Source organism: Euleptes europaea, chromosome 7, assembly GCF_029931775.1.
Source record: "Euleptes europaea isolate rEulEur1 chromosome 7, rEulEur1.hap1, whole genome shotgun sequence".
Lineage (NCBI taxonomy): Eukaryota > Metazoa > Chordata > Lepidosauria > Squamata > Sphaerodactylidae > Euleptes > Euleptes europaea.
The window spans coordinates 87,006,456-87,526,625 of NC_079318.1; the positions used below are offsets into that span (position 1 = coordinate 87,006,456).

Consider the following 520,170-nt stretch of genomic DNA (forward strand, 5'->3'; position numbering starts at 1 on the left):
GCGTACCTATTCTCTCCAGGATCAGAGGAGCATGCCTATTAGGTGCTTTGGAACACAGGCAGGATAATGCTGCTGCAATCGTCTTGTTTGTGGGCTTCCTAGAGGCACCTGGTTGGCCACTGTGAACAGACTGGCAGACTTGATGGACCTTGGTCTGATCCAGCATGGCCTTTCTTATGGGTGATGTCTGTCAGCTTTTGCAGGTGGTTACTAGGTATGGCTAGCTATTACCATGGTGGACCACTTTGGCACAGGTTCTCAAATTTGTTCAGTCAATGGGCCTTTTTGAAACTTTTGATCTTCGCCACAAAATGGCTGTAGGGGAGGGGTTACGAAGGTTACAACTTATTGGGCGGTTCTAAGCCAAGTAGTGGCCTATAATGGGAGGCAGCTGTTTCTGACGGGGCTCTCTGCAGACCTGAAGGTGGTGCTTTGTAGGCCTCTTCTAAAGCACTTCCTGCTCCAATAAGATGGAAGAAAGGAAGGATTTTTCCTTTACTTTAGCAGAGACATTTTGGGGGAGAAGCACCACAGTGCTCAGGGACATCATGTTGAAACAACTGATTTAGGGCTTTATTTGAGTTAAACTGTACCTTGCTTTTGGTCTCAATCGCCTCCTAGTATTCACACTTGTCACAAGGGGAAGATTAATTTTCCTTCACTAATAAGGAACTGTAATTTACCATTCCTCCCACAGTTCTATGTATGTTGAGGGTGCTAGAGAGCCAGTGTGTAGGGCTTAAGAGCAGTGGACTCTAATCTGGTCAACCGGGTTTGATTCCCCATTCCTACACATGAAACCAGCTGGGTGACCTTGGGCTAGTCAGTTTTCTTAGAGCTCTCTCAGCCTTACCTACCTCATAAGGTGTCTGTTATGGAGAGAGGAAGGGAAGGAGATTGTAAGACAGTGTGATTCTTAAAAGGTAGAGAAAATCGGTGTATAAAAACCAATTCTGCCAGTTAAAGCACTTATGCTTATTTTAGAAATTAAGTATCACTCTCTGTTTAAAACCTTGTTCTACCTGGGCTATTACTGAAAGTGGGTGTTTAAAAACATCCAAGGGACAGTCAAGGCCTAACTATCTTATAGTGGGCTCATGTTCCCCCTGCTGTCCATGTCTTCCACAACCTGTCAAGCAGCAGTATGCTCGAAGTTCCATGCTTGGAATGTAATTCCTGAGCGATGGGGATCCTAATTCAGACAGTAGAGAGACAGCGTTTAATCCTACTCTCACATACTGTTTTCTCAGTATGCTGAAATGGCTCCAGGAAGCTGCTGTGTTGCCCCTCTGGGGAAATTTACATGTAGTTTCTGGGGGAAAACAGCTTCTCCCTTTGATCCTCATCACGGACTCATGGGATTTCCCAGCATGCATCTGGTTGGCAGGAGCTGGGATACACACACAAGGACTGTAATGTGTAGTTAAAACGTATCCCTCCCCCTCCCCTGAAGGAAAAAAAAACTGAAAGAAGAGACCAAGGAGTGGGCCAAGTCAGAAATCCATTACCTTAGCAGTAAAACTACAGATCAGTATTAGGAAATCATGGGTTTTCTGTTGCCACCTGCAACAGCCTACCTTGCAGGATTGTGGTAAGGACTGCAGTGACCATGGATGTAACATTTTTGAATACCCAAAATGATTGTGTAACTTGTAACAAATCTGCTTTCTTTGGTTCAAAAGATGGCCCAAGCGGCTTCTAACAAAATTATGTCACGTGTTCCCACTCCACCATTTGGGTGCATTTTAAAAGCTCCCACCTTTCCCTCCTTCCTTCATGCAATTCACCTTCAAGTAGGTGCAAGGTGAAGGCGTATCCTTTCTGAATAGAGTTTTTCTGGTAAGCTACTCGGGTTTGATCTGGAAAAAGTTTGCATATGTGTAAAATAAACCAGAGGGGTCTTTATGGAGGGATACCATTATGGCGCAGTTTCTCTCCCCCACCCTCCATCAAGGAGCCTAGAGGCTCAGATCTTGCAAACTAAGGGCTGTGGCTTCCTTTATTGAGTCCATCCATCTCTTGTTGAGTCTTCCTCTTTCCCTGCTGCCCTCCACTTTCCTAGCATGACTGTCTTTTCCAGTGACTCTTGTCTTCTCATAATGTGGCAAAAGTACGACAGCCTCAGCTTAGTCATTTTAGCGAAACTATAAATATTTGTTATTGGAAAATGCATATATAGCATGTGTGTGTGTGTTAAGTGCTGTCAAGTCGCTTCCGACTCATGGCGACCCTATGAATCAATGTCCTCCAAAATGTCCTATCTTTGACAGCCTTGCTCAGATCTTGCAAATTGAAGGCTGTGGCTTCCTTTATTGAGTCAATCCATCTCTTGTTGGGTCTTCCTCTGTTCCTGCTGCCCTCCACTTTTCCTATCATGACACTGATTTTGTTGGAAGTGCTAATAAATATATCTTTAATTTTATCAACCGTTTACATTTTTACTCCTGTGAGTGGTTGCATAGGTGGGGGCCCCAGTGCACTGGCTTTGCCCGGGGCCCCTCTAACGCTGTTAAGACGGCCCTGCCTAGAGGGAGGGAGGGAGGCTGGCCTGCCTGAAGCATGACCTCACAAAGCCCCCTCGAGGCTATGAAGGTGCCAGGCGGCCCCTCGACCCCTTGGCTGCCCGGCTCCGCCAGGCGCCTCGGGCGATGGGCTGCGCATCCTCCACCGAGTCACTCTCCAGCGCGGCGGAAGACGAAGCGGAGGGCACTTCCGACTTCAACGCTCCTGAAAAGCGGAAAGGTGATGCGGTGTCCCGCAGAGGGGGTTCCTTCCGGGGAGGGGGAGGCGGAACTCCTGCAAACGGTGCCCCCCCCCCAGCCACAGGAAGCCCCTTGCACGTGGTCGCAGGGCGAACGAGAAGGGCTTCCTGGCCGAACTGATCTCACAGGGGGCGTGGTTACAGAGACAATGAAGGGGCGTGGCTTGTTCGTAAAGGGGAGGCTCCCTCTGGGAGTCGTTTAAAGGGCAGTTACTCCGGCAGCGTGGTTCCGCGGAGTTGTAGTCGGAAGACTTAATTTTTAATTAGGATTTAATTTTCCTGTATATTTGTTGTATATATTGTTTTTATCTGATGTAAACCGCTCTGACACCCTTTTGGATGCTCCACCATCAACCAAAAGGGAGACTGCAGCCAAGAAATCAGAAGGAGATTGAGACTGGGAAGGGCAGCCATGAAGGAGCTGGAAAAGATTCTGAAGTGTAAGGATGTGTCACTGGCCACCAAGATCAAGTTAATTCATGCCATCGCATTCCCTATTACTATGGATGGGTGTGAAAGCTGGACAGTGAAGAAAGCGGATAGGAAGAAAGTCGATTCCTTTGAAATGTGGTGTTGGAGGAGAGGGTTACGGATACTGCGGACGGCCAAAAAAAACAAATAAGTGGGTTATAGATCAAATCAAGCCTGAACTGACCCTAGACGCTAAAGTGACTAAGCTGAGGCTATCTTAGTTTGGTCACATTATGAGAAGATAAGAGTCACTGGAAAAGACAGTCATGCTAGCAAAGTTAAGGGCAGCAAGAAAAGAGGAAGATTCAACAAGAGATGGATTGACTCAATAAAGGAAGCCACGGACTTCAGTTTGCAAGATCTGAGCAAGGCTGTCAAAGATAGGACATTTTGGAGGACTTTCATTCATAGGGTCGCCATGAGTCGGAAGCGACTTGATGGCACTTAACACACACACACTCCAGCAGCATGGTTCCATGGAGTTGTAGTTGGCAGATTTAAATGATACACTTGCTCTGCAAAGGAGGGTTTGATCCGTATATGTGTGCGAATCATCCATAAAACAGGACTTTGTGAATTGGGGAAGAAGAGTTGGTTTTTATATGCTGACTTACTCTACCACTTAAGGAGACTCAAGCCAGCTTACAATCACTTCCCCTTCCCCACAACAGACATCCTGTGAGGTAGGTGGGGCTGAGAGAGCTCCAACAGAGCTGTGACTAGCCCAAGGTCACCCAGCTGGCTTTGTGTGTAGGAGTGGGGAAACAAATCTAGTTCACCTGATTAGCCTCCGCCGCTCATGTGGAGGAGTGGGGAATCAAACCCGGTTCTCCAGATCGGAGTCCACCTCTCCAAACCACCGCTCTTAACCACTACACCATGCTGGCTGGGAGGGACACACACACACATGTAGAAAGGTTTTTAGAACCGGGACTGTACCCATAGAATATGGAACTCAAAACACTGCCCCACACTGGCTCTGGTGTAGACTATGATCCCACTGCTGGATACTTCCCCAATATATACAGAAAATGTACATAAACACACACGTAGAGGGTATCCTAAATAATAATATTGATTTGAATTTATGTAGCAGTTCTAAACATTCTCATTACTTTACAGATTGCGTCTTCTTGGACTTCCTACATAGGGTTGCCAGGTCCCTCTTCTCCTCCAGCGGGAGGATTTTGCGTTTAAGCACGTGCCAATGCACACGCAGCATTTCCGGTTTAGAACCGGAAGTGCCTCGCAAAGGGCCTTTACCTCTTACTTTGAGTGGTAAAGCAGCACTTTACTACTCAGACTAAGAGGAATAAGGCCCCTCATGAGGCGGAACTTCCGGTTCTAAACCGGAAGTGCCACACGCAGTATGCACACGTGCGTGCACGTTTGCCCGCCGACCCTCAGGTGGTCGGCGGGCAGAGGGGGCAATTGCTGGGGGTTTGCCTGCCACCAGCGGGCACCTGGCAACCCTATTCCTACAATAACGCTTCAAGTGTGGTGTAGTGGTTAACATGTCAGACTAGGATCTGGGAGACTCCAGGGGAACTGTTCTCCGTCATCTGGAGATCAATTGAAATAGCAGAAGATCTCCAGGTGCCACCTGGAGGTTGGCAACCCTAGTGGCACAATAATAGTTTTCCTGGGAGAGACACATTCTTCAATGCTGAGGATGCTTTCCTGGGAGTAAGCCCCACTGAATAACATAGGACTTGCTTCTGAGTAGATGTGTTAGAATTTCTCCCTCAGTGAATGGATTCTGCACAAGCTTCTGGGTTTGACTGGCCCTTCTGTAAAAGCAAACAATTCAATCCACATTTTTATGCATGTCAAGCGAAGTGGTGGCCAATCCAATAAGTACCTCCCAGGAGTCTTTGAGTTTTGCAAAGGATTCTGGGACAAATCCTGGTATGGTGGAGTTGCAGTTGCTTGGAGCAGCAAAATGTCTTGGTTGGTCCAGTCCAGCCTGATTGTGGTTTAGTTTTGCTAAACTAGGAGTTTCCTAATCCAGAGCTGGCAACCCTAGCTACTTCCATATGAACCTAGCCAACCACTACAATCATCTTCAGGGGCTAGGGGTGCCAACCTCCAGGTACTAGCTGGAGATCTCCTGCTATTATAACTGATCTCCAGACGATAGAGATCATTTCACCTGCGGAAAATGGCTGCTTTGGCAATTTGACTCTATGGAATTGAAGTCCCCTCCCCAAACCCCTCCCCACCCTCAAAACCTCCTGCCAGTGGTGAAGAGGGACCTGGCAACCCAATCAGGGGCCCCGCTTTGGGTGCCACCACTATCTGAGGCTGGCAAAGGGCCTTCTTGGCTGAGGTGCCAAAATTATGGAATTCCCTCCCCAGGGAGATTTGTCTGTCCCCCTCTGTCTTCTGCCAGCAGGTAAAGACTTTTCTATGCTGTTTGGCATTCTCTCACTGATCCTCCTTTCTGTTTATGTGCCAATGTGTTTTGTTAATAGTTGTTTTAATAGTTTTATTCATGTGTGTGTGTTTAACTCTTTGGTTAATGCTTTGATTGCTTGTCAACTTGGGATCCCTAAACTGGGTGGAAAGGCAGCATAAAAATGTTTTAAACAAAATGATTAAAATGAAATAGGAGCATCCATGCGGAATCTGAAATGGTAAAGCCCAGAGACAGGTTCTCTGCCCGTGAGAATTCCCCACAGGTCAGCTTTGCTTTGCATTTCCCCCCCACCGCCATCTCCAGTAGTGGCTTGGCTCACTGGTTTGAGCCATATGGGACTTACTTGCTCAGCGAACATCTCAAGGTGGGATGTGTCTGCTCTGAGTATGATGAAGTGGAAAAAGACATAGTTTGGTGAGGACAAACCAAACTAAGGTTGCCTAGGGTTGCCAGGTCCTTCTTTGCCACCGGCGGGAGGTTTTTGGGGCAGAGCCTGAGGAGGGAGGGGTTTGGGGAGGAGAAAGACTTCAATGCCATAGAGTCCAATTGCCAAAGCGGCCATTTTCTCCAAGTGAATTGATCTCTATCGCCTGGAGATCAGTTGTAATAGCAGGAGATCTCCAGCTACTACCTGGAGGTTGGTAACCCTAGGGATAGCAGAATAGCTCATCCACAGTCTATGGTTGCCAGCTCTGGGTAGGGAAATTCCTGGGATTTGGGGTGGAGTCTAGAGAAGGCGGGGTTTGGGGAGGGGGGACCTCAGCTAAGTTGTTAAATGAGGATAGGGGAAGAAGTCCCTTCAAGATGGTGCTGTTTTCCTAAAGCCACCAGCTTGACCAAAACAATGCCAGTGGTGCTAGGTTGCCAGCCTCCAGATGGGGTCTGGAGACCTCCTAGAATTATAGCTGGTCTCCAGATGGCAGAGATCAATTCTCCTGGAGAAAATGGGTGCTTTGGAGGGGGAACTCTGTGGCATTATGAGGTTCCTCCCCTTCCAAATCTCCAGGAATTACTCAATTTGGAGTTGGCAACCCTAAACACAACTGCCCTAGGAAATCAGAGGACAATGTAGATGCATGACACCATTTATGAAGCATGATTGGGAGCGGCTGACAGTACTGGCAAAGCAGGGCTGAAATGGGGATAGGATTGCTAGGTGCCACTTGGCCACCGGTGGGGGTTGGGGAGTAGATTTGCCAGATCCAGGCTGGGAAACTCCTGGAGATTTTGGGATGAAGCCTGGGGAGGACAGGGACCTCAGTGGGGTACAATGTCATAGATTCCACCCTCCAAAGCATCCATTTTCTCCAGGGGAACTGATCTCTGTAGTCTGGGGGTGAGCTTTAATTCCGGGGGATCCCCAGGTCCCACCTGGAAGCTGGCATCCTTAAGTGGGGAGCAGAAAGGCTATCTGGAAAACACCTGTGTTTCCCCCCCCTTTCCTGTACTATGATTCTGTAATCCTTCTTTGCAGGAAAGACAAATATTAAACCCAACAGCAACAGTGGTAGTGGGCAGAAATCTACGGAGCAGAGGCCCCCGGCAGACCGGTCTGACAGCACGAAGATTCGTGTGATTTGGAGACGCGTTTCTATCTTTGGTGGTGGCCGGCGCGACTCTGGGAGAAGTGTCAGGAGTTTGGATGCAGAATTGCCTGGACCCAGCCAAAACGCCCTTACAATACCTCAAGAAAAGACCCCCAAGACTTAGGTCACGGGAGCATGAGCAGAGAGAAAATCTGGACAGAGAGAACGGAATCGGCTAGGGCAGCGCTGTTCCAAAATGCAGGCAGTCTTAGAGCTAAGCAGAATAAACTTTAACTATTACATGTGTGTTCTGTGAAACTCTCTGCTACCAGAGGACTTAAAGGGGAAAATCTTGACAAGTGAATGAAAGTAATGGGGAATTCCAACTGCTGTTAGGTACCACGCTCAGGTTTCTGTTATCAGTTGTACAGCCTGTTTGTGTCCCAGCCAAGTCAAATGCAGCCCACAGCTGGCCACAACAGTGGGATGGCTCAATTTGGCTTAGAAAATTACACATTTTACATGTTTAATATAGCACCATGATTAGCCGGGATAGCTAAATAGAACTTCCTTGTTCTGAGGCAGTGTACCTTTATATATTCTTGGAGACAAGAGCGGGGGAGAGCTATGAGGTTTGCTACAGGCTTCCTGGAGGCATCCAGTTAGCTGCTCTGAGAATCTGAACTAGATCAGTTTTCTTAAATGGGTGTAATCTATAGACCTTGGGGGGGATTCAGAAGTGTAGGGGCAAATGGACATTTAGGGACTGTAAGCAGTCCCTTCTCCCCACTTGCATCCCACCTTGAGAATAAAACCCCAGACCCTAGGTTTCTTCCCAAGACCCATAAAAAAGGAGATCATAGAAAACAGGAATCCAACTAAACATTAAACAGTGGGCTTGGCAGTAAGGTTGCCAACCTCCAGGTGAGGCCTGGAGCTCTGGAATTACAAATTGATTTCCAAACTGCAGAGATCAGATCCTGTGGAGAAAATGGCTGCTTTGGAAGGTGGACTATGGTACTGAGGTCCTGCCCCTCCCCAGGCTCCACCCCCAAATCTCCAGGAATTTTCCCACCAGGAGTTGGCAACCCTACTTGGCTGACGGCTGTCATGAACAAGGACCTCTTTGAATGCATGCCTGGGACCTCTGTATCATATGCATATATTATAAATATGCCTATATAAATAAAGGAGACTTTTCTGTTGCTTTTATGTCCTAATTTATTTACACGTGGCTTGCGGGAGGACTTCAATGATAAGGAAGTGGGCAGTAGTGGATTAAAGGTTAAACCACTGGACTTGGTAAGCCGTGGTGAGATCCAGCCTATGGCTGTTCATATGTTCTTTACACTCAGTAGCACACTGTCAACTGTAGGGTTGCCAACCTCCAGGTGGTGACTGGAGATCTCCCACTATTACAACTGATCTCCAGGTGACAGAGATCAGTTCACCTGGATAAAATGGCCACTTTGGAAGGTGGACTCTATGGCATTATACCCCTTCAAAGTCCCTCTCCTCCCCCCAAATCTCCAGGTATTTCCCAACCTGCAGCTGACAACCCTAGTCAACTGGCTGAATGAGGACTGTGTAAAACTCCATTTTGGGGTGGGGGGCATTTATGGGAAAATATCTTTTCCTTTTTTGTGTCTGGCCCCATTGTGCTGTTTTTGTAATTGAGACAGGGGCCAGACATTTACTGTTTTATGTATTTATTGAACTTATATCCCTCTCTCTATCCTGGCCGAAACCGGGCTCAGAGCGGCTAACATCCAATCAAAACACAAAGCAAACCACATAATAAATAAATTCCCATATAAAACACTAGCAGTAAAATCTAACAGTAAAATCCAGTTGGTGCCTATTATTCGGCACACAGGTCCTGCAAGGAATAATAAAAAATGGAACTCCCATTCTTCCTCCCTCTGGATTCTACAAACTCTCAAGATAGGGTTGCCAGGTCCCTCTTCGCAACCGGTGGGAGATTTTGGGGGCGGAGCCTGAAGAGGGCAGAGTTTGGGGAGGGGAGGGACCTCCCCATAGAGTTCAATTGCCAAAGCGGCCATTTTTCTCCTGGTGAACTGATCTCTATCGGCTGGAGATCAGTTGAATTAGCAGGAGATCTACTACTACTACCTGGCAGTTGGCAACCCTATCTCAGGAGCTCAAGAAAATTTCTGTTAGTCTTTAAGGTGCTACTGGACTCCTACTCTTTTCTACTGCTAGTGACAGACTAGCACGGCTACCCATCGTGATCTAACTCAGGAGCTTAAGAAGTTCATTTCTCTTTCCATCTATTTTTCGCCCCTATTTCTCAGCTGCAACCAACAATGCATGCTCCTGGAATATATTCAATTCTCATCACGCTGGGGTGGTTCTTTTGGATGGGGGGGATCGTTTGGTTAATTTACAAAAGTGATATTTTTCTGCATACTTGTGGAGTTCCCCTGCATATGTACTCCTCTGTGGATGGTCAGGTTTTGCTGCTTTTGTGATTGGAATGAGGAACAGACATTTTCTCTCTCTTCCATATAGTGATTATGATAAATACCAAAAATGTCCTTGCCCCAAGGAACTACAATCTAAATTTCATTAGAGAGATGGAAACACTACAAAATAAAAGAGGGATGAGAAATGCTAGAATGTGTGTGCTATGTGCCTTCAAGTTACTTCCAACTTATGGTGACCCTATGAATTAATGACCACCAAAACATCCTGTTGTTAATAGCCTTGCTCAGGTCTTGCAAACAGAAGGCTTCCTTGATTGACTCAATCTATCTCATGTTGGATCTCCCTGTTTTCCTACTACCTGCCACTTTTCCTAGCGTTATTGTCTTTTCCAGTGAGTCTTGTCTTCTCATGATGTGATGAAAATGTGATTGCAATTTAGTAATGATAGCTTCTAGAGAGGTCAGGCTTGATTTGATCTACAATCCACGAATTTGTATTTGTGGCAGTCCATGTTATCCGTAAAATTCTCCTCCAACACCACATTTCAAAAATCAGTTTTCTTCCTTTAAGCTTTCTTCACTGTCTAACTTTTACATCCATAGTAATGGGGAATATTATTATATGAATCAACTTGATCTTGGTCTCCAGCAACACTTACTTACACATAAGAATCTTTTCTAGTTCCTTCATGGCTGCTCTTCCTAGTCTCAGTCGCCTTCTGATTTCTTTGTTGCAGTCTCTCTCTTTGTTGGTGACTGAGCCAATGAATAAAAAATCTTTACCAATGTATATTTCTTAATTGGTAGCCTTAAAACTATAATTCTTCAGCAGTCATTTTGTCTTCTTGTTTAGCTGTAACCCTGCTTAGGCACTTTCACCTTTAACCTTAACCAGTAGCCATTTCAAAGCTAGAATAGCAAGGGTTATTCTTAGGGTTGACTATTACTTATTTATTATACATTGCTCAAGGCCAGAAACGGATGGCAGGGGATGAAGCATGAAGCTTGTACACGTGATTATTTGGTTTGAAATCATGTTCACTAGTACAGAATCTGTTTTTGGGCTCTTGTGAAATATGTGAATAATATAAAGAAATAGGAAAGTGCTTTTGATCATGTGTTTCCCCCTGACTATGCTTAGTGAGCACAAATAGGCCCTGAATTAAGGTTGCCAACTCTATGTTGAGAAATTCCTGGAGATTTGGGAGTGGAGCCTGGGGAGGGCAGGGTTTGGGGAGGGGAGGGACCTCAGCGGGGCATAATGCCATAGAATCCACTCTCAAAAGGATCTGTTTTCTCCGGGTGAACTGATCTCAGTAATCTGGAGATCAGCTATAATTCCAGATCTCCAGGCCTCACCTGGAGGTTGGCAACTCTACCCTGAATGTCAGGAACCAACCTGATGATCAGAAAACATGGTTTCAAATTCTAAGCAGTGCTGATCCCACATTTTCTCCTCCCAGAGCTCCTATGCTTTAAATGTTTTGCATGCAGGGCAAGTTTTTATTCAACAGGTGAAGCAGCAGCAGCTGCCCTTTGTCCATGCTTTTGTGGGCTAAGATGGGCTTCACCTGCTGAATTTGGTTGCCAACTCCAGGTAGAGTTGCAAGCTCCAGGTTGGGAAATACCTGGAGATGTTGGGGGTAGATCCTGAGGAGGGTGGGGTTTGGGGAGAGGAGGGACTTCAATGGGGTATAAATGCTGTAGACCAGATTCAGACACCTTTATTGGCATAGAAAGGACACGGATATAAAAATAACAATGGTACAAAGATATATAATAAACACTCCATCCTACAAACATAACAATACATATATCCAACAGGTGACTATGAGCTACAATCGACCCCGGCACTCTACCTGATGATGAAGCCCCGTGCTTTCAAATAACCTAGGTTAATTTTATACCATTTACTTAATTATTACTCTTTTGTTTTGATGACAGCCATCAGAAACTCTGCCACATGTTCAGTGACAGCAGGAATCTTGTCCTCAAGTAAAAAGTTAATGATATAATGCGTTGTATTTTCTGAAGGTGTAATATGGGGATTTATTAATTCTAGACGATAATTATGGTATAGGGGACAATACAGAAGAATATGTTCAACTGATTCTGGTTTTGCCATCTGGCAGGTCTTATTCCAGGGTATGCCCCTGTATCTGCCAGAAACTATAGCAGATGGGAATATATTTAATCTGGCTAGCATGAAGGCCCTACGCTGGAATGGGTGAGTTAGGCTGGAAAAATAATCAGCCATTGAGTTTGCTGTAGACTCCATTCTCCAAAGCAGCTATTTTCTCCAGGTGAACTTGAAGCCAGTCGTGCCTTTGAGTGATTATACTCTTAGAATGGACCACTTCCTGAGAAGTGATATGTTATCTTATTCAGATAGTCACCCACTAAGCAGGACTCAACGACTCTATCTACTTTTAAAAAGCAAGTCTTTTTATTGATGTACTTCTAGTAAATATGTGTAAATGCAAGTTACAAAGTCTTTACATTCAGTAACAATGTATGCAGTAACAATGTATTCAGTTACAATGTATTCAGTAAAGCAAGCAAGTCTTACATACTATTCAGTTTTAAAATCCAACTTCTAAAATATAACAGTCAAATAAGTCTGATTTAGTTCAAAGTATCTAATTCATAATATCTAGAATAAAATATTTTAGAGCCATACATACCAACACCATCTTCGAGACCCTCTGAGAGAGGTCTGAAAATCTTGCCTTTCTGTGCCTGTATTTATACGGTTTCAAACCCCTCAATAATGCTGATCTTGAGAAAATTTGCACTGCTTAGTAGTCCTCCTTTCCATTACCAAATATGGACTTCCTTTCCTTTAGTCTATTTTACTAAACTATAAACAATCAGTTTTGAGCTTTGTGATAACTCTAATACTCAATTTTAACATCATTCTCATCTCCAGCATAATATGCTTTCATTACACCCACTTATGAATCAATAGTATAATGTTTACATGTTTAAATCATAAAACATAATTATTGCTTATATTGCATTATGTCATTATTAGTCAGCATTGAATAGCCTTGTAGTGTGGAGGGTGGAGAGCATCTCTATTCTTGATGCCATTGGAAAGGCAGGAAGACAGAACATGTTGTTCTTTAGCTGAAAAAATATGAAAAGGGCTATCAGGGTTTCTGCTCTTCTCCATTGAAATGGCTGGGGAAGGTTAGGAAAAAATAGGAAAAGCTCAGCAAGTCAGTCAGCTCTGACCCTGAAATATTTGCCAGTATATTTCAGAAACATAAGCCTCTGGTTTAATATTTCCAGGCTTTCTTTCCTTCTTAAAAGTAACTAAAACTTCAGCTATATAGTTTGCAGTTTAGTTTGTAGTTTGTATGTGTAGTTGTAGTTTGTATGTGTAGTTTTAGTTTTATAGTGAATATTTCTGCATATGTTGTACAATATCATAGTTCATGTGCTGTAAGATGTCAGAGACTGACAAACTGATCTCTGTTGCCTGGAGATAGGGTTGCTAGCTCCAGGTTGGAAAATACCTGGAGATTTGGGGGGGGGGTGGAGACTGAGGAGGTCAAGGTTTGGAGAGGGGAAGGACTTCAGTGCCAGAGTTTGATTGCCAAAACAACCATTTTCTCCAGGTGAACTGATCTCTGTTGCCTGGAGATCAGTTGTAGTAGCGGGAGATCTCCAACCACCATGTGGAGCTGGTTAGCAGCCCTACCTGGAGACCAGTTGTAATCCCAGGAGATTCCCAGCTACCACCTGGAGACTGGCAACCATGAATCCAAGTCGGGAAATTTCTGGAGCCTTGAGGGTGCATCCTGGGGAGAGGAGGAACCAAAGCAGCCATTTCCTCCAGGGGAAGTGATCTCTGGAGTCATCAGTTGTGACTCCAGGAGACCTCGAGGCCCCACCAGGAGGCTGGATACCCTATGAATTTCTGCCAATCGTACTGTTGTTTATTGGCACGGGCCCCTACTTAAATAGCTTTACCACTCTTCCAACCCAATCCTATGCTCGTTTAATAAAAAGTTCAACCAGCATACTTCCAACCAAGCATGCATAGGATTGTAATGCAAGCCGCTTGGCATTCCTCAGTACTCGTTGCCTGGCAACAAGGGAGCGCTCCTCCGACCTCAGCATCCCTACAAGAGCCGGGCCCAGAGACGCTGGTCCTCGTCGGTTGCCTAGCAACGAAGGAGCGCCTCGAGACCCCGCCTTCTTCAAGGCCGTCGCCAGTTACACAGCGATCTCTTTAAGAGGCAGCGTCAGAGGACGTCGAAGGGGCGTGGCGGATGTTCCCCCTCCCCTTTGGGTCATACGCGTGACGTATCGCGCTGAAGAGGGTACGTGGCAGTGACGTTGACTGCCCGCCCTCTTTTCGGATCGTTTGTTCCTTCGTTCCTGGGGCCGGTGTTTTGGACCTGAGGAGCCAGACAGCGCCGGGCGTCGGAATCACGTCTCCGAGTCCGGTGAGTCCTTCAGACCCCCCCCCCTCCGTCCAGGGTGTGGTGCTGCTTCATAAATAGTCCCCCTTCCTCTTCAAAGAGTCCCCCCCCCCCAACACATAACTCTTCCTGCCCACACTCAGGGATTTGTTCCCTTTCCCACTGGTGTGCCCCTCACAAAAGGGTCCCCCCTTCACCATTTAACTGATGAGAGCGGTCCGACCCCTTCTGCCTCCCCCCTTATCTATTTCTCCCCCCCTTTCCTAGTAATAGTGTTCCATCCCCTTTCTTTTCCCCTCCCGCCGTGTATCCTAATAAAAAAGGTTCCCACCTTCTAACTATGTCCTCTTTTCCTACACAGTGGTCCAAGCCCTTTGCCCCCTCTCTCCTTCTGATCCGTTCCACTTTCGGTGGCCCAAGCCCCTTTCTCTTTTGCTTTCCTACCTTTATTTATCCTTCCAAAAAGGGCTCCTTCTTCCCATTCCCTCGCCTTTTCTGTTGGTAGTGGTCCAAGCCCTTCCTCCTGTATCCTGTGTACTTGCAGGAAAGGGCTTCCTGCTTTGCAGACTGTTCTAATTAAAAGGTTGGTCCACGTTATATGTCTGGGTAACCATTATGTTGGAGCGGGGGTGGGAGGGAAGCATGCCTCGTGAGCTTTTTTGATGGTGAGAGATGTTTGAGCAATTGGACTGGTGTACTGATGGCAGGCTGGGCGCGTGGGTTTTGTATCATGGGCTTGTGTGTAGATCCTGGTAAGATTATATAGCCTGATCAGTGTGTTTAGATTTTTTAAAATAAAGCAATGTAAACAAAAAGTGACAGCTTCCTGTTTCATGGAACTTGCAATTCTGCTTTGTTGTGAAAGGCCATTCCTCCCTACATGTGTGTGTGTGTGTGTTAAGTGCCGTCAAGTTGCTTCCGACTCATGGCAACCCTTTGAATGAAAGTCCTCCAAAATGTCCTATCTTTGACAGCCCTGCTCAGATCCTGCAAATTGAAGGCCGTGATTTCCTTTATTGAGTCAATCCATCTCTTGTTGAGTCTTCCTCTTTTCCTGCTGCCCTCCACTTTTCCTAGCATGACTGTCTTTTCCAGTGACTCTTGTCGTCTCATGATGTGACCAAAATACGACAGCCTCAGTTTAGTCATTTTATCTTCTAGGGTCAGTTCAGGCTTGATTTGATCTATAACCCACTGATGTGTTTTTTTGGCAGTCTACGGAATCCGTAACACTCTCCTCCAACACCACATTTCAAAGGAATCTATTTTCTTCCTATCAGCTTTCTTCACTGTCCAGCTTTCACACCCATACATAGTAATAGGGAATACGATGGCATGAATTAATCTAGTCTTGGTGGCCAGTGACACATCCTTACACTTCAAAATCTTTTCTAGCTCCTTCATGGCTGCCCTTCCCAGTCTTAATATCCTTCTGATTTCTTGGCTGCAGTCTCCCTTTTGGTTGATGGTGGAGCCAAGGAATAGAAAGTCTTGAACAATTTCAATTTCCTCATTGTCAACCTTAAAGTTGTGTAATTCTCCTGTAGTCATTACTTTTGTTTTCTTGATGTTCAGCTGTAGTCCTGCTTTGGCACTTTCTCTTTTAACTTTTAGCAGTAGTCGTTTCAAATCTTCACTATTTTCTGCCAATAATGTAGTGTCATCAGCATATCTCAAATTATTAATGTTCCTCCCTCCAATTTTCACCCACCTTCATCTAAATCTAATCCTGCTTTCCTAATTATATGTTCTGCCTATAGATTGAAGAGATAGGGAGATAAAATACATCCTTGTCTGACACCTTTGCCAATTGGAAACCATTCCGTTTCTCCATATTCTGTTTTAACTGTGGCCTCTTGTCCAGAGTACAGGTTGCGCATTTAAACAATCAGATGTAGTGGCACACCCATTTCCTTTAAAACCAGCCATAGTTTTTCATGATCCACACAGTCAAAAGCTTTGCTGTAATCTATGAAACACAAGCTGATTTTCTTCTGAAATTCTCTCGTATGCTCCAGTAACCAGCGTATATTTGCAATATGATCTCTAGTGCCTCTTCCTTTTCTGAAACCAGCTTGAACATCAGGCATTTCTCATTCCATGTATGGTAACAGCCTTTGCTGTAAGATTTTGAGCATCACTTTACTAGCATGAGAAATTAATGCGATGGTCCGATAGTTGCTGCAATCTTTGATGTCTCCTTTCTTGGGAATTGGAATGTAAATGGATCGTTTCCAGTCTGTGGGCCATTGTTTTGTTTTCCATTTCTGTTGGCATATTCTTGTCAGGATTTTGATGGACTCTGTTTCTGTGGCTTGGAATAGCTCTATTGATATCCCATCTGCTCCTGGTGATTTGTTTCTCCCGATTGCTCTCAATGCAGCTTTCACTTCACTTTCTAAAACTGTAGGTTCTTCTTCAAAAGATTCTTCTTGGAAAGAATCTTTTATCCTTTCATCTCTTTTGTATAGTTCTTCAGTGTATTGTTCCCACCTTTTCTTTATTTTGTCCTGTTCAGTTAATGTATTTTCATGCTGATCTTTCAGCATGCCTAACCTTGCTTTAAATTTCCCTTTGATTTCTTGGATCTTGTGGAACAGATCTCTTGTTCTTCCTTTTTTGTTGTTCTCGTCTATTTCTTTACACTGGTTATTATAATAGGTCTCTTTGTCTCTACGTGCGAGTCGCTGGAACGTTGCAGACTTTTGAATCTCCCTACATACTTCCGTTTTTCTTTATGTTGATGATGAAGAGCTGATCCTGGTCCCTGACCTTCTGTGTTCTAGCTCAGGCTGAGAAATTCACTACTAGAACAAGGGTTTAGATCCGGTTTGCTGGTTGGATCCAGCAGCCACCTTCACCAACTCATGGCTCTCATGTATGCACTTGAGAATGCTCTGCACTGGATCAGGCCCAAAAGTTCCACCCAGTAATAGCCAGGTAGATGAGCTTCCCATTGGGGAAAGCATTTAAGCAGGGCATAAAGTAGTGGATGTCCCCTATAGTTTCTTCCTAATGGGGAGGGGCCGTGCCTCAGTGGTAGAGCTTCTGCTTGACATGCAGAAGGTCCCAGGTTCAATCCCTGGCATCTCCAGTTAAAGGGACTAGGCAGGTAGGTGATGTGAACGACCCCTGCCTGAGACTCTGGAGAGCCACTGCCAGTCTGAGTAGATAATACTGACTTCAATGGACCAAGGGTCTGATTCAGTATCAGGCAGCTTCATGTGTATGAGTACCTGATATTCATACGAAGAGTCCTGCTGGATCAGAAAATCTGTGTAGTCCAGCCCTCCCAGTTGTTTATCCCCAGCATCTGTTATTCAGAGAAGCACTGCTTCTGTCCATGGAGGCTCCATTACTTATGTTGGTTAATCGTTATTGGTAGACTTGCCCTCTGGGAATTTGTCTCTTTAAAAACAGCCATCCAAGGTAGCAGCTATGCTACTGCATCTTGCAGAATTGAAGTCCATAAGTTAATTATGCATTGTGTGAAATAGGCATGTTCTGAACTTACCAGTGAGCAGTTTTGAACTGGAAGATTGAGATCTGACTTACTATGTTTATTTGACTTGGTGGTGGAAAGTGTGGTCAAGTCACAGCCTTATGGTGACCCTGTAGGGTTTTCAAGGCAAGAGACAAACAGAGGTAGTTTGACATTTCCTGCCTTATGGTCGCAACCTTAGTAAAAGAATTGCAAAAAGATTTGCAGTTAATTTTACACATTGTATGAATGTTTTTTATTGATTAGAATAAATTCTACTTAAAGGTAAATATGCAACGAAGTTACAATATGAAAATCCATACAGAACAATTGAAAAAAAGCCTTTCTGAAATGGAAAAAAAGGTTCTGGCTGATGCTGGAAGGTCTCCAAAGAAGGAACTGTCTGCATTGTGGGCGAGTGAGATAATAGGGATTGTCAAGAAACATAGTTGGTATCTCAATGAGGCCTGCATCAAGCAGGTTTATCAATATAAATACCTTGGTGTGGTATTTCAGGCGTTTGGGTCCAGAAACTCATATCACTCTGAATGCTCAAAAAAGTGCTGGAGCAATACAAAAGTTCTATTGGCATAAGGGAGGCAGGTATGTTCCTGCTGCAATAAAATTAGATAATGCTAAGCCCCTCGTACAATTGCAATATGGAGCACCGCTGATCATAACAACAAATGTAGTATGTATAGAGAGGGTACAAACTAAGTTCTTAAGAGCTATGCTGCAACTTCCAGCAAACATCTCTAATGCGGCAGTATGAGTTGAGACAGGAATGCCTTTGGTTTAGAATAGGGTTTTTTGCTGATTGAGCTCCCGTGGATTCCCTCTGATCAGATTTTTCCCACAGGGGCTTCTTTGGCTAGCCTCAGAGCATGAATAGATATATATGGACAGGTGAAGCCGGACCACCAGGTACCATGAACCTAATCTGGTTATGGTCTTTAAGGTTAGCACTAGCCCTTCAGTTGTTCTTCTGGCACTGTGCTTTGCAACAAGATTGGAGTTGCATGTTTGCTGTGGCCAGTCCCTGTAAGTACCTTGGCCACTGAGTTCTGTATCAACTGGAAGCTTCTGTGCCATCTCCAAAGGTAACCCTACGTATGGTATTACAGTGATCAAAGGTGGATCTGGCTGTTGAACCAGCCTAAGTTGGAAAAATACACTCCTGGCTACTTCTGTTGCCTGTTAGGGGAGGGGCTGTGGCTCAGTGGTAGAGCATCTGCTTGGCATGCAGAAGGTCCCAGGTTCAGTCCCCGGCATCTCCAGTTAAAGGGATTAGGCAAGTAGGTGATGTGAAGGACCTCTACCTGAGACCCTGGAGAGCCGCTGCTGGACTGAGTAGACAATACTGACTTTGGTGGACCAAAGGTCTGATTCAATATAAGGCAGCTTCATGTGTTCATGTGACCATTCAGTGCCAATGAGACAGCCATGCCCAGACTGCACACTTGCTCCTTTGGGGGAGTACACCCGTGTCCAGTGCAAGATGAACACCTGTTCCTGGATCAGCTTTATCCCTGACCCACAGAACCTCCATTTCACCTTCATTTAATTCCAGTTTGCTTTCTTTTATCCAGTCCCTCATACCTTCCAGATGCTGGTTAAGCTTGTCCATAGCTTTCTGGATCTTGATGGAAAGGGGAGGGAGAGTGAGCTGGATGATTTTGGCAATTCATCCCAATCCCTGGCTGATCTCTTGCAGCAGATCTCTTGCAGCAGTTTCAAGTGCCATCAAGTCGCTTCTGACTTATGGCAACCTATGAATTAATGTTCTCCAAAACGTCCTATCATGAACCGCCCTGCTCAGGTCTTGCAAGCCGAGGACTGTGACTTCCTTGATTGAGTCAATCTATCTCATGTTGAGTCTTCCTCTTTTCGTGCTGCCTCCAACTTTTCCTAGCATTACAATCTTTTCCAGAGACTTCTCATAAGGTGACCAAAGCACTCTAGCCTCAGTTTGGTCATTTTAGCTTCTAGGGAGAGGTCAGGCTTGAATTGATCTAGAACCCACTTATTTGTCTTTTTGGCAGTCCATGGTATCCATAGATACCAACTCCAACACCACATTTCAAATGAATCCACTTTATTCCTGTCAGCTTTCTTCACTGTCCGACTTCACACCCATACATAGTAATGTGGAATACTATGGTATGAATTATCTTGATCTTGGTTACCAGCGACACATCCTAACCCTTTAGAATCTTTTCTTGCTTCTTCATAGCTGCCCTTCCCTGTCTCAATCGTCTTCTGATTTCTTGGTTGCAGTTTCATGTGGACCAGTGATACTCACTCCCGTGGCTCAGGAGTCACATGTGGCTCTTCAGCCTACCACATGTGGCTCTTTTGAGCACTGTTCCTCAATATGGCACCTGCCCCATGTTTCAGGAAAATAGGCAAAGGCCCTTGATCAGTGGGGCTTGCGGTTGGTAGGTGGTTTCCACCATGAAACAGCCATCCCCAGAGCAATGGGTGAGCTGCGACCCTTAGAATCATAGAGTTGGAAGAGGTCATAGAGGCCATCTAGTCCAACCCCCTGCTTAATGCAGGATCAGCCTAGGGCATCCCTGACAAGTGCTTGTTGAGGTATAAAACTCATGCCAGGGATGGAAGTCAATGTGGCTGTTTTGATTGACGGTAATTGCAAATTGGGCCGTCTGCAGGCAACAAAGTGAATGCCATTGATGTTGATCTTTAAAAGTACAAGAGATCTGATGGCAACTTGTGGAGCTCCTTAGGTCACTGGAACCACATTCTGAAACCTACCTTCCAGGAAAGGCTGGAACCAGTCTAGCACAGCACCAGTCAGGCCCATCTCTGCCTGACATTTCAGAAGTTTACCAGTGGTTGATGGTATCAAAAGCTCATGAGAGGGCCTGGAGAACCAGCAGGAGCAGACTCCTCTGGGGAGGACCTGCGTAGATCATCCATCGGGGCGACCATAGGAGTTTCTTTGTGTCATGACCTGGGTGAAAGCCAGACTGAAAGCGATCAACATAATGTGTAGCTCTGGATATTTCTGGAGGATACCTGACTGCCAAGACCTTGCTTAAAAAGGGCAGACATGATAGTTATAGTTATTCAAGTCAGCTGCATGCAGGGTTAATCCCCCACCCATATAAAAGCCTGACAATTGCCTCTTTCAGTGATGGAGGAACTAACTTTCTGTCAAGGATGCACTGATGATATTCATCATCTGTGAGGGCATCCATCCTCTTGTAGGTTTAACTAACCATGAGGGACAGGGGTTCAAAATAAATATGTTCTGTCTGAAGTCTCAGATTGTTCCAGCTGAAAATAATCTGTAGAAACCTGACTTAATAAAAGCTTCAGGAACATTCAGAGCTTCTGTAGCTAAGGTGGTGTTCAGGTCAGATCGGCTGTAAACAATTTTGGTCCACAGTGAAATGATCCTTGCAAGTCTCCCAAATGTCTGCTGTTTGCTTCCACGGGCATTGCTGCTCCACGGTGCATAGAGGTGGTGGTAAAATTCGCTTTGTTCGCTGCCTCTTCCTTTTGTTCAGTCAAACGTGTTTCTGAGAACCAGAGTGCTTGATAATCCTGAGTGTGTTGGCAAGGGTGCTTAGGGAACGATTATTTCTTCTGTGGGCAAGGCCTGGCAATTGAGGCATGTTAAATCTGCAGGTTTTTTCCATTACACAAGGTAGGTGGAGGTGAAATGAAGAAAAAGTTGGTTTTTATATGCTGACTTTCTCTACCACTTAAGGAAGAATCAAACTGGCTTACAATCACCTTCCCTTCCCCTACTAGTAAAAATGGATACTAGTCATGAGGCATACCTATTCTCTCCTGGATCAGAGGAGCATTCCTATTAGGTGCTGTGGAACAAAGGCAGGATAATGCTGCTGCAGTTGTCTTGTTTGTTGGCTTCCTAGAGGCACCTGGTTGGCCACTGTGTAAACAGACTGCTGGACTTGATGGACCTTGGTCTGATGCAGCATGGCCTTTCTTATGTTCTAGCTAGCCAGCAGCTTTCCTGGTGTTTTGAGCAGGGAGAGGTTCTGAGCGCCTGGGCTCTGAGAACAGATTAGAAGATGGCGTTTCCATTGCTGGGTACTGACCGCCCGCTTTCCTTTCCCTCTAAGCACCAGGTTATGTGCCTCCATGACTACGAGGAAACGCCACGGCTCTAGAAACACCGATCAAGGCGTTTACCTGGGGCCTTCCCAGACGCAGGTTCTGCCCCCGCTCACCACTGCCACCGCTCCAGCAGCACCCCCTCCTCTCTCGCTGGACACCATGTCGTGTCAAGATCGCACCGAGGAGTTCCTCTCCGCCTGCAAGTCCTTGCAAAGCAGACAGGTGAGTGTTGCTCAGGACAACCTGTGTGATGCACTGTCACCCTGACCCGTGCAGACTTTGGGGATAGTGCCGTGCTTAAGCTGCTTCTGTACCTGGGTCTGTGATGCAGCAACAAAAAAAGCTAATGCGATCTTGGGGTGTATCAACAGAGGAATAACATCCAGATCGCAAGATGTCTTAGTTCTACTGTACACTGCGTTGGTCAGGCCGCACCTGGAGTGTTGTGTGCTGTTCTGGAGGCCTCACTTCAAAAAAGGATGTGGACAGCATCAAGTGGGTACAGAGGAGAGCAATGGGGAGGATCAGGGGCCTGGAGACCAAGCACCACAAGGAAAGGCTGAGGGAATTGGGAATGTTTAGTCTGGAGAAGAGGAGGTTGAAGGGGGACATGATTGACCCTTTAGATATGTCACTCAGAGGAGGGCAGGGAACTCTTCCTGTTTGGCAGCAGAGAATAAGACTCGCAATAATGGATTTAAATTGTGGGCAGAAAGGTACCAGCTGGACATTAAGATCAAAATTTGTACAGAAGAGTTGTTCGACAGTGGAATCAACTATCTAGGGAGGTTGTGAGATCTTCCGTCATGCCTAGATGTAGCTCTGACCGCCATTGCTGAGGCCATTGGAGGAAGGGGGCAGCCGCCAAGCCCCTGTCCTTCAGGCCTGGATCTAGTTCTAGGCAAGAACCCCTGTCTCTTTCACTACTAGCTGTCCTTGCTGCGGCCATCATGCCTGGGTTCAGCCTCTCTGTTCTGGGACCATCTTTCCCAGGGGCATTTTGTACTGAGTTGCAACCTACATTTGTCTTGGATTTCAGTCGCTATGAAAATAAGAGTATCCAAAACAGCTTGCAAAGATAGTTTGTAGATTGTAAATTATTTAAAGAGCTGTAACGACAGTTAAAGCCCACTCACAGGTGGGCATTCCTGCTAGCTGCATCGTCCATAACAGAAAGCCCTCGCGAATGAAATAGCCTCGATGCTTTCCTGAAGGTGGGGGCACCTGATCAATAGAAGGCAGCTTCATATGTGAGATGTGCAGCCTCTGTCGGGAGACTCCCCTGTAAGACTGGAGCGATGTCTGGAAGCGGAAAGCATTCTAAGATGATACTTTGAGGAGCAAGACAGGGACATGGGTTGTGGCTGAGAGGCAAGATGGCACAGATCCCATCCTTTCCCACCTTGTGGTTCTTCCATTGGCATGGAAGAGCCACTTAAGTTGGTGGAAGGTTTCCAGCTTAGCTCACTGGGGTAGTATGATAGATAAAGAAGGTAAAGGTAGTCCCCTGTGCAAGCAACGGGTCATTCTTGACTCATGGGGTCACATCCCAGCATTTACTAGGCAGACTATGTTTACAGGGTGGTTTGCCAGTGCCTTCCCAGTCATCTGCCCTTCACCCCCAGCAAGCTCGGTCCTCATTTTACCGACCTTGGAAGGATGGAAGGCTGAGTCAACCTTGAGCCGGCTACCTGAAACCGACTTCCATCGGGTTCGAACTCAGGTCGTGAGCAGAGCTTTTGACCGCAGTACTGCAGCTTACCACTCTGTGCCACGGGGCTCTATGATAGGGTAGGCCCAAATACATTCATATATAAAGTTGATTAGCATTTTGCCTGGTGAAGAAAGGTGTGCATTTTCTTTAAAAACTGGCATGTTCCTACGCACAGGAGAAGATGGGCCAACGTGAGCATCTGACTCTGCTTTTCACTGAGAGCTGTGATCATCTACCTCAGCATTGTCTTGGCAGTGCTGCAGTCTTTCATAGGAAGAACGGACTTTGCCAACGTCAGCTCTCTGAGCTCATTAACTGGCAACTTCGGGGGGGTTGCACTTGGATCTTCTGCTTATGTCCTCCCTCTAGGCTATGTCCCCTTTCCAGCAACGACAGACCACTTGGAGAGTTCCCTCCATCCTTTAATTCAGAGGTTCCCAAACAGTGCAAGGAGCATTTGGGGCTCTGCGAAACATCTCCTAGCGCTCCATGAAGAGATCGGAAAGAAAAATACTACTGTAACTCGGTTTAGTATATAGGTGCTAGGTGAAAAGTAGTGCTCCGTGATGAATTTCTCTCCTGAAAAGTGCTCCATGACTCCAAATGTTTGGGGAACTACATTTCCTTGCAACTAACGGTTATCTCTGTCCATCTTTTCAGAATGGGCTTCAGCTGAACAAACCGGCGTTGAACGCTGTACGGCAAAGGAGCGAATTCACTGTCATGGCCAAGTGAGTTTTGCTGTGCAGAGATGGTTCAACAGGGGTGACAGTAAGGGTTGGGGTAGGGCACCCTACAAGTGCTGTCTGGCTTCTCCCTGTGCAGGCAGCACTGGGTGCAGCCAGAGGTCTATGGCCCAGCAAAGTTTGGCTGTCACAGTTGGTGACGCAGAGTCACCCTGGGGGGCCTCTGAAACTGGACAGCTACTGCTCTCTGTTGTCGTACAGTGTCTGGCCTAGATCTGATTGGGGTGAGCCAAGGGACTCTTTGTCTGGGCCACTGTGGTGGCCATCATAAATCTTGCCAATGCCAAGGTCTTTTGTACCTGAGCAATCCCCCCCTCCAAACTTCTGTCATCATTATAGATGCTGCTGGAATTCTGCACTAACAAAATCCTGTATTCTGTAATCCAAAAACTTTTTAAAAGGTTTTATTTTTTATAGATATATTAAAAAAAGGTAAAGGCAGTCCCCTGTGCAAGCACCGCGTCATTACTGACTCATGGAGTGAAGTCACATCAGATAAATAAAGCAATAATATAACAGGCAATACTATTATAAACAATGCACGATTAAAAAAACAATAGCAGTTAAGAGCAGCGTATAATAGAATAATGATCAGTAGTCCAAAATCTGAGATTTGCATAACTCATCCCAACGGAGACAAAACTTGAAGTAAAATGCCTTTCCTTGCCACCCCAACCATCTGTCTGGTTGACTCGCGACTGCTTGTGCTTCTCAGGCGCATTGGGAAGGATCTCAGCAACACTTTCGCCAAGCTGGAGAAGTTAACGATCTGTGAGTATTTGGGGAGGGCTGGATGAGGCAGAAGAGAATGAGGAAGTCCTCTGAAACGGGCCATTCCTTGGCTGACCTTCAGTGTTGCTTTATGCAAAGGGGGAGTGGGTGGGATGAATGTTAGCCAGAGCTAGTGGTCGTTTGTGGGTTGAGGCTGTGGTTGGAGAGGGGCTAGGAGGTGCTCCACTCTACCTGAAATACTGGCTTGCCCCACTTACAAATCATTTGGAAAAAAGAAGGGTTTTAATTTGGTAACACAACAGCTTTCATTTAAAAAAATGTATTAATCTACCTGCTCTGACCTGGATGGCCCAGGCTAGCCTGATCTCGTCAGATCTCAGAAGCTAAGCAGGGTCAGCCCTGGTTAGTATTTGGATGGGGGACCACCAAGGAATACCAGGGTTGTTGTGCAGAGGAAGGCACTGGCAAACCACCTCTGTTAGTCTCTTGCCATGAAAACCCCAAAAGGGGTCGCCATAAGCCGGCTGCGACTTGACGGCACTTCACACACACACACACACACACACATATTAATCTACCTAGGGCAGTTCCACCTTCTCCGACGGGCAACGACTCTCTCGGAGCTTTGTCCGTCAAAGGCCCAGGGAGATTCACCCGGCCCCCCCACTTTTGATCTTCAGAAGGAAGTTGAAGACAGTTTTATTTAGGACTGCATTTGGCTCATTTAGTTTTTATTTATTGACAGTCTTAAATGAGATGTTAAATTGCAGTCTTTTATGTGTGTGGTTTTTTGTAATTGTTTTATTTACATTGTCAGCTGTTTTGAGTTTTGCAAGGTAGAGTCAGCATGGTGTAGTGGTTAAGAGTGGTGGACTCTAATCTGGTGAACCGGGTTGGTTTCCTGCACGTGAAACCAGCTGGGTGACCTTGGGCCAGTCACAGTTTTCTCCGAACTCTAAGCCCTATCTACCTCAGAAGGTGTCTGTTGTGGGGAGAGGAAGGGAAGGTGATTGTAAGTCACTTTTTCTCCTTAAAAAGGTAGAGAAAATTGGCATATAAAAAAAACAACTCTTCTAATAAACGTTTTAAAAAAATAAAATTGTGCCAGCCTGCTGTATCGACATCCCCTTTTGAGGTGGGGGGATGGCTGCTACTCCAATTAGAGGGCTTTAAAGCAGCAGTGTGCCAGATTCCAAAGAAAAGAAGCAGGTGGCAGCCCTGCCTTGCAGGGGGTTTCTAGTCTTAATATCAAAGTTGGAATTAGAGAGGGTTGGGCAGGGTTAAGTTTTCAAAGGCTTCATTGTCAAAGCTCTAACTATGTTTTCAGTGGCCAAGCGGAAATCCCTGTTCGATGACAAGGCGGTGGAGATCGAGGAGTTGACCTACATTATCAAACAGGTGAGAGAATCGCTCTGTGGCAGCTGGCCGAATGGCAGGGAAATGGTCCCACTCCTCCAGCGCTTCCTTCCTTTTTTGTCTTTTATCTGTAAGGAAAAACAAGCTGTGATTTGTAAGCCACAGGAAAGTTGTGAAGGGCATGTTAGAGCCAGCCATATGGAGTTGTTAAGGGTCTCTGTGTTGAGATATAGAATCATAGAGTTGGAAGGAGAATCATAGAGTTGGAAGGGGCCATCTAGTCCAAACCCCTGCTTAATGCAGGATCAACCTAGAGCATCCTGAACGAGTGTCCAGCCTCTGCTTAAAGACTACCAGTAAGGGGGAGCTCCCCACCTCCCTGGGTAGCTGATTCACTGTCAAACAACTGTTACTGTAAAAACCTTTTCCTAATATCCAGCCGGTACTTTTCCACCCGCAATTTAAACCCATTATTGTGAGTCCTATCCTCTGCTGCCAACAGGAACAGCGCCCTGCCCTCCTCTAAGTGACAGCCCTTCAGTTACTTAAAGGGAGCAAATGTCCCCCTTCTACCTCCTCTTCCCCAGACTAAACATTCCCAACTTCCTCAGCCTTTCCTTGTAGGGCTCAGTCTCTGGGCCCCTGATCATCCTTGTCGCTCTCCTCTGCGCCCGCTCCATTCTGTCCGCTTCCTTTTTGAAGTGGGGCCTCCAGAACTGCACCAATGCTCCAGGTTACTTCCTGGGCCCCCTCCTCAGGTGGTTTTTTTCTCTCCCCCACCCCACAGGACATCAACAGCCTGAACAAGCAGATTGCGCAGCTGCAGGAGTTCGTCCGGGCCAAAGGCAGCCAGAGCGGGCGGCACGTGCAAACCCATTCCAACACCGTGGTGGTGTCGCTGCAGGTCAGATGGGAGGAAATCCAGGGATTTGGGGGGCGGTCTTCGCAGGCAGTGCAGGGCCCGGCTTTGTTTTGCTGATGATTCAATCTTGAGGGTGGTCAAAACCAGGATGGGAAGCAGCCCGCCTAGGTAATGCCCAGCGTGGTGTAGTGGTTAAGAGTGGTGGAGACTAATCTGGTGAACTGGGTTTGTTCCCCCACTCCTCCACACAAAGCCAACTGGGTGACCTTGGGCTAGTCACAGCTCTCTTAGAGCTCTCTCAGCCCCACATGCCTCACAGGGTGTCTGTTGTGGGGAGGGGGAGGTAAGGTGATTGTAAGCCAGTTTGATTCTTCCTTAAGTGGTAGAGAAAGTCAGCATATAAAAACCAACTCTTCTTCTTCTTGGGCCCGCTTCACAAAACCAGCAGATCCAATGACAAGTTCCAGGTGGGACGGGTGTGTGTGTGGCCCTCTTAGAGTAAAACCAGAAAAGAAGCCTTGCATCTCAAGGCCTAGCCTACCTTGGAAGGGTTGTTGTGAGGATAAAATGAAGAAGGGGGCGATGTTGTAAGCCACCTTGGGTCCCCACTGGGGAGAATGGTGGGGTACAAATGAATTTTAAAAACAATAAAGAATGATCTGGCCTCAGTAGAGGGCACCTTCATGTGTCCATGTGAGAGGCAGCGACGGTTGGGTGAAGGTGCTGGGCTGTATTCCTTGGCAGAGACCAGCCTGAGAGTCTGACAGGGCTCCTTCGCTTACCTTTTCCTCCCCTCTCCCTCCTTTTCCAGTCCAAGCTGGCCTCCATGTCCAACGATTTCAAGTCTGTCCTGGAGGTGCGAACAGAGGTAAGGATTGCTCATGAATCCCCCCCCCCATCCCATCTTTGACCCAGGGAGTTTCCCCAAGACAAGGAACTGGCTGCGTTGGATGTCCATACTAATCATGATGCATACCTACTCTCTCCAGGATCAGAGGAGCGTGCCTATTATATTAGGTGCTGTAGAACGCAGGCAGGACAATGCTGCTGCAGTCGTCTTGTTTGTGGGCTTCCTAGAGGCACCTGGCTGGCCACTGTGTGAACAGACTGCTGGACTTGATGGACCTTGGTCTGATCCAGCATGGCCTTTCTTATGTTCTTATATATTCAAGTCACAGCTGACTTATGGTGACCCCTCATGGGGTTTTCAAGACAAGAGGCGAACAGAGGTGGTTTGCCATTGCCTGCCTCTTCATAGCCCTGGTCTCCCATCCACATACTAACCAAGGGAAAAATTGGGATAGCCCGGGCCAGCCAGGGTAGGGCAGGATTAGCCATCATGTAATCCATTGCATTGAAATGTTGGCTCTCTTTGTAATGACACAACAGTGTTCACTTGGGAGCACGGAGACGAAGTTTGGACCTCGTGGGCAGAGGTGCATTTGGACAGGGGAAGCATGGACAACAGCCTTCCTGAACTGGCCAACTCTAACCTCTCCCCCCTTGCTCCCCCAGAATCTCAAACAGCAGAAGACTCGCCGAGAACAGTTTTCCCGTACGCCGGTGTCCGCCATGCCCCTCTCCACAAACAATCTAGGTGAGTTGGAGTCTTGTACCCTGCCCCCTTGTGGCTGGAGCAGGCGGTGTCTCGTGGCTTGGGGAACGGGAGAAGCTGAGCGTCTGCCCATGGATCTGCGTGCACGTGTAAAGTGCCATCAAGTTACAGCCGACTTATGGCGACCCTGTAGGGTTTTCAAGGCAAGAGACAAAGAGGTGTTTTGCCATTGCCTTCCTCTGCACAACTCCGGTGTTCCTTGGCGGTCTCCCATCCAATTACTAACCAGGGCTGACCCTGCTTAGCTTACGTGATCTGATGAGATCAGGCTAGCCTGGGCCATCGGTCTGTAGAGGTGCTGATGCTGGCGGTTGGTTCTGCAGGTGGAGCTGCGGTGCTTCAGGATGAACCCCGGCGCTCGGGGGATGTGGCTATCGATATGGACAACCGGATGAGCCAGCAGTTGCAGCTCATTAATGAACAGGTGCTTTGGAGTGGGGGGGGGCTGCAAGCTTTGTTTTTTTGGGGGGGAGAGGTTTTTGTGTGTGTGTGTGTGTGTGTGTGTGTGTGGTTATGGGAGGAGAAATCTTGGAGTAGAGTAACTGATCACCCTCCCTCCTAGTCAAAATCTTCTGTCCTGAAGGCAAGGCTTGCCAAACGAGTCATAAACCAGCTTCCTCCCCCAGTGTACCCTGGTGTCTCCTGGGCAGAAGTGGTCTTGCTTTTCCCCACAGCAGTCTTTGAACCGGGTTGGGGAACCGGATTGGTTCCCCCACTCCTACACATGAAGCCGGCTGGGTGACCTTGGGCTAGTCACAGCTCTCTTAGAGCTCTCTCCGCCCCACCTACCTCACAGGGTGCTTGTTGTGGAGAAGGGAAGGGAAGGTGATTGTAAGCTGGTTTGATTCTTCCTTATGTGGTGGAGAAAGTCGGCATATACAAACCAGGTCTTCTTTTTCTTCTTTGCTGACGGAGGCCTGTTTCGCTTGACCTGTACAATCTTGCCGGGAGCCTTGCAGTACTCACAGCTATCTAAAGAGCCCTGCTCTGGGCTTTGTCTGTTGGTCATGCCAAAGTGTGACACTGAGGCCAAAACTTTCTGTATAAAATTACTCTGATATCTTTGTTGTCCAAGTTTCCTGGTTATTTGCTCCTTGGGTATAGATCCTTATCTAGCCAGTGAACTGAGAATGGGTGACAGCAGGTGGTTGTTTATTTTTATTTTAAATCTGTCTCCAAAGGTTTTTTTAAACAATTTAAGCATAAATGGTTCTGGAGACCAAGTGAATTCATCGTAAAATTGACATAAATGTAGCTGTTGTGTTTGTATTTGCACAATATGGCCACCCCACACACACACTTTTTCTGCATAAATATCCAGTGCATAGAATAGATCCACAGGGGAGGAGACGGCCATTGGGCTTGTCGATGATGTAAGGGGTTTTTGACCTTGGGAATGAGGAAGGGTCACAGGCTTGCCTTGACAAAAAGTAGAGTGGTCTCTGAGGTTCCCCAACTGGAAGCTTACCTGCCTCACGCTTCTCTTCTCCTCCCCCCCCCCCCGCCCGCCTTTGCAGGACTCATACATTCAGAGCCGGGCAGATACCATGCAGAACATCGAATCCACTATTGTTGAGCTGGGCTCCATATTCCAGCAGTTGGCACACATGGTCAAAGAGCAGGAGGAGACTATCCAGAGGTATGCATGAGAGAGAACGTTCTCCCTGCTGTGTTCTAGGTAGAAAGCCCAACGGACTATAGCGGAACTGCTGCTGCACTGCCCTACGAGGAGTCATGTCACTGGTCCGTGCAGTTCAGTGTTGCGCTGGCCTCTCTTCAGAGGCTCAGGCAGACCCACTGTTAATGCCATAGTGTTTAAATTGTTTACATTTGTTGTGTTTTAATTGTTGATTTTAATGTTTTATGGTCTTTGTTGTTTTAAAGGTTGTAGCCCGGTCTGACTGGGCAAGGGTGGGCTATAAATGTGTATAATAAATAAATCTTTCCTACTACCAAAGATCCTTTAGAAGGAAATGCCAGGGACTGAGTCCAGGGCCTTCTGCTCTCGTAGCGATTGATCCAGCATTATACTATGGCAAGCCACTGATGTTACAGGTTCCGTTATTTCTGTAGCCCACGGCAATGGCCCTTCTTTCCTGGTTGCCCAGTGGGGACTTGAGCTCTGGCTTTCAAGCTCCCTAAAGACCCACTAGTTCGCCAGCTACTCAGCCAAACTATGGTGGCGGAAAGTGCAATCAAGTCGCAGCCAACTTAGGGCGGCCCTGTAGGGTTTTCAAGGCAAGGGCCGTTTGGAGGTGGTTTGCCATTGCCTGCCTCTGCGTCGCGGCCCTGGTACTCCTCGGAGGTCTCCCATCCAAACACTAGCCAGGGCCGACCCTGCTTATCTTGTGAGATCTGAGGAGAATTAGGCTAGCCTGGACTTTGTGTGTGTAAAGTGCCGTCAAGTCGCAGCCGACTTAGGGCGACCCCTTTTGGGGTTTTCATGGCAAGAGACTAACAGAGGTGGTTTGCCAGTGCCTTCCTCTGCACAGCAACCCTGGTATTCCTTGGTGGTCTCCCATCTAAATACTAACCAGGGCTGACCCTGCTTAGCTTCTGAGATCTGACGAGATCAGGCTAGCCTGGGCCATCCAGGTCAGGGCAGCCTGGACTGTAGCAACTCGTAAAAGACAAAATAAAGGCAGATCTCTTAGCCCTACCGCACGCGATGTCGAACCTGAGGCCTGAACCTGGGATTTGTGGCGTGCAGCGTGTCTGTCACTGAGTTATCGTTTTTCCCTGCAAAGAGGATGTGGGTTGGGTGGAGGTTGGTTCTCATAGGCTGGCTTCTTGACTGTAGCAAGTAATCGGTTAGCACAGATCAACAGGGTGTTGTTTTTTTTAGCATGATCGAGTTATACTTTGTGTTTTGCACATGTTTCTCAGCAACAACCTAGTGGGTCTGCAGCCTCTTGCATAAAGGGAAAGCAATACCGTTAGCTAAATGGATCCACAGGATCCCAAACCCTTTGTTGCCTTTGGGGGTGGTTATACCTGTGTAACCTTTTTACTGCTGTCTAATAGTTGCAGTTATAATACAGTTTAACTTTCTCGTTGTGTGAGGCTGCTGAATTTTTTTTGCTGCTCCTTTTAGTTTTACCTTGCCGTTTGTCATGCCGGCTTTATGGATTATTGTTCGGTTTTAAACTTGTAAAACCACCTCAGGTTTTTATTTTTTTTAGTTGCTAGCTTGCACACAAGGAAAATGGAAGACAGGAAGTATAATGGCTTGGATCCAGAGGAGGGATTTCCTTGAAAAGAAGATAGACCTCCAATTCCTATTCCAAGGTGTAAGGGTTCTGAGGAGGGGTGTTCCTTTTCCTCCAGGAGCAGCATTTCAGGGGGCATTTGCAGTAGGAGCTAGGGAAGTACTGTTCTGTGGGTGGAAATCCCTTCTGTCCATGGAATCTCCAGTAGATCCAAGCCATTGCCCTTGAACTGATTTTGTTTTTTTGTGGTTCAGGATTCGAGTCCAGTAGAACCTTTGAGACCAACAAGGTTTCCAGGGTATATAGGCTTTCAAGAGTCAAAGGGAGCTTTGGGGAGGGGCTGTGGGTCAGTGGTAGAGCCTCTGCTTGGCATGCAGAAGGTCCCAGGTTCAATCCCCGGCATCTCTAGTTAAAGGGGCTAGGTAATTAGGTGAAGTGAAAGACCTCTGCCTGAGACCCTGGAGAGCCGCTGCCAGTCTGAGTAGACAATACTGACTTTGATGGACCAAGGGTCTGGTTCAGTATAAGGCAGCTTCATGTGTTCATGTGTGTTCAGATCTTATACCCTGGAATTCTTGTGGATCTTTAAGCTGCTAGTGGACTCGCTCTTCTCTACTGAAGACCAACACAGCTACCCACTTGAAACGACCTTTATGTAACTCATATTTATATACTTAGTTTCAGATTAGTTTCAGATTGGTTTAAATAAATAAGGTATATCTTACCTCTCCAAATTTGTTCAAAGCAGCTAACAATAAACAGCATGTTTAATTTTTGCAGTAAACCGGGGGTGGGTGGGGGAGGGATCACTAATAAACTTGCTGACCAAAAGCCAGCAACATCCTAGCAAAGGAACAGATTTCTCTCCAAACACACCCACTTGCAGTCGATTGCCACGCATGCGCAGCTTAATTTAGGGGGGGGGCAATAAAACTACTAACAAAAACATCATCTGCTGACCCAAACTCTCTTTTGATGAACTTGTATTGGTGTGTGTGGGGGGCTGAGCTTTAAGAATGAGGGGACTTCACCTGCCCCTTTCTTTGCCACTCCCCCAGAATCGATGCCAATGTGGAAGACGCCCAGCTGAACGTTGAGGGTGCGCACACGGAGATCCTGAAATACTTCCAGTCTGTCACTTCCAACCGCTGGCTCATGGTGAAGATCTTCCTCATCCTCATCGTTTTCTTCATCATCTTTGTGGTGTTCCTGGCCTGATGGCGAAGGCGACGTGGTCACCTGTCCCTCCCCCCCGAACCCCCCCCCCCAGAGCTGCGTTGGGACGCTGGACTCTGCTGCTCGTTCTTCTGATCGCCGGCACGGGGCGGAGGCGCTCACCATGCATCTGGCTCTGAAGGGGCGGACATGGCCATCCTCATTTGTTGTGACTCTTGGCCCGGAGCGGGGCCACTCTGATTTGGAGTGCAATAGCATTTGGACTATGCTGTGAAGGGCTTTGCCTCAACCTCCCAACCCCTCCTCCCCGCAGTGGGATGTGACCCAGCAGGGGTGTGTAGAGGGACCAGCATCTTGTTTCCCTTTCCTTTATACTATCCACTAGCCCCTAATACCTGGGACTCGAGCGCTAACAGATCCACAGACACTCACCCTTCTTCTCATTGGTATGGACCTTCCACCCCACACAACATCCAGCCCGTCTTCTCGCTATATGTGAAGGAAGGAAGGGAGCTGCCCCTGGGCTGTGCCTTTTGCACAGGGCCTGTGCATATTTTAGTCTTCCCTTCTTCAGGATATTTAAATATTTCTTGCTGCTGTAAGGTGGGGGGGGCGTTCCTCCCCGTAAGCCAAGTAGGCTAGTACAGGCCAAAAATACCTGCCTGGAATAGATTTGGCTCTTTGCAGAATGGAACAGAATGCAGGATTGTCCTCTTCCACCCACCCTTGCCTTTGGATAATTCTCCTAGAAGGAGAAGTTTTCTTTATCCTTGATCTGGATGTGTTCGCCAGAGTGTCACATCTGTGCCCAAATTCTCCTGCATGGGGAAAGGGGGGGGGGAGATCAGCAGGGGCATGGCTCCTTTGTCCCTTGCCGCCTTTCGCGACGATGCTTAGGGAAGGTACCCGGACCTCTTGTAGATCCTGGGCTCTTTTCGACACGCTCTGCTACTTTCTGGTAAATGAATTCACCTGCCAGTGCCTCCTCTTGCAATGAAGCAGTTCAGGCCGTTGCTATAAACCCCCATTCTCCCCCCCCCCAAAAAAAAAATTATAGAAAGTTTTCCTGGTGCCCCAGCCTAACCTTTCTAACCAGTTTAATGTATAAATATAACCGTTCAAATCTAATCTCCCCCCCCCCTTTTTTTAATAGCCTCTGCTGAGGCCATTTCACTCCTCCCCTCCCGGCCTGGTTCCCGAGGCTGAACCAACATCGGTTCAAAGCGAAGGGCCACCCCGCCGTTACCTCCACCACCTCCTTTTCTGGCCAGTAGGCTTCTGCTCCCCTTCTCCAGTTGCGATGGCCTTAACATTCCGTTGTCAGCATTCTTTTCTAGGCTGCCAGTGCCCACTCTGGTCTCGTGAGCTGGCATGGTGTGTATCTGTCTGCCTAGCAGAGAGGAGTAGGGGTGGTGATCGTGACACCGTATCCTCAATCCAGAGGAGAACAGTCCAGGCCCCCTGCCTGTGCTCAAAAGCTATTAAAAACTTATTTAAAAAACAAAACGCCCTCTGTGTGTTCTATCTTCTGTTTGCTTAGCTGTGGTCAATACGTTTATTTTATTAGAACAGTCATAACTTTCCACCCATGTTGAACACCGATCTGTATAGAAAAATCTGCTTTATACAAAATCAGCCCATTGGTCCATGTAGCACAGTATGGTGTAGTGGATAAGAGCGGTGGTTTGGAGCGGTGGAGTCTGATCTCGAGAACCGGGTTTGATTCCCCACCCCTCCACCTGAGCAGCAGAGGCTAATCTGGTGAACTGGATTTGTTTCCCCACTCCTACACATGAAGCCAGCTGGGTGACCTTGGGCTAGTCACAGTTCTCTTAGAGCTCTCTCAGCCTCAACTACCTCACATGGTGTCTGTTGTAGGGAGGGGAAGGTGATTGTAAGCCAGTTTGATTCTCCCTTAAGTGGCAGAGAAAGATGGCATATAAAAACCAATGCTGCTGCTGCTTCTATTACCTTTTCTGAATGGCAGCAGACCTCAGGGGATATAGTAAAATTACTCTCCCCATCCATTGTACAAGAAATCTTTTAACTGGGGACTGATTCGGAGTCTGCCTGCCTGCAGAGTGGGTGAGCTGCTATCTGTCCCCCCAGAGTTAAACAAAATGTGCTCTGTCATTTCAAGCCAGAGTCTGCCAAAGATCACCAGTGACCAAGGGGGCTCTGGAGTATAGAAAGGGTTCCCTGGCACCTGAGGGATAAAAGTTGTGGGTGCCAGTTGTATTTTTCTAGAGACAAGGAACATCCTGTTTCTGTTTGCTATTGGCCAGTGAATGTGAAGTAATGCATTGGCCAAAAAGGAAAAAGAGTAAGCAATTTCATAGGAAGGTACCTCATGAGTGAGACCACTGGTCCATCTAATATTGAATCATAGTGCTGGAAGGGACCTCAAGGATCATCTAGTTCAACCCCTTGTACAACGCAGCAAATTCACAACTACCACTCCCCCACTGACCCCTGCTCTTATGTCCAGAGGAAGGCTGGCCAATCTGGAGGAAAATTCCTTCCTGACCCCAAAGTAGTGATTGGCATTACCCTAGGCATATAAGAAAGGGCCGTGAGATCTGATTCATCCCTTCCTTGCGTGATCTGCCTCTCCAGTATCAGAGGAGCATGCCTATTATATTAGGTGCTGTAGAACACAGGCAAGAGAATACTGCTGTGGTCATCTTGTTTGTGGGCTTCCTAGAGACACGTGGTTGGCCACTGTTGTGTACAGACTGCTGGACTTGATGGGCCTTGGTCTGATCCGGCATGGCTTTTCTTATGCCTAAGTGTACAGAGTCAGCATTGCTGTCAGACGGTCATCTGGCCTCTGCTTAAAAACCTCCAAAGGAGAGCCTACCTCCTCCTGAGGAAGCCTGTTCCACTGAATAGAAATATATCTTCTGCTAATTAGTAGCCTCTGCCTGTAAGGAATTTGCACATAAGCTTGCCTTGTCCAGCTTAAGGGTTTCTTGCTGCCTGTTGTGGTTTTAGAGGATTACTACAGCTTCATTTTGGCTTGAAATTGATGGTTGAGATTGGTTTCCTCTCAAGGTGTGTATATGGTATTTGTTTCTTCTAACTTTGTTTGGCATCTAATAGGGGAAGGGAAAAGCAACTTGTGCAACCAACTCTCAGCACACAGAAAGCAGGATATAATGTTCATCCTCTTAAAATATGAAGAAGACGAGTTGGTTTTTATATGCCGACTTTCTCTACCGCTTTAGGAAGAATCAAACTGGCTTACAATCACCTTCCCTTCCACTACCCACAACAGATGCCCTGTGTGGTAGTGGGGCTGAGAGAGCTCTAAAAGAGCTGTGATTAGCCCAGGATCACCCAGCAGGCTTCTGAAGAAGGGAACTTGGACTCTTGAAAGCTGATACCCTGACAATCTTCAAAAAGGGCAAGAGTCCAGTAGCACCTTAAAGACTTAACAAAAATATTTTCTGGTAGGGTCTGAGCTTTCGTGAGCCACAGCTCCCTTCTTCAGATACCCTACCAGCTCATACCCTACCAAGAAAATATTTTTGTTAGTCTTTAAGGTGCTACTGGACTCTTGCCCTTTTTGACTACTGCAAACAGACTAACACGGCTACCCACTGTGAATTACCTGACAATCTTGTTAGTCTCTCAGAAGTTTTTTTTATATGCCAACTTTACCACTTAAGGAAGAATCAAACCGGCTTACAATCAGCTTCCTCTCCCCAACAGACACCTTGTGAGGTAGGTGGGGCTGAGAGAGTTCAGAAAGAACTATGACTAGCCCAAGGTCACCCAGCTGGCTTCGTGTGTAGGAGTGGGGAAACAAATCCACCTCACCAGATTAGCCTCTGGTGTAGTAGCCACACCTAAGCAGTCCCCATCTATATGGCGTTAGGGGATGGCTTTCATCCCAAAAGGAATTTTTTTCAGGGTGTTTGAACTCTGGCGCCGATCTTTTTTTCCCTACGCTGTTTAAATAGTTTAGCCTTGAAGCTCCAGCCTCACTGCCGACCAGCGGGTGGTGCTACACGTTGCTCGTAATCACTAATCATGCGGGCATGGTGCTCGTAGAGCAGGAATTTAAACGAGTGCGCTTAGCAACCTGGCTATGCTCGTCGTTTCGATGACTGTGGCTTTTACCATAGAGATGATACACTAGAGAGACGCCCACCCCCTCCAGCCCGCTCCTCTACAATGGAGTCTTTAAATTTTCATCGGAAGTTCACAGTGACCGAACACTTGATTTGCTATTTTTTCTCTTTTTTCTCCCCCAAAACCGGAAGTGTGTTACTCTGGCACCTTTCCGCTCTATGGTCTTTTCCCCTCTTTAAACCTGCGGCGGGGCGGGGCCGCCGGAGCGTCATGACGCACATGCGTGCGTCGCGAGGCTGGCGTCGGCGCTCCGCGAGGGAGCGGGAGCCGTTTGGACGGCTCCGCGCGTGCGCAGTGCGTGATTGGGGCCTCCCTCTCGGGAAGGAGGATCTGCGCGGGGAAGGAGAGCCGGGGGGTCGGCGTCGTTGCCCCCTCAGGTTCTCTTCGCGGCCGGACGGCGCTCGTCTTTGTCCCTCGATGGCGGACGGAGGGAAGAGCGGATACAGCGGTGAGGGGGGCGACGGGAGGAACCGCCGCGCGGCGTTGAAGGGGTGGGGGAGGGGGGGGCTTTGTGTGGGGGGGTTAGAGAGGGGGGATGGGCAGGAGGGGTGGTGCGGGGAGGGGTCAATGAGGGCAGCAGGCGGCCGAGGGGAGAGGGAAAAGCCCCAAGGGGAGAGCTGTGGTCTGTCGGGGTAGGAAGAACACCCCGAGGGATGGAGATGGGGGGTGGGGGCGGTCCAGAGAGGGAAAGCGCCATAATTTGCCCTGTTTCCGCTCTTTATAGTTCGACTTTCTTAGTGGGGCTCAGGGCGGGTTACACAGACTTGAGTCGATACCGTCGACGGTCGGGGCGTTAAGTCAACAAAGCAACAGATTAGGGTTGTGAAACCAGCCGGAAGAAAACCAGAACTGGAGCAAAAGCATAAGCTTTAACATGACGCTTTGCAGGAAACAGTGGGATCCAACCCGCAGGGAGCTGTGCACGCTAGCATGGACCACAGTCACTGATAATTTATCCTAGTAACTAAGTGTAATTTTTGTACAATGCGACCCTATTGCCTGTGTAGATGTACCCTCCTGAATAATTCAGTTTTGCATCGTTTGGGGGGGAGTGGGAGCCTTCCTGACTTTCTCACGCACGCTGTTCCGCAAGGTGGGGGCCACAACGGTAAAGGCACGTGTATGGGCGGTCGTCGATTTTGCCCGTTGGCATCTGCAGAGGACCCTAGAAGAAGAAAGAGGTGTTTTTTATATGCCTACTTTCTCCCCCACTTAAGGGAGATTCAAACCGGTTTACAATCACCTTCCCCTTCCCACAACAGACACCCTGTGAGGTAGGTGGGCTGAGAGAGCTCTGAAAGAACGGTGACTGGCCCAAGGACACCCAGCTGGCTTCATGTGTAGGAGTGGGGAAATCAACCATATTAGCCTCCACCGCTCATGTGGAGGAGTGAGGAATCAAACCCGGTTCTCCAGATTAGAGTCCCCCGCTCCAAATCACCACCCTTAACCACTACACCACGCTGGCTCTCTACTACTCAGATGAGCAACGCTGTCATGGTGGAGAATGGGGAGAGAAGCGATCTGACAGATGTGAGAGTCCAAGGCCATGAAGGGCTTTGCATATGAGGGATGACAAAGGGATTTTTATTGTGTAAGGGATTGTGGTTCACTGATTTGAGCATTTGTCTTGAATATGGAAGGTCCCAGGGTCAAGGCAAGTTAATTCCAGGTAAAATAGCTATCAGGTAGGAGGTGATGCGAATGATCTCCACCTGTGCCCCTGAAGAGAGCTGCTGCTAGTTGAGCAGACATAATGCCCTTGGTAGACCAATGCTTTGACTTAGTATAAGGCAGCTTCACTTGTTCAACAGAGATTTTTAGCAGAGCCTTTAATGGATGTTGTTAGAAAGATTATTTCTTGATGTTTATTGGCTTTAAAGATTTTAATTGAACCACTTCGAGTTTTTGTGAGAAAGGTGTGCTGCATATGCTGTAAAATAAATAAACCATATGAGGTGGGAGAGTAACAAAGCAGGAATGGGGAGCGATGGAGGCAGCTCCTATGGGGGTTGGCAAGGGAATAATGGGGCCATAGATTTAGGAGTAAAGGAGGTTCTTGGAGGGTGCAATAAAGATAGCAAGTAGTTCTGTCAGCCCTTGCGGGGGTGGAACAGCATAAACATTCTGATTTTTGGTGACCTTTTTATTCCTTCTGTTCTCCAAGGATCTCAGGGTGGTTTCTAACTAGAAAAGAGCAAGAGTCCAGTAGCACCTTGAAGACTAACAAAATTTCTTGCAGGGGGGGTTCTTTTCCTATATTTTATTCTCACTATAGTCCTGGAGGTAGGATATGTTTAGAGAGTGTAGCTTGCTCAGTCACCAAAGGAGCTCAGAGGTTGTGTATGGATTTGGGTCTGAGTTTCCTCAGTGTTCGTCTGACACTCAAAACTACCACACCACCGTTGCTGTCTCCATAGAGTTCCCTAGAATACTTCATTGGGGCGAATGAGGCATTACAGCTGGTCGTGTCAGGGATTCTCCTTCCTTGCCCATTTGTCAAGCAGAAGATAAAGGTGTTACTGTGGGGATGGCACTAATGGGGGAAGTGCAGAGTGGGGAGTAGTGGTAATATGAAGAGGGGTGACAGAAGGTCGGTGTGATGTGAGTACAGGGAGGGAACCTAAGAAAAGCCCTGCTGGATGAGACCAAGGCCCATCGAGTCCAGCAGTCTGTTCACAGAGTGGCCAACCAGGTGCCTCTAGGAAGCCCACAAGCAAGATGACCGCAGCAGCCCCCTGCCTGTGTTCCATAGCACCCAATATAGGAGTCCAAGTAGGGAAAGAGATCAGCATTGTGGGCAGCGGGAAACTTTGACAGGGCAGAGATTATGGAGGGTGTCAGGAGGGGGAGAGAACTAGTATAGGGATGGGCCCACGGGCAGATGAAGAAGACATTCTGGGGAGTTAGCTCTTTGTGGGGAAGGGGTTGTGGGGATTTAACCGGAGAGGGTGTTTTTATTTGGGATGCAGAAGAATGACTTTTGAAAGACAGGCAAAGGAGGGCATTCATTAGATAGCATTCTTTTGCAATATTTTGTGCACAGCGTTGTCAGGATGTTGTCCTTGTTTTGGAGAAGGTGACGTGAAGGGTTTTGGAAACAACTGAAAAATCTTGGGTGGAGAGGCCTTTGCTGTTGGAGAAATGGAAGGGAGCCATGGGAGGGCATTTGATGGTGGTAAATGTGTGGTAGAAGATCCCGGGTAAGGGAATCACAAGGGAGGAGAGTTAGGAGTTTGGTCAGAAGGAGATGGATGGTTGATGGGGATGAGCTCAGAGTTCTTTTTGTGAGAAGTGCGGGAGCACTTAGTCGAAAGTAGGGTCAGTTTAAAGTGTGAGGGAGATGGCCATCTTTAATCATTTGTGGAGGTGGTAAGCTCTCCTTCCCTGGAGGTTTTTAAGAAGAGGTTAGATGGCCATCTGTCAGCAATGCTGATTCTGTGACCTTAGGCAGATGACGAGAGGGAGGGCATCTTGGCCATCTTCTGGTCACTAGGGGTGTGGAGGGAGGAGGTAGTTGTGAATTTCCTGCATTATGCAGGGGGTTGGATTTGATGGCCCTGGTGGTCCCTTCCAACTCTATGATTCTATGAGTCTTGCTGAGTTTAATTGTGGTTCTCACTTAAATGTTTTCTCCGGTATCCTTTGCATAATTTAATTCGTTTAATTTTTTAAATTCGCACAGAGCATGATGACCGTGTGGGTGGAGGAGGAGGCGGTAACAGGGGCTTCCCTGGGCGGCGGAGAAAAGGCCGCGGCCCCTTCCGAGGGAAGATGTACAGTGAGATGAACCACCATCAGAAAAACTGGAGCAATGCAGGCTCTGGTCCTCGTAGCAGGGTTGAGGAAGAGGATGGAGATGTTCTCATGAGCGACCCTCACGATATGCTACGATCCCGCTAGTGAGTAATTTGCCCATTTGTTCCACCTCAGTTCTCCCAGCTGTCTAACCAGGACAGCAATCATTTGTTTCACCTGATCATAGTTTGTAAAACGGTAATTTTTAAAAATGTGGTCCAGGATCCCACTTTTCGTTATGGGCCTTAATTATTATGTAAAACCTGGTAGCAAATGGAAGTAATTTGTTGGTGTTTCTCAAAAAGAAGTGAAATTTCCCTCCTCTATACAAAAATAAAAATGAACTTTTGCGCTTGAACTATTAATGTATTTTTCAGAAAAACCTTCAACAAGCCCCCCCACCAAAAAAGTTCATGTTGGATTTGTAGGAAAAGTGATTGGGTCATTTCATTGGTCTTTACCTGTTCAAAGACAAAAGCAAATAAGGCCAAGGCGTTGGTTTTAATGAATAGGTGACAGGTGAGGATCTGTTTGCGAGCCGTGCTATTTAATGCTATGGTTTACAGGCCCTCCTCCCGTAGACAAATGAGTTAAATGCTTAGAAGGTGGGGCTTTAGGAGTGAAGTGAGCCTTTCCTGTCCAACCAGATACAGCTTGTTAGCTGTGGGTGCCTGTAATTTATTCCTGATGATGGAGAATTGAGGTCATGTGAATCGCTTCCCAGAACAGCACTGGGTGGATGAAGGATCTATGAAGTGTACATTATAATAGTAATTCTGGAATCTAATAATTGGATGTGATTTGAGAAAAGGGTGCAATGCCAAGTGACCTACATTAGTAAAGGAAAAACTTTATTTACCAGTATATGTATCATTTTTATGTCTGTGGTATTTTCTTTTGGAAACAAATGCTTTTTAAAAAAAAAATCAGAAAAAACACAACACAAATATATACTCCCACAAACCAAACATACAGTATAACCATCCTTCCAAGAAGTGCCATACATTAACTGTGTTCTTTATCAGCTAGGATAATAAAGGTGTCAAACTTGGTAGACCCCATTGTAGAAAGTTTCTAAATCTCTTAATTAATTCTCTAATCAAGACGTGATAAATAACCTAATGGTTGATAAAGTTAATTTACTTATTTTGCTAATCCTTAGCCTGTAACATCATCTTTAAGGACCGACTAGTATTTTAAGCAATGCTTTGTACATAATTACCTGCTAAATCATTTATTAATGCTTTATAACCATTTACATATTTTTAGGAACCAAATGCTTTCTATTACTTTGTCACCAGGATAATCTATGAACTAAAAAACGGTGTATCTAGGGGCACCTTAAAAACTAACAAAATTTATTCCAGCATAAGCTTTCATGAATTAGAGCTCGTGTTTTTATTTTGCTGCTACAGACTAATGCAGCTACCCATCTGGAATTATCATCCCATGAGTTAAGAGAATTAGCTGCAGGGCAAAGAGTCTTCCACATTCTGATTTAGCATTATTTGATGCGTCACATCAGACCTGCTTTGCTAAAAACTAGTTTTCTACTTCTCAGCACTCCTTATGGGCAGCGGCCAAACAGACCAGATCGGGAGCGGGGCGGCCTGAGCAATATAAACCTCACCGTGTGGAAGAATCTGGGTGCCCCAGAGCGAAATTTTGCCATCAGCACTGCCTCCAGAAGCAACTGGTTCAAAGTCACAGTGAGTCTCCTGGGATAAGTGGTTGTGAAGGCAAGAACCGGGCAGTCAAGAAGGGTCTCTGGCTGCAGTTGGTAAAAATGCTCTACTTCTTGCAGTAGGCTGAGGTTACAACTCTGTTGCTAAGAGCCACTGCCTGCTACTGGCTGCTCAGACCCTAGAGTAGTACAGAGCCCTAGACAAAGTAGAATAGACCAGGGACAGGCTTTAAAAGCTGTAAGCCATAGGAAGCAAAGTGTTCTAGAAAAAAAGGTGGAATATTTCTGTGAAATGAAGGGAGACAATGGGAAACCAGGAAAGAGAATAGGCAGAAATAAATGGTATGTGTAGCCAGGAACTATAGCAATGAACTTGGTTGAAATTCATACATCAGCTAAAATAGTCAGATCTTCGAAAACGTTTAGTATTTATCGCACTCTGCTATGCAGAGATAACAAGAGATTTGTAAATAAATAAATTTTATTTGCGGTTAATATACCAGAAAGAGAGTTGTATACTTAGAATGCTAACCCTCAATTATTTCCAAAATAATTTGAAACTCAAACGTGTGTAAAACAGAAGAGTCCCCCTTTTTTGTTTTTTGTTTCTGCATTTAAGTTTGGAAGTTTTGGGATATCGTTTATGGAAAAAGCTCCCATACTTTCTGCTAACAAGGTAACCTGGCAGTTGTTTCCCACAGGATAGCTCCTGCAGTCCCCTGTGGCCCAGCCTTAGAGGGGATAGCAACTGCAGAATCTCAGGAAACTGAGGATCTACTGCCCGCCTCTAAATAGAAGAGAGCAGCATTGTGTCCAGCTTCGTAGCACCCGTCCTGTACACCTGTGGCATTTTGACCATCGTTCCCGCTTGGAGTTGCCTCCTTTGCCATTTTCATTTAACCGTACAATTTTAAAAGCTGGAGGTGGGGGAAGTGAGAGAAACCTGTCTAGTTCCCCCTTCCCAAGTTGAGTCATAGCATTTCTGCCCTCAGAGCCACAGAATGGTTGCCTCCTTGGTTAGAGCCATTTCTTTTCTTACTCTTAGATTCATTAATAAACCTCAACCCTCCCCATCACCTTAACATGCTCTGGATTAGGAGGTACTACTCTTCAGAGGTTTGCTCTATCATAACTTTAGCCTTTATCTGCTTGTGTGTTCTCTCCTCAGATTCCCAACGGGTGGAAATATGAAAAGGCATGGCTGCTTACTGCCATTCAGAATCAGTGCAGTATTCCCTTCATTCCTTTGGAGGTAAGAGAGGCAAAGACTGTCACCCTGAAGCAGCAAGAAGATAACCAGTCTGGCACATTAATAACCAAACTGAGAGGAGCGCAAGTGTGCCTGGAAGCATGTTATATGAATCCACCACTCTGTGCTCAGTGAGTCAGGCTTCATAGAGTTGGAAGGGACTGCCAGGGCCATCTAGTCCAACCCCCTGCACAATGCAGGAAATTCACATCTACCTCCCCCCCCATACCCCCAGTGACCCCTACTCCATGCCCAGAAGATGGCCAAGATGCCCTCCCTCTCATCATCTGCTTAAGGTCATAGAATCATACATCAGCGTTCATATAACACTGATTCCACCCCCACCCCCATGTGCCAGTGCATTGGTGGCAGCATCATCCTGAGTAAAGGGGTAAAAATGTGCCACTGTTTGCTACAGCTGAAAGGTACAGCAAGAAAATCCCCGAAGCAGCATGATTACCTGGAAAATGCAATCTCATCCCTGCACTCTTGCTTGCTGGGTGGGGTGCTCTGAGGCACTGTAAACCAGGTTATCTCACAATTCAAAGGAACACAATTCTTAGTCTGTTAAAGGCACTCTCATGAGTAAAGCTTACAGCCTGTCTTTAACAGGACATCCAGATCACTCAGTCACAAAGTGATATGAAAGTTTGGAGTGATTATCCCAAGTGCTCTTGGGACCTTAACTCTGTTGATTGGGAGGGGTAGCAAATACGGTAGAAGACAGCCAAGATACAGGATGATCTTGACAGGCTGGAAAATTGGGCTAAAACTAATAAAATGCACTTCAACAAAGACAAATGTAAAGTTCTGCATTTAGGCAGGAAAAATCAAATGCATAATTATAGGATGGGGGAGACTTGTTCGCAAGGTACTACACCCATGCTTGTATGCACGTCTCAACAATCAGCTTCTTCATTAAATAGAATATTTCACATGCTCTGCTTTCTTTCTACAGGTTCACTATGTTAATAATCGAATTGTGTTTTACGTTGAGGATGCCGCTGTTGCTGGTGCCCTCAGGCACGTGTCCCGGAAAATCATTGACCCAGACGGCTACAAGGTTTGGACATTCCTGCCCTGGTTGAGGGTAACAGCGTGGTGAGGTGGTTTGGAGCTGTGGACTCTGATCTGGAGAACTGGGTTTGATTCCCCACTCCTTCTCCGCATGAGAGGCGGAGGCTAATCTGGTGAACTGGATTTGTTTCCCCACTCTTCCTCATGAAGGCAGCTGGGTGACCTTGGGCTAGTCACAGTTCTCTTAGAGGTCTCTAAGCCCCACCTATCCCACAGGGTGTCTGTTGTAGGGAGGGGAAGGTGATTGTAAGCTGGTTTGATTCTTCCTTAAGTGGTAGAGAAAGTCAGCATATAAAAACCAACTCTTTTTCTTCTTCCTGTTCTAACGGGGGGGAGAAGTCTGAGGGAGGGCTTGTCCCAGAACAAATGGGAGCATGTGATAATTTGTACCTCTGGTCCTTGTTTGCCTCTGGAGCAAGGTACCTGCCGCAGGCTAAGCTAAGCACTTCTTGCTGGCTTGGCCTGAGGCAAATGCCCATCCTTCCCCTCCCCCCACCGCCCTAAGTTTGCATTTTCCTCTTTCTCAGGTGACGTTGATCATACATTCGTGCAGCGCACCGCCAACTGTCCAGCACGAACTGAAGCAAGAAGAGGTTGAACAGCTGAAGGTGAGTAAACCGCACCAAAGCAGCCATGGAGATTTCTTTGCTGTCCAATTGCCAGCCTGCAAGTTACTCCTAGGGTGTGTGTGTGGGGCGGGGAGGACACTTTTCTGTTTGGGAGCGTGTCTCTAGAGGTCTGTTGGGATGGAATTGTATCTCCCATCTTTTGGAGGCCAGCCCTTCATTCTTTGGACTATGGGTATGGGGAGAACTCAGGAATGTAAACCACTTTGGGAGGGGCTGTGGCTCAGAGGTAGAGCATCTGCTTGGCATGCAGAAGGTCCGAGGTTCCATCCCTGGCATCTCCAGTTTAAGGAGTCAGGCAAGTAGGTGATGTGAAAGACCTCTGCCTGAGACCCTGGAGAGCCGCTGCCGGTCTGAGTAGACAATACTGTCTTTGATGGACCAAGGGTCTGATTCAGTATACAGCAGTGTCCTGTGTTCAACTTCCTGAACCAGTAGCTAATATCAACCCTTTAGGGCAAGTGAAATATGTACAGTGTAATAGCAGGTGTTGGGGAATGACCTTTCTCTGTCTGAGACTCTGGAGAGCTGCTGCCAGGCAAAAGAGTCAGTATTGGGCTAAATGGGCTAGTAGGCAGAAAGCAGCTTCATCTGTTCATCCGACTGCTGCAGGAAGTGAAATAAGGGGTGGGGAAGTCCGAGGCCCACAAGGCCATTTGGGAATGGGAGAATGATGAGAAGGCCCCCTTGGCATAGTAGGTCTCCAATTAGGGCCTTAGGAGATTATGTAGAAAGCTCTGGCAGTCTTTCATCTACTTAGTACTTAGAGATTCTGGTGTGCATTTAAAATAGCTTGGGCGAGGTTTTTAGTCACTCAGACCAGAGGAGAGGGAAGGGAAATCAGACTTCTTTCACTTCCTCCTGTTCGCGCAGGTGTGAGCCTCACTGAACTTTGCTTTGTTTCCAGCAATGTATGAGTAAGAGATACGATGGCTCACAACAAGCCCTGGACCTGAAGAGTCTTCGCACAGATCCAGGTAGATCGATCCCTCTATCCCTTCTATTCGCAGCTTTTCTTCTGCAAAAACAGAGTGAAGCTTGGGCTTCCCAGCCTTCTCTCAAGTAATTTCAAAATCAATGCCAGCAGGTTTGCAGTGCAGACAGTCCTCAGAATCTGGGTTGCTTATCCAGCAGAGGTTGCAATGGTCTAACTGCCGCTGCAAGCGAAGGAAAGACAAGTAGCCAAGGGTGGGGCTTCCAAGGAGTCCTGCCAGGAGTGGATGAGACTGATAATGCCTGAGTTGTTTTTTTAATTCCTCAGATCTGGTAGCGCACAACACTGATGTGGTGTTGAGCCGCCGAAGCTGCATGCTGACTGTGCTGAGCATCATTGAGGAGAACATCCCTGAGGTCAGCGGTCTTTGCCTCCTCTGCTCCAGATTTTGCTGGACTTTCTGTTTCCAATGCCCTTGCCTAGATTTCTAAGCATGCTCAGAAACACTTTTGGCCTCCTTGGCTCAAAAACACTGTTAGCCTTCTTGGCTCTTGGCTCAAAAACTGTTTGGAGATCTCAGGTAGGCATGAGCTCGTTGGCAGCAAAACTTGAACAACAGTTACAGGTAAGTGCAACAGGTAAGGCACCCATCCAGCATGGTGGGGTGGTTAAGAGCAGTGGTTTGGAGCGGTGGACTCCGATCTGGAGAACCGGGTTTGATTCCCCACTCTTCCACATGAAGCCAGCTGGGTGACCTTGGGCTAGTCACAGCTTTTAGAGCTCTCAGCCCCACCTACTTCACGGGGAGTCTGTTGTGGGGAGGAGAAGGTGATTGTAAGCTTGTTTGAGTCTTCCTTAAATGGTAGAGAAAGTCAGCATATAAAAACCAACTCTTCTCCTTCAGTCCCTCTGCAAAATGCTTAAAATGATGTTTGGTATTGACATAGGGATTTTATATGGTTAAATCTCAACTCAGCTTCCAAAACAAAATCTGAAGTGGCTGAGCTGAACACTAGTGGTGTTTGTGGAGCTTTCTGTCCTCATCCCATGTGTTCGCACTCACGGTCCTAGCAAATTCAGTCTTGATCTTTCTGCTCTTTCCACCTTCAGAGCAAAAGTGTTATCAGTAATGCTTTGTGAAGCCAAATTGAGAGGTTGTGATTTTAAAAACTTGTCCAGCGGTCACACAAAGTGTGGCAGGGAACGGAACACAAAGGAAATGTTAAAAGCAGGGACACATATGCAGCATTTATATAGCGTTGCTGCCTTTACACCACACCACCTCTCTAGGGTCAGCATATTTAACATGAGAGAGACTGGGAGCAGTTGTTTGCCTAAGGCTGTCTAGTTAGTTTGTGGCAGAAGTGACATTTGAACTAGGGACTTCTGGATGGCTGCTTATTCTCTTGACCGCTTGGTTGAAGCGCTGGGTCCTTTCTTGTTCAGTCACCTTTGGGCCTGAGCAAGCTTGCCATAACATTCTAAACTTTTGTGCCTAGTTTATATTATCTACTGCTCCATTGAGTTTTTGTGTGAAGTTAAATATGGGAAATTACAGCAGTACTTTGATATACTTGAGGAACCCCCTTCAACGGAGGGCATTTATGCTCGCCAGGCTGAATGCCCTCCCTTTGGCGGTACCTAACGGCAGGTTTAAAAATATTCCTTTTGAGAAAAGATTATGTGTATGTGGCTTGAGTCAACACAATACGCTACAGCATAGAATCATAAATTATCACTGAAGCGGGCCAGTGCGTTTCAGTGCCTATGCTCTTAGAATCGACCCCTTCCTGAGAAGGGGTATGTTATCTTATTCAGTTAGACACCTAATAAGCAGGACTCAACTGCTTTCTTACTGGAGTAAGCTTTTTATTGAATAGCCTCAAATATGTATATGTATGTACAATCTTAACATAATGTATTATATATGTATGTAGATGGTTACAAAGTCTTAAATGTTACATAAGTTCAGTCATTATGAGTCTTAAATATGTTAGTGTTGCAAGCAATCTTAAACAACTCTATACCTCTATATGAGAGTTTCAAACCTTAAAGCAGTAATAACATTTCATTCAGAAAATACAACAGTTACAGAAATCTGTAAAAATGGTTAGTTCAGTAAATAAGATCTGATTCAGTTAAAAGTATCTTAATTCAAAGTATCTAGAATATCATAAAAATAAGTAGGCATACTTACCCAATCATGTCATCTGTGAAACTCTCCAGTCTATCAGGACTAGAGAGATCTGAGAGTTCCCAGTCCATGCTAAAGATGGGTAGACTGCTAAGGTCCTCCATTTGTTGTTGTAGTCTCTGAGAATCTCTAGTATATGTAAAGGCTAGAGAAACTGAGAGTTCTCAGTGCATGCAAGGATTGAATTCATGAGCCTATAGAGCATATTTTCAGTCCATGCCAGGACCAGGTCCATGAGACTATAGAGAAATCTCGTGAGTCCCTCCATTTGTTTGAGAGGCCTCTGATTATGCAAAGGATCAGAGAGATCTGTGTGAGAACCCCTAGTTCATGCAAGAACTAGAAAGTTCCATGAACCTTTAATCCATGCTTAGATTAAAGAGTTGTGTGTGAGACCTTAGTCTAAGGTAGTCTAAGGAAGAACTTCCTTGTTTATAAGGACTGAAGTGTCCATGTAAGGGCTAGATAGATCTTAGTGAAAACTTCTTAATACAAGATCTCAGTGCCTCCATACAAAGGATGGAGAGATCTTTTAGAAGTGAGCTAGGGAGCTCTTAGAACCTCCGTGTCTATGCAAAGACTTGGAAAGATCTAAGCTCCTCCAATCCGTGAGGACTGGAAAGCTCTAAAAACCTCAATCCACGCAAGGATCAAGGTCTGAAAGCTTACATCCCATGCAAGGGATGGAGAGATCCATTTAGGCTAGAGGGTTCCTAACCTGTTAGGAACTCTAACTCTAGTCTAGAAGGCTCCTTTTATATAATTCAAGATCAGTTTTTTTCTGATCTATGAGATTTATTTTTACAGCTAGATTTATTTTCCTGCTGGATTTATTTTCCTGCACATGCTCTGTAGCTGCAAGCTTTCCCGGCAGACTACCATATAAGGAGTTCCTCTTCTAGGAGGCTATTTTGCTGATCATAGCCACATATATTAAACAGTCAATTTGTGTCTTTGTTATACCTCTATAATGGTTGATTTTACCAGCATTCTCATCTGAAGAACATGGTCAAAATGAATATATTCTTAACTTTCCAACATAATTCTTTCATATTTAAATCTTAAAACACAATATAATATTCAATACCATTAGGTAATGTTTCAGTCAGCTGTTGCTGACTAGTCATTGTTAGATGACAGGTAGGAAAAATATTCTGCTGGATAATCTACTGGATAAAAATACTACTGGGAAAGCAATTCTACTGGACTTAAAGGGAATAAAAATCCAAGAGTATAATTATTTTTCCCCTCAAAAAGGAGACATGCTATGCATGTCTAGGCTTGTCCAGTTTAAAGGGAATCAAACCTCTGAATGGCTTCACAGTGAACTTTAGGAAAATTCTACAAACTCATTGCTCCATATGTTCCCATAATCTTCTATATGTTTAGGGCTGCACGACGGTCCTCGTAAAAAAACAATTCTGCCCTTGATTGATAAAATGAAATCTAGCAAAGAATTCTCTGTATGCCGGTTTTTGTTGAAGATACTATTCCTGAAGTCACTTTGAAGGTGGTGGAATTTTTATGGAAGTAGTCAATATTAGGACTGAAGTATAAACCATATTTAGATCTAAAATGTGCGGACAGTGAATTTTGTGTACTGCCTACATCACGTTTCTGAGTATATGCCAATAATGGTCGATGGATTGAGTTTTTGTGTGATGCTGCGTTCTGTGCGAAGGCGTTTAAAATTTGCTGGCTTTCTGTGTGCTGCCGGCCCTTGCCTTGTTTAAAAGAAAGGGAGCCTCTTTTCCTTGCGCTCCCACTTCACCTTGTGCACCCACTCCCTTGCAGCTTCTCTCTTTGAATCTGAGCGACAACAAGCTGTACCGGCTGGATGATATGGCCAATCTTCCCCAGAAGGCTCCCAATCTGAAAATCCTCAATTTGTCCGGCAACCAGGTAGACCCAGACGCTCCCTGTCCTCAGCCTGCGTGGTGTAGTGGTTAAGAACGGTGGTTTGGAGTGGTGGATTCTGATCTGGAGAACCGGGTTCGATTCCCCACTCCTGCACATGAGCAGTGGATGCTAATCTGGTGAACCAGGTTGGTTTCCCCACTCCTGCACATGAAGCCAGCTGGGTGACCTTGGGCTAGTCACAGTTCTATTAAGAGCTCTCTCAGCCCTACCTACCTCACAGGGTGTCTGGTGTGAGGGGAAGGAAAGGTGATTGTAAGCCGGTTTGATTCTGCCTTAAGTGGTAGAGAAAGTCGGCATATAAAAAAACAATTCTTCTTCTGGTCCTCTGTTCTTAAAATTCTTCTTCTGATCCCATGGTGTGTTTTTCCCCCTCCTCCTCTAACTGCCTTCAGTTGAAGACGGAACGTGAGCTGGACAAGTTGAAAGCATTAAAGCTCGAGGAACTGTGGCTGGACAACAATCCACTGTGCGATAGCTTCCGGGACCAGTCCACCTACATCAGGTGAGGGGCGGCCCCGGGGCTGCCTCGGCTGGCTGTGGCAGGGCCACCCCTCCATCCCGCCCTCTCATCCTCACTTTAATTGATTTGGCCCCACGTTTGCCCACCGGGCAGATAGGGCCCCATAGAGATGAGCCAGCTCCTTGTCAAGGTTTGATCTCCCCAGTGCTGCCTGGTCGATTAACTTGACCTCTGTACGTAGTGCCATCTAACGTTGGCCATGGCCAAGTCTCCCTCAAGACTCCTAGTATTTCTGAATCCTGATTGTGATGCCTGTGACTGTGATTTTTATTTCAGCTAGATCGGAGCGCTGCCCAATCCTCTCACCACCCACTGCCCCCCATATGAACATTATGAAGTGAACAGCTAAAAGTTTGCTTTTCAAGTGATCCTCCTGTATCCCCTCCAGTCTTGCTTCCCTTCCTTGCACCATCTTACTACTTCTGCCCGATGAAGGGAGCTTTGAACTCTTGAAAGCTTATGCCCTGGAAATCTTGTTGCTCTGTAAGGTGCTACTGGACTCGAATCTAGCTGTACTTCCCCTTGAGTTCGTCATCTTCAAAGGACCCCTCGCCTCTTCCTTCCACTCTCCACACTTCACTTTGCTTTTAACTCCTTCTGGGCTCAAAGACCTCACGATGCACAGCCTTTTCCATTCTGTCCGGCCACTTCCTACGTCTCCCACCCCCTCCCCATGCCTCGTTTAAGCCTGCCACGCCACATTACCTCGTCGGGGGCTTTGCCTTTCGCATTGATAGCGATAGCTCCCCATGTCGTTCCAAATAGTACCATGTAGCGCCGGTGCACGCATCATCTTGATTCTGGAGTCGAACGTGAGCCGCCGAATGCTTGGGGCAGCCCTGGTGTGTTTGGCCCGCACAGATGGCTGGTTAGCCAAAGACGGGTAAGATTCCTCGCGGGAGGAACAACCTAAGACAGGCACAGTCACACAGTGGCCAAACAAGCCATCCCCCCACCTCTGGGGAAGCCGGCAGATGAGGGACAGCTGCCTGGTTTATACGCTTTATCTTTGGACAGCCCCGGCGCTAATTTCTGAGCTTCTCAACGACAGGGGCAGTGACGGTGCTGACTCTGAGATGGAGCAGCAGCTGGCTGAAGCTGTGCGCTCTTTGCAAGGAAGATCCTTCTCGTGTTCACTGCAAGTGGAAAAATGTCCTTTCTCTTGGAGCCTTGCAGGCGTAAGGCAGGCACCCGTGCTCTCTGAGAGGGTGGGAGCAGTAGGGGTGACCCCAAGACTGGGCAAGGCTGTGCATTGGTCGAGCGGGGGGGGGGACTTCCAGGCCTTTTCCTTTTGGTTTCAGTCTGTTGCCTCCCTTGCTTCTTACCCCCACCCCCCACACTCTCTTCCCCAGTCATTAATTAGATTTGGGCCTTGATGCAGGAACCCTCCCCAAGCTGTTTTTAAGTTGAGTACCAAGGATGTTGGCCCAGGCATCTCCGAGACCAGTGGGGATCCTTGGTCCACTCCCCCTACTTCCTATTCCCCACCCATGCCCTCTTGTCTCTTTGGATCACCTCTCCTATAAATGAGCTGTGCGGGTGAGTACAAGCTCAGGTAAGTGTAGTGCAGAGCAAAGAGGGCCCTTCAGCAGTGTGGCCTTCTGCAGCTCATACCCATGTGGATGTGTAAAACTACCATGGGAAAAAAACACAATAATGCAGGGCTTTATTTAAGACTTATTTTCTGCTCTGCCGATTCAAAGCAGAGGCCTGTAACCTGCTGAGTGCCTGGAAGCAGACTAACTATCAACACTGTCCTTGACCTCTTTATGGGGATGGAATTGTAATCCTCACACTGACAGACTTCCACAAAGTCCAGAGCTGCATGTTTCGTTAAAGGAACATTGGCCGTATTGTTTCCCCAGAAGTGACCATTTGAGTCAGATTGTAATATATGGGGAAATGGAAACCAAAGATATTGCACGGCTCTTTTAACACTGATTGTAGAAGTTATCTGATCTTAATGATCAGACTTTCTAAGTGACTCCGCACTCTAGTGCTGCTTGCATAAATGATGCCCAGAGAGGTTATTCCTAAAGTAGTTACATGTGCAGCTATACAATCACTGCTGGGTTTTGCGCACATGCTCTCCTGGTCTTGTTTAAAATGCTTGTGCATGTAAATTTCTTAGGCTTCCCAAGACCAATTCAAATTGGCAGCCTTTTCTTGGGGTTTCATTAGAGATTCTGGTGAGTAATGCCACCATTTCACAGCTTCATGTGGTGTTTCTCTACGCTTGCCAACAAGGGAAGTGGATTTAAATCATGTTCTGTTCCTCTCAGAACTGGGTGTCACATCGGGGGTGAGGATCTTAGGAGCTGATAGACGACATGGCCTCTGTGATAGTAATTGTGCCTTCAAGTCGCAGCCAACTCATGGCGAGCCCGAGACCGTGGGGTGTTCAAGGCAAGAGAGCAGCAGAGGTGGTCTACCATTGCCTTCCTCTGCATAGTCACCCCTGCCTTCCTTGGTGGTCTCCCAACCGAGTACTGATTGTGGTCAACCCTGCTTAGTTTCCAGGCTCTTGTGAAATCTGCCTCATCAGGGCCATTCAGGCTGCTTGGCCTCTTGTGCCTGGCCCAGGGTAATAATTTTTGAACCCCCCATCCTTTTGAGCATAGTTGAAGGTTTTTATCGTGAGCCTTCCCCTCCTGGTTTTAAAGGGGGAATGCCCCTGCTTTTGCAGGAGGCACAAGCAGGTAGAGAGGGCGGAGGCCATGCGGGGGACGTAGCTGAAAAGGGGCTGACTGGGTTCCAGAGAGGGTGACGACGGAAGAGAGGGGCCATCAGGCCAGGTGGTGGATGGAGGGGGTGGGGTGGGGTGGGGGCAGCCCCACTGTGCTGTAAAACTTGTTTCACTCACTCTCGTCCCTCTTCCGGCAGCACCGTCCGGGAACGGTTTCCGAAGCTGCTGCGGCTGGTGAGTTGTGTTGCCAACCCTTGTGGGAGGAATGCGGAGCCTTGAGCTCGTCTCCGTAACGTTTGACGGTGCTCTTGCCTTGTTCCTCTGCCTCTCCCCTCTGCAGGATGGTCATGAACTGCCCCCTCCCATCTCCTTCGATGTAGAAGCGCCAACAACCCTGCCTGCCTGCAAGGTACGAAACCACCTCAAAAGCTGTGGGGAAAGGGGTGACTTGTCGCTGGTTCATTGAGTCTTTTGAGCTCTTTTTAATCACGTTGATTAGAGTTGGAAGGCTGTTTGCCAAGAGCCCTGCCATAGCTCTGCATTATTAATGTGAGCATGGTTAACAGGTAATTTCTTTGTCTCGTCCAGGGCAGCTATTTTCCTTCGGATGACTTGAAGGTGCTGGTTCTCCGATTTCTGCAGCAGTATGTATTGAGTTGTTGCCTCGTTAATAGTATTCCTCAAGTAGCATGGCGCTATAGATTATTATGGGGGGGGAACCCCACAGGCCTTGCTCAAGCTCACAATCATTTTAAAAAAATGTAAAGATGCCTTATACCGTTGATCTTTCTGACCCAGCGTTGTCTGCTCTGACTGTCAGTGGCTCTCTAAGGTATCTCACAGAGAGAAGTCTCTTCCAACTCCAGCTACCAGAGGTCCCAATTAAACTGGAGATTCCCAAGATTAAACTCAGGACATTATGCATGCAGAGCGTCCACTGCACACACTAAGCCACAACCCTTCCCTCTGTGTACGCGAGAGTGACATATGAGGATTCCTCTCACTATGTTGGAGCGTCAGTCCGTGTAGCCCAGTGGTATCTGCTTGGGCTGACGGCAGCTATCCAGGGTCCCAGGCTAGAGGTCTTTCGCAGGCCTTCTACCAGCTAAAGCCCCTTTACCATGCAAATATGTGCTCTGCTGCTGGGCTGTGACCTTTCCTAGTGTAAGGGAAGGATGTTGAGGGAGAAAAGTAGGGAAGAGTTGGTTTTTTTATATGCCGACTTTAACTACCATTTAAGGGAGACTCAAACCGGCTTACAATCACCTTCCCTTCCCCTCCCCACAACAGACACCCTGTGAGGTAGGCGGTACAGAGAGCTCTAACAGAGCTGTGACTAGCCCAAGGTCACCCAACTGGCTTCATGTGTAGGAGTGGGGAAACAAACCCTGTTCACCAGATTAGCCTCCGCCGCTCATGTGGAGGAGTGGGGAATCAAACCCGGTTCTCCAAATCAGAGTCCACCGTTCCAAACCACTGCTCTTAACCACTGTACCACACTGGCTGGGGAATGACTTTGGACCCTTAAGCTCGAACATCATAGAGACAAAAAAAGATGGTCCTGAGTGGAACGGAGCGGCATCCCATTAAAATTTGTGTTGGGAAGACCTACCAGTCGGGTCTGACTAATAGTTTATTTGAGGCCCAGAAAGTAAAATTCTCCTCTGACTTCCATCACAGTCCCTTTGGCTACAGAGTTTTGGTCATTCCACCTTTTCCTGGGGGCGTCTCACTCAGCGGCCTCTTCTGAATTGCCTGGAGCTCTGGGCTCTGCAAGCATCCTTCTGTAGAGCGTGTATCTGACTTGTGAGGATGGACAATGACCTCGTGGTACCCATTCTTCAACATATGTGATTGATTTTTGCGAGACTTCGACCCACCAGGGTGCGGAGGGGGAAGGGGGTAGGAACGGCTAGATCCAGAGACCAATCTTTCCTGTACCATTCCACTGGGATTGGAGATGACGGTCTTGGTCGGTTTTATTTTTGCCAAGGTAGTAAACGTTTTGGGGCTGTATTGCTTCAGATTGCTGGTGAGGAGCTCATGTGAGTGAACACACCCATGGGGGGTGTTCTTGAACATAACATTTTAGAAAAGGGAGGATTCCAGCTCGACCTTCTCCCTGGTGTGCTAGATCTTAATACACAATTTCATCTTCCCTCCCCCCCAAATGTGGAAGCATTCTGCTGCATGAACCATTGTCTGCGGTCTGGGGTAATATGGCTCAGACCTGGGCTTTACTGCCTTATCTCCATAAGCCTAAAGCAACGGGTATCTTTTCTGTCCTATTTTTCTCAGTAACACTTGAGTTCCCTCACAGATACTACACGATCTATGACTCTGGGGACCGGCAAGGGTTATTGGATGCCTACCACGATGGAGCCTGTTGCTCCCTGAGCATTCCCTACTCGAAGGTGAATCCTTCCCGGTAAGCTGACATCCCTAGTTTTATTCTTTAGCACCGGGGTGGGAAAAGCATGTTTCGTAGTGTAGTAAACTGGGGGGGGTGGGGGTGGCATTGCACCGTGGGCTCCATGTACAGATGGTGAGGATAATCTGGGTTCTGCACCAAAAAGTTCAAAGTTCGTCAACGTGTGCGTGGCAGAAGCTACTTGCGCAATTCCCTCTTGTTTTTGCTGCTTGTGGAGAGGTCAGCCAGCTGTGCAGGGTACTGCATGTGCATGAATTGACTGTGTAAACCTACCTAAAACATTTCAGGGAAAGCTGTGCTGTTAATAGATGTAAATCTATTTTATTCAGTTTCATTTGCAGCCTCCTTTCTTACTGGGACTCAGGGTGGATTACAAATACGATGGAACTAAGTCAGTCAGTAAGCTGATTAGAAAATGTAACGCTTGAATCTAACAGCAAAGGTTCCCAGTAAAATCCGTTTTGCCAATCAGCAAGTGGATGACAGAACATAAAATGAAGATTCCTAATAAAACAACGTAATGCAGAGGGGCTGGGACCGAAGGACGGGAAGAAAGAACACATTCTCCCTAATAGAAGTCCTTCTCCTGAGCTGATCTATTACATCACATCATTGTTGGTTTTGGGGAGTTGGGTGGAAGGATCCGTATCTTCGTACTAGCCCTGTGATATGAGTTAGGTTGAGAAATAGAGCCATGTGGCCAAGGCCCACCTTTTTATTACTAATCTGTTTAAGAAGAAGAGTTGGTTTTTATATGCCGACTTTCTCTACCACATAAGGAAGAATCAAACCGGCTTACAGTCACCTTCCCCTCCCCACAACAGATACCTTGTAAGGTAGGTGGGGCTGAGAGAACTGTGACTAGCCCAAGGAAGGAGTGGGGAAACAAATCTAGTTCACCAAATTAGTCTTCGCCACTCATGTGGAGGAATGGGGAGTCCAGCCCAGTTCTCTTGATTAGAGTCCACTGCTCCAAACTACCGCTCTTAACCACTACACCACGCTGGCTAATGAACATTTAAAATGTCTACTTTACAGGAACTGGAGGCAGCTTACAATGTGTGTATGTGTGGTGTCAAGTCACAGCTGACTTACGGTGGCCCCATAGGGCATGGGTGTGGAAATTCTTTGTTACAAGGGCAGGATATGACATAATTGTCACTTGGTTGGGCTGGGCCATGTGTACATTTAACGTCAGGTGCCAGAGATACAAACTTTATAGAAGACATGGCCAAGGCCAATTAATGGTATTATTTTTTACTTTAAATGCAAACATGCTTAAAGCAATGACACTCTTACAGTCTTTTCTTTTATTCAAGTCTTTGATCATTGACACCTCGGGAGCAGGGGGAGAGGGCTAGATAAGAGCTCTCTAGGGGCTGAATTTGGCCCCTGGGCCTTATGTTTGACGCCCCCACTATAGGGGTTTCAAGGCGAGAGACGCTCGGAGGTGGTTTGCCATTGCCTGCCTCCGCGTGGGCTGAGAGAGTTCCGAGGGAACTGTGACCGGCCCACAGTCACCCAGCAGGCTTCATGTGGAAGAGTGGGGGAATCAAGTCCGGTTCTCCAGATTGGAGTCCATCGCTCTTAGCCACTACACCACACAGGCTTTCTGAAGCTGACGTTATAAACACAATAAGAAGAATAAAAATACGTAACCACAAATTAAAATCATTAATTTGAAACTGCCCGTAGGCAGAAAAAGTAAAACTAATCAGACACCATTGTGAATAAAGCCGTTTTCAGCTGCTTCTTAAAGGGTCGAAAGGGAAGGGGCCAGACACTGCAGAGCCAGGCAGGGATTTGAACCTCGGTGGTTGGAAGGACATGATGCACCCTTCCTGCATATTTTAAAACAAATGGGGAAAAACAGAGGGGGGAGCAGATGTTATGGCTTTTTGGAGTGACTGCAAACATTCTTCTCCCATACGCATTCCTGGAAAGCCTTGAGCTTCCTTAAGAGGATTTTCTCTTCTCCAACAGGGGCACTTTGTCAGAATACTTCAAGAACAGCAGGAACGTGAAGAAACTTAAAGATCCCAGTAAGCAGCCGTGAAATGACTATGGAGAGGGGTGTGTTGTTGGGTGGGAGTGGACTTAGGCAGTGCCGGCTGCAACCATACACCTCCTTCCCCCTCTGATGCAGCCCGAAGGGGGATTGCGTGCGGTGGCAGCACTGCGCGTGGCTTCCGTTTCCAGGCACCACCCTCAGCTGGGTGCCAGAGGGGGAAGCTGCCCCTACCCTAGACCCGCTTGCGAGGGGGGAGCTGCCACGGCGAAAGGGTTTGGCAAGGTTCCAGAAGCACAGGAAGCTTTTGTACTTCCACTTCCTCAAAAGAAGCATTAGCATCTGAAGGGCTTTGGCCATTCACGTGTTCCAGGCTGAAGTGCCCCGCATATTTATTTTTAGTTTTTCACGCTGAACCGTCATGAAGCTGGCACATGCATGCTTCGTGTTTCTTAAGAGTCCCTTTAATGCGACGTTTTGTATTTGCTCTGCCCCCTCACCGAAGCATTTACTGAAGGAACCATGAAAAATCACAAACACGGCTTAGCTATGCAAACAAAGCAGCAGGCGAGGGGAGGTGAAATTTCTCCGTTTGCACGGGACTGTGAATAGGCATTTTAAAGGTCGCATTTTAAAAAAGAGCTTTGAGTGAGCATCAGAACTGACCCTGCATAAATGGCCTTTGTATACAGGGGCTGGTTTCAGGTGGGGAAGTTGGACAAGGAGGATAGGCAGCCATTTACACAGGGGCCTGGGGTGGGGGAAAATAGCAGAATTGACCTTTATTGGTTGGAACAGTTTTGAAAGTGGAGGGGACAAGGCCAGTGATTAGTCCACATCCTGCCAACCATCCTTAGTTTTATCATTCCTTCCCCAAATGCTGCTTAGTCGGTAATACCTGTGGATTCACTGCCCATTCAAGCAAACCATTTCAATTCGCATTGGCCTTTGCAAAAAGAGACACCTTCATGGATCAGTCTGTTTTGAGCTGGTAGCTGGACTTGGAATTGCAGGGGTGCTGACTGAGTCATCCTCGGTTCCAGCTAGTAGATGCTGTCGTTCGTTGCTTCTTTTAGGATGGGGGCTTCTTCATCCACGCAGCGAGCTTGGCCTCCCAACAGATCTGTGTCTGTGGTCACTTGGATCCTCTAGGGGCTCTTCTCATTAGGGGGTTAAAAAAAGAGATAAAGGTCCCCTGTGCAAGCACCGGGTCATTCCTGATCCATGGGGTGACTTCACATCCCGACGTTTACTAGGCAGACTTCATTTACGGGGTGGTTTGCCAGTGCCTTCCCCAGTCATCTTCCCTTTACCCCCAGCAAGCTGGGTACTCGTTTTACCGACCTCGGAAGGAAAGAGGGCTGAGTCAACCTTGAGCCGGCTACCTGAAACCAACTTCCGTTGGGATCGAACTCAGGTTGTGAGCAGAGGTTAGACTGCAGTACTGCAGCTTACCACTCTGCACCATGGGGCTCTTCATTAGGGGGTACTGGATGCCCATGATGTGAAACAGTACCTGGGCCTCTTTGGGGTGTTGGTATAGGAGACAGAAGTGAGGAAACATGTGAGCACTCAACCAGCTGGTGAGCTCCAAGGTTTGGTTGTGCAATCTCCCCAAACTTTTAAAACCCGATGTATTTTCACTGGAGTGTGTTGCCTGGACTCAGCTGTGCGATGAAGGTGAACAAATGTCTTCCGGCAGGAATAAAAGTAGCTCCAGGTTTATTGAGGCCATTAAGTAAGCATTTGAACACAGACTGTTCAGGGAGCGAGTCTACAGATTGATCACGCTGTCCGGTCAACATGTCTGGACTCTTGAGGCACTAAGATCAGTTTGCCTAATTTACTGGCTTCATGGTATACACTTCATCTTCCTTCCCTGTGTGTGTGTTAAGTGCCGTCAAGTTGCAGCTGACTCATGGCAACCCCTTTTGGGGTTTTCGTGGCAAGAGACTAACAGAGGTGGTTTGCCAGTGCCTCCCTCTGCACAGCAACCCTGGTATTCCTTGGTGGTCTCCCATCCAAATATTAACCAGGGCTGACCCTGCTTAGCTTCTGAGATCTGACGAGATCAGGCTAGCCTGGGCCATCCAGGTCAGGGCCTTCCTTCCCTGACTTAGGGAAATTTTTTAAAAGGCACAGTTTTAAGAATGCTTTCTGCATTTTCCACTGTGAGCCTTTATCTACAAACAGTGCAAATAACAGATAAGAGTATTTCTTAAACAATGAGGGTTGCTGTTGTTTTTGCTAACCAGCATATGTACATATTAACCAAGTGGTAGAGTCCACAACTCTTTAATTAATGGGAAGACTAATTTAGGGGAATAATTCTTTTTCATGTTTCCTTTCTTGTATCTTTGATCGGTGCATGACCCGAAGGAAAGCTTTTGGTTTCTTCATAACAATGGCTTGTGCTAGACTAGGTTGAGAATAATTATCCCTTAGCAAACACTGTCTGCTGTTTATGTAAAACTTAAATAACAGAGATTGTGTGCTTGACACGCTTAATGTTCAGTGTCCTGGAACCCTTTTTTGACTGGCAAACCAGTAGTACCTTCTGGTTTCCATCTTTAGCAGAAGAAACTACGAATATAAAATGTCTGGTCTTCAAACAGTAAGGTCTAACACAGTATGAATACAGCAGAATAATATAAATAAACCCAGATAAACATGCACTGACTTTTTGTACTGTGTTACTCATCTGGCAGTAAGATATTCACCAGAATAACATTCATCCTTGGAAAGCTTGAGACTTGTGCCTTACAGGGATTTATCATACCTACCACAACGGCTTCCCTGCTGTAATCAATGCTGATTATAAGGATGGATGATATAGCAGTGTGTCCCTTGTTTCCTCGACCAGTAGGGATGTTCTTACATGTCATCTTTAAGAACATAAGAAAGGCCATGCTGGATCAGACCAAAGCCCATCAAGTCCAGCAGTCTGTTCACACAGAGGCCAACCAGGGGACTCTAGGAAGCCCACAAACAAGACGACTGCAGCAGCATTATCCTGCTTGTGTTCCACCCTGGTGGTCCCTTCCAACTGTGTGATTCTATGATCACCTAATATAATAAGCATGCTCCTCTGATACTGTAGATAATAGGTATTCATTTTGACTAGTAGCCATGGATCCTCCATGAACATGTCCACTCCCCTTTAACAGCCTTAAGAACATAAGAAAGGCCCTGCTGGATCAGGCCAAGGCCCATCAAGTCCAGCAGTCTGTTCACACAGTGGCCAACCAGGTGCATCTAGGAAGCCAACTTCCAAGTTGGCAGCTGTCACCTCATGCTCGGGTAGGGAGTTCCACAGTGTTTCTTTAATAAAGTTAACTGTTGCTCTGCCTCTTGCAGTTTACCTGACAGCATTCCCTATAAGCTTTGTCAGATTAGTGTACCTCATTTTATCAATCTTCCATGCTTAGGGTTGCCAAACTCCAGGTGGTGGCTGGAAATATCTTGTTATTCATCCGATCTCCAGGCAACAGAGATCAGTTCCCCTGGAGAAAATGGCCACTTAGGAAGGTGGAATCAATGCCTTGATACCCCATTAAGGTCTCTCCCCTCCTCAAACCCCCCCTCCTCAGCCCGCTGCCCGCCCCCCGCGAAATCTCCAGGTATTTCCCAACCCAGAGCTGGCAACCCTGTCCCTGCTGTTAAGGCCAAACACGGGCACTGTGTGTAGTATTTCTGGATCCACAGATTATTTTTTAATGCTGACTGAATGGAGAAGGGCATAAAACATATGAACAGCAGCTAAAACGTCCGGCAGAGCAGAGGCCAAGCCTTGACATAGAACTATGGTCATGTGATCTTACAGCGAAGTTCGGAATTGCCAATTCCGTAATACTTTCCTGTCTCAATCTTCCTCCCCCCCGTCCCCCTAGCCATGCGCTTCAGGCTCCTGAAGCATACGCGGCTGAATGTGGTGGCCTTTCTCAACGAGCTGCCCAAGACTCAACACGACATCAACTCCTTTGTGGTGGACGTCTGCGCACAAACGGTGAGCAGGGGGGTTGGCTGAGCAGGGACCGTCCAGCAAGGAATGGGCGAGGTCAGCAGTAAGTGCGGAGGTGGGGAAAGAAAAGACTGGTGTTGGGTGGAGGGTGAGGGGATTTTAGTATAACTGGCAGGTGATGAGGCCAGATAATCCCTTTGAATATTTTTTTAAAAAAAGGTAAAGGTCCCCTGTGCAATCACCGGGTCATTCCTGACTCATGGGGTGATGTCACATCCTGACATTTACTAGGCAGACTTTATTTACGGGGTGGTTTGCCAGTGCCTTCCCCAGTCGTCTTCCCTTTACCCCCAGCAAGCTGGGTACTCATTTTACCCGCCTCGGAAGGATGGAAGGCTGAGTCAACCTTGAGCCGGCTACCTGAAACCGACTTCCGTCGGGATCGAACTCAGGTCGTGAGCAGAGCTTGGACTGTAGTACTGCAGCTTACTACTCTTCTCCACGGGGCTCCTTTATCTTATGAATATCTTATGAATAGATATATTGTTATATTTTACCTTTTTAATCAATGCTAATTCCTTTGAATAGTTGCTTTGCTGGATAATGACAGTAATAAATTGAACTGTGAATGGGTCAAAAAAGTGCGATCCTCAGGATTCTGCAGCCAGAAAACTTTGCCAGAATAGTTAGATTCGAGTCCAGCAGCACCTTAGAGGCCAACAAGGTTTTCAGGGTGTGAGCTTTCGAGAGTGAAAACTCCCTTCCTGAGACACAAATACGAATGGAGATCTGAGCCTTTATATCCCAGTCAGAAGGTGGGAGGGAGATGGTGTAAAGAATGCCGAGGTACAGTACATATTTGTAATCGGTTTGATTGGAGCAGAGGGGAAATGCTTGGGGACAGAGAACTGGTATCTGCAGTGAGATAATCTGTAGTGAATTACTTTGCTACTGATGTTTAGTCTACTGCAGACGAATATGGCTACCCTCTGAAACTTACTAGAACACCGTGTGTCTTAATGTCTAATTTATTTTATAATAGCTCACTCAGTTTTCGACTTAAAGAAAAGCTGTCAAGGGCATATTTAAAAAAATGCACTTACTAGTATTTGCTTACAAGTATACTTGTGTATAACCTGGGCTTAATATTTGGCTCCTTTGGGCAGACAGCCATCCAGCCATTTGGCCCTTCCCTCCACCCTTACCCTCCAGTAGGGTTGCCAACCTCCGGATAGTAGCTGGAGATCTCCTGCTATTACAACTGATCTGCAGCTAATAGAGATCAGTTCACCAGGAGAAAATGGCCGCTCTGGCGATTGGACTCTATGGCATTCAAGTCCCTCCCTTCCACAAACCCCGCCCTCCTCAGGCTCCGCCCCAAAAACCTCCCGCCGGTGATGAAGAGGGACCTGGCATCCCTAACCTCCAGGCCTGTGGGGAAAATATGGAAAGCGGAAATTATGTCAGGCAATGCATCGATGTCATTTGCCCCGCCTCCAACCCCCCCCCCACCCGAGTTACCAGGTGACAGCCTGGCAGCCCTAGATAAACCCCTATGAGGTTGCTGTCACGAGCTGTCTTTGACACCATTCTTTTTCTTTGCAGAACACACTACTGTGTTTCACACTTAATGGGGTCTTTAAGGAAGGTGAGTGTGTTGTCGGAGTCCCCTTCTCACCCTCACCGTGCAGTGCAGCCAGCGCATGCGTGCTCTGCTAATTCCCCTTCCTCATCTCTGTTCTGTTTGTTGTTCTTTTCCCTACAGTGGACGGAAGGTGTCGGGATTCGTTGCGGGGGTTCACTCGTGTGTTCATCGCTGTGCCTGCCAGCAATAACGGGTAACGAAATGGGCCCTTCAGGGCACGGGCAGGTCGGGGTGTAGGTGGTACAAGGGCAGGCTCCATATCGCCACCAGTTCAGGTTGTAGAGCCTTTGGAGGAGGGTGGGATGTCGGTGAAGAGAAAGGACTTTTCTGCCTGTCATGAGCCAGACGAATCTGACTTCCTCAGGACTTGACAGTCATGTGAGAGAGTCCTCTTTACCTACCGTACACCAGCCTCTTCAGCCTGGCTTTTCATTCCTGCAGAAGGAACTCGTTTGACTCTCCTGATCTGTTCATTTTTTTTTAATTTGAATTTATATTGTGCTCTCTATCCCGGCCAAGGCCGGGCCCAGAGTGGCTCACATCAATTAAAAGCATAATACAATAAATAGAATATAGATAGTTCAAGTTTAAATTCAAAATCAAGTTTCTGTTGTCAAATGAGTTGGCACCCATATATCAAGCACAGGACCACGGCGAGCCCAGGGAAAGCAATCAGGATCCCAGTTGAGTTCAGATGAAGAAAAGAAGGGGTAGGGAGGCCAGCTATGATGGAAACAGTTGCTGCCCACAACCATAGGCCTGGCAGAACCTCTCAGTCTCACAGGCCCTGTGGAACTCGACTAGATCCCACAAGTGGCATGGGTCGAGGGTGGTGGAGAGATCTTGGTCCATTGGCCTGAGCCAGCTTTGGGGCCTGCCGGTTGCTGGGATTCAGGCAAATAATGTCGGGTTAGGTGAGCTCGGCTTGATTCCACAAGGCACGCCCAATGTTCTTAAGCAAGAGGGTAGGCTACATATCACTTACTGATAACACACATCTAAACTCTTAAGAGAGGCTGAGTGTGTACTTTTGTATTGTAAATTTACAGCACATAAGTAGGCCACAGAGATTTGGGGTTGAGAATAAGCAGATCATACAACAAGCCTGAAAATCAATCCGCTCCTGATATATCGAAAGCTTCCTGCTCAGTCCTAAAGCCGGGACTTGGGGCTGCCCCTTTAGTTTCTTGCACCATTCCAATTACCTTTTAGTGCAAAGAATAGGCAGACCGGGCAAGGAACACCATGAAGGTATTCACCTGGGGTTTGAGCCTTCTCTCTAGAGCTGGGTATGTTAAGCCTGAAGAGGAGAAGACTGAGAGGTGATATGATAAATATCTTCAAGTACTTGAAGGGCTGTCATGTAGAGGAGGGTGCTGAGTTTTCTGTAGCCCCAGAAGGTTGGACCAGAACGAACAGGTTGAAATTAAATCAAGAGTTTCCGTCTAGACATTAGGAAGAATTTTCTAACAGTTAGAGTGGTTCTTCAGTGGAACAGGCTTCCTCGAGAGGTGGTGAGCTCTCCTTCCCTGGAGGTTTTTAAGTGGAGGCTAGATAGCCATCTGTCAGCAATGCTGATTCTATGACCTTAGGCAGATCATGAGCGAGGGCATCTTGGTCATCTTCTGGGCATGGAGTAAGGGTCATTGGGGGTGTGAGGGGAGGTAGTTGTGAATTTCCTGCATTGTGCAGGGGGTTGGACTAGATGACCCTGGTGGTCCCTTCCAACGCTATGATTCAACAATAGCTGGCAAATCTTACCCTTGTTCGCCAGCCGCCTTCCCGTTACCGGTCAGCCAAAGCCACGCATCACCTTGCGCCCTTCTTGGTAGTAATCCCAAGTCTTCTCTCACGCACAGGCTGTGCATTGTGAACGACCAGCTGTTTATCCGCAACCCCACCAACGAGGAAATCCGCAGGGCTTTTGTCATGCCAGCCCCCACCCCCTCCTCCAGCCCTGTGCCCACGCTCTCCGCGGAGCAGCAGGAAATGTTGCAAGCTTTCTCCGTGCAGTCCGGCATGAACCTGGAGTGGTCTCAGAAGTAAGCCTTGCTGGAAAGGGGGGCTGGGAACACTGGAAAGCGGGGCTCGGGTGCCCTCCCTGCTGGACCCCTCCTCGATGCTGTGCTGATCTCTTCCCCCTCTCTGTCCACAGGTGCCTGTCAGACAATGACTGGGACTACACACACGCTGCCCACGTTTTCACCCAGCTCAAGGTGAGGGTCCTTGAGCAGATCTGCCACCACCCTCTCTGCAGCTGACTGTAGACCACAGTTATCCCATCTGTAGGCCAGTTTGCTCACTCGGTGTTTGACTTTGGTAGGACAGGACACGGAGTCTGAGGACACACTGCCGAGGGGGCACTAGGGGGTCCCACCGCTGCCACCAGCATTGAGCTCTAACTGCTGTATAAGCTTCAACCAAGGCACCTCACTTGACTGCAGCTCTCCAGGGTCTCGGGCAGAGGGTCTTTCAACTGTCTTGTCGACCTGTTAGCTGGAGATGCCAGGGATTGAACCTGGGACCTCCTGCATGAGTAAGCAGAGGTTCTTCCGTTGAGCCACAGCCCCTCCCTTTATGCTTCTTTTACACTGCAGTTGGTTAACCAGTAGAAGGCTGATATAGAGTAGACCTTGGGATGAGACCGAAGGTGGGACCCATAATCTTTGTCCTTCAATGGTGATGTTAGAACTTCCCCTCTAGCAGAGGGAGCTTGGTGTGGATTGTGAGCCTGCCCACGCTCAGAGTTCTGCCCACGCTCAGGGAAGGTTAGAAGATTGTGGGAGACTCCTGGGTTCTACTTGGAGCTTTGCATGCTATGGGGAGGGGCTGTGGCTCAGTGGTAGAGCCTCTGCTTTGCATGCAGAAAATCCCAGGTTCAATCCCAGGCATCTTCAGTTCAAGGGACTAGACAAGTAGGTGATGTGAAAGACCTCTGTCCGAGACCCTGGAGAGCCGCTGCCAGTCAGAGTAGACAGTACTGACTTTGATGGACCAAAGGTCTGACTCAGTATAAGGCAGCTTCATGTGTTCATGTGAGGACAAGAAAAGCCTTGATATTTGTTTTGTTCTCTTTAACAGGCTCAGGGGAAGATCCCAGAAGTGGCTTTCCTCAACTGAACGCTGGCTTCCCATCACTTCGACCAAATTTAAGGAAACCGTGTTTTATCCTTCGGAGACCTGTTTTTGTAAATAAATGAAAGTTTCACTGTGTAAATTAAGAGACTCCCTCCCTTTTGCAACTGTGAATGCCGAGGCCGTTCCCCAATAAGGTTGGAGACACAGGCTGTGATGGGCGCTCCAAGTGGCAGCATCTGGTACCTGTGGTGACAAGACGACGGGAAAAGTACCGTGTAGGCTGGCTTTGTAGAGGACTGAGCTGCCCCCCGGTGTGTGTCATTTGGACGGCGAAGAGTCCCCCATCCGTGTTTCTTTTCCCCTCTTGATTTCGATACACGGTATATTTTTAGCGTGCTCTTACTGGCTCCTTTTTCTGCCGCAGTTGTTTTCAAGAGTAACGTTTTGTATGCCCTAGGGTAAGAAGGGGTCAACAGTTGGTGGCTCTGAGGGTCTCAGAGCTCCCCCCTGCCCTCCGAGGCTAGCATCTTTTGTGTGTTGGGAAGAGGCAGGGCCCCGGTGCCCATATGCCAGCCTGCTGATGCTTCCATGGACTCTGGGGGGAGGCTTCCCATGGATTTTAGGAACCAGACTGAGCCCAGGCCTCAGAAAGCTGAGTCCGCCAAAGCATAACCCCTGAAGCGGTGTCCCCTCACTCTCCCCGGTTGCTGGGATTCTGCTGTTGCTCACCACTTAAAAGAGATAGGAAGCATGAGCTGGTACGCTCAGCAAGATGTAGCTTCTGTGTTCCTCCTCTGCCTGTAGTTCTTTCAATCAAACGTGTTTAGTAAAACTTATTATTAAAACCATGCGTGTCTTCTAGTGTTCTAAACCAGAAACAGAAACCTACCCACTTCCCCAGTGGGCTGTAGATTTCAGGTTCTACGGAGCAGTCACTTCCAACCCGGAACTCCGGTTCCTGCAAACTGTAGTATAAATTAAAATACTGTTCTGGATGACTCTGATGAGGTCCCATTTAGATTTAGGTGTGTACTTAGGAAGCCCGAGGCTTCCAGTTAGGTTTCCTAGATCGGATCGTTTACTCTCCTGCCAAAAGGCACACCTCAACATTTGCAGTTTGGTCTGGGTATCGTTCGCAAGTAAAAATATTACTGCAGAACCTTGCCTCTGTTTTCTTATTAAACCCTAGTCCATGTGAAAATGGTAAACAATTAACTTGCAATCATCAGATCACATTCTTGTATTTAGATAGTTAAAAGGAGAACAATTATTTGATCCCATTAAAATAGCTTACCAAAAGTACTCAGGTTACAGGTCAGGAGCATCCTAAAAAAAAAGCTGCTCAAAATCAGTTCCACTTCCCATATTTATATGTCTTCAAAATGAGACTCAATAAGATTGGGGGCTGCTGATTTAGCCCAGAATTTAATACTTTGGAAGATGGTTTTCTTTCAGCACTGGCTACACAAAGCTCTTTAAATGAGGATTGAACCTGGCCCTTTCCACATATGAAGCTGATGTTCTGCCATTGCTTCTACTAAACAAAGGCCAAAGGAACTGGACAAAGCGGGAGCTGAATGCTAGGAAAATTGTGTCCGCAGCTTTTGCAGGTGGATAAAGGATTCTACTTAATTCTTAATGCTGATTCTAGAGATGCTCAGTGGGGGAAGGAAACCTCTTCAAATTATTATTAATTTTACACTGACAGCCACAGCTCTGGTAGTGGAAGAGTGTGTTCATATCTGCAAATGTTTTCCAAGAAGCTGCGTCTAGTCAGAGGATTTGAGGGAGCAAGCTTATCCCACCTGCCACATTTTGTTGATGCCCTGCTTTTTCTTTCTGGTGGGGACCCAAATAACATTTCCCCTGCTCCTTTCATTATCAGTATCTTCAGAACTGCAAAATTCTAAACCTGAACACCTCCCAGCTTACCAAACAAGTTAATGCAGAGCTAGGTGAGCTGTCGTACTTTGGACATATTATGAGAAGAGAGATGGATTGACTCTACAAAGGAAGCCACGGCCCTCAGTCTGCAAGATCTGAGCAAGGCTGTTAAGGATAGGACACTTTGGAGGACGTTGATTCATAGGGTCGCCATGAGTCGGAAACGACTTGATGGCACTTAACACACACTGGTGAGCTGAAGTAGGCATGGCTACCAGAGAAAGGTTGGGGCATAAATGAAACAATATGCAGGTATATCTTTGATACAATAGAGTACCTTGCTAATTTTACTAATGTCTTGTTAGTCAATTAGCACCGCTGGTGGATAGTATAACTGGAAAAGTTCATCACCAAGTTTATATTGACTTCCATCTATATAGATTTTCTAGGGCAACCACAACTGTACACAAAGTTTCATATGTGGCTGTGCCATACATCTGTACTGGTTAAAAGAGCAACAGTTTTACATTTGAGCTCTTTACAAACCCTTGGGTGCATGCTATCCAGCTCCAGCATGGGTATCTGGCCCAGAATGAAGAGATGTAAATAATTTGTTCTGTTTCTCTGCCATCTCCCCATGTGTCTTAAGCAATCTCTTCACTCCTTTTTCATCCAGTGGCAGAACCAGTTTCCTGCTTCTGATTATTTAAAGAAATGCTTATTGCTTGTCTTAATGTTTGCTTTATATTTGGTTTGCTAGAACCTGTGTTCCTTTTTAATTCATCTTGGTCCGCTGACCCTCCCACTTAAAGCAGGAGTGTCAAACATATGGCCCCGGGTCAGATCTGGCCCCTTGAGAGAGCTTATCCAGCCCGCGAGGCATCCATCCCCCTAGTCCCGATCTGGGCTGGTGAGCCCGCTGTGGGTTCACCAGTCAAGGCAGCCACACACACCCACACACAGTCCTGATCTGGGCTGGTGAGGCAGGGCCCAGCCTGACCAAGTGACATTTATGTCATATCCAGCCCTCGTAACAAATGAGTTCATCACCCCTGACTTAAAGGAAACCTTGCTTTTTATGCTTGTCTCCCTCAGTTTTAATCTCTCCATTACACCATATTGGCTCTCAAAATGCCTTTCCCAACATATGCTGAGCTTCTTAAACTGGCAAATGCTAGAGACCAAATGTGGGACCTGCATGTGATGTATGTGCTTTTCTACCGAGCTGTGGCCTTTGTGGGGAGTAAAAAAAGAGAATCACAGAGGAAGGGTGCACAGGTCAGTTCTTACATGAGAAGAATCTGTTATGCCTGTGTAAATCTTGTGTATGTAAATTCTTTCTCCTCTGTGTGTAGAAATAGGATTTTATTACCAAATAAATGAAATTACATATGCAGAATAAATTACAGTGGACGGGACTGAGGTTCTCACAGTGGAGGAAAGGGCCATCAAGTCGCAGCTGACTTAGGACAACCCTGTATGGTTTTCAAGGCAAGAGATAACAGAGGTGGTTTGCCATTGCAGTCTGCTGCATAGCAACCCTGGTGTCACTTGATGGCCTCACAGCCAAATACCAGCTTCCAGTGACACTGGGTTGGCCTGTGCTGTCCAGGTGAGGTCTGGTCCTTACATACCAACCTTTAAAAGTTTATACAGGTAAGTCCAGGAGGACTTGTTTTCAAGTAAAGGTACACTGAACTGCAGCTTATACAGACACAATAACAAAATATTTAGCTAAAAAAAAAAGCTTAATTGTATATATGCATTTGTCACTCCTGTCTGTTAAAAAGAACTTCCTTGGTGGCTTAAAGCAAGACCGAGTACTATCAAATGAGTAAACAAACCTTCAGTTATTAAAAGTATGCTCAAACAGAAGGCACACTTCTTGGTGCTTTAATAATAGCGTTTGCACCGGGGAGTTCTACAACTGGAGCGCCATCATTGAAAAGGCCCTGTCTGTGCAGACTACCTGCCTAGTCCTTAGAGACACAGGCATAAGGCCTTCTGAATGTGATCTTACCTGATAGGAGGTCGTGTGTATACCTCTTTTCACAAATTGAGCACATGCAGCTGCCTTGTGTGTGTGTATGTGTGTTAAAAGTGCCGTCGCTTCCGACTCATGGTGACCCTATGAATGAAAGTCCTCCAAAATGTCCTATCTTTGACAGCCTTGTTCAGATCTTGCAAATTGAGGGCTGCGGCTTCCTTTATTGAGTCCATCCATCTCTTGTTGGGTCTTCCTCTTTTCCTGCTGCCTTCCACTTTTCCTAGCATGACTGTCTTTTCCAGTGACTCTTGTCGTCTCATGACGTGACCAAAATACGACAGCCTCAGTTTAGTCATTTTAGCTTCTAGGGTCAGTTCAGGTTTGATTTGATCTATAACCCACTGATTTGTTTTTGTTTTTTGGCAGTCCACGGTATCCATAACACTCTCCTCTAACACCACATTTCAAAGGAATATTTTCTTCGTATCAGCTTTCTTCTTCAATGTCCAGCTTTCACATCCATACATAGTAATAGGAAATACGATGGCATGAATTAATCTAATCTTGGTGGCCAGTGACACATCCTTACACTGCCTTACACTGAATCAGACCCTTGGCCCATCACAGTATTGTCTACTCAGACTGGCAGTGGCTCTCCAGGGTCTCAGGCAGAGGTCTTTCACATCACCTACCTGTCTAGTCCCTTTAACTGGAGATGCCGGGGATTGAACCTGGTGCCTTCTGAATGCCAAGCAGATGCTCTTCCACGGCCTCAGATTCAAAGTCATTCCGGGGAAGGGCAGTGGCTCAGCTCGGCATGCAGAAGGTCCCAGGTTCAATCCCCGGCAACTCCAGTTAAAGGGACCAGGCAAGTAGGTGATGGGAAAGACCTCTGCCTGAGACCCTGGAGAGCCATGGAGAGGGGCTGTGGCTCAGTGGTAGAGCATCTGCTTGGCTTGCAGAAGGTCCCAGGTTCAATCCCCGGCATCTCCAGTTAAAGGGACCAGGCAAGTAGGTGATGGGAAAGACCTCAGCCTGAGAGCCGCTGCCAGTCCGAGTAGGCAGTATTGACTTTGATGGACCACGGGCCTGATTCAGTATAAGGCAGCTTCATATGTACGCTATGCGAGTCAATACCATTCGCAGAAGGCGCAGAGGAGTGGATTGCTTCCCATACAGGCCAACAGCAAAAGGTCTGGAGCCACGTGTATAATAGAAGGCGCGGCAGTTTGTCTCTAAAGGTAGGTAAAGGTCCCCTGTGCAAGCACCGGGTCATTCCTGACCCATGGGGTGACCTCACATCCCAACGTTTTCTAGGCAGACTGGGTTTACGGGGTGGTTTGCCATTGCCTTCCCCAGTCATCTCCCCTTTACCCCCAGCAAGCTGGGTACCCATTTGACCGACCTCGGAAGGATGGAAGGCTGAGTCAACCTTGAGCCGGCTACCTGAAACCGACTTCCGTCGGGATCGAACTCCGGCAGCGAGAGGAGCTTTTGACTGCAGTACTACAGCCGACCACTCTGCGCCACGGGGCTCCACGGGTTTGCCTCTACCCAGACTACACCTCCCAAGAGCCTTTGCGCCGCAGCGGACCCCGGCAAGGGTGACTCCGGAATGCTGCGTTGCACGTGGGGCGGTGGGGTGCGGGCCTGGGGGGCCCGGGGCCCGGGGCTGTTTGGGGGCCGGCTGGGCGCGCCCTGCCCTGTCCGCTCCTGGAGCTGGGCCGCGAGGGGCAGGAGCAGCGCGGGGAAGACCCCGTGGCGGAGGGAGGCGGCCCGGGGGGCGCAGGACTCCTCCCCGCTGGACGCTCGCGTGCCCCGGGACGTCCTGCTCTTCCAGCACCACCGAGTCCGCTTCTTCCGCCTCCTCGGCCTTTTCTGCGCCGGCCAGTTCCTCTTCTGGACCTACTTGGCGCACTTCGCTTTCCACTCCCTGCGCGCCGCCGGCGCCAAGCGGCCCGATTCGGATCCCCGGCGGGAGGGGCGGCCTCTGCCCGCCCTGCCGGGCGGAGCCGTCCTCGACCCCGGCTCCAACAAGTGGCGCTTGGGCTTCACCGCCTCGTGCCTGACCGTGGGTAAGGGAAGGCGCTTCTCCTTTGTCCCTTCTTGTTCGTTGGCTGCACGCGAGTAGTAGGGTAGCAGCGGCCCCAAAGATCTCCCGGTCATAATTGGCATCCAGACTGCTAGGGAAGCTGGGGGAAGGAATGTCTACCTAGAATCAGTGGTTCCCAACCTTTTTTTGACCAGGGACCACTAGGACTTTTTTGTTCGGTGCAGGGACCCCAAGGTTCACAATAAAAAGTCCGAGAATTTGAAAATAAACTTTAATCATAACTGTTAGTTAAACATTAAACTTAGAATAATATTTGAATATATATTTTTATAATAGAGGACTTTTAATTGAAAATATTAATTTATTATGGGTTTATAACTTTGTTTCATGGACCTTAATTTAGTTCTCGCAGACCCCTGGGGGTCCACGAACCCCCGGTTGGGAACCAGTGACCTAGATAGAGGCTTGCTCTCTGTGTGCTTTAAGTAAGTCATGGAGTGTCAGAGTGAACGATAAACAATGATAGGAGAAACTAGATGCAACTGCAACTGTACTGAGTCGCCTTTCTGTCTGTAATACAATGAGATATGCATAACTTGTTGATGTATCAACATAACTTGAATTTGGATAAATATCTCTTCCCCAGTATAATCGGGACTCAGAGATTTCTGCCCATTAGGGCCTCTGGGTCGCAGCTGTCAGAATAAACTGCTTTCTTGAAATAACGGTTCGGGTCTCTATTTCCCCCCATGAGAGTAGCACACCACTCCTCAATACCCTGAGAACTGTAAGCAATAAACAAACAAGGTAGATCCGCCGCCCCCCCCGTCCTGCTCTGCCCCGAGGAGTCTGCAGTTTCAATTATGGCCTAACTCATAGTTCTGCCGCTTGCAATAAGCACCTTTGAGGGCGCTGCAAGAAAATAGCACTTCAATTGTTGTATCAAATACAAATGTGTTCGCGCCACCCGTAGGTTATGCTAAGGTTCGGGCCTTGGTGCTTTTGTCCCAAGTCAAATAGCCAGACACACAAACCGGTTAAGAAAAAAGATTTATTATGCATAATAGGCCACTGCCAGCAACTCAATGGGTTGCTAAGACAGTGCTCACAAGCATAATGTCACCTTATATACCTTTTCACTGGTGTGTAGTAATACAACATTATGACTTGCAGGTGACATATAGCAGTACGTGACAAAAACGTACTAGTGACACCTGAGTTAGTAAAATCAATATTGGAATGTGGACTGGCGATACATTGGTTATTGGGGTCTTCTTTGAAATACGTAGACAACCTTGAGAATGTGTGTTCTACTAATATGCATAGAAGTCAGATTGCCAACATTGCTTTAAGACATACATTCTTCTAGCATAGCCTCTGGATACTCACTGTCCTTGTGAGGTTCCATAAACAATATGCCTTATATCTCTGTTGGCGCTACAGGCCTTCTATCTATGCATATCATTCATGTTATTTACAAAAGCTCCCTGTGGCATTTTCTCAAGGAATCTTTCCTCACCATTCTTTCCCATAACATTCCTGCTCAGTAGGGCAGAGTGTAATCAAAGCATGGATTAATACAAAATCTAACACAGAAAAGGATTGATTCAAGATCTAATATGGCATGTCCCTGATCAAATGGATCATAGAATCATAGAGCTGGAAGGGACCATCCAGGGTCATCTAGTCGAACCCCCTGCACAATTAAGGAAATTTACAACTACCTCCCCCCCACACCCCCAGTGACACCCCACTACATGCCCAGAAGATGCCCAAGATGCCCTCCCTCTCATCATCTGCTTAAGGTTATAGAATCAGCATTGCTGACAGATGGCCATCTGTGTGTGTGTGTTAAGTGCCGTCAAGTCGCTTCCGACTCATGGCGACCCTATGAATGAAAGTCCTCCAAAATGTCCTATCTTTGACAGCCTTGCTCAGATCTTGCAAATTGAAGGCTGTGGCTTCCTTTATTGAGTCAATCCATCTCTTGTTGGGTCTTCCTCTTTTCCTGCTGCCCTCAACTTTTCCTATCATGACGGTCTTTTCCAGTGACTCTTGCCGTCTCATGACGTGACCAAAATACGACAGCCTCAGTTTAGTCATTTTAGCTTCTAGGGTCAGTTCAGGCTTGATTTGATCTATAACCCACTGATTTGATTTTTTGGCAGTCCACGGAATCCGTAACACTCTCCTCCAACACCACATTTCAAAGGAATCTTTTCTTCCTATCAGCTTTCTTCACTGTCCAGCTTTCACACCCATACATAGTAATAGGGAATATGATGGCATGAATTAATCTAGTCTTGGTGGCCAGAGTCACATCCTTACACTTCAAAATCTTTTCTAGCTCCTTCATGGCTGTCCTTCCCAGTCTCAATCTCCTTCTAATTACTTGGCTGCAGTCTCCCTTTTGGTTGATGGTGGAGCCAAGGAATAGAAAGTCTTGAACAATTTCAATTGGCCATCTAGCCTCTTCTTAAAAACCTCCAGGGAAGGAGAGCTTCCCACCTCCAGAGGAAGCCTGTTCCACTGAGGAACAACTCTAACTTAGAAAATTCTTCCTAATGTCTAGACCTCTAGGCCAGTATTCTGTTTCCAGCAGAGATCAGTTGAATGCTCCAAAGCTGAGTAAGAAGGTGACAGCTCTCCTCTGTTCTAAGAACATAACATAAGAACATAAGAAAGGCCATGCTGGATCAGACCAAGGTTCAGCAGTCTATTCATGTGGCCAACCAGGTGACTCTAGGAAGCCCACAAACAAGACGACTGCAGCAGCACCATACTGCCTGTGTTCCTCAGCACCTAATATAATAGGCATACTCCTCTGGTCCTGATGAGACTAGGTATGCAGCATGGCTAGTATCCATTTTGACTAGTAGCCATGGATAGCCCTCTCCTCCATGAACATGTCTACTCCCCTCTGAAAGCGTTCCAGATTGGCAGCCATCACCACATCTTGGGTCAGGGAGTTCCATAATTTCACTATGCTTTGTGTGAAGAAAGATTTCCTTTTGTCTGTTTTGAATCTCTCACCCTCCAGCTTCAGCAGATGACCCCACGTTCTAGTATCATGAGAGAAGGAGAAACCTGGCCACCTTGCTGTTCACCCCCAACTCCACGTCATTGCCCCTAGCGACTAGTATCCAGCGAGTAGGCTGAGGTTGTATATGGACATTCTGTAACTGGTGGCAAATACCTATTAATAGATCTGCCCTCTTCCTTGGAATTTGTCTCAGCCAAAAAAGCCGTGTAAACTCAGGGACCGTCTCCAGCCTTGTCTTAATGAATTCCATCATTATGTAAACATGACAAAAATAAAATGATAAAAGCCATAAATTAATGTCCCTGGCATTCGTTTACAGTCCCCCTCTTCCTTGGTTAACATCATGATAATTTGGGCTGCCACCAAATTAAAGAAATTTTAGTTAACTTTAATCCCACAAGTTTTAGGCACTGAATCAGTTCTGTATAAATAGGAATAACGGTACAAGTCCTGTTACGTTGCTTAATAGATGGCTTGTGCTATTTGATTGCCTTGTTTACATTGTGTCATCCGCCTTGAGATTCATTGAAAAAGGCAGAATATAAATAAATAAATATTGCATCACAACCAGCCATTCAAACTGAAAATGACTGCAGGGTTCGTTGAAAATCTTACTTTTTTAAGGTTATAAAGTACATATATTGAGATCTGCGGGGGTGGGGGAAAACCCTTTAAAATAAACCATATACATAAGAAAAGCCATGCTGGATCAGACCAAGGTCCAGCAGTCTGTTCACACAGTGGCCAACCAGGTGCCTCTAGAAAGCCCACAAACAAGACAGCCGCAGCAGCACCATCCTGCCTGTGTTCCTCAGCACCTAATATATTTGGCATGCTCCTCTGATCCTGGGGATAATAGGTATGCATCATGACTAGTATCCATTTTGACTAGTAGCCATGAATACCCCTCTCCTCCATGAACATGTCCACTCCCCTCTTAAAGCCTTCCAAGTTGGCAGCCATCACCACATCCTGAGGCAGGGAGTTCCACAATTTATGTGTTGCGTGAAGAAATACTTCCTTTTATCTGTTTTGAATCTCCACCCTCCGGCTTCAGCAGATGACCCTGCGTTCTAGTATTATGAGAGAGGGAGAAAAGCGTCTCCCTGTCCACTCTCTCCATACCATGCATAATTTTATAGACCTCTGTCTTGTCTCGCCTTAACCGCCAATTTGTTCCTTTCCCCCAGGTTGTCTGATAGTGGTGGCAGGCTTCGTCTTTTCACGTCGCTCTGTAAGCCGAGTCCTGCTGCACCGTGGTGGGCAGGAAGTGACCCTCACCACCTATTATCTCTTTGGGCCATCCTCGTCTTTCACCGTCCCCCTGCGCCATATCTCCTGCATGTCCCATCGTTCCGAGGTGCCGGCCATGATCCCCCTCAAGGTCAAGGGGAGGCCCTTCTATTTCCTCTTGGACAAGCAAGGGAGAATCACCAACGCCAAGCTTTTTGATGTCACTGTGGGCGCCTATCGTAAACTGTAAGGCCAAAACGTACAGTGACAGAGGAAGAGGATGCAGAAGAGCCCACCTTCTGTACTGGGCTGCTGAAGAGATGGATGAGTTACAGTCCGTTCCTGAATTATGTATTAAATCCACTCTGTGGGGGGACTGGGGGAATCTCCCACCACCATCATCAGAACAATTCTTCAATCACTCCTTTGTCCCCAAGAAACAAACACAGATTTACAGGGAGTCTGGGACCTGAGCTAGTCGGGAATACCTGAAATTGTACCCTGTTTGATCACTTTGCGAAGTAAAAATGCAGAAAACGCCCACAGATGTCTTCGCTCCTTTCCCACATAAGCACGTCTTTCACACTCGAAGACATCCTTCTTCCCTGTGGGATAAAGAGGGGAAATCGCATTTGTTTAGGCCTTGCTAGCAGAAATTCTGTGATGGCTGCACAATTAATTTTCAGGATATTGGGTATTTGGAAGAATAGACCCCTTTCCAGTCGATTCAAGACCCCGATTTCCCCCACATTGGGGTTACCATACTTGTTTCTTAAAGCGCCCCAAACCTTTTAACACCACGTGATAAAAACTCACTGTATTTCCATGCAGGTTTGCCTCTGGGTTTCTGCAGCTGTTTAAAGGCACAGGAGCCTGGGATATGTGTGTGTTAAGTGCCGTCAAGTTGCTTCTGACTCATGGCGACCCTATGAATCAAAGCCCTCCAAGATGTCCTATCTTTGACAGCCTTACTCAGATCTTGCAAACTGAGGGCTGGGGCTTCCTTTATTGAGTCCATCCATCTCTTGTTGGGTCTTCCTCTTTTCCTGGCATGATTGTCTTTTCTAGTGACTCTTGTCTTCTCATAATGTGACCAAAATACGATAGCTTCAGTTACATTTTAGCTTCTAGGGTCAGGTAGGGGTGTAGTGGCAACTCAATTTCCTCTTCTCTTTCTGCGCTGCCCCTTTGGCCCTCCGGTCTTCCTTTTGCGTCCGAGCAGAAGCTTCCAAGGATTCCCTTGTAACTGCTGTTGCCATGGAAACTTTCACTCGGGACAGGGGAGCTGGGAGAGAGGGAGACCTTTGCGACAGCGCCTGGGGGAAGGAAGCTCGAAGGAGAGCTGAAAGGCGCAGCGATGGTAAGTTGGTCCTGTGTTGCCTACCAATTTTAGGAGGGGATTGCTGGGGGAGACAGTGGCAAGCCACTCCTCGTGTTAAATGCTAGATGGTACTGATTCCACCCTTCTAGGAATCTCCACTCATTTTTAGGCCTCTTCTCCCCCATCCCCAAGTTGGCAGCCATCACCACATCCGGGAGTGATAACCTCCTCCTTCCCTGGAGTTTTTTGAGCAGAGACTAGATGGCCATCTGTCAGCAATGCTGATTCTATGACCTTAGGCAGTTCATGAGAGGCAGTTTATGAGAGGGAGGGCATCTTGGCCATCTTCTGGGCATGGAGTAGGGGTCACTGGGGGCGTGAGCGGGGAGGTAGTTGTGAATTTCCTGCATTGTGCAGGGGGTTGGACTAGATGACCCTGGTGGTCCCTTCCAACTCTGATTCTATGATCCTGGGGCAGGGAGTTCCACAATTTAACTATGCGTTGTGTGAAGAAATACTTTTTATCAGTTTTGTATCTCTCACCCTCCAGCTACAGCAGATGACCCCTGCGTTCTAGTGTTATGAGAGAGGGAGAAAAGCTTCTCCCTGTCCATTCTCTCCATACCATGCATAATTTTATAGATTATATATTTATAATTTTATAAAATATCTTTTTTTATAAAATACATAGTTTTAAATATAAAATGGCTGCCAAATCCATTTCTCTTTCTATATTTGTGTAGAATATTTTTTTAATTTCCCCAGGATTTCAGAGGAGCCTGACCCTGAGTAAAAGGCTAAAGAACATTGCTGATCCAGTCTAAGAGTAGGCCAAAGTCCCAAGTCTCCCTAGGCCGCACCCAGACCATTTTGCTGAACACGCTGGGGCCGGGCTGCTAACCTTAGGCTCCGTACTCCTGCCCACAGTATAAATTGAGACCCAAAACCTTTTAACAATTTGGATTGTGATATGCTCTTTACTGTAAACTGTTTTGAGTGTCTCTGAAGTAACGTGGAATGGAAATGTTCTGAATAAACGAGGCAGATTTAGAAGGGGGCGGCCTGGTAGGCCGGGTCAGGGCTGCTGCCAAAAAAGGATGCCAGCCTCCAGGTGGGACTTGGGATCCCCCAGAATTATGCCTCCTCTCCAGACTACAGAGATCAGTTCCCCTGGAGAAAATGGATGCTTTGGAGGGCGGACTCTATGACATTGTACACCACTGAAGTCCCTCTCCTCCCCAGGCTCCAGCCCCAAATCTCCAGGAGTTTCCCAACCAGGACCTGGCAACCCGACCTCCCATCCCCCGCCAGTGGCTGGGGTGGGGGGTTAGTAACTTTCCTGCCAAGGAGTAGTGCCCTGACACTCAAGAACCGCACTGTGTACTGCGTCTGCCACATGTCTGTCATCATCTCAGTTCCTCCATATAATCTGAGCCTAAAGTTCACGAGCACATACGCTGTGGAAAGGTACCCTGGTGCACCTTATAAGAACACAGGAGCCTTGCTGAATCTGACCAAAGGGCCCTCTGCTCCAGCGTTTCTGTCTCCCTTAGTGCTGTGCCAGCTGCTGATGAGAAGCTCGTGGGTAAAACATGAAGGCAATAGGTGCCTCCCGTTGTTTATCTCTGCCAGCAAACAGTAGTCTGGGGTATAGTGCTTGGGAACATGGAGGTTTCGTATAGCTATTATGGCTAACAAGCATCAATAGTGTCTCCTCCTCGATGAACGTGCCTTCCCATTCTGAGGCCATCGGTACATGTCAGAACTGCAAATTCTATAAAATTACGAGTTGTCTAATAGGAGGGTGCTTCCTTCCCACCCCAACCGAGGGCATGATATATAATTTCAATAAAATGAGAATCTGCTCCTCTGGTTAGTGCTGCAGGGAGAACGTTTAAGTTTGAGCTTGTTCAGTAATGAATGTGGTGTTCTGAGACTGTATCCCCAAACATGCGTGGAAGTGAAGTTACGAACAGACTGTTTGGCATAAGGGTGCTGTTTGCACCCGGTTTCAAACTGGCCTGTTGTGACCTGTCCTTCCTTTCATGGGTTCTTCAAGCTTCCTCAGCTACATAGAAATATGCCTCAAAATGCACATGTTCGTTTGGGGGACTGAGAGACCCAGATTTAAATTCCTTCTACGAGTGACCTTGTGTAGGTCACGATCTTATCAGCCACATAAGAACATAAGAGAGGCCCTGCTGGATCAGACCAAGGCCCATCAAGTCCAGCAGTCTGTTCACACAGTGGCCAACCAGGGGCCTCCAGGAAGACCACAAACAAGATGACTGCAGCAGCACCATCCTGCCTGTGTTCCACAGCACCTAATGTAATAGGCATGTGCCTCTGATACTAGAGAGAATAGGTATGCAGCATGACTAGTATCCATTTTAACTAATAGCCATGAATACCTCTTTCCTCCATGAATATGTCCACTCCCCTCTTAAAGCCTTCCAAGTTGGCAGCCATCACCACATCCTGGGGCAAGGAGTTCCACAATTTAACTATGTGTTGTGTGAAAACAATACTTCCTTTTATCTGTTTTGAATCTGTCACCTTCCAGCTTCAGGAGATGACCTCATGTTCTAGTATTATGGGAGAGGGAGACAAACTTCTCCCTGTCCACTGTCTCCAAACCATGCATAATTTTATAGACCTCCCTCTATCATGTCTCCCCTTAGCAGCCTTCTTTCCAAGCTAAACAGCCCTAAGAGTCTTAACCGCTCCCCATAGGACAGTTGCTCTAGTCCCCTAATCATTACTGTTTGCTGGCAGAGATAAACAATGGGAGACACCCATCACTGGCCCAGTAAGACACATCTACATGCATTTAGTAGAAGGCGGGGTGAAAGTGGCAACAACTGGATTAAGTACTGGTTTAATATGGCACTGGGACAAGCTGGTTTTGTAACAACAACCACAGAGGCGTAGTTCTCACCGAGGTAGTAAATGTTTGTGTGAGCTACGCTATTACAGACTGCAGGTCACATGAGTGTGTGTTTCTCAATAAACTAAAGAAAAGCAGTTCTGCTTGCAGAAGCCTAGCATGTCAGTTTTCTAGACTCACCTTGTTCCTGACATGCTAGCTTTTCATGCAAATTTGCTGCGGGGGTTCAGTGTATAGAGGAATGTTCTGCCACAGGACCCTGAAGCTGTACAGCTAGGGTTGCCAGGTCCCTCTTCGCCACCAAAGGCAGGTTTTTGGGGCGGACCCTGAGGAGGGCGGGGTTTGGGGAGGGGAGGGACTTCAGTGCCATAGAGTCCAATTGCCAAAGCAGCCATTTTCTTCAGGGGAACTGATCTCTATCGGCTGGAGATCAGTTGTAATAGCAGGAGATCGCCAGCTAGTCCCTGGAGGTTGCTAATGGAAAAAAACAGCACGATGGGCTCTATAAATGAACACAATATCCAATTATCTAAATTTATGCAATAACATTGTATTATTCAATTCACATTTTATTGCATAAATTTAGATAATTGGGTATTGTGTTCATTTATACAGCCCATCGTGCTGTTTTTCTCCTTTAGCTAGTTCTATTACAGCATAGGTAACGGTTTGCATATAGTCCCTGGAGGTTGGCAACCCTATAGTACCTGGAGGTTGGCAACCCTATGTACAGCCCAGACATGTTTAGTGCCACAGGGAGAACTAGATCTTAGTTGGGTTAAAATCCAAACCTAGACAAACACTGAAATGGGAGGGGGAGAGCCATGCTCTTTCTCTCCCCCCCCCCTTCATCCTGGTTCTGAGTCTCATGGAATGTAGAGCAACTAACCCATGTTCATTGAGCGCGAAAATGTGCCCTAGTTTTCCTCCACTCTGGGCAGTTCTGGAGTTTACCCTGTTGGTGCCCCCGGACTGTCAGTCACCGTTTTCAGTTCTTCACGCCTGTCTGTGCCCTATATATTATTACTCCTGGAGGGCCATCGGACTGCGGGGGGGGGGGTTCCCATCTGCTTTTTACTGTGATTCTAAGAACTCCTAGTGTGCTTTGGCAGGACAGGAGGTTCTCGGAAGGCCCCGTTAGCTGGCTCTGTTCCCGGGTCGGTACTGCAGGGGAAGGCATCTTGCTTGGGTTGGTAGTAAGAGGAGTCAGGCAGCCAGCATGTGGGGCTGGAATTCAAACCAGGCCTCCCAAGTTTCATTCTGTTCAGATTGTCTTGTCTGTTACTACTTTGTGTGTGTGTGGGAGGGGGAATAACTGGAGAGGGATATCATCAAGGTTTATGAAATGGAGACAGAGAACTTCTTTTCCTTCTCCTGTAACAGTAGAACTCAGGGTCAGTCCAATGAAAATGATAGGCAGTAGATCTAGGACAGATGAAAGGAAGTATTCTTCCTCCAACACATTTAATTTATGCAATCCATTGTCATATGTTGTGTTGTTCCTAGGGTTGCCAACCTCCAGGTACTGCAAAAACACTTAGCTTTATAATTGTAAAGCATAAAACAACGCAAAGATACACCCAGTATCTGCTGCAAACATGGACATTGTCCATGTTTGCAGCAGATACTGGGTGTATCTTTGCTTTGTTTTATGCTTTACAATTATAAAGCTAAGTGTTTTTGCAGTTTTGTGACTGTTTGTATGTTTGCTAATTCTCCTACAGCACGCTAACTTTAGTTTACCAAACCTCCAGGTACTAGCTGGAGATCTGCTATTATGATCTCTAGCTAGGGTTGCCAGGTCCCTCTTCTCCACCAGTGGGAGGTTTTTGGGGCAGAGCCTGAGGAGGGCGGGGCTTGGGGAGGGGAGGGACTTCAATGCCATAGAGTTCAATTGCCAAAGCAGCCATTTTTCTCCAGATGATCTGATATCTATCGGCTGGAGATCAGTTGCCTTAGCAGGAGATCTGCTACTACCTGGCAGTTAGCAACCCTGTCTCCAGCTGATAGAGATCAGTTTACCTGGAGAAAAATGGCAGCTGTGGCAATTGGACTCTATGGCAATGAAGACCCTCCCCAAACCCTGCCCTCCTCAGGCTCTGCCCCCAAAAACTCCTGCCAGTGGCGAAGAGGGACCTGGCAACCCTAGTTGTTCCCTAAATTGGTGGTGGTGGGAAGTGCCGTCAAGTCACAGCCAACTTATGGCGGCCCCTTAGAGAAGGTGTGTCGAACTAATTTGTTACAAGGGCTGGATATGACATAAATATCACTTGGTCGGGCCAGGGCATGCCTTGCCAGCCCAAATCGGGGGGGGGGGCAGTTTTAATGGCAGATCTCCAGCTGGTACCTGGAGGTTGGCAACCCTAGGTATATGCCCTGTGTTCCCTCCCGCCCAAATTCTGAAACAGTAGGGATTAGTAAAGTTCTGTGTAGACTGAATTACATTTTTTGGCCAAAGCAACTAATGTTCTATGCCTGTTTTTAACAATTCTGCCTCTACTACTCCAGAAGAGGGGCAAAAAAGCTATGCAGGACTTCCCCACGCCATTTTCTTTGGCCACCAGAAACCTCACTCAGCAATTCTTCTGCACTTTTTAGAGTACTACCATTCCACACATTTGCTATCTTAAGGACTAGTACGTATTTACTCAAATGCAAAACTAGGTTATTTTTCAGGTATTCCATTTGTACAGAATTATGTCCAGTAATAGAATAATAGAGTTGGAAGGGATCACCAGGGTCATCTAGTCCAGCCCCTGCACAATGCAGGAAATTCACAACTACCTCCCCCTATACCCCCAGTAACCCCTACTCCATGCCCAGAGGATGGCAACAAAAACCCTCCAATCTGGCCTGGAGGAAAATTGCTTCCTGATCCCAAAGTGGCGATCAGCATTACCTCGCCAGAGTGGTGTCGTGGTTAAAAGCGGTGGTTTGGAGCGGTGGACTCTAATCTGGTGAACCGGGTTTGTTTCCCCACTCCTACACATGAAGCCAGCTGGGTGACCTTGGGCTAGTCATAGTTCTCTTAGACCTCTCTCAGCCCCACCTACCTCACAGGGTGTCCATTGTGGGGAAGGGAAGGTGATTGTAAGCCGGTTTGAGTCTCCCTTAAGTGGTAGAGAAAGTCGGTATATAAAAACATTTGGAGGGACCATCTTATATTCAATGTCTCTTCCTTTAGAGTAAGCATGGTAACTTGCCTCTTTTTTGAAATTAAAACTCTTTTCAGTGTGCTGAATACTGCAGTGCTGACTGAAGCACTTGTGTTGTGGGGCTACAGAATCATGGTGTGCTCTCAGAACACTGTTTTAGGGCCCTGATTCTACAGCCCAGAACCCTGCGCAGGTGCTCCTGCTGGAATAACCAGTTGTTGCACAACAGGAAAGACAAATCTGTTTTGCTGGATGCCAGAATCTGTTGTTATTGCAAAACTGACCCAGCTGATTGGCTTCACTTCAAAGCCTTCCCCGGAGCAAAATGAAGGGAAGGGAAGAGTAAGCCTCTGACAAAGATAAAGTTCAAAGTGTGTTTGCAATGGCCAGGATTTTAAAAAACCCTTTTCAGATAGTGGCTAGTTAACAAAGCTTTTGGCTCTTATTTCATTGTGGGGGTGGGGGAGGAGATTCGGCTATTGTCTGTCCCTGGCTGGTTTGAGCAGACTCCTGCACGTCGCTCTCCTTGGGATTATTCTGCTCAGATCCATGTCCTCCACTGTTGGAAGCAGAGAAACATGCAGTGGGAACATGCGGCTTTGTTTTCCCAGCAGGATCCAGCCTGGCAAAGCCCCAAACTTGTCTGTACAGATAACATCAGGCAGCTCCAGTTAGCTGCACAACAACAACCAGGGAGGGAAGGGGTTCTGGGAACCGGGGAGGACAGCTCAGGCTGTAAACACGCTGCGATCGGATGGCAAACAAGAACAGAGGCCTGGGAGGGTGGCTGTCTCTGTTCACAGGCCCTGCTCCTGTGCCTTTCATAGGGTTGCCAATAGAGTTACCAACCACCAGGTACCAGGTAGAGATCTCCTGCTATTACAACTGATCTCCAGCCGACAGAGATCAGTTCACCTGGAGAAAATGTCTGCTTTGGCAATTGGACTTTATGGCGTTGAAGTCCCTTGCCTCCCCAAACCCCACCCTTCTCAGGCTCCACCCCAAAAACCTCCTGCCAATGGTGAAGTGGGACCTGGCGACCCTAACCTGGCAACCATGCACATTGTTATGTGAGCCGCTCTGAGCCCGGCTTCTGCTGGGGAGGGCAGGGTAGAAACGTAATAAAATTAATAAAGTTCAGACATATACAGGGTAAATACAGTGACCCTTCACGATTGATAATGCAATCTCTATTGCAACCCCCCCCCCAAAAAAAAGCCGTTCTGCGGCACTTAAGATCTGGCCTGTATTCTGTGTGCCATGTGCTGACCCTGGAGATGAGGCATTTGAGTGTTCTGGTGTTATTCTTTATCTACCAATCTGGCTGGCTCAACCTATAGGAGGTGTCTGCAAGACCCTGCTTGCAGACTTGGCCCACGTCCACCTGGTAGGCCATGTGGGGTGAGGGGCACGTGTAGCCGTTACCTGGCTCGAGGGCCACGTCACACCCAGTGAGGTTTCCTCCCAATTGTTCTCCCCTGGGCCTGGGCAGAACACAAGCCTGAACCTGCTGAGCGGACAGAAACCTGACCCAAAACTTGAGTTGGAAGCTGCGGGAAGAAAAGTGGGGTTGGTTATAGCTCTCAGGAGCTTTGGAAGAGGAATGGTCGGCTGGCAACGAGCTACCCTACAACATTTTGCAGTTTAAAACAGGGGTTTTATTTTGACACTGTCTCAGAACAAGGGTCACTGATCACTGATCGCACCCCTCCACATATTCCCCACACAATGCATAGTTAAATTGTGGAACCCCCTGCCCCAGGACATGGTGATGGCTGCCAACTTGGAAGGCTTTAAGAGGGAAGTGGACATGTCCATGGAGGATAGGGCTATCCATGGCTACTAGTAAAACTGGATACTAGTCATGATGCATACCTATTCTCTCCAGGATCAGAGGAGCATGCCTATTATATTAGGTGCCGTGAAACACAGGCAGGATAATGCTGCTGCAGTCATCTTGTTTGTGGGCTTCCTAGAGGCCCCTGGTTGGCCACCGTGTGAACAGACTGCTGGACTTCATGGGCCTTGGTCTGATCCAACATGGCCTTTCTTATGTTCTTATGTTCCCATCCAATTATTATTCATTGTTTAAGACCCCTTTCTGTTTGAATTTTTAATTTATTTTGCAATTGTCCTATGTGGATTTAGCCCTAACCTGGAGAGCCCCAGGCTAGCCTGATCTCATCAGATCTAAGACGCTAAGCAGGGTCAGGCCCTGGTTAGTATTTGGAAGGGAGACCCTCAAAGAAGTCCAGGGTCATGATGTGGAGGTAGGCAATGGCAAACTACCTCCCAACGTCTCTTGCCTTGAAAACCCTACGGCATTGCCATCAGTGAGCTGTGACTGGATGGCACAAAAAAGATGATTTAAGAGCCGAGAGAGTTTAGTTCTTTTGGTGGAAGGTGTATTACAAAAAACACAGCCTGTGATTGGTCCTACAAAATATACCTCAGCGGCTGCAGGATGCAACCTTTCCGGCCGAGCACTGCCTAGCGCCTTAGTGTTCATGCACTGACACAGACATAAACATACAAAGCTGCCTAATACCACGTCAGCCCATCGGTTGCTTTAGATCGGTGATCTGACAGGCAACGGCTCTGTTGGATTTCAGACTGAAAAAGCTCTTTCCCAGTACCTGCTACCCAAAATCCTTTAGCTGGAGATGCCACGGATTGAGACTGCGATTGAGCATCGAAGCATGTGCTCACCACTGAGCAACAGACCCTCTCCATAGGTGTTTCATGCAAACTCTTCCCTCGGTTGTCTTGCCAGGGCTGACTGAAAAACAGTACCCTCTGATCTGGAAGGCCTTTCCCCCTAGCCCTTGTGTGTGGGGATTCTCTAGTCATTCTGCAGTGAATTACATATTCTCTGTGCTGGCCACCCTACTACAAAATGAAAAGCTTTGGAATAGGGTTCTCGCCTTTGATCCTTTATGCTAGCCTTCACAGCTGGTTAGCTGGGGAAGCTTTTCCTGGCCTACAGAGAAAAGCCCCCCCCCCCATTTAATCCACTTAATTTCCGTGAGTTAGGCTGCTGCTAAGGGGCCGAGAATGGGGCCAGAAAAAGGTATCCTCTCTCTGTTGTATGGAGAGCAGTTGTATTGCCAGGAGAGACTGAGTTGTTGAATTGTTTTCTGTTGCTCTAGAAGGCCAGACCAGAACCAACGGGTTGAAATTAAATCAAAAGCGTTTCTGTCTAGACATTAGAAAGATTTTTCTAACAGTTAGAGCTATTCCTCAGTGGAACAGGCTTCCTCGGGAGGTGGTAAGCTCTCCTTCCCTGGAGGTTTTTAAGCAGAGTCTAGATGGCCATCTGTCAGCAATGCTGATTCTGTGACCTTAAGCAGATGATGAGAGGGAGGGCCCCTTGGCCATCTTCTGGGCATGGAGTAGGGGTCACTGGGGGTGTGGGGGGAAGTAGTTTGGAATTTCCTGCATTGTGCAGGGGGTTGGACTAGATGGCCCTGGTGGTCCCCTCCGACTCTGTGATTCTATGAGACCTTCAGTGCCCACCTGGAGGTTGGCAACCCTCCATGACCAGCAGACTTTTTGCTGATGTTTGTTTTAATCAGTAGCGGCCAGGTCACTATAGTGTCATTACTCTGTAGCGATATAGCAACAACCGATTTTTAAAAAATGGGCAAAAAGCCCTCCAGTGGCATGGGATGCTTTGTTGCCGCTGTGAATGTCCCTGCATTTGTAGAGTCAATGAGTGCACTCTGGGGAAATCGTCCCAGGAAGCAATCCTATATTTAGGACAGTCTGGGGTATATAACTGTACGCTTTGGCCTCCAAGCTAGAGCGTGGAAAACTACTGGGGATGGCTGTAATGCCAGCCTTCCCATTAAAACCAACCATTTACTCCATTGTAAATTTGTTTACCATGGAGGAGGGGCCGTGGCTCAGTGGCACAGCATCTGCTTAGCATGCAGAAGGTCCCAGGTTCAATCCCCAGCATCTCCAGTTCAAGGGACTAGGCAAGTAGGTGATGGGAAAGACCTCTGCCTGAGACCCTGGAGAGCCGCTGCCGGTCTCAGTAGACAATACTGACTTTGATGGACCAGGGGTCTGATTCAGTATAAGGCAGCTTCATGTGTTTATGTGAGGGGGTCTTAGTCTGAACGTGGGCTTTCTTATGAAAACTGCTCAATATCTGACACCTTCTGAATGGTTCAAAAATCATCCCAGCGAACATGGTTCTGTCTGGGAATTGTTTTCCAATGCAATAAAAAAGGATGGTCGGCTTTGTTTTTAAATGCAAACAGCTGGAGGCATGGGAAAACTCGCCTCTTCTTGTCTGTGGTCCCAACCCTTCACAAATGTCCAGACCTCACAGGCCTGGAGGAGATACAGAAGTGGGGAGGGGGATTGTTCCCCCCAGGCAAAACAGAGGCTTAGCTTCACTCAGGGATATTTTGGTAGGGAGGGCAAAATCCACTCAGGAGAGCGGCAGGGGAGGCGTGGAAGTCTAGGCTTAGCCTTTGCTTGTCTGGGAATTGTTTACAGGCTCAAAGTGAAAATTGGTGGGGGAGGGGGGGGGAGGGAGGGACGCCTTCCAGAGCTTGGAGCTTTTGCAGCTTTTGCTGAGTCAGGCAATGTCGCTTAAGGAGGCCGAGTCAGAACGGCTGACTTGTTTCCTTTTTGTCCACCGAGCAGAATCGACATCCGCTTGAGCCACACTGGTAAACGAAGCTTAGTGCACATCTGGTGAACTGCCAAGTCAGATGCAGCCCTAGGGTTGCCAACCTCCAGGTGGTGGCTGCAGATCTCTTGCTATTACAGCTGATCTCCAGCCGATAGCGATCAGTTCCCCTGAAGAAAATGGCTGTTTTGGCAATTGGACTCTATCGCATTGAAGTCCCTCCCCTCTCCAAACCATGCCCTCCTCAGACTCCGCCCCCAAAATTTCCAGGTATTTCCCAACCCGGAGCTGGCAACCCTATGCAGCCCCGCTAACTACATGGGGTGTATCTGGATGGTTCAGTTGGCTTTTGGGTTTTGCTTCCTGCCTGGGACTGTAAGCACAGGGGGCAGTTGAGCGTTGGGCAGGCTACGATACAAAGCTGTTGCCTTTGTGGATAACCGGATATGTGGGCCCAGCTTCCAGTAATCCACATCTACAGTGCCATCCTAAGCAGAGGTACGTAGTACATCCTTCTAAAACCGTTGCCTTCAGTGGACTTAGAAGGGTATACCTCTGCTTAGGATGGCACAATTAGTTTCCTTAACACTGACTGTGGGCCTCACACAGTTCCTCTATATGAAAAAAGTCCCTGCACATAGAAAACTAAAGTGTCAGGGAGAAAACTAAGCTAGCACCATTCTTGAGATGCTAGTTTTCTATGTAGAGGAGATTCTTACGGAAAAAAGGTTTAGCCTTCTGAGTAAGGTTGCCAGCTCTGGGCTAGGAAATACATGGAGATTTTGGGGGTGGAGCCTGAGGAGGGTGGGGTTTGGGGAGGGGACTTCAATGACCTCCTTCCAAAGTGGCCATTTTCTCCAGGTGAGCCGATCTGTGTCAGATGAGCTGATCGCTGTCACCTGGAGATCAGTTGTAATAGCAGGAGATCTCCAGCCACCACCTGGAGGTTGGTTACCCTACTTCTGAGCCCTACCTGCGGCCTGAAGGAATACATCTGTGTGCAGCTGTATTCCTTCAGTGTTTCAAGCCTAAGTTTAATAATCGAATCAAGCTGTTCGAATCAAGCTGAAATGAGAAATAGTCCGTAGGGTTGCCAACTGAGTGCTGAGTGTATTTTATCATGGCTGAGCAGGGATCTTTGTTTTTGATTTCCTCCTCCAAGGTTAGAGTTATACATAGTACAAAAATGGAAGCGGTAGAGTGAACTGCACCGTTCCAGATTTGTTTCTTAGACTACTGTACCACCTCAGGATTATACTTGCATGTGGCTCCCTCCCATTCTCTACCACACCGTCCAGGATTTCATGCCCCGACAAAGGCGGCATTGTTTGCACATGAAAGGGACCGGTTTAAGGCACGGAACAATCTGCCCCTTCTTGTAATTGTCCCAGACGGATGTCTGTTCTCTTTGATCCCCCCCCACAAAGGCCCCCAACAGTGGCCTTTCTGATGGCGGTTCTCTCACAGAGCTGAAATTAGAAAAGAAAAGGAGTGAGATACAAAGTCAAGGGGCTGAAACTCCTTATTTGTGAGGAAGGCCTAATGCATCTAAGTCGTTTTAACAGAGAACAAAATCCAGTTAAGGAGTTGAGATAGGTGAGGAAGTGGATGTGACGGAATCTGCCTAAAGTTGCCAACCTCCAGGTGGGGCCTGGAGATCTCCCAGACTTACAACTCCTGACTTTTTTTGGGGGGGGCGTCAAGTCACAGCTGACTTATGGCGGCCCCGTAGGGTTTTCAAGGCAAGAGATGTTCAGAGGTAGTTTGCCATTGCTTGCCTCTGCGTCACAACCCTGGTATTCCTTGGAGGTCTCTCATCCAAATACTAGCCAGGATCGGGGCAAGGGTTGAACACATGAAGCTGCCTTATACTGAATTGGACCCTTGGTCCATCAAAGTCAGTATTGTCTACTCTGACCCGCAGCCACTCTCCAGGGACTCAGGCAGGGGTCTTTCATATCACCTACCTGCTTAGTCCCTTTAACTGGAGATGCCAGGGATTGAACTTGGAACCTTCTGCATGCCAAGCAGATGCTCTACCACTGAGCCACAGCCCCTGGAGTTTGCCAACCTCCAGGTAGTAGCTGGAGATCTCCTGCTATTACAACTGATCTCCAGCTGATAGAGATCAGTTCATCTGGAGAAATTGGCCGCTTTGGCAGTTGGACTCTATGGCACTGAAGTCTCTCCCCTCCAGAAACCCTGCCCTCTTCAGGCTCCGCCCCCAAAACCTCCCTGCCAGTGGAAAAGAGTACCTGGCTGGCAACCCTAGTTGGGGCTGAGGTCACCCAGCAAGCTTCCATTGCGCAAGTAGGGATTTGAACCTGGGTTTCTCAGGTCCTAGTCCAACACTTTACCAATAAACTTCTCTTTGGGGGAAAAGGATAAATGGTGGGAAAAAAATGGGTATTGCTTTCTGTTCTCATTACTTTAGAACTTGGTGGCAGCAAACCAGGAAAGTTCATTGGTGGGAGTAGGGTTGGCCTAATTTTTTTGGGGGGGGGGTACTAGGAAATTAAACTCTTGCTGGCCAACCACTTGTATGCTGAGCAACATAACAAGAACACAATAATTAAAATAAGCATCCTCATTTCCCCTTAGGGTTGCCATCTCCAGATTGGGAAATTCTGGGAGATTTGGGGCCTGGGGAGGGTGGGGTTTGGGGAGGGGCCTCAGCAGGATATAATGCCATAGAATCCACCCTCCACTTTCTCCAGAAGAACTGATCTTTGTAGTCTGGAGATCAGTTTTGATTCCATGAGATCTCCAGGCCCCACCTGAAGGTTGGCAACCCTATTTCCCCTTGTAATATGTGTTAACCAGTGGAGATCAAAAAGCTCTGGATATTGCCATTTGAGTTTTCCACCTCTAGCATCAAAATGTCTCATTCCATCTCAGGAATTTTTTTGTGGGGGGACTTCATAATGTGTTAGCTTATGGAACTCACTGCCGCCAGAAGGGGTGTTTTAGCTACATGTTTATTTGGAAAAAGAATAGGCAGATCTGTGCCCATGACTGTCCACTGCTACGAAGCCTTCATATTTAGAGGCAGTCTACCTCTGACCACTAGACCGTGGGGAACGGAACAAATGAGGAAGACCTTTGTTGTGTGTTTTTAGTTTCCAGAGGTGCCAGTATATTTGCTGTTGGAAATAGATGACTGATCCAGTAAAACCAGTTGCCAACCTCCAGGTGGCGACTGGAGATCTCTGGCTATTACAACTGATCTCCAGGTGACAGAGATCAGTTCACCTGGAGAAAATGGGCATTTTGGAAGCTGGACTCTATAGCTTTATACATCACTAAAGTCCCTCCCCTCTCCCAAATCCACCCTCCACAGGCTCCACCCCAAAAATCTCCTGGTATTTCGCAAACCGGAGCTGGCAACCTTAAGTAAATCTATTCTTAGGGGTTTTCATTGGCTATGAAAGATAGAAATGTGGTGCTGGAGAAGAGGGTTACGGATACCGTGGACTGCCAAAAAAACAAATCAGTGGGTTCTAGATCAAGTCACGCCTGAACTGACCCTAGAAGCTAAAATGACTAAACTGAGGCTGTCGTACTTTGGTCACGTTATGAGAAGGCAAGAGTCACTGGAGAAGACAATCATGCTGGGAAAAGTTGAAGGCAGCAGGAAAAGAGGAAGACCCAACAAGAGATGGATTGACTCTAAAAAGGAAGCCACAGCCCTCAATTTGCAGGATCTGAGCAAGGCTGTCAAAGATAGGACATTTTGGAGGACTTTCATTCATAGGGTCGCCATGAGTCGGAAGCGACTTGACGGCACTTAACACACACACACGAAAGATAGAACCTTCATGTACAGAGGCAGTATACCTGGAATACCAAATCCGGGGGACAAGCAACGGGAGGACTGCCATCTCTGTCGCCTCCTTCTGAGCCGTCCCGGGGTGGGAAGGAACACGACGGCTGTTGCAGACAGGAAACTGGATTAGATGGATTTGGGGTCCGATAAAAAAAGGGGTTCCCCCCCCCCAAAAAATGCTCGGGGCAAACTCAGCACCCAGCAGGGTGAGGCGAGGTCATCTGCCCCGTTCCACCTTAAGCTGGGAGCCCGGGGGGCGGAGCGGAGCGGAGCGGGGCGGAGGAAGCTGCCCTACATGAACTGCCGGCCGGCGAGAGGTCTGCTCAAATCGGATCGAACCGGATTGCAAGTGCATCGTGGCGTGCGGAGCCGGATCGTACTGGGTACCGGCTGAAGGCAGCGAGAGGCTGTGGCTACACGTGGGGACCCCCCCTCCCCAACTCGTCTTTCACGCGCGCCGTTTACCTCCGGGGTGCAAACTAACCCCTCTACTCAATCCGCACCCAAGAGCGCAAAGGAAAAAGGGGTAAGGGGTCCAGACTTCCTTGCGATCGCTGGGAGAGGGCGGGGTATTACCTAGAAAAATCTAACATCTCCCCCCCCCCCCGCCGGTTCTGCCTAGTTTCCAGATTTAACTCTGGTTTTGGGTAACGTGTGAATTGAGGATGCGGGTTTTAATTCCTCCCGGAGTGGTGTTAAGAACTGGTGGTGTGGGTTTGGTGGCGAGTCAGGGTAGTTTTGTATCCAGGTTAAGATGCTCTTGGTTTCGAAGGAGGGGTGTTAAAAACAAGCGGCTGTGCCCCTGAGGACTAGAACCTTTGACTTGAAAGCTAGCAGTTTTGGAAGGGTTGCCAACCTCCAGGTGTGGCCTGGAGATCTCCCGGAATTACCCTTTGGTCTCCAGAGATCAGTTCCCTTGGAGAAAATGGTTGCTTTGGAGGGTGGACTCTACGGCGTTGTACCCCGCCTGAGTTTTGGGGTCTGAATCATGTCCTTCCAAGCCCCTTGACTTTGAGCATCCTCGTGGTTACTCAGTGGCCAGGGAAAGATGGTTTCACCAGGCTCTTAACAGTCAACCCTGGCTCTGGCCTCAAGAGAGTCTATTAAATTAAGAAGAAGAAGAGTTGGTTTTTATATGCTGACTCAAACCTGCTTACAATCACCTTCCCCTCCCCTCAACAGACACCCTGTGAGGTAGGTGGGGCCGAGAGAGCTGTGACTAGCCCAAGGTCACCCAGCTGGCTTAGTGTGGAGTGGGGAAATGAATCCAGACCACCAGATTAGACTCCGCCGCTCATGTGGAGGAGTGGGGGAATCAATCCCGGTTCTCCAGATCAGAGTCCACCGCTCCAAACCACGGCTCTTAACCACTACACTATGCTGGCTCTCAGCCCTGGCAGGGGGCACAGAGGAAAGGCATCCTTGTGCCAACTGGGTGCATAGGCTGCTCTCTTCTGCCTCCTTCCTTCTCCGACTCCGGGCAACATCCTTCACCCTTTTTTCTCCCAGGCGGCACCATGAGTTCCCAAGGGGTAACTCAGGACACCGAACTGGACCTGAAGGACGTGGAGCTGAGCGACCTCGATACTGAGAAGCAGCCCATAAACGCCTCTCCGCCCCTGGCTGGTTCCCCGGGCAGCCTAGGCGAGAAGAACGGAGTGGTGAAGGTGAAGGTAGCGGAGGAGGAGGAAGAGAGCGAGATGGTGTCCAAGTTCACCGGCCTGTCCAAGGAAGAGCTTCTGCAGGTGGCCGGCACCCCCGGCTGGGTGCGCACCCGCTGGGCACTCCTGATCCTCTTCTGGCTGGGCTGGCTGGGCATGCTGGCGGGGGCCATCGTCATCATCGTCCAGGCCCCCCGCTGCAAGGACCTGCCCCAGCAAAAGTGGTGGCAGAGAGGGGGCATCTACCGCATCCAGCCCACGGAAAGGTTCCAGGACTCCAACGCGGACGGCGAGGGGGACCTGGCAGGTGAGCCCCCCTGAGTGGGAGAGGAAGAGAGATCTGGGCCAGCCAGTGACGGAGCCCGGCGGCCTCTGCTCTCGGAGCGGGTAATCATAGAATCATAGAGTTGGACCACCAGGGCTGTCTAGTCCAACCCCCTGCCCAATGTAAGAAATTCCAAACTACCTCCCCCCACACCCCCAGTGACCCATACTCCATGCCCAGAAGATGGCCAAGGTGCCCTCCCTCTCATGATCTGCCTATTGTCATAAAATCAGCATTGCTGACAGATAAGCCATCTAGCCTCTGCTTAAAAACCTCCAGGTAAGGAAAACTTCTTCCATGGACTAAATCTGGGTAATCAGTCCCAGATTTTCTCTCTTGGAGTGAACCACTAGGCTTTATGGCCCTTCCCTAAACTGGCAATGGGATTTCTGACTTCTTCCTAACCCGGCTTCCCCCCACCCCATCATCATTCTCCAGAGCAGTCATAAATTCCAGATTGATATAATGCGAGACACCCTTTTCTGCTGGATTAATTGACCCAGAGTAACTGCTCCCTTCTGTCCTTTGCTCGCAACTCTGAATGTAACTCAAGAATCTCCCTGGCCGTTGCCGCCCTTTGCCTTGAACGGGGTGGGTGGAATCCCACCTTGATTTGCAGGTACGCAAGCTGGTCAAAGGCTGTGCCCGAGAAGTGACTGATCTGCTGTGAGCAAAACTTGAGTAGCAACCTTAGAATCTGACTTCATGCTTCCTCGAGCCACTCGAGCCCCCCCGCCATCAATTTTTAAAATAGACCCTAGAAGAGCTGGCCAAGTTCACTGTGGGCTGATAATGAGGCCGAAAGAGAAGAGATATGGGTACAACATGGCCTTTGAGCCAAGTCAGAAGCAACCCCCACCCCCGGCTGTTTTTCCCCTGTACTCAGCAGTGCTTTGGGTCCATGTGATTAGCAGCTGCCTGCCTCCTCTCTTCCCCCCCCCCCTCCCTGACTGGTGCAAAGGAAACGCTGCCAGCCAGACTTTCCCCACGCCAGGCAGCCAGCCGGTTCTATCCAGCTCCCTTTTTCTCCCTTCCGCCTCAGCGCAAGGGCCGGCCATTGTTTCATCAGTCCCTGACGTCAGCGAAAGGCTGACTCAGCTCGGAGGCTGCTGGGTAAAAGGTTCCATGCCTTCCTCTCTTGCGCGCAGATCTGCCTGCCCCCTTCCCTTCCCCCCCTTCCTTCCTCCTCCATTCCCCACGTGGTGAAGGGGCCGGGTTCGTGGGCCGCTGCGAAGCCGTGCCCTGACTAAGCATTTTTCACCGGCTGCCTTTAGACTGAACCTTGGAAGCTTGGGAGGATTTCTAATCGCAGGGCACGAAGTACAGGGGGCTTCCTGGTATTGTAAAGACCATGATGTGCCTTCTCTGGGCTGTTAAGGCCCTGGACTCCTGGAAGTTCAAATCGGAAGTTCAAATCCTCCCCAAACCTGGGCCAGGGGAGGGGAACGCTAAAACAAGAAGTGGGACTAAAATAAATGAAGCATTACTGTCCTTGCTCTTGCTTCTGAAACCTCATTATCCACATTTCAGACCTGTTCAAGCAATCTTAAAGGCTATAAACCTGATGCTGGATCCTAAGCGTGGCTTGCACTGCCGAGGCAACTGTCTGCTGTAGATTTGCCTTCCTTTGCACTAGGAGCTTTTGCTCCTGCCAGACCAGGGTCTTTCAGTGAGCCCCAAAGCAGCTAGCAGCAGGTGAAGGGGGCGCACAGCAGTGCCTCCACAGTGGGCAAAGAGGGGTGCAAACGGAAGCAAGAATAAGGAGCCAAGCTGTGGGGAGGGGTTGTGGCTCACTGGAAGAGCCTCTGCTTTGCATGCAGAAGGTCCCAGGTTTAATTCCTGGCATTTCTAGCTGAAAGGATCAGGCTGTAGTTGATGTGAAAACTGTCTACCTGAGACCCCGGAGAGCCGCTGCCAGTCTGCTTAGAGAGTATTGACCTTGATGAGCCAAGGGTCTGATTCAGTATAAGGCAGCTTCATGTGTGTTCATGTGAGCCTTGGGTTGCTTCTTAAAAACAACCTTTATATAGTACTTAATAGCATCCAGTATGTTTTGAATTCCTCCATTTGGGCACTCCTTACAACCCCATAAGGTAAGGGAGAATTATTATTTGCAGAAGGTGGGCACGTGTAGTTCTGATGCTGGAACACATGAACACATGAAGCTGCCTTAGACTGAATCAGACCCTCAGTCCACCAAAGTCAGTATTGTCTACTGAGACCGGCAGTGGCTCTCCAGGGTCTCAGGCAGAGATCTTTCACATCACCTACTTGCCTTGTCCCTTTAACTGGAGATGCCGGGGATTGAACCTGGGACCTTCTGCATGCCAAGCGGATGCTCTACCACTGAGCCACGGTGATGTTTTAAGCATGGCTATAGCGAGGTTTGCGCTCAAGGATTTTCAGGCTCTGGAGGTTCAGGATGTTAGGGTTGAATGCCCCCAAATAATTTGGTATTGTGAAGTGTAATCGCTAATTTCACACGACAGAAGAGGCATCCTCCACAATCATTAACCTCTTCCTTTAGTGTTGGAGACTGTTTCCTGCGTGGGATTTGTGTTTTAGAAATATTCAAAATTGATTTAAAGACTTCTGATAAAAGGCATCTCCAGTATAACAGGGAACAGGGTTTCTTTACATTAAAAAAAATAGAAGTCGTTATAAAAACTGCAGAGAGCAAGCAAGCATCATGTTAGAAGAGGCATCGTTCCTTTCTGCCTCCTACAAGTGGGGAATGCCTCTTTTAAGATGGCTTCTGTTATGGACATTATTTACTAAAGTGCTTATAGCTTTTCTCCCAGCTGAATGGGACCCTCGTCTCTAAAAAGAGGCATTCTCCCCTCTGTCGTAGACTGAATGCTTCTTTTTAGATAATGCCCACGCTGCATCACAGCAGGCATAACGCTGGAAGCAGCATTCGCTCCTGTGTGTGACATACAGCGGGGAGGGGCTGTGGCTCAGTGGTAGAGCATCTGCTTGGCAGGCAGAAGGTCCCAGGTTCAATCCCCGGCATCTCCAGTTAAAGGGACTAGGCAAGCTGGTGATATGAAAGTCCCCTGCCTGAGACCCTGGAGAGCCGCTGCTGGTCTGAGTAGACAACACTGATTCAGTTTAAGGCAGCTTCATGTGTTCAATGCCTCTCCTTAGATGGGGCTTTCTGTTATATACGTGGGTATGATCTTAGAAGAGGCATTCTGCCCTGTGTTTGAGAGAAAGAAATCCTTCTAGTGTGTCAAAGACGGGGGCTTCCGACCCACCGCGCCCTTGCAAGGATGATTTGGTTCCCATGTCCCCAAACCTGGGATGAATCTGCTTTTGATAGTTTGACCAAAACTGAGTTTGGCCTCTTACACAGGCAGTAGAGCACACCAATAAAGGCAACGGGCTTTACTGAAAAGATTTTTTTTTTTAAGTTCAGGTTTAGGCAAAAGGATAAGCAGGCACAATAAAATAACAAAATGTAGCTTCCGAACATACCCTTATGAATGTGAAGGCAACCAGGGTACAAAAAGAAGAGTTGTTTTTTATATGTTGATTTTCTCTACCACTTAAGGGAGACTCAAACCGGCTTACAATCATCTTCCCTTCCCCTCCCCACAACAGGCACCCTGTGAGGTAGGCGGGGCTGAGAGAGCTCTAACAGAGCTGTAACTTGCCCAAGGTCACCCAGCTGGCTTTGTGTGGAGGAGTGGGGAATCAAACCCGATTCTCCAAATCAGACTCCACCTTTCCAAACCACCGCTCTTAACCACTACACCATGCTGGCTCTCAACACCTTCAAAAAGGCATAAATACCAAAGCAGCAGATAGGAGATGCAGCAAGATGGTCTCAGGTCGATTAATGGTCCTGATAATGTAATTGGGCCATGCTTGGAAAAACCTCTGCCAGATAGTTATAGGTTAACTTGATAGGAAACTGGACCACTGACCCCCTGACCAGGATAAGCCAATCAAGAACGTGATCCAAAAGAGGATTCTCGAAGAGGAGCAAGATTCCCTCCCTCCCATCTGACATTGCTAAGGGCAGTTAAGTCGCATTGCTTTGAAATGGAAAGATGAGATCTCAAGCCCTTCATCTTATCTTGGGAACAGCAGAAGAATTGGGCTGGTTTCCAAGAGAAAGACACTGAACCGGTCACCTTATCATTCAAGCAGCCCTTTTAATTTACAATCTTTATTGTGCTCACTTGCACAATAATCTTGCAAGCTAAGCTGTTATGTGTTCCACTGTTGGAGATAGGGAGGAGGCTACGCCATCAGTTATTGATAGTGGATGTGGATTTCGGTCCCAGATCCTAGGCCTCCTTCCAAGCCTCTGGAACCAACAGATGAGCACAGCTGTCTGAGCAGCCTGGCCTGACCCCTTTTTCTTTTCTCCCTCTCGCCCCTGCAGGCCTGAAGCTGCGGATGGATTACTTAAACTCTCTCAAGGTGAAAGGGTTGGTGATCGGGCCCCTCCACGTCAACCTCAAAGATGACCTGGCTGGGACAAACCTCCAAGCCATCGACCCCAAATTTGGCACAGCGACGGAGTTCCAGGAGGTGCTTCAGGCTGCAAAGAAAAAGGGTAAGGATCTACGGGGGGGGGTGGGGCGAGTCTCCTCTTCGCGATGACCGCTGCCCAGACTCTGCAGCGCTTCCAGGAAATGGCATTCTGACGCTGGGCATGCTTCACCTCTTTTTCAGGCCTCAAAGTAGTCCTGGACTTGACGCCCAACTATAAAAGCCAGTCCCCTTGGTTCAGTCCTGAGATCCTTACCAGCAGTGACTTCCAGGACAAAATGAAGGTGAGTGTAGGCGGAGGGAAGCTTTGAGGAAGAGGGAAGACAATTTTAGGAAGGATGTTGGCAAGATTGCCTCTGTCTTTAGCAGCTGCCCAGTTCATGGAAATGAAGCAGGTGATATTTCTTCTCCCCCCACCCCATGCCAGGACATCATTCAATTTCTGTGCATCAGATAGCTGCTAAAATTGTAAGAGCAGGGGAAATAAATTCTTGTATACCAAAAGCGGCCGACTTTGTGTGCATCTTAGAAAGTGTAGTTTAGTGATTGAAGCGTTGGACTAGGATCTTTCACATCATCTACTTGCCTAGTCCCTTTAATTGGAGATGCCGGGGATTGAACCTGGGACCTTCTGCATGCCCAGCAGATGCTCTACCACTGAGCCAGGCAGATGGTGGCATAAAGAGGATCCCTGATCCCACCCCTAGCTTTATTTATCCTCCCAGAAACTCTGAGGGGTAGGTGAGGTTGGGTGAGATCCTCTTGCTGGAGCCCATGTGGTGAGATTCACAGGCTAAACAAGATCTGAATCAGGAGCTCTCTGGGTCTGAGCTGCCGCTGTTCCCTGTAACGCACCGCTATGCATTATTTCTAACATAAATAGCAATAATCCACCAAAGGGTCAGGTTGCAGCTGATAGGGAAAATCCCCCTGTACAACTGGAATGAGGATTTCTGGTGGCAAGTTGTGGACTAACATCTTGCACGGTCCTGTTTTTCTCTCTCTTATTTCTAGGCGGCAATAGACTTCTGGCTGCAGGAAGGTGTGTCCGGGATCCAGATCGGAAGCATCGAGCATGTACTCAATGTACGTGGTGAGCCTGCCCCAGGGACAGGCTGGCTTTGGGTCTCTGTTCCCTCGACAATCCTTTGTGGGCTTGGGGGTGGTGGTGGCGGTGAAGCTCTTAAGCGCCCAGAAGCAAAGTTATCTCATTAGATATGTTGGTGGTTGGCTTTTGGTGGGAGGTGAGTGTGTGTGGGGAGGGTGAGTTAGAGGTTGTGAGTGGGTATTGGGAGTGGTGGTGGTTGTGGATTGGGTATGTGTGTTTGCTGAGCTCTGGATTCTTCATATAACTTTCACAGGAGACCCAGCTCTTGATCGACTGGAAGAACCTGACTGAGAAACATGATGTTGATGAACATTCCAGGTAGGTACCCATCCCATAACAGTCTGCCTCCTGGGCAGTTTCAGAGGGTAGCCGTGTTGGTCTGCAGTAGAACAGCTTGATCCAAGTCCAGTAGCATCTTAGAGACCAACAAGATTTTCAGGGTATAAGCTTTCGAGAGTCAAAGGTCCCTTCGTCAGACAAGGTATCTTTGTTATCTGACGAAGGGAACCTTGACTTTTGAAAGCTGTTACCCCGACAATCTTGGTCTCTAAGGTGCTACTGGACTCAAATCCAACTCCTGGGCAGACTTTTTAGGTCGATTCAAAGGTTGCAAAGACCTTGTGGATGCTATGAGGATTTTGTATCAACTCCTGACCAGGGGTTCAGTATTTCACAAGTTGTGAAGGCCACATTCCAAGCGTGGCGTGTGTGGAGAAGAAGAGTTGTTTTTTATATGCCGATTTTCTCTACCTTTTAAAGAGAATCAAACCGCTTGCAACCACTTTCCCTTCCTCTCCCCACAACAGACACCTTGTGAGGTAAATGGGGCTGAGAGAAGAAGAATTGGTTTTTACACTCAGACTTTCTCTACCACTTAAGGGAGACTCACATGAATACATGAAGCTGCCTTATACTGAATCAGACCCTTGGTCCATCAAAGTCAGTACTGTCTACTCAGACCGGCAGTGGCTCTCCAGGGACCCAGGCAGGAATCTTTCACATCACCTACCTGCCTAGTCCCTTGAACTGGTTCCCCTCCCCACAACAGACACCCAGTGAGGTAGGTGGGGCTGAGAGAGCTCTAAGAGAGCTGTGACTAGCCCAAGGTCACCCAGCTGGCTTCATGTGTAGGAGCGGGGAAACCAACCCAGTTCACCAGATTGGCATCCGCCGCTCACATGGAGGAGTGGGGAATCAAACCCGGTTCTCCAGATTAGAGTCCACCACTCCAAACCACCACTCTTAACCATGACTACACCATGCTGGCTTACCCACTTACCGTGCAATGCTAGCCACCATGCAGACTAATACGTATCTGTCTTTTGAAATGAAAGCCATGCTTCTCAGACTGATTAGCCGGGTAGCGAAATTACACTGCCCTCCTGCGCCTGACATCCTGACAGCGAACGGCCTCCCGCCACGGACGAGGCCTGCGGCCGTTCAACAACCCGACCGTGTGCTCTTAATCCCACAGGGTGCTGATCGCAGCGACACGCAGAGGGGACCCCCCAGGCATTTTCTCCCTCCTCAATGAGACGGAGGGGGTGGACCTGCTGACCAGCCAGTACCTGCTGGGGCTGGGAGAGGACAGCCATGGCGACACCCCCGCCCGCCGGATCGACAGCTACATCCAAGCTTCTGGGGAGAAGTGGCCCAGCTGGAGCGTGAGTCGTGGGGCGGGGGATCCGAGGGTGGCGGCTGGGATTCAGCCTTCACCTCCTTTGCAAAAGGAAGTTATGGAAAAAAGGCACTAATGGCATATACAAATATCAAATAGTACAATTAGTACAAAATAGAATGTTACTAAATACTTTATAGGAACAGTGCAAGAACATAAGAATTATATAAATTACACGCAAAGCACAATCAATCCAATTAGGACAAGCAAAATAGAGGACACTAAGAGTGGAAAAATAGTCTTATCATAATGGTGGATAATTGTTCATAGTTCAAAAGCCAAGAGAAAGAAAAATGGGATTCCGGTATTATTCCCCATTTCGCATCATGCTTCTTCAATTACAAGTCAGCTTCTTCAGTTTCAGGTCAGTTCTGAAGAATACCTGAATAGTCTAGCAGCTCTTGTAGCAAATCTTTTGTAGTGAGATTAACATTCCTTAGAACATTTGTTCCAGGAAAAAGAGTATATCCTGTGTAACAAAATCTTTACCGATAGATGGCCAACTACGCCATCCTCGCTGCCGCCCGGGTGTGTGTGTGGAATGGCAAGTGGCAGTGGTTTTGGGATTGGCAGAGGGCCATCAGCTCTGCCTGAGGTTGCCAGCCCCAACAGAAATCTCTTATCTGCTTGCCTGTTTTTTGTTTTGTTTTTAACTCTGTGGCTGTCCTTTTGCAGGTGGGGAGACCCGCTGCCAGGCTAGTGGGGGAACACCTTCTCCGCCTGTACCACATGCTGGTCTACACACTGCCGGGGACTCCCTTCACCGACTTTGGCGATGAAATCGGGCTGCGGGACCTGCCAGGACGGGTAAGCAAGCATAAAAGAACAGTACCAGGCTCACAACGTTATATCAAAAACGCAGTGTATTAGTGAAACTACAAATAAGGGTATAAAAATGTAGTGCAATAAATGAATGTAACAAGCTATGTAATTGCAGACACATGCTTTCTCGCAGGCACTCTTCAGCAACACACATACAAGTATAGAAACAAGGGTAACTCTTATAGTGGGTTCTGAAAAGTCTATAGTTACAAACTCCAGGATTAGCAAGGACCGGGAGAGTTCACGGGTGAGCACTGCACTCTATAGCTGTGACTTTTCAGCATGAACGGGTACTTTTGCTGGGTAGACTTGGCAGGCAAAAATGCACATAGGAAAGGGAACGCTTTTCCAGATATTTTCCGTGCTTTCGCCAAAAGGCTTCGTCAGCCTGAGATATACAAATATTAAAAAAAAATCAGTCTAACAAACGAACAAATGGAGGCAACCTTACTGTGAGGTTACATAAGTACATTATCAATTTTCTCTAAGCTTGTACATCAATAAAAGAATCTTACCACACAGAAAAAAATTCTTAGTATGCGTTACAAAAGTCTTTCTACTGTGATAAGAAATCTTCAATCTCCCATCAAGGGCTGCGTACCTCACTGGGTTGTTTCATGAGAGTATGCTAGTACACGCTTGCTAGAAATAAGTTTCAGGTGTGAGTAGTCTTAAAGAGACAGTATGTTATTTTAGGTACGGGTAAGCAGGCTGATGAGAGAAGGGCTTGGGTGCTGAGGTGACTTTGGGCACCCTGCGAGAAGGCGGAGAGGGATAACTTTGCCTCTCTTGCACCCCCTGCCCATTTCTTCTTGCGGAAGCCACGAGGAGTGCAGACAAGCCGTTCTGAAATTAAAGCTGCGATTCTCAGTGCAACGAGTTCTGTGTGGAGAAAATACACAAAGGCTCTGTTTGGCCCTAGAGGACGTGTAGCAAGAGTGCCTCTGACCATGTGCAGGGCACATGCTCAAGTAGCCAGCATAGTGTAGGGGTTTGGAGCGGTGGACTCTAATTTGGAGAACCAGGTTTGATTCCCCACTCATACACCTGGGGCCTGCTGGGTTAGCTTGGGCTAGTCACCGCTCTCTTAGAGCTCTCTCAGTCCCATCTACCTCACAGGGTGCCTGTTGTGGAGAGGAGAAGGGAAGGTGATTGTAAGCCGGTTTGATTCTTCCTTAAGTAGTAGAGGAAGTTGCCATATAAAAACCAACTCTTCTTCTAGCCACAGCTGGCTACCATACTTGGTGTTTAGGGGATGTTTGCGTCTAGCCCAGAAGGCCCGGCTAGCTTCCAGAAGAGTTTGGGCTCCCACCGCTGGCCAATCCAGAGATGTGCAGAATTGGGAAGCCACTTAAGAGAGACTGTAAAAATTACGTTTTAAAAAAATGCATACCATCTTTTCTATACCATGAGATGGACTGCTTCAATAAAGGAAGCCCCGGCCCTTAGTTTGCAAGACCTAACTAAGGCTGTCAACAATAGGATGTTTAGGAGGTCACTAATTCATAGGGTCAGCCCATGCTGAAGCAGGCCATGGCAAACCGCCTCCGAATGTCTCTTGCGTTGAAAACCCAATGGGGTCGCCATAAGTCAGCTGTGACTTGATGGCACTTTCCACCACCACAATTCATAGGGTGCCCTGATCTGGATGGCCCAGGCTAGCCTGATCTCGTCAGATCTCCGAAGCTAAGCAGGGTTGGAACTGGTTAGTATTTAGATGGGAGACCACCAAGGAATGCCAGGGTCGCTATGCAGAGGCAGGTGATGGCAAACCACCTCTGTTAGTCCATTGCTTTGAAAACCCTTCTAGGTTGCTATAAGTTGGCTGAAACTTGACTGCACTTTGCACTCACATCTCTTGGTTGCATCGTTTTTTGGACATGTTCAAAGTGCCCTGGGTCCTCCCTTCTTCCCTCGTCCCCACATTCTTACAAAAATGTTAAATTTAAACCTTTTTCGCAAGGAATCATAGAATAGAATCATAGCATTGGAAGGGACCACCAGGGTCATCAGGATGGGGTGGAATTGCAATTGACAAAGAATCAAAGGGTGGGGTGGAATCTGACTAGCAAATGGATGAAACGCTACTTAAATCTGCATCTTAGATTTTGGCGGGGGGTGTTTTCTTGCTACGGTGTGCTATTTTGAGGTGCGGTTGTGTGTATGGGGGGGTTGTTCTCTTGTTTTTAAACTTTGTGCTCGCACCCCACGTGCCGTAACTGGCGGCTTCTCTCCAGCCTGCAGAGTCCACGCTTGTTCACATGCAGTGGGATGATACCATAAACTATGGGTTCTCCAAAGATGCACAGCTGAGTGGCGGAGAGCAGCTGCAGAGAGCTGCAGACAGCAATGTCACCGTGAAGGTAAGCTGGAGCCATGAGTTGTAGGGGGGTAGGAGAGATGATTAAGCTGCTGAGATTAGGGGAGAGGGAGTAAAATGGCTTAGGCTGGTGATCGCCTGTGTGAAGAAAGGTGTGTGTGTCTGTGTGCAAAGAGCAATCCTCTAAGCCCCCCAAAAACTCTTCCCTCAAAGGAGGCTGACCAGTATTTGGAAGGCCAGTTTAAAATTTCCACCCTGCCATGAAACTCACTAGGTCTAGATCAAGGGAAGTAATACTACCACTGTATTCTGCATTGGTCAGACCTCACTTGGAATACTGTGTCCAGTTTTGGGCTCCACAATTTAAGAGGATGTTGACAAGCTGGAGCATGTCCAAAGGAGAGCGACCAGAATGGTCAGAGGTCTGGAATCCATGTCCTATGAGGAGAGACTTAGGGAGCTGGGTTTGTTTAGTCTGGAGAAGAGAAGGTTGAGGGGAGACATGATAGCCATGTTTAAATATTTGAAGGGATGTCACGTTGATGAGGGAACTAGCTTGTTCTCTGTTGCTCCAGAGACTAGGACACGAAGTAATGGATTTAAACTAAGAGAAAAGCGATTCCACATAAACATTAGGAAGAACTTTCTGATGGTGAGGGCGGTTTGATGGTGGAATGCGCTGCCTCGGAGGGTGGTGGAGTCCCCGTCTTTGCAGGTCTTTAAGCAGAGGCTAGATGGCCATCTGTCAGGAGTGCTTTGATTGTGGGATCCTGCATGGCAGGGAGTTGGACTGGATGGCCCTTGTGGTCTCTTCCAACCTTGTGAACTTGTGAAGATAACCTTGGGCTAGTCCCTTTCTCTCGGCCTAATTCATTCTCTGAGGTTGTTATGAGGATACAATAGAGGAAGGAGAACCACTTACGCCACCTTGAGCTCCTACAGAAAAGGCTGGGGTAAAAACAAATCGAGTCGATTTGGAGGCTGCCCACTGCAACTCTGAATGAGTCATTGCTCTGGGTGTAGTCAAAAATTTTTAAACCTGGAGCAGTGGTTTTGTGCTGAAATGCAGGCAGCGGGCGCTTCTTTCACATGAAAGAGAGCGGCTGGGCTTCAGTGGCCTGCCGGGTTTGCTAGACTAAGAGACACCAGAGAAGAGGGTAGGTGGTAAGAGCTCTCTGCTTCTCAGAATTACCATGCTGAATCTGACCAGAGATCTGTTTTGTCTGGAAGTCTGCATACAAAAGAGAAGCCAGCCTGGGAATCTCACAAGCAGGGCACGATGTATTAACGAAGATCATTCCCAGGGACACTTGCGGGCCTGTTCTTGGAGTGCCATTGCCTGCTTGTGTCCAGTGTCTGGAGTTGATCTGTTTATCACATCAACACCCCACCTTCTGTTGGTGGCACTCAAGGTGGTATACTTGATGGGTCTTGGGCCTTCCTGCCAGTCTCCAGGATCTGCTCTGCTGGAACGTTCTAGAAACAGTTATTTACATTAATGGCATCTTTCCCCCCCTCCCTTTCCTTATTTCTCTGCCCACAGATGCAGAACGGGGATGAGTCTTCCATCTTGAAGCTCTTCCAGGGCTTGAGCGAGCTGCGTGGGAAAGAGCGCTCCCTTCTTCACGGCGAGTTTTGGCTGGCCGGCTCCTCCGACCCCAGTGTCTTTGCTTACTTGCGCATCTGGGATCAGAACAAGCGCTACCTCGTGGTGCTCAATTTCGATCCCAAGCCCACCACGGTCTCCCTCACGCACCATCTGCTGCCCTCGGAAGCCACAGTGGAGCTCAGCACCAACCCGCAACGGGAACCGAAGCAGCAGCTCAGTGTGGCGGATCTCAGTTTGGGTCCCTCGGAAGGGCTGTTGCTCAGTTTCCCCTACGTGGCCTAGTTTAACGTCAGACGCCTCCTGTTGTGGGGGAGGGGAGCATAAGGGGATTCAGGCTATTATCCCCAGCAGGGCAGTACTGAGACTTTAAAAGGATATAGCTTCAGCAGCGTTCTCTCTGTCTGAACTTGTCTTTTCTCTCCCCCCACCCCTTTTTTTTCTACATTCCTTGAATGGCTAGTATGTGGGGAAAGATGCTCTTTTAACATAATGTGTCAGTCTAAAATAATACTACTACTGATGTGTGCTTGTGTGTGTGATTGAGAGAGAATGGGAAAGGTCAGTGGAGATCATTTGGGGATCAATTCCTTGGTTATTTTAGTGTGTATCACATGTACCCGGCCCTGGAAGTGGTGATGATAGCCCCTTGGTGTTTATCCAGGTCACAAGCTCCTCTCCCCTTCCAGGTCTATGTACTTTATGGAATAGATAGTGTTCTGTGCGTGTACGAGTATACCCCTCTTTCCAGAAGTGTTGGCGAGCGACATGGAGTAAATTAATAAACTTTTATCTTTGCTTTTCTGACTTTTGGTTATTTTTCTTTTTTAAAAAAAACTGAAACAATTTAGGCCTTCTCCTGGCTTCGTCTTCCCCCTCTGTTTTGATCCTGTAGCTGAATTGGGCTGCCTACTGAGTATCTCCTAAATAGGAGGGAGAAGGATACTTCTAACTAGAACTGAGTGTGTTATTTGGGGAGTGATAGCAGAGAGCTATCTCTAAAGAAGGCTGAATCACTTTCTGACCCGGGCTGATGCCAGATCTGTGTGTATTCTATGATCCTGCTACACCACAATGTGGAATTTAGGATGGAGCAAAGAATTGACGCAGCCTGAGAATCGGTGTTCGTTTAACAAATGGAAGCACGCCAGTAGTGGCAGGCCAGAAAGTCTATGACTATTAATAGGAGAAACCTTAGAAAGCCCCACAGGCATTTGCAGAACTACCTGGAAGAGTATGGTGGGTTTTGGTACTCTGCCTAATCCCTTGCCTTTATCCTGTGTGTGTTGTTTTTCTTTTACAAAACAAACAAGAATGTATACATTATCCTACTTAACACCATTTAAACAGAGGCCAGAACTGAGTACTTTTTAAAGAGTAAAGTTTATGGTATCTTGCTTCTGACTTATGGCAACCCTATGAATTAATGTCCTCCAAAACGTCCTATTGTTAACAGCATTGCTCAGGTCTTGCAAACTGAAGGCTGTGAATTCCAGTATTGGGTCTTCCTCTTTTCCTGCTGCCTTCAACTTTCCCTAGCATGACTGTCTTTTCCAGTGACTCTTGTCTTCTCATAAAGTGACCAAAGTATGATAGCCTCAGTTTAGTCATCTTAGCTTCTATGTTCAGGCTTCATTTGATCTACAACCCACTTATTTGTCTTTTTGGTGGTCCATGGTATCCGTAAAACTCTCCTCCAACACCACATTTCAAATGAACCTGCTTTCTTCATTGTCCTGCTTCCACACCCATAGATAGTAATGGGGAATACTATGGCATGAATTATTTGGTTGCCAGTGACACATCCTTACACTTAAGAATATGTTCTAGCTCCTTCATGGCTGCCCTTCCCAGTCTCAATCTCCTTCCGACTTCTTGGTTGCAGTCTCCCATTTGGTTGATGATGGATCCAAGGAACGGAAAATCTTGAACGATTTCATTTTCTTCATTATTAAAGTTGTGTAATTCCCCAGTAGTCATTACTTTTGCCTTCTTGAGGTTGCACTGCAATCCTGCTTTGGCACGTTCTGCTTAACCTTCATCAGGAGTCGTTTCGAGTCTTCACTGTTTTCTGCCAGTAATGTGGTGTCATCTGCATATCTCAGATGGTTAACGTTCCTTCCACCAATTTTCACTCTAACTTCTAAATCTAATCCGGCTTTCCTTATATGTTCTGCATATAGACTGAACAGGGAGATAAAATACATCCTTTTCTGATACCTTTGCCAATTGGAAACTATTCTGATTCCCCATATTCTATCAACAGTAGCCTTTTGTCCAGAGTACAGGTTGCGCATCAAACAATCAGATGTTGTGGCACACCCATTTCTTTTAAAACCAAACATCGCTTTCCATGTTCCACACAGTCAAAAGCTTTGTTGTAATCTATTAAACACAAGCTGATTTTCTTCTGAAATTCTCTTGTATGCTCCAATAACGAACATAAATTAGCAGTATGATCTCTACTGCCTCTTTCTTTTCAGAATTCAGCTTGAACCACTAGCATTTCTCATTCCATATATGGTAACAATCCTTGTTGTAAGATTTTGAGCATCACTTTACTTGCATGAGAAATTAATATAATGGTCCGACAGTTGCTGCAGTCTTTGTTGTCTCCTTTTTTGGAATTGGAATGTAGATTGAGTGTTTCCAGTCTGTGGCTCACTGTTTTCCCATATTTGTTGGCATATTTTTTCCTAGTTTCTTCCATATTTGTTGGCATGTTATTGTTAAGATTTTGATGGTCTCTGTTTCTGTGGCTGTGAATAGCTCTATTGATATCCCATCTTCTCCTGGTGTTTTGTTCCTCCCAATTTTTTCCTAAATACATTGTCCATTTACACAGTAGCCGGAGGTGAGGACCTCTCAGGTTTGGATGGTTACCTTGCTACTGAATGGTGCTTGTTCACTTTTCTAAGGTCATGGTGAGCAAACCACTGGTACTTTAGCCTACAAACAGAGCCATTTCCCATGCAGTCATAAACAATTTTTTACTTAGCACTTACATCTAAGTTCATTATTCAGTAGGGCTTTCTTCTAGCTCAGGACATAGAATTGCAGCCTTAATACCACATTGATTCTGTTATAGCACTCTTATAATCAACTCCCAAGGGTCCTGTGGCCAGCTAGCTTTAGTTTCCTTTACCAATCTTAACGTCATTTGAGATCTTCCTGGGACTTGATCTGCCCTGTATTAAAATAATTATTTTCAAACGTATAATTCCTCCATTTATTAAATGCAAAGCGCTTGAGTATTTCAAGTTCCACCTTCAAATTTTCACACCTGATCATTCCCTTTAAGTGGTCATTTTTTTCTGCTCCTCCCTGCTGTTTCTCTTTTAATTCCAACCTCCCCTTTAAATGTGAAAAAAGCAGATAGAATTTTCTTCAGTTTAAGGACCTTCTCTCTTCTCCCCCCCCCCCGTTCTTAACCTACTTCCACTTTTTTGTCGGCCCATCTACCTCGTTCCCCGAGCCTTCCCCTTTAAGCACCCTCCCCTGACGCAATGCAGGTGAGGCTAGGCCAATGGGACGGCTGCTGGTGAGCCACGTGACGGAGGAAGGGGCGGGACCGGACGTTATTTAAAGGGCGCGGCGGCCACGACGTACTACTACGGCTGCTCCTAGAGATTGCCTCTCTCTCCCCCCCCCTTCCAGCTTTCATTTATTTTAATGCTGCGGCCGGGCGTCGGGACTCGTTTGCGGGGGCGGAGGGATACGCACGCGAGGGCGTGAGGTCGGCCAACGTTCGCCTCCTGCCGTTGGGCACGAGAAGAGAGGGGAGGGGGCGGCGGCGACTCAGCCCCGGGGCGGAAGGAGACGGACACCAGCCGAAAGCTGAAAGGTCGCAACGCCAGGTCCCCTCCCCCCCGTCACCATGGTGAGCGCTCGGGGGGGGGTCTTACCCCCCAAAAAAGGGTGGAGTCGGTTTTGGGGAGGGGTCTGGGCTTCCCCCCCCAGTGAGGGGTCTTCGGTGGGGCAGGCACCAGAACCCTCCACTTTCGGGGTGGGGGGATGTGGAGAAGGGGCTGGGATTCGTGGAAAGGGGTCTATGGGGAGGTGGTTCCCAAAACGAGGTCTCTGATATGATGGGGGGTTCAAAAATGGGAGCCCCTTTACCTGCCGAAGTGGAATTGTGTATGGAGTTTAGGGGGGGGGGTTTAAAGAGGTTAATCAGGTGATTAGGGAAAAACTCCTATGCTATGCATGAGCCTCTCCTAAAAGATGATTTGGGGGCAAAATGGAGTCTGTGGGCTTATTGCAGGGCTTATTGAAAGGTGGGGCTTCAGTGGGAAATGGGGCCTTTCCCCTAAAGGAATAGAGGTGGGGAGGGGAGAGGGAGGGAGTGGAAGAATTTCTGAAGTCTCCATACAAATGGGGGGGCTGGAGTTGGGAGGGGGCTACTGATAGGTGCTGGGGAACCCCAGAAAGGAGAGGAGCTGGTAAAGCGGGGGGGGGGTATTGGTGGGGGTGATGAAGAGGGGCTTGGTGAACTTGAAGCCTCCCTGAATATGGGGGGGATGTCTGGAGTTGGAAGGCTGTCAATAAAAGCTGGGGCGGTGGAACCAAGATCTTTTGGCATCCAGCCCCCAGCTAGATAACGTGGATGGGAAAGAGATCAAAGTGGGGGAGTGATGGAGTGGGAGGGAAGCCTCGAATTGGCAGGGAAGAGGAGAGAAGGACTTGGGCTAGGAAGCAGAGCTGATAAAAAGTGGGGCTAGTAGGAAAATGTATGAGCCCTAAAAAAAGAGCAGGGAGGTTGATCGATAGAAGAGGAAGGGGTGAGAAAGTGTGAGGAGGGGAGGTTGAAATGGAAGGAACGGTTCTCTGAAAAACTCTTGCTTTGGGGGATTGGGAAATGAAGGAAGAGAGAATACACATTGGGATGTGATGGTATTAGAGCAGGAAAGTGACAAGCACTTCAGTTATTCTCTGGTGGGATGTAAGAAAACAGTTGGACCATGAGAAAGGAAAGCTGTGGAGGGAGGAAAGTGCTATGTGTTGGGGGGTGTTACTTTTAGAGGCTGTGTATGTTGGGGGCGACATAAGGAAAACTGAATTAGATTTTGATTAAGGTTAGATGGCCATCTGTCAGCAATGCTGATTCTGTGACCTTAGGCAGATGATGAGATGGAGGGCATCTTGGCCATCTTCTGGTCGCTGGGTGTGTGTGGGGGGGAGGTAGTTGTGAATTTCCTGCATTGTGCAGGGGGTTGGACTAGATGACCCCGGCGGTCCCTTCCAACTCTATGATTCTAAGGTGGAGTGAAAATTGGTGGACGGAACGTTAACCATCTAAGATAGGCAGATGACACCACATTACTGGCAGAAAATGTTGAAGACTTGAAACCACTCCTGATGAAGGTTAAGCAGAAAGTGCTGAAGCAGGATTACAGTGCAACCTCAAGAAGACAACAGTAATGACTATTGGGGAATTACACAACTTTAATGTTGACAATGAAGACATTGAAATTGTTCAAGACTTTCTATTCCTTTATTCTGTCATTAACCAAAAGGGAGAGACTGCAACCAAGAAATCAGAAAGAGATGGAGACTGGGAAGGACAGCCATGACAGAACTAGAAAATATTCTTCAGTGCAAGGATTTGTCACTGGCAACCAAGATCAAGTTAATTCACGCCATAGGTTGAGACAGTTCGACAGTTAAGAAAGGTGACAGAAGAAAGTAGATTCCTTTGAAATGTGGTGTTGGAGGAGAGTTTAATGGATACCATGGACTGCCAAAAAGACAAATTAGTGGGTTGTATTCTGAACTCTCCCTAGAAGCTAAAATGACTAAACTGAGGCTGTTGTACTTTGGTCACATTATGAGAAGACGAGAGTCACTGGAAAAGACAGTAATGCTAGGAAAAGTGGAAGGCAGCAGGCAAAGAGGAAAACCCAGCAGGAGATGGATCGACTCAATATTGGAATCCACAGCCCTCAGTTTGCAAGACTTAAGCAATGCTGTTAAGGATAGGGCGTTTTGGAAGACATTGATTCATGGGTTCGCCATAAGTCAGAAGCAGCTTAACACACACACACACACACATTGGGGCCCTGGGAGAAAGTGATATGGCTGAGGATTCTGTTTAAAATTGTGTTATCTCCCCATGAGGTGCTAGCTCAGACACTGGTATGGATAATGGGGTATGGAATAAGCTGGCAGGGCAGTCTTGGAAACAAAGGGTGCATAGCTTCAAACTGAGAATCTAAAATGGGGAGGGCAGTGGAACACTACTGAGGCTTCTGTGTGCTGGAAGGCCATATCTTAAGGAGAAGCAGATTGTAAGATGTCGGGGGCAGGGGCTCAGGCCTGTTTTCTCTCTGCTCTTCTGTTACGCAGAGAAGTGATGGTGTGTGTGGGGTGGGATTAGGCAACTGGCAAGGGGAAGAATTAGGAAGTCCCTCCATGATTTTAAAGGAGAACATTCTAAGAGGGGTGTATAGTGTAGGTGGTGGGTACTGATGGTGACAACCACCCATGAATGAAGGAAATGGGAGAATGGGTTTCTGGGAGCCATCTTTGCTGTGTGGTCTCCTCCCAGTGCCACAGTTTAGTTTGTAAGAGTTCTTGGGGCTGAGACCTATCTCCCTGTTGAACATCCTGGATGTAAATACGGTAGCAGAACGCTAAGGTATCAGAAGTGGGTTATTGGTGTGGGATCGTGGGACGGGTGATGTCAGTGTTATTAGGGGAGGGTGTGGGGACTGCAGAAACAGTTGGGTATGCCAGAAAGCTGGAGGAGTGACTGCTATGAATTAATGTGGGTTGGTGGTTGCGGGTGGAGTAGTGGAGGAGGTTTCCTTTTGCACTTCCTGGGGCCACCAGATTTCCCAAAAAGTTGTTCCTTGCACTTGTGTGTGTAAATGGGAGCCTGGGGATGGGGTGCTGGGTACTGTTGCATCCAGCGTGGAGGGAGGGCTGTGTGGAGAGGGGAGAGACTGGAGCCGTAACCCTCCTTTTCTTCTTGATTTCCTCCTTCTCCCTGCAGGCTGACCAGCTGACAGAGGAGCAAATTGCAGGTGAGAATTGTCTCCTGGGGATAGAAATGGTGGCAGAACCAGTCAGAGTCTAAAGAATGGGTGCGACAAATGGGCTGGCATCAGAAGTGCAGGGTTTGCTTCACACCCCATTTTGACCCCTGGGTGGTGGGTGAGCCTGGGCAGAGCTGTGTGCATGAGCGCTCTCGCTCTCAGCATGAGCTCCCTTTCTCTGTAAAACGGAAACGTGTATCCCCACATACTTAGAATAGTTTTTAGAACACATAGAGTTGCCACCAGTTTCTTCCAGTTTGCTCTTTGGATTTATATCCTGCCATTCTTCAGTCTGGCACAAATGAATGGCGTTGCCACATTTTAGCCTCATGACAAGGCTGAGAAAATGTCTGAGTCACGGTTGCCCAGTGAGTTTCATAAGGGTTTGAGCCCACATCTTCCAAGCCCCCAACATTCTAACTGCTAGACCATATAATCTTCTGTTAAAGGAACATGGATACAGCACCCTTTCGTAGTGCATGAAAGTGGGGAGGGGCTGTGGCTCAGCTTTAGAGCATCTTTTTTGTATTACAGAATGTCCCAGGCTTTGGCATCTCCAGTTCAAAGGGTCAGGTAGGAGGTGATGTGAAACACCCTCTACCCTGAGGCACTGGAGAGTTGTTGCCAGTCACAGGAGACGATACTGTCCTTAATACTGACCTTGGGGAGGGGGTGTGGCTCAGTGGTAGAGCCTCTGCTTGACATGCAGAAGGTCCCAGGTTCAGTCCCCGGCATCTCCAGTTAAAGGGACTAGGCAAGTAGGAGATGTGAAAGACCTCCGCCTGAGACCCTGGAGAGGCGCTGCCGGTCTGAGTGGACAATACTGACTCTGATGGACCGAGAGTCTGATTCAGTATAAGGCAGCTTCATGTGTTAATAGACCAATGATCTGGTCCAGTATGAAGCAGTTTCATGTGTACCATACTGCCTAGCATCCCTTGTGGGAAGAAGGGTGTTATATTTGCACACCTCTCAACACAATGAGCCTGCCTTCACCGGTCAGTCCCCATCCAATCAGTATTGCCTACTCTGGTGCTGGTTTGGCAATGTCGGGCGAAGATGTTTCCAACACCTGCTACTGGAGATCCTTTCGCTGGAGCTGATTGGAGGCTGAATATTCTCCATTGAAACAGAGGTGCTTGCCTGCTAAGCTGCCACTAAGATAGTGGTTGTGTCCTTAAAATGCTATTAAAATTTGGGCCCAGGGACTTCCAGGGCTGATGTGGTAGGGCAGCCTCTTCCAACTGGACGAGCACGTGGGGGAATGCCTCAGGGATAACTGATTCTCCTGTGTTGTCTCCGCCTGTCTCTCAGAGTTCAAGGAGGCCTTCTCCCTCTTCGACAAGGATGGCGACGGCACTATCACTACCAAGGAACTTGGCACTGTCATGCGCTCCCTGGGGCAGAACCCCACAGAAGCTGAATTGCAAGACATGATCAATGAGGTGGATGCGGATGGTGAGCAGGGCAGTCCCTGGGGTGTCTGGACGAGAGGCTTTTTCAGGGCCAAAGGGAAAGGGGCTGGGACAATCGACTTGTTTCCCAAGTGAATTTGGGTGGCGGAGCATCCGATTCATTTTACACTTATTGCCCGCTCTACTAAATCTCGACGCTACTAAAAGTCTTGGGGAAGTAACACATTGCATGTGGGTGGATGGGTTTGGCTCCAGGACTTGCAGTCTTCAGCTTAAGCCACAGGTGAGCAAATATGGAAGAGGGGAAGGAATTTGGCAACCTTCAGTCTTTCCGAGATAGTGGATTTGCAGCTGGAAGCAAGGACAGAGTGTCTTCTCTGTAGTCTGTTGGGTTCCAGAATTGGCGCATCCGTCTTCAGTTAACAGGCAGGATCCAGCAAGAGAACCTTGCTTGGTTGCAGGGCTTACCAAAAGTTGTGCAGACTGATTCCTCCTGCCCCCATGCTCCAGTTTTATCTTTTTATCGGATAGCCAGTGTGGTTGTAATGGTTAAGAGTGGTGGTTTGGAGTGGTGGACTCTAATCTGGAGAACTGGGTTTGATTCCCCACTCCTCCACATGAGCAGCAGATGCTAATCTGGTGAACCGGGTTGGTTTCCCCACTCCTCCACATGAAGCCAGCCTAGTGACCTAGGGCAAGTCACAGCTCTCTTAGAGTTTTCTCAGCCCCACCTACCTCACAGGGTGTCCGTTGTGGGGAGGGGAAGGGGATTGTAAGCTGGTTTGATTGTCCCTTAAGTGATAGAGAAAGTTGGCATATAAAAACCAACTCTTCGTCATCTTCTAGCCTTGGTATCAACTGAGATTAAGCCAGTGTGGGGGCAGCAGGCTGTTGTAGGGTAACTTGTCTTACACTGCCTCTCAGAACTATTTGGATACCATAAAGGGAGCGGTGGATTCCAGTTCATGCCGCCCAGCCCCTTCTGTAGGCCTTGCCTCTTTCGTCCTCCCTCTACTCCACTGTCGGGCTCTCTCTTCTTTTCAGTGGCTCTTCCAGGATGCTCTTTTCCAGTGTGGTGGGGGAACAGAAGTTAATTTGAGTCATTTCTGTTGTCTTGAGAGGTGCTTCTTCTGCTGAATAGCAGGCAGACCGGCAAGATCGCCTGTTGTTTTGTGATTGGTCTCATTTGTACGCTTTGGGCACCACACTAAACAGCTGTCCCTTCCCCAGGAAACGGCACCATTGACTTCCCAGAATTCCTCACTATGATGGCCCGGAAGATGAAGGACACAGACAGCGAGGAAGAGATCCGCGAGGCCTTCCGGGTCTTTGATAAGGTATGGGGTGCTTCATTGTGAGAAAACACGCTCTGCAGCTTGGAAGAGCTTCTCAGGAACCTCTGAAGGCAGGAAGCTTGAAGGCTACTCATTGGTTTTTAGACAAACGAATTTGACTTTCCACTTAACAGGTTCTACAACTTGGCCTAGGCTGAAGTTAAACCTTGGTTTAACATCTCCATCTGCCACTTCCTTATTTTTTTGTTGAGGCTTCATGTAAATCCAGGTCCATCAACCTCATGGGTTTGATCCCTTTGATTGCTTGAGCAGAGGGCACTCGTGATGGGGGCCTTCCCTCTCCTTTGCTGCAAGAGTGAGAGGGGAAGGTGATTTTGCCTGATCCTCCCTCCTCAGTGCAGCCCCTACTCCCGTACATGTCTTTTTGTCCACCTAGGCCCTACAGGCCTCACGGTGCCTTTGTGGGTTAGAGAGGGCTGCTGTGGGAAGGGAAGGTCCACTCTCATGAGTACCCTTTGTTAACATAACTGTAGGATACAGCCTGCAGTGTGAGATCCATAAAGAATATAGTCCCAAGTGTTATGGCACCTGCATGTGTTCTCACTGGGTGGCTGGCTGTGACTTCTTGGTAGAGTATTGATCTTGCCTGTAGAAAGGTCCAGGCTCAATTTCTTTCATCTCCAGTTAAAGGGTCTTGAATAGCAGATGTTGAGAGGCTTGCCCTTCCCAGTACATCATACTAAGCTAGATGGACTCATGATGTGATGGAATAATGCTCATATATTTAATGTAATGCCTTATGGCATTTGAGCTAAAGGCTCGTTCTTCCTCTTACCCCACTGGTTCTTTCTTCTGCCCTAAAGGATGGCAATGGTTATATCAGTGCTGCAGAGCTGCGTCACGTCATGACCAACCTTGGCGAGAAGTTGACGGATGAGGAGGTCGATGAGATGATCCGAGAAGCTGACATAGACGGGGACGGACAGGTCAATTACGAAGGTGAGGGGGCCCTTTGGGAGCTAGGGATCTAGGTTTGTGGGCTGGGACGGCTTCTTGGAGCCCGTAGAGATGGCGCGCGCACACACACACACACACACACACACACACATATATATATATGTGTGTGTGTGTGTGTGTGTGTAAGTCTTGTTAGTAAGGAATTGCCCACATTATTTCAGAAATCACTCTCAAACAATGAGGACCAGGAACTTGCATGTATTTTAACAAAATAGAGACCAGGGTTAGTACAGGATTACATAGACAAGGCCAAACTCTGCTAGTGCCTTTCTGTCACACTCGCACAAGTCCCCACTTGCCTTCTCGGGACAACCACTTGCCTAAACAAGGGCCAATGCATGACTAGCATAGCAGAGGCAGGGCTTTAACAGGGGTTGCCCTGCCTTAGAAGGTCCTGATTTCCCTCCCCTTTGCTGTCTCTTTGGTCCTGCAGAGTTTGTACAGATGATGACTGCCAAATAGGAAGAGCGACTGCCGCCCCTCCCCTGTACAGAATGGAAGGACTGCTTACCATAGAGATCTCACCCAGCCCCTCCCGTCTGTGTGGCTCTCATGCTCCATCGATGCTTTAGCGGTTTGTGGCCATTCTTTACCATCTCCCCCAATGCCCCCCCCATGCAGGATGTGAACCCTTCTTGCCCCTCCTCCACCCTTCCCCACCATGTTTACATGCTAGTGCCCATGGCGAGTGCAGCTGGGACGGGGGAGAGCCAGGTGGGGAGGGGTAAAGTGGTGCTAAGCTCCTAGCAGCAGGAAGCCTGGAGGGTGGGAGCGGTGGGGGGCATCCTCTCTCCCCATTGGCTCCGTCCCCAGCTTTCACCCGCTCGTTTGTCCAGAGGCCACGTCCCATCCAGCGCGTCACCTTTGCATCCCACGGACCGTTCTGTGCGGCTGACTGCAGTTGTCTTCCTGGGAGTATCTGCATATCTTGGGTATATTGTAACTGTTAACTTCCTAATAATTGCCATGCCCACCCTTTTCCCTTCCTTCCCAATGGCTTCAGGGAATGCTTCTGTTCCATTCCAGGTGGTGTAAGGTTTCTTTTTCTCTCTCTCTTTTTTTCCAATAAAGTCTGTGTGTTTCAAAACTGTGGGGCCAGTGTGCTCATTTAGTGACGGCGTGGGTGGTTTCTCCCACCAGCTTGGAAACGGATCTCTTTCCGGGGAGGTGGGGAAGAAATCAGTTCTCAGCCAGTTTCCAGTCCCATTGCCCAGCAAGAGGAACAGGATTTTCACACAGCTGCTTGATGCCAGTTTCCCCAGGGGGAATCAAAGAAGCCAATAGGTGGATGCACAAGAGAAGCCACTGGCCAAAAGCCTCCAAGTGAAAATAGAGCCAACAAGCCCAGCAGAACCAATGTCAAACCACAGAATCCAATCCAAACCAATTTTGTGTGTTTTAAAATACCTAACCACATGAACCCATGAAGCTGCCTTCTACTGAATCAGACCCTCGGTCCATCAAAGTCAGTATCATCTACTCACACCAGCAGGCGGAGGTCTTTCGCATCACCTACTTGCCTCGCCCCTTTAACTGGAGATGCCGGGGATTGAACCTGGGACCTTCTGCATGCCAAGCAGGGGCTCTACCACTGAGCCACAGCCCCTCACCTACAGAGAACTGTTATTAAAACCTAACCAGAAATTTTCTTCAGAATCTGCTGCAACAATTACATTGTAAAGTCAACAGGGAACACCCTAAAACTCCACGCTGCCACTTCCCCCAAAAAACACAATGCAGAAAGATCTTCAAAACAGCTATAGAGAGAACTGCAAAAACCAGAAGAATGCAAAAAAGGTAAAACTCTTGAAAACAGTAAAAACTTGGAGAATCTCCCCCAGCACAAACCCTTTGGAACTTAAAAACCTTTTAGAAACTGAGGAAATGCAAAACAATAATAAAATAAGCCAAGAGAGAACAGCGCAAGAACAGTGCAAAACAGAACCACGGAAAACTATTTTTAGAAGGACCAGAAAGGGGAAAAAGCTCACCCCCGGGAAACAAAAAACACAGAAAAACATAAAATAATATTTTAAAACTAATTAAAAAACCAATCCTGAGGAGACTGCAGCAGCATCAGAAATGGCAGGAGCACTCCAAACGATCTCGCCATGGGGTCCCGCTTGTATAACTTCCATCCTCTTTGGCCATGCTCACAAAGCCATGGAGCAATGAGAGAATCATCATGATTGGATAGAAAGTTCGTGCTCCCCCTAAAGTCTGATTCCATTGCCTGGGAGAGCTAACTCCCTCCCCACTCTCGTTGCCTGCGAGTCCTGTAAATGTGGAGAAAAACAGCCCAGGGAGCCTTAATGTAGCAGCCCTGAATATTCCTGGATTTACTCGAATATTTCCAGATTTTCTGGGACCTTGTTAATCAGTATCCTGAATACAGACTGTTAACGTATTTTTCAGGTATATATTCAGACTGGATATATTGTGTGCACATCCTTAGTCATGAGTATCTTCCACAGTGGAGTTTCATGCCCTGCAGTCAGTGGTGCTGCCCGGCCCAGTAATTCCTTGGGGGACATTGAAAAGACCACAGACTTATTTGGAGTCCTACATTTACAGCTGTTTCTGCTGTTGTTTGGCTTGTTAACTATGTAAGCCTTCCTTCTTGGACATGGAGCATAAACATCTGGGTTGTGTTTATTGCAAACACCCAACCTTTGACTGTAGCTCAGTGGTAGAGCATCTGCTTGACATGCAGAAGGTCCCAGGTTCAATCCCCAGCTTCTCCAGTTAAAGGGACTAGGCAAGTAGATGTGAAAGACCTCTGCCTGAGACCCCGGAGAGCCGCTGCCAGTCAGAGTAGACAATACTGACTTTGATGGACCGAGGGTCTGATTTAGTATAAAGCAGTTTGATGCATTCATGTGCCATAGTTCGTTTTGTCCCTGCGTCCAGAAGGCCAGCAAAGAGCAGCAAAGGGCTAAGCCATGTGAGTTCAACCGAAGGTTGGCAAAGGTTTGGTGGATTCACGTGGTCTCTGCATTTGCTAGACTTATGTCATGCTTATGGTGCAAATCAAGTCAAAGGCAAAGAGTTCAAGCTGACAAGGAAGAAGCAAACACTTTGGCTTCAGAGGCGATTTTTATTTTGAAATAAAAAATACACATGGTTTGGTTTCATGGACGAGATGCCCCTGATGGCTGGTTCTTGGCCTTTTGTGCTGCTTAGAGAAAGACTTTAAGAATACACTCCACCCAATCTCCCAATCCTCTCTTCAACAGAGAGGGTGGACATGGCAGTTAAGACATACACACACACATTACATACACACGCATACATATACCCAGTTGCCCCAAGGAAGGGAGTCCCCCTCACTCCCAAAATAAAACAGCTGCCAAGTGCAAAAAAAAAGTGAATGAGGGGGAGCAGCTGGCAAGACTTAAGAGGCTAACATCTCTGCTACAGATTCAGACTGGATTAACTCTTGTGTACAGTCTCTAAAAGGGCAAAAATGTAGGGGTTTTTATTTTTGGTGATGGTGCTGAGACTGTTGTTGCCAGAGATCCCTGCAGTTCCCAGTGTTTCTTGGAGTGAGAGCTGCCTCTCTTGAAACTGGTTTGACACAGGTTTAAATGAGTAGCGTAGACTTGCCCAGTTTCTTGCATTACTATCAACCCATGCACCCTTTCCCCCCACCCCCCAGATCACAATCTGTAAGTGGTGTCAAGTCGCTTCCAATTTATGGCGACCAAAACTATTACTTCTTTGTCTCCTACCTGGCCATTCCTTAAGATGGCAGGGAATATTGGAAAACACCCTGGAGCATGATCTATATGTCTCCCACCCACCCCATCTAAGAACCCCATTCATTTAAACCTTCCTAATCTAACGTTTGGTGAAAGGGATTGTATCTACCCAGGGGTGGGGGGATTTACCCTGGATCCTTTTTCTGGAGAGAAAACTCCCCCCATCCCCCAAGCAAGCAAATGGCAATATTATTTAAAACAGGGAGAAGAAAGTGGCTAAATGAAGTCCTGAACATTTTAACGGGTAAGGAGGGTGAGAGCCATCTTCTGCTGTTATTCATAGTGGCAGATGGTTGTTACTGAAAGCAATTCAAGATGACGTCTCTACTACTCATTTATAGTGGACTCCGGCAGTCAAACCAATCTATTAAGCAGATCAACTATTTCTAACATTTCTATGGGGGGGGGAGGCAAGCACCGTCCCTTCTGCACCCCCCTTCAAAGTTTCCAGGTAGTTCAGGTGTCTAATTGCACTCCCCTTTAAAAGTGCCAGTCCTTCCCCTCTCCTTTCTCAGCCCCTCTTTCAGAGCCTTTTCATGTTCTTCATATGAGAACATTTTCCTGAAAATTCTGGGTTCAATAACCCCAACTATAAATGCACACTCCGTTCTGGTCTTGCATACAGATGAGAATCAGCCTTCTGTAAAGTAGGGAGGGCAGCGTCTCAGAATCACTCAGTAGCAATTCACCCCTTAATATAGGCTCGGCAACCTCCAGGTGAAGGCTGGAGATCTCCCGCTATCACATCTGATCTCCAAGCAACAGAGATTATTTCCCCTGGAGAAAATGGCTGCTTTGGAAGTGGACTTTCTGGCCTTATACCCCACTGAAGTCCTTCCCAAACCCCATCCTCCTCAGGCTCCACTCCCAAAATCTCCAGGCATTTTCCAACCTGGGCCTGGCAACCCTATCTTAATAACACTTTTTTTTACTTCAGACAACATCCTACAGGGTGGCTATCCTTTAATCCAGCACTTTCCCCCAGTGTTCTAGAATTGATACCACAGTGCTGAATTACTTTCCATTTTAATTAGCCAGAAATCACTAACAGAAGGAATACCCGGGCAATGGAAGGATAGAAAGCAGGGACGGGCAATGTTTTACGGCCAAAAAAGACCACCTACCCCAGTTTACATTCTTCCATATAAATCCAGGATTCTCCTCCTGGTTTGTAGGGAAGAGTACAATCCGCAGTTTGAAGTTTAGATTTAAGAAGTGATGGTTTGCAATGAATCCGGAAGCCTAGCTGGCTGTGAATAAAGGGTGAAGAGGACGTGAGTCCAAAAAGCCCCCAGGTCCCCCATCCCTGCAGTCACAAACTACAGTTGGTTGCTCTGTCCAAACGGTGCAACGGTAATTAGAATTTCCAGAGTAGGCTCCAAACACTTTCAAAGGCCAGTTGTGGAACAGACCATAATTTAAACATATTTTCTTCTTTCTTATGGTGGGGTCAGCAAAACGAGATTTGATATAACACTGGAATAAATGTCACAAAAATGCAAAAAAATAATAATCTCCAAAAGTGTAGCTCTCAAGGATTTTTTTAAAAAAATAGCTTAACTTTGGAAATGCAATTCCTACACACGTGTCGAAGTTTGATGACCAAAATCAGTTTTATTGTGAATTTTATGGGGTTTCAACGGTCAATTCCAAGTTAGTGGAACTGGAATCCGTTTGCTGCCATAAAAGAGCCAGCGTAGTAGAGTGATTAAGAGTGGCAGATTCTTAAACTGGAGAACCAAGTTCGATTTCCCACTCCTCTACATGAAGCCTGCTGGGTGACCTTGGGCCAGTCACGGTTCTCTCAGAACTCTCTCTGCCCACACGGAGGCCAACGTCTCTTGCCTTGAAAACCCCATGGGGCCGCCATAAGTCAGCTGTGACTTGACGGCACTTTTCACCACAGAAGCATTTTAAAAATCTAAAATGGTTTCCCCCTTGAATGTGTGAAATACCAGTTTTAGGGTGGGGGGAACCCTCCTTTTCTGGTCTGTAAAAGGGATTATTTAATCAATTTGTGTTTTAATGATTGGGTGCGTAGCCCCTTCCTTTAATTTTTTCCCTACATTTAGTCTCACTTTGTCTCTTTAAGGTGGTGAAAAGGGAATAGATTCCTGCTTAGAGTAATGAATGAGTAATTCCCCCTCCCCAATTCTAAATTCAAGTGTGCCATCTGAGGAACTTTATCCCGCGCTCACCTTCACTATTTCAAATAAAAAATACAGACATTTCTCTTTCTCTCTCTAAAAATATACTCTCCCTCCCCCTTGACATCCCCCCCAACCCTTTTTCCCCCTGAAGTGCCTGAGCTTAGAGTCTCCCAGTATGGTAAGTTGTACTGGGACTTATAAGGCAAAAAACTGAAGATCCTTTGCCCCACGTTGGCAGCGATTTAGGGGCATCCCTTGGCAGGCTCCCCTCGCCTTCCTGCAAAAATTCCTGTTTGGGTTCTTAGTCTTCCCCTCCCCAGAACAGAGGTGCAAGAAACCACATCCTAAATCAAATAAGATGGCGGAGCAACATGGGTTATTTTTCCTTCCTGTGATAGTCTTTATTCCTTCCCATCCTTTAAAAAAAAAATCTAGTCCTGTTCTGGGCCTTTAACAACAGTCTACGATGCAGAAATTAAGTTGGCGAAGATTTCCCAAACACTTGGCTCTTCATGCTAGGAAAACCTTTACCTGCTCAATTTGTGTCAGGTTAAAAAGGCACCAAAGCAGGGCATGGGGGAAGGGGGAAGGGTACAGCTCTACTGAGATTCCACAGGAAAAAAGATTCGCCCTCCCCACCCCCCAAAGGTCTGGCTTTGGGTTCAAGTTAAGTAGACTCCCTCCCCTATTCTTATAAAAATGACATTACAAATAAAGGAAACACCCACCCCCCAATCCAACATTTTTTTCTGGCTGGGCAATTGTTCCTAGCTAATCTGTAATCTTCGCCCTTTGCTCTCTGCATCCGGCCCCAGGGCTTGGGAAAAGGGTCCTGCCCTCTTGTGCTTTGGGAGGACAGACAGGCCCCACCTGACCTCAGGAATGCCTTCTCCTGGCCACATCCTTGAGTCGGGGCATCAGACTCTGAACCACCATCAGAAACGGATCTTGATCTGGCATTTTTAAAAAGCAGCGCCCCTCGCTCCCGGCTGCCCCACATCTTTCCCCGTTTTCCCCACAGCGAAAGGGTCTCCCCTGTGGATCCTCCAGGAGCGCTCTCTCCTTGCAGACACAGTGTTACCCCCGCAACAGACCTTTGCCGCTTCGAAACAACACAAACAGACCCCATCATGAATGAAGACACCACGTCACATGGGGGTGGGAAATGAGGGGTGGGGGAGGAGGTGCCCTCCCCCAACAGCAACACAGACAATAAATACCCACTCCCCCTCCTGCCCTTCGGAGAGCACCCCCTTCAAAAGGGGCTATGAGGGCGGGTCGTGGCGACTGGTGGGAACCTTGGCTTTGTGGGGGCGGGAAGAGGCTGCCGAGGAGGAGCCCGAGGAGGAAGAGGAAGAGCTGCTGCTGCGGCGGGCTTCGGCCCCCGTGCTTGACATCTTCAGCTTGCGGCGCTTGGCCAGGGGGGCGTTCTCCACGCTCTTCAGGAAAAAGCCTTCGCGCTTGCCCTTGTTAAAGGCCTAGTTGAGGAGAAGGGAAAGTCAAGAACAAATATTACCCCCCTACACACACAGAAGCAGTTCCAGAGTGGGGACAGTGGAATCAGCTCCCTAGGGAGGTGGTGAGCCCCCCTCACTGGCAGTCTTTAAGCAGAGGCTGGACGAACATTTGTCAGGGATGCTCTAGCCTGATCCTGCATTGAGCAAGGGGTTGGACTAGATGGCCTGTATGGCCCCTTCCAACTCTATGATTCTATGACATGATTACAATCTTTAAGTATTAGAGGAGGGCAGGGAGCTGTTCCTGTTGGCAGCAGAGGACAGTGCTTGGTAATTAGCAGCGCATTCCAGGCTGAAGTGCCCTGCATATTTTTTTGAGTTTTTCATGCTGAACTGTGATTCAGGAAGTGACTGAAAAGCCGGCGCATACCTGCTTTGCATTTCTTAAGAGCCCCTTTAACGCGACTTTTTGTATTTGCTCCACCCCCGCACTGAAGCATTTACTGAAAGAACCATGAAAAATCAAACGCTATGCAAACGACCATTGCCAATGGCTATGCAAACGTAGGAGCGAAGGAGCAGGCGAGGGTGTGTGTGGGGGTGGAATTTCTCCTTTTGCATAGGGACAGTGAATAGGCATTTTAAAGGTTGCATTTAAAAAAAGAACTTTGCGCGAGCATCAAAACTGACCCTGCATAAATGGCCTATGGCATGGAAGTCCCTCCCCTCCCTAAACCCCGCCCTCCTCAGGGTCTGCCCCAAAAACCTCCCGCCGGTGGCGGAGAGGGACCTGGCAACCCTAACACCATCCCCTCCGCCGCTTCTAATGAAGTTCCCTTTCCCAGTGCCGAAATCACATCTCTTACCATAAAGGCCGCGTTGACGCCAGTTCGCACGGCTGGCCCTGAGCTCTCCAGGATGTCTGGAGTCATAAGAGGCGTGGAAGAGAGGGCGCTGCCGTCTTGGAGCCACTCACTGTAACGCAAGCTCGACATCTTCAGCCGCTTGGCAGGGTTCACTGTGAGGAGACCTGGGCGGAAGCCGGGGAGGGGAGGGGAGTGAATAAACAAGTTGCTGCACCGAAACACATATCTCTTTTAATTTCTAACCCATACAGAAGCTCTCCTCTCTTCTAGATAGGTGTGACTTTAGGGTTGCCGTCTCTGAGTTGGTAAATTCCTGGAGATCTGGGGGGTGGGGGGGTGGAGCCTTGAGGAAAGCAGGGTTTGGGAAGGGGAGGGACCTCAGCAGGGTATAATGCCATAGAGTCCTCGCGCCAACGCATCCATTTTTCTCCGGGGGAACTGATTTTGGTCGTTTGGAGATCAATCGTAATAGTGGGAGATCTCCAGGTGCCACCTGGAGGTTGGCAACCCTAGCTGCAGCAGAATGCATCTGCCAACCTTTGTCTGGGGCTGGGTGCCAGGATCACACTTCACCCATTATATAGCAGCTGCGCCAATTACCGATTTGCTTCCGGATTAAACTCAAAGAGAGACGGCTTCGACCTTTTAAAGCTTGTCATGGCCTGGGCCATACATATCGGAAAGGTGGCTGCTTCCGCATATGTGCCCACACACCAACTGAAGTCCCAATAACAGGTTTGGTTGTCAGTACTTCAGCATCAACTCAGTCAGGGTCTGATTTAAATGGTGCAGCGAAGCACACATTTTGCTGGCATGAATATCTCGCCCTCACCTGCTCTTCTAAACTCAGAAAGGTCTGGTACGTGTATTCCCATCGATGTATTAAGAGTTTGAAAACGTTATAAAAAATACTGTTCGCACTTTGTTTGGCCCCTTTAGCTGTGAAGACGTCTTCCAACCATTTATAAGTCGTGGTATCCAAAAACCCTTTTAAAGCGATGGGGGTTACCGCACTTCGTATTCCCAGCGATGTATTAAGAGTTTGAAAATGTTGTAAAAAAACATCGCTTTAAAAGGTTTTTTGGATACCACGGCTTATAAATGGTTGGAAGACGTCTTCACAGCTAAAAGGGCCAAACAAAGTGCGAATAGTATTTTTTATAACATTTTCAAACTCTTAATATATTGCTGGGATTACCTAGTGCGGTAACCCCCAATGTTTTTTACAACATTTTCAAACTCTTAATACATCAAAATATTGTCGAAGGCTTTCACGGTCAGAGTTCATTGGTTCTTGTAGGTTATCCGGGCTGTGTACCCGTGGTCTGGGAATTTTCTTTCCTGACGTTTCGCCAGCAACTGTGGCAGGCATCTTCAGAGGATTAACACTGAAGGACAGTGTCTCTCAGTTCAAGTGTGTAGGAAGAGTAATATATAGTCAGAAAGGGGTTGGGTTTGAGCTGAGTACTGTCCTGCAAAAGTAATGTGCTAATCATTGTCCTGTAAGTATCAAGATAATGTGCTAATGAGGGTATGGTATGTTAATATGGAACCATTGTATCCTGAAGTGATCTGTTAATGTGTGTAGTCCAAGGCTAATCTGCATGGCTATTGTTGACTGTTGCCTTTGTTAGTCTGGAGGTTTTCAGAACAGGAAGACAAGCCTTATTCATTCTTAAACTCTCCTCTTTTCTGTTAAAGTTGTGCTGATGTTTATGAATTTCATTGGCTTCTCTGTGCAATCTGACAAAATAGTTGGTAGAATTGTCCAGTCTTTCAGTGTCTTGGAATAACACCCTGTGTCCTGTTTGTGTCCGTCCATGTTCAGCCACTGCTGATTTCTCAGGCTGGCCAAGTCTGCAGTATCTTTCATGTTCTTTTATCCTTGTTTGTATGCTCCATTTTGTGGTCCCGATGTAAACATCTCCACAGCTGCAAGGTATACGATATACTCCTGCAGAGGTGAGGGGGTCTCTTTTGTCTTTTGCAGATCGTAGCATTTGTTGTATTTTCTTGGTGGGTTTAAACACTGTACATCACTGGGAATACAAAGTGCGGTAACCTAAGAGTTGTTTGTCAAGAGCATTGTGGTCAGGGATACTTGCAGAACAAAGGGGGAGAGGCTGGCCAAAAGAATAGCCAGGAGCAGGTCCCTTCCTTCATCATAGCCAGGAGAAGACACCGAGTGGTATACTGAAGCCCAGAGGCAGAGTAACCCAATCAGGCCTGGCCACCATTATTCTTAGCATTTCAATCTAATCAAGGATCTCTTAGACACAAAGGTCTGTGGCTTTAAAGTGTCAGACAAAAGACTGCCCCCTGGTGTTCTTCCCCCTTTTGGATGCACACCTTAACGTGGTGTGTGTCAGGGAAGCTGAGAGCAATGTCGTAAGGGGTCTAGCTCTATCAAGAGACTAAACTCCTTGCAGAGTCACTCAAGACAGAATGGAGTGTTACGGATACCGTGGACAGCCAAAAAAAACAAATCAGTGGGTTATAGATCAAATCAAGCCTGAACTGACCCTGGAAGCTAAAATGACTAAACTGAGGATGTCATATTTTGGTCACATCATGAGAAGAAAACAGTCACTGGAAAAGACAATCATGCTAGGAAAAGTTGAAGGCAGCAAGAAAAGAGGAAGACCCAACAAGAGGTGGACTGACTGTAAAGGAAGCCACAAAATTTGCAAGATCTGAGCAAGGCCATCAAAGATAGGACATTTTGGAGGACTTTCATTCATAGGGTCGTTATGAGTCGGAAGCGACTTGACGGCACTTAACACACACACGGTGTTCTCAGCCTGTAACAATGAATTTTCAACACCTCTTCTGTCTCTATAACCCTCCTTCATGCTCTCCTTATTTAGAAAGGCCCCTGACATTAAAGTCCCTCCTCCCAGCCTCAAACTGCCCCATGCACCAACCGGAAAGCCTACACCTGACTTCTCCCTTGCATTTTCCCAAGCCCAGGACAACCAAACCTTTGTTCCTTTCCCTCTCCGGCTCCTAAACTCAGAGCTGCTATAATTATTCCAAACTGTGCTCAGCTTGACTGCACAGCCAGGGCTCCGAGTCACTTGCCAAACCCAACCCCTTCCCGGGTCATCCTTTGTATTACTGCCTGAATTGCCACCTAGGTCCCTGCTTTGGTCCCCGCACCAAGCGGTCCCTCCCAGAACTCCAAATCTCTGGGTTATCGGAGGACTGCTCGGATCATTGGACACTTGAATACTCATAAGCCACCCCAAGCAGAGGGGCTGTGGCTCAGTGGTAGAGCATCTGCTTGGCATGCAGAAGGTCCCAGGTTCAATCCCTGGGCTCTTCAGTTAAAGGGTCTAGGCAAGTAGGTGATGTGAAAGACCTCTGCCTGAGACCATGGAGAGCCGCTGCCGGTCTGAGTAGGCAATACTGACTTTGATGGACCGAGGGTCTGATTCAGTATAAGGCAGCTTCAATGTATTCATGTGTATGTGGAAAAGGTTGGGTAATATTTCCTGCCATTCGCCTTGCTGTCTATTCTCTTCCTTTCTCCCTCTTAAGTCTTCCACCCTTTGAAGGTGTGCTGGCTTCACTTCAAAAAGTGGACAGAATGGAGCAGGTGCAGAGGAGAGCAATGAGGATGATCGGGGCCTGGAGACCAAGCCCCACGAGGAAAGGCTGAGGGAGTTGGGAATGTTCAGTCTGGAGAAGAGGAGGTTGAGGGGGGACGTGATTGGCCTCTTGAAGTATCTGAAAGGCGGTCACTTAGAGGAGGGCAGGGAGCTGTTCCTGTTGGCAGCAGAGGATAGGACTCACAATAATGGGTTTAAATTACAGGCAGAAAGGTACCGGCTGGACATTAGGAAGAATTTTTTTACAGTAAGAGTAGTTCAGAAGTGGAATCGGCTGCCTGGGGATGAGGTGAGCTCTCCCTCTCTGGCAGTCTTCAAGCAGTGGCTAAACGAACACTTATCAGGGATGCTCTAGGACCGGTTGATCATGCATTGAGCAGAGGGGTTGGACTAGATAGTCTGTAGGGCCCCTTCCAACTCTACGATTCTATGTTGCACATGGGTTTTGCAAATCTGTACAGGCATTTTAGCATTCTATGCTGTAGATACTTGAATGTTACTTTTACTACAGGCTTGTACCCCTGTTCCTGCTCCATAAACTATCCCTGATTATTCTGCTAAATTCCTGCCTTTATTTTTCCTGAAGCCTCGGCGCTTCATCCTTTCATTTTGAAGATCCCTACAAATGTGCATGTTGTTCCCTTTAGATTACTGAGCCCAGAAGAAGAGTTGGTTTTTATATGCCGACTTTCTCTACCATTTAAGGGAAACTCAAACCGGCTTACAATCACCTTCTCTCCCCCTCCCCACAACAGACACACTGTGAGGTAGGTGGGACTGAGAGAGCTCTAAGAGAACTGTGACTAGCCCATGGTCACCCAGCTGGCTTCATGTGGAGGAGTGGGGAAACAAACCCAGTTCACCAGATTAGCCTCCGCCTCCCATGTGGAGGAGTGGGGAATCAAACCTGGTTCTCCAGATCAGATTCCACCACTCCAAACCACCACTCTTAACCACTACACCATGCTGGCTCCTTTAAAATAGGAGTGAGAGGTGGTGGAAGAGAAGTTTCTCTCTTTTGCTTGGTTTCCCCAGAGTGAATTTGGTTCCAAGTAACATGCAGGCCCTATTCACACAGACCCATTCCTAGCGTACATACATCTTCTTCAGCACTACATGCTGGCACGCTGGCATGGTAAGAAGAAGAGAGAGAAGAAGAGGGTTTTTTTATATGCCGACTTTCTCTACCACTTAAGGGAGACTCAAACCGGCTTACAATCACCTTCCCTTCCCCTCCCCACAACAGACACCCTGTGAGGTAGGTGAGGCTGAGACAGTGTGACTAGCCCAAGGTCACCCAGCTGCCTTTATGTGTAGGAGTGGGGAAACAAATCCAGTTCACCAGATTAGCCTCCGCAGCTCATGTGGAGGAGTGGGGAATCAAACCCAGTTCTCCAGATCAGACTCCACAGCTCCAAACCACCGCTCTTAACCACTACACCATGCTGGTAAAAGAACTTGCCCGTGGAACCTTTGTCAGGGTGTTGTGTCTCCTTTAAACTGGGCTGTATTTGCGCAAAGCAGCTCTGTGTCTTGCACATGCAAACCCCCACAGGGAAGTGCGCAGGCATTGCCAGCATCACAAACCTAAAATCAATCCTAACTCTGACTTGGCAAGGAAGCAAACCTTCTCCGTAGCAACTCCCGCTCCATGGCATGGTCTCCTCGAACAAGTGAGGAAGGCAACCTTGCCGAGTATATTTCTCAAGGATTTTAAAAACATTGCTTTTAAAACAGGCTTTTAATCTTTGGTGGGTGGGTGGAGGGTTGCTCTGATGATCGCTTTAATGTCAGGCTGTGTTATTTTTAATTTGAATGTTGGGGTTTTCCCCCCCCTCTCCCTCTCTTTTTTGCATGTTGTGATTTCAATTGCTATTTATTAAGGTTGCATTTACTGTGAGTTCGTCCCAAATGCGGGATCGAAATTTCTTAAATACGACAAGGAGGCATCAGTAGGGTGAAGGAGAACCAGAAGTCAACGAGCAACAGTAAAAACATGACTTTGGGGAGGGGCTGCAGCTCAGCGGAAAAGCCTCTGCTTTGAGTGCAGAAAGCCCTAAATTCAATCCCCAGCATCTCCAATTAAAAAGGCCAGGAAACAGGTGAAGTGAAAAACCTGTACCTCAGACCCTGGAGAGCTGCGGCCAGTCTGAGTAGGATACTGACCGCAAAGAACCAATGGTCTGATTCAGTATAAGGCAGCTTCATGTGCAAATATCAGTAATCTTAGTATATTTTCATTAAGGTCTTAATCTAGAGACCATCTCCCTTCCCTGGTCCTTTTTCCTGGCAAATCACTGCATCCTATTTTTGCTTCCTGGATGAAGCCTTGTTAACATTTTGTGATTCTCCAGCATGGGCATCTTTGGGCTTCCGCTCCCTCCCTGCAAGGTCCCTGGAAGTAAGATCTCTGAGTGGGTGGGTGCAGCTTTGGCACACATCCGTATCAAGACACGTGCATGAACACTAAGGCGCCACGCACTACAAAGCCTGCCAATTCACTCCCTGCGGCTGATTAAATATATTTTGAACCGCGAACACCCTGTAGGGCAATTACATTTTCCCCGGTAATATTTTTAACAACAAGCACAGTTGTGTTTGGCTTTCAAAACAGCCGAGAACAGGCAGCCACAGTGTAAATGAACACAGTGTGAAGCCACAGATTAGAGTCTTTGGCAACGGGGGGTGGGGGGGGCTGGAGCAGCGCTCTTTGGTTTAAGAACAAGGACAAGCACGTCCCTGTTTGCATCCGTGAGATGTTAGATGGGAGGTTAAGGTATTCGGTTCACGAAGTGTTTTTTTTAATTGACGTTTTATTTTATTAAGAAGAGTTGGTTTTTATATGCCGACTTTCTTTGCCACTTAAGGCAGAATCAAACCGGCTTACAATCACCTTCCCTTCCCCACAGCAGACACCCTGTGAGGTGGGTAGGGCTGAGAGTGTGGCTGGCCCAAGGTCACCCAGCTGGGTCCGTGTGGAGGAGTGGGGGAAACAATTCCAGCTCACCAGATTAGCATCCGCTGTTCATTTAGAGGAGTGGGGAATCAAACCCGGTTCTCCAGAGCAGAATCCACAGCTCTAAACCACCGCTCTTAACCACTATGCCATGCTGGCTCTCTCTTACGTGAGATGCAACTGCTTGTCAGAGGGAATCTGTGTTTGTCTGCAGTTCAACAGTTAGATTGGAGTCTACTAGCTCCTTAGATACCAACAAGATTTTCGGGGTATGAGCTTTCGAGAGCCAACGCTCGTTATCTGACCAAGGGGGCTTTGACTCTCGAAAGCGTCTACCCAAAAAATCTTATTGGTCTCCAAGGTGCTACTGGATTTGAATCTAGCCGTTCAGCTGCTTGTGAGTGATTCTCCTGGGGCAGAAAACCGTCTTATTTGTTTTTTCCCCTTGTGCATCCGGCAGCTAAAGAGCTGGAGACCAAGTTTTGATGTATCAAAAAGCAAATTCTAAAAGCAGGCTTGGAATTGTGTATGCACAAAGAAAAATGGTAGCGGGGGGGGGGGGGGCGCAGAATTTGCTGATCCATCCCAATCCTGAAACAGTCAGGCTAAATTATGCAACACAAGGAAACAAGTGCAGGATTTCTTTAGTAGATGCAGGTGGCAAAATTGTTACGAAGAGAAGCGGTTGCAGGGGTGGAGAACGTCAGGCCCGGGGGGGGGGCATTTAAGGCCCGCGAAATCATTTGGTCTGGCCCTTCGTGGGTCCTGGCAGATCTTTAGCTCAGAAGAATCTAAGACTGGTGATCCGCCCCCTCCCACGGACAGGAATAGCCTCTATTCAAGGCAGATGTGAATTTGTTTTGCCAAGAAAAGGAACCTTTTTTCCCCCTTGCAGAAGAGTCGTTAGCTATGGAGCTGCTAGGACCCCCCAAGAAACTGTGTTAACCTTTTCCCACCCGGGCCAAGGAGAAATGTATTCCCTCTGTACTACAAGAAGGCTACGGGTGGAAGTGGTGACAATAGAGGGGTTAAAGGAGGCAGGGCCAGAATGTGCGGAGGGGGGTGAGTTCTTAGCCAGTGTGTCCTCATTTCATCCCTGCAGGCGGAGGTAGCAGGAGCCGGCTGTAGCAACCCCGGCGTACAGCTGGACGGCTACGCCAGGCTGGTGAACAGACCATCCTGTGCCACCAGGTGGGCGAGTGCGCCCCTGGTTGGATGCCTGCCTGCTTGTCCGCGCACGAACCGGGGGGGTGTCATCTGGGGCAGCTGCCTGCTTGGGGCTTGGTCGGCTAATTTTTAAGTTGATAATTTTGTATGGCCCACAAATGGTGTTATAAATATCCAAATGGCCCTTGGCGGAAAAAAGGTTCTCCACCCCTGCCTTATACCAAACCAGGCCATCGGTCTCTCTTGCTCAGTAATGTCTACCCTAACTGCAGATGGCTCTCCAAAGCCTCAGGCAGCAAAAGGCTTCTCCGAACCCCCTGATCCCCCTCTCAGCTTAAGATTCTTGGGAGATGCCAAGTAGTGAACCGGAGACTTCTGCTCTCAGTGCAGAGATTCTCACCAGCTCTGTTTTCAAGTGCTCTGCTTACAGACAGCCTTCAAGCCACAAGACGGCCCTGCTCAGCATTTGAGGGTATGAGTGTGTGACCCCAGGGGCGTCTCCTCAGCCCACAACCGAGGTCTTCCAGCCTCCAAGAAATCCTGAGAACAAAACACTGAGCCCTTTCCATGAGGACAATTACCCTATCCTGGCAGAAACAGTAGAGTCAACCTGGTGTGGTGGTTAGAGCGTCAGACTAGAATCTTGGTGTCCCAGGTTCAAATGCCATTGTGGGTGACTCTCATTCAACATCAGCCGCTCTCATTCAACATCACCTGCCTCAGTGTTGTTGTGATGATAAAACGGAGGCGGGAAGAACAATGTATACCTGTCTTCCTTGCCCCTGAGCTCCTTGGTGGAAGGGCGGTATATAAAAAAGTACTAAATAAATAATAATAAATAAGCTCTCCACCGCCCCCGCCCCCATTCTGAGACTGGTGCTTCCCACCTTGTCCCCCCAGCCTTATCCCAGGCTTTGTTATACATTCTTCCCCCACCACCAAAACGTGCCCTCTTCACCTCTAACCAGCTCCTTTGCTTCCTCAGACACGTTCTTCCAGGCCTCGCCCTCCAGGGAGAACTGTCCCTCCTTGATCTTGTGCATGATCTCAGCCGCGTGGTTCGCTGCACTCCCTTCCTGGTTGCTATGGAAGGGGACCTGCCCGGAGAGCATGGTGTACTGGAGTAGAGGAGAAAAACAGAAGCAGAAATGAATCTGGACACGGACGCACCCACACGTCTTTCATCCAGCCAAGATGGTCCCCTGTGTTTCTGGAAACTGCTCTTCTAGCACTGCAAGACAGCATTCCCAGATCCCTCTTCACCACCAGTGGGAGGTTTTTGGGGTGGAGCCTGAGGAGGGCGGGGTTTGGGGGAGGGGAGGGACTTCAATGCCATAGAGTCCAATTGCCAAAGCGGCCGTTTTCTCCAGGTGAACTGATCTGTATTGGCTGGAGATCAGTTGTAATAGCAGGAGATCTCCTGCTACTACCTGGAGGTTAGCAATCCAATCAAACACCTCTGTACCCCTACCAAAGGTTAGAAAAAAAGTACAGAAAATTGCTACTGACTATACATCATAACAACAGTGTATTCAAAATAACATTTCGCTACAAAGCCAATTGAAATACACAAAAAATACAATTTACAAGTACAGTTACAATCACTCCGAGGTTGAAGTCTTCAGTTGCAGAAAGATAAACATAAAATGTAAAATGACCATCTGAGTTGGTCATTTCTCAATATAAGCTCTTATAGCTTCATAAAGAAATACTGAAGCTATAAGAGCTTATATTGAGAAATGACCAACTCAGATGGATAATTAAACGGGAATGAGGAAGAATTGAAAGAATTGAAACGATCGTATCCCTGTTTATCTTTCTGCAACTGAAGACTTCGACCTCGGAGTGATTGTAACTGTACTTGTAAATTGTATTTTTTGTGTATTTCAATTGGCTTTGTAGCGAAATGTTATTTTGAATACACTATTGTTATGATGTATAGTCAGTAGCAATTTTCTGTACTACCTGGAGGTTGGCAACTTTATCTCAAGCTGGCCCGACCTCACAAGACCGTTGTGAAGCTCTGACCTTCTTGGAGAGTGCAAGCAAAAATACTCTTATCAGGAGGGAGGACAATGACAGGGCGGCCCTAACCCGTCAGAACTGCCAGTCACGATTTGGCTTTGCTGCTACAGATTGTTTTGGGGTTCGTTATACGGGATTGTTAGGCAAGCTCTTTTCTTAGCTCTTTCTGTTCTAAAATGTAAAATGGCCGACGGTAATTGGAAACTGCCCCTGAAGGACATGGAAGAATTGAAATAATACATGACGGAGAGCGCTGTCAAGTCGCAGCTGACCTGTGGCGACCCCTCATGGGATTTTCAAGGTGAGAGGCGAACAGAGATGATTGACCATTGAATGCCTCTTCATAGTGGCTCTGGTCTTCTTTGGAAGTCTCCCATCCAAGTACTCTAACCAGGGCCGACCCTGCTTAGCTTTCGAGATCCGATAAGACTGGCCTAGCCTGGGCCATCCAGGTCAGGAAAACGATTAAGCAAGGCCCTAGCCCTCATATTTTGGTGATGGAAGAACAGGAAATGGACAGACGGGGGAGGGACTTGCCACAGCCCTGGAACGCAGGCGGGGGAGGAAGCAGTTGGCCCTGTTTAGTGAGAGGCAAGAACTGTGATGCAGAAAGCCCTGGAAGGAAGGAAGGAGAGGAAAGGGACAAGCATCTCCTGCGGACACCTACCAGGATCACGCCCAGGCTCCAGAGGTCGCAGGAGTCATCGTAACCCCCGTCCTGCAAGAGCTCAGGTGCGGCATACTGCAAGGTGAAGCAGGGCGTCTGCATGGGCTGCGAGTTCTGGGGCCGCAGGCGAGCAAAGCCGAAGTCGATCACTTTCACGGGGGCTCCCTCCGACTCGTCTGCATACAGAATGTTCTAGGAGTGGGACACAGTCAAAAGCAGTTGCAAGCCAAGTCACTGTGTTGTGGCTAGATACATTATCGTCACCCCTATCTCGCTCCTTACTCTATCCATCCCTGCTGCTTCTCCTGTGCCCTGACGGCCTGGAGGCTCCTGGTTTTGCATGATCAGTCCAAGCGCCTGCCTGTGCGACAACCAGGATGAATCTGGGCAGCTGGGTGTAGTGGTTAAGAGCAGTGGTTTGGAGAGGTGGACTCTCATCTAGAGAACCGGGTTTGATTCACCACTCCTCCACCTGAGAGGCGGATGCTAATCTGGTGAACTGGATTTGTTTCCCGCTCCTACACATGGAGCCAGCTGGGTGACCTTGGGCTAGCCACACTAGAAGAAGAGTTGGTTTTTAATATGCCAACTTTCTCTACCACTTAAGGAAGAATCAAACCGGCTTACAATCTCCTTTCCCTCCCCTCCCCACAACAGACACCCTGTGAGGTAGGTGGGGCTGAGAAAGCTCAGAGAGAACTATGACTTGCCCTAGGTCACCCAGCTGGCTTCATGTAGAGGAGTGGGGAAACCAACCTGGTTCACCAGATTAGCTTCCACCGCTCATGTGGAGGAGTAGGGAATCAAACCTGATTCTCCAGATTAGAGAATCGCTCCAAACCACCGCTCCAAACCACCACTCTTAACCACTACACCACGCTGGCTCTCAGAATAAGCAAGCATCCATTGGAGAGGCTGTGGCTTGATGGTAGCATATCCGCTTAGTGTACAGAAGGGCCCAGGTTCAATCCCCTGCATCTCCAGCTAAAAGGGCTAGGAAGCAGGGATGTAAAGGACCTCTGCCTGTGGCCCTGTTGCCAGTCGGAACCAAAAGTACCGACCTTGATAGACCAACGATCTGACTCAGTATAAGGCAGATTCATATGCTCACCCCAGAGGGTGAGACTGTGACAGTGCTTCTCCTTGTACCCCAAGGGCCCCGGGCCCCTTGAGGTCTGGCCTGGCTGGCGACCCTTCCTCCACTCCTTGAGGCCATGGCGCCTCTACCTTAATGCTACAAACTCACAGCATTTGAGGTTGTATCCCTCGTTGTGTATTACCTGCCCTTACCTGTCGGGCCTTGCAGTTTCTGCCATGGTAACCCACCCAAGAGATGTGAGGTTACGGCAGCATCGTCCCACATGGCCGGCGAAATTATACTCCCAAGTGGGGCGACTGCCAGGGCTTGAAGCAGGGCCTGTTGCTGCCACCCCCTGCCGGAACCTATTATCTTACATAAGAACCTAAGAAAGGTCATGCTGGATCAGACCAAGGCCCATCGAGTCCAGCAGTCTGTTCACACAGTGGCCAACCAGGTGCCTCTAGGAAGCCACAAACAAGACGACTGCAGCAGCACCATCCAGCACCTAATGTAAAGGGCATTCTCCTCTGATCCTGGAGAGAATAGGTGTGCATCATGACTAGAATCCATTTTGACTAGTAGCCATGAATACCCCTCTCCTCCATGAACATGTCCACTCCCCTCTTCAAGCCTTGCAAGTTGGCAGCCATCACCACACCCTGGGGCAGGGAGTTTTACAATTTAACTAAGCGTTGGGTGAATTTAACTAAGCGTTGGTTTATCTGTTTTGATCCTGTCACCCTCCAGCTTCAGGCACCTGGTTGGCCACTGTGTGAACAGATTGCTGGACTTGATGGACCTTGGTCTTATGTTCACATGTTCCAAGGTGAGGCCAGGCATTCAAAACTGGTTGAGCCCCAGTTGAACTATTTTTCCGTATAGTTAGATACGGAGAGAGTGGACAGGGAGAAGCTTTTCTCCCTCTCTCATAATACTAGAATGTAGGATCATCTGCTGAAGCTGGAGGGTGAGAGATTCAAAACAGATAAAAGGAGGTATTTCTTCACACAACGCATCGTTAAATTGTGGAACTCCCTGCCCCAGGATGTGGCAATGGCTGCCATTGGAAAGCTTTAAGAGGGGAGTTGACATGTTCCTGGAGGAGAGGGCTATCCATGGCTACTAGTCAAAATGAATACTAGTCATGATGCATACCTATTCTCTCCAAGATCAGAGGGGCATGCCTGTTATATGAGGTGCTTTGGAATACAGGCAGGACAATGTGGCTGCAGATGTCTTGTTTGTGGGCTTCCTGGAGGCACCTGGTTGGCCACTGTGTGAACAGACTGCTGGACTCGATGGGCCTTGGTGTGATCCAGTAGGGCCTTTCTTATGATCTTAACCTCCCCCACCACCCATGCACCCTTCCCCTTGCTCTCTGGCAAGATTCCACCACTCACGTTCTCCGCTGCACTTAGTGCCCCAGGACCGCCAGTGTAAGGGAACGTTATGTGGCACATGTGGCTAGAAGAGCTTGCAAGTGAATAAGCTAGTTGCGGGAGGAAGGTCCAAAAGGGTATTTGGGGGGCATACGGGCAGATAAGCAGGAAGAGGGGCACAGTGGTGGGCAGGGGAGGGGGCCGAAGCACTCTAGGAGCGGCGGACTCTAATCTGGACAACCAGGTTTGATTCCCCACAACTCCACATGAGCGGTGGACTCTAATCTGGTGAACCAGGTCGGTTTCCCCACTCCTACACAAGAAGCCAGCTGGGTGGCCTTAGGCAAGTCACACTCTCTCAGCCCTGCCTACCTCACAGGGTGTCTGTTGTGGGAAGGGGAAGGGAAGGTGATTCTTCCTTAAGTGGCAGAGAAAGTTGGCGTATAAAAACCAACTCTTCTTCTTCTCCTTCTCCTCCCCTCTGGCTGGGGCTCCCAGGCACTTTTTGCCCAGCGCCCTCCAAAACCCGGAACCATCCCTGATATTTCGCCACACTTTCCATAGGCAACCTGTACATTCACTCATCTGTTTGCCATCTCCCCTCAAGCCCTCCCTCCTTCCCTTTCCCCAGTACCTCGGGTTTGAGGTCACGGTGCACCACGCCAGCATCATGCATGAAGCTGACGGCAGAAACGAGGCTGCGCATGATCTGGCTGGCTTCTGATTCGCTGAAGTGCTGCTTCTTCTTGATGCGGTCGAGGAGCTCCCCGCCCTGGAGCAATTCCATTACCAGATACGTGTGGTACTGTTGCAAGGGGGGGAGAAGGGGCAAATAACTGAGAAGAGTGAAGCCAGAAAATTCATGGGCTGAGGCTCAGACGCAGCCTAAGGAACTACCCAGTACTGTATGTCCTCAGGTTGCAGCACCAGGCACAGAAGGGGACAGGCATATGCAACAGTGGCCCTTACAAACGGTAGGTGGGATGGAATCCTTGCCCAGGCAACCAAGTAATTTCTTCTGCCTGTTTCCACCTTAAGCCCAGAACTGGATGGTAGAGACCCTAGAATCACAGAATAATAGAATCATAGAGTTGGAAGGGACCACCAGGGTCATCTAGTCCAACCCCCTGCACAATGCAGGAAATTAACAACTACCTCCCCGCACATCCCCAGTGACCCCAACCCTCCCCCCGCCATGCAGGATCCCACAATCAAAGCACTCCTGACAGATGGCCATCTAGCCTCTGCTTAAAGACCTCCAAAGACGGGGACTCCACCACCCTCCGGCAGCACATTCCACCATCGAACAGCCCTCACCGTCAGAAAGTTCTTCCTAATGTTTAGGTGGAATCGCTTTTCTATTACTTTAAATCCATTACTCCGTGTCCTAGTCTCTGGAGCAACAGAGAACAAGCTAGTTCCCTCATCAACATGACATCCTTTCAGATATTTAAACATGGCTATCATGTCTCCCCTCAACCTTCTCCAAACTAAACAAACCCAACTCCCTAAGTCTCTCCTCACAGGGCATGGATTCCGGACCTTTGACCATTCTGGTCACCCTCCTCTGGACACGCTCCAGCTTGTCAACATCCTTCTTAAATTGTGAAGCCCAAAACTGGACACAGTATTCCAAGTGAGGTCTGACCAATGCAGAATACAGCGGTAGTATTACTTCCCTTGATCTAGACACAATACTCCTATTGATGCAGCCAAGAATTTGTGGTCCACTAAGACTCCCAGATCTCTTTCACATGTACTGTTGTCAAGCCAACTCTCTCCCACCCTGTACCTGTTCCTTATGTTGTTTCTGCCTAGGTGAAGTACTTTACACTTCTCCCTACTGAAATCCATTTTATTGCTTATGGCCCAGCTCTCCAGTCTATCGAGGTCATTCTGAACTCTGACCCTACCCTCCGGGGTATTAACTACCCCTCCTAACTTGGTGTCATCTGCAAATTTGATTAGCATGCTCTCTATTCCATCATCCAAGTCATTTATAAAAATATTAAATAGTACCGGTCCCAGGACAGACCCCTATGGTACCCCACTGGTCACTCCTCTCCAGGATGAAGTTGTGCCATTAATGAGCACCCTTTGGGTTCGGTTGGTCAACCAATTACCAATCCACCTAACAGTAGCAGTGTCCAGCCCACATTTTACTAGCTTTGTTTCAAGAAGATCACAGGGGGCTTTATCAAAGGCTTTACTGAAATCAAGGTACACTATATCTACAGCATTCCCTTCATCTACCCTACTTGTCACTGTTTCAAAAAAAGATATGAGATTAGTTTGCCATGACCTGTTTTGAGAAACCCATGTTGACTGTCAGTGAGCACGGCATTTCTTTCTAAGTGCTTACAGACAGTCTGTTTAATTATCTGCTCTAGTATTTTACCTGGTATTGATGTCAGGCTGACTGGGCGATAAATGTTTGGGATTTCTTTCCCCCCCTTTTTAAAGATGGGGACCACATTTGCCCTCCTCCAGTCTGCTGGAACTTCTCCTGTTCTCCATGAATTCTCAAAGATTATTGCCAGTGGTTCTGAAATCACTTCAGCCAGTTCTTTTAACACCCTTGGATGCAGTTCGTCCGGCCCTGGAGACTTGAATTCATTAAGAGTAGCCAAGTATTCCTGTACTATCTCAGTGTCTATACTATGCTGTAATTCCCCTATTGCATCCTCTGCTCCATTATTCCCAGGTTGAGCACTATTCCCCTATTTGGAGAAGACTGATACAAAAAAGGAGTTAAGTAATTCTGCCTTTTCTGCCTCCCCTGTTAATAACTCACCATTCTCTCCACGCAATGACCCGATCGTTACCTTGATCTTCCTTTTGTTATGGACATAACCAAAAAACCCTTTTTTGTTGTTTTTAACTTCCCTGGCTAGCCGGAGCTCATTCTGCGCTTTAGCCTTCCTGGCTTTCTCCCTACATGTGCTGGCTACTTGTTTGAATTCCTCTTTGTTGATTTCTCCCTTTTTCCATTTCTTGTACATGCCCTTCTTAAATCCTATCTCAACCAAAAGTTCTTTAGTCATCCATCCTGGTTTTTCAAACCTCTACCTTTTTTTCTCCTCGTGGGAATTGATTGAAATTGTGCCTTCATTATCTCCCTTTTTAGAATTTCCCATCCTTCATGTACTCCCTTCTCATTCAATATTCTCACCCATGGGATCACACCCAGTAGTTCCCCAAATTTACTGAAATCAGCTTTCTTAAAGTCTAGAGTACATTGGTTCTTGGCTTGGCTTCCTGTTCTGAAAACCTCCAGACTAACAAAGACAACATTCAACAATAGCCATGCAGATTAGTTTTGGATTACACACATTAACAGATCACTTCAAGATACAATGGTTCCATATTAACATACCATACCCTCATTAGCACATTATCTTGATACTTACAGTACAATGATTAGCACATTACTTTTGCAGGACAATACTCAGCTCAAACCCACCCCTTTCTGACTATATATTACTCTTCCTACACCCTTGACACTGAGAGACACTGTCCTTCAGTGTTACTACTCTGAAGATGCCTGCCACAGTTGCTGGCGAAACGTCAGGAAAGAAAATTCCAAGACCACGGTTACACAGCCCGGATAACCTACAAGAACCAATGAACCCTGACCGTGAAAGCCTTCGACAATATCTAGAGTACATGTTTGTACTGAGTCGGAAAAGACAGTCATAGAATCAGAGTTGGAAGGGACCGCCACGGTCATCTAGTCCAACCCCCTGCAAAATGCAGGAAATTCACAACTACCTCCACACCCCCGGTGACCCCTACTCCATGCCCAGAAGATGGCCAAGGGGCCCTCCCTCTCATGAACTGCCTAAGGTCATAGAATCAGCACTGCTGACAGATGGCCATCTGGATTCAAATACCCAGGTATCCAGCTTGACCCAAATAGCATGATCTGTCATGTACCTGCAAGATGCAATCTTCCTTGGTGGTGGTGGTGGAAAGGGCCATCAAGACGCAGCCAACTTATGGTGACCCCGTAAGGTTTTCAAGGCAAGAGATTGTTCAGAGGTGGTTTGCACTGCCTGTCTCTGCGTGTGACCCTGGACTTCCTTGGCGGTCTCCCATTCAAGTAGCAACCAGGGCCGAGCCGGTTTAGCTTCCAAGCTGTGATGAGATCGGGCTAACCTGGGCAATTTTGTTTAGGGAGGAAGAAAGCAAACGTGTTACCTGGTCATGGTGGACGTCGTGTAACTTGACGATGTTTGGGTGGGCTTCACAGATCTGCAGGGCAGCCACTTCCCGCTGTGTGTTCACTTCCATCCTGGATCAGGAGTTGAAGGGGGGAGGAGTTAACGCAATGCAAAGGAGCAGCCCGCAGTCCAGCGCATCAGCCAGATTCAGTCCAATTTCCATCAGTTCCCCCTCCCTGACCACTGAAGACTCCCCAATCTCATTCCTCGGGGTTCCCAGGGGTCAGTGGGCTTCAGTAAGAGGGTGGAAAGTTCCATGACACCGATGGAAAATTTAGTTTGGATCCGACCCACCATCTTTGCTGTGTTGGGGTGGGGTGGGGCAGTGAAGCTAGAGGCCAGCCCCATCAACCAAAAAACCCCTGCTCCTTTAGGTAGAAGGGGCGAGGCTTCACTCACTGGCTGCTATTCCCGGTGCAAAGCTCCAGAGAAATATCAAGCCGACATGTAAAATATATACGCACATCATTTCAGTCTGGTTCGAATGTGGCACTTTCTTTAAAGGCACGCGGGTGACAAGCTAGAATGGGCTGGAGCCTCATGTCTCTTCTGACTTGTCTGGACTTCTCATTGGCTCCCAACCCGGTTGGGGTGCTGTGATACATAAATAGCGGCCATTTTTTGCATGGTCAATTTTGATGCTTGCTCAAAGCTCTTTTTTAAAATGCGACTTTAAAAATGCCTTTTCACGGTCCCGAAGCAAAAGGAGAAGTTCCACTCCCCCCTCGCCTGCTTCTTTGTTCCAGTTTGCATAGAAAGCTAACGCACCTCTGTTGTTTTGCATTGTTCCTTGAGGGAGATTCTTTGTGGCAAATACCAAAGGTCGCATTAAATGGCCTCTTTAGTAATGTGAAGCAGGTAAGCGCCGGCTTCGCAGTCACTTCCGGAAGGACTGTTCAGGGTGCAAAATTTTTAAAAAGTATGCGGGGCAATTCAATCTGGAACGAGCTGCTAATTACCATGCAAAAATGGCCATTGTGTGTTCTATTTCTGTGTTTTAATGTGTAGTAAGAAAGGGGGGCTGGATGAGTGATGGAAGTGTGTTACGATTGGATGGTATCTAGAGGGCGGAGTTGATTGGTTTGTAGAGAGAGAGTTCAGAGTGTGTATGGGAGGAGACTTGAGAGGGTGAAGAGTGTGGTGTATGAGAGAAATATTTTAATTTTTTGTGGAAGTTATTAGCCTAAGTGGCAAGTTAGGGAATTAAGCTTTGTGGAAGCAATTGGCCTAAGTGGCAGGTGAGAAAATAAGCCTTTGTGGGTAGGCCTATTTAAAGAACTTTAGAGAAAGGAGAACTGTACCTATCTGAAACCATTACGCTCATGACCTTTACTGAAACCACTATTCTGTTATACTTCTAAATAAACTCTGTTTAAGAAAAAAAAAACTGTTTTATTTCAAATAAAAGATCCACTTTTACCTCAAAGCCACTCCTACGCACTGACCATTCTGACTTTCTACCAAATATAACTAAGCCATCCTGTTATTTGGATCCAGCTAAGAATTCCAAGGCCAGAGCCTCTGGTGGCAGCGAAAATAAGCAGGAAACGCTAAGGAAGGCACGGAGGCAACATAACACACGTCACCTTAGAACACTACAGAAAGGTAGATCACGATGGGTAGCCGTATTAGTCTGTCTGTAGCAGTAGAAAAGAGCACACCTTAAAGACTAATGAAATCTCTGGTAGGGATATGAGATTTCGCGAGTCACGGCTCACTTCTTCAGGTACAACTTAGAATGTGAGTCCATCTATCCTTAAGTAGAGAAGAATGAGTAAGGTCATTTATGCATGGGTACTTCCGCTCATGTTCGCCCCTGAGTCTGTCTCGGTTGTTCCTTGGCGATATGCACGAGTTTTCTGTCCATTAGTGATGACCTCACGGCAAGCCCTTGCAATGTCTGGGTCTTCCCATTCCTCTGTTAACTCGACTCTTCCATCTTCCCTGAGCAAAGCCCGGGTGAAATCCCCATGCAGAAGGCAAAGTGTGGGGCACGCAAGCTTGGTTTTGCTCACAGCCAATTACAAAGCAGCATGTCTAAAGGCGGGGATTCAAATACTTCCTGCTTCCTTGGAGCTCTTTCTGAGCACAAGAAAGGCTTTTTAAAACCAAGGGTTGGATTTCTCCCCACCCCTTTTAGATCGCTCCGTTTTTTGTTGTTGCTGTTGTTCTTAAAATGTTTTTTTATGTGGCAACTGGGTTGGGGGGGAATTACACAGTAAACACTACAAGTAAGCCAATTAAAAAGCAGCATTTAAAGGGGCGGGGACTTGATTTGAGCTTAGAGATTTCTGGTGCATAGATTCCCAACCGGAAAGTGTGGGTCCAGCGAGCAACAAACCTCAAGTAAAACTCCCATGCATAAATGACTTAAGTTGCTCCAGCGAGCAACGAACCTCAAGTAAAACTCCCATGAATAAATGACTTAAGTGAGCCAAGCCATGTGGCAAAAGAAAAGAAAAAAGAAAAGAAGGCAGCTCCATCCTCATCTTCAAGGACGTGAGAGGAGGCGGTGGGATTCTGCTGCTGGCTGGCCCGAAGTTGGCTTTTACAAAAGCAAGGTTGGGGTTTGGGATTCAGTAAGAACAACGATGGGTAGCCGTGCTGTTCTGTCTGTAGCAGTAGAAAAGAGCAAGAGTCCAGTAGCAACTAAAAGACTAACAACATTTCTGACAAGGTATGATGGACCAAGGATCTGATTCAGTATAAGGCAGCTTCTTGAGCTTTCATCAGTCACAGCTCACTTCTTCAGATACCTATACTTCAGATACCTATACCTGTACTGGAGATAGCCATCTGAAGAAGGGAGCTGTGACTCATGAAAGCTCATACCCTGCCAGAAATTTTGTTAGTCTTTAAGGTGCTACTGGACTCTTGCTCTTGTCTACGTTTACACGTGTTACATATCAGGGGTCTCAGAAAAGAGCAAAAACGTTACACCGGTCCTCTTGCGGTGGGGGAGCACCTTTTACTGATGATCTTGACAGCAAATTCAGCCCCATTTTGGCGCTGGCGGCACCGGCGGCACAAGGAGAAGCTGCCTTCACCCAGGGGCGACTCCTTCAAGTCCATCTCATACTGTTGGAAGAACGAAGAATCCTGGGCAAAGAAAGGAGGAATTAGAACAGAAGCCACGGGGTGGCTCCCCAGAAAGAAGATACCTTCTGAACACAAACACACACACCCAGACTGGAGAGAACCCACAGTTCTGTTTTCCTGGCATTATAATTAAGTAAGTTTTATTTAAAGTTGCCTCCCCCCACCCCCTTTTGCTGGTCCCACTTCTGTACTCTGACATGCAGAATCAGCACTGCTGACAGATGGCCATCTATCCTCTGCTTAGAAACCTCCAGGGAAGGAGAGTTTACCACCTCCCGAGGAAGCCTGTTCCACTGAGGAACCGCTCTGACTCTTAGAAAATTCCTCCTTCTTTTGATTTAATTTCCACCCGTTGGTTCTGGGCTGACCCTCTCGGGCAACAGAAAACAACTCGGCACCATCCTTTATATGACAACCCTTCAAGTACTTGAAGATGGTTATCATATCCCCTCTCAGTCTTCTCCTCTTCAGGCTAAACATACCCAGCTCCTTCAACCTTTCCTCACAAGACTTGGTCTCCAGACCCCTCACCATCTTTGTAGCCCTCCTACATGAAGCCTTTCTCCAGAGCATTATCTCCATGCAGGGAAAGCTTTGCTTCCTAAATGTCTCGGGTTGCTGTTAAAAGCCCATGGCTAGAGGGGAAAGCTGGCAACCCCTAGTTTTACTGGCTTCGATCCGAAGCCTTGTCTCTGCTTGAGCAGCACATTCTTCCAGAGTTAGGCACTTCCGCTTGTTCAAGATCAGCATCATTCAAAGAGCTGAAAAGTGCCTACTGCTAGAGAAATGTGCTCTACAGCAAAGGACCCTCTCTGAAACAGATGAAGGGCAAAGGCAGAAAGAAGGCCAGTGTGATATAGTGGTCAGAGTATCGGACTAGGCTCTGGGAGACCAGGTTGCAAACCGCTGCTCTGCCATGTGAGCTCACTGGTGGCCTTGGGTTTGGCGCTCAGTCGACCTAACCTACCTCACAGGGATGTTGTACGGCTAAAATGGAGGAGAACAATGTTGTCTCGGCTGCTTTGGATCTCCGCTGGAGACAAAAGTAGGGAAATAAATATCTAGGGCGTCTTGGCCATCTTTTGGGCATGCAGTAGGGGGCTGCTGGGTGTGTGTGTGTGGGTGGGGAGGTAGTTGTGAATTTCCTGCATAGTGCAGGGGGTTGGACTAGATGACCCTGGTGGATCCTTCCAACTCTACGATTCTATCAAAATTAAATAGTTAATTAATACTAGGATCCGAGCCATTTGGTGAATAAATTCACCTGACCACAAGTGGTCAAGGCAGGCTGTACAAAAAAGAGAAGGCCTATATATATAACCCCCCTCTCCCCCCCGTGGCATGTTCCTGGGGATAATTATGTGCCTGGGCCAACAGAAACAAGAAAGGCTCGATCTGATGGCAGATATTTATATGGAGTTAAAGCCTTTTAACAGAATCATAGAATTATGGAGTTAGAAGGGGCCATACAGGCCCTCTTGTCCAACCCCCTGCTCAATGCAGGATCAGCCTAGAGCAGGGGTATCAAACATAAGGACGAGGGCCGGATCCAGCCCCTTGGAGTTCTTATCCAGCCTGTGAGCCAGCTGAGGCACCCCTCCCACTCTCAATCTGGGCTGGCGAGGCATGACCTGGCCCAACCAAGTGACATTTATGTCATATCTGGCCCTCAGAACAATTGAGTTTGACACCCCTGGCCTAGAGCATCCCTGACAAGTGTTCGTCCAGCCACTGCTTGAAGACTGCCCGTGAGGGGGAGCTCACCACCTCCTCAAGCAGCCGATTCTATTGATGAACTACTCTCACTGTAAAAAAATTTTTTCCTAATGTTCTGCAATTTTGGGGTGATGCTAGGGTGGCCAGGATCCTCTTCAGCACTGGTGGGGTTTTTTCTGGGCAGAGCCTGAGGAGGGCGGGGTTTGCAGAGGGGAGGGACTTCAATGCCATAGACTGAGTCTAATTGCCAAAGCGGTCATTTTCTCCAGGTGAACTGACCTCTATCGGCTGGAGATCAGTTGTAATAGCGGGAGATCTCCAGCTAGTAACTGGAGGTTGGCAACCCTAGGTAATGCTCACCACCCCCTCTCAAGATTCTAAAGGCACTTGCAGGCTGAAAAAAACTTTGGGGACCCCTGGTTTATACGGAGGGCTTTTGCTTCTGAACTGGGTCTCAGAGCCCCGCTCCTTCACATTTTAAAGTGTGGCAGGAGCATTCTTCGAACTGATCATCCGAGATAAGTTTTGGATTGCACCATGGCTCTGTCAATGGAAACTCCCTAACGGGGGTTTCCCTTAGCAACTAAGCCAAAGAAGGACATTTGAAGAAGAAGAAGAAGAGGAAGAAGAAGAAAAAGAACAGTTGGTTTTTATATGCCGACTTTCTCTACCACTTAAGGAAGAATCAAACCAGCTTACAATCACCTTACCTTCCCCTCCCCACAACAGGAACTGTGACTAGCCCAAGGTCATCCAGCTGGCTTCATGTGTAGGAGCGGGGAAACAAATCCAGTTCACCAGATTAGCCTCCATCGCTCATGTGGAGGAGTGGGGAATCGAACCTGGTTCTCCAGATCAGAGTCCACCGCTCCAAATCACCGCTCTTAACTACTACACCACGCTGGCTCTCCATGTGTAACTGTCTCCGCCCACGTGCAAAAGTCCCCCATTTCCCCCCTCCTGCAAGGAGCACCGTTACCTTCATCATGGCACTGCGGGCCACAGCGGCACCTCCTGGTCGCTCCAAGTCCAGCATCGCCCCGAGCACGTCAGCTGTCACAGCGTTGCGGTTGAAAAGGATGGAGGGAGCAATGAAGGAATATCCCTGAAAAGAAACGGGCTTGGAGATCAGCAGAGTGCCTGCATTGTTGTTGCCATGCAGAGTGTTTCATGCGCCTTTGAGCACTCAGCAAAATCACATGATAGAATCCTTCCATTCCAGGTGTGGGTTCTTGCATCCAAATGCTCTCCCAAGTTAAAAAAAAAAAAGGTCACTTGATATCAGCATTAGCTCTGCATCGGACATCAAAAGCACAAGGCAAACTGCACCACGATTTTACATCAGGTGCCGAAGCTTCTTCCTTTTCATGTTTGTGTTACGTTTTTATAACAGCTGACCTGACAAAGAGTGCTGGAGAACCTGAAAGTTTGCACACTGTTATGTGTCATTTGGTTGGTCCTAATGAAAGAGAGCCCCGTGGTGCAGAGTGGTAAGCTGCAGTACCGCAGTCCAAGCTCTGCTCACAACCTGAGTTCGATCCCGACGGGAGTTGGTTTCAGGTAGCCGGCTCAAGGTTGACTCAGCCTTCCATTCTTCCGAGGTGGGTAAAATGAGTACCCAGCTCGCTGGGGGTAAAGGGAAGATGACTGGGGAAGGCACTGGCAAACCACCTCGTAAACAAAGTCTGCCTAGTAAATGTTGGGATGTGACGTCACCCCATGGGTCAGGAATGACTCAGTGCTTACACAGGAGACTACCTTTACCTTTAATGAAAGATATTGCCCTGACCTGGATAGCCAAGGCTAGCCCAATCTTATCAGAGCTTGGAAGCTAAGCAGGGTGGGCCATGGTTAGTACTCGGATGGAAGACCAACAAGGAAGTCCAGGGTTGCTATGCAGAGGCAGGCAATGGCAAACCACCTTTGGTTGTCTCTTGCCTTGAAAACCCCATGAGGGGTAGCCATGAATCGACTGCGACTTGACAGCACTTTACACTGGATTGTGTTCTGGGTTTTTGGATTGTTCTTTTGGCTCACAAGAACTTCTTACAGTTAACCAATGAAAACATTTTGCTTGCTTAATTGTGTGTGTGTAAAGTGCCGTCAATTCGCAGCTCACTTATGGCAACCCCTTATGGGGTTTTCAAGGCAAGACACTAACAGAAGGGGTGTGCCATTGCCTTCCTCTGCATAGAAAAAGAAGAGTTGGTTTTTATATGCTGACTTTCTCTACCACTTAAGGAAGAATCAAACCGGTTTGCAATCACCTTCCCTTCCCCTTCCCACAACAGACACCCTGTGAGGTAGGTGGGGCCGAGAGAGTTCAGAGAGAACTGTGACTAGCCCAAGGTCACCAAGCTGGCTTCATCTGGAGGAGTGGGGAAACCAACCTGGTTCACCAGATTAGCATCTGCCGCTCATGTGGAGGAGTGGGGAATCAAACCCAGTTCTCCAGATTAAAGTCCACCGCTCCAAACCACTGCTCTTAACCACTATACCATGCTGGCAAACCTGGTATTCCTTGGTGGTCTCCCATCCAAATACTAACCAGGGCTGACCCTGCTTAGCTTCCGAGATCTGACAAGATCGGGCTATACCATGCTGCCTTCCCTCCCTATACTTGATTAATTACCTCCCCTTTAAAGATTAGGTTAATAAATTACATAATGCATTTCAACACAGTTGTCTTTTTGACAGGTTGAAGGAAGTGGAAGGATACATACGTTGTACTAAACAAAAGCAAACAGTCCTTGTTCGAAGGAAAAGGTCATTTTCAATATTTTCTTTGCCATTTTTCATCAAAACCAACAAAGCTTTAAAAATATATTCTTGAAGCTCCGCTGATAAAACTGATGGACCCACCTATGTGATTTTCTGAACACCCAGGGTCAAAAGAGATGAGATTTTTTTACAAAGAGTAAATAGCCACAGAGTTTCTGGTTTGGACTGGAGTGACTGCAAAACAGGGAGAAGAAGTCAACCTTTTCTGCTTGTGCCGTTCTCCTAACCTTCCCGGGAATTGCTATTTGCCCTGTGGAAAGCTGTTTAGTTGTAGAGGTGGGATAATCACGTTTGGCCCTAAGAGATTGCAGAGTAAAGAAGGTAAATGAGGAAGCATCAAAACGGATGCTCCAAAGCCACAGCCAAGATAACGTGCAGCTGGGCAACAGCAGAGAAGAACCAAAAAGCGCTTTCATTCTGACTCCACAATCTAAATATAAGGAAGTGAGTCGAAGACACTTCCTAAAACATACTTCCTAAAAACATTTTTTTTGGGGGGTGGGAAATCAGTAAAACGTTTGCTGCTTGTCTGCTCGCCTGGGGTGAGCAGCAGTTTGTGCCAGGCAAGCAAACGATGCTGGCAAATAATACTGTGTTGTAGAAAGCACCCTGTGTTTGTTGCCAGCCACACACTGCACTGGTTTCATGTTTACCTTGAGAGGCAGGACTTGTTGCCTCCTTTTGCAGGCAGGAAGAAACGGGAGAGACACAGCAAGTATAGCACCCTCATCCTGGGGTCTTCCAGGTCTAGTATTATCAGGAAGAGATGGCGTGTCCCCACCATCTTCACATTATGCCTCCTCCCCCTAACCCATGCCTATGTCAAACCCCAAAAGCTTAGCCTTTCCTGGTCAGGAGATTCACCTTTTGGTTGCTCTTTTCCAACAAATACAACAAAATCATTGAAAGAAGAGTTGGTTTTTATATGCCGACTTTCTCTACCACTTAAGGGAGAAACAAACCGGCTTACAATCACCTTCCCTTCCCCTCCCCACAACAGAAACCTTGTGAGGTAGGTGAGGTTGAGAGAGCTCTAAGAGAGTTGTGACTAGCCCAAGGTCACCCAGCTGGCTTCATGTGGAAGAGTGGGGAATCAAACCCGGTTCTCCAGATTAGGGTCCGCCGCTCATGTGGAGGAGTGGGGAATCAAACCCGGTTCTCCAGATCAGAGTCCACCACTCCAAACCACTCCCCTTAAGAAAGAAGGAGTCCACCCCTGTGCTGAGCGTTTCACACGTGGAACCCGCGGATAGATTGCCACCTCTTTGGCACTCACCTGGAATACCCGGTCGAGGCTGGGAGGAGTTCCTGCGGGGGAGTAGATGGGCTCCAGGCTGGTGAATTCCTCGGCAAAGTTCCGCACATCCAGCTCGCTGCGGATGAGGGGCTTGAAGGGGGGCCTCACCGTGCGGGCTGCTAGTTCACTCCAGTCCAGACCCTGGGGAGAAGATGCCAGGATAAATAAAGCACATTGGGGAGGGGCTGTGGCTCAGCGGTAGAGCATCTGCTTGGCATGCAGAAGGTCCCAGGTTCAGTCCCCGGCATACTCCAGTTAAGGAACCAGGCAGGTAGGTGATGTGAAAGACCTCTCTGCCTGAGTCCCTGGAGAGCTGCTGCTGGTCTGAGTAGGCAAGGGTCTGATTCAGTATAAGGCAGCTTCATGTGCTCCTAGTGGCCTTAATGATCGATCTGCCCCTGGCACTGATGCTGTCCCTGTTTCTTTTGGGGAAGGGCCATGGCTCAGTGGTAGAGCATCTGCTTGGCATGCAGAAGGTCCCAGGTTCAATCCCCGGCATCTCCACTTAAAGGGACTAGGCAAGTAGGTGATGTGAAAGGCTTCTGCCTGAGACCCTGGAGAGCTGCTGCCAGTCTTAGTAGACATTACTGACTTTGATGGACCACGGCCCTGATTCAGTATAAGGCAGCTTCATGTGTTCACGTTGGCTTATGATACAGACACAAAGTGCCTTAACTGTCACGGCTTCCCTTCCACGGAGTGGGGCTGTGGGCCTCTAAGATGCATTAAAAACAGCCTCACAGTGCTAGGAATGAACGTTGGGCTCCCTTTTTAATGTACATGTGCCTGTGGCATTTGAGCACATCCAGTGCTAATACAAGCTACAGCCGCGGGGTGTTCTGTCACCGCCACCTCTTTCTCTGCTGGCAAGGAAGGTGTCAGCACTGCCCTCCCCTATGCCCGAGGCCACGGAATTTAGGGCTGGGATTCTGCGGCTGGCAGTGGAGGGGAGGGCCAAGGGCTCGGCCCTGCCCTCCCCTGGCCTGCGGAATCACCTCTGCCTGGAGAAAGGACTGATGTCCGTCCTGCCTGAGATATGGTGTCTCTGAAAGTTTTTTTTAATAATTGTTATTTCCATTATATTGTACCATTGAGTATAACTTATACGCTGACTTTCTCTACCACTTAAGGAAGAATCAAACCAGCTCACAATCATCTTCCCTTCCCCTCCCCACAACAGACACCCTGTGAGGTAGGTGGGGCTGAGAGAGCTGTGACTAGCCCAAGGTCACCCAATTGGCTTCTTGTGGAGGAGTGGGGAAACAAATCCAGTTCACCAGATTAGCCTCTGCCACTCATGTGGAGGACTGGGGAATCAAACCTGGTTTTCCAGATCAGAGTCCACCACCACACCACGCTGGCTCAGTGTCTCCTCCTCACGTGGGAATGACAGCATCCCCCATTCCCGGTGCCTGAGACGGAAGCCGCCTGTCTCAGGCAGCACCTGCAGGGGGCACCTTACTCCCCCCACCAGGAGGATGGGATGAAGTGGTAGTGATGGAACAGCCAGCAGCTGTGGCCGATATCAGCAGTGAATTTGCTTTTATGTTGCAATCACATATGGCCATAAAGTTACACAAAATGCAGACCTGGTGCTGTGAACCCCTCTTCAGAGCACTCTTGCATGCAACTAACCACACCGTTCATTGCCCTCTCAACCATTAGAAACATAGAAACCTAGAGCTGGAAGGGACCTCAAGGGTCATCTAGTCCAACCCCCTGCACAACACAGGAAATTTGCAACTACCTCCACCTCCCCAGTGACCCCTGCTCTATGCCCAGAGGAAGGCAAAAAAACCCAGGATCCATGGCCTGGAGGAATATTCCTTCCTGACCTCAAAGTGGCGACCTGCATTTCCTTGGGAATGTAAGAAAGGCCACTAGAGATGAGCACTGACTCACCCCTTCCTGCCCTCCCTCCCATGATCCCCAGAATCAGCAATTATGTCACATGGCCATCTAGCCTCTGCTTACAAACCTCCAAAACATTACAGAGGCTCCTTCCAGGAAGTCACGACATCTTGTGCAAAACTTTTATATGTGGTTTGTATTGGCAGTGTGGGAGTAGGGAGGTTGAAGAGTAATCTATTGGGTGAGGATGGGCAAGTTCTCCCTTGCCTGCACATTATCACAGCCTTTCAGAAAATGATGTTTCTAGGCTTCTATAAAAGGTAAAGGTCCCCTGTGCAAGCACTGGGTCATTCCTGACCCATGGGGTGACCTCACATCCCAACGTTTTCTAGGCAGACTGGGTTTACGGGGTGGTTTGCCAGTGCCTTCCCCAGTCATCTTCCCTTTACCCCCAGCAAGCTGGGTACTCATTTGACCGACCTCGGAAGGATGGAAGGCTGAGTCAACCTTGAGCAGGCTACCTGAAACCAACTTCTGTCGGGATCGAACTCAGGTCATGAGCAGAGCTTGGACTGTAGTACTGCAGCTTACCACTCTGTGCCACGGGGCTCCTAGGCTTCTATAAAGACACTTGCTTAATAGGCATAGATGGTCAGGCTGTTCCCACCCACCCCCAATCCTTGGATACAGGTTGCTCCTGGGTGGGAGCTAAAATCTAGCATGGCAAGGGGGGTTGAAAGAGCCAGACTGGTGTAGCGGTTAAGGTGTTAGACTAGGATCTGGGAGACCCAGGTTCGAATCCCCACTCTGCCATGGAAACTTGCTGGGTGACCTTGGGCCAGTCACACACTCTCAGCCTCGATCCTGGCTAGTACTTGGATGGGAGACCTCCAAGGAATACCGAGGGCGTGACGCAGAGGCAGGCAAAGGCAAACCACCTTTCATCGTCTCTTGCCTTGAAAACCCTACAGGGTCGCCATAAGTCAGCTGCGACTTGACGGCACTTTACACACACACAAGGGGGACTGCATATCAACAGCTATGAATTTTTTAATCTGGCCAGAAAAAAAGAGAAACGAAGTCAGGATTTAAAAAACGGCTGTAGAAGAGAGGTCTAAGGAACTGCAAGGGTGTACTGTTATTTCTAGGGGGACTGATGTTATACTGAAATTAACACTGCCTTCCCATGGGCCTGCCTGCTTGCTACCTGCTCAACCTGTACATTTAGGAGGGGAGGGGTTGTGGCTCACTGGTAGGGCCTCTGCTTGTCATGCAGAAGGTCCCAGGTTTAATCCCCGGCATCTCCAGTTAAAGGGACCAGGCAAGCAGGTGATGTGAAAGACCTCTGCCTGAGACCCTGGAGAGCCGCTGCCGGTCTGAGTAGACAATACTGACTTGGATGGACCGAGGGTCTGATTCAGTATAAAGCAGCTTCATGTGTTCATGTCAGACAAAGCAGAGATGACCCACCTCCTCAAAAAAGGACAGAAGTCTCCAGTAATGTTCTCCCAAACACAGAGACCCATAAAAGGTTCCTGCCTACAGTTCAGGGAAGAGATGACTGTGAGGTAACACCTCAGCCTCACCAGGGGCCACAGAAAAAAAAGAGGGCACTGTAGGGTAAGTAACGACCGTCATGCTTTGCCTCTGCCTATCACAGGGGCTCTCTGGGGGACAGAGGGAGCTGCTGGATGGTGGTAGGTTTCATTGGTGCATGCCTCACCCTGAAAAAGGGGTGCTCCTTGATCTCCTGTGCTCCTGTGGGACCTGAGCCCAGGCGCTTCTTGGGGTCCTTGCACAAAAGCTTCTGGAGCAGGTCACGGGCCACGGAGCCGATGAGCGACGGGAATGGAGGGTTGCATTTTAGGATCCGCCTGGAAATCAGAAACCACGTCACTGAATAGGCCTCACCCTCCATCTACCAAGCCCTGCCTTCACCTTTCTGTATCCGCCAACCACAGAATCTTCTGCCCATCAATTCTGGAACCTCTTGCTATTATCCTCTAGATACCCTTCAGCCTCTGCCCTTCTCGCCAAATCCCATCCTGTCTCTTTCGGCAGCCTACTAATAACAACTCTCTCATGTTACCCATCAACCTTTGCTTCTCCTTCCAATTTCTGTGACCTACTCATGCCAAACCTCTCATATTACACATCAGCCTTTGCTCCTTCAAATTTTTGTAGCCTACTCATGCCAAACCTCTCATATTACCCATCAGCCTTTGCTTCTTCCAGTTTCTTTGGTCTACTCATACCAGTCCTCCCGTATTACCCATCAGCCTTTACTTCTCCTTCCAAACCCGTTACCCATCGCCTCTGCTCACAATAGTCTTCTCACATTATCCATCAACCCTTATTTCTCCTGCCAAACTCCCTATTACCTATTAATAGGGTTGCCAACCTCCAGGTAGTAGCAGGAGATCTCCTGCTATTACAACTGATCTCCAGCCGATACAGATCAGTTTGCCTGGAGAAAATGGCCGCTTTGGCAATTGAACTCTATTGCATTGAAGTCCCTCCTTTCCCCAAACCCCGCCCTCTTCAGGCTTGACCCCAAAACCCTCCCGCTGGTTGTGAAGAGGGACCTGGCAACCCTACCTATTGACTGCAGACACCTGGTATTATCCTCTGCATTACCAAATAGCTTTTGCCTCTCCTGGAAACTTGGGCCCAGCCTTTCTCGATCAGTCCTGAATCCCTTCCTCATCTCTAATTCTGGGTCTCACCTGGTCGCCCTCTCACCTGGACACTTCAGCTTGTGAGTTCTTTTCCCCCTCCAGCGTGAAGGGCGAGGCTCCTGTCAGCAGCTCAAACATTAGGATTCCCAAACTCCACCAGTCCACAGACTGCAAGGAAGGACAGAGAGCAGCAGATGTGACAATCTTCTTCACTCCATCCCTTAGACATTCCCAGGTTGCCTAATCTTTTATCCTCTTTGAAACCGTCCCAGTTTCTCACCCTGTGCCATCCAGAGGTGCCGTCTAACCAGCATTTTACTTATCTATCCTGCCCCCCTGCAGTGAGCTCTGAAAAGCCAGTACGCTCCATCAAGCCTTGTTGCATCAAGCCAGCATGGTGTAGTGGTTAAGAGCGGTGGTTTGGAGCGGTGGACTCTGATCTGGAGAACCTGGTTTGATTCCCCACTCTTCCACATGAGCGGCAGAGGCTAATCTGGTGAACTGGATTGGTTTCCCTGCTCCTACACACGAAGCCAGCTGGGTGACCTTGGGCAAGTTACAGCTCTGTTATGAGCTCTCTCAGCCCCACCTACCTCACAGGGTGCCTGTTGTGGGGAGGGGAGGGGAAGGGAAGGGGATTGTAAGCCAGTTTGAGTTTCCCTTAAGTGGTAGAGAAGGTCGGCATATAAAAACTGTCAGGTCTTTGCTACCTTTGGAGCAGAAGTTTGGCAATTGCAGGCCAGAGGCTGGCTTCCTGTCAAGGCCAGGTCTGGCAGCTAGTCAAGGTTTTGTTCTCATGCTGCAAATCCTGTGTACTATTTATCACAGATGTTATGTCTGTGATTCTCTGGGATTCTCACGTCAAGTAGGTGACGTGAAAGACCCCTGCCTGAGACCCTGGAGAGCCGCTGCCAGTCTGAGTAGACAATACTGACTTTGATCGGCCAAGGGTCTGATTCAGTATAAGGCAGCTTCATGTGTTCATGTGTTTTTACATTTTTGTTATCCACTTTTAGCATTTCACAAAAACAGCAGAATAACTACTCTAAATTAATAAATACTATACTACGTCCAATGCATTTTGCACAGGAGGTCCTGGAAGCTGAATACAAAATATTACCTAAGGCTCTTTTTACTCATTTTGGCCCATGTTTTTTAATTTTGGCCCATGTTTTTTAATGTTCTGAGCTACCTCAGTAACTCACTATACCTGACACTATACCTGACATTAATTTTCAGTTTCTGTTTATTAAAGTCAACAGCATATTGGTCAATGGAGATTCTCCTGTGTTTCATTCATTACAAAACTATTATTAACTTATAAAATGTTTCAACAGAGTTTTATTAGCCTGCTTAATAACATCATTCTTCCTGTTAAATCTGGTAATTACCAGCACCCTGATTTAAACTAGTTTTTCCCTCAGACTCTTCTAAAATTAGTACACTTCATCTGAAGAAAGTTCTGTACTATATGTAACTTAACAGCTGCCTTGAAGATACGCTGGAAGTTATAGCCAAGTTACGCCTAAATGGTAATCTGCATAATGGTACTCTTTTTGCACTGGAACAGGAACTATATGTGACATTCTATCTGAAACTGTAAACCTCACTGTTTTACATAATGAGCTTATTAATTTTGCCTTTGGTCAACAAGAATCACATCTATTCTAATGCAAAGCCCGCTAACATTTATAGATACAAACCCTTTTCCCTCTCCGTCTGGAACCCGCTGAGTTTATCTTGGCTCCACCCCTGAATTGCCAGGATCTTCTCTGGCTCCACCTATAACCAAGCAGGTTTCATCTTGGCTCCACCCCTAACTAGGGTTGCCAACCCCCAGGTACTATGCTTATTCTGACCTTAATTGCTGGAGAATTCGTTGTGAAGCCTGCCATAGAAACCTAGGTGTAGGTCTGCAGAAAATAACATTGATGGTATGTATAACATTATGCAATTTACTGTGATATTGTATTTTGTGGGATAGCATTATAAAAACATTTTTCGTTTGGTAGAAAGCTGGGTTGATGGAAGCCGATTGGTGAAAGCGTTTCCGGATAGAACGTTCCCTGTGTTTGTTTCGGAGCGCGGCTTACATCCGCCGCGCCGGGACCTCCTGGTCTCCCGACTCCTCCTCCCGTGGGAGGTGAAGAGTACCAGTAGCCTTGGGCACTTGCAGGATGCTGCCGGATCTTAATTGACGCGACCGCACTTGTCTTCAGCGTCCTTGTTGAACACACAATTACCAACTTTCATTGGAACTGACACTCGCAGTCTCTTTTGTCTTACGGACATTGCCACAGTTGTGAGAAATATTTGTATGTGTGTATATTTATTTGATAGTAGAATATAGTGAGTATTTATACTGTGTTAAAATTTTTTTTGATAAATTGAACCTATAAAAGTAGGAGTACTGTGAAGAATATTGAGCTTGTGTGCTGTTTATTTCCTAACCTCCAGGTACTAGCTGGAGATCTCCTGCTATTACAACTGATCTCCAGAAGATACAGATCAGTTCACCTGGAGAAAATGGCTGCTTTGGCAATTGGATTCTATGGCACTGAAGTCCCTCCCTTCCCAAATTCCGCCCTCCTCAGGCCCCGCCCCAAAAATATCCAGGTATTTCCTAACCTACCCCTAACTGACCATGTTGCTTTGGTTCCATATGTTGTGGGTCCTCCCCACTAGCCCTGCCAGGATGGGGGGTGGTTGGTGGGAGGAGCAATATTTTTAACCTGAAAAGTTAGAACTTCCAATACTGCCATGTAAACACGTGCCATGTCAACCCTCTCTACCAAGTCCTTTCTCCCACCAGGTTTCTACTGCCAGCTTGCCCCAATACCAACACCTTCCCTTATCCACGCCACGCCTCCTACCTTGCCGTGCCCGCTTTTACTCCGTACAATTTCCGGGGCCATGTATTCGATGGTGCCACAAAAGGAGAAAGTCCGTTCTTTCTGTGTGGAGGGGACAGCAGAGATGTAATGAAAAGAAGAGAGAGAATAGGCTCCTTTCCCAGTCAGAGTCCAGCTGCTTTTCCTGTGCCTTTATTGGCAGAAGTGAGAAGGTGAGAACGCTGAGCTGCGCCCATGAAAACCTTCATCTGCTGGTATCTGCCATTAAAATAGCTGCTAATGGTTCAAGAGGGTTTTTTCCTGATCAGATGGCAACCTTCCAAAGTCAGGAGGTCTACACTAGGGTTGCCAACTGCCAGGTAGTAGCAGGAGATCTCCTGCTAATTCAACTGATCTCCAGCCGACAGAAATTGGTTCACCTGGAGAAAAATGGCCGCTTTGGCAATTGGACTCTATGGCATTGAAGCCCCTCCCCTCCCCAAACCCCGCCCTCCTCAGGCTCCGCCCCAAAAACCTCCCACCAGTGGTGAAGAGGGACCTGGCAACCCTGTTCCAACACCCTTATTCTCATATCAGGGATAACTCTGCCAGCCCCACCCTTTCCACTATTACATATTGTTCAAGACTTTTGGCTGTCGGGCTATGCGGTGCAACTGATATAGTCCGTTCTCAGCTGATGTACAAGCTAAGAGGGTAGGACATCCTACCTTATGACCACACAAAATCCAAAAATAATGGAATCAGTTGCAAGATTTTTACAGTCAGCAATCAGATATCGTGAATGGCATGTAGCATTCCTTAATAGATGATTTGGGAATGTTTTATTTAATTTTATTCATTGTACTTGGATTTATCCTAATGTATGTTCTTCTTTTATATGGGCATGCGTGCATGTGAAGCTAAGAGGGTGATGGTTCTTATGATAAAGATATACGGGGGTGGGAGAATGTAATTGTCCTCAAATATGTAACGACAGTACACAATATACTTCCGAAGCTTCAGGGTGTGAACTGGCAGCCTGCATACCTCATGTCATTTTAACCATTCATGCACATGTATTGGCAAAGAGGCCAATAGAGTGCAACAATTCCCCCTATAAGTAGGGTTGCCAACCTCCAGGTGGTAAACCAAAATGAAAAGAGGCTAAGTGCTGTAGAGTTGGGGCAATAGGAAAACACAGCACCAAATTCACAATATAATGTTGAATAAACACATAAATTGTAATTAATCAATTAGACAAATATACCAATGCAAGTTGAGGGCAGCAGGAAAAGAGGAAGACCCAACAGGAGATGGATTGACTCAATAAAGGAAGCTACAGCCTTCAATTTGCAAGATCTGAGCAAGGCTGTCAAGGATAGGACATTTTGGAGACTCATTCATAGGGTCGCCATGAGTCGGAGGCGACTTGACGGCACTTAACGCACACACACACACAAATGCAATGAACCAAAGACAAAACAAAAATGAACAAACCAACGCCTACAAGAAAGAAATATACATGCACAAAAAGCTAGGGGGGGGGGGGAAATCCCTTTGTTCTAAGCCTGATGAAATAAACAATATAACTACTCTATAGATAGTAGATTAATACCAAAAGTCCATAGTAGACGTCCATAAATAGATGGAAATACTGAATGTCGTTGTGCTATTCCATAACTGAGCGCTATTCCATTGTTGTGCTCTTGCACAAATCGCAGAGAAAGGAGGGGAAAGCTTTTTCTTCAGGTTCGGAAACAAACAGAAGAACGGTACAAGTTTGTCTAGATCATTTTAGACATGTTTCGCTGCGGGCTTCTTCAGCCGCAATGCATCAAGTCAAATAATCCATAATAGATAAATAGTAATACAGGACCACAGTGGTTCTCCAACAAGATCTCAAAGACGGATGAAAATGGCTGATTTGGCAATTGGACTCTATGGCATTAAAGTCCCTCCCCTCTCCAAACTCCACCCTCCTCAGGCTCTGCCCCCAAAATCACCTGGAGCTGGCAACCCTACCTACAAGAGATTAACATTCTAGAGCACTGAATCCTGAAGAATGTTTATGCAACCAAACCACACTGACAAAGCTTTAACAAGGTATTAGCACATAAGAGCAGCCGGGCTGGATCAGACCAGTGGGCCATCTAGTCCAGCAACCTGTTTTGCACAGTGGCCAACCAACCAGCTGCCCCCAGAAGGCCTGCAACTGGGGGAACAGAGGCCCAAGGTTTCTCCTGCTGTTGTCCCCCATCACAGTATTCAGAAGGTTATTACTGCCTCTGAACATGGAAGTTCCATTTAGCTAGAGTAGTTTATAGCTGTCGATAGGCCCCATGAATTTGTCTAATCCCACTTTCACCCACTAAACGAGCAGCCATCACTGTTAACTGTCACTAACCACTTCCTTTCTTCCTGAATCTTCTGCCCATCAACTTAAATATCTGGCCTGCAGTTCTAGTACTGTAGGAGAGGGGAGGGTAGAGGTCTTCATCTATCTAATGGCTCCACCCCATGCATAATTACAGAATCCTGTATCATATCCGTTTTTCAAAACTGTTCCTAAAAAGAAAAATTAGGGACAATCATAACGCACATTCTTAAAATGTAAGACTTCCACCCGCAGATGGAAGTGGGGAAAGGGGGGTGTATAAAATGCTGGAATACTCCCTCCATAATTTTAAAACTTTTCACAATGCTTAATGGTGACCCCCAACTATACCTCGAAGGTCACCCCAAGGAATGCCAAGGAAACATGGGGGGAGCGTGAGATTCAATTAAGTCCAAAATTGGGCTTTTGCATACATTCAGAGTTAAAAATGTGGACACGCAGATTTTTTTTGTAAATAATGAGAAGCCAGCTGGTTCCTTCAAATCAGTATGCAATGTTTAGCACATTCTCTCCACACACCCTGCTGCTTTTCTGGCTCTTGTTTTCTCTCTTAAGGTTGCCAGATCACCACGCCACAGATGCCATGTAAGATGCAGCTGGCCAATTTACCCCTACCAAGGCCTCGGCTCGAGGCCTACCAACTGTGTTCTCGGTCCACAGCTTTCCAGTCCTCCCTGCCTATTCTGTTCCACACGGTCCCATTCCGCCCTTCTCTTTATTTATATAAAATATTTACATCCCCACCTTTCTCCCAGGCATCCCTGGACCAAAGGTGGGGAACGGCCATGTCAAAACCGTACAACACAATTCAATAAAAACAAACATCAAAAATTACACGTTAAAAAAAGTAAAGCAAAAAACAACCAGAGGGGTATTCCCCCTTTGCCGGCGCTCAGACAGACCCTTCACTCAGCTCTGCCTCCACCATCCATTTTCCCCTTCAAGTTGCTGTTTTCAAGCCATCCTGAGCCCCATTTTCTGTAGCCACCCAGTTACTTGACTAGCCTCTTAGGACTCTTCTTTCCTTCCCTCGCCACAAAGCAAACAGCCCCTCCTGACATTAAATGCTGTGATGCATTTTCAGACCCCCCCCCAAATTAGGCCCTTCTCTCGATTCCGTGTCTCCCTCAGCTCTTTTTCTTAAGCCTCCTGTTCTACTTCCTTGTTCCTCTGTCCATTCCCTACTCTGCACACTTCCTTCACCCTCCTTGCCTCTGGGCACCCCATTTTTAGCTTCCTTGTGCCCCAGGACTTCTTCTTCCCATTCCTCAAGTTTTAATTCTAGTCAAACTGATAACTTCCACTTCCCTTAGAGATCAGTTCACCTGGAGAAAATGGTCGCTTTGGCAATTGGACTCTATGGCATTGAAGTCCCTTCCCTCCCCAAACCCCGCCCTCCTCAGGCTCTGCCCCAAAAATCTTCCGCTGGTGGCAAAGAGGGACCTGGCAACCCTACTGTGACCTGTTTGATTTTCTGAGCTGCTGAATGCTCCATGCCATCACAGTATCAGTACATCCTGTCTTTTTATATTTCATTATAACAATAGCAATGTTATTATTATTTTGTTGCCATCAGGTCACAGATGACTTATGGCGACCACCTAGGGGTTTCAAGTAAAAGACGTTCAGAGGTGGTTTGCCATTGCCTACCTCCACGTGGGCTGAGAGAGTTCTGAGAGAACTGTGACCTGCCCAAGGTCACCCAGCAGGCTTCATTTGGAGGAGTTGGGAATCCAACCCGGTTCCCCAGATTAGAGTCTGTGGCTCTTAACCACTACACCACGCTGGCTCTAGCAATGTTATTAGCACAAGACAAATGGAATTCTGTTTTTCCCCAAGCAAAAGGATTTGTGCCTTTGATATGTACAACTAGTCCACAGACCCAGTTAATTCACACAGCCATTTATTGTAGATAATCTAGCCACAAAGGTATGGATGCCTTCCCTAAGCGGCTCTCTTCCTTGAGTAATACACAAGTTTTAGAACTTTAGAAAACAGTATGGTGTAGTATAAGAATGTTGGACTAGTATCTGGAAGACCCAGGTTCAAATCTCCACTCGTGCCATGAAAGCTCACTAGGTGACCTTGGGCAAGTTACACACTCTCAGCCTAATCAGCCTCACAAGGTTGTTGTGAGGATAAAATGGAGGAGAGGAGAATGATGGAAGCCGCTTTGGGTCCCCATTGGGGAGAAAGGCGGGGGTATAAATGAATTAAATAAATGAATTTTATTATTTTAGTCTCTGATTTTCTGTTCTACCCTCCTTCACCAATTTTTGCTCCCTGTATTAAAAATCCTGTACCTTGTTCCTTATTTCAACCTCAAGCTCCCATGCCAGGGACAGAGGTATTATTTTTGTAAAAGAGTTGAAGTGACATAACCGGGCACTGTTGCCTGTGGTGAGTTATTCACCTCCCTGTTGCATCCGTTCACAGGTTTCTGTAGTGGCTCGAAAGCCCCCAAATCCTATTCGGTCAGAGGCAACAGACACCAACGGGCATGTTGTGAGAAACGCTGCCATTTATCACACCACCTTCAAAAAACTATTATCTATCGACAGACACAATCCCAGATTTCTGAATGCTACTTTTCTCCACTGACACCTGGCTTAACCTTCTGGGCTGTTAACGCACGATTCCTTGACTTCAACCAGTTCAAGATTTGCAAACTATGGCTCCAGATCCAAACGTAGCCCTGTATGGAGCCAAATGTGACTCTTTTAAAAAGAAAACTTAAACAATTTTACTTTTTTTTTAAAAAGAGCCATATTTAACTTAGCTTCAGAGTGTATCTGTGTTAGGGTTGCCAGGTCCCTCTTTGCTACCGGCGGAAGGTTTTGGGGACGGAGCCTGAGGAGGGTGGGGTTTGGGGAGGGGCAGGATTTCAATGCCATAGAGTACAATTGGCAAAGTGGCCATTTTCTCCAGGTGAACTGATCTCTATCGGCTGGAGATCCAATGTAATAGCAGGAGATCTCCTGCTACTACCTGGAGGTTGGCAACCCTAATCTGTGTTGATCTGCAGTAGAAAAGCTAGATTCAAGTCCCATAGCACCTGGTGTGATTGTAAAGTGCCATCAAGATTTTTAAGGGACTAAAAGCTTTCAGAGAAATGGTTCGCGGAAAGGGCAAGGTTATAGGTGAACGGTTGCCAGTAATAGGTGCGAATCATGCACAGATTCTTGCCAGTGCATTAACACAACACACGAGGCACTCCTGTGTATATTTAGTTACTGACTGTGAGACCTCATGTGCACCACTTCCTAATAAGGGACTCACAAATACCTGTGTCTGGGCTGCAGCAACTTTATACCAGCGTGGTATAGTGATTAACAGTAGTGGAGAACCAGGTTCGATTCCCTGCTCCTCCACATGAAGCCTGCTGGATGACCTTGGGCTAGTCACATTTCTCTCCTGTGTAAAACTCTCTCAGCTTCACCTACCTCACAAGGTACCTGCTGTGGGGAGAGGATTGTAAACCAGTCTGAGACAAGTAGAGAAAAGAAGGGTCTAAAAACCTGCTGCTTCTTCTATTTACCCATCAAGCCAGTTGTATATTTTCAGTCATGCAAATGGGTTTCCTTACAGTAGCCCTTTCTTGATCTCTTGATCTAGCTCTGAACGTTGAGGTAGTTGGGCTCTTTAATTATAAAAGGTTACTGACCTCTGCCCTAGGCCGTGGCCTGTCCTTAAATCCCAGTCCCTGACATTGCCTGCGTCTTGGTACTGACAAATCTCTTGGGGTAGAAAAAGAAACTCTCAGGGGAAGCGGGGGGGGGGGCAACACTCACATCCTCGGTCACAAACTCCTTGCTCAGCCCGAAGTCCGTGAGCACTACGTGCCCCTCGCTGTCCAGCAAGATGTTCTCCAGCTTCACGTCGCGATAGATGATGCCAAGCTAGGGGCAAGAAAGAATCAAGAGTTTATTGGGGGACAACCCAGGGGACCATTACTATGGATGGGTGTGAGAGCTGGACAATGAAGAAAGATGATAGGAAGAAAGTAGATTCCTTTGAAATGTGGTGTTGGAGGAGAGTGTTACGACCCTGGACCACCAAAAAAACAAATCAGTGGGTTCTAGATCAAATTAAGCCTGAACTGACCCTAGAAGCGAGAATGACTAAACTGAGGCTGTCATACTTTGGACATATTATGAGAAGACAAGAGTCACTGGAAAAGACAATCATGCTAGGAAAAGTTGATGGCAGCAAGAAAAGAGGAAGACCCAACAAGAGATGGATTGACTCATTAAAGGAAGCCACGGCCCTCAATTTGCAAGATCTGAGCAAGGCTGTTAAGGATAGGACACTTTGGAGGACATTGATTCATAGGGTCACCATGAGTCGGAAACGACTTGATGGCACTTAACACACACACACACACACACACACACACACACACACACACACAGGGGACCAAGAGGTCAGAGGCTCCGGCTTATCTCCTTCCAGCTTTCCGCCTCAACAGTTCGTTGCTAAGGAAGAAAAGTAAAGGTAAAGGTCCCCTGTGCAAGCACAGGGTCACATCCTGACATTTACTAGGCAGACTATGTTTACGGGGTGGTTTGCCAGTGCCTTCCCTAGTCATCATCCCTTTATCCCCAGCAAGCTGGGTACTAATTTTACTGACCTCAGAAGGATGGAAGGCTGAGTCAACCTTGAGCCGGCTATCTCAAACCGACTTCCGTCGGGATCAAACTCAGGTCATGAGCAGAGCTTGGACTGCAATACTGCAGCTTACCACTCTTAAAAACCAGAAAAAACCAGGGGGAATAAGAAGGTACTAAATATGTCAGTTGGACACACTGTAGTCAAATAGCACCTCCTAATACAGAATATTGCAACATTAATAGATTATAAGCATATAATCTTTTTACATTTCAACAGAAGTAGGTTATGACACACCGTAAGATATGCATCAACATTATTTCAACACAACAAATGTACAAACTTATAAACTGTGGATATTGTTATGTATGCGTGTGTGTGTGTGATTGAATCAAGGGAATGAAGCTCCTTGTAATTGCATCAGGGGAAACCCTGGGCAGCTTGGAGTTCCCCAAGGCTCCTGAACTGTATGCTCCCATTGGCTACTGGGGTTTCGCCCCGAATCACAGTCTTGGGGGGGTGAGTGGTCACAGGCGGCCAAGCAGGCATATAAGCAGGGGTCTGGTCACAGGTGTGATCCTGAATGCCTCCCTATCTATGGAGGCCCAGGTCGCAGCCGTGGTCAAGGCGGCCTTTTACCATCTCTGCCGGGCCAGGCAGCTGCTGCCTTACCTCTCCCACCCTGACCTAGCCATGGTGATCCATGCGACCGTCACCTCTAGGCTGGATTGCTGTAACTTGCTCTACGTAGGGCTGCCTTTGAGACTGACCCAACGGCTCCAGCTGGTTCAGAATGGTTTGAGAGCATATAAAGCCAGTGCTTTACCATCTGCACTGGCTCCAACTGGAGTTTCGGATCAGGTTCAAGGTGCTGGTTTTGACCTTTAAAGCCTTACACGGTCTGGGACCCTCGTATCTCCGGGACCGCCTCTCCTGGTATATCCCCCCAAAGGACATTAAGATCGTCCAACAAAAATTTACTGGTGGTCCCTGGCCCTAAGAGCGTGCGGCTGTCCTCGACAAGAGCCAGGGCTTTTTCGGCCCTGGCTCCAGCCTGGTGGATAGCTCCGCCTGGTAATATCAGGGCCCTGCGGGATCTGAAAGTCTTCCGCAGGGCCTGCAAGACAGAGCTTTTCCACCAAGCCTACAATTGAGGACAGCCGCCTATATTTTCTCATATTATTTACATCATCTACTGGCCTCCCCCCCCTTTCCCCTTAGTGGGAACAACAAAAACAAAGGGTTACCACCTGTACGGTCCCCTAGAGCTTTTAGATTTGTGCGCCATAATTTTAGGCTTCTTTTTTTTTCTTTTTTAAAGAATTTTATTGATGGTTTTATTATGGATTTTAATGTTTATTTATATTGTATGTTATTGTATTTTTTAAATGATGTTACCCACTCGGAGTTGGCTTGCTGAGGACGGCGGGTTATAAGTCTAATAAATAAATTAATTAATTAAGTGGTAGAGAAAGTTGGCATATAAAAATCAACTCTGCTTTTTCTTCCATATACCTCTGGGAAGCACATAAGCAGGGCACGAAGGCAAGGGGCCTCCACTGCCGTTCCCCCCACCACCCTCACTATTCAGAGATATAGGGCCTTTGAATATTGAAGTTCCTTTTAGCCATCATAGCTGTTGATGGGAACACAGGAAATGACCTGCTGGATCAGGCCAAAGGTCTGTTCTGTTTCCACCACATGCCTCTAGAAAACTGACAAGCAAGGCATATGGACAAAACCCCTCCCTTATAGTTTCTTCCCCAGTGTCTGGTACACAGAAGTATAATGCCTCTGAACATGGAGGTTCTATTTATCCACCACAGCTTGTAGTGTTGAGAGATCCATCCTTCATTAATTTGTCTAACAATAATTAAAAGTCCTTGAATTACAAACTCGTCTCTACCCCATTCTCAAGGGCATTGTCTTTCTTTCTTTCTTTCTTTCTTTCTTTCTTTCTTTCTTTCTTTCTTTCTTTCTTTCTTTCTTTCTTTCTTTCTTTCTTTCTTTCTTTCGTGATCCATGCCTTTCGTAATTAACCCTAACATTGCCACATCAACAATAACTACAATGGGAGGGGGTATGGCTTAGTGGTAGAGCATCTGCTTGGCATGCAGAAGGTCCCAGGTTCAATCCCCAGCATCTCCAGTTAAAGGGACTAGGTAAGTAGGTGATGTAAAAGACCTTTGCCTGAGACCCTGGAGAGCAGTTGCCGGTCTGAGTAAACAATACTGACTTTGATGGACCAAGGGTCTGATTCAGCATAAGGCAGCTTCATGTGTTCACAACTACCACTGCCAACATTAGTAGCAGGTATAGTCATGCTAGGGTCTGAAAACATATATCCCTGCTGCATTTTCCTTATTCATGCAACACACGTGGCCTGCAATCGTCTCACGTACACCAGCATGCAGGAACCATTGTGATGGATCCGTTCTCCTAACTGCAGCACTTTTCTCCAGCACAAAAAGCCTTCTGCCGATGCCACCGTTTGTGGAAGACATCTGCAAGATCCAACTCTTCGGTGCAACCTACAGGCATAAACACTTCCTGACCCGTACTTCTCATTTCATGTAACAGCCCTTTGCTATGGTAGACCCTTACCTAAATCTCAAATATTTTGGAAACAATGCTAAGTTATTTCTGCATGCTGATATTGCCACAAGCTGGCAGTTCCAACACTACTACTTCTTCTCTTTTTGGAGGAACGTGGTACCCTGGCAGCAGCTTGTCTGAGACAGACTGTGTACTAGGTTATCTTCTTCCCTTTATTTCAACTGCTTGCCTGCGGCTGTCTCGTTCTCCTCCAGCGGAGGTGAATGTAGCATACATAGGGTTGCCAAGTCCCTCTTCACCACCAGTGGGAGGTTTTTGGGGTGGAGCCTGGGGAGGGCGGGGTTTGGGGAGGGGAGGGACTTCAATGCCATAGAGTCCAATTGCCAAAGCAGCCATTTTCTCCAGGTGAACTGATCTCTATTGGCTGGAGATCAGTTGTAATAGCAGGAGATTTCCAACTAGTACCTGGAGGTTGGCAACTCTAAGCCTACACCTGCATTCAGTTCGCCGATACGCAACTCCAGCGTACACTAGCATGGTGTAGTGGTTAAGAGCGGTGGATTGGAGCAGTGGAGTCTAATCTGGAGAACCGGGTTTGATTCCCCACTCCTCCACATGAGTGGCGGAGGCTAATCTGGTGAACTGGATTTGTTTCCCCACTCGTCCACGTGAAGCCAGCTGGGTGACCTTGGGCTAGTCACAGCTCTCTTTGAGCTCTCTCAGCCCTGCCTACCTCACAGGGTGTCTGTTGTGGGGAGGGGAAGGGAAGGTGATTGTAAGCTGGTTTGATTCTGCCTTAAGTGGTAGAGAAAGTCAGCATATAAAAACCAACTCTTCTACTTCTTCACTAAAAAGAGTGTCCCGAGACTCTCTAGGAAGTGAATCTGTCTTATCCTTGCCCCCGGCATTTAGAAGGAGGCCAGGGGAAAAACAAGGATAGCACACCAGGATTAGCCAGGGATAATGAGTAAAGACGCTCATTCCCACCATTTGGTTCTTTCTAACACGGACCCAGCTCGCACGGTTTATTCCCTTTCCAATTCATTCCCTCTTCTCCATTCTTACCTTGTGCAAGTGTTCGAGTGCCAAAATGATCTCCCCGCTGTAGAAGCGAACCTCGTCCTCGGAGAAGTGGTCCCGCTGGTACAGATGGGTAAACAGCTCCCCACCACTCACGTAGTCTAGGAGAAGGAAGGTATGGAATCAGTTCAGGGGCTTCTAGATCAGACTCAGCTTCCCAGTTCCAAAACATCCTTTCACCGCTCTCAAATTTGCATCCTGATTTACACTCAGCACACTCCTCTATGCTACAATAATATGGATCTTGGGGTGGGGGAACTCCCGTATTCATTCTTGGTGTCCCCTTCCCTGTTAAAGCTGTGTGTGTTTTGTGCATCCACAGTTCTAGGCAGCAAGGCCTGGAATTCCAACAATGTCCACCAGAAAAAAAGTAAGTGCTACAAACATAAAGTTTCTAGTCCTCATGACTGAGCATTTTTTCCCCAAAACGTGGCAGTGGGGGGGATCAGGAGCAGTCAGGCCATTTAGCTTCCCAAGGAATTTCCCCACCTTGAATGGCTGCCAGTGGCCACTAAAAGGCCAATGTGGCCTTTGGCTAGTAGCAGCATGGAAGGAAATAATGAGCAAGCTTATAACTACAGGTTGAGTATCCCTTATCCGAAATGCTTGGGACCAGGAGTGTTTCGGATTTCGGATCATTTCGTATTTTGGAATATTTGCATATACGTAATGAGATACCTAGGGATGGGATCCATGTCTAAACTCGAAATTCATTTATGCTTTATATACACCTCATATACACACTTTTATACAACATTTTAAATAATTTTGTCCATGTGGGGCATCGTGGGGAACCTGCTGTTGGTGCAACCGGCCTGCACGCATGCTGTTTTATTACTCTTTTTGGGTGCTCCAAAAGTTTTGGATTTTGGATCATTTTGGACATCAGATTTTCGGATAAGGGATACTCTGCAACGTATCGACGTTACTCTCATCCAGAACCCAGAAGTGACATCGGCAACACTCCAGGAATCTCCCTGATCTCCCCTAGGCAAGATCCTAGAGTGTCAGTGACATCACTTCCAGGTTCTAGCTGGAGGTGACGTCAGCATCCTTTCCCCCATGCCCCATCCCCTGAAGTCACCTAGGGTTCCAGGCACACACCTAGCAAACCTACGACCCTGAGGTGGACTCTAAGGTCAGTTTTATTTCCCGATCCACCCTTGGGCCAGTTTCTGGAGAAAGATGAGAAACCAGAGCTGACTTAGGCACCAAATTCCAGGGGTTAGAGTCTGTGCACACTTCACTTCTCCTCTTCTATGGCTCCCCACACGATCCTACTCCCTCATAAACTTCAGCATCCATGCACGACCATCACCGTTGTAGCAAAACGCAATTTTGGAGCCCCGCTTTCCTCCCCCGCTCCCCGCACACACCTCTCCCATCCTGGTTCCCCCCCATATCCTCCTACCTAGGATAAGGTGGAGCTTGGAGTCAGTCTGGAAGGCGTAGTGGAGCGTCACCAGGAAGGGCGACTGGCGCACGTGTTCCAGCACCGTTCGTTCAGTGCGCGTGTGCTCCGTCGTCTTGGCCTTGGCCACGATGGCCGCTTTGCGCAGCACCTTCATGGCGTACAGCTTGCTGGCATCGTGGCCGCTGAGCTTGCGCACCAGGAACACCTTCCCGTAGGCTGGAGTGACATGGCAGGCGGGTTACCAGAATGATCCCTCAAGTCACTTTCCTCCACAGTTCCGCCTGTCTCAGTTTTCACTTTGTACTGCCGTGCTTCCCGTGCTCATAATGGTCCCCCCACCCACTTACGGCGGGCTCTAAAACACTGGATTAATTCTGTTTGAAATATTGACACGCAGCCTTTCTAACAAAAGTATCCAAGGCAGGTAATAAAAACAGTGTGCGACAGGCAGGAAAAAAAAACGTCTACTGTAATAATCAAATGACTAAGATACCAAATAAAGTGGTTAGACAGTACAGCAGTAACCTGTAATACTTTATATACCTTCCCACTAGGGTTGCCAGGTCCCTCTTCACCATCAGCAGGAGGTTTTCGGGGCAGAGCCTGAGGAGGGCGGGGTTTGGAGAGGGGAGGGACTTCACTGTCATAGAGTCCAATTGCCAAAGTGGCCATTTTCTCCAGGTGAACTGATCTCTGTCGGCTGGAGATCAGTTGTAATAGCAGGAGATCTCCAGCTAGTACGTGGAGGTTGGCAACCCTACTTCCCTTTCAAATGCTCAGCTTAATAAAATGAGGCCTGTTCACAAGTTACAATGAACACACGTACAATCTGTGTACTGTGTACACTTGATTTTCCTTGATACATGCACTGAGTAATTTTCATGTTACATTCCATGCGTGCACCATGCAACGTGTGATTTATACCTCACATGTACCCTGGGACTGGTCCATGGTTTCATTTGTAAAGTGAATGTGTGTCAGCTCTTTTTTACAAATAGATGTAAGCCTGTATATGTAAGATGTGCCTGTGCTCAGAGTAACATGTGAACAGGACTATTACGTTAATGTATCACCAAAATGATGGGCACCAGGTAAACATCTCTAGGGAAGGAATTTCATTGCTGCTAGGGTGCCACCACTGAGAAGACAGTGTTCCCTAGCCTCAACCCATCCAATCTCTAGTGCCAGACACATCAGGGGTTGGATCCATTCACATTTTTCACTCAGTCTCACCTAATTTTCCTTTTTACTACAGTCCCCACCCCATATGGCTTTTGTCCATGCAGGTCCCATAATCCCCACCATAGTCTTTTGGGAGATTGAAGGGGACCCTTCTCCTTTTTTCACCACCAGTAAGGAAGTTGGTTGGATCCAACCCCAAGACTAGGGCCTGTGTTGATGTTGAAGATCTCTGTAAGTGGGCAGACTCATAAAGGGTAAGTAGGCTTTAAAAAATGTTACTGCCTTAGAATATATCTAGCCTCCTCAAAATCTAATGCTTCAAAATTTCCGATCCAAATTCAGAAAAATTCAATCCAAAATTCCTTATCAGTGCAAAATTTCATTTCAAGTTCTCCATTGGAAATTGCTGAAGAGTTGTTGGATCCAGCAGGAAATTTCTGCTGATGGAAGGGTCCCCCCCAGACTGATTCCCCCCTCCCAACTGCAGACCTCTTCCCCCATCATGCTGTTGCGGGGGGGGGGGAGTTCTCCTGTCCCCCCAGGAACAGCATTTCAAAGGCATTTTGGGTTTTAGTAGGGGTAGGGACAGGCAACAGAGTGTTCCTGCCATCAGTGGAGATTTTCTGCAGGATCCAAACCATTAACAAATTTGTGGAGTGTCAAAAGCAATTTATACAAGCCACAGGTAGACATATTAACGAGAATCCATTTGTTCAGAGAGGGCTGATGTTCATTAGGTCTTGCAATGATACGTTTCAGGACTACGCTAGAAAACATTCATTATTCTCTAGTATTTAAATTGTTTTATGACCTCTTAAATTTGTGGGATTTATCTCTGTATCTTTGTCTTGGAAATACTTAACATGATACTGACAATACTGGCCACGATAATGTAATTTTAGAAACTGGTCGGGTTGTACATGCTGAAAGATTTTTTATATGCAATTTATCATTTTTGTGCTTTTACAAATACATAAATAATAATAAAAAACTGGCAGCTATTTTTGTTGCAGTGCTTTATGCCTTGCCTTTGCTTTCTGCCTTTTGTTTTCTCACCTATTCTGTTCCTGACATATTGTGAAAAACTAAATATAAAAGTTTTAATTAAAAAAGAAAAGAAATTGGAAGGTATGCATTTCCCTTTCCTTTGTGAAGGTGGTTTCTCCTCACCTCCAGTACCCAGGACCTTGAGCAGTTCAAAGTTTTCCATGCCAACTTTCTCCTCATGGCCCGTCAAGTTTGCTGCCAGGGGAACAAGATAAAAAAATATGCATGTTAGGATGTGGGTGGGAGTGCCATGGTCAGGGGAGGGAAGAAGATGGGGTTAGACCCTGGGTTGGATCCTGTGATAAATCTCTGCTGGCAGAAGGGATTTCCATTAACAGAGCGGGACTTTCCTTGCCCACGCTCCCCATAGCAGCCCGAAATATCACCTGAAACGCTGTTCCTGAGGGAATCAGGACTTCTCAGTGGGAGGGGTAAATCAGCAAAAATTGTCCCCCTTTCCATTAGTGGAAATTTTCCACAGGATCCAACCCACTTAGAGGTATTCTGGGCCTCTTCCTCGAATTACCAGCCTTCACTTTTTAAAAAGAAGCAAAATGGTAAGGCCCCGATCCAGGCAATGTTAGTCATGACGCCCCCTGAAACCAATTTGACACGCAAATTGCAACTCATCCAAGCTCCCACCGTTACATTTCATCAGCTCAAGACCTGATTTTCTCCACGGGAAGTGATCTCTGTAATCTGGAGATCAGTCATAATTCTGGGAGATCTCCGGGCAACACCTGAAGGCTGGCCACCCTAGGAGATGACAAGCATCGTTCCAGAGCAGCCGGTTAAAAGTCACCGAGATGACTGATGTTTAGCTGGCGCTTCTTGCTTCACGGTTTTACACTAACCGACCGAGTGAACGAACCTTAATTTGAACCCCTCTATTTGTTATTTCGGCATCTTTTACTCTTTTGCATTCACTCCAGAGGGCCACTCCTTCCCAGCCGCCAACTTTAGGCCCGTGGCCCTGAAGGGAAGGAGGAACGAAGGGAGGCGCCGGCAGTGACCCACTTATCGCCGCCGTTCCGGGTGCCACATGCCCTTTACTCACGGGCACCTCCTGCCCCCTCCCTCTTCCTAGGGGTTCCCGGGTGCAAAGAGGAGGAGCCCCATTTCCGGCATGTGAGTCACCACTTGGCCAATGCCGGGAGAAAGACGGGCCGGCACCTGTCTCCCGAAACAGCCGGCAATAAGGAACCCCCCACATTAACTCCGCCGCTTCAAACCCGGCCGGGGAACAAAACTGCAGTGACTTTTTCACTTACAACATTTTGTATCTCGTAGTTATTTGCATATTTATATAGCTCCGGCAGGGCAGCCGCATTTAAAAACATTCTCTGGGATCTTACGCGCCGCAGATTTATTTTTCTCTTTCAATGTTTCCACGAAGCGTTTTTAAAATATCATTTTAAAAACGTATTTGCTTACTCCGTTTATGGACCGCCTTTCTCACAGACTCAGGGCCGATTGCACCATTCAAAACGGCGCACTAAGGCCAGTGTGGTACAATTTAAAACAATGCAAATGAGGACAATAAAGTACATACAATGAACAATGCGATGGAACACAAGGTTAAGAACATTGCACTACAAACGTTGCAGGCTGTACAATGAACACCCCCTCACACCCATTAGAGAGCCAGTGTGGTGCAGCGGTTACTGTTGGGCTAAATTCTGGCAGAGCCAGGTTCGAATCCCCACGGGATCATGGAAACTTGCTGGCTGAACCTCAAGCCAGTCACACACTCTCAGCCTAACCTCTCTCACAATGATATTGTGAGAATAAAATGGAGGAGAGGAGACCGATGTTGTAAGCTGCTTTGGATCGGGCCAGGGTACCGATGAAGGAAATAGTCTATAACAAGGTGGCCCACAAAGGTGGCCCATAAGTGTCTTGATTTCAAACAGACATGAATAACCCATCTAGATTTAATGCCAAGAAGCTCAACCCTGGAATATGAGCCTATACTAATTCAAAGTTACTCTGAGCATGTGCAGAATGCACTGGCTGTCAGTCTAGGAAAACCAGTGTATGTGATTTGCAGGGGACGCAGGTTCCTAGTTTTCCTGTTACTCTCTGAACACTTTCCTGAAGAAGCAGCAGGTGTTATAACAACTTAAGAACTGGTTTTCTGGATCTGACCAAGGGTCCATCCAATGCAGCCTCTGGAACACGACAATCACAGTGCAACGGCAACAGTCAACCGCTATTGCCTGGTACACAAAGGTATATTACACCTGAACATGGAGGCTCCACCGTACTCAAAAAGAGGCATGTGCAATTCTTTGCGGGCACTGTCGCATTGGATGTCCAATAGCACTGGAAAGGGGAATCAGGGTGAGGGCATTTCGGGTTGTGCCCAGTATAAGGGCGTGGGGCAGCTCTGCAGAGGGCACGATTGGGCAATTCCTAACCTTTGCTCAAATGGAGAGTTCTGCTCCTGTCGTGCCCCGCATGCAAAGTAAGGGTGTGTCTGATCTTGTTTTTCCCTCCTACCAAGAAGGCGAGCGAACAGAAAGCGGCAAGTTTGTGTTGGTTGTCGGGGGGGGGGCGTACATAGCCTTACAGGTGTTTAAATTGCTTGTGGCCTCAGTTTCTCATCTGTAAAGCAAACAGTACTAAAAGACCTATCTTGAGAAGCTGTTTATATTAATTAGCCTGCTGAACTAACACTGGAGAAACCTAGGTTTATATCTCCACTCACAATTACATATTATATTTTTTTCCCCTGGACCCCATCCAGGTCCACACGATCAGACTTGCATTAGGAGGTCTGTGCTGGGAACTCAGGTGTGCATGGCCTGATTTGGACTAGGGCTGTAGTGCACAGCGACAGGATGCTAATGTCCCCCCCCCCCGCATAATTTCCTCCACCTAAAATACTCCCAGGGACTTCTATTTGCCCCATTGGGGGCTCAATGCGTACCAATGGGGTACACTTAGGTTTCTCCACAAAGGCAAACAGCGCCCCCCTGAGGCAGTTTCAAGCCAGGAAAATAATACAGGGGCAGAAGGCACAAGCTCCTCCCGCCCCCCCACAGAGGTCCTGATCCAAAAATCAGGCCTGCATGTGCGTGGGAATAAATTTCCCGTCACAGAATTTACAACGTCACTCTTGACTGCGTGGACGCAGGCGGTACCCAAGGAAAAGTAGTTAGGCCCTCAGCCACGAAGCTCACCTGGGCCCGGCCATTCTCTCTCTCTCTCGGCCTACCTCACAGGGTTGTGGTGGGCTTAAAACAGAGGAGAGGAGGAGCGTGGGTGCCACTCTGACCTCCTCAGAGGAAGATCAGGACAAAAATGAGAGCAACAGTTTGCAGCCAGGGTGCCGAAGACTGGATCCCGTGGATGCTGTGGCTCGGCCCCAGAAAGGAACGCGCTTTTCTCTGGAAAGTGCAAACCTTGGCCCCTGCACTGGGGCAGTGTTTTTAAGAGTGTCCGTCTGAGCACGTGCAAAGTACCCTCGCATGCCCTGGCACACACACATACTCTTGGAAGTAAAGTTTTGGGGGACGGATATGGTCACAGCCAAGTTCTGAACAGTCAAGCATAAATAAATAGCAATAATCTTTTGTCTTTAATGGAGGGGTCATTAAGCCAGGGTTTCCCGCCCAAAGGCACCCATCGACCCCACTGTCAGTGGGCGCCCAGGAGTTTCATACCCCAAACAGCCCCTCTCTAGTAAGCCGCGTTCACACGTATACACACACACACACACACACCCCTCTTCTCACCACCCACCTGCCAAACGCCTCCGAGCTCCCGGCCGCCCCCACCTGCCAATCTAGGCGGGGGTGGGCTAGTGATTCAGCAGCACCCACCCCCACTCCAGCTGGGGGAGGAGGAGGAGGGGCTTGCATACATTAGGACCCCCCTCCCAGGCTCGGCCCTCCCCATCCCATCCCGGGCAGGTCTACCCGACCTCCCACACACACACACACACACACACACACACACCGGCACTCCGCATCTGCCCAGTCCCAGGCGAGCCGAAAGGTTGCCCAATTCCACCCTTCTCCGCGGAACCAGCTGCCAGGTCGGGGCGCAACAAGTGGGGATATCCGCTCGTGGGAACCCGGTTGTTTGGCCGGGGGAGGGGGCCAGCAGCGCCTTTCGCCGCCGCCTCCTCCTGCAGCCGGGCGGGCAGCCCCCAAACCCTCCTGCGCCCCCCGCTCTCGTTTGCGCATCGCGATCCGCGCCCCCCTCCCCCCAAAAATCTCGTGCACCTCCAAACCCAGATCTAACCCCTCCCCACGAAACCTCGAGCACCTCCAAACCCAGATCTAACCCCCTCCCCACGAAACCTCGTGCACCTCCAAACCCAGATCTAACCACCTCCCCACGAAACCTCGTGCACCTCCAAACCCAGATCTAACCCCTCCCCACTAAACCTCGAGCACTTCCAAACCCAGATCTAACCCCTTCCCACAAAACCTCGTGCATTTCCAAACCCAGATCTAACCCCTCCCCACTAAACCTCGAGCACCTCCAAACCCAGATCTAACCCCTTCCCACAAAATCTCGTGCACCTCCAAACCCAGATCTAACCCCCTCCCCACAAAATCTCGTGCACCTCCAAACCCAGATCTAACCCCTCCTCACAAAATCTCGTGCACCTCCAAACCCAGATCTAACCCCCTCCCCACAAAACCTCGAGCACCTCCAAACCCAGATCTAACCCCTCCCACAAAATCTCGTGCACCTTCACACCCAGATTTAACCCCTCCCCACGAAATCTCGTGCACCTCCAAACCCAGATCTAACCCCCTCCCCACTAAACCTCGAGCACCTCCAAACCCAGATCTAACCCCTCCCCACAAAATCCCGTGCACCTCCAAACCCAGATCTAACCCCTCCCCACGAAATCCCGTGCACCTCCAAACCCAGATTTAACCCCTCCCCACGAAATCTCGTGCACCTCCAAACCCAGATCTAACCCCTCCCCACAAAATCTCGTGCACCTCCAAACCCAGATCTAACCCCTCCCCACGAAATCCCGTGCACCTCCAAACCCAGATCTAACCTCTCCCCACGAAATCCCGTGCACCTCCAAACCCAGATCTTACCCCCTCCCCACGAAATCTCGTGCACCTCCAAACCCAGATCTAACCCCCCTCCTAAAAAAACAACACCCAAAACCAGTTTGGCTTCAAGCCAGTTGAGGCACTCGAGGATCGACACCCCTCCTCCCAAATCCGGCGCACTCCCGATCTTGTTTACACACGGCGATTGTTAATACTCCCCACGCAAAAAGGGCAAACACCCCCCCCACTCGAGACCCGCGTCCCGGGGAGCCCCGCCGCGCCTGGCCCCCAGCCTGCCCTCTCTCTCCACGCGCCTCCAAAACCAGGTCATGCAGCGAAACGCGGCGGCTCTCGGCCAGCACCGCGGGGGTCATCCGGTCACTCCAGGAGGCGCCGCCCGGAGGGGTCGGGCTCCGGCCCCCGATCCCGGCCCGAAACCCCCTGCCCCCTCCCGGAGGCCGCCCCGCCGTCTGTCCCCGGAGACCCCCCGACCGCGCGCGCGCCCCGGGGGGACCCACCCGCCGGCCCCGGCCCCGCCGCGCCCTCCTCCCCCGGGCCCCGGGGTACCGTCGGTGAGGGGCAGCTCCACCGTCTCCTCCTCGGCGCCGCCGTCCCCCATGGCCGGGCCGGCTCGCCTGCCTGCCTGCCTGCCTTGCCCGCCTTGCCCGCCTCGGCTGCTCGCCTGGCCGCCGCTTGGGTTACATGGTGCGGGCCCTGCGCTTCCTGGTGCAGCCGTGCAGCCGTGCAGCCAGCCAGCCAGCCAGCCAGCCAGCCCGCAGCCCGCTCGCCGCCGCCTCCAGGCCTGACTCAAGTGGTAGGAATGTGACAGCAAGGAAGAGGAGGGGAAGGCAGAGGCAGGCAGGCAGGCAGGCGGGGGACCCGCCCCGAGGAGGGGCGGAGGACCCCCCCTCCTCCCCGATGACGACCCCTCGGCTCTCCCCCACCCCGCGCCGGGTGCTCCTGGCACCCTGCGTCTGGGGATCTGGGTTGCCCACCAGGCAGTACTGCGCCAGCCAGTAAAACCACATGCTGTCGGGCCACTGGGTTTGCTTCAACGCCTGGAAGTTCCCCCCCTGCACTCTCCCACCGAAAGACAGTAGGATTGGGGGTGGGGGGCTTCTACACAACATAGTCCTGCGGTTGTCCAGTGGCGGGTTGGAGCGGTGGACTCTGATCTGGAGAACCGGGCTTGATTCCCCGCTCCTCTGCATGAGCGGCGGAGGCCGATCGGGTGAACTGGATTGGTTTCCCCGCTCCTCCAAGCGAAGCCGGACGGGTGACCCTGGGCTAGTCACAGCTCTCTCAGCCCCACCTACCTCACAGGGTTGTGGGGAGGGGAAGGGAAGGTGATTGTAAGCCGGTTGGATTCTCCCTTAAGTGGGAGAGAAAGTCGGCATATAAAAACCAACTCTTCTTCGGGCACTTTCACACAGCCCAAATCATGCACTTTCAATCCACTTTCAATGCGCTTTGGAGGTGGGTTTTACTGTGTGAACTGCCAAAATCCTCTTGCCAACAATCATTAAGGTGTACTGCAAGTGGATTGAAAGCGCATGATTTGGGCTGTGTGAAAATGCCCAAAGTCATGCTCAGTGACAGGGCAGCGAGAAGGGCGCTTCCAGCCAAAGGGAGGCTGATGCAGAGCCAGTGCTACCATTAGGCGGTCGCCTAGGGCGCAGACCTCAGAGGGGGTTCAGTGTTAAACAGATTCGTTTCTTGAAAAAAATGGCAACTGTCAATTTGTATTATTTATTTTAAGATAAGTACCGCAACAGTGCTATGGAATATAATTAATTATGACGCCTTATCAAAGGTTTTGTGCTCCCCCCCAAAAGACATCTGTTTTTGAAAAGTGATTAGCAACGGGGCGCGCGCGCAAGTAGTTAGCCTTGCCTAGGCCGTGAGAGTGACTGGTACCGGCCCTGGGCTCATGACCCAGGCGGTGCAGATTTTTCCATCTAAAAAGTAGTGTTCTGTTGATTTAAGATATTTGAAAACTTGAAGCCAGTTGCCGATGCTTTATTTTATTGGTATGCTTTTAGTAGGGTTGCCAACCTCCAGGTAGTAGCAGAAGGTAGTAGCTATTTCAACTGATCTCCAGCCGATAAGAGATCAATTCACCTGGAGAAAATGACCGCTTTGGCAATTGGACTCTATGGCATTAGAGTCCAAACCTCTCCGAACCTTGCCCTCCTCAGGCTCCACCCCAAAAACCTCCTGCCGGTGGCAAAGAGGGACCTGGCAACTCTAACTTTTAGCCTTATTGCATTACCAAAAAAAAAAAGTCACCCTGGTTGTGTTGTGGTTATGCCAGGGGACAAGAAGAAGAAGAGTTGGTTTTTATATGCCAACTTTCTCTACCACTTAAGGAAGAATCAAACTGGCTTACAATCACCTTCCCTTCCCCTTCCCACAACAGACACCCTGTGAGGTAGGTGACGCTGAGAGAGCTGTGTCTAGCCCAAGGTCACCCAGCAGGCCTCACATGTAGGAGTGGGGAAACCAACCGGGTTCACCAGATTAGCACCACCGCTCATGTAGAGGAGTGGGGAATCAAACCCGGTTCTCCAGATTAGAGTCCACCGCTCCTAACCACTACACCCCCGCTGTCTCTCGGTGTTCACCAGATTCCGCCACCACAACCTCCATCATCCTGGATCTAACTGACGATATTTCAGTGTTACATCTGCATGATGGGTGGAAGTTTCAGAGGGTAGCCAAGTTGGTCTGCAGTGGAACAGTTAGATTCGTGTCCACTAGGACCTTAGGGACCAACAAGATTTGGTGGCTCAGGATGATTTTGCATGGTGGCTGATTTTGCAACTGACTTATGGCAACCACTCATGGGCTTTTCAAGGCAAGAGACACTCAAGGGTGGTTTGCCTCTGTGTAGCGACCCTGGACTTCCTTGACGGTCTTCCATCCAAATATCATACACATATAAGGGTAAAGGTCCCCAGTGCAAACACTGGGTCATTCCTGAACCATGGGGTGACGTCACATCCCAACGTTTCCCAGGCAGACTTTGTTTTACGGGGTGGTTTGCCATTGCCTTCCCCAGTCATCTTCCCTTTACCCCCAGCAAGCTGGGTCCTCATTTTACCGACCTCGGAAAGACAGAAGGCTGAGTCAGCCTTGAGCCGGCTACCTGAAACCGACTTCCGTCGGGATCGAATTCAGGTCGTGAGCAGAGCTTGGACTGCAGTACTGCAGCTTCTCTGTGCCACGGGGCTCCTATCATACACATAAAGCTGCCTTATACTGAATCAGACCCTTGGTCCATTGAAGTCAGTATTGTCTACTCAGACTGGTAGCGGCTCTCCACGGTCTCAGGCAGAGGTCTTTCACATCACCTACTTGCCTAGTCCCTTTAACTGGAGATGCCAGAGATTGAACATGGGACCTTCTGCATGCCAAGCAGATATGCTCTACCACTGAGCCACAGCCCCTCACCACCCCTCACTTTGAACTGTATCTGGGAGCATACCAGCAGGCAATGCCTGCTAATCTTTTTAGAATGGGTAGAAAACTGGGCATCAGAGAAGGTGAAGGCATGCGTGCTTTGGTTGGGTTGTCCAAGTACCTGGTTGTCAATGTCATGTAAAGAAATATAATTGGTAGAGAGCACATGCACTGAAAAGGAGACATTAAGTGGAAATAAGCAAAGCAGGAAGGCAGGAAAATACTCAAGAATATTTTGATTGTGAGAGGTTCTCAGAACAGGAAGGAAGCGCTTGTGCAAGAGATGGAGAAAGCACAAATCAGCCTCAGGGAAAGCCCTGCCTTTGGTGAATGCTCGAAGGAAGCAGTAGACAAAGAGGAGAACTCATGCAGTGGGAACAGCTCAAAGGGAGCTGGAAAACCCCACCCCACCCCAACTCAAGTCTCATCTCTGCAGCAAATCTGCTAGATCTCTGCTTCACCACTTGAAATGGTGATGGAAAGAGCCGTCGAGTCACAGCTGACTTATGGCGACCCCGTAGGGTTTTCAAGGTGGTTTGCCATTGCCTGCCTCAGCATGGGCTGAGAGAGTTTGGAGAGAACTGTGACTGGCCCAAGGTCACCCAGCAGGCTTTGTGTGGAGGAGAGGAGAATCGGACCCGGTTCTCCAGATTAGAGTCTGCCGCTCTTAACCACTACGCCACGCTGGCTCTCGCCACTTGAAATAAGGAAATAATAACCCTGGTCTAGTTTGCAGGGCTGTTATAAGAGAGAGAGAGATAATGTAGGCGAAGCAACTGGAACACTTGAAATGCAGGATAGTAATGGCATCATTATTAAGAACAACAATACCATTTATATTCTGTATTGTTATTTAATAATACTAAAAATGGAGAGATTGTGGCCTTGGAACAAGAAGAGGCAGGGTCAGAACAGAGCCAGGGGTGGGCCTCATATTTTCCCTGCCACGTTTGCATAAAGTTTGCAACTACTTCCAGGGCTCAGAAAAAAAAACACACTAGTTTTTTTTTGGGTGGGTGGAAGTTTGCAAGCTTGTACTGACAATGACAAAAGACAAGATTGATAAATTATCTTTGCTTTATTTTAAATACATTATTTAGTGCAGGGCTGTGTTTTCTCCCAGCCACCCCCACCCCAAGCACAAATGGAGTACCTTTATAAACTCTCGGCTTATGAAATCTGATGGGCAGGAGGGATCGGGCACCAGACTGTTATGTCGTTTTGTAAGATGCCGGCATAAGGAAGGGTCTTTAAAAGTCACGCCCAACATCCATAGCTGAATTAAGAAATTTACACCTGATGGTTACTGGCTTAGATGGTTGTCAGAAGGGACGAGACGGAGTGGGTGGGATATGGCTATCAGTGGTCATTAAATCTTAATGGAACCTCCATGTATAGGGGCATTTTACCTCCGAATACCGCCATGCACCAACAACACAGGAGGGCCATTGCATTCAGGCCTGCTTGCAGACTTCTTGAATTCATTCTTGGTTGAAAACCTGGGGTTGGATCCAACCAGCTTTTCAGAGAGCGAAGAAGAAAGTAGGAATCCCCTTTGTATGACCAAAAGGGCTATGCTGAAAATCACAGGACTTGCATGTACGAAAGCTGTGTAGGACACGGGCTGCAGTATGAAAATGAATTGGGAAACACTGATGGCTAGACTCACACACTTAATCAGAATGAATTCAATGGATGAATTTAAGATTAAATGGCAACCTTTGTGTGATTATTACGTGCTTGAAATATTTTTAGAGACTAATCACTAGGATTGTTAAATTAGAAATTAGAGAAATTTAGAGAATTGTTTAAATGTTTCAATTGTTTAGATTAACTGCTGAAGTGATGAGTTTGTAAATTATTATCCAAAAGCTCGGACATTGATACATCTTGGATATATCTTGTTTCTCTTTTTATTTCCCCCCCTCCCCCTTTCTTCTTTCTGTACCGTATCATATGAAAATTAAAAAGAAAATTAATTGGGAAAGATTGAGCTAAAAAGCTGGTTGGATACACGCATGAACACGTGAGGCACTGGATCATTGCCCGGTTTTCCTCCACCTGGCGAAGTATATAGCCCGCCCAGAGGGTCTGCTTTGTGTACCCTTGATGGACTTAAAGGCAGCTTTTGACTCTATAGCTAGAGAGCAGCTCTGGGACAAACTTTACGCATCCTCCCATCGATCGCAGACTTTTGAATTTAATCTAGCTATTATATAATAATTTTACGTCTCGTGTTTGTTATAGCCTTCAGTGGCAACTGACAAAGGACCCCACTCCGCCAGGGGCGTGAAGCAGGGTTGTTCGTTGGCTCCCCTCTTATTTAATCTCTATATTAACTATCTTGCAGGGGGTTTGGTGGTAGTGGAAAGTGCTGTCAAATCACAGCCGATATATGGCGACGCTGGAGGGTTTTTCAAGGCAAGAGACACACAGAAGCGGTTTGCTGTTGCCTACCTCTATGAACTTAGGCAGTTCATGAGAGGGAGGGCATCTTGGCCATCTTCTGGGAAGGTAGTTGTGAATTTCCTGCATTGTGCAGGGGGCTGGACTAGATGACCTTGGTGGTCCCTTCCAACTCTATGATTCTATGATTCCTCACAGTGACCCTGGACTTCCTCGGTGGTCTCCCATCCAAGAACTAACCAGGGTAGACCCTTCTTAGCTTCCCAGATCTGATGAGATCAGGCTAGCCTGGGCCATTCGGGTCAGGCCAGGGGGGTTAGCAGGGGTGAATTCCCACGCCCCTGTTCTAGCTACCAGTCAGATACCGCTGTTACTCCATGCAGACGATCCTGTCCTTTTATCTAGGTCACTGATGGGTCTGCGTAGATCGCTAGAGGCATTTCAGAACTACTGAGAGCTTGGTGATAAACTGTGAAAAATCTAAAGTTGTGGTCTTTTCAAAATCTTCTCGGCCCAAACAACTCTCCTGGAAGTTGAATAATCAGCCAATTGAGCAAGTGTCCCAATTTCATTATCTAGGTATTCTTTTCCGAGCTTCTCTCTTGGAAAACTCACAAAGAGCATGCTCTGCTTTCAGTGGCCAGTTCCTCAGAGGCTGTTCATCACTTGTTTTTATAAATCTGCGGGGGGGGGGGGGTGTCAGTATGTTCCTGCAGCAATTCAAGTCTTTCAGGCTAAAGGGCTGTCTCAGCTTTTATGCAGTATGGCCGTTTGGATTACTGGAGTTGATAGTTTATTGATTGACCTTTGGAGGTTTTTCTTTGGAAAATCAACGGAGTTCCTCAGTTGTGTTGCTTCTGTCATGCTCCGATTGGAACTGGTTTGGGGTCAGTGGGATGCCAAGCTTGGAAGCTGGCATTTCACTTTTATTTGAAGGTCTTGGGTTTCCCCCACTCTAGACGCTTTAATTCTTTAGTAGTTTTCCTTCCTTCTTACGGTCAGATCCTTATGATTCACACTGGCGGATCGATCTTGAATCCTGACTTTCCTTTTTAGGGATGGCCCCTTTGTCCCTCTGGTCTGTTGGACCACTGGCTGCAAGACTACCCTTAGACAGAGCACTGGAGGCATCAGGCTGTCAATAGACTCTTGGCAGGGCTCATAGAGTATGCTCAACACTGTTTTTTGGTATCTTGCTAGTGTGGTGTAGTGGTTAAGGGCGGTGGACTCTAATCTGGAGAGCTGGGTATGATTCCCTACTCCTCATGAACGGCGGACTCTCGTGAACCAGCTTGGTTTCTCCGCTCCTCCACATGCAGCCTGTTAGGTGACCTTGGGCCAGCCACAGTTCTCTCCGAACTCTCTGAGCCCCACCTGCATCACAAGGTGTCTGTCCTGGGGAGAGGAAGGGAAGGCGATTGTGAGCCGCTCTGAGACTCCTTAATGATAGAGAAAAGCAGGCTACAAAAACCAGCTCCTCCTCCTCTTTAACCTTCCAAATATCAGACGGATTTTCTTTTGGCCAGGCTAAATGCTTTCCCCTCTGCTGTTTTGGTGAGTGGATTCTGAGTACATGCCTGTCGGTCTGGGGTGAGTGAAATTTATCCCATGTTTTTTTTTATTGTGTGTTGACTCCCCCTTTGAGAGATTGGTGGATACAGCCAGTGATAGTGGCCAAGTTTTCCCTTTCAGTGTCTTCCCTGTTAGCTGATACTGACTCTGGTATTACTTTGGCTGTGGCTAAATTTCTGGCAGCAGTAGCGTGGTGTAGTGGTTAAGAGTGGTGGACTCTAACCTGGAGAACCGCGTTTGGTTCCCTACTCTTCCACATGAAGCCAGCTGGGTGACCTTGGGCTAGTCACAGTTCTCGCAGAACTCTCTTCAGCCCCACCCTACCTCACAAGGTGTCTGTTGTGAGGAGAGGAAGGGAAGGAGATTGTAAGCTGGTTTGATTGAGGAGAGGAAGGGAAGCCGGTTTGATTGAGGAGAGGAAGGGAAGGAGATTGTAAGCATATAAAAACCAACTCTTCTTCTTCAATACAAGGATGGAAATAGAAGATTGTATTTGTAAGACTGGTTCTATCCAAGACCGTTGGATCACCAGATTACTAAAGAAAGATTAAACACACACAAAGCTGCCTTATACTGAATCAGACCATGGGCCCATCAAGGTCAACACTGTCTATTCAGACTGCCAGCGGCTCTTCAGGGCTTCAAGCAGGTCTTTCACATCACTTGATCCTTTTACCTGAAGATTCTGGGGACTGCACATGGGACCTTCTGCATACCAAGCAGATGCTCTACCGCTGAGCCCCAGCCCTTCCTCCAACCCAGGATGCTAGACTGGGCGGTCCAATCTTTTAGGGCTCTTCTTTTGTTCTTTAACATGATAAGGCTTGAAGCCAGTGGCTTGCTTCCTTGAGACCTGACTATGTCCACTGTCTTAGATAGCTGATAAAAAGGGACCAGACAAATGCACAGATCTATCAATGGCTCATTGTCATGACTATGGAGATCCTCCATGTTTGCAGGTATTCTACCTCTGAATACCAGATACTGGGGTCAAACCACAGGGGCAGCAGTTGCTTATGTAGGGTTGCCAGCTCCGGGTTGGGAAATACCTGGAGATTTTTGGGGCGGAGCCTGAGGAGGGCGGGGTTTGGGGAGGGGAGGGACTTCAATGTCATAGAGTCCAATTGCCAAAGCGGGCATTTTCTCCAGGTGAACTCATCTCTATTGGCTGGAGATCAGTTGTAATAGCAGGAGATCTCCAGCTAGCACCTGGAGGTTGGCAACCCTATGCTTGTGAGCTTGCCAAAAACAATGCCATCTCTCTGGCCACTTAGAGAGGGCAGTTTAGCCCAAAGTCATGTGACTTGTGATGACATCAGAGTGTTGGGACAAATGAATCTTGAGCCCATCCATTCAGCACGTTCTTTCTTGTACTCCTTGAAAATCACATCTCATGCTTAGTGTTTGTTGCTGGGGGAGCAGAAGGGAAGCTCCCGTCTCTTTGCCATGTGATGTTTCCAACAGTGTAAGCTGGGAAGATTGGGCGACTCCCACCCTGAAATGTCAGGGATCACAGTTGGCTCTTGGGGGTCTGCTCTTCTTCACCCAAGGGTGGTCCTGGACAGAAGCGAGAGAAAAGCAATTATTAACCATCAGTATAATGTGCATATAAGAGCCAGTGTGGAGTAATGGTTAGAGAAGGGGTGTCAAACTCATTTGTTACGAGGGCTGGATATGACATAAATGTCATGTAGTCGGGCCGGGCCATGCCTCCCCAGCCCAGATGAGGACTGGGGATGGTGGTGGCTGGCTTGGCTGGCTTGCGGGCCAGATAAAAGCTCCCGAGGGGCCGGATTCGCCCCCCGGGCAGTATGTTTGACGCCCCTGTGTCGCGGTTTACTCACAACACCCTGGGTTAGAGGGTTGCACTAAAATCTGGGTGACCCAGGTTCTAATTTCAATTCAGCCCTGAAGCTCTCTGGATGGCTTTGGGCCAGTCATTCTCTCATAGCCTACCCTTCCTCACAGGGTTGTTGTTAGGATCTATTGAGTGAAGGGAGAATGTTGTTTGCCGACCTAAGCCCCTGGGAGGAACAGTGGGATAAAAATGTGATAGGTATACTCTTTTAGTTTTAGCACCTAACGCTACTATTTTTAAACCACTTTGACACCTCTTTGGACTGTTAGTTTCTTTCCTCCCCATAAAACCCCTCCAGGAACTGCCATTTTGTGAAGGAGTGAAGACTTTGTTAAGAGGTTCCTAACCCTCTTTACAAATCGACAATTCTTACCTTAGGGTTCTATGGCTGGGAGCTTCCATGGACCCCCCCCCCAACCTTTTTAAGCCCGTGGGCACCTTTGGAATCGTGACACAGGGTGGTGGGCCCAGCCAAAGAATGACCGATAGGGGAGGCAGAGCAAACCACTCACAGAAAACCCAAATGCAGGGGACATGAGGAGTCATTTTAAAAAATGCACTGGGAAAGAGGAGGATGAGAGAGAACAAAAGCAATATTGTAGTGGGAGCTGCTGCCAAAACAATTTTATTTTAATCTACGCAGCCAATCAGATCTCCATAGGCTTGCCAGGTCCCTCTTTGCCATTGGCGGGAGGTTTTTGGGGCAGAGCCTGATGAGGGCGGGGTTTGGAGAGGGGAGGGACTTCAAGGCCATAGAGTCCAATTGCTAAAGTGGCCATTTTCTCCAGGGGAACTGATTTTCTATCGCCTGGAGATCAGTTGTAATAGCGCGAGATCTCCAGCCACAGCCTGGAGAATGGCAACCCTAGATCTTCAGTGGCCAATCAGAAGCCCTGCTGGGCTGGAGCCCCACTTAGCCGGACGCATTTTCTAAAAACACTTGATGGGCACCAGGAAAAGTGTCGGCAGCCACCATGGTGCCCACAGGCACCACGTCGGGGACCCCTGCTCCACAGCTAAGCCTGTGTGAAATTTATCTAACATGCCCCGTCTAAATGTTCTGTCTAATAGCTTTACATTTGCGATAACCCCCTCAACTTCGCAGTCATCCTTTGAGGGAAGCCATTAACCCCTGCATTTTACAGGTGGCGATCAAAGGTTGCCGGGGGGGGGGGGCTGCGGCTGAAGAATGTGACCCAGGTCTGCATGACCCATGACCCCTCTAAACGGGACACAGCTCACGTGGTATGTAGCTTGCTAGGTGTGTAATAATAACCCTCGGGGGTCTTCAGCAGTCCAAGGCAGGCAGCTAAACCAGGAGGCTTACCAGGACTCTAACGCAGGGGCAGGGCCGGATTTAGGTTTGATGAAGCCCTAAGCTATTGAAGGTAATGGGGCCCTTTATATGTCCAGCTGTCCTTTGTCAACAACAAATTGTCGCTGTTTTTTGTGTTGAATATATGCTATATGGTAATTTATGGACCTAATAGGGAGCGCCCTGACCTGGATGGCCCAGGCTTGCCTGAACTCGTCAGACCTCAGAAGCTAAGCAGGGTCAGCCCTGGTTAGTATTTGGATGGGGTACCACCAAGGAATACCAGGGTTGCTGTGCAGAGGAAGGCACTGGCAAACCACCTCTGTTAGTCTCTTGCCATGAAAACCCCAAAAAGGGGTCGCCATAAGTCGGCTGCGACTTGACAGCACTTTACACACACAATAGGGAGCAGGCTAGCAGGCGGGGCCCATTACTTACATCATAGGAGCCTACACAACACAAAACACTGTTGCTGTATGTAGGTTTTATTTTATTTGTTTTTTATCTTATATTTTGGAAATGTACACCCAGAGAGTGGGGCCCGAAGCTACAGCTTGTTTAGCTTATACATAAATCCAGCACTGTGCAGGGGTGTCGAACTCAATTGTTACGAGGGCCAGACATGACATAAATGTCACTTGGTCAGGCCGGGCCATGCCAGCCCAGATCGAGGGGTGGGGGGCTGCCTCGGCTGGCTCGCAGACCACGTAAGAGCTCTCAAGGGGCCGGATCTGGCCCGCGGGCTTTAAGTTTGACACCCCTGGTCGATGGCATTGAAGTCCCTCCCCTCTCCAAACCCCACCCTCCTCAGGCTCCACCCCCAAAATTGCCAGGTATTTCCCAACCCGGAGCTGGCAACCCTAACTTTATGGCATCATACCCCACAAAGGTCCTTGCCCTCACCAGGCTCCATCCTCAAATTCCAGTTTTCCAACCAGGAGCTGGCAACCTTACCCCGTCCCCTGTCAGGGGGGACCTGGCAACCTTTGCATGCAGAACGTCCCAGGCTCAAGCTGCAGTTAAAGGGCTTCAGGTGCAAGTTTGGAGAATGGGGGGGGAGGGTGGCTGCCTGGGCTGGCTCGCGGGCCAGATAAGAGCTCTCAAGGGGCTGGACCCGGCCCTGGGGCCTTATGTTTGAGACCTGTGCTTTAATGGGCTGCTGTACATGGACAGTGACCTTTGTTCAATGTGATGCCCCCCAAATTGTGCAGGCGCGGTTCACACCCTAATTCTGCTGTGGGATCACTGGATGAAATTGGGCAGATTAAACCTCATCAGGCCACTGTTCTCCATCACAAATGGGGACCACTCTCGCAGGGTTGTTGTGAGGAGCAGGATGCACTGGGCCTGTCGGGCCTCAAACGGCGCAGTTCTGACTTTTGTCTTTTCATAATGGATGAGAGAACCTCCCAAAAGATGCAGTTTCTGTTCAGTGCATGAGGGAGGCAGCTTAGCCAAAAGTCATCTGACCAGATGTGGTTTCAGACAGATTATCTACCCTGGGACAGGAAGAGGCAGCCCAGAGAGAAAAACGTTCTGATAGAGCCACCGGAGACAGAAATTAAAGCACAGGCCTTCCTCCCAGAGTTAGGTGGGAGATCTTCCACTCACCTGCAGCTCTTCTGTCTCCCGAAAGCATTATTATATTTTAATACACATGACATTCTTAACACAATTTTTATGAATGTTACTGTTGAGTCATTTGTATTTATTGATGCTTCCATGAACAAAAGACTCAAAAAATAATCACATCCTCCCTCTCCCATGACTATTCACAGCCCTCCCTACCTCTCAACAATTTATTTATTTATTTAAAACCTTTTTATGTCGCCTAATCTGAGAAATGTTTATATCTTAAGTGGTACTTGTACTACTGTTAAATCTTATCCTGGTACCGTATATACCCGTGTATAAGCCGACCCGCGTATAAGCCGAGGTGCCTAATTTCTCCCCAAAAATGGGGAAAAATTAGGCACCCGCGTATAAGCCAAGGGTCGGCTTATAACCCCCCCCCCCCCGCAGACTTACCTGACCGGGCTCCCGGGAGCAAGCGGCGTGGCCCTGGTGGCGGCGGTGCGCGCGGCCGGGCGGGGGCCGGGGCAGCCTCCCTGCAGTTGCAGGAGGCCGCCCCAGGCCGCTCCCGGCCCCAGGAAGCAGCAGCGCAGCCGGGCGGGGGCCGGGGCAGCCTCTGCGCAGCCGCGGGAGGCCGCCCCAGGCCCCAGGAAGCGGCGGCGCGGCCGGGCGGGGGCTGGGGCAGCCTCTGCGCAGCCGCGGGAGGCCGCTCCCGGCCCCAGGAAGCGGCGGCGCGGCCGGGCGGGGGCCGGGGCAGCCTCCGTGCAGCCGCAGGAGGCCGCTCCTGGCGGCAGCAAATGACGCGGACCCGGCGGCGGCGGCGGTAAGTTCCCCCCTCCCTCCTCCCTCCCCCCTCTACCGTATTGACCCGCGTATAAGCCGAGGCCGGCTTTTTCAGCCCTTTTTTTGGGCTGAAAAACTCGGCTTATACGCGAGTATATACGGTATTTTTTAAAAATCCCTGCTTTCCAGTTTAGATCAGGAAAACAATGAGGGGGGTATTACATGCCCCAGCCCCTCCCATGTCATTTTCCTGATCAAATGAACAACCTCTGCAGCTACCTTTAGTAAAAATTTAAAAATCAGGAGATCAGTCACATATCTTCCAGTCTAATGTGCTATTTGGCCATGAGGTCTGAGCCTCTAAGGCTGCAAATTTGTACCTGGGCAGTTTTACTTCAATCAGCAAGCGTGTGTGTGTGTGTAGGGTGTCAAATGACTTTTTTTTTGCTGTCAAGTCACAGCTGACCCATGGCGACCCCGTGGGGTTTTCAAGGCAACAGTCATTCAGAGGTGGTTTACCATTGCCTGCCTCCAGGTCATGACCTTGGTGGTCTCCCTTCCAAATGCTAAGCAGGGTGACCCTGCTTAGCTTCTGAGATCTGGCAAGATTAGGCTAGCTTGGGCCATCCAGGTCAGCGCTATAGCCCTCCATTAAAAATAATTCCCTCCACAGAAAACTAGCATTTTAGCAAGAATAGTTTTAGTTGAGCTTTAGCCTTGGCATGCTAGTTCTCTGTGTGTGGGGAATGTTTTGTTTTAATGAGCAGTATTCAATCATGTTATACCCCCTCACACACGCACCTGAGTCACTAACACACAGGTTACTTGTTCCTCTTATGATGCTATTGAGAAGGGTTTTCCCCTAGTTCTCCATAGAATCCTGGGGCTTCCAGGCACCTCCTGGGTTTCCCCTGTCTTTCCTCTGATACAGGCATACCTTGGAGACATTTCGGGTTCAGTTCCAGACCACCGCAATAAAGCGAGTCACCCGACCTTTTTGGTTTCCCAGTGCCTATAAAAGTTATGTTTACACTATACTGTATTCTATAAAGTGTGCAACAGCATTATGTCTAAAAAAATTGTACATACCTTAATTAAAAAATACTTTATTGCTAAAAATGTGACACAGAGACATGAAGTGAGCACATACTGTTGGAAAAATGGCGCCGAAAGACTTTCTCAATTTAGGGTTGCCGCCAACCTTCAGTTTGTAAAAAGTGTAATATCTACAAGGTGCAATAAAACGAGGTATGCCTGTATTTCACAAACGCGCTTTGCAGAAATGTTTTGGGAAAGATCTCCGCAAAGCCAGGGTGGCACCCATATGGATGGGAAAGTCCGGATCTGCCTAATCCTGCCCACATCAGCACCATTTTCCTTGCCCAGTCACCTAGGATTGCCAGGTCGACTCGCCACCAGTGGGAGCTTCGTTGTGGTGAGCTGGGGGTGGGTGGGTAATCTGCACGTGCACAGTGCGAAGTGATGGGGACACTCTAGCACATTCCTCCAAAAACTCTATGTTTTCCATAGAGTGTTTGGAGAGACAAGCTAGAGCATCCCCATCAGAAGTGACATTATTGCGGCAGTCGCCTCCCCTTCAGCTGATCTGCTTCCACCCGCCGGCCAGATGAGGGGCGGGGGTAGGGTTGCCAGGTCCCTCTTCACCACCGGTGGGAGGTTTTTGGGGCGGAGCCTGAGGAGGGTGGGATTTGGGGAGGGGAGGGACTTCAATGCCATAGAGTCCAATTGCCAAAGCGGCCATTCTCTCCAGATGAACTGATCTCTATCGGCTGGAGATCAGTTGTAATAGCAGGAGATCTCCAGCCACTACCTGGAGGTTGGCAACTCTATGTCAAACTCATTTGTTACAAGGGCCGGATATGACATAAATGTCACTTGGTCAGACCAGGCCATGCCTTGCCTGCCCAGATCGAGAGTGTGGGGGAGTGGCTGGCTTGCGGGCCAGATAAGAGCTCTCAAGGGGCTGGATCCAGCCCTCGGGCCTTATGTTTGACACCCTTGGGCTAGACACAAATTCTGTTGTTAAATGAAAGCAGGGAATTCAGAGAACCTGAATAGACATATTGTTACGATGTTATAATGCTATAATAATAATTCATTTGCTGATATTTAAAAAATTGGACAAACTCCCAGAGGTGGGGACAAGGGCGGCCACTGCTGAGGGACCGGGCAGGGAAAATGCAGGCAACCCCTTTGTGTGGAAGTCCCGTTACCTCTGCACTGACAGCTTCTGTAGTAACAGGGAAACCACACAAGACCGTCCCTGCATGGGAAATGTTGCTGCCCAATTATTACACAGTAGGGCAAATCTTGAACTCCTGTCCTTGCCAACTTCTGCCCTCCTGTCCCTCCTCACCTCTCTCCTCCTGGCTGCTTGTGGAAATCTGGCTCGGGACTTGCCACTCAGCTGCGGCAACCACAACGGATTCTTCGTGGGAACTCCCCAGCATACCGAGTCGCCGCTGGCGGAAGCGCTGGCGGGGCGTGCTTTGGCCCTCTTCGTTCCGGGGCCCCGGCGACTCCAGGGCTGGCATGAGGGAGCTGAGCCTGCGTCGTCGGAGGTGCACCTGGTGGGCATCTGCGATGCTGAGGGTGCTGCTGGCTTTGTGCAGGGGGGCTGGTGAGCTAGGAGTGCTGGAAGCTGCATGTGGGGGAAGGGGCGGGAGAGGAAAACCAAGCGAAATCATGGCAAGGATGAGCGAGAGCAGAAGAAACCCTGAAGGTGTACAGCTTGCAAGGTTCGAGTGTTAAAAAAAAATCATGGGCATTTTAGCAAGTAAGCCTAGCCTGTAACATTCAGGGCAGCTAGGGATGCCAGCCTCCAGGTGGGATCTGGGGATCCTCATCTCCAAACTTCAGTTCCCCTGAAGAAAAATGGATACTTTGGAGGGTGGACTCTATGGCTAGGGTGTCAAAAGTAAGGCCCGCGGGCCGTAGCTGGCCCCTCGTGAGCTCTTATCTGGCCCGCAAGCCAGCCAAGGCAGGCCCCCCCACTCTCGATCTGAGCTGGCGAGACATGGCCCGGCCCGACCAAGTGGCATTTATGTCATATGCGGCCCTCGTAACAACTGAGTTCGACACTTCTGCTCTATGGCATTGTACCCCACTGAGGTCTCTATCCTCCCCAGACTCTACCCCCAAATCTCCAGGAGTTGCCCAACCTGGACCTGGCAACCCTACGCCCCCATACCAAGAGGGACCTGGCAAACCTAAGGGTAGTGCATCAGTCAGCACTAAAAATAAATACATTCTCCATCAAGAAGAACAGAGTTATGGGGGTATTCTTCAGAGATTTGCTGCTGTTTCGACGCTGATTTGCGTCGGAGTCAAATTTTGGTTATTCACTGGAGATCCGTATTTTCCCCCACTGAGCAAAATAAGCCGCATTAAAAGAGAAGCAATCCAAACCACTTTTGAGATGATCTTTCCTGTGGACGCATGTTTTGTTGCTCAGATGCCCATGAAAAAATGTTTGCTTCGCTCCCCGGGACGTCTCCTTTCTCCTCCCCCGAGAACGGTGATTGACTGGGGGAGTTTCGTGCTCGGACAAGAATACCGCCCCTTTTGCTGCCTGCCTGCCTGCCTAGAATCCTGGCACTTCTCTCCCTCCGTCCCCGCACGCCTTCCCTGCCCCTCGCCCGGGATGGGCCTTGGAGCTGGGCCCACACCTCCAAGCCCAGGGGGACGTCAGACGGACGGCTCCAGGGGGAGACGGCGGGGCCACGCCATGTGCTCCTCGCGTGCTGGGGGGGGGGGTGGCGGTGGCAGCTCAGTCTAGGGCAGCTGGACCCATGGGGGGGGATGTTCAAGGGAAGGGGCTGTTGGCCCCTCTACCCCAGCGGGGAGGGGGGATTTTTGAGAATTCGGATGGGGAAAATGTGCATCCTGAGAGCGGAAAACCCAAGGCAAAACTCCCTCCCATCACTCTTCTGAAGAGTGGCGGGCAGCCTGCTCTTATCTCCCTCCTCTCTCTCGATGCACTGTGGCCGGATCATGGCCGGTGCACAATCCAGGGGCCTTCTTTCCTCTCCCCCCCCCCCACAATGCACACTGGCTGGATCGGGGCTGGCACGCAAGCTAGGAGCCCTCCTGTCTCTCACGATGCAATGTGGCCGGATCATGGCTGGCGCGCAATCCAGGGGCCTTCTTTCCTCTCCCCCCCCCCACCATGCACACTGGGTGGATCGGGCTGGTGCACAAGCTAGAGCCCTCCTGTCTCTCACGATGCAATGTGGCCGGATCATAGCCGGCGCGCAATCCAGGGGCCTTCTTTCCTCCCCCCCCCCCCCCGCCATGCACACTGGCTGGATCGGAGCTGGCGCGCAAGCTAGGAGCCCTCCTGTCTCTCACGATGCAATGTGGCCGGATTATGGCCGGCGCGCAATCCAGGGGCCTTCTTTCCTCCCCCCCCCCCGCCATTCCCACTTTCAGCTAAACACTTATCTGGGCACATGGATTCCCTGCCCCCCCCAATCCTGTCTATCATTAAAGGGCAATGGGTTCCACACCTATAGAAAATAGAGGGAAGCTTTGAGGAAAGCGCTGCCTTCCCCCCGCCCCCCCCAATTTGGAATCTGACTGTTCCAAAAGCAGAACAGAGCGAGGGTGGAAGAAAAATGGAGGAGACCAGAGGGACTGGTGCTTGCTTTTTGCACTGGGGCTGGTGAACCGCACGAGGTAATCTGCTGGGCGGAGTTGGGGCGGAGCTGGGGGCAGGCATAAACAATGAACCTGTTGGAAGGGGAGGCCTCCTGCAAAAGGGACAGACCAAACCGTTGTCAAATACAGCGTACTTTGTTCCCATGAAAAACCAAAACCACAGATAATTGACGGGTATAAATCGCGGCCATGAAAAAAAACATTTAAATCGGGTGTTTTTTTAGTCCGTGGCAAAACAGAAGCAAAATCTACCGTGAAAAATGCCCCATGTAATCTCTATACATTATGCAAATTTATTCTCATAGTTCCTGGGACCTCATCATAGGGAGGTCCCAGGAACTATGAAGCCCTTCCTCAGTCATCTAATCTGGGTTCCCAAGTACAGTTGCCAATCTCCAAGCGGGGCCTAGAGATCTCCGGGAATAACAATTGGTCTCCAGACCAGAGGTCAGTTCCAGCTCCAGAAAATGGCTGCTTTGGAAGGTAAACTCTATGGCAGTGGTGTCAAACATAAGGCCCAGGGGCCGGATGCGGCCCCTTAAGGGCTATTATCCAGCCCCTTAAGAGCTCTTATCCAGTCATGGCAGCCACCCCCACCCCTACGCTTGATCTGGGCTTGGGAGTCCGCTATGGGGTCACCAGCCAAGGCAGGCCACCTCCCCCGTCCTGATCTGGACTGATTAGTCCCCTGGGGGTTTTCCAGCCGAGGCAAACCACCACCACCCCGCTTCCAATTTGGGCTGGCAAGCGTGCTGCTGGCTCGCCAGCCACCCCCAGCCCTGATCTGGGTTGGCGAGCCTGCTGCTAGCCTGCCAGCTGAGGCAACCACCACCCCGCTCCCGATCTGGGCTGGCAAGGCATGGCCCAGCCCGACCAAGCGGCAATTATGTCATATCCAGCCCTCGTAACGAATGAATTCGACACCCCTACTCTATGGCATTGTATCCCGTTGAGGTCCCTCCCTTCCCTGAACCCAACCCTCACTAGGCTCCACCCCCCCCCAAATCTCCAGGAATTTCCTCACCCAGATTTGGTAACCACGTTTCCAAGATTTCAAGGGGCGCTGCTCACACGCTGCCCACACTCTTTCAAGCCTCTGCTCTTCAGGTCTCGAAACTTAGCATCATTTCGGGGGTTTTTTAAACACAAGGTTAAGCTTCTGCAGTGTGCCCCCATTTACGAGTCTTTTCCAGCCTTTAATTCCGCAGCAGATCAGAGGTCAAGGGCTCCTTCTGATTTTTTATCTCTGCCCTTCACCTTCTTTAATGGCTTTTGTCCCCCCTGTCCCCCCCCCCATGCATGGGGCTACAATGACTCACCTGCCTCATCAGCTCCAGGCCCTTTCTGCCCGGTCAGACTCTCGCTGCTGCCGGCACCCTCGGCCATGGGCCGCAACAGTTCCCGGGGGGCCTCCCGCCGAGGTTTCATCAGCTTCTTTAATTTCTCGGCGATCCAATTACTTTTCCTGAGAAGAAGGAACAGATGAGGGAGCCAAGGGGAGGAGAGGGGGCTCCTTTTCATACAGCACAACACCCCTTGTCCAGGCGACCCCTTTCAATTAGGTTCCCCCTCAGGAGTAACGAGCAGCCATTAATTCACAAGGAAGAACATAACAGTGTCGATCCAAAGATGCTTTAGGAAGGGGGCGAGTAAGCCCACCCCCATGACCCTGGCAACCAGTTTCTGGGTGGGAGGAAGAAAACAGGATTTTCCTGTTGGATTGCTTTGTCCTGTCCCACCAGGGTTGCCAGCCTCCAGGTGGGGCCTGGAGATCTCCTGGGATTACAGCTGATCTCCAGGCGACAGAGATTAGTTCACCTGGAGAAAATGGCTGCTTTGGAGGGTGAACCCTGCTGATGTCCCTCCCCAAACCCCGCCCACCCTAGGCTCTACCTCCAAAATATCCAGGTATTTCCCCACCCACAACTGGCAACCCTACGTCCCACCCACTGCTATTCACATAACCCAGGACAGAAATCACCTGTACCCTGTAAAGCACAGGATGTTGACAGGCGATTGTAAAATCAACCATCCTATGTGCTCGGCAATTGGCTCAGAAAACTAAAGTAATCGAGCGACAGCCAGTGTAGTATAGCGCTTAGAATATCAGACCAGGATCTTGGCAGAGGTTAGGGTTGCCAACCTCCAGGTACTTGCTGGAGATCTCCTACTATTACAACTGATCTCCAGCCGATAGAGATCAATTCGCCTGGAGAAAATGGTCACTTTGGCAATTGGACTCTATGGCATTGAAGTCCCTCCCCTCCCCAAATCCTGCCCTCCTCAGGCTCCGCCCCAAAAATCTCCTGCCAGTGGCGAAGAGGGGCCTGGCAACCCTAGCAGAGGTTCAAATCCCCACTCACCCACGAAGCTCACTAGGTGTCTTTGGGCCAGTCACTCTCTCTTAACCAAACCTACCTTACAGGGTTGTTGTGAGACCAAAAGTACTATGTTTGCCTCTCATTAGAAATATTAAAGGTATTGTGAATGTGGCCACGGGCATAGATGGGATTTAAAGGGGAGTAGACAGACTCATGGAGGAGAGGTCTTTTAGTAGCTACTATCTCTGCTCATCTCCTGCCTGGAATGCATTGTGGATAGGGTCGCCATGAGTCAGTTGCAACTCAGCAGCACATTCTTCTTCTTAAGGGATCTTGTGAATGCCTGTGGCAGTGGGGCACGAGTGGAGCTGTGGTTCAGTGGTAGAGCATCTGCTTGGAATGCAGAAGGTCCCAGGTTCAATCCCCGGCGTCTCCAGTTAAATGAACCAGGTGAGTAGATGGTGTGAAAGACCTCTGCCTGAGACCTTGGAGAGCCGCTGCCGGTCTGAGTAGACAATATTGACTTTGATGGACAAGCAACCTCGTAGCATGGGTCTGGCTGGAAGGTCATCGGGTAGGCCGAAGCTGGCTGCTGGGTGCAAGGGGCTGCCTTATCCGGGGAAGGCGTTCACCTGGGATGGAGGACGTGAAGGGAAAGTCGCTAACCTGGGCCCCTCCCCGGTCTCCCAGGTGGTAGGCGGCTAGTGGGCATCCACTTAAGGACAACCATGGTGAGGAGTTGGGAGGAAGAGGTGGACTCAATGTGACGAGGAGGAAACAGGCTGTCTCGTGGGCATGCAAAGGGGTGAGGGAACCTAGGCGGGGGAAACGGAGTGAAGGAACTACCCTGCGTGGCACCAAAGTTGTATGTTCGATGGTCAAATAAACTTGTTCACGCATTACCTGGCCTCTACTGCTTCGGAAGAATAGAGGGCCACCCCCCTCCCCGGCCTTCTGAAACCCTCGGCACTGGTGGGCGCCACACCCCAGGCTGGCCCCGAAGGAGACCCGCCGGCTACAATGCCCCTTTGGGTTAGAAGTCCTAAAGCAGGGGTCCTCAAACTTTTTAAACAGGGGGCCAGTTCACTGTCCCTCAAACACTGTTGGGGGCCGGCCAGGCCCCCCCCCCGCCCAAACGGGAAGGCAGCCAGGCGCCCAGGCAAAGAAAAGTTAACTTGCGGCAGGAGGACGTGCCGCCCCTCCCCCAGGTGCCTCTCCATGGTCGACACTCCCCCCTTCGCTGGGCTAAGAGACCTTCCCCCCCGCCGCCACGCGCCCTCCTTTCCCGCCTTCTGGAGCGGGAGGTGGGCTGGCCCCCTGCTTGGCAAAGAGCACCTGAGGGGAAGGGGGAAGGGCGCGGGAGGAGGCCGGCGGGAGACGGGGGTCTCTCAGCCCTCCCCTCCCTGGAGGCGCCGCCACCCAAGCTCCTCATGCGGGGGCCCCGCCGCTTGCTCGCCCACTCGCCTCGCTCCTGCTCGCCTCGCAGGCAGACGGGGATGTTCTTCTTCCAGCCCGGCATGGCTCCTTCAGGGCTGTGGCGGCTGCTGCGGCAGGAGGAGCAGAGGCGGCGAGGGGCACATTGCAGTCCGAGGCGGTGCCTCCTGTCCCCCGAGCCACGCACGCGCCTGGGGAAAGGAAGGCAGCAGCAGCGGCGGCTCTTCAGGGCAGCCGCAGCAGGGAAGGTCCAGAGGCGGTGGCGGCGGCTCCCGGGTCAGCGTGGGTGTCGCTGCTCCGCTGCTGCCAACGACGCTTTATACGGCGAACGGCCACCTTAGTTTGGGGAAGGGACGGGTGCGGGGGCTCCGGAGGGAGCCGGGTTCAGGACCCTGATGGGCCGGATCCGGCCCGCGGGCCGTAGTTTGAGGACCCCTGTAGTAAAGTGTTTGGACTTACTTGCCACGAGGAAGTGCTGGCTCCAGCACCCGGTACTGATCCATTATCTTCTCCACCAGTTTCTGCTTCTCCCGACGCAGTTCGCCCAGTTTGTCCCTGTGGAGGAAATGGAGGGGGGGGGGAAGTGTTGCACTTAAATGTCTCCAAACCTTTAGCTGTGCTGAGATAGTCACAGCAGGGCTTGCATCGGATGTCCCAGCCTTCAGAAATCAGGAGGATGGTGACTACCAACGGGGCCCCTTGAATTGTGCCCAGAAATATATTGGGAGCCAGTGTAGATGGATCAAGACTGGAGTGATATGGTCCCTATGTAGGGTTGCCAACCTCCAGGTACTGTACTGCTATATTACCTTGCACAACTATATTACCTTTTCATAAATTTTGTTAATTGCTACTTGCAAACCGTTTACTTTGTCTTTGCACGTCTTACTGCACAATCTTTTGAAACTTCCTATACATCTCTTTCAGCCCTCGTGCTGTTCATTATCCTAGTCTCTACTTTTTTCAGCATAGGTTCCTTACTTACCCTAACCTCCAGGTACTAGCTGGAGATCTCCAGCTATTACAGAGATCAGTTCACCTGGAGACAATGGCTGCTTGGGCAATGGGACTCTATGACATTAAAGCCCCTCCCTCCACAACCCCTCCCTCCTCAGGCTCCGCCCCAAAAACTTCCCGTTGGTAGCAAAGAGGAACCTGGCAACCCTAGCCATGTGGCCCACTCCAGCATTCTGCACCAACCGATGTTTCCAAGCACTTTTCAAGGGCAGCCCTATGCAGAGCACACTGCAGTAATCTAACCTAGATGTAACCAGGGATTGCACCACAGTGGCCAGATCTTTTCAGCCCAGGAAAGGCCACAGCTGCCGCCTGCTTATCCATCAGTAGGCCTGGGCCCAAGATAAGGTTGCCAACCTCCAGGAACTAGCTGGAGATCTCTTGCTTTACAACTGATTTCCAGCCAATCAGCTCACCTGGAGAAAATGGCTGCTTTGGCAATTGGACTCTGTGGCATTGAAGTCCCTCCCCTCCCCAAACCCCTCCCTCCTTAGGCTCCACCCAAAAAACCTCCTGCCGGTGGCAAAGAGGGACCTGGCAACCCTAAGCCCAAGAGCCCTCCCAAAAATACAACTATGAAAACAAACAGCAGTAGTGTGGCGCTTCCGCCCAGCCACCAAGGGGCTCCATCACTCACAGGTACTGACGCTGCTCTTCCTGGAAATGCTCCCGGCTCTCCATGCTGTGCTCCAGCAGGCGTCTGTTCTCCCTACTTAGTGCCTGGATCTCCTGTAGAAGGTGATGGTTCTCCTCTTCCTGGTTCCCCTTCAACTGGGCCAGGAGCTAGGGGGGAGAAGGAGTTAAAAAAAGAAGACTGCCTGTCGGCAGGTGGCATGAGTTATGCCAGGGGTGTCAAACTCATTTGTTACGAGGAACGGATATGACATAAATGTCACTTAGTGGGGGGCCGAGCCATGCCTTGCCAGCCCAGATCGAGGGGGTGTGTGGCTGGCTCACGGGCCGGATAAGAGCTCTCAAGGGGCCGGATCCAGCCCATGGGCCTTATTTTTGACACCCCTATGCTGTTATACACATTCCCCTGAACCCTCTATTAGCAACTCCTAAGAGCAGATTTGTTTGTTTGTTTATTTAAAACATTTTTATGCCTCTTTTCCTCCCAGTCGTGTTCCAGAAGCCAGCTAACATTTAAAGCATTAAAACCTTTAAACCATTAAAATACAGTTTAAAATATAAAATTAAATTTAAAAACACATATACAAACAACGCTAGAAGGAGGTCCAAAAACGGTGGTACGCCAGACAAAACAAAAAGTCTTCACCTGCTGATGAAAGACACCAGCAGACAGATGAATCTCCCTGGAGAGGGAGTTCCAAAGTTTTGGTGCCATGATGGAGAAGGCCCTTTCTTGGGACGCCACACGTCTAGCCTTAGATGGCGAGGGCAACCAAAGCTGGGCCTCCGAGGTTGACCGGAGTGAGTCAGCCCTGGTTAGTACTTAGATGCGGGACCATCGAGGAAGCCCAGGGTTGCTACGCAGAGGCAGGCAATGGCAAACCACCTCTGAACGCCAGCGTGGTGTAATGGTTAAGAGCAGTGGTTTGGAGCGGTGGACTCTGATCTGGAGAACCAGGTTTGATCCCCCACTCCTCCACGTGAGCGGCGGAGGCTAATCTGGTGAACCGGGTTGGTTTCCCCACTCCTACACATGAAGCCAGCTGGGTGACCTTGGGCTGGTCACAGCTCTCTCAGTCCCACCTACCTCACAGGGTATCTGTTGTGGGGAGGGGAAGGCAAGGTGATTGTAAGCCGGTTTGATCCTTCCTTAAGTGGTAGAGAAAGTCGGCATATAAAAACCAACTCTTCTTCTTCTTCTTGCCTTGAAAACCCCACAAGATCGCCATAAAACAGCTGTGATTTGATGGCCCAAAAAAATAATTGTTGATTCTTCAAGCCTGACTGATGTGCACTACTGTTTGTGTTATTTCATAATTGTTACCCTTCTAAGCTTCAGGGGGGGGGAAATCAGCTGCCATTAATTGGCTTGTCCATCTATCGCTGGCCCTTGAATTCTTTTACACTTCCCTTTCGACAGGGTATTTTTACTGGTTCTTGTTTTTGCTATATATTCTTCACAAGCCACCTCTAAAGGCAGAAAGGTAACCCATATTTTTTTTAAAAGAAAGAAGTAAAATGAACAAACTTGATGGAATTGTTCCCACACAATAAACTGGCAGTAAACTTGGAAGGAAAACCAAGATCTGGTGCAGCTGTAGTAATTAGAATATGACTAGAATTTGGGAGAATGCTCTGCTATTTTGATGGGGGGGTTAAACTTTACAGGTGGAAAGCTTTTAAATGAGTTTGATAGGAGTTCTGTGTTTTTAACAGCACTAGATCTCTCATCTCTCTTTGTAGAACTTTGCTATTAGCCAGTTTACGCAGCCTTATCAGAAAAGCAGTCGTAGAATTTTCATATGAACCAATAAATGGGGCTCCGACTTACCCCGCAGAGCCCAAGGTTGCTGGGCTGGGCTGTGGCGGGCGCAAGCGAACCGGACCGCCCCCCCCCCGCCCCGAGGGCAGGCGGGCGGCCGCTGAACAGGGGGAGCCCGGGGCTTCTGGCCGGCGTGGGCTCCTCCACTCCTCAGGCAGCTGGATGGGGGAAAGCGGCGTCGGTCCAGGCGCTGCTTTTGCAGCCGCGTGCCTGCCCGCCCGTCATCAGAGGGAGCCAGTTTAAATGAGCCAATCAGGCTCGGGCTCCCAACGGGGTGGGGGCTGGCCTGCGTGCCTTTTTCCCCCAACAGGGAGGATCCCAATAAGGGATTTTGGGGGAGGCCGGATGGGGACAGGCCAAGGTGATAGGCTGCCATGAACAACCCGGCGGGGCTGTCAGGGGGCATGCCTTGCCATGTGCTGTCAAATGGCCTCATCCAAGTGGCGGGGGACCACACAGCTGGCTGCCGCCCTTGTGTGTCCCAGGAATTGCCATCTCAAAAGTGGCCCAGCATGGCTGGGTATTTTGCATCGGCCTGCAATGGTGGCAGGCCGATGGTAGGATAACGCTCCCATGCCATGCCAATGCCTTGCTGCTGCAAACAATAAAGTTGTGCCATTCCTCCAAGCTGGTTGTATGTCATCTTTGGGTCACTCTGCTGGGGTATGGCTGGGTTCTCACTCTTAATGGGCCGGGTCCCGCTAGAGTGCCCCACACAATTAGGCACTAGCCCGGCAAATGAAAACAGAAGGCAATGGACAGATCACGAAGGGCACCCGCACCTAGCTTAGAACTGCCGTGATTCGTTCACTCAAGATCAAGACAGTATTGCTGGCAATTTGTTGCGTGCCAGTGTTGTCCTCCTGTCTTTTATCAAGCCTGATTTGTGGTGGGTTTTGTGGTGGTTGTTTTTTTGTCCTGCTCATGGCCCAGGACAATCCTTACTTCACATTGGGTGCTGAGGCGGCCCAGGGTCGTGTCCAGCTGCTGGTTCTGCTCCTTCAGGGCTCCGTTCTCAGCCTCCAACCTGGCCTGCTCCAGCTGCAGACTCGTCATCCGGTTCCTCAAGCCACGAAGCTCCCCCTGAAGGTCATCCTGTGCCCGTTCCGACTGTGCCAGTGTCTGCTTCACCCTGTGGAAGTGCCCGGGAGGGTCAAAACGCGTTTGACATGTCAGGCTACAATCCCTATCACGCTGTGTCCCAGAGCATCGAAGTCAGCATCCTGGAAACCTCTAGGATTATGTATAAACTTTCTCTATATAATCCTGGAGATTATATCATTATATAGAGACAGACAGACAGACAGACTATATAATTATATAGAAACTTTCTTTATATAAGGCACCTTTGTATTATACTGGAAGTCCCAAGAGACAACCCTGACCTGGATGTATCCAGCTACCCTGATCTTGTCAAATATCGGGCACATGAACACATGAAGCTGCCTTATACTGAATCAGACCATCGGTCCATCAAAGTCAGTATTGTCTACTCAGACCAGCAGCGGCTCTCCAGGGTCTCAGGCAGGGGTCTTTCACATCACCTACTTGCCTAGCCCCTTTAACTGGAGATGCCAGGGATTGAACCTGGGGCCTTCTGCATGCCAAGCAGATGCTCTACCACTGAGCCGCAGCCCCTCCCCAATTGGAAGCTAAGCAGGGACAGCCCTGATTAGTACTTGGATGGGAGATCACCAAGGAAGTGCAGAGTTGTTACGTGGAGGCAGGCAATGGCAAACCACTTCTGTTCATCTCATGCCTGTAAAATGCTACAGCAGGGGTCTCCAACCTTTTTGAGCCTGTGGGCACATTTGGAATTTGAACACAGCATTGGTGGCCGCAGCAACAAAACGCTTGAAGTGGAGCCAGCCACAAAATGATTGCCACAGCTTAACTTCAGCAACACAGTGCAGATCCCTGTGCTGTGGTGGCAGCTGCTACCAAAGCCACATTTAGAAAAATCTGCACAGCCAATCAAGTTGCCAATAGTCAATCAGACGTCTTGCTGGACAAAAACCCTACCTGGCTCCACCCACTTTCTAAAAATACTTGGTGTGTGCCAGAAAAGGTGTTGGCGGGCACTATGGCACCCACTGGCACCACGTTAGGGACCCCTATCCTAGGGGGTTGCCATAAGTGCGCTGGGACATGGCTAGGGTTGCCAACCTCCAGGTAGTAGTTGGTGATCTCCTGCTATTAAAACTGATCTCCAGCCAATCTGGCAACTGGACTCTCTGGCAAAATGGCCGCTCGGGCAATTGGACTATGGCATTGAAGTCCCTCCCCCCCCCAAACCCCATCCTCCTCAGGCTCCGCCCCAAAAACCTCCCGCTGGTGGCGAAGAGGGACCTGGCAACCCTAGACACGACGGCATTTACCACCACTGAGAGACGTTCGATTCCCAGCTCCCCTTACCTCTCATGCTCCTCCACCAGGTGGCTGTGCTGCTTTTTCAGCTCCTGGTGATCTTGCTCACCTTCCTCCAGTCTCTTCTGTTGCCCCCGCACCGCCTCTTCCCGCTGTTCGAGACCGGCTTTCTGCCCCTCCAGCTGGTTATGCCTGCAAGTGGAAAAGATGAAGGGGCCAAGCTGAATTTGAGCTAGGCAGAAGTGGCCTTTCAGAAGGCACAGGATGTTCATCATGTATGCAATTATTCTGCTGGAGCACATGGGGTACAATGCCATACAGTCCACCCTCCAAAGCATCCATTTTCTCCAGGGGAACTGATCTCTGTAGTCTGGAGATGAAATGTAATTCCGGGGGATCCCCAGGTCCCACTTGGAGGCTGGCATCCCTAGCATTCACCTAGCATTTTCAACATTCAGTCCTTCACACACATTCTTTTGCTGTCATCCTTACAACAGACTTGTAAGGTAGGCCAGAATTGCTGAGAGAGAGAGAGTGAGAGAGAGAGCCAATAATGTGCGTAAGGATTCTTAGTGAGTTCATGGCAAAGACAATACCTGAACCAGGAGTCTCAAGATCACAGCTAATTTCCTGAGGTCGCTCTGCTAACCCCCCTGCCAGCCCCCTTCCTTTTCATTTCACCCCATGGCTTGCAGATTCCCTTCCCCAGGGTTACCTGCCCTGCAGATTGCGGTGCTCCTGTTCCAGGCTGCGCAGCGCCCCCTTGAGGCTGGCGTGCTTACCCAGCAGCCCCTCCAGGTCGGCTTCCTGCCTCTCGTGCAGAACCGTCAAGCGGTCATGGTCCCGCAGCAGAGCTTCGTAGCGGCCCCGCCATTCCTCCTGCTCCTGGCGGGCACGGCGACATTCCGCCTCCAGGGAAGCCAGCCTCTGTCGCAGCTCCAGGGCCTGAGAGTCCAGTGATGCCTTTTGGGAACGCAATGCGGCAGTCTCCACCTGCCAGAGAAGGGGGTGGGTTTAAGGACAAGGCACAGAAATGCAAGGATGGATTGTAAAGTCCTTGGGGCAGGGCACCTTCCCCCCACCCCAGTTATTTAAGCCACATTTATAACCCATCTTTCTATTCACAGGATCTTCCAAATGGCGTACAGAATTATAAAGCCCACTGACGATAAAGTAATATCAACAGATCATGAGAATCATTCATTCATTCATCTACAAAGCCTTTAATGGCCTTGGACCCACGTATCCGTTTTAATCTGGTTATGAATCCTTGTTTGGAGCATGGGGAACAAATCCCAGTTTGTGGCCTAAAACAGAGGACTTTCCCGCATTCTCATTTTCCTCGCTTTTAAGTTCCTGTTTTTTCAGAGGGGGGTGGGGAACGTTTCAGTCCTGTAGGTGTTTTGCTCCCTCTAGTGGTCAATTCGACATCAACCAGCATTAAACCCGGTGTATCTCCCTGCAGATTTAAACTGCAGGTGTTTATGCTAGACGTAAAGCTGTTTGATGTCGAATCGACCACTAGAGGGAGCAAAACACGTGCCGAACTGAACCGTTTCCCACCCCCCTTTTGAGAAGGTGTTTAAGACCTGAGGTCACAGATCCTTAAACAGGAAGACAAAGGCTTTGCTTCCAAAATGTAGGAGGGCATGGTGCATGACTCTGGGCTGGGAAAGTCCTGCAGATTTTGAGGTGGTGCCTGTCGATGAGGGAATTTGGGGAGGCATTTCACCTAGAATCTATGCTACACCATAGAATTTTCCCTCTGAAACTGCCATTTTCTCTAGGGGAACCAATCTCTGTAGTCTGGAGATGGGTTGTGATTCTGAGAGATCTCCAGACCCCACCTAGAGGTTGGCAACCCAACCTGGAACTTCTCTCTCTCTCTCTCTCTCTCTCCCTCTCCCTCTCCCTCTCCCCCCTCTCCCTCCCTCTCCCTCTCCCTCTCCCTCTCCCCCCTCTCCCCTCTCCCTCCCTCTCCCTCCCCCTCCCTCCCCCTCCCTCCCCCTCCCTCCAAGACATTAGCCCCAGCTAAATGACTAAACTGAGGCTATCATACTTTCGTCACATCATGAGGACACAAGAGTCACTGGAAAAGACAATAATGCTAGGAAAAGTTGAAGGCAGCAGGAAAAGAGGAAGACCCAACAAGAGATGGATGGACTCTATAAAGGAAGCCATGGCCCTCAGTTTGCAAGAGCTGAGGAAGGCTGTTAATGATAGGGCATCTTGGAGGGCATTAATCCATAGGGTCACCATGAATCAGGAGCGACTTGACAGCACTTAACACACACTGTAGGAGGACAGGTGTCTAAACGTCCAAAGGGATAGGCAGCTGATGCTTACCTGCAACTCACTGTTCTGCTTCTGCCATCTTCTGCTTTCCTCCTTCGCCTCGGAACTCTGACCCTGCAGGCTCAGCAGCGCCCCCTGCAGGCTACTGACTTGTGACTCCCGCTGGCCTAGGCGTGTTGTAAGCGCCACTTTCTCATCCTGGAGAGCCGCATTCTGTAAAGGGCAGGACTGGGTTGAAATGAGTAAGCCACACAGCAAACGTGGAGCATTCCCCACCGGCCACAGTTCAATGGCCTCCTGCGAGTATCTACATTGTACTAGTCAAGGATGGGGTTCCTGTTCAGGGAAACTAGACAACTCAATTAGGCCAACTCAATTTTAAAAGATCTTGCAATGATAGAAACAATGTGCAGGTCCCAGCCCTTCTAGAAAGGCCATCTTCCCAGGCAGGCATGAGTGCATGCCCCAGAACCATCCCCATTTGTGAAGAGACACTTTCATCCCACCACAATCAGGGAAGGGGGCAGGGAAATCCCAAATCAGCCTTTGCTCTGCCTGCCTTAGCAGACATTAAACCCTTTCAGCAGCCATTTACAATTCTTCCACTAATGTCATCTCACCGACACAATACCCAGTGAATGACAGCAGCTCCCTTTAAACTACTGCCTTAGAGTTCCTTGAACAGCATTAAAGTGAATTGAAATGATCACTACTTTCATTGTCAATAGGTGGAGCTATTGCTTTACTTTATTCTGCTGTGAAGGAATGCTGTGTTTCAAGTGAATTGTGAGAGCTGCTAAATTGACCTAGAAATGGGGGCCGGTGGGTTGGGGGGTTGAACCTGGGCAGTGGACAAAGGAGGAAGAAGAGGAAGAGGAACAGGAAGAAGAAGAGTTTGTTTTTATATGCTGAGAACCTGGGCAAAGTAAGAAGAAGAAGAGTTTGCTTTTATATGCTTTCTCTACCACTTAAGGAAGAAATAAACCAGCTTACAATCTCCTTCCCTTCCCCTCCTCACAACAGATACCCTGCGAGGTAGGTGAGCTGAAAGAGTGTGACTAGCCCAAGGTCACCCAGCTGGCTTCATGTGGAAGAGCGGGGAAACCAACCCTTTTCACCAGATTAGCCTCTGCCACTCATGTGGAGGAGTGGGGAATCAAACCCGGTTCTCCAGATCAGAGTCCACCACTCCAACCACCACTCTTAACCACTACACCCCACTGATTTCTTCTTCTAGAGGCTTCTTTCAATACTGGTCACTGTACACTCACTCTGTGTTCCACTTCAGTGAGTCTCGCACTCAGTGCTTCACTTTCTGTATTGGCCTGGAAGGGTGGCAGGCAGGAGGAAGACTGTTTGTGTCCCTCGGTGCTCTGAGTCTCAGGAGGCTCCACCAGTGATGGAGGAACAGCAGAGCTGCTCTTTGCCTGGAAAGAAAAAACCAGGTTGACTCTGGACCCAACTATTGCAAGAAACTGAAATTGTTCAAGATTTCCTATTCTTTGGCTCCATCATCAACCAAAAGGAAGACCGCGCAACCAGGAAATCAGAAGGAGATTGAGACTAGGAAGGGCAAGAGATGGATTGACTCTATCAAGGAAGCCACGGCCCTCAGTTTGCAAGACTTGAGCAAGGCTGTTAACTAGAGGATGTATTGGAGGACATTTATTCATAGGGTCACTGTCAGTCGAAAGCAATTTGGTGGCACTTAACATACACATGCCCTGACCTGGATGGCCCAGGCTAGCCTGATCTCGTCAGATCTCAGAAGCTAAGCAGGGTCAGCCCTGGTTAGTATTTGGATGGGAGATCACCAAGGAATACCAGGGTTGCTGTGCAGAGGAAGGCGCTGGCAAACCACCTCTGTTAGCCTCTTGCCATGAAAACCCCAAAAAGGGGTCGCCATAAGTCGGCTGTGACTTGAAGGCACTTGTCCCTAGAGGGAGCTGGTGCAATGCAATGGGTTCAACTAACAGTAAGAACCCGGAAAACCTGAGTTCAAATTTCACATTTATCATGAACTTTTAGACAAGCCAATATGGTTTACTTAATTCAGATGTCAGCCACAGCTGATTATCTGAATGCAGGACTCCGCTAACTATGGCTAGTTGAGGGTCTATCAAGCCAGGATCTGAAGCAGGTTTAATAACGATAGTAAGTCTTAACAATGGTTTTGCAAGACGTCTGTGTATAGACATCCTGGCTTAATCCTGGCTTGTTCTCTAGTGATGCCATTCCAGGCTATAGAGAGAAGAAAATCAAACCAGCGTTTGTCAAGGCAGATTAGGGTTTGAGCAATTGCTTGTAAACTGAATGGTGCAGCCTGATCTCATCAGATCTTGAAAACTAAGTAGGGTCAGTGCTTGGAAGAGACCTCCAAGCAAGACTCTGCAGAGGAAGGAGAAGAGTTGGTTTTTATACCCCGCTTTTGCTCTACCAAAGGAGTCTCAAAGCATATTACAATCGCCTTCATCTCCCCAACAGACACCTTGTGAGGTAGGTGGGGCTGAGAGAGTTCAGAGAGAACTGTGACTAGCGCAAGGTCACCCAGCAGGTTTCATTTGGAGTTGGGAATCAAACCCGGTTCTCCAGATCAGAGCCCACCACTCTTAGCCACTACATGGCTCTTGCAATGGCAAACCACCTCAGCTTCTCACTTTCCTTGAAAGCCCCTTGCTGGGGTCACCATAAGTTAGCTGTGACTTGACAGCACTTTACACACACACACATCTCTGCACACCAAAGTCAGCCATGGTTACATTTTAGGGCTGTGCAAACTTGGGAGGTTTATATGATTTAAGCAAAGGTTGATGAAGGAGTGTCAATGCAGCTTCTCACCTGGTGAAGGTCATGTGTAAGTTGCTGGTTGAGAGTATGCAGTTCCTGAGGTTGCCTCTTGAGGGTACTGTTGTCTTCCTCCAGCTTCTTTGCAGAAGGTCTGGCTGGGAGCTCCTGATTTTGGACAGGGCTGTAGCCAGGAGAGGGAAATACATATTAGACTTGAGGGGTTACCGCACTTTGAATTCCCAGCGATGTATTAAGAGTTTGAAAATGTTATTAAAACATCGCTTTAAAAGGGTTTTTGGCTACCACGGCTAATAAATGGTTGGAAGACGTCTTCACAGCTAAAGGGGCCAAACAAAGTGCGAACAGTATTTTTTATAACGTTTTCAAACTCTTAATACATCGCTGGGAATACATAGAAAGTGCGAACAGTATTTTTTATAACATTTTCAAACTCTTAATACATTGCTGGGAATACAAAGTGCGGTAACCCCCTTGCTAACTTTACCTGTTTAGATGGTAGATGTCCACAATATAGTCTGAACTACCTCCCTGTGGCATTTGGCTCCTATCTGTCAGCTTTTGTTTAATATATTTATTAGTAGTGTTTGATTTATTAAGCATTATGGTTGGCAGTTAAGATACAACATCCAAATAAATCACAACCATTTCCTTCAAAGTGCCTTACAAAATAGATAAAATAGATAAAATACCTAATTTTTTAAAATCACAATTAGAGACTGCTTGTGATGAAAGGTAGTCCTAAATAAAACTGTTTTCAACTGCCTCCTTGAGATCGAAAGTGAGGGGGGCCAGGCGCACCTCTCTGGGGAGGTAATTCCATAATTGTGGGACTGTCACTGAAAAGGCCCTCTCCCATGTACCCACCAAATGAGCTTCTTTCTACATCTAAGTAGATGAATTGCTTTGTTTCACCAGAACCAACGGGTTGAAATTAAATCAAAAGAGTTTCTGTCTAGACATTAGGAAGAATTTTCTAACAGAGCGGTTCCTCAGTGGAACAGGCTTGCTCGAGAGGTAGTAAGCTCTCCTTCCCTGGAGGTTTTTAAGAAGAGGCTGGATGGCCATCTGTCAGCAATGCTGATTCTATGACCTTAGGCAGATCATGAGAGGGAGGACATCTTGGCCATCTTCTGGGCATGGAGTAGGTGTCACTGAGGGTATGGGGGGAGGTAGTTGTGAATTTTCTGCATTGTGCTGGGGGTTGGGCTAGATGGCCCTGGTGATCCCTTCCAACTCTGATTCTATTATTCTATGCTCGATTCTGCTGTTAAGGAATGTTCCGCATAAAAAGGAGTGGAATAAACCAGGAACCCAGGGACATGTTAAAGACTAACACAATTCATTCCAGCCTAAACTTTCATGAGTCAGAGCTCACTTCATCAGATGGAATGGAGTATAAAATTCATCTGGCTGGTTTATATGCGCAACCAAGGAGTGGGGAATGTTATAAACAGAAGCCGGTTCAACACAAGGTCCTATCTGAAGAGTAATCAGTTTACTCCAAATGGGTGTGAGATTCTCCCAACAGTTGTTAGATAGGCAACATTTAAAACCTAAGATGAAATGAGATAAGCAGATATAACAGGAAGTTGCAAAGTTATGGCTGAATTAATTAACATCTGCAAGAGATGGAATACCCAAGATTTCATCCTCCTAACTGGTTGCCAAAACAAAAGGATATAAACAAATAGCATGATTGTTATTTTCATGATTTACCTATGGCCTGTAAGGGTGTATATGTGTGTTTTGTGTGTGTGTGTGTGTGGAATTGGTTAGCCTTCTAAATAAATGTATATGATTTTCAGCCAGTTTCAAGTCCAGTAGCGCCATGGGGACCATCAAGATTTTCGGGATATACGCTTTTGAGAGTTAAAGCTCTCTTCTTCAGATAACTTTGACTCTCGAAAGCTTATACCCCCAAAATCTTGTTGCTCTCTGAGTTGTTACTGACTCCCTAAGGTGCTACTGGGCTCGAATGTAGCTGTTCTACTGCAGACCAACACAGCTACCCTCTGAAACTATATAATCAGAGGGCATTCTGCACATACTCAGAATATCTATATCCAAAAAGAACAGTGAGACGGTATCACAAATATGAGAGCAATGCCTGCCAACATTAGCAAATTTAAAAGAGGCTGATTTCATCTCCTCTCCCTGGCCTTTCTTTCCTTTTGACCCACACTGAAAAGAAAATTGTTCTATCTATACCAGATATTCTAATACTTCAGTACACTAAGAACAGTTCCGACATGAAGCACTAAGTGGGAGGGGATAAAGTCACTGCACATTGTCACATTTTGAATCTAAAATATAAACTAAAATGTAGTTTTGAATTCAGTTTTCTCATTCTGTGTTTGTCTTATCTAAATTAACATGCAGATGATATCTTGCAAAGCTCCTCGTGCTACCTCAGTTCACTTGCCAAAGAACTGAGCTCTAGGAAGAAGCCATATTTTGTTGACAACAACTTCACTCTTGCGCAGTAGTTTTTTGCTCATCTGAGTACAACTGCCAGTGAACAAAAGAGCCTTTGGAAGTGTATGCTAACTATCTGGGTACTAATTGTGTTAGCTAACCCACAGAAGGTTCTGCTTTTGCATCTGCCTCTTGCAATACTTGTCTGGTTTAACTGCAACATACCCTGGATTTCAACAGAAACTCTACAAGGATTGGCATTCCTTCACTACTCCTTTTTTACCAGATGTGTAGTCATGTTAGTCTGTGGAGCCAGAATAAAACAGGGATCCTGTGGCATCTTGAAAGACTAGCTACATTTATTCCAGCATAAACCTTCGTGGGTCAAAGCTCACTTCATCAGATACACTGATAAAATCCACCAGGATGGTTTATAGATACAACAGAAAGGCAAGGGGCAGTTCAAAACAGTTCAAAACAAAATCTGATCCAAAGAATAACCTGTCACTCAGAATGGGTGTGAGATATTCCCAGAACTGTTGTTACATAGGCAAAACCTAATGCAGGAAATGACACAAGCAGATGTAACAGGAAGTTACTAGGAATCCTCCAAGACATTCTGTTGCTGGTCTACATCTCTCTTGTACAGGAACTTCAAAGGAAGAATCCAACGTGAAATTGCTGAATTAGAATTCATTAACAAATTCGAGACACTGTGACCTCCTCCCCCCAACCTTAACATGGACGTGGGATTCTTAACTCACTAGTGGTGCTAGATATTAAGAACATAAGAAAAGCCATGCTGGCTCAGACCAAAGCCCATAAAGTCTAGCATTCTGGTCACATAATGGCCAACGAGCTACCTCTAGGAAGCCCACAGACAGGAAGACGGCAACAGCATTATCCTGCTTGCACTCCCCAGCAACTGATTTAAAGAGGCATACTACTTCTGGTATTGCAGGGAGTAGATATCCATCATGATTAGTAGCCAATGATAGCCCAGTCCTCCATTAAATTGTCCACTCCCCTTTTAAAGCCTTCCAAGTTGGTGGCCATGACCACATCCTGTGGCAGCGAGTTCCACAAATTAACTATATGCTGTGTGATGAAATACTTGTCTGTCCTGAATCTCTTGCCCTTCAGCTTCAGTGGATGACCCCGGGTTCTAGTATTATGGGAGTGGGAGAAGAAATGTTCTGACTGGATCAATAAAATCCTGAATGGTTGAGAAGCCTCATTAAATGCCGCTCTTGGTTGAGAAGCCTCATTAAATGCTGCTCTTGTCCAGTACCCCGACCTGGATGGTCCAGGCTCTATCTATCCAGGCTAGCCCAATGGTGTCAGATCTCAGAAGCTAAGCATGGTTGGCCCTGGTTAGCACTTGGATGGGAGACCACCAAGGAAGTCCAGGGTCGCTATGCAGAGGCAGGCAATGGCAAACCACCTCTGTTTATCTCTTGCCTTGAAAAGCCTACACAGGGTCATTATAAGTCGGTTGCAATTTGCCAGCACTTTCCACCACCTTGCCCGGTTCTTACCTGCACTGCCTGCTCTGTAGCTCTTCCTTGGAACCTTTTTCTTTTTTTAACAACTGTTCTCTCAGCTGAGCCAAAGCAGTTTCCCTCTCTTCGACCTTTGCCTTTTCTCTCTGGAGGTCCTGCAAGAATTACACATTGCACGTAAGGCTGCATTCCCATGGGTAGATTCCCCATTGTGCTCAAAGTGCTGCTGCGGCATCAACATGGGTTGATTATCTGTGGTATATCTACTCATGCATGCCATCCCCACTCATGCATGTCAGCTTTATTGAAAACATTGGTAAGAGCTATATAATTCTATGGTTGTGACGCTATAGTGACATAACAACGCTCTCTCTCTGTGTATATCTAGCTAGCTAGCTAGCTAGCTATCATCTATCGAGCTAATAAAGAAGAGTAGGTTTTTATACCCCGCTTTTCTCTATAGATCTCTGTCTCTCCCTCTCCCTCCCTCCCTCCCTCCTTAAAGAGCTGGGAAAGAAGAAGAGTAGTTATTATATCCCGCTTTTCTCTACCCTAAGGAGTTTCAAACCAGTTTACAATCTCCTTCCCTTCCCCACAACAGACACCTGTTGTGGGGCTGAGAGAAGGTGGGGCTGAGAGAGTTCATAGAGAACAGTGACTAGCCCAAGGTCACCCAGCAGGTTCATGTGTAGGAGGGGGGAAACCAACCCAGTTCACCAGATTAGAGTCTGCCGCTCATGTGGAGGAGTGGGAGGGGAATCGAACCTTGTTCTCCAGATTAGAGTCCACTGCTCCAAACCTCCGCCCTTAACCACTACACCACGCTGGCTCTCTTAAGAAAGCTGGGCAGGCCTTGCTGGATCACACCAAGGTCTATTTCATCCAGCATCTTGGGCCAGAATCTCAGCCACCGGCAGGAACTTTAGAGCGGCCCACTGGAAATTGATGGGTGGACCAAGATCCGCCATCCCTACTCTATAATAATTCCAGACTGTCCCTCTGCCCTTGTTCTTGTCATGCAGCGCCCTCTGGTGGGAATAGTGAAATGATTGAAAACCAAAGTGATAGCAGAATAGTAAATCGAACTGATTAATTAGCAGCAATGTTAAGCGTTAACTTGCCAGAGGCAATGGTTGCCATCCACAGAAGCTGGTGCATGCGTGAGCAATGGGGGGGGCACCTTGCCGCAGCAATTCTTCATATCTCAAGGGGATCTGATTTGGAGAGTCTCTGGCCATTTATGCAGGATCGATTTTGATGCTCGCTCAAAGCTGCTTTTTAAAAATCTGCCCTTTAAAATGATTATTCACGGTCCTGATGCAAGAGGAGAAAGTCAAACAAATTCCACCCCACCCCCACTCGCCTGCTCCTTCGTTCCGTAGTTTGCATAGCCATTAGCAACGGTCGTTTGCATAGCTAAGCTATGGCTGTGGTTCTTCATGCTTCCTTCAGTGAATGCTTCGAGGTGGGGGCGGAGCAAATACAAAAGGCCACGCTAAAGGGGCTCTTAAGAAATGCGAAGCAGGTATGCGCCAGCTTCACCGTGAAGTCTGGAATGACGGTTCAGCATGAAGAAATAAAAAAAAATGTGGGGCACTTCAGCCTGGAACGTGCTGCTAATTACCAAGCATAAACCGCCTATATATTTGGAGGGCCTTGACCTGGATAGCCCAGGCAAAAATCACCATCACATTGATGGCATGATGTCATTTCTGGGGCGGACCCTGAAGTGATGTCATGTCACTCTAGGATTCAGCTGAAACTAACCATAGTGGTTCTGCTGAATCTTAGAGCAACATAATATCACTTCTGGGGTTGCCTGGAAATGACACAATGACGTCAATGCAACGGTGTCCCCCCAAGTTTTCATCCTCCCAGTGCTGGCAACCCTACACACCATGTCTAGCACAAACTATGACTGTCTTGGCAAATGCCAGGAGATTTTGAGGGCAGTGCCTGGGGAGAGTGGAATTTGCGGAGGATATTGCTTCATTTCTGGGTGATGCACTAAGAATTTCTCCCAGTCTCTATGATAGAGACATTGGGAAATTCCCAGAGCATTGCTATGGAGGCCATTTTCCCGCCATTTCTTCCTCCTGCTCCTCAATTGTTTTCTAGGGCAGGGATTGGGGCAGAGGGCAGGGGTTTGCCCCCCACAGTTGGGCAAACGGCAATCCTAGAACAAATCATGGTTTATGAACCTTCTTCAAACCATGATTTGAAGAAAGGTCACAAACAATGAACCATCTGATTGATTCACCTATGGGGGTACCAAAAATATTTGGGTATTTCCACATGAGACAGATGTCTGAAATTTGTATGTAAATACAACATAGGCACACCTGTGACTCACAAACCTAAAACTTGCAGCATAAACAGGCCTCTAATTTATAGGTTTGTCTCCAGAACAATGAGGACTACCAACTTGCTTAAAAAACAACAACACTTTACTTCCAGCAGTACCTAGATTTTGCATTAGAAGCCATATTGGGCTACTATGACCATGGAAGGGCAGCCATGAAGGAGCTAGAAAAGATTTTGAAGTGTAAGGATGCATCACTGGCCACCAAGATTAAGTTGATTCATGTCATCGTATTCCCTATTACTATGTATGGGTGTGACAGCTGGACAATGAAGAAAGCTGATAGGAAGAAAGTAGATTTCTTTGAAATGTGGTGTTGGAGGAGAATGTTATGGATACCGTGGATGGCCAAAAAAAACCCCCAAATCAGTGGGTTCTAGATCAAATCAAGCCTTAACTGACCTTAGAAGCTAAAATGACTAAACTGAGGCTGTCATGCTTTGGTCACATTATGAGAAGAATCACTGGAAAAGACAGTCATGCTAAGAAAAGTTGAGGGCAGCAGGGAAAGAGGAAGACCCAACAAGAGATGGATGGACTCAATAAAGGAAGCCATGGCCTTCAATTTGCAAGATCTGAGCAAGGCTGTCAAAGAGGACATTTTGGAGGACTTTGATTCATAGGGTTGCCATGAGTTGGAAGCGACTTGACAGCACTTAACACACACACACACACATGACCATGGAGATTTTTACTAGACCAGCGACCCAAATCCAATTACTCAATTACCTTCTCCAGGTTGGCTGACGCTTCACACATGGCATTCAGCTCTTCCTTCAGGCCACAGTTCTCCCGTTCCAGCTCACCGACTCGCTGGGAGACATCCTGCAGCTGGCTCAGCTCCATCACCTGCTGTCGACTCTGGGACTCGAGGTGGACCAGGCGGAGGCTCTGTGCCACCAGCGCCTCTTCCTGGGCCTGCGCTTGAGCCTTCATGCGCCGGTTGTCCTTGTCCAGCTGCCGCCGCTGGCTCTCGGCTTGGCCCAATGCCTCCTCCAAAGCCCCCTTCTCTGCCTCCAGCTGCCCCAGGGTCACCTTGTGCTGCTCCAAGCTGCGCTGCAGGGCCTCCCGTTCCCGCCAGGCCTCGCTCGCGTCCTCCTCTGCCAGGCAGGCTCTCTGGGCCAGCCGGGCCCCCTGCAGCCGTTCGTCTTGAAGGTCCCGCCGAGCTTCCCCCAGCTCCAGCTCCGCCTGGGTGGCTGCGGCCTGCAAAGCCTGGGCCCCGGCCCGCAAGGCTTCCCGCTCACGCTCCAAGGCTTGGACTTCTTCCACCAGATGCCCGGTCTCTAGGACCCTCTGCTCGCGCTCTCGCTCGAGTTTTTCTAGGGCTTCGGCATGGGCCTCCTGGAGGCTCCTCAGCCTTTCCTCAAGGCCCAATGCCCGACGGGCCTCCGCCTCCCGCTGTTGCTCGGCCTCCCTTAATGAAGTCCGAGTCTCTGACAGCGCCTTCTCCATTCCTTCCAGCAAGGCCTTGGCCTCTTGCTCTAGAGCCTGGCTTCTCCCCATTTCTGAGGCCAATCCCTCAGCCTCACTTCGCTTCTCCTCTACCTGCTGGTTCTGAGGCTGTGGCAAATGACCGTGAAAGTCTGATGGCTTCTCTTTAGCCTGTGGATCCACCTGGATTTTCAGTGATCCATGCAAAAGATTAAACTTGTGAGTTACACCAAAATTGTTCCCCACAAAATGCTGCTCAGTCCCCCTTCTTTCTCCTCAACTAATGCCATTATAAGGAATATTAATCCTCCCAAGGATTTCTCCTTCCTTAAGATCATCATGCAAGTCCCAGCTTTGTATGGCTTCCCTCATTATCAAAGGCAGAGATCCATAGCCATGAGATCCAGGGCCTTTTCCATCGCGGCACACCTTCTCTATGGTCATTTATGCATGGACCCACATTCGCCCGCGTCTGACTTAGTTGTTCCTTGGAGTTCTGCATGAGTTTTCCATCCATTAGAGATGACCTCACGGCCAGCCCTCGCAATGTCTGGGTCTTCCCATTCCTCTGTCAACCCGATTCTTCCCTCTCCCCTGAGTTCACCTAGCTGAAATCTCCATGCAGAAGGCAAAGTGCGGGGCACAGAATCTTGGTTTCCCTCACAGCCAATCACAAAGCAGCGTGTAAAGAGGCAGGGATTCAAATGCTTCCTGCTTCCTTGAGGCTCTTTCTGAGCAAAAGAAAGTCTTTTTAAAACAGAGGCTTGGATTTCTCCCCAACCCCTTTCAGATTGTTCCATTTTTTGTTCTTAAAATACTTTATTATGCGGCAATTGGGTTTTTTTTTGGGGGGGGGGAGGGATTTTTGCTCACAGTAAGCATTGCGAAATAAGCCAATTACAAAGCAGCATTTAAAGGGGCAGGACTTGATTTGAGTTTGGAGACTGCTGGTGCACAGATTCCCAACCGGAAAGTGTGGGTCCAGCCAGCAATGAACCTTAGGTAAAACTCCCGTGCATAAATGACCTATGAAACTCCCTGCTCCCTCACCCTTGACATTTAGAAGATTGGTGCATATGCATTTGTACAGGTGTTTGCATTGCTAGAATAGGGCTTTTTAATGGATCTCTGCTGGTTATCTCTGTTGTTTTCTACCTGTGAAACGGCTGACACAGATTGGTTGAGCTGGTGCAATAGCACGGAATCTTCACAAACATTCCAGTTTCTCAGCGAATAAAGCTATCAAGGCGAATAAAGCTATCAGGGCTTCTTCGAGGGAAGGAAAAACAGTCACTTTGGCTGGGATTAAACCTCACACCAACTCCAGGGACAGGAGTATTTTTATCTGAGGCACTCATAAAATATCATTAGCTGCTTCTACAGTTGTATGTGTGACCAATTGTAAGCTATACATTTTAGAAATCAGTAAGTTTTTAAAGAAATCTTGTATCATTTTTTTCCTGACAGAGAGGCTTTTTAGCAGCTACATCATGATTAGGGTTACCATGTCCCTCTTCACCACCAGTGGGAGGTTTTTGGGGCGGAGCCTGAAGAGGGCGGGGTTTGGGGAGGGGAGGGACTTCAATGCCATAGAGTCCAATTGCCAAAGCGGCCATTTTCTCCAGGTGAACTGATCTCTATCGGCTGGAGATCAGTTGTAATAGCAGAAGATCTCCAGCTAGTACCTGGAGGTTGGCGACCCTAATCATGATCAGGAAATTCAGCAGGTGCAGCCTTGTCCGCCCTCTAGGGTTACTGATCCCTTTTTCTCTAAGGTGTGTGTTTCATACCTCTCTGTGAAGAAGAACCATAGTTCTTTGCTCCTTTCTCAAGCTCCCAGAGTCGTTGGACTTTTCCAGCGCCTCTTCCAGTCTCCTTCTCAACTCCTGGTTCTCCCGCTCTAGGGCAGGCAACCGCCCTGCCTCCCTCACCTCAGAGCTCAACAACACAGGTACCTCGTCAGGCTCTGAAGAAAGGGGGGAAAGACATGGCAATTGCTTCTGGGCTGAGTCCCGGAAGGGGCAGAAGGTTTTTGAGAGGAGCAAAAAACAAGGGGAGGGGTTGTGCTCACCCTCTGGGCCCCAGTCAGACTCCAGCTCTTGGGCCCGGAGGAAGTCAAGGGGCTCTCCCAAACTTTTCCGCAGCTGTCTCTCCAAAGCCATGTTCTCTCTCAGCAGCTCCTCTGTCTGGTGGTACATCTGGTCCCGTTCCTGGGGGAGGAGGATATGCTTAATTTCTATAAGGATGGGGGCTGCCATAAGAACATAAGAAAGGCCCTGCTGGATCAGACCGAGGCCCATCAAGTCCAGCATTCTGTTCACACAGCAGCCAACCGGGCGCCTCTAGGAAGCCCCCAAACAAGACGACTGCAGCAGCACCATCCTGCCTATGTTCCTCACCACCTAATATGATAGGCATGCTCCTCTGATCCTGGAGAGAACATAAGATCATACGAAAGGCCATGCTGGGTCAGACCGAGGTCCATCAAGTCCAGCAGTCTGTTCACCCAGTGGCCAACCAGGGTGCCTCTAGGAAGCCCACAAACAAGACGACTGCAGCAGCACCATCCTGCCTGTGTTCCACAGCACCTGATGCAATAGGCACGCTCCTCTGATCCTGGAGAGAATAGGGATGCATCATGACTAGTATCCATTTTTACTGAGACCATAAGAAAGGCCCTGCTGGATCAGACCAAGGTCCATCAAGTCCAGCAGTCTGTTCACACAGTGGCCAACTTGGTGCCTCTAGGAAGCCCACAGACAAGACGACTGCAGCAGCATTATCCTGCCTGTGTTCCACGGCACCTAATATAATAGGCATGCTCCTCTGATACTGGAAAACATAAGAACATAAGAAAAGCCTTGCTGAATCAGGCCAAAGTCCATCAAGTCCAGCAGTCTGTTCACACAGTGGCCAACCAGGTGCTTCTAGGAAGCCCACAAACAAGACTGCAGCAGCAGCATCCTGCCTGTGTTCCACAGCACCAAATATAACAGGCACACTCCTCTGATCCTGGAGAGAATAGGGGTGCATCATGACTAGTATCCATTTTGACTAGTAGCCATGGATAGCCCTCTCCTCCATGAACTCGTCCACTCCCCACTTCCAAGATGGCAGCCATCACCACATCCTGGCGTGAGAAGTAGGTCACACAGTACCTTTTTCCCACCAATGTTATCCAATGGGTTATGGGGGAATGGGGGGTGACCCCTTCCAGACCCCATAACTCCAGACCCCCCTGACCCAATCTTTACCAAACTTGGGGGTTCTTGCAAGGAGAGTCCCTTTTAGCTACCCTGAAAATTTGGGACCTCTACCCACAAAAATGCCCCCCAGGAGCTGTGCAAAAAAATTTTCCCTATGCAGGGAGTTGCACAATTTAACTACCGTATGCGTTGTGTGAAGAAATACTTCCTCATTTTGGCTTTGTTAAAATGTTGTCTGTGTGATTGGCTAGTAGAATTCCTTAAGAGTGCTGCTCACTCTCTAAAGAAGCTGAAAATCTCTTTCGGTGGGCGCACCAGGTCATACGTTCTCGCACATGAACAATAAGGCCCCACCTCCCATTTACATGTGGCAGCTGCGGAGGTATATTTTGAACGGTTGATAATATCTCGTAAGACAATGGGGCAATAGTTAGCCATCCGTGTATGGAAGTTTTCCCACGTTCCTCTCCATTCCTGCAGTACCATCCAGTCCCCAGGAAGTAGCGTCGCCAGCTCTGGGTTGGGAAATACCTGGAGATTTTGGGGACGGAGGATGAGGAGGGCGGGGTTTAGGGAGGGGAGGGACTTCAATGCCATAGAGTCCAATTGCCAAAGCAGCCATTTTATGCAGGTGAACTGATCTCTATGGGCTGGAGATCAGTTGTAATAGCAGGAGGTTGCCAGCTAGTACCTGGAGGTTGGCAACCCTACCAGAAAGCCAATTTCTGGTGTCGTGGGATTCATACAGAGGAAAAGCCAGGTAGGTCGGTGAGCTGGATTCAGGAAGGACTAGGAAAAGCCAGGAAGGTCGGTGAGCTGGATTCAGGAAGGACTAGGGGATGAAAGGACCTCTTTCCTCAGAAGAACTGTGCTTGCAGAAGAAAAAAGAGGAGCAATTTCACTCTTTTGTCCTTCCTTATTCCAGGCGCCCCAACTAGAGTTGCCAACTTCCAAGTGGTAGCTGGAAATCTCCTGCTATTACAACTGATTGCCAGGTGACAGAGATCAGCTCTCCTGGAGAAAAAGGCCACTTTGGAAGGTGGACTCTATATGATATTATATCCCATTGAAGTCCTTCCCCTCTCCAAACCCCACCTTCCCCAGACTCCATCCCCAAAATCTCCAGGTATTTCCCAACCCGGATCTGGCAACCCTACCCCAACCTCCAGGTGGTCAAACAAAACAAATTAGCCTGCTGTCAAGTTAGTTCAACCAAAGAACAGCAGTAAAAGAATGTGCTAAAGCCAATGGTAAAAAAATGCCAAATGAGTGTATTATAGAAAATCACATGCAATATTCCTCAAACAACAGTAATTATAGTACAATGGAAAAGTTCAACGTGTGACGGATTCACAGTCATCACTATTTCAACTTTGAATGACACGTTGAAACCATGTTTCATCTTAAATTCAACGACCTTTCACTCTGGGGAGATCTACCTATTATGGGCTGTGATCTCAGGGAATAACTTTTGAATGGACTTTCGTTTAACTTTTCCTTTGTACTATCATTACTATTGTTTGAGGAATATTGCATGTGATTTTCTATAACACACTCATTTGGAATTTTTTACCATTGGCTTTAGCACATTCTCTTACTGCTGTTCCTCGGTTGAAGCTCCAGATGGTGGCGGCTGGAGATCTCCCGCTATTACAACTGATTTCCAGGCGACAGAGATCAGTTCACCTGGAGAAAATGGCCGCTTTGGTGGGTGGACTCTATAGCAATATACCACACTGAAGTCCCTCCCCTCCCCAAACTCCACCTTCCCCAGGCTCCACCCCAAAAAACTCTAGGTATTTCCCAACCCAAAGCTGGCAACTGTACTCCAGCCCATTCAGCTATTCCTACACATGGTGTCTACAGTCCTGGGAAATATCTTTCTGGGGGTCAGACAGGGCTGCAGGCAAAGAGAGGAATGTGAGGAAACTCTGTTTTCCACACATAAAACAACAAGTTTGTGCCCATTGTATTTTATAGTATATCTATAACAAAAGAACTGTGTTCTCTCGACTTTTAAACCAGCGGAGTCCAGATGCATTGCACGATAACTGAATGCAAGGCACAGCAAGTGGAGAAGAAGAAGAAGAGTTGGTTTTTATATGCCGACTTTCTCTACCACAAGGGAGACTCAAACCGGCTTACAAACACCTTCCCTTCCCCTCCTCACAACAGGCACCCTGTGAGGTAGGTGGGGCTCAGAGAGCTGTGACTAGCCCAAGGTCACCCAGCTGGCTTCGTGTGGAAGAGTGGAGAAACAAATCCAGTTCACCAGATTAGCCTCTGCCGCTCATGTGGAGGACTGGGGAATCAAACCCGGTTCTCCAGATCAGACTCCACCACTCCAAACCACTGCTCTTAACCACTGTACCACACTGGCTCACTTTGGCAATGCTTAATGATGGAAGGGGTGGGGCTCACAAATAGGGTTGCCAACCTGCAGGTACTAGCTGGAGATCTCCCACTATTACAACTGATCTCCAGCCGATAGAGATCAGTTCACCAGGAGAAAACGGCTGCTTTGGCAATTGCACTCTATGGCACTGAAGTCCATCCCCTCCTCAGGCTCTGCCCCAAAAACCTCCCGCCAGTGGCGAAGAAGGACCTGGCAACCCTACTCACACAGGCATCTCTGCCATGAGCATAGAAGTGTGTCCCTGTGAAACGCTGAAGAGTATTCTGGTTTTGTCTCACCTCTTCAGCCTGGTTGAGGCAGTTTTGCAACTTCTCTTTCTCCTTCTCCAACTGGTTCAGACGCTGCCCTCGGGCGTGAACTGCCTCCAGCTGCCCCTCCAACATAGCCTTGGTCTCCAGCAAAGCCTGAGAAAATTCGCGCTCCTCCTGCCGATTGAAAACAGCTCGCTCAGTTAATCTGGAAGCACTCCCGTCCTACACTTAAGGAAGAATCCAACCGTCTTACAATCACCTTCTCCTCCCCGCAATAGGCACCCTGTGAGGTAGGTGGGGCTGAGAGAGCTCTAAGAGAGCTGTGACTAGCCCAAGGTCACCCAGCTCGCCTTATGTGTAGGAGTGGGGAAACCAACCCGGTTCGCCAGATTAGAGCCCACCGCTCCAAACCACCGCTCTTAACCACTACACCCCGTTGGCTCTCAAGTACTGGTGTTTCTCACCCCCAAGATTGGTTACTTTACCTCACAGAACACAAGCCTACAGATCAGACCCAGGTATCAATCCTACCTTTAGCTGGGCCCGACATTGCTCTAACGCGGGCAGCCGTTCCCTCAGGGCCGTCAGCTCTGCCTGAAGTCGTTCTGTCCTCACGGCTTTCTCTCGGAAGGCATCCAATTCATCCCGGAACAGCCCAGCCAGCCGGGCTTCCCCCGCCAGCTTCCGATTCTGGAGAAAGGGAGCAGGTTAGAAATGATTGGCTTCAGAGGTACAGAAACAGATGCTGCAACCAGGTGAATGGTGGTGGTGGGGAGTTAGACTTGGGCGATGGGAACCCAGGATGAGTCAGCAAGGACAAATTTGACTTGGTAAGGTTGTCGCAAGCTAAGCAGGGTCATCCCTGGTTAGTAGTTGGATGGGAGACCACCAAGGAAGTCCAAGGTTGCTACACAGAGGCAGGCAACCGCAAACCACCATTGTTTGTCTCTTGCCTTGAAATCCTGCGGGGTCACCATAAGTTGGCTGCGATTTGACAGCACTTTCCACCACCAAGACTTGATGGATAAGGGTTTTGCTGAACCCAGGATGGCAAGAGATCTAATCTGTCCCTTCCAGGAATGTCACCTGGGATGCCTGTAAGAGTCCAGCCCCCTCAAGGATAGTCCAGGAGCCTTTATGGAATTCTAAACTATCATTTTTATGATGTCATTATTCCACTCAATCACTCACAATTCCACTCAATCACTCCCAGAGTGATTCCACTCAATCACAGAGTGATTCCGCTTAATCACTATTCCACTCAATCACTCACAGAGGAGCATGCATGTTATATTGGGTGCTGTGAAACACAGGCAGGATGGTGCTGCTGCAGTCGTCTTGTTTGGGGGCTTCCTAGAGGCACCTGGTTGGCCACTGTGTGAACAGACTGCTGGACTTGATGGGCCTTGGTCTGATCTAGCATGGCTTTTCTTATGTTCTTATGTTCACTAAGAAGAAAACCTGCTCCTATTGTCTGATACATTTTATGCTATTATTTTATTTATTTATAGTCCGCCTTTCTCACAGGGACTCAAGGCGGATTACACATAGTGAGTCACAACAATCAACAAAATGGGATCTTCAATAACGAACGCATTAGGATATTAAAAGTGCATAATCACCAGAAAGTTCCTCTGCACAGCAACCCTGGTATTTCTTGGTGGTCTCCCATCCAAATACTAACCAGGGCTGACCCTGCTTAGCTTCTGAGACCTGACAAGATCAGGCTAGCCTGGGCCATCCAGGTACAGGCCACATCCCAATCATTTATCCAATTAAGTTTGTGAACCATTTTGTACGGTGCATAACATTGAATACAAGGCAGCAGTCATCCACTCACTTAGTGGTGGAAAATGCTGTCAAGTCACAGCTGACTTATGGCGATCCTGTCGGGTTTTCAAGGCGAGAGACATTCAGAGGTGGTTTGCCATTGCCTGCCTCCGCGTGGGCTGAGAGAGTTCTGAGAGAATGGAGAGAACTCACTTACTAAGAAGTAAAGTCCCCTTTAAACTCAATAGGACTGACTATGTGAAAATAATTGCAATGGTTTAATCACAGGTTATATTGAACAAATATGCCGGATCTCTCGCAAGTTAAGAAAGTAAGTTAACATAACTTTTAGCAATGAAATGATATAAATACTATCAATTCTATGTATAGATGCATCTTAATTGCAGTAATCGAAACCACTAAGTATTGTTATGACTGAACTGTTACATAAAAAAGTTTAACTACATAGAGCGAAAACACTGTGTAATTTAGACCTTCCACTGGCAACAGGTGGCGGTGCTGCTTCGTTTAGCTCCACTATAAAGAGTTCTTCAGAAGGGCCTTACAGTGGTCTTTTATGCATAGCTGTTTCATTCATAAGGTTGCCAGGTCCCTCTTCACCACTGGCGGGAGGTTTTTGTGGTGGAGCATGAGGAGGGCGGGGTTTGGGGAGGGGAGGGACTTCAATGCCATAAAGTCCAATTGCCAAAGCAGCCATTTTCTCCAGGTGAACTGATCTCTATTGGCTGGAGAGCGGTTGTAATAGCAGGAGATCTTGAGCTAGTACCTGGAGGTTGGCAACCCTATTAACTCACCAAAACCCCTCCGATGACATCAGAGGTCGCCTTGCTCTCCCACTGCATTTCCCTGCATTTTGCCCACATTTTTAAATTTGAGATAAAACAGGTCCCTCAAAACGCGGGGGGAATGAGAGGCAACTTCTGATGATAGCAAACATAGGGTCGCCAGCTCCGGGTTGGGAAATACTTGCAGATTTGCCAAAGCAGCCATTTCCCCCAGGTGAACTGATCACTATTGGCTAGAGGTCAGTTGTAATAGCGGGAGATCTCCAGCTAGTACCTGGAGGTTGGGGACCCTACGCAAAGGGCATGCATAATCCTGGAATGCCTATAATGTGTCTCTTTTGTGTAAGGTTTTTTTTAGATTGACCACGGTAGATCTTTTTAAATATGTGGACCGTGGAACTGTTTAATGGTTGTTTAATCTATCAATGTCTCATTATATTTTTAAATGGTTTTACACTGGCATGTATCTCTCAGCAGTTGTTGCGGATGATTGTAAACTGCTCTTGAGCACAGGTATGCAATTGAAAATAGATAAAAACATGCTGCTCCAGGGCAAATCTCTTTCAACCATACCTCTTGCCGCACCTTGTGAAGTTGCCCCTCCAAATCCTTTAATTCGTCTTGTTGATCCAGAAGCTCCTCCATCTTCTCTTCCCTGTGAGCAGAAAGAGAATTAGGACCTCTTGAGGAACAAAGGCATAATGCCCAAATCCCCCAGTAATCCCGGGGTGGGGCATGTGAATCAAATCCCCTGTGATAATTAATTTCTAAAAATAGGGGTTGTTGGGACTCAAGCTTCTCTGGCAGCCGCACCCCAGTCATCCACCCTCAGTCTGTTAAAGCAGTTAAGTATACCATTAAATAAAAACCAAAACGACGTTGTCTGGAATCAACATCCCATGCCACATTCTGGGAAAACATTTGTAGCATACAGAACCCTTTTAAAAAGAGGGCCATAGAAGGATTCTCACTGCACCTAACTCCTTTACTTTATTTTACTTTATTTATTTACTTCATTTATACCCCACTTTTCTCCCCAATATGAACCCAAAGTGCCTTACAATGTTTTCCTCTCCATTTTATCCTCACAACAACCCTCTGAGGTACAGTGATGACCCAAAGTTCACCCAGCAAATTTCCATGTAGGGTTGCCAGCTCTGGGTTGAAGAAGAAGAAGAGTTGGGTTTTATACCCTGCTTTTCTCTACCGTAAGGAGTATCGAAGCGGCTTACAATCACCTTCCCTTCCACTCCCCACAAGAGGTAGGAGAGGCACCTTGTGAAGTAGGAGAGGCTAAGAGAGTTCTGAGTTCTGACTAGCCCAAGGTCACCCAGCAGGCTTCATGTGGAAGAGTAGGGAATCAAACCCGGTTCTCAAGATTAGAGTCCACGGCTCTTAGCTACTACACCATGCTGGGAAATACCTGAAGATCTTGGGGCTGGAACCTGAGAAGGGAAGGGTTTAGGGAGGGAAAGGACTTCAACAGGGTATAATGTCATAGAGTCCACCTTTCAAAGTGGCCATTTTCTCCAGGGGAACTGATCTCTATCGCCTGGACATCAATTGTAATCCCAAGAGATCTCCAGCCATCACCTGGAGGTTGGCAACCCTACTTCCATGGCACCTTTGCCTCTACCTGGTCGAGAGTTTGAAGAATAAATTAGGCTTCTATGGGCTCTCTCAAGAACTACTTTTATCTATGGAGTATTTGCAGGCCAGGGCCTTGATAAGGCAAAGAGTACTAGATGTAGAACGACAGCATGATCTGAATACTTAAAAATGTGTGTTACAATCGAAGCACCCTTACTAATGTGACCCCGATGCCATATCTTGTTCATCTGGAAAACCCTGATTACAGGAGGGCCTTTACCTTGTTATGTTGTAATGCTCTCCCTTCAGCTATAATGGAGGGGAGATATAAGAAGATCTCCTATGGTGAACGCGTATGCCCTTGTTCTGATGGGAGCAGAGAGACCCTTGAACATGTCATTTATGACTGCAAAATTTATAATAAAATAAGAGAAGGCATTCCCCTTGTAATAGCTGATCACCCAGGGAGAACTAGAGCGACTCGCCTTTTTAATATGCTCTCAGATAAAGACACTGAGATTACCTTTAAAATGGCCAAATTTGGATGGTGAATTATGAAGACTAGGCAAGCATGGGTCGAACCTAACGAATGAGTTTTTTTATTTATATGTGGATTCTAACTGTGTTTTAGTTAAGCTTAAGTTTTTAATAGTTCTCCTATGAATGTACGATTATGTATTTATTGATGTATATAGCTATTATTTTTATCATGTAAAAGTTTTTATTGTTGGTCTGGGACCGTATTAAACACAGTATTACCCTACTTCCATGGCAGAGTGAGGATTAAAATCTGGGACACCCAGATCTTAGTCTGATGCTCTGCCCACTACACCATGCTGGTTTTTCTCTAGGTCCTCAGTATTTCCATTTTTTAAAAGTGTCTTTACAATACATAAAATTACTACAAAATCAACAAAACACCACCACTCCAACCAAAATCCAAATACCATCAATCAGTTCATAATTCTAGGGCGCCTGCTGCATAGTTCATAGTTCAAATGATAGTTTTGGCGCAACTCACAGTTCATGCTGCAGACGCCGCATCTGGGCTCGGGTTTCGGCCAGTTGCACCCCAAGATGCTGACAGTTGTTCTCGGATGGGGGTACTCGGGGAGGTTCCTGCTGCAGTTCCCATAATTTCTGTGGCGAGAAAAAAAAGGGCGTATCTCAAGTTTGAAAACGTGGGCAAAACATGGGGAAACACAGAGGGAGACAATCGGAAATGGCATGCATTATCAAAACAAAGACTTGGTCGGAGGGGTGACCGTGAGGGAAACAGCCAGGCATAAAAGGCCATAACACTCCAAAACAGCCATTTTCTCCAGCTGAGCGGATAATCTGTAGTCTGGAGATCAGTTGTAATTCCAGGAGATCTCTAGGCCCCACCTGGAGGTGGGGCAACCCTATGACACGAGGCCATGCTTTGTGGAAAAGGTGGGAGTGACAAACATCCTATCCCAAACCTCCAAGCCTGCATCTCGCTCATGCACCAAGTCTTGAACACGGGACACCAAGCCCTGTAGGAGCCGTTCCATCTCCAAGGGTGCCAGTTCCTTCCACTGCAGTCTCAGCATGTTCTCGGGCTCTTGGGTCACCTGGAAAGGAGAGAAACTTGTGTCAACTTGAAGGTCAAAGAACGCTGCCACAGAGCCAATGTGTGCTACTGAGGATTCTAGGAATTATTTTAGGGTGCTAGTCTCAGTTCCCACAAAAGAATTTTTAGTGTTCCTGAATGGCAGTGAATGCTTTCTCAAAGGGAGCTAGTTGTCAGGAGATGGCAGTGGATGCTTTCTTAGTGGGAGCTAGTTGTCAGGAGATGGCAGTGCATGCTTTCTCAAGGGGAGCTAGTCAGGAAATTACAGTGGATGCTTTCTCAAAGGGAGCTAGTTGTCAGGAGATGGCCGTGGATGCTTTCTCAGTGAGAGCTAGTTGTCAGGAAATGGCAGTGGATGCTTTCTCAGTGAGATGGCAGTGGAAGCTTTCTCAGTGGGAGCTAGTTGTCAGGAGATGGTCTCCTGATAGTTTTCACAAATGTCTTCTTCAAGGAACCATCAGAGCTTGCAGAAGGTGTCACACAGACAGCTAAAGGGAGAGGGCAGAAGTGTGTGTGTGAGTGTGTGTGTGTGAGAGAAGAAAGGCCAGTCTTCAGAGCAGAGAGAGCTGGGGACTGGTTAAAAGTGAAGCCCCTCAGTGGGCAGGGTGTCTCTCTGAGGTGTCTGATCTACTGCATTCCAGGAGTACCTCTCTGCCTCCACCTGTGGTAATCCAAAAGGAACCATACTCAGGTCACACTGTCTCTGGAACATTTTGGTACACGATGGATGTGGGGAGGAAGCGTCAAGTGTGATGTTACACCAGATTCCCATATGTCCCAGAATTCCTCCTTCTCCCCAAAGAACAGGAAGTTTGAAATAAAACACATTAGTGGGGGAAATTATGGGTAGAAAAACAGGGTTATTATTACCTCTTGGATGGCAGAAGCCAGGGCAGCCTGAGTATCGATGTCCAGGGTCTGGATACGGCCAATGATCTCATCTCGCTGCTCACACTGTCAGAGGTCAAGGACGATCAGGTTCTCTAACTTGTCTACTGAAGCAGTGTAGACATATCCACACTACCGATTTAAACCAGTTTCGTGCCCATACAGCAGGGGTGGGGAACCTTTTTCCTGCCAAGGGCCATTTGCACATTTATAACATCATTTGGGGGCCATACCAGGTGTAGATCTCCCGGTGGGGGGGGGAGAGGCTAGGGTTGCCAGGTCTCCAGCCACCACCTGGAGTTTGGCAACCCCAGGGCAGGCCACGCAGAGAAGGCCTGGAGGGCGCCCCCGCTCCCCCGGTCATCCCCCCTCCCAGGCGGGAGGGCAGCCAGCGGTGGGCCCGAGCAAATGAGGCACAAGGGGGGCGCAGCCCACGGTCGATCAGAAAGGGAGGAAGGAAGGAAGGAAGGAAAACAGAGAAAGAGGAAAAGGGAGAGAGGGATAAAGAAATGGAAAGAGGGGGAGAAATAAAAGGACGGAGGGAGACAGACAAAGAAAGAGAGGGAGAGAAAAAAGCCTTCCCCTCCACACACACACACGCTGGCCCCACGCGACCTGGCCCCAGGCTCCATACCCTCCCCCCCCCCGAGTCCACAAAAGGCCCTCCGAAGCCCAATCGGCTCCTGCGCGCATGCTCTGCCGCCAGGAGTCACGGGCCTCTTCCCCCCCCTTGCTGCTCAGTAGCCGACAGGCAGCGAGAGGGGCTTACAGTGTGCCCCGGCGTTCCTGCACGCTGTGGCTATAGGGGGCAGCCTTGGGGGAAGCGTCCCTCCCCTTCCTCTCGCCGACCAACAGCCGTCAGTCGGCGAGAGGAGGCCCAAAGGGCACCGCAACGCCCCTGCAAGCCGTGGCCCCAGGAACACCCTCAGGGAGGGCTGCCCTGCACTGCGCCTCCGCAGCAGGGCCCCGGAGCTCCCAAGGGCCACAAAAAATGTCCTCGGGGGCCGCATATGGCCCCCGGGCCTGAGGTTCCCCATCCCTGCCATACAGTCTCTCCCAAGGAATCCTGGGAATTGTAGTTCTAAAGCCAGGGGGCATCAGGCCTCTAGCAGAAAGCCCCCCAGCACCCTTCACTAAAAATAAAACTCCCAGTATTCTTTGCAGGAGATCATGAACGGGTATAGTCTGCAGCACAGACAAACGCTAAAGGGTTTGCTTTCCACACTAAAGCTCTCTTGACTGTTGTTCTCCAGTTATTCTCACAGTAGTGTATTTATACATGTATTGGTATAAACACAGATTTACATTCAACACTATGGTTGCAAATCAATGTCTATATGTATAAAACACTACTATGAGTGTCTGATACAATTTTAGATCAGAGGTTGGGTGCCAGTTAGGGTTGCCAACTACCAGGTAGTAGCAGGAGATCTCCTGCTAATACAACTGATCTCCAGCAGATAGAGATCAGATCACCTGGAGAAAAATGGCCGCTTTGGCAATTGAACTCTATGGCATTGAAGTCCCTCCCCTCCCTAAACCCCGCCCTCATCAGGCTCCGCCCCCAAAATCTCCCGCCAATGGCGAAGAGGGACCTGGCAACCCTAGTACCAGTTGATATATTGTTAGTACAATTACCAAAACAACCATTTTCTCCAGGTGAACTGATCTCTATGGGCTGAAGATCAGTTGCAATATCAGGAGCTCTCCAACCACTACCTGGAAGTTGGCAACCCTATCAATTCACCTGGAGAAAATGACTGCTTTGGAAGGGGGACTCTATGGCACTGTACCCCATTGAAGTCCCTCCCCTCCTCAAACCCTGCCCTCCTCAGGCTCCATCCTCAAAATCTCCAGGTATTTCCCAACCCTGAGCTGGCAACCCTAGGCAGGGCAGATCCTTGGCTTCCTCAAAGGAAGCCATCAGCCTCAGAGAGTAGAGACAGGTCCAAATTTATCCCACCGCTACTAAGAGTCCTGGGTGCAGCCCAGAGGGTAAACTGCTGTGTCAAGCAACAGGATCACAAGTTAACTTCCCAAGAAGGTTTCTTTTCTCAAATGAAAACATGCAAAGCAACTGTTGCATCATCATCATCATTCACTCAAACTAGGCCCAACCCAAATCTACTTCCTGTCCTGTCAGACTATGTCTCCCAACAAGCAATGCTCCTGCCTGTGTGGTTTCTTGTCACTGTTATATGCTAATAACACCATGGAAATGGTTCCTTGTCCTCTCCAACATACCTGTACAGCACCTCCCAGCAAAAGTAAGAGCAGCTTCCTCATCTCCTTGACACCCTGTGCTGGGAAAACGGAATAAACGGTTATCACCATTTGGAGCCGAAAGCACCCTCCTAGGATTACAAACTGCAAAGTGGGGCTTGGAGTTTTTCCAGAATAACAACTGATCTCCACACGAGATATCAGTTCCCCTAGATTCTAGAAGAAATGGCAGCTTCAGAGGGCAAAGTCTATGGTATACCATGAAGTCTATGAGAAATTAAAGTCCTAGAGTGGCTACAGAGGGTGGCTGCTCTACGAATTGTTTTTCTATATGGAATACAGTCGAGACTAAGGCCACTTATGCACGGGAGGTTTTGCCTTGGATTTGCTCTAGATGCACATTTTCCTCATCTGAATTCTCAAAATTTTGCATGGGGGCTTATTGTTGAGTTTTGAGAAGTTGGATGGGGAAAGTGTGCATTCTAGACAATGGCAAATCCTAGGCAAAACCTCCCATGCATAAAAGGCCTAAGAGAAACTGATTACCACTTGTAAAGACAATAAAGTCCAGAGACTAGTTGGAGATTAAGAGAGAGATTAGGTTGCTGTTGGTCAGGTAGGCTGGTGTCCTAAACCTCATATGAGCTTTTAGGATGGATTTTTCTCTTTAACATTGAGAAAAACTTGAAGAGGATTTTGAGGATTTTAGGTTGACTGGAACGTAACTGGGTAACAGCAGCTTATATCAGCACAAATATTTAGGATCAAGGGCAAGAGTCCAGTAGCACCTTAAAGACTAACAAAAATATTTTCTGATAGGGTATGAGCTTTCGTGAGCCTCAGCTCACTTCTTCAGATCTGAAGACTAACAAAAATATTTTCTGATAGGGTATGAGCTTTCGTGAGCCTCAGCTCACTTCTTCAGATCTGAAGTGAGCTGTGGCTCACGAAAGCTCATACCCTATCAGAAAATATTTTTGTTAGTCTTTAAGGTGCTACTGGACTCTTACCCTTTTCTACTACTGCAGACAGACTAACACGGCTACCCACTGTCATTTAGGATCAAGGCATTAGAATGACATAAAGAACAGAAGCATATAGAAGCCTGCACTTTACACACACACACACACAAGTGTTGTTAGGTGGGAGAAAAGGCAAGGAAAAGTGATACGAGGTTGGGAATGAGGGAGGATATGAGAGAGTTTTCCCTAAGACTGGCTAATGATATTAAAATTGGAGAGATACAAGCACGGCCATCTTTCCTCTGAGAGTTAGCATGGTGTAGTGTAGTGGTTTTAATGTCTGACTAGGACAACCTGGGTTCCTAGGGTTGCTAACTCAAGGTTGGGAAATTCCTGGAAATTTGGGGGAGGAGCCTGGGGAGGGCAAGGTTTGGGGAAGGGTCTTAGTTGGGCATAATGCCTTAGGGTCCACCCTCCAAAGCTGCCATTTTCTCCAGGGGAATTGACCCCTGAAGTGTAATTCTGGGTGATCTCTGAGCTAAGTCAGTCATTTTCCTTTAGACAAAGCTATCTCTCAGGTAGGGTTGCCAGCTCTGGGCTGGGAAATACCTGGAGATTTGGGGGGTGGAGCCTAAGGTGGGCGGGGTCTGGAGAGGGGAGGGACTTCAATGCCATTGAGTCCAGTGGCCAAAGCGGCCATTTTCTCCAGGGGAAGTGATTTCTGTCACCTGGAGAGCAGTTATAATTGCGGGAGATCTCCAGCCACCACCTGGAGGTTTAGCACAACTAGGAACACCTTATGCTGAATAAGGAAACGACAGGAGAACAACCAGCAAAAAGCTCAAACTCAAATGACTATTTGAACTACACATTTAAAGAACTATCCACAAAAACACACCAAGTGTGTGTATCTATCCACAAAAACACTATCCACAACAACACACCAAGTGTGTGTATCTATCCACAAAAACACACCAAGTGTAACAATTGCAAGCATGAAATACAAAGTGAGTACACAAATAAACATGAAAAAGGTACAAGGTATTTTTTGACGTCTAGTTGCCTGTTTGTTTCATATTGTATATCCTTGTACCTTTTTCATATTTATTTGTGTTATATTGTATACTCACTTTGTATTTCGTGCTTGCAACACTTGGTGTTTTTTTGTGGATAGATACACAAGACTGTTGTTTAAAATTGTAGTTCAAATAGTCATTTGATTTTGAGCTTTTTGCTGGTTGTTCTCCTGTCACCACCTGGAGGTTGGCAATCCTACTCACAGGGTTGCTGTGAGGATAAAATGGTAACGGGAGAAGCAAGTATGCTACCTCTGAGTTCCTTGGAAGAAAGTCAGAATGAACAAAAATATAGAGAGGAGAGTAGGGCTTGTCTAGTGTGGCGAGAATTCATTTTATATTAAATATTATTCGATAACGCCAGTGAAAAGCGAAGGATTCTTATCTACTCACTTGGGCGTCTGGAGGTGAGGTTTTAATCTTGATGTAGTCCTTATGATGTTTATAAGGTGCTGGAGGGTAGAGTCCAATGCCGAAGTTGCGCGCTGGCGATTTCAATCCCTTCGTGCCCACGGGATCAAACGTCTGAAACTCTGGGGGACTTAATGTACTTTGGGTGACTAGCTCCTAGCAATGCAATCTCCTATGCCCTTTAGGGTCAAGATCCTAATTGGAGCTCCAATTAGGATCTTGACCCTAAAGGGCATAGGAGATTGCATTGCTAGGAGCTAGTCACCCAAAGTACATTAAGTACTCCAAATCATGTTGAGAGTACCGGTAACAAGGTTATTTAAACAGGCAGCAAGATTTTCTGCTTATTGTTTTTGTACACTGGTTGACGGGCGGAACAGGCAGTTTATCAGAGACCTGGACATGGAAAACTTATTTTGGAACAGGATATTCCAAACAAAATTAGTCATGATTTGTGAAACCGCATCTCCTGGAGAATTTGGAAGGAGGGGGCTGTTTGAGACCGTCTCTCACGGTTCAGGCTATAAAAGGCTGGTCCAGTTGCCCAGTCTTGGTCCTTCTAAGAGAGAGACCCATTTCTGTCTCTTCCTTGGAACGACCTCAGAGATCTCTGACTGTTTGTCTGTCAGTGTGTGTGCTGTCATATATATATTCAGTTAAGTATTGCTTTCTCTCTTTGCTTTATATTTCCTTGTAAGTATAATAAAGCTGCCTGATTTACTTTATACGTTTGGTGTACTGTTTTATGGGTGTTTAGTGTGCAAGATCTATCTTTTCCTATTGAACTCTCTAGCTCCTGCTCTGGTAAGTAGCAGGCAGAGGAGACCAAAAAAATAAAGAGCTCAGAGGTAAGAGAAAATGAAAACTTTCTCGCAACATCTAGGACCCCAGGCTTTCTACCAAAGGGCCTACCTGTAAGGGGATCTCTGGCCAAAAGATATATATTAGGTGGAGTTGTAAGGATCAGTTGTTGCAGATCATCCTGGACAAAGGGGGGAAAACACTGATCAGGTTATACAGAACTACTTCAGAGTAATAAACACTTTACTTATGCATTTGGCTCTATGGGTAGAATGTATAAATAAGGTTGCCAACCTCCAGGTACTAGCTGGAGATCTGCTATTACAACTGATCTCCAGCCGACAGAGATCAATTCCCCAGGAGAAAACGGCCGCTTTGGCAATTGGACTCTATGGCATTGAAGTCCCTCCCCTCCCTAAACCCCACCCTCCTCAGGCTCTGCCCCAAAAATCTCCAGGTATTTTTCAACCTGGAGCTGGCAGCCCTATGTATAAAGATGCCCCACATTCGCATGCCTTGCTTTGTGTGTAAGAGTAGGGAACATGTGTCTTCCACTGAGTGAAACATAGGGTTGCCAGGTCCCTCTTTGTCACCAGCAGGAGGTTTTTGGGGAGGACCCTGAGGAGGGCGGGGTTTGGGGCGGGGAGGGACTTCAATGCCTTAGAGGCCAATGGCCAAAGCAGCCATTTTTTCCAGGTGAACTGATCACTACCAGCTGGAGAACAGTTGTAATAGCAGGAGATCTCCAGCTAGTACCTGGAGGTTGGCAACCCTAGTGACATGTGAATCAGCTCTGAGCTCTAGAGCTGGAGCACAAAGAAAGAGTTCCTTAACAAAGCCCCAACAACAAAAACAACGCCATTTTGGTAATAGTAGTTGGTGATAAAGAGAGCCAATAATCATAATAGTATTTATCTGCTTCTAAGGTGCTTAAAATCTGCTCTGTTTTTCTCCTTCTGGCCTGTGAGTTGCCAGGACAACTGGGGAGCTCCGGGCAGAAATGGCAGATGAGGCATGAAAGTAGGCTGGATTCTTACCCACCTGGTAGAATCTGTTCAGCCGCTGCAGAAGCGTCTGCAACTTCTGGGCCTCGTCACTTAGCTTGCTCCAGGGAGGCTGCTCTCCCACAGGAATCAGGTCTCTGTGGAAGAAAATCATAGCCAGGCACACAGGAGAGCATCAAGGCTCGTGCTAGATGCGACAAAAGGAAATCTGGGAATGCATCCTTTTTATTTATGTCATAGCTGGCTGTGATTCAGATTAGGGCTAAGGCATAGGGAAGAGCGTTTACCCTCTTTTACCCTTTGCTATTTTTGCTATCTGAACTGTTCCCTTCTGCAGGGGAAAGGATACAGACAGCTTACAGCATTCCCAGTGGGGTAATTCTGATAGCATGAGGTGGAAGAACTAGAGTGAGTCCCTTCCTTCTCTCACTCTATGGGCCCAGTCAGAAGTGGGTCCTAGGATTGCCAACCTCCAGGTACTAGCTGGAGATCTCCTGCTATTACAACTGATCTCCAGCCGATAGAGATCAGTTCACCTGGAGAAAACGGCAACTTTGGCAATTGGACTCTCTATGGCATTGAAGTTTCTCCCCTCCTGAAACCCTGCCCTCCTCAGGCTCTGCCCCAAAAACCTTCCGCTGATGGGGAAGAGGGACCTGGCAACCCTACTGGGTTCCCATATAGTTTCACATCTAGTTTGTCTACAAAGTGGTGGAGGAAAGTGCCATCAAGTCGCAGCTGAGTTTTGGTCATTCTGTAAGGTTTTCAGGGGAAGAGACGAACAGAGGTTGTTTGCCATTGCCCACCTCTGTGTACCAATCCTGGACTTTCTTGGTGGTCTCTCATCCAAGTACTACCTTAAGACAACCTTGCTGAAGCTACCGAGATATGACGTGATTGGGCTAGTCTGGGCCATGTGAGTGCAAGCTTTTCAGGGCTCCCCTATAGGGCTCCACAAGAGGGGGCTGCCCCAAGGACTTTAGCAGTGAAGCCCACATGTGTTTTCCTTAGCTTGCAAGTAGAGCACTGATGGTTTAAACACAGTGACACAATAGTGCTTCTAGCGCCAATGGCCAGCGATGCACTACATCTATCAGTCTAGATTGGGAGGATGAGCCACTAGGGTTCCGCCTGGCTTCATATAACCATTCACTCTGGCATGAATCCTCAGACTGAGGAACTTATTTCAAACTCTCCCTGAACCTTGACTTCCTGATTCTGGGATGCCCTTGATATCCCCTGGCACACTGCTCCTTGGTCAAGATTTCACACCACCTCAACAGAATTAAAACACACACATACACACACACGCATATATATATATAAGTGTTGCATATAAGCTGATATGAGTAGTTGGTTAAAGGCATGTATAAATGCGTTAATATGTTTTGTAGGAATCCAGCCATATATTATGAGATAAAAGATGATATAAAAAATATTAAGTACAATATTGTAGGACTAGAAAAGTATATTGCTAAGGGAAAATGTATGCTTACCCCTTTAAAAGCACAATAATGCAGACTGATGTTTTTATTGTGAGATGTATGTTATGATGTGTGGTTTGATTTTTCTGCATTGTTATTTTAATAGTTAGTAAATAAAAAGATCTTTAAAAAAAGATTTCACACCACCCATGTTTCTTCACATATCTTTACTCAGTTCAATTAAGGTTATATCTACACCACACATTTAATTGCTTTAACAGCCATTCCCTTATCCTAGGGGTTGCCATCCTCCAGGTGGTGGCTGGAGATCTCCCGCTATTACAACTGACCTCCAGGTGACAGAGATCATTTCACCTGGAGAAAATGGCCGCTTTAGAAGGCGGACTCTAGGGCTCGGAATTTCTAACCAAGGATTCACAGCACCTTATCGCATGATAACGTCCACAATTCTTTGGGGGGAAAGGTACACCACAAAACAGTGACTCACATTATTTCCATGACATGGATGAGGAAGTCGCCACAGACTAGCTGAAGGAAATACTCTTTGGGGGCCTCTTGCCTCTTCTTCTCCCAGGGTGTAGGAGACTGGTCACTCGTTGAGTCTGTCAGACTCTCCAGGGTTTCCATCTGTTGAGTTAAGGAGGCAAAGGCAAGCTGGAATATCATTCCAACCCTATCTTAACAATACAGTTCCAGCCTTCCTGACCTCAATATAATGCAGAACACCCCAAATAATTCTGGTTTTCGACCCTAAAAAGGTATCTATCCTACAGCCTGACCCATCTGTACCCTGAGATCTGACTCTTCCTTAGGGCAGAGTCACCCTTCCAGGATTCTCGTTCCATCAGTTTTGAAACTAGGACACTCTCAACAAGGTCGATATCTTTCTCTACTTTAGCTGAGCACCGATTAAAGATTCTTTGGGTTAACCAGCCAGGGTACAAGCCACAGGTGATGATCGATCAACATTCCTGGCTCTAGTATGGAGCCCGTTCTCTCCCCAAAACGTGGCAGGGATCCCCCCCACCTCTCTTGTTGGTTCTTCCAGCAGCTCACTCTCCAATATGCACACAGACACACACAAGTGATTCTCACCCAAGTGACAAGAGGGCCAGATACGAAATCTTCCAGAATCTCAGAGATATCTCCATCCATTGTGCCATCAAAGCTGTGAGTGCTTCTGAGCTGAGGGCTTCCTGCTGGAGTTAGGTGTGCTTGCTATCCTCCGCTATGTGCTTCTGTATGACTTAATTTTAAACTTCCTTCCGCAATTGGGGGGGGGGGGGAGGAAGGAAGCTGAGCCGCAGCCATAACAGAAAATGAAGGGACTCTCTTCTGATTTCCCACCTCAAAGGAAGTCCCAAAGCTCGAATGCATTCCTGATAAGACACTTCTGATGCTCAGGGGACATTAAATGCGCCAATGCACACGAAGTACCAAAAGTCTGGTTTGCAGAAGTGCCCTGTCGGCTTTGTTTCCTGCTCCTATCTAACTGTCTGGTGCAGGAAAACCACACGTAGGGTGGCAGTGAAGAAATACAGGACAGATGAGAAGTTCTCCATCACCTCCTACAATGCTTTCTGAGCTGAACTGTTTTGACGCTAGAAGAATCCACGGGCCCTGTATCATTAATCTATTAGCCGTTTCCCCAGAGTTGTAACAGTCAGCCTGGCTTTGAAGGTGCCACGAGGCAGAGAGTTCCAATGGCTCCTAACAAATTATCTATAACATTTGCATGAGATTAACCATGATATCTGGCTGCCCTTCATTCACTGTTTTTTTCCCCCATCCCCTGTACAGTAGTAAACGAGTACCCGGTTCAAATTGCCTTTGCACAACCAACTCAGTTCCAGCTAAAGCCACACTAGCATTATGCAAGTGTGGATGGGAGACCACCAAGGAATACCCCGGTTGTTGTGCAGACGAAGGCAAAGGCAAACCACCTCTGTTAGTTTCTTGCCTTATAAAACCCTATGTGGTTGCCATAAGTCAGCTGTGACTTTTTATATGCCAATTTTCTCTACCTTTTAAGGAGAATCAAACAGGCTTACAATCTCCTTCCCTTCCTCTCCCCACAACAGACACCTTGTGAGGTAGGTGAGGCTGAGAGAGTTCGAAGAGAACTGTGACCAGCCCAAGGTCACCCACCTGGCTTAATGTGGAGGAGTGGGGAATCAAACCCGGTTCACCAGATTAGCGTCCGCTGCTCATGTGGAGGAGTGGGGAATCAAACCCGGCTGTCCAGCTCAGAGTCTACCGCTCCTAACCACTACACTACACTGGCTCTCTCTGCAGGTACACAGAGGCTCTGTCATATCCAAACTTTCCTGTGCTGAAAGAATGCGATACTACAAGCAGGTTCAAATTAAGAATAAGTGTAAATTTGGTGTGGAGGCCATAGATGGAAAGCTCCAGATTATTGGTGGATACTCAGTGGGGCTGGAATGACCTGTTGACTGACTGATCTGTGTGATTCTAAATCTACCCTGTGTGTGCCTTCTTCAGATCTCTGCCCAGGAAAGCAATTGTCGCAATCTCTCAACTTGTTTTCAGACACATTATGAAGTGAACAGAACAATTATAATGTCAGAGAGCTGAAAATAGAGCTGGCTGCAAGACAGAAGTAATCAGATATGTTGCCCCTCCAGATATAGAATTTGTAGAGACGCCTTTTCTTTTTATGGGCCATAAACTTATTTTTAAAGTATTGGTGTGAAATTTTAAATATTGTCTGATGCAATGCAAATAAGGGCATGATTCACTGGACTTCCTTCAATAAGCTAAAGTTAAGATAACTTGTAGGGAAGTCTTTTAATATCTGCTAAAGGCTGATTTAGTACGCCAGCATGGTGTAGTGGTTAAGAGCGGTGGTTTGGAGCAGTAGATTCTGATCTGGTGAATTGGATTTGTTTCCCCACTCCTTCACAAGAAGCCAGCTGGGTGACCTTGAGCAAGTCACATTCTCTCAGCTTCACCTACCTCACAGGGTGTCTGTTGTGGGGAGGGGAAGGTGATTGTAAGCCGGTTTGAGTCTCCCTTAAGTGGCAGAGAAAGTCGGCATATAAAAACCATCTCTTCTTCCTCTTCCTCCTCCTCCATTTGGATATTTACACCCTACTTTTCTCCCCAGAATGCGTCCAGAGCATCTTACAATGCTTCCCTCCTTCATTTTATTCTCACAACAATCCTGTGAAGTAGATTTGACTGGGAGTGATTATTCTAGGTTTGCCCAGCAAGTGTTTATGCCACAGTGGGGATTTGAATCTGGGTCTCCTGAATCTTAGTCTAACATCCAACCACTTTGCCACACTGGCTCTTTAAGCCTGAGGAAGCCTTTTGGTATCGTGAAAGTGGAAAGAACTTACTGCTTTCATTCCAGTGAGAAATGGAACAATGTGACTAATAGTCCCCATTCTTAAAGTAAGGGACTGGTTTCTATAGAATTGAAGTGAAACACCATTGACTATCATACTATCATATGGGGGGGGGGGCTAAGAAAGGAACAGCAGAAGAGGTTCCAGTGTGGGGTGGGCCAACACAACAGGAAATGAGACCGTCTCGGGTGTCAAAATTAAAGCAACTCTGGGACTGCATTGTTTCTAATTTTGTAATCCTAGTCAAATTGCATATCATTTGTTGGATGTCTTATGCTGTCTGCATAGGGTTGCCAGGTCCCTCTTCGCCACCAGCAGGAGGATTTTGGGGAGGAGCCTGAGGAGGGCGGGGTTTGGGGAGGGACTTCAATGCCATAGAATCCGATTGCCAAAGCGGCCATTTTCTCCAGGTGAACTGATGTCTGTTGGCTGGAGATCAGTTGTAATAGCAGGAGATCTCCAGCTAGTCCCTGGCGGTTGGCAAGCCTACTGCTGCAGGAGGCAGAGCCAGTCACAAAATGATTGCCACAGCTTAACTTCAGTAACACCTTGTGCTGGGGTATCAGCTGCTGCCAAAGCAACATTAAAAAAAAATCTGCACAGCCAATTAAATCTCCGATAGTCAATCAGAAGCCTTGCTGGGCAAAAGCCCTGCTTTTCCCTACCCACTTCCTAAGGACACTTGGCATGCACCAGAAAAAGTGTCAGCGGGCACCATGTAGGGTCGCCAACCTCCAGGGACTAGCTGGAGATCTCCTGCTATTACAACGGATCTCCAGCTGATAGAGATCAGTTCCACTGGAGAAAATGGCCGCTTGGGCAATTGGACTCTATGGCATTGAAGTCCCTCCCCTCCCCAAACCCCACTCTCCTCAGGCTCTGCCCCAAAAACCTCCCGCTGGTGGAGAAGAGGGACCTGGCAACCCTAGCACCATGGCACCCATGGGCACCACTTGGGGAATCCTGATCCGATCCTTTTCGTTTATACTCCTCACCCTTCTTCCCAATGGGAATGGCTGACGTTGTACTTCCATTTTATCTTCACAACAGCCCTGTGAGTAGGGTTGCCAGCTCTGGGTTGCGAAATCCATAGAGATTTTGAGGATGGAGCCTGGGGAGGGCTGGTTTTGGGGAGGGGAGTGACCTCAGCGGCGTATAATGCCATAGAGTCTACCCTCCAAAGCTGCTGTTTTCTCCAGGGGAGCTGATTTTGGTCATCTGGAGATCAATCGTAATAGTGAGAGCTCTCCAGGTGCTACCTGGAGGTTGGCAACCCTATCTGTGAGGGAAGTTAGGCTGAGAGTGTGTGACTGAACCAAGGTCATTTGGCAAGCTGCAGTGCCAGAGTGGGGATTCGAACGTGGCTCTTCCAGATCCTAGTCACCAGGCACTACAGCACACTGGTTCAGACCTTTGAACTGGAGAGGCTGAACTTTCCTCAGGCGAAGCAAATGGTCTCCTGCTGAGCCACAGCCCCTTCCCATTAAATGTTTATGCTGCCCTCAGAGCGATTTACTTGCCCCCCCCCTCAGGTTGCCCACTTCAGGTTGGGACATACCTGGAGATTTTGGGGTGGAGCCTGGGGAGGGTGGGGTTTGGGAAGGGTAAGGCACCTCAGCAGGGTATAATGTGTGTGTGTGTGTGTGTGTGTGTGAAGTGCCGTCAAATCACAGCCGACTTATGGCGACCCCTTTTTGGGGGGTTTTCATGGCAAGAGACTAACAGAGGTGGTTTGCCAGTGCCTTCCTCTGCACAGCAACCCTGGTATTCCTTGGCCGTCTCCCATCCAAATACTAACCAGGGCTGACCCTGCTTAGCTTCTGTGATCTGACGAGATCAGGCTAGCCTGAGCCATCCAGGTATAATACCACTCTCCAAAGCAGCCATATTCTGCAGTGGAAGTAATCTCCATAGCCTGGAAATGAGTTGCCGTTCCAGGAGATCTCCAGGCTGCACCTGGAGGCTGGCAACCATACTCCAAGGCTATTTCTTCCTTAGGCACTAACCTAAGAGAACTGTTTCGCTTTCACAATTTAGACAGAATTGCGTGCCTGGAACAGGTTGCACAATCCCGACCCACATAGAGTTTGCGACACTACCTGAGTGAAACACGGCCTACCCGCCAGGCCTATGATACATTTTTGCAGCAGTGTCCCATTTCTGCCTCGGGTTCAGCTTGCCGACCACAATCCAGAGATCCTTTTCACACGGACTACTCCCAAGCCAGGAATTCCCCAACTATCCATTTAATTATTTCAGCCTAAATGCAGAATTTGAACATTTTCCTCACCATTCTTTCAGATATTTGCCGGCATATTCCACTTGCTATGAACAAAGAAAGCGAGGCTGGTTCATTGTTGCAGGGTGAATGTGTGTGTGTAAAACTTTGGACCTCCCTACCCTAGGACTCTTGCCGCTGACTTTCTGACATCAGTTTAAAACTCTTTTGTATCAGGGTTTTTTCCCCCACCCCGCTTGAAATGTTTGCCGTTGGTTTTCTATTTAAATATAGGGTTTTTTTTATAGCACTGCTGACTGGGTTGTGTGTGGGTTTCTCATTTTGGCCTTCTTAGATGTTATCGTTTCAGACAGGCTGCAATGGGATGTCAAAACAAACAAACAGTCTTTGGTTCCTTCATGACAGGAACAAGCGGGCTTTATTCTTGGGCTCCCACACTCCCTCTATCCTCTGCTCCAGAGTTCCTTTAAAACTAGGAAGTTTTCAGTATGGACTCCACACACGAAGGAAGGAGGGAATAAGCGTGTCAGCCTGAAGATAAACCCAGCCTGTTCCCCTCATGAAGGAACCCAAGACTTCTCATTTGACATCAGAACACGGCCTTCTAGGAGAGCCAAACCAGACGTTATGGCAGCCACGTTGGGAGGTTTTGGCCATTTAAAAATGCGATGAGGGCCCAATCCCGATCAGTCGTGTGGTGCGGGGGGACCAGGAGACCTTGCCCCCGCCACCTTTTCAAGCACTGAAATGGGTTGTTTTGGCCACTGGTTGGACTCATGGCCGCCGCAGTGTCTAGTTTGGCCCTCACTGTAAGCTGTTTTGGGGAACAAAAAACAAAGAGTCATCTTGTAGCCTGTTAAAGTCTAATGGGGAGGGGCTGTGGCTCAGTGGCAGAGCATCTGCTTGGCGTGCAGAAGGTCCCAGGTTCAATCCCTGGCATCTCCAGTTAAAGGGACTAGGCAAGTAGGTGATTGTGAAAGACTTCTGCCTGAGACTTTGGAGAGCCACTGCCAGTCTGAGTAGACAATACTGACTTTGATGGACCTTGATGGATTAAGGCAGCTTCATGTGTTCATGTGTTCAATGGATGAAAGGCTGGTATAAATAATATTTTAATAAACAAGATTCAATGGATAATCCAACGTAGCTTTATTTCAGGCAATTATACCCAAGAATATAGAAATGCCAGAGCTGGGGTTAAAGCAGCTAAATGAAGCATCCTTGCCCCCTGAAAGTCGCTTAGACTGTGCCCTGGGTTTTGTGCGTGGCTTCTGGGCACACCGCCCCTTCCACCTGTAAGCCATGAGGAAGGATGGGTGGGTAGTGTTGCTCTTAGGAGATGGGGCAACGGCTGTAAGAGGCCCAGTTATCTGGGACTCAGAGCTGGGAGACAATGTTGGTGGCCAAACTGCAGGTAAGACCCGTCCCGTCCTCTTCCACGTTTAAGGCCTTCACCACGGCATCCTCCACCACCATGGAGAACCTGAAGGGGGACCGAAGTGGAGATGAGAGTTATGGCTTGGAGTGAGCGACAGCTTTCACAACACGAATTTCTAACAGAGATGAAATCTATTTAGCAGCCAGGCCAGCTGCTATGGCTACTGTTCTCCAAGCAAGCTTAACAATGGATTTATTTCTGCCTGATGAAGACCTCTGTGTAAGCCAAAGGCTTGCCATATTTTTGAACATACACTATCTTTTGAGGAAATGAGGCCTTAAGCACAAAGAATCCCAGAGACAGCAGGAAGGGAGTAAAGTAAAGGTAAAAGTAGTCCCCTTTGCAAGCACCTCTGCAAGCACCCCATGACCTATGGGGTGACGTCAAATCCCAACGTTTACTAGGCAGACTATGTTTACGGGGCGGTTTGCCACTGCCTTCCCCAGTCATCTACACTTTACCCCCAGCAAGCTAGGTACTCATTTTACAGACTTCGGAAGGATGGAAGGCTGAGTCAAACTTTGAGCCAGCTACCTGAAACTGACTCCCGTCGAGATCGAACTCCGGTCGTGAGCAGAGCTTTTGACTGCGAAATGCAGCTTACCACTCTGCGCCATGGGGCTCTAGGAAGGGGGTAATGGAAGTTTATTGGGTCTAGGACAGGGGTCCCCAAACCCTGTTGAGCACATGGGCACTTTTGGAATTTTGAGAGTAGGTGCAGCCACAAAATGGAAAACGTAACCTCAACAACAGCACAATAGGCTATCAATAAACAATAAAAGGATACTTTTCCAAAGCGGTCATTACTCGCTGATCCTATGTGAGGAAGGTTGTTTATGCTCACACCTCTTTATTGCATGATATGTAGACTGACGAAGTTATCCTTCGAAATGGCAGATATCCGGTTCTCCGTCTCTTCTATCAACCTTACTGTTTATTCATAATATTATTATATTGTTGGGACTGTGATATACCCATTTACCTGCTCCAAGCAGAATTTGGACAATTTTGTCTTACTTTGAGCTTTTCTGCAGTAGCTCCGGGATGTCAGTTTATGATGATATGCTTTCTACCATGCATTTACAATGAAATCATTATGTATTTGAATGTTTGGGATTATATTGTTTATTGATAGCCTATTGTGCTGTTGTTGGGATTACGTTTGGTATTTCAGCACTGGTTGTTCCAAATTTGTGCTTCCTGACACAAAATGGCAACCATGAGGGATGGGGTCGGTCACAAAATGCCGGGAGGTTCTGAGACATGTCTTGTCTGCTGATTGAGGTAGTTGTTTCCAGATGAGTGCTCATATTCAGTCTCCTAAACTATTAACAGTTATCTCCACGTGTTCAGCTCATAATTGAGAAATATGGAAATTCCTTCACGTTCCACAAGGCATCAGTCAGCTATAGGCTGCGCCTCCTAGACTCTTCTGAAAACGTTCCTACTCCAGTGAGGCAGAGGAAAGCTTAGAAATGGCTTCATACTTTGGGTAAGAAGAAAGGGGGCACCAGGAAACACAGTGGCAGGGACCACAGTGCCCATGGGGGCAATGACAGGGGTCACCCGTCTAGAAGGCAAATGATATCCACCCCCTGCCCTCCCAAGACAGGATATTCCACTTACCGCTTGGATCGGTTAGTCCCAAAGAGATCTCGAAGTGGCTCCTTATCTAGCAACAGGTTTGTGGCCTATGAAGAGAGATTTGAGAGGGATCTTAAGAATATGGAGGTGGGGGAAGAAGAAGAGTTGGTTTTTATATGCCGACCTTCTCTACCACTTAAGGGAGAATCAAAACGGCTTACAATCACCTTCGCTTCCTCTCCCCACAAGACACCCTGTGAGGTGGGTGGGGCTGAGAGAGTGTGACTAGCCCAAGGTCACCCAGCTTGCTTCGTGTGTAGGAGTGGGGAAACCAATCCAGTTCACCAGATTAGTCCCTGCCGCTCAGAGCCCAGGCCTTTTCTTTTAAATTTATTTTATAATATAATAATAACTGGTACAAAAAGATACAGAAAAAAGCAAAAAAACAAAACAAAAACCCACATAGATACGAAAAGCCACTCTGAGCCTGACCTTCGGGTTGGGGAGGGCGGTGTAAAAATGCAATAAAATAAATATAAAATAGAATACAGAAAATAGAAAAACAGCCAGATAAGATAAAGAACACTGAGATTACTACTACCCATAAAGTTGGTATCACATGCTTAAGCATGTGAGCTCGGGCCTTTTCTATCGTGGCTCTAGTTTTGAGGAACAGACTTCCTGAAAGGGGGGGGGGCTCCTTGGAGAACTTCAGGCAGCACTTTAAGGCCTGCCTGTTTGCCAGGAATTTTGAGGGGATTTGCATGGCAGGCATCTTTTGAGGAGAGCGGTGGAGAGATTTGGAGTTTGCGATTTTATGTTTGCTTTTAACTGAAAATGTTTTTAGTGATTGTAAGCTGCCTTGAACCATGAGGAAAGATGGGATATGTTTTAAGAAATAAAATTATCCTTGCAACAACCCTGTGAGGTAGGTTAGGCCAAGAGGGAGTGACAGGCCCAAGGTCATGAGAGGGAGGCATCTTGGGCATCTTCTGGGAATGGAGTAGGGGTCACTGGGGGTGTGGGGAGGAGGTAGCTGTGAATTTCCTGCATTGTGCAGGGGCTGGACTAGATGACCCTGGTGGTCCCTTCCAACTCTATGATTCTAGCCAGTGAGCTTCCATGATTCATGATGTAGAACACAGGCAAGATGCTGCTGCAGTGGTCTTGTTTGTGGGCTTCCTAGAGGCACCTGGTTGGCCTCTGTGTGAACAGACTGCTGAACTTGATGGGCCTTGGTCTGATCCAGCATGGCTTTTCTTATGTTCTTATGACAGAATGGAGATTGGAACCTGGGTCTCCGAGATCCTAGTTTGACACACTAACCACTACCGTGTTGTGGAATATATAAACCTTTCTTATAGTGTCAAGAAAACAAAATCGCAGCATACTATCTGCCCTAACTGGCAAGGGTTCTCCAGAGCCTCAGGCAGAGAAGGGTTAAAGAAAAAATGCCAAGTAATGAAACTGAGGTGCGTTGCAGGGTACGGAGAAGGATGCAGGGAGGAGAAGACAGAAAATCCATCAGGAGGTTCTGCTGCTAGACATTTCCCTACCTTTCCAAATTCCCCTGTTGGATCTGCCAACATCCGCACCTGAGAAGAGAAAGCCAATTAAAGGAACAGTGATTAATCATTAATATGCTCAGCATTTCTGCATCACTGTTCAAAGTAACCACACAAATGACCTTGTTGTAATACTTCCATCAGCTCTGTGAACTAGATGAGGGTTATAATCCCTACATAAACAGATAAACCAACCAGGCTTTGGTTAAAAAGTACTGGATCAGAGCAACAGGCCAGAAAGACCCAGTCTCTTGCCTCCAGCTGTGTTCTGATCCAAAAGCCAGCATTCTTCATGGAGTCAGGCCACCTAGTCTAACTCTCCTCCCCAGAGATTAATTCAAACTAGGCCGCAACCAGGCCTTGATGTTGGCGCCTAGGAAGTAGTAATAAAAAGAGGGCCTTTTGAACGTGAACACATGAAACTGCCTAATACTGAATCAAACCCTTGGCCCATCAAAGTCAGTATTGTCTACTCAGACCGGCAGCAGCTCTCCAGGGTCTCAGGCGCAAGTCTTTCACATCACCTACTTGCCTAGTCCCTTTAACTGGAGATGCCGGGGATTGAACCTGGGACCTTCTGCATGCCAAGCAGAAGCTTTACCACTAAACCACAGCCCCTCCTTGTGCAGAGGGACATAAACTGATGCTATAGCTTATGTTTTCGTTTCAGGGGGGTTGCTGTGTGGGTCTGCAGTGGAAGAGCAAGATTAGAGGCCAGAAGCACTTTATAGACCAACAAGATTTTCCAAGGTTAGGGTTGCCATCCTCCAGGTGGTGACTGGAGATCTCCCACTATTACAACTGATCTCCAGGCGATAGAGATCGGTTCACCTGGAGAAAATGGCCACTTTGGCAACTGGCCTCTATGGCATTGGAGTCCCGCCCCTCCCCAAACCCCACCCTCCTTGGACTCCACCCCCAAAATCTCCAGGTATTTCCCAACCAGGAGCTGGCAACCCTTTCCAGGGTATAAGCCTTTGAGAGTCAAAGCTCTCTCTGTCATATCTGATGAGGCTTTGACTCTCAAAAGCTTGTACCCTGGAAAACCTTGTTGGTCTCTAAGGTGCTCTTGGACTTATATTTTAGTACAGGTGTGGCTGTAAGATGCCTTGAGAGAAAGAACCATTATGTCTGAGAAATATCTTCCAGGAAATGTCCATGATGCAGCCTCTTTCCAAAACCGTCTTCAGCACCCGCCTTTTCTGCGAAAACCTTCAACAAATGTTATGGAGTTATGCCTCCAGCAGATTCTGAAGACAGCGCAGGATATAAAGCTCTTAAATAACTACTGATAAAGAAATACATTGGAAAGCAGAACAGAGTGCCTTTGCCTAAGGCCACTTGGTTTGTGGGGATATTTTAACCAGGGACTGCCTAGACTTCGGCTCATTCTCTCAGCCATTGCGCTGTGCTATATTCTATGCTAGAGGATTTTATGCACTGCTGATTTTATGACCTTAGGCAGATGATGAGAGGGAGGGCATCTTGGCCATCTTCTGGGCATGGAGTAGGGGGTCACTGGTGTGTGTGTGGGGGAGGCAGTTGTGAATTTCCTGCATTGTGCAGGGGGTTGGACTAGATGACCCTGGTGATCCCTTCCAACTCTATGATTCTAGGAGACACTGCGAAATGTGAGAATTGAGAACTTTATTTTAAAAAATGTAAGCATATGGCAAACGCAGCTGATTGATTTTGCCAGTAATTGGGATGGGAGGAAGCACGGATGTTCCAAGCTCACTGCAAAACTTCAGGTTTTAGTGTTGAACCACACATTATGCCCGTTGCTCTAATATACATCGCAAGGCACTTTATGTGTACATCTTAGAGAACATCAAGGGTGAATGGGATGAAAAAGTGCATTGCCCAGGCACACTGGTCCACAGAGTGGGGCTCACCAATGTAGGAGGGTAGGGGGCTACTTCAGTTGGTAACGGAGGACAGGTAATAATAGGTTTAAATTATGGGTGGGGAGACATCAGTGGGATATTAGGAAAAACCTTTTAACAATAAGGGCAGTTGAGTGGTGTAATCGGTTGCCCAGGAATGTTGTGGGTTCTCCCTCCTTGGAGGTTTTTAAACAGAGATCGGACAATTATTTCCCAGGGATGCTTTAGGTCATCCTACATGGTGTGGGGGTTTGGACTGGATGGACTTTAGGCTCCTTCCAACTTTTTAATTCTATTTTTTTATTCTAATTCAGTTGATCAGCAATATGTTCAGTGCAGACAAAATGAAATCACTTCTTCGCACAAATATATAATTTACTTATGGAACTTGCTGTCTGGATGGAAGAAGAAGAAGAAGAAGAAGAAAAAGAAGAGTTGGTTTTTATATGCCGACTGTCTCGACCACTTAAGGAAGAATCAAACCGGCTTACAATCACCTTCCCTCCCCCTCCCCACAACAGACACCTTGTGAGGTAGGTTGGGCCGAGAGAGCTCTAAAAGCTGTGACCAGCCCAGGGGCACCCAGCTGGCTTCATGTATAGGAGTGGGGAAACCAACCCGGTTCACCAGATTAGCATCTGCTGCTCATGTGTAGGAGTGGGGAATCAAACCCAGTTCTCCAGATTAAAGTCCATCTACTAGCTTATATTACTTCAAAAACTACAAACAGGATTATATGTCTTTGTTGAGATGTCCGAGTTGTGGTTTAGAATGTCAAACTAGGTTCTGGGAAACCTGGGTTCAAATCCCCACCCTGCCATGAAGCTTGCAGGGCTGGTCCTACTCTCCCAGCTTAACCTTCCTCACAGGGGTGTTGCGAGGATAAAATGGGGATGGGAGAATGACATACTCTGACTCCAAGTTCCTTGGAGGAACGGCAGGATAGATGGATAGACAGAGAAGTCTATCATAAGCTATTAGCAAGTACAGCTAAATAGAACCTCCATGCTCAAAGGTCTCTACCTCTATATACCAGACATGGGGGGAGACAAACAATCGGGGAGGGGCAGGGCTGCTTTGAGCATATCTTGCGGTGGGGCATCTGGCAGGCCCCAGGGATTCCAGCAGGGTCCACTGACCCCTACATACAGCCCCATCTCTGCTACCTGCCTTCACACATTTCCCTCACCCACTCACTCACCAACATTCCGCTTTCTGTGCCCCTGGCTACCTGGGCTGCCCAGCACCACCAAGGAAAAGCAAGGTGGTGCAAACAGTGCTCCTTACGGTCACAGCAGTGGCATTCCCAGTCACACCCACTGCCACTGAGGAAAGGGCATACAGGTGGCTGTCAGCATGGGAGATGGGGCCGTGAGCAGGCAGGGGTGGATGCCCAGGCAGATGGGGAGTACATGGGTGAGGGCAGAAAGGGAAGTGTAATTGAGGGTCCTGGTGGTAGGCAAAGAGGGGGCACTAAGCATTCTCTCTCCCCTAGCGTGTGTGTTAAGTGCCGTCAAGTTGCTTCCGACTCATGGTGACCCTATGACTCAATGTCCTCCAAAATGTCCTATCCTTAACAGCCTTGCTCAGGTCTTGCAAATCGAGTGCCGTGGCTTCCTTTATAGTCAATCCATCTCTTGTGGGGTCTTCCTCTTTTCCTGCTGCCTTCACCTTTTCCTAGCATGACTGTCTTTTCCAGTGACTCTTGCCCTAGAGCCCCTCACAATCTATAACCGGCCCTGGGGAGGGGCATCATTTTCATGTCTTTTTTGGTGAGCTTCTCAGCAACGTATAGCAGAACACTGTGGGAAACAGACTAGATAGACTTTGAGTCTGAACCAGGACGCTATTCTTCTAAACTCTCAGGGTCTGGGCATTGCACAATGAATGGAATGCAGTGGGGCCCTAAAAACAGTTGCTTCCAGGGTTACACAACCATACCTGGAGTCACTTGCCCGGAAGGCAGACCAGAAATTCCTTCCAAGAAGGGGGGAGGCTCTTTGGGGAGTAGTTAGGCAGGATGCAATCTCAGTCTTCTCATTCTCCTCCCTCCCCCACTTCCCATATTACCAGCATTTATTCTTGCCCCAGTTTCTTCCATCATTAAGCAAGAAGTCTTGAATGGAAAATTTTTAAACAGAAACGGGGGAAATCCCTTTGTATTTGTCTGGGCATGATTAAGCCTATGAGGCAGCATTTCAGGAAATTTCCAGTCATTGAGGCACCCTCCCCTCCCAATTGAAATCTGGGAGGCACACTCCCTTCTTCCATGCTTTTAGAGCCCTCCCCTAAAGAACCTGATGGTCAAGAGGTCAGGCTGGAGAAGGAAATCACAGAGTTGTAACAGGCAACCTCTTCTGCGAGTGTGCTCCTTACTCAATTTATTTTTTGCTCCCAGCAGCACATCATTTAGGAATAACTGCTGCAGGGATTGGTTCTTTCCATTCATTCTCAAAGCAGACAGAAATCCACCCCGCCCTGCCACTTGTGGGATCAAAAAACGTTCCCTCTGGCCCCGTTAACTTTATCCTCCTTCCCCCCCCCCCTCCAGTTGGTTAACAGACAAACCTTGAAAGAAGAACAGACCTTGCTTAATTAAGAGCCTCTGGCGATCTGGAGACATGGGGCCCAGGAGAGCCAAGGCCGCAGTTGGAGGAGGGATTTATGTTCTGGCGGGGATGGTCTTTGAGCTTCTCTGGGTGCAGACAGACTCATTGCTCTTGCTCGCTATCCAGCTTAGCTCTTCATGGCCAAATTCTGTGAGTGTTTTGTGGCTAGTATTTAACAGACTTCTGCCCTGTTCTGGGAAGAGGGACATTTTCTCGTATTGCAAATGACTAAGAGGCAGTTGTGCCCCCAAACAAACAAAAAATACTTTGCAGGGCCCTGACTCAGTCAAGGAAGCCACAGCCCTCAGTTTGCAAGGCCTAAGAAAGTAACAGAAGATCTGTTTTGGAGGTCATTAATTCATATGAGTGTGTGTTAAGTGTCGTCAAGTCACTTCCGACTCATGGCGACCCTATGAATCAATGTCCTCCAAAAAGTCCTATCTTTGACAGCCTTGTTCAGATCTTGCAAATTGAGGACTGTGGCTTCCTTTATAGTCAATCCATCGCTTGTTGGGTCTCTTTTCCTGCTGCCCTCAACTTTTCCTAGCATGATTGTCTTTTCCAGTGACTCTTGTCTTCTCATAATGTGACCAAAGTACGACAGCCTCAGTTTAGTCATTTTACCTTCTAGGGTCAGTTCAGGCTTGATTTGATCTATAACCCACTGATTTAACCTTTTGGCAGTCCAGGGTATTCGTAACACTCACCTCCAACACCACATTTCAAAGGAATTGACTTTCTTCCTAGCAGCTTTCTTCATTGTCCAGCTTTCACACTCATACATAGTAATAGGGAATACTATGGCATGAATTAACTTGATCTTGGTTGCCAGTGACACATCCTTACACTCAAGAATCTTTTCTAGCTCCTTCATGGCTGCCCTTCCCAGTCTCAATCTCCTTCTGATTTCTTGGCTGCAGTCTCCCTTTTGGTTGATGATGGAGCCAAGGAGTAGAAAGTCGTGAAGAATTTCCATTCATATGGTTGCCATAAGTTAGAAAAGACTTGATGGCACGTAACACCCAACACCCAGGGCCCTGACCCACATAAAGCTTATTTGTGGCTCCCCCCAGCTTCTGAGATTGCATCAAGTCATGCCTGCGTGCTTTCAAGAGAATCCCTGCCACCTGAAAGGCGAGAAACCTGCGTTTTTGGTTAACATGGCGATCCGTCTCCCCCTCACCTTGCCCTCAGCGTGGTGAGCTTTCCCCCACTCGTTCATGACAAAGACATCGTTGACCGAGAGGCAGGCGATGATCTCCACCCCTTTGCCTTTCAGCTGTCCTGCTTTCTCCACGTAACCTGGGAGGTGGGTCTGGGGGAGAGAAGGAGAGAGGAGTGATCATCATCACACATGAACACATGAAGCTGCCTTATACGGAATCAGACCCTGATGGTCCATCAGTCAGTACTGTCTACTCAGACCAGCAGCGGGTCTCAGGCAGTGGTCTTTCGCATCACCTACTTGCCTAGTCCCTTTAACTGGAGATGCCGGGGATTGAACCTGGGACCTTCTGCACGCCAAGCAGATGCTCTACCACTGAGCCACGGCCCCTCCCCTTGGAATGACCTTGGAGTCCCTTGATGGTCTCTCATCCAAGTACTAACCAGGGCCAACTCTAATTAGTCTCCAAGATCTGACGAGATTGGGCTAGCCTGGCCCATCCAGGCCAGGGCAAACCCTATATCTAGCCTATATATAACTATATTAGACTTTTGTGGCCGAGGAAGAATGGAAAACAAATTTTGTCATTTCCTTGCGCAGCCATCTGGAAGTAATGTTTACCCACTGTAGGCGAGCAGTACAAACTCAGAGATGGACACAGCAAGAACCCTCTCTGCAATTTCCCCCACTACCAGGTTCCCTTCTGGCACCCTTCACTTTTTTTGTACACTTTGTGGAAACATGAAACAGTAGCGAGGGTAGATGCACCAACTGGGGCTTTTACGGGGCGCTGTGGCATCGATGCCGTAATGCGCCAAACAGAGCACATTTCAAGCAGCTGTCTCTCTAAGTTTCCATTTGGCTCATGCATATTTTTTCCCTTCTGTCAGCAACCAGATCTCATTAATTTCCAAAAAAAAAAAAGAGAACAGTCACCAACTGTTCTTTAAAATCGTGAAGAAAGCATTCCGATTGATGTCCTCTCTTGGAAACTAAGCAAGGCCCATATGGTGTAGATCAAGTGGCTAGATTTGCAGAAAAAAGTTGGGCAGATTTTTTCGGAAAACACAGTGGCTCAAGCAGCATGTCTTTGACAGGGAAAGGGCCGAGGCACACAGTGGCTCTGCTTTCCCTGACAAGAAGGAAGAAGAGTTGGTTGTTACATGCTGACTTTCTCTACCTCTTTAAGGAGAATCAAACCGGCTTATAATCCCCTTCCTCTCCCCACAACAGACACCTTGGGAGGTAGGTGAGGCTGAGAGAGTTCAGAGAGAACTGTGACTAGCACAGGTCACCCAGCAGGCTTCATGTGGAGGGGTGGGGAAACCAACCCAATTCACCACATCAGAGTCCGCCGCTCATGTGGATGAGTGGGGAAACCAACCTGGTTCTCCAGATTAGAGTTTACCGCTCTTAATCACTACACCAAGCAGCTAAGTATGGACCTCATCTCAAATCCTAGCCAAGCCTGGCCTGCTATTCTCGAAGGATGAATTTGGTGACCGTCAGAGCCCTGGTCTGAGTGCAAAGATTTAATTTTTTTACTGTTGATCTGGTTTTCCCACAGCTCTTGCTGATACTCCATGAAGTCTGGATTTGAAGGATTGGGGCAGCATCAAGAAATGACACCCCATGCCCGGGCCTTACCTTTGAGCAACCAGGGGTGAATGCCCCTGGCACTCCAAAAAGGATCCCTTTCTTGCCCTTGAAGATGCTGGCCACGTTCACCTTGTTGCCAGGGTCTCCCTCGTAGACCTCCACGCTGGGAAGCTTATCTCCAACCTGTTGACAGAATCAAAGGTTTCATACCTGCGGGGCTTCTTTCCCCGGTGTGACAGCACTACTGCTTAGAGGGAAAGGCTTCCCTCTAAGCAGTTCAGGCTTCTCTCCCTTAAAGCATTCAGGCTTCTCTCCCTTAAAGAAAACCTCCCAGGGCTGGCTACAAGGCTTTTCTGGGCCCTTAGTCATGGGTGTCCACAAAGCCCTACATTGGTTTGGGACCAACATACCTGAAGGACCACCTATTCCTATATGAACCTGCCCGACCACTACTGTCATCTTAAGAGGCCCTGCTTTGAATGCCCCTGCCTTCTGAGATTAGGTGGATATCAACCTGGAAGAGGCCCTTCTCCACAGAGTACCCAAACTCTGGAACAGGGGTCTTCAAAGTGTTGCCTGTGGGCTCCATTGCATACATGTGCACCTTTTCTGGCACTTGTCAAGTGTTTTTAGGAAGTGGGTGGGCCCAGGTAAGGCTTTTGCCCAGCAAGCCTTCTAATTGAAGAGAAGTTGGTTTTTATATGCCGACTTTCTCTACCACTTAAGGAAGAATCAAACCAGCTTACAATCACCTTCCTCTCCCCACAACAGACACTCTGTGAGGTAGGTGAGGCTGAGAGAGCTGTGACTAGCCCAAGGTCAGCCAGCTGACTTCATGTGGAGGAGTGGGGAAACCAACCCGGTTCAGCAGATTAGAGTCCACCGCTCATGTTGAGGAGTGGAGAATCAAACCTGTTTCTCCAGATTAGAGTCCACCGCTCCAAACCACCGCTCTTAACCACTACACCATGCTGGCTACTGGATATCTGGCTGGCTGTGCAAATTTTTAAAAAATTATTGCTTTGGCAGCAGCTGCCACAACACAAGGATCTGTACTGTGTTACAGAAGTTAAGCTGTGGCAATCATTTTGTGGCTAGCTATGCCTCCTGCGGCAGCCATTCTGTTCATGAACCCACTGTACCGTGTCAGAATTCAAATGTGCCCACAGATCCAAACATGTTGGGGTCCCCTGCTCTGGAACTTTCTCCTCAGGGAGATTTGTCTGTGCCCTTCTGTTGCCATCTTCCACCAGCATATGAAGACTTTTTTGTTTCATTTGGCATTCCCTGAATGATCCCTCCTTCCTAACCAATGTTTTACTTGCTGTTTTTATGTTTTGTATGTATTTTAATTGCTTTTAATTATTTTTATGATGCAAGTTTGGGGAGGGGGTTCATTTTATTGGTTTTAAAATGTGATTTTATCATTGTATGTTTTAAATCGTTAGCTGCCTTTTTGGACCTTGTAAGGGCAGAAATGCAGGACACAAATTTTGTTAACAAAAATAAGTCTGTCTACTGCAGCTCTCTTCTTGTCCCAGTCGCAGGCATCATTCTTCCCATCGTATCCATTGCCCTCCAAAGAAGGGAGTGTGACTTTTTTAGTCATGTTGGTAGTGTCAGGTGTAAACAGAGCAAGAAAGAGTCTCTGCAACGCAGTGGGGGACCTATAGGCCCATCAGAAGGGAGATAAGAGAGCCGCACCCACTGGAATACAAGGAAATCAATCCAACATTGACCTTCTGTGGCACCAGAAGGTCGGACCAGAACCAACGGGTTAAAATTAAATCAGAAGAGTTTCCATCTAGACATTAGGAAGAATTTTCTAACAGTTAGAGCAGTTCCTTAGTGGAACAGGCTTCTTCGGGAGGTGGTGGGCTCTCCTTCCCTGGAGGTTTTTAAGCAGAGGCTAGATGGCCATCTGTCAACAAGGCTGATTCTATGACCTTAGGCAGATCATGGGTGGGAGGGCATCTTGGCCATCTTCTGGGCATGGAGTAGGGTATGAGGGGGAAGGAGTTGTGAATTTCCTGCATTGTGTAGGAGGTTGGACTAGATGACCCTGGTGGTCCTTTCCAACTCTATGATTCTATGGAAGTGGCCAAGAACTTTGCCCAGTGGGGCTTGTGGTTAGCAGTTGGGTCCCACCTTGAAACAGCCACTGCCAGAGGAACAGGAAAGCTGCAAGCCTCAAGCCAGGGACTCTTTTGGTTAATAGTAATCTCTGTGAGCCATAGAGGGAGCATCATGTTCTTGGCAGAGCATCATGTTCTTGGCCATCTTCTGGGCACTGGGGATGTATGGGGGAGGTAGTTGTGAGTTTCCTCTATTGTGCAGGGGGTTGGACTAGATGACCCTGGTGGTCCCTTCCAACTCTATGATTCTAACATCTCCAGCTGGGTGTGAGCTGTGAGCTTCAGCAGGTGCCCAGCCCTGCAGATGCCCAGTGCCAGGTCCAGACATGGCCTCGATTAGAAAAATTCCTCCGTTTCAAACCCAGCCTAAACACCCTTCCAAAAGTAGATCTCCATGGCAAACAAAGCCACCCTGCTTGGTTGTGCCAATCCCCCCCCCAACACCCCACACTTAACTGACCTGTGAAATTCCACAGGGATAAAAGGGGAATATCTGTTCCATGAGACAGAAACAAAAGGATGTCAACTCAGCAGGTTGGGTGGGCTATTTTTCGAGCGCTGTGAGGCTGTTAGCAGTTCTGCAGGACTCTGGCCAGGCTTATTAATTTATTTACAAAATTTATAGCCCAACTTTCTGCCCAATCAGGACCACCAAGGCAGCTAACAGTTAAAAACATATCATAAGAACAAATAAAACCAAAAGTAAATTACATATATAACACCACAGAGTCAGCAATTAATACACAGGGCACAGAGGAGGGGGTTGTTGGATGAAACCCAAAAAATCTTCACCCGTTGATGGAAGCCCATAATGGAAGATTTATATTTTGTGGGGTGTTGGGCTCTTCTAGCAAAGCTCTGTGGATTGTTTCGGGGCCTGCACAGCTGTTTTGTGCAGCTGGAAGAGGGCTCGTTTGATATGCCACTTTACAGGAGCCAAGGGCCTGCTCCTATATCATTCCACGGGAGGTGGCACGGTGTTGATCCTGCAGGACGTCTAGATTATCTAGAGCAATGTTTCTCGACCAGGGTTCCCTGGAACCCTAGGGTTCTGTGAGAAATCACTAGGGGTTCCACGAGAAATAGTGACGAATAGGCTACTCATCTGTTAATCATATGTAGGGGTTCCCTGAGGCATGAATATTATTTCAAGGGTTCCACAAGGGTAAAAAAAAGGTTGAGAAACGCTGATCTAGAGCATTAGGGGGAAGGGGGTAGCTTTTCCATGGGGGTCTATTGCATTGACCTTGGGGAGGTGTGTCCTATACCCCTAGGGTGCTTTCGTGTGGAGTTCTGGGTATCGGAAAAGTGACTCTTCCATGGCATTCACTCTTCTACGGACTGACGTTGTTCTGGACCCAAGCACTGGTATTCTATGGGACTGCCTGCTTTGCACTGGGGCCTCAGATGAACACTTCCTAAGAGATTTCGATTGCACAGGTATGCTATGTAGGGTTGCCAACCTCCAGGTGGTGGCCGGAGATCTCCCGCTATTACAACTGATCTCCAGGCGACAGAGATCAGTTCCCCTGGAGAAAATGGCCTCTTTGGCAACTGGACTGTAAGGCACTGAAGGCCCCTGCCTCCCCAAACCCCACCCTCCTCAGGCCCCACCCCCAAAATCTCCAGCTATTTCCCAACCTGGAGCTGGCAGCCCTAATTCTGTGTCTCCAGGCGTGCTCTTAAGGGTTCTAATTACACAAGCCTGAGGCTGGTATCCTCTCGGTCTAAAGAATACACTCTCTTCTATGGGACTGTTACCAAGACCCATAAATGGCATTCTGGGGAATTCGTGGTACTCTTTTCTCCATGACTGCTATTGCATAGACTTGGGCTATGGGTAGGGTTGCCAGGTCCCTCTTCACAACCGGCGGGAGGTTTTTGGGGCAGAGCCTGAGGAGGGCGGGGTTTGGGGAGGGGAGGGACTTCAATGTCATAGATTCCAGTTGCCAAAGCAGCCACTTTCTTCAGGTGAACTGATCTGTTTTGACTGGAGATCAGTTGTAATAGCAAGAGATCTGTTAGCCGGGCCGTCTTAATAGTATGATAGGCCCCCGGGCAAAGCAGTGCCCTGGGGCCCCTACCTACACAACCACTCACACGAACAAAAATAGAAAAGGGCAAGAGTCCAGTAGCACCTTAAAGACTAACAAAAATGTTTTCTGGTAGGGTATGAGCTTTCGTGAGCCACAGCTCACTTCTTCAGATACTGAAGAAGTGAGCTGTGGCTCACGAAAGCTCATACCCTACCAGAAAATATTTTTGTTAGTCTTTAAGGTGCTCCTGGACTCTTGCCCTTTTCTACTACTGCAGATAGACTAACACGGCTACCCACTGTGAATTATGAACAAAAATGTAAAGGGTCGATAAAATTACAGATATATTTATTGGAACTTCCAACAAAATCAGTGTTTAAACATTAAAAAAAATGCTGTGCAGCAAAGTCTAATCAACACAAACGTTTTAACAATATAACATGATATGTATAGTTTACAATATGTATAGTTTAGTATAGTATTTATTTATTCATTGACAGCAAGTCACAACATACATAGATTAGCATGGGGCCCCTATGCTCTTGGGGGCCCCGGGCAACTGCCCAGCGTGCCCATGCGCTAAGATGGCCCTGCCTGCTAGTACCTGGAGGTTGGCAACCCTAGCTATGGGTTTGGGAGGGGGGATATTCTTTGCTACGGGATTGCTCCAGCACAGTCTAGGGACCTCGAAGCGTGCTTCTCCTCTATGGGGCGGCAAGGGGGGGGGGATTCATTCCCATAGGGATCTGGATCGGACGTCCCTCCCCTCCGGCCTCACCTTGAGGGCCGCCATGGCCGCCGGTCGTGACCCAAAGCTGCGCCGGAGAACCACCGCCTGAGACGTAGCAGCCCAGCCTTTTGCAAAGAGGGGCCCCGGACTTGCTCCCCAGCGGTGCACCGAGCACAACACCCCCGCCCCTCTCCACCCCGTTGCCATGGAAATCGCCTGAGTGACAGCGGCCATGGCAACCCGCAGCCTTTGAGGTTTCCCCCCACCCGTCTCCTCCTGCTGGTTCTTAAGCGGCGCAAGCGCCTCGGGTTCGGATTCCACCAAAAGGGGAGGGGAGGGAGAAGGAAATCTGCATACTCATTTGCATAGTTTAGACTGTTCGCAAATATGCGTGTGAAAGTGCGGCCGCGTTTGCGCGGTGTGAACTTCCACCCAAATACATAAATAAAGATGGATCGGAATTACGATTCTGTCCACTGTCTGGTGAGCAAGGCCTGTTATGGGACTTGCTGACCATAATATCTCTGACCCATAATTGCTCTGCTCAATTGCTTTGTCATCTTTTATTTGTTTTTGGATTGTATGGTTTCCCCCTCCTATTATATTGTAATGATTAATTTGCATTGTAATATTTTATGGGAAATGTTTAATTTTTTAACCTATGTTAAATTATGTTGCCCTGACCTGGATGGCCCAGGCTAGCCTGATGTCGTCAGATCTCAGAAGCTAAGCAGGGTCAGTCCTGGTTAGTATTTGGATGGGAGACCACCAAGGAATACCAGGGTTGCTGTGCAGACGAAGGCACTGGCAAACCACCTCTGTTAATCTCTTGCCATGAAAACCCCAAAAGCGGTCGCCATAAATCGGCTGCGACTTGACGACACTTTACACATCCAAATTATGTTACTATTTTTTTTTAAGGCTATTGATTTTATTTTGGCGGAATTTCCACCTTGTTCTGTATTGTTGCTATGACTTTTTTTTTTGGGGGGGGGGGCTAACGCAATAAAGACTTGAACTGAACACTGAAGTCCTGTTGCGAATTTGTGAGCATTTGCTTCCGGAGAAAAATGCATAGGATCGGGCTTGTAAGGATTCCTTGCATATTATTTCAAGAAAACTTGTATTTAAACTACGTAAGAAAGCCGGCTTCGAAACTGCATACTTTTTCTGTACATCAATTGCACAGCTTGCAAATTACCAACGAACGATGTATCCATATAAAATTTGCAAACAAAACAAGTGGTGGGGAATCGAAATCGGCCGGAACCGTTACTGTTGAAGGATGCGTTTCCCGGAGGAGTCACAGCGCACGGACGCCGAAAGTTGCTCTATGGGACAGGAAGTCAACGGACGTCGCACCGGAAGTCGTGAGAGAGACGCGGTAACCGGGATCCCGAAAAGATGAAGCTCTTAACGCACAATATGCTCACTTCACACGTGCGGGGCGTCCGGCCCGGTGGGGGTTTCCCCCTTCGTATCGAGGTAAGGGGAGGGGTTTGCTCTGGCTGCTCCTATTTTCCCGTTACGGACACAGAGGGGTCGGGAAATTTTAGGTTTGCAGCTAATAAATCCCCCCTCCTCCCCGCGGTATAATCTGCCCGACGGGAGGAGAGTCCGATCATTATTAAACGTTATGACAATTAATAGTACCACCCAATGCTTTACTGAGTACAAATGGCAAGTTTATGACTGTGGTGGCATTTGAACTTTGGACTTTTCATACTCTTAGGGTTACATATTACACAAAGGAAATTCCCCTTCCCTCATTATCCGCTGCCTCTTTGATCTACCTGCTCTTGCTATAGTAAGAGCCTTTCATATTCCTGACACAGGGATGTAATGAGAGATTCCCTCCCACATCCCATTACAGGACCTACACTAAACAATTTTAAAGGCTTTGCCTATGGAAAACTGTCTCGCCGCAGAGTCCTCCAGGACGTATCAATTAAAGCTGATTCATAATACAAAAGAGTAAGGGGGAAGGCAGAGTTTGGTTCTCTGAACTATGAACCAGCAAACCAGACAGAACACCTGTAGAAACTTTTATCTTTTATTGGAAAAAAAATATTCTTTTTATTGAGCAAGACAGAAAAAATACAGGTGTGAAAAAATTAACCCTACAATCACTGTGAAGATGAATGCTAAAATTATCAAAGATGCTTAATCATTTTATAGCAAGTAATAATTTTAAAAGAAAATCAGGTTTCATATTTTGTCTCACTGCTTTCAGGGTGTATCAAAAAAGCCCAAGTTATCTCACCTAGTCTTCTTCTGAGATTTCCATCCAGAGAAATCTGATTTGCTTATCACAGCAATTACATATTTATAGAAAAATATCTATCTTGCCTTTCTATAAACCTGATTTGTTAGAATCAGGCAATTATTCTCTAGATAACGGATTGGTCCATAACTGAATTTGAGATCATCAACATGTGCAACTAAGCCAATCAGCTTAGCCATATAGCAAGATAAGAAGATCTCAACTCTTAACTATTAAAAAGTAGTTAATCTAACATTTCTGTAACTTTTAACTAATTGTCCAAGATGAAAGTAGCTCTAAGCAACAGAGTTCATTGACAGTTGACAATTGCTTGAAGTCTCGGTTAATTTACAGACTCTGCAAGAAAACCATGGTGATACCATTGCTATTGCTACAGGGAGATTCCCACAACGTTTTCTTCATTTTGAGATTCCTCCAGTATCTGCCTTTCTACAGTTGACTCTTCCACCACAGTTGTGGAAGTGTGTGGGGAGATGGGAATAATCTTTCTTTGTTACAAAGCTGCCTTCATTTTCCTCTAACAGGCCACGGAGGTGAAGGTGAACAACGTGGATTTCAACCAGCAGTTCACCGCGCGAATGGTGCCCAAAGTGGAGTGGGGGGCCTTGGTGGAGGCAGCCGAGAGTGTGAGTAACTGGAGCATGGAGAAAGAAAAGAGGTGTGGAACACAGGCAGGACAATACTGCTGTAGTTCTGTTTGTGGGCTTCCTAGAGGGACCTGGCTGGACACTGAAGAGACTGCTGGACTTGATGGGCCTTGGTCTGATCCAGCATGGCTTTTCTGATGTTCTTATAAGAGAAAGAGGTGTTGTTTGTGTCTCCTTGCTTGCCAACAACTTATCTTTTGATCATACTACTACACTGAGGAACAGGTAGTGATATGGGATGGGGAAAAGAGACAATAGGTTGGCTCTTACATAACAGAGGAAGGGCTATCAAGTCGCACCCAACTTATGGCAACCCCTTATGGGGTCTTCAAGGCAAGAGATGAACTAAGGTTGTTTGCCATTGCCTGACTTTGCTCAGCAACTCTGGATTTCCTTGATGGTCTCTCATGCTGAGATCTGAGGAGATCAGGTGTGAAAAAGGATCCTAATACCTTCTAGCTAGTAGTCTAGCATAATCTCGTCAGATCTCAGAAGCTAAGCAGGGTCGGCCCTGGTAAGTATTTGGATGGGAAACCACCAAGGCAGTCCAGGGTTGCTACACAGAGGCAGGCAATGGCAAACCACCTCTGAACGTCTCTTCCCTTGAAAACCCCATAAGGGGTCGCCATAAATCAGTTGTGACTCGACGGCACTTTACACACACACACACACAGAGTCAGGGAGAGGCATGGGACAGGTGTAATATTGTGGAGGAAGGAGTAACTGAGTCTAGAGGATTGTGTTGAGTCAGAACAGTGAGGTCTGGCCAAGCTCAGCATCCTCTCTTCTGTTTCGTGGGCAAGATTTTCCAGCATCTGATTCTAGGACCTTAGGCAGATCACGAGAGGGTGGGCATCTTGGCCATCTTATGGGCATGGAGTAGGGGTCACTGGGTGTATGTGGGGGAGGTAGTTGTGAATTTCCTGCATTGTGCAGGGGGTTGGACTAGATGACCTTGGTGGTCCCTTCCAACTCTAGGATTCTATGGAGATTAGAGAGAGGACAGCTCCAGAATTTGGTGGGTTGCACTGTGAAAATGACAATTTTTGACTTATTCTTCGCCCTCTTGCAGTTGGGTCACCGGTCTGATCTGCCCTCTGAGCCCATCCCTGACTATGAGAGTAACGAGGATTTTCTTCGAAAAGTACATCATGTGCTGATGGAGGTAAGGGCCCCCAGTTTTCTCCCCCCCCACACACATACACACAAGTCCAATCCTATGGAAAAGGTCCTTGTGCTACAAAAATTGTGGCAGTCCCTCAAATGAAAGACATTCTACTTAATAAACTATGAATTAAATTTGTGTAATGTTGCATGTGGTAAATTTCTGGAGGGAGAAAAGCAGTCTTTGTTTTTAGCTAATGAACTCATGTAAGAGTCCCGTGGCCCAGAGTGATAAGCTGCAGTACTGCAGTCCAAGCTCTGCTCACGACCTGAGTTCGATCCCAATGGAATTTGGTTTCAGGTAGCCGGCTCAAGGTTGACTCAGTTTTCCATTCTCCCGAGGCTGGTAAAATGAGTACCCAGCTTGCTGGGGGTAGATGACTGGGGAAGGCACTGGCAAACCACTTTAACTGCCGTATTGCAGCTTACCACTCTGCGCCATGGGGCTCTTTTGTACTACTTACCTTAGAAAAAAATCTGGTTCTTAAATCAAAGCATCTTTTAAATCAGTACCAAAAAAATCAGCTAGTGGACAACCTGTTCAGTAAACGCAGTTGCATTGTGTACAAGGGAATGAAGATACGAGCACTTGCTGCTGTTCCTTGGAATAGAACCGGCCACCTTCCGTTTACGGTGCTGGTGGATTGATCCCTTTTCCCCCTCCTTTCAGCGCACCAAGGTGAGGAGACCTTTCCTTCAAGCCTCTCTTTCCTTTGTATTTCTTCCTGCACAGGTGGAAGTGGTTGAGGGCGTGCTGAAATGTCCAGACACTGGCCGGGAGTTCCCCGTCACTAAAGGCATACCCAACATGTTGCTGAGCGAAGAGGAGACATGAGGGAGTTCTTTCTTGCAAAGAAAGTTCAAGGGGGGTGGGTCGGGCAGAGCCTGTTTTTGAGCAGAATTAAGCCTCTTATTTTTCTGTTCGGAATGGAGAACTTTTCGATGGTTTCAGGGTGGGGACGGGAGGCATTTCTCCAGTTGTTTCAATTTGCGTGTAAATAAATGTTTGTTCGCTTATGAAGCTACGGCTCATCACTTTTAACAGCCCAAAGGGCTGAGTTTCCGCCCCCCTCATGATTTTCTCAGGATTGGAGCCCCCCTCCCGGCACTCAGTCCAAGGCTGCACTAGAATGTGATGGCAGAGGCCTGAGGCACTGGCATGAACTGCTCCACTTCTGACTGCATATGGGGGCTGCCATTTTTTAAATTCTCGTTGACATTAAAAACACTTAAACACATGAAGCTGCCTTATACTGAATCAGACCCTTGGTCCATCAAAGTCAGTATTGTCTACTCAGACTGGCAGCGGCTCTCCAGGGTCTCAAGCAGGGGTCTTTCACATCACCTACTTGCCTGGTCCCTTTAGCTGGAGATGCCGGGGATTGAACCTGGGACCTTCTGCGTGCCAAGCAGATGCTCTACCACTGAGCCACGCCCCCTCCCCATCTTATCCTAGCAAGTAGAAAATTAGCACAGAAGGGTTCCTGGCTGGTCTGCTTGCTCGCAGAGGAGCTAGTTGTTTAGTTGCCTGGAAGAGTTCGTTTTTAAACTTAGGAGAGCATTTTTAAAAAGACATCCTACGCCTGCTGCCTTCCATGTTATGTTCTATTCTGCTACCTTGCCTGCTCTTTTAAGTGGCTGAAGGTCAGATCACTCCCTCATCTTGCCCATGCTACAGAGTTATTCTTTGTGTCTTGAGATTGAGTGTGAAAGTTTCAGACTTCCAGCATCAAACAGAAGCCGGTAGGTTGTATAGTACTGTTTGTGCCCCAAACTTCAGCTTTCTGGTTAGCGGGGGAGTTCTGGAAACTGTTTGGGAGATACACATCATTGGCCTCTATTTAGTAGCAGAGACCTACATGCTCCTGTTCACAAGTTGCAGTGAACACATGTAAAATCTGTGTACACTTGATTATTCTTTATAGGTGCACTGAGTAAATTCTTATGTTACATTCAGCACACATGCAGCTGAATGTGTGATATGAATCCCACATTTTTCCAGGTACCAGTCCCCCATTTTAGCTGTAAAGTGATCAGACGTTGGTTCTTTCTTACAAACACGTTCATACATCCTACATATATATGTGCATTCACTGGAGCATGTGAACAGTGGTTTAAGCATCCTATTCTTCAGACTTCCTTGGTCATAGGGGTACTTTGAGTTGGCATGCGGGCCAAGTTTCAGATTTTCTGGGTAATGTGGAAGTTTCCCAACACCTGCGAAATTACTATGAGCCAACTGTAACAAATGCACACTGGCTGAGTGGAAGGAGAGTTGTTTCTGGGGAAGAAACTTCTATTGAAGCTGGGAAATTACTCCAGGAAGGAACTCCTCTCCCTTCAACCTGTGTTTTTTGTTTAGTAATTTTTTATCATGCCCAAGATCTAAGGATGGTATTTGTGATTATCTGCCCCTCCCCTTTATTCTCACAAGAGCCCTGCTAGGTTGGTTCGGTCAAGAGTGTGTTAAGAGCAGCCCTCTTAGAAAAGATTTGGAAAAGACTAATGCTAGGACAAAACAAGGAAGGCCCAACATGAGACCGATTGACTCAAGGAAGCTGTGGCCCTCAGCGTAGTGTGGTGGTTAAGAGCAGTGGTTTGGAGCGGTGGACTCTGATCTGGAGAACCAGGTTTGATTCCCCACTTCTCCACATGAGTGGCAGATGCTAATCTGGTGAACCAGGTTGGATTCCCCACTCCTACATATGAAGCCAGCTGGCTGACCTTGGGCTAGTCACACTCTCAGCTCCACCTACCTCACAGGGTGTCTGTTGTGGGGAGGGGAAGGTGATTGTAAGCCAGTTTGATTCTTCCTTAAGTGGTAGAGAAAGTCGCCATATAAAAACCCACTCTTCTTGTTCAGTTTGCAAGACCTGAGCAACGATGTTTTGGAGGGCATTCATTTATAGGATCGCTGTAAGTCGGGAGTGACTTGACGGCACGTAACACAGGCAATGCCAACTAACTAAAAAGGAGGCTTAGGAGGATGTTTAGGATTGCACTTCGTGGCAGTGTGGGATTTGACCCGTGGTTACCCAGATCCTACATCACCACGAGCCCCCATTTTTCTCAAGCCCCATCATCTGTACTTAAAAAGACAACAGACAGCAAATGACTCTTTATTAGGCCATGGCAGCCTGTTTTATTTGTTCGGTAATAGAGCTCTCTATGTATGTGTATGTGCAGGCGCCTACACACGAATCAGAGGTATTTATAATATGTACACACACATAATTTAATTTTAAAAAATTTCCTCCAACTTCTCCTAACTTCACCCCCCTAGGCAGGGCCAGGGAGGCTGCAGCCCCACCCGCGGGGAGGAAAAAGTGAGCCGGAAATGGGGTAGATTTAGTTTCCTGCAACAAATATACAGTAAAATATATTGCTATGTACACGGCTCTCGGCTTCAGGCCATGCAGCCTCCCTTCTTAGTCCAGTGGGTCAGAAGGGTGGGGTGGGGTTTATTGCTTTGGGCAGAAGATGGAGTTGGCTTGATTGGTCTTGGGGGGGGGGGAGGAATAGCTGCTCAGCCTCTTATGGCAGTGTGGGGGAGCAGGAAGAAGAAATTGCCCCTAAAAGAAAAGCATCATTGCCTTTTCAACTATTGCTACAACGGAACTACGTGAAGGAACTCTGCTGCATGGAGCGCTAAAGCTGTAACGAAACCCCCCCAATCTTTAAACCTTAAGGCAGGCTCCTCGCAAAGCACGAGATAGGATACTGCCCCCCTCCCTCTACATCAGTGACCCCCCCCCCAAGTATTTGCTTCATTTATTGCTTAAAAGTGGTAATGCAACATTCTCAAGAATGGGACAGCACGGGGGAGGGTTGTCATGGGATGGTGAAGATTGGGAGGAGGGTGTTTCTCTGTCTTTTCCAGAGATGCTAGATAGCTACCGAACAGACAAGGCAAAAATGTTATTCCCCCCCACTCCCGTTCCAATCCCATTAGTCTCCCCCCATCATTCCTGGAGCTTTTGCTTTTTTAAACATCCCCCCCACCCCTTAAGGTGCATTAGGTTGGGCCCAGCCCAGGAGAAAAACAGAAGTGGAGTTAAGGAGGGGACGTCAGCCAATATGAATAGCGTGGAGGAGAGGGGGGTGACATCTATGCTGCTCCACGTCCCTTTCCTGACTCCTGGGAAAGAAGGACCCAATCGTTCCCCCCGCCCTCCCCACACACACAACAGGTGATGTGCCCTCTCCCTCCCACCCCCATCAAGCCACTCAAATCCAATATGGCTTCCAAGCTAAGTCTACAGTGGTGAATCCCCACCCCGCCTCCCTCCCCCGTATTAATAAATTAAATATGGCTTCCAGTGTGACTGTCCAAACTTTACCTCCGCGTCCCTCCCCCGCTCTCAGTCCCGCCGCTACGTGCAGGAAGGGTTTTCCCGGTTTTAGAACGGCTCTTCCTGGTGGCTAGGTCCGTTTCCATCAGCCTCAGTGCAAAGCAGTGGTGCAGTTGTTAACGTTTGCGTACATTCTGAAATGTATTAACATATGCAGATGAACGGCAGCAGGGTTTCGGCGGGGAGAGGAGCCCAATCCAGGCCTTCAGTCTTTCCCTCTCTGCCGGTCCCCGATCCCTGCCCGCCTGCGCTGCACTCCCAGCGGCCTTCGTCCCCCCGCCACCTGTCCCCAATCCTGCCCCCCACGGCCTATCCGTCAGTCCATCATGGCCTCCAGCATCTCCAGGAAAAGCTTATGCATGGGGACTTTGCCCTCCAACTTGAGGCTGTAGAAATGGTGGAGGACGCGGGTGGCCGTCTGGCGCAGCAGGGGCAGGGTAAGGAGGAGGCGTCCGGCGCGGCGGGGTTCCTCGGGGCGCCGCGACGCTTCGTATTCCAGCAGGGCCTCGTGGAGCACGTCCCGGAGCCGTTGGACGGCAGCCATGTCTTCGATATGCACGGAGTCTGGAGGAAAGGAGGGCAGGGAGGGATTTGGGTGGAGAGACAAGCCCACCACTGGTGTCAGCTGCTTTGGACCACGAACACGTGGCAGACGAGAGCAGGATCGCAAGCCAACCTCGGCAAGAGCGTCCACTATTCAACTAGCCAGGGTACTGTGCACGATTTATTTATTTTATTTAAATTTATAGCCCACCCTCATTTCCAGCCAGGCCAGGCTCAGAGCAGCTAACAACACTTTAAAACAATATAAAACCATAAAACTTTCAATTTAAAACAGCAATAATCGTAAAATAACTATAAATATATCAAGATGGCACTCTTTCAGATAGTAATGATGATCACAGCCACTGAAGACCCAGCCAAGCAGTTGAACCCCACAAATAAATGGAAAGTGGGGGGGGGAGGGTTGCCAACCTCCATGTACTAGCTGGAGATCTCCTGTTGTTATAAAAGGGAAATAAAAGCCCTGGTCCATGTTGAGGACAGCCGCATAGTCTTCAGGCCGGGGACCTACAGCAAGTTATTATTCATAGAGCGTAAAGCTCTCTAGGGGGTATACCAGGAGAGGCGGTCCCATAGGTACGATAGATAAGAACCCAAGAAAAGCCATGCTGGATCAGACCAAGGCCCATCATGTCCAGCAGTCTGTTCCCACAGTGGCCAACCAGGTGCCTCTAGGAAGCCCACAAACAAGATAACTGCAGCAGCATTATCCTGCCTGTGTTCCACAGCACCCAACATAATAAGCATGCTCCTCTGATCCTGGAGAGACTAGGCATGCATCATGACTAGTATCCATTTCGACTAGTAGCCATGGATAGCCCTGTCCTCCATGAACATATCCACTCCCCTCTTAAAGTCTTCCAAGCTGGCAGCCATCACCACATCCTGGGGCAGGTAGTTCCACAATTTAAGATACAGAGCCAAATGCACTGCAAGCAGAAAATGGGGTGCCTTGGGTAGCCCACTTAACATTGGATGATGCGCGCAAATGAGCCAAGACGTGCACAACAGATGAAGACAGGCCAACAGTCGAAGACTTGCAGCGGCAGCAGTCCTAAAGACTGCCTGGTCCAGGGGATCATAGGTCAGTGCAGCAAAGCAAAAAGCGACATCCAATAATCGAATATGCCTAAAATTCTTTCCCACCCACCATTGTCACTTCAATTAAATAACAACAGAGAACAATGCAAATAAAAAACCTAGATTTGGAGTCCAGTAACACCTCAGAGACCAAGATTTTGCGGGTATAAAATTTCGAGAGTCAAACTGCCTTTGTCCATTACAACTAAGGGAGCTTTGACTCTTGAAATCTTGCACCCCAAAAATCTTGTTGGTCTCTGGTGGCACTGGATTCCAGTCTAGCTCTTCTGCCACAGACAGACAGAGGTACCCTCTGAAATAAAAAAACACAACCACTACTACTACTTGCTTTGAAGTCAGACAAAAGGGATGCCCACCAATTTGTTTTCAAGCCAGGAAAATAATATGCCAACAAATGCTGAAGTTGGCATATTGCGATGTTGGAGGGAAATACAGAAATCCTGCCCCTGTCTCCTTCAATGATCAGTATACCCAATGGAGGAAATTCAAGCAGCATCTCAGCACTTGACTTCTATCCCAGAAACTTTTCACTAATTTATGGGAAAGCTGGAAACTGGGAACAAGTTTACACCGTACTAGACAACTGGCTAGAATCCAGTCGGCATATTTTGACAACTGTCCCGGGAAGGATTAGGAACTTTTTTGGTTTAAGCAAATGAAATCTCTCTGAGAGGACTGACCCCTGCAGCCCTGAGTGACATCTAAAATACTGAAAAACAAGACCCCAAAGTTCACGGTAAGTAATTTAGTGAAAAACTACAGAGCAGGGAAATAAAATTTTAAATGGACATTTACGATAGAATGTTACAGTCCTAGTTGGGAGGTTATGGATATTGTTTTGCATGTACCTTGTTGATATTATGAATTTTTGCTAGCTGTCTTAGGTTTCCCCTACTAAACTAATATCAAGGTAAACTTTTTTTTAAAAAAGAAATAAACATTTTGCCCTGACCTATATAATGCAGGCTGTCCCGATCTCATCAGATCTTGGAAGCTAAGCAGGGTCAGCCCCAGTTGGTACATGGATGGGAAACCACCAAGGAAATCCAGGGTTGCTATGCAGAGGCAGGCAATGGCAAACCACCAAAATGTGTCTTGCCTTAAAAATCTTTTTTTTTTTTTTTTTTTGGCTGTCAAGTCATAGCTGACTTATGGCAACCTTGTAGGATTTTCAAGGCACATGACATTCAGAGGTGGCTTGCTGTTGCCTGCCTCTACGTCACAACCCTTCCTTGGTGTTCTCCCATCCAAATACTGGTCAAGGCCGACCCTGCTGAGCTTCCGAGATTTGACAAGATCAAGCTAGCCTGGGCTATCCAGGTCAGGGCTGACAATCCTCCGCTGCTGCCATAAGATGGCTGCGACTTGGTCCCCCCCCCCCCAAGTTAGCTCTTCCATTTTTTTCTGCCAAGCAGTTTCCAAACAGATATGCAAAAATGCACGTGTGGAAGCTAGCGTGGTGTGAGAACCAGTGTGGTGTAGTGGTTGAGAAGTGGACTCTAATCTGGAGAACCGGGTTTGATTCCTCCCTCCTCCACATGAGCAGAGGACTCTAATCTGGTGAATCAGGTTCGATTCCCCACTCCTACACATGAAGCCTGCTGGGTGACCTTGAGCTAGTCACAGTTCTCTCAGAACTCTCTCAGCCTACCTCACAAGGTGTCTGTTGTGGGAAGAGGAAGGAGATGGTAAGCCAGTTTTATTCTCCTTAAAAGGTAAAGAAAGTCGGCATATAAAAACCAACTCTTCTTCTTTGCTCCTGCCTTAAACTCTTCGCAAACCACCTTCCCAACAGCTCCTCCCCACCCCACCCTGGGGCTTACCCGAGTTGGCGAGCGCCAATGCCTTGAGAAGCACATACTCTTCCCGCTCCAGGCGCAGGGCACGGTATTTGCGCACCAGCTGTAGGACCACGCCGCTGAGCTCCAGCAGCCCCGCCGCCCGAGCCGCATCCTCGTCTAATGCAAAGTCCTCCGCAAAGACGATCTCATCCTCGCAGGGCAAGGAGCGCCAGGCCACCCCCAGCAGCAAGACCTCCAGCCATACGCTTTGCAGCACGGACATCTGGTCTGCCAAGGACAGCGCTGGGAAACCTGCCTCGGGGAGAACAGATCAGGAAAGCGAGAGGAAAGGATTAACACAGACATCAGCAGCCATTTTCTTGGTCACCTGGGGCGAGTGTGAACTAGCTCTAGGTGACCAAGCACAGGTGTTTTTTAAGATACTGGCTCTTTTCTTCTTAGGCCACAAATTATTAAAAAGCTGAATTCCTAGAATAGCACAGGGAGAGAAAATAGCACAGCCGTGTGGTGCCTGTTTCACTGTGTGAGGGGGTGGGCGGTATGTAGTTAACAAAAGCCAGTGTGGTATAGCGGTTAGTTTCAGACTAGGATCGGGGAGGTTCAAATCCTCACTCTGTCGTGGTATGTGGTTAAAAGAACATTAGGAAACAGTGTGGCTCAGGAGAGGGTCATCTAGTCCAACCCCTTGCACAAAGCAGGAAATTCACAACTATCTCCCCTCCACACACACACCCCGTGACCCCTACTCCATGCCCAGAAGATGGCCAAGATGCTCTCCCTCTCATGATCTGCCTACGGTCATAGAATCAGCATTGCTGGCAGATGGTAAGCAGGAAGAGGTTCATGAGCCACCTCTGCTCGTCCCATTCTCACCGGGTATGTTTTTGGCCCAGCCTATGATGACCACGATCTCCCGGTCAGCCAGGTCGCACAACGTGCTCGCCGCCTTGGCGGGTCCATCAGGAAGCGCAGGGTCAGGCATGGCATACAGCTTTTCGGGTTCCGCCACCAGCAAGTGCGACACCATTGTGTTCATTGGAGCTAGAAGGGACAGAGAACATAAGAACAGGCCTGCTGGATAGGGTTGCCAACCTCCAGGTGGTGGCAGGAGATATTCTGCTATTACAACTGATCTCCAGCCAATAGAGATCAGCACCTGGAGAAAATGGCCGCTTTGGCAATTGGACTCTATGGCATTGAAGTCCCTCCTACCCCAAATCCCACCCTCCTTAGGCTCCACCCCAAAAACCTCCCACCGGTGGCAAAGAGGGACCTGGCAACCCTACTGCTGGATAAGGTCGATGCTGAGGCAGTCCAGCCTCTGTAATCTGGCTGCAACCAACATGTTTCCCCTGGAAGGCCTATAAGCAGGGAATGCAGGCCAATAGCCTCCCATATTGCTGTTCCCCAGCCACTGATGTTCACAGGTACGCTGACCCTGAGCATGGATGATTTATTTAGCCAACATGGCTAATAGCCATTGATAGGTCTCTCCTCCTCCATAAGTTTGTCTTTTAAAAGCCGTCTAAATTTAACGGCCATAACCATGTCTCGAAGCAGTGAGTTCCACAAGTTAGTTATGTTTTGTGTGAAGAAGCACTTTATTTATCCTGAAAAGTAGGACACATAGAAGAGTTGATTTTTATATGCCAACTTTCTCAACCTTTTAAGGAGTATCAGACCAGCTTACAATCTCCTTCCTTTCCTCTCCCCACAACAGACACCTTGTGAGGTAGGTAGGGCTGAGAGAGTTTGGAGACTGGCTCAAGGTCACCCAGCAGGATTCATGTGCAGGAGTGGGGAAACCAACTCAGTTCACCAAATTAAGAGTCTGCCGTGGTGTAGTGGTTAAGAGCTGTGGAGTCTGTTCTAGAGAACCGGGTTTGATTCCCCACTCCTCTGCATGAGCGGCGGAGGTTAATCTGGTAAACTGGATTGGTTTCCCCACTCCTACACATGAAGCCAGCTGGGTGACCTTGGGCTAGTCACAGCTCTCTTAGAGCTCTCTCAGCCCCACCTACCTCACAGGGTGTCTGTCGTGGGGAAGGGAAGGTGATCGTAAGCCGGTTTGATTCTTCCTTAAATCAGACCCTTGGTCCATCAAAGTCAGTACTGTCTACTCTTACTGGCAGCGGCTCTCAAGGGTCTCAGGCAGAGGTCTTTCCCATCACCTACTTGCCTAGTCTCTTTAACTGGAGATGCCGGGGATTGAACCTGGGACCTTCCGAATGCCAAGCAGATGCTCTACCACTGAGCCACGGCCCCACCCCAATGCACTTGTTTGGCTAGGTGCCACAGTGGCAACTAGACTGGCAAAAGGGCTAATGCAACATGAGGCAACATAAGTACAAAGGGCCCAAGGCCCTTCCACTTTCCTCCCTTGTCACTCATCACTGCCTAGGGCTGAAAGCAGAGTTGCCAACATCCAGGTGGGGCCTGGAGGTCCCCCCGGGATTACAGCCGATCTCCGGATTACAAAGATCAGTTCCCCTGGAGAAAAAATGGCTGCTTTGAAGCGCATACCCTGCTACGTTCCCTGTCCTCCCCAAGTTTCACCCCAAATCTCCAGGCAGTTCCCAGCCCGGAGCTGGCAACCCTAGCTGAAAGCCTCATCAATCTATACATTGGACTTTTATTATCCTGCATTAACCATAAAATTAAAACCATTTATTCAAGTTACAGTATATATGTGGCCTTAGAAATGCAAGCTTACTCTTAAAATCAATATTCTTCCAGAATCTGCACAGTGATTTTAAGGAATTAGACTGGAGAGTCAACTACACTGGCATTGATAATTGTATCATTCAGTTCTGTAATTCTGGCCCAGATTTTTTTCAGAGAGTTTTCTAATTTTGAAATCCAGTTCTTATTATATTTTACATATGTTGTATATGTCATATATGTATTGTTGTATATTGCTTCTATTCTATTGTGTAATAAATAGTAATAATAAAAAAGTTAGGGGGGGGGAAATCTATACATTGGGACAAACCACATGAGGGCAATCTCATGACTGAACGCACCTTGGGGTCAAAAATTCACCCTGCTTGAGGATTACTCTCATGCCAGAAAGGACTCCAGCACATAGCCTTCTCCCCAATGTGCTACTTTTCAAGGCAGTTTATTTTACAAGGGGGAGCCTCAACCGCGATCCCCTGCTTGCCTGCTGAAAGCCTTCCTTCCTGGCTGCCAGCCTTCTTCTGGTTGTGCCAGTCATGTTGCCATGGCAATGGGAATTGCCACTTATGAAACCAGTGCTCGGGCCAATCCCACCAGTAACTTTGTCAGGCTTGCAATGAATGGCCGGCTTGGTTGCCTGTGGCAAGTAAACGACACCGCCAGGTGGCTAGCCATGTGGCACGATCTCACCTGTGGCTCCCTTGCACAGTGGCACCACCAGTCCCACGGCCTCAAAGCCACAGGGGGATTCCTGCCCACATGCCTCTCGAGGGAACAGAAGCATTGGCGCATGAGTCCTTTTGGTCAGGTTTTGTCCCAGATCCCTCAGGTGTGTTGAAAAGGGGTGGGCCTTTTCCTCCTCTTTTTCTGCTCACCTGGTTTCTTTGCGGTTGCCATGGCAATCTGCGGGGAGACGAAGGCGCTGGGGTAGGTGGCACCCTCCACCTCAGGCCGGCGCTTGTACTTCTGCCGCCCTCCCCGCACCCGGTCCAGACGTACCCCTGCCAAATTAACCAGGATTGGAGAGAAGAGAAAAACAATGAGGCAAAAATGTTCTGGACAACCACTAAATATAATAATTTTGAAAGGTGGGGTGAAGTCCCATTCAGTCTACAAACTGTTAAATCTAGTCCAGAATCCCTGGCTTCCAAATCCCAGAGATATACCAGTTTAGCTGTGCTAATTTATTATTTAAGACACCTTGAACCAATAGGAAAGGTGGGATATAAATGTCTTAATAAACAAATAAACTTGGTGGCATGGCAGTTTTTACTCTGAGCATCTCTCATATGAAATTGGCCTCTTCTAAGGCAACCACATGGTTTATCCCCAGGTCTCCAGGCAGAATTCAAGGTGTTAAGTTTTGACCAACACATTCCTTTCAAAGCATGACTGTCTCTAGATGAGTTTTTCTATTTATTACAATCAGCTTCTCAACATCCCCCCCTTCTCTAAAATCAGGCATGAGATGCAGCAGAGCCTTCTCAGCTTTGGCTCTGTTGTTACAGATCATATCATGGAGCAAGGTCTGTCAGAAGAAGCCCACTCTGAAGGCCTTTCAAGATCTTCTAAAATCACTGTAATGGTCTGGTAGCACCCTGCTTAGAATTTTTTGCCTTGGGAACAATTTATACATTCAACAGAATTAAGCACTAAAGATGTATTGCTTCAGACTGCAGGTGGCATGTATGTTCGTATGTGAGTAAGCTCCCTGTAGGAGCCCCATGGAGCAGAGTGGTAAGCTGCAGTACTGCAGTCCAAGCTCTGCTCACGACCTGAGTTCGATCCCGACGGGAGTCGGTTTCAGGTAGCCGGCTCAAGGTTGACTAAGCCTTCCATCCTTCCAAGGTCGGTCAAATGAGTACCCAGTTTGCTGGGGGTAAAGGGAAGACGACTGGGGAAGGAACTGGCAAACCACCCCGTAAACAAAGTCTGCCTAGTAAACGTCAGGATGTGACATCACCCCATGGGTCAGGAATGGCCTGGTGCTTGCATAGGGGACATTTACCTTTTTTTTAAAAGCTCCCTGTAGGTGGGGAAAAACTCCCAAGAACTTATAATTAAAAAAAAAAAAATCAATGAAAGAAGAGTTAAAACATTAGAATTTCACTCGTGCTCCAAAAAACAAGGGGGTTGAAAGTTAAGGCAGCCATCTCAACTTCTGCCCCACAGTCTCACATTTCGAGCTCACGTATGACACCCTTAATTTTTCACATGCCCCCCACACCATTATCATTGCTGTTCCATTCTGTTCCTTCCTTCCGGCCCACATTACTAATGTTGACATGTAACTGAATTCTTTTTGAATGTTTATATAGCACTTTAGCCCAGTTAAGCTTTGAATTTCCAACCTGCTGAGGAAAAGAACCAAGGCTGAAACAGTGAGGGGGGGGGGGAATGTAGCTGGAAACATTAGTTGCAAATGAGTATTTTTAAAAAGTCATTCCGTACAACTTCTGTGTCGCTCAGTTGGACCAGAAGTTCAGATAGCAGCCGTAGCTTCAATTTCCTTGGTCGCCTCCCTCATGGATATCCCTCATGAAGTTTGGCCAGCTGCACTCCTCTTTACCTGTGTTCTGCATGCTAAAAGTGTCAGTTGAATGGCAAAAGTCACCTCAATTTTATGATTAATAGAGTGTTCAGAGAGTATAGTAGAACACTGAAAAACCAACATATTGTATCAAACAGAGCAAGTCTTATGACTCCATAATTTCATATATAGAAAAGTCCAAGCTTAGATTTCCTTTCTGACATTGCTAGTTTCTTTTTTAATTAGTTTTTTTATTGTTAGGACTGGTCTTTCTTGCATGCTTCGTTTTGTTTGATTGCTTTTTTATTAATTAAAAGGAAAAGAAATATATAAAACAGAAAATAAAAACATTGGTCCTTTCCATACAAGGAAAAAAGTAATTTACATAAGGTACACTATACAACACTTGATAAACACAGTAATACTGTTAAACAATTTTGTAGAGTAAATTGTGATCATGTAAGATAAAAAACTTGCAATGGTGATAATTATTATAAATCTAAACCTAAATTTCTAAAAGTGTTTCTTGGATATTGAAAATTAATTTCAGGTATTATCATCATCTATCCATACTATATTTAGACTCTTTTCCTTTAACACCTTTTCAGTACAATATAACAAAAAGATTGTTAATAATTCATTATCAAACCAACATATTGTCTCAAATAGAGCAAGTCTTATGACTCCATAATTGCATATATAGAGAAGTCCAGAGGGGATAGACTTCCTCCCTGACATTGCTAGTTTCTTATATGTTCAGAGGTTGGGGTTTTTTTTTTGTTTATCTCTTTGGGGAGAACACTCAGACAGGCTGTTAGTACTGGTCAGGAAATGCAATATCACCATTAAACTGATATCTAGCTCAGAGTTTGTGTATGTTTTTTTTTTTTTAACTGTTAGCAGCCATGAATTTTTGGAAAAATAAGGATATACATCTTTTGCTTAGGGCTGCCTAAAAATTCTCAGGCTGATCTGCCTTTTAAACAAATACCTTTAAATAAATGCACATTACAAATGCTTGACCGACGGGCAATTTTCAGACAATCTGGTAAACAAAAGCCACACCGCAGAATTAAAGGACACATTTAAATATTATCTGTTATGGGAAGTCACCAGAACCAAAACACCTTCAAAGATATATGAATGCCCCCTTAACATTTAGCCACACTGATTCAAATTTAAGCTCAATTTGTTTTAAGGGCCTCACTGATTATTCAACCAAAGTGGTGATTTTCCACCTTTCCCTCGTGGGAGAACCTTCTTCGCACTGACTTACTTCCCTGCCAAGGAATGCTGGCATGACTGCTACGGTACCTCTATTCTTTGCAAAGGATTTTGGGACATATTCTAGGACAAACACTTGCTTCATGTCCAGGCATGTCAGGCTTCATCTTCACCTTGCAGGTACTGGGAATACAGGACACACCAGGACTCTCCAGCACAGCACACCACATGGGAAGACTGATAGTTAGGGTTGCCAACCTCCAGGTACTGACTGGAGATCTCCTGCTATTACAACTGATCTCCAGCCGATTGGGATCAGTTCACCTGGAGAAAATGGCCACTTTGGCAATTGGACTCTATGGCATTGAAGTCCCTCCCCTCCCCAAACCCCACCCTCCTCAGGTTACACCCCAAAATCCTCCCACCGGTGGCAAAGAGGGACGGGACAACCCTACTGATACTGGACAGCTTCCGAAGGAAGTTTGTCTGCCAACTCTTTATGAAGAACCCAATAAGCTTTATAGAAACCTCTGAATTCCCCCAAATACCATTTGAAAGCCACAGAACCCAACCTTATTTGATTTTTTTCAGCATCGACCAAATCAATTAAAGCTCGCAGCCCTAATATCTAATTAGGGAAATGAGCAATTCAATTCTGCTGGTTAGTCCAGCAACTCCTTCCCTTTCTCCCAGGTTGCCTGCCCCATCCCTTACTAACCCTGTGTCTCTCATGCCCTCCTGCACATTCTTCATCCTGCCTTGCGCCACCCTCCCCGAATGACTCTTGATGTTCGGTACACCAATCCTGACTTCCTTCCTGGTTTAGCCTGTGGAGGTTCAGGCAACATCCGCCCAAAGCCATACCTTCTTTGAGCATGCCCACACGCAGGCACTTGGTGAAACGGCACGCCTGGCAAGCCTTCCGACGCCGCTTTGTTATCTCGCACTCGTTGGTGGCCGGACAGCTGTACTCAATGCTGCCTGGGAGAGAATGAGAGAGAAGGGGGCCATAGCTCAGTGGCAGAACACCTGCACCGCACGTAGAAAGTCCCAGGTTCAAGCCCTGGCCTCCCCAGTTTAGGGTTGTAGCCACACATCACTGGGGAGGGGCCGTGGCTCAGTGGCAGAGCATCTGCTTGGCATGCAGAAGGTGCCAGGTTCAATCCCCAGCATCTCCAGTTAAAGGGACTAGGCAGGTAGGTGATGTGAAAGACCACTGCCTGCAGTGGCGGACTGGCCAGGGTGTCAGCTTGCCCGATGGCAAGTGGGCCCTGTGGAGGAGTGGGCCACTTAAACATTAAGACAATATGTTCAAAATGTTAATGACCTTTTAGTAGCTTGAAAATATAATAGAACTTCCAATACTATTGCTGTATGCAGCTAAAATTTTAATTGTACCTTTTCCCACTTACAGGTATGTATTTTTTAAAAATTTTATTTATTTCTTTAAAAAATCAAATGATAGCCTTATAGTTGTGGGTGGGCCCCCTTTGTCTCCTGGCAACCAATATTTTTAGACCCAGTCCGCCACGGACTGCCTGTGACCCTGGAGAGCCGCTGCTGGTCTGAGTAGACCAATGCGGACTTTGATGGACTGAGGGTCTGATTCAGTAGAAGGCAGCTTCATGTGTGATACTGCACCACTGCAGTCGTTTGCAACTGGATTTTCCTGTGAGGACAAGACAATCCAGGAAGTGCACTATCTATCCCAAGAATCAGTCTAACAGCCAGGTAGCAGGTGGTGGAACACTTTCTTTCTGGAAACCCTGGATTGAAAGTCTTTTTCCTCCCTGAAATCTGTCACATTAGATAGTTTTGAGGCAGATGTGTCGCCTACACTGACTCAGTGGTTACATTCAGGACTCTGTTTGGTTGTGACAGGCAAGAACACAGCTTGTTTATCAGGCCTGCAGGCTTCTTCCATTCACATGCAGAGTGCAACAGAAAACTGCTTGACTAGGGAAACACTGAATTGAACTCCAATTTGCCATGGCATCTAAATGCCTAGAACCCTGCCTTCTGATGTCAAGGATTTCCAACTCAGGCAGCTTTCAATCGAGAGGGAGGCAAGAAGAAGAGCTGATTTTTATACCTCACTTTTCTCTACAGAGACTCTAAGGAGTCTCAGAGCGGCTTACAATTGCCTTCCCTTTCCTCCCACAATAAACACCTTGTGAGGTAGGTGGGGCTGAGAGAGAGCTGAGAGAACTGTGACTTTCCCAAGTTCACCCAGCAGGCTTCACGAGGAGGAGTGGGGAATCAACCCCAGTTCTCCAGATTAGAGTCTGCCGTTGTTAACCACTACACCACACTGGCTCTCTTGGAAGAAGGAAGCACAAAAGAATGACAAAAAAGCTGTGATTATGCTCGTCGCCAACACACAGGGGTTGGTCATGATGCTTGAATGCATCCAGCAGAAGGTAGCTTCTCATATGTGAGAAGGGTTAAGAGGCTGAAACAAGTATCTATAGGAAAGGTATGTGTAGATATGTAGGAGATTTATCAAGAACTAGATAAAAGTGCAGGGGTTTTTATTTGTGTTTCATTAATATCCCTCCTTTCCTCCTTTGTGTAACTCAAGGTGGCAACTATGAAGGGTTCCTAGATGGTCTCCTATACAGGCCTGCTTTGTTTCAGCGATACAGGTGAAATATCCCTTATCTGAAAATCCAATATCCAAAATGATCCAAAATCTGAAACTTCTGGTGAGATAGTGACACTTTTGCTTTCTGATGGTTCAATGTACACAAACTTTGTTTCATGCACCAAATTATTTAAAATATTATATAAAATAACCTTCAGGCTATAAGGTTTATATAAAACATACATGAATTTCATGTTTAAATTTGGGTCCCATCCCCAAGATATCTCATTATGTATATGCAAATATTCCAAAATCCGAAATATTCCGAAATATTCCGAAATCTGAAACACTTCTGGTCCCGAGCATTTCGGATAAGGGATACTAAACCTGTACTATTATTTTTTACTTAACCCTCCATGGTGCTCATGAGCCCCGTGGCGCAGAGTGGTAAGCTGCAGTACTGCAGTCCAAGTTCTGCTCACGACCTGAGTTTGATCCCAACGGAAGTCGGTTTCAGGTAGCAGGCTCAAGGTTGACTCAGCCTTCTGTCCTTCCGAGGTTGGTAAAATGAGTACCAGCTTGCTGGGGGTAAAGGGAAGATGACTGGGGAAGGCACTGGCAAACCACCCCGTAAACAAAAGTCTGCCTAGTAAACGTCGGGGTGTGACGTCACCCCAAGGGTCAGGAATGACCCGGGTGCTTGCACAGGGGACCTTTACCTTTCCCATGGTGCTCAGAGCAGCACACAAGAGGTTATCCTGTTTTATTTTCACAACAACCGAGTGAGGTATGTTTTCCTGGGATAGAGAGATTTGCTCAAGGCCACCCAGTAAACTTCATGGCCAAACAGGGACTTGAACAGATCCACAACAGCCTCTGAGAATCAAGCAAGCCCTTACAGACTCGGGCACACCCTGTCCTCTTTGTAAGGGACTCAAGAGCAATGACAGTGGTTCAGGAGCCCCACGTGGCTCTTTGATGTGCCACTCGTGGCTCTTCTTTGTCCCATCCCACAATGTGACACCTTTCCATGTTTCAGGAAAGAAGGATGAAGACAAACTGGAACGTGTCCAGAGGAGGGCAATAAAAATGGTGAGGGGTCTGGAGACCAAGTCCTGTGAGGAAAGGCTGAAGGAGCTGGGTATGTTTAGCCTGAAGAAGAGACGACTGAGGGGGGATACGATAACCATCTTCAAGTATTTGAAGGGCTGTCACATAGAGGAGGGTGCTGAGTTGTTTTCTGTTGCCCCAGAAGGTCGGACGAGAACCAACGGGTTGAAATTAAATCAAAAGAGTTTCCATCTAGACCAGGGGTCTGCAAACTGCAGCTCCCGAGCCTCATGCGGCTCTTTGGCCCGTTGAGTGCGGCTCTCCAAACTTGGTTTGGAGCCCCTGCTCTCGCGCCCCCTCGCGCCGGCAGCCGGGCTGCGGAGCCGGCACGCCTGAGAGAGAGAGAGAGAGAGCAGGCGAGCGGGCGCGCTGTCTCCCCCCCCCCCACCGTGGATGGCCAGGTCCCCCTTTCCCTTGCCCTCAATGGTTTGGAGGCTAAAGCCTCCCCTCCCCTCTAGCCACGCGATTGCTGGGCGGGCGGCTCAGCAGTTCCTGCCCCCCCCCGCCTATCAGCTGTTGGGCGGGCGGGCTTCCTTTGGTAGACCTGGCCTCCGGCTGAATCCCATTGGGAGGCCATGTCTAAACACTGGCTTTCTTGGCAGTAGACCTGGACTCCAAGGAGGGGAAAAAGTCCCCCTTCAGAGGCCAGGTCTACCAATTGGCTTCTATGGGCCTCCGGAGGCCAGGTCTACTGCCAAGAAAGCCAATGGGTAGACCTGGCCTCCCAATGGGACTCAGCCGGAGACCAGGTCTACCAATAGGCTTTTATGGCGGTAGACCAGGCCTCCAGACAAGGACTCCAGGCGGGGAGGGGGAAATGGCAAGGACTTACAATTTAATTTTTATCAATAAATAAGATCACTATTAAGTATGATATCAAGTTTTATTCAGTGTACCTATAGTTTAATTAAGACTTAAAACTTTAATTAAAGTTTATTAAGTTAATAAACAGTGTACCTACCTATATAGTTTAAGTTTAAGAAATTTGGCTCTCAAAAGAAATCTCAATCGTTGTACTGTTGATATCTGGCTCTTTTGACTAATGAGTTTGCCGACCCCTGGTCTACACATTAGGAAGAATTTTCTAAGAGTTAGAGCAGTTCCTCAGTGGAACAGGCTTCCTCTGGAGGTGGTAAGCTCTCCTTCGCAGGAGGATTTTAAGCCAAGGCTAGATGGCCATCCCCAGGCTAGCCTGATCCTCGTCAGATCTCAGAAGCTAAGCAGGGTCAGCCCTGGTTAGTATTTGGATGGGAGACCACCAAGGAATACCAGGGTTGCTGTGCAGAGGAAGGCACTGGCAAACCACCTGTTAGTCTCTTGCCATGAAAACCCCATAAGGGGTCGCCATAAGTCGGCTGCGACTTGACGGCACTTTACACACACACATAGATGGCCATCAGTCAGCAATGCTGATTCTATTACCTTAGGCAAATCATGAGAGGGAGGGCATCTTGGCCATCTTCTGGGCATGGAGTAGGGGTCACCGGGGGTGCGGGGGGGGGAAAGGAGTTGTGAATTTCCTGCATTGTGCAGGGGGTTGGACTAGATGACCCCGGTGACCCCTTCCAACTCTATGATTCTATGAAAGTGGCCAAGAACTTTGCCCAGTGGGGCTTGTGGTTAGCAGTTGGGTCCCACCTTGAAACAGCCACCACCAGAGGAACAGGTAAGCTGCAAGCCTCAAGCCAGGGACTCTTGGTTAATAGTAATCTCTATGAGCCACAGAGGGAGTACATGACAAAGCATGACAGAAGCTTTGGAATAGAGAAGGACAAAGTAATTATCTATCACTGTGTATTACTACTGGGTTACACAATGGGTCTCTGTATATGTTATTTGTATTATTCTTTCATGTATTTCAGGGCTGAACCCCAGAATAGGGGATTCAGCCATGACTCAAATTAAGCCCAGATAACAAAGTTGGGTGATGTAGTTCTTCACAAAATACATAATTTACTTCTGGAACTCACTGCCACAAGACATGACGGTGGCCATTAGCTTAGATTGCTTGAAAAATGTACTAGGAACAACAACAAAACATTTTTTCAAAAGGCGATTGCCAAGCATCTTTAGCAGGAAGTCTCCAATGCTGACATATTTTGAGCAAAGGCACTTTTCATCAAGGGATATCAACACAGTGGTTCATATAGTTATTTTAATTAGCACGGAGATGAAACCTTCCATTCACAACACTCTGATCCCTGGTAAAAAAATATATAACCCAACTGCAATCAGTATAGCCTGATGAAGAGCACCTTAATTCAAAATATGTCAGAACTTGATAGCTCTATTAAAGATCCTTGGTTCCCACTTTAAAAAAATCTAGGTTTTTTTTTTTATATTGCATGGGTTCACTCTTCGGGCATGTCTTTGGAGAATGATTATGAAGCCCACAGAAACAGAAAAGCTATCCAACAGTTGTCGGCAATGATAATGTGGAACCTCCATGTCCAGGAGCAGTATACCGCTCAATTCCAGGTGCCACAACAAACAACAGGGAAAGAAAGCTCCCTTCATGCTCTACTTGTGAGCTTCTCAGAGGCATCTCGCAGTCTAGAAAGACCCTCGGTGTGCGATCTACCAAGACTCTTCTAGCATTTTTAAGAACTTTGGAAAGTCGCTGGCACTGCTTGCGGCCCAGGATGGGTCAGGGTGGGTGGGGGGAGCTTACCTTGTATGGTTCGCTTGAAGAACGCCTTGCATGCTTCACACGACGCCACGCCATAGTGATACCCCGAGGCGACGTCCCCGCACACCAAGCAGAGCCGCTTGGGCATGGAACTCAGCATGTATTTGCCCCGTCCTGGGGGGTCGTCCGCATCATCGTCATGGCGGCGACGGGGTGCCCCTGTCCCGACAGGCAGCGGTCCCGCACTCTCGAGTTCCTGGGGAGGTCCGCTGGCGCTGGTATCAGACGAACCGCTTGGACTGTGTTGAGCAAGGCTGTCTGGGGAGGCCGGCTCTGTTTTGATGAAAAATTCTGTTCGGCGCTCCCGAGATGACATGGTTGGAAGAGGCTGTGGTAGGGGGAAACAGACAGGTGCTGTGATAACAGCGACGTTAGACAGCATCTTTGTCACAAGGGTCTGCGCTGAGGAGGAGGAGAAGAGTTTGTTTTTATATGCCGACTTTCTCTCCCCCTTAAGGGAGAATCAGACTGGCTTACAATCACCTTCCCTTCCCCACAACAGGCACCCTGTGAGGTAGGTGGGGCTGAGAGAGCTCTAAGAGAGCTGTGACTAGGCCAAGGTCACCCAGCTGGCTTCGTGTGTAGGAGTGGGGAAATCAACCCAGCTCACCAGATTAGCCTCCGCTGCTCATGTGGAGGAGTGGGGAATCAAAGCCTCCAGATCAGACTCCACCGCTCTTAACCACCACACCACCCTGGCTCAGTTGTGTTCTTCTCCTTCCCAGTGTAGGCAGTTCTCCAGATCAGACTCCACCGCTCCAAACTACCGCTCTTAACCACTACACCACGCTGGTAGCAGTATAAGAGCCATTGATCTATGTGTAACACTACAGGACATTTTTCCCTTACCTTAAACATGTTTTGTTATATATTTAGTTATACATAACGTTTTTTTTAAAAAAAACTGCCTTGCTGTTTCTTAAAATTAGAAAAATATACTGTTAAGTTGCCAACGGCTCATTTGTAAGAATCAACAAAACGCTATCAGGAACAGGATTTCAGGGGCCGCACAAAGTCACTCTGCGCCACTTCCAGTCCGACTCAGTCAACCTAGGTATGCATGCACCACAAAGTCCAGCCAGTCTGAGATCAGCGTGGAAACTCCCTGAAGCTGGGGGAACTCAGTCGATCTGGAAGGGCTCCCCCTGCTAATCAGACTAAAGAAATTTGTCAGGGGTAGAAGGCCTGAAACCCACCTACCCCCATCCACCAACGTTTGGGGAGCAGAGGGTATGTCTCTAAAATGCCCTGCTAGTTCGAGATTCCTCTCAGTGACATGTCCCAGAACTGCAGGAACGAGGTCTCGGCTCCATTACTGGAATTATGGGAAGTACTCCCCCAGCCCCATGCCTACACTGGGAAGCAGAAGAACACAACTGAGCCAGCGTGGTGTGGTGGATAAGAGCGATGCACTCTGATCTGGAGAACCGGGTTTGATTCCCCACTCCTCCACATGAGCAGCGGAGGGTAATCTGGTGGACTGGATTTGTTTCCCCACTCCTACACGTGAAGCCAGATAGGTGACCTTGGGCTAGTCACAGCTCTCTTAGAGCTCTCTCAGCCCCACCTGCCTCACATGGTGTCTACTGTGGGGAAAGGAAGGGAAGGTGATTATAAGCCGTGGTTTGGAGTGGTGGAGTCTGATCTGGAGGACCGGGTTTGATTCCTCACTCCTCCACATGAGTGGCGGAGGCTAATCTGGTGAACTGGATTTGTTTCCCCAATCCCAGACATGAAGCCAGCTAGGTGACCTTGGGCTAGTCACACTATCTCAGTCCCACCTACCTCACAGGGTGTCTGTTGTGGGGAGGGGAAGGTGATTGCAAGCTGGTTTGATTCTTCCTTAAGTGGTAGAGAAAGTAGGCAGATAAAAACCAACACTACTTCTTCTACTGTTCACCTCAATTAAACAAACACCAAAATGGTACCAGTTCCTAGTACCCAAGAAAGACCTTAACTCACACACTGCAAACTAAAATAGCACACCCAGAATCCTTCCAAACTGCTTGGATTCCTGCAACCCTCCTGGGCCCAGGAGTATGGAACCTCTTGGGATCAGTTCTGTCATGAAGGCCTCCGATCCCACCTTCCTCCAAACCTTTTCCTCGGCCCCTGCTCCCATCTCCGGCTGCTGGCACAGTTACCAGCTACCAGCATCCGGAACGGCCTCAAGGTCACTCCAGGGAGACACAAGCAGGCACCCCGGCAGGACCGGCGGCGGCACGAAAGAAGGCCCACCCTCGCCGCCACCTTACGGGTTGTCTCTCTGGACGCGGTAACGCTCGGGAAGTTCAGGAGTTAAACGTAAACAGCCCAAGGACAGGAATAGCCTCTTGCCATAGCTCTGCCCCACTTTGGTGCAACAAGGATTAACCCCCACACGCACACAAACCACCACGAATTCCTCCCCCACACACACACACACACTATTAACACTACAGAAAGAAGATAAGGATTATTTCAAGCAGACCAGCAAGCCCGGCCTGACCTCCTACTGCCCACTGGACACCCTACCTATCTTGAGGACGGCACCGCGTCATTCTCCCCACAGCCTGACTCAGAGTTTCTTGCTAGCATACCTTACCCCCCCTCCTCCACCCCACACAAGATATTTTACTTCTTTGATGATGTCCTCAGACACCAGATCGGGGGTTTGTGTGTTTCTCCATCCAGGAATTTATTACGAGCATTTTGCCTCTGGTTGGTCGAAGGTCTCAGTTCTCAGAGTTTGGAGAATCGGTAAACGCTACCGCTTTTGACCATTTTATCTGCTGCAGTTCCAAACCAACCGTCCCGCAGAGTGAAGGGTCTGCAGTACAAACTTTGCTTAACAAGTGCTGTCTCACGTGCCATGCCGAAGAGAAACGCCACCCACACATAAAGACCAAGTCACCCTACGGCAGCGTAAGTTCATCCACGAAAGACACGCTGCCACGTGCATAGCTTGAGGCCCTGAGGGACACCCCCCTTGTTTCTAGTCGTGGGCCTCTCTTTCCCCATTTTGCTAGAACTGTCCCTGGACCTTTGTCCCCTTAGCATGGTGTCTCGTCCCTTACCCAATCGGTACAGGGAGTGGAGTTTGTGCAAGAGGAGGAAGGAGGGGGTCCAGGAGAGAAGGGGGCTTCGGTTACAATTGCCCAACTTTTCCCCACCCTGCCACACACCCCTAAGTCCGCCAAAGCCGTCCACGGACTAGTGGGTGTGCACACCGCTCAGACTTTCAACTGTCCTCCCGTAGAGCTGCAGGTGCGCAAAGAGAGCTCCGAAACACGCACCCAATAAAGACAACGCGACTGGCTGTGGCCACTTGGGCCCTAGGACCGGTCCGCGCCGAAACACCTGCACACTTTTCCGTCCGGCACCCTGACAGCGGGTTTTGATGGTGTTTCCATCCGAACCCCTGCTGAGATTCTTGCGCCTGCAAAGGCCGTGCCTGTGACCTTTGACCCTCCTGCAGCTCGGGCCTGCCACGCCTTCCCCACGTCAGGCTGCACCCCCCTAGTGGTCACGACAGCAGGGTCCACCGGAGCCTCTCTGCTCACAAACCTGCAAGGGGGGAACTCGGCTGCGCATGTTACAAACTCACGTTTGCCGTCCCGCAGAGGTAGGAAATATTTGCCCGTCCCCACGGCAGCAGAGGTTACAACTATGTCTGTCTGAGCACCCGCGCAACCAGGAACAGCCTGTCCCACCTATTATTTTTTGTGTGTGCTGTCAAGTCACAGCTGATTTATGACGACCCCGAAGGGTTGTCAAGACAGGAGTCTTCCGGAGGTGGTTGGTCATAGTGGTGGAGATATGTCCCAAGCGTCCCATACCTCCTGGCCTCGACGTTGAGTTCCTCTGACACCGATGTGGGCCTGTGCGGGTGTGCCACTGCACAGCACCCATCTACACCAGCGAAAGTACACGGGTCCCCAAAGCCGCATGCTATGACCTTCTGGGACACCTCGGCGGTGCCAACCCCACCAGCAAACCCACCGAAGAAGACATTGGTGGCCCCCCACCCGACATCTACGCAGCCTGTCCAGAAGCGCCGTCCTCCCCTGCAACGGCAACCCCTACACGACAGAGTCCACACAACCCGTGTCTATTCGAGCCCCCCACGGTGTGCGTCCACACACGCATCTCCCACCTCTGGCAGTGTGTCTGTCTTTCCCCATACGCGACTCCTGGCGCACTCGGACGCCTGGGGGTGGGGGTGGTCTTGCCTTCTGGAGCCCCCCACGACCTGTCTTGTGCCCCCCTCCCCCAAGATCGAGGCTCACCCTGTGCCTGCCCCTGGTCCCCCCCACCCCCACCCCCCAGATCTCTCCTCCAGCCGGGCCACTCTTCTCTTGCACCGCCGTAGGTGACCCCCCTCTCCCTCCCTCCCATTCCTCCAGCGCCAGTCACATGGAGCCGGTTCGGGGTGGGGGCGGGGGGCGGCGATCCCCAGCGCCCCCCGCCCCCCGACGGCACTGACCTTGGCGGCGGACAAGGGCTGGGGTCCCGGGCCGGGGAGGGGGCCTGGCTGCGTGCGTGCGGGCGGGCGGGCTGGCGGCTCAGTGGCCCCGCGCGCCGGGCACCGGCCGGGCCATGGGCTGGGGCTGCGCGCTGGCTCCTCGCTCCGGCTGTAGGACACAAAAGGACATCGCAGCCCACTTCCTACTCGGTTTCCTCCAGCTGGTAGGGGCGGGGCCTGGCGGCGAATATGCAGAGCAGGGGGCGGGGCTGCCCCCCCGCCCCACCCACCCACCCCCTCCCTCCGCGCGCGGAGAGTCTCGCGCGCCCTCTCCAAGGCGCTGCGGGGCGGCCGGCCGCCTTCCCCGTGCGCGCAGCCTTCTTTTTGCTGGGGGAGGGCGTTTGCAAACGGGGGTGGGGTGCGGGGGGGGGAGAGGACGCAAATGGCGTTGCAAAAGGGCAACGTGATCTAGTAGATCGCCTCCCCTGTTTTCCAAGGGGCCCGACTTAACGGGAGCCAACGCGGAGGTGCCCTGCGCGCCCGCCCTCTCTTTCTCAAGGTCACCCAGGAACGGTGGGGGGGGGGGGGGAGAGGGAAAGAATGAGCAAAACGGAGCTGCCATATGGAGGCAGGGGACCAAACGCACGGGGGCGGGGGGAGGAACCACATGAAGCTGTCTTCTACTGAACCAGACTAGGGTTGCCAACCTCCAGGTACTGGCTGGAGATCTGCTATTACAATTGATTTCCAACCGATAGAGATCAGTTCCCCTGGAGAAAATGGCGGCTTGGGCAATTGGACTCTATGGCATTGAAGTCCCGCCCCAAACCCTGCCCTCCTCAGGCTCCGCCCCCCAAACCTACCACCAGTGGCGAAGGGGGACCTGGCAATCCTAAATCAGACCCTCGGACCATCAAAGTCAGTACTGTCTACCCAGAGCGGCAGAGGCTCTCCAGGGTCTCAGGCGGAAGTCTTTCACATCACCTGCTTGCCCGGTCCCTTTAACTGGAGATGCCGGGGATCGAACCTGGGACCTTTTGCAAGCCAAGCGGTTGCTCTACCACAGAGCCACAGCCCCTTCCCCAAGGAGGGAAAGTCTCAAGACTGGGCTTGGGAGCTTGCTTCCCCAGGAGGCTGTCCCCTGGATGGACACCGCATGCTGGGGTGAGAGGATGGTGCCTTGATATGTGATCCTGCCAAGCAGCTGTTATTTGTTTGAAATAATAAAAAATAAGAATTGCTTCTTTACATTTGGTTCCTTTAGTACTTCCAAGGCCATTTACACAAATTATGCTCAGAAGAAGAGGAGGACTTGGTTTTTATATGCCAACTTTCTCCACCACAAGGAAGAATCAAACCGGCTTACAATCTCCTTCCCCTCCCCACAACAGACACCCTGTGAGGTAGGTGGGGCTGAGAGAGCTGTGACTGGCCCAAGGTCACCCAGCTGTCTTCTTGTGTAGGAGTGGGGAAACCAATCCGGTTCTCCAGATCAGAGTCCGCCATTCTTAACCACTATACCACTCTGGATAGAGGCAGTTTACCTCGACATACTGGGTGACAAAACAAGGGTGGAAAGCCATAGCTTTCCTGAGCTTGCTTGGGAGCTTCCCAGATGGGAAGACGGTTTGGCAACTTCAGGTGAGTCTGATGCAGGACTGCTGACCAGGAAAGATGTCTGGGAACACATCTTGGCAGGTTGAAAGAACATCGCAAGCTACCAGTGTGTTTCTGAGCTCAATTGGAGGTGCTGGTTATTGCTTTTACAAGCCCCCAACTGCTTGAGTCTGGAAGCCTTTAAGAACCAGCTCTTCCCTTACGAACCAGCCTGATCATTGATGGCCTCTGAGCAGGCCCTGTTCTGTGTTTCACTGTCTTCTGAGGAGAGATGTGTAGCCACCAGAAACCGGGCTTTCTCTGTGGGGGAGCCTCACTTTGTGAAATGCCTTCCCTGTGCCCATTCACCTGGCACCTATTCTGTTGCTTTTCAGGTTGAAACCCAAGTTTGTTCTCCCAGGCCTTTGGTGATGATTGGTGGTGGAAAATCCTGCGTCAAGTTGCCGCTGACTTTCAGAGGAGCATGCCTATTATATTAGAAGAAGAAGAAGAGTTGATTTTTACATGTCAACTTTCTCTACCACTTAAGGGAGACTCAAACCGGCTTAAAATCACCTTCCCTTCCCTTCCCCTACCCACAACAGACACCCTGTGACGTAGGTGGGGCTGAGAAAGCTCTAACAGCTGTAACTTGCCCAAGGTCACCCAGGTGGCTTCATGTGTAGGAATGGGGAAACAAATCCAGTTCACCAGATTAGCCTCCGCTGCCTATGTGGAGGAGTGGGGAATCAAACTCGGTTCTCCAGATCAGACTCCACTGCTCCAAACCACCGGTCTTAACCACTAGGTGCTGTGGAGCACAGGCAGGATAATGCTGCTGCAGTCATCTAGTTTGGGGGCTTCCTAGAGGCACCTGGTTGGCCACTGTGTGAACAGACTGCTGGACTTGATGGGCCTTGGTCTGATCCAGCAGGGCTTTTTTATGTTCTTATGACTTACGGCAACCCCATAGGGTTTTCTAGGCAAGAGATGTTCAGAGGTGCTTTGCCATTGCCTGCCTCTGAGGAGTGACCTCGGACTTCCTTGGTGTTGGGACTTAGGAGCTGCTGTGTAGCTGTCTGGCTGTTATTAAGGAAATGTTAATATATTACTGATAACAGTATTATTTTGGAATATTTTTATGTGGTTTGCAACATCATTCTCTCATCCTCCATTTTATCTCCAGAGCAACCCTTTGAGTTAGTTTAGTCTGAGAGAATGGCTAGCCCACGATCACCCAGCAAGCTTCCATGGCAGAGTGGGATTTGAACCTGGGTCTCCCAAATCCTAGTCCAATTCTTCAACCGTTAGTCAACTGCCCCAAGAACCTTGTTTTGAATAAATAAATGCATAAATAAATGGGCATTGGGCTTTCCACCGTTTAAAACTGGATGCTGGACTGGATGAACCATTGGTATGATTAAACCATGAAGCTGCCTTATACTGAATCAGGCCTTTGGTCCATCAAAGTCAGTATTGTCTACTCAGACTGACAGCGGCACTCCAGGGTCTCAGGCAGAGGCCTTTCACATCACCTACTTGCCTAGTCCCTTTAACTGGAGATGCCTGGGATTGTACCTGGGACCTTCTGCATGCCAAGCAGATGGTCTTCCACTGAGCCACAGCTATCAATCATGGCTTTAGTAAATCCACTGAGAAAATTTAGCTACACCTCCCAGCATGGTGTGGTGGTTAAGAACGGTGGATTGGAGCGATGGACTCTGATTTGGGGAACCAGGTGTGATTCCCCACTCCTACACATGAGCAGTGGATGTTAATCTGGTGAACTGGATTTCTTTCCCCACTCCTACACATAAAGCCAGCTGGGTGAACTTGGGTTAGTCACAGACCTGTCCGTATTCTCTCAGCCCCACCTACCTCGCAAGGTGTCTGTTGTGGGGAGAGAAAGGGAAGGCGATAGTAAGCCGGTTTGAGACTCCTTAAAGGTAGAGAAAATCGGGGTATAAAAACCAACTCTTCTTGTGATTTAAAAAAAAAAACTCTCGTTAGTTGCTTTGAACAAATTAAATTTGAGAAAGCAGGAGGAGAAAATCATTTTCATAAACAAATGAGCCTGGCATTATCAGCTAAAGGCATCACAGAAAAGGGGGCTTTGAGGAAGGATTCGGTGAGGAGGCTCGAGGATGTGCTACACAGATATTCTGGACGGCGTTTCTCAGGCATAATGATTCATTCTCTCAAGGCAGCGTACAATCATGCCAAATTAAAACATAACCCGATGAGTCACTTTGCGCATGCTCAAAAGGCCCGCTGATGGTTATTACTTCATAGGCCTTAGCATCAAGGCCTGGTTGGGAGTCTGAGGCCTGGCTGGAGATGAGGCCATCCTGAGGCCTTTTTAAAAATTCTGTCGTGCTCAACATAGGTTGCTCTCCACATGGGACTCTTCTTCCATGTTCCCCACACCACAGCATTCACACACTTTCCAAGTGTGGTTGCCAACTCTGAAATTCATGGAGGTTTGGGGGCAGAGCCTGGGGATGGTAGCGTTTGAGAAGGGGAGAGGCCTAGCAGGTAGGGTTGCCAACCTTCAGGTAATAGCTGGAGGTCTCCGGCTATTACAACTCTCCAGCCGATAGAGATCAGTTCATCTGGAGGAAATGGCCACTTTGGCAATTGGACTCTATTGGGTTGAAGTCCCTCCCCAAACCCTGCTCTCCTCAGGCTCTGCCCCCCAAATCCTCCACAAGTGGCAAAGAGAGACCTGGCAACCCTACTAGCAGGGTATAATGCTCTGGAGTCCATCCTCCAGAGCAGCCATTTTCTCCAGGGTAATTGAGCTATGTAATCAGGAGGTCAATTGTAATACTGGGAGATCTCCAGCGGGCAACCCTACTAGGGGTGACCGGGGTGGGGGTACGGTTGCCAGGTTCCTCTTTGCCACCAGCGGGAGGTTTTGGGGGTGGAGCCTGAGGAGGGTGGGGTTTGGGGAGGGACTTCAATGCAATAGAGGCCAATTGCCGAAGCGGCCATTCTTTCCAGGTGAACTGATCTCAAAACATGCCACTACTGGAGGATGACAACCCTACCAGGGGGTGTTAACTAGGTGGTCTTCTGATTCCATGGAGAACGCTAGCTTTAGAAGCTGAATGCTGGATACTGGGGTCTGTCTGTCTGGTCTGTTGCTGTAATCTAGAATTTTGGAAGCAAAGGCATGTTTTTCTGTTAGAGATCTGCTGCTTCAAGTGTGGGTGGCTCTGGCTGGTACTGGTTCTATCATTCGGAAGGGTGGGACCTATATCTGAAACCTGCTGTCTAAGTGTCCTGCCCCGAGGCTCCGTTCCCATTCCCTTCTCTGCCTCACCGCCCCCTCCACTGTGCACACCCACTCTGGTAGGTGCGCAAGGGAAGGCTACAGGCGGTTGCGACCCACCTTTCCCTGGGAAGGGAAACCAGCTTCATCTAATTCACATTTTTCAAAAGCCTCTCTGAGTCACACCACTAAGAATCCTCCCGGAGGGCGTCCATGCTTTATTTTTCTCATCCACGCTCAGCTTCACTCTGCACACACTTCTGAACAAGTTTCCTACCCCTCCGTTGCAAAAGTTAAGATTTTTTTTCAGGGAAGGCTGCAGACTTTTTTGGATTTGGACAGCACCAACTTGAAAACCCTCTGGGCTGGAAAACCTGAAAAAAAACAAGGTGTTTTTGTGACCCTCTGAAGCTCAACATAACCCTCCGGTTGTGTGTGGCAGAACCCAGGAAATGCTTCCTGACTCTGCTGCCTGCCTGGGCCTGTAAAAGGAGAGGCGACCGCCAACCATCCGGCAGACTGCAGAATTTATTGGTTCCTTTATATGTTTATAGTCTGCTGCAGCATACATTTACAAAACTCAGGCGCAAAGTTGGGACAACTGTGAGTGAGTCTCCTGCTGTTTGTTTAACTGTAAATAGCAGCTTGGGCAGGCAGGCGGGCAGGGGGCTTGATGTGGATCAGAGGGGAGAGGGATTTAACTTGTTCTTTCCTGTGCTGTTTTCGTGATCTCAGCAAGCCCCACCCCCCACGGGAGTAGCTACGTGTCTCAAGGTGGGGAACATTCATGCATGGTAGGGTAGTCAACTCAGACTTGGGAAATTCCTGGAGAGTTGGGAGGGGGAACGTGGAAAGGTTCTTTACATTTCCTCTAGACTTTATGGTATACCATAGAGGGCACACTCTGAAGCTGCCATTTTCTCCAGGGGAACTGATCTCTGTACTTTGGAGATCCATTGTAATCCTGGGAGAACTCCAGGCTCAACTTGGAAGTCGGTAACCCCAATACACGAAGTTGCATGGTTTCCCACACACACAAATACTCATGGCATATGCCTTGTGTGTGTGTGGTGGGGCATTATGGAGAACACAGGCTGGGTTTGGGATCCGCACCTTTGTCCTGTGTAAAGGTCACGTGTGATTTGTGCATTCTCAGTTCCTGTGTATGCTATGCCCAATTTGGATTGCGACAGGCAAACGTGGAGAAGGGGCTTCAGTCTTTCCCCTGCATCATTTTTCTGAACTGAAACAGCATGTACCGGGGGGGGGGGGGCTATTTGGTCTGTTGGGAAAACCCACAGGTGTGCACATGTGTGGCCAAATAGCACCATCCAAGTATGGCACTGCATGCACAAGAACTGAGGAGAACCCAGAACTCACATGTAGCTGTTACATAGGACACAGGGTGGAGACCCAACCTCTATAAAGTGTGACTTGGCTATTAGTAAAATTGTAGCAGTGTTCTCACAGTGACACAAATGTGTCTTTAACACGGTTCTGTATCAAATACTGATATACTAACAATATCATTAGTGCTTTTACGGGAGGGGCTGTGGCTTAGTGGCAGAGCATTCTGCTTGGCAGGCAAGAAGGTCCCAGGTTCAATCCCCGGCATCTCCAGTTAAAGGGACTAGGCAAGTAGGTGATGTGAACAGACCTGTCTGCCTGAGACCCTGGAGAGCCGCTGCCAGTCCGAGTCGACAATACTGACTTGGATGGACCAAGAGTCTGATTCAGTATAAGGCAGCTTTATGTGTTCATGCTTTCATAGTGTCTTGTGATAGACTAACCTTGTGCTTTAATGACAGTCTTCAGCTTTTTCTTCTTTCTTACAGCTAATCTAATACTTGGCAAAACTCATCATTTGTGAGTTTTATGTAAAGATTGCTCCATTTTTTCTTGCTGTTTGTTCCTTTGTGGTTGTATTGAATAAAACTTTAAATACAAACCAATACAGCCTTAAAACAATATGGTAATACCGATGTGTGAAAAAATGTTTTAAATTATAAATGCAAATACAATGTGTGTGTGTTAAGTGCCATCAAGCTGCTTCCAATTTATGGTGACCCTATGAATTAATGACTTCCAGAATATCCTATTCTTGCAAACTGAGCGCCATGGCTTCCTTGATTGAGTCAATCCACCTCATGTTGAGTTTCCTCTTTTCCTGCTGCCTTCAACTTTTCCCAGCATTACTGTCTCTTCTAGTGACTCTGGTCTTCTCATTTTAGCTTTTTTCTTCTTTATTTATCTGTTTATTTTTTATATCCCGCCCTCCTCTGCCTAGCAGGGCTCAGAGGCGCTCACAACAACATATGATACAATAATTAAAACTGTGAAAACCACAATAAACTCAATATATTACCTTTAAACCATGAAAGATGGTGCATTAATATCATCATCCCAGATTAAAATCAATGATGACCCGTCAAAGAAACTGGTGAACAACGACTTGTGGCAGCCCAGGTGATAACTAGAAAGGCTGCTAGGGGGAGGGAGTGGGTGGCAAACAATGGGGCGGGGGAGATGTCCCACAATCTAGGCCAGTATACAATGTTAGCCATAAAAACCATTTAACCATCACTGTCCTCAAGTATAGGCCTGGTGGAACATCTCAGTCTTGCAGGCTCTATGGAACTGAGCCAGATCTTTAATGGCAGGCCAGGGCCACAGCTGAAAAGGCTCTGGCCCCAGTTGAGGACAGCCAGATGCCGTTCAGGTCAAGGACCACCAGTAAATTGCCCGCAGGTGAGCAAAGGACTCTCTGGGGAGTATATTGGAGAAGGCTGTCCCAAAGATATGAAAGTCCCAGATCGTTTAAGGAGTGTTCAGGCTTCATTTGATCTAGAACCCATTTATTTGTCTTTTTGGCAATCCACAGTATCCATAAAACTGTCCTCTAACACCACATTTCTATTTCTTTACACTGGTTATTACAATACCTCTTTGTCTCTATGTGCCAGTTGCTGGAACACTGCATTTAGACTTATAATTCTGTTTCTGTCACCTTTTTTATTTTGCTTCTCGTCTATCTTCAGCTATTTTAAGAGTTTCATCAGTCATCGAGGATTTCATTTCTTTTGGCTACAGGAATAGCCTTTGCGCATTCTTCCTTGATAATATATCTGTTTTCAACCCATAGTTCTACAGGTTCACCTTCACCTGAACTTAGTAATGCAAATCTGTTCTTTAAATGGTCTTTAAACTCTTCACAGCCTATTCCTGAAAGCTGCGGTGGCCGAGGATGGTGTAGCTGTGCTGCTGCACCTCCACATTCGTGGTCACTGTGGGGGGGGGGAGAAAGGGTTTTTATTTTAAAAATTCCCAAAAATGGGGCTAAAAGCCCCATTGCAAATAGTGATGCTGTGCCATGAAAGAGGTGACTTGGCAACGTTATTGCATTAGGGGGTTGAAAGGGGTTAGGCAGCTCCGCCCGCCGGAATGCCCTGGGAACACCTCCTGGGATGCCAGCTTCAGGACTTGACGGCGCAAGTGGCATGGATGCTGGTGTAGGGGTCACGCCACCTCCACAGGAGTTTCGGCCCCCAACCTCAGGAATGCATTGTTAGGAATGTTGTTTACATTGTATTTTGGCATTATGAATGTTCTGGTGTTTTTCTTCAGCTTCATTCTAATGTTTGATATTAACAATCAATAGTCCGTATCACAATCAGCTCCTAGACTCGTTTTAGCAGACAGAATAGAGCTTCTCCATCTTCTGATTCCGATTATGTAATGTTTTTGATTTCTATATTGGCCATCCCGCGATGTCCATGTATACAATCATCCATATGGTTGCCTGAAACATGAGTTCTCAGTGAACAAATTGTTGTCTTCACAAAATTCTATGAACTGCTCTCCTGCTTCATTTCATGGTCCTAGCCCAAATCTACCAACAATATTTGATTCTGCATTGTTTCTTACTTTTGCGTTCCAGTCACTTATGATTATCAGCACATCTTGCTTTGGTGTATGAACAACTTCTTTCACATGTGTAAAAGCTTTCGATTTCTTCCTCATCAGCATCTGTAGTTGGGGCGTACACTTGAATGAAGGTTATGTTGTTAGGCTTTCCATGAAGTCTGAATGATATTATTTAGTCAGATTTTGCATTATAGCCCCTGACTGCTTGTGCTCGCATCACTATTAGAGCAACACATGCAACAGAAGTTGGCCATCTTCTGGGCATGGAGTAGGGGTCACTGGGGGTTTGTGAGGGGGGAGGTAGTTGTGAAATTCCTGCATTGTACAGGGGGTTGGACTAGATGACCCTCGTGGTCCCTTCCAGTGTGGGTGGTACTACGATATGCAGTCTGGCCATTCCCAGCATTGACCACTAGATGTCACTCTTCTCCCAAAATGGGGCTTAGAACGTGGAAGTTCTGAGGCCCAGTTCTGAGACTCCTAGTGGGGGTAATATAGCCCCAAAGTCCTCTACTTCCTTTCCTAGTCTTACCAAAGAATAAGGAATCATTAACTAATTTATTTAAAAAAGAGAAAGAGGGACAGACATTCAAACGAGGTTCAAGAACTTAACCCAGCCTAAAAACCTCAAACCTTGAGTTGGTGACAATGGTTGACTTGGAGATGTCTTTTAAGTTCAGCTGTGAGATAGATGTTACTCCGTGGTAAAGGAAAAAACACTCCGCGTGTGCTCAGAAGCACTTCTCTTTAAAAACCTCAGAGGTGCCCTCCTGCATCAGACCATCCATCTATCTAGTGCATCATCCATTTTTACGCAGTGACCAGCCATCTGCCTTGGGGGGACAACAGCAAACAGAATGCTTAGAGACCAAGGCCTTCCCCCCTGATGTTGCCTCCTAGCACTGGTATTCACCAGTTTTCGGACTCTAACCATGGCTGATAGTAGACATTGATCACGGACCTCTCCTCCATGAATCTGCCTAATTCCATCTTATATAGGGTTGCCAGGTCCCTCTTCACCACCTGCAAGAGGTTTTTGGGGCAGAGCCTGAGGAGGGGAGGGACTTCAGTGCCATAGAGTCCAATTGCCAAAGTGGCCATTTTCTCCAGGTGAACTGATCTCTATCGGCTGGAGATCAGTAGCGGGAGATCTCCAGCTAGTACCTGGAGGCTGGCAACCCTAATCTTAAAGCCACCTACACTTGTGGTTATCATTATGTCCACTGGCTTTTAATTCCACACTTTAATCACTCGAGTATTTTCTTTTTTTCCATCATGAATTTCTTGTCCGTCAGCTTCGCTGGGTGCCCCTGAGTTCCAGTATTACTGGAGCGCGAGGAAGAGTTCTTTTCACTATCCATGTTCTCCACCCCATGCATAATTCTATGAACCTTGATCATGTCTACCCCACCCCCTTGGTCATCTTTTTTTCTAAACTGAAAAGCTCCAGACTCTTCTGCCTCTAGAGCCCCTTACTCATCTTTGTTGCCTTCATAGTTTCGTATATTCTGTGGCTGAGCCAGGCAAAAAAAAGCAGCAGGAGCCAGGCTGAAATCTTGGGCTTTTCCCGCATATGTCGGTTTTTCTCCGTTTAGCTCCTGCATTGCCTGGAGCAATTTAAGCCCTGCAGAGGGTCTCTTATCAACGATCCCCCTTATTGTTTCACTGCCTTTCCTCCAGCCTGCTAGGATCCAGTTGAGACCCCCCTGCCTCCTCGGTGGGCCATCAGAGGCCAGGAAGAACACAGGGTCTGGATCCGCATTCGGCCGAGAGCAAGTAAAACAACCAACCAACCAACCAACCAGAGCTTCGGGTGAGTGTTCAGATCCGGCGAAACTGCCATCGAGCTGATGTAAGTCTCGTACGTGATCAAAACTGGCCCTGTGACCCACCCCCACAATACCGATTCCGTAACAAATATCCTGTTTTTTTGTTGTCTGCCCGGTACTGCGAAAACAGAAGGTGTTATGATCATGTTGAAGTCCACGGTGCCGTGTGGCTCGGGGGCTACACCTGCCCCAGGGTCTGAGTTCCTGGACAGATATGTTGCTGCCCCAGAAGGTTGGGGGAGGCCATTTGGCTCAGGGGACTTTCACCTTCGACCTTAAGCATCCTTCATAACCAGCTCAACCAGTCCCGAGAAGTCTCATTCCAGACAAGGGGGTAAAGCAGTGTTGCTGTTTTAGAGGAAATCCAAAAATAGCACCATGGCAGTACTTGCCTAACACCGAAAAAGAGACTGTTAAGTCCGCGTGGGGAGGACACACGAGGACGAGACGGAGTTCCAACAACAACGCTTTATTGTAGTGAAGTACAGAACTGAGAACTGTACAACCGGGCCCTGCTTAAATGCTCCCCTGGCCCCTGGTGGCCGCTCCCCCCCTGATCCGTGATAGGGGGAAAACAACCCCCGGGTCACCAATGGCATGACCCGGCTTAGGGCCAAGGGGATGCGTTGGCTTGGCCAATAGCGCAACCAAGGTTTAGGAGCCTTCGCCCGGGACTCAAGCTCCTAGGTTTTCCCTTGCTACGATCCTAGCTACTCACATACATTACAGAGACTATCCGGGCAAGGGTTGTTGAAGGATTACTCATTCTGGGTCAGCTGGAAATTGAACTGAACCTGAGGGTGGGGTTTCCATATTTAATCTAATTTTATACCCCCCCTTCAAATCTGCCCCATGGGCAAGATTCTACTACGGTGGGGATGAAAAGTGCCATCAAGCTGTACCTTACTTAGGGTTGCCAGGTCCCTCTTTGCCACCGGTGGGGTTTTCTTGGGCAGAGCCTGAGGAAAGCGGGTTTGGGGAGGGGAGGGGCTTAAATGCCATAGAGTCCAATTGCCAAAGCAGCCATTTTCTCCAGGTGAACTGATCTCTATCGGCTAGAGATGAGTTGTAATAGTGGGAGATCTCCAGCTAGTACTTGGAGGTATGGCGACCCCATAGGGTTTTCAAGGCAAGAGACATTCAGAGGTGATTTGCCCTTGCCTGCCTCTGCATAGCGATCCTGGAGTTTGTTGGTTGTCTCCCATAAGGGATGTCAGCCTCAAGGTGGGACCTTGAGGATCCCCTGGAATTACAGCTCATCTGCAGACTACAGAGATCAGTTCCTCTGGAGCAAATGGATGTTTTGGAGGGTGGACTCTATGGCCTTGTACCCCACTGAGGTCCTTGTCCTCCCCAGGCTCCATCCCCAAATCTCCAGGAGTTTCCCAGCGTGGATCTGGCAACCCCATCTCCCCCCATTCCCCACCAGTGCCCAGTCGTGACCTGGCAACCCAAGGCCGACCCTGCTTAGTTTCCGAGATCTGACAAGATTGGGCTAGCCTGGGCCATCCAGGTCAGAGCAAGAGTCTACTAGACAACTATTCGAAAGTAAATCACATTCAACAGACCTTATCGGTCTATTGATTTAGCAAATGTTTATGCCACCTTTCCATGGAAACCGCCCCAGCCATCTTGCACAATAAAACACAATAAAACCATAAAGCATTAAAAGTTATTAATTTTAAAAGTCCAGAATTAAAAACAACAGCCACAGCAAAAATCATAGATAATTGAGCACTTTAAAACAACATTTCTCAGACTAAAAGCACACTATAAATTGGTGTTAAAAGGTCAACCTTAAATTTACTCTATGCCAAGGAATTCAAGAAAACTGGCTGAAAATGTTACACAGGTGGTACATAACGGCGAGCGACATCCAGAACATGAACAGCTCAACATCAGGCTTGTGTTGGAAGTGTGGGAAAGCTAGAGGCACTTTTTATCACTGTTGGTGGACATGTACATCAGTCCAAAAATTTTGGAAAAAAATCCATAAGAATATAGAAACTATAATTGGCCAACCTATTATATATGACCCTAAACTCTTTCTTCTAAGTAAAGTACCAGTCGAATGCAGTAAAGATCATCAGATTATATTAAAATATCTAATAACAGCGGCAAGAATAGTCCTAGCCTCACTGTGGAAAACAGAAAAAATACCAAAAATTGAACTCTGGATTGATAAAGCATATGAATTCATAACAATGGCGCATCTAACAGAACTTTTACAACCAGATACCCAAAATTCAAATAAAGACAAATGGCACAGTTTCTACAAATTTATTCAAACCATAAAACAACGATAAAAAAAATTTTCTGCTCTTTTCTTTTTTCTAATTTTACTTAGACGTTATGAAAATAAAGGAGACAAAGTATGACATGTTAAAAAACGTTGACTATTTGAATCCTGTTAAGGGGATAAAAACATGTATTTTCCTTTTGTTAATAATCTCCCTTACCCTTTTTCCTTTCCTGTATCCCCATTTAATATCAGAAATCAATAAAAATATTTATTAAAAAAAAAAAAAAGGTCAACCCCTTAATGAAAAGTTCTACTTCTCTCTGCTATTTCCTTTTTTATTTCTTTGTTTTCAGCCTGATTATTTCTTGGCAGCTGACTGAGTCAATGGCCACATGTCAGTTCTTATTTCAGGGGGAGTCCATGTCATGGTGTACCTAACTGCTATTTTTGACCTTGCATCCAGCCAAAATCAATGCTCATTATATTTTTGTTTTGTTTTACAGCTCTTTATTGTAGTAATGCAATTATGAAACAACTGTGAAATATATATAGATTACGAGCAGTAGTAGGGTTGCCAGGTCCTTCTTCACAACCAGCAGGAGGTTTTTGGGGCGGAGCCTGAGGAGGGAGGGGTTTAGGGAGGGGAGGGACTTCAATGCCATAGAGTCCAATTGCCAAGGTGGCCATTTTCTCCAGGGGACCTGATCTCTATTGGCTGGAGATCCGTTGTAGTAACAGGAGATCTCCAGCTAGGACCTGGAGGTTGGCAATGGATTTGCTGGCACCGAGCAAAAAACATAATTAAGTCCCCTTGCACTCATACCCACAATAAAAGCTAATGATTTTCATTTGAGACAAGCAGGAAGTAATTAAGCTGGAAGCAGAAGAGAAGGAAAGGAGGAAAATTTAAAGAGGCTGTAGCCCCAAGAAACATTAAGAGTACCCTGATTGTCTACATGAGGCAACTTTGCATTTTACATTTTTTTTTAAATCACCTCTAGTCAAGCCTGAAGAAAAGATGGAAAACCAACACAGAAAACACCAGAATGCAATGGGTTGCCAATGCTGTCTTCTGGATTTACTGTTAAAAATGGAAAGAACAAATAATGGCAACCAACAGTTTGATCCTAAACAGATTTAATTAAAGGGTAAATTAAAGTTAAAGTCAGTGGGTTTAGAAGCGTGTAACTTTGCAGTGTAAATGACTAGTATGGAACCACCCTTGAGGAAATCTACCCAAGGGGTTCTTGCTCTGCCATCGTAACCCTTGGTTCACTCCATTATTACAATCCAGATGCTGTTTGTCACAACTTATTGTATTCCCCACCAGCTTTCCTCATCCTGACCCTACTTTTCTTCCAGACTTCATTCGTTGCAATATCCGAGAGATACACTGGCATAGCAGTCAGTCGACTTCCTGAACACTTTTAGCCCCTCCCTTTACAACAGTGCTGAAAACTTATGTATGTATTTATTTACTTACTTATTTACTTCATTTACACCTCACCTTTCTCTCCACAGCGGCTTACATCTTTCTTCTCTCCTCCATTTTATCCTCACAACAACCCTGTGAGGTAGGTTAGGCTGAGAGTATTTGACTGGCCCAAGATCACCTGGCCAGATTATATGGCAGAGTGGGGATTTGAACCTGGGGCTCCCAGATCCTAGTCTAAACATGCCACTTATGCCCAGGAACAAGCCGTGTGGGGGGGGGGGGGTGTCCAATTAACCAAGAAAAATACAGAAGCCATTTACCTGTTATGCTAACCTAATTAATTCTGAACTGTGGGCTAAGCTAGTAACAAATCCTTAGTATTTGTTCAACCCATGGGGGAACGGTAGTGTGAGACCTCTTGATGAATCTCAATTCAGTAATTTCACACTGGAGTCTCTTTTTTAAAGTCTTTTGCTGACAGATTGTGACTTCCAGGTAAGACAAAGTGTCCAGGTAATCCTGGTATTAGCAAAGAAGTAAATCCTTTCACCAGAAGAAAATTTCTGGTGAATTGAAGAGTTTGCTTTTGTGGTCCTTTAATTTGTCTTGATAAATGGTGTTAGCAAGTCTTTTGCTACCGTACAGTGTGGATTTCCGCCCCACCTCCACCAGTATACCACCACAGCTACTTAGGATTTTAACCGGCTTTAGGGGAGCCACTGCTGGGGAAATCCAAAGCTCAGTAGGAGAGATGTGCTTTGAATGCCAGATGCAATTTCCCAAAGGATCTTAAGGAGGCAGGGCTGGTTAAGACCCCTGCTGGAGACCCTGGACAGCGCCGGGCAGCCAAAAGCCGATGCGCTAGGGAAAGGGTCCTCAACGTGGGCCATGATGCTCAAAAGACACCTTTTTGGCACCTGCCAAGTAGGGTTGCCAACTGCCAGGTAGTAGCAGGAGAGCTCCTGCTAATTCAATTGATCTCCAGCCAATAGAGATCAGTTCCCCTGAAGAAAAATGGCCGCTTTGGCAATTGGACTCTATGGCATCGAAGTCCCTCCCCTCCCCAAATCCCGCCCTCTTCAGGCTCCCCCCCAAAAAAATCTCCCCCCAGTGGCGAAGAGGGACCTGGCAACCCTAATGCCAAGTGTTTTTATAAAGTGGGTGGGGCCAGGTGGGGCTTTTGCCCACCAAGACGTCTGATGGGCCTTTGGGGATTTTGATTGGCTCCGCTGATTTTTAAAAATGTTACTTTGGCAGCAGCTGCCGCCAGTACCCAAGGATCTTCACGGTGTGACTAAAGGTTAGCTGTGGCAGCCATTTTGTGGCTGGCTCCACCTCCTGCAGCAGCCATTTTGGGGCTGTGCCCACCACCCTATGTCCGAATTCCAAAGGGGCTTGCAGGCTCAAAAAGTTTGGGGATCCCTGTGCTAGGCAAGGTGGGCCAAGGGCCTGGCTTGGTGCAGGCCATGTTATACATCTAGGGTTGCCAGGTCCCTCTTCGCCACCGGCGGGAGGTTTGGGGGCGGAGCCTGAGGAGGGCGGTGTTTGGGGAGGGGAGGGACTTCAATGCCATAGAGCCCAATTGCCAAGGCGGCCATTTGCTCCAGGAGAACTGATCTCTATCGGCTGGAGATCAGCTGTAATAGCAGGAGATCTCCAGCTAGTACCTGGAGGTTGGCAACTCTATATGCATCACGTACAAAGACACCAAACCAGTTTGCATTCCCCCTTGCCTGATTCCGAAGGGAGAAAGGGAGGACTTTTCAAAGAAGGAGCAGTGGGGTTTTTCGGCTGCCTGAGGGCAGCATCAAAAGAAAGAGCCAACCCAAAACAAACTCCAAGGCCTGCAGAGAAAGATCTCTTTAAGCTTCACAAAACACTTAGGCAAAGTCCCAGGGGACAAGTGCCTCAATAGAGCCATTTATTAAATGGAGCGTTCATGTTAGGAGGCAATCTGCCTCTGAATCCCAGGGGCTAGAAGAAGAGTTGGTTTTTATACCCTGCTTTTCTCTACCAAAAGGAGTCTCAAAGCAGCTTACAATCTCCTTCCTGTCCCCACAAGAGGCACCTTGTGAGGTAGGTGGGGTTGAGGGAGTTCTGAGAGAACTGTGACTGGCCCAAGGTCACCCAGCAGGTTTCATGTGGAGGAGTGGGGAATCAAATCTGGTTCTCCAGATTAGAGTCCATCACTCTTAACCACTAAACCAGACTGGGTTGTTGACTTCATGCCTTTTTTTCTGGTCTTCCTTGAGGCATCTGATGCTTGAGACTGGCTTAGGGTTGCCAACCTCCAGGTACTTACAACCAACAACAGCACGAGGGCTCATGAATAAACGCTTCTACAAGGAATAATTCCAGAAAATTTTTGTAATGATATAAATAATTAATATCATTACAAAAATTGTCTGGAATTATTCCTTGTAGAAGCGTTTATTCATGAGCCCTCGTGCTGTTGTTGGTTGTAACTACGTTATTTTCAGCATAGGTTACTTGGTCATTTAGAACCTCCAGGTACTAGCTGGAGATCTCCTGCTATTACAGCTGATCGCCAGCCGATAGAGATCAGTTCACCTGGAGAAAATGGCTGCTTTGGTAATTGGACTCTATGACATTGGAGTCCCTCCCCAACACCCCCCTCAAGCTCTGCCCCAAAAACCTCCTGCCAGTGGTAACGCTGGACTGGCTTGAAAGATTAAGTTCTGCTCCATTTGGCCATCACATTGACAGATCTATTGGCCATCATCACATTGACAGATCTATTGGCTATCATATTGACAGATCTACCCCCAAGAAGATACTGATTTATTTATTTATTTATTTACAGAATTTATACCCTTGTTATGTGCCATGATCAGGACCACCAAGGTGGCTAACAGATTAAAAACATACATAGTACAAGTACCTTTAAAACCATTAAAAACTAACAAAAAATACATCATTCATACTATAGCCAAGACTAGTCTGAGCTCGTCAAGCTTAGAAGCTAAGAAGGAGAAGAGTTGGTTTTTATATGTCAACTTTCTCTACCACTTAAGGGAGACTCAAACCGGCTTACAATCACCTTCCCTTCCCCTCCCCACAACAGGCACCCTGTGAGGTAGGTGGGGCTGAGAGAGAGTGACTAGCCCAAGGTCACCCAGCTGGCTTCGTGTGTAGGAGTGGGGAAACAAATCCAGTTCACCAGATTAGCCTCCGCCGCTCATGTGGAGTAGGGGAATCAAACCCAGTTCTCCAGGTCAGAGTCCGCCGCTCCAAACCACCGCTCTTAACCACTACACCACACTGGCTCTAAGCAGGGCATTGGTCATGTTTAATACTTGGATAGGAGACCACCAAGAAAGACCGGGGTGCTATGCAGAGGAAGGCAATGGCAAACCACCTCTTGTCTGGAAAACCCCCTGAAGGGTCACCATGAATTGGTTGCGACTTGTCAGCATGTAATAGTAATTATTATTTTTAAAGTACACTTACAAAAAAATAAAATACATGTACATAAAAGCAACAATTAAAAACAGGCTGGGAAGGGAGGGATCACTGAGGGAACACTAGACGAAGCAAAGAGGTCTTCTCCCTCTGGCGGAAGACAGCAACAGCTGGGGACAGGCAAGTCTCTCAGGGGAGAGAGTTCCAGAGTTTCAGTGCCACAACCGAGAAGGCCCTCTGCCAGGTTGCCACCCTCCTCCTTCTAAGAGATAGACCTGTCAGTGTGATAACCAAATGGAACCTCCATGTACTGAGGCAGTCTACCTTGAAATACCAGCTGCTGGCGACAAACACCAGGGGGAGGGCCTGTATGCCTTTTTCGGGAGCTTTCCAATGGCATCTAGCTAATGTACAGCCTGGAGTCAGAGAATGGTGTACCTGCCAACGTTTTGCCTTTGATGCGATTCTTAAAGGAGCAGGAGGCTTTTGCATTTGGCTGCCCTAGGAGCAGGGTGAGTTGGTCCAGGCACTTTGGCTCGGGCGGGTCTCTTGCCAGATATCTTTCCACCCTCGATCGCATCCCTGTGTCCACCCACCCTGGCATCCCGTCTCTGCCAACCGCCAGGGCGTGAACCCTTCGATTATTTCTCCCCGGAGTACGTTCATCCCACACTTTTAAAGAGAAAAGAAAGAGAGGAGAAGAAAGAGTGAGCTTCTATGATAATTAAGCTGCTGACAGGCAGAGGAAGCATGGCCAGGAACTCAAGGCCGGGATGTATCTCCAAAGGCCCAGTCGGCTGACACGGGGCATCTGCTCTGCCCGCTGCTAATGGCTTGGCTCGACCTCATTAGGGCAGCAGCCAGCTGTTTGATCAATCTCTCCAGGAGACGCAGAGAAACCCACAATCGATACTAGCCTAACAGTTGAGTGGAGGCTGGGGGCGTGTAGTGGTGTTCTCCCATAAATCTCCTTGGGAAATCTGGAGCCAGTGCAACTCTGCGGTTGCATGAGGGTTAAGAGCCCTACTGGATCGGACCATACATCTAATGACCCCAACATCCTATTTCCAACACTGGTCATCTAGATAACTGCTTGAAAATAAGGAATGGTTGTCCCCAGCAATTGATTACAGGTATACCGCCTCTGTGACTGGAGGTTCCATTTAGCTACCATTATTAAAAGCCACTGATCGACCTGTTCCCACGGATTTGTCTAATCTTGTACTGTGGTGCATGCCTTAGTATCATCTAGATTAGACTACTGCAATGTGCTCTACGTGGGGCTGCCCTTAAAGACTGTCTGGAAGCTATAGTTGGTACAGAATGCTGAAGCCAGAGTGTTGACTGGAATGGGTCATAGGGACCATATCACTCCACTCTTGTTCCATCTATACTGACTTCTAGTTTGCTTCCAGACTCAATGTAATGTGCTGGTGTTGATAGGTAACAGCTGGAGATCTCCTGCTATTACAACTGATCTCCAGCCGATAAGAGATCAGATCACCTGGAGAAAATGGTTGGTTTGGCAATTGGACTCTATGGCATTGAAGTCCCTCCCCAAACCCTGCCCTCCTCAGGCTCTGCCCCCAAACCTCCTGCCGGTGGCGAAGAGGGACCTGGCAACCCTAGGTATTGACCCTTAAAGCCCTGTACGGCCTGGGACCACACATGTTAAGGACAGCTTTCTCCCATGTGAACCTATTTGTACACTGCAGTCATCTTCGGAGGCCCTCCTTCAGTTGCCTCCGCTATCTGAGGCTAGATGGGTGGCAACCCAAGAAAGAGCTTTCTCGGTTGTGGCACCAGGGGAGATTTGTCATGGAATCTACCCAGGGAGATTCTTCTCTCCCTCTCTATCGGTATCTTCCACCAGTGGGTGAAGACTTTTTTGTTTCATTTGTCATACCTCCAATAAGGGTTGCTGGCCCTCCTCCCTAGGTCTGGTGTTGTTTGTTTATGTGTTTTTATTTAATTATTTTATCATTTTAAGTGTTGTTCGGATGTTTTAATTTTTTTTTGTTCACCATCTTGGGGACCCAGATTGGCTGGACAAGTGGCATTAAAATGTTTTAAATAAATAAAAAACAAATTTAAATAATCCCTATTTTAAAAAAGCAAGTAAGTGCATTAATGCCTCTTGCGGCAATGAGTTCCACAAGCTAATTATATATTGCATGAAGAAATACTTGAATTATGTCAAAGGCCTTTATTTCTGAGGAAGCATGTTTCGGCAAGTAGGTAAGTAGTTGTAATTGCTTTATAAACTGATACCTTTTAGCATTATTATTTAAAAAATAAAATTACGGTACATTGCTGCTCGATTTAGAGACAAAATATTTGGAAATATTTATCTATAGATTGATTGTCCATAGACTTATCCATAGACAGTGAGATAGATTACAGTGGGTAGCCATGTTAGTCTGTCAATAACATAGAAAAGAACAAGAGTCCATTAGCACCTTAAAGCGTAGGGCTTGGCAATAGATAGGGTTTCCAACCTCCAGGTACTAGCTGGAGATCTGCTATTACATCTGATCTCCAGCCAATAGAGATCAGTTCACCTGGAGAAAACGGCCGCTTTGGCAATTGGACTGTATGGCATTGAAATCCCTCCCCTACCCAACCCAGCCCTCCTGAAGCTTCGCCTCCAAAATCTCCCGCCAGTAGCGAAGAGGGACCTGGCAACCCTAGCTATAGATAATGGACTAGTTGATATGGTCAGGATGGTAGCAGAAGGCATGTAGCTATGTTTGTCGACGTGTCGGTTTCTGGTATAATGTGGTGCTTGTGTGTCCTCGTGTATCCGTACTGTGGTGTTCAGGAAGTTTATTTCTTGTTCAGAGTAATTCATCGTTAGATCGAATAGAGATCTGGGATTCCTGTCTCATTACCAATGCTAATTTCTCCACGCCTACTACCCCTCTGCATATCACACCTAATCCAATCAAAAGCATCCAAATGCTTTTGACATTTACATTGCCACTGTGTGTCTAATTCAGTCTTCTCTACTTAAGGAAAGATGTACTCACATTCTAGCTGTATTTGAAGAAGTGCGCTGTGGCTCACGAAAGCTCATACCCTGCCAGAAATTGTGTTAGTCTTTAAGCTGCTACAAGACTCTTGCTCTTTTCTATTGCCATAGACAGGGAATGCAGGTAACTGTGTTGGAAAAGCAAGCAAAATCCAAGAAACAAAACCATATAATACTTTTTTATTTGGCGTAACCAAAGTAACACAAAACAGCGTGCCAGCATTTGAGTTCTCCACCTACTACCACCCAGTCTATTCCAGAGTGCCAGGTATCCCACAGGGTTGCAGACAGGTGGCCTAAAGAGCAAAATTCAAACCCAGGAAGCTAGCTACTCAGCTTCTTAACCATCTTGCTAAGCCCCCATCCATCCCTGTGTGTAGTGGTTAAGAGTGGTGGTTTGGAGCAGTGGAGTCTGATCTGGAGAACTGGGTTTGAGTCCCCACTCCTCCATGTGAGTGGCGGAGGCTAATCTGGTGAACAGGATTTGTTTCCCCACTCCTACACATGGGGAAGGGAAGGTGATTGTAAGCCCGTTTGATTCTGCCTTAAGTGGTAGAGAAAGTTGGCATATAAAAACCAACTCTTCTTCTTCTTTTGTTACGTGCCATCTAGTTGCTTCCGAATTGTAACTACCTTATGAATTAACAATCTCCAGGAGGCCTCCAAGGAATACCAATCAATCAAACAAACAAAAACACCTCCTATCATTAACAATCTTGCTCACGTCTTGCAAATCGAGGTCCGTGGCTTCCTTTATTGAGGCAATCCATCTCATGTTGGATCTTCCTCTTTTCCTGTTGCCTTCAACTTGTCCTAGCATTATTGTCTTTTACAGTGACTCTTGGCTTTTCATGATGTGACCAAAGTAGGATAGCCTTGCTTCAGCCATTTTAGCTTCTAGGGAGAATTGAGGCTTGATTTGAACTAGAACCTACTTATTTGTAATTTTGGTGGCCCTTGAATCAATTTTCTTCCTGGGAGCTTGCTTCATTGTCCAGCTTTCGCATTCATACATGGCAATGGAGAATACCATAGTTTGTGGAAAAGGCTTCCTCTGGAGGTGGTGGGCTTTCCTTCACTGGAGGATTGAGAGTTGGGTGGGGGGAGCTCTTCACACAACACATAGTTTAACTGTGGAACTCCCTGCCCCAGGATGTGGCGATGGCTGCCAACTTGGAAGGCTTACATGTTCATGGAGGAGAGGGCTATTCATGACTACTGGTAAAAATGGATGCTGATCGTGATGTGTGCCTATTCTCTCCATGATCAGAGGAGCATGCCTATTGTATTAGATGCTTTGGAACACAGGTAGGATGGTGCTGCTGCAGTCATCTTGTTTGTGGGCTTCCTAGAGGCCCCTGGTTGGCCACTGTGTGAACAGACTGCTGGACTTGATGGGCCTTGGTCTCATCCAGCATGGCCTTTCTTATGTTCTTATGTGGCTTCCTCATGTGCTGGATAAACGTTCTCAAGGGGCCAGGTCCGGCCCTCAGACCTTATGCTTGACACCCCTGATCTAACCTATTTTCAATTGAGCTAGCCTGGCCAAGATGGTGGTGGTGTGTTGTTTGTTTGTTTTAAAACACCCTGTGGTTTCCCCCCCAGCTCTTTAGATAGCTCAGCCTCAGCTCCAAAGTCAGAGGGAGGAGCGCTGGATCATTTACATGTATTTCCATAAACTGGTTCGTAAAGGAGTGGGCCCCAAAGCAGGCCCAAAGAGAACAGCCAGTTTCTTAGCAGGGCTGGAGGGAGGGTGGAACAGGGCTCGAGTCAAGGCACGCTTTGCGAGAGCTCTCGGCCCTTCTCTGTGGCCGGCGGAATCAATGCTCGCTCTGTGGAGGGGGAAAGATGTGGCAGGAAGAGGGTGGAGGATGTGTGGGAAAGGCTGGGAGGGGGAGAGAGAGAGAGAGAGAGACGCTTCCTGAGGGGATGGAAGGAGAGAGCACTGAAGGAGTCCTTTCCAAACTTCCAGAACAGTGAAAAGGGTTTCAAGAGAGCTGGTTGCAACCAGATTTGGGGTCTCAGTAGTGCCGAAAAGGGGGTCTACTCATCACACCCCCCCCATGCTCCCGACTTGGGATTTTTGCAGACCTTCCAAGAATCAGTGGGCTTAACCAGGATAACCTCAGAGACTCCCAAGCTCATCCCGAAGGAGAACTTTACATTTCATCATACCCCCTTGCCAACTGCACCAAGAGCAGTCATCTGGATTTCCCCCTATTAGTGGCAGACTGGAGTCTAACCTCATCAGAGGGCACGGGGATCACCTTCGGCTAATCTGGCTTTCCAGGGAATCGGGTCCCCCTAACCATGCTCTGGTTTCCGATCCTATGGGCAACGGTTCTGGGCCCTGGGGGTACAGCTTCGGCGCTCTCTACCTGCCAGACTTTGGACCTGGAGGTGGCCCGGGCCCGGCGGGTACAGGCCGTGCGAGGGCAAATCCTCAGCAAGCTGCAGATGGTGGCGCCTCCCGAACAGGAGCAAGGGGTGCCCGACCAACCACCCCCCGAGGTGATGCTGCTGTACAACAGCACGCGCGAGTTGACGCGGGAGCGAGCGGCCTGCGACGGGCGGAGCAGCAGCGAGGAAGAGGAGTACTACGCCAAGGAAGTGCGGCGGGTGGACATGTTGCCCCCCGGGCACGCTGACAGTAAGGGGCGTGACGAGGGGGGTAGGAGATAGCTTGGAACGGCGCAGGAGGAATGGGGAAATAAAGGCATGTAGAGGATGGATTATGAGGAAGGGTGCAGAGAAGGATGTATAGACAGCAACTGGGAGAGCCAGTGTGGTGTAGTGGTTAAGAGCGGTGGTTTGGAGCGGTGGACTCTGATCTGGGGAACCAGGTTTGATTCCCCACTCCTCCACATGAGCGGTGGAGGCTAATCTGGTGAACTGGATTTGTTTCCCCATTCCTACACACGAAGCCAGCTGGGTGGCCTTGCGCTAGTCATTTTCTCTTAGCCCCACCTACCTCACAGGGTGTCTGTTGTGGGGAGGGGAAGGGAAGGTGATTGTAAGCCAGTTTGATTCTCCCTTAAGTGGCAGAGAAAGTTGGCATATAAAAACCAACTCTTCTTCTTCATCTGGGATCAGTCTATCAATAACCACTAGACGTGATACCTAAATGGAACCTCCATGTGCAGAGGCAGTATACCATTGAATACCAGGTACTGGGGGAGGTCTGTTGTGTCGATGCTCTACTGGTAAGATTCTCAGTGAGATCTGGTTGGTCACCGGTAGAAACAGGACGCTGTCCTTGATGGTCTGATCTGGCAGGTGGGCTTTTCTTGTGTTCTTGTGTTCGTTTAAAAAGGAAGTAAGACAACTTCACTAGAGAATGGTCTGTCCATAGTTGTGGCTGAATGGTAGAGCATCTGCTTGGCATGCAGAAGGTCCCAGGTTCAATCCCCAGCATCTCCAGCTAAAAGGATCAACTAGGAGGTGAAAGGCCTGAGACCCTGGAGAACTGCTCCCAGTCTGAGTAGACAAGCTGACCCTGATGGACTGATAGTCTGATTCAGTATAAGGCCGTTTCATGTGTTCAGGGTAACTAAATCGAGCCCCCCCTACTCGGAGGCAGCATAACCCTGAGTAGCAGATGCTAACTCTGCTCTGGTTAGACCTCACCTAGAGTACTATGTTCAGTTTTGGACACCGCAATATAAGAAAGATGTAGACAAGCTGGAACATGTCCAGAGGAGGGCAACAAGGATGGTGAGGGGTCTGGACAAGTCCTAGGAGGAAAGGTTGAAGGAGCTGGGTATGTTTAGCCTGAAGAGGAGAAGACTGAGGGGTGATATGATAACCATGTTCAGGTACTTGAAGGGCTTTCATATAGAGGATGATGCCGAGTTGTTTTCTGTTGCCCCAGAAGGTCGGACCAGAACCAACGGGTTGAAATTAAATCAAACGTTTCCGTCTAGACATTAGGAAGACTTTTCTAACCGTTAGAGCGGTTCCTCAGTGGAACAGGCTTCCTTGGGAGGTGGTGAGCTCTCCTTCTCTGGAGGTTGTTAAGAAGAGGTTAGATGGCCAGCAATGCTGATTCTATGACCTTAAGCAGATCATGAGAGGGAGGGCACCTTGGCCAACTTCTGGGCATGGGGCAGGGGTCACTGGGGGTGTGGGGAAGGGGAGGTAATTGTGATTTTCCTGCATTGGGCAGGGGAGTTGGACTAGATGACCCTGGGTGTCCCTTCCAACTCTACGATTCTGTGATTCTATGATTTACAGGGAAGGAGTGCTATAGGAGCGCTGTCGGTTCCATGCCCAGGTTGTAGGCTTCTCAGAGGCGTTTGTTTGGCCACTGTGGGAAACAGGAGGCTGGAGGCATAACCCCAACGAAAAACCGAGTTGGAGCAGTGAATCAAAGTGACCATGCATAACAGACCCTAGATGATCCAACTGGTCACATCTAGCAGGGCTTTATGTTCTTAGACGGCTAGGGTTGCCAACTGCCAGGTAATAGCTGGAGATCTCCTATTAATTCAACTGATCTCCAGCTGATAGAGATCAGTTCACCTGGAGAAAAATGGCCGCTTCGGCCATTGAACTCTATGACATTGAAGCCCCTCCCCTCCCCAAACCCTGCCCTCCTCAGGCTCCACCCCCAAAATCTCCCGCCGATAGCGAAGAGGCAACCCTATAGACGGCAAAAGGCAAGGGAGGAATAAGGGCCCTGTTCCCATTAACCCTGTGTGATGACTGCCCCATCATAAGATGTCTTGCGTGTCTGAACATCCCTATCAGAGCAACTTGGTACCTCCCCTACAGTCTTCTGTGAGTGGGATTTATTCCCCCGTTCCGCTCTGGGTCTTCTAGATCTCTCCAGGGATGCGACAGATTGCATTTTAGGCAGGTTAACATCAATTTGACATGGTAAACACAACATGCGGGGAGATAATGGTGGTAGACCTCAGTGCATGACGCTAGCACCGTTTCGCACTTTGCTCTAAGGCAGACTCAGATCTGCCTACAGGTGCGCCTGTCCTGTTTTGGGAGGGAGGGCTGTGGCTCAGTTTGTAGAACATCTGCTAGGCATGCAGAAGGTCCCAGGTTCAATCCATGGCATCTCTAGTTAAAGGGACTAGGCAAGTAGGTGGTGTGAAGGACCTCAGCCTGGGACCCTGGAGAGCCACTGCCGGTCTGAGTAGATAATACTGACTTGGATGGACTGAGGGTCTGATTCAGTATGAGGCAGCTTCATGTGTTCATGTGTGTTCGTGTGAAGACTCAGAATGGTGGGAGGGAATAGCTTGGAATTTAAATGGGTTACCTTTTGGCCCCTTCCCCTCCTTTTCCGGACATAATTCCTATCAACCACCGCCCCTTTCTCCTCTCCACAGACACCATTGCGAGCACCCAGCCCAGCCCCTTCTTCCGCCTTGTGCGCTTCGATGTCTCGGGAGCCGAGCCCAACCTCAGCAGCCTTGTTCAAGCCGAGCTACGAGTCTACCGGGTGCCGAACCCCCGGGCTCGAGCCACGGAGCAGAGGGTGGAGCTGTATCAGGTGAGGGCCCAGTACAGAGGGCGACTAGCCAAGGAGGGACCCCTTGCCAGCGTGGTGTAGTGGTTAAGAGCGGTGGTTTGGAGCGGTGGACTCTGATCTGGAGAACTGGATTTGATTCCCCACTTCTCCACATGAGCAGCGGAGGCTAATCTGGTGAACTGGATTCGTTTCCCCACTCCTATGCATGAAGCCAGCTGGGTGACCTAGGGCTTTTCACAGCTCTCTTAGAGCTCTCTCAGCCCCACCTACCTCACAGGGTGTCTGTTGTGGGAAGGGGAAGGGAAGGTGATTGCAAGCTGGATAGAATCTGCCTTAAGTGGTAGAGAAAGTCAGCATATAAAAACCAATTCTAATTCTTCTTCTTCTTCTTCTCCTCCTCCTCCTCCTTCACCACCACCACCACCACCACCACCTACCTATCAGCTTTTTATCCTGCCCTTCCAAGGAGCTCAGGGCAGTACTCATGGTTCTTCCCTCCTCCATTTTATCCTAACAACAGCCCTGCAAGGTAGGCTGACAGAGAGGGACTGGCCCAAGATCATCCTGTGGGGGAACTGGAACCTGGGTTTCCTCAGTCCTTGTCCAATATAACCACTTCTTCACACTGTCTGTCCTTATCACCGTCCCTCCCGTGTTCAGCTCCGAAGTGTCTCCTCCTGGTACGGTGCCAGGGTGGTTATTCCCAAAAGAGGTCCTGTGCCTTTAACAGCATCCCAAGAGTCTGAAATTCAGCAGGTACATTTTCCCCTAGTATTCAATCACAAGGGAAACTGCACAGAATATATTTCACACTTGTTATAAGCACAAAGCTTTTTGCAAGCAAAATGAAGGAGGTGATTCTCTTTGCTGAGTAGAGTGGTGTTCTGAGGGTTTTTGTTTATTTGTTTTTGGGCCCGGCTCTCCAATTTTGCCGAGCAATGCTGGGCACATTCACAACAGGCTGTATTTCCCACAGGTGGTCCGGGCATGGGAGCCCTCTGCGCCAACCCAGCGTTATGTGGAGAGCCGGACGCTGCGGCCAACAGATCGGGCAGAGTGGGTATCGTTCGACGTCACTGATACTGTCAGCCAGTGGCTGGATAAAAGAGGTGAGGGCTGCCTTTCTCCTCTCAGCCCTGTTTGTATTGAGTGAAGGCTCTTTGCCTAGGAAAGTTTCAGGTTCAGGAGTTGCCACACACCTGATTTGTTTTGTTTTTACAGTTCCTGGACAGAAACAGCCAATGTGGTGTAGCACTTAGAGTGTTGGAAAAGGATTTGGGACACCCAGGTTTCAAACCCCCACTCTGCTAGGGAAGCTGGCTGGGGGACCTGGGACCGGTCATAAACTCTTAGTCTAATTTACCTCACTGGGTTGTTGTGAGGATAAAATGGAGGAGAGGAGAACCATGCGTGGTGTAGTGGTTAAGAGTGGTGGTTTGGAGTGGTGGAGTCTGATCTGGAGAACCGGGTTTGATTCCCCGCTCCTCCACATGAGCGGTGGACACTAATCTGGTGAACTGGATTTGTTTCTCCCCTCTTCCACATGAAGCCAGCTGGGTGACCTTGGGCTAGTCACACTCTCTCAGCCCCACCTACCTCACAGGATGTCTGTTGGGGGGAGGGGAAGGGAAGGTGATTGTAAGCCAGTTTGAGTCTCCGTTAAGTGGTAGAGAAAGTCGGCATATAAAAACCAATTCTTCTTCTTCTTCTTCTTCTTCTTCTTCTTCTTCTTCTTCTTCTTCTTCTTCTTCTTCTTCTTCGCCACATTGGGAGAAAAGCTGTGTACCAAATAAAGTAAATGAATGAATAAATAGAAAATAAACCTTACTTAGCCTCATTTCAGAGGATAAGGGCCGTAGCTCAGTGGTAGAGTATCTGCTCGACATGCAGAAGGTCCCAGGTTCAATCCCTGGCATCTCCAGTTAAAGAGATCAGGCAAGTATGTGATGTGAAAGACCCCTGCCTGATACCCTGGAGAGCTGCTGCCAGTCTGAGTAGACAATACTGACTTTGATGGACCAAGGGTTTGATTTAGTATAAAGCAGCTTCATGTAGACCTGCTATTTTGGGGAGGGGCTGTGGCTCAGTGGTAGAGCATCTCCCCGGCATGCAGAAGGACCCAGGTTCAATCCCCGGCATCTCCAGTTGAAAGGACTAGGCAGGTAGGTGATGTGAAAGACCCCTGCTGGAGACCCTGGAGAGCTGCTGCCAGTTTGAGAAGAAAATACTGACTTTGATGGACCGAGGGTCTGATTAAGTATAAGGCAGCTTCGTGTGATAGCTGTGTTGGTATGCAGCATGCTGGGTACCCAAGGTTGGGTGAAAAGAAAATATATATAAATCTATGTATAAATACTGAAAGTATAATTTATTAGGAGCACTATGTAAAATTTAAAATTATTTAAAAGTATTAAAATAGCACAATGGCATATCTTGAGGTTGATAACTGTAACCCCATACCAAACGCATTTCGGCCTATGGGGCCTTCAGCAGTGGTTAATTAAAACCCTTTCTTAAGCCTGCACACATTTACAGAAATACATTAATTAATACAAATACAAACAGTTCAAACCCAACCAGGCATGTATATATGTTGTAAATTCTATTCACAATTACTCAAACATCTGTTATAATTTGTTCTTGTTGTAATACTGGTTAGTAGAATTCTCTCATATACTCTGTGTGCAGGTATCAACCTAGTAAAGTAGTTGCAGCATGACAGCTATTCGAGTCCCGTAGCACCTTACAGACCAACTAGGAGTAAGTAGAAGCTTTCAAGAATCCCTGACAAAGGGCGCTTTGACTCTCGAAAGCTCATACCTCGAAAATCTTGTTGGTCTCTAAGGTGTTACTGTTGAATCTGGCTGTTCTTATTTAGTCCAGGCACCATCTCCTTCCGCTCTACCTGCCATACAGCAAATTTGTTAAAGGAAAGTTTAGCCATTCTCTTTCATCCAGCTAGGGTACAATTACTTTAACATCTCTGCTGCTTCTCCTTCGGCCCCACGGTCTGCCAATCAGACCACATCTATGGCATTGCCACTATGTTTTTTCTCTGACTACCCCTGAGCTCTTTCATACTAGCCTGATACACACAGAAATAGGGTTGCCAGGTACCTCTTCGCCATCGGCGCCAGATTTTTGGGGTGGAGCTTGAGGAGGGTGGGGTTTGGGGAGGGGAGGGACTTCAATGCATAGATTCCAATTGCCAAAGCGGCCGTTTTCTCCAGGTGAACTGATCTCCATTGGCTGGAGATCAGGTGTAATAGCAGGAGATCTCCAGCTAGTCCCTGGAGGTTGCAATAAAAAAACAATGCAGGCTCAATGATATCAAACTCTATATTCATAAATCAAATTACAAAAAAACGTGCACCACAAGATATAACAAGTGAAACAAAAATTATTACGTACACAATATATACAACAATTGTTCACAATGTGACAAAATTCATAGCAAAAAGCTCAATGGCAGTCTCCAAGTAAACGAAGTAGAAAATCAATGATGAGGGTACGTGAACCCAAAGTCTCTAATGTAAGGTTTGCTGCTCCAAATTAGGAGAATAAGAAGGGAGGAAACGCTATTCCGGATACTTGTAGCGCTTTCACCATAAGCATAGCTTCGTCAGCTGAATTGGAGGCAACAGCCTTCCCCTGCCGGTCACAAGCGAACCTTACATTATAGACTTTGGGTTCACATACCCTCATCATTGATTTTCTACTTTGTTTACTTGGAGACTGCCATTGAGCTTGCTATGAATTTTGTCACACTGTGAACAATCGTTGTATATATTGTGTACGTAATAATTTTTGTTTCACTTGTTATGTCTTGTGTTGCACGGTTTTTTGTAATTTCATTTATGAATATAGAGTTTGATATCATTGAGCCTGCACTGTTTTTTATTGCAATTAATTGTTGATTTAACAGTGATTGTGAGTCTTTGTTACTAGTCCCTGGAGGTTGGCAACCCTACGCAGAAACCAGGCAGATGAAGCTCTTCCTGGCATGAGGGAGACACAGTGCAGGGAAGACCTTCCCCTGCTCCACTTCTAACTGAGATGAGGTTGCTGCTGTTACAAGGCTGAAGAAGAAGAAGAGTTGGTTTCTATATGCCGACCTTCTCTACCACTTAAGGAAGAATCAAAGCAGCTTACATTCACCTTCCCTTCCCCTCCCCACAACAGACACCTTGTGAAGTAGGTGGGGCTGAGAGAGCTCTAAGAGAGCTGTGACTGGCCCAAGGTCACCCAGCTGGCTTCGTGTGTAGGAGTGGGGAAACAAATCTGGTTCACCAGATTAGCTGTCAGCCAGTGGCTGGATAAAAGAGATGAGGGCTGCCTTTCTCCTCTCAGCCCTGTTTGTATTGAGTGAAGGCTCTTGTGGAGCCGCTCATGTGGAGGAGTGGGGAATCAAACCCGGTTCTCCAGATCAGAGTCCACCGCTCTTAACCACTACACCATGCTGGCAGGGCTAGTTAAAAAAAAAAAAGGTGGCACCCCTATTTGCTCTTCCACTCGTGAAACTGTTGATTTCCCCCACTTCCTCTCCAGAGAGAAACCTGGGCCTGAAATTTGGGGTACACTGTCCTTGCTGCACTTATGTCCCTGCTGGGAACACGATCAACCCCAACCACAGCGAAGAGCTGGAGGTGCGCTTTGCAGGTATGCAGGGAGCTGAGGGTGGGGGGAAGGGTGTGGGAAGATTGCAGCACCCTTCTCTCCAGATCATGAGAGGGAGGGCATGTTGGCCATCTTCTGGGCATGGAGTAGGGGTCACTGGGGGTGTGTGGGGGAGGTAGTTGTGAATGTCCTGCATTGTTCAGGGGGTTAAACTAGATGACCCTGGTGGGCCCTTCCAAATCTATGATTCTATGATCCACGAGAGCTGTCCATATGTGCAGGCCTGGACGATGACCTCATCAAGGAGGCTTGGAAAGGACGCGCCCGGCCCCCCGATCTCAGTGGCAAGGCCCCCCACTTGATCCTCACATTGTTGCCCCCACACCGCCTGGAGCCTCCCCCAAAGGGGCGCCGCCGTCGAGCAGCCAACGCCCCTGCCTGTACCAGGTGAGGCACCCTAGTAATTCAGAGAGATCTGTACAGTATTGGGCCCTGAAGGACCCAACAGGGGAAGATGTATGGGGAATATCTTGAGAGGGAGGGCATCTTGGCCATCTTCTGGGCATGGAGTAGGGGGTCACTGGGGGTGTGGGGGGGGAGGAAGTTGTGAATTTCCTGCATTGTGCAGGGGGTTGGACTAGATGACCCTGGTGGTCCCTTCCAACTTTGTGATTCTATGACTCACCAAGCCACTCATGCTTTTCTTTTGTGGGAGACCACAAAGGCTGTCGGGGTTAACTCTGGAAGACCCACCTGCCCCCCCATCCCTTTAAAATGGCCCCGTTTTAGGGATGCCAGCCTCCAGGTGGGACCAGGGCATCCCCTGGAATTATAGCTCATTACTACAGAGATCAGTTCCCCTGGACAAAATGGTGGCTTTGGAGGGTGGACTCCCTGGCATTGTACCCCACTGAGGTCCCGGTCTTCCCCAGGCTCCATCCTCAGATCTCCAGGAGTTTCCCAATGTGGATCTGGCATCCCTACACCCCCCATCCTCCGCTGGAGGCCAAGGGGGACCGGGCAACCCTACCCTGTTTCCACCTTGCTCCCAATCTCATCTGGATCTCTGCCTGACACCTTGTGTCAATGAGTTCCATAGGCCGCAGGGTGAAAGAGGAAGGTGTTAATTGGCTGGTAGGTGGTATAACCACCCTTACCTTTTTCATATTCCATCATGGGGACTTACATACTAGCCCTGCTCACAACTTCCAGTGAACGTATGTACAATTCATGTAGAGTACACTTGATTTTTCTTTATTTGTGCATTGAGTAATTCTTATGTTATGTTCAACACATGTACAGCTCAATGTGTGACTTAAACCACATATTTATCCAGGTAGTGGTTCCTGGTTTTATTTATAAAGTCAACACGTGTTGGCTCTTTCTTACAGACAGGTGTACGTACGCACGTACATGCAGGATGTATGTGTGTTCACTGTAACGTGTGAACAGGGCTGGTGTTACTCCACTCTTCAACAACAGCTGGATATAACTATCCATCTTGCAATTTCTAGGGGCTGTCCAGATTTCATAGCTAGGGGACATTGACAATCTGCTCACGCACACTGTTTGGTCCCCAGTTTGTAGTAAGACAGGGGCCTTTTATGCAGGAACATTTCCCCACGGTCAATCCTGCTGACTACTTTGGGGCTTCCTTGTGATTATGCATGCCTTTTCCACTCGTCCAAGATCGCCTCAGTCTCCCCACGCGTTTTGCCCGCGTTTTCTGGCTAAAACACAGGCAAAATGCATGGGGAGAGTGAGGCAACCTCTGACAGGCAAAAAAGGCATGCATAATCAAAAGGAAGCCCTGAAGCAGTCGGCGGGGGTGACTGCGGAGAAACGTCCCTGCATAAAAGGCCAGAATGAGACATTATCTGTGGCTGAATGGGGCAATCGGAAAAAAGTACAAGTGGTATTCCTCTGGTTTCTCTCCTCCTCCTTTAGCTACCTCCTTTAAACCCCCCCCCAAACTGTGGCCATCTCTTTAAAAGAAGAGCCAGTGTGATGTAGTGGTTAAGTATCCGACCAAAGAGTTCTGTGGCCATCTCTTCTTTAAAAGGAGAGCCAGTGTGATGTAGTGATTAAGTATCAGACCAGAGAGTTCTGAGTTCAAATCCATCTTCGGCCATTAAGCTCACTGGTTAACCTTTCGTCCACTGCCAGCCTAACCTGCCTCATAAAAGACAGATGAAATAACATGCAGTAGTAAACATGGTATGGAATCAGCTCCTTATGCTTCCCTTCCCAGGAGTACTGACCAGGGTTGTTGTCTCCACACCCTGTATATTGATTTCCGCAAAGATCTGAAGTGGAAATGGATCCACCAGCCAAAAGGCTACAAGGCGAATTTCTGCGCTGGGACCTGTCGCTACGTATGGAGCACGGACACGCAGTACAACATGGTGAGAATCTGGCTCATGAGGTATCCCAGGGGTGGATGGATCCTTGAGCCCAAAGGGGGAGGTGGTTGTGAGTTTCCTGCATTGTGCAAAGGGATGGACTAGATGACCCTGGGGGGTACCTTCCAACTCTATGGTTCTATTATTCTGATCCCCAACCTTTCCTTTCCCATTATCTTGTCTTTGGGCACAGATTGGCATGAATTTGTGCAAAGCAGTACAGAAGCAACAAAGCACACTGTGTTTTTAGACTGCATGTGCTGTAGCAGGCGTAACCCTAGAAGAGGCATTCCCATCTGGAGGAGAGAACAGGAAAGCCTCTTCCTAGATAATGCCTGCATACATCGTGGCAGGCACCATTTTAGAAGAGGCATTCCTTTCTGGGTGTGAGAAGGGGAAATGAATGTTACAGCAGGTAGAATCTTAGAAGAGGCATTCCCACTTAAAAGGGATAAACGATTATTTGATAACTCCAGCCCAGATGAAACAGGAACCGTTATAGAAGAGGCATTCCCTCCTGTGTCATAAAGAAAGGGGAACCTGGAAGTGTAAAGAGGGTGTTACAGCAGGTAGAATCTTAGAAGAGGCATTCCTAAAGCGGGTCAGTGCCTTTCGAGTGACTAAGCTCTTAGAATTGACCCCTTCCTGAGGTGGTATGTTATCTTATTCAGCCAGTCACCTACTAAGCAGGACTCAACTACTTTACTCACTTAAAAAAGCAAGTCTTTTTATTGATATACTTCCAGTAAATATGTGTAAATGCAAGTTACAAAGTCTTTATGTTCAGTAACAATGTATGGTTACAATGTATACTGTAAAGCAAGCAAGTTCTACATACTATTCAGTATTAAAATCCAACACTTCAAATATAACAGTCAAATAAGTCTGATTTAGTTCAAAGTATCTAATTCACACTCTAGAATAATATATTTGTAAAGCCATACATACCAACAGCCTCTTCTTGAGACCCTCTGAAAGAGGTCTGAAGTACTAGCCTTTCTGTGTCTGTATTTATACTATTTCAGTCACTTTGTGGCTGTTGGTTTATCAAGGTATGTGAAACCGTTTCTCAAGGTAGGTTTCACTATCCTTCTATCAAGAAGCTAAAGGTAGGTGAAGGAATGACTGTCCTTCAATCAAGCCTCCTATTCCATTACCTTATTTGGATTTCCCCTTACAGGAGACTCTTTTACTAACTATAAACAATCAGTTTTAAGCTTTATCCCTACTCTATATATTCAATTTTAGTATCATTCTTATCTACAGAAAAAGACATTTCATTTGAACCCATTCATTAAGTTCCTGGACCTAGCATTCATGTTTAAATCATAAAACACAATTATAGTTTACATTTCAACATTAGTATCACATGAGTAGATGGACAGCATATCTGTATGTGTAGTCATTGGAGTCTGACATTAGAGTCTGCGTTCAATAACTATAAAGGACTTGAGAAACTGATTCTCAGTCTACGTCAGGTAAAGGACAATGAGAAACCAATTCTCAGTCTAGAGGACAATGAGAAACCGTTTCTCATCTGGGAAGGTCTTTTACAATGATATGTCACTTGAATGTTACTGAAGCCTCTGTTAGAGTGATAGAGACAAAAGCCTCCTGCATATAACATTCTTCTTTCTTTTAAAAGGACATTAAACTTCTTTATGTATTTTCTGCAGTTAGTATATGTAGTTGTGTTATGTTCTGAATAATTCTGCATATGTACAACATTAATACCATGTTCATGTGCTCTAATATGTCAAAGCCTGTAACATTCCCACCTGGAAAGGGTAAATGATTCTTAGAGAACCACAGCACACATCAGACAGGAAGCATTATAGAAGAGGCATTCTTTCCTATGTCCTAAGGAAAAGGGGACCTGTCTTTTAAAAAGGTGTTTGCTATTTCTTGTCTGCATAAGCGCTTGCATTAAATATATATATATTTAAAAACACACTTACAACCTGTTGCCTGACTAATCATGGCCAGCTTTTTAGCAGAGGGACACTTTACAAATTAATCTAACCAACGGATTGATTAAAACGTCGCAGGGTTTAAAGCAAAGACTTTAAAGGAGCCAGGACAGTAGGGTTCAGTGGTGGGATTACAGGAATTGGGCAGTAAAGGGAAAACGGGTAGAGGCTTGTATTTTGAGCTGCGATCTTTGATCAAGCTCAGGAGCTGGAGGAGCAAGGCTCACAAGCAGGTATCCTTCCTAACAACCTCTCTGTTCCCCACCCGCCAGGTGCTGCCATTGTTCAACAAGCTCAACCCCGAAGCCTCAGCCGCCCCCTGCTGCGTCCCTCATGAACTGGAGCCCTTGACCATCCTCTACTACGTAGGCCGCTCTCCCAAAGTGCAGCAGCTGAGCAACATGGTTGTGAAGTCTTGCCGCTGCCGCTGAGGACACTGGGAAGTTGGGCTCGCTCTGGGACACGGACCTGAAAACTGGGAGCGGGGGCCCTGGCCCCTCCCGTGACCTTGCTCCAGCCACCGGTCAGAGGGTCCGCCCTTTTATTCTGGCCCAGCCGACCGGCAAGTGATTTCCCCTCCTGTCATGGTTCCCCACTACCACCACCAACACCACCACCAACAAAGGACTCCTCCATCTTTGTTTTTGCCTGGATAATCTGAAGAGCAAAGTCTTAAGGTTGCCCCTGAGCTCGTTCACCATCACATGGAAACAACGAGATACTCTGGGATTGAAGCCTGCCTGGATTAGGGTTGCCAGCCTCCAGGTACTAGCTGGAGATCTCCCACTATTACAACTGATCTCCAGCCGATAGGGATCAGTTCTCCTGGAGAAAATGGCCGCTTTGGCAATTGGACTCTATGGCATTGAAGTCCCTCCCCAAACCCCGCCCTTCTCAGGCTCAGCCCCAAAAACCTCCCGCCAGTGGCGAAGAGCGACCTGGCAACCCTAGCCAGTGTGGTGTAGTGGTTAAGAGCAGTGGCTTGGAGCGGTGGACTCTGATCTGGAGAACCAGGTTTGATTCCCCACTTCTCCACATGGGCGGCGGAGGCTAACCTGGTGAACTGGATTTGTTTCCCCTCTCCTACACATGAAGCCAACTGGGTGACCTTGGGCTAGTCACAGCTCTCTCAGCCCCACCTACCACCCAGGGTGTCTGTTGTGGGGAGGGGAAGGGAAGGTGATTATAAGCCGGTTTGATTCTTACTTAAGCGGTAGAGAAAGTCGGCATATAAAAACAAACTCTTCTTCTAGCCAGGATGCCCTGCCGCCTAACCTCATTTACGCAGGGCCTGAGTTCATTTGCTCTGTGGCAAGAGAATGGCACTTGGCACATGCTCAGAGACCGCTTTATCATCCCACCATTTGTTTCCAGTGTGCTGCCCTAGCACGAGGGCTCTGGGGAGCCGCAGTATAAGCTAGGCCCCGGGCGCACGGCAGAGATCCGTCCCAAAGGGAACTCCGCCAGGCAGTGTTCAGTTTCTTTCAGAGGAAGTCGCACGGCAGCCCTGGGGGGGGGGGGGGGCACAGCCGCGCACACAGACATATATCCCAAACCAAGTGCCTGTCGAGGGTTTGGCACCGGGGAGGCGAGTGCAAACAGAGGGCAGCCTGGCAGAGGGAGAAGCAGGTTGCTGGACAAAGGGCCCCTTGATAGGGAAAGGGGGGTACTGGGCACCAAGAGAAATGAGGCTGTGTTTTAGGAGTTGCGCGTGTGTGGGGAGGGGGAGATAGGAAGGGAGGCAGACAGAGGGGGCTGGGAGGGGGAGCCTCCGCAGGTAAATATTTGAGAGCGGAGCTTTGTGGTTTTTGGATCCGTGTGTCAACATGACACTCCGATGGAGACAGAGTCCTGGCAGCGCCGGGGGTGCGGGGAAGGCCTGGGACGTGGGACCCGGACGACACTGAACGGCTGAATCATGCTTTCTGAACTCAGCGCCCCATCCTTGTCCCCAACCCTACCCCCCCATGCTTCCACTTTGCAAAAACCCGTCCTAAGAGGACCTGGAACCCGGCAAGAACAACACATTTGGAGGAAGGTGTTTGTCCTCCAAGTTTCCAAGTGTTTATTTCTTTTTAAGAAGTGACTAATTTGGCCCGGAAAGCAATGACTTTTGTGGGCTAGTTAATTTAATTATTCTGTGCCACATTGTCCTCCCCCAGGTTCCTACCTAAACTCCAGCCTGAATAGGAGAGCCGGACGTTCAGCATCTGAAAGAATGGTGCCTTTTAATAACTGAGGACCCCCCATGCCATACCCCCCCTGCCTTTCAAAAGTGGCGGCTGGGGGAAGACTGCTGTTAAAGGCACAAAACTCCCTTAGACACGCAGAAGTAGCTGCATGAATCTTGGGGTCCTGGCTTATGTGGTGAGGGAGCCAGCGTGTAGTGGTTAAGAGCGGAGGTTTGGAGCCGCGGACTCTATCTGGAGAACAGGGTTTCATTCCCCACGCCTCCACATGAGCGGTGGAGGCTAATCTGGTGAACCAGGTTGGTCTCCCCACTCCTCCACATGGAGCCAGCTGGGTGACCTTGGGCTTAGGGTTGCCAGGTCCCTCTTTGCAACCGGCTGGAGATTTTGGGGGCGGAGCCTGAGGAGGGCGGGGTTTGGGGAGGGGAGGGACTTCAATTGCCCCGTAGGGTTTTCCAGGCAACAGATGAACAGAGCTGGTTAGTGGGTTCCGATGATCAGGGACACATAAATTCCCTGTTCCATAAATTTAATGACACCGTGTATTAATTATATAAAACTACAGGTCTTGTGATTCATTGCACCTCTGGGTATGATGTGAAAATGCCTACTCTGAAAAATCTGAGACTCTGAAAATGAAGGTCCTGAAGCAGAGATAGGAACTACCTGAAATTCACAAGTAGGCCATAATGGATGCAGAATTCCTCCTGCCCGTATCCTACATTGCTGGGTCAAGGTTACCCCCCAAGACACTTCATTTTTGCTAAGCAACCACTGCATACAAATTGGATTGAAAAATATCCCTTATCTGGATTCTTTGTAAAAATCTGAAAGAATTATGTATAGTCCAGATTAAGCGCAACGGTTGAGAGATCTCAGATCCTAATTCAGTGGTTCTCTGACAGATAGGGTTGCCAACCTCCAGGTACTAGCTGGAGATCTGCTATTACAACTGAACTCCGGCCGATAGAGATCAGTTCCCCTGCAGAAAGAGGCCACTTTGGCCGTTGGACTCCATGGCATCGAAGTCCCTCCCCTCCCCAAACCCCACCCTCCTCAGGCTCCACCCCAAAAACCTCCCACCGGTGGTGAAGAAGGACCTGGCAACCCTACAGAGAGATGATCTAAACCTTCCTTGTTATTGATCTTTGCATCTCATCTGATTTGTGTGTGTGTGTGTGTGTGTACTGGCAGTAGGGTTGCCAGGTCCCTCTTCGCTATCGGCGGGAGGTGTTGGGGGCAGAGCCTGAGGAGGGTGGGGTTTGGGGAGGGACTTCAGTGCCATAGAGTCCAATTGCCAAAGCGGCCATTTTCTCCAGGTGAACTGATCTCTATCGGCTGGAGATCAGTTGTAATAGCAGGAGATCTGCTGCTATTACCTAGAGATTGGCAACCCTAATTGGCGGGGTAGCGCTCAGTGTAACTTCTGCCCTATAATGTTCCTAGTCTGCAAAGGAGGTGTACTGTCTACTGAGCAAAGTGCTTGATCTCTACAGGTGCTATGTCATTCACCAGGGTGCCTAAACCCCATTATTTCCTCCCCTCCTGCTATCTCTGCAGCCCTGCCTGCTTCCCTCCCCCCAGGCCCTGCTGAGCAGCCAGCACAGCCCAAATAACAAAACAGCAGGCCCGTTTACTTATGCAAAATTAGAACGCGCTCCCCCAGTCACTTAGATGTCTGGTTGAAAGCTGAAACGCTGCATCGAAACACCAATCAGCACAATCCTGTTCAATGGGAAAACTGGCAAATTCTTCTGGGTTGGACAACGCCCCTGTCAGGGATGTATGTGCCGAGTCAATCTCTGCCTCCTGCCTTGTGGAAGAGAAACCAAGCGAGTGAGGCACCAGAGGATATGCCAAGATTAATTACTGTTGTTTGTTATTTGTGTGTGTGTTAAGTGCTGTAAAGTCGCAGCCGACTTATGGCGACCCCTTTTGGGTTTTTCATGGCAAGAGACTAACAGGTGGTTTGCTAGTGCATTCCTCTGCATAGCAACCCTGGTATTCCTTGGTGGTCTCCCATCCAAATATTAATCAGGGCTGACCCTGCTTAGCCTCTGAGATCTGACGAGATCGGGCTGTACCATGCTGCCTTCCCTCCTGTGCCATTAATTTTTCTGTTTAGATTACCTGAAATATATTACCAAATTAGACTGGATCAAGTCCAACAACAAAGGGCAACAAAGATGATGAGGGGTCTGGAGACCAAGTCCTATGAGGAAAGGTTGAAGGAGCTGGGTATGTTTAGCCTGCAGGAGAAGAAGACTGAGAGGGGATAGATAACCATCTTCAAGTACTTGAAGGGCTGCCATATAGAGGATGGTGCCCCAGAAGGTCGTACCAGAAACAACGGGTTGAAATTAAATCAAGACTTTCCATCTAGACATTAGAAAGAATTTTATAACAGAGCGGTTCCTCAGAGGAACAGGCTTCCTCAGGAAGTGGTAAGCTCTACTTCCCTGGAGGTTTTTAAGAAGAGGTTTAGATGGCCTTCTGTCAGCAGTGCTGATTCTATGACCTTAGGCAGATGATGAGAGGGAGGGCATCTTGGCCATCTTCTGGTCACTAGGGGTGTGTGTGGGGGAAGTAGTTGTGAATTTCCTGCATTGTGCAGGGGGTTGGACTAGATGACCCTGGTGGTCCCTTTCAACTCTATGATTCTATTCTGGTTATCCAAGTGTGCGCCACCAAGTTGGCTCACCACACCTGCAGAATCAAAGCAAGCACAGACAGCCCTGCCGATAGGCTGTTTCACAATTGCCCCAGTCCACAGCCCCTGTTCCTCAAGCAGGAAGCAACCGAACACCATTTGACAAATACCGTAGTTATCTTTTATTTATTTTTTCCACTTTCCATTTCTGAGGGCTCTGCTGATTCTCTAGGAGGAAGGGGGAGGAGAGAATCTTCTTCCGCACGTGCCCCCCTTTAGTCAATCACTCCTCTCCCCTTCAGTCGAAGGTGCAGTTTTTCTGCCTGCTCTTCTAACTGCAGTGTGAGATGATGGTTCACTCCAAGACACTTCTTGTAGTCTGGCGAGATGTGGCGGCCAAGACAGACAGAGACAGGAACACAGGGTGAATTTTTACATATTACCTTAATAGGTTCTCCACCAGGATCCAGGTTAGGATCAAATCTTCATTCAGCCATTTCAGTGTTTGGGGAGGGGAGGGGCTTCAATGCCATAGTGTCCAATTGCTAAAGTGGCCATTTTCTCCAGGTGAACTGATCTCTATCGGCTGGAGATCACTTGTAATGGCAGGAGATCTCCAGCTAGTACCTGGAGGTTAGCAAACCACAAAAATAAAGCACGCCTGTGCTAGTACCATGAGGTTAGGAAATCAGCACAGAGATATCGGTACAAAGTGGACACAGTGTAGTGGTATTTAAACATATATTGAAACTAAATGCAGTGATACATACAAGAACACATACAACTATATACAGATATACAATTCTTTTTCTAATGCAGTCTTTATGCAAAAAGGTATTCTTGAGTGATAGTAATTGTAGGAGAATTCTTAAAACAGTCCATAAGGTACTTCAAGAAAGCTTAGCTACTGCACTCGGGAGTATCCTACGGGAACCAGCTGAGTATAAGATATGTGATATACTTTGTAAGGTTGAATTTAATTGGGGGTGAAGAAATTTTCTTGAAATGGCCGTCCCCCCATCTACTATTTCCCTATGAAGATATTTCTTGAAGTACCTTATGGACTGTTTTAAGAATTCTCCTACAATTACTATCACGCAAGAATACCTTTTTGCATAAAGATTGCATTAGAAAAAGAATTGTATATCTGTATATAGTTGTATGTGTTCTTGTATGTATCACTGCATTTAGTTTCAATATATGTTTAAATACCACTACACTGTGTCCACTTTGTACCGATATCTCTGTGCTGAGTACCTGGAGGTTGGCAATCCTATCTTTGGGGCTGTTTCAGTTTGGGAAAACGGTGCAGACAGGAGGGCTTCCTTCCCCCCATGTACCGTGGTCCCATCTGATCCAAAACTCTTGTGGCAGCCCCCTCTCTACCACATAGACTGTGTAACTGTGAATTGGTCCCTAGTTTTCACTGAGAGGAACCCAACAAGGTGTGGGTTGTAATGCTTCTCTCTAGACACACACAGGTTCAGTTCAGACAGAATGGGGAAACCATGGTTTATTTTTAGCTACGGTTAGTTTATGAAACCAGGGGTTGGCTAGCGGACAGCTATTCAGATCCCAGTTTGCCTCGCCAAATGCTGGTTTCATCCCCTTTGCTCTGAGCAGGTGTCTCAGAAGTTTGGGTATGTACCAGGGAGTTACCGGGGAATGAGCAAGGATTGAGCCAGGATGTCCGTGCAGTAACTATTCTCCACATAAGGCATCCACAGTGGCCCATAGGGCAGTTTCCCCGCACATTCCTTGCCTCAACCTTCCAGTGTGTCAGGATTCCTCATCAGGGGATGAGCACACTGTGGTGGTAAATCCCATGGAGGCAAAAACCTGGTGGCTGGGCCTTCTGACCCCCCCCCACTCAGGGGCCATCAAGGGACTTGTGGCCAACTGTGGCAACCCAACCAGATGCTCAGGAGACTCAGGGGCAGAAGCCGGCATCAGAAGGAAGAGTGGCCCATTTCCAGGGATCCCACGGTCACCCCCGGGACCCCAAGAGCAGAGAAGATGGAAAGCCCAGACAGAAACACAACTTGGATGGTTAAGGTTGCCAGCCTCCAGGGGTGAATAAAAACTGAATAAAAAGAACAGCACCCAACCAATATTAAATATTATACAAAATCTATTAGAAAGAGTGTAAGTGTATGTCATACCAAACAAATCACAAAATACAGGTGATACAAAGCACAAGACAATGCAAAAACGAAACACAGCAATGTAACTGGGAAGCACACCGAAGTGTGACACCCGTACTTCCATCCTGGTGTAGAATACAATATATGAACTCAATAAAGTCAATGCACAGTCGTCAATAGTCATGTAAATACATTGACCAAAAAAACATTACACCATTGTACTGAAAAAGGAGGGAGGGGATTTGATCTCCAGGTTCGAAGACAAGCAGGGTGTCGTAACGTCAGAACGTCTAGATCGTTTTGGCACGTTTTGCTGTGGGCTTCTTCAGCCGCAGTGCATTCAAGGTTCAGAAAATGTCATTTCATAATAGGTGAATGAAACAGGACCTCGGAGGGTTCAGCTCTGGAATGACATTTTCTGAATGTCATATTGAGGACTGTGCATTGACTTTATTGAGTTCATATATTGTATTCTACACCAGGATGGAAGTACGGGTCTCACACTTCGGTGAGCTTCCCAGTTACATTGCAGTAGGTGTTTGGTTTTTGCATTGTCTTGTCCTTTGTGGTTTGTATCACCTGTATTTTGTGATTTGTTTGGTATGACACTCACACTCTTTCTAATAGATTTTGTATAATATTTAATATTGTTTGGGTGCTGTTCTTTTTATTCAGTTACATTATAGCACCGAGCCTGTTTTGTTTTGGTGAACCTCCAGATGGGGGCAGGAGATCTCCTGCTATTACAACTGATCTCCATCCGATAGAGATCAGTTCCCCTGGAGAAAATGGCCGCTTTAGCAATAGGGCTCTATGGTACCGAAGTCCCTCCCCTCTCCAAACCTGGCCCTCCTCAGGCTCCGCCCCAAAAATCTCCACCGGTAGCAAAGAGGGACCTGGCAACCCTATGGATTGTGAACAACTGACCATGAAGCATCCAGAGACCTAGACCCACTGTAACGCTTTGCAGGATGCCAGAGAAGGTCCAGCTGTGAGCTCCTGCAGACTCTAGGACCACTGGCGGGGGATGGGGGGTAGGGTTGCCAGATTCAGGTTGGGAAACTCCTGGAGATTTGGGGACAGAGCCTGGGGAGGACAGGGACTTCATTGGGGTACAATGCCAGAGAGTACACCCTCCAGAGCATCCATATTCTCCAGAGAAATTGGTCTCTGTAGTCTGGAGACAAGCTGTAATTCCCACCTGGAGGCTGGCATCCCTATCTAGGACACTTCCTCATTCCAATGAATAGTGTCAGTTCCGCTCTGGCTATTGTGGGATCAACAACTCTGATAGTGCCTGCTTTTTTTTAAACTTATTTTTAAGAAGCAGTAATAGAGCTTTCGCTATAGCATTATAACACCAGAATACGCTGTGTGCTAGGTCCTCTGAATCCCCAGGCTTTGTTTTTTAAAAATGTCTCCAGCCCCCTTCAGTGCTGAGATAAAAAGAAAAGGGCCTATCTCTGCAGTGAAAAGGGCTAGAGGCTTTTTATAAAAACAAAAGCTGGGAATTCAGAGGGACTTGTAGACCGTTATAATGTTATAGCAATGTGTTGATTGCAGATTTTGGGTTTCTTTTTAAGCCCAGAAAAGCCTTCTGGTGACGGGGCAAATGATGGTGTGGGGTGGGGCTGAGGCAAAGAAAACAGTGCCGTTGTGGGCAGCACCTGCCAAAATGCATCCCTTCCTGTCCACACAGTGTACAAACACACTTTGTTCTCTTTCTACAAAACTGTTTTCCACAAGGGACAGGCTTGTCTAGTTTCCTGCGGCTGCTGCGGCTGCTGATAGACCACAAAAGCAACGGGTCTTCTACTTGGCTGTTTTCCCTGTCGTTTGTTTTTTTCTTTGCCCCAGTCCCCCAGCAGTGGTCAGCCCTTCCCCCGTGCAACCAGGTCTTTTCCCCTCTTCCCCCCCACAATGGCAATTGAATATCGTTATGACATTATAACAGTCTGTGCATCAGGCTCTCTGAATTCTGAGGCCGTTTATTCAGGGTCGATTCTGCTCCTCGCTCAGTGCTGATTTTTTATATCCAACCTTTAAAATGACTATTCACGAATCCCAATGCAAAAGGAGAAAGTCAAACAAATTCCACCCCCACTCGCCAGCTCCTTCATTCCTTCGTTTGGATAGCCATTAGCAATAGTTGTTTGTATAGCTAAGCCGTGGCTGGGATTCTGCATGCTTCCTTCAGTGAATGCTTCGATGCGAGGGCGGAGCAATTACAAAAGGTCGCGTTAAAGGGGTTCTTAAGAAATGTGAAGCGGGTATGAGCCGTGGCTTCGCAGTGACATCTGGAATGACGGTTCAGCGTGAAGAAATCAAAAAGATATGCCGGACACTTCAGCCTGGAGCGTGCTGCTAATTACCAAGCATAAACGGCCCCAGTCATTGTTTAAAAACAAAGTAAGACGCCTAGCCCCTTTCGTTACAGAGTTATGCCTTTCCCTTCATATCGGTATAATGATACCAAACTGGAGTAAAACCTCCACAGGGAAGCAACCTGTGATTAAAAAAGTAACAACTTCATTGTTTCAGATTCTGGTTTGATGGATCCTAATCCACCACAATAAGTGGAGGGATTTGCACTAACTAAAGCTAGTTTAGTTAAACCAGGGTGTCAGACTATGTCTGAGCTGAGCCATAGGTCTAAAACGCATGGCCACTTAGCACAGTTCCAGCCCAGTTCCATCCCCGTTCCACCCAGGATCAAATGAACCCACATTACCTGGAATGAGCAGGGACTAAACTATGTGCAAATGGATCCATGTAAACAGAAAACGCGGGTTCCTGCTGAGTAAGCCCTCCCACCCCCCGCTGGTAATTTTAAAAGCATTTTAAGAACTAAAAAACAAAAAACGGAGCTACCTGAAAGAAAGGGGGGGGGGGAATCCAAGCCTCATTTTAAAAAAGACTTTCTTTTTCTCAGAAAAAGCTCCCAAGTAGCAGCAGGCAGGAAACAGTTGAATCCCTGCCCCTTCAAACACTGCCTTGTGTTTGGCTGTGAGTGATGCCAATCATCTGTGTTTCCCCTATTTCTGTTTCTGTTTCTCCCAGAAGAGAAATGGGAAAAGGCGGGTTCATTTCGCTTCGATACAGGGCTGAAAGAAGAGTAAATAAGGTTCCGTCGGTTTGCGAAGATTTGATCCTGGGTGAAACTGGGAGGGAACGGGGCTGGAACTGGGCTGACCATGTGTTTTAGACCATAGGTGCATTTCCCGCCCCATCACCCCATATAATAAGAACTCTCTCGCCTTCCCAGTTTTCACAGTCAGCAGATGAGACATGGGTGTGATGTAGGGTTGCCAACCTCCAGGTGGTAGCTGGAGATCTGCTAATTACAACTGATTTCCAGGCGACAGAGATCAGTTCACCTGGAGAAAATGGCTGCTTTGGAAGGTGAACTCTATGGCATCATACCCCATTGAAGTCCCTCCCCCCAAACCCTGCCCTCCTCAGGCCCCGCCCCCAAAATCTCCAGGTATTTCCCAACCCGGAGCTGGCAACCCTGGTGCAATGTCTCTCTCTATGAGCACAAGCACGTATTTTCTACCTCCCCCCGCACACACACATATAACAAGCTCTCGTTCAGAGCACCTGACCTTTCAGAGTCTCTTTCAAGATTTCCAATGCCTCTTCCTCTATCACTTCCTGAAAGGGCAAAGGCACCTGAGGGGAAAAGAGGTGGGGATTAGTGACAGCTAGGGTTGCCAACTGCCAGGTAGTGGCAGGAGATCTCCTGCTAATTCAACTGATCTCCAGCCGATAGAGATCAGATCACCTGGAGAAAAATGGCTGCTTTGGCAATTGGACTCTATGGCATTGAAGTCCCTCCCTTCCCCAAACCCTGCCCTCCTCATTGCCAACCTCCAGGTGGTGGCTGGAGATCTCCTGCTATTACAACTGATCTCCGACCGATAGAGATCAGCTCCCCTGGAGAAAATGGCTGCTTTGGCAATTGGACTCTATGGAATCGAAGTCCCCCAAACCCCGCCCTCCTCAGGCTCCACCCCCAAAAGCCTCCCGCCGGTGGCGAAGAGGGACCTGGCAACCCTAGCAGGCACAGAGCTGGGGGAAAGCGCTGGTGGTCCCAGGGGCAGAGAGAAACACGCTGGGAGGGGCGCGGGGCGGCTGCCCCCCTTCAGAAAGAAAGCGAGAGAGAGAGAGAGCAGCAGCCAATAGGAGTTGAGGGCGGGCGAATGGCGGGCGCACCAGCAGGGTGGCAGACGGGCAGCTGCACTAGTGCTGCAGTACAGCGGCGTTCCTTCTCCCCGTGCCCGCGCCCACCATGCTTGCGCTGGCGCCCTCCCTCTCCTTGCGCCCGGGGCAAGTGCCCCTGCCAGACCCCCCTAAGATCCAGCCCTGGGGGAGGGACCTCAGTAGGGTATAATGCCACACAGTCCTCCTTCCACAGCAGCCATTTTTTCCAGGAGAAGGCGAATAAAGGTTTTAAATAAATAAACAGTAAATAAATAAGCTATCTCTGTAGTTCAGAGATCAGTTGTAATTTCAGGTTGGCAACCCTATATTTAAATAGTATAGAGAAGACTTGGTTTTTATACCCTGCTTTTCTCTACCATTACAATCCCCTTCCCTTCCCCTCCCCACAACAGGCACCTTGTGAGGCAGGTGGGACTGAGAGAGTTCGGAGAGAACTGTAACTAGCCCAAGGTCTCCCAGCAGGCTTCATGTGGAGGAGCGGGGAATCGAAGCCACAGTCCACAGCTCTTAACCACTACACCACGCTGGCTTCCCTTCAGGAAGCTGAAGGCCCGAGAGGCCTCTGGGAAACCTGGTTGTCCATCATCTCAATCTGCTGGGAGGGAGGCGTTCAAAGGGCACAAACCCTCAGCCAAAGAAGGCTCTGGGGTCCAGTGCAAACAGTTGTGCAGACCGCCTGTGATGGGATGGAAACGGCTGGGAACAAAGACTGCATTGGCTTAATGGCTATTCGTGGGGTACCTATCCTGTCCATGCCGGGAGGATAGGGTTGCCAACTGCCAGGTAGTGCAAAAAAATACTCACAATACTAGAAACCACAAGTAGCAACAAACAAACTAGCACGACTCAATAGGAAATTCCAAAAGTTCATTCAAGTGCTAACAATGAAAAACCACCAAAAGTGTGTAATACAAAACTATATAAACACTATATACAAAAATACCAGGAACAAATGGAAAAAGTCCAAAGTCCAAAGGTCTTATCCTATTCCATCATCTTCAGATGTAAACGTAGAAATAAAGTCCACAAGGGTCCACAGGTGGTAACAAGACAGTGAAGAGAGGAAACGCTATTCCGGATATCTTTAGCGCTTTCACAAAAGCACAGCTTCATCAGCCTCTAAGTGTATTGAAAAAGCAAACTCACTGGGAGTAATTAATCCATATAGTTCAATTTTTTCTTATTATTTTATTATCCAAACGTATTAGTTTTATATAATACTATATTTTTGCAATTTTTTAATATTTTTTATGCTCCCAAAAAGAAGGGCTGCTGCTTTTTGGGAGCATAAAAAATATTAAAAAATTGCAAAAATATAGTATTATATAAAACTAATACGTTTGGATAATAAAATAATAAGAAAAAATTGAACTATATGGATTAATTACTCCCAGTGAGTTTGCTTTTTCAATACACTTAGAGGCTGATGAAGCTGTGCTTTTGTGAAAGCGCTAAAGATATCCGGAATAGCGTTTCCTCTCTTCACTGTCTTGTTACCACCTGTGGACCCTTGTGGACTTTATTTCTACGTTTACATCTGAAGATGATGGAATAGGATAAGACCTTTGGACTTTGGACTTTTTCCATTTGTTCCTGGTATTTTTGTATATAGTGTTTATATAGTTTTGTATTACACACTTTTGGTGGTTTTTCATTGTTAGCACTTGAATGAACTTTTGGAATTTCCTATTGAGTCGTGCTAGTTTGTTTGTTGCAACTGCCAGGTAGTAGCAGGAGATCTCCTGCTAATACAACTGATCTCCAGCCGATAGAGATCAGATCACCTGGAGAAAAATGGCTACTTTAGCAATTGAACTTGAAATGGCCGCTTTGGCAATTGAAAAATGGCCGCTTTGGCAAAAGTCCCTCCCCTCCCCAAACCCCGCCCTCCTCAGGCTCCGCCCCAAAAATCTCCCATTGGTGGTGAAGAGGGACCTGGCAACCCTACGGTAGGAGCACAAGAGACTCACAGCTGCTTTGGTTTCCCGCTCGTGTTTCATAATCGTATTCTTCTGGTTTTTGTCCTATTAGGAAAGAAAGTGCTTATGAATTAAAGGTGGGCCCTTCCCTTTCCAAAATCTAATCCTATTCCTGGGTTACGTCCTCCAGCACAGCATTTAGTGGAGTGTCCGCCCGAAAAAAACCAATGGTGAATAGCCAGTGACAGGTTCCCCTGTTATTCTTATACTCCCAGTCTTGCAGAGGCAAATTACATGAGGGTTTACCATTAGGTTTCTAAACGTGTTCCTTAACTTTGAAAAGCAGCCATCTGTTGGGATGAAGGGCAGCCATGAAGGAGCTAGAAAAGATTCTTATGTGTAAGGATGTGTCACTGGCCACCAAGATTAAAGTTATTTAATGCCATCGTATTCCCTATTACTATGTATGGGTGTGAAAGCTGGACAATGAAGAAAGCTGACAGGAAGAAAGTAGATTCCTTTGAAATGTAGTGTTGTTTAGTCTGGAGAAGAGAAGGTTAAGGGGTGACATGATAGCCATGTTTAAATATTTGAAGGCATGCCATGTTAATGAGGGAACTAGCTTGTTCTCGGCTGCTTCAGAGACTAGGACCCGAAGTAATGGATTTAAACTAAGAGAAAAGCGATTCCACCTAAACATTAGGAAGAACTTTCTGACGGTGAGTGAGGTTCGACGGTGGAATGCCCTGCCTCGGGAGGGTGTGTGTGGAGTCCCCGTCTTTGGAGGTCTTTAAGCAGAGGTTGGATGGCCATCTGTCGGGAGAGCTTTGATTGTGGGATCCTGCATGGCAGGGGGTTGGACTGGATGGCCCTTGTGGTCTCTTCCAGCCTTGTGTGATTTTGTTATTTTGTGTGATTTTGAGAGTGTGAAGGATACCGTGGACTGCCAAAAAAACAAATCAGTGGGTTATAGATCAAATCAAGCCTGAACTGACCCTAGAAGCTAAAATGACTAAACTGAGGCTGTCGTACTTTGGCCACATTATGAGAAGGCAAGAGTCACTAGAAAAGACAGTCATGCTAGGAAAAGCTGAAGGCAGCAGGAAAAGAGGAAGACCCAACAAGAGATGGATTGATTCCATAAAGGAAGCCACAGCCCTCAATTTGCAAGACCCAAGCAAGGCTGTCGAGGATAGGACATTTTGGAGGAGGTTGATTCATAGGGTCTCCATGAGTCAGAAGCGACTTGACAGCACTTAACTAACACACATTGGGATGAGGGAAAGGAGAGCTTTAACTCCTTCTCTGGTAGATGCTGGAGTTAATAGCAATTCAAATTCTACTGGGGGAAGCAATACAGGTGGGGGAGATCTGATCACTGATTCTCCCCCTAATTCATAAGAACATAAGAAAGGCCCTGCTGGATCAGACCAAGGCCCATCAAGTCCAGCAGTCTGTTCACACAGTGGCCAACCAGGTGCCTATAAGGAAGCCACTAACAAGACGAGTGAAGCAGCACCATCCTGCCTGTGTTCCACCGCACCCAAAATAATAGGCATGCTCCTTTGATACTAGAGAGAATAGGTATGCAGCATGACTAGTATCCATTCTAACTAACAGCCATGAATACCCCTCTCCTCCATGAATATGTCCACTCCCCTCTTAAAGCCCTCCAAGCTGGCAGCCATCACCACATCCTGGGGCAGGGAGTTCCAAAATTAACTGTGCATTGTGTGAAAAAATACTTATTTTTATCTGTTTTGAATCTCTCACCCTCCAACTTTAGCAGATGGATTCACATATTGTTTTGCCTTCAGCCACCCCAAACCCAGTGTCCCACACAACCCCCCTTATCTACCCCCACCGATGGCCTATGGTTTTGTTGCTCGAGGGAGAAAATCCTTGCCCTGCTACAGTCTTAAAAATAATAACTGATGAGTGTCCACTGATTGTCCTTTAACGGTACTCCAAAAACCTGTTGCCAAATAGCAGGACTTCTCCTCCCTTTGCACCCCATCATTCTTTCTTGGCCATAGTTTATACCCACTTGAGTTAGCTGATCCAAATGGTACCCGCGTTGGTGCGCCAACCTCCAGTGGCTGATTCGTTGTCCCATGCTCCAGACAGAAGGGAAGGTACCTGGTCAGGATTGGGGATAGGGAAGGAAATAGGTAAGAGGAAAAGGCTCGGGGAATGGGTTAAACAGTCATGGTTGGTGTACATTTGTTTTAAATTGTCATTTCTGCTGTTCTGCTATAGAATCATAGACTCATAGAGTTGGAAGGGGCCACAGAGGCCATCTAGTCCAACCCCCTGGTTAATACAGGATCAGCCTAGAGCATCCCTGACAAGTGCTTGTCCAGCCTCTGCTTAAAGACCGCTAGTGAGGGGGAGCTCACCACCTCCCTAGGTAGCTGATCCCCCCTCAACCTCCTCTTCTGCAGACTAAACATTCCCAACTCCCTCAGCCTTTCCTCCTAGGGCTTGGTCTCCAGTCCCTGATCATCCTCATCGTGCCGTTCTGCTAAAAGGAAGAGGACAACACCCAAGACAGTTAAAATGAAAACGTACGTAAACAACAAAACATTTGGAAACAATAAAACCGTGCAAACCCTGGATAGCTCAGGCTAACCCGATCTCATCAGATCTTGGAAGTTAGCCAGGGTAAGTCCTGGTCAGTACTTGGATGGGAGACCACCAAGGAGATCCTGAGTTGTTACACAGAGCCAGGCAATGGCAAACCACCTCTGAACATCTCTTGCCCTGAAAATCCAGACGTTGGCCGTGACTTGATGGTACTTTACACCAGTGGTTCTCAAACTGGGGCCCCAGGATATTCCAAGGGGGCCACAGGTGAAAATTGCGTAAATGGGGGGCCACAGCACGAGACTAGGGAGACACAGAGGGAAGTGAGAAGTGAAGAAAACCGAAACACACAAAAACATAACACATGACTTTCTTCATTGCACTTCTATGCATCGTTTGCAACTGTGGATTTTTGTATCGCTGTAATCTTGTGCAACGGTGGTAGAGGCTTTTTTCTCCCTTGTGTGGGAACACTGTTGTTTATTAGCGTGTTGTATTCCCTTTTTGTGGGGTATTTTTTGTAAATTTCAGTTTCCCAATAAGAACTGCATGTCCATTTATGCTTCTTTGTTCCTCGGCAATTTACAAACAAAACATTTAAATAGCTACCTTTCTACCGGTAGGACAGGGGGGCCACAGGAAGGAAACAAGGTCGGAAGGGGGCAACAGTCGAAAAAAGGCTGAGAACCACTGCTTTACACCACCAGTCAACAGAAGGGGTGTGCAGCAATCCCCCCCCCCCCAGTATTTTTCGGGTTCGGGTTTATTGAACCTGATTTTTTTCCAAAAATCCAGAGCCCTCGGATTTTTCAAAAAAATTCGGGTTAATAAACCCAAACCTGAAAAATACCAAAAAAAATTGGCACAGATGGGAAGGTGGGGGAGCGTTCCTTTCGCTGCTGCCAGTGATAAAAAGAACATTCCCCTACCTTCCTGTTGGAGAAACGTCATGCCTCGGACCTTCACGGAGGCCCGAGATGGCAAGTTTCTTGAATAGGAAGGCGGATGGGGCATTGCTTTTGCCGCTGGCAGCAGCGAAAGGAATGCTCCCTCGCCTTCCTATTTAACTCCCGGGAAGGCAGGCAGGGGGCTTCATTAAGATTCATGCTGCCAAGCCTGGCAGCATTGATCTAAGTGAAGCTCTCCCCGCCCGCCTTCCCTGAACTAGCCTGATCTCATCAGATCTTGGAAGCTAAGCTGGTTTGGCCCCAGATAATATTTGGATGGGAGGCACCCCTTCCCCAGGAAGTCCAGAGTCACTATGCAGAGGCAGGAAATAGCAAACCATCCCTGCTCGTCTTTTGCCTTGAGAATCCTATGGCGTTGCCATAAGGGCTGTGACTTCATAGCACTCCACCACTAAAAGCCCAGATAAAATGGACAGGCCTAATCTGCCAAACGGGATAGCCCAAAAGAAGCTAAGGCAGGTGCTGGGAGGATTATGGGAGGGAGCTCCATAACTGGGGCACCACTCCAGAAAGGGTCCTCTCGTAGGCAGATCCCAGATCTTTCAGGGTAGGCAGTACAGAAGAAGGGCCTTTGAAGCAGAGTTTAGTTGAAGGACAAGTTCATTCACAAGCAAGCAGTACTTAAGATATCCTGGTCCCCAGACTGTATATAATGACACAGAGGTAATGATATAGGGAGGCAGAGGGGAGACAATCTTCCAGTCCACCTGGCATCTAAAGCAGACCTCCCCAACCCCCGGTTGCCTGAGGCACCCACGGTTTCTCTAAACACATGAGAGTCACCTGTGACTCTTAGAACTGCAAAGATTTACTGGGTGAGAATCACTTATTATTAGAAAAGACCACCTCTGCTGTGTTTGTGCATGATTCTGAATCTAGGCATACTCTCTAACTAGGAAAAAGACAAGCTTAGATCAGTGCCTCAGACAGAGATCCGACAAACAGCCTGTTGTGAGGTCAGGTCATTTTCCCGTTGCTCTGCTTTAGGAACAATCATGTAATAACATACCAGAATTATCCAGAATTATCCTTCCCCACCAAAGGTCAGTTCCTCTGACCTTTTTGCACTGGACAGCCTCTTTTGAGACTACATTGGGAGAAACCGAATGATCCAGCCACATCCAATGCAGAGGCAGAAGAAATGGCCCTCCCTGAGCAATGGTTGGTTGGAAGGAGCAAAGAAAGGCAGAGCGATGAATCATGCAGAGATACTACAGGCAGCCTCCTCTATAGGTTGGGGATTTGGGGTTTCAGAAGAGAGATGAGATAGCCAGAACAGCTGGTAGAGAATGAGGGTAACAACGAACTGAACGTCACATACCTAAATCTGTGGTTGCACATCTCTGAAGACCCATGAGGTATTTCACCCGTAGAACTTCCCCCAAGTTTCAGTCTTGAGGTAAGTAAGGCTAGAAGTCAGGCAGTGTTCTGGCACCAGATCACTTCTCACTCTCACTCTCTCTCTGGTATGTACGTATGTGCCGTCAAGTCACAACCGACCTACGGCAACCCCAGCAAGGGGCTTTCAAGGCAAGTGAGAAGCTGAGGTGGTTTGCCGTTGCCTTCCCCTGCAGAGCCTTGTTTGGTGGTCCCCCATCCAAGTGGCGACCATGCTTAGCTTCCCGAGATCTGACGAGATCGGGCTATACAGTGCCGTATTCCCTTTCCTCTCTCCGGTAAGTCAATCCCTTAACAGTAAAACTTCCTCCTGACCCAACCATGCCCTCACCTGATGTCTCGGAAAGTCGCTCAGTTTGTTGTGGGAGCTTGGCATGGACAGTGGTGATTTTTTGACCCCGACGAAAAGAAGCAGGTGCTGCATCCTGAGGGAGGAAAAGGGATCCACGGACAGAGAAAGCACTTCACAAGTGACCCACAACAGCCTCCCCACCAGCACCCCTCGGCATTTGGAGGGGTGTCATCATCAGATTTCAAGGGCTCCTAAGTGGTTAAGAGCGGTGGTCTGGAGCGGGGGGACTCTAATCTGGAGAACCGGGTTTGATTCCCCGCTCCTCCACATGAGCGGTGGAGGCTAATCTGGTGAACTGGGCTGGTTTCCCCAGTCCTAAACACGAAGCCAGCTGGGTGACCTTGAGCTAGTCACTCTCTCTCAGCCCCACCTACCTCACAGGGTGTCTGTTTGTGGGGAGGGGAAGGGAAGGTGATTGTTAGCCAGTTTGATTCTTCCTTAAGTGGTAGAGAAAGCCGGCATATAAAAATCAACTCTTCTTCTTCTTAAAATCTCTTTAAAAGGGTTAAGTTGACACCGGGGTCCCCACCCTTTTTGAGCCTGTGAGCACCTTTGGAATTCTGACACAGTGTGGTGGATACAGCATTCAGTCAAACAGTAAAAAATCTTTGCTGTGGTGGCAGCTACTGCCAAAGCAATGGTTTTAAGTATCTGCATAATGTTTTTAAGGATCTGGCCAAAAGCCCCCCCACCCCCGCCATATTCACTTTCTGGACAAAAAGCCGCCCACCGGCCACACTCACTTTCTAAAAACACCTGTGGGCACAAGGAAAGGTGTCGGCGGGAGCCATGGCATCCACAGTAGGGTTGCCAGCTCCGGGTTGGGAAATACCTGGAGATTTGGGGGGGGGGAATATGAGGAGGGCGGAGTTTGGGAAGGGTAGGGACTTCAATGCCATAGAGTCCAATTGCCAAAGTGGCCGTTTTCTCCAGGTGAAGTGATCTCCATCGGTTGGAGATCAGTTGTAATAGCAGGATATCTCCAGCTACTCTCTGGAGGTTGGCAATCCTAACCCTCAGTCACAACGTTGGGGACCCCTGACTTGACACATTGAGCCTTTGCCAAGTGCTAGCACAACCCAGAAGAAGCTACAACTTAAGAGGGCTTTGGGGGGAAGGGAGGGTTGCCAACCTCTAGGTACCAATTGGCGTAAAAGGCATAAACAGATCAGGAACCCAAGCAATGAAAACGGGGGGAAACAGAAAGGGCTCAAGGTGACCGGGGATATTCGTTCATCCCTCCAGAAATGCTTTTTGGAGGCACTTCTCCCTGCAGCCGCCCTTCCCCTTACCACCGTTTTTGGCTCAGCAGAGGGAAGGATGGGTTGAGCTGTCGGGATCTCATCAACTCTGGAAGTGCTGGGAGAAGAAGGAAACAAAAAAATTCCCAATGAGGGAATTCACTGCTGATGGACCATGTAAAGAAAACAAAACTCTAGCCTCAAACCCTGTCTCCGTTCCACAAGCATCTACACAGCAGGGAAGAAAACCTCCAGAACCTAAAACAAGAGGGGTGGGGAAAGGATCCTTTTTAAAAACAATTTTTTAATTATTTTTTAATTAAGGGTACAGAAAAGAAGAAAAAAGGGGAAAACAAATAAGGAAAGTTTTACAATTCATACTTTGTCCGTGCCCAAGCTAGCTCAAGCTGTCTGACTTATACCCCAAGATAACCTCTCATATATTAAACTCAAACTTTAACAAATATCAAAAAGACCATTAATAACTAATAAATAATCCATTAACTTAAGTCTTAACTAACTTTTATAAACATAAACTTTAATTAATAGCTATACCTGTTTTTCCATTATGCAGTTATGTCAAAAATAAACAAGCTAAACTAAACACAAACATAAGTTTTTTCAAGTCTTAATTGGGAAAGGATCCTTTTCTGAAGCGTATTGCTGTGGCTGTACAGAGTAAGGAGAGGTGGGGGGATGCCATGGTTTCCCTGTCTGGGCCCATAATTTCAGAGTCCAAGAGAGCCCACTGCCATAGCGGGGGCCGTGCTAGTTGACAATTAAGTAGGGTTGCCAACTCTGGGTTGAGAAATACCTGGAGATTTTGGGGGCAGAGCCTGAGGAGGGCAGGGTTTGGAGAGGGGAAGGACCTCAATGCCATAGAGTCCAATTGCCAAAGCGGCCATTTTCTCCAGGGGAACTGATCTCTGTCAGCTGGAGATCAGTTGTAATAGCGGGAGATCTCCAGCCCCCACCTGGAGGTTGGCAACCCTACAATTAAGCATAAACAAAGAAAAGGTGCAGCCTCTAATCACACAATATTTGCACTTCCTGGGTGGGAGCAGAGTTGCCAGCTCCAGGGTGGGAAATTCCTGAAGATTTAGGGGTGGACTCTGGGGAGGGGTCTTTGAGCCATTACAGTCCACCCTCTAAAGCAGCCATTTTCTCCAGGGCAACTGATCTATGTAGTATGGAGATCAATTTTAATTCCAGGAGATCTCCACGCTCTACCTGGAGTAGGGTTGCTGAAGTGCCCACGATAAAGGTATTTTACCTGTGGCACTATTAACTGCCTGCGTACATAAGCAGGTGCAGGAATCCTTCTTTTAGACAGAACACTCGTCTAGATAAACGTGTGTCAAGAATCAACCCCCCCTTTCCATTCTGTCATTTCTGGTTCTTCTCTATTCAAACAGTTGCACAAAAGCACACACACATTCCTCTAATTGCAATAAATAGAATCTGCCGGCATTGTAGCTTGTTATCTAGTTTAAAAGATTCTAATGTGCCTTGCAAGGAACTCTCTGTGTTAGGACCTAATGCAGTGCTGACTTGTTGATTTCAGTAGCCAAGAAGTGATGCTTATGGGGTGATTCAAGAAAGTATCTTTACTGAGAAAATGAATAAAAGCTACTGCTTGCAGAACAGCAATGTGATTTATTTTTGATGATTTATTTTTGCAGTCTGAATTCTTGTGTTTGGGCTGGAGAGACTTGATCCCAGCTCTTGTACTGTTTAAACTTTGTATTATTAAATAGTGAGCTGTAGAACTAATTTCTGATCTCCAGTGCGCTATCTTTGATCTGACCTATCTGGATAGCGTTTTTCTAGGCACAACATTGCCAGGACCCTCTTTGCCCCCTCTTTGTGGTGGAGCCTGAGGAGGGCGGGGTTTGTGGAGGGGAGGGGCTTCAATGCCATGGAGTCCAATTGCCAAAGCGACCATTTTCTCCAGGTGAACTGATCTCTATCGGTTGGAGATCAGCTGTAATAGCAGGAGATCTCCCGCTAGTACCGGGAGGTTGGCAACCCTAACCTGGAGGTTGGCAACCGTAGGTGGGGGGTGACACCTCTTCCTGCTTCAGCTCCCCCACTTAACCGCAGATCCTGCAAGAAGGGTCCCGTCCTCCTTGCCTGTACTTTTTGGCAATGCTTGTTCATGTCTGGGGCAGAGTACCCCAAGGCTCACCTCGGAACGCGATATTCCAGGCGCATTGGGACAGGCTCCACCGTCTCCACGGATGGTATCTGCAACAACAGTTACAGAGGGCATCTCTGGCAAGGGAATTTCCGCCCCACCCCAGCAACCTGCTCCCCCACCCCAGCGGGAGTGACGGTGTTCGCTCGGAAAACTGCAGGGTAGAAAAGGGCTAAACAACACCCCACCCCCGCCTTCCCACTATCCATCTAGTCTTGGGGGAAAAGTAGTTTCAATGACTGTTATTTGGAAAAGGAAAGGGTTGAATCCCGTGCAAAAAAATTCAGGAGTGGATTTCCATCTGTGGAAGTATAACTCTCCCCCTCCCCTCTCCAACTAGGGTTCCCAACCTCCAGGTGGTGGCTGGAGATCTCCTGCAATTACAACTGATTCCCAGGCGGCAGAGATCAGTTCACCTGGAGAAAATGGCCGCTTTGGCAATTGGACTCTATGGTATTGAAGTCCCTCCCCTCCCCAGAACCCACCCTCATCACACTCCACCCCCAAAATCTCCAGGTATTTTGCAACCTGGAGCTCTTAACCTAGGGTTGTCAGCTCTGGGTTGGGACATACCTGGAGATTTTTGGGGCAGTGCCTGATAAGGGTGGGGTTTGGGAGGGGGAGGGACTTCAGTGCCATAGGGCCCAATTGCCAAAGCAGCCATTTTCTCCAGGTGAACTGATCTCTATCGGCTAGAGATCAGTTGTAATAGCAGATCTCCAGCTAGTACCTGGAGGCTGGCAACCCTTCTCTGTTACCTTTACTAAAAGGTACCCTCCTGCAGAGTTCCTCTCACCACATCCCTGTGCCCTTTATAAAAACGTGCTGTAAAAGCCCACCTGTTGGGTCTGATGGGATGAAGGAGTAGAGAAATTCACAGACACCCTCCTCTCCTTGGCAGTGACAGCTTTCTGGAGAGATGGCCTTGGAGAAGGGAAGAAACTCCAGTCAAATATATGTCTTCTTGTAGATAAAACAGGATCTATCCAGGTTGTGATGCCCTTTCCCATTACAGTTGCTGACTCCCTAAAGATGCGCCCTCTCCAATTCTCCCACTTCAGGGCAGATGCCTTGGCGAGAGTTCCGTCCTATCTCCTCGGGAGGTGGTGAGCTCTCCTTCCCTAGAGGTTTTTAAGCAGAGGCTAGATGGCCATCTGTCAGCAATGCTGATTCTAGGAACTTAGGCAGTTCATGAGAGGGAGGGCATCTTGGCCATCTTCTGGGCATGGAGTAGGGGTCACTGGGGGTGTGTGGAGGACGTAGTTGTTAATTTCCTGCATTGTGCAGGGGGTTGGACTAGATGACCCTTGTGGTCTCTTCCAACTCCATGGTTCTGATTCTATGATCCTATACTTTTGGCAAAGCTTGTGCACGTCGTTCTTAATTTCAGGCATGACGCAGCAGCAGGTCAGGGCAGCCTTGATTAAATACCTTGGAGTGAAATCCACCAGTTCCTCTTTTGGCGGCTCCATGGCCTGCACCAAATCTTTCTGCAGCGACAACATTGAGAGATTAGAAGCGGGAGGATGGCGTACAGGAATACACAGGCATACAGATTAAGCAACGCCATGTGTTTATTTCCCAATTTTTAAAAAAGGTAAAGGTCCCCTGTGCAAGCACCAGGTCATTCCTGACCCATGGGGTGACATCACATCCTGACGTTGACTAGGCAGACTTTTGTTTACGGGGTGGTTTGCCAGTGCCTTCCCCAGTCATTTTTCCTTTACCCCCAGCAAGCTGGGTACTCATTTCACCGACCTCGGAAGGATGGAAGGCTGAGTCAACCTTGAGCTGGCTACCTGAAACCAACTTCTGTTGGGATCGAACTCAGGTTGTGAGCAGAGCTTGGACCGCAGTACTGCAGCTTACTACTCTGCGCCATGGGGCTCTATTTCCCAATTTACCCCTTCCCAAATTTTCTTTTTTTAAAAAAGTTTTTTATTGTTTTTTTACATTATATTAATCCAACATTTTAACAACTAAAAAAATTCTTTTACATTTAGAAAAACGAACCATTAACGTTGTTAATAATATTTGGTAATCCAAATTAAACAAACTGTTGACCTCCCCTTCACCCTCTTCCATCTAATTATAAATTGTATACTCTTTTGCCTAAAATTACTACCGGTAATCCTGATATTATATTAAACACTATAATCTTATCAATTCAAATAATATCATAAAGTTACCTAAAGATTATAACAGAATAAAGGATTGTAACAAAAGGATTAGATTAGATTAAAGAATAACCTTTAAACATCCCCATTTGAAATTCATTTTCACAATAGATTCTCCATGCCTCCCATTCCCCCAAAAACTTCACACTGTCTTTCTGGTTTATCAATGCTGTAAGTTTCACCATCTCCATCAATTCCAGCATCTTTTGTATCCAGTCATTTTCATCTGGTATTTCCACCATTTCCATTTGGCTGCATATATCAACCATGCTGCAGTGGTGGCATATATCAAAAATGTTCTTTGAGTAATTATACTGTCCGGTATCATACTTAATAGCATCATCTCAGGTGTCTTAGTTACATTACACTGTAAAATCAATCGTATTTCATTATATATCATATCCCAAAAGGTCTTAGCTTTTTCACAAGTCCACCACATATGATGGAACAAACCTATTTCTTTGGGCAAAAACGCATGGTTGCTTTATCCTCCTTTAATCCCTGTTTCAGCCAGGATTCAGCCTGGATCGAATGCATGCGTTTCGCCTAATGGGCTTTCGATCCTGGTTAAAACAGGGATTAAAGGAGGATAAAGTGACCGTGTGCTTTTTCCCTTTGTTGCATTTCCAACATTTTGGTGACATTGAAACATAAGACATTGCAAGTTTTTTCGGTGTTAAATATCATCGATACATCATTTTGTAAATATTTTCTCTTAATGATTGTGAAAGGATTTTTGTAACATTATATCATGACCTAACATCTGTGCCCAACTAATCATAGTTGGTTTTATCCGTTCTTGTTCACAATAAAGTTATAACAATAACTTGTACATTTTGGATATTAAGTGGCCCTTCCCAAATTTTCAAGAGAACAGAAGAGACTCTGGATCGGCACCTCCTGGCACGCTACCGGCCGACCTCCCTGATGTGTAAAGCCCACAGTTCAGAGATGATGAAGTAAAATAAGCAGGCCTGACCTGGGAAGCAACCTCACTGAGACTGCTGAGCATCCTTGAAAACCTTTAAGAAAGACAGAAAGCTACAGTCAGTCACACATTCGTCTCTGAGAAATAGCAGGGTCAAGCCAGGATAGGATCTTCTTCCAATCTGCTTAGAGTCTAGGGTTGCCAGGTCCCTCTTCATCACTGGCGGGAAGTTTTGGGGCAGAGCCTGAGGAGGGCGGGGTTTGGGGAGAGGAGGGACTTCAGTGTCATAGAGTCCAATTGCCAAAGTAGCCATTTTCTCCAGGTGAACTGATCTCTATCGGTTGGAGATCAGTTGTAATAGCAGGAGATCTACAGCTACTACCTGGAGGTTGGCAACCCTATTAGTGTTGGTATTCCTGAGTCCTCAGGTGATCCCTCATGTTAGGGTTGCCAGGTCCCTCTTTGCCACCAGCGGGAGGTTTTCGAGGTGGGGACTGAGGAGGGCAGGTTTGGGGAGGGGAGGGAATTCAATGCCATAGAGTCCAATTGCCAAGGCGGCCATTTTCTCCAGGTGAACTGATCTCTATCGGCTAGAGATCAGTTGTAATAGCAGGAGATCTCCAGCTAGTACCCGGATGTTGGCAACCCTACCTCACATGTACCAGATCCAATCTGGGAAACTCCTAGAGATTTGGGGATTGAGCCAGGGGAGGACTGGAACCTCAGAGGGGTACAATATCACAGAGTCCACCCTCCATAGCATCCATTTTCTCCAGAGGAACTGATCTCTGTAGTCTGGAGATGAGCTGTAATTCTGGGGGAACCCCATACATACACAACAGCTGGCATTCCTAATTCCGCATGTTCCCAAAGTCTATTTTCCACAGGGGGACGTAACGGGGAAAAAATGTACATCCCAAAACTCAATTAGTCCGTCCTTCAAGGGCTCTTTCAGGCATCACTGGGGCAGAGCTCCTAACAGCATTATGGATCTGGGAGTGAGAGTTGAAAACAGGTCAGGGAATATGTGATCCCCTAAAATAAATCCCCCAAAATAAATGATCCCCTACAATAAAATAAGGAGCCCCGTGGCGAAGAGTGTTAAGCTGCAGTGTTGCGGTCCAAGCTCTGCTCACGACCTAAGTTCGATCCCGCCGGAAGTCAGTTTCAGGTAGCCGGCTCAAGGTTGACTAAGCCTTCCATCCTTCCGAGGTCGGTGAAATGAGTACCCAGCTTGCTGGGGCTAAAGGGAAGATGACTGGGAAAGGCACTGGCAAACCACCCCGCAAACAAAATCTGCCTTAGAAACGTCGGGATGTGACATCACCCCATGGGTCAGGAATGGCCCGGTGCTTGCACAGGGGACCTTTACCTTTTAAAATAAATCAGCTCCTAACCATGTAACAGTTGAACATTCGGGGGGGGGGGGGTAATACATGCACCCTCTCTGTAAGGTCCCTGCTTTTTCATGAGAATCCTGCCCTCCCTCCTATGCTTTGGCCGACATTTGTGCATCTTGCTGTAATTTCAAAGAGGGTGCCGTGACCCAAAGCCACTTTGGTTCCATACCTTGGAGGGCGGGATTTTCTGACTTCTCTCCACGGTGGTCTCTGCAGTAACATTTACAGAGGAAAGGGGTTAGGCTGGCTTACAGAAATACGCAGGGATATTTCAGTCGGCTTTCATTTTGCTACATGTCTTAACGGGGCAAGCAAAGTCTTCGTGGTGCTTAGAGGCGAATCCTAGAGCGCCGCCCTGACCCGATGACACCATTTCCAGTTTTGTGCTGAAAGTGATGCCACCCATTGGCATGATGCCAAGGAGATTATCCCATCCCTCATAAGAACATAAGACAGACCATGCTGGATCAGACCAAGGCCCATCAAGTCCAGCAGTCTGTTCACACAGTGGCCAACCAGGTGCCTCCAGGAAGCCCACAAACAAGACGACTGCAGAAGCATTGTCCTGCCTGTGCTCCACAGCACCTGATAAAATAGGCATGCTCCTCTGAACCTGGAGAGAATAGGTATGCACCATGACTAGTATCCATTTTTACTAGTAGCCATGGATAGCCCTCTCCTTCATGAACATGTCCACTCCCCTCTGAAAGCCTTCCAAGTTGGCAGCCATCCCCACATCCTGGGGCAGGGAGTTCCACAATGTAACTATGCGTTGTGTGAAGAAATACTTCCTTTTATCAGTTTTGAATCTCACCCTCCAGCTTCAGCAGATGACCCCGCGTTCTAGTATTATTGTTGGGAATTAGACAGCGAGTTTCGTTTCTGTCAGATAGCAAAGGGTTAAATTGTTTGTATTGACTGTTTATGCAGATGCATGGTGATGATGTAACAGCAATGTGTCTTTAGTTAATTGGTCAGCTAATCACCATTGGTAACATGGCTCAAGTCACCGTAGGACAATTGTGTTTCATTGCCCTCTTCCTGTGTTAAGAGAGGGAAAGGTTTAGTAGCAGTTTCTACTCGCAAGCTTTTTGGATTTTACAGAGGCAACATTCCAGCATCCTGCTCTTATTTGCAGAGATGTGAGCAGAAGGCCAAAGCCTTAGATGCCTGCTAGAGGATTCTAGCAAGTCAATAGGAAACTAGAAATGTAGAAAGGATTTATTGCTTTCATCCCAGTTACCCTTTCCTATAGATAAAGATTCTTGATTTGAAACAGGGAAGACCCTGTTGTTTTATTATGTGCTAATCTCTGACTTCTTGCATAACCATAATCAAACGATCCATGAGCCTCAATTTCTAACAATTATGAGAGAGGGAGAAAAGTTTCTCCCTGTCCACTCTCTCCATACCATACATACTTTTAAAGACCCCCCCCCTGGACTTTCAACTGGTGGCAGGGAATGGGAGGGGAACTATAGAGGGAGACCTGGCCCTCCTACTGGCAGTTCCGCTAACCTTGCTCCCTGATACTTCAACTTGCTTTAATCCCCACTGTTCAGAGATAGGGTTGCCAGGTACCCCCTGGCCCCCAGTGGGTTGCCAACTCCAGGTTTTGGAAACTCCTGGAGATTTGTGGGTGGACCCTGGGGAGGGGAAGGACCGCAGTGGGGTACAATGCCATAGATTCCACCCTCCAAAGCAGCCATTTTCTCCAGGAGAACTGATCTCTGTAATCTGTTGTAATTCCAGGAGATCTCCAGGCTCCACCTGGAGGCCGGCAACCCAGTTCAGAGGACAGACACATTCACTATCTTACCTGATCCAAGGCAGGGACAGAGTCCTGGCTGAGAATCCTAGAAGGAAAGAAAGGTCTGGTCAAAAACAAATAAAGTCTAGTCTCTGACGAAAGCGGAGCCTAGCCCAGGGGCTAGCAGAGCCCTGGTCTAGCCATCTGGGATGTCCTGTCCATCTGGCCTGAGTTCCAGGAATAAAACAATAAGTTGACTGTTAAACACTAAGGTCTTTTACTCACTGGCACTTTGACTTACTTTCTCAGCTGGTCCGACTCGGTTTTTCGTTGGGGTTATGCATGAGTTTCCCGTCCTTTAGAGATGACCTCACGCCCAGCCCGCGCAATGTCCAGGTCTTCCCGATCCTGTTGTAACGCAATTCTTCAATCTCCCCTGAGATCAGCCCAGGTCAAATCGTCCCCATTTCCATGCATAAGCCAAAGCGTGGGAGAGGGGAGCTGGTGTGTGTGCGTATATGACGTTTTTCTTACAGTAAGCACTACAGCCAATTACAAAACAGAGTTTTCAAGGGGCGGGGACTCAGACGCTTCCAGATTTCTGCTAATGATTCTGCAGTACTTTGGAAACCCCAGGACTTTCTCCAGGGGAAACAACAACATGCATAGTGTTTTTAGGATTTGGAACAGGAAAGTGTGGATCTAGAGAGCCTCGAATCCCAGGTAAAACTCCCATGCATAAAAGACAAATGCAAGCTTTATTGGGGTTCATTTTGTTGACTGTCAGTTCCTCCCCACTTCCAGGGTGTGCTTAGGTCTGCCGCATTTCTGGCTACAGGCCTGTAGGACAGGTACTGTCCAATGTTAAAATGCAAGCCGAATGGCTCTGCTTACAAGAAGCTGGCTGTGAGTTCCCATGAGCCGCAAGGACTTGATCCCCGGTGGGCCACACATTGACAAAGAGACCCATTGCCTCTCCCTCTCCGCCAAGATCTGGGCCAGGGTTAGGTCCTGGCCCCATTGAGGCGTTATTTCCCAAGCACAGAGCTGTATTGTTTGCCTATAATGACAATGGCAGAAGATTTGAAACGACTACTGCTGAAAGTTAAAAGAGAAAGTGCCAAAGCAGGACTACAGCTGAACATCAAGAAAACAAAAGTAATGACTACAGGAGAATTACACAACTTTAAGGTTGACAATGAGGAAATTGAAATTGTTCAAGACTTTCTATTCCTTGGCTCCACCATCAACCAAAAGGAAGACTGCAGCCAAGAAATCAGAAGGAGATTGAGATTGGGAAGGGCAGCCGTGAAGGAGCTAGAAAAGATTCTGAAGTGTAAGGATGTGTCACTGGCCACCAAGACTAGGAGGCTTATCGCACCAACAATTTACAGCATATTATCATCGTGCTCGGTGTGTGTGTTTTGGATGCATATTCTTCATTTCCGATCGCACATGCCTATTAAGACTACTCCCAAGACGGTTTATTGTCATATCGTCATATCGCAAGAAGGAGCGTGGGGGAGCACTTCGTCATGTCTATGTCGCTGATGCTTCCCCGCCTCCCCTCCCCTTTTTCCCCCATGCATGCGCAATATAATTGATCCAAAGGAGCGCTGTACGCCATTAAGAATTGCCTCATTTGCACGGCAGTGAAACCCTACTCACAACCTATGCAGGCATTCCCCCCCCCCACAAAAAAACAAACAAAATGAGCTGTTCCTTGCACAGAGCTAATCACAGAGCTGCCGTCTTTTCGGGCGTTGGTCCAATGAACTTGCATTTTTTCATTGGGACGAGCACAGTAAAAAAAACTTTTTGAGAGCAGGGAGGCACTCAACCCTGGCAGCAGGAGAAAGGGAGGAACAGGCGGGGAGAAACTTTGTGCTGGCAGGAGAGCCCTGACTTGTGTGTGTGTGTGTGTGTGTGTGTGTGTGTGTGTACAGGCGCTCTCTCTATCCCTCAGTCTCTCTCCCTTCCTCCTCCTGCTGCTTCCCCCTCCCCCATTTGCCGCTCGCAGCAATTTCACTAATTTTCCAGCCCTCGCCCTCCTCTGCCTTCCTTCCCCCTCAAGCTCACGAACCGTTTACAAAATCCACTTCAAGGAAACTCCATATGAGGGAAATGTTTGATTGGGACCCTGCACAAATAAAAATGGATGATCTAATGTTCCAATGTTCCGGTGTTCCTTTGTAAGACCACAAGCACTTGGGGGGGGGGGATTAAGTAACAATAATGATTGGTGGATGCAAACGGGAGGGGAGAGGGAAGGTGGGATGGGAGGAGAAAGGCTTTTCATTGGGTGTTGCAAAAAGAGGGGAGGAGAACTGAATAGCGAATGTAACTGAACGCACCCCTTGGATTTCCGGTTTTGAAACGACATAATGAAATACATTGTGGTATAGGCGTTTTGGGGAAAAAACAGATGTCCGGCGCTTCCAAAGCATTTCCAAGCCGAAATGGGAGGTCTGAGGTGTGATCTAACCTGGATAACACTTTTTTAAAACGTAGTATATACTGAGTGCATTAGGCCCCTAGATTAATTCATGCCATCGTATTTCCTATTACTATGTATGGGTGTGAAAGCTGGACAGTGAAGAAAGCTGATAAGAAGAAAATAGATTCCTTTGAAATGTGATGTTGGAGGAGAGCGTGACGGATACCGTGGACTGCCAAAAAAAACAAATCAGTGGGTTATAGATCAAATCAAACCTAAACTGACCCTAGAAGCTAAAATGACTAAACTGAGGCTATCGTATTTTGGTCACATCATGAGACGACAAGAGTCACTGGAAAAGACAGTCATGCTAGGAAAAGTTGAGGGCAGCAGGAAAAGAGGAAGACTTAATAAGAGATGGACTGACTCAATAAAGGAAGCCACAGCCCTCAGTTTGCAAGATCTGAGCAAGGCTGTCAAAGATAGGACATTTTGGAGGACTTTGATTCATAGGGTCGCCATGAGTCGGAAACGACTTGACGGCACTTAACACACTCTCACACACAATGACAATGTTGCTGGTGGCTATGGGAGGGCATGGAGTGGCTTGCTTCCACCGACAGCGAAGGAGTGATGCGTCTCAGTTTTCAGGGAGGAGTCCGAATTTTTCCCTGGCAGCCCGCTGGGTTGTCGCCCTGGGGAGCCACGCCCCACTTAAACGTTGAGAAACTCTAATCTACCTTGGAATTCAAAGGAAACTATACTAATGAACCTTGAGTGGGGAGGTTTGGGAGAACATGATCACTCAGGGGAATGAGCCCTGGAAATCATATTAGCACTGACCAGCTAAAAAGCCTTGAGTACTGTGGAAACTGATCCGCTTTCCCTGGTTATTGCTTATTTATTTAGCGATTCCAAGATGCCAGTCCCAGGGATCAGAAAACTGGCTCTGTATGGGGCAGGAGAAGCGGCTCTGACCACCCGGCCCAGTGAATCTGGGAAGACCATCATGCATAGGGAGAAGAGAAGCCATTTTAATCCAGAAACAGTGAATCGTTTGGGGTTTACCGTTAAGCTGGGTTGGGGATAGAGTTGTCAAAATCCAGCTGGGGCTTGGAGATCTCTCAGGTCGTTTATGCTTGGGAGTTTTACCTGAGGTTCATTGCTCACTGGACCCACACTTTCCTGTTGGGAATCTATGCACCAGCAAGCTCAAATTAAGAAGCATTTGAGTCCCTGAGCCTTGAAATGCTGTTTTGTAATTGGCTTTCTTTGTAGTGCTTACTGTGAGATAAAAGTCCCCCACCCTGAAACCCAATTGCCGCATAAAAAAGCATTTTAAGGACAAAAACAAAAAACGGAGCTACCTGAAAGGAAGGGAGGGGAGAAATTCAAGCCTCGTTTTTTAAAAGCCTTTCTTCTGCTCAGAAAGAACTTGGAGGAAGAGGGAAGCATTTGAATCCCCGCCCCTTGACACACTGCTTTGTAACTGGTTGTGAGAGAAACCAAGCTTCCATGTCCCGTGCTTTGCCTTATGCATGGGGATTTCAAGCGGGTTGAGCTCAGGGGAGATGGAAGAATTGGGTTAACAGAGGAATGGGAAGTCCCAGGATTTGTGAGGGCTGGCAGCAAGGTCATCTCTAATGGACGGAAAACTCATGCGTAACTCCAATGAACAACTGAGACAGACCGGGGGCGAACGTAAGTGAAAGTACCCATGCATAAACTATCTCAGTTATCGCACCTGGTCTCCAGACTACAGAGATCAGTTCCCCTGGAAGAAATGGATGCTTCGGAGGGTGGGCTGTATGGCATCACATCGCTGCTGATGTCCCTCCCCTCCCCAAACCATGCCATTCCCAGGCTCCACCCTCAAAATTCCAGGAATTTCCAAAGCAGGAGCAGGCAACCCTTCTAGGATTGCCACCCTCTAGGTGGCACCTGGAGATCTCCTGCTATTACATTTGATCTCCAGACAACTAAGATCAGTTCCCCTGGAGAAAATGGTCGCTTTGGACGGTGGACTCTATGGCATTATTCCCTGCAGAGTATCTCTCCCCTCCCCAAACCCCGCCCTCCCCAGGATCCACCCCCCCAAATCTCCAGTTAGCGCTGCCATGTCCCTCCTCAGTATTGGTGGGAGATTTTGGGGGGCAGGGCTGGAAGTGGTGATCCTGCGTGCATAGCTGTGACGACGCCACTTCCGGGTTTATCGCGGAAACGACGTCATCGCAGCCACGTGCATGCAGGATCGCCTCCGGTTAATTGGCGGGCAACTGCTTGCCAGAACCAGGTATATGGCAACCATAGGTATTTCCCAATCCAGAGCTGGCAACCCTAACCCCTATGCAGTAGGGGAAGGCTGCAACTAACCCACACCTCTCTCTTACCTGGGGACAGGGCCAAGATGCCCCTTCAAAGGCTGCTGCTGCTTCTTCTCCTGGTCTTCTTTTCTTTTCTGAAAATCAAATGAAGCCACATTTAAGAGGATCCCCTCGGCCACATTGAGCAACCAGACCTTTCTCCCGCCTGGGGCTCTGCTGCCACGAGGGAGGTAGTTGTGAATTTCTTGCAGTGCACAGGGGGTTAGACGTAGGGTTGCCAACCTCCAGGTTAGCTGGAGATCTCCTGCTATTACAACTGATCTCCAGCCAATAAGAGATCAGTTCACCTCGAGAAAATGGCCACTTTGGCAACTGGACTCTGTGGCACTGAAGTCCCTCCCCAAACCCCGCCCTGAACAAACATGAAGCTGCCTTCTACTGAATCAGACCCTTGGTCCATTAAAGTCAGTATTGTCTAATTAGACCAGCAGCAGCTCTCCAGGGTCTCAGGAAGAGGTCTTGCACATCACCTACTTGCCTAGTTCCTTTAACTGGAGATACCAGGGATTTAGGGTTGCCAGGTCCCTCTTTGCCACCAGCGGGAGGTTTTTGAGGCGGGAGGGGTTTAGTGAGGGGAGGGACTTCAATGCTATAGAGTTCAATGGCCAAAGCGGCCATTTTCTCCAGGTGAACTGATCTTGATCGGCTGGAGATCAGTTGTAACAGCAGGAGGTCTCCAGCTAGTACCTGGAGGTTGGCAACCCTACGAGGATTAAACCTGGGACCTTCTGCATATTAAGCAAATGCTTTACCACTGAGCCACAGCCCCTCCTCAGGCTCCGCCCCAAAAACCTCCTGCCGGTGGCGAAGAGGGACCTGGCAACTCTAGTTGGACTAGATGACCCTGGTGGTCCCTTCCAACTCTATGATTCTGTGATTCAAGGGAGCATTCTCTTCCCCACTTCTCGGTCAGTTTTCATACCTCTCTGCGTTGAGGAGCCACATGCTGGTTCACAGGAGCATGCAATGCGGGATAACTACTGGAAAAGGAACCGGGGTGGAGTGGGAGAAGTGTTAGAGTCTGGAACTAGAAAACACTGACAGTATATTGCAAAACAAAACATAAGAACATAAGAAAAGCCCTGCTGGATCAGACCAAGGCACCATCAAGTCCAGCAGTCTGTTCAACTAGTGGCCAATCAGGGGCCTCTAGGAAGCCCACAAACATGATGACTGCAGAAGCACCATCCTGCCTCTGTTTCACAGCACCTAATATGATAGGCATGCTCCTCTGATCTTGGAGAGAATAGGTATGCATCATGACTAGTATCCATATTAACTAGCAGCCATGAATACCCATTTCCTCCATGAACATGTCCACTCCCCTCTTAAAGCCTTCCAAGTTGGCAGCCATCCCCACATCCTGGGGCAGGGAGTTCCACAATTTACCTATGCGTTGTGTGAAGAAGGACTTCCTTTTCTCAGTTTTGAATTGGTCACCCTCCAGCTTCAGCAGATGACCCCCGCATTCTAGTATTATGGGAGAGGGAGAAAAACTTCTCCCTGTCCACTCTCTCCAAACCATGCATAATTTTATAGACCTCTATCATGTCTCCCCTCAGCCGCCTTCTTTCCAAGCTAAACAGCCCTAAGTGTCTTAACCGCTCCCCATAGGACAGTTGCTCTAGTCCCCTAATCATTTTGGTTGCTCTTTTCTGCACCTTCTCAAGCTCTGTAATATTCTTTTTTAGGTGCGGTGACCAGAACTGTACACAGTATTCCAAGTGTGGTCTCACCATAGATTTGTACAAGGGCAGTATAATATCAGCAGTTTTATTCTCAATTCCTCGTCTAATTATGACTTAGAAAAGGATTAGATCAATTACAGTGCAGTCCTAAGTCTACTGAATGGGTTTAGAAGCCTCTGTGAACCGTGAGGGAAAGTGTGATATAAATATTTAAATCCCCAGATTGATGCAGATGGCGTCTGATACAAATGGGTGCAGACTGTACAGGACTGCACAGAATGACCATTGACCCCTTCCCCAAAGAATCCCTCTGCCCCCTGAGTCAAAGTGAGAGGAACACAGCACACAAGATGCTTGATTAGAACGTAAGAACGACCATGCTGCTGGGTCAGACCAATGGTCCATCGTGTCCAGCTTCCAACAGTGGGCAGTAAGATGCCAAGAACATAAGATGTTCTTAAGAAGGATATAGACAAGCTGGAACGTGTCCAGAGGAGGACAACAAAGATGGTGAGGGGTCTGGAGACGAAGTCCTAGGAGGAAAGGTTGAAGGAGCTGGGTATGTTTAGCCTGGAGAGGAGAAGACTGAGGGGTGATATGATAACCATCTTCAAGTACTTGAAGGGCTGTCATATAGAGGAGGGTGCCCCAGAAGGTTGGACCAGAACCAATGGGTTGAAATTAAATCAAGAGTTTTTGTCTAAACATTAGGAAGAACTTTCTAACAGAGCGGTTCCTCAGTGGAACAGGCTTCCTCAGGAGGTGGTGAGCTCTCCTTCCCTGGAGGTTTTTAAGTAGAGGCTAGATGGCCATCTGTCAGCAATGCTGATTCTATGACCTTAGGCAGATCATGAGAGGGAGGGCATCTTGGCCATCTTCTGGGCATGGAGTATGGGTCACTGGGGGTGTGGGGGGAGTTAGTTGTGAATTTCCTGCATTGTGCAGGGGGTTGGTCTAGATGACCCTGGTGGTCCCTTTTAACTCTATGATTCTATGATTCTAAGATCCACTAGTAGGACCTTTTGGCTAAGAGCTCCCCAGCAACCTGAATCTGAACCCAGAGGCCCCATTTAACTATTATTATGCTTATTGGCCCATGACAGCACCATCCTCTGTGAATTTCACTAACCCTCTTTAAAATCCACCTGAGCCAAGGGCTGCAATCTCCACATTCTGCAGCAGTGAGTTCTACCAAGTCAGCTATCCGTTGCACAAAACAGGGGCTCCTTTTGTCCAGTGTGAATCTACTGCCTTTTACAGGGTCACCCTGAGATCTAGTATGATAGGAGAGGGAGAGAATGGTCTCTCTCTAGCCACCATGCATTATTTGGTAGCCCTAGCAATTTCCTAGAACATGGCAGGCAAGATTCTTTACCACCCAGCAGCACCTTGACCAGCTCAGCTGCCCTGTAATTTGGCACTCAAGTGTCTCCCCCACCCCAACAACCCCATTTCACCTGGACCTGTCCTCTCACCCTGTGGGAGTCCTCACATCAGACTCCGTCTCTTCCTCCTCCGTGGTACGCTTTGCTTCCTCCTGCAACATAACCGAATTTGATTATTTTCGATTCGGGCAATTCGATCCGGGCAATGTTCTTCCCAGCCTCCGCCAGATTTTTCCTGTTTCATTCCCTGCATTGCCTCTTTTCTGAACTGAAGAGCTCGAGCCTTACCCTTTAAGGGTGAACAAAAGGTACTCTGCACAAACTCAGAGAAGCTCCCTTTTATTATGAATGGACCATCTGCTGTAATGAGAGGCAGCGTGGTGTGGTGTAAGAGCAATGGACTCTAACCTGGAGAACTGGGTTCAGTTCCCCACTCCTCCCCAAGAAGCCTGCTGGGTGGCCTTGGGCCAGTCACAGTTCTCTCCAGACTCTCTCAGCCCATGTAGAGGCAGCCAATGGCAAACCACCTCCGAGCATCTCTTGTCCTGAAAACCCTACTGGGTTGCCATAAGTCAGCTGTGACTTGGCGGCACTTTCCACCACCATCTGCTGCTATTTACCAGGGACTGTTATTTTCTGGTCCCCAGTTCCTAGTAGAGAGGCAGTGTGGTGTAGTGGTTAAGGCGTGGGATTAGGATCTGGGAAACCCAGGTTCGAATTCTGCCATGGTAACTTGCTTGGTGACCTCAGGCCAGTCAAATACTCTCAACCTCAACCCTGGCTAGTATTTGGCTGGGAGACCTCCAAGGAACACCAGGGGTGTGACATGGAGGCAGGCAATGGCAAACCACCTCCGAACATCTCTTTGCTTGAAAACCCTATGGGATCGCCATAAGTCAGCTATGACTTGATGGCCAAAAAAAAAAAAAAAAGTTCCTGGTAAACTTTCTGTGAAGAAGAAGAGTTGGTTTTTATATGCCGACTTTCTCTACCACTTAAGGGAGACTCAAACCGGCTTACAATCACCTTCCCTTTCCCTCCCCACAACAGAGAGCTCTAACAGAGCTGTAACTTGCCCAAGGTCACCCAGCCGGCTTCGTGTGTAGGAGTGGGGAAACCGACCCGGTTCACCACATTAGCATCCGCCACTCATATGGAGGAGTGGGGAATCAAACCTGGTTCTCCAGATCAGAGTCCACCACTCCAAACCACCACTCTTAACCACTACACCATGCTGGTCCATGCTTTGTCCACAGACAAAGAGTTCCAGAATAAGTAACGGCTTAAAACAACTTTAATGTATGAAAAACAGTCTTGTTCTAGAACTAAGCTCATGTTATTTAGGGAAAGTTCTCAACAATTAGTTCCCTAACACGGTTAAATATAAGGGGATGTCTCTAAATTCTATCACTAAACTATCCCTGTTTACCCCCACTATCTTTGGCCTTTAGGGGATGCTTTATTTGCCAGCAATAAAAGGCATTATTTTTTAAAAAACGAGACTGCCTAGGAGGGGCTAGAAATGCATACATTTAAATTGGTGATTTCAAACATCTGAGGAATAACTTGGCTATTGAAATGAAACCTCTTTCAGGGATAATGTGCCACATAATTAGGGTTACTAACCTTCAGGTGGGCCGTGGGGATCTCCCGGAATGACAGCTGATCTCCAGACTACAGAGATCAGTTCCCCTGGCTGCAGAAAACGGCTTCCTTGGAGGGTGGACTCTGTGGCATTATACCCTGCTGAGGTCCCTCTCCAAACCCTGCCCTCCCCAGGCTCCACCCCCAAATCTCCAGGAATTTCCAAAACCAAAGCTGGAAACCCAGCAATTACCTCTGTGGTGGAATCTTCTTCTTCAGCACTGTTCATTGTTTGCTTAATTCAGAAACCTTTTGGGGGAACAGAAGGCATATGGGCATCTCCACGTATCATGAATACCCAAGACCACAGGAGAGGCTGTAGTAGGGTTGCCAACCTCCAGGTACTAGCTGGAGATCTCCTGCTACCGTATTACAACTGATCTCCAGCCGATAGAGATCAGTTCACCTGGAGAAAATGGCCTCTTTGGCAATTGGACTCTATGGCATTGAAGTCCCTCCCTTCCCCAAAACCTGCCCTTCTCAGGCTACTGCCCAAAAACCTCCTGCCGGTGGCGAAGAGGGATCTGGCATTGCAACCCTAGGCTGTAGCTTAGAGCACTTTGCATGCACCATGTCCCAAGTTGTTGTTGTTGTTCTTCTTCTTCATCATCATCATCATCTATTCGGTTTTTAGGCTCCTCTATCCTGACAAGTTGTAAGCCACTCTGAGCCTGACAACACTGTACAGTTCAAACCAATACAACATATAATCTAAAACTACAAGATCCGTTAGAGAATCAACAGCGTCCTTAACTCATAAACGGCAACATCAATCCCCCCAAACAGAGAAATAACAATTAATAAACGTCTTGAGAAGAAGCAGAAGAAAAGAAGGGGGAAGGCAGAGAAGGGAGACGAGCAGAATACAAAACCGTTGCTGTCCTCAAACCATATGCCCGGTGGAACATCTCCGTCTTACAGGCCCTGCGGAATTGATTTAAGTCCCGCAGGGCTTGGACCTCACTCGGCAGCGTGTCCCGCCAGGTCGGGGCCAGAATCATGTCAGATAACAGGTCTTTGGAAAGATCTCTTTCTGTCCGACCTTGAAGAGCAGGACTGATAAAATTAGACGACCCTGAGCTAGATGGGCCAATGGACTGACTCCGCATGTGGCAAACTCATCTTTCAAAAACACTGATTTTTTTACACGGGTCTTTGTTCTCCTATGAGACCCTAATGAGGCTGAACCCCTACCAACGCTTTATCGCTGTGCCCCGCTGACAATAACTGTAACTGTGTCCTTCAAACCCCAGTTCTTCCATCGTGTCTGTTATTTTTACAGCAACCCTGTATGGCCACAAGACTAAAAGTAGTATACTTAAAACCACCTTCTCTCAACTGCCTCTACTCTGTGAGGCAAAGCGGGGCTTGAAAACCTGCCTCTTTCCTCTCCTCCGGCCTAAGAAAAAGACCACGTCACTCTCAAAGCCACCAGCCTCACTGAAACAGTTGTTTGTTGCCATGGCAACAAGAAGAAGTGGAATCCATCTGATGGTTCTAGGAAGGGGGTGAGAGGGCCATTTGGCCATGCTTGTTGGGTTTGGTTCAGATGATTGGAATGCAATTCATTGCCTGTTTGGAGCATTCACCGACACAGATTCTTAATTTTCAATTAGTCCTCCTAACTGTTGCGATAGAAGAAGAAGAAGAGTTGGTTTTTATATGCCGACTTTCTCTACCACTTAAGGGAGAATCAAGCCGGCTTACAATCACCTTCCCGTCCCCTCCCCACAACAGACACCCTGTGAGGTAGGTGGGGCTGAGAGAGCGTGACTAGCCCAAGGTCACCCAGCTGGCTTCATGTGCAGGAGCGGGGAAACAAAGCCTGTTCCCCACATTAGCCTCCGCCGCTCATGTAGAGGAGTGGGGAATCGAACCCGGTTCTCCAGATCAGAGTCCACTGCTCCAAACAACCTCTCTTAGCCACTACACCACACCAGCTTACAATTACCTTCCCTTCCCCTCCCTCCACCTTGTGAGGTACGTGGGGCTGAGAGAGTTCAGAGAGAAAGGTGACTAGCCCAAGGTCACCCAGCTGGCTTCATGTGTAGGAGTGGGGAAACCAACCCGGTTCGCCAGATTAGAGTCTGCTGCTCATGTGTAGGAGTGGGGAATCGAGCCCGGTTCTCCAGATCAGAGTCCACCGCTCCCAACCACTACACCACGCTGGATCTCCAAGGGGGCATGTGCAGGCAGTATTCCTCCCAATCATTTCGCAAGCCTGCTCCGTCCTTCTTGCTATCGCGTGGATGTCCTTCTGTTTATATCCCCCATTTGTATGTTGATCAGAGAAGTAGATATAAACCCAGAGAACTCTGGGTCCAACATGGAGGTTAGCAACCCTAGCATCTTCATATAAAAATTCCTTGCAAATAAACACATTAGCACATCAGAGAGAAAGTTTCTAGCTTCTAGTTTCTAGTTTCTAGCTTCTAGCTTACACAAAAACTCCAACCACCACCCCCGACAGAAAAGAGGAATAATCAAAACATTAATGGACCGTGCAAGACGGATCTGTGAACCACAGTTTCTCAAGGAAGAAACTAATCATCTAAATCACGCACTGCTAGCAAACGGCTACTCCAAGAATGAAATCAGAAGGGCCATTAAACCAAACAAAAATCAGAAAACTCAGGAAAAACAGTCTCCCATAGGAAAGGTATTCCTGCCGTTTATTAAAGGAGTCACTGATAGGATGGAGAAACTTTTGAAAAAACATAACCTACAAACAGTGTTTAAACCCACCAAGAAAATACAACAAATGCTACGATCAGCAAAAGACAAAAGAGACCCCCTCACCTCTGCAAGAGTATATCGTATACCTTGCAGCTGTGGAGAAGTTTACATCGGGACCACAAAACGCAGCATACAAACAAGGATAAAAGAACATGAAAGATACTGCAGACTTGGCCAACCTGAGAAATCAGCAGTGGCTGAACATGGACTGACACAAACAGGACACAGGGTCTTATTCCAAGACACTGAAAGACTGGACAATTCTACCAACTATTTTGTCAGATTGCACAGAGAAGCCATTGAAATTCATAAACATCAGCACAACTTTAACAGAAAAGAGGAGAGTGTAAGAATGAATAAGGCTTGGCTTCCTGTTCTGAAAACCTCCAGACTAACAAAGGCAACAGTCAACAATAGCCATGCAGATTAGCCTTGGATTACACACATTAACAGATCACTTCAGGATACAATGGTTCCATATTAACATACCATACCCTCATTAGCACATTATCTTGATACTTACAGGACAATGATTAGCACATTACTTTTGCAGGACAATGATTCAGCTCAAACCCAACCCCTTTCTGACTATATATTACTCTTCCTACACACTTGGCACTGAGAGACACTGTCCTTCAGTGTTAATCCTCTGAAGATGCCTGCCACAGTTGCTGGCGAAACGTCAGGAAAGAAAATTCCAAGACCACGGTTACACAGCCCGGATAACCTACAAGAACCAATTTCTAGCTTCACTGTCATTTTTAAGGAATTATGAATGGAAGGGAACCTGGACAAATTTAATCTCTCCCCTCCCTGCAGTCAAAAGCAGTACAGTCGGTTTTACTACCTCAGGAATCTGCGGCCTGATTCTGCTATGCTGTGTGTTGTCTGTGTATATAGACTGACGAGGGTTGCCAACCTCCAGGTAGGGTCGGAGTTCTCCCTGAATTACAGCTCATCTCCAGCCTACAGAGGTCACTTCCCCTGGAAGAGATGCCAACATTGGAAGGCGAACCTCTATGGCATCATGCCCCCGCTGAGCTCTGTACCCTCCCCAGACTCTGCCCTCCTCAGGCACTGCCCCCAAATCTCCAGGAATTTCCCAAGGCAGAGTTGGCAACCCTAATTGGGCTCCGTTTCCAAAGATCAAATTTCCATCAATGGAACAAAAGTTCCTTTTGGCTAAATGGCAGCTCGACACCTATGCTTTTAAGTTTTGGAACTGTGAGCGCAAAGGTAGGGTATACATATTTTAATAAATAAATAGATCATATCATGGTCATGTGCTTGGCTTGCATCTGCCCCAGAAAAACGTACCTGTTTCCCCCACCCCGCATATTTGGGTCCTGTCACTGCCAAAAACCTCTCTGCTCATGTTTCCTTCACAAAATGGTTGCTTTTTTGTTCTCAAGTGCCATTCCACAATCTTCTTAGCACACCCCCCTCCCCACAGAGCATCACCAACCTGCCCTTCCTTTCCACTGTTTTCTCTGGTCCTTTAGCCTATAAACGGCTGGCTTACATCCCAGCTACAAATATGCATCCAGTACGGAAGCATATGGTTTTTGCATTACCTGGAAAATTCACTCTATCATTGCTGTCTCTCCCCCCTCCCCCCAACTTTCACAGATCATTATAAAATCTATTAAATAGAAAACAGGGCCCATTACAAATCCTTAGGGCATCCTGTAATTTCTCTTTCTTTTTTGGCTCCGTTGCAAGTCCTCTCGCTCTCAACTCCCTGAACGTTCAAACAAAGGAATGAAACTTCTTGCCACATAGAGAGAGGATCACACACCCCTTGATCTCTTTACCAATTAATCTCAATTAGCTGCGGCCCCCACTTGCCCCTTTGCTGAGCAAACTCCAGATGTTTCTGCTCAAGAAGACTCCATTTCTGTTTTGAAGGGTATTGTGTTGTTCTGAACCATGCTTGCATTCAGCTGTTAGTGTGGCTTGCCCACAAACTGGTTGACAACCTCCAGGTGGAGGTCTGGATTTCTTCCAGAATTACAACTGATCTTCGGACTATGGAAATCAGTTCCCCATAGGGATGCCAGGTCCCTCTTTGCCACCGGCAGGAGTTTTTGGGGCGGAGCCTGAGGAGGGCAGGGTTTGGGGAGGGGACTTCAATGCCATAGAGTCCAACTGCCAAAGCAGCCATTTTCCTCCGGGGAACTGATCTCTGTCAGCTGGAGATCAGTTGTAATAGCAGGACATCTCTAGCTAGTACCTGGAGGTTATAACGAAGTGAAAAAAAGTGTATTTAAATGCTACACAGTTATACAATGAACTTAACTATAACAATCTATTGCTAACATTATATCTATCCTAAACTAATGTGCAAACAAATTTACTTCCAGAACAATAAAGTCTACACAATACAAAGTTAATGGTATCCACACAGGTAAGCAAGTTAATAATATCCACACTGGTAAAGTTCAATGCTGATGTAACTATTTGTTCTTCTTATTTTCATTCACAAAGATCCTTCCAAGAGGTATCACAAGAGTAGAGACATCATCCAGAAGGGGATACGGCCGTTTCGGATTCTTCAACAGTCCCACTTCTGATCAACATGAAATTCCAAAATTCCTTCTAATCTCCGGGTTTCAAGTCACCAGCATCACATAAGACAATACTCCATCTTCCTACATTAGGATAGTTCTCTGAGTTCCCATCTGGGATACTACAAGGTGTGGTCAGATTCTCCAAATCCCAGTGATATATGCGCAGTGGTGTCCATTTTCCAGCAACCAGTACTCCGGGAGAGGATGGTAGCTTTGGGAGGTGGAGTCATCATATCCCTGCTTCGCTTCCTCCCTTTCCCAAAGTCTGCCAAATCTCCAAGCATTTTCTCCAGCAAATCTCCAGGCATTTTCCAAACTGGAATTGGCAACCCTGGAGATCTCCTGGAGTGACTGGAGGGGGAGGTATGAGGAGGCACCAGGTCACAATCCACAAGTTTTGTAGTAACTGGCCAGCGTGGTATAGTGGTTAAGAGCAGTGCTTTGGAGCGGTGGAGTCTGATCTGGAGAACCGGGTTTGATTCCCCACTCCTCCTCCTGAGTGGCAGAGGCTAATCCGGTGACCCAGGTTGGTTTCCCCACTCCTACACACGAAGCCAGCTGGGTGACCTTGGTCAAGACACTCTCTCTCAGCTCCACCTGCCTCACAGGGTGTCTATTGTGGGGAGGGGAAGGTGATGGTAAGCCGGTTTGATTCTTCTCCTGACGGACAGGTGCTTTGCCACCACGGAGGGAAATAGTACAGACGAAATGTGGCTGAGCCTTCAGGTTGAACAGCTGGTTGCCATAGTCCCCAGGTATGCTTGCCAACTCTCTGTTGGGAAATTCTTGGAGATTTGGGGGCGGCCTGGGGAGGGCAGAGTTTAGGTAGAGCAGGGTGCTTAGTAGGGATGGGATGCTGTAGAGACCACCCTCCAAAGCTGTTAGTTTCTCCAGGAAAACTGGAAAACACCATAGCCTGGAGATGATTTTGTTCATGTATGAGGATTCAGGGGCATCCAGGCCAGCAGCCAGATAAGTCTTTCAGGCTTGACCACCGAGCGGCATAAAAGTCTTTTGTGGTTTTACCTCCTGGTCTGTGCAGAAATTAGCCAATTCTGTTGTTACTTCTCACACGGTTTTATGCAATGCCAGGTTTCTTGACTTGGGGAGTCTGCTAAACATCTATATTGTGGCCTTTGGGGGTTCTCGAATTGTGTTGGGCTCTCTTTCAGCATAAAGGGGGAAGTTCTCACTCCTGGGTTCAGGGGCAGAAATGGGACCCCTGGTTTCTAATTTAACTGTGCAAACTTCTCCCCATTTTCTTCCAGCTGGTGGCACTCTCTCTGGCCAGGCACATTCTCTCTAGTGCATGGGTTCCCAATGTAATGCCAACGCACACACACACCACACACACAAACACACACACACACACACACACACACACAGAGTATACATAAGAAAGACCCTGCTGGATCAGACCAAGGCCCATAAAGTCCAGCAGTCTGTTCACACGGTGGCCAACCAGGGGCCTCTAGGAAGCCCAGAAACAAGATGACTGCAGCAGCATTATCCCGCCTGTGTTCCACAGCACCTAATATAATAAGCATGCTCATCTGATCCTGGATATTATGGATGGCCCAGTCTAGCCAGATCTCATCAGATCTCAAAAGCTAAGCAGGGTCAGCCCTGGTCAGTATTTGGATGGGAGATCACCAAGGAAATGCAGGACTACTATGCAGAGGGAGGCAACTGCAAACCACCTCTGAACATCTCTTGCCTTGAAAACCCTAAGGGGTCACCATAAGTCTGCTGCGAATTAAAGGCACTTTTCACCACCACATAGCTGGAAATTGAAATGTGTTCGGTTGATCTGGGCTGACCTTATACAATGGATGGAACCCTATTGGCTAGTGGCTTAAGGTCTTGTAAACAAAGGGAATATCTGAGTGGAGATGGGCCTGATAAAAGGGTGGGCTCGGCCAGTAAAAGGGCCAAGTGGATGGACCATTTGCTGTGGGATCTGCTACTTTCCTGGCTGACTCCAACCTTTTGTGAGGGCGCCCTTGGATTGCCAACTCTGGGTTGGGAAATTCCTGGAGATGTGGGGGTGGAGCTTTGGGGAGGGTGGGATTTGAGCAAGGGAGGCACCATAGAGTCCATCCTCCAAAGCAGCCATTGTCTCTAGGGGAACTGATCTTGGTCGCCTGGAGATTAGTTGTAATTCTGGGGGATCTCCAGGCCCCTGGACAATGGCCACCCTACATCCCACCCTTGATCTCCACCCAGAGCTCTGTTTTTTGGGAGCTGGCAACCCTTTTGGCAAACAACTATTATACAGGAGCTACGCTGCGTGTTTCTAGCTGCCCTTCTTGCTTAGTAATGCATTTCTGTTTTTACTTGCTGATCTAGCTATTCTGACATCTTCAGCCCTCTAGTCCTTGCTTTGCTGGTGCAAGCTCAGGTAGCCAGGGAGTGATAATCTATAAGAAATTTTTACCTTTTTGGTGCCCAATTTCAATATGATTGCATTTTTGCTGTTGCAAGAAATATTGGGAAACCCACAGGAACACATCTAGTAAGAGGCGGAAGGAGGCAGGTAGGATGACTGAGCTGCACCACTTTAGGGAGCCTGGGCTTGGATGAAATGCAGGATGCCATTTTGTTTCACCTGGTTGCTCAGATACCTGCTTTGCATGGAAGGACTCCCAGGTTCAATCCTCAGAGCTAAAAATGCTAGGAAAGCCCCTATCCCCCTGCCTGAGACCCTGCGGAGCTCCTGACAATCAAATGACACATGGACACATGTTATAAAGCGGCTTCATAAATTTTATGAACAAAAATGTCCCAGCATTACCAGGATCTTAGGCTCAGAGTAGGGGGACAATGATAGATTTTTTAAAAGCACAGAAACCTGGTAGGGTTGCCAGGTCCCTCTTTGCTACCAGAGGGAGGTTTTGGGGGCAGAGCCTGAGGAAGGTGGGGTTTGGGGAAGGGACTTCAATGCCATAGAGTCCAATGGCAAAAGCGGCCATTTTCTCCAGGGGAACTGATCTCTATCGGGGCTGGAGATCAGTTGTAACAGCAGGAGATCTCCAGCTAGTACCTGGAGGTTGGCAACCCTAAAACCTGTTGAGGAGTGGTGTCAACCCTATTTGATTTGCCAGTTTGGACTCTAATTGTCCACACTTCATATTCAAGCCCAGTTAAAACCCCTGCTTAACCAACCCCAATGAATGGATCTCCCTTTAGGAATAATTAGGGGTGGACTGGCCATTAAGTCCCCTGGGAAAGATGGCCTGGGTGGCCACTACCTCCCTCAATTGGGGGTCAGCTTCTCAGGGGCCACACCCCTTCTGCCAGGGGCCATCCAGCCCAAAGACAGAGGCGGGTGAGAGCCGGAGGCATAGGAAAGGAGGACTCACTGTACCTTAGGGTTGCCAACCTCCAGGTTCTAGCTGGAGATCTCCCGCTATTACAACCGATCTCCAGCTGATAGAGATCAGTTCACCTGGCTAAAATGGCCGCTTTGGAAATTGGACTCTATGGCATTAAAGTCCCTCCCCTCCCCAATCCCCGCCCTCCTCAGGCTCTGCCTCAAAAACCTCCAGGTATTTCCCTAGTCGGAGCTGGCAACCCTTCTGCTCCTGGGAGAGTTGAGACTTGATTTGATATAGAACCTACTTATTTGTCTTTTTGGCAGTCTGCGGTATCTGTAAAACTCCTCCAACGCCACATTGCAAAGGAATTAACTTTCTTCCTTTCAGCTTTCTTCATTCTCCAACTTTCACACCCATACATAGTAATGGGGAATACTATGGCATGAATTATCCTGACATCACAAGCATGTCGTAAAAAAAGGGGGAGGGGTTGTATTGCATTCAGATATAAGTCAGTTATATCCAATAATATTTTGTGTGGGTGTACAAGACGGTCATCTTACATTCAGGGTCATCTTCCTTTCCAGTAAACACGGTATGTGGTTCGATAACGCCAATAGCTGTTGAAACTAAAAATAATTACTACATCCCTTGAAAGGTACCCCCAAAATCAGGCAGGCCAATGCCTCACCAGAGGGCCGGTCCTGTCATGGGTGACTTTTTCTCCTTCACATCATCAATACAATTGGGAATATAGATGTTTCTTTAGAGGGTTCACATACACACATATCAAATGTCTCTTGTGTCATTTTGGTTTTTATTTCTGGAAAACAAGATCAGAACAAAGAGAGAAAAAGATGCTTCCACTATACAGAGCAGAGAACAGGCACATTTGTGAAGTGTAGGATGAACGACAGGAAGGGAAGGGTACCCTCCTCCCACGCTCAACTCTATGTAGCTTGCAGGAGCTGCCCCGTCTATCTAACCCAACAGCCCTTGGAGGAGGTACACACTCCCCATACCTTTCTCCCCACTGATGGGATGGGGAATATTAGCGACCCTCCCTTGTGAGACAAGAGGCACAGTTGTGGGTGTTTTTAGAAAGTTAGCCCTCAACACAGCCTCACTGGACCCTCTACCATCAAGAAGGAAAGAGGAATTCTGGGCTTATCTCCACTGCAAACCATTCCCAAAGTATCCTGGGAACTTTAGCTTGGCAAGGGCATCGTCATCGCAAACCCCTAGCTGAACGTTCACAGTACAACGGTCCCCAGGATCCTGAAAACATGAACACATGAAGCTGCCTTATACTGAATCAGACCCTTGGTCCATCAAAGTCAGTATTGTCTACTCAGACCGGCAGCAGCTCTCCAGGGTCTCAGACTGAGGTCTTTCACATCGCCTACTTGCCTAGTCCCATTAACTGGAGATGCCGGGGATTGAACCTGGGACCTTCTGCATGCCAAGCAGATGCTCTACCACTGAGCCACAGCCCCTCCCCATAGATCTCCAGGGTCTCAGGCAGAGGTCTTTCACATCACCTACTTGCCTAGCCGCTTTAACTGGAGATGCTGGGGATTGAACCTGGGACCTTCTGCATGCCAAGCAGAGGCTCTGCCACTGAGCCACAGCCCTTCTGGGGAAAGGGAATAATTATTGAATCTCTGCACACTTAACGGTGTAGATATATTCCTAATCTGGCTCGCAAAGGAGGAGGTTTTCTGTGTGCGTATTCGCTTGAGGTGAGGGGTGCAAGAAGGCATGCAGTAGTAAACAGACGTGGTGCTCAGCGCTGGGGACAGACAGGGTTGATGCTGCAGGCCCCCAGGAGGTGCAGTTCCAATATTAAAGGGGTGACCACAACAGGCACACAACTTTAAATGAGACTTCCACTTAAGCACGAGTGCAGCCAGGAAAGGATTGCAATGTTGAAAGAAAAGGGAGGATTTGAGGGGTGTGTGTCTGAAATGGGAGCACCATGCGAAGGGGAGAATCGCGATGTCTCCCCCCAAAGCAAGGAACTCTGTTGGCACTGTAAAGAGGGCGGGATTCCCTGTGTCGATGTAAGGGAGAGGGCCCAGTTGGCAGCATAGAGCAGGGTACTGCAGCGTACAGGGTTTGTGCCAAGGCATTGAGTTAGCACCACCAGGAAAGAACAGCTGAGATGCTTTGGAATTCACTCTGCTGGGGAGTTGGGGTGGCGAAAGAGGAACGAAGAGAACTGCACCGCTTGCAATACGCTCCAAGCCAAGCTATCGGCCCAGTCCCCTCCTAAACAGCTTCCCCTTTGTCTCGGGTCCGGCTCAGCACATCCATGGGCAGTCCAGGGGGCTGACCGGCATTGGTGCGGTGGCGGGCCCGGGGGCGCAAGCGGCGGGGCGGCCTGGCCGAAGGCGGCCCTCCATCGCTCAACGCATCTGAACTCTCGTCGATAAAAGCCAGGTTTTCGCCCGTGTAGTCTATAGGCCGCGATGGGGTGGCGTTGCGGGCGTTCAGCTGGGCCACGCGCCGGTTGGTAGCCGGAGAAAGGCCTGGGCATGGCAGGCACGATGGCGGCAGTGGCGGCACCAAGGCCGGGGGCTGCGACGGCAGCAAGGGTGGAAGGGGCTGCGTCGGCGACTGCTGTAGCAGCTCCTCACCTTCTTTTTGTGGCGAGATGCCGGAAGGAGACGGAGGCTTCCCTTTCAAGGCCCCCGCTCTGTGCAGCTTGTCCGGCAACGCCATGTTTGGGACACGCAGCTGGGATGCCACGTTGCCTGTCCAGGAGGCTGCGTGGGCGGTCAAATCCCCCATCTGTGCAAAGTGAGAAGAGGAGAGGAAAAGACTGGAGGAGATCAGAAGCTCCTCAGAACCCACCTATCCACCCGTGCTTTCTTTCTCCTGTAGCCCTGGAGCGGTCGCAGAATAACAGATGGCTCTATGCTTGTTCTCCACGGAGAAAAATCTCAAGAACATAAGAACTGACTTGCTTGATCTGACCTGAGGGCCTTTTATTCAGGTAGGGTTGCCACCCTCCAGGTAATACTACAAAGAATAGCACTAATAACTGAACATGTAATTATACACAAATCAGTACTGAGGGTTTTTTTAGTTGTATGTTTGCAATGGAAAAAGGCTTGTATTTGTTGTGATTTATTAGTGAATATTATAATAGCAATATTGCATAATACAACTCAGTACTGATTTATGTATAATTACATGTTTGGTTATTAGTGCTGTTCTTTGTAGTATGCCCATTTTTGTCAGCGCCAGCCACAACTTTACTAACCCTGCAGGTAGTGGCTGGAGTTCTCCCGCTATTACAACCGATCTCCAGCCGATAGAGATCAGTTCACCTGGAGAAAACGGCCGCTTTGGCAATTGGAATCTATGGCACTGAAGTCCCTCCCCTCCCCAAATCCCTCCCTCCTCTGGCTTCGCCTCCAAAAGCCTACCGCTGGTGGAGAAGCGGGACCTGGCAACCCTATCCCCAAACCCCGCCCCTTCTGGCTCCGCCCCCAGACACCTCCCGCTGGTGGAGAAGAGGGACCTGGTGTAAGCTCTTGACCCATCGAACCAGACATCACCACAGAGACAATCAGATTCCAAGCAGATGGCTTTACTGGTCAAATAGGCAATACAGTGCATTGAAGGCAAGATGACAGCTATGGTTTGTCTTGCCCGTTATTTGGAAATATAAGGCAGAGAAACGGCGGGAGATTACAAAGCATAAACAGAGCATTATTTCCCAGGAGTGGCGTTCCCAGGCTTCGGTATGTGTAGCCGTCCTTGAGGTCTGGACGGTTCAGCAGAGAAACGAAAGGAAACATCTAAACCGAGATAACAGCCTGACATCCTGCTCCCCTTAAGGCCCCCTCCCATCCGGCAAGGGGGCTGGTCTGTCCGGGTAGGTATTGTGAAAGGCGTTGACAAGTTTGGGGGCGGAGACATCCCGCGCGTGAACCCATTCGTCATAGGCAGGGGGGAAGTGTTTCCAGCGGATGAGGTATTGTAAGGCCCCGTGGTGTATGCGGGAATCCAGGATTTTGGAGACTTCGAAATGTTCTTCCCCCCCCACCATTATGGGTTGTTCAGGAGGCGGCTCCGGGTGCCATTGTGGGGAAGCAACATGGGGTTTTAGAAGGCTGATATGGAAAACGGGGTGCACACGCCTCAGAGTTTTGGGGAGAGACAGTTCCAACGTGACAGGATTTATGAGGCGGGTGATGGGAAATGGGCCAATGTATTTAGCACTGAGCTTATGGCAAGGACGGGTGGAGTGCAGGTTCTTGGTGGAAAGGTATACCAAGTTACCCACTTGCAGGTCCCTACCGGGGGAACGATGCTTGTCAGCCTGCGCCTTGTATTTGCGCTTGGCTCGGTCTAGGTTGCTAACCAGCCAGGGCCATGTTGTACGGAGGGTGTGTGCCCAAGAGGCAATGTCGGCATCCCCCTCCCCCTCTGATCCTTCTATTGGGGTGATAGGACCGAAGTCCTGTCCAAACACCGCATAAAACGGGCTGAAACCTATCCCCAAACCCCACCCTTCTGCTAACAGCGGTCCTCTCTCCTATGCAAGGAGGCTTCCGTTAAAGCACCACTACTAGCAGAATGGATCATCAGGATCCAACCCATACAGGTCCCAATCAGCTGCTATGACTGACAGCTGCTGGGAAATGGGTCCCTCATAGTGTTGCCAACTCTGGGTTGGGAAATACCTGAAGATTTTGGGGACAGAGCCTGTGCGGGGCTGAGTTTGGGAAGGGAGAGACCTCAGCAAGGTATAATGAAGAAGAACAGTTGGTTTTTATATGCCGACTTTCTCTACCACTTAAGGAAGAATCAAACCAGCTTCCAATTGCCTTCCCCTCCCCATAACAGACACCCTGTGAGGTAGGTGGGGCTGAGAGATCTGTGACTAGCCCAAGGTCACCCAGCTAGCTTCATGTGTAGGAGTGGGGAAACAAATCCAGTTTGCCAGATTAGCCTACGCCACTCATGTGGAGGAGTGGGGAATCAAACCCGGTTCTCCAGATTACACTCTTTGCCTCCAAACCACTGCTCTTAACCACTACACCACGCTGGCTAGGGTTGCCAGGTCCCTCTTCTCCACTGGTAGGAGGAATTTGGGGCACAGCCTAAGGAGGGCGGGGTTTGGGGAGGGGTGGGACCTCAATACTATTAAGTCCAATTGCCAAAGCAGCCATTTTCTCCAGGTCAACTGACCTCTATTGTCTGGAGATCAGTTGTAATAGTAGGAGATCTCCAGCTAGTACTGGAGGTTAGCAACCCTAAGTCCACCGCTCATGTGGAGAAGTGGGGAATCAAACCCAGGTTTTCCAGTTCAGAGTCCACCACTCCAAACCACCGCTCTTAACCACTACACCATGCTGGCTCATAGAGGACACTCTCCAAGGCACCTAGTTTCTCCATGGGAATTGATCTCTGGTATCTGGAGATCAGTTGTAATTCCAGGAGATCTCCAGGCTCCACCTGGAGGTTAACAACCCCATAATGAATTTGTTCAAAAAAATTTTTAACTTAGCTAGTGGCTGCATCACCGCACCTTGTGGCAGTGAGTTCCACAAGTTAAAATTATTCATCGCGTTAATCTTCTTGTCCAGACTGAACCTTCAGTTTGTTGTGCCGCACGCAGCAAGGGTGAGATAAGGCCGCACCCCCACTGCCCACTCTTTGGTGTACCCAGTCAACTTCACCCCCCACTCCCCAAAATTATGTGGGGGAAGTCTTCCTCCTCATGCTAAAACCCAGGCTCAGAATTCAGGTGGTAGGCATTTGTCCCACGTAACCACCAGGAAGCACCGGGTTTCCTGCAGAAAAACCGAGTCCGTCCCATCCCCCAACTTGGCCAGGGCTGCTGGGAAGATCCACAGTGCCCCCTTCTTTTCACGCTAATGAAGGCCGGCTGCCATCTGCAGCGCTTTTATTGCCTTTCATCTGCACCCCAGAGTCAGAGAGAAAAACGGCTTTCAATTAGGCCACCTCCTTAATGAGCTCATGTGCAAAATTGATACCATCTGGTTTTTAAAAGGCAAAAAGGGAGCAGCTGTAGTCTCAGAATGTGAGAGCCCTGGCCGCTATTTCACATGAACACATGAAGCTGCCTTCTACTGAATCAGACCCTTGGTCCATCAAAGTCAGTATTCTCTACTCAGACCAGCAGCAGCTCTCCAGGATCTCAGAGGCAGAGGTCTTTCCCATCACCTACTTGCCTAGTCCCTTTAACTGGAGATGCTGGGGATTGAACCTGGGACCTTCTGCATGCCAAGCAGATGCTCTACCATTGAGCCCCAGCCCCTCCTGCAGATCATCACATCTGGGAAGTAAGGTTGCTAACTCCAGGTTGTAAAATTCCTAGGGACCCTGGGGGTGGCCTGGAGAAGGTATGGTTTGAAGAGGGGAGGGAACTCAGCAAGGTATAATGCCAGAGTGCTATGGTTGCCAGGTCTCTCTTGGCCACCGGCGGGAGGTTTTTGGGGTGGAGCCTGAGGAGGGTGGGGTTTGGGGAGGGGAGGGACTTCAATGCCATAGAGTCCAACTGCCAAAGTGGCCATTTTCTCCAGGGGAACTGATCTCTATCAACTGGAGATCAGTTGTAATAGCGGCAGATCTCCAGCCACCACCTGGAGATTACAACCAAGTAGACACAGAAACAAGCTCTTATACAAATGTAAGAAATTCTATATTATACCACAACAATTCTAAACATACTACAAGCTTACAAAAATACAAATACAAAATACAATTTTCCAAATTCCAATGTGGTATACAACCAACACATGCGATATTCCTATATCCACAAAGGTATGTACTTTTTCTTTCAATGCAAACAGGTAAGTATCATCTGTACTTTGTCTATTGCTGCTAACTAACCACCTGGAGGTTGGCAACCCTAGTACCCAGCCACTCTAACCATTACCACACACTGGCCCTCTCCCTAGGGTTGCCAACCTCCAGGTACTAGCTGAAGATCTCCTGCTATTACAACTGATCTTCAGCTGATAGAGATCAGTTCACCGGGAGAAAATGGCCGCTTTGGCAATTGGACTCTATGGCATTAAAGTCCCTCCCCAAACCTCGCCCTCCTCAGGCTCCGCCCCCAAAATCTCCATGTATTTCCCAATCTGCAGCTGGCAACCCTATCTCTCCCCTATTCTATGAAGTCAAGAGCACCAGCAAGAGATAGTTTGCCATCTACACCGCTGTAATTCAGGGAGGCAGTGACCCTGAAGGGAATCACAGAGTAGTGTAAACAAGGGGCTTATAAGGCACGGATCTGCAATCTCGCCTCACCTCAGCTCTTGTGCGTCGGGATAGCACTCTCAACCAGTTGCCAATCATGGTCAAGATGGAGGCAAAGTAGGCCAAACCAAGCAGGATCCAGAACCATACCAATGGTTTGTACCACGGATACTCCTCACTTGACGTATCACCTAGGAAGAAAGGGGAGGGATTGGTAGAAAAGTTGAGACGGATGCCTTTTAACCTCCCACAATAAACCCCAATCTGCCTTGAACATAGGATTGCCAACACCAGGTTGGGAAATTCCTGGATATTTGGGGGTGGGGCCTGGGGAGGGTGGCATTTGGGGAGGGTCAGGGACCTCAAAGGGTATAATGGCACAGAGTCCACCCTCCAAATCTGTCATTTTCTCCAGAGAAGTGATCTCTGTAGTCTAGAGGTCAGTTGTCGTTACAGTTGCCAGCTCCGGGTTGGGAAATACCTGGAGATTTTGGGGGTGGAGCCTGAGGAGGGCGGGGTTTGGGGAGGAGAGGGACTTCAATGCCATAGAGTCCAATGGCCAAAGCGGCCATTTTCTCCAGGGAAACTGATCTTTATTGGCTGGAGATCAATTGTAATATCGGGATATGCCCAGCCACCACCTGGAGGTTAGCACAGGAGCGAATTAATATAGCAAAGTGCAAAATATATTGAGTGCTACAATATCACAACATCAATTAAATACAGACAATAGTTGCTATCCCAAACAATTATATACAAAAGAAAAAAATCCTATTTAATCTTGGATATGGATCCTAAAGTTTCAAAAGTAGAATTCCACTTGAGTCCATAACATGGGAAACAGAAGAGAAGGTCCCATTGGTACCATCAGAGAAACTGGACCTTGTCTTCTGTTTTCCATGTTTTGGACTTAAGTGGAATTCTACATTTGAAACTTTAGGATCCATATCCAGGATTAAATAGGATTTTTTTCTTTTGTATATAATTGTTTGGGATAGCAACAATTGTCTGTATATATTTGATGTTGTGATATTGTAGCACTCAATATATTTTGCACTTTGCTATATTAATTCGCTCCTGTGCTAATTTCCAAACCCATAGGTATAAGTACAGAGGTGTTCTCTCTGTTAGTAACCACCTGGAGGTTGGCAACTCTAGTTGTAATTCTGAGAGAGCTCTAGGCCCCACCTAGAGGCTGATAACCCTACTTGAACCTGACCTCTACAACCCAGCCCAGTTTAGTGGTTAGACTGTCTGACAAAGATCTGGGAGTTCAAAATCCCCATTCAGCCATGAAATGTTGTGACTTTGGGCCAATCACTCTCTCTCTCCGCCTAAGTGCCTATTTAGTACAATTTTAGTTTTTCTTCCCAGAAATTCATAGCAATGGAAGTGCACCAGATATCCAGGGCCCTCTTAAGGGTTCAGAATGATATCTTCAAGAATTTGAAAATACACAATAGACACAAATAGGCAAAGTTCTCCAGACTGAAGGAACCCATGCAGACCTGGGAGCTTTATAGAAAACAGCGAAGGAGGATTGGCTCTCTGTGATCAGCTGATTTCCAAGACCAGGGGGATTCTGGGGCCACAGAGCTAGAACACTGTCTGAAACTACCCCCCAGTTCTTTCCTCCAACTACCAGCTCTAGTGGCAATAAGGAGTGGGGAACCGTAGAGTAAAGGACTGGAGAGAGTAGGGTTGTCAGTTCTGGATTGGAAAATCCCTGGAGATTTGGGGGGTCGAGGCTGTGGAGGGTGGGGTTTGGGAGGGACTTCAATGGGGTATAATGTCATAAGGTCCACCTCTCAAAGTGACCATGTTCTCCAGGGGAACTGATCTCTGTCACCCGGAGATCAGTTGTAATCCCAGGAGATCTCCAGCCACAACCTGAAGGTTGGCAACCCTAGAAGAGAGAGGCACAACCTTAAAGTACTGTAAAACTAGGATTGCCAACCTCCAGGTACTAACGGGAGATCTCCCACTATGACAACTGATCGCCATCCGATAGAGATCAGTTCACCTGGAGAAAAATGGCCGCTTTGGCCATTGGACTCTAGGGCATTGAGGTCCCTCCCCATCCCAAACCCAGCCCTCCTCAAGCTCCGCCCTAAACACCTCCCGCCAGTGGCGAAGAGGGACCTGGCAACCCTATGTAAAACCCACCTGCCACGTAATCGCCAAATCCAATGGTGGTCAGCGTGATGACCACAAAGTAAACGCTCTCGAGGAGGCTCCAGTGCTCCAAATGCTGGAAGATAACAGTGGGCAGAGACACGAAGAGGAGGCACCCGATGAGAATGAAGAGCAGGGCCGAGAGGATCCTCACGATCGTTGGACTGACTTGCCATTTCTGGGTGGGAAGGGAAGGGAACGGGGACAATGTTCAAGAAACACACAGTCTACCCAGAAGCCAGTCAACTCACATAAGAACATGGGACTTCTGCCAAAGATCTGTCTAATCAAGCTCCACTGTTGCCAACTCAATATTTCTGGGAAGCCTGGGCACGATGACAACAGCCCTCCCCCAACCCTAGCATCTGGCGTCCACAGGTATACTGCACCTGGACCCGGAGGCCCCATTTAGCTAATAACCATTGCTAAACCTCTCCATTTCCAGAAATTGAGCCAATCTTTAAAAAAAACAACCACGTAAGAAAATGTCCGCCCTAATTTGGATGGCCCAGGCTAGCCCGCTCTTGTCTGATCCTGGAAGCTAAGCAGGGTCAGCCATGGTCAGTATTCGGATGGGAGATCAGTAAGGAAAGCCTAAATCATCCGAACATTAGCTCCACAGTGGCAGACAGTGGTCATTTATGCATGAGTACTTGGACTCCCGTACCCCCCCTGTATGATTCGGTTGTTCCTTGGAGTTCTGCATGAGTTTTCCGTCCTCGCAATGTCCAGGTCTTCCCATACTCTTCCCTCCCCTCTGAGCTCAGCACGGCTGAAATCTCCGTGCAGAATGCAAAGCACAGGACACAGAAGACCAGCTTCCCTCACAGCCAATCACAAAGCAGTGTGTCAAGAGGTGGGGATTAAAATGCTTCCTGCTTCCTCGGGCTCTTTCTGAGCAAAAGAAAGGATTTTTAAAACCAAGGCTTGGATTTCTCCCCCACCTCTTTCAGATTGCTCCGTTTTTTGTTTTATGTTATTAAAATGCTTTTTTTGCAGCAATTAGGTTTTTTCGGGGGGGGATTTTCTCTCACAGTGAGCCAGTTTCAAAGCAGCATTTAAAGGATCAGGTCTTGATTTGAACTTGGAGACTGGTGGTGATTTGAGCTTGGAGACTGGTGGTGCAGAGATTCCCAACTGGAAAGTGTGGGTCCAGCCAGCAATGAACCTCAGGTAAAACTCCCATGCATAAATGACCAATGGCAAACCACCTCTGTTCGTCTCTTGCCTTGAAAACCCTACGGGGTCGCCATAAGTCAGCTGTGACTTGACGGCACTTTCCGCCATCATAATTTCGTCTTGTAGCAGGATGTTCCATATGAGAGCTGTAACTCCCAAAATATTGTCGAAGGCTTTCACGGTCAGAGTTCATTGGTTCTTGTAGGTTATCCGGGCTGTGTAACCGTGGTCTTGGAATTTTCTTTCCTGACGTTTCGCCAGCAACTGTGGCAGGCATCTTCAGAGTAGTAACACTGAAGGACAGTGTCTCTCAGTGTCAAGGGTGTAGGAAGAGTAATATATAGTCAGAAAGGGGTTGGGTTTGAGCTGAGTATTGTCCTGCAAAAGTATTGACCTGTAAGTATCAAGATAATGTGCTAAGGAGGGTATGGTATGTTAATATGGAACCATTGTATCCTGAAGTGATCTGTTAATGTGTGTAATCCAAAACTAATCTGTATGGCTATTGTTGAATGTTGTCTTTGTCTGGAGGTTTTTCAGGGCAGGAAGCCAAGCCTTATTCATTCTTAAACTCTCCTCTTTTCTGTTAAAGTTGTGCTGATGTTTATGAATTTCAATGGCTTCTCTGTGCAATCTGACAAAATAGTTGGTAGAATTGTCCAGTCTTTCAGTGTCTTGGAATAAGACCCTGTGTCCTGTTTGTGTCAGTCCATGTTCAGCCACTGCTGATTTCTCAGGTTGGCCAAGTCTGAAATATCTTTCATGTTCTTTTATCCTTGTTTGTATGCTGCGTTTTGTGGTCCCGATGTAAACTTCTCCACAGCTGCAAGGTATACGATATACTCCTGCAGAAGTGAGGGGGTCTCTTTTGTCTTTTGCTGATCGTAGCATTTGTTGTATTTTCTTGGTGGGTTTAAACACTGTTTGTAGGTTATGTTTTTTCAAAAGTTTCTCCATCCTATCAGTGACTCCTTTAATAAATGGCAAGAATAGCTTTCCTATGGGAGACTGTTTTTCTTGAGTTTTCTGATTTTTGTTTGGTTCAATGGCCCTTCTGATTTCATTCTTGGAGTAGCCGTTTGCTAGCAGTGCGTGATTTAGATGGTTAGTTTCTTCCTTGAGAAACTGTGGTTCACAGATCCGTCTTGCACGGTCCATTAATGTTTTGATTATTCCTCTTTTCTGTCGGGGGTGGTGGTTGGAGTTTTTGTGTAAGTCGCGATCTGTGTGAGTTGGTTTCCGGTAGACCTTGTGACCTAACTGAAGGTTTGATTTACGGATGACAAGGGTATCAAGAAATGGGAGTTTACCCTCAATTTCCTTTTCCATGGTAAACTGAATGTTTGGATGGATATTATTAAGATGGTTTAGAAAGTCCATTAATTTTTCTTCACCATGGCTCCAAATGGTAAATGTATCATCTACGAACCTGAACCAGACTGTAGGTTTGTAAGGTGCTGATTCTAATGCTGTCTTTTCAAAATATTCCATGTAAAAGTTTGCTATTACTGGACTGAGTGGACTTCCCATAGCTACTCCATCAATCTGTTCATAAAATTCTTGATCCCATAGGAAATAACTTGTTTGACAACAAGTTATTTCCTATGGGATCAAGAATTTTATGAACAGATTGATGGAGTAGCTATGGGAAGTCCACTCAGTCCAGTAATAGCAAACTTTTACATGGAATATTTTGAAAAGACAGCATTAGAATCAGCACCTTACAAACCTACAGTCTGGTTCAGGTTCGTAGATGATACATTTACCATTTGGAGCCATGGTGAAGAAAAATTAATGGACTTTCTAAACCATCTTAATAATATCCATCCAAACATTCAGTTTACCATGGAAAAGGAAATTGAGGGTAAACTCCCATTTCTTGATACCCTTGTCATCCGTAAATCAAACCTTCAGTTAGGTCACAAGGTCTACCGGAAACCAATTCACACAGATCGCGACTTACACAAAAACTCCAACCACCACCCCCGACAGAAAAGAGGAATAATCAAAACATTAATGGACCGTGCAAGACGGATCTGTGAACCACAGTTTCTCAAGGAAGAAACTAACCATCTAAATCACGCACTGCTAGCAAACGGCTACTCCAAGAATGAAATCAGAAGGGCCATTGAACCAAACAAAAATCAGAAAACTCAAGAAAAACAGTCTCCCATAGGAAAGCTATTCTTGCCATTTATTAAAGGAGTCACTGATAGGATGGAGAAACTTTTGAAAAAACATAACCTACAAACAGTGTTTAAACCCACCAAGAAAATACAACAAATGCTACGATCAGCAAAAGACAAAAGAGACCCCCTCACCTCTGCAGGAGTATATCGTATACCTTGCAGCTGTGGAGAAGTTTACATCGGGACCACAAAACGCAGCATACAAACAAGGATAAAAGAACATGAAAGATACTTCAGACTTGGCCAACCTGAGAAATCAGCAGTGGCTGAACACGGACTGACACAAACAGGACACAGGGTCTTATTCCAAGACACTGAAAGACTGGACAATTCTACCAACTATTTTGTCAGATTGCACAGAGAAGCCATTGAAATTCATAAACATCAGCACAACTTTAACAGAAAAGAGGAGAGTTTAAGAATGAATAAGGCTTGGCTTCCTGCCCTGAAAAACCTCCAGACAAAGACAACATTCAACAATAGCCATACAGATTAGTTTTGGATTACACACATTAACAGATCACTTCAGGATACAATGGTTCCATATTAACATACCATACCCTCCTTAGCACATTATCTTGATACTTACAGGTCAATACTTTTGCAGGACAATACTCAGCTCAAACCCAACCCCTTTCTGACTATATATTACTCTTCCTACACCCTTGACACTGAGAGACACTGTCCTTCAGTGTTACTACTCTGAAGATGCCTGCCACAGTTGCTGGCGAAACGTCAGGAAAGAAAATTCCAAGACCACGGTTACACAGCCCGGATAACCTACAAGAACCAATGTAACTCCCAAGTTGGGACTGTTGATTAATGAAGGGAGGGGGTTCCCAATGTCATGCTGATGAACACCACAAACACCTACGTTTTGGTAGCAGCTGCATGTCACAGATTCTGGAAACGCAGCAACGGGGTTTCCACACAAGATAGAAAGGGTGCCCAGGCAGAGGCAGGGAAGCAGAGCCACTCACCAAGAAAATATCCTCCACCTTGCCAATCCCCTTCCGTAGAGATGATCCCAGATGGTCCCCGACTCCAGCCAACAGCATCCCAAAAAGAGGAATTCCCACCAATGCGTAGAAAATGCAGAAGAGCCGGCCAGCATCAGTTTGGGGGGAGTTGTTCCCAAACCCTATGGGGTGGAAAGGCCACAGAAAGAGACAGAACAGCTATAACTGGACCAGATTCACCCCATTTCCCAGTTAAGTACCCTTTTGGAACACAAAAATTTGTTGACTCAGGAGAAGGTGGACTTCACAGTTGATGGATGCGTATTCCGCTATTTTGCTGCATAAGTACTCAGAAGTCCTTTCATCATTATTACAATTAGGTTTGCTTGCTAGTTGGGAAGTATCTGGAGACTTTGGAGGGTGAAGTCTGAGGAGCGCGGGGTTTGGGGAGAGGAGGGACTTCAGTGGAGTATAATGCATAGACTCCATCTTCCTGCGCAGCCATTTTCTCCAGGGGAACTGATCTCCGTTGCCTGGAGATCAGTTGTAATCCCAGGAGATCTCCAGCCACCTCCTGGAGGTTGGCAACCCTAATTACAGCCTTTGTTTGTTCCGGAGATGACTTGTGGTTCACACAATGCTTTGCAAAAGTGTACTTTTGGTTTTTGGGGTTATCCCCATTCTGTTAGGGTTTTTTTTTAAAAAAAAATAACAGAAATAAATACAATTACAGTTCACAAACACAGAAACACATAAAAACATAAAGCAAGCAAAACAACAAAAAGAAAAAAAAACAGCAAAACTATAATTGCAGCACTAATGGTCGAGGGCTAAATATTTGTTAAGTATTTGTTACCCATTCTGTTAGGTGAGTGCCAATGATCATTCAGTTCCCACCTCCTTGGTTTTTGCAGATGCCCCCAAATGAATCAGCCCTGTAGTTCCCGATCTTGCAGGCACCAGCGAGATTGTTTTCCCAGTCCTGGGCTGTAAATCCATTGTTCTCATTCCCAGCACTCTTTGAGCTGTGCCCAGTTGGCTTGTGAATCGCAAAATCCTAACTTTTCGAACAACTGACAAGCACCCTTCCTGCCCCAACGGCTTCTCCCCCTTCTTCCCTCTCAAACCCGATCCCCCGGTACCGATGGTGGTGATGACGGTGCCTGCGAAGAAGAAAGCGCTGCCCATGTCCCAGTTCGAGCGGGTCGTGTTGGTGGTGTTGTTGAAAAGGTCCACTCCGGCTAATATGGCCTCGCTTACTTGCTAGGAGGAAGGGCAGAGGAGAGATTAGCACTTAGAGGATCAGCCCCCCAAACAAAAGACCCAGCGGCCTTCCCCAGTGCTCAGCCCTCTTCACTAAATTTAAGACCAATCCTATATATTGGTAGGGTTGCCAACCTCCAGGTGTAGGGTTGCCCAGCTCCAGACTGGGAAATACCTGGAGATTTTGGGGGTGGAGCCTGAGGAGGGTGGGGTTTAGAGAGGGGAGGGACTTCAATGCCATAGAGACCAATTCCCAAAGTGGCCATTTTCTCCAGGGGAACTGATCTCTGTCACCTGGAGATTAGTTGTAATAGTGGGAGATCTCCAGCCACCACCTGGAAGTTGGCAACCTTATCCAGGTGGTACCTGGAAAGCTCCCAGAATTACAACTGATCTCCAGATGACACTGTTCAGTTCCCCTGGAGAAAATGGCTGCTTTGGGAGAGTGGATTCTATGGCAATATACCCTGCTGAGGTCTCTCGCCTCCACAAACCCCGCCCTCTTCAAGCTCCTTCCCCAAATCTCCAGGAATTTCCCAAGCCAGAGGTGGCAACCTGTGTGTGTGTGTGTGTGTGTGTGGGTGAGGGATTGCAGAAACTGCTGTTGCATGATACCTGTATAATCACATCTGGATACATACCTGAAAGTGACATCAAGGCATCATATGATGCTGATCTCCCCACCATTATTGCTCCCACTGTTTCATGAAGCCTAGGGCCAGGGCAACCTGTCCCCAACCTGCCCTCCCGCCGCAGTCTGAGGTCTTGCTTTGAGGAGGTCTTTCACATCACCTCCTACATCATCACCACGAGAGCTAGCATGGTGGTTAACAGTGGTTAACAGCAGTGGTCTGGAGCGGTGGATTCTGATCTGGAGAACCGGGTTTGATTCCCCACTCCACATGAGCGGCGGAGGCTAATCTGGTGGACTGGATTCATTTCCCACTCCTGTACATGAAGCCAGCTGGGTGATCCTTGGGCTAGTCACACTCTCTCAGCCCCACCTACCTCACAGGGTGTCTGTTGTGGGGAGGGGAAGGGAAGGTGATTTTAAGCTGGTTTGATTCTTCCTTAAGTGGTAGAGAAAGCCGGCATATAAAAACCAACTCTTTTTCTTCTACTTGAGCCTTTTAAGTGGTGCCAGGGATAGAATTTGGGACCTTCCGCATGCAAAGCAGATGCTCTACTACTGAGCCACGGCCCCTCTTGTGTGTCACGAATGTAGCACAGTCAGTGTATTGTGTAAATAGCTAGATTCAAGGCCAGTAGCACCTTAAAGACCAACAAGATTTTCAGAGTATAAACTTTGGAGTCAAAACTTCCTTTAGCCTTTTATGCAGGGATGTTTCCCTGCGGTCACCCCTGCCGACTGCTTCGGGGCTTCCTTTTGATTATGCACACCTTTCCTGCCCGTCAGAGGCCGCCTCGCGCTCCCTGTGCGTTTTGCCTGAATTTTCCACATTCTTTCTAAAACATTTTCCACATTCTTTCTGGAAAACCCAGGCAAAATGCGCGGGGAGAGCGAGGTGACCTATGATGGACAGAAAAAGAATGCATAATCAAAAGGAAGCCGCAAAGCAGTTGGGTGTGTGTGTGTGACTGCGGGGAAACGTCCCTACATAGAAGAAGAGGAAGATGAGGAAGATGAGGAAGAAGAATAGGAAGGTGGTTTTTATATGCCAACTTTCTCTACCACTTAAGGCTCAAACCGGCTTACAATCACCTCCCCTTCCCCTCCCCACAATAGACACCCCATGAAGTAAGTGGGGCTGAGAGAGCTGTGACTAGCCCAAGGTCCCCCAGTTGGCGTCATGTGTAGGAGTGGGGAAACAAATCCAGTTCACCGCATTAGCCTCCGCCACTCATGTGGAGGAGTGGGGAATCGAACCTGGTTCTCCAGAGTCCACCACTCCAAACCGCTGCTCTTAACCACTACACCATGGAAGGCCTTTGTCAGATACATCTCTGACAAAGGGAACTTTGACCCTCCAAAACTCATACCCCAAACATCTTGCTGGTCTCTTAAGCTGCTTTTAGACTCGAATCTCACTGTTCTACTGCAGACCAACACGACGACCCTCGGAAGCTATCTCCAGTGTATTGTGTAGGTAGCCTTCCTTACACACTCCAACTCCCTCAAATTACCAGGGATCATTCCTGCTTCTTGTTCCTGACAAATCACATTCCCAATTCTTTGCTTTTTGGCAAGACGCTTTGTCCAATTGTTGTTAGTGTGAGAAGCTGGTACTATCCTTCCAAGTTAGGCTCCAAATACAGGGTCTCCCAATGTGAAATCTCGCAGCACGGATCATTTGCATCATCTCTTGTGTCAATGCATTGTGCATGAATCCTGAAGCGCCACGCTGTGCACAGTTTGCGGTTTCAAAACACTGCCGCGGCTGAGGTACATTTTGACTGCTTGATATAACCTCTTTTAGGACAGGTATATTTATAACTCGAATGAATAATGCCATCCTAAGGGTCTAACTTGGTGAAAGGCAGGCAGTTACAGAGAAAATTAATACAGAAATCAAAGGAAAGCCTGCAGAAATAGAGAAGGAGAAGGAGGAGAAGAAGAAAGCAGGATGATGCTGCTGCACTCGTCTTGTTAGTGGCTTTCTAGAGGCACCTGGTTGGCCACAGTGTGAACAGATTGCTGGACTTGATGGGCCTGGGTCTGATCCAGCAGGGCCCTTCTTATGTTCTTAAGAAGAGGTGGTTTTTATATGCCGACTTTCTCCCCCACTTAAGGATCAAACCAGTTTACAATCACCTTCCCTTCCCCTCCCCACAACGGACACTCTGAGAGGTAGGTGGGGCTGAGAGAGTGTGACTAGCCCAAAGTCACCCAGCTGGTGTAGGAGTGGGAAACAAATCCAGTTCACCAGGTTAGCCTCCACCGCTCATGTGGAGGAGAGGAGAATCAAACCCGGACTCTCCGGATCAGAGTCCACCGCTCCAAACCACCGCTCTTAAGCACTACACCACCCTGGCTCTGTATGTGTGTTTGGGGGGCTCAGGCTGTGATTCTTGATATGAGAATTTGGGGCTTACAGCCACACCCCTATTTTCATCCATGAAAGGTTGGAGGGCGGGCACCCTCCTTATCCAGAAATCCCTTGACCAGCTCTGCTTTTGCTAAACAACCACAAATCGCTTCTCCTTTCCCCCTCAGAATTTTTTTAAAAAAAGGTATACATGAGTGGGGAGAAGCGAGGGGGCGTAACAATTTCTGGGCCCAGGGATAACTGGGGCAGAGACTCACACATCTCCGCCAACACAGATCTTGCTTGTTTTATTCATTGTTAGGACCGGTAACTATGCAACCCTGTATTATTTTTTAAAGATATATAAATAATTCATATATTTCATAAATAAATACTTGGCGTTCAATATAGTTCAAAGCCCTTTGCATAGACTGTCATGTGGTAATCCTGGTAACAATATTGTAAGGTAAGTCTTGTATTATATCCCCATATTGCTGGTGGGAAGACTGAGGCAGAGGTCATTTATGCACGGGTACTTTCACTCACGTTTGCCCCTGGTGTTGTTCCTTGGAGTTATGCATGAGTTTTCCATCCATCAGAGATGACCTCGCTGCCAGCCCTCGCAAATCCCGGGACTTCCTGTTCCTGTTAACCCGATTCTTCCCTCTCTCGAGCTCAGCCCAGGTGAAATCCCCACGCATAAGGCAAAGCGCGGGACACGCATCTTGGTTTCTCTCACAGCCAATTACAAAGCAGTGTGTAAAGAGGTGGGGATTCAAATGCTTCCTGCTTCCTTGGAGCTCTTTCTGAGCAGAAGAAAGGTCTTTTAAAACCAAGGCTTGGATTTCTCCCGCCCCCTCCTTTCAGATTGCTACATTTTTTATTTTTTTTGTTCTTAAAATGCTTTTTTATGCAGCAATTGGGTTTGGGGGGGATTTTCTCTCACAGTAAGCTCTACAAGCAAGTCAATTACAAAGCAGCATTTAAAGGGGCGGGGACTTGATTTGAGCTTGGAGACTGCTGGTGCATACATTCCCAACAGGATAGCGTGGGTCCGGCGAGCAATGAACCTCAGGTAAAACTCCCATGCATAAACAACCAGAGAGAGAGAGAGAGGTTTGCCTAAAGCCACAGAGGCCAAATTTGAACCAGGGACTTCCCAATTTATGGTTCCCAATTCTTAGATGGGAGTGTTCTGGAACAGGGAAGACAATGCTTAGGTGAGGTAAGAGCTCCTTCCTGAAATCTTGGTGTTGATACAGAATGGGAGGTGTGAAGCAAGAGTCTTGATATGGTGGCATCCATGGAGGTTAGGGTTGCCATCTCCATCTTGGAAAATTCCTGGGGATTTGGGGGCAGAGACTGAGGAGGGCAGAGTTCGGGGAGGGAGCTCAGTAAGGATGTTGCCATCGAGTCCGCCCTCCACAGCTGCCATTTTCTCCAGAGGAAGTGATCTCTGTAGTCTGGAAATCAGTTGTAATTCCAGGAGAACCCCAGCCCCGGTCTGGAGGTTGGCAACCTCAATGGAGGCTTGCCTTTCGACCAAATCTCAGCCACCCAATGGATCGGCCTGGCCCACCATCACAACACCAGAAGGGCCTTGCAAGGTTAGCTGAAAGGTCTATCTAGTCCAGCGTTCCAGTTCCCACAGTGGCTAAGCTGATGACTCTAGAAAGCCTACAAGCAGGGCACAGAACCCAAAGCCTCTCCTCATTGCTCCTTCAGCAACTGGCATTCACAGATACACTGCCTCTGAACATGGAGGCTCTGTTCAGCTATCATGGCTGACTGATATGCACTGATGGACTTATCGTCCATTAGAGCCAGCATTGTGTAGTGGTTAAGAGCGGTGTACTCTAATCTGGAGAACCGAGTTTGATTCCCCACTCCTCCACATGCAGCCTGCTGGGTTATCTTGGGCTAGTCACAGTTCTCATCCAACTCTCTCAGCCCCACCTACCACACAAGCTGTCTGCTGTGGGGAGAGGAAGGTGTTGTGATTGCAAGCTGCTTTGAGACTCCTTTTGGTAGAAAAGAATGAGGTATAAAAACCAACTCTTCTTCTTATCTACCCCCTTTTAAAAGAAGAAGAGTTGGTTTTTATATGCCGACTTTCTCTATCACTGAAGGGAGATTCAAACCGGCTTATAATCACCTTCTCTTCCCCTCCCCACAACAGACACCCTGTGAGGTAGGTGGGGCTGAGACAGCGTGACTGGCCCATGGTCACCCAGCTGACTTCATGTGTAGGAGTGGGGAAACAAATCCAGTTCACCAGATTAGCCTCCGCCGCTCATGTGGAGGAGTGGGGGAATCAAACCCGATTCTCCAGATCAGACTCCACCGCTCCAAACCATCGATCTTAACCACTACACCACGCACTACACATCTTGCAGCTGTGAATTCTATTCTCGTTGCGCGCTTCACAGTTCCCTCCATCTCCAGCCCAATTCGATCTCTCCCCACCTTACTTGTGCCTGTCTGCTCATTCATCTTATCGGTGTCCCCACCTGCTCATTTTATCCTTTGCTTTCCCGTCCAGCCCTCTTTGCTCTTTCCCTCTCACCTGAATGAGGACATCCAGTTCGTCGGGCCCCACACACTGGTGCTGTTTCAAGAATTGTTCCCGGTGCCCCTTGAGAAACTGTTCCCGGTAAGCACTGAGCTTCCCCTTCTGGTGGACTTCATAGGGCTGCTCCAGCTGGCGGAAGATGAAGGCCCCGGTGACGAGGTAAACCAGGACCACGGTGAAAAGCGCAAAGACGGTGGTGAGGCGCATCACAGCGCTGCTTCCGCGCGGGGTCACGCTCAGGATTGATTCCTTGGATGGGTAGCAGACGACCAGCATGGAGCCATGGTGGTCAGGAGGGCAGACGGCGGGGGGCAGAGGCGGCGGGGGGTAGCTCACTGCGGAGGGTACAGACAGAAGATGTCATGAGTGCGCTGGGATGCGCTTTATATTTCCACGCTCCCCATCCATGTGGGGATGTAGGACCAACAGAGGGTGAGACATGGGCTTAGATCCAGCCAGCTTTTTCATTGAATCTCACCCAATTCCCCTCCCCACGATGGCCCCTGACCCACATGGCTCTCATATTATAGTTTTCATGATTACCATCATAGGTCTTTGGGTTGGTCAATGGAAGCTTGCCGTTCGACCAAATCTCAGCCACCCAATGGATCGGCCTGGCCCACCATCACAACACCAGAAGAGCCGTGCTGGGTTAGCTGAAAGGTCTATCCAGTCCAGAGTCCTATTTCCCACAGTGGCCAAGCTGATGACTCTAAAAGGCCTACAAGCAGGGCACGGAGTCCAAAGCCTCTCCTCATTGCTTCTTCAGCAACTGGCATTGACAGATACACTGCCTCTGAACATGGAGGACCTGTTCAGCTATCATGGCTGATATAGAATCATAGAATCAGAATCATAGAGTTGGAAGGGACCACCAGGGTCATCTAGTCCAACCCCCTGCACAATGCAGGAATTTCATAACTTGGGTTAATCACAGCTCTTTAAAGAAGAAGAGTTTGTTTTTATACCCCACTTTTTCTCTACCTTTAAGGAGTCTCAAAGTGGCTTACAATCACCTTCCCTTCCTCTCCCCACAACAGACACCTTGTGAGATAAGTGGGGTTGAGACAGTTCTAAGAGAACTGTGACTGGCCCAAGGTCACCCAGCAGGCTTCATGTGGAGGAGTGGGGAAACCAACCCGGTTCTCCAGATTAGAGTCTGCGGCTCTTAACCACTACACCACGCTGGCGATCCCTCCTTCCTTTTATGCGTAAAGGGCCGCCAAGTCCCAGCCAACTCATGGCAATCCTAGCAAGGGGCTTTCATGGCAAATGAGAAGCAGAGGTGGTTGGCCACTGCCTTCCTTAGCAGTCTTCCTTGGTTGTCTCCCGTCCAAGTACTGACCCTGCTTAGCTTCCGAAATCTGACGGGATCGGGCTATACCGTGACGCCTTCCCTACCTCTCCTTCCTTTTACATCAGCAGAAGAGTTGGTTGGAACCCAACCCAAGGGGTCGCCCAGTGAAAAGGAATGCCACTGTGGACAAAAGGAAGTACTTCTTCACACCATGCACAGCTGGCTTATGGAACTCACTGCTACTCAGACATGGCAATAGCCATTTGCTTCAGCGCACACAAAAGGAACCAGTCCTTCATGTCACACTGTTACTTTGTGGAAATTGCTGTGCTATGGCCGCTTACATACAGAAGGCTTTGAAAACAGATTTGACAAATTTGAGAAGGACGTGTCTATCACCTCCAAAGATGGTGCCTCTCTCTCAGTGTCAGATGTTGAAGAACAATCATGCAGGGAAGGGGTGGTACATTCATGCCTCGCTCGTGGACTTCCTAGAGGTAGAATCATAGAATCAAAGAGTTGGAAGGGACCACCAAGGTCACCTAGTCCAACCCCCTGCACAATGCAGGTAATTCTGAACTATCTCCCCCCCCCACACCCCCAGTGACCCATACTTCATGCCCAGATGATGGCCAAGGTGCCCTCCCTCTCATGGCTGGTCATGATGTAGGACTGGATACATCTTGGCCTAATTCAGCAGGCCAGTTCTTACAATCTGTTTGCTTTCTGCCTCTCCAGTCCAGGATTAGACAAATTCATGGATGATAGCCTAAGGATAGTAAATTAAATCCTCCAGCTACAGAGGCAGTATACCTTTGAAGGCCAGACACTGGCAGGAAAGTATATGAAAAACCTTTTCTGTTCATGGCTGGTGGTGAGCTTCCCAGGGGCATCTCATTGGCAGACACACGATACCGGACTAGATGGATCGTCGAAACAACCCATTTTAATTTTCCCCCGCTCCGCCTAATCTCTTTCGCAGTCCCATCATCCTGTTAGATTAGCACAACTTGATGTTTCTGAACCTTTAAAGTCAACCAAGTGGGTTAAATATTGGTTATACTGAGCACTTGCATCAATATTGAGTTTTTTCTCCCTTTCTTTATTTGTTCCCCTTAAACAGAACGACTTCAATTCAAGGCTGAGTGAGCACTGCGGAGTTCTTTTCTGTTCTTTTCACTAGAACAAACAATTTCCCAAAGCCAAGCACAAACAGATCCAAGTGGTGGAATCTTCCTCCAGGACAGAGGGGCCGAAGTCTACGTTACCATCCTCCCCAAATCCTTCCCTTTGATTTGGACCCATAACCCACGCTAGGGGAAAGAAGAGACCCCCAGACTAACCACTTTCTCAATCAACTGCAAGCCGATCTCATTGAATACTAATTTCCCCCCAATAGCACTTTTGGCTGGTGGCAAAATTAGGTACATAGCCCCCCCTTTCCCCAACCACATCTCCCTACAATAACCGTTTTGTCCCCCCATCTCTTCTTCATTTCTCCCTTACTTGGGGATGGGGGGGGATCTTTCTCTCCCCCCCACAAGTCTTTTCCACCCAAGAGGGAATGAAGTTGTGCAGGAAAAGGGCTCAAATATTTAAAGAAGGGTTAAGAAGATGAAATGGGGGGTGGGGGTGGACAGAGGACAGGATTCTGTCCCTCCACTGTGAACAAAATATATTCTTGAACGGGGAGGGATGGAGACTTGCACAGGGGGAAGCAACACTGGGAAGAAAGTCAACAGCAATTTTCATCCAACTAGAAATGTTATTCTGCTGTTTTACATTTAATTAAAAAGCATTTGTCAACCAGCGCATTCCTGTACATCTCTTATTTACACGTTGCTTGCAAAGAAAAAAAAATTGAGACCTGAAAGGTATACACACTTGAGAAGTCAACTCACACATAAAATGCAGTCTTTTACCACAGTAGTGGGTCTGGCACCCACATATTCGGGAACGGCTCGCTCTTTGGTGCCCCTTCTCCCATCCCCCGAACTGTGGTACTGATGTAGTTAGAAACCAGGTTAGGGAAAGGTTTCTCTCACCAAATACGACATCCCCAAAGACTTTCCTCCATGCTTTATCTCTCTTGGGGTGTGGCAGGGGGATTGGGATTCAGGAGGCAATGGGGGGGGGAGGAAGCTACCCCCAGTTGCCCCGTTCCCCATTACACACTCACCTGTGAAGCTGTGCTGGTTTGAAGACCTGATATTTTCGCTACACAAATGGGTCCTTTTATAGCAACGAACTGGAGCACTTTGGGGGTGTGTGTGTGGGGGGGAGGGATATGGAAACCGCCTGCCCTTCCCAGCACTGCGCTGTGGTGGGGGAGAGAGACGCCTGCGGTACAGCGGGCCCCCTGCCAACCCCAAAGAACCAAGGATGGCTCCAATTAACTGGAGACAATTCAATTAAAAGATGCTCTCCCTCCCCCAGGTACAGGGCAACCAACCACAGGAGCTGGCAAGCTTCTTACCTGGCTCTCCGGGGACAGCGATCTTTCTTCTGAGGCGCTTCTTTACTTCCTAGACCTACCTGCTCCCACTGTAGGGGGGACAGACATTTCAGCTAAGGAAGGGTTACCAGGCATAAATGAGGAGCAAGCAGCCGATTGTTAGAAGCCCAGCAGGTGGCACTCGAGGGGGTTCAGATGCCGGGCATTTCCCACGCAAAAAACGACCGAATCTCAAAATATTGGTACCAACGTAGCAAGTTTCTGCATCACACAGAATTTTTCCTCAGGCAGAAAAGGCCTATCTGAAAAGTCTGAAGGAGAGGTTTTTTTAAAGGATGGAAGATGTTTGGCTCATGCTTTCTCATCAGACCTGGAGAACAGCCGCCTTTCTGTTCTGGCTTGAAGAAGCTTTCTATGCGACACAAAAGCTTGCCGCGTTAGCCTCAAGCTTGGTGCAGTTAAGATCGACCCTCATTAGAGCACACATACAATAATACATTCCTCTTTCGTGTAGTGTTGTCAATTGTACAGACATAAGCCCATGCACACAAGCTGTGTAATGTACATTCTTTTTCCTGCATCCTTCTGCCCATCGCATGGGTACCGTCTGCCATGTGGGCACAGCTTCTCTCCCACATTTAGAAACAGGTGTGGGCGCCTGGTTTGTTTCACAATCATTTGGTAGCCCTCTTAGCATCTCCGCCTTCCAAGGCACACACACACAAACACCCACCCACACATGAACACACATGGAGCAGCCTTATACTGAATCAGACCCTTCATCCATCAAAGTCAATATTGCCTACTCAGACCGGCAGCGGCTCTCCAGGGTCTCAGGCGGAGGTCTTTCCCATCACCTTCTCGTCTAGTCCCTTTAACTGGAGATGGCAGGGATTCAACCTGGGACCTTCTGCATGCCAAGCAGAGGCTCTACCACTGAGCCACAGCCCCCCCCAACCCTTTTCATGTTTATTCTCTCTCTCACACACAAAACAGTTTCTTAGAACATAAGAACATAAAGGCCCTACAGGATCAGGCCAAGGCCCATCAAGTCCAGCAGTCTGTTCACACAGTGGCCAACCAGGTGCCTCTAGGACACTGGTTCCCAACCAGGGGTCCATGGACCCCCAGGGGTCCGCAAGAACTAAATTAAGGTCCACGAAACAAAGTTATAAACCCATAATAAATTAATATTTTCAATTAAAAGTTCTCTATTATAAAAATATATATTCAAATATTATTCCAAGTGTAATGTTTAACTAACAGTTATGATTAAAGTTTATTTTCAAATTCTCAGAATTTTTATTTTGAACCTTGGGGTCCCTGCACCGAACAAAAAAGTCCTGGTGGTCCCTGGTCAAAAAAAGGTTGGGAACCACTGCTCTAGGAAGCCCACAAACAAGACGACTGCAGCAGCACCATCCTGCCTGTGTCCCACAGCACCCAATATAACAGGCCTGCTCCTCTGATCCTGGAGAGAATAGGTATGCATCATGACTAGTATCCATTTTAACTAGTAGCCATGAATACCCCTTTCCTCCACCCTCGTGTCTCATCTTCCTGCCAAACACACTTGGTGTTTTCTCACCCTCAGATGTATACACCCACAGACCTTTGGTGTCACCCACGCACAGCCTTTACATGTTTTTAAAAAGGACTGGCCCGCAAGCAGGCACACTTTTACTGCTCTGCCTGGCATTACGCCATCTCTCTTGCGCGTGTCCCACACATGCTCAACCCAAAACACGCACATGCACGCCTGCTGCCTGCCCACCCTGTGTTTCACAAACACACCCACAACAAATTCTCCCCCCCACCTAATTTCCCCCCAGCGATCCTGCCAGCCAAGTTTGAGCGCCCCCCCCCAGCGGTCCCCCCCTGCCTCACTCTCCCACCTTGTGTTCCACAAACGACTCCTGTATACAAACACACACTTGCACATGGGGAGGGGCCGTGGCCCAGTGGGAGAGCATCTGCTTGGCATGCACAAGGTCCCAGGTTCAATCCCCGGCATCTCCAGTTAAAGGGACTAGGCAGGTAGGTGATGGGAAAGACCCCTGCCCGAGACCCTGGAGAGCAGCTGCCGGTCTGAGTCGACAATACTGACTTCGATGGACCCAGGGGTCTGATTCAGCAGAAGGCGGCTTCACCCTGCTCAGGAGGCGAGCCCAAAGCCAGCCAGCCAGCCCTGCCGGCTGGAAGGGCTGCAGCCCCACCAAAACCGATGGGGGCTACTCCTGAGTAAAGATCTAAATATATGCATGAAGGAGCCTCGCCCGCGGCCACCTTTCCAGCCCACTGGTTTTTTTTTTTTTTGCAAATGCCTTTTTTGCATTTTTTTTTTTTTGCAAATGCAAAAAAGGAGGCTTCCCTCCCACCCCCCTCCCAGCTCATGCTCACACAAACACACAGCCTTCAGACAATGCACCACAAGCCAGCTCCCACCCAGAATGCTGTGGGTGGGGTGCGGAGGGGGGGTTGCAATGCCCGACGGGGCGCTGCTCCGGGACCCGCCCGCGCCTCGCTGCAGAGGTACTCACTCGCTCGCTCGCTCTGCAGCCGCAGCTCCTCCCTCCCGACGCCGCTGTGTCTGGGCAGGAGTGCCGCCCGCAGGTGAAGCCTGCCTCTTCTCTCCCCCCCCCCCAGCCTCCCTCGGGGGCCGCTCGCCCACCGCCCAGATGGGGCCACCCTGGCAACCAGACGGAGCCCGGCCGCAGCCCGGGGCGACCGTGGAGGCGAGGGAGGCGGGCTGGGTGGGCGTTAACCCTTTAGGGAAATGGTGGGAGACAGTGGGGGCATTGGGATGGGATTGGGATGGGGAACTGGAGCAACACGGGGGAGGGTTGGGGTCGCTGGGGATGTGGGGGGAGGTAGTTGTGAGTTTCCTGCATTGTGCAGGGGGTTGGACTAGATGACCCCGGAGGTCCCTTCCAACTCTATGATTCTAAGAAGGGTTTTAAGAAGGGGTTGGGATGGGGGGGAGAGTAGGAGGGGAACGGGATCAAAACGTCCCTGCCGACCTGTGTGCAAGAGGGGGGATATACATCAATAAAGGGACCCCCATTGCAAGCGGGCAATTCTCAACATCATGTTTTTAAGAAGGGTTTTTAAGCAGAGGCTAGGTGGCCATCTGTCAGCAATGCTGATTCTATGACCTTAGGCAGATGATGAGAGGGAGGGCATCTTGGCCATCTTCTGGGCATGGAGGGGTCACTGGCGGTGTGTGGGGGAGGTAGTTGTGAATTTCCTGCATTGTGCAGGGGGTTGGACTAGATGACCCTGGTGGGCCCTTCCAACTCTGTGATTCTGACCTTGGGGGGGATTTGTGTTGACTGGCGAGATGGGAGGAAGGTGAGAAACGGACAGCAACACCAGTTACAAGTAGGCTGGAAAAATAAGCCATTTATGCATGGGAGGTTTTGCCTTGGATTTGCCATTCTCCAGATGCACATTTTCCCCATCCCCATTCTCAAAACTCAAAAATAAGCCCCCATGCAGAGTTTTGAGAATTTGGATGGGAGAAATGTGCATCTAGACAGTGGCAAATCCAGGGTAAAATCTCCCATGCATAAATGGCCATAAAAGTGATGGATCTGGGGATTGTTTTCTTTGGTGGGGTGGGGAATATTATTCGGAGGGAGATGCTTTATCAGTTCCTGTTTTGAAGGAGGATAACTTTTATGGGCAGATGCAATGGGGAAGGAGCGTCCGGGGGTTGGGGGGAGAGATCCTTGGTGACCCCCTGGGACGGCTTGTTAAATAATCAGGTGATGTCAGAGTCCAAAGAATGACTAATACAAATTGGGGGGGGGGGCGGTGTCCAGGGAAGAATCTATGGCCATTTATGCACGGGAGGTTTTGCCTTGGATTTGCTGCTCTCTAGATGCACATTTTCCCCATCTGAATTCTCAAAACTCTGCATAGGGGCTTATTGTTGAGTTCTGAGAATTCAGATAGGGAAAATGTGTATCTAGAGAGTCGCAAATCCAAGGCAAAACCTCCCATGCATAAATGGCCTATGTGAAACAAATGTGAAGAAGCAGCCGGAGATGGACACAAATGCATAGACATGCCTGTTCTCCATTGAGACAAGTACCAAAAAAAATTGCTCACCTATCACTGCTGGCTCATGAGACCTAAAAATCACCCCCTCCCACAGACACACATAAAACACTATCTTGTTTCTTGAGGTTGACTGAAACACACAGCCAAAGCAAGTGGTCTCATATCATGTCTGCCTGGAGTGGTGTGGAGAGGCAGCGTGGTATAGTGGTTAGAGTGTCAGACTAGGGTCTAGGAGGCTCATGTTGACCAACCAACCTCACAGGGTTGTTGTGAGGATAAGAGAGTCATGTATGTTGTTCTGACATTCTTGGGGGAAGCACGGGGTAAAAATGTACTAAATAAATAAGCCCTCTCTTAAATCCTCCCACACCAGCCCTCTTGAAAATAAAAGGTCCACAACTGCTTTTCCCTCGTTTGCCTGCCCCCAAACTAAACCCAGCATGTGGTGAATGTGATGCAGGAGGTTCTAAACAAGGGCCCAGATTCAAGATCGTATCATGTTTGAAAAGGCCAGCAGTACAGGGAAAAGGTGGATTTATAAATATTTTAAATAAGTAAATATTTGGATGTCAATTTTCCTCTAAGCTGTCAAAAAGAGCTCATAAGCAGGATGGGACATGATTTAAGCAGGAGATCCACCGTAGTTCCGCAGCGGAGTAGATGTGTGGCTGGCAGAGCCCCTGACTGGAGAATAGTGGGCTGGAGAGACAACGGCTGGGTTCAGTACCAAGTCCAGCCCTGTATGGTACGTGCAGATTAATCACCATGAAATACAAAACTGTGATATGTCGTATGCAGCATGACAAATGCTTGTTTTTTCTGCATTGCAAACGGGTATTAGAAGAGTGAGATTTCTTTGAATTGAGAGACTTGCAGGAGAACAGAATGATATGGCAGGGTTGGCGTTGTGACACATGGCTATTTATTGGCCAGTGGATCAGACGCCAACAAGTCCACCACTTTGGGTAGCTACATCCTTCTAAGTCCACTAATGCCAATGGGCTTACAAGGGTGTAAAACACTACATATCATTGGTCATTCACCACCCTGTAAAGCGTACGGAGAATTTGACTACAGAATTAATCAGCAACCTTCAGAAACACCAGTTGCCCACAGGGGCTCAGCAACTGAGAAGAAACAGGGGAAACTGCAGATTCCACCCCACACACTGAACGTAGATCCCCTTAGGGCAGAGGGCTCTGTTCTCTGTCAGCTTCTGACAGGACTAAATTCCTGCATTTCTGCACTGGAGATATTGTGCAGCCAATGGGCAGGCTGCCTCCAGGGCATGTGAGTTTCCCCCAGGAACACAGACAGCAAAGCACATGAATGTGCAGTTGCCACACGTGATGCTCTACACATGAGTTGCATATAAGCATGCAAGTACTTCTCTATCACACCATGAGTGGTCCATATCAAGCATCTTTAAACAGACTAATAAATAAAAAATAAAAGCATCTTTGAACAGCATGTTTTGCCAGGTAGCGCAGGGTCCTTTCGGACTATGTTGTTTATTGCCATCAGAAAAACCAAATGGGTGGGGGGAGAGAAGACAGCCATGTGTTCAAGCTTCTTAGCTATTGGTTACCAGGAGAAAAGCAAACCACGCTATGGGGCCTGTGATTGGCCGTCGGGAGCAATGGCAACTATGGAAAGATGTCCTCCTCCAATGAGGGACCAGAAGCAAAACCCGGGAGGGGAAATTATCCCTCTCTCCTCCCTCCCCTTTCAGTCTGATGCCCTCCAAGTCATCCCCCTTGTTTAAAACGACACCCTTGCAGAGTTAAGGAAGGGAGGGCGTGGGGGTGCACAGAACGTTGTCTTCAGTCAGACTGCTTCTAGCGCCTTTTAGGAAGTAATAAATCCTTGCAGAGGAGTTGCCAGCTCACGAGACAGCAGCCAAAGTATATTGTCCGTCTCCTTCCAGATAAGGGCAAGGCAGTGAAGAAGCAGGAGGTTGCTGTGACCACTGATCTGTGGCAGCCACTGAAGAAATATCATTGCAGATGCGAAAGCCCTGGTACCAGGCTGGCTTGACGCAGAGCTGAGTCTGCAGCAGATAAGTGAGGAAAATCTAAGAAGACAAGGAAACATTATTCCGATTTGACTTTTTACATTCATACCCCACCCTTCCTCTGAGGAGCTCAGGGCAGTATACTGAGACCCTCTCCCCTATTTTATCATCACAACATCCCTGCGAGGTAGGCTATGTTAAGAGAGTGACTGGCCCAGGGAGGGGCTGTGGCTCAGTGATAGAGCATCTGCTTGGCACGCAGAAGAAGAAGAAGAGTTGGTTTCTATATGCCGACTTTCTCCACCACTTAAGGAAGACTCAAACCGGCTTACAATCACCTTCCCCTCCCCTCCCCACAACAGACACCCTGTGAGATAGGTGGGGCTGAGAGAGTTCTAAGAGAGCTGTGACTAGCCCAAGAGAGCTGTGACTAGCTTCATGTGGAGGAGTGGGGAAACCAATCCGGTTCTCCAGATTAGCATCCATGGCTCATGTGGAGGGGTGGGGAATCAAACCCGGTTCTCCAGTTCAGAGTCCACTGCTCGAAACCACCGCTCTTAACCACTCTTAACCATGCTGGTGTAGTTCAGTCCCCGGCATCTCCAGTTAAAGGGACTAGGCAAGTAGGTGATGTGAAAGACCTCAGTCTGAGACCCTGGAGAGCCGCTGCCAGTCTGAGTAGACAATACTGACTTTGATGGACTGAGGGTCTGATTCAGTAGAAGGCAGCTTCATGTGTTCAAGTCAGCTTCATGATGAGATTGGGATTTGAACCCGGGTTTCCTGACACTCTAAGCACGAGGAGGGAGTTGGGCGGCTAGCGTGGAAGAAGAGAAGATTACCATTGTTTCAAACTTTTTTGAGGGGGGGCGGAGAATGCAGTCTTGGCCCCAAATGCAGCTGACTCTGGGGTGGCACAGCTGTTTTCATCTGGATTTCCTCACCTGATTGGCCTTTCTCAGACTCCTGCCCGTTCCTCCTCCTCAGGGGAATCCTCTTCCGGCTCCGCTCTCGGGGCCAGCTGGGCAACGGAGGCACTTCCCAAAATGCCACGGCGGAGCACATAAGGGCACAAGGGGCCAGGAGGAATGTCAGCAAATCCTGGAGGGGAAAGGAGATCATACTTGGTCGGGGGGAACCCAGACTGACCTCTTAAAAGGCCGGTCTACATACGTGGGAATGAGATGGCAGATTTCTGAGGCAATACAATGGAAAGCATCATTCCAGATGGCAGGTAGAGGCTCACGTTTTTTGGGCTGCTGAACGTAAGAAAGGCCCTGCTGGATCAGACCAAGGCCCATCAAGACCAGTAGTCTGTTCACACAGTGGCCATCCAGGTGCCACCAGGAAGCCCACAAACAAGACGACTGCAGCAGCATTGTCCTGCCTGTGTTCCAAAGCACCAAACAACTGTTTCCAGGTGGTGTGGTGCTCTCCCCTTTTTATTTCCACATACCTTTCATGACTACTTCAGGAAGCCCGTAGGGTTCGTATTGGGTGTCGTCAAAAGCCACTGAAATGTGCTCCCGGCGCTGAAGACCCTCGGTCTGGGTCTGAACATCCCGGCGACTCCCCTGCAACCACAGCTCTCTCTTCCGGGCAGCCTGGAGAACTGCAAGACAGACCAGGGATTCTCAAAAAGATTCCTTCCCTTGAGGAAGGGGCAATAAGCAAACAAAACAAAACACCAGGGGAGACGCCAGGCTAAGGTGGTAGAGCACCTGCTTTGCACACCCAAAGGCCCCAGGTTCAATTCCTGGCTCCTTCAGCGGAACACAACTGAGGTCTAGTGGCATCTTAAAGACTGAAAAGCATTGGTTCCAGCATGAAAATTCATAAGTCAGAAGAAGAAGACTTGGTTTTTATACCCCCGCTTTTCTCCACCATTTAAGGGGAAGTACACAAGAAGAAGAAGAGTAGGTTTTTATATGCTAACTTTCTCTACCACTTAAGGGAGACTCAAACCAGCTTACAATTGCCTTCCCTTCCCCTCCCCACAACAGACACCTTGTGAGGTAGGTGGGGCTGAGAGAGCTCTAAGAGAGCTGTGACTAGCCCAAGGTCACCCAGCTGGCTTCATGTGTAGGAGCGGAGAAATGAATCCAGTTCACCAGATTAGCCTCCGCCGCTCATGTGGAGGAGTGGGGGAATCAAACCCGGTTCTCCAGATCAGACTCCACTGCTCCAAGCCACTGCTCTTAACCACTACACCACGCTGACTAATAACCTTAATACTTGTGGTGGAGGAGATTTTTTTTTTGCCTTACTGGTAATTTTTTTTCTGTGCATCTTACTGTCCTCCCCCACAATCCTTGAAATTTCTCTCTTCCCCAAAGATTCAAAAAGATTTCTCCATAAGATACCTACCATAGCCCTTTGGCAGCAATTTAGGCCTCTGTTTATGGTTAATGGTATGTTGGCTTTAATATCTTTTTTACTCTGTTATTTTATGGTTTGGTTTTATATGATATTCTTTTATGTTTTGCTGTAAAGGAAAAGTTATTTGCGAAATGCCATTTACAATAAAGAAAAATAAGCGACGCAGTTGCCTGTACCTCAGAAATTATTATCTCAACGCATTATAAATAAAATCCTTTACCGTTTGGTTTTATAAGTAATATCGATTGATGTGTGTGTTTTTGGCTCACTATTTTGGGCCATTGGACTGGGGGGCACAAATAACCTGAGGGAGGCATCAGCTGGTGACTGAGATACAGAGGGAATAGGAATTCCAGCTCAGTAGCTTCACTTGGCCCTCACAAACCTGTGTCCAGGTTAGTACCGTTTCAAACTGCAGCTGCAAACTCACTCAGTTCCAAGCCCTCCCATTCAAAAAAGTCCCACACAGAAAACAGCAAAACAGGGTCACATGAAGCTGCCTTATATTGAGCTAGACTGTTGGTCTATCAGGGTCAGTATCGTCTACTCTGACTGGCGGTGGCTCTCCAGGGTCTCAGGCAGAGGTCTTTCCCATACCGTCTTTCCCATCACCTACTACTTGGTCCTGTTAACTGGATATGCCAGGAATTGACCCTGTGACCTTCTGCATGCCAAGCAGAGCCACTGCGCTACATCCCCTCCTAGACTAGAGAAGGTTCTAGCATTACCTTCTCCCTGACATGCTAGCTTTCCACGTGGAAGGAAGTTTTCATATGGAAGAGCATTTAAACTGTGCAAGTCTGCAGCGTGACAACCCAGACAGACCACCTTAATGAGAACTAGGCCCATGAGAAAGCGGCGTTCCCTCTCCCAGCTCTGCCTGGATTCCCTTCCTTTCCATATGCTATGCCCCACATTTACCATCCACAGTGGTGCCGCCATCTCCTTTTCCCCATTGCCAGGCCTTTTGGTGTTCCAATTCTTTGTGCAGGTCCTTGTTTTCCTGGAAGACACATGAGACAGATTCCTTCAGCTGTAGCTAGAGGGCATCAAGGGAGACTGACATTTATCCATTGAAACAGACACACTGGATCCATTCAGTTATCATCAAGCCAAACCACGGTTTGTGCTAGCTGTCGTTTAAAACCCAAACCATGGTTTGAATTTCCAAAATGCATAATACACAAACTATGGTTTGGGATTACTTGTCCGCTTGCGGTAGGACAACTTCCCAAGTTCATTCTGGCACAAGCTACAATATCCACTTGAAACCATGGTTCTTGATCTGCCAAACCATTGCAAACCACATTCTATGAATGCAGATCATGCATCTTGCCATAATGAAAAGCTATGGTTTGGCAGGATATCAAAATTGAGCCACTGATTTCTTAGAAGGGAGACAGCAGAGCCAAAGCCTGCCCGAGCTCTGGCTTATTCAACGATGAGAGGAGAAAGCCACTCTGTACATGCTCCAGTGTACCCTCATTATTATGGCGCTACAAGACTGAACTTCAATGGGCACCAAAAAACAGATTCTGAAGCACTTAGCCTCTATACACAATATAACCCAAATGTCTCTGCAACCATGAGGGTTAGAAACTTATTTCTTAAAATCATTATCTCATTCCCAGGATTCTGTGCGCACAGAAAGATCCCAGCCCTGGACCCCTCCTAGGGTTGCCAGGTCCCTCTTCTCCACCGGCGGGAGGTTTTTGGGGTGGAGCCTGGGGAGGGCAGGGTTTGGGGAAGGGAGGGACTTCAATGCCATAGAGCCCAATTACCAAAGCAGCCAGTTTCTCCAGGTGAACTGATCTTTATCGGCTGGAGATCAGTTGTAATAGCAGGAGATTTCCAGCTACTACCTGGAGGTTGGCAACCCTAACCCCTCCCACCCAGGAAAAAACCTTACTTGTCCCTCCATTCCCATTTTTTCTTCTTGCAGATGTCCTGCTAGTCTAGTATTTGCTTGGCCTTCTCGGGGTTGGCCCTGTGATTCTTCCACAGGGACCTCTCTAGTCACACTTCCTCTAAGCTCCCTCAGCAGTGCCCTCAACCGCTGGCTCTCAGCGCTGGCCACACCCAAGGCCTTCTTGGTCTCTTCCAGCTCCTCGCTCAGTCTTTGCATCTGCCGGTCCTTCTCCTCGGCGTCAGCCAGCAGCTCCTCCACGTGGCGGCTTTGTGTCTCCATGGCTTGAGCCAACCGCTCCGTCTGCTTCCCCAGAGTGGCCTGGAGGCTCTGCAGTTTCTGCCGGGCCAAGCTGGCTTGAGCCTCTGCTTCGGCTTTCCCTGCAGCTAAGCCCCGGATCTCCTCACGTAGGGCCTCCACGTCTCCCTCCAGCGCAATTTTCCCGTCACGGTTGGCTTCTCCTTTGGCCAATTCGTGGATCGCGGTGTAGTCCTCTTTTTCCCCTAAGGAGGAAGTCTCTCCTGGGGCCTGCTCCAAGGCCACGGCCACTATTACTACTTCTGCTTCTGTCTCTCCTGCCTCAAGAGGTTCCAAATCTCCCTTTTCCTCCAGCTGGGCCTCCACCTCAGCCCTTCCTCTGCCTCCCTCGTCCATTCCTGCCATCGAGACTTCCCCTTGACCTGGGCCTAGCACTCTGGCCCCATCATGGCAGTTGCCTTGGATCTCTGGCGTCCCCTTCTTCTGGGATGCCTCCCAGGATGGCGCCTGTTTGGCTTGGGCCTGGGCCTGAGCCTCCTGGTTCTGGCAGCAGGTCTCAAGCAGGCCTTTGCACCGGCTCTCAGAGGCATCCAGGCGCCGCCTCAGCATCGAAACCTCCGCTCGAAGGGCCTGCAGTTCGTCCTGGGCCCGCTCAGTGCTCTGGGGCTGGTGGCATGGTCCTGAGAAGCCAGACGAAAGACAGAGAAGGCTTAATTAGATGATCTGTATATTTTATTTGTAGTCCGCCTTTCTCACTGACACTCAAGGCATATCGTGTGTGTGTGTTAAGTGCCGTCAAATGGCTTCCTGCTGCCTTGAGGTTTTTTGGTGCAGAAAAGAGCAACCAAAATGATCGGGGGACTAGAGCAACTGCCCTACGAGGAGCGATTAAAACGCCGTTTAGGGCTGTTTAGCCTGGAAAGAAGGCGGTTAAGGGGAGACATGATAGAGGTCTATGGTATGGAGAGAGTGGACAGGGAGAAGCTTTTCTCCCTCTCTCATGATACTAGAACGCAGGGTCATCTGCTGAAGCTGGAGGGTGACAGATTCAAAACTGATAAAAGGAAGTATTTCTTCACACAATGCATAGTTAAATTGTGGAACTCCCATGTTGTCTTTCCTGAAGAAAGGATTACAATTAAATTAATAATCCTTTCTCTGTAGAAATTAAATTCTGGGGTATTCTTTTGTGTTCATGCCAACATTTATCTTGAGGACGAGTTGATTTCAGTGCCACTGACTGAAAATCTGCTCCCTCCCTCACACCCCTTACGCAATTTACAAAATGTATAGTTAAATTGTGGGACTCCCTGCCCCAGGATGTGGTGATGACTGCCAACTTGAAAGGCTTTAAGAGGGGAGTGGACATGTTCATGGAGGAGAGGGCTATCCATGGCTACTAATCAAAATGGATACTAGTCATGATGCATAACTATTCTCTCCAGGATCAGAGGAGCATGCCGAATATATTAGGTGCGGTGGAATGTGTGTGTGTGTGTAAAGTGCTGTCAAGTGAGGCTGACTTATGGCGACCCCTTTTGGGAATTCAGGCAGGAGAATGATGCTGCAGTCGTCTTGTTTGGGGGCTTCCTAGAGGCACCTGGTTGGCCACTGTGTGAACAGACTGCTGGACCAGATGGGCCTTGGTTTGATCCAGCAGGGCCTTTCTTATGTCCTTATGTCCCTCTTTTCCTGCTGCCTTCAACTTTTCCTAGCATGATTGTCTTTTCCAGTGACTCTTTTCTTCTCATAATGTGATCAAAGTACGATAGACTCAATTTCTAAAAAGAATGTTTCTAATCCTTGTGTATGAGGAGAACACTGGGGGTGGGAGTGGTAATGAAACCTTGAAACTGCAAAGAAGTAGGGAGGTTGAGCATGACTTTCAGTGTTCAAGGGGCTAAGCTTCAGAATTTGCTTGGACGCTGCTCCCCTTGCCAGCGCAACAGCCAGCCAGTGTGGTATAGAGTTTAGAGTGCCAGATTAGGATCTGGGAGACCCAAGTTCAAATCCCCATTCTGCCATGGAGACTTGCCGGGTGACCTTGGGCCAGTCACAAACGCTTAACCTACCCTACCTTGCAGGGCTGGTGTGAGGATCAAATGGAAAATGAGGTAAGCCCCTTTGGGTCCTCATTGGGGTGAGAGTCGGAGTAGAAATTAATAAATAAATATATAAACTTCCCACTGTTCCTCAGAACTAATTATTTTTTAAAAGGAAAGCTTGGATGTTAGCATGGTATGGTTTCTGTTTCTACCTCCCTTCCCCCGCTGATTCCTTTCTGAAAGGTTTGAGGGGAGGGAAAGCAGCCTGCTAAGCCCAATCTGTCAGATCTGGGAAGCTAAGCAGGGTCAGTACTTGGAAAGGAGACCTCCAAGGAAGACACTGCAGAGGAAGGCAATGGCAAACCACCTCTGCTTAATCACTTGCCCTGAAAGCCCCTGGCTGGGGTTGCCATGACTCAAGTGTGACTTGACAGCACACGGAAAGTTTGGGACTTCTTAGTTTGGGGGGGGGGGAAACAATGGGAAATGCATCTCCTTACATCTTGGACAGTGCACATCAAAGGAAAAAATTCTTCACACAGGAGATAGATCACAATGGGTAGCCACGTCTGTCTGTAGCAGTAGAAAAGAGCAAGAGTCCAGTAGCACCTTAAAGACTAACAAAATTACTGGTAGGATGTGAGCTTTCGTGAGCGACAGCTCATACCTGAGGAAGTGAGCTGTGACTCACAAAAGCTCATACCGTACCAGAACTTTTGTTAGCCTTTAAGGTGTTACTGGACTCTAGCTCTTGTCTAATCCTTCACATAGTTGGCTTATGGAACTTTCTGCCACATGATATAGAATCATAGAGTTGGAAGGGACCACCAGGGTCATCTAGTCCAACCCCCTGCACAATGCAGGAAATTCACAACTACCTCCCCCCACACCCCCAGTGTCCCCTACTCCATGCCCAGAAGATGACCAAGATGACCTCCCTCTCTTGAACTGCCTAAGATCATAGATTCAGCATTGCTGACAGATGGCCATCTAACCTGTACTTAAAAACCTCCAGGGGAGGAGAGCTTACCACCTCCCGAGGAAATCTGTTCCACTGAGGAACTGCTCTAACTGTTAGAAAATTCTTCCTAGATGGAAACACTTTTGATTTAATTTCAACCCGTTGGTTCTGGTCCGGCCTTCTGGGGCAACAGAAAAAAACTCGGCACCGTCCTCTATATGACCGCCCTTCAAGTACTTGAAGATGGTTATCATATCCCCTCTCAGTCATCTCTGTGGCAATGGCCACAGACTTGGATAACTTTAAGAGGTGATTAGGCCAATTCACGAAGAAGGAACATCTATCAGTGGCTGCTGGCTATAAAGGCCAAAGGGAAACTTGGTCTTCAGAGGCACTGTACCTGAAAATACCAGCTACTGGAGAGGAGGAGGAGGAAACTGCTGTGTTGGGTGCCATCTTTGTGCTTTGCTTATGCAGTTCCCAGAGGCATCAGTTTGGCAGCTGTTGGAAATGGGATAATGGATCTTCGATCTGATCTGAGCTCTCCCCTCCTCCCCCACTCTGCAAACAAAAACTGCTTTTTTTTTTGCAGTTAGGTCACGGCTTACTTATGGTGACCCTATAGGGTTTTCAGGGAAAGAGGCTGTTCAGAGGTGCTTTGCCCTTGCCTGCCTCTGTGTCATGCCCCTGGTATCCCTTGGAGGTCTCCCATCCAAATACTTGCCAGGGTCGAGGTTGAGATGTTTAAATAACTGGAAATTTAGAAAACAACAACAATAAAATACAAATTAAGGGGGAAAAACCAACTTGGGTTTTGCATGTAAACTACGACAAACTATAACTGACTATATGCAACCAGGCTTCATCTGCAACATTATTCCAATGGCAGAATTTAATCTGCTTTTGACGTAGAATTATATTGGGGAGTCGACCAGTCCTGCCTCAGCCTTACCTTTCACTTTGACAGCTGCTCCCCGTTTCACAGCTGGAGGCTCCAAACGGGAGGAGCTCACGCTACAGTAGCTGCCACTAGGGGGCATCCTTTCCGTCTCCAAGAGGCCCTGCTTCAGAAAATGCAGAGATGAAGAGAGGAGCAGGGATTGGTCATGTTTCAAGTCAGGGACAGCCAGTCTGGTTAACTTAGCCATGAGAATTGAGCACATTCATTTTTTGGATCCGGCTTTAAAAAGGCTCCCCTGATATTCCCACAGCAAAACAGAAGGTGGACAAGGAAATTCCAGTACTATTAAGAAGTTACTATCTTAGCGACCGCTGCACGTTTGCTTGTTTTTTAGCGGGCTGTGTGTGTCATACTTTCATCTGAAGAAAAAAAACACACCTCTATACTAACTATTACAGGCAGAAATCCAGTATAGGTGGCCACACAGTAATGTAATCGTATTAAAATATGCTTGATAAATAATAGCCCTATGATTCCGACAAATATTACACAACGAACTCCAATCGGAGGAGACTTATTCACTATACATTGTTCACAATAATCACCTCTAAAGGTAAAGGTCCCCTGTGCAAGCACAGGGTCATTCCTGACCCATGGGGTAACGTCACATCCTGACGTTTACTAGGCAGACTTTGTTTTACGGGGTGGTTTGCCAGTGCCTTCCCCAGTCGTCTACACTTTACCCCCAGCAAGCTGGGTAGTCATTTTACTGACCTCGGAAGGATGGAAGGCTGAGTCGACCTTGAGCCGGCTACCTGAAACCGACTTCCGTCGGGATCGAACTCAGGTCGTGAGCAGAGCTTTTGACTGCAATACTGCAGCTTGCCCTTCTGCGCCACTGGGCTCTATATAGTCCTTAAATTAAGCTCGCTGTTAAGCAGTGTAGTTGTCAGCTGTAGGAAAAACTTCATAAACTCATGACGGCAGTCTTCCAAGGCGCAGACAGTCTTCTCGAGTAATTCTACCATTTCATAACCAAACTTCTTCAATGTAATTCACACCAGCCTCATCATGTAGAAATATAGCTTATTCAAAAGTTAGAGCTGACATCCATACTTGTTTCTACCCAGCTTGCATAATAGCATGATGAGGCTGGTTGGCAACCCTATTGATAGGGCTTGCCGGATTCTTGCATCTCAGGTCTTCAAAGCGCTAGATTGTCACAGAAGGTCTTCATGGAGGCCCATCTATGCCTATTAGCTGTGTGTGTGTGTGTTGTGCTGTCAAGTCATTGGTTCTTGTAGGTTATCCGGGCTGTGTAACCGTGGTCTTGGTATTTTCTTTCCTGACGTTTCGCCAGCAGCTGTGGCAGGCATCTTCAGAGGAGTAACACTGAAGGACAGTGTCTCTCAGTGTCAAGTGTGTAAAAAGAGTAATATATAGTCAGAAAGGGGTTTGAGCTGAACACTTGACACTGAGAGACTACCGGTACACACTTGACACTGACACTGTCCTTCAGTGTTACTCCTCTGAAGATGCCTGCCACAGCTGCTGGCGAAACGTCAGGAATGAAAATACCAAGACCACGGTTACACAGCCCGGATAACCTACAAGAACCAATGAACTCTGACCGTGAAAGCCTTCGACAATATTTTGCTGTCAAGTCGTTTCTGACTCATGGCAACCCAATGAATCACTGTCCTCCAAAGTGTCCTATCCTTAACAGCCTTGCTCAGATCTTGCAAATTGAGGGCGGTGGCTTCCTTTATAGAGTCAATCCATCTCTTGTTGGGTCTTCCTCTTTTCCTGCTGCCTTCAACTTTTCCTAGCATGATTGTCTTTTCCAGTGACTCGTCTTCTCATAATATGTCCAAAGTACAACAGCCTCAGTGTAGTCATTTTAGCTTCTAGGGTTAGTTCAGGCTTGATTTGATCTAAAACCCACTGATTTGTTTTTTTGGAGGTCCAGGGTATCCGTAAAAAAACAAAGTCTGCCTAGTAAACGTTGGGATGTGACATCACCCCATGAGTCAGGAATGACCTGGTGCTTGCACAGGGGACCTTTACCAGTTTACCTTTACCTTTTTACTATCACAGAAGAGGGTCAAAGGGACCCTGAAGGGCATCTGGCTTCCTCACAGAGAAGTATGAAATTTTAGATGTGTACAATCACATCCACACATTTGCCACACCCCCTCCAAACTACCTGACCTAAGTTAGGACATCCTAGGTCATTTATGCATGGGTACTTTCACTCACATTTGCCCCTCGTCTGCTTCGGTTGTTCCTTGGAGTTATGCATGAGTTTTCTGTCCATTAGAGATGACCTCACTGCCAGCCCTCCCAAATCCCAGGACTTCCTGTTCCTCTGTTAACCCAATTCTTCCCTCTCCTTCCATCTCAGCCCGGGTGAAATCCCCATGCATAAGGCAAAGTGCAGAACACACTAGCTTGGTTTCTCTCACACCCAATTACAAAGCAGCATGTAAAGAGGTGGGGATTCAAATACTTCCTGCTTCCTGGGAGCTCTTTTTGAGCAGAAGAAAGGCTTTTTAAAAACAAAGCTTGGATTCCCCCCCTCCTTTCAGATTGCTCCATTTTTTTGTTCTTAAAATGCTTTTTTACATGGTAATTGGGTTTGGGGGGGATTTTCTCTCACAGTAAACACTACAATGTAAGCCAATTACAAAGCAGCATTTAAAAGGGCGGGGACTTGGTTTGAGTTTGGAGACTGCTGGTGCAGAAAAGTGTGGGTCCAGCGAGCAACAAACCTCAGGTAAAACTCCCATGCATAAACGACCCTAGTTACAGACCCCGGGACCCACATTCTCCATGCATGTAAATGCCAAGCACCTCACTTCTGGCAAAGCTCATCCCAGCTCATCTCCTGCCAAGTTTATCCCTTTTCTAGCTCCTGCGACAAGCTCTGCTCAGCCTAGCAAAATTGGCAGGAATTTCACGCCCACCCTTTACTGCCCGTTTTCCACCTGGGCAGCCCTGCAGTCTGAAATCTGTCACAGCCAGCGGCTCCAAAAGTCGCCGCAGCCACCAAAGCCCCTTCTGAACTGTTCCTGACAAGGACCTTGTAAAAAAACACTCTGCTGATGAGCTGCGGCCTCGTTAAAATTCCCCGCTTGCGGACTGGGCGAAGGCAGCGGGGTAACGAAGGCGAACCTTTGGCTGCTGTCCTTCCGCCGGGCTGCCTTGGCAAAACACAGGAGATAATTAAAGATACTAATAACTTTGTCCTTTCTGCGAAGGGATGAGGAATAGGGGCCTTGTAAAGATGTCAGGCCGTGCAAAGGAAGGAGAAAATGGTTTATTGTAGGGGGGTCTGGGAGGCAGAGGAGCATATAGGATGGTTCACATTCGGGTAGGATCTGCCGCAGAAGGGGAGGTTCCTTTCCTTTCCCATTTTCAAGCGGCCCAAGAAAACACCCCAGTGACTGACACACTGGGGGTCCTCACCCCCTTGCAGGCAAGATTTAACTTTCTTACAGCAACAGGATGCTCTAGGCCAGGGGCATTTCACTCAATTGTTACGAGGGCCAGATATGATATAAATGTCACTTGGTCGGGCCGCGCCATGCCTTGCCAGTCCAGATATAGAGTATGTGCAGGAGGGGTGGCTGCCTCAGCTGGCTCGCAGGCCGGATATGAACCAGGGTCATCTAGTCCAACCCCCTGCACAATGCAGGAGATTCACAACTACCTCCCCCACCCCACCCCCAGTGACCCCCTACTCCATGCCCAGAAGATGGCCAAGATGCCCTCCCTCTCTTCATCTGCCTAAGGTCATAGAACCAGCATTGCTGACAGGTGGCCATCTAGCCTCTGCTTAAAAACCTCCAGGAAAGGAGAACTCACCACCTCCCGAGGAAGCCCTCTAACTGTTAGAAAATTCTTCCTAATGTCTAGATGGAAACTCTTTTGAGAGAAACTCTTTTGGATACTACTGCATTGCGACATCCTTTCGTCTAATCTTCCATCCTAAGAAGCAGAGCCTAGGGGCTCGGTTGTTCGCTGAGTTAGTTCAGTTATTAAATAATGTTCAAATTAAACGAGTACGGAGAAAAGGATGAGGAGTCAAATCCCAAACTGGCCATCCTTGATGGCCTTGGGCAACTCTCTCAGCCTCTCGTCCCTCATTTGTCTAGCTGGACTATTAATGACCTACCTTGCAGGGTCATTTGTGTAGAGGGACAAGATAATTACCACACAGCATCCCGGCCCATTAAAAGCGCTGCAGACAAACTTAACAAGGCCCATTGGACATCTTAAGAAGCCCTTTCAGCCTTTTAACAGCAAAGGCCCATATACCATCTGGTAGGGGATTGTTATTTATGGGGAACTGGAAGTCTTAAGTATATAGAGTCTCAAACATTTCTCTTGTCCAAGTATGAAGTCAAAGGCATTTGTCACTACTAATCATGATGCATACCTATCCTCTCCAGGATCAGAGGAGCATGCCTATTATACTAGGTTCTGAGGAACACAGGTAGGATGGTGCTGCTGCAGTCATCTTGTTTGTGGGCTTCCTAGAGGCACCTGGTTGGCCACTGTATGAACTGACTGCTGGACTTGATGGGCCTTGGTCTGATCCAGCATGACCTTTCTTATGTTCTTATACCCTGCTGAGGTCCCTCACCAGGCTCCGCCCCCACCTCTCCATGAATTTCCCAACCCAGAGTTGGCAGGACTACAGAGACAGATTGGTGGGGTCAGGAGTAGGTTACCAGGTCCCTCTTTGCCACCGGAGGGAGGTTTTTGGGGTGGAGCCTGAGGAGGGCAGGGTTTGGGGAGGAGAGGGACTTCAATGCCATACAGTCCAATTGCCAAAGCGGCCATTTCCTGCAGGCAAACGGATCTCTTATCGCAGGGGTGGGGAACCTTTTTTCTGCCAAGGGCCATTTGGATATTTATAACATCATTCGCGGGCCATACAAAATTATCAACTTAAAAATTAGCCTGCTATATTTGGTCAAGCATTTAGCCAAGAGGCACAACCGGAGACTGCTCTGAGTGTCTGCCATGTAGAGCGACTCACTTTTGAGCTCTGTTGTCCCCAGCTGGGCCCAAGAGATTCAGGCAGGGCAGCATCCTGCTGAGCTAGAGATCTGCCAGGACCCATGAAGGGGCCAGACCAAATGATTTCGCGGGCCTTATAAGGCCCCCGGGCCTGACGTTCCCCACCCCTGTCTTATCGGCTGGAGATCAGTTGTAATAGCAGGAGATCTCCAGCTAGTGCCTGGAGGTTACAATACAAAAAAGAGGCATGTCCGTGCCTGTATCGTGTAGGTTAGGAAATCAGCACAGGATAAATTAATTCAAAATTGCAAAAATCTTATTCATGCTAGACATATATAACGACACAACATGGGATACACTACATTACATTACAAACATCAATACTGAATCACTATCCTAATTACCAATATATACAATGTATACAAAACATGTTTGGTGCAGTCTCTATGCAACAATATAGTCTTCTTGGTATATAATCTTCTTGGTGATTAACAAACACAGTTCTCAAAATGTTCCAATGATTGGTATCATCCAGAATAATCCCATCAGTAAGGTGAATGGGAAAAAGAAGGGTGGGGGGGAACGGCCGTTTCACAGTCTTTTCTTCAGCCCCGTATCCAATCAGATTTTTTGTGTTCAAATTAATCACGTAATTTTACTATCTTTCTCTGCTCAATTCGTCATCAGGATAGTTTACTGGTTCCTCGAAGGATACTCTGAAGTGTGGCCACACTTCAGAGTATCCTTCGAGGAACCAGTAAACTATCCTGATGACAAATGGAGCAGAGAAAGATAGTAAAATTACGTGATTAAGCCTGGAGATTGGCAATCCTAGTCAGGAGCTGTCTGGGCCTATGGTAAGAGCTGCAATGCAAAAGCTTTCCTTTGGGCTACTCACTTCAGCCTGGCTGCTACGCTGCTTCTTCCACTGAGCCAGCTCAGCCCGAGTCACTTCCAGCTGCTTTTGCAGGTTCCATAGTTCCCTTTCCTTCTCTTCATTCTGCTTCTCTGCTTTGGCAAGCTTGAGCTTCAGCTCTGGATGGTGGGTGGGGGGGAAAGAGGCTTAGGTGAAAAAAAACTACACACGCCCCGGTTTTCGTACCCAAATTCTGGATTATCACAACCTCTGGGCTTAACACAAGCTAAAACACGTTCCAGGTAACCAGGCAGAAAGTTTTTAGCTCTTAGGTAGGGTTGCCAACTCTGGGTTGGGAAATGCCTGGATCTTGGGGTAGAGCCTGGGGAGGGCACTCGTCCCGTGGTTTCAGGAACCTATTTTATCATGAATTTAAATTTTGCCTCGATCCCAAAGCTAAGCTAATAGAGGCAAGCAATTCCTGTGAAGAAGAAAAAGAAGAGTTGGTTTTTAAATGCCGACTTTCTCTACCACTTAAGGGAGAATCAAACCAGTTTATAATCACCTTCCCCTCCCCACAACAGACACCCTGCGAAGTAGGTGGGGCTGAGAGAGTGTGACTAGCCCAAGGTCACCCAGCTGGCTTTGTGTGGAGGAGTGGGGAAACCAACTTGGTTTACCAGATTAGCCTCCGCAGCTCATGTGGAGGAGTGGGAAATCAAACCTAGTTCTACAGATTAGAGTCCACCGCTCCAAACCACTGCTCTTAACCACTACACCACGCTGCCTCTCAGTGTTGATGGGCAGTGTGGTGCCCATGGGTACCACTCGGGGGACCCCTGAGCTAGAAAGTGGCATTTACTCTTCTCAAACGAATGGAACACCTCTTCTAAGATAGGGTGTGATATCCGTAGACATTATCTAAGGGCCAATTCCCACATTACAAAGTTCTTGTGTGTCCTCTGTGAGGATTGTGCACGAGACACGTGATGGGAGGTTGCGTGCCTCCTGGGGGCATACAGATGCCGTTCTGATCACAACTGCAGCATGTATGGAGAACGGGGCTCAACCATTCATGCAATTTATGCTAATTTATGCAGACATAATTAATTGATTAGAAAGCATGCCAGTTAATTAAGACTCCTTCAAATCAAGTACCAATGACTAGAAAGACAAATGCAAAAGCGTACCAGCTGCACTAATAGCAGCTGCTCCTTAAAAGCCGTCAATTCCATTGAGCCAGTCATGGTTAGAGTGTTGGACTAGAAGACGGGAAATCCAAGTTCAAATCATCATTCATCCATGAAATCTACAGCAGTGGTTCCCAAAGTGGGCAGTACCACCCCCTGGGGGGTGGGATTACCTAGGGGGGCACTAAGAGGCAAGGGGGCAGGCAGGGGGCGCTAGAGCTGGGGCCCTTCAACTGCGTTGTTCACTAATTTACAATAGATCTAGCTATGGCACCATACTGGCAAATTTGGTGGAAGCTATCAGAATTTTTTTCCCATACTTTGAAGAGCTGGTGCCACTGGATCAAGTGCATCAGTTTTGTTGAATAAATTTCCACTAAAAAGTTTTAATTTGATTTTGAATAGATGTGCAATTAATTATTAATGTTTTGAAATTTATTGTTATTATCTTCTTCAGTGCATCATGCAAACCCCTATTTTGAATAATGCTTTTTATAGGATAGGATAGGGGGCGCTGGGGTTGAGTTTGTGGAACCAAAGGGGCAGTGGCCTGAAAGGTTTGGGAACCACTGGTCTCCAGGGCCAGCCACTCTGTCTCAGTCTGCCTCGCAGAAGTGTTGTGAGGTCAAAAGGAGTGGGTGGGGGAGAAATCATGTATGCTAATCTGAGCTCCCTGGATGAAGGGCAGGATACCAACATATAGATGTGGTATAAGCTTCCATGTATCAGTTTTCCAAGCGCTGCTGAACTCTTTGCTGTTGTTGTTTTTAACCCCCATCAGATAAAAATGGCTGTTGTTCTCATGCTACAAAATGTATGGGAAATACCTGCTGAAGTCTCTAAAGCTGGGGACACGCCGCAAAACCAGAATTTCCGGTAGCAACAGGGTAGAGCTTCAGTGTCCCTTTCTGCCCTTATCACACCTATTCCGGAACTAACATTATGCAAAAACAACTACCTACAGGCAACCAAGAACACTAAGAGGCAGCCAGAGCCCTGCAGAAAAAGGTACCTAATAGAAGGCTTGATCACAATGGGTAGCCGTGTTAGTCTGTCTGTAGCAGTGGAAAAGAGCAAGTAGCAGTGGAAAAGAGCAAGTAGCACCTTAAAGACTAACAACATTTTTGGTAGGGTATGAGCTTTTGTGAGTCACAGCTCACTTCTTCAGATGCAACTAGAATGTGAGTCCATCTATCCTTAAGTAGAGAAGAGTGAGTAAGGTCATTTATGCATGGGTATTTCCACTCACGTTGGCCCCCGGTCTGTCTCGGTTGTTCCCTGGAGATATGCATGAGTTTTCCCTCCATTAGAGATGACCTCGCTGCCAGCCCCGGCAATGTCCGGGTCTCCCCATTCCTCTGTTAACCCGACTCTTCCATCTTCCCTGAGCAAAGCCTGGGTGAAATCCCCGTGCAGAAGGCAAAGTGCAGGACACGCAAGCTTGGTTTTGCTCACAGCCAATTACAAAGCAGCATGTCCAGAGGCAGGGATTCAAATGCTTCCTGCTTCCTGGGAGCTCTTTCTGAGCTGAAGAAAGGCTTTTTAAAACCAAGGCTTGAATTTCTCTCCCCCACTTTCAGATTGCTCCCTTTTTTGTTGTTGTTCTTAAAATGCTTTTTTATGTGGCAATTGGGTTTGGGGGGTAATTTTCTCTCACAGTAAGCACTACAAGTAAGCCAACTAAAAAGCAGCATTTAAAGGGGCAGGGACTTGATTTGAGCTTGGAGACTTCTGGTACAGATTCCCAACAGGAAAGTGTGGGTCCGGAGAGCAACGAACCTCAGGTGAACCAAGCAATGTGGCAAAAGAAAAAAGAAAAGAAGGCCACTCCATCCTCATCTTCAAGGATGTGAGAGGAGGCAGCGGGGTTTGGCAGCTAACTGGCCCGAAGGGAGATCCAGTCTGCATCTACACGAGAGGCCTGATGCAGAAAGAGATGTTGGCCCAAGGAAGGGGCATACATGGACCTGCGTCAGTCTGACCCTCCCCTCTTTGGAAAAGCAAGAAAAGCTCCTGATACCTTCGTTGTCCTTCTTCAGCCTCTCTCCTGTGGATACCAGTTCTGATGCCACTGACTGGATCCCTTCGCCATTCTCTGTAGGGACAGGACTCCCAGGTGGGGCACTGGGACAAGGGGTCTCTTGCAGCCTGCAGGCCACGGGGGCCTCGTTCTCCCAGGAACTTGCACGCAGGGGGCCCCTGCGTTGAATCTGCTGGAAAAGGAGAGGGAAGGATGGAGTCTTACGATCCAATACAAGCTTATAAGGCCCTGGTTAAATGAAGCGATGCCGAGACGGGGGGAGCAGCAAGGGTCAGGAAATAGGGACATATCCTGTACTCACGCTCGTTCCAGCTCCAAAGGTCCTGCTGGGCTCTGACTTGACCTCACCACCACCTGCAGGGCAGAGGAAGCATCGGGGTCCTGTTCAAGCCATGGAATACCCCTCCAACATTTCACAGATGAGAACAGGCAGGTGGGCGCAACACCTTTAAGCTGATGCCAAGAACCACTGCTCGGAGGCTTCCTCCCACTGCTGCACACTGCCAGAGTTTACTCGACCGGCCATATTCAGTTACAGATTTGAAAGCCAAGAGATTGTCTGCTTTGTTCTTCAAATATGTCTTTAACCACATGAACAAAAACTGTCTGAGGAGAGAAAAAGTTTTCTCTCAGAGCAGCACCAAATCGCTGTGAATGCTGAGGAGGAAAAGAAGGAACTAAATGGGATGGCATAACTCCTCCGACTTGTGAGCGCCCGTAGTCTGAGGCTGGTTTCTAAGGGGAAGCCCTTTGCGCGAACACTTTATACTTTATTTTATTTATGGGGGGGGGGGGAGAAAGAAGAAGAGTTGGTTTTTATATGCCGACTTTCTCTACCACTAAAGGAAGAATCAAACCGGCTTACAATCACCTTCCCCTCCCCTCCCCACAACAGACACCCTGTGAGGTAGGTGGGGCTGAGAGAGCTCTAAGAGAACTGTGACTAGCCCAGGGTTACCCAACTGGCTTCATGTGTAGGAGTGGGGAAACCAACCATGTTCACCAGATTAGCATCCGCCTGCTCATATGGAGGAATGGGGAATCAAACCCGGTTCTCCAGATTAGGGTCCACACCATTGTTCTTAACCACTACACCACAATGATGCTGCTGTTCGGTGAACGCGTTCCAGTACGCTCATCCCTGGTTAAGACCTCACTTTACCACATTGGCTGATTTCACAATGAAGTTTCTCCTCTGCCTTTCCTTCCAAACTGGAGCGCTTTTAGGAAAGAACACCATCCAAGCATAATTATCATGCCATCTGGATAGCATTCATGGAGGAGAGGGGTATTCATGGCTGTTAGTTAAAATGGATACTAGTCATGCTGCATACCTATTCTCTCTAGTATCAGAGGAGCATGCCTATTAGGTGCTGTGGAACACAGGCTGGATGGTGCTGCTGCAGTCGTCTTGTTTGTGGGCTTCCTAGAGGCACCTGGTTGGCCACTGTGTGAACAGACTGCTGGACTAGATGGACCTTGGTCTGATCCAGCAGGGCTTTTCTTATGTTCTTATGGGAAGCTAAGTGTTTTCCAAGTTCCCACCCAAATGGGTACCATTTCCTTGCCATCAACCCCTCACGGCCGCCATTTCCCCAGCTACACTACCCATTGTGGCGCGGCAGAGAAAATGGCGACCACGAGGGGCTGGCTGCAGGAAAGTGCACAGAGAACTCCCACATGGAAGTTCTACCACCAACGCGCACACCACAACATTCACAGTGGCGATTAAAGCAGCACAGAAAATCCTCATCATGTAGAAGCAGCTACTACTGCCCTGGACCTGTGGCCGTCAACATGGGAGTGTGAGCTGCCACCACCCTCGCATTATCCCTCAACTGGCAGTCTCTCCTTTCCACTACACAATAAAATCACGTACGCTGTCCTGATACTGGGTCACTAATTCTATCTCCATCTGCCAACGCCTCTAATCCTCAGGGTTTGGCATGACAGGAAGCACCTCTCGCCGGCCTAAGAAAACCCCTACCATTTCCTCATTGGGTTCTTTACCTTCAGCCCATGGTGTCAGGGAACCCCAGCCAGAGGACGGAAGAACCAACGTGGACCTTGACCGAAGCCTCTCAAGTTCTGACTGACACCTGCAGGGTTTTAAAAGGGGGGGGGGAGAAAAATGGGCAGTTGTGGTGGGGAAATAAGGGCTCCATTCCGGGTGTCATTGACAAAGTATTCTGAAGCTAAACAGGTATAGACCGGATCACAGAAACCTCTGTGAGGGACAACTGGGAGTCAGTGTAGGTATAATCAAATAATTGAGAAAGTAAAATGCCTAGGGCTGTAACACAGCGAAATGTAGCAAAACTAAGATGAAACTATGAACCAGAAGTCCTTTGGTGTAGTGGTTAAGAGTTGTGGACTCTAATCTGGAGAACCAGGTTTGATTCCCCACTCCTCCACATGAGCAGCGGACTCTAGTCTGGTGAACCGGGTTGGTTTCCCCACTCCTCCACATGAAGCCAGCTGGGTGACCTTGGGCTAGTCACAGATCTCAGAATTCTCTCAGCCTCATCTAACTTACAAGGTGTCTGTTGTGGGGAGAGGAAGGGAAGGCGATTGTAAGCTGCTTTGAGACTCCTTAACAGATGGAGAAAATAGGCATATAAAAACCAACTCTTCTTCTGTGTTCAAATCTTACCTCTGCCATGAATTTTGACTCAGTGGTCTGGGGCAAGTTACTGCTCCCTCACGCCACTCAGGCTGGCCATTTGCAATACAATAATACCAGCATACCTTATAGGGTTGTCATAAAAATTATTGAGCTCATATGAAGCACCCTGAATTCTCTAAAGCACTTAATGTAAGTGTGTCATTCTATCAAAACACAATGTTTCTGAACCATAAAAAAGCAAATTACCTCAAGATTAGGTACACTCTGCATACAGGTGTGTGTGTATGTGTGTGTGTGCGGCATGCTGTCAAGTTGCAACCAACTCATGGAAACCCACGGCTCATAGGATTGCTGAGGCAAGAGATAAGCAGAGGTGGTTGGCCATTGCTTTCTTCTGCAGAGCAACCCCGGTCTTCCTTGGTGGTCTCTAACCCAAGTACTAACCATGGCCAACCCTGCTTAGCTTCCAAGATCTGACAAGATCAGGCTGGTTGGGGCTATTCAACCCGCTATAGGCTGCATGCCCTTACCTGGATAGCCCAGGGTATCCCGATCTCATCAGATCTTGGAAGCTAAGCTGGGTCGGCCCTGGCTCGTATTTGGATGGGAGACCTCCAAGGAATACCAGGGGCGTGACGCTGAGTCAGGCAATGGCAAACCACCTCCGAATGCCTCTTGCCTTGAAAACCCTACGGGGTCACCGTAAGTCAGCTGTGACTTGATGGCACTTTCCTCCACCACACATAGGCTGAATAGATCATGCAAACTGAGAAAAATCTGCAAATAGCTACTTATTCTGAAAAATGTATTCCAATTCTGCTAATCATAGGGAAGAGCAAGTTACTGTGCCAGGCACTGACACCTAGGGATGTCAACCTCCAAGTAGTAGCTGGAGATCTCCTGCTATTACAACTCATCTCCAGCAGATAGAGATCAGTTCACCTGGAGAAAATGGCCGCTTTGGCAATTGGACTCTATGGCTTTGAAGGCCCTCCCCTCCCCAAATCCCACCTTCCTCAGGCTTCGCCCCCAAAACCTCCCACCAGTGGCGAAGAGGGACCTGGCATCTCTACTGACGCCCAGCCCCGTGGCTTTTGAAACTGTTTTTTTGGGAGGGGGTACCCCGCTCTCGTATGCAGTTTTGCTTTGGTTTCTTTGCGGCACTACAGAACATTTCCAGCAACACTCACTGCCTTTTCGATGCATATCCCACCGCTGCCACCAGTGTTGTTTATATTCCAAAGTACATACCTACGCAGTTCTTTGTCAAGTTCCGCTTGGCGGCGGGTCGCCTGAACTAGCTGAGCCTCAAGACAGCTCAGCTGGGCTTCTTTGGCTTGCAGTTCCTGGGCCAGACGCTGGCGGGCACGTTCTGTCTGCTCACGGGCTTCAGCTAAGGTCCGGTTCTGCTGAGAAAAGAGAGACCACGAGATTCTCTCTTCTTCATGCTGGAAAGAACAAAGGAAGATGAGCTTGTCAAATGAAGAGTCGATACATGCTCTATAGTTGCAGGGATATTCCTCTCTTACAAAATCTCACAGCCAGGGCTTTGTGCGTTCTGTATGCACACACATTCTGTGAATCAGAAGTCCATTTGACCAAATGAGACATATTATGTATATCTGGAAATATTTAAGTTTTGCAACATTTCATTTTCCTTCCTTTTCCTATTTTTAATGAGCCGAGGGCCAGTTTAATTACTCCTTTATTTAAAAATGTGGAAATGTCCAACAAGGCATCTGGCAGAACCAAGGCGCAGGTGACGTGGCTACTATCATATACAAATGACTCTGTTACTCTGTCTGTGGCAAAATTTATAGGGACAATAATTAAATACCAAAAGAAATACACTAAAATAAGGCATTTTTATTCCTTTACTTTCTGCTCATGGCTATAGCTGTATGAGCAGTGATAGATAGATAGATAGATAAATAGATAGATAATTTCCTTTCTCACCCCCCTGCTCCCCCAGTCACATGGGAAAATACCACTACTGGCCTCCCTTGCAGGGAGGATTAGTAAAATAATGTATGTGAACATCTGGGAAATATAAAAGTACTGTGCATTGCAAGAGCTGGGATAGCTTATCAGTTACAAATCTGGTTCAAATCTCGGCTTGAACTAGGGTTGCCAGGTCCCTCTTCGTCACTGGCGGGAGGTTTTTGGGGTGGAGCCTGAGGAGGGCAGGGTTTGGGGAGGGGAGAGACTTCAATGCCATAGAGTCCAATTGCCAAAGCAGCCATTTTCTCCAGGTGAACTGATCTCTATTGGCTGGAGATCAGTTGTAAAAGCAGGAGATCTCCAGCTGGTACCTGGATCTTGCCAACCCTAGCCTAAACTCATTGTATGGGCTTTAGCCACACACTGGGTACATCTCCCTATCTGAAACTTGGGTGGGTGAGTGTTTCGTTTAAAGGTGTAAAATCCAAAATACAAATGTGTAAAGAGTTTTCGAGGAGGCTTGTGAAGAACAAAACAACCAGACATCATTAAAAGGCCCTGCTGCATAAAGCAGCTTGAAAACCACAGCAAAGTAAAAAAAAAATTAAAAAGCAAAGGCACTTAAAAAGAAAAGAGGAGAACTTAAACAGCCATTGGTCAAATGCATGGGGGAAAATAAAACAGCCTTATCTGGTGTTTAAAAACAAACAAAATCAGCAACAAGAAAGCCTGAAAGGAGGTCATTCCGCAATTAGGGAGCCAGCACAGAAAGGTCCTCGTTACAGCCTGCCTAATTTCTCAGAGCACGTTCTCAGAAGATGACCTCGAAGAACAGGCAGGTTCATGTGGGAGCAGGTGGCCCTTCAGATGACAGCAGTGGCCAGCCTTACAGGGTTCTCAGGATTGCAGAGACAATACATGTGAAATACTTTGGAAAAACATGACATAAGGTGCCAGGTTGGATCAGAACATGAAATTCCAGGTCGAATACACAGCCAAGCTACAGACTCTCTAAGGAGCCATAATGAAAACATTCTCTTACTCTCTTTTTTGCAATGCAGGGATAATAATACCGGTCTACCTTACAGGGTGGTTGTTTGGGCTACCAAAATAAAAATAAATGTACGTAATGCATTTCGAATGCTTCGGGAAACGTACTACCAACCCGATCCTTGCTGCGATTTTTTATTCATTGCTGAAACAGACACACAGAAACATCTTGTGTGGGCCCACCCAGAAGGCAGGGCCCCATCACTCTGAGCGGTAGGGTTGCCAGGTCCCTCTTCGCCACCAGCAGGTTTTTGGGGTGGAGCCTGAGGAGGGCGGGGTTTGGGGAGGGGAGGGACTTCAATGCCATAGAGTCCAATTGCCAAAGCGACCATTTTCTCCAGGGGAACTGATCTCCATCGGCTGGAGATGAGTTGTAATAGCAGGCAGGGCCGGTGCTACCATTAGGCGAACTAGGCGGTCGCCTAAGGCACAAACCTCAGAGGGGTGCCGAACTGGTCTGAAGGGCACAGTTTTAAACAGATTAGTTTCTTGAAAAAAATGCAACTGACAATTTATATTTTTTATTTTAAGATAAGTACCACAACAGTGCTATGGGATGTAATTAATTATAATGTCTTCATATAAAAAGTTTTGTGCTTTTATTTTTTCTACAAGACATCTGCTTTTCAAAATTGGTTAGCATTGGGGGGGGGGCACAAGTAGTTAGCCTTCCCTAGGGCACAAAAATGACTGGCACTGGCCCTGATAGCAGGAGATCTCCAGCTAGTACCTGGAGGTTGGCAACCCTACTGAGCAGCCTGCCTGCTGCACCCCTTCCAATTACCTTCTTCCTCTGCTTGTGCATCATGGCCTCCAGGGTGTCCAGCTGCACCTGTTTCTGCTGGCGCTCCTTCTGCAAGCGCTCCAGGCGCTGCTCCACCTCGGCAATAGCCCTCAGGGCCTGGGCCGGCAGCCCCACTTTCCATTCTTCGGCTGGCCAGCTCATGGTACCCACTGATACCCGGCTGGGCCTGCAAGTCAGGATTGCAGAGGCCTTCTCCCCCCCCCTCCCCACTCCCTCCGTCCTCCAAGGACAGATTGCCGGGATTATAACGCCAGCGAGGGTTTAGGGCAGCGTCAGAGCTGAAATCCCTCCTACGTCCAACAGCAGACGGGGCAGGGCAGGGTCAGTGGCATGCAACCTGACAGGGCCATTCACAAGGGCATCCTACTCTGGATTTCCAACGCAGGGGTGCACTGGAAGCGTCTGGGGTTTTCGCCTTCCTCTCAGGGGTTGCAGGAGTCCAAACTCACAGCGAGCAACAAGAAACCAGGGAGGATGCTACTTATCCCCAGGCCCGCCTTCTCCACCCATTTGAAATTTTAGGCCCGCCTTCTCTACCCATTTGAAATTTTGAAATGTTCTTCTTAGTCTCCTTCCTTTCTGTGGGAGAATAGAAACGAGAGGCGAGGACCACGGATGCAGGAATAAGAATTATATTCTAGTAAATGATAGGAATTAGACATTTGGACTATTAACTCATGAAGCTGCCTTATACTGAATCAGAGCCTTGGTCCATCAGCATTGTCTACTCAGTATTGTCAGTATTGTCTACTCAGACTGGCCGCAGTTTCACATTTTGGAGAAGTTAGGCCTAAAGTTTCTTTTCTTTAAAAAAAAACTCAGTTGCTTCCAAGTCTCACCCCCGTACTTCAGCAGGCACCGCCCACAAGCTCCCAGGCTCCACCTCCTCAGAGCCGTAGCCTCAAGAGAGGTCCACCCTCTGAAGATGCCATTTTCTCCAGGGGAACTTATCTCAGTCTGGACTAAAGATCAATTCTATGTAATTCTGAGAGTACTCCAGGCCCAACCTGAAGGCTGGCAACCCTACCACTCCCCGATTTTTTGGGTTTACTGTAGCCAGCTTTTGCTAGCTTTGCAATCAGGGTGGCCAGGTCCGGGTTGAGAAATACCTGGAGATTTTGGGGGTGGAGCTTGAGGAGGGCGGGGTTTGGAGAGGGGAGGGACCTCAAGGCCATGGAGTCCAATTGGCAAAGCAGCCATTTTCGCCAGGTGAACTGATTTCTATTGGCTGGAGATCAGTTGTAATAGCAGGAGCTCTTCTGCCACCACCTGGAGGTTAAGGAGGAAAAAAGACACCTCTGTACAATTATCTGGGAGATAAGGAACTCAGTACAGGAGCGAATATGTTAGAAAATAGCAAAATGTATTGCAACTATGTACAATTGTTTAAATGACCATCAACATACACAGACAACTAGTGTCCAAAGCAACAAGTAAGTGGTAAGTAAAGGTGAGTACACTTCAATTAATAGTCCTTCTATAATATTCTTTTTCCACAGAAGCAGGTATTGATGGATGAAAGGGTGTCAGCAGACAAAAGTTCTCCAAGAGGATACGATCGTTTCAAAGTCACATCTTCATCAGTCCTTCCTGCACATTACAATAAATATATCCAGCAATTGCTGTCTCCTGCATCAACATTTAAAATGAATATATACATATTATAAGTTTATACTTACATTACAAAAGTCTCATAATTTCCTATGTGATCATCCATATCAGACAGTCCCCATAGGATAAATTTTTCAAGGTATTGCAATAATAAATATCCCAAGCAGGGTAAAATACAGAGATCCTTCCACCAGGGGTAAGGTCTGAAACAAGGCATTATCTCAATTATAATATATACAAGTTAGATACCTAGCAGGTGTGTGTAACGTTACAGAGCACAGCTGATGCATCTGTGCCGCAGAGCCGGCAGGAAGCCTTAAAGAGATACACTGCTTATTACAAAAAACAGGAAAGATCATTCTCCAAGTTCAACCTATAGGGAGTAATAGTGTTCAGTGTATGTATAAAGTATGACTCTTTGCATCTTAACAATTTCTCATTGTCAGTCCTATAAAATTTCTTAGGATTTAGCTTCCAAATCACAAAAAATCGTAGGTCATTTTCACTATGTTTAAAGCGGAGGAAGTGTTCCACAACGGGTGCAGAAGTTATTCCTGCTCTAATCCGGGACTTGTGCTCTAATATCCGTGTTTTAATCGGTTTAATACTAGAGCCAACATAAATTAATTGGCAGGGGCATAAGAGGCAATAAATGCAAAATTTTGTTACAGTTGGAGAAGGAACGAATTTGAAAAGAAAAATTTGAGTCTCTCCTTTTGAATTCCTTTACTTCTAGTGCAAGATTAGAGGCAAGACATTGATGGCATTTAAAATGCCCAGGGGAGTCATTATAAATATCGGAATGTACCAATTTGTCCTTTATAGAAGCCGTTTTTTTATATCCTATTTTTGGTGGTGTAACACAACCAGGTATATCTGATAGCAAGTGCCAGTGTTTTTTAATTATCCCAGAAATCTGTCCAGATAAATGGCTATGCTGCAAGGCAAAAGTCAATGCTTGCTGAGGCTGTTTGTCACCCGGTTGTTTATATATTAGAGTATTGCGATCTAGGTGGTCAACCCTAATTCTGGCTTTCTGAATGACATGAGGGGGATCTATTGGCTGGAGATCAGTTGTAATAGCAGGAGCTCTTCTGCCACCACCTGGAGGTTGGCAACCCTAGTTGTAATAGTGGGAGATCTCCAGCCACCACCTGGAGGTTGGCAACACTATTTGCAATATTGCTAGGTGTTAACCAGCCCATCTGCTTCTGGCTTGGTTTGAAAGTTTCCCAAGCAGTAGCTTTTCCACAGAAACGTCCAGGGGTGGGGAAAGTAGCAGCACCAAAAATGGGCTGATGGAGCCAACTATACAAATCTAGGGCTTGTGTTTAACAGAACACCAAAACTGGGACTTTTATTTCCCTCCATTTTCTGCAGTCTCCCTCCACCCCACCCCACCCCCCCAAAAACCCTCACATTGACTGAATCATACCCTTGGTTTTGGCTGTGTTTGTTTCTCATACTGAATGACAGCCAGCTGGGGTTGGCAAGTTTGGATTTCATACATACTGCCCTCCTCGGTGTAGCCAAGAAAGGTAAAAATAAGGGAACAGTTGGCTGGCCTATTAGCAGTGTCCACACTGATGCTTTACAAGCAGCTCTTTAAAAAGTTTTCCTGCATTGTCCAGTTCTTTTCACAATGCAGTTAACCCCTTGCTTACCCTATGATCTTTAACTTATATCCTCCAGGGCATGCAACTACTGTATTAAACAGAATAAGATCATGGTGTCTATGTACAACTTTCCCCATAGAAACAAGAAAAGCAAAATAATTGATCTGCTATGTTTTTTTATTCCACCCTTCTTCCAAAAAACTCAGTACATAGCTCTTCCCTCCTCTATTTTACCTTCATAATAACTCTATAAGGTAGGCTAAACTGGAATATCTGGAAAGGGCTTCCTGGTCATACACAGTAACCAATACACCATACTTATTTGTTTAAAATGTTTGTACCCCACTTGAGATATCCTCACATGAACATATCAAACTCCCTTATACTGAATCAAACCAGTGGTGTATCAAGGTCAGTACTGTCTACTCAGACTGTCAGTGGCTCTCCAGGGTTCTTGGGCAGAGGTCTTTCACGTCACCCGCTCTTTGATCCTTTCAGTGGAAGGTGGCACAGATTCAGACTCTCGGTGGCACCAAAGGAAACAATAATCCTAAGGGTACGAGTTCATTTTATCCCACTTGGAGCAGTTGAGAATAATGAATGGCAAAACTGAAACCCAGAGACCCTACCTGCGACCATAGCAGGTTCCTCACAGCTCTTAATCTTCATCCCTTTTCTGAAAGGGGAGTTTGCAAATCTTCCCAAAACACAAGCTTTTCCTCGAAATGCAAGCTTGGAGGAGGCAGTAGATGGGGGGCATTCTGCCTCAAACAGTATTTTCATCATGAAATAAATCACTATGGAGCTGTGTCCAATAAGGTTTAATAACATCAGCCTCAAGTTCCTCGCTGTCTACTATCTCTGGTTTAACGTGTAAGTGTCGACAAGCTGCAGCCAACTTATGGCAACCCAGAAGGGTTTTCAAGGCAAGAGACTAACAGAGGTGGCCTGCCATTGCCTTCCTCTGCATAGCAACCTTGTTATTCCTTGGTGGTCTCCCATCCAAGTACTAACCAGAGCTGATCCTGCTTCACTTCTGAGCCCCATAGACAAAAACAAGAAAAATCCAAAACAGTGAAGTGTCTGAAAATAAATGCAGACATGTGGTTGGATAATTTAAACCATATCTACTATTAAAAGCCCCCCCCCCCCCAGCTATTGTTTATTATGAACTTCCCATGGAGGGGAGGTCGGTGGTCACCAGGTATGTGGCCTTATCCACAGTGGCACCTGAGTGGTGGAACTTGCATTTCATAGAATCATAGAGTCAGAAGGGACCACCAGGGTAATCTAGTCCTACCCCCTGCACAATGCAGGAAATTCCAAACTACCTCCCACACACACACCCAGTGACCCCTACTCCATGCCCAGAAGATGGCCAAGATGCTCTCCCTCTCATGATTTCACAGGTAGTTACCCAGGATCTCCAGTGGAGGCATTTATTCCACCCACACATTTGGCTGATTTGTCTTTGGCGTTGTCAGATGGTCTTTGCCTCCCCGAACCTCCTGCCAGCTCTCATACCAATTTAGATTACTGATTTTATTCTTTTTTTCCCATCAAATTGCAGTCAACATGGTGGTTTTCAAAGCAAGAGAAGATCAGAGGTGGTTTGCCATTGCCTTCCTCTGCATAGCAATCTTGGATTTCCTTGGTGGTCTCCCATCCAAGTACCATCCGGAGCAGACCCTGCTTAGCTTCTAAGAGTTGACGAAATCAGAATAGCCTGGGGTATCCAAGTCAGGCCAGACTACTGCTACTCAACTGTTATTCAAACGATGCTTTTATTAATTTATTCTTATGATCTTTAAAACAGCACCTTATTTTATCGATAGCTTGCTTTGAACAGCTACCTGGACAGGCTGGCATATAAATACCCTAAATAAATTCAAAAGGTGAGATTTTTAAAATTTCTTTTAAAACACATTTGCGCCAATAACATGATTAAGTGTTGCTTCCAAAATCTGGCCTTGGGAAGAAAGTGGGTTTGTATCAAATGGGTGTGTTTGCCTCCCAGATTCCCACCATCCCTACATGACCACAGAAAAAATCTGAGTCCTTGGCTTGGACTCTGCCAAAAATTTCCATCAGCAGTGTACAAATTCTCCCCCTTCCCCCTCCTGGAGCTGCCCAAACTGGCCCCTCAATTGGGGGGGGCAGGATGGGGGGGCAGGACAGGGGACAAGACAGCAATGAAGGGGAAGTCATGGCTTGCTGTGGGTGGGGGACCAGCAAAAAACCCTGCTTCCATCAGTGGAAATTATCCACAGAATCCAACCCCTTCTTTTAATCTTTGCTCCATTAAGAGCAGCAGTGTTTTCTTGCACCAGCTAAAAGCACAGTTTAGTGGCATAAAAATAATCTTTTTTAAAAAATCAATAAACACACAAAAGATGCTAACACAAATGGACTTTATTGTAAGAGGGGGAATGGAATCGGCACCAAAACTGCAGCGAGTCTAGCACAGGACAAAAAGGTTACTCCCAAACACTGCAGCTCTGGCTGGGGGGGGGGGGGAGAGAAAGGAGGGGAGAAAAAACCCACCCCAATTTTGCCAGGGTTCTATTTAAACAATGACATCACAGATAAAACTGCAACCCCACCCTCCCAACCCCTTCGGTTAAAGTGCCAGAGTTCTAAGTATACTATTGGTATTTAGGAGGTGGAAGATGGGATGTGGTTCAAGCATCGGGGCCCAGAACGCCAGCAAACAAACCACCAGCCCCACGGCTAAGGAAAAAGCTGGATTTCCTGACTACGCAGTTTGGGGGGAGGGGTTGCGGCTATAACGCTCTGTGCATTTGCGTTGCCCGACTTCCAGCATCGGTAAAAATTCCTTCCTTGCCACCCCCAGACTGCTGGTCCCCCACCCCCAGAAACCCTCTCCCACGTTCCTCAGTTCTGTGGGGTGGAGTAGAGGCTGTGGTGGTGGCTGCCAGAGACCGCTGCTTGTGAGAAGAGAAGGGGGGCCGTGGGAGGGTGACCCCCAAACCAGTCCTGCTCACCGACGCTGCTGTGGTTGATGGAGCCGTACCAGCTTCCGCTGCCTAGTCGCCCCGTCAGGCTGCAAAGGAGAAGAATGAGAGAGAGAGAGAGAGAGAGAGAGAGAGAGAGAGAGAGAGAGAGAGAGAGAGAGAGAGAGAGAGAGAGAGAGAGAGAATGAAAGAGAAAGAGCCGAACCTACACAGAACCTCCAGGTTCAGGTGCAGTCTACCTCTGGACACCTGCTGCTGGGGAGCCGAATGGCAGGGGAAGGCAGTTAGCATTTGTGTTTGCCAGAAGCATTAGGTAGGCCAGTTTTGGGTTTTGTCTTAGAGGGATGGGGTGGGGGGAAGCAACTGGAGCCAGTTGCTCCAGCTGCATCCTGTAGAGGCCTTCCGTGATACAAATCAGAGGGCTGGAATCATTGTGAGTGGCTGGGCAGCAGGGGGCAAGGGGGCTTACCTGCTGGTCAGTCCTTCACTATCACGCTGTCCAGGATGGTCAAAGAAATAGGAGCGGGAGACTCCAAGCTGCCGGTTGAAGACACGGCTGGCACTCTATATAGGGAGGGAAAAGCCATTACTAGGAACCTCCTCTCTCATCTGCCCTCCCTTTCCTTCCTCTCTTCCTGCTGTAACTCACAGCATGGCTACTCAGCAGCTTGTTCCCAACAGCCTGAAACCGCCCTTCTTGTCTACCCCAGTAGACAGTGCCATAAGAACATCAGAAGAGCCCTGCTGGATCAGAAGAATGGTTCCATCTAATCTAGCCTCCTGATGCATGCAGTGGCCAACCAGTTCCTCTGGAGGGCCAACAACAGAGCATAGAGTCTGAGGCCTTCAGAGGCCTTCATAAGAACATCAGACGAGCCCTGCTGGATCAGAGCAGTGGTCCATCTAGTCCAGCATCCTGTCTCACACAGTGGCCAACCAGGTCCTCTGGAGAGCCAACAGCAGGGCACAGAGGCTGAGGCCTTCACCTGATGTTGCCTCCTGGCACCGGGATTCAGAGACTGACTGCCTCTGAACATGGACAGCTAAATTCGTGTCCAGTAGCACCTTAGAGACCAACAAATATTTTCGGGGTATGAGCTTTTGAGGGTCAAAGCTCCCTTCATCAGACTATCTTTGACTCCTGAAAGCTCATACCACGGAAATCTTGTTGGTCTCTAAGGTGCTACTGGACTCACAAATCACAAAATCACACAAGGCTGGAAGAGACCACAAGGGCCATCCAGTCCAACCACCTGCCATGCAGGATTACCACAATCAAAGCTCTCCCGACAGATGGCCATCCAACCTCTGCTTAAAGACCTCCAAAGACGGGGACTCCACCCACCCCCAGAGGTAGCGCATTCCACCATCGAACCGCCCTCTCCGTCAGAAAGTTCTTCCTAATGTTTAGGTGGAATCGCTTCTCTCTTAGTTTAAATCCATTACTCCGTGTCCTAGTCTCTGAAGCAACAGAGAACAAGCTAGTTCCCTCATTAACATGGCATCCCTTCAAATATTTAAACATGGCTATCATGTCACCCCTTAACCTTCTCTTCTCCAGACTAAACAAACCCAACTCCTTAAGTCTCTTCTCATAGGGCAATGATTCCAGACCTCTGACCATTCTGGTTGCCCTTCTCTGGACACGCTCCAGCTTCTCAGCATTTTCTTAAATTGTGGAGCCCAAAACTGGACCAGTATTCCAAGTGAGGTCTGACCAATGCAGAATACAGTGGTAGTATTACTTCCCTTGATCTAGACACAATACTCCTATTGATGCAGCCCAGAATTGCATTGGCCTTCTTAGCTGCCATATCACACTGTTGGCTCATGTTCAGTTTGTGGTCCACTAAGACTCCCAGATCTCTTTCACATGTACTGTTGTCAAGCCAACTATCTCCCTGTACCTGTGCCTTATGTTGTTTCTGCCTAGGTGAAGTATCTTACACTTCTCTCTATTGAAATCCAGCCGTTCTACTGCAGACCAACACGGCTATCCTCTAAAACTATCTGAATGTGGAGGCTCCCTTGAGTCACCGTGGCTCCACAAATGTGTGTCATTCCCTTTTTAAGCCACCTAGGATCACAGCCATCCTTATGTGCATTTGCAGGGAGCTCCACCATTTAGCTGTGGTGGGTTTAATTAGAACCATTAGTGCCATATGTCAGCACCCATCAGATTATGGTGTGAAGAACAGATTGTGATGTCGAGAACAGACTGGCACCCTCAACACTGCAAAGATCCCTCTAGCTTCATTTTGACCATTTATGCATGGGAGGTTTTGCCGTTCTCTAGAATTCAAAAAAACAAATCAGTGGGTTATAGATCAAATCAAGCCTGAACTGACCCTAGAAGCTAAAATGACTAAACTGAGGCTATCATATTTTGGTCACATCATGAGACGACAAGAGTCACTGGAAAAGACAGTCATGCTAGGAAAAGTTGAGGGCAGCAGGAAAAGAGGAAGACCCAACAAGACCCGCAGTCCTCAATTTGCAGGATCTGAGCAAGGCTGTCAAAGATAGGACATTTTGGAGGACTTTCATTCATAGGGTCGCCATGAGTCGGAAGCGACTTGACGGCACTTAACACACACACAGAATTCTCAAAGCTCTGCATGGGGGCTTCTTTTTGAGTTTTGAGAATTCAAAAGGTAAAGGTAGTCCCATGTGCAAGCACCGGGTCATTCCTGACCCATGGGGTGACGTCACATCTTGATGTTTACTAAGCAGACTATGTTTACGGGGTGGTTTGCCAGTGCCTTCCCCAGTCATCTTCCCTTTACCCCCAGCAAGCTGGGTACTCCTTTTACCGACCTCAGAAGGATGGAAGGCTGAGTCAACCTTGAGCCGGCTACCTGAAATTGACTCCTGTCGGGATTGAACTCAGGTCGTGAGCAGAGCTTTTGAGTGCAGTACTGCAGCTTACCACTCTGTGCCACAGGGCTCTTTCTTTTGAGAATTAGGATGGATAAAATGTGCATTGAGAGAGCAGCAAATCCAAGGCATAACCTCCCATGCATAAATTGTTTGCTTTTCCCCAAAGCAATGAGGACTGGAAATGTGTTCTTTAAAAAAAAAAAAAAAAAAAAACCCCATATTACATTACATGAAATCCTGAACCATGGTTCTGTGCAGTATAAAATGCTTAGGGCCACCAGGAAGCCTGGAAACCCCACTCCACGACCCCACTTGAGGTCTTGCTTCCATCATTTACTGATCTGGTTCACTCCTTTCCAGGCTCCCCCTCTCACCATATCCTGAGCAGGCCGGTGCACCCGGAAGAAGCCAACCAGCAAGGTAGTGGGCAGCAGTTCCCAAACAAAGAGGATGAGGCCGAAGACGATGTATCCTTGGTCTCCCAAGTCTGTGATTAGATCCGCCTGAGATGGGAGCGGCAGAAAAAGAAGAGTTGGTTTTTATACCCCACTTTTTTCCACCTTTAAGGAGCCTCAAGGAGGCTTGCGATCACAATCCCTTCCTCTCCCCACAACAGGGACCTTGTAAGGTAAGTGGGGCTGAGAGTTTGGAGAGAATGGTGACTGGCCCAAGGCCACCCAAGCAGGCTTCATGTGGATGTGGCCTCCCATCCAAGCACTAACCAGGGCCCATCACGTTAACTTCTGAGATCTGATGAGATTGGGTTTGCCTGGGCCATCCAGATCAAGGCTCACCCGGTAAATAACAACCCATTAAGCCCATTAATGGATTTCCCCCCTCCTCCAGGCAGTTGGTAACCCTACCTTCAGCCCTGACGTAGGCTCGACTGCATTGTCAAGGGGCCAGTTACTGCTTCTGGCCAAAGAGAATCACTGTGCCCTGGCAATTCATAGAATCATACAGTTGGAAGGGACCACCAGGGTCGTCTAGTCCAACCCCCTGCACAATGCGGGAAATTCACAACTACCTCCCCCACATCCCCCCCAGTGACCCCTACTCCATGCCCAGAAGATGGTCAAGGTGTCCTCCCTCTCATCTGCTTAAGGTCATAGAATCAGCATTGCTGACAGATGGCCATCTAGCCTCTTCTTAAAAGCCTCCAGGGAAGGAGAGCTCACCGCCTCCCAAGGAAGCCTGTTCAACTGAGGAACCGCTCTGTTGGAAAATCTGTGCTGCTAGATGCAGCCGTTTGCCACTGCAGCTCCTTCTCATGTGGCCATGAATTCCAGAGGCTGATGAGGCATGGCACAAAGACCGTTTCAGATGTCCCAAAGATGAGACCGTCCCTTGTTCGGGGCTCTGCCCAGATGAGCTGCAGCCCTGCCCCACCCGTTGCCTGGCCGCGCTCACCTGGTCCGATACGTTGTACCAGTCATAGTCGAAAGAGTCGAGACGGGTGCGGGAGGACAGGGCCAAGGCAGCCAGGTTGTAGCATGCCCGGCTGGCGTACAGCAAGACGATGGTGCCGCCCATGGCAGCCGTTTGGCACAGGGTGGTGCCCTGTAAGGAAAGAAGCAAGCGGATAAGGAGACTGATGGCTGGAAGAAGAAGAAGAGTTGGTTCTTATATGCCGACTTTCTCTACCACTTAAGGGAGACTCAACCTGGCTTACAATCACCTTCCCTCCCCCTCCCAACAACAGGCACCCTGTGAGGTAGGTGGGGCTGACAGAACTGTAAAAGAGCTGTGACTAGCCCAAGGTCACCCAGCTGGCTTCGAGTGTAGGAGTGGGGAAACAAATCCAGTTCACTGGATTAGCGTCCGCAGCTCATGTGGAGGAGTGGGGGAATCAAACCCGGTTCTCCAGATCAGGCTCCACCGCTCCAAGCCACCGCTCTTAACCACTACACCACACTGTGCTATCTGTTGCTGTAAGTCTGCTCCTACTGTGTGATTTTTGCCTGGTTTAATGTGTCATGTTTACATGCTTAAGCGGTTTCAGATTTCTGCAATCCAAACCCAATTGCCCTGTTTATTTGATGCCCCATCCTGATGATCTTTTCTTTTAAAAAACCAATCCATTTATTGAATAATATTCAATACTTGAGAGTACGTAATACATAACATATAATACAATATCCATGAGGTAAGATTTGACAGTCTAAACAATGTTCTATAACTGTATCTTTTTTTTTTACTAATTCTTTAGATTTATTTCTATTCCAAAAAGTAATAAAGGGAGACCAGACTTGTACAATCTTATCTTGTACAAGATTATCTGTCTCCATCCCAGAACTTCCTATACACTGATATTTTCCCCATTAACATACTACACCATAATTTCCTTAGTTATTTCTCAACATCTGGTGATTTCTCCTATCTCCTTGCCTCAGCTATAAACATTCTGGCTGCAGTGAATAAATTTCCTGTTAAACACATCTTGTTAACTGAGATCCCCTCTGGGCATAATGTTCAAAAGAGCTACACTAGGCTCTTTTCGTAATTCTATATGCCCTAAAACACCTTATTCCAAAAAAACTTGTATAATCGGGCACTGCCACCAGATATGAACGAATGAACCCATATGCCGTTTACATCTACACTGTAGATTTGATATAGTTGATCAGGGGGTTAGAGCAACTGCCCTATGAGGAGCAGTTGAAATGCTTAGGGCTGGTTAACTTAGAAAGAAGGCAGTTAAGGGGAGATAGGATAGAGGTCTACAAAATTATGCATGGTATGGAAGGTGGACAAGGAGAAGCTTTTCTCCCTCTCTCATAATACTAGAACACGGGGTCATCTGCTGAAGCTGGAGGGGGAGAGATTCAAAACAGATACAAGGAGGAAGTACTTCTTCACACAACGCATAGTTAAATTGTGGAACTCCCTGCCCCAGGATGTGGTGATGGCTGCCACCTTGGAAGGCTTTAAGAGGGGAGTGGACATGTTCATGGAGGAGAGGGCTATCCATGGCTACTAGTAAAAATGAATGCTACTCATGATGCATACCTACAGTATCAGAGGTGCATGCCTATTATATTAGATGCTGTGGAACATAGGCAGGACAATGCTGCTGCAGTCGTCTTGTTTGAGGGCTTCCTAGAGGCACCTGGTTGGCCACTGTGTGAACAGACTGCTGGACTTGATGGGCCTGGGTCTGATCCAGCAGGGCTTTTCTTATATTCTTATCCTGTTGAACATATTGACTTATTCTGTGTAATTCGTCTTGAGCCTCAATGAGTAAGGTGGACTATAAATAACGTAAATGAATACATAAAATGAAATAAATGAGAAAAGGTAGGCCACAGAATCCCACCTGCACCAAACTCAGCAGAACCCACCTTGGCTTCCAGGTAGATCCGGGTGGAAGGGGAGCCACGGGCAACGAGGCAGAGACAGAGGGCGAGAGAGACGGCCCCCAGCACGAACAGCGAGTCATTGATGAGGACCCGCGCCAGCACCACGGCCCAGGGCTCCGCCCGGCGTGCCCGCACGAGCACGGCACACGCCACGTTCACCACTAGGAAGAGGATGCTGGCACCCAAGCATGCCCCCCGCACTGCCAACCTGGGGGGAGAGAACAGGATGGAGAAAGTGTGTCAGGGCACCGTATGAAGAGCCCCACTGGATCAGAGTAAGAGGCCATTTAGCCCAGCATCCTGTCTTCAGCAGGGGCTGATCAGATGATTCTGGGAAGCGTGAAGGCAAGAGTCCTCCCAATAACTGGGCATTCAGAGGTACACTGCCTCTGAACATAGATGCTCTATTTTCCAATCATAGTATAAAACGAACAGCACGACTGCAACAATAACTAATTGTATTATGAATCATACACTCCAAATACAGTAAAGTAGATAATACAGAAATACAGTCATGTTAATTGAAGTCAGTTCACACGCAAAGTATTCTAAACCCCAAAAGTTCATGAGCTGTACATAACACCATGCTAGGACAATGCTCGGGCAGCAGAAACCTGCCCAATCCAAAGAAGGTAGATGCTGTTGCTAACCGTCAATGCACATGTCATTTGAGATTGTGCAAATTGAACCTTTTGGGGTCTATTAACTTTGATACCATACTACATTCATGAATGCAGGCTGAGGAAGCATTTGTTTGAAACGTGGAATAATATATCTGGAGGTCCCATTCCTGCACTCTTTTTTCTACCCCTGGGCAAGCCTATATCCTGAACTCCTATGTCTGAGCAATCTTACAACAGCATCTACCACCTTTGGATTGGGCAGCTTTCTGCTGCCCCAGCATTGTCCTAGCATGGTACAGCTCATGAACTTTGGGGTTTCGAGTACTTTGCGTGTGAACTGACTTCAATTAACGTGACTGAATTTCTATAATATCAGTTTCAGTCACCTTTATTGGCATGATAATAGTAATAATAGTAACAGGAATACATAAAACTCCATACTCGCTCAAAAGAGTCACACGTACAACAATATAGCCAAAACTTAACCATCAATTTAAAACTCTTAAGTTTTAAATGCTGTAATAATACATTCTTGCAAATGACAAATGAGAACCAGGACCTATTGCACAGCTCAGCTAATACCAATACCCTTTTATGTATTATTTCCCAGTGTCTGTATCGCCTCAGTTGGTTTTATTGTTTATTTATTCCCTTACCCTCTTATTTTTAATAACTATCGCTAGAAACTCGGCCACCTGTTTGGAAACAGCAGGAATCCTATCCGCTAAATCAAAATTTGGTACCATCATTTGCTAAATCTTTTAAGGACATAAGGTGAGGGTTAATTCGTTCTAGACATTGTTTATAATGCAAGGGACAATATAGGAGAATATGTTCTACTGATTCTGGTTCTTTCAACTGACAGCTACATAGTCTTTTGTTCCGAGGAATACTCCTATATCTACCAGAAACTATGGCTGATATAATATCTACTTTACTGTATTTGGAAGAAGAGTTGGTTTTTATAGGCTGACTTTCTCTACCATTTAACGGAGACTCAAACCGGCTTACAATCACCTTCCCTGCCCCTCCCCACAACAGACACGCTGAGAGGTGGGTGGGGCTGAGGGAGTGTGACTAGCCCAAGGTCACCCAGCTGGCTTGTTATGTAGGAGTGGGGAATCAAACCCTGTTCTCCAGATCAGAGTCCACCGCCCCAAACCACCGCTCTTAACCACTACACCATGCTGGCTGTCGAGTGTATGATTTATGATTTATAATCTAGTATAATTTGGAGTGTATGATTTATAATACAATTAGTTATTGTTGCCACCATGCTCTTTGTTTTATATACTATTGATGGTTTCAGCATAGGCTTTTCATTTTGGTTTATCGTCTATTTTCCAGTCATACAGGATAGCAGCTCATAGGCCTCTCCTCGGCCCCCTAATCTGTTGAAGCTCCTTAGGAAGCTATCTAAGGTCAGGGCTCTCCACTGGAAGCAAAGATGCTTGGAGCCAAAGCTCTCTCTTCATGTCCTCCCCACCCTTTGTATTTGCCCCACATCTACCCCCCCTCCGAGCAAGAGGGAAGAAGAAGAAGGGTTGATTTTATATGCCGATTTTCTCTACCACTTCAGGGAGACTCAAACTGGCTTACAATCACCTTCCCTCCCCCTCCCCACAACAGGCACCCTGTGAAGTGGGTGGGGCTGAGAGAATGTGACTGGCCCAAGGTCGCCCAGCTGCCTTCGTGTGTAGGAGCGGGGGAAACAAATCCAGTTCACCAGATTAGCCTCTGCCGCTCATGTGGAGGAGTGGGGAATCAAACCCGGTTCTCCAAATCAGACTCCACCGATCCAACATGTGGGAAGGGAGGATGCAGGTGTTATGATTTACACATACAAAAACTGGGCACCCGTGGATACTCACAGGCCTCTGGTCAGTTCAGGGCGGTATTTTGCTTTGGCCTTGAAAACCACCTGGAAGGGAGTAGAGGGGTGAGGGAGAGATTAGCAATGCACAAGATGGGGGTGGGGAGAAGCCAGCCTGAAACAACCGATCTGTCACCCCTCCTGCCACCAAGGCCCAAAGCCTAACAGCATGATAAAGGAGCTCAGTTGTAACGGCATGGCCTGCAGAGACAGATGCCCGCTTGCGCACTTCAGTCAAAGGGACAGTGTGGGAGAAGCACTGTGACAAGTGCCTGTGCACACCCTTCACCACTCCCTAGGTCCAAGGTGACCTGCCTACTTGCGCAAGGCCCACTACGGTTGGGAAACGCCTCCATGTAACTCATTCCAGAAAAGTAAATGGCCAGGCCAGATATGCAAGTGACCTTTAGAGCACAGCTATGTGGCACAGAGGTGGGCAACTGACAGACACACCTCCTCCTGTCTTTATGTGTATGGGAGACATAAGGGGGGGAGGCAGAGAAAAGCCCCTTCCAGATTCCCTCTGTTTAGCTGAGACTTTTTCTAGTTTTACATGATTTAGAAAAACGATGATTTCAAGGTTTCTGACGGACTGTGAACCACTGGGCAAAGAATGGTGTGGATTTAGGAGAAAGCCCCACTGATCTAACAGTTACAGCAGTTTTTCTTCCTCAGTGGAACAGGCTTCCTCAGGAGGTGGTAAGGTCTCCTTCCCTGGAGGTTTTTAAGCAGAGGCTAGATGGCCATCTGTCAGTAATGCTGATTCTATAACCTTAAGCAGATGATGAGAGGGAGGGCATCTTGGCCATCTTCTGGGCATGGAGTAGGGGTCACTGGGGTGTGTGTGTAGGGGGGAGATGATTTGGAATTTTCTGCATTGTGCAGGGGGTTGGACTAGATGACCCTGGTGGTCCCTTCCAACTCTATGATCTGAAGAGCCATTCGCCAGATAACCAACTCTCAATTTCCCATTGTTAAAGAGGGAATAACAAGTGTACTGCGGTAAAGAAGGCTGTCAAGTCGCAACCAGCCCATGGCGATCCCATGATGTTCCACCTCAGAGGGGTTTCAAGGCAACAGGTGAGCAGAGGTGGTTGGCCATTGCCTCCCTGTGCTTAGCAGCCTCTGTTGAGTTTCTGAGGTATGGCAAGATTGGGCTAGCCTGGGCTACTAGGACTGCCACAACAGCATGCTACTTAAGAATGTTCATAGTCATTCACAGACGTTCTCAGGAGCCTTTACACCAACCCTGCAAGGTTGTTCACCTTTACAACCGTAACAACCCACATCGATGATGGGAGGCCAAGGACAAAAGAGAGAGGTGCCACCAGGCGTATTCACAGAAGAGGCGAGATTTGAACTAGGGCTTTTCAGTTCACGGCTCAGTCTCCTAACCCTGATGCGGCACTCCCTCTCAACAAGAAACACTGGCAGCAAGTTCATGTTGTAAGTTTAGACAGCGAATGCCAATTTCTAAAGCCCCGGGATAACCAAAGATGCAGGCAAAGATATACATGCTCCACCATTCCTATTAGTTCACAGATCCAAAGTACACAAAGATTTTGAAGCTGAGTATACTTGTGTGTGTAAAGCGCCGTTAAGTCGCAGCTGACTTATGGCAACCCCAGCAAGGGGCTTTCAAGGCAAATGAGAAACAGAGGTGGTTTGCCATTGCCTTCCTCTGCAGAGCCTTCCTTGGTGGTTTGCCTTCCAAGTACTGAGCCTGCTTACCTTCCAAGATCTGACGAGATCAAGTTATACCATGCCACCTTCCCTCCCAGCTGAGTATATAGCCTTCATAGGTCCTTTATGCATGGGTACTTGGACTCATGTCCACCCTGTCTGCCTCAGTTGTTCCTTATGTTCGCATGAGTTTTCCGTCCATTAGAAATGACCTCGCTGCCAGCCCTTGCAATGTCCGGGTCCTCCCATTCCAACTCTTCCCTCTCCCCTGAGCTTAGCCTGGCTGAAATCTCCGTGCAGAAGGCAAAGCACCGGACCCAGCAGCTGGCTTTCTCTCATAGCCAATCATAAAGCAGTGTGTAAAGAGGCAGGGGTTCAAATACTTCCTGCTCCCTCAGAGCTATTTTTGAGCAGAAGAAAGGCTTTTTAAAACCGAGGGTTGGATTTCTTTCCCCCTTTCTTTCAGATTGCTCCATTTTTTGTTCTTAAAATGCTTTTTTATGTGGCAATTGGGTTTTGAGGTGGGGAATTGTCTCTCACAGTAAGCACTGCAAAGTAAGCCAATTACAAAGAGGCATTTAGAGGGGCGGGACTTGATTTGAGCTTAGAGATTGCTGGTGCAGAGATTCCCAACTGGAAAGCGTGGGTTCAGCCAGCAACGAACCTCAGATAAAACTCCCATGCATAAATGACCAATATATAAACAAGGCCCCTCTGATGCTCCCATTCACAAACCCTTGCCAAAGAGGGCCCCCTTCCCAGCCATTCTACATTGGCATCTTTACCCACAAGCCACCAGGGCCACCGGCGCACCTTCATGAGCGTTTACCTGGGCAAAATACAGGTTCATGAGGGTCAAGGTGAAGAACTGCAGGCAGACCGGGCAGCAGTAGAGAAGCCAGAAGAAGAAAGGACCCAAGTGGTTGGCCTTGAGGGTGTTTCTGAAGTAGAAGGAGAAGAGGGTGGTGCGCAAGGCGGCCCAGAAGAGGCAGAGGAAGAGGAAGACAGTCTGGTAGCTGAACTTCTTGTGGCGATAGAAGAGAACCAGCCAGAGCTGGGCGTAGACTGAGAGGAAAAGCAAGGCGTACAGCGCCATGTACAGCGCCGTGAGCCCAACCTTGACTGCCGGCGGGAAGGCCGGCGTGAGGCGTGAAGCTGGAACGACCTCGCTGAGGTTGCCGAGGACTTTCTCCATCTTGAGCGTTGCAGTCTTTTTTTTGGGGGGGGGGGGGTGTTTCCCCCAATCCAGCTAGGAAAGAGTCATGTCCAGGAGGCAGGGTGTCCGCCGGGCATCAGCGGAGACTTGCTCGCTTCGGCGGAGGAGTGGCCCCCAGCTTTGAAGGGCTATCGGTTACATCCTTCAAGGCTGAGGGAGGGCGGCCCTCTGAGAAGCTGGATCAAGGGCTTTGGGCCGATTCCATGGAGGGTATAGAAGAGCAGAGGGGGGCAAGCCGAAACAGCACCTTTGGTGCCCACCCACCCTCTCTGCTACAAAGGCATAGAGAGGAGAACTGGATCCAATTCTTGGTGTGAAAATCACCCCGAACCCTGTAAGTGGGAAGGCAGGTCGGACAGCAGTTATTTAGGAATCCCTGTCACGAGAACGAACGAACAAGGGCTGCCCTTGAAATGTAGCATTCCTTTCTGGACCCCCCCCCCTCCAAACCCCCTATCTATCCCTAAACCAAACGCCGGCCAATTTCTGAGACTGCGCACTGTCTTGCCTCTGCTGTCCCAATCACCAGTCCCTTACGGCAGGTTCCAGCTCTCAGTCTTTTGTCCACCAGTTCATGGACCCCTTTATCCTGTCTCCCCCAGATCCTGGGACTCCTGAGTCCCCCAGCCACCAGCTCTTGGACCCCTTCCCCCTGCCTCCTCCAGGCCCTCGGACACCTGGGTCCCTTAGTCCCCCCCCCCACACACACTTCTCCAGTTTCGGGGCGTCCCTTAACCCCTTCCCTTCCGGATGCCTGGGGCTCTTGGCCCCCCTCCCCTCAATTTCTCACCCCCCCTGACCGGCCTCTTTGTCCCTCTCTTGTCCATGGCCTTGCCTCAGGCCCTCGGACGCCTGGGTCCTTTTATCCTCCCCCCACCGGCTTCCTAACGTCCCTCCCGCACCCTCGGCTGCCTGGGTTGCTTGGTCCTTTCCAGAGTCCCAAGCGCGGGCGGCCCCCCTCGGCTGCCTTTCCCCCCCGATTTGGGGGAGGAAGGGTCCCCCCCCCCCCGGCCTAGAGCGCTCCCCAGCTGCCTTGACTCCCGTCCGTTTCCCCAGCTACGCAAAGTGCGCAAGCCCCGCCTCCTCTGCCTCACCGACTTAGCGAGAGGACCACAACGTCTTCCTCATCACCTTCCTCTTCCCCTTGCGCAAAGGACGTAAGCTGCGCCGAGAATGGCATTGAGCAGGGAGTGTTCTGGCTAGAGCGGCGCGGCTGCTTCCGGCCGCCATCTTAAGTGTGGGCAAAGAGGGTTGCCCCGGTTTTTTTTTTGCCAGTGCCGATGGAAGTTGCCCGGGCAAGGCTTTTGAATTGCCTCCCGCTAAGGATCCCGTAATCGTTCAGCCCGGTAATTATGAAACCATTTTTATAATTATATAATTTGAATTATCTCCACGTATATCACAGAAATGCCCATTCGGCTTGTCATATCAAAGGACTCCCTTCACAGAGGCTGCTACCGTTCTCTTGAAGCCTGTGCAATAGCGATGGTAGTTGCAAAAACTAACGCCGACTCTCATCGAGCAGAGCATTTTGGCCTTGTACGGTTTGAATAATAATAATGGCAACAGAGAGTCATATAAGCTCTGACAATAATAGATTCAGAAACTGACACTGTGTTCAGAAACTGACACCGAGTGAGCTATTCACGCATTTACTTACATTTTATTTATACTGTAAAACGCACATGCTGCTTTCCCGACAGAGATCAAATCGGTTCGCAACGGAGAGAAAAAAGATTTCACAACGCAATCCTTCTAAAAACATTGCTTTAAAAATGAACTTAGAAGGATGTCACGCTATTAGAGATTGCACATGCCCTGTAAACGTACAACCCTGGCAAAGCAGTAGAAAAACGAAGGAAAGCCAGGAAGAAATTTGGAAATTGGGGTGATGGGGGGGAGGAGAGACCGATTCCACCGGAGGGCATTTTTGCAGAGAAAATTTTGCAATCTCTGCGGTCCTTTCGCTGTCAATTAAAAGGGGGGGGGAGAATCCTAAAGGCGATGGGAGGAGCTGAGCTCGCCAGTGGAAGGAATAAGCCCCTCCCCCTTGACGTCAGCAACCCGGATTGGGCACGGAAGGTGGCAGTTCTCCATTGCCCCGGCGACTGTGGCTGGGTCCCTGCTGGTGTAAACAGTAAGGGTGGAGAAGAGAAAGAGAGGGGACCCCCCCCCCCGCAATTTAGGTAAGCCGGAATGGAGGTGAATGGGTGGCCAATGGAGGCGGGTGGGGGGAGAGAAAGAGGCCCAGGATTGGGAAGAGATTGAGATGCCAGATCTGGAGAGGAAAGGAGGGAGAGGAGACCACTCTGGGGTGGGAGAGAAAGCAGGAAGAGCTGGGGATTTGGGGGAAAGGGGGCATGGGGGGTGGGTCCAGGACTGGGGACAGGGGCCCCCACGGTCCAGGGGGCCAGAGAATCAAAGAACAGAGTGGCGACAGAGAGCCGGGAAGGAAAGAGAGCCTTAGGGGAAAGTGCAAGCATGTTTGGGGCTTCTCAGAAGAGGAGAGACTTCCTCCAGGGGCACCCCAAGGTGGGAGACTGCGAAGGAAGCAGAGAATTAACCGTTACTTCCACACCAAAGGATCGGCGTATTCATAACAGCATGGAGAGCCAGCGTGGCGTGGTGGTTTGGAGCGGCGGACCCTAATCCGGAGAACCGGGTTCGATTCCCCACTCCTCCCCATGAGCGGCGGACTCTAATCTGCTGAACTGGATTTGTCTCCCCACTCCTCCACAGGAAGCCAGCTGGGTGACCTTGGGCTAGTCACAGCTCTCTTAGAGCTTTCTCAGCCTCACCTACCTCACAGGGTGACTGTTGTGGGGAGGGGAAGGTGCTTGTAAGCTGGTTTGATTCTCCCTTCAGCGGTAGAGAAAGTTGGCATATAAAAGCCAGCTCTTCTTACTTCTAATGATACTTACCATGTATGTAGCACTTATCAAGCATGCTGAAAACTTGGCATTAATTATCTTGACAACAACCCTGTAAAATAGGCCAGAATTGCTGTGATCCCACAAGAGGCGGGTGCTGTGGAAGTGCCTTGCCTGAAGCTACTGAGTTTGTGGCTGAGGTGAGATTTGTACTGGGGACTTCCTGGTTTTCAGCGCAGCTGTTCCTCTCCTTCTCTTGGACACTCACTTGTTTTGATGCCTGCTCTTTCTCCCCCCCCCTCCCTTCCACAGCTGGGCCAGCAACCCCACAGACCCCTGGATAGTGGGAAGTCGGGGGTTGGGGGCCATGCCAGCCCCCCGACAATGTTCCACATTCCTGAGTACCATGATGAAGACGCTTTCCCAGTGGAAGAGAGGGATCTGCCGGACCACAAGCTGAACTGGAGGGGAATTGCCGGAGAGGGCAAGGAGCCAGACAGTTCAGCAGACCGTGGGACCACTCGCACTGAGCTCCAAGGTTTGCAACTGGGCAACATTTCCCTTTTCTTCATCCTGTGCCTCTTATGGGGTGCTCTGGGCAAAACTGTCGTATGCCTCCTATAGATTCTCTACTCTCTCGCCAGTATGGTGTAGTGGTTAAGAGCAGTAGTTTGGAGCGGTGGACTCTGATCTGGAAAACCGGGTTTGATTCCCCACTCTTCTACATGAGCGGCGGAGGCTAATCTGGTGAACTGGATTTGTTTCTCCACTCCTACACATGAAGCCAGCTGGGTGGCCTTGGGCTAGTCACAGATCTCTAAGCCCCACCCACCTCACAGGGTGTCTGTGGTGGGGAGGGGAAGGGAAGGTGATTGTAAGCCGGTTTGACTCTTCCTTAAGTGGTAGAGAAAGTCGGCATAAAAAGCAACTCCTCTTCTTTCATTTACTTTTGTTTGCTCAGATCTATGGTATCGCTATGGACTCTTCATTTTCTTAAAATCTAGCTGTTCTACTGCAGACTAAGATGGTTTTGGCTCAGTAGTAGAACATCTACTTGGTAAGCATAAGGTCCCAGGTTCAATCCCTGGCGTCTCCAGTTAAAGGATTGGACAGTAGGTGATGTAAAAGACCTCCAAATGACACCCTTATTTTTTCACATTAATCTGTAATCTTTGTTTAAAACATAATGTAGGGGCTCTCTGTTGCCGGGAAATCTAATTGCAAAGGATCTTGAACTCTTGAGTCATTTATAATAATCATTATTAAATGCTGCCAAGTTGCAATGAACTGATTGGGACCCCCAAGGGGTTTTCAGGGCCAGAGATGAGCAGAGGTGGTTTGCCGTTGCCTTCCCTCTGCATAGCAAGTCTGGTCTTCCTTGATGGTCTCCCATCCGTATACCAACGATGGCCAACGCTCCTTAGCTTTCCATGCTTTGACAAGCTCAAACTCGTCTGGGCTGCTCAGAGACATCGGAATGGATTCTCTCTCTCTTGTGTTTTTTCTCCTAAATGTCCTCCAAGTTCAGTATGTGGTTCCCCCTTCCTTACAACAACCCTGTGAGGTAGGCTAGGTTAAAATTCAGTGACTGGCCCAAGGTCTCTCAACAAGCCTCATGGTAGAGTGAGCACTTGAACCTGGATCTCCCAGAGCCCAGTCTTAATATTCTAACAGCTGCCCCACAGTGGCTCTCTGCTAGGGATGCCAGCCACCAGGTGAGTTCTGGGGATCCCCCAGAATTACAGCTCATCTCCATTACAGAGATCGGTTTACCTAGAGAAAATGGATGCTTTGGGGGGTGGGCTCTTTGACATTGTACCCCACTGAGGTCTCTGTCCTCCCCAGACTCCACCCCCAAATCTCCAGTTTCCCAACCTGAATCTGACAACCCTACCCCATTCCCCACCAGTGACCAGGGGAGACCTGGCAACCCTCCTGTCTGCATTGCACAATTAAATTACAACAGAGAGTTTTGGTCTTCTAAGAATATCAGATTCCATACAATAGAATATGACCACAGTCATTAACACAATTCAGTTTTCATTGGTTAGAGCAGGGGTGTCAAACGCATTTGTTACAAGGGCCGGATATGTCATGAATATCACTTGGTTGGGCCGGGCCATGCCTCGCCAGCCCAGATCGGGACTGGGAGGGGGGGTGGCTGCCTCGGCTGGCTCACAGGCTGGCTAAGAGCTCTCAAGGGGCCGGATCCGGCCCGCGGGCCTTATGTTTGACACCCCTGAGTTAGAGCTTAGCTGAATGGGCGTGTCCTGTGGCAAGCGTTGCTTCAGACAGAAAGCAGCAGCCCTCTTGGAGTCAAAGCAGCTTAAAGCATTCTCCTCTCCTCCATTTTATCATCTGTGAGGTAAGTTAGGCTGAGTGTGTATGGCTGGGCCAAGGTTACCCAGCAAGCTTCCACAGTAGTGGTAAGTCCAGGAAGAAGAGGAGAAGAGGGGACATGATAACCATCTTCAAGTACTTGAAAGGCTGTCATATAGAGGATGGTGCTGAGTTGTTTTCTGTTGCTCCAGGTCGGACTAGAACCAACAGGATGAAATTAGATCAGAAGAGTTTCCGTATAGACCAGTGGTTCCCAACGTGGGCCACACGCCCCACAGGGGGGCAATTTGATTTTTAAGGGGGGCAATTCGAGAATGAGTTATTAACAGTAAATTACTTCAGCTGTCTTTTCGTTCTTTTATTTTTCTCATTCATGGATGCCATGTTTTTTGGAAGCTTATTTAGACCAGGTTAATTGCCTTTTAGACTTCCTCCACGTGAATAAGAGTTCACTTTTTGAACAATAAGAATTATATGTCACGGGGGGAATCAGGATTTTAGAGATGCTTAGGTGGGGCATGGTCAAAAAAAAGGTTGGGAACTACTGACATTAGGAAGAATTTTCTAACAGAGCGGTTCCTCAGTGGAACAGGCTTCCTCTGGAGGCGGTGGGCTCTCCCTTCCCTGGAGGTTTTTAAGCAGAGGCTAGGTGGCCATCTATTAGTAATGCTGATTCTATGACCTTAGGCAGATGTATGAGAGGGAGGGCATTTTGGCCATCTTCTGGGCATGGAGTAGGGGTCACTGGGGGTGTGTGGGGGAGGTAGTTGTGAATTTCCTGCATTGTGCAGGGGGTTGGACTAGATGACCCCAGTGGTCCCTTCCAACTCTATGATTCTATGAATTCTACCCCCTGAGTTCTGACCAGTGCAAATACTTAATGTGAAAGATAGGTTACATTAAAAAATGTGTCACGGAAATCAGATTGTGGTCTTTTAGCCTGATCCTTTTGATGCTACAACTACGGGGTGGGGTTAGGGCCAGCGGCCAGCTGATTCTGTAGTTAAAGGGAACACCCCACCGACTGGCAGGGTTTTCAGCGTAGAGAGTTGTGAACACCCTAGCATTTTCATGGCAGTCTTGAATATTTCATTCCTTTACATAAATAGGCCAGCAAGAATCGCTTTCCCACAGGGAAGCTTTCAGCAATGAGTTTTTTTACGAATGAACGAACACACATACACAGATCCAATTTTTCTTCCAAGCAGCTCAGGGTACTTACATCCCTCCCCTCCTCTCACATTGTGTCTCCACAATTCTGTGAGAGCCAACGATGTCCGATATCAACCAGCCAGCTTTGTGGCGGAGGAGAGAGGGGCTCAAAACCCAAATAAGCCAGCTCTGTACCCAGCACCTTGTTTCAATTTATACCCTGCCTTTCTCTCCAATGAGGACCCAAAGCCACTTATAACATTCTTCCCTCCTCCATTCTGCTGTCACGACAGCCCTGTGAGGTAGGTTAGGTTGAAAGAAAGTGACCGGTCGCAGGTCACCCAGTGAGCTTCCGTGGTAGATGAGGATTCGAAGCTGGGTCTCTCAGATCTAGTCAGACGCCAGCAATCGCTGCACCCTTCTATCCAAGGAAGGTGATTGTAAGCCAGTTTGATTCTTCCTTAAGTGGTAGAGAAAATCAGCATATAAAACCAGCTCTTCTTCTTCTATGCCATAGTGACACTCAGAGCCAGAAATGACGAGCATGGGTCTGTGGTAATAACTTGGGTGGACTCGTTGGCAAGTTTAGGATAACCCCACACGGCTGTGTTTCTCCTGTCACCTCACTCCCCAGAGCTGAGGCACCGCATCAGGTCAGATCCTCCCTTGCCCGAGTCGGAGCCGCCAGATGAGGTGGGCACGTTCCGGGGCCGTTCGCAGTCTGCCCCTCCCATCCTGTGGGCTGCCCAGCGATATGGACGGGAACTGCGGAGGATGAGCGACGAGTTCCATGGGGCACTGCAGGTGAGACCGGCGCATCCCACTGGTTCGTGTTCCCTGGGGAAAGGATGCGAGTGAGCTTTATGGTGTACGTTTGTGTAAGTTGTATGTTCGCGCCATTAAATATTATTGATTTGGGGGGTGTTATTTATTTACTTCAGTTTATATCCCACCTTTCTCCTCAATGGGGATCCAAAGTGACATACAGGATTATTTTCTCCTCCATTTTCTCCTCCCAACCCTGTGAGGTAGCATAGGCTATGTGTGTGTGGTCGGCAGAGTCAGGATTTGAATCTGAGTCTCCCACATCCTAGTCTGACATTTAGCCACCACACCACACTGGCTCTCTAGTGAGTTCATCATTGGCATGGATAGTCTTCTGTCAATATTTATTTTTTTAATATATTTTTATACCACCGTTCCCGACTAAAGCTGGGCTCAGGGCAGCTAACAACATAGAATTACTATTAAAATCATTAATATAATATGATTAAAACATTAGATTAATAAACAATAATGGTGCCCTGATCATGGCTCTCAGATGATGGCATCATTTCCAGGTTTGGAGAAACCAGGCATACTCAAGAGTGGGGAGTCACAAAGGTGTTAAATGATGGGCATAAGATAGGGTTATGAAAAAACAAGTAGGGAAAAGAGGGAAGAGGAGGGAGAAGGGAAATAAGGAAAAGAAGAGAAAGGGGATGGGAAAGTGGGGGGAGTGTAATTCTTGGTGGGGAAGTGACTCCATTAGTGGCCTACAGCCACTGCTATAACCGTGATAAAAGACAGTCATGTATACTGGAAAACCGCGCATTTGGAAGAGCTGTTCAAGCATGCATATTTCACACATACTGTGAACCCAGTCTCAACCCACGTTAAGGACTTTTGTAAGTCAGACAACCGATTTGCTGCCTTGTAAGGGCAGAAAGGCGGGATACAAATTTTGCAAATGAATAAATATTTTGTTTCCGAGAGTGCTGCCTTTCAATAATTTTTTTCCAAAATGGCGTACAAGAGTTAAAACGAAATCAAATGGCCAATCAGTATTAAAAATCTACAATTAACTACCAAAACAGCACAGCTGAGGCAGTACAAAAGGGAAAAACAAAGGAGCTATACAAATCTCCCACAGGAGAGTGATCACAACAGAAAGGGGGCCACAACAGAAAAGGCCCTTCAAGAGGCACCAGTTCACTCGGGCACCCTGTGAACGAAAGGTGCCAGGAAGCAAACGAACCCCGGACTCCGTCTTGTCACATAACAACTGCGTTTGTTTGTGGGGGGGAGAGATACCGCCTTTCGCTCACAGCTCTTCTCTTACAGAAGCTGCCACGTCCCAAGAGCGCAGGTACCGCCTCACAGATGTTTCGAACATCAGGCTGGAAGGAGACCCTGCATTCCTGGTGGCGACGGAGCTCCCCAGGGCTTCCCAGAAGTCCTCCATGACCGATTTGCTGCTGCTTTAACGAACAAAAGAAGGGTGGGCGTGGGGGGGATGGGCAATAAGTAGGATCTGTGTAGCATGTTTTCTTATCCCAAAGTACCCAGGAAGGGGGGGGGGTCATTCCTCCGCACCTCCCCACCCATTCCTCTGGAAGGGGGTGCCCTCTTTGACTCACACTATAGTATGTTGTGTAACCAGTTTACTTCCTACCCCCAACCCAAGTACTTTTTCTAAAAAAATAAAACAAAAAACACTGTATGGATAATTAGAACAGAAACTCTGAATTGTTTTTTTTCTAAATATGAATAAATTTGTAAAAGCCTTTATTAAAATGCTGTTATTTCTGGCATCTGGTATGTTGACACTCGTCACTCGAGCGATTACAAATCCTCCCCTGAAGCAGAGGCTGGCAACAAACTCTAGAGCAGGGGTCCTCAAACTAAGGCCCGAGGGCCGGATCCGGCCCCCGGAGGGCTTTTGTCCGGCCCGGGGACCAAGGAAGCCAGTCCCCCCTTGCCCCCCTCCCCAGAGCTTTTCTGGGCTTCCTGGCTGTGTACGCACAACTGGAAGCCTCCCTCCCGCCACAGTCGCCCCCTTCCCTGCTCCCTCTCCAGCCCAAAACCCCTTTCCTGGGCACACAAGGCATCTTGCTGCTTCGCGTGCCGCCCGGTCGCACCCTTCCCCCTCTCCCTCCCAGGCCCAAAACCTCCTTTCCTGGGTGCGCGAGGCGTCTTGCTGCCTCGCACGCCGCCCAGTCGCCCCCTTCCTGTCCTGGTGTTCCTGTTTTAGCCACAGTTGGCAGCGTTCTCACGGCTCGGGGCTCTCTCTCCTCCTGGGGGTATCCTTGTGGCCTGGAGGTAATTGTAGGGGCCCCTTGGGGGGGGGGCTGGGCATATCTCCAGGGAGAAGAAAAAGACTTGTGGCCATTTATGCACAGGAGGTTTTGCCTTGGATTTGCCGCTCTCCAGATGCACATTTTCCCCATCCGAATTCTCAGAACTCAAAAGTAAATTCCCCCACCCCCACCCCAGGGGAGAGTTTGGAGAATTCGGATGGGGAAAATGTGCATCTGGAGAGCGGCAAATCCAAGGCAAACCCTTCCATGAATAAATGGCCTTGGTTTTTACATGCCAACTTTCTCTACCACTAAAGGGAGACTCAAATTGCCTTACAATCCCCTTCCCATACCCTCCCACAACAGACTCCCTGTGAGGCAGGTGGGGCTGAGAGAGCGCTAACAGAGCTGTAACTTGCCCAAGGTCAGCCAGCTGGCTTCGTGAGTAGGGGTGGGGAAACCAACCAGGTTCACCAGATTAGCCTCCGCTTCTCACGTGGAGGAGTGGGGAATCAAACCCGGTTCTCTAGAGTCCCCGCTCCCAACCACCACTCTTAACCACTACAGGGGGAATGACTGGGCTTGTAAGGAGGATGCTTTTCCGGAGAGCCCCCTCGCGCTGCTGCCTCCTCCCCCGAAACAGTCCGGCCCCCAACAGTGTTTGAGGGACAGTGAACTGGCCCCCTGTTTAAAAAGTTTGAGGACCCCTGCTCTAGAGGCTTGGACTACCGAGGGAAAGAATGTGCAGATTTTATATCCAAAAGGGACTTACAAACTTTGGATTCATGTTCGCTGCTCTCCCCCACCCCACCCCCTAGGCCACACCGCTGGGGTCCCAACAGTAGTGTTTCCCACAATCCAGCACTCTTAATTCCTCCATCTCAGTTTGGGTCAAGTTCCAATTCCAGAGCTGGCCGTTCTCGGCTACGCGGGTTGGGGAGGCCGACTTGGGGATGACGCTCACGCCCTGCTGCAGAGCCCAGCGCAGCAAGACCTGAGCGGGGGTCCGCTGTTGCCGGTCGGCGACCCTCATGACCTCTGGCCGCCTCACGAGCTGGCCAGTTCCCAGTGAAGAATAAGCCTGCAGGTGGATGCCCTTCTGGCGACAGAAATCCAGCAGCTCCGACTGGGCCAGCTCTGGGTGGAACTCGACTTGGAGAACAGCTGGGGGCACGCGGCAGCTCGTGAGCAGCTCCTGGAGGTGCCCAATGGTGTAATTGGAGACCCCGATTGCCCGGAGCTTCCCAGCTTCGTGCAGTCTCTCCAGAGCTCGCCAGCTCAGTTGCCGACGTTCTCGATTGCCTTTATCTTCCTGAGGCCGGCCTTGGGTGCCCGGCCAATGGATGAGGTAGAGGTCCAGGTAATCACAGCCCAGTTCCCGCAAGCTGCGGAGGCAGGCTGCTTCGGCGGGTCCCTCTCCGTGGTCTCTCGGGCTCAGCTTGCTGGTAAGGAAGACGTCCTCGCGGCTGAGGCCATAGCGCGGTAGGAGCTCACGTAGCGCGTTCCCTATGGCTGCCTCGTTGCCGTAGACGGCAGCCGTGTCCACCAAACGATAGCCATTCTCTAAAGCAGCGTTCAGACTGAGGCGCACCGCCTCCTTGTCTTGCAGGTGGAAAGTGCCCAGCCCCAGAAGTGGCATAGGAGCTCCGGTATTCAGCCATATTGTACGTTCTGGTGGCCTGGGAGGGACAAAAGAGGCAGGTTAGATTTCATGCCCTTCTCTTGGAAGTTCCATATTCAACTGGGTAAATATTTACATGAAAGCTGGACAGTGAAGAAAGCTGATAGGAGGAAAGTAGATTCCTTTGAAATGTGGTGTTGGAGGAGGGTACGGTATTATGGATACCATTGACTGCCAAAAAAAAAAAATCGGTGGGTTATAGATCAAATCAGGTGTGACAGCACCCCAGAGATCTCCCAGTAATAATTGGCTTCCAGACTGCCAGGGAAGGAATTTCTGCCTAGCTACAAGACTGCTCTGTGCACTGGGTCACAGGGCTAAGAGTCATGGAGTGTCAGAGTGAACGATAAACAATGATAGGAGAAACTGGATGCAACTGTACTGAGTCGCCTTTCTGTCTGTAATACAATCAGATATGCATAACTTGTTGATATATCGTCATAACTTGAATTTGGATAAATATCTCTTCCCCACTATAATCGGGACTCAGAGATTTCTGCCCATTAGGGCCTCTGGGTCAGCAGCTGCAAATAAACTGTTTTCTTGATAACAATCTTGGGTCTCCCTCTCCCCCGCAAACCCCTGTTTTACTCCAACACAGGCCTGAACTGACCCTAGAAGCTAAAATGACTAAACTGAGGCTGTCATATTTTGGTCACATTCAGGGTCCCTTTGACCCTCTTCTGTGATAGTAAAAAGGTAAAGGTAAACTGGTAAAGGTCCCCTGTGCAAGCACCAGGTCATTCCTGACCCATGGGGTGACGTCACATCCCGACGTTTACTAGGCAGACTTTGTTTTTTTACGGATACCCTGGACCGCCAAAAAAAACAAATCAGTGGGTTTTAGATCAAATCAAGCCTGAACTGACCCTAGAAGATAAAATGACTACACTGAGGCTGTTGTACTTTGGACATATTATGAGAAGACAAGAGTCACTGGAAAAGACAGTCATGCTAGGAAAAGTGGAAGGCAGCAGGAAAAGAGGAAGACCCAACAAGAGATGGATTGACTCTATAAAGGAAGCCACCGCCCTCAATTTGCAAGATCTGAGCAAGGCTGTTAAGGATAAGACACTTTGGAGGACACTGATTCATTGGGTCGCCATGAGTCGGAAACGACAGCAAAATATTGTCGAAGGCTTTCAAGGCCAGAGTTCATTGGTTCTTGTAGGTTATCCAAGCTGTGTGACCGTGGTCTTGGTATTTTCTTTCCTGATGTTTCACCAGCAGCTGTGGCAGGCATCTTCAGGGGCGTAACACTGAAGGACAGTGTCTCTCAGTGTCAAGTGTTCAGCTCAAACCCCTTTTACTAGGCAGACTTTGTTTTTTCACGGATACCGTGAAAAATCAGTGGGTTTTAGATCAAATCAGTGGGTTTTAGATCAAATCAAGCCTGAACTGACCCTCGAAGCTAAAATGACTACACTGAAGCTGTTGTACTTTGGACGTATTATGAGAAGACAAGAGTCACCGGAAAAGACAATCATGCTAGGAAAAGTGGAGGGCAGCAAGAAAAGAGGAAGACCCGACAAGAGATGGATTGTAACGAGAAGAAAAAAACAGAATGTGGTCTGAAACACACGCAGCACCAGGGAAAGGGGTCTGTGCGTCTGCATCTCCGGAACCGCAGGTGGTGCAAAGGCCCGCGCACGAGGAAAAGGGGCGCTGGCGCAAGGGCGGCAGCCAAACGACTGGGCACAACTACGCCCGCCCCCCTCCCGGGGCACAAAACCCACCGGGGGAACCACGGACTCCTCGCCCAGCCCAGCCCAGCCCCGCCCCGCCTCACCAGGACCCCGGAAGCTCCCGCGCCGCTTGCTGGTTCTGCATGGCCGGTCTGTCGCCCCAGCGCGTGGCTGGAGCCGCAGGCGGCCCTGGAGCGGGAGGGACAACGGGTGCTGTCCAATCAGCGCGCAAAGAAAAGGGCGGGAGGCGTGGCCCGCAGGGAGACTAGGAAAGTCAATAGAACGGGCTGCACCGCGGGGGGGGGGAGAGTGAAAGGCGAGGGTCCGTGTGCGCATGCGCTCTTGCTTGCTTGCTTGGGGACCGCTGTGCTGAGTTTGCGCAGTCCTCCACTCAGTGCGGTGGAGATGCAAAAAAAGAGGAGGGGGGACGGAGAGAGGGGAGGGAAAAGGGAAAGTGGGCCTGATCCATACGACAGTGGAGGAGACGTTTCTGTCTTTGCACGCCCTAAAAACCCGTGCAATGTGTGTGTATGTGTTTGCGTGTGTGTGTTAAGTGCCGTCAAGTCGTTTCTGATTCATGGTGACCCTGTGAATCAACGTCCTCCAAGATGTCCTATCTTTTGACAGCCTTGCTCAGGTCTTGCAAACTGAGGGACGTGGCTTCCTTTATAGAGTCCATCCATCTCTTGTTGGATCTTCCTCTTTCCCTGCTGCCCTCAACCTTTCCTAGCATGATTGTCTTCTCCAGTGACTCTTGTCTTCTCATAATGTTACCAAAATACGATAGTCTCAGTTTAGTGATTTTAGCTTCTAGGGTCAGTTCAGGCTTGATTTGATCTAAAACCCACTGATTTGTTTTTTTTTGGGGGGGGGGGGCTGCCATGGTATCCATAACCCTCTCCTCCAACACCACATTTCAAAGGAATCGACTTTCTTCCTATCAGCTGTCTTCATCATCCAGCTTTCACGCCCATACATAGTAATAGGGAATATGATGGCATGAATCAACTTGATCTTGGTGGTCAGTATGTGTATGTATTTGCGTGTGCGGATTCACACAGCCCCTGTGAATTAAGCAGGTGATTAATAAGCGTAGTCCGTCGATGGTGTGCAGATTAGCCTCGGAACTGGCTTTTGGCATGTTTTCACCCAACAACTGGAAAATTCTGCACGGACAGAAAAGGTCTCTGTGCATGCTCTGGGGTGTGGGTGCATAATGGTGCCTGAGAGCAGAATGGCTGACCTTCGTGGCTGAACCTTCCAGTGGTTCGGAATAAACCCTTTTTATTTTTTCAGTCTCAAAGGTTTTGGATTCTTTTTTGCAATACCAATATTCCTTTTTTTGGGGGGGGGCATCAAGTCACAGCTGCCTTGTAGGTTTTTCAAGGCAAGAGACACACACAGGCGGTTTGCCATTGCCTGCCTCCACATCGCGACCCTGGTATTTCTTTGAGGAATCCCATCCAAATACTAGCCAGGGCTGACCCAGCTTAGCTTCCTAGATCTGAGGCGATCGGGCTAGCCTGGGTCATCCAGGTCAAGGGTGATATTGCTTACCATGCTACAAAATCAAGAATTGCCAAGTGAGGGTACGTGTTCTCTAAAATATTAAAACCAATAAGCACAAGTATCCGCAAACCTATTTTTCTTGCATACGTTCGTACTGATGGTCTCGTAACATTTTAAGCACTAACTCCTTCCAAATCTCCAGGGCCCCGTTAAAAGAGCAGTACAGCAAAATTACTTTGGGAAGGCTGGCTACAGTGGCTCTGATCCTCACCTTCCCCGCCTTCCCTTTCCTGTAGTGAAAGTCGTTGTTAGAATGTCGTCTTGCTGCTGAGGAGACCTGAGTACAAATCACCACGGTTACCTTTTCAGGGATCCCCAAGGTGGTGCCTGTGGGTGCCATGACGCCCACCAACGCCTTTCCTAGTGCCTGCCAAGTGCTTTTAGAAAGTGGGAGGGGCTAGGTGGGGCCAGTGTGGTGTAGTGGTTAAGAGCGGTGGTTAGGAGTGGCAGGTTCTAATCTGGACAACCGGGTTTGATTCCCCACTCTTCCACATGAGTGAACATAAGATAAGAACGTAAGAGAGGCCCTGCTGGATCAGACCAAGGTCCATCAGCTCCAGCAGTCTGTTCCCACAGAGGCCAACCAGGGGCCTCTAGGAAGCCCACAAACAAGACGACTGCAGCAGCACCATCCTGCCTGTGTTTCACAGCACCTGATATAATAGGCATGCTCCTCTGATCCTGGAGAGAATAGGTGTGCATCATGACTCTAATCTGGAGAATCAGGGTTGGTTCCCACTCTTCCACAGGAGCGGTGGACTCTAAGCTGGAGAATAGGGTTGGTTTCCCCACTCCTCCACATTAAGCCAGCTGGGTGATCTTGGACTAGTCACAGCTCTCTTAGACCTCTCTCAGCCCCACCTACCTCACAGGGTGTCTGTTGTAGGGAGGGGAAGGGAAGGTGATTGTAAGCTGGTTTGATTCTCCCTTAAGTGGTAAGGAAAGTTGGCATATAACAACCAACTCTTCTTCTTTTTCTTCTTTCCCCAGCAGGGCTTCTGGTTGTGCAAATTAAAAGGCACCCTGTTAAACAGAGCTTCTGCTTGAAAAGCCGAAGAGTTACTATTAAGGGTTGTGTATAACCTTGCTCCATGACATTTTGTGGTTGGCTCCTCCTCCTGGGCAGCGATTTTGTGATTGTGCCCACCGCCCTGTGTCAGAATTGCAAGGGCTCAAATTCCCGTAGGCTCAAAAAGATTGAGGACCCCTGGTCTAGCCTACCTACCAAGGCTGTTGTAAGGATCAGCTGGAGAGGGGTGTGCTGTGTGCGCGCTGTGCTGAACTCCTTGGGGTTAAAATGTAAAATTTCATCACATTTCCAAATGAAGCCCTGGCTGAAAGCCTATTTTAGGTTTAGAAGGTTGAGATCCAAATTTCTCCTTATCCAGAAAACTCTCTGGCCTCTGGCCCATCACCATCTCCCAGCCTAATTTTCTTTCCCGTCATCCTGCAAGACGATGAGTAGAAGGGTATTTATTCAGTCACACATTTATTTTAAACATTTCTGTCCTGCACTGATAATTGGAATTCTCAAGTTATTATAAAACACAATTAAAGCAACACAATAAGCAGTAATAAATCCTGACAGCAGAAACGTTTATATACAAATGATGACCTAGCAAATACAAGCTGTTAAAAACAACGAGAAGCACTACTGTAAGAGCCGCTAAGCAAAATATATATTAAAAAGCCAGGACAGCATAAATCTTGGAGAGGAGCCATAAAAAATGAGGAAGTTGAATCAAACATAAAATCGTCAACAGAGAACAACAGGAAAAGCAATCTTACTTGTCACCGAAGACCTGAAAAAAATGTAAAAACAAGAAAACCTCCACTAGGTCAAAACTGAAAAGGGAAAGTGCCAGGCAAATGACAATTAATCTTTAGACTTCAGGGATCAGTTCTCCTGAGAAAATGGCTGCTTTGGAGGATGGACTCTATGGCCATTTTTGCATAGTAATTAGCAGCGCGTTCCAGGCTGAATTGCCCCGCATATTTTTTTAAAATTTTTGCACATTGAACCAGCATTCTGGAAGTGACTGCGAAGCCGGTGCTTACCTGCTTCGCATTACCAAAGAGCCCATTTAACCCGACCTTTGGTGTTTGCCGAGAAGAATCCCCCCTCAAGGAACAATGCAAAACAACAGAGGCGCGTTAGCTATGCATATGCTAATGGCTATGCAATCAGGAACAAAGGAGCAGGCGAGTGGGGGGGAGTGGAACTTCTCCTTTTGTGTCGGGACCGTGAAAAGGCATTTTTAAAGTCACATCTTAAAAAAGAGCTTTGAGCGAGCATCAAAATTGACCATGCAAAAATGGCCTATGGCATTATTTCCCACCGAGGTCCCTCTCCTCCCTAAACCCCACCCTCCCCAGGCTCCACCCCCAAATCTCCAGGAATTTCCCAAACTGGAGTTGGCTACCCTATGTAAGGTATACAATGGGCACTGATAGGCTATTGGATATTCCACTATTTTGGAATGTCTTGTACATCTACCATCGGAAGCTGGAAGCTGTACCCACCCACCCCGCCCTGCTTTTGAAAGTGTGTGTTACCTGATAACTTCTATTGTTAGTGGATGGGTTTTGGATGACAAAGAAGATGTGACCAAGAATCTAGAATAATAGAATCATAGAGTTGGAAGGGGCCATACAGGCCATCTGGTCTGATCCCCTGCTCAATGCAGGATCAGCCTAGAGCATCCCTGACAAGTGCTTGTCCAGCCTCTGCTTAAAGACTGCCAGAGAGGGGGAGCTCACCACCTCCCTGGGGAGCTGATTCCGCTGTCGAACAACTTACTGTAAAAAAATTTCCCTAATATCCAGCCAGTACCTTTCCTCCCGCAATTTAAACCCATTATTGCATGTCCTAATCTCTGCTGCCAACAGGAACAGCTCCCTGCCCTCCTCTAAGTAACAGCCCTTCAAATACTTAAAAGGGAGCAATCATGTCCCCCCTCAGCCTCCTCTTCTCCAGACATTCCCAAGTCCCTCAGCCTTTCCTCAAAGGTCTCCAGGCCCCTCCAGGCCCCTGATCATCCTCGTCACTCTCTGCACCAGCTCCGTTCTGTCCACATCCTTGTTGAAGTGAGGCCTCCAGAACTGCACACAGTACTCCAGGTGTGGCCTGACCAATGCAGTGTACAGCGAAACTATGGCATCTTGCGATTTGGATGTTATGCCTCTGTTGATGCACCCCAAGATCGCATTAGCCTTCTTTGTTGCTGCATCACACTGGCTGCTCATATTTAACTTATGGTCCACTTGTGCTGTCTGTATGCTTGCTTTTGTGTCCCTACAACTTTCTACCTCCTCGACCGGTACAGATAGTTACAGAGATGGTTGCTAGTCTGCAGTGCTTTCTCCTCCAAAGACGGATGCCCTGCTTGTTTCCTTGCTTAGTAACGGAAGCAGGTGGCTGGGGAAGAGGACGGAGGTCCGGAGATGGTAAGTGCTCCTTCCCTGGAGGTTTTTAAGCAGAGGCTAGATGGCCATCTGTCAGCAATGCTGATTCTATGACCTTAGGCAGTTCATGAGAGGGAGGGCCTCTTGGCCATCTTCTGGGCATGGAGTAGGAGTCACTAGGGGTGTGGGGGGGAGGTAGTTGTAAAATTCCTGCATTGTGCAGGGGGTTGGACTAGATGACCCTGGTGATCCCTTCCAACTCTATGATTCTATGATTCTATAACTAGCTTGTTATGGGGAAAGGAATTAGGAAGGGCACTTGGCACTTTTGTTAGATTCTGGGGCGCAAAAACAAATCCAAATTATTTTAATGGAACGAAGAGACAAGGAAATAAAACTAATATAATTTGGTAAATGAGTATGTTCATAATGCTAAAAAAACACAGCGTTTGAGGCGGGAATCATATCTATCACATTTTTACCCCACATTCCCTTCAAAAATCTCAGAATGGTATACGTGGTTCTTCTCTGTTTTATCCGTGGTTCTCTGTTTTATCCTCATAACAGCCCTGTGAGGTAGATCTGACAGGGAGATAAGCAACTGAACCAAGCTCGCAGAGTGAGTGAATGTGATCCCAGGGTTCCCCAGTCTAGGGTTGCCAGGTCCCTCTTTGCCATCGGTGGGAGGTTTTTGGGGTGGAGCCTGAGGAGAGCAGGGTTTGGGGAGGGGAGGGACTCCAATGCAATAGAGTCCAATGGCCAAAGCGGCCATTTTCTCCAGGTGAACTGATCTCTATCGGCTGGAGATCAGTTGTATTAGCAGGAGATCTCCAGCTTGTACCTGGAGGTTGGCGACCCTACCCCAGTCCTTGCCTGTCACTCTAATGGTTCCATCACACTGACTCTGTGATAGGCATTGTACAAAGAGCACCTAAATGGTAGAACACACTTCCTGTTTTTTTCATTTTCCATTGGGTGTGATCCTATTCTATTAAATATTTGAAAGTCTCTAAATATTAGTAAAGAACTGGGTAAATCTCACCCCGTAAGTGCCTTTAATAGGTCATTTTATTCATAACCGTAAAATGCCAAGTATGATGCATTTAGGAGAGAGAGAAACCACTGAGAAGAAAAGAAGCTTGGAAAGAGCTGAATGAGAACCACATCCTCTTAAACAGCATATTCTAATAATCCTGGGGAACCACTATCAAAGAGCATTAGGCTTAAGCACGAAATGGGACCTCTTTGTCCAAGAGAAGTATATTGCTGTGGGGAAGGGCTGTGGCCTTCGTATGCTTTACTTTGGGCTTCCTTAAAGCATTTAAGGTCTGATTGAGTAAAGCACTTCTCATGTACACACATATATTTTAAATTATTTCAGTGGTTTCTCTCTCTCCTAAATGCATCATACTTGGCATGAACACATCAATCTGCCTTATACTCCAGCATGATGTAATGGTTAAGAGCGGTGGTTTGGAGCGGTGGACTCTGATCTGGAGAACCGGGTTTGATTCCCCACTCCTCCACATGAGCGGTGGAGGCTAATCTGGTGAACTGGATTTGTTTCCCCACTCCTCCCCATGAAGCCAGCTGGGTGGCCTTGGGCTAGTCACAGCTCTCACAGTCTCACCTACTTCACAGGGTGTCTGTTGTGGGGAAGAGAAGGTAAGCTGGTTTGATTCTTCCTTAAGTGGAAGAGAAAGTCAGCATATAAAAACCAACTCTTCTTCGTGGTCCATCAAAGTCAGTATTGTCTACTCAGATTGGCAGCAGCTCTCCGGGGTCTCAGACAGAGGTCTTTCATATCACCTACTGCCAGATCCTTTAATTGGAGATGATGGGAATTAGATGGTTTACCACTGAGCCATGGCCCCTCCCCAAACTGATGACAGGCTGGTCTACCAAAGGCTATGTAAAACCTTCACATCCGGAGGCACTATACCTCTGAATATCAGCTTCAGCCTTCCTTCCATGCCATTTTACTGACCTAAGATGGTCCTGGGGGGACACTCTTCGCCCCATAGAGGGGCTGCACATGTACTGATGAGCCGCACATGCAACCCCCCCAGTGGAGTCAGAAAATGATGACGGGGGAAAGTTGAAGCCTTTTCTGCACTGAATTGTGGTCCTGATCCAAATCAGGGCACTGCATGCTTGGGAAATTAATTCCTGGGAGAGTGACGTGTGGCTGATGATCTTCAAAGGGAAAATAAGCAAGGTGTTATTGGTTAAGTTTGGTGTCAATGGGAATATGGTGGAGATGCCATGCAGGCCAGTGTGCGCAGCAGGTGCTGCTACAACTCACCTATGCCAGTTCCAGTGCAAAAAGAGCGCCTGTATGCAAATGAGCATTTAGGCGTACTCACCTATGCATTTGGTACTCATGTTTCCAGCCCTCATCCTTGTTCTTTGTCCCAGTGAATAATCTCAGCCATCCCTACAGCCAATTTACCTGCTTGGTCACTGCACAACTGAGAATATCTCCCTTGGTCTCCTTCTCAGAGCCTGGCATCCAGTACAGGCACAGAGTGCCTAAAAGCACCATGATGCAGGTAGAGCATGAAATTAGACACTAAGGCCATTTATGCAGGGTCAGTTTTGATGCTCACTCAAAGCTCTTTTTTAAAATGCGACCTTTAAAATGCTTATTCACAGTCCCAATGCAAAAGGAGAAATTCCACCCCGCCCCCACTCACCTGCTCCTTCGTTCCTCCCATTAGCAACCTCAGTTTGCATAGCTAACGCGCGGCTGTGAATTTTGCATGCTTCCTTGAGGGGATTCTTGGCGGCGGGGGCAGAGCAAGCACACAAGGTCGCGTTAAAGGGGTTCTTAAGAAAAGTGAAGCAGGTTTGCGCCGGTTTCGCAGTCACTTCCTGAATGATGGTTCAGCATGAAAAATTCCCAAAAAGCTGCGGGGCACTTCAGCTTGAACATGCTGCTAATTGCCAAGCATAAATGGTCTAAGAATTGTTACCTCTCTGTTTACCACCATATTTCTGCATTGTGCAAGGAGTTGGACTAGATGTTCCTGGTGGTCCTTTCCAACTCCACGATTCTATATGCCATCTTTGTGCATGTTGGTTCCCATGTCAGCGACATCCTCTTAGATCAACAAACAATCTTGAGTAACCAGCAGGCCCCACAGGCACCATATTTCCATAGCATCTTTTCTGAGTTTCACTCTCAACGATGGCTTCTAGCAGCAGAACTCAGCACTTCTGAGGCCAAAGCAGGCAGGAACAGTGAGCCATTTGGAGAGCCAACGTGGTGTAGTGGTTAAGAGCGGCAGACTCTAATCTGGAGAACCGGGTTTCATTCCCCGCTCCTCCACATGAGTGGCAGGCTCTAATCTAGTGAACCGGGTTTGATTCCCCACTCTTCCACATGAAGCCTGCTGGGTGACCTTGGGCTAGTCACAGTTCTATCCAAACTCTCTCAGTCCCACCTACCTCACAAGGTGTCTGTTGTGGGGAGGGGATGGAAGGCAACTGCTGGGTGACCTTGGGCTAGTCACAGTTCTATCCAAACTCTCTCAGCCCCACCTACCTCACAAGGTGTCTGTTGTGGGGAGGGGATGGGAAGGCAATTGTAAGCCACTTTAAGACTCCTGAAAGGTACAGAAAAAGCACGGTATAAAAACCAACTCTTCTTCTTATAGCTGCACAAGAAGAAGAAAAAGAAAATAAAGGATTTGTATTGCAACATATTTGTAGAACAAAGACATTCATTTTCCACTTCATTTCTTTGTTGGCTTGAGTATTGATTCAGAACTGAACACAGTTCCTCCTAGAACAGCATTTATCTAAACACCCTGGGCCTGAAGTGATCACCTCAGCCCAAATACATCTGCCCACAATTTAAGTCTGAGTGTTTTGCTTTGCTTTACATGCTAGCATTAAATGATGTCAGACAGGATGGGCCCAAACTAGACCAATTTTGTCAGATTTCAGAAGCCAGGCTAGCCCAATCTCATCACATCTTGAAAGCTAAGCAGGGCCAGCCCTGGTAAGTATTTGGATGGGACCACCAAGAAATTTCAGGGTCATTATGCAGAGGAAGGCAATGGCAAATGACCTCTGTTAGTCTCTTACGTTGAAAACCTTGTGTGTGTGTGTGTTTTAAGTGCCGTCAAGTCGTTTCCGACTCATGGCGACCCTATGAATCAACGTCCTCCAAAGTGTCCTATCTTTGACAGCCTTGCTCAGAACTTGCAGACTGAGGGCCGTGGCTTCCTTTATAGAGTCAATCCATCTCTTGTTGGGTCTTCCTCTTTTCCTGCTGTCTTCAACTTTTCCTAGCATGATTGTCTTTTCCAGTGACTCTTTTGTCTTCTCATAGTATGTCCAAAGTACGACAGCCTCAGTTTAGTCATTTTAGCTTCTAGGCTCAGTTCAGGCTTGATTTGATCTAAAACCCACTGATTTGTTTTTTTGGCGGTCCAGGGTATCCACAACACTCTCCTCCAACACCACATTTCAAAGGAAACTACTTTCTTCATTGTCCAGCTCTCGCACCCATACATAGTAATGGGGAATACGATGGCATGAATTAACCTGATCTTTCTTGCCAGTGACACATCCTTACACTTCAGAATCTTTTCCAGCTCCTTCATGGCTGCCCTTCCCAGTCTCCATCTCCTGATTTCTTGGCTGCAGTCTCCCTTTTGGTTGATGATGGAGCCAAGGAATAGAAAGTCTTGAACTTTCAATTTGAAACCTTACGGGTCACCATAAGTCAGATTCAACTGTACAGCACTTCCCACCATCAAGACTAACAAGCAGAACTTCCCACAAAGATACAGATTAAGATTTTATAGACAGCTTTCAGCCTGCCTGAGGAAGAAGGGTAGCAACTGATATGTTATTGCAGGAATCTCATACAAGACAACAGGACTCCCCTAAATGCAGCCATGCCGTTCTGGAACGGCCAGCCTCCAGGAGGGGATGGAGATCTTCCGGAATTACAGTTGATCTCCAGACTACAATGATTGCTTATTTGTTTATTTGTTTAAAAAAGGTATTCCACTTCTCCTGGAGAAAATGGCTGCTTTGGAAGGTGCACTGTATGGCATTATACCCTACCAAGGTCCCTCCTCTCCCTAAACCCCACCCTCCCAGGCTCCACTCTCAAATCTGAGGGTACTTTTGAACGTAGAGTTGACCACCCTATGTCATTAGAATCGTAGAGTTGGAAGGAGAGATTCTAGCAAAGGTCAAATTCTGGGAAAGCAGCAAGGCTTCAAGAACATAACAAAGAGATAGAACCTGAAATTTGGGAATTGATTATTCTGACTCTTTTAACATAGATCTTACGTGGCTCTTACGGGATACAGGACTGGCTTTTGCCCCAAAAACCTCCCGCCGGTGGCAAAAAGGGACCTGGCAACCCTACATCTACAAGTATACAGCAGTGAAATGCCTATGCTTTGCTACCGTAGTAAGTTGACTGGTGCTATCTAAAGCTCCTTGCTTATTCTGTTCCGTTTCAGATCTTTTGATTTTATCTCCAGGAATCAAGAGGTAAGCAGGCACCAGAAACCACATAAAGTCGGCACTATGGTGTCCAAAGGGTAGGGTTGCCGGGTCCCTCTTCCCCAATGGCGGGAGGTTTTTGGGGCAGAGCCTGAGGAGGGCAGGGTTTGGGGAGGGGAGGGACTTCAATGCCATAGAGTCCAATTGCCAAAGCAGTCGTTTTCTCCAGGTGAACTGCTCTCTATCAGCTGGAGATCAATTGTAACAGCAGGAGACCTCCAGCTAGTTGGCAACCCTACCACAGGGTCATGTTGGGGATAGTTGAAGTAGTTGTTCTGCACACATATAAAAGCCACCTAGGCCCACATGTGGCAGAACAGGAGGCCAGCAAGAGCCTGGAGTTCTTAATTTGGAGATTTAAAAGAAAACCAGTTTCTAGAGGGGCCAAACTAGCAACTCTCTAAAAGCCTCTGGTGGTGGGAGGCAGTAAAATGTTCCTCTTTCTCTTGGAGGTGGAACAAAGGAGGAGGAGAAGTGAACTCCTCACTGAGGTCTAGTCACCTGGGTCAACTGGATGAATTCCAAGTCTCCCATGGCAGAATAGTGGAGCTCGTGAAAGCCTTATGACGTGATGTTACCTTCTACTGTGTGAGACCCCCTAGTCTATCAAGGGCAACACGGGCAGCAGCTCTCTAGAACCTCAGGCAGAAAAGGGTCTTTCACGTCACCTTTCTCATTGTGGAGATGCTGGGGACCGAACCTGGGACCTTCTGCTTGCAAAGCTTCACCGCTGAGCTAGAGCCCTTCCCACATTCTGACACAGCCGTGGAAGTCTCTTCGCTTAGGAGGCTGGACTGGACCTCTTCCAGGTTTGCCACAAAATCCTTTAATGCAGATTGAATCCGGCTGTTCTCCGATTATTTTATTTTGTTGATTAATGCTTTTGCTCTGGTTTGAATTGCATTTCTTTGATGCTCCTATGGGCTTGTTTTTATTGGTCTATAGTCGTGTGCGTGTTTTAACTGCAACCTGTATTATTTATTCGGGCTTAGAGGTCCTCAGCGTCTTTGCTTTTATGGTTTTTTAGCTTTGTAAGACATCCAGAGTGGTAGAGAAGCAGGGAAGACATGTCTACAGTAAACAAACAAATCTGATTCAGAGCTCCACGTTTCGTGCTCATCTGTACTTCGGAAAGTCCATCAATATCTCATATATTTCTGGGCCATTCCTCCAGGGATGTAGAAACGGACCCTTTTGTATTCCTTTTTTCTTTTCACGTATTATCAGTGAGAGTCTTTTCATATCAATCATTTTCAAGGCTGGTATTCCTGATTAGGATTTTTAAAATGCACTTTATACTTATGTGCTTCATTTATACCCCACCTTTCTCCCCAGTGGAGACAGCCAGCGTGGTGTGGTGGTTAAGAGTAGCGGACTCTAATCTGGAGAGCCGGGTTTGATTCCCCATACCTCCAGATGAGCGGCGGACTCTAATCTGGTGAACTGGGTTTGTTTCCCCTCTCCTCCACATGCAGCCTGTTGGGTGACCTTGAGCTACTCACAGTTCTCTCGGAACTCTCTCAGCCTCATCTACCTCACAAGGTGTTTGTTGCGAGGAGAAGGAAAGGCCACTGTAAACTGCTTTGAGACTCCTTAAAGGCAAAGAAAAGGGGGTATAAAAACCAACTCTTCTTCTTCAAAGCAGCGTACATCATTCTCTTTTCCTCCGTTTTATCCTCACAAACAACCCTGAAGCAAATTAGGTTGAAAGTGTGCACCTGGTCCAAGGTCACCCACCAACAGGGTTGCCAATCTCCAGGTGACGGCTGGAGTTTTCCTACTCTTAATAAAACTGATCTCGAGGTGACAGAGATCAGTTCACCTGGAGAAAATGGCCGCTTTGGGAGAATGGATTCTATGGCCTTATACCCTGCTGAGGTCCTTCCCCTCCCCAAAGCCCACCCTCCTCAGGCTCCACCCCAAAAATCTCCAGGTATTTCCCAAGCCCCCAAGGTCGCTTGGCAGAGTGGGGATTCGAACCTGGGTCTCCCTGATGCTAGTCCAGCACTGTAACCAGTACACCACACATACTGAATGGAACATAATATTAAAAAATTGCTTTTTTTAGCAGGAAAAATACAAATGAGGAAACAGAAAAGGATGCCTAAAAAACCCTCTCAGGTTCAGTTCGCACAAGGAAGAAGTGAGCATTTTCTCATCAAGCTAGCAGGGATGAGAAATTTGAAGCCATTAGTGACCTTTTCCCAGTATTTAACAACTAGAATTTCAGCCATTACCATTACCATTATGTTCTCTGCTGGGCCTACACTTCACGTGATTCTTAAAAACTCCCCCGGCAGAATCACTAGCCAGTTCATTGATCTCTCATAACCCCTCTCTCCCCATTATGCATGTCCTAATATAATTGTTCCAAATCATTTCTTTAAACCAAATTATAATTACACCCAGAAGACCTTGGCAATGTGGAGGAAAGTTGTCCTTCCAATAAAATAGCATCGGACATGATTCTGACAGATACCAGGAGAGGTTCTGTTAAGTTTAATACTTTTGGCAAAACTCCCCGAAACCTTCCATTCTTTCCCCCTCTTGCCAAAAGAAATTAAACAAAAATCAGAGTTGGCTGCAATATCAGGGAATGGCCAGCAGAGGGCACCACACACCAATCTCTTGCCTAAATCGGGGCGGGAAGGGGGAGACAGATACACACACATTACACACCTGCTTGTTTTGGATAGTGGGGCCATAAGGACCCACACACACACAAACACAAACCTGCTGTTTACTGCAGCACCTTCTGTTTTCCAGGACCCCAAGCTCCGGATCCCATAATACAAAAGGGATGTGGATGATTTAGGGCTATCCTAACTCCATGCATTTAACACATGAAGCTGCCTTATACTGAAGCAGACCCTTGGTCCATCAAAGTCAGTATTGTCTACTCAGACCAGCAGCGGCTCTCCAAGTTCTCAGGCAGGGGTCTTTCACATCACCTACCTGCCTAGCCCCTTTAACTGGAGATGCCGGGGATTGAACCTGGGACCTTCTGCATGCCAAGCAGATGCTCTACCACTGAGCTACAGCCCCATCTTCTGCCTTGGGGTTCACTCCTCTTTCTCCCCATCTCTGATGCCCCCCACATGTCTCCCAAGACCCACATACACGCAGAGCTTCATGCTTCCAATGCCTTTTTAGCAAAAAAAAAAAAAAGAAAGAAAAGAAATAAAAGAAAAGAAAAAGAAAGAAAAAAGAAAGAAGAAGAAAAAAACCCAACCTACTGCTTTCTGTCTCCCTTCACAGCGCTGAAGCGGGGATCCTACAGAATCCGCCCCCATCCCCAGATCTGATTGATAGTGAAGTCCCAGCTGCCATGAATGGGGAAACCCCCCTCCTACTCAGCTGTTGGGGCCCACAGAAAGAGAGAGAGAGAGAGAGAGAGAGAGAGAGAGAGAGAGAGACATAAGTGATCGGTGAACATTTTGCTTGCTTCTTGGTAGGCTGCCTTCCTTCGCTGGGGAAGGCAAAGCCAGCATCCGGGGTCGGTTTTTGCACAACAGAGCAGAAGCCGGGGAGCGAGGCTGGACGACAGGCGGTGTGATATTGCGGGGGGGGGGGAGGCAAGGAGCTCCCCCCCCCATCCCGCTCTTCCCTCTCTCCTCCTTTCCATCCTCCACTTGGCATGGCGAAGCCGCAGGATTGCAGCCAGGGGGGAAGCAGCGTGCCCGGAATACAGAGGCCGGCGCCGGCACAGAGCGAGCGGAGAGCGAGGCGGCTCTCGCTCTCTCTGGGAAGCCCCTGGGGTCCCTGCTCCGCATAGGCCCTTTCTGCATGGGAGGTTTTGCCTTGGATCTGCCGCTCCCTTGGTGCACATTTTGCCCATCCACATTCTTAAAACTCAACAGCAAGCCCCCGTGTAGAGTTTTGAGAATTCAGATGGGGGAAATCCCAGGCAAAACCTGCCATGCATCGATGGCCATAGCGCCTCCTGGTGGCAGAAAGTGGAGCTGGGGAGGTATTTTGCCCGGAGGGGCTCTGCTCTGCTCCGTGCGACCCCCAAACTTCTAGTTCTCTCTCACACGTTTATGGCTATTTATGCATGGGAGGTTTAGCCTTGGGTTTGCCCCTCTCTAGATGCACATTTCCCCTATCCGAATTCTCAAAACTCTGCATGGGGGGGTTTATGGTTGAGTTTGGAGAATTTGGATGGGGGAAATGTGCATCCAGAGAGGGGCAAATCCAAGGCAAAACCTCCCAGGCTCAATGGCCTCGATCTCCTCCCTCCCCGCCAGTCCTTGGACAGAAAAGAACAACCTTTGGAAGAGCGAGGGGGAAAAAAAAGAAAGACTCGCTCGCCCTGCCCTCTGCAATGTTCCGCGGCGGTACAGTGGCGAGGAGTTCCGCCGGGACCCTCCCTCCCTCCCTCCCTCCCTCGCTCGCTCCCGATCGGTTCCGTCTCCCTGTTATCCGCCTTGCACAAATGCAAAAGGGGATAATCCCGTCCCAATTCGGTTTAGCATACGCACACGCCGCTTTATAAATATCTTTTGAAACCGTTCTCCGGTTTTAACAGCAGGCTGCGTGCTTGCGCGTGAAAAGCGATGCAAGAAGACGGGGAAACGACGGGGGGGGTATTGAATAGGGTCTTTCTCGAGGGATGGCCTAAAACGAATGACAGGCCAGCCCGTTAGAAACAATGGTAGAGGCTGCACAGCCCATTGAAGATAATAGGAGCCTGGAGCGCCCATAGACTTGCAAGGGCTCCATTGAAATACATGTCAATCCCCTCGGGGGGCTGTCTTTCCAGCCCCAGAACACTTGTGCTAGGCCCAGGGGCTGTCAATCCACTTGGGGGGGGGGTGTCCTTCCCGTCCCAAAGTCGTGTATCTGGGCTTAGAGACTTTGCTGGGAAATCCATCCCACATTTTCTTTGCAAGTCTAGGGACGCTCCAGGCTCCTATTATCTTCAATGGGCTGCGCAGCCTCTCCCAATGTTTCTAATGGGCTGGTCTGTCATTCGTTTTAGTGCATCCCCTTTCTGGATTGTAGATGACCCGGGAGGGGGGCTAGGGTGCTCTTTCTGGGTGACCCTTCCCCCCCCCCCCCAGCCATCAATCCCCAGGGTCCCCTTTCGCCTCTGCGATTAATGCAAAAAAAAAAAAAAACGGCCATTGAGCATGCAGTTTGGGACCCCTCGGTGCGGAAATTGGGGTTTTTTGTGGGGGGGGGGGCGTGCGATGGATTTCTGGTACCCCTACTGGGACGAAGCTCCCGACTGGGAGACGGCGGTGCGAGGAGCAGCGGCGCTCCCCCCCCCCGTTGCAGAAGCTGCGCGCGGTCCTCCCCCCCCCCCCCCAAGACTCTCTCCAGGGTGGAGCAGGAGGCGAGCCGGAGCGGAGCATCTCTCGGTACCAGGGAGCATCTCGGCTCGCGAGGGGCTTTGCTGCCATCCCGGAGACCCCCTACGCCCCCCCCCCCTCAGCCGGGTCCATCCGATCCGCTCTCGCTTTGCAAGCAAAAGGGGGGGGGAGCCGGCTTGGGGGTCGGAGGGAGGCAGGAAGGCTGGAAGGAGGCATCGGGTCCGCCTGCAGCATGGACAAGTGATCGGAGGCGACAACTTAGCCCCCCCTCTCTCCCTCCCCCCCCCCGCCTGGGTGGGGTTGCGCGCATCGGAAGGGGGAGGGTGCCGCCCGCCTCCCCCCCAGCCCCGGACCGTCCTGTCATTTCGCATCCGTCTCCCAAGACCTTCTGACTGCCAGGTAAGAGAAAAAGGGGGGGAGTGGGGACGCGGGGGGGGGCAATTGAGGTTGGTCATAGGGTGCGAGAGAGTAGTCCCATGCCATCCTGGGGGATTCAGACGCGTTTGGCTCCCCCTAGATATCCTAGAGATGCATTTCCCATAGCCCGGCTGTATCAAATGATGAAAGTTGTGTTATTTTTAAACAGCCCCCCCAAAAAAATTGCAAGGGAAGCAATGATGCGTGGTAAGGGGATTTATAGGGGGGCTGCATTCCTAGGTTTTTGCATTGCTGAGCAATGCAAGTTATTGGGGGAGGACAGATAACGGGAATGCTTTAGAAAATTGCCAGGGGAAAGGGTCGTTTTTGAAGTGGGGGGGAGTAGTAGTGTGTCAGTGGAAAAGAAGAAGACATGGAGGGGGGTCAGGGCAGGGGGCAAGCTAGGGGCAGGGGAGAGAGAGGATCCTTGTGTAATTTTTCAAGCAATCCCCCAATTCGAGAAAGGGGAAGGGTCTCATTCCCTGTGCGTTTTCCTTTGAAGCATCCGTGCATACCCGTAAGTTTTGGGTTTGCTGATCAGGGTTAGGCTGCCTCTTACCCCAATAAAACACACACACACGCGCGCACACACACTGCAGATTTCTTGGGCCTCCTGAGTGCCAAGTCTTACCTCCATCCAGATAACATCCCCTTGCTTACCCCCCCCCCTGGAAAAAAATGCTATCCAGGAACTGTTTGCACACAGACACACATGCACAGAAAAACAAGCCTTGGAGACGGGGCTCTTCACTGGTGCCAAGGCTTTTCATCAGAGGGCTTTCCCCTCCTTTCCTCCCCCCCTCTACTTCCTCCCCATCCATTCTGCATTGGGTGGGCAAGTTGGTGGCTTCCCTCCTTTGGGATACAAGCAGCAGTAGTCAACATGAAGTGCACCATGGGGGGGGGAGGGGAAGGGAGTAGGAAACACAAGTGAGCACGTGGCACTGAAAAGGACCTGCTGGAGCACACTTACTTTGCCTTGCACAAGGGTCACAACTTACACTTGCGCTTGGCTAGTGAGCACATGGAGATTTTGATGTGTGGGCACGCATGTGTTCACACATGTGCGGCACCACAGCCCAGGCCGGGTGCTCGAAGGCTCCCTGGTTTGGCTTGCGGCTGCACAGATGGGATAGCCCAGCAATTGTGTGCGTAGGCATGCAATGTGGCACAGATGCGCATCGGATGCGAAACATTCTTGTGGGGGGGGGCGAGCAGTGTGCAACCACAAGATCATGCCGAAGAGAGAGCACCATTTGGGATGTGCAGAGAAAGGACCGTCCAAAGGCTGTACGTGTCAGAGAGAAAGACGGCGTCGCCTGATTTTACCAAAGAGCGGCTCGCAAAAGAGCTCGAACCAGAGTTCAAAGGGGCATGTGGAGAGGGGTGTTGTTCTGGCTGCCCCTGGCGTTTCTGGGCAGGCCCCGTGTGGCCTGGGGCCAGGTGGATAGGACGGCGCTGGCATCTTTCCAGCCAGCTGCTTCCCCTGCCAAGGTGTCCATGTTCTGCCAAGGAACCTCAGGCGCACATCGCTTCTCCCTGGGGTTACAGAGGATGCCGGTGTGGAGCCAATAACTGGCATGGGGTGGCCTTTTCGTGCCCCCTTGGCACTGGCAGCCAGTGCCAGCAAACTTGGGTGGGAGCTGGCATCTGTCCTAGGTTGGCTCCTTAATGTTGTGGAGAAGGCAGTTGGACGCACATTTTTACTACACACAGGGTGTTAGAACTGGAAGGAACCCAAAAGGCCCTCGGCCTTGTTTCCTGTTCCCATGGGCCTGTGTCTGTGCACATGAAACACATTCGCTCTTAAAATGTGCCCATTCATGCCTGGAGTGCACACCTCTTTCACAGTCTCCCACCTTCTATGCAACGCTCCATGTGTGCCATCCAGGGTATGATTCAAACTACAGCTGTTCTTCCGAGATCTAATTTCTATTGCTGGGGTCTCTTGTGTTGGAGCATACGAAACAATAAAGAAGAGAGTATCTTAGAGCATGTACAAAGTGCTTTCCCACCATAGCTATGTCATCTTGAAGTTGGTTTGAGCGTGGACCTGCCTAATTCTAGCAAATAAGCAATGTGTAATACACCCTGTGGGAATGTACATCGGCTGCACATTGACGCATCTTACAGACTTTCAGCCATTTTACACTCATGCATCTTTATGCCTGTGTGCCGGCCACAGGTTGAGACCGTTTCTTTATCCCCTTTCCCAACACATGCGCACCTCCCATGTGTCCCTGAATCACATCCATTTTGCACCAGTTTTTACAGGTGCGTTTCCCCTGTAACCATGTGCTCTCAGCAACACAGACATTTTTGCACAAGCCCTGGGATATCCCTTTGCACGAGAGCTTTTGCCTGCCGGTCCACCTGAGAATGCTCAACTCTCAGGCTCCTATCGCATGAGCGAGTCACGCTTTCCATTTTCTCCCCAATTTGGCCACTTCACACATGATGGATTTCCAATAAAGGCGTAATGTCGCTAGGGATAAACAGGTGTCACATGCCTGCCTGCCTCGGTGCGCATATGTGTTGTGGGAAGCTCCGCCGGACAGCTGGACCGTGTCCCAAAGCAGACACGAGTTCTGGTCTCACATTTGACGGTGGATTGGGATATATGTACCACTAGCACTACCATGCTTACGGGCATCCTTCCCCCGGCAACCAACGGAGACCTCTGAAATATCTGGATGAGCACCGCTAGCTCCAATCCCTCTGTAATTTTGGTTGCCATTTTCTGCATCTTTTCTAGCGGTACTACACTTTAACCTTATACTATACTACAACTATACTATACTTTAGGATTATACTGTACTATAACTATAACCTGTTTTGAAGAGGGGTGGCTAGAATTTATCTGGCGTTTATTGGTGATAGTTACAAAGGGTAGCCGTGTACCGTGTTGGTCTGCAATAGAACAGCTAAAGTCGAGTCCAGTCGCTCCATAGTGACCAACGAGATTTTTCAGGGTATAAGCTTTTGAGAGTCAAAGCTCTGTCAGATACCTGGCGAAGGGAGCTTCGACTCCTGAAAGCTGATACCCTGAAAATCTTGTCAGTCTCTAAACTGCTACTGGACTCAAATATAACTGTTTATTGGATGTTTTAAGCTGTCTGGTTGAATTTTTTTTTGGGGGGGGGGATATTTTGTCGTCTGCCTTGCCTCAGCAAGTCTGATAACTGAAGTAAGTAATCCCATATGTGAAGTGACCCTGGAGTGATGTTTAATGTCACATTCCAAAGAGACAGAAGTCTTCTTCCTTTGCCTTAAAACTGGAGTCTCTCTCCATGCTCCAGGGGGGCTCAAAAAATCCTACTTTCACATTTTGTGGAATGTTTTCGCAGAGCTATACATTCAGGGAAGAAAACAGGGGGATGGAGAGACACCTCTCCTTCCCACCATGGAAGAGGGGAAGCAGAAGAGGAATACTGGGGCACCACACTTCCCCCCTCCAATCCCTACAAACAGCAGTGGATGGATTAGAGACAGGGATTACAATGCCAGATTGACCAGCCACAGGGGCCGATTTAGGACAGAGCAGGACGAGGGAGAGAACCCGGGACAATGGGAAGAGAAGCAGAGGAGGACGCGAGCACTACCGTTCAGCAGTGGTTGGAGCAGCATGGTACTAACCCATGGCTTGTTTTAAGAGCCCTCAGCCACTCACAGTCTTCCGGAAGGATGCAAAAAACGGCTTTCCAAAAGACATTTCCCCATGAATCTGGGAGAATAAACTGCACCACATGAACCCCCTCTTCTCCTGTGTGTTAAGTGCGGTCAAGTCGCTTCCAACTCATGGTGACCCTATGAATCAGTGTCCTCCAAAATGTACTGTCTTTGACAGCCTTGCTCAGATCTTGCAAACTGAGGGCCATGGCTTCCTTTATTGAGTCAATCCATCTCTTGTTGGGTCTTCCTCTTTCCCTGCTGCCCTCAACTTTTCCTAGCATGACTGTCTTTTCCAGTGACTCTTGTCGTCTCATGATGTGACCAAAAAGTTTAGTCACTTTAGCTTCCAGGGTCAGTTCAGGCTTGATTTGATCTATAACCCACTGATTTGTGTGTTTTTTTGGCAGTCCAGGGTATCCGTAACACTCTCCTTCAACACCACATTTCAAAGGAATCTACTTTCTTCCTGTCAGACTTTCTGGCATTATACCCCACTCCCTCCTCTCCACAAACCCTTCCTTCCCCAGGCTCCACCCCCAAATCTCCAGGAATTTTTCAACCCAAAGTTGGCAACCCAACCTCGCTGCGCTGAGACCCTTATAAAATTGAAAGAGACATGACTGATTTTTCTTCCGCCATGGCTGTGGGGTACGATTCAGGTAAGGAAGATAAAGTAAATATTCAGGCATAAGTTTGGGAGAGTGGGGATAAGGAAGAAGAAGGTTGGTTTTGATATGCCGACTTTCTCTACCGCTTAAGGGAGACTAAAACTTGATTACAAATGTCTTCCCTTCCCCTCCCCACAACAGACACCCTGTGAGGTAGGTGGGGCTGAGAGAATTCTGAGGGAACTGTGACTAGCCCAAGGTCACCCAGCTGGCTTCGTGTGTAGGAGTGGGGAAACAAATCCAGTTCACCAAATTAGCGTCCGCCGCTCATGTGGAGGAGTGGGGAATCAAACCCGGTTCTCCACCACACTGGCTCTCACCAGCACCTCTCCACACACTTTCCTTAAAAGCTTTCACTGTCTTCAGCTGCAAACCTATGCGCACTTCCTAGGAATGTAGCCCCATTGCAATCAGTGGGGTTTTCTTCTGAGTAAACATGCAGAGGCTTGGGATGTTTGACCGTTGTCTTGAGCTGGGGACACGCTTGGAAGCAGAGTTTTTTTCCCGAAATGCCACTTCGGTCTGTTTTTTTGCCATTTCCCACACGGGAATTCCAATAAAGGCCCGAGATTGATTAATAATAAAATTAATATTTAGTATTCATAAAGCGCCTGTAACACCAAATGCTGCATGGTCATTGAGTTAGAGAGAACAAGCCCTGCAGATTTAATGACCTAACCACGTTTAATTTTTATGAGGCCTGTTTGATATCCGAAGCGCCTGTCTCCTGCTTCCCATGCCTAATTAGCAACATTCACAATGGATATTGTTCCAGATTTTTTTTAAAAAAGTTTTGTTCGAATAGCCTATATTGCTTTGGCTTTTGAAGTCAGGTTCATAAGCAAATGCTCCAACTGTCCTTTTCTTACCAGGCAAGGGTCTCGATTTACTGGTCTCTGTCCCTGGAACATCGATAGAGCTGTTTACGAGTAACATTGACCACATGGACAATCTGTGTACACATGTTTGCTTGCATGTGTGTTGAGTAATTCTCATGTTGCATGCAATGCATTATTTGAACCCCACGTTTATGAAGGTACTAGACCCCAGTTCCACTTGTAAGGTGAACATGTGCAGGATGTACATGTGTTCAGTGTAATGTGTTAAATTGTGGAACTCCCTGCCTCAGGATGTGCTGACGGCTGCCAACTTGGAAGGCTTTAAGAGGGGAGTGGACAGGCTCATGGAGGATAGGGCTATCCATGGCTACAAGTCAAAATGAATACTAGTCATGATGCATACCTATTCTCTCTAGTATTTGCTTGAGAGCCAGCGTGGTGTAGAGGTTAAGAGCGGTGATTTGGAGCGATGGGAGTCTGATCTGGAGAACCGGGTTTGATTCCCCGCTCCTCCCCATGAGTGACAGACACTAATCTGGTGAGCCGGGTTGGTTTCCCCACTCCTCCACATGAAGCCAGCTGGGTGACCTTGAGCAAGTCATACCCTCTCAGCCCCACCTACCTCACAGGGTGTCTGTTGTGGGGAGGGGAAGGTGATGGTAAGCCGGTTTGATTCTCCTTTAAGTGGGAGAGAAAGTCGGCATATAAAAACCAACTCTTCTTCTCTCTAGTATCAGAGGAGCATGCCTCTTCTATTAGGTGCTTTGGAACACAGGCAGGATAGTACTGCTGCAATTGTCTTGTTTGTGGGCTTTCCAGAGGCACCTGGTTGGCCACTGTGTGAACAGACTGCTGGACTTGATGGACCTCGGTCTGATCCAGCAGGGCTTTTCTTATGTTCTTATGTAGGGCTACTGTCCCTTCAGGGTGGCACCTTGTTAAAATATTGTTAGTTCAAATTGTCATTCTACAAACCCCATTCCGCTCCCACCACTGAGACCCAGCATGGTTTTGAGGTTTGAGTGTCAGACTAGGATCTGGGAGACCCCGATTCAGATCCCCACTCTGCCACGGAAGCTTGCTGGGTGACTTTGGGCTAGTCACACACGCTTAACCTACCCTACCTCACAGGGTTGTCGTGAGGATAAAACAGGAGAGAGGAGAACGATGTAAGCCACTGAAGTACGTGAATAAATTATAGTCTTGCTAGAGCTGTCGTTCTTCAGAGTTCAGCTTTCTTTCCTGCAGTCTTAAGAAGTTAAATCTGTGAGTGTATTGGGGGTGGGGGAGATGCATCTTGCCCCTAGCGAGCACGAAAGAAACATATGCATATGACCACTAAGGCACCATGCATTGTGCAGCCTCGGTGTTGCAGCCGAGGGGATGTATTTTGAACTCTTGATAATAGAATGTAGGACAAGGGTGCTAAAAAAAACCCAAAGTCTTCAACCCAACACCTCACAGTGTCTTGGCCTTTAAATTAGTGGCAGGCCGGCCACTGCAGGACGAATGAATACTGCATCTAGCAGGTGGTGGTGAAGGGTCTTCAGCCATGTGTTATGGTGGAAGGGGGCTGGGGTTTGTAAAGCAACCTTTGGTATAAGAATTAGGGTTTTACATCATTCGTGAAATGCTGGCGAATTTTGAAAAATTAATTCATAGTCTGCCTTTCTCACTTGCTCAAGGCGGATTACAAGTACAATAGAGCCATACAGTCAATCAGTAAGCCAATTAAAAAATATTATAATATTTGAATGATTTCTACGCAGGAAGGAGGTTGCATTGTACAAATGATTCACAAAGTAACTTGGATAAATGATTAGGGCCTGTGGTCTACACTACTGCATATAGCTTGCTGACACTAGGATTCTGCTAGGTAATTTTTGCATAATTTAATGTGTTGTGTTAATACTTATGCTTTGTTTAAGTTCTGTTTTTAGATGTCTGGTTGGTTCTATAACCTTAGTCCTATTACATTGTTTATTGAATGTTCCATCCTGCTGATTGTATATTGACTCACTCTGTGTAATCTGCCTTGAGTCTAAGTGAGAAAGGCGGACTAAAAAATAAATAACAATATTTGAATCTAAAGGCAAACATTCCTAGTATAACAACATAACGGTTAATAAACGGGCCAAAATAATTCCCTCCCCTCCCCAAAAAACTCCACAAAATATTTAATAGAATACTTAATGTTATTTTATTTATTTAGAAAATATATATCCCTTCTCTCCAGAGACCTGTTTGGAGCAGCTCACAAACTTCAACAGTGCAGTGCTATAAAATAATAAAATGCCACAGCATAAAAACAAGACAGATGCATAAAACACCTAGCATTTAAAAATTATATTGCTCACACAGTCCTCAGGCTAAAGGCAGACTATTTGGCCAGGGAGGATCAAGCCATGAAGGACTAAACCTTTACTTAGGGACAGTGGGGAGAAGTCTCCTCTTGGAGAACTAAGGTAATGAAGAACTTTTAAATGCTGCAACTTGAAGAATTTCTAGCCAATCCTAATTCAACATTATTAAGTATAGAGTTCAGGGTTGAGAGGATTGTGTGTTTTCACCTTTTCTTTATATCCTTGCTTAGGCTGATGCTTGTACAGAACTATGTGTACTCTTTTTGTTTTGGTTTATTAACCTTTCTTGCCTTCTGAATGCTTCAAACCTTATCTCTGTAAACACACCACTCCTATTCAGTCCCATTTTCCAAAGAGTGGTAAAGGGGGGCAGTGGTTGAGCTTGTCATCCCTTGAGTGCGATAGCTCGAAAGCATGAAAGATATTCCTGTGCTGGCTCGGATGAGCACAGCCTTTAATCAACAACACAGAAAGATTGTGCTAGATGTACAAATCTGCCTAGCGGGCGATACCCTTTCAGATTTCTTGGTGGCAGCAGTTAGTACCTAAGGAGAAGTGGATACTCCTGGGAGTAAAGCCTCACTGTAAGGTTGCCAGCCTCAAGGTGGGGCCTGGAGGATCTCCTAGAATTACAACTGATCTCCAGATGACAGAGATCAGTTCCCCTGGAGAAAATAGCAGCTCTGGAGGGTGGACTCTGTGGCATTATACCCCACTCCCTCCCCTCTCCAAATCTCTCTCTCCCCAGATTCCACCTCCAAATCTCCAGGAATTTTCCAACCTGTAGTTGGCAACCCTACTTCACTGGCCAGAGAACCTAGCCCACACGGAGGTTTTTTCTCCGCATGAAGCATGGCTTTTTTCCCTTTTCTTTCATAAAACATCGTCCTCTAATCATCCGCTTTCAAGGCTTTACCCGTTTCCAGTACGTTTTTTCTCAAACCTTCTCAATCTTTCTGAAGAGAACACATTCCAAGCGCATTAGTCTGGATGGGAAGAGGTGCATTTTTTCCCAAAGGTGCTACGCACATTAACTCTATTTTCTACATTGCCCCCGCCCCGCCACACATATACCCCACATACCACCTGATGGCTTTTTTAAAAAATGGTAATTTAGGGCTATATTAAGTCTAAAACTTTAGCAAAAATGGCTAGAGATTTGCTGTTTTACAAAACGAAAGCTGGGAATTCAGCTTACTAGTGGGCATTCGGCTTACTGGTGTTGCCGCAATAGATTGTTATACTGTTACTGCAGAATACCACAACAACAATTACAGATTTTTTTTCTTTCTAAAAAGCCTTCCAGTGGAAAGGCAGGCGGAATATGCAGGGAAAATAGCAGCTGACGGAGGAAACTGCACACAAAATTCCCATGCCGATGCTCCATTGCCGTTGTGAATGCCTCAGGCAAAAAGTACTACAGGGAGAATTGTGTGGAAGCAACCTAGGGTACAGTAGATCTGGCCATGTTACTGAACATCTGCAAGATCAGTCACACATTCAGCAACGTTAAGTGGCAGCGTTGCGGGGGCGACGTAGGGTTGCCAGCCTCCGGGTACTAGCTGGAGATCTCCTGCTATTACAACTGATCTCCAACCGATAGAGATCTGTTCACCTAGGGAAAATGGCCGCTTTGGCAAATGGACTCTATGGCATTGAAGTCCCTTCCCTCCCCAAAGCCCACCCTCCTCAGGCTCCGCCCCCCAAAACCTCCCACCCATGGCGAAGAGGGACCTGGCAACCCTAGGGTGATGGCATTTCGTATCCATGCGCTGCAGAAAATATTGTCGAAGGCTTTCACGGTCAGAGTTCATTGGTTCTTGTAGGTTATCCGGGCTGTGTGACCGTGGTCTTGGTATTTTCTTTCAGCTGCTGGCGAAATGTCAGGAAAGAAAATACCAAGACCACGGTCACACAGCCCGGATAACCTACAAGAACCAATGTGCTGTGGGTTTGTGTGTTTGTGCACCAAGAGTCAAGATGGCTGCCTCCAACTTTGAGAGATTTGTGATCTCCTTGAAAGGCATAATATAGGGTTGCCTGTGCTGGATTGGGAAATACTTGGAGATTTGGGGGGGGGGCTGAGGAGGGTGGGGTTTGGGGAGAGGAGGGACTTCAATGGGGTATAATGCCATAAGGTCCACCTTCCAAAATGGCTGTTTTGTCCAGGTGAACTGATCTCTGTCCCCTCAAGATCAATTGTAAAAGCAGATCTCCAGGCACCACTTGGAGGTTGGCAACTCTAGAATAATAGGAACAGGGTTTTACCAGGGACAGCTACCAGAAATAGGGCCGCGGGTAGGGTTGCCAGGTCCCTCTGCGCCACCGGCGGGAGGTTTTTGGGCCGGAGCCGGAGGAGGGCGGGGTTTAGGGAGGGGAGGGACTTCAACGCCATAGAGTCCAATTGCCAAGGTTGCCATCTTCTCCAGGTGAACTGATCTCTATCGGCTGGAGATCAGCTGTAATAGCAGGAGATTTCCAGCTAATGCCTGGAGAGTGGCAGCCCTAAGCACAAGGGAACGATTTTGTATCTGCGGCATCAGTTTGTGTTGCGTGTTTATGTGGAGAAATGGCAAACAGCTCCTGTATTCTGTTCCTAGAATGGGGGAGAAGTAGAATGCATTTGGGGCAGGCTCCTTTTCCGCTTGCAGGAAAGTGCGAAAGAGACAGGAAGGAAGTGCTTCTTTTGGAAACATTTTATTCCAGAATCCAGGGTGTTAAAAAGTACTAACGCAATAAGCAGGATCAGCAGCTGAGAGTTGGGAACATGTCTGCATGGTGTAGAGAGAGAAGTTACAAGGTGGAAGCTTGGCAAAGTCTGAGTAAATGTTTGAAGGTCCCTAACTAGGGTTGTCAGGTCCCCCCAGCCACTGGCAGGGGATAGGTGGTTAAGGTTGCCAGATCCAGGCTAGGAAACCTTTGGGGATGGGGCCTGAGGAGAACAGGGACCTCAGCGGGGTACAATGCAATAGAATCCACCCCCCAAAGCATCCATTTTCTCCAGGGGGATTGGTCTCCGTAGTCTGGAGATGAGCTGTAATTGTGGGGGATCCCCAGGTCCCACCTGGAGGCTGGCATCCTTATCCGTAACAACTACAGTGGGGAGGAGATAAGGCAACCAGCAATGAGGATCTGAAAAACCAGAGAACTCCTAATTCTGCCATCTTTCCTTTAGGACGCACCAAGTACAACAACCCTGTGCCCATAACTCATCAGGTTTTTGCTTTGGCTCTGGCTAGGGTTGCCAGGTGCTGACCCATGAAGGGTGAACTCCTTCATTTTGGTTGCCAACTCTGGGTTGGGAAATTCCTAGAGATTTGGGGGTGGGGCCTGAAGAGAGGTGGGTTTGGGGAGGGGGGTATAATACCGCCGAGTCCATCCTCCAGAGCTGTCATTTTCTTCAGGGGAACTGATCTCTGCAGTCTGGAGATCAGTTGTAATTCTGGGGGCTCTTCAGGCCCCACCAGGAGGTTGGCAGCCCTACTTCTGTTGCCCGTGCGCAGTGCAGTGAACTCTGGGAGAAAAACTGGGGGAGGGGGAATGAGGTTGCTGATGCTTTGATGTCGAATTGACCCAATCTATGTGGTTTTTACCATAAGGTCTAGGTTCCTCAATGCAGCTTTCAGACCATCCGCCACATGTCATGCCGCTGGGAATTAATTTTCCAAGTGTGCAAGTCCCTGATTTGGATCAGGAGTGCAGCATAGGCAGAGGCCTCAGCTTCCCCCCATGCCATTTACTTGAACCAAAATGGCCGGGTGGGGGGGGGGGAAAACTGTTTGCTCCATTGGAGGTAGGGTTGCCAACCTCCAGGTACTAGCTGGAGATCTCCTCTTATTACAACTGATCTCCAGCTGATAGCGATTAGTTCCCCTGGAGAAAATGGCCGCTTTGGCCATAGGGCTCTATGGCATTGAAGTTCCTCCCCAAACCCTGCCCTGTTTAGGCTCCGCCCCAAAAACCTCCTGCTGGTGGCGAAGAGGGACCTGGCAACCCTAGTTGGAGGGGCTGCATGTGTAATGATGGCATGCAGCCCCTCCGCCCCCAGGACAAATTGTTTCATGCATCTGCTTACCAGGTCTCCTGCCCTCTACCCGTAGTCTTTGCTGCTCAGGAGTGCGGTGGAGGAAAAAAGGGGGGGGATGTCGCATTACTTCCAGCATAAACCCAGAAGTGACATCACCGCGTTGGTGGGATGCTCTACAGTAGCCCAGTACTAGTTATGGAGGCATCCTAGACTGTCCTGCTGATGTTGTGACATCACTTCCGGGTTTATGCTGGAAGTGATGTCGCATCATCACCACAACATCATTCCTCCTGTTCCCGCCTTCTTCCCTCTCCTGCCTCCCCGATGGCTGGCAATCCTAACCACCCAGGCTGTTGAAAAAAATGGAGCTGGGTGGGGGTGGAGGGTGGAAGCCCTTTTAACCTGGGCTGTGGTCCCAATCTGAATCAGGGCCCTGAGGAAATTAGTTCCTCGCAGCATGATAGATGGGTGATGGTTTGAGAGTCAGGTTGGAGAACCCAGGACAAGTCCTTGTGGGTCTTTCGAGCATGAATGAGTATTAGATTGTCTCATAAAAACACCGTCAAGTTCTGGGCAATTCAGATATTTTATGTAAGGCACCAAAAAGCCAACCCTTAAACCGGCATTTCTTTCATGATCTGTTTTCTACTTCACAGTTGCCTCGTTCCTCACCATGTTGCACCTATCTCAGTTGAAGGCTTCGGCCCTGCTGCTGGTTTTATGCCTTCCCTTGCCACAGGCGACGGCAGATGACTATCTGGGCATGCCTGGGGCTGGTGTGCCGTCTTCCGATGGGGGTAACCAGAGCGTAAAGTGCAAGGAGGCGAATGAATGCCAGGAAGGTGTGATCCTGCCAGTGTGGCTCCCCCAGAACCCCTCAGTGGGCGACAAGGTGGCACGGGCCATTGTTTACTTTGTGGCACTGATCTACATGTTCCTGGGCATGTCCATCATCGCTGACCGCTTCATGGCCTCCATCGAAGTCATCACCTCACAAGAGAAAGAGATCACCATCAAGAAGCCCAACGGAGAGACCACCACCACCACCATCCGCATCTGGAACGAGACGGTCTCCAACCTGACCTTGATGGCCCTGGGCTCCTCGGCCCCTGAGATCCTCCTCTCCATCATCGAGATCGTGGGCCATAACTTCCATGCGGGAGACATGGGGCCCAGCACTATTGTTGGTAGCGCTGCCTTCAACATGTTCATTATCATCGCTGTCTGCGTCCACGTGGTCCCTGAAGGGGAGGTGCGTCGTATCAAACATTTGCGGGTCTTTTTCGTCACTGCGGCATGGAGTGTCTTCGCCTACATCTGGCTGTATCTTATCCTGGCCTGGTTCTCCCCTGGGGAAGTGGAGCTGTGGGAAGGGTTCCTGACTTTCTTCTTCTTCCCTCTGTGCGTGCTCCAAGCATGGTTGGCTGACCGGCGACTCCTGTTCTATAAGTACGTTAAGAAGAAGTACCGTACTGACAAGTCCCGGGGACTCATCATTGAGACAGAGGGTGACAGTGGCTATCCAAAACTGGACATGGAGATGGATAACTCGCTCAAAGAAGGCTCTGAGGGCCTCATGGAAGGGACCAAGGACCAAGACGACGAAGCCCGTCGGGATATGGCCCGCACTTTGCGGGATCTCAAGCAGAAACATCCGGAAAAAGACATGGAACAACTTATCGAGATGGCCAATTACCACGTGTTGGTCCAACAGCAGAAGAGCCGGGCCTTCTACCGCATCCAGGCCACCCGCATGATGATCGGAGCGGGGAACATCCTCAAAAAGCATGCGGCGGATCAGGCCCGCAAGGCAATCAGCATGCAGGAAGTGCGTGCGGAAGAGGACGAGTCCATAACCAAAGTTGGCTTTGAGCCATCGCATTATCAGTGCTTTGAAAACTGTGGCTCGGTCGTGCTGACGGTGGCCCGGCGAGGGGGGGACCCGTCACGGGTCACGCTGCGAGTGGACTTCCGCACAGAGGACGGGACAGCTAACGCTGGCTCAGACTACGAATTTGCCGAGGGCACTTTACTTTTCAAGCCGGGTGAGACTCACAAAGAGGTGCGGGTCGGAATAATTGACGATGACATTTTCGAAGAGGACGAGTACTTCTACGTTCACCTCAGCAATGTCCGGGCTGGCTGGGCTGAGTCCAGCCCGGAGCCGCCCCCCAAAACCTGCCTTGGGCCCTCCAAGATGGCCACCGTCACAATCTTTGATGACGACCACGCTGGCATCTTCACCTTTGAGGGGGCCTCCATGCGGGTGAGCGAGAGCGTGGGGGCTGTGCGCATCAAAGTGCTGAGGACCTCGGGGGCCCGTGGGCGAGTGGCCATCCCTTTCCACACCATTGAGGGCACCGCTAAGGCTGGAGAGGACTACGAGGAAGTAGCCGGCAAGGTGGAGTTCCAGAATGATGAGACCATGTGAGAGACGGGGGAAGAGGGGGGGGGGTTGCGAAGGCAAGGGGAGGGGACTGTGTGAGGACGGTGAAAGGTTGGCTGTGGAAGCTAGTGAGAAGTGGTGGAGATGGGGGTTTTGTGTGATTGGGGTAAAGGCACATCACATTTTTAAAATATCAGGGCTGGACTTAAACGTTGCCAGCTCCAGGTTGGGAGAAATACCTGGAGATTTGGGGGGGGCGGGGGGAGGGACTTCAATGGAGTATAATGCCGTAGAGCAGGGGTGTCAAACTTAATTGTTACGAGGGCCGGATATGACATAAATGTCACTTGGTCGGGCTGGGCCATGCCTCGCCAGCCCATATCGAGAGTGGGGTGGTGGTGGCTGCCTCAGCTGGCTCTTGAGCCGGATAAGAGCTCCTCAAGGGGCAAGATCCGGCCCTCGGGCCTTATGTTTGACACCCCTGCCATAGAGTCCACCTTCCAAAGTGGCCGTTTTCTCCAGGTAAAGTGTTCTCTATTGCCTGGAGATCAGTTGTAATAGCGGGAGAACTCCAGCCACCACCTGGAGTGGCAACCCTAGCTGGACTGGAAGCCTCTTCACCAAATCAGGTATAAATCTACTCTTATCTCTCCTGGGATGAACTCTGAAACAAACCTGGTTGCCACTTTGTAGTGTGGTGGAATTTGAATCAGGGAAAAGTCAGCTGTGGGTGTTATGTAACATGAAGTCGCTTCTGACTTACGGCAATCCTATGAATTAATGATCTTCAAAACATCCTATCATTAACAGCCTTGCTCAGGTCTCGTAAACTCACGACTGTGGCTTCCTTTAGGCAGTTATGCAGAGCATCAAATGGCTAGCACCTGTGTTATCACTAACCTACCTTTCCCCACCACCCCCAGAATAGTTCTGCAACTTTTAAAAAGGTCTGCAGGTTTTATTTTTTTTAAGAGTGAATGAGGAAGGCATAATCAGACATGTGCTGTTTCGCAAGTCATTTATATAAAATAAGCAGGCATTGTGTTGGGAGCACAAAGGGAAAAGCAGGACTGATGGCTGAACCGGCATGCAATTTGTTGGTATGTTGCCTATAACGGTGGACAAAGGAAGACACCCTATTTATATCTGTTGTCATTGTGCGAAGCTGAGAAATAATTTCCACCTTCTTTGACGTGTCGACTGAAAGCTTTGCTTGCCACACAGAGAAAGTGTTCAGAAAACCTTGGCCTGCTTAAACTGTTTATTGAAAGGCCTCTGTTAAAAGTACAGTAGAAAGGGCAAGATCCTGGAAACACTTCCCGGTGACTGTGTTTAATGGTGTTCCAAATGAGCCTCTAATTATACATAGGGATTAAGGGGCCGGTTCAGCCATCTGTCACATGTTTATCCCATCCTTCCACCAAGGTGTTCAGGGCGTTGTACGTGGTTCTCCTCTCCTCCACTTTATCTTCAAAACAACCCTGTGAGGTAGGGTAGGCTGAGAGAGAGTGGCTCGCCCACAGTCACCCAATGAGTTTCATTGTTGAGTGGGGATTTGAACCTGGGTCTCTCTAGTCTAGGGTTGCCACTTCCGGGTTGGGGAATACCTGGAGATTTTGGGAGTGGAGTCTGAGGAGGGTGGGGTTTGGGGAGGGGGGGATTTCAACGGGGTACAATGTCATAGAGTCCACCTTCCAAAGTGGCCATTTCCTCCATGTAAACTGATCACCTGGAGAGCAGTAAGCCCAGGAGATCTCCAGGCACTACCTGGAGGTTGGCAACTCTACTCTAGGCTGACTCTCTAACCGTTATAACACACTGGCTCACAGTGGTTTGTTCTGCTATCACAGGGTGGGGCAATGAGAAGAAATTTAGGAGAGGAGAACCAGGTTTTTAAATCAGAGGGCTGGACTTAGATATGAAGGCATCCTTGTGGACGCCACCACTATTTTAAGGTCATTAAAAATTGCCATGAGGGCCCAATCGGGCCTGCACCCTTACCCCTGGCACCTGTTCAAGTGCTGAAACAGCAAAAGCCCTGGGGGGTGGGGGGGTGGCCATTTTGGCCTTGGATAAGGCCCGGGGCGGGGAGGGGGGAGGGACAACATCACCTCAGCCTGCTCTGGTGTGGGCCCAGTCAGAATCAGGCCCTCACAGCCATTCAAAATGACTTGAAAATTAGGATTGCCAACCTCCAGGTACTAGTTGGAGATCTCCTGCTGCTACAACTCATCTCATTTTGTTCAGGTGAAAGTCCCTCCCTTCTCCAAACCCCGCCCTCCTCAGGCTCCTCCCCCAAAATATCCAGGTATTTCCCAACCCGGAGCTGGCAACACTATGTGTGAGGCTGGTGGGAGTTGTTGCCCAATCTCTGATGGAGCGGGCATGAGCCCCTGTCTGGGCGTGTATGAGCGGCTTAGGGTTTCCATCCTTCAGGTGGGGCCTGGAAATATCCAGTAATTAGAACTGATCTCCAGACTACAGGGATCCGTTTCCCTGGAGAAAATGTGTGCTTTGGAGGGTATTATAACAGGCTGAGGTCCTTCCTCTTCCCAAACCCCATCCTCCCAAGGCTTCGTTCCCAAATCTCCAAGAATTTCCCAACCAGAGTTGGCAGCCCTAGGGTGGCTGTTGCTTGCTAAAAGCTGGTGACCTGAGGCCCAGACAAGATGGCAGCAGGGTTGCCAGCAGTGTTACCAGCTCCGGGTTGGGAAATACCTGGAGATTTTTGAGGCGGAGCCTGAAGAGGGCGGGGTTTGGAGAGGGACTTCAATGCCATAGAGTCCAATTGCCAAAGCGACCATTTTCTCCAGGTGAACGGATCTCTGTCAGCTGGAGATAGGGTTGCCAGGTCCCTCTTTGCCATCGGCGGGGGATTTTGGGGGTGAAGCCTGAGGAGGGCGGGATTTGGGGAGGGGAGGGACTTCAGTGCCATAGAGTCCAATGGCAAAAGTGGCTTTTTTCTCCAGGTGAACTGATGTCTATCGGCTGGAGATCAGTTGTAATAGCAGGAGATCTTCTGCTATTACTTGGAGGTTGGCAACCCTAGCTGGAGATCAGTTGTAATAGCAGGCGATCTCCAGCTAGTACCTGGAGATTGGCAACCCTAGATAGAAGTGAGTGGGGGCCGCAACAGCCTGCTCTCTTTCTTCTTTTCCCCACTTTGCTGGGGGAGGAGCGTGGGCGGTTGGGCCCCCCCACAGCACAGGGCCCAGGGCAGCTGCCCCTGTTGCCCGTTTACAAAGACTGCCCCTGGGAGAGATCCCTTTCTTGTTTTTCTAGTCCTGTTTTGTAAGCCTTCAAACAGTAGCCTGACGCATGCAGGACTTTAGCTGGTGAAGCTTTTCTTGTCCTGAGAGAAAGATATAAAGATATATTTTTAAAAGAATTAAAATACACGGATAAAGACACAGAAATAAATGTTATGTAAGAATAGACATAAATAAATGCAAAAAAAGACTAATGTAGAATAGAAAAATAATGATAGATGTTACCTTGGAATTATATTGCTCCAGAGCAGTGTCAGCAATCTCCATTTTTTAATAAATGTGTCAGTCTATGTTCTAATACAATTCCTTCTATCATAAGTTAATGTTGACATCCTGGCTGGAGGCCTTTATACTGCTAAACATTTTTTTTCACCTTTCCCTCCAAATAAAGCCCCCCAGGCAGCTGAGCATCAATAAACAAAATCAGCAAAAAAAAAAAAAAAAAAAACACATTAAAATTAAAACGTCATGAATAATAAAATGGACTATCAAAACCGAAGCGGCAAAGGAGAGCCCAAAGAGATGAGAAATGGCAAATCACACACTTACCTACTGCCTGAATATTCGGGTGATCTCAGAAGCATGGGAGCAGGGCAAGTGGGGGGAAATGGTGGTGTCTTTAGAAACAGACACTCTGCACATGCTCAGAAGCACCTTTGCATGCAGTTTTACATGTTCCATGCAGTTTTACATGCAGTTTTACATGTTACTACACCAGTGTGGTGTAGTGGTTAAGAGCGATGGTTGGAACGGTGGAGTCTGATCTGGAGAACCGGGTTTGATTCCCCACTCCTCCACATGGGTGGCGGAGGCTAATCTGGTGAACTGGGTTTGTTTCCCCACTCCTACACATGAAGCCAACTGGGTGACCTTGGGCTAGTCACACTCGCTCATCCCCACCTACCTCACAGGGTGTCTGTTGTGGGGAGGGGCAGGGAAGGTGACTGCAAGCCGGTTTGAGTCTCCCTTCAGTGGTAGAGAAAGTGAGCATATAAAAACCAACTCTTCTTCTTGTCTACATGGCCAAGCCAGTTCAGGACGGGCTGACAGACCTCCACCACTCTGTAAGCACACTCAGAAATCTTTGCCCCGTACATTTTTACTCAGCCGCCTCCCCCCCTCCTGTCTCATCCCCTCTCTCCCTCCCACCCCCAGTGTCATCAGACACATGGAATTAATTTCTGGAAACGCTAATCTTTCACCCGCCAAACACTGCTGCAGCAACCTCTCGCTCCCAATTTGACAGGCTCTGACCTAATTGTACGAGGAGGGAAAGAGCGGCCCGGTTTGGCCAACGGCAGCTGTGGGAGAGCAGGAAAGTGTGTGGGTGAGCGAGCGGCTGGCAAGCCACAAGTCGAAGCGAGGCGGAGATGGCGCCAGCGTGGAGAGATGTGAACAAGCCTCCGCGATTAGACAGCGGCACACAGAGTAGCAACAGTGCGCGAGAAGGGCACTCGCGCGAATGAGCCGCTGATGGGTGGCAGACATGACTAAGCGTGAGGGTTTTTTTTTTGCGAGATGTGCACCTGCGTGCGCGCGCATGCACGCGAGCTGGCTGAGATTGTCACCTCTCCCAGCAAAGAAACTTCACTGTGCGGATATTTGAAAGAACACACAGGAGGTGTTCCTTCTATTTCCTTTAAAAAAAAAAAAATCTCGCCCCGCTTCTGGGCCTTTGACAGCAGTCTGGCACGAAGAGACATGGAGATGGAGAAGAAAACGCTTCACCTGTTGCGTTTCTGTGGGCCAGGCTGTTGTTAAAGGCCCAGGAATAGAGCTGAGGTGGGGAGGTGGCAAACTTCCCCCAGGGTTTTGAGGTAAACCGAGCTCAGTCTGGGAATGTGTCTCCACACCCCGTCCGTATGTCAGAGTCACTGTCTGGACTTTTAAGCATGGCTGTTTCCCTCGCGGTCACCCCTCCGACGACTTCGGGTCTTTGTTGTGATTACGCATGCTGTTCCCGACTGTTAGAGGTCACCTCGCTCTCTCCCCGCATTTTGCCTGCATTTTCGGAGACCTGTTTTATCTCGAACTTGATAACGTGGGGAAATGCAGGGGAAGAGCGAGGCGACCTCTGACGGTAGAAAACGGCGTGCATAATCACAACAAAGACCCAAAGTCGTCGGCGGGGTGACCGTGAGGGAAACAGCCACGCATAAAAGGCCTCTGTCTGAAAGAGCGTTGTCAGCTTTTGAACCAGCCTCCGTTCCTCTGCCTGCCTTCATAAAATTTGTATGCCAGGAAGCTCACTGCGTACTTTTGTACCAATCATTCTGTATCAGCCTAGCCTACCTCACAGGGCTGTTGTGAAGAGGAAGGATACCATGTACACCACTTGGAACTCCTTGGAGGAAAGAAGATGGGATGAAAATGCAACAGGGAGAAATTAGGCAGATCAAAATTTCCCCATCTCTGTATTTGGAAAAGTGACATGTTTGTGTGTGCATGTGTGCAGGATTGCAGGGTTCCTCGCCACTTCCAGAGGAGGGAGGAGGATAATCCACAGCCGGCACTCTGCAGACATTTGAAAAATTGCACATTATCTGTTCTATTATCTTTTTTAAAAATCCCGATCCTGTGTCTGAAGCAACAGCCTGGTTTGCAGAAATGTAGCAGGTGAAGTCCCCACCCCCCCAGGTATGGAGAGAACTAATAGGAAAAGCTTACTTGCTACATTCCTGCGCATCAGGCCACTATAAAAAGGCACAGGAGTACAGCCAGGAAAAAAAGCTGGCAACCATATGGGGAGGATGGCTTCACACACTGCATATGGACTGAATGACTAACGGCCCAATTATTGCCCTCCCCTATGGGAGTGGATGTTCTCTTTCCCAGGAAATACATTGAAATTAAAATTATTGATGATGAGGAGTATGAGAAAAACAAGAATTTCCATTTGGAGCTGGGACCTCCGGAACTGCTGGATTCTTGCCCACGGCACGGTGAGTGCAGAGGGAGAGGCAAGGGTGAATGGCACACACGAGGAAAGAGGGTGAGGAAGTCGAGGGGGCAGGATATGAGTTGGATCCTCAGAGTATGGCTGAGGGAGGAAAGGAGAGTGTCGTATACATATGATTTTTGAGTAATTGCTCAGGATCTGAGGCGGGGGGATAGTTCAGAGGCATGCGTGGCAGTCTTGCAGAACTGATGGCTTTGTTTCTGCAGCTTTGTTTCTGCAGAGCAGGGGTCCTGAAACTTTTTGAGCCTGTGGGCATATTTGGAATTCTGACAAGGCACGGTGGGCGCAGCAACAAAATGGCTGGCACAAAATGGCTGCCGCAGGAGGCGGAGCCAGGCACAAAATGATTGCCAAAGCTTAACTTCAGTAACACAGTGTAAATCCGTGTGCTGTGGTGATAGCTGCTGCAGAAGCAACATTTAAAGAAATCTGCACAGCCAATCAGAAGCCTTGCTGGGCAAAAGCCCTACCTGGTACCACCCACTTCCTATAAACACTTGGTGGGCACCAGAAAAGAAAATTATGCATGGTATGGAGAGAGGGGACAGGGAGAAGCTTTTCTCCCTCTCCCATTGTACTAGAATGGGGGGGGGTTATCTGCTGAATCTGGAGGGTGAGAGATTAAAATTAAATAAAAGTAAGTATTTCTTCACACAATGCATAGTTAAATTGTGGAACTCCCTGCCCCAGGATGTGGTGATGGCTGCCAACTTGGAAGGCTTTAAGAGGGGAGTGGACATGTTCATGGAGGAAAGGGCTATCCATGGCTACTAGTCAAAATGGATAATAGTCATTCTGCAGACCTACTCTCTCCAGGTTCAGAGGAGCATGCCTATTATATTAGGTGCTGTGAAACACAGGCAGGATGGTGCTGCTGCAGTGGTCTTGTTTGGGGGCTTCTTAGAGGCACCTGGTTGGCCACTGTGTGAACAGACTGCTGGACTTGATGGGCCTTGGTCCGATCCAGCAGGGCCTTTCTTATGTTCTTATGTTCTAAAAGGTGTTGGCGGGTGCCAGGGCACCCGTGGGCACCACATTGGGGACCCCTGCTGTAGAGTTTTTCAGTGGGTGCTGAAGGTGTAAAAGAGATCCTCGCCTTTCTTTCTGACCCTGCCTCCAAGTCTTTAACCCGGGAAATGTTTTGGAGGTGAAGTTTTTCCTAGCAGTGAGATGAAACAACAGTGGGAAAGCTTAACAGAGGTGCCAGGTCCCTTAAGCATCCACTGGTCACAGCTTGTCTGCTATCGCCTGCCAGGTGACTCCAACGAGAACCGTCTGCCTGAGGCAGACCAGGAAGCAATTGCCAAAATGGGTTGCCCCAGCCTGGGAGAGCACGTCAAGCTTGAGGTTGTCATTGAGGAGTCGTACGAATTCAAGGTGAGGCTCCCCTTCTCCTCCGAAAGATGCCCACTATCCCTCTCTCCCTTCTCCCAGCTCAGCATCCTGGAGCTGCTCCCACAATGTCCCCCCAACACTTTCTGGGCTTGCTGGACCATTCCTCTACCAGAAGTCTCCCCAAATTTCTCTACTTTGCAATCTCTTTGGCCCTTCCTAATGTCCCTGGGGCTGGTTCCCAGTTAGGGTTGCCAACCTCCAGGTAGTAGGTGAAGATCTCCTGCTATTACAACTGATCTCCAGCCAAAAGAGATCAGTTCACCTGGAGAAAATGGCCGCGTTGGCAATTGGACTCTATGGCATTGAAGTCCCTCCCCAAAACCCGCCCTCTTCAGGCTCTGCCCCCAAAAACCTCCCTCTGGTGGCAAAGAAGGACCTGGCAACACTATTCCCGGTTCCTCATTCAACAAAGATTTGCAGACACAGCCTGAATAGGCTACCTCAAATGATACCCTATGGGATCCTGGCCCCCTTCGAGAAGGCTGTAGAGCTGTGGATGTCCAGACCAAGGACTGTCAGAGCATGGGACCCACTAAGTTACTAAGCATGTGACAGGAAGTAATGTGATAGAGCAGGGGTGGGGAACCTTTTTCCTGCCAAGGGCCATTTGCACATTTATAACATCATTCAGGGGCCATACCAGGTGTAGATCTCCTGGCGGGGGGAGAGGCTAGGTTTGCCAGGTCTCCAGCCACCACCTGGAGGTTGGCAACCCTAGGAGAGGCTATGCAGAGGAGGGAGGGAGGGAAGGAAGGAAGGAAAGAGAGGGAGAGAGGCTTCCCCCCCCACATGCACACATCCCTTCCTGGCTTCCCCCCCCCACACACGCATGTGGCCCTGCGGCGGCAATGGTGGCAGCTTGCGCAGGAGAGTCTTCGGGCCTCACCAAATGATCTCGCGGGCCTTAAATGGCCCGTGGGCCGGAGGTTCCCCACCCCGTGATAGTCACCTGATAGAAAGAGGGCAGAGTCAGAGTTATGACCTTACCATTGTCAAGGCGAGTTCCACGAGGCAGCTGGAGATCTCCCGGAATTACCACTGATGTCCAGGCTACAGAGATCAGCTCCCCTGGAGAAAATGGCTGCTTTGGAAGGTGGAGTCTATGGCATTACACCCCACTGAAGTCCCTCCCCTCCCCAAACCCACCCTTCCCAGGCCCTTCCCCCCAAATCTCCAGGTATTTCCCACCCCAGAACTGGCAACCCTAGGCTCTTGCTACTGTGCATGCAGAGAGGGGCAGGAGGCATGACTTGCTGTCTCTGTGAATGCACACCAGCCTAAGGTCCTTCCGAAAGATAGCCAAAAAACACATGGCTCTTTAGAGACATGTGGCCCAGCCAGTGAGATTGCGCGACCCACCCGAGGGTTAGGGTGCCAATCTCCAGGCGAGGCCTGAGGTTCTGGAATCACAACTAATCTCCAGACTACAGACACCAGTTCCCCTGGAGAAAATGGCAGCTTTAGATGGTGGACTGGGTTGCCAGGTCCCTCTTTGCCACCGGCGGGAGGTTTTTGGGGCGGACATTGAGGAGGGCGGGGTTTGGGGAGGGAAGGGACTTCAATGCCATAGAGTCCAATTGTCAAAGCAGCCATTTTTTCCAGGCGAACTGATCTCTATCGGCCGGAGATCAGTTATAATAGCAGATCTCCATCTAATACCTGGAGGTTGGCAACCCTAACTGTATGGAATTATATCCTCCTGAGGTCCCTCCCTTCCCCAAACTCCACCCTCACAGGCTTCACCCCCAAATCTGTAGGAATTTCCCAACCTGGAGTTGGCAACTTTAGCGAGAGTCCCACAGGCCGATCGATCGATTGATCGATCGATAGATAGATAGATAGCTACCCTGATCCTGCCCAGTGCCCTCTTTTTCAACCTTCTTTGAATCTTTATCCCTCATTTCCGTGCCACCTTATGCTCCAATAGCCTTGTCATCACGGCTGGTTAGGCAAATGGCAGGGGGGCACCGCGCCAAAGGATGCAGTGACATTTTTCCACGCCATTCTTGGCCACTGGCACCGAACGGCCAGGACAGTGTGGAAGATCACCTCTTGTGGTGGTGAAAGAGGGGAATGTACTGCAGGAGGAATTGCTCCCATCTGCTCTCACCCTTTCCCTTGTTATCGCCTCTTTCCCCCTCTTCTTCCAGAGCACAGTGGACAAATTAATCAAGAAAACCAACCTGGCACTCGTGGTGGGCAGCAGCAGTTGGCGGGAGCAGTTCGTTAGTGCCGTAACCGTCAGCGCCGGTAAGAAAGGGGTTGGAAATCACTAGGGCGGGAAGGCCAGGTGGGGCTGGCACTAGGGTTGCTAGCCTCCAGGTGGGGCCAGGAGATAGGGTAGCCGACCTCCAGGTGGCTGGCAATCCCCTGGGATTACAACTGACCTCCAGACAACGGAGATCAGTTCACCCAGAGAAAATGGCCGCTTTGGAAGGAGGGCCCTATGGCATTATATGCTTGTGAGGTCTATCCCCCTCCCCAAACCCCACCCTCTTCAGGATGCATCCCCCAAATATCAAGGTATTACCCAAACCAGATCTGGCAACCCTACCAGGTAGGGTTACCAGCTCCAGGTTGGAGGGTTGCCAACCTCCAGGTGGTGGCAGATCTGCTTTTACAACTGATCTCCAGCCGATAGAGATCAGTTCACCTGGAGAAAATGGTTGCTTTGGCAATTGAACTGTATGGCATTGAAGTCCCTCCCCTCCCCAAGCCCCGCCCTCCTCAGGCTCTGCCCCCAAAACCTCCGGCTGGTGGAGAAGAGGGACCTGGCAACCCTACCAGGTTGGGAAATACCTGGAGATTTTTTGGGGCCCTGAGGAGGGTGGGGTTTGGGGAGGGGAGAGACTTCAATGCCATGGAGTCCAATTGCCAAAGCGGCCATTTTTCTCCAGGTGAACTGGTCTCTATCAGCTGGAGATCAGTTGTAATAGCAGGAGATCTCCAGCCGCCACCTGGCAGTTGGCAATCCTATGTGTGAGTGAACCGGACAGCAAAGGCCCTCTAGCTCTGTTTCTGCTATCATCAAGGCCCTCCCCTTGGAGAGAAGGCTGCGTCCCTCTTTTGCTGCAGCTCATTAAGTTTGCTCATGTGCCAGAGGAATGTGGGCTGCTCATCGGAGAAGGAAAATATTTGCCAGGAAAGCACCAAATATTGCCCTCCTCCCCATGCGCAACAAACAGATGTCCAGCACTTCCTCCCAGATGGTTCTGAACGGTGCCCCGGCAGGAAAATCAGACGCTGTTCTCTCCCGCCCACTCCCCATCTGCTCTGTGGTAAAAATACAAGGACAATAAACTAAATAATTGACATGTTCCTTCTTTTTAATGTTGCCTCAAAATCCGCTGCCTCAGGTAGGTCTGGGCCTACTTCTACCACTACCAAAATTACCTTTCATGCATTTTATTCCACCCTTCCTCTAAGCCTTAGACTCCTTAGAGTCTAAGGAGTTCAGGGTGGTGTGCACGAATCTTCCGCCTTCTGTTTTATCTTCACAGGAACCCTGTGAAGTAGTTTAGGCTGAGAGAGAATGACTACCCCCGTGTCACCCAAGAGATTTTATGGGAAGCAGGAATATGAGTTAGGGATGCCAGCCTCCAGGTGTGACCTGGGGATCCCTTGGAATTACAGCTTATCCCCAGAATACAGAGATCAATTCCTGTGGAAAAAACAAATGCTTTGAAGGGTGGACTTTATGGCCCTGTGCCCCACTGAGGTCCCTGTCCTCCCAAGGCTCCATCCCCAAATTTCCAGGAGTTTCCCCACCTGGATCTGGCAACCCCCATCCCGGCAGGTGGCCGGGGGGGGGGACCTGGCAACCCTATTCCCCAGCTCTAGTCCAAAAGACTCTGGCTAACCAAATGAGCAGAAGTAGAGAAGCTAAGCATTGTGAGGTGTGGGAGACACCCCACCCCCAGAGTGGCCTTACTGGAATACCCTCGCCCAAAGAATCACAATCTTCCCTCATCCAATAATCACCTCAAACTATGTTTTAAAGTGTTAAACTTGAGTAGGCAGACCTCCCGGCCTCCCTCTTCTTTGCCCATTTCCACTCATCATGGCAGTAACGATAAAGTAGCTGGAAAAGCGACGTCACAATGTTGGCATGATGTCACTTCCATCAAATACCTGGAAGTGATGAAATCTCGCTGACATGAAGCTCTAGGAGTTGGCCAAAACTCAGATTGCACAGAGAAGCCATTGAAATTAATAAACATCAGCACATCTTTAACAGAAAAGAAGAGAGTTTAAGAATGAATAAGGCTTGGCTTCCTGTCCTGAAAACCTCCAAACTAACGAAGACTACAGTCCACAATAGCCATGCTGATTAGCTTTGGATTTCATATGTTAACAGATCACTTCAGGATACATATTAACATACCACACCCTCATTAGCTCATTATCTTGATACTTACAGGACAACGATTAGCACATTATCTTTGATACTTTTTGCAGGACAATGACTCAGCTCAAACCCAACCCCTTTCTGACTATATATTACTCTTCCTACACACTTGACACTGAGAGACACTGTCCTTCAGTGTTACTCCTCTGAAGATGCCGGCCACAGCTGCTGGCGAAGCGTCAGGAAAGAAAATACCAAGACCACGGTCACACAGCCCGGATAACCTACAAGAACCAACAAAAATCATACAGTTTGGGCCAAACTGTATGATTTTTACCACAGAGTTTTGGCCAACTCCTAGAGCTTCATGTCAGCGACATGGCACCACTTCCAGGTATTTGATGGAAGTGACATCATGCCATGATGACATGGCTTCCACATATTCACCATTGGCCCAAATGGACGATAGATAAGATCACAGTAGCCATGTTGGTTCACTTTGTATATCTGTTCTGTCCCCCCACAGGTGACGACGAAGACGATGACTCGGGCGAGGAGCGCCTCCCCTCCTGCTTTGACTACATCATGCACTTCCTGACGGTTTTCTGGAAAGTTCTCTTTGCCTTCGTGCCGCCCACCGAATACTGGTGCGGCTGGGCCTGCTTCTTCGTCTCCATCTGTCTCATTGGGGTGCTCACCGCCCTCACAGGGGACTTGGCCTCCCACTTCGGCTGCACCGTTGGTCTCAAAGACTCCGTCACGGCGGTGGTTTTCGTGGCGCTGGGCACCTCCGTGCCTGGTTAGTGAGGGGCCGGGTGGGCGTCGAGGGCAAGCAGGGAATATGAAAACATGGCAGTATGTGAGCAGGGGCGGTTGATCCAGTCACAGAGGCGAGGGTTAGAGACCAGGTTCTGAATGAGCCCAGCCCTCATGAACAGCCCTCATGACGACCCTATGAATCAGTGTCTTCCAAAATGTCCTATCTTTGAAAGCCTTGCTCAGATCTTGCAAATTGAGGGCTGCAGCTTCCTTTATTGAGTCAATCCATCCATTGAGTCAATCCACACATGAAGCTGCCTTCTACTAAATCAGACCGTTGGATATTGTCTACTCAGACCGGCAGCGGCTCTTCAGGGTCTCAGGCAGGGGTCTTAAACATCACCTACTTGCCTTGTCCCTTTAACTGGAGATGCTGGGGACTGAACCTGAGACCTTCTGCATGCCAAGCAGAGGCTCTACCACTGAGCCATGGCCCCTCCCATAAGAGCTTCAGACCAACGCATTAACAGCTCTAACGCTGAGCTACGGCCCCTCCCCATCTGGCTGCCCCTCACACTCTAGGAGTACATGGCTAGGAGTGAAGCTTTTCCTGGCATGGAGATGCTTTGGCAGGAAACCCTTCACTTGCTCAATTTCTGTGCCAACAACAAAAGGCAGGAAATGGTAGCAGCAGCAATTAACATAAACATTGTCTTATGGTGTCCGGCCAACTATTATTCAGTGTTGCGGTCACACAAAGGCCACTCAGATGCCTCTGGATGCTCTTAGGCAGGAGGTGAAACCCCCATCCTACACCTGTCGTTTGTTCCTTGCATACAACATTGAGTGGGCTGTTTCCACTTCCATTTGTCAAAGCAAATGAGCATTGCCAGTCCTAACCTCTTTGTCTTTTGTCTCATCCTGTCGCTGACCTTTGTCTCAAACACATGCGGTAGCCGCGTATATGTTAGAAGGCTGGACCAGTTTTACTATCCTCCCAAGAAACCATGGGAGTTGAACATAAGAAGAGCCCTGCTGTATCGGACCAGTGGTCCATCTAGTCCTGTTTCGTACAGGGGCCTCAATCAGTTGCCCCAGAGGGCAAGGAAGGACGGCACAGAGGCTGAGGTCTTTCCTTTGATACTGCCTCCCAGCTAGGAATGCCCACTCCAAGTCGTAAATTCCTAGAGATTTGGGGGTGGAGCCTGGGGAAGGCAGAGTTTGGGGAGGGGAGGGTCCTTACCAAGGTCTAATGCCATGGAGTCCATCCTCCAAAGCAGCCATTTTCTACGGGGGAACTGATCTCTGTAGTCTGGAGATCAATTACAATTCCAGGAGATGTTGAGGCCCCACCTGGAGGTTGGCAACCCTACCCCTAGCACTGTTATTGAGCGGTTCATTGCCTCTGAATATGGAAGTTCCCTTTAGTCACCCTTGCTAGCAGTTGTTGTTTGAAGAGGGGGTCTGGATTATATGACTACCCTTATAAAAATTATAACTACCATGGCTTCTTAGGGAGGGAGAATGGAAATTGTGACTGCTGTTCTGGTTTAAAACTAGTTTATTTTCTATTTCTCAGTGGTAGAGCATCTGCTTGGCATGCAGAAGGTCCCAGGTTCAATCCCCGGCATCTCCAGTGTAAAGTGATGCATATTGGGGCAAAAAATCCCAACTTCACATATACACTGATGGGATCTGTGCTGGCAGCAACAGACCAAGAAAGGGATCTTGGGGTGGTAGTGGATAGCTCAATGAAGATGTCAACCCAGTGTGCTGCTGCTGTAAAAAAGGCAAATTCCATGCTGGCCATAATTAGACGAGGAATAGAGAATAAAACTGCTGATATCATACTGCCCTTGTACAAATCTGTGATGAGACCACACTTGGAATACTGCGTACAGTTCTGGTCACCACACCTAAAAAAGGATATTACAGAGCTTGAGAAGGTGCAGAAAAGAGCAACCAAAACGATTAAGGGATTAGAGCAACTGTCCTATGGGGAGCGGTTAGGATGCTTAGGGCTGCTTAGCTTGGAAAGAAGGCGGCTAAGGGGAGACATGATGGAGGTCTATAAAATTATGCATGGTTTGGAGAGAGTGGACAGGGAGATGTTTTTCTCCCTCTCCCATAATACTAGAACACGGGGTCATCTGCTAAAGCTGGAGAGCGAGAGATTCAAAACAGATAAAAGGAAATATTTTTTCACACAACGCATAGTTAAATTGTGGAACTCCCTGCCCCAGGATGTGGTGATGGCTGCCAGCTTGGAGGGCTTTAAGAAGGGAGTGGACATATTCATGGAAGAGAGGGGTATTCATGGTTATTAGTTAGAATGGATACTAGTCATGCTGCATACCTATTCTCTCTAGTATCAGAGGAGCATGCCTATTATTTTGGGTGCGGTGGAACACAGGCAGGATGGTGCTGCTGCACTCGTCTTGTTTGTGGCTTCCTAAAGGCACCTGGTTGGCCACTGTGTGAACAGACTGCTGGACTCGATGGGCCTTGGTCTGATCCAGCAGGGCCTTTCTTATGTTCCAGTTAAAGGGACCAGGCGAGTAGGTGATGTGAAAGACCTCTACCTGAGACCCTGGAGAGCCGCTGCTGGTCTGAGTAGATACAGTGAGGGAAAAAAGTATTTGATCCCCTGCTGAATTTGCCCGTTTGCCCTCTGACGAAGAAATGACCAGTCCATAATTTTAATGGTAGGTCTATTGTAGCTGTGAGAGACAGAATAACAACAGGAAACCCCCCAGAAACCCAGAAGACAAAAGTCAGAGATTGATGTGCATTATAATGAGTGAAATAAGTATTTGATCCCTTTGCAAAAGATGACTTAGTACTTGGTGGCAAAACCCTTGTTGGCAATTACAGAGATCAGACGTTTCTTGTAGGTGGCCACCAGGTTTGCACACATCTCAGGAGGTATTTTGTCTCACTCGTCTTTGCAGATCCTCTCTAAGTCAGTAAGATTTCGAGGCTGATGTGTAGCTACTCAAACCTTCAGCTCCCTCCACAGATTTTCGATGGGATTAAGATCTGGAGACTGGCTAGGCCACTCCAGGACTTTAATGTGCTTCTTCTTGAGCTACTCCTTTGTTGCCTTGGCCGTGTGTTTTGGGTCATTGTCATGCTGGAATACCCATCCTCGACCCATTTTCAATGCCCTGGCTGAGGGAAGGAGGTGCTCACCGAAGATTTGACGATACATGGTCCCGTCCATCGTCCCTTCGATGCGGTGAAGGTATCCTGTCCCCTTAGCAGAAAAACACCCCCAAAGCATAATATGTCCCCCTCCATGTTTGACGGTGGGGATGGTGTTCTTGCGGTCATAGGCAGCATTCCTCCTCCTCCAAACATGGCAAGTTGAGTTGATGCCAAGAGCTCGATTTTGGTCTCATCTGACCACAACACTTTCACCCAGTTCTCCTCTGGGTCATTCAGATGTGCATTGGCAAACTGCAGACGGGCCTGTACATGTGCTGTCTTGAGCAAGGAGACCTTGCGGGCTCTGCAAGATCTCAGTCCTTCACGGCGTAGTGTGTTACCAACTGTTTTCATGGTGACTATGGTCCCAGCTGCCCTGAGATCATTGACAGGTTCCCCCCGTGTAGTTCTGGGCTGCTTCATCACCGTTCTCATGATCATTGCAACTCCATGAGATGAGATCTTGCATGGAGCCCCAGACCGAGGGAGGTTGACAGTTAGGGTTAGGGTTGTCACCTTCTCACCAAGCTGCTTGTCAATAGTCTTGTAGCCCAGTCCAGCCTTGTGCAGGTTTACAATCTTGTCCCTGACATCCTTGGACAGCTCTTTGGTCTTGGTCTAGTTTGGAATCTGATGGATTGATTGCTTCTGACAGCAGAACCCTAACCCTAATCTGGCTGGTTGATAGGGGATCAAATACTTATTTCACTCATTATAATGCACATCAATCTCTGATTTTGTCTTCTGCATTTCTGGGGGTTTTCCTGTTGTTATTCTGTTTCTCACAGCTACAATAAAACTACCATTAAAATTATGGACTGGTCATTTCTTCGTCAGAGGGCAAACGGGCAAATTTAGCAGGGGATCAAATGCTTTCCCCCCTCACTGTAATACTGACTTTGATGGACTAAAGGTCTGATTCAGTATAAGGCAGCTTCATGTGTTCATGTTCATGTTCTTCCTTGGAGGGCTCCCATCCAAGTAATAACCAGGGCCGACCCTGCTTTGCATCTGAGATCTAACAAGATCGGGCTAGTCTGGGTCACCCAGGTCAGGGCTCAGTTCTGCTTACTAGTGCATAAAAACGGTAGCTTCTTTGCTTTAAATATCTCGAGACTGCTTTCCAAATTGCAAAAGCTGAAAAGAAATGCATTTCGTATCTTCTTTTATTTCCCAGTTCACCGCGTGCCAGGACACCGCACAATCCAATCAAACACAAAGATGGGGAGGGGAGAGGAGGGGAGGGCCAAGGGCCCGGTAGGGTGGAAAATCCGCTTAGACACTAAGGCAGGTAGCTTGTGGCAGGCCTGTGGGCGGATAACACTGGGACCGGATCCAGATAAAGGCCAGTCCACCCTCTCCCCGGATGCTTATTGGATGCCCCCCCTTTCCCCAACACACACAGTTGACAATGGGCTTTTGAAAATCCCAGCTCCGCGATTGCTATTTAGGATGCACAGCAGAGCTTGGGGCCAGCCTTGTGTACATATTAATGAATTGGATGAAAGAGCAGAAAATTTAACTTCTTGAACATGTGACTGAGAAAGCCGGCGGCGAGGGGGGCGGGAGAAGCCATTGTATTTAACCGGCAGTCTGGAGAACAGGATTAGAAGCCAGAAAAGCGCTCTCAATGGGTTGGTGGAGAAATAGCGATAAGACTCGGGCCGCTGTATATGTAAAAAGTTAACCTACTAAAGTGCTTAAAGGACAAAGTATGTATACTACAGGGCGGAGAGTGAAAGACTACAGAGAGGTCTGAATGGGAGACAGCAGAATGGGAAGATGTAGCTATGGGTGGGGGAGAGATGGCAGCCATCATTTTTAAAAAGGCAAAGATATATGGTGGCTGATGCTTTCACGCGATGGAGCCTGTTTCATTGAATGTATGGGATGGGCACATGGACACACACAGCATAGATGTCACATGAACACATGAAGCTGCCTTATACTGAATCAGACCCTTAGTCCATCAAAGTCAGCATTGTCTACTCAGACCGGCAGCGGCTCTCCAGGGTCCAAGGCAGGGGTCTTTCACATTGCCTAGTCCCTTTAACTGGAGATGCCAGGGATTGAACATGGGACCTCCTGCATGCCAAGCAGATGCTCTACCATTGACCCATGGCCCTGGTTAGTACTTGGACAAAAAAATGCTCAGTGGTAGGGGTGATCTCTATCACCTGGAGATCAGTTATAATCCCAGGAGTTCTCCAGCTACCACCTGGAGTTTGGCAACCCCGGAGTAAACTAAGCAGTGGGGTTCCACAGGGGTAGAGATTAATGCTATTTAATTTGTTCATAGATTATCTTGAATTGTGAGTAAGTAGTAGGCTTCCAGCTTCCAAATGGGGCCTGGAGTTCTGAAATTACAAATGATCGCCAGACTACAGAGATCAATCTCTGTAGGGGCCGAGGCTTGGTGGTCGAGCATCTGCTTGGCATGCAGAAGGTCCCAGGTTCAATCCCCAGCATCTCCAGTAAAATGGACCAGGCAAGTAGGTGATGTGAAAGACCCCTGCCTGAGACCCTGGGGAGCCACTGCTGGTCTGAGTAGACAATACTGACTTGGATGGACCACGGGTCTGATTCAGTAGAAGGCAGCTTCAGGTGTTCATGTAATCTTCCTGGAGACAATGGCAACTTCAGAGGGTGGACTTTATGGCATTATAGCCTGCTGAGGTGTAGTGGTTGAGTGGTGGTTTGGAGCAGTGGACTCTGATCTGGAGTACCAGGTTTGAGTCCCAACTCCTCCTCATGAGCGGCGGAGGCAAATCTGGTGGACGATTTGTTTCCCCACTCCTACACATGAAGTCTGCTGGGTGACCTTGGGCTAGTCAAAGCTCTCTTAGAGCTCACTCAGCCCCACCTACCTCACAGGGTGTCTGTTGTGGGGAGGGGGAGGGAAGGTGATTGTAAGCCGGTTTGATTCTTCCTTAAGTGGTAGAGAAAGTCGGCATATAAAAACCAACTCTTCTTCTCCCCAAACTCTGCCTCTTCAAAGAACCACCCTCAGATTTCCAGGAATTTCCCAAGCCAGAATTGGCAACCCTAGGAGGGGTGAGGTGATTTAGTGTACAAATGAAACCACAGTATACAGGATGGTGAAATCCAAAGTGGATTGTGAAGGGTTCCCAAGGGATCTCCCCTCACTGTGTGGATGGGTGACAAAGGGAGGGCCTCATTGGTTCTGTTTAAGGGCAGGCGGTGCACTTTGGAGCAAAAAAAAATCCAAACCTTAAATATACGCTGATGGATTCTGACCTGGTGGTGACCAATTAGGAAAGAGATCTTGGCGTTGGGGCAGGTAACTTAATGAAAACATCGACTCAGCATCTACGCAGTAGTGAAAGCATCAAATTCTGTGCAAGGGATTATTAAGAATGGGGCTGAAAATAAAAGCCAGTACTATAATGCCTTTCTATAGCGTTCCCTGACCTAGATGTAGGGTTGCCAACCTCCAGGTAGTGAGGAATCAAAGTTATGCACTTGTTGAAAGCTCAATAAAGCACATAAGAGCAATATGCAAACAATTGTATTCAGAGAAAAAAGAACCTCACTGCAAAGGTATCCAAAGGATATAAATACTGAGCAAGGTAAGTTAATACACAATGAGAATACAAAAAATGTGTACAAGAATAAGTAAAGAATAAGTTTACCGGAAGCCCATTGCGTCTGATATTTATTCCGTGCTCTTTTGGACTTTACCATTCTGGATAGTCTATTATTGTATACCTGACTTATTCTTGTACACATTTTTTGTATTCTCATTGTGTATTAACTTACCTTGCTCAGTATTTATATCCTTTGGATACCTTTGCAGTGAGGTTCTTTTTTCTCTGAATACAATTGTTTGCATATTGCTCTTATGTGCTTTATTGAGCTATCAACAAGTGCATAACTTTGATTCCTCATTCTCCTATTTTGTACTTGGAGCCCGATTTTGAATACTAACCTCCAGGTAGTAGCTGGAGATCTCCTGCTATTACAACTGATCTCCATCCGACAGAGATCAGTTCACCTGGAGAAAACGGCTGCTATGGCCATTGGACTCTATGGCACTGAAGTCCCTCCCCAAACCCCGCCCTCCTCAGGCTCTGCCCCAAAAATCTCCAGGGGTTTCTCAACCTGGAGCTGGCAACCCTACCTAGATGGCCTGGGCTAGCCCAATCTCGTCAGATCTTGGAAGCTCAGCAGGGTGGGCCCTGGTTAGTATTGGATGAAAGACCAACCAAGGAAGGCCAGGGTTGCTATGCAGAGGAAGGCACTGGCAAACCACCTCTTATTTGTCTCTTGCCTTGAAAACCCTAAATGGTTGCCAGAAGTCGGCTGCAACTTGACGGCGCTTTCCACCACCACCATAGCTCTATGGTGTAACATTTGAGAATACCATGTAACAGATCCAGTTGCCATATCTCAAGACATATATTGTAGCACTTGGAAAGTTCAGAATGAAGGTGGGGCATCTTCCCTACAAGGAAAGGCTGAGGAGTTTCTGATTTCTTCGTTTGGATAATAAATGACTAAGGGGTAACATGGTCAAGGTTTCCAAAGTTCTACATGGGGTGGACAAAGTAGATAGAAAACCTTTCTCCTTCTCCTGTAATACTAGAATTCAGGGGCACCCAGTGAAGTTAATGGGAAAAGATAAAGGTAGTCCCCTGTGCAAGCACCGGGTCATTCCTGACCCATGGGGTGATGTCACATCCTGACATTTACTGGGCAGACTATGTTTATGGGGTGGTTTGCCATTGCCTTTCCCAGTCATCTACACTTTACCCCCAGCAAGCTGGGTGCTCATTTTACCGACCTCGGAAGGATGGAAGGCTGAGTCGACCTTGAGCCAGCTACCTGAACCGACTTCCGTCGGGATTGAACTCAGGTCGTGAGCAGAGCTTTTGACTGCAGTACTGCAGCGTACCACTCTGCGTCATAAGGCTCTTTTAAGTTAATGGCAATCAGATTCAAAATTGACAAAAAGAAGTACTTCAGTATTCAATGAGTAATGAAACTGTGGAATCCACTGCTCGTGGACATAGTGACGGCCATGCGCATAGATGGCTTTAAAAGGGGATTAGACACATTCATGAAGGGGACGTAGAGCAATGGCTATTAGAGATGACTGAATGGAAGCTCCATATTCCGAGACAGAAATCCTCTGCGATACAGAACAGCAGTTAGAAGAAGCTTTGGCCTTTGTACCTTGCTGGAAGGCCTTCCAAGGGTATTTGGTTGGCTACTGTGTGAAAGAGGGTGTTGAGCCAGTGGGATGAGGGTTTTGACCCAACATAGCAAATTTATGGCCTTTGCATAGTCTCTGGAGGGAGAATTGGGGTGCTCTCAAGCACATCCCTCTTTTCATATGTGAAATGCAAGGAGGTGGACCCCCCAGTACCTCTATCTATCTATCTATTGAGAAATAGAGATCAGCAGCAGTTGGGCAGGGAAAGGCCCAAACTGCTTCATCTTGGATTAGGGTTGCCAGGTCCCTCTTGGCCACTGGCGGGAGGTTTTTGGGGTGGAGCCTGAGGAGGGCGGGGTTTGGGGAGGGTAGGGTCTTCAATGCCATAGAGTCCAACTGCCAAAGCGGCCATTTTCTCCAGGAGAACTGATCTCTATCGGCTGTAGATCATTTGTAATATCAGGAGATCTCCAGCTACTACCTGGAGGTTGGCAACCCCATCTTGGATGGTAAAAAAAAGATTTCCAGACGTTTTGGTCAAGTTGTCATTAACTAGGGTTGCTGACTCTGGCTGGGAAATACCTGGAGATTTAAGGGGAGGAGCCTGAGGAGGGCGGAGTTTAAGGAGGGGAGGGCCTCCGTAGCATATCATGCCATAGAGTCCACTCTTCAAAGGTGCCATTTTCTCCAGGGGAACTGGAGTGTTGCCTGGAGATCTGGCAAATCTACGGGGCCCACCTGGAGGCTGGTAACCCTGTAATTAACCTGCTGAATGAGGCATTTCTCTGACCTGGATAGCCCAGGCAAGCCCCATCTCGTCAGATCTCGGAAGCTAAGTATGAGTGTTTGGATGGAAGACCTCCAAGGAATTCCTGGGGCGTGATGCAGAGGCAGGCAATGGCAAACCACCTCTGAACATCTCTTGCCTTGAAAACCCCACCAGGGTCACCATAACTCAGATGTGACTTGACAGCAAAAAAAAGGGTAGGGAGGGAGGCATTTGTAATGATAATCTTTCTCATCACAGGAATGTTGGGCATTTTCTTTCCAGCCGTTTGTTCCCACCAACGCCCTTTCCTTTTCCCACACAGATACCTTTGCCAGCAAAGTGGCCGCCATCCAAGACCAGTACGCCGACGCCTCCATCGGCAACGTGACGGGCAGCAACGCCGTCAACGTCTTCCTGGGGATCGGGGTGGCCTGGTCCATCGCAGCTGTCTACTGGGCCTCCAAAGGCCAGCCATTCCTCGTCCAGCCGGGCACTCTGGCCTTCTCGGTCACCCTCTTTACCATCTTCGCCTTCGTCAGCATCGCCGTGCTGCTGTACCGGCGCCGGGCCCCCATCGGTGGAGAGCTGGGAGGGCCCCGAACCCCCAAAATCCTCTCCACGCTCCTCTTTGTTAGCCTGTGGCTGGTCTACATCCTCCTGGCTGCTCTGGAGGCCTACTGCCACATCGAGGGGTTCTAGGAGACGAGGCCGGACCGGGTACATTCGCATGTAGGCTTGACCCAGGGGAGACCCCCTCCCCTGGACGACAGCCCTGAGTCGGGAGCCCCTCGTCCCCTACCAACCTGGGGGACCTCTTTATCGCTGGTACTGTCAGGGAAAGACTTTGCCAAACACCTAGACAGTAGCCTGTGGCATAGCACTGATGAAGGTGGCTCTGAGCAAAGGGTAACCCGCACAGGCCAGGGTCGAAACACTTGCCAGCTGTTAAGTCTCTGTTCTGTGACTGACTGACGGGGTCTTCCCTTTCCCTCAGGAGGGGAGCGACACCACTCCTATTGCTTCCAAGACTGATATGGGAGACCCCCCCCCCCACTTTGGGGGACACTGGCCTCTGAGGCACAGGTGGGGCACAACGGACTCAGCCAGGGATGGCCAAGGGTCTGACCCCCTTCTCCCCCGCCAACCTGGGTGAACGAAGAGTTTGCGAACAAAGGCACCCCTCTCGTCTCTCGCCACCCCTTCAAATGGGCAATGCTTGGATTGGAGGGGGGCTTATGAAGTCATATACCTCCCCCCCCCAGATCTGGCTGTTCACATCCCAATGGCTGGAGGCCTGAGCTCTTTTCCTTGTGGACTTTGCATGTCTAGGGAATGAAGTTGGAGGTAATACAATCTTTACAGCTCCCACCCAAGTAATTCAGAAAAGGGGGGGCTAGTGGGAATAGCATGTAGGGGGTGGGAGGGAGAGATGGTTCCCACCCACCCATGAATCCTCTTCCAAGCACAGTCAAGTCCCTCAAGAAGCGACACTCGTACAAACTCCCCAAAACAGCACAAATCTCAAGCAGCAAAAAAAGAGGTGAAAACTTGTAAATCGGCTGCTCTTCGCCCCATCCTAGAATTACCCCCTTCCCCACATCGCCATTTTCTCCTGTACAGAACCCAGATTTCTATTTAGTTGAGTTTTATTTTACTTACGAGAAAGAAAACGCAAAATTTTATTTTTATTTTTATTTAAAGAAAAGGGGGAGGGGAAGCCTCCTCCGACACCCATTCTCTTGTCGCCCCTTTCCCTCTCCCTTAATGTTAACTCCCTTTCCACTCCCGAGCCCGCTGTGTGTGGTGCTTCCCTTCCACCCCCCTCCAAATGGGGGGGATATTGGTGCACCCCACGTCGTTTGCATGGCGGCTCCTGTACCCCCAACCCCCCTGGTCCGTGTGTCTGCGAGTCATTCTGTGTTCGTGCTTTCCCGTTTTGTCTTTTTTGCCGGTGCCTGCCAATCTTCCTGCCTGCTCTCTGTCTCCCTCTCCTGCGTACACCTTCTTCGTCCAAATGCCTGTGTTACTTTGGAGATGTTTTGTGTGTTTTTAAAAAAAGTTATTGAAAAACTTGGAGAAAGCTGTGTTTTTTTTAACGACCTTGAGGGAGAGCCCGCGTGGTGTAGTGGTTAAGAGTGGTGGTTTGGAGCTGTGGAGTCTTATCTGGAGAACCGGGTTTGATTCCCCACTCCTCCACATGAGTGGCGGAGGATAATCTGGTGAACTGGATTTGTTTCCCCCCTCCTACCCATGAAGCCAGCTGGATGACCTTGGGCTAGTCACACTCTCTCAGTCCCACCTACCTCACAGGGTGTCTGTTGAGGGGAAGGGAAGGTGATTGTAAGCCGGTTTGATTCTTCCTTAAGTGGGAAAGAAAGTTGGCATATAAAAACCAACTCTTCTTCTTCTTAAGAGTGGTGGTTTGGAGTGGTAGAGAACCGGGTTTGATTCCCCACTCCTCCACATGAGCGGCAGATGCTGATCTGGTGAACCGTGTTGGTTTCCCCACTCCTACACACAAAGCCAGCTGGATGACCTCGGATTAGTCACAGCTCTTTTAGAGCTCTCAGCCTCACCTACCTTACAGGGTGTCTATTGTGGGGAGGGGAAAAGGTGATCGTAAGCCGGTTTGATTCTTCCTTAAATGGCAGAGAAAGTCAGTATATAAAAAATCAACTCTTCTCTACTTCCTCTTCTTTAGAAGACAGCAACAATCCAGCAGGGGTGGAAGACGGGAGCTGGAGGCGTTCATAATGTGTCTGTTTCTGGTGGTGGAAAGGGCCATCAAGTCGCCGTAGACCGATGGCAACCCCATAGGGTTTCCAAGGCAAGAGACAAACACAGGTAGCTTGCCATTGCCTGCCTCTTAGCAACCCTTGGTGGTCTCCCGTCCAAATACTAACCAGGGTCGACCCTGTTTAGCCTCTGAGATCTGACAAGACCAGGCCATCCAGGTCAGGGCAGTTCTCTTCCTAGATGCCTTAAAATTACTTGTCTCCAGCCACTCAGATGGTTCAAATGGTTCTACCTGTTGGGTTGTGAGCTCCTATTGGCCCTTTTGGGGAGGCTGTTTGTGGAAGGACCCATAGCTAGCGCGCATGTGCAAAGCGGGCACTGTGCCTCCTGCCTCTTTTTGCATGCAGGTGGAACCCAGCAAGTACAGCAAGGGAGGAGTCACTTAGGGACGACTTACTCATTACAAAGTCCTGGTTTTCCCTGCAGCCGGTCGACCAGATGTTTGCTGGGAGTTCTGTGTTTGGAACTTAATTCCCAGGTGCGCGTAGCTGCAGTTGCCAACCTTCAGGTGGGGGCCTGGAGATTTCCTGGAATTACATTCGATCTGCAGACAAGAGATCAGTTCCCCTGGAGTAAATGGTGGCTTTGAAGGGTGGGCCCTATGGCATTATATCCTGCTGAGATCCCTCCTTTCCCAAAACTCTGCCTCCCGCAAGGTAGAAGAGAAGAAGAGTTGGTTTTTACATGCTGACATTCTGTACCTTTTAAAGGAGAATCAAACCGGCTTACAATCTCCTTCTCCTCCCCATAACAGACACCTTGTGAGGTAGGTGGGGCAGAGAGAGTTCAGAAAGAACTGTGCCTAGCCCAAGGCCACCCAGCTGGCTTCATGTGTAGGAGCTGGGAAACCAACCCGGTTCACCACATTAGAGTTTGTGTTCATGTGGAGGAGTGGGGAACCAAACCCGGTTCTCCACACTAGAGTCCACCACTCTTAACCACTCCACCACGCTGGCTTGACCCCCAGATCTCCAGGAATTTTCCAACCCAGTGTTGGACACCCGCCCTCCCGTATAAGTTTCCACAACAGCACAAGTAACTCCCTGGAGCTGTTTCAGGTCTGGAAAATGGCATACAGGGGAAGCTTAAGTACCTTCTCCCTGCATGACACAGTCCAAATCCAAATGGGGCCTGTGTGTTCTTAGGTATTTTCTGAGAGCAGAATTCTGAGAGGTAAACTGGTTGACAGGACCTGTAGCGGACATAGGTGGGACACAAGGCCTTCATAATGTGTGAAGTGGACCAAATTCTGTATGTCAGAGGATTCCTTCATGGCTCTAGCCCTTAGCTGATTTTAAAAAAATTTACTTCATTTATATGCCTTTCTCCCCAGTGGGGACTCAGAATGGCTTACATCAATCTCTTCTCCTCCATTTTATCCTGACAACAACCCTGTGAGGTAGGCTAGGCTGAGTGTGTGTGACTGGCTTGCCGGGTCTGTTTTGCAGCTCTGTACAATTCGTGGTGCTAAGCTTGTGTTTTCCTGGTCTCCTGCCAGATCTCAATACCAGCTTGGGAAATTCCTGGAGATTCAGAGGTAGTGTATCTGTGATGGAGAGGGAACTCAGCAGGATGATGAAGAAGAAGAGTTGGTTTTTATATGCTGACTTACTCTACCACTTAAGGAGGAATCAAACCGGCTTACAATCTCCTTCTCCTCCCCACAATAGACACCCTGTGAGGTAGGTGGGGCTGAGAGAGGTCTAAGAGAGCTGTGACTGGCCCAAGGTCACCCAGCTGGCTTCGTGTGTAGGAGTGGGGAAACAAATCCAGTTCACCAGATTAGCCTCTGCCACTCATGTGGAGTGGGGGAATCAAACCCGGTTCCCCAGATCAGAGTCCACCGCTTCAAACCACTGCTCTTAACCACTACATTACGCTGGCTGGTGATAGGGTTGCCTGTCTCTGGGTTGAGAGATTCTTGGGAGATTTGGGGGTGGAACCTGGGGAGGGCAGAGTTTGGTGAGAGAAGGGACCTTTGCAGAGTAGAATGCTATATAGTCCATCCTCCAAAGTTATCATTTTCTCCAGAACAAATCTCTCTAATTTCAAGAGATCTTCAGCCCCTGGCATGGAAGTTGGCAACACTCTGTAGAGTCTGCCTTCTAAGGATGCAATTTCCTTCTGGCGAATGAAATATCGTTTGTAATTCCAAGAGAACTACAGCCCCACTTTGGAGTTGGTAAACCTCCATCTCATGGTCTTCTACTCACAGTCCTGGCCTGGATAGTGGTTAAGTAATAACTCTGACTCCGCCTTCTTCCTGGCACGTGACTGCGGTTGCATGACTTCCTATCCCAAGTCCCAGGCACAGCAGTTTCGAAAGACAACACCACAGCTTAAAAGTGACCTATTGGCCAATGAATGCTCTAACCAAAGACAGGCGCGGCAGAAGCACAAATCTTTTTAAAATGGAAACCATGCAATGGTGCCTCTAGGCAGAAGACGGCAGCATATATCTGGTTGGCTGCCACAGTCATTTGTTAAAAAGAAAAAAAAATGAGTGAGGTGAACTGCTCAACACAAGAGGGGGAAGTGTACTTTTTGCAAAGTATTACGTAAAAGGCAACAATTGAAGGTTCACAAAATGGTGGGGCGGGCTAGGTAGATCATGGCATATTTGATATCGGTATTTCAGGCTGTGGTTGGGCAGGACCCTCATGCTTGTTTTTAACCAATGAAATGTGATATTTATCATGAAATCAGAGTTGGAAGGGACCATACAGGCCATCTAGTCCAACCCCCTGCTTAATGCAGGGTCAGCCGCCCTAGAGCATATAGCATCTTCTGGGCATAGAGTAGGGGTCACTGGGGGTGTGGGGGGGGGGAGGTAGTTGTGAATTTCCTGCATTGGGCAGGGGGTTGGACTAGATGACCCTGGTGGTCCCTTCCAATTCTATGATTCAGGAAGTCAAATGCTAGGCTTTCTCACCTCCCCCATCCCTCCAAAATCTCATGGCACTGCAAGCAATACCAACAAAAGGAAACCTTCCCCTCTTTCATAGTCTAGCTGTAGGAAAGTTCTAGTCCCCTGGATCTTGATGGTTCCTCCCCACTAGTATATCTACTGGCTCTTCTCCAAGCCAGACAGACTAAAACAGGACCAGAGAAACCTGATCTGGGTCCACCACTGATGCTCAGAGGCACGTTTAACACAGCTGAAGGCAAATCCAGTTTTTCTCCCCCAAGGGTGCATTTTTTACACAAGTTAGCAATGGGGTAATGTCATTTCACCACACAGGCCTGCAAAATTTCAGAAACTACCCACCACCTATGACGACACACTAATCTGTTTTTTTTGCTGTGTGGCTGGAGCAGAAGAAAAAAGATTTTTCAGGCTGTCATCCGAGTCTGGATACAGGTTGTCAGGGGACAAGCAAGAACACAAAATGCACATTTCTTATACAAGAAAATGCTGACAGAGTGGGAAAGGAACAAAGCCCTAAAGTGGAGTAGCTTTAGGTGTCATCTACATAGAATACATTAGCCTAGTACAATTTTAGATTGTATTTTAATTTTAATACATTAGCCTAGTATGCTTTTAGATCATATTTTAATTTCTGTACTATATTATGTACACCTGTATGATACTAGCCGCCCTGAGCCTGGCTCGCCGGGGGAGGGTGGGGTATAAATATAATTTATGATTATTAATTGCTCAACTGGGGCAGAGGAAGCCCTTTTGCAAGTAACCACAAGAGGGCACCCTCAGCAGATGACGCAAACACACGCTGTCCTGTAGGAGAGTTACGAACTCATGAAGCTGCCTTACACTGAATCAGACCCTTGGTCCATCAAAGTCAGTATTGTCTACTCAGACCGGCAGCGGCTTTCCAGGGTCTCAGGCGGAGGTCTTTCACATCACCTACCTGCCTAGTCCCTTTTAACTGGAGATGCCAGGGATTGAACCTGGGACCTTCTGCATGCCAAGCAAGCTCTATCACTGAGCCACAGCCCCTCCCCTATCTCCCCCCATCTCCCCATTGCTGAATAGTTAGAGGCAAAGCTTACCCTCACCACAATATTTCTATGCTAGGGGGGGAAACCTTGCCTGCTAAATTTTTGCACGCTAGCGCAAGGCAGCGTAGCAACAGATACCCAAGGGTGCACTGCTACAGCGAGCTAATACGTATTGGTTTTATACCAGTGTGGCTGTCTCGATTTCTCTCAAACAACGCTCTGAATTGCAGCCTGGAGAGCACTGAGATTCTCATTCTCTAGCTTGGTCCCCCTTTCTCCCAAACGGAAGTCGCTCGCAGGAAGCAAATTATTAAATCGAGTCTGTAATGCAGATAATGCCAGAGCAGCTGCTAGCCCCGAGTCCCAGATGCGTCAAGTGTGATCTTCTAAGGAGGCGCCTGCCATCATCGTTCAGGGAGGCAAGGGCTTCTGGCCCTCTTGTACCAGGAGTCTGTTGCTGAGTCCTTATGAGGCAAGGGCCAGCAAGACAAGGCACTCCATTCAAGAATCCACCGTGGCTCAGTGACTGAGGGTCTGCTTTGCATGCAGAAAGTCCCAGGTTCAATCTCTGGCATCTCTAGTTAAAAGCACCAGGCAGTAGGTGATGGGAAAGATTACCACCTGAGACCCTGGAGAGCTGCTGCCAGTCTGAGTAGACAATACTGACCTTGGACCAACGGTCTGATTGAGTATAAGGCAGCTTCATGTGTCAAGAGTGTGCATTCGATTTCTGTGCAGTTACATAAGAACATAAGAAAAGCCATGCTGGTTCAGACCAAGGCCCATCAAGCCCAACAGTCAGTTCACACAGTGGCCAGCCAGTTGCCTCTAGGAAGCCCACAAACAAGACGACTGCAGCAGCACCATCCTGCCTGTGTTCCACGGCACCTAGTATAATAGGTATGCTCCTCGGATCCTGGAGAGAATAGGTATGCATCATGACTAGTATTGATTTTGACTAGTAGCCATGAATAGCTCTCTCCTCCATGACCATGTCCATTCCCCTCTTACAGCCTTCCAAGTTGGCAGCCATCACCACATCTTGGGGCAGGGAGTTCCACCATTTGTGTGTGCGTTGTGTGAAGAAATACTTTTTTTATCTGTTTTGAATCGCTCACCCTCCAGCTTCAGCAGATGACCCCCGCGTTCTGGTCTTATGAGAGATGGAGAAAAGCTTCTCCCTGTGCACTCTCGGCATACCATGCATAGTTTTATAGTTGTTCAGACACACACGTGTATACTCCCCACAAGACAAACAAGCCAGAATATTGCAGAACTGCTTTCTAGAAAAGCAACAGTCACGTCCTGCATAGGACAATTTCAGAGGTCAGCCATACTAGTCCACAGTAGGACAGCTAGATTTAAGTCCACAGTAGGACAGCTAGATTTAAGTCCAGTAGCACCTTAAGAGACCAACAAGATTTTTGTAGTGTGGAGTTTCTAGAGTCAACGCTCTGACAAAGGGAGCTTTGACTCTTGAAAGCTTACATACTGAAAATCTTATTGGTCTCTACAGTGCTACCGGGTTCAAATCTACAGAGGACAGACAACCATTTGGGAAAAGGTCATAGATTTTTCATGCTCCAGCCAACAGGTTCAGGAAGAGGAGCCAGTGTCTTACCCTCTCCTTTCTAACTCAGAAACTTAGTACAGGAAGAGTTAGAAAAAACAACTAGCCTCATGCATATGGGCATCAATCTTTTGGACTCAGGTTGTTAAAATTATGTCAATTGGATTGGGGAAGAAAATTCCACTTAAGCCCAAACCTTGTTGTGGAATTATCTTCCTGATATTCTGAGAGATCAACAGATAGTTGCTTTACATATGATAACTACAGCCAGAATGGTCTTTGCTAGGCAGTGGAATCAGAAAGCTTCCCCTAAGATACATGATTGAATATCAAAAATAAAAGAGGTCTGTATTTTAATGAAATTAACCACGCCAAAAAAATTGATATTAATAGTGTAGACCTCTTATGGATAAGAACAATTCAAAGAATAGAAATAACCAAAACTATATCTCATTACAAAATGGACAAGAGAGGAGGAGGAGAATAAGAAGAGTTGGTTTTTATATGCCGACTTTATCACTTAAGGGAGAATCAAACCAGCTTACAATCACCTTCCCTTCCCCTCCCCACAACAGACACCCTGTGAGGTAGGTGGGGCTGAGAGAGTGTGACTAGCCCAAGGTCACCCAGCTGGCTTCATGTGTAGGAGGGAGGAAACCAACCCGGTTCACCAGATTAGCCTCCACCGCTCATGTGGAAGAGTGGGGAATCAAACTCGGATCTCCAGATCAGACTCTACTGCTCCAAACCACCGCTCTTAACCACTACACCACGCTGGAATTACTAATGTAGAGCTGTAAAGTGTTTTACGTGATTTTATGTGATTATGCAGCAATCTGTTTTTACTTTATGTATATACCTATTAATTCATGCCATCGTATTCCCTATTACTATGTATGGGTGTGAAAGCTGGACATTGAAGAAAGCTGATACGAAGAAAATAGATTCTTTTGAAATGTGGTGTTGGAGGGGAGTGTTACGGATACCGTGGACTGCCAAAAACACACACAAATCAGTGGGTTGTAGATCAAATCAAGCCTGAACTGACCCTAAAAGCTAAAATGACTAAACTGAGGCTATCGTATTTTGGTTACATCATGAGACGAAAAGAGTCACTGGAAAAGACAGTCATGCTAGAAAAAGTTGAGGGCAGAAGGAAAAGAGGAAGCCCCAACAAGAGATGGATAGACTCAATAAAGGAAGCCACAGCCCTCAATTTGCAAGATCTGAGCAAGGCTGTCAAAGATAGGACATTTTGGAGGACTTTCATTCATAGGGTACCCATGAGTTGGAAGTGACTTGACGGCACTTAACACACACACATATATCTACTGTTGATTGTCCATTAAGAATTTTTTTTAAAAAAAAGACCGCCAGCCTCACTGGAAGCCACCTAGGAAAAAACCATCAGCCCTGTTGTGAGTTGAACCTGTCGCTAGATGATCACTACATTACCTACCAGCAGCAGCTCAGGCAGCCAGTGAGCCGCTTCCTCCAGCCAAGCGCAGAAGTAATTTTGAGCAGACGCTTTCTGCCCGTGAAAGGCCTGGGGGATGCTCGGGCGGCATTTTAATTCTCCAGTCTTTGGAAACAGGGTGGTGGAAATGAAAGGAGCTGAATAGCAAGAGAAGCTTGGTTCTTGTAGGTTATCCGGGCTGTGTGACCGTGGTCTTGGTATTTTCTTTCCTGACGTTTCGCCAGCAGCTGTTGCAGGCATCTTCAGAGGAGTAACACTGAAGGAACACTGTCCTTCAGTGTTACTCCTCTGAAGATGCCTGCCACAGCTGCTGGCAAAACGTCAGGAAAGAAAATACCAAGACCACGGTCACACAGCTCGGATAACCTACAAGAACCAATGAACTCTGACCATGAAAGCCTTCAACAATAGCAAGAGAAGCACTGGAGTGGGAGTGGGACAGCGGCGAAGAGGCTGAGGCCGTGAAGCGAGGCAACACTGAGAGAAATCTTGCCTCTACAGGCACCCTTTTGGAAGAAGCTGTTCTCTGTGAACTGCGACCTTCATCAGCAAGATGTTTACTACTGAGCTAGAGGAGCAGAGTATTAGCTTTGCCTGCAGAAGGGCCCAGGCTCAATCCTTTACTCAGTGAGGAATAAAAATGCGAAATTTGTTGCCAGAGGATGTAGTAGTAGAAGAAGAAGAGTTGGCTTTTACATGCCGACTTTCTCTACCACCTAAGGAAGAATCAATCACCTTCCCTTCCCCTCCCCACAACAGACATCCTGTGAGGTAGGTGGGGCTGAGAGAGCTCCAAGAGTACTGTGACTAGCCCAAGGTCACCCAGCTGGCTTCATGTGTAGGAGCGAGGAAACAAATCCAGTTCACTAGATTAGCATCTGCCGCTCATGTGGATGAGTGGGGAATCAAACCTGGTTCTCCAGCTCAGAGTCCACTGCTCTTAACCACTGCACCATGCTGTAGTGATGGCAACAGGCATAGATAGCTTCAAAAGAGGATTTAG

The 520,170-nt window shown here is 48.2% G+C and overlaps 16 protein-coding genes across 17 annotated transcripts; 9 read left to right on the forward strand and 7 right to left on the reverse strand.

Annotated features, from left to right (window-relative positions):
• Positions 1-13,942: 13,942 nt before the first annotated feature.
• Positions 13,943-33,128, forward strand: STX5 (syntaxin 5). Its single transcript, XM_056852826.1, has 11 exons — positions 13,943-14,081; positions 21,654-21,870; positions 24,023-24,093; positions 24,824-24,879; positions 26,168-26,238; positions 26,984-27,100; positions 27,870-27,926; positions 28,574-28,655; positions 28,997-29,097; positions 30,191-30,312; positions 32,941-33,128. The coding sequence occupies exons 2-11, from the start codon at positions 21,673-21,675 to the stop codon at positions 33,098-33,100; spliced, it is 1,035 nt and encodes a 344-aa protein (XP_056708804.1). The 5' UTR covers positions 13,943-14,081; positions 21,654-21,672; the 3' UTR covers positions 33,101-33,128.
• A 4,443-nt stretch (positions 33,129-37,571) lies between these two features.
• NXF1 (nuclear RNA export factor 1) lies at positions 37,572-67,060 on the forward strand. Its single transcript, XM_056852777.1, has 21 exons — positions 37,572-37,643; positions 40,881-41,097; positions 42,555-42,702; positions 43,846-43,929; positions 44,885-44,989; positions 45,531-45,611; positions 46,537-46,606; positions 46,891-46,979; positions 50,552-50,659; positions 51,070-51,179; positions 54,081-54,117; positions 54,224-54,292; positions 54,472-54,527; positions 56,204-56,311; positions 58,298-58,356; positions 62,213-62,328; positions 63,889-63,931; positions 64,049-64,121; positions 65,788-65,970; positions 66,084-66,144; positions 67,010-67,060. Exons 1-21 carry the CDS (start codon positions 37,613-37,615, stop codon positions 67,046-67,048), a joined length of 1,887 nt encoding a protein of 628 aa, XP_056708755.1. The 5' UTR covers positions 37,572-37,612; the 3' UTR covers positions 67,049-67,060.
• Positions 67,061-72,492: 5,432 nt separating this feature from the next.
• TMEM223 (transmembrane protein 223) lies at positions 72,493-77,458 on the forward strand. Its single transcript, XM_056853466.1, has 2 exons — positions 72,493-72,952; positions 77,164-77,458. Exons 1-2 carry the CDS (start codon positions 72,493-72,495, stop codon positions 77,454-77,456), a joined length of 753 nt encoding a protein of 250 aa, XP_056709444.1. The 3' UTR covers positions 77,457-77,458.
• A 17,096-nt stretch (positions 77,459-94,554) lies between these two features.
• SLC3A2 (solute carrier family 3 member 2) lies at positions 94,555-107,381 on the forward strand. Its single transcript, XM_056852538.1, has 9 exons — positions 94,555-95,008; positions 99,420-99,593; positions 99,713-99,813; positions 100,544-100,615; positions 100,891-100,955; positions 102,112-102,301; positions 102,991-103,122; positions 105,375-105,500; positions 107,001-107,381. Exons 1-9 carry the CDS (start codon positions 94,558-94,560, stop codon positions 107,346-107,348), a joined length of 1,659 nt encoding a protein of 552 aa, XP_056708516.1. The 5' UTR covers positions 94,555-94,557; the 3' UTR covers positions 107,349-107,381.
• A 3,323-nt stretch (positions 107,382-110,704) lies between these two features.
• LOC130481078 (calmodulin-1) lies at positions 110,705-118,438 on the forward strand. 2 transcript variants are annotated; one of them, XM_056853738.1, is made up of 6 exons: positions 110,708-110,943; positions 114,058-114,088; positions 115,415-115,558; positions 116,746-116,852; positions 117,674-117,809; positions 118,261-118,438. In XM_056853738.1, exons 1-6 carry the CDS (start codon positions 110,941-110,943, stop codon positions 118,287-118,289), a joined length of 450 nt encoding a protein of 149 aa, XP_056709716.1. In that variant the 5' UTR covers positions 110,708-110,940; the 3' UTR covers positions 118,290-118,438. The 2 variants fall into 2 exon arrangements, with proteins under 2 accessions (XP_056709715.1, XP_056709716.1); XM_056853737.1 differs by lacking the exon at positions 118,261-118,438 and having other exon boundaries at positions 110,705-110,943; positions 117,674-117,841.
• Positions 118,439-124,969: 6,531 nt separating this feature from the next.
• Positions 124,970-461,390, reverse strand: RPS6KA4 (ribosomal protein S6 kinase A4). Its single transcript, XM_056853043.1, has 18 exons — positions 461,386-461,390; positions 179,303-179,374; positions 173,829-173,900; positions 171,474-171,692; positions 170,048-170,163; positions 165,610-165,717; positions 159,466-159,546; positions 156,657-156,760; positions 155,638-155,788; positions 152,043-152,204; positions 148,965-149,090; positions 146,136-146,269; positions 143,148-143,241; positions 139,582-139,752; positions 136,488-136,679; positions 134,754-134,913; positions 126,062-126,225; positions 124,970-125,216 (listed from the first exon to the last, which is right to left on the reverse strand). The coding sequence occupies exons 2-18, from the start codon at positions 179,352-179,354 to the stop codon at positions 125,004-125,006; spliced, it is 2,319 nt and encodes a 772-aa protein (XP_056709021.1). The 5' UTR covers positions 179,355-179,374; positions 461,386-461,390; the 3' UTR covers positions 124,970-125,003.
• CCDC88B (coiled-coil domain containing 88B) lies at positions 187,686-240,388 on the reverse strand. Its single transcript, XM_056853468.1, has 25 exons — positions 240,329-240,388; positions 239,721-239,860; positions 237,822-237,925; positions 233,556-233,614; positions 231,294-231,377; positions 230,293-230,424; positions 229,851-229,969; positions 227,813-227,894; positions 225,195-225,353; positions 224,691-224,837; positions 220,910-221,000; positions 220,581-220,762; positions 218,089-218,973; positions 215,034-215,152; positions 211,111-211,240; positions 209,544-209,699; positions 208,324-208,485; positions 206,693-206,970; positions 206,026-206,169; positions 204,556-204,742; positions 201,793-201,938; positions 200,598-200,693; positions 197,703-197,848; positions 194,081-194,365; positions 187,686-187,732 (listed from the first exon to the last, which is right to left on the reverse strand). The coding sequence occupies exons 1-25, from the start codon at positions 240,386-240,388 to the stop codon at positions 187,686-187,688; spliced, it is 4,140 nt and encodes a 1,379-aa protein (XP_056709446.1).
• On the reverse strand, positions 246,198-261,848 carry PRDX5 (peroxiredoxin 5). The gene is made up of 6 exons (XM_056853049.1): positions 261,642-261,848; positions 256,741-256,875; positions 255,112-255,243; positions 249,425-249,463; positions 247,911-247,975; positions 246,198-246,329 (listed from the first exon to the last, which is right to left on the reverse strand). The coding sequence occupies exons 1-6, from the start codon at positions 261,825-261,827 to the stop codon at positions 246,224-246,226; spliced, it is 663 nt and encodes a 220-aa protein (XP_056709027.1). The 5' UTR covers positions 261,828-261,848; the 3' UTR covers positions 246,198-246,223.
• Positions 262,982-266,561, forward strand: TRMT112 (tRNA methyltransferase activator subunit 11-2). Its single transcript, XM_056853050.1, has 4 exons — positions 262,982-263,078; positions 264,402-264,503; positions 265,597-265,689; positions 266,422-266,561. Exons 1-4 carry the CDS (start codon positions 262,998-263,000, stop codon positions 266,521-266,523), a joined length of 378 nt encoding a protein of 125 aa, XP_056709028.1. The 5' UTR covers positions 262,982-262,997; the 3' UTR covers positions 266,524-266,561.
• On the reverse strand, positions 270,323-286,639 carry ESRRA (estrogen related receptor alpha). The gene is made up of 6 exons (XM_056853044.1): positions 286,306-286,639; positions 280,805-280,921; positions 277,062-277,187; positions 274,381-274,548; positions 273,529-273,798; positions 270,323-270,604 (listed from the first exon to the last, which is right to left on the reverse strand). The coding sequence occupies exons 1-6, from the start codon at positions 286,637-286,639 to the stop codon at positions 270,357-270,359; spliced, it is 1,263 nt and encodes a 420-aa protein (XP_056709022.1). The 3' UTR covers positions 270,323-270,356.
• LOC130480846 (transforming growth factor beta-2 proprotein-like) lies at positions 313,832-326,440 on the forward strand. The gene is made up of 7 exons (XM_056853469.1): positions 313,832-314,171; positions 316,867-317,030; positions 317,986-318,118; positions 321,558-321,668; positions 321,908-322,073; positions 323,878-324,031; positions 326,271-326,440. The coding sequence occupies exons 1-7, from the start codon at positions 313,832-313,834 to the stop codon at positions 326,427-326,429; spliced, it is 1,227 nt and encodes a 408-aa protein (XP_056709447.1). The 3' UTR covers positions 326,430-326,440.
• KCNK4 (potassium two pore domain channel subfamily K member 4) lies at positions 374,554-393,152 on the reverse strand. Its single transcript, XM_056853048.1, has 6 exons — positions 392,843-393,152; positions 387,169-387,289; positions 386,048-386,208; positions 381,691-381,877; positions 379,576-379,715; positions 374,554-375,075 (listed from the first exon to the last, which is right to left on the reverse strand). The coding sequence occupies exons 1-6, from the start codon at positions 393,122-393,124 to the stop codon at positions 374,554-374,556; spliced, it is 1,413 nt and encodes a 470-aa protein (XP_056709026.1). The 5' UTR covers positions 393,125-393,152.
• On the reverse strand, positions 432,745-444,481 carry GPR137 (G protein-coupled receptor 137). The gene is made up of 7 exons (XM_056853045.1): positions 444,116-444,481; positions 441,602-441,651; positions 439,090-439,315; positions 437,159-437,308; positions 436,123-436,251; positions 433,338-433,432; positions 432,745-432,957 (listed from the first exon to the last, which is right to left on the reverse strand). Exons 1-7 carry the CDS (start codon positions 444,479-444,481, stop codon positions 432,789-432,791), a joined length of 1,185 nt encoding a protein of 394 aa, XP_056709023.1. The 3' UTR covers positions 432,745-432,788.
• On the forward strand, positions 447,689-453,090 carry BAD (BCL2 associated agonist of cell death). Its single transcript, XM_056853051.1, has 3 exons — positions 447,689-447,922; positions 451,499-451,668; positions 452,968-453,090. Exons 1-3 carry the CDS (start codon positions 447,757-447,759, stop codon positions 453,088-453,090), a joined length of 459 nt encoding a protein of 152 aa, XP_056709029.1. The 5' UTR covers positions 447,689-447,756.
• Positions 454,738-457,440, reverse strand: LOC130480503 (glyoxal reductase-like). Its single transcript, XM_056853046.1, has 2 exons — positions 457,394-457,440; positions 454,738-455,602 (listed from the first exon to the last, which is right to left on the reverse strand). Exons 1-2 carry the CDS (start codon positions 457,432-457,434, stop codon positions 454,738-454,740), a joined length of 906 nt encoding a protein of 301 aa, XP_056709024.1. The 5' UTR covers positions 457,435-457,440.
• Positions 461,391-473,450: 12,060 nt separating the features above from the next.
• LOC130481218 (sodium/calcium exchanger 1-like) lies at positions 473,451-510,077 on the forward strand. Its single transcript, XM_056853967.1, has 7 exons — positions 473,451-473,509; positions 485,753-487,523; positions 493,587-493,693; positions 494,966-495,087; positions 497,256-497,355; positions 499,980-500,252; positions 509,687-510,077. Exons 2-7 carry the CDS (start codon positions 485,770-485,772, stop codon positions 510,061-510,063), a joined length of 2,733 nt encoding a protein of 910 aa, XP_056709945.1. The 5' UTR covers positions 473,451-473,509; positions 485,753-485,769; the 3' UTR covers positions 510,064-510,077.
• Positions 510,078-520,170: the final 10,093 nt, after the last annotated feature.

What these genes read in the sequence shown, in the direction of transcription:
- STX5 (XM_056852826.1), top strand. Translation starts at nt 21,673, where the DNA reads ATGACTACGAGGAAACGCCACGGCTCTAGAAACACCGATCAAGGCGTT. An exon ending in GAATTCACTGTCATGGCCAA is followed by an intron (nt 24,094 to 24,823) that starts GTGAGTTTTGCT and finishes TGTGCTTCTCAG; the next exon opens with GCGCATTGGGAAGGATCTCA. An exon ending in TGACCTACATTATCAAACAG is followed by an intron (nt 26,239 to 26,983) that starts GTGAGAGAATCG and finishes CCCACCCCACAG; the next exon opens with GACATCAACAGCCTGAACAA.
- NXF1 (XM_056852777.1), top strand. Translation starts at nt 37,613, where the DNA reads ATGGCGGACGGAGGGAAGAGCGGATACAGCG. An exon ending in TTGACCCAGACGGCTACAAG is followed by an intron (nt 44,990 to 45,530) that starts GTTTGGACATTC and finishes CCTCTTTCTCAG; the next exon opens with GTGACGTTGATCATACATTC. An exon ending in GTGCCTGCCAGCAATAACGG is followed by an intron (nt 64,122 to 65,787) that starts GTAACGAAATGG and finishes TCTCACGCACAG; the next exon opens with GCTGTGCATTGTGAACGACC.
- TMEM223 (XM_056853466.1), top strand. Translation starts at nt 72,493, where the DNA reads ATGCTGCGTTGCACGTGGGGCGGTGGGGTGCGGGCCTGGGGGGCCCGG. An exon ending in CGCCTCGTGCCTGACCGTGG is followed by an intron (nt 72,953 to 77,163) that starts GTAAGGGAAGGC and finishes CCTTTCCCCCAG; the next exon opens with GTTGTCTGATAGTGGTGGCA.
- SLC3A2 (XM_056852538.1), top strand. Translation starts at nt 94,558, where the DNA reads ATGAGTTCCCAAGGGGTAACTCAGGACACCGAACTGGACCTGAAGGAC. An exon ending in AGAAGTGGCCCAGCTGGAGC is followed by an intron (nt 102,302 to 102,990) that starts GTGAGTCGTGGG and finishes GTCCTTTTGCAG; the next exon opens with GTGGGGAGACCCGCTGCCAG. An exon ending in ACAGCAATGTCACCGTGAAG is followed by an intron (nt 105,501 to 107,000) that starts GTAAGCTGGAGC and finishes CTCTGCCCACAG; the next exon opens with ATGCAGAACGGGGATGAGTC.
- LOC130481078 (XM_056853737.1), top strand. An exon ending in GACAGAGGAGCAAATTGCAG is followed by an intron (nt 114,089 to 115,414) that starts GTGAGAATTGTC and finishes CCTGTCTCTCAG; the next exon opens with AGTTCAAGGAGGCCTTCTCC. An exon ending in CCTTCCGGGTCTTTGATAAG is followed by an intron (nt 116,853 to 117,673) that starts GTATGGGGTGCT and finishes TCTGCCCTAAAG; the next exon opens with GATGGCAATGGTTATATCAG.
- RPS6KA4 (XM_056853043.1), bottom strand. Translation starts at nt 179,354, where the DNA reads ATGGGGGACGGCGGCGCCGAGGAGGAGACGGTGGAGCTGCCCCTCACC. An exon ending in CAAGGTCCTGGGTACTGGAG is followed by an intron (nt 171,693 to 173,828) that starts GTGAGGAGAAAC and finishes ATGTCACTCCAG; the next exon opens with CCTACGGGAAGGTGTTCCTG. An exon ending in GGAGCCTGGGCGTGATCCTG is followed by an intron (nt 134,914 to 136,487) that starts GTAGGTGTCCGC and finishes CCTCTACTCCAG; the next exon opens with TACACCATGCTCTCCGGGCA.
- CCDC88B (XM_056853468.1), bottom strand. Translation starts at nt 240,388, where the DNA reads ATGGATGGAGATATCTCTGAGATTCTGGAAGATTTCGTATCTGGCCCT. An exon ending in TGCTGGGAGGTGCTGTACAG is followed by an intron (nt 231,378 to 233,555) that starts GTATGTTGGAGA and finishes GACCTCTGACAG; the next exon opens with TGTGAGCAGCGAGATGAGAT. An exon ending in AGCAGAACAGTGAGTTGCAG is followed by an intron (nt 206,971 to 208,323) that starts GTAAGCATCAGC and finishes CTTCTCTGGCAG; the next exon opens with GTGGAGACTGCCGCATTGCG.
- PRDX5 (XM_056853049.1), bottom strand. Translation starts at nt 261,827, where the DNA reads ATGGCCGCTGTCACTCAGGCGATTTCCATGGCAACGGGGTGGAGAGGG. An exon ending in CTCACCACGCTGAGGGCAAG is followed by an intron (nt 249,464 to 255,111) that starts GTGAGGGGGAGA and finishes TTCTCTTCTCAG; the next exon opens with GTGCGGATGTTGGCAGATCC. An exon ending in CAACAGGGGAATTTGGAAAG is followed by an intron (nt 247,976 to 249,424) that starts GTAGGGAAATGT and finishes CTCTCTTCATAG; the next exon opens with GCCACAAACCTGTTGCTAGA.
- TRMT112 (XM_056853050.1), top strand. Translation starts at nt 262,998, where the DNA reads ATGAAGCTCTTAACGCACAATATGCTCACTTCACACGTGCGGGGCGTC. An exon ending in GTTTCCCCCTTCGTATCGAG is followed by an intron (nt 263,079 to 264,401) that starts GTAAGGGGAGGG and finishes TTCCTCTAACAG; the next exon opens with GCCACGGAGGTGAAGGTGAA. An exon ending in TACATCATGTGCTGATGGAG is followed by an intron (nt 265,690 to 266,421) that starts GTAAGGGCCCCC and finishes CTTCCTGCACAG; the next exon opens with GTGGAAGTGGTTGAGGGCGT.
- ESRRA (XM_056853044.1), bottom strand. Translation starts at nt 286,639, where the DNA reads ATGTCATCTCGGGAGCGCCGAACAGAATTTTTCATCAAAACAGAGCCG. An exon ending in CTTCAAGCGAACCATACAAG is followed by an intron (nt 280,922 to 286,305) that starts GTAAGCTCCCCC and finishes ATTCTCTCCCAG; the next exon opens with GCAGCATTGAGTACAGCTGT. An exon ending in CTGGGCCAAAAACATACCCG is followed by an intron (nt 273,799 to 274,380) that starts GTGAGAATGGGA and finishes TCCCCGAGGCAG; the next exon opens with GTTTCCCAGCGCTGTCCTTG.
- LOC130480846 (XM_056853469.1), top strand. Translation starts at nt 313,832, where the DNA reads ATGCTCTGGTTTCCGATCCTATGGGCAACGGTTCTGGGCCCTGGGGGT. An exon ending in CCAGTGGCTGGATAAAAGAG is followed by an intron (nt 318,119 to 321,557) that starts GTGAGGGCTGCC and finishes CTTCCTCTCCAG; the next exon opens with AGAGAAACCTGGGCCTGAAA. An exon ending in AACGCCCCTGCCTGTACCAG is followed by an intron (nt 322,074 to 323,877) that starts GTGAGGCACCCT and finishes TTCCCTTCCCAG; the next exon opens with GAGTACTGACCAGGGTTGTT.
- KCNK4 (XM_056853048.1), bottom strand. Translation starts at nt 393,124, where the DNA reads ATGCTGGTCGTCTGCTACCCATCCAAGGAATCAATCCTGAGCGTGACC. An exon ending in AACTGGATGTCCTCATTCAG is followed by an intron (nt 387,290 to 392,842) that starts GTGAGAGGGAAA and finishes CCTTCCTCCTAG; the next exon opens with CAAGTAAGCGAGGCCATATT. An exon ending in AGGTGGAGGATATTTTCTTG is followed by an intron (nt 381,878 to 386,047) that starts GTGAGTGGCTCT and finishes CTTCCCACCCAG; the next exon opens with AAATGGCAAGTCAGTCCAAC.
- GPR137 (XM_056853045.1), bottom strand. Translation starts at nt 444,481, where the DNA reads ATGGAGAAAGTCCTCGGCAACCTCAGCGAGGTCGTTCCAGCTTCACGC. An exon ending in TGAACCTGTATTTTGCCCAG is followed by an intron (nt 441,652 to 444,115) that starts GTAAACGCTCAT and finishes ACTCCCTTCCAG; the next exon opens with GTGGTTTTCAAGGCCAAAGC. An exon ending in GGTACAACGTATCGGACCAG is followed by an intron (nt 436,252 to 437,158) that starts GTGAGCGCGGCC and finishes CTCCCATCTCAG; the next exon opens with GCGGATCTAATCACAGACTT.
- BAD (XM_056853051.1), top strand. Translation starts at nt 447,757, where the DNA reads ATGTTCCACATTCCTGAGTACCATGATGAAGACGCTTTCCCAGTGGAA. An exon ending in GCTCCAAGGTTTGCAACTGG is followed by an intron (nt 447,923 to 451,498) that starts GCAACATTTCCC and finishes CTCACTCCCCAG; the next exon opens with AGCTGAGGCACCGCATCAGG. An exon ending in AGTTCCATGGGGCACTGCAG is followed by an intron (nt 451,669 to 452,967) that starts GTGAGACCGGCG and finishes CTTCTCTTACAG; the next exon opens with AAGCTGCCACGTCCCAAGAG.
- LOC130480503 (XM_056853046.1), bottom strand. Translation starts at nt 457,434, where the DNA reads ATGCAGAACCAGCAAGCGGCGCGGGAGCTTCCGGGGTCCTG. An exon ending in CGGGAGCTTCCGGGGTCCTG is followed by an intron (nt 455,603 to 457,393) that starts GTGAGGCGGGGC and finishes TGTCCCTCCCAG; the next exon opens with GCCACCAGAACGTACAATAT.
- LOC130481218 (XM_056853967.1), top strand. Translation starts at nt 485,770, where the DNA reads ATGTTGCACCTATCTCAGTTGAAGGCTTCGGCCCTGCTGCTGGTTTTA. An exon ending in TTCCAGAATGATGAGACCAT is followed by an intron (nt 487,524 to 493,586) that starts GTGAGAGACGGG and finishes TCTCTTTCCCAG; the next exon opens with GAAATACATTGAAATTAAAA. An exon ending in GGATTCTTGCCCACGGCACG is followed by an intron (nt 493,694 to 494,965) that starts GTGAGTGCAGAG and finishes ATCGCCTGCCAG; the next exon opens with GTGACTCCAACGAGAACCGT.